Raw genomic sequence first — 478058 nt, 5'->3', positions numbered from 1 at the left:
CCTTATATTTTTCTCCCCTGATGCTCATTTCTGTCAAGAAAAATCATAGCATTGATTAAAGGTTAGTCTGCACACACTGACCAAAACTGCTGGATTCTTCCCAGGCTGTGGTTCTGCAGTCAGTAGCAGACTTGTATGTAGCCATTTTATAGAATCAATAAAGTTGGAAAAAGTCTTCAAGATAATCAAGTCCAACCAGATATTTCTGATTAAACATGTATTTTTGATAATTTATCCAGGAGAGACAATATTGAGTTTATGCCAGGTTTTATGCTGGCTGCATGCTTGTTGATAAAAAATAATCCAAAACCTATCAATGTTTTTGTTTTTCTTTTCTGATGAAGTCTAAAAGGGAGGAGTGATTTATGTTGGATCTCAGCTTTTCTTTGTGCTATGGTGGTGATGTTTGATCCAGCAGCAGTAAAGAAGAATTTTCCCTATCATTGAGCAGGGTCTTTTTTGTGTGCAGCCTGATTCCCAGGAATGCTCCTTGCATGGAAGCACTCTCCTACAGAACCTCTTACCCAAGACACTGCTGGCAGGAGAAATCAGATTCCAGGTCAGGCTGGCTATCTCAGAATCTCTATTGCCAACAGCCACCCATGAAAGAGGGAGCCTGATCCTCTCCCAGCAAGAATCTCAGCCAGTCTTTGCAACCCCACATCCCACCATGTGGAGAGGACAAGGAGGGGAAAGGGGAAACTACTCCAGACACAGTGGGCAAGGAATGCCAAAAGGAACATCATTCATGGCCAGACAAGGGTACCAAAAGCAGGACTGGGACACAAGGGCAGCAGAGGCTGGCACCTCCTGGAGTGCTTTGCTGAGAGTCTCTCCATCATGTCCCACTAGCTAAAGATGCAGCCAGACATCTCCTTTCTCCTAAATCATTACCCCAGCCTTGGAGTCAGTCTTTCTGGGAGAGAGCAAATGCAGGTCCTCCTGGATCTTCCCTGGCCTCTCTTCCTTTCCAGGGGTGTGTTTTCAGATCCCTTGTTTACTGAGAGTTATTTTCCTAAAATGTCTGTTTATATACAATACCCAGTCATGCATACCAGGATAACTTGCTGCTTTGGGAATGCATCAGCATAAAAGCAGATGAGGTTAATGTCATGAAGGAGGGCTGGAGCATCCTTTGCTGAACTGGTAAGAGAGTGGGCACAGGAAACCTCCAGGAAACTACATCTAGAGGAACGGCTCAGTTGTCATGAGTGAAATATTTATCAGCATACTGGTGAAAGTACTACAGGAGGTGATAAATCTAATTTTTTTAACTTGTTCATGGCCTTAAAAAGCACCAGTTTTGTTGTATGATAAACCTCTTCCTGGCCAAAGTGATCACAGTGACAGTTTCAGCTGTTCTCAACTTATTTCTGCCCATTCTTGCTCCAGCTTCCACACTTCTGGAGTATGAAAGGCTGTGATACCTGTCCCCATGGGACAGGAGCATGTTCAAGGCATGAGCTCAGCCCAGGTTCAGCAGGTACTCCAGGAGCTACCCCCTGCCCCTGGGTTTCCAGGTACCAGGCTGTTCACACCTGGCATTGTGTGCAGAAGTGATCCTGTTGGCAGCATTGCAAGACCATCATGTTCCTAGTGAAGGACCAGGCAGTCCATTTCTCTAAGCAAGGTCTGCTCACCAATTAGGAACACTATAACAGTTCATTCACAGGTTTGAAAGTTTCTGTTTATATGATATACTCACTAACATTGATTTCAATATTTTAATAAATCTCCTTGTCCTTTTCTTGATCAAATCTATCCCTTTCCCAGTAAATGAAAGTCCTGTACCAGGAGTTAGGGCATTTAGGAGCCAGGAAGAGAAAGGAGCTGGCCAAAACCTGCTCATTTAAAGAAGGGAACGTCTTTGAGAGGAGGCAGCAATCAGCACAGAAAGCAAATCATTGTTACATACCAGAAATGTTTATATTTTTCCTGAGACTGAAAATGGCAGAGAGCACAGCATGCAGTTGGGAAGAACTGATAGCTGCAAAGACAAGTAAAGGCTCTAAAGGACACCAGAATGTGTTTCTTCTGCAATTATTTTAGACAATATTTACTTTTTGGTGCAACACTCTTCATTTCCAAAGGAAAACTATTAAACTCTTAGAGTCTTAGGGTTTTTGGTAATCCTTGGATACATGCTTTCAAAGACAGAACTTGAGGGATTCAAGGACAGAACACCCAGGAGAAAGTCCAGTATTATGCAAAGATCCCACATGTCCCTTTCCAGGAATGACACCCCCTCCCTTGTCTTCTCTCCTGTCTAAGGCAGTGGTGCCTTGAGCTGGCTGGCTGAAGACCATCCCTGTGCCAGGCTCTTTCCAAGGGTGTCATAGTGTTTGTACCTGAACTGATTTAAAGATGAAGAAAACAGATGGAGCTGGCTGTAATGTTAGCTCAGGATGACTGTGATAAGTACTGGCAGGGGGATGTTTTTCAGGGAGCAAGGCTGTTCCTCTGTTATTAAGCTATCTGTTGTGCACAGGTAGCTAAGCAGAGGAATGGCACAAACCTATTCACAGTGCAGCCAGTATCACTGGTCAAACGTAAACATGTTATTTAGACACATTCCAGAGCGCTATGCACCATCTCTCCCCAGGCATCTGCTTGCCTTACTTGTCTTAATAAAAGATGTTATCTCAGTCCCTGCACCTCCAGACACGCTTCCTCCCCCATGCCTGGCTGAGCTGAGGGGCCTGCAGCATTCTGCCATTTGCTGAGACACTGAAGCCAGTGGAGGAGGGCTGGCCCAGGGCAGCACTGGGCACCACTGGGCACTCCCACCCCACAGGAGGGAGCAGGGCCAAGCAATGCCAGCAGCAAGAAGGGGCAGGGAGCAGAGCTGACTCAGGGAGAGCCCAGCTCTCATCCTGCTGCCTGAGAACTGGGAGTTGTGGGTGCCTGCTGCCCAAAGGGGTCAGAGCCTGCTGCTGTCCCTGACTCTCCTTGTCAACTGTCCTTCTCACTACCAGCAACCACCCTGCTTGTCCAGGGCTGCAATATGGCCAAAGCAAGCAGTTTGGCTACCAACAGCCTCCCACCTAAAGGAACTTCCAACATTACCAACATTTTGCTACTGGGTTGTGTTTAAATTATTTTGGAGATTTGCTATGCAATTCAGCTGTCAAGTGTAAAGATCTGTATCGTTCTCTTGTCTCCATCTCTGTTGGAAAGAAATGGGTAGTTCTCAGGTGTGATTTGGTTTGTCTTGAAGCAGATCAACTGCAACTATCCTGGAAGTGTCCCTTTCTCTCCACCAACTATAGTGGGAATCCACATGACTGCCTCCAGTGAAGAAGTCTGCTCTGTAGACACCTAGGAGTCAATTTGATAGTCCATGCTCTGCTGCCATCATTTGGGATTTTCTGTGTTATTAGAGTGAGCTAATGCTCCAGAAGGATTGATTGCCACAGCTCTTGTATCTTATATGCCATCCCTATGCTGTTCCCTGAGTAACAGGTAACAGAGCTACAGCACCTTCAATTAACTATTTATCTCTGCTGGTGTACCAGAATTAAGTCCTTACAGTGAGCTAAGTACCTACATATCAGCTGGCCATCTCAACTCTGAAATAGCCAGGGAGATTGAGCACTCAATCCATTTGCTCTTACAAAGGTGATTTGAGATGCCTAAGGGTATCCAAAACATCTGCACAGGGCTGCCAGATCTGATAGAGGAGGTATGGGAAATTCATGCGCTCCTGCAGTGGTCACTGGAAGCTGAGCAGGAGACACTGGGGCATCTCAAATGATGCTATGCTGGTGTGCGAGCAGCTAAAGTGAGGCCCCAGGCAATCCAGGCAACCACACCTGGGAGCATTTCAGTGTACACAGAAACAGGCACCTGCATCCAATCAGCTGGGACAGTCCTCCTGACCTTATGGCTGTTTGGGAGCTGAGACACTCAGTTCACATTTAGGTAACAACCATCAGACATCTAAATTTAGGTGCCTCTATCTGTAGTTTACATCCTGTCCCTAAAGCGAGGTGACAGCCATCTCACCTTTCTGGTGTGATCACTGTGCCATTTGTACTCACACCTGCAGACCAGTGGTGCCTCTCCACCCTCCTTGGCACAGCATGAGAGCCACGGACACCATGTGTCACACTGCAGTGAGTCAGCAGCCCTTAGGCTCCTAAATCCCTTGAGATTGTTTAAATGTAGCCCCATTAGCCTTCTGAAAGTACAGGTCATGCTTGATGACTGACTCTCATGGATTTCTCAGGCATTCTAAAAAATGTCTGTGTTACTTTTATCTTTTCTCCTTTTTTTTCTCCTGATATAATTTGACATGGTCTATTCCATGAGGATTTTTGTGTCTGTGCAAATGTAGGGAAGTAGCTGGCAGTCCATAATGTGCTCTGACAAGATGCAAATAGGCTGGCAGTGACCAGTGACCTTTGAAATCTTCTTGGGATGCTTTCCTAAGACAAGTTGGATCCCACTGAGATGCTGCTAAGCTCCTCTCCATCTCTACTTATTTTCTCTTCTCATTTTTCATAACTGCTTCCTTCTTGGCTGGCTCACTAAGCCCAGGACCTGCTTTAAAGTTTAGATTAATTTCATGGAGAGAAACCTGGTATGTCCTTTCCTAAGAAACCTTGGGATTTTGCACTGAAATAAAAATTGGAAGGACATGAAGAAGTGTCTTAGGGCTCAGCATAGCCCACCCCACAGTGACTGCACTGAGTGTTGCCTTTCACTGGATGAGCCACTCATCCCTGCAGGTCCTCATGAATTTCTGTGGGGTGTGGAAGAGAGGACTCTCTCATATGAGTTTTTTGGCAGTCTCCACATGTGAGATTCAAAAAGGATCAGCGCCCAGAAATAAGCCAGAAGCCCTAAAACAAACAAAATTAACAAGCAGATGAGACCCCTGTGGGAATTTAGACCTCAGCACACGCATGTGCAGCTGCTCTACCTCCACCCCTTGTTTTGGGGAGGAGCACAAACTTTGTGAGGTGAGGGCGATTTTTAGGTTTGGGGCAGTGTGTAGGGACTGAGCACTTCATGCGGATAGGCCTTGATGTCAATTCCTTAATCAGGATAATGAAATACTCCCAGTGAGTAACATTTAAAATAACAAATGAAGTCACCAACACATTGGATATACTCGAGGATTTAGATGGGGTTGTGCTGATAGGTGTGTCAGGCTAGAGGCATAAAATGTAGAGCAAGGGGGAATTTGTCATTGCCTGGGCCAGCAATTTGGACAAAGTGACTCAGCGCTGGTGAGCTGAACCGAACCTTCAGAGAGCAAGGCTGCTCTGAGCGAGGCACAAGGGAGCCGAGCTGCCCCTTCCAGGGAAGGAGCCGAGGAAAGCCGAGCTGCCCCTTCCAGGGAAGGAGCCGAGGAAAGCCGAGCTGCCCCTTCCAGGGAAGGAGCCGGGGAAAGCCGAGCTGCCCCTTCCAGGGAAGGAGCCGGGGAAAGCCGAGCTGCCCCTTCCAGGGAAGGAGCCGGTGGCTCTCTCCGGCACGGGTGGAAGGGACAAGCAGAGCAGACGTGTCCCCACACGCATTGCAGCACCTGTTGAGAGCCCGGAGTAACAAACCGTGTCCGGATCCACGCTTGCCACCCGGCTCCGGGCACTGCTCACACACCAAGCCTCCTCACGGCCTGCTTTGCAAGCAGTTTATCGGGCGGGCAAGCAGGCAAAGACACAAAAGGCTGGGAGCAGGGAGGGGACGCACTGCTATTCATAGTGGCGGTCCCCACCCACGGGTGCCAGGAGCCAGACAGGGGAGCACCTTATCAGGGGCCTGGCCGAGCGGCACTCGGCGCTGTCCCAGCGCTCCATCCCCACCCGGCGCAGGGGTGAGTGCCCCGCTGACGTCAGGAGGCCTTCATTTCCTGGCACCGAATTTTCCCCGCCGTGTCCTGTGGGAGAGGAGAGGCGAGGCGGTGGAACTGGAATAGGCGTGCTCAGCCCCACCTCCCCAGCCCTCCAGCTGTTAAAGCTCCCGCAGCGGCGGGCGCGGAGCTGCTGCTCGGCCGGGACTGCGGAGCGGAGGTGTCCGGCTCCTGGTGCGCTGGGAAAGTGCCTCTCCTGGACGGAGCCTCCCCGCTGCCTTCTCCAGGCAGGACCCAGAAAGGTAATTCAGGCGATGTGTTACAGGATCCAGGCTGGGCCTGCCTGCTGCAGCTGGGTTGGGATGGCTGTGCGGGACATGGGGTGCCGCAGCGACCTCAGAGTGCCTCCCGGCCGTGACTCTAGGATGGCACTGCCAGCTGGGGCTGGGCAGAGCTCCCGGGACACGACTGGAAATTTGTGGCCGAATGGGTGTATTTTATGTACAAACATCAATGAAAAAGGCGGGTCAAGTTGGAGGGAGAAGACTCCTGTTCTCTCAAGTGAGAGCTGTGATTTGGGGTGTGCTGTATAAGCTACCACAGCACGGGCTTCTTTGCACGGACTGCAGAGCCCCTTGGAATTCCTAGACACTGCTGGAGGTGCTGGATGAGCACCCAGGAGATGGGGTAGATGCTCTTCATTCCTCATCATGCTACGCAGGACATCTACCCTGGAAAAAAAGAGAAGGCAGTAAAAATGGTTGCAAGTGGCCCAGTTCTCCAAGTCAGGAAGGTTATTTCCATCCCATTTGTTCCTCTGGCTGTGGCTCTTGCAGTCAGCACTGCAGGACCCAAAGCTATGGGTGTGCTCCATGCTGTCATCAGGTCACTCACGCTGGTTCTCTGGGCTCTCCACGTGCCTCAATAGCCAGCACCAGTCTGTGAGCAGATAACCTGATCTAATCAACAGTAAATGTCTGTGGATAAAATTTTAAAATTCTCTCTCTAGATTTTCAGACATTTATTACTCAAAATTGTCCAGATAACCCAGCTATCTGTGCAAGAGATCAGAAATCTTCAAAATTTTGTGTACTTTGATTGTGAAAACTCCTTCATGTGTTATCCACTTATTCCATGTTCTCCATGGGAGTCCAAAGTTCCTGCATATTTGAATAATTTGCATTTTATTGTAGTCAGCCTTTTGAAGAGCTGCACATCTTTTACGCAGTGAGGTTAGAAGCTGGAAAAAATATTTCTCCAATTCAGTTAGAAGCAGGTCCATTGAAGTATCTGTGGGGCTGGGAGTGAGTCAGTGGTATTTTCACCCTTTGTTCATCCCTTGGTTGAATCAACTAACCATTTATTAAAACTAAAATCTGCTGGAAGGGTTTGAGAACCAACTTCATGAGTGCAGTATGTTGTTCTGGAGCAGGGAAATTAAGGCAAATGGCACAATGAGCACTAAAGTCTGCATTTTGCAAGGTTGATTTTTTTTTTTTTTTCTATTAGAAAGCCTGTATTTCCAGTGTGGGTCACCATTTAGGACTGGTTGCTCTTGTTTCATTGTGATACTGTATCTAAACTCCTCTTTTGATAGATTTTAGAGACTCAAGCCTGAGTGAGGAATTTAGTGTTTCAAAATCAGTACCTGGCCCCTGGGGTCTAAACTCCCTCTGTGCATACATAATGGGCCATGATGTGCCTGCAGCCCCCCCACCCCGTGCTGTGGTTTCTGCATATGATTCAAGCTCCCAAGAAAGTAGGGGATTTAATTCCCCTGAACAGCCCACTTAAGCTCTCCTATCCCCTGGGAGACAGGCTTGCTCAGACAGCACTGAAGTCCTTAAGATGAGACAGCAGGAGTGTGTTAGGGACCTTGGCATCGTTGGCTTGTGGACTCCTCAGCAGTGACTTGGTAACTTCTCACACAATGAGCAGCACTTGGCTCTGGTGTGTCAGGCCTCTCGTCAGTGCAAGGCAGTGTCTTGGGGAGGAGACTGGTCTTTGAGACATCCTTATTGCTACACTGCTGTGAAGAAGGAGAGATAGGAGTTCAGGGCTAGTGGTTGGTGGCCTGTATTTGCTGTTGAATTTGGACTAAGAAGGGCTGTGCTGCAGGCATCCGGATTAGTTATCTGCAAGGTAAAAGCTGTTAAAGTTCCCCCTTCATTCATAATGGTAAACCAAAGCCGAAAGTGCCTCAGAGAATGTAAAAGGGGGAAAATGAATGTAAAAGGGAACAATGAGTTTCCTGTTCTGCATTGTTCATGTCTGAATCTCCCTGGTACAAGGTACTGATGTTGTTTGAACTTGTCAGAGGAGTGTAAATTGCATTATGACTACAGCTGCTCTTGTATCACAGAAATGACAAGGCAGTTCAGTCTGCACTGCAGGGCACCAAGCAAGTGCCCTTTCCAGTACCTCACCTTCTCCCTGCTCCCCACACTCCTAAAATGTTGCACAACATCAGGCACAGTGCAGAGGCCATGCAAGGTGAATTGCCTCCTCCTGAGGGGCTTGGCTTGCCTTGGTGGAGAGCCACTGCCAAACCTTGAGGTGACTCTGCTGCCATTGCCCCATGTCCTTAGCACTGTGGTGTCCTTGCCCAGCGAGGTGGGGATGGAGATCTGTCCTGCCTCTCCTTCCCTGCTGTTGACAGCCTGTGCTTTCTCTTTTTCTACAGCCTTGGAGAGGTTGTTCAAGAAGGCAAGAGGATGACAACGTCGCCTCCCCCGGGCTGCGGCAGCATCGGTGCCGACTACCACCTGCTCTGTGACACAGAGAAGGCCTGGGGGATTGTCCTGGAGTCGCTGGCTGCAGCAGGCATCCTCATCACCATTTTCCTCATCTGCTCGCTCTTCTTCCTCATCTGCAAAGTGCAAGACAACAGCAAGCGGCACATGATCTCCGTCTATTTTTTCTTTCTTTTAGGCACGCTCGGTGTTTTTGGCCTCACTTTTGCCTTCATCATTAAACTCAATGAGAGGACTCGTCCCACTCGCTTCTTCCTGTTCGGGGTCATCTTTGCCCTCTGCTTCTCGTGCCTCCTCACCCATGCCTGCAACCTCAACAAACTAGTGAGAGGAAGAAAGCCCTTCTCCTGGCGGGTGCTGCTGCTCTTCCTTGTTTCCTTTGCCCTGGTACAAGTTGTGATCAGCATCGAGTACTTGGTCACCATGTTTGTAAACCAGAGAGAAGAATTCCTGCAAATGGGTCGGGACAATACCAACAAGGACTTTGTTATGCTTCTGATCTACGTGCTCTTCCTGATGGCTCTGACCTTCTTGGTTTCCATGTTCACATTCTGTGGGCCATATAAAAGCTGGAAGAGGCACGGGGCGCACATCTTTGTCACTGTCCTGTTCTCCATTGCCATTTGGGTGGTGTGGATCACTATGCTCATAAAAGGCAACACGGTTTTAGAAAAATACATGTGGGATGATCCTGTTGTGGCCATTGCTCTGGTGTCCAATGGCTGGATTTTCCTGATAATGTATATTGTCCCCGAAATTTGTTTCCTCACCTCTCCTCTGAAGCTAGAGGACTACCCTCCAGAAAATGACTTCTGCCAACCCAAGTTCATAAAGCAGACAACTGGAGTGGACAACCGTGCCTACACCCAAGATGAAATTGTGCAAGGTATGGTGAAGTGGATGACTCCACTGCCCCCCAGCCCTAAGCACCACTCATGACCTAAAAGAGGTGGGAGAGCTGCAAGAAAAGATTTGAAGATGATAGCTAAATGAGAGGATAGGAAGAAGTTTCAGACTGATGAAACTTTGGAAATGCCCATGAAAATTAATCTCCAGACATGAGGGAAATGAGTGAAGACTAATGCAAAGTAATGTGTAGGAGCAGTGACTGAGTAGGAGACTTGCTGCATGTCAGGGCTGCAAATGTAACTCATTATGACCCTGCTATGTCTGGGAAGTCCATGTTGAAAATCAGAAGGGTTTTTTTGTCTCTTAGTGATGCATCAGCTCTTCAGGTCTATCTAGGCTATACCTTGGAGGTTATTTACTCCAATTTTGATCAGGTTCCCATATCCATGTAAGAATGTCATCCAAAAAGGAGGCAAAGAGATCTTTCTTTTCTGTATTAATCTTTTGCCTACTTGGACAAAGCAAAATGTTTCTATCAGTTGAGGTTTCCCAAACCTGTGGGTAGGAGATGTGATTCCTCTGGGTGTGTATTTGCTCCTGGTATCACATTCATCACCTGGACTCAGACCCCCAGGTTTGTGAGAGAATAGCCAAGAAAGGCTGTGCTCTCCCAGGGAATACCCTGAAGGGGGTCTTGTGCATACAAGTGGGAGGGATTTGGCTGGTGGTGGTGACAGTAATTGTGAGGCAATGGGAGGTGTCTAAACTCCAAGGCCACCTGCGTCCTGTTATTTGTAATACCATTCATTCCTGCTTTCAGAAGGAAATATTTAATGTCCTCCACCTATGGATTTTAGCCCATTCCTGCCTGCACACTTCACAGTTAGACCAGTCTAAAAGGAGCTGCTCATGTAGCCACAGACTCTCTGAGTCTCCCTTGATGTGGTATTTCTGAGCTACTGTGTAATGCTAATGCACTAACTTTCCCCTGCCTTTGTCTTGTGACACAGGAAATGTCAACTACTCCCCGTACGCTTCTCACTTTCAGATGAAGGTAAGTTCCTGCCACTGTCACCCGTTTCACCACATGCAGGCTACTGTTCAGGTGCTGGGAGGAAGGGAAGGAGAAGGGGCAAAGACAGATGGGCCTAGAGCAGGCTCTGTGAAGGCAGGCCTCTGCTTTGCATGGAGCCAAGTGCTTCTGTGCCATGTTCATGGAGGTGCCTGTGGCTGGGAGGAAAGAAAGAGCTACGACATGTCCAGGGACATGGGAAGGCAAGAGGGGCCCAATGTAAAGAGGTTATGGTTTTCAGTACTTTGGAATTTGGTACCACATAAGAAGTTCTCTATTCAAGCACAGTTCCTACAGTAGACTGTGCCCTTTCCTAGGAGAGTGTGCTTATTTCCTCAGCCCATGCCCTGAATGTATTCCCATCAGTGCAGATCCAGAGCAGGCAGTCTGTATGTCCATCTGTCCATTCACCAGTCCTCCTTCAGACCACAGCCTAGCCAGGTCTAGAAGCTCACATCATGTTCCCACATGTCCTCTGGTGACCTGTCTCCATCATTAATTTGTTCTGCCAGGATCCTCTTCCACAGCCTTATTGGTCACATTCTTAGGAAACCTTCAGCTCTTTTTTCTCCCTTCCTTCCTTTGTTTTTTTAATAAGCCTTGTTTTATTACTTCTGTCCAGTTTTCAAAGGTAAAGACTTCTGTGCTTCCTTTTCAGGCCATTGAACCCCAGAACGATTTCTCCATCCCTCGCCCCAAGGCCCGGACAAGCCCATACCATGACTACACTGGTGGGAAGAGCCCCATGTAGCAGCTCCACAGTGAGCAGAGACTGAGTGCCCCTCAGAAGAGGCACAGGGAATGGGCCACATGGTGACAAAGGAGATGATCCTGCAGAAGAGTCAACCCACATCAGCAAAAAAGGAGAGGGATCCTCTTTCCCCCACACAGGCACCTTTGTACCTCCCTGTTATTCTTCAGACACAGCTTTCAGACACAGCCCTGGCCATCCTGTCCCTGCTCACTCTGTCTCCATGGAATGGAGCTTCTCTCTTCTGATGAAGGAGCACTCTGGCCTATTTCCAGCAGGAATGCTAGAGAAGCAGGAAGATCATCAGCTGGGTCTGTGACTGGCTTTGCCCCAGACAGGACCTGCTTTAATCAGCTCATGGGGGTGCCTGCACCCCTCATCTGATGGGAGAAGAGGAAGGAGCAGGAGCATCAGCCCTACACATTCCTTCCTCCTGTATACCCACACAGACATCTCAGGTACTACTGAGGACATCTTTATCTATTCCCTGTTACTTTTGTGCCCACTCCCAGCCCTGCCTGGCTGTCCTCCAGAGATCAGTGAAGAAGAGACAGAGAAAGAAAAAGAATACTCCATTTTTCATCTTTATATTTGCTTCCAGCACCTTCCTTATCATCTAGGAGCCATGCTGGAGCTGGGGAAGAAAACTTAAAGGCATAAAACCATCTACACCAATTTACCCTGACACATGTTCCAGTTCATGCTCTAAAATCTTCCTTTCCAGCTCTGGCTCCTGCCCATGTGCCTTAGCTGAGCTCCCCAAGGTGCCTGCCCCCTGCAAACTCTGCCTCCCCACCCCAGCCATTCCAGGCTGTGGATCCCCAAAGACAAAGCCTCTCCCATGTGGCTCCTTGCAATACCCTGGTGGGATATAATCCTGTGAGCCCTGGATCTCAGCCTCTTCCTGAGTGTGTCTGTGGCATTTACACAAACATTTCCCAAGCAGCCAGGTTACAGAGGGCAGACACCCTTCTTCCCATGCATGAGTGAGCAAAAGTGTGTGTGTGCATGTGTGTGATGTGTGGACTGCACCCTGGTGATGAGCAATGAGTCTGCAGAGTTGAATCATTCTGTAACCTGCTTTGCATTTGATAAATAGCTTTCCATGGTATTTCATCTGTAACTACAGAGAGCTCTCCAAGTGGGTGTGTGTGGTACACTGGCGTCTGACACAGCTGTATATTTATTTAGTACTTTGTATATGGACTGTTTAATTAATAAAAACCCAAACAGCCTGTCTATGAGAAACTGCTGTTCTTCCTTGGGAATGTGATTCCTGTCATGGCTGGTGGGGTGGCAGCAATAGCTCTCCATGGGTTGGAGTGGGCCAGCTCTGGGAGGTTGCACTTAGGGGAAAATGGCAGAGAGGTGCTGCTTTGAAGCTGTCATTGTGGCCCAAAGATCAGCTGCTTGAGGGTGCAGAAGAAGGGTTAGTAGCTTCTCCATGCTACTCTTCTTGAATAAAGTTGATTTAATGTTAGGAGTGCTTAAGAAATGAGGAAATACAAATCCAAGCCACAGCAAGCAAATGCCAGAGGAAAGATGTGAACTTTTCATCACTGTGCATGTCTGTGTCTGCTGTGTCAATACTCCTGTATTTATTCACTTGTCTCTTGTTGGGTACTTGCATGATCAAGAATAGGAAAGGAGCTTGTAGGTATGTAATTCAGTTTGTAAAAAGATGTCTTTCTGAATACATGTAATATTTTTATTTGAAAGTAGAAACAATATCAAAGCAAAATCGTATCAGTGAAGATGATAATAATTTTTAAACCTCCTGATAGTATGAGGCTGTAATTTCCCTTTTTAGAGAATACTCTCTGATGAGATTCTACATGGTGTGTTATGCCACCACATACCCTTATGCTTGGCAAGTAACCCCCTGCCTCAGGCACAGTGAATCAGGCAGCCTGGGTCTTCCCCACTCTGCCCACCAGCACTGAAGGGCAGCACAAGGACATCTGAGGCTTTTGAATCCCTTGGCATGAGACAGATGCCTCCTAAGGATTGATTTTTAAATGTATCACAGCAGAACTTGCCTTTTTCTAGTAAATTTGAGGTGGAAATGATGCTAACCATCCCTCCTCTTCTCTCTTCCACCTACACAGTCCTCAGGTGTAACACAGGAAGAGGGACAAAACTCAAGGATGCTAATATAATATTGGAGAGCAGGCTGGGAAAAGGGTTTGTGAAGCCATGATGAAACTTGTTGACTTGCAGACTGAAGGTAGGAGGGATATGCTTGAAACAGCACCTAACTTTCAAGAAATTAGTTTTTCAAGCAGATGTGGTGTCACTGTTAACTTTAGTATGTCCCAGGATGATTCAAAAATATGTTGAAGGAGAGGCAGCTCCTCAGCTTCAGTGGAGTCTGGTGGAGCAAAGGAGCAGGCTAACAGGAGAAACAGGAGTGAAGTGTGCTCTTACCATGTGTTTTCCATATCCCAGACACTTGCCAACTCCTTCACTAAACCTCCCAGTGTGCCTTGGCCCCAGAGGCAGCAGAACTAGGCGGGATGAGAGACACCCTATGCACTCCCATTGATTCAGGGCATGGCGATTTTCTTGATTATTTGGTTGTTACTGTGCATGCTGCTTGGCAGAGAAGGAAAATCTCCTTCCATGGATTTAAGAGTGCCTTTTAGAGTAATTTTTTAAACCTCTGTGATGACACAAATACTAATCTGCCCAGAGTTATTTTGCACTTGTTTGATACTAAGGCAGCTTTGTGTGAGAGCTCATTGAAATGCCAAAATAAACATGAGTTTCTGTGGAACTTTGCACTGCTGGGTAAGGGGTGCTGCTGTGCTGCAGGCTTCTCACACCTCAGGAGAGACTTCTGGAAAAGCAGCAGTTTCCTCTCTCCTTATAATTGAGCTTAAACCAAACCAGCTGCCGCTTAGTCACAAACACACAGCCCAGGGAAATCCTAAACTGGTTGGGCCAGACAGACTAGACCCAAAAGGAACAAGTGAGTTGAGGAGGCAGGATCCTCGTGCAGTTTCTTCTGAAAACCTGCTCACTGGGAGGCCTGTAAGCCCAGTCAGGCTCATCCCTCTCCCTATCCCTCTCCCTTGCTGGTGGTGCTTGCAGGTGCTCTGCCTTCAGGGCCCTCTGCTTTCCTGTCCCTCCTCTCCCTGTTGAAGGAGACCAGAGAGCCAGAAATGTACACACCAGAGCAGGGTTGGCACAGAGCACACCTGGATTATGAAAGCAGCCAGGATTATCAGGAGGCAGGATAAACTGCTGAACTTCAGGTCAGGGGTGTCATGGGAAAAGAGCAAAAAAGGACAAAAACACTGTTTGGTCCCAGGACCTTCAGGGTCACCATCCCATGGCCTTGCCAGGGCTGCAGGGCTCCACGTGCCTGGGCAGGAGTGAACACGGAGGGTGCAATAAACCCTTGGAGCACAGACCCATGCCAGTGGGAACACAACTTGGAATAGGGAGGGGCCTTGCTGGGGTCACCTCCCAAGTGCTCCCTATCCCTTCTGGCAGCTGGTGCCAGTGCCACCCTCCCTAAACAAGATTTTTCTTTGAGAGGGATTCACCCTCTTCCTACAAGTCTGTAGTCCTTGGTGTGGCACAGGGGTCATGAATCCCTCTTCCTCAGCTGGGGCTGCTTTCTCCAGGCTCACAGGGCCAGGTGATCACTTTAATCAGATCTGCTCCCCAAGGAACAGAATCACAGGGCCACAACTTGTGACAGCTTTTGGTCCAAGTGTGCATGTTGCTCCTTGGCCAAAGGTGACTGACTGTCTCACAGCTGGGCTGACAGCACAGGTGGTGTGTCCAGTGCCCAGTTACAGCAGTCACCTCCTCCCATACTAACCTTACATTGTAGGTTGCAGTGTTCTCATCACACTGGACCAGAACCAGAGGTAGCTGAAGAGGAGCAATGCCTCCCATTTCCCTGTCCCTGACAGAGGCAAAGTGAGCAGCTGGGAGCAGCCTCCTTCAGCCGTCCCTGGCAGCTGCACTACAGCCTGTGAGCAGCACCTAGAGGGCAACAACACTCGGGAGCAAGAGACAGCATTCAGCCCGCCCTACACTTCCCCTTACACTCTGTTCTTACACACACACACTCCCCAGGGAGGGACCGATTTTGCAGCTTCTTAAAGACAAGAGCTCAAAAAGCTGCCATTGTGAAAGTCGTGTGTGAGTAATACATGGGATGCCTCTTGCTCTATTCTGCCCCAAGCAGAATATTCTGCTCCCTTTAAAGTGTAAGCTGACAGAACATGCAGGGAGCTGGTGGTTCTGAGAATCCACAGAGTTCTTCCTTGTTTCCAGCTCTTTCCTACATTTTAGTAGGTTTAGTGGTACTATAGAGTCACTCAATGGTTTTGTTCAGGTGGGACTTCTGGAGAGGTCCAGTCCAGCTTCTGCCCTGAACAAAGTTCATCTCCAAGACCAGTTTGAGGTAAGCTTTGAATATCTCCAAAGGCAGAGATCACACAATTTTTTGGGGTCCCTATGCTGATGTCTGACTGCTCTCATTGGGACTTTTTAAAAAACCTGTGTCTAATCAGAATTTCCATTCTTGCAACTCCTCTGTCATCCTTTGACCTTTCACTGTGCACGTCTGAGAGAAGTCTGGTCCCATCTTCTCCATAGCACCCATGTAGTTAATGGACAAGAGCTCCTGGATCCCCCTTAGCCTTTCCTCTGATGACTAAGCAGGTCCCTCAGTCTTTCCCCCTGGTGACATGGTCCAAGCACCTCCGAAAGGTCTCAGCAGCTCCCCTGCCAGACTTGCTCCCCTTGTTCAAGCTCTGTGGCAATGAGAGACCTAAATTGGACACAGTACTCCAGATAGAACCTCCTGAGCACTAAATAAAAGGGAATAACCAATTCCCTCACCTTGCTGACTCAACCCTTACTCAGACAGCCTGGTATGTTGTTGGTGTACATTGCCATAAGTGTTCATTGCTGGACAATGCCTTCTTCAAGCTCATTTTCCCCAGCACCAGCTACTCCCTTTGCCCTGGAGGAGCTTGTGTGGGTTACAAATAGAAGGGACTGAACAGTCCTGAGCTTCCCTCTGTAAGGCAGGTGGTTTTTGGCTGGAGCCAGAAATAGCACCCAAGGCCACTGAGCTGAGGGCTGCAGTGGCAGCTGCCTCTCCTAGGAGGAAGCCCTGGAGAAGGAAACCCAAGAGCTCCTGCTCAAATTTGCCTGCTTTCTGGGGCCCCGAATGCAAAGTGGAGGTGTGCCTCAGTGGCAGCAAGCCCAGCCCTTGAGTGCCGCTAGGTGTGTGTCCCTGCACCCAGGCTGGGGTTGGTGAGCTGCTGGTGAGCAGCTGCACTCAGTGGAGCTGTGCACTCGGGGGCACCCAGCCACGGGGACTCAGCTGCCTCTGCCCCAGGCAGCCTGTGACACTGCTCTGGCAGTGAGGGACAATGGCCACCAGAGTCTCTGCCGGGGGTCCCTGCCCCACTCCAGCCACCTTGGCTCCTTTGGGCCTGGGACATGTCCCCTCTCCCTGCCTGCAGCACACTCACCCAGTACTTTCCTATTTAGGATTCTTTCCCTCCCTTAAAGTCAATATGCACTGCCACAAGCAGTTTCTAGGGAAACTGGTGTTTGCTTTGCTTTTGCTATGGTGATGAGTGAAGCACTCTGCTAGATGTGAGTGCCATTTTCTCCAAGACATTCTGAAGGCATGGAGCAGGAGCTGGCCTCCTGTCTGACCAGGCTGATTTTATCTGCATCTGTCTCCAGAGACAGCCAGGGCTGTGCCTGGCTGAGTGGTTTCTCCCATCAAACTGGTTACAGGTGCATTTGAGGAGAAAGCAAAGGCTGTGGCTTATAAAATGGGCATCTTGCTCTCTAACTAATTAGTCAAAAGCTGAAATAGAATGCTGTGTCTCCAACATACGTCGCTGTCTTCTGTTTCTCTCTCAGAACAGTCTGTAGTGAGGATCATATGCTTGAGTATAGAGAAATGCTGGAAATTTTTGATGACATCTCTAATCATGGACAGAAAAGGACCTCAATATTCACTGGTACTGCTCCTTGCTCAACGCTATAAGAAAGTATGTTTTCCTGCAAATCATCTCTTTCCTGGTTTTGCCAGACCAAACAGGCACACGTGAATCTCGGAGGTTAGGCACCGAGGGGCTGCTCAGTGTCACTCGATCATCCCAGAGCGCCCCTATAATCCAAAGAGCAGGCTGTTCCTGCAGGCACTCTGTTTTAGCAGTGCGAACCTCCCTCTCTCACAGGCTGTTGTCACGTCCTCAGCCCCTACCGCAGCCACCTGAGCCTGGTGCCAAGGGCGAAATAAACGAGGCACACACCGGTTCCGAGAGTGATCCCAGCACCCGCCCAGTACCCACGGTGGGTGGGCCTCGTCCCACTGCCCTAACTCTGGCAGCATTGAAAGCAGGGCCCTCGAAAACAGGGAGGGAGGGAGGGTGCGAGGAGAGGAGAGGAGCCGGCGGTGGGATTGAGGCCCCGCGGGCGGCTCCTGCTGCCATTCCGCCAGCGGCCGCCGGGCGGCGCCCTCGCCCCGCGGAGCGAGGGGCTGGAGCCGAGCGGGGAAACGCGCCCGGCTCCGGCAAGAACCGAGCCCGGGCGGGACAACCCGCGTCTCAGCTCTGCTTTGGTATTAGCACTCTTAATATCATCATCGTCATCATCATCATCATCATCATCATCATCATCATCATCGTCATCATCATCATCATCACTACTACTACTATTATTATTATTAATAATAATAATAACAATAGCAACAACAACAAAACAACAACAAAACAACAACAACAATAACAATAACAATAACAACAACAACAACAACAATAATAATAATAATAATAATAATAATAATAATAATAATAATAATAATAATAATAATTTAATGAGATTATTTCATGGCCTTACCTTGAACTTCTGTAAACTTTGCAATTTTACCACCATTAAATTATTTCTTTGACTCAGCTAATGTTCCAATTAAAAATAAAAACACAAAAACCCCACAAATAACTATAACTTTCCAGCTGAAAAAAGGAAGCTTCTCCACTGTGATGTTCTACTTGTTTTATACAGCAGCACAAAGAGCTTGTCGCTGAACTCGCTTTATTTTCAGCACAGTTTAGTTTGATTTCAACTAGCCTCTTCCTGACTGTCTGCACTTCAGCTGCTGGAGGGAAATGGTTGCCTGGAGAGGCTGCTGCCCATCTTTGCTGAGGTGTCTGTGGTCAAGGAAATCAGTCAGCACCCAGACCCCGCACTGCAGATTCCTGGTGCTTCACAAGGTTGCAGGACATGGGCAATTGCTTGGTGGGCAATAAGTGGGCATGCTTGTGTCAGACTGACAGTCCAGGCAGAGTAGGGATCACCAGCTCTGCTCCCCATTCTGTGCAGTCTCCCAGATGGAGGCCACCAGCTTCTGGGCTGGCCTAGGTGGGACTATGCCTGTCAGAAAGCCAGGAGGCCCCCAGTGTCAAAGCCTGGGGTATCTGGCAACAACGTGGACAAATCTATTATACAAAGAAGAATCAAGTCTTTGTCCTTTGTCCTCCTCACCCATCACCACCATCAGTACTATGTACAGAGACTGTGTTGTGGTTCTCCTTTGTCACATCCAGAGTTTTGGGTCAAAATCAGGAAATTATTTGTGTGAGATGAGACATCGACAGGGCCAAGATTAAATGCCCAGTCCTTAAGCACAAGTCAGCTCAAAAGCAGGTGGATTCACTGATGCAAGGATGTGTGTGCTGAGCCAAGGCATGCTCAACTCTTCAGAGCAGAGGCTGATGGAAGGACTGTGGGACAGTCACAGCACTGCTTCAAATGACCTGAGAGGTGTCCAGTCAGTTCGTGCAGCATTGCAGTGACACTGTCCCCCTCTCTGCTACCCTGCTCCTGCCCCAGGAGGACATCGGCTCTACTGCCCGCTGTGCTTTAGTGAATTCCCTGAAAGCCGAACAAAAGCCTGTCCGGTGTGAGGGCACGAAACCTGGATCCATGTGTTTCACCGAGACATCGGCTCCTCAGCAGCCAGGCGGGGGCACTGCGGTATCTGCATCCACCGTGGGCACCCGGTTCCGCTCCTCCGAGCCACCCAGGGCGCACCAAGAGACGCCACGAACCATTTCTAACCTATTCAAAGCGTTCGAGTGAGTTCACCCCAGATCAGTAGTTCCTTCCTTGGTGGTGATCACATTTTTCATCCGGCAGCAGTAGTTCTAATGCCAGATTTACTGAGGCGTCTAGCCCTGGTTCTGGCTACCAAATCCTCGGACAAGAAGGGTGGGAGGAGGGTAAAGTCCTCTCGATGCAAGTTTCATTAGGAGTTTTTACTTTTTTTGAATATAATTTGTCTTTATCGTCTGGTAATACTCTCTAAAAGTGGAATCAACTTTGTGGAATGAATGAGGAAATGGTGAAAGAAGCTGCATGCTCCTTTACAGTATCCCAGAGATGAAACCCTTGCTAGTGTCTCACCTGATTTCTGTTTCACAGTGCACTCTTGAAATGTAGTCAGCTTTTGGAGCATGCTCTGCCTCCAACTGTGCATACAATGCTCTCACTGAAATTAATAGAAGCATGATGATACATTTGAAGTGAGAACATTGGGGGAAAAAAGTTAAATTCTTACAGGTACAATCAATAGCAAAAGGTTCTTTTACTTTAGTTCTCACCTTAGAGACATCTATAGGTCTAAGTACCTAAGGAATCATTTTTATGGCTATATGTGTCTTAGCATAATCCTAAGAAATAAAAAAACCATGAGCTTGGAAACATAAGGATTTCAAAAACATGTCTTTATAGCCTCCTTCTTAACAGAGATTTGTTACTGTGTTTACCCCACTGTCTCAACCCCAGTCCTATCCTGGGGAATGGAGAATTCTTTGTGTTTGATGGGATCATCACAATACACGTGGACAAGGTGCTGGTCACCAGTTTGCATTGGTAACCTTAGATGTGCTATTCAGAAATTCTGCTGTCTTGTTTTGATATGTCTTTTGAGTTGCTAAGAGTCCTTCAGAAGGTCTTCCACATCCACATGTTTATCCTTCTGTCATGATGGGGAAATGATACTTCCTACATTGAGGGCAGAAGGTGAAGGTCAAATTTTCACCATGCCCAGGTGCTTGCTCACCCACACACCCAGGTGAACTGCTCTGTGTCATTCAGAAAAGAGGGTCACACCTGGGCTGCTTCCAGGCAAGGACTCAAACTACAGGAACTGGTGGAGTCACCATGCCTGGAAATGTTAAAAAAACCCCAAGCAGAGATGGAATTTAATGGTGTGGCTTAGTGAGTATGGTGGCATTCAATCGAAGGTTGGACTTGGTGATCTCGGGGGTCATTTCCAAGCTATGATACTGTGCCCTCCTTCCCCTCCCTACAATGGAGAAATGCTCCCACCAACATCTGGTTTGCAGGACAGAGGGGCCCAAACAGGTAGGACAGTTCTTCTGAGCAGCAGCCTTACTCAGAAGGGACACTACTATCAAGTATAAGGTTAAGATCCCTTTCTGGAGGAGGATGTCCTTTCACCTAGCATTGCTCATCTGCTTAAATGGAAGCCTCTGTAGGAAGAAATGAGGAGGATCAAAATATCAGGATGCTCTTAGGGCACAAAGTAAGGGGATGTTTGGTATAGGTCCTCACATTCAGACAGTCCTGCTGTCCCTGGCACTCAGCTGCAAACCAAGCACAGAAGCTCAGTTCAGCCCACACTGGCAGCTGGACCCCAGGATCTCTATGGACCCTCCACTCCAGCACTCATATTTGGCCTGTCCTGCTCTACCAGTTAGGTGAAGCAAGTGCAATTTCCCAGAACAAGCTGCATGCCTGCCACTTCTGCTGTGTAAAGTCAGCCAGCAGCATCTTGCTGCAGAGATTTCACAAGAGGGAGGAAGTCATGGGTTAGTTGCACTTGGTCAAGGGCTTTTCTGGCTGCAGCTACGCCTGGCTGAAACTCCCAATCCTTGTCTCATGAGCTGGACCAGATCTGCAATCATGAGCAGACATCAGGGGGAATGGGAGCATCTCCCAGTCAGGCAGAATGGCCTCCTGTCTCCCTGGGCAGAGCAGCTGATCTGCAGCTCCCTGCACCCAAACCATCCATCCTCCCATTACACCATGGCCTCCTCCCTAGTGCCCATCTGCTACCCTGGCCAAGGGGAGGAGAAGAGCAGGAGTGGAATGTAATCCTGTCACGTTGTGCTGACAGGGAGCATTCATCCTTTGCAGCTTCCTCTGAGCATCTGTAGCGCTGCTTTTCCTGTCTCAGCTCCGTCCAGCTCTGCAGGTGAATTCCTGAAAGGCCTGTGAACTAACTGTGCCTTCTTAAAGACCTGAAGAATGAGGACATTATTTACTTTGCTTGTCGATGGGCATCAAATGGTGTGAAAGAAATGTATGCCTCAACTCCATCACTATCTGGGACCAAAATAGCAGATAAAAGGAGAAAATCTGTGGGAGTTATCATTATATGGAGTTGCCATGGAAATAGCATGAGAGAACTTGGAGGAGAGCTGACACACTATGTCTCCAGGAGGGCATAAATCTCCAGCTAGCCTCACTCCTTTTTATCACATTAACAGGCAATTTTTTTTGCTTCAGCAAGAGGTGGGAAAACATCAAAGCACAGTTCTGACATTTTTGTCTATCCCTTGATTTCTCTGATGCAGACCTCCATGACCCCTCAAGAAACAGAAAAGTGAACCTTAATGCTATTGGTAAGTTGCCCTAGAAACCATTTAATAATTTCGGTAAAATGGTAAGAGGGATGTAATTTTAAGCAGAAAATTTTACTGACTTTTGTGAAATCATATTAAAAAAAACCCCTTTATTAAAAGTGTACAATTCTAAGACTTTTTTTTTTTTTTAATAAAAAATTATGCACTTCATTTAAAAGGTTTTTTAAATGCTGATTTCTAAGGAAAAGCATTACAATTTGAAGGATCTCTTTCAGGTGAGGTTGCTGTCTTGTGCCATCGCACTGTTCTGGGAAGTCTGTTTTATTCTCTTCTCTCAGTTTAAAAATGGGATTTGGCAACTATCTCACCCCCCCTCCCTAATCAGGACAGGACAGCCAATTCCTGAGACTTCCCAAACACAGCTCCGAGGCTCGATGCTGTATGGGATGCCATCCTCCTGCTCACAGGCCCAGCTCTCCCTCCCGCCCTCCCTGCAGGCCATGGGTCACTGCCTGGTGGCCAGTCCCCTCTCAGGGCCATCGGTGGTGCTGTGGTAATGTGACCCAGAGTGACCCTGAACCATCACCTGGCTGCTGCCATCCACTGCACCTGAGCACAGGTGTGCAAGTGTGAATGAACCAAACCACTTCTGCTCACCAACCAAATTGTTCTCCATGCCTGTAAGGCCTCACGTTTTGTTCTGCTGTATTATTGCTCCAATTTTGCAAAATGTTTTCCCAGGATATGGGTTTACCTGCCTTACCTTTCACCCTTTCCTGGGGCTTAGGCTGCTGCAGATTGTTACTGAGCACCTTTAGAGGCCAGAAGGACACTCAGCCTGCAGCCAGGCTCTACAGGGCCTGGACAGGAAATCCTGGAGCAGGGCAGCAGCAAAGCCTTCATGTTTGTACCTGCTCCCCTTCAGCAGAGCCCTTAAGTGGAAAATGAAAAAAGCCTCCAACAGGACCTGATCCTCCCCACCCACCTGTACCAATGCATCGGCCCTGCCTGAGCACTGCAAGGGCAAGTGAGATGAAAGGAAGCAGAATAGCAAGAGAGGAAGACAAAGAGCATGGTCCCCAAATGTCCCTCTAAGAGTCAATTCAAGTTATGTTCCAGCTATTGACCCAGTTATTTCTCAGAGCACCACCTCACCAACTGAATTTCCACCATATTTGTGACTCCACTTGCAAAACCTGGAATTCCAAGAGATATAAAGGCCTACATTTTGAAAATCAGAATTGCTAAAGTCATGGAATTAATTGGTGTGTGGTGACAACTTTGGGCCAGGCTTCTTCTTTGGCTTATAGCTATCACATTTGCCATAATGGCAGAAATTTCAAGTTTTTTCCCTAAGGCTGTCTTAAAGAAAGGGAGGAAGGAGAGGTGAAGGGAGGAAGGTCTCTTTTGACACCTGCATTTCTAAGAAAAAAGTCTCACAATTATCTAAGAACAAAACTTGTGTTAAGTTCCTGTTGATTGTTTTGTCTCTTTGCTCAGCATCAATTTAATATAAAATTATACACATAATTTTATAAATGCTATTTATAAAGCTGTGGATACATATTATGCATATTTTGTGCCAAAATGAATCCATTTTTACCCCTATGAAATGACAAGTCCCAAACACTGAATAATTCCACAGGGGCTATTTTTAAGGCACTTGGTGGTGCATTTGTTGCTGAGTAGCATCTCTCTGTCTATAGCCATGGGAATAGACACCATTTTTAGCTTCTCATAATTCAGGAGCTGGAATCAGTCCAGAAGAGTTTGCCACACAATTTGAAAGGCTATTTATGATAAAGGGATTTGTGGATTATGGGATCAAACATTTCAGAAAACAATTGTGCTTACCTTCCCATCAGGACTGTCTGGGGAGCTCGTATTCATCCCCTTGCTACATGTCCCAGGAGCAGGCACTGCAGTCACACGGAAACTCTGTCAGGGTGGCAGTTCCCAGGATATTTTCCTCATCTCCCGGGGGTGCCTGGTTGTGCCTTGCTGCTTTCAGCAGAGTTATCTGGGAGCAGGTGCCTTCAGTATTGCTTCAGGATCGTTATTTTCATTTGTTTCTTTCCAAATAAAGGAAAAACATCCAAAGCTTTTTCAAATGTTACTGCCCTACCATCAGGAGTGGGAGTAACTTGAAAGGTGAAACAAAAATCCCTGTCTGTATCTGCAGTTTTTCGCTACATTATGTGCATTCTGGGCTTCCTTTCAAAATAAACAAATCTTTAAAGGCCAAAACCGAAATCATATGCTTCAGAAATAAGCCTGCATTTTTCTCTCTTATTCAGAAATAGCATCATCATGATGAAAAATAGATGAACTCCTGTTGCCTGTGAACAAACCAGCTCTGTGGAGAGCTGTCTCCAGCCAAACGACTCCCCTGGCTCCAGATCTGGCCTTCATTCCTGGATTCAGAGAGATGTCCTGGGCAGCCCCTCTGAAGCTGATACAAACCACTCGAGCACCTGAGGGCAAAGTGGGGAAAGGGCAGTGCCCACCCCACGTGTGAGCAGTGCCACCGTGCCAGTGCCACGCCCAGCGAGATGGGAGAGCTGTGGCACGAAGCTACAGTGGGGTCAGCACACGGGCAGATTAACAAATACACCTGGGAGGAACAAAACCACGCCTGGGCACCCTGTGTGCTTGAAACTACACCCATTTTTCCCACCTCTATTTGCTCCAGGCCCTGTTACCCCATTTGGATCAAAACCTGCAGGACTGCTTTCATCATTTTGCAATCAGCTGGGCAGGTTTCCAACCGGAGGGTGTTGTAGACCAGGTTCCCAAGACACAGTATCTCATAAAATTGTCATTTCTGTTTCCCTCCCTGCCCTGGGACAGGGAGGAGTGCTCAGAACAGTCCCAGCTGCACTTTGTGCCTCAGGATTTCACCCCTCCAGGGAAGCAGTGCCAAAGATGTCCTCAGAGGAAGAGCATTGCTTTTACAAAGGCGTATACCCGAGTCTTGTGCAAAGCAGATGGCAACGCAGCATGAGGAGAGTCAGGCAGGGAATTTCCAGGGAGATCTTTGCTCCCTGGGCCCTGCTGTAGGGAGGAGATGTAGTCTGTCTCAAGGCAGGGCTGGAGGAGCTGGGAGGAATCTCTGGTTCCTCTTCTGTGATTAACTGTGCTGAGCCCCCACAGCACAAGCCCTGTTGAAAGGGGCTCGTCAGTCTGCCACCAGCATCCCCCAAGGCAAGGGGCTGGTGAGGGAGGCACGGGGCACCAGAGACACTGCACTCAACCACCCTCACACTGCCCTCCCCACACACAGCACAGCCACGGCACCAGCCTTCTCCTTCCCACACCTCCACAGCACTCCTTCTTCCCCTCCAGCCCTGGTACTCCCACACACAGGTATGGGTGTGCAGGTGTGTCATGGTTTAACCCTGGCCAGCAGTGAAGCATCTCACAGCTGCTCGCTGATTCACCCACCCTGGTGGGGAGGTGCAGTAATCCATGGTTCTCTGGGCTTTGTATGGGTCCAATCCAGCTAGCTGGAGCCCAAGCCCACACGGACCTGCATGGACTGAAGATAAAAGACGAGAAGGCTCTTCCCACGTGGGGACGAGTATCCTGTTCATTGGCTTGGGATGGGACACTGCTGGCCACAGTGACCCCCCAGGCAGGAAAGAGGCCGAACCTTTACCTGCAGTGGGGTTTTGTCCCCCAGGGGAAAGGGGACGGGGAAAGAGGACCGTGGCCAATGGGATGCCATTGGGGAGGGGCGAGGGGAGGGGATCCATGGGGCCAGGATACCACCAGGGGTGTAGGAAGGAGTGCATGGGGAGAAACCATGGGATGAGGAAGGGGGAATAATCTAATGACATACCACACTCAGTACAAAATTCCCGTTACCCAGTGCAGAACAACTACTAAATAAACTACTTAGTGCAGTACAACACGGATGGGCAACAGAAGCAGAAGAATTAGAGAAAATTCCTGGGTTGAGATAGAGACAGTTTAATAGGTAAAGCAAAAGCCTTGTTTGCAAATAAAGGAAACCAAGGAATGAGTTCACCACTTGCCATGGGCAGGTAGGAGTTTCAGGACACCAGGGCCCCATCACATGGAACAGTTCCTCAGCAAGAAAAATGACACCACTCTGAACATCCCCCCACCTTCTTCCCCCCACTTTATATGCTGTGTGGCCCCATAGGGAATGGAGTATCAGCTGGGGTTAGCTGTCCCAGCTCTCTCCCCTCCTGCTTCTTGTGCACTCCTGGCCTACTTGCAACAAGAAGCAGAAGAGGCCTTGGCTCTGTGTAAGCATTGTTCAGCAATAGCAAATACACCCTGTATTATCAACACTGTTTTCAGCACAAATCCCAAGCACAGCCCCACACCAGCTACTGTGAAGAAAATCAACTCCATCCCAGCCAAAACACACACAAAGTGGAAGCAAGGTGCTGGAAAATGAGAGGCATGGTAATTACCCAAAGAAACACCACTGCAGTAACCATTCCCCTCAAGGTACCCAGACTAAATAATACTACAGTTCGTTAAAGGTACTTCAATGAGCCAGCACATGTTGATTTTGAAAGATGTTCCTTCACAAAGCTGAGTCATAAAGAAGATTGAGAAGGTCTATAATCAGTGTTTAAACAGCCTAGAAAGATCTACCAGCAAGGGAGTGCCCAAAATTGTCATGATGTACACTATCTTTTATTTCAATGCTTTGCTTTAAGTAAAAGGCTTCATTTATTTCATTTGTCCGGGTACAATGCACTTCAAATTTCAGATCTCCTCTTACTCACAGCAACATTCAATTCTGTTGATCTTGTACTTCACAAGTTGTGTGGGAAGGTGTCTGAACTTTTTGTCTAATCAGAGAATTCACTTCAATTGGTTTTTTGGACTCCAATTAGGAAAGGCCTTAAATTAAACACTAGGGATATAAGAAAAAATGAATAAGATTGGAAAACACTGGAAAAATACTTGAGAATAGTTGCCATGGCAATCCTTCTCTGCTTTCATGGGCTGAAGAAGACACATCCCAAAACCAAACCTCTCTTAGAACCCACCTAAAGGGGTGGGTTAGCTTCCAAGTCAGGGCACAGGTGGGTGGGTGGTGCAGTTGCCCAGGCTGGGCTCTGCTGCCTCACCAGAAGGAGCCCCAGAGTCGAGTCACATTGCCAGGGACACATTGCACACCCAAGGTCATTCGAGTCACAATGCACATCAGGCTGATGCAGCACATGGTGTACTGCAGGATGTGGTTTCTGGGATCTTTCACTTCCACTGGTACTTTTAAAAATCTGCACCTTAGATTCAGGCTTCTCAACCCTGTCTTCTCACAGGGACGGCACAAAAGATTCATCTAAGACTCCCTTGGGACCTTGGGCTGCTGATCAGTCAGACTTCACACTCAGTCTAAGAACAGTGCAGCTCCTTTCACCCCAGCCACTCAAATTTCTCTCATGGGCGTGTGCAGCAGTGAGAGGTAAGGGGGTGGCATGCACCCAACTCCCACCTCGGTGTAGGGTCTGGATGCAGAATTAAGCAGACAGAGTCTCAGGAATCAAGCAGCATTTGCACTGACCCATCTTCTGCAGCAGCTCCCACAGAGGACTAGGAAAAAAGCATCTGCCGCGGCTGAAACCTGTCTTGTGCAACGGATTCTGCTGAGAGCAAAGCAGAGATTATGAATGAGCTGACAAAACCAGCCTGCTGTTGGCATAGGCACCAAGCAGAGACAGAGTAGCTATGCTGGAAGTGTTTCATCCATTACTGTCAGAGAAGTCACTTTTACCACTGATCCCACTCTAATAAATCATGTTGCCAAGCAGTTTTATAGAGGCGTTATACATCCAAAGCTACTTATGGTCCTGTTAAAAGAGATGCATTTCTTTTTTAGCTCACTGTGGCTGAAATGCTGTCACAGAAGAAAGAGAGCTGCTGCTCAGAGTGCTATTCTAAAAGAAGTATTATTGTAATTAAATAGGGAGGGACGATGTGAGCTAGGAGCCACAATCTTCCTGCTCTGACCCATCGCCTTGGGGCAGCATTGCAAAACTGAAAATTTGTGACCATAAGCACAATAGCTGCTCACACACTCTTTGCCACGGGGATTGATGAAAATGGGGAAATAATGATGTTACTTCCTCACTCACCATAGATCACCCATCCCCTCAAAGTGACTGGAGTATTATAAGTCTGGCAAGATGTATATGGACAACTTAACCAATTAGCTCTTTTATAAGGGCTGTCATCCTCTTAATGCAGTGTTAGATATATTAAAGCATGTGTCTACAAAGTAAAGTATTCCTTTCTGAAGCTAACAAAGCTCTCATTCTAGCAGTCTTAAAACTTCAGCCTGCAAATGCTCACCCTGGGGCTGCATTCACTCTAGTGAGTTATTCAGTGACTACAGAAGCCAAACAATAGATCAAAGTAGCTGGTCTGCATACACATATACATACATTTATACCCATATGCATGTGTGTATACACACACACACACACACACACACATATATATATATATAGGGTTTGGCATGGTTAATACCAGCAAGAAAATTCCTCACTAACAAGTGGAGTAGCTTAGGAAGGTTGTATATCCAGCACAGCTAAATCTACATGGCACGTGTATAATTCCCATCAAAATTATGCTTTCAAATTTGGCTCTGTTGAAACGCAGCTCTTCCTGCGGCCAGTCCTATTACCATACCACTGCTTTGCATAGCACTGAGAGGGACCTGCCCAGCTGCTAATAAGCAGCAAGGGTGCTCCTGTCTCTGGGAGGCAGAGATAATTCCCAAGGCCACTCCCCTGCTGAGCTGTCCAGCCCAGCAGGCAGCACAGGCAGCACAGGCAGCTGTGGAGCTGTTCCAGTGCCCTGACACGTGAGGCGATGGGAAAAGGGCCATGGGCAGCAATGCAGGGTGTGATGCACAAAGCCACCACATCCCAACAACCCAGCAGGGTGACCTCTGGCAGCACTGAGGGGCCTCAGCACAGAGAAACATCCACCTTTCAGTTCCCTGGCACTGTCTTCTTAAACCAACACACAACAGGCAATGCCATGGTGCCCTGTCGAATGACAGAAAAGCACCAAAATCTCTCCATTTCAGCATTCACTGGAGACAGAAAAGGACATTGCACAGGTGCAGAAGAGAAGCAAGGACGTCTCTAGATAAATCTGCTGCACTCCAATTTCTCAGAGATACTGCAGGGGAAGGAGAAAAATGTTTTTATTTTAACACCAGTTCAGGAGTCCACTGCATGTAACAGTGTCTGTGGCCATGCTGGCCACGGGTCAAAATCCAGAACGCACCTCTGACTTCTGGCCCCAGCACAAAGAGGTGGCTGGAAATCCTCCAATGTCAACAGCAACTCTGGCTATCCAAACAAACATTCACTTGCAGTGACAGAGGTGTATCAAAACGCTGCCTAAGGAGCAGAGAGACAGCCTGCTGGAAACCCTCAGACAAAGAGTGTTTCTACTTTCCATAATAAGGACAAAAGGATGTCATGGATAGTAACTTTACCTGATTTCTAGAAAGCAACCTGACAAATTCATGAGATAAAATCTACCTGGGTCCACCAAGCACAATTACAAAAATCCCTGGGCCACATCATACTAGAGATAGGGAAATATTTAGAGGAGCTCTGAGCCCACAGTTGCACTGTTCCTGTAATCTTGTCTCAGGTGTCCACTACTGTCCATCACAGGGACACGGCACCAAGCTAGATGGACCTCAATGGGACAAAATGTCTAACATTTCTAGATCATAGATCATGTTGAAAATCATCACCAGTATTTGCCTGAACATTATATGTGTTTGTTCACTGCCTGTGAACCCCAGCCACAGGAACACATAATTTTCCTCAGGTAAGAGGGCCCCTTGTTTCTACATTAACACAAATACATTGCTCAAAGCCTCTCAACGGCTGGAACAAATGAAGGAGATTATTTCATCAGCTCCTGTCTCTCACAGTCAGATAATGCAGGGCCACACCAGGATACCCAAAATAGTGATTTATTGGAAAAAGCATTATGACTATTTATAAATGCTGTGACATGATTAGTACCCCAAACAGAAAGAAAAACTGGCAACCTACGGTCTAGCAAATCAACTACTCCCACTGAGTTCACAAAGTCAGTGATCAGAACAGAAGCTGTAAAACACAATATTATTATTTATTTATTTATCTCAAAACTAGAAAATGCAGACAAAACAGAGGCATCTTTGTGTGTACAGAAAAGGCAATTCAGTTTGCATAAGGCTTTGACATTATTTAACAATGTTTACGAAATTCTATCCTGCCTGCCTGGTGCAAAAGGCCAATAGCAGGGCTGCACATGCAGAGCCTACAGATGTTTACTCTCACTCTTGGGTCTGAAGCTCTCACTCTCTGTTCAGAGGGTATGCACTTTATAAAAGAACCCCCCATGCTGCTGAGCTCTGCAGCTCTGTTTATACCAGGTTTATTACTGGCATCTGAGATTTCACAAGATAAATTTTGAGAAATTTCAAGGTTTTGATTATTGAAGGACATTCACCACAGGTCGCCAGACTGTATCCACAAAAGCTCCAAAATGAACCTGGGAAGGCACAAACTGGACAATACTGTACTCCTCCATTCCTCACCCACACAGGTTAAAATAATCTGGGACATGAACAGTCCCTTTGGATTCAGGTACAAGCTTAAAAGGATATTTGTTGTTTCAAAAATTCCTTCAAAGGCCTAATTTTTTTGTCTTGATTTATCTTTTTATTCTTCCTCCCCTGCACTGCAATCACTAACCACAGCCAATAGCTTTTCCCTGTCATTGTTGTTTAGTTTTTTGCTTAATTAAATGCTATCTGCTCTTTTTACCCATCCTGAACTAGCTGCTCTTGCACACAGGTGACTGAAACTCTCATGAAGTCCACAGCAAAGCTCTTATATGGCTCAGCAAGAGAGAAAAGGAAAGCACATCAAAACCTCAGGTTTTCTCCTTTTCCTGCTGAGATTTGTTCTCAGAAAGCAGGAGCACGTGCAACAGCTTGAGCAGCCAGAAGCCACAATGCCAGCTGACAAATGTCTCTTTCAGCTCCAGGGGAAAATGGCTTTTGGAAAGCACATGAACTATGGGGCACCTCACCACCAGAGGAGCACACCTCTTTTAGTGCAGGTAATGAATTATACACACCCAGCAGCAGGGTGAGTGCTCCCACTGTGGGCACTCTGGTGTGTCCCTGGCAGAGCCAACAGCTAAAATGCTGGTTTGATGCCTGACATTTCAACATTGCCACTCTTCCTGAAACATGACCCACACTTGCAATTGTATTCGAAGTTTCCAAAAGGCTACTGATTATTTGACCCAAATCCCTGTTTTCTAGGACAGCCATGTTTTCCTTTTCCTCCTCTAAAGAAAACAGCGGGTCTGAGTAGCCCTTCAAAAATTGACACCTTTTAAGAAAAGTTTTTTAGATTGGCACCCACAGTAGTTTCACCCATATTTTCATCATTCCTCAAATGCACACTCAAGTCACAAATAATAAGCATCTGCTTTCTTCCAGTCTTTCATTTCTCTAATTCAATTAGATAACCACACACATTTCTGCTTTGGCCCTTGCATAGGCTAGTTTTAAAGAAATGTTACACAAAAGTAATAGGAGGAAACAATCTTGAGGTCTCCAGGTCACACTGTCCAGCTGCTAGCTGAGATGAAGACACAGCACACACCAAAACATCTCTCCTCAAACAAAAGAAAGCTGCAAGCAGAATCTGTATCTTTCTCTGAATGGCATTTCTCAGACAGATGACAGAAGCGCTGATCTTCTGCACACTCTGAATTAATGTAAAGAATGTTTATTTTCTCTATGCTGTGTTGGCAGCAATGCCCGTGTGCCTTTAGATTGATTGTGGAATGGCAAAGATAAAAGCAGCATTTTACAGCTGCAGCAAACTGAAGGAGATAAAAAAGTCTCTGTATGCACTTTTGTCATGTTCCCCTGCCCGTCTCAGGTGAGACTAATAGTCTGCCTACACTTGGACATGACTCCTGTCAGGCACCAGCCAATTAAGTACTTTTGGCTTTCTCAGCACTGAACTCTGGAAGCACAAAGGAGATAAAAACAAGCCACGGAGAGATCAAGAGAGTCTGTGTGGCTGAGGACCTGTTCTGGAATGAAGGAGCAGGACCATCAGGAGGGTCAGCAAGTGTTCTTCTAGAATGACTTTTATGGTTCATAAAAGACTAAGGCATAGGCATGGAAAAAGGCAGTGATAGTTTTTTGCCTCTGTTGAATTCTTAGTTTATTTTATAAAGAGGACAGGAACATAGTGTAGGGAGGTTATCAGAGCAAGGCAGCACCACGGGGAGCCAGATGTTCACTCCTTCACAAACCAGACCTCATTGCGGCGTCCGTAAGGCTTCATGGGGGGGTCATAACCATTGCACAGGTAGGAATCCTTGTGGTAGGCAGCATCATTCCCCAGAGCAGCCTTCAGCTTGGCAGCATAGCTCACATAATCTGCCTCTTTGGCATAGCCACCAAACTGCCTGCAAAGAAACCAGAGAGCTGTTGAGCAGTCCTGGAAAAGCAAAGAAGGAAGAGAGAGAGAGCAATAAATAGCCACAGTATATTTAGACACGCATTTTGATCCAGGCCCTGCCAACATGCACTCACTCATGTGTGCACTGTTCATTGTGAAGCAGCACACTTCATCTGGGACAGATGAAGTTGCATGGGTGACACAGCCAAGGGTGACAAGCAACTTGACAAGTGCATGAGATAAAATCTACCTGGATCCATCAAGCACAATAACAAAAGTCCCTAGGCAGTTATCCATTGGGAGGCCCCGAAGGAATCCCCCCCAAACAGCCCCATGTATGTCAGCCAGCAGAATGGCCCTGCCCTGTGAATCAGCACCATATCAGAGAAACAACTTTCTAAAATACAAGGTTATCTCCAAGACAGCTCAGCCTACAGTCCCCACCAATGCTGTCAACAACCATGCTCACTGTGGTGTGAAGAACTGTCTGCTGGAAAGATCATGAAGGAAAGCCAAACTCGAGCTAGCCCAAGGAAAAGGAGAGGTAGGAACACACAATTGGCAATTACAGAACACAATGCCATTTAAAAGGGGTGGACTGAAATGGGTCCGGTTTATGTTGACCTCCCACCAACAGGAACTGTTTCCAAGGCAGCCCGGACCTCACCACCCTCCCTCAGGGCTGAAATTTGAGACAAAACAGGCTGATATTGCAGAAGTGGCCCACACCCAGAGCAAAGGCCAAGCAGCAGTTGGAGGCAAGAAAGAAGTCAGTTAGAGTCAGCCAAAATAGTTCAAGAAAGTAGGCAGGGAACCTCCAAAGGGTAAAGACAAGGTGAAAGGCTTATGGCTATTGTGATGCTAGTTTGAGTCCAGGCTGTCAGTCAACACCCCAAAACATTCAAAGGTGACTTGAAGCAATGCAGCAGCTACTTGTTTCCATGGTGGAGTCTGGTATGAGTCCATCTGAATGAGGCTTCAGTGGACAGTTTGTGAACTGCAGCAAAGAACATGCATAATGACTTTCCCAGAAAGTGGGAAAAACAATAGATTCATGCAATAGAAATGGGACAGTATCTTTCAGGGCTAGCCTCCATGCTTGTTTACCCAATGGAAAAAAAATCCATATTTCACATCAGTGCAGCATGACCAGGGGTAAGAAGTGACATTTTTTTGAAGACACCTGTCTTTAGTCTAGACATACTCCTCCATCTCCTTTTGCCACATGCACCCTTGTACAGCAAGTCACCTGGTAAAACAAACACTGCTCATCAGAGCACCCTAAAGACCTCATCACTTGAGACTGGAGATCCCAGGATGCATTCCTTACGTGGAATAAATGGTCATTCCCTGTCTTTCTTCAATCTTAATGCTTTCATCAGTAGGACATGGAGGACTGTCTTGAAACTGGCTCGGGATCCGCAGAGAGACTTTCACCTTCTGCTGAAAGGAGCCATCTTCAGCAGGAAAAGCAGTGATGGAGACAGGAGCAGTCATGCCCATTCCAACCCCTGAAACAGACACACAGACATTACTAAAGAAGTCTAAGCTCTCAGGAACTCACAAAATTAACAGGAAATTCACAAAAGCTAATTTTAATTTTGGAAAATTCCTCATATGAACAAACTCCATGTCAGGAGAGGGCTCCTCTGAGGAAGCAGAACAGCCAGGCTTCTGCTTGGGCCAAGCTCCCTGTCCACACCAGAAGCTTGGGAAAAAAGGGTTCCGACTGACCTCTGGAATGCTTTTTATTAATGGTGCTGCGTTTGTGGCTCTATTAGACACTCTGTTCTTCTGACAAATCAGTTGAAAGACAGCAGGATCTGTAGCTCCAGGGCAGGCTAGTGGCCTGTATAAACCTACATCAGCATTTAAATTAATACTATCTGCACTTAGTCATGAGTCTACAGCCAATACTGGGTGACAGAAGCCTTCTCTTGAAACCTCCCAAATGCTTCCAGACATCCTACAAGTGCCAGTGCCCCAAACCTCAGTGCTGTTATGGCTTTCAGCAGGACTGTCCATGCTTTCCACACTCCAGGAACAGCAAGGTTTTTTCCTACTCATTAGCACCAAGAAGTACCACATGGCACTGAAGACCAGTTTTCTTCACTCTTCTTGCAGCAGTAGGGAACCTCTAAACCTCATGACCAGGCAGCCATAAAAACAGCAGAGCTCAAGCCATCTTTCTCATTTATTTTCCTTTGATGTCATACCTGTGTTTGTTTCACATGTTATAGAAGGCACCCCTTCTACTACAGCAACAGCAATCATCACTTTCCGAAAATGTTACTGCAAATACCATTTCCCACTGCATCCACCTCCTACTCTATAGAGACTACATTAATCCCTCTACTAGATGCTGGAGAAAGGTATTTGAGAACATGTATATGCCTCAGAGCTACTCTGTAGTCTTCTCCTGCTATGAATGGTTAAAATGTGCACATTTTAGTAAGGTGAGAATTAGAAGCAATCACCTGGAAGCACTGCCATAAAACATTAAAATATACCATTTAAAAGGAAGCTCATTGTTCATTACCCTTTCATGAATAAAAATAGCCAGATAAAATATCAAGGTCGTAACTGTTATTTCACTGCCCACAAGGGCACATCATAGAACCGAAGTGTCCCAGATATCCTGGATTTCATCAGCTACTGCTCACCCAGGGAGCTGTGATGGATACCTGTCTGCCTGTCCTCATGTTATCCCAGCTGCAAGGTAACTCATTCCTGTTTAAACAAATAATTTTTGAGATTTCATCCTGAAACAGAGACGGGTTATAAGCGGATTCATAGAATGAGCTGGCTGGGCACGACTTAGCCTGTTGCAAATTTAGTTTTATCAGTGAAGGGCCATCCCCATCAAAGACTCCCCGTGCCAGGAGCCACAAGCCAGGCGGGCCTGCAGTGCCATTGCCTCCATCCATCCCGCTTTCACCAAGCCTCAACCACCAACACCCGCCAAGCCCCGCGGGGCAGGCAGCATCCTCACCCTTGTCGTTGCTCCCTCCGACGTACTTGAGGAGCTTCACTGCCCCTTCCTTCGAGGCTTCGTCGAACGGCTTCCCCACCAGCTCCACCGCCGCGAACTTCCCGCCCTCGTACGTCCTCTCCTCGTAGCTGACCTGATCCTGGGGAAGGAGATGGGGATGGAGGCGCTGCCAGGAGGAACGCGCTGCCCGGGGCCGATCCCCGCTTTCCCTCGCAGCGCCTTAGCGCGGACCCGCTCGGCACAGACCTTCTCGCCCTTGCTCAGCAGGCGGTAGGGCCATGCCTCCACCGTGCTCAGCAGCGAGTTCTTCACCATGCCCAGCATGATGCCGCGGCTCGGCTCTGCCCCGCTGGGCTCGGCTCTGCCCCGCTCGGCTCGGCTCTGCCCCGCTGGGCTCGGCCCTGCCCCTGCCGGCTCGGCTCGGCCCCGCTCGGAGGAGGTGGGAGGGCCGGAGCCGCCCCGCCCGCAGCGCGGCCATCGCCCCACGGGACCGCGGCCGTGCGGGGGCACCGGGAGCGGCCGCCCCGGAGGGCGAAGTGTGGAGGGCACCGAGAAGTGTGAGGAGTCATGAAGTGCGGGAACAGATGGTATTTATCTCTGGGAGACAGGAAATGTGAGAGGGGATATGAAAGGAATGAGGTACAGGAAAAGGGAAGTCCTGGCAAAGTGTGTTATGCCTAGCGTGGAAGGGCACCATGGTCCTGGAGTTGCAAAATCATAACCTCTTGTTTTTTCAGTCTTTTGTGGTTTTTTAAAAATAAACAGAAATAAGGGGAACATAGTTGTTTTTTAAGGAGTAGGTCTGGTTGCTGGATATTGTAAGCTTTAGGCGAAGGGTAGATTTTAGAAATTCCTAATGATACTTGATCTCCCTCCACTGACCACCCAACTGGTCACCTCTGTTTAAACGTTCTGTCCAGATCCTTTCCCAGAAATACATGTAAATGAACATAGCAGAGAGCTTATATGGCTTCTGTAGCTGGATACATTTATATGCACAGAAGACTTAGACACCTTGTGACAAGTGGTTTTTTGTTGTATAAGCCAAGTCTAAGGCCAAGTGCCAGCTAAAGTGCCTTACCCAGGATCTTTTAAGAAGAGGTTAGCAGAAGCAGAAATCAAATACCAGTCTCTGGGAATCAGTCCCATGGGTCAGGCCAGCTTCCCCAGGCAGATGGGACAGAGGCATCTCAAGTTGCTCAGCTGGACTGCTGCCTCCTCATATAGAAAGTGAACAGTGCAGAAGTAGGCTGGTGCATAAGCTTCCTACACTCTTAAAGAGCAAAGAATAAAATTATAAGATAAATAGGACACTAAAACTTTTCAGTCTAGAGAGAGGGTCGTGCAGAAAGAAGCTGGCTGTTATCTGATCAAACAGGCTGTGTTCAGGTCAGGGAGCTGGGCTGGAGCCCAGCATGGGCTTTCACAGAGGGAATGACGGGGCTGCTGTCTCTGGTGACAAGGTCACAGATTAGTAATTTATTAACCATTTATATTACTTGGTTTATTCACCATTATGCAAGAAATTGGAGAATTGTAATACACATTGCATGCTGCAGCTTATTTGTTCTCTTTTAAAGTAGATGGTGACTTTCTCCATTGTGCTGAGGAGGTTTTGCCAAGACTACAAACTTGCACATATCAGCATAGGAATACGTGGACTGGGTTAGACTGGGGGTCCACCTTGCTCTGTCCTCTGTCTCTGGCAGAAGCTGGTGGTGGGCATTTAGGTGTAAAGTAAAACTATGCAATGATCTGGTCTGGCCTCCCACCACCAGCCATCTGTAACTTCAGGGACTTAGGGAAGTCTTATCTTTGTGTTTCAAGTAGTCCTCAATTTATACAGCTTCAGGTTGCCTGATAAAATGCTTGTGTCTAAAATGCAACCATGAAAGCTAACATTTATGTTGTACTCTTCCTCCAGACAGGCCAAAATAACCAGCAGTCCCTACAGCCCCAAGCAAAGCATCCCTTGGAGGGATCAGCAGTCTGTGCAAGGATGCAGCTGTTGCTACAGGACAGCCTTGAAACTCTGAATGCAGAATAACAAGAAGTTAGGGGCCTTTCTCTCCTGTTATTCCTTGTAATTTATGTAAATATATTCTGGGATCAAAATGCTCTACATTTCCTGAGAAATTATGATGACAACTTCAACAAAGGCACAACTGTATCCTTTTATCAGCCTTTTCAGAGTCTTGATTTTTCTCTTCTCTAGCTAAGCAGCGTTTCAAGTTCCCAAGCAGAAGCCAAAGAGGGCCAAGTTTGAGTTTTGTTATTTTCTGAAACTCAGAGAACTTACATCCAGGAATTATTTACCAGATTGTCTCATACCTCCCCCACTCAACTAACTCCCAGGCTGCAGCTAAAATTCTGCTGTGTTAATTCTTCTGGTCCATTCTGAAAGATTTCATATGAAACTAGTTTTTACCCCTTTCCTTTTGGAGGTTATTGTATTGTCACTGAATTTCTTTCCATAAACTCAGGCTTTGGGAATCCTTAAATTGCTAGTCTGCATCCTCACTGTGACTGGAGAGTGTTTTCAAAACAACTGACATGCCAGACACCCCGACAATCATTTAGACATAATCCATTCTTTATTTGTGTTCTCATAAATTGCTTCATCCAGACCTTAAAGACAACCTGTTTCTTTTCCTCTCTGACTCTCTTTCTTATGTTTCAACACATTTCATGTACACAGTTGACTGCAGTGCTGAGTGGAAATCTCTGTATTGGATTTATCTTTAGAGACCTGAAGGGCAAGGCCAGTCTGTCCTCCATTCAGTGCATAATTTGATTCATGCACTCTTTTTTTAATCACCAGCTTTATTGTCAGGAAGACACAGGCAAAGACAAGCTGAAGGCAGGGTATTCTGGGTAATCCCTGAGGGACCAAAGTCTTTGTAGAGTATGGTTGTTAATTTTCTACAGATATTAATTGTGCTAAAGGATGGTGGGAAATGTCTGGAGGTCAATGCTGGCATGTGGAGAAAATACTCTGTGAACTAGACACCAATTGAATTATTAACTGTGATTTTGGGGGCTGAAGAGTCTCTTAAGCTATTTTGGAAAATCCTTCCAGACACCTATCTTTGCCATTAGGTATCTAAATAGTTTTGAAAAACAATTTTAAAATTCCCTGGTTTCCATGGGTCTTGGCAAAAATCAGTTCAGTGTGTTTCAGAGTGCTGGAAATTCTGAACATATCTACTGAGTAACACCATTCTGAGTGCACAGTTCCAGGTAGCTAGAAAAAGACTCTTTGCAGAAGGTTCATATTTGGTCCCTAGCAACTGATATATCTTCAGTGTTGAGTCGTGGTGTACAGACCAAGGTTATCCAGCCCTACTCACCTTCTGAACATATGAACATGGACAATAGGTTAAGGCAATATTTTGAAACATAACTTCCTCTCCCTGCCCAGCTGGAAGTGCCAAGCACTAATCCATCTTTCTGCATTCATCAGTTGTTCAGCACTTTCAAAGTTCAAATTCCCCAGCTGTTTCAGATGGAGTGCTTTAAAAATAGGGCAGAGAGAGAAATTCACCTGATCTTTATAGAAAGACCTTCCTCTGGTAAGCAGAAAGAATGCCTGTATAGAATAAAGGTATTCATGCTCAAGTAGACTGAGCTTGTCAACTTTTTTTTGCTTGGGACACAAAACAGCCATCATTAAAGAACAGGGTCAGGTTTTGCCTACTGACCTAAAGCAGCAACAAAATGCAGAAGTTCTGGTCTCCTTAGCAAAGCTGACTTGTGTGTGTGCTTTACTTTCTTTCTCTCCAGCAATGTCCCATTGGGAAAGGCTTAAGCAGATGAAAAAAAAAAAAGATTTCCCTTTTTTTCTGGTAGAGAATTAAGTGCTCTGAGGTCTGCTCTGAGGTCTCCTGCGAGCATATAACCTTCTCCTGTGTGTTGGGAGTCTCCTCAGCTGAGTATTTCCACGCCTCTGGCTCTGCAGAGCATTCAGTCGAAGGGGAAGGACAGTTTTGCTGATGACATTGAGACGTTCGTTCAGTTCTTCCAGCCTTTTCCTTATCGACTGGACTTCCCTCACAAGGTTGTCCACAGCTGCAGAGACGGGGCGGAGACTGCAACAGGAGTAATAGAGAAGAATAACTCAGTTTAGGGAGTATTTCTGAGCATGCAAAGTAATTTACCATGACCTTTGTTTCTTGCTGGGTAAGGGCCCTTGACGATGGAAGAGTTGCAAGCATTAAAAATGTTTCAAAGCTGCTCTGCTCTTCGGTGATGGGAGTTCATCTGAGGGCCCCCATCTGAACCCTGGAAAGCACAAGCTTCAGGACCAGCATGAGCAACATGGTCTTTCCACCACTTTATTTTAATTAGTAATAATTAACTAGGAGTACACCTGGAGGCTAGGCCAGTGGTTCCCATGGAGTACAACATTTCTAATGGACCAGTCTGTGTCCTTGCCAGCAAACTCAAAATTCAAAGCCCAGTACAGGATATAGGGCAGGATACCCTCATCACATATTCCTGGACTAAAGTTAGAACTTTCCAAATACAGGACTTAATATCGTCCCTGATAATCTGAGGCACCAATGAATTTCAGTACTCTCAGTGAGAAAGTTGTGATGAATTCTATGCTAGCAACAGCCACCATGCAGCCAGGGAGAAATCCACTTGATGCCCAAGGCCAATGTACAATCTATGATGTATCCTCCTAAAACCCTGATTTGTACAGATACCATGTGACCACCTGCCCAATGCCTTTTTTCCTTCTAATCTTTCCTCTTCAACTGGTTCAATGTGTAACATTTGCAAACTTTTTTTTTCTTGTTTTCTAAAGAGAACAATTAGTTATGGAAGACAACCACTTTACTTGTTTTAGGAACAATTCTGATTTAAATTATATTAGTTTTCTAGTAATTCCCAATATTCATTTTTCTTCTCTTTCTTTCCCAGCCTTTCCCACTCTCTTTCTGGAAATATGAGATTGAATTAAATTTTATGAGTTTGTTCAACAGTTAATATCTCCAGCAATGCAAAGGGGGAATAGGATGACATGAACTGGTGAATAGCTTTCTCAGATCAAGGTGTTAGAGACTGAAATAAACATCACAGACCAAATCAGCTTATTTTCCCTGATCTGTGGCCAAGCCCATGTGTGGATTTGTAGAAAAATTCATTTTTTCCAGCCTGCTCTCACAAGTGTGAGCTGCCAAGGGCAATTTCTTTAGGAAGATTCTTGTAATACAGTGATGGCAGTTGAGAGTGTTTCACAATAAATAGTTAGCAGAGTATTCAGTTTACTAATCAGAGGTACTGAGATAATGTTTTATTTCCCCCCAGCTGAGAAATATGAAAATTCATCTTTTAGAAGATGAATCCTGCTCAGGGAAGGACACCCAGGAGAGGACTGAATCCTACCTCCAGATGAGAAGAATTACCTGGAGAACTCAGGCAGGAGAGCATTTGGGTTGTTCAGCAGGGTATGCTTCATTTGCCAGAAGATGTCATTTCCCCATTTCTCGAGGGTTTGAGTAATGCTGTGAACACCTTCGATGTTGACCTTGTCAGCTAGGTTAGCAGGATGTCCATGGAAGAGAGGAAAACAAATGTGTCAGCACAAGGAAATACAAGCCAGTGCTCTGAGTTTGATTCCATTCCCCATCACAACTCAGTTGTGATGAAATGCCAAATATTAAACACATGGAGGATCTAAATTAAAAAGGAGGTAACTCTCTCTCACAGTGTAATTCTCTACCTCCAGGTGCCTAGAGTTTCTGCTGTCACTGGATTCCCCAGCTGATTATTTCTAAAAGCATTTTTTCTCCAGAAGTCTCCCTCAGCTACCCAAGAATCAAAAAAGAGCAGTCATGAATGAGCATTGACTATCCCACTCCAAGGACAAAATAAGTGAATCTGCATCTCTGAGTTACTGAACACCTCCCATGCTGAACCACCGCTGTGACCTCCTACCGCCTTCTCTGTAGTTCCATTTCTGATGCTGGTCCAGAAAGTCCTCCTGGGATTTACTGCAGGGCAAAAGGATGAAGAGGAGGAAAAGAGGAGGAGTCACCATGATGGCCATTGTAGGATCTTGACTTCTCCTTGTCTCTGTGGAGACAAAATGTCTTGCTAAGTGCTTTATTTCTTTTTTCTTCTCTTTCTCCACTTCCCATCTGTCATCACAAGACCAAATTTCTCTTTGGTGATGTTTTTATTTAAAATGTTGTTCAAGTTGCTCAGAATAGGTTTTACAGAAGCAGAGGGACTTTTTCTCAGGTATGAACTTTACTTCCTTTTCAAGCAACAGAGTAGTACTGAGATACTTCATCAACCAGCAGCAGCTGGGGAAGTAGCTTTGCTTCCTTTGTAGCTGTGTTGGGATAGCACCTTATGGTTACAATTGTTCTAGCAGTGTCAGAAGGAGGTACTACAGAGTGGGAAAATCACTGCATCCCTACTCTGTATTTTGGAGAAACAAGGTAAACAACCATTGAACAAATTATCAAGTGTCTCATGGTGGCCAGAATAAAAAAAAAAAGTTCTTTTTGATGACTAACCAGTGGCAATATCTTAGATGCTGCCCATAGATGGAGCCTCAAAGGTAACTCCAAACCCCATGTACAATCTCCACCTTGCCCTGGTGTCACGGGGTCAGTTCCTCCTGAGCAAAGCTGCAGAGTTGACAGGACATGTATATGAACTGATGTGAACACTTACCCAACTCCTTGTTTTCTTTCAAGTTTACCATCATTCCCAAGCCAGCCCTAACCTACAAGCCCTCCTGGGCAAGTACCATCTCTAAACCTAAGAGGATAGATAGTCTCTCTACAGCTTACTCATGCTGATTTGTTATTCTTTCCTAATAAATTAGTCCCTCAGTGTTGAATCTGGTACTTTAATTAAAAAAAAAAAAAGTCATGAACAGCTGTTCTGCTAGAAATTGGCTGAAAATATCCATTATGCACATATTGCACATAGCAAACAGAAAAAATGCATTGCCAAGTTCATGGGGTTTAGTGATGATTTTGGTCATCTGTAGTCACAGTGATGGAAGGGCTCATGTGAGAAGCAGGCACATCCAGAAAATCTGAATTATTCTTCTGTTCAGGTACATGCATCAAAAGCTTAAGATCTCACTGCAAAATATGAGGACATTAATTTTTTTTTTTTTATATAATATAACCATCTGGGAAGAATTCAGTCACCTCAAAACCTACCAGAAGCTGTAGCAGGCAAAGCAGTAAATAAATAATTTCTTTCACTTTATGCCTTTCTTACATTTGATCACTAGTGCATTTTAATTGCAACTGCATTTATTTTTCCACTATTTAAAGTATCATTATGAATATAACCATACTAATGGAAAATGTCATGATACTTTAAAAACATTACTTTCCATCTGTCAGGATGTAATTTGTATTTAGTATTCTTCATCTAATTGCAGTATTCATTTAAAGGAAAAATAAATTACCTTCTTCCTATCTCACACATGCATACACCTTTTCTTCCTGCTAACTCAGAGCTGCCAAAATAAAGATCTTTAAGAAGGTCTGACAATATCACCAAGGCTCATAATGAAAAGGTCTTCATGGACCTTCTTGAAACTATTTGCATTGACACCATACCTCCTCCACCTCTCAGCTTTTCCAGATAAATGTGCCAGCCTTTACAGCTTTTTTTTTTCTCTCTTTCTTTGAATGACTATGCCCTGCAAATGCCTTTTTAATCTTCCCTGATGGGAAAGGACTTACCAGACACCTATGTGTCTAATTGCAAATGATTTGAAAATGCTGCCAACATCAAGGAAACAGTGTGGCTTCCAAGCTAATTGGAAAACTTCCTGTAGAGATTGTCCATTCCTTATCCTTTCCAACTCCCACTTGTTCTAATACCCCACAGCTGGGATACTTTGATCTTTCTCTATTTGTTAAAAGTAGGGTGGTAATAAATTCCACCTACATCTTATACTGAAAATCCACGCTACTTGAGCTCCAACTTTTTAAAACATCAGGTGTCCAAATGAATCCCAAGAACGACATGTTCTATTTGCAGGGCCCCTCCCAGACCAGTTTCTTTGTAGCTTTGCTCCCTGCATTCCTGAGGGTCTACCGTAATTTATTATCACAGTAAACATCAGGTTATAATCATCTTTGAAGAAGATTCTCATACCTCAGGCACACAGAAAATGAGCAATCTTCCCTCTCTTAGGTGGAATTGTAGACAGCAAATGGATATTGACTAACAAAGTTCCTAGCTGAAAAAGTCTGTGGGGTCATCTGTAACAGGAACCAGATCCCCAGCCGATTCAAATGTCTTCTGCTCCTTTGCAGAGTTGCACTGGAAAGTACTATCAGGGTAGAGCACAGATGGACAAGCAGGGACAACTCTCTCACATCCTTGGATGGGAACTCTTTCCTAAATGCAGAGAATAACAATATCAACATATTAGCTTTATCATTGTTACTATTAAATACAATAATATGAAGTGCTGTCAGAAAATTACATCACATTCTGCCCTTGGAGCAGATTAGGCTCAGTGATTCACTGGACAGTCCGTTCATCTGCAGGCAGTGAAGACCAACATATTTGTCTCATTATCACACAATATTTTTTTTCATCATTTAACCTTTTGATTCCTCACTTCAGCATGATTAAAGAGCTCAGCTAGCTTGATAGCCTGAGCACAGCCCTGCTGTGATCAGCAGTTGTGCCATCCGAGCCAGAATCCCTGCCCCAAAGCAAAGGACTACTGCCAGTATTTGAACTCCCATCACTGTCCCTCTCCCATTAACCCCTTTGGTTTCTTGTTGCTCCATTTCTAGTGCTCATCCCCCCTCACAATGCAGTGGGTAATCCCAACAGAGCCCTGAGATTTCCTTGGTATCTGCCTCAGCTGGGGTTGAGCGTGATGGCTGAAGTGCCCCACTGCCTGTGGGTTGTGCTGCCTGCCAGGATACGGGGATTTGCCCAGGTTACCTGCTTCTAGTACCAAACACAGCTTCATTTCAGAGAGCCCTGTCTCCCCTGAAGCCTGAGGAGAACACACACATCCTATTGCAGATGTGCAAGTTGTTGCTTTACGATGCAGATCTTGCCTCTTGTACATCAAGAGGGCTTGAAACCTTCCCCTGTGCCTCTGACTGCTCCAAACACAAGCCCTCTCTGAGTGCATCAGCATCCCAGTGTGTTAGCTCAAGCCCATGCTTGTTTTGGGAAGAGGATGTTGTTGATTACAGTTATCAATCCCTGCAGTGATAACTAAAATTAAGGATTTTTTTTCTGTGTTTGAACATTGAAATGCAAGTGAATTACATTAATGCTTTTCATTTGAGGCCTGTTCTCCTCTCATAACTTTTTCAAGTTCCTGTTGAGCTACTGTCAGACTGAAGCTGAAGAGCGATTCTGGATTTTGGGTCATTTGCAGGGAAATAAAATATAGTTCTAAGTGAATCAGGGAGTTTGATCTCAGGTGAATCATAAATACATAAAATGTAGCTCTCACTCCAATGATAATAGGTATTTAAACATCAAAGTATGTTTTAGATTCTCTATGTTGTAAAGGATCTCAATAGATAATAAAGCTAGTTTTGCATACTGTTGGAATTCCTCTCTGTATTTTTTTCTTCTATCTCTTTTATTTCCATTGCAATATTTTAAGGTTATATTACTTACACACGCCCAACTGAAAGGTTCTGTTTTATGGATTAGGTTCAAAAAGGTTTCAGTTATATAAACCAAACAGTTTCTTATTAAAAAAAAAAAAAAACAAACGTATTGTAGCTGCATACAATTTCTAATGCCAGTTCTGTGAGACTCCCAGCCTGGGATCTTGAAAGGTCTCTAAGCTTTTAGAGGAGAAAGCTGCCAAGCCTGTGAGTCCAGAACAATCAAAGTATTTGCAAGAGCTCTACTTGCAAAGCGGATGGCATTTGTTAGCTCTCCAAGCAACAACAACCAAAAAAAAAAAGCAACATTAGCATATGCTTGTAGAATTATGTAATGGTGGAAAGATCATGAAAAAGGCCAAAAATAATTTTAAAAATTGGATCCTACAATATTAAGCCAGCCACAGTGGTACAGCTAGAGTATCACCTGTTTCAGAAGTCTTTGTTATAAATCCATTGTGATGGAATATTCTTCAATTTACGTGTGTGGGTACAATCCTATATGTTGGTGCACACACACACTTGGTTTGAGGTTGGAATAACAACATGTAGGAATAACAATATCCTCCTGAGTTTTTCAAGTTTGGTTACAAATTTGAGTTAAACAGTGCTTTTTCATATAACTGAGGGTTACAGTGCTCATTTTCTACCTGGATGTTGTGTGAAAGTGAAGGGCATCTGAAACCCTGAAATAGACTGACCACCCTGTCAAACAAGGAGATCTGATTGAGAGCCCTGATGAGAGACAGCTAAGGTGATGCTGTTGCCAGCAGGCAGCCATAGTGGGGATAAAGAAGAAAAGAAAACAAAAAGCCATCCAGGTGCAAAGCAAACATCTGCTGCAATACATCTGTAAAGTACAGTTGGTTTTGAGGAGGTAATATTCACCTTCTGCCTCTTCTCCAGGAGTGCCTGCTTTTTCAGGATATGTCTTATCTTCAACTCTCTCTCATTTAGTACTCGGTCCTTCCTCTTAGGAAGTTTCCTCTCTCTCCTTAGATAGGCACTCACAGACCTTGCACTCTCCATGTCTGTCTGTCTGACAGTCTGCCTAAGGATTTGCTTTCTCTTTCTTTCTCCCTATTTCTCTCACTCTGCACACTCCTGTTCTCTCTAGGAACTGTAGGTAGCACTCCAACCTCCACATCCATGCCAGTCTGCACATATTCCTTCCTCTCCTGGCTCTTCCCACAGGTGCCTTTATAGTCCCTCCATGCAACAACCTCTTTCTGAGGTGTAAGGATCTGTCTCCTCCAGAGGAAGAAACAAAACATTCCTGGGAAAGAAGGCAGAGAATTGTATACAAGCATTACCTTTGCTCTTGAGGCCAGTTCTTCTGTGATGAAGCTTCCAAATCTCTGCCTCCCTGCTCCTTTCTTACCACCCCCTCTGCATTTCAGCTTGCAACGAGTGACGTGTCCCTCTTCATTTCCCTGCTTTCCACATTTCCACAGTCTTTCCGTGGAGCCTCCTCCAGCTGTACCTCTCTTACCCCTCCCTCCCACTCCTGCAAACTGGCCATCTCTCCCCACACATGGGAGCCTTATGGGAAGGGAAGCCTGGGTGACGGAGCCCTCTCAAAACCAGCTCTGTCTCCAAGGACACTCGTGTTATCTTTGCCCCCGGTTCTTTTGGGCAGCTCTCAGCCGCTGGCTCTCTGGCACAGCTGGATGACTTCTCGTGCTAGTCACAGTTTCCACTATGCACTGCTTCTCTCCGGCTGCTTGAACCCTCCAGCCATCCAGTCATGAATTTGTTCACCGCCTTCTTCCTGCCTTTTAACTAACACGCCAATTAATTCCCTGCTGATTAGTTCATTCCTGATGCATTCTGCCAAATCTATTTCTAGTGCAATAAACAAGGAGGGATGAATCGGCTGCAGTGTTGTTGTTTTTGTTCCCTTGATCCCCTCCCCCAGGTCTGCACTTGCCAAATCAAACGGGCTTTGGTCTGGTCAGTACTTAATAAAGAGATTTCTAAACAAATGCAAGGTGTTAAAGGGATGAGTTTTGTGAAGCAGGGGGTGAACCCCTGACTGTGCTCCCATGTCTGTGTCAAACTGGTGTTGTGCTGTGATTTGAGGAGATGTGCAGCCATCACAGCCTGAAGCTGAAGAACTGCTGCACACATCTCTCATGACTAGACCCATGGCACTGCTTGCGAGTGCCTTGGCCAAATCTGCATTCTTTTTAGTATTACTTCTCCAGTATCAACTGGCAAGAACACCCTCTCTGCTTCCTGACCAGCCTATTCTTACTTAATTCAGCTTTTCACAGCCAAGACACTGCACTATACAGTGAGAAAAAAGACACTTTTCTCACAGAGCAAAGACTGCCCAGCCACTCAGAATAAAAGCAAACACCCAGCAGTAAGGAACCAGGGGGTATGTGCAAGTGATACAGACAGAGCAGCTAAAAATGCAGTATTGTGATCACAACAGATGCTGGAGTACACCAGCTGAGGAGCTGATTGTGAGGGAAGCTGAGTGGCTTTTAAGCACAGTCTGTAAATATCAGCCAGCATTATCCTTTAGTCAGCCACTTAAATCCAGTCAAGAAGAGAGAGATTCCACTGGAACCAGACTCAGGGATATCTGCTTCTCTGACACCAGAAGCATGTTGTTTTGGCTGCTCCTGCTCCCCCAGTCCCACTGGCTCTGTGGCAGGGAAATTTCTGAGAAGACTGCCTTATTTGTGGAGCCTTGCCTGCGGAACACGAAACAGCAGGACACTCATTTGCAAAGTTATAAAACACCAGTTTTTAAAATCAACCCACAATACACAGGCTTAACACACACCAGCCTCCGGAGGAACTGGAAACATATTTTTTCAGGGCTCAAACAAGCAAACAAAATGTCCAGGCAACAGGCAAATAACCCAAACAATCATCTGCCTCCAGCTGTTTCCCATTCAGCATGTGGCAAACGCAGTCCAGTTATGCCTTTGCATCTCCCTGCTAAGAGGCAGCTGATGGTCAGTGTGAGATGGGGACACCAGCTTGAATGCTCTGAGCAGGAGCCCCTCCGTGGGGGCACAGCACAGAGCCACTGGGTGAGCAAAGCTGATGGCACTTCACACCGTGTATCAACCCAGTGCTGGCAGACCCAGCTGCTCAGAGGGAAGAGGGCAATTCCCAGTGGCACCTTAAGATGTATGCTTGCTGCTGGGCAGTTTGTGGGATTTAGCAGCAGGTGCTGCCTTCCCTTTTGTATAACATATCACCTTATTATCTGCTCTCTCCTTTTCTTTATTGAGAGTCCAGTTCATAAAGGACTGGGCACTTCCCTCTGGGCTCCCAGCCACAGGGTGCCCAGCGTTGGCAGAACAAGGCTGAGACCAGAGGTAGAGCCATCAGGAGTTTGGCTGGAGAACCTTCTGCAGTAACTCCCTCAACAAACACACCCTGTGAAGGCAGCATGTGGGCACATCCCACAGCCTCAGGTGATGCACAGATTAAACTTTTGCACAGTCCTGACCATCTTTTGGCCTTTTCTCATGATAGAGTGAACTGATGTTGGTTTTACTGCATTGGTTCATTAGAAACTCCATGGTCATCTGCACTACTTGAAACCTCCTGAGGTGTGCTGTTTTGCACCTGCTAGAAATGTTATGATCACTTTTCCTGGCTTTACTTGCCTTTATTTTTGTCTTACTGTTATCCTTCACTGCTTAATGGTATTTATTTTGTTGTTTGAACAAGCATTTCCTATTTATTGCAATGTCTACTTCTGTGTGAGGACTCTGTCATGGAAGGACTCAGCCAGGCACAGGAGGAAAGAGGATGGCGTTCCTGGCCTTGCCATGTAGCCATGCAGAATAGAAGGATGGGATGAATAGAATGGGTAAAAACATTGTCTTAGCACTAGTAGGAATGCAAAGACATGGGTTATTTCTTCCCTCTGGACACCTGGAAAAAGGTACAGCTGGGAACAGCTCCTGCCCCAGCAGCTCGTCAGGAGGCGACTGCCCCCTGACCTTTCAGCAGGGCTGTGTGTGCAGCCCCTCCATTGTGCAGCTCTGCACGAGTGACCCTCTCCAGCTTGAGAACCTTAAATAGCAGTGCTGTTTCATGTGGCTCCTTTCAGGGTCAAGGAGCAAGCAGAGGCTTTAGCTCCAGCAGGCTGGAAAAGGCTGTCATCTCTGGCAGACAGGTGGCAAGAAGCAAGGGGTGGCACAGGCTTAACACTGATGAGGGGCTGGTGGCTGTGTATTTTCATGCTTTTTGCTTGTAACATTTTTCTAAATGACCACTTGTCTACACAAAGCTCTCAAGCCTAGCCCCAAGTATCTAACTTTTCACCATCTGGCTTTTTCAAACTGCTTTGGAAAAAAAAAAAATAAAATGAACAGTGACATTCACATCAATTAATGAACTATTTGCAGCTTTTTTGATTGATATTCGAACACTTGACAGGTCCAATTTATATGCAAATCAGCTTACATTCACAGCGTAAAGAAAGAAAACTTAATTTCTCATGCTTTGCAAATCATTAAATCCTCTGAACATATTACTTAGTCATATGTTCCTTAAAAGCATCAGTTTAACCACAAATCACTTGTCCTTGCAATCCATTAGCCTCACAGAGAACCCTGGGCTTGGGGAGCAAGCCATTTTTGTGGGGATACATGAAATTAAGAGTGGGCTATGCTGCACTACAAATGTAAAAGCATAGCAAACTATGGGCTTTTGCACTGTATGTGTGTGTGCCAGATGTTAGCAGATCACAAATGAGGACACCAGACATCCCAGCTCCTGCTTCTGGCTGTTTTCTGCCGTTCCTTTGCTCCCAGCCCTAATTGGTACCAGAAGCATTTTCTTAGAAGGAGTCACTCTGCTGGACAGCTCTTGCCCTGTCTATCACAGGCTTTGCTAACTGAGACTTGAAAAGGATCCAGGATCTATCCTGTAAATATTTACATAGATACAGGACTGCCACTGCTCTTAAATCAAAGCCTGGAGGACAGGAAATGGCATATGGAACAGAAAGACTCTGTATTCAGAAAGACCTGGAAGGGAAAGAGTAACAACAGCTGTGATGGCTTCTCCAGAGTTTGCCACCTGGGACTGCCCCCGCAAGTGCTGTGTCCTCAGGAAGGTCTCTCTCTGAAGCCTGGTGACATCAGTGGAAAAAAAACCCTCTGGTACCAAAAGATTTTGGATCAGAACTATTCTCTCTCCTGTTCATATCTGGAAAAAAAACCGAAAAACCTCTCTTCACCAAGTAGACCACTTGGTGTCTCTCTTCTGCTCCTTATTGTTACTATGCAAGAAGTTCCAGGACAGAGCTGGACATGAAAGAGTGAGTACATTATTTGCAGAAACAGCACCTGAAACAGGGGAAAGCAAGCAGCTGATGCTGAGGAAACATGATGTGTTCATTAGCCAGGCAGAGTCTCTTTTGATGAATCTGGCCAATATTCCTTTCTCTCATTCAGTGACAGAGGACATTGGCTTGTGAGCTCTCACACAAATCATGACTTGAAGAAGTGGCAGGGTTGGAGGGCCCGCGTGTGGGCCTGGGAATCAGGAAGCCTCGTGGCTTTGGGGAAGCCACAAAACCCTCCTTGCTCAACTTCCCCCTTGTGGGAAAGGGAGAGTTCACTTATTCACTCACCTCGGAAGGCTGCGGTGACGGCTGAGGACAGCTTTGGAAAACAGCCTGGCCATCTTTTGTAATTAATCAACGACAACAATAAAATAAAATAAAATAAAATAAAATAAAATAAAATAAAATAAAATAAAATAAAATAAAATAAAACAAAATAAATAAAATAAAATTGCAAAATGAAAAGAAAACAACTAGATTTCTTCCAACCAAAAACTTTCCAAGAATGAAGGCATATATTTATAGCAACAATAATTTAAGGGGACGGGCACTTTCTGTGCAAACCACTCAGGATGACAAGCCTATTTCCCATCGGTCTGTGCCCACACAGTCGCGCAGGCAGGCTGCGGAGATCTGGGCTGTCCCGGCTCACGGCTGGCTGCCACCGGCCCGTCCCTCCCCGCGGGTCTCTGCCCCTCAGCCCACCGGGCACACGGAGGGCCCGGGCTCCCCTCCCGCCGGGGAACTACAATTCCCAGCAGGCCGCGGGGCGGCGCGGGGCGCGGGGCGGCGCGCGAGCGCACTGCCGTGTCCAGCATGGCTACGGTGCTGTCCCGGGCGCTGAAGCTGCCGGGTAAGGGCTGCGCGCCCGGGGACCGACCGACCGCCGGTCACGCCGGGCCGGGCCGCGCTGCGCCGGGCGGGGCCAGGCCGGGCCGGGCCGGGCCGGGCAGGGGCAGCCGCGGCCGGGGCAGGCCTGATGGCGGGAGGCGCGGGTGCCGCTGCCCCAGGGCTGCGGGCGCGTTGCCATAGCGATGTGGCGATGTGGCGATGTGGGGTTAGGCCCGGCGGTGCGGGCGGTGAGGGGCGGCCGGCGGGCTCCATGGCCGAGGGAGGGACACAGGGGCCGGGGCAGCGTCTCGGGGCTCGGAGGGCGTCGTGTGTGGCAGAGGGGGGCCTGGGCCGCGGCCCTGTGAGGGGTCTGCGCGGGAGGAAAGGAAGCGCTGACCTCTCCGATCCGCTCCTGCCGGGTTTTGCCCACAGAAGCCAGGCCAGGAGCTCGGTAAGTGCCAGTGCAATTACCCAGGTAAATGTTTAAAGCCTGCCTGCCGCCTCTGCACCTTCCAGCCAGAGATCTTCAGCGAGATGAAAGGATATTCAAGCATAAGGGGCTATTGTGTGCTGTGAGCAGCAGTCAAACAGCCATTCTCTTCAGTAAGGAGATTAAAAAGGAATTAAAATACCTTGCCAAACCAGATCTTGGGAGCATGCAAGTTGCTGTTGGATGTACTGTAGACGGTGCCAATGCACCTGGCTGCATAACCTTCAATGGGAAGAGCTCATTGCTCTTCCTAACCTGTCTTGCCTTTGGGACAGCCCTGGGACAGAGACAGGGCCCAGCTGTGTGCTGCTGGGGAGGGCTTTACCTTGGCACTACACACCACATGGTCCTGCATGGCCCCAGCCCGAGAGGCTGCACTCATCATCCTTTCTTCCTCCATCAGTCCATGAAGGTCCTTCCTGCCACTGTAACCCTTAGCAGGAGTCATTACTTTTAATTTGTGTGGTGTCTGTTGAGTCTCATTCAGAAAAATTTTGTTTGCAAGTTAGTTTCTTCCTTGTTTTATACATACATATACATACATATCTATATATACCTTTGTCTAAATGGGAGGGAATACATTCCCATGAAGAAGTCTGTGTAGGACGAGTGCAAACTGGTAGGTGTAGGTGTGTGCGTTAGGGCGTGACCAATGGGGAACTGCAATAAGAAGTGCAGATCTCTTCTGGGACCTTTGGAACCAGCATGATCTATTTGATATCTGCTGTTGGGAAACACTGATTTGGAAAAGGATTGTAACAGGCCTTGAAGCTGCATTTAAGAGAAGAGTTCTTGCATCAATCCTCAGGTTAAACTGCAGAGATCATGCCTTTCTTGTGTGTTTAATTATTGAGAAATGCAGCTTCCAACAGCAATGAGAAAGCAGAAAGCCTATTGCTATATCTGTTTTTTTTTTTTTTTGCTGCATCTCATTAAATTAATTAAAAATCAGTATGGTCTTAGAAATATGTCTGCAGTACCCAGTGACTGGTGCCTGTCAAATGCCAGAAAAATAAGCAGGACACGAAATTAGTACAGCAGGTACTGGAACCACTGTGCCATCATTGGAATAATGCACTGAACATTGCACTCGTCTAAAGTCCAAGATCTACTATTTTCACTTCCAAGTGAGTGCAAAGAAAAGCCTTCCCCATCAGTCAAAACCAGGAAAAATAAAATTACAATTAATATCTTTGAAGCCATCAGCACAAGAAATGAATAATTTATTGTCACTGGGACCTTATTTGAACACAGATCACCTAATGGGTGCCGTCTTTCCAGACTGTGGTCGCACGATGATCCTCTATTCTTCACTGAGAGGTCACATTCTTCTACTGCAAGTTGCCTGTGTGAAAATAGCATTTGGCAAATACATGGGGGATTTTCAAAGTCATAAAGTGTGATTTAGAGACCTGCTGCCCTTGAAAGCCAATAAGTTGGGGCGTTTCCCCTCAGTTCTGTCTTTGAAAGCCTCCATCGAAATGATCGGTATTTGCTTTTTCTTACAGTGGCTGGAAAAAGAAAAAGGAAATCCAGGGTGATGTGACCAGTAACTTGCTCTGATTGTAACCACAGGCCACTGAATGGGAACCTCTGTTTTATCACTGATGCCATGGAAAAAATGGAATATGATTTAGAGCAGGTCAGAACAGAGGATGCTTTGTTGACTCTACCCGTAGGAGGGAGGGAACAGAGAGCTATAGGGAAACTGACTTTGCTGATACTAACTCCATACCTGTGAGGCGGATGCAAGGTTTGTATACACTTGGAGTCTCTTTGGAGGAGGAGATAACAAAGTGTGAGTTACACAGACCTGGTACCTACATAAGACCGCAGAACTGCAGCTTGCTTTAGCACAGAGAATTGATTTCTCATGAAGGCTACACAATGGTTATCCTTTCAGGACATATGGTGAGAGTTTCACCAAGAGGCCAGCTCAGATCTTACCATTTCTACTTCCATGATGGAAAACTGAAAACTGTGTGTATTCCTTGACAGCTGGTTGCTTGCAACAGAGGCAGTGTTAGCTTTCTGTTGATGGACAAACTGTTCTCCAGCCTGAGCCTTGTTGTTAACCAGAAAGGAAAGAATTTGACTTCTGAAGCACTTAAAAATAAATCATCATTCTCTAAAAGGTGTGAGACTGCTTGTGTTTTCACACATTCTTTACTGGTTTTTATGTTTGTTTGTGCTTTTCTGCTGAAAAATCATCTGGGGGTGATTAGTTGAAGTCAGTTGTGTTATCCCTTCTTCCCACAGCTAGTGACCTAAAACTCAGATGAGGAGTCAGGTTCCTTCTGGTCTCCTTCCAGCCAGGTGAATCATGATTTACATGTTCTCTGCACAGAACAGCCTTGGGAGGCTGAGCAGAGCACATGCTTGCCAGCATTCCAAATGCATTCCCAAAGCACCTACAGATTGGTTAAGGCTCTCTCTGAACAGTAGGAGATAAGTGTTTGAATCCTCTGAGATGAGCTATACAATTGGGTTTTGCATGTGCTAGATGAGTGCTCCAACAGCCCTTCTTAAAGGGCAGTATCTTCCCTTCTTTTGGCTTAAAAAAACCCAAAACTCAGGGCACTTTATGCCCGAGTTTAGTGAATGGCTGTGCCTTGTGGGTGTGCTGGATAACTTTTTGGGGAAAGATAAGGTGAAGGTGTGCCAGTTTCTGATTCCTACTCTGGCTTAGACATGAATTGAGACTGAGCAGCTCTCTGCCTTATAGCTCTCCTATACTTCTTCAGATTCTTAGCTATGTAGATCATCAGAAGCTGTCATTACTGTGTAGTAGCTGTTTTGTAGCTGCTGCTCAGTGGTTCTCAGTAGGGCATGTGTTCCTGTTGCAGGTTGTGGTTGATGCCACTGTCAATCTCAGCATCTCAGTCTCTGCCAGTTCAAGGAGTGGGTGAGCCATATTTTCAAGGTCCTTTCTGTCTCCAGAAAGGGAGAACAAAACTGTTACAGATAAATTTAATTCATACCAGGGCTTTCAGTTGCATCAAGAATGATCAGCAGGTTCCAGTCTTTTGGTTGACTGTTTGGAATTAAAATAATTAAACAAAACATAGTATATGTAAAACATAATTATTCTTTGAGTTGTTTTACTCAAGAGTCACCAGTTTCCAAAACTGGGAGCAGTCTAGTTAACACAACTGTCTGACTTTGACTTCCCAGGCATAATACCATTTACTCTTGGGCCAGCCACGTTTGTTTTTCATGCCATTCTGACCTGGCTTGAACTGGCACATCTGGATCTGTTGTGAGAAGCTGCAAGTACACTGGCAGCGAGACCTCTCTGGAATTTTTTGCTTTAACTGAGTAGTCTTTCAGTCACTTTTTAGCACAGCCTACAGTATTACACACCTGTGAAATGACACTGCAACCTCTGAGCAGAGAGTTGTGTGCCACCAGGGTCGGTGGCCTTCTGTGCACTTATGGGGTGGGGCCAAGGTTATCAGGAGTTCCTGAAAAGCCGACACTAAGAGCACATGTTTAGAGCAGAGCTATGTGAAACAAAGCAGTGTGTCACAGGGATACACCAGACCAACCCATAGAAATGCAGTATCTCTTGGTTCCTGCCTCCACAAGGAACTGTTTTTTGGAGTGTATATGTATACCAGGTTTTTGAGTCTTTTGTAGAAACCCCTGATTCAAAAAGGAAGAGTCTGTCTTAGATATGTGAACGTGTTGGATATTTTTATTTCCTTCTGTTCAGTGTAGGTGAGTTGTCCTGGTTGTTCCACCTAATGTGGGGCATTTAATTTTTGGTGGGATTGTAAGTTTTTCTTAAGTCCTAAAAATGAAGCTGAATACCACTTGTAAGTGGTAGACCAAGGGAGAGTGAAGGTCCTTTTGTAGGGTGAGAAATGAGGAAGAACTAGGATACATGTGCTGCAAAATACACTCTAGTTTATTCAAAATAGCTGTGTTGCACTAACTAGGTACTACAGTACATCTGTAACTTGAGTGTCTTTAGCAGGAAAACCAGAAGTAAGGTGTACTATCTTAGTCAGGAGGAATAATCATGAAAGCCCTAAAATTTGTGCTTTGTAAAGCCTTCCCATCATCTTAGTGTCTGAGAGGGGTTACAGCTTGCATATTTTTGCTTATTAGTTATGCCTTGCATGTATCACTTCAGGAATCTTCAGGCACCAGCCAGTTCCTGTTTCAGATCAGCTTTAAACAAAAGGAAATGAGACAGATACCTGGGATAGCAAGGTCCCACCTTGTAATCAGAGAGAGAGAACCAGACTGAGACTCTGGAATCCTCAGAGCGTTGGCCATGGCTCCATGCCCAGCCTTGTGGCACAGGGCAGCTCCCTGAGACGTGACGCTGGACTCGTAGCTTGGGGCAGTGAGTCTGCATGATCTTTATTGTCCCCATAACCAGATGGTGCTGGCCTTAGGCCAGGGTGTGTGAGCAGCTCTACACCTGCCCTCACCACACTCCCTGTGTCTGTCCAGGGCCTGGGGCAGGTTGTGTGTGCTGGGCACCTGTGCAGGAGACACCTAAAGGTGAGCTACCTTCCTGCACCACCACCTGAAGGGATCAGTACCAAGTTATCTGTCTTGGCCAGGCTAAGCACAGGCTGTGGGCTCTGCTGGGAGCAGGAACAGAGCAGGTGCACTGTGGTTGCTTCAGGCAGGGGTTGGAGCATTCCCTTTTGCAGAACTGAGCATGCAGAGAAGGTGGTGTCTTGAAGGAACACCCTGATTCCTCCAGACATCAGCATGTTACTGGCCCAAAGGGGCAAAATTTCTTTCCCCTCATCTTCAGGGAGACTTCATTCTTGGGATTTCTGCTGGTCAGAGTGACTTTGAGATATGTACAAGTCTCTTTTCTTAGCTTGGCAGTGGAAGAAGGAGTCAGGATTCTTCAGCTGTAGTTTTTAAGGCTGTTTATTTCTTATGTGTAACATTCTTTCTTTGGTTTGCTGAGGTCTGTTTAGCAGGTTAGACAGAGGCACACTGACCGCCCTCAGAGGTGGTGTTGTCTTTCATACTAAAAACTACGTGTACATTATTTACAATAGCTTCTTAATACTTATCATGTATGTTAGACAGTGAGTTTCTACTTTAGACTAATCTAAAAGTGCTAACATCACTGGGAAGATGGAGGCTAGGAAGAAGAAAGAAAAAGGACAGGGCACACTTAAATTCTTTTATCTTGAGACTCTGAGCTTCTATTCTAAAACTCTAAAAATTTACTTTTCACTCTGTGACAGACTAACTGTTATTCTGCTTAAACTTTTTTGACTTGTAGTTCTTCATATAAAGGTGGTAATTTGCTCTATGGGTCAAAATGAAAGTCACAGGTGTCTTGGGCTCTGTGCCAAGGTCTCTGAGCTTTTTGGCAGCAGCTTGAGCTATCCAGAACAGCTAGAGAAGATGTCCTGGGTTCTGGCACTTCATGTTTCATTGCTAATCAAGAAAGTATTAGAATTAAATCAGCCATGAATTCCATATAGATGCATGCATACACATACATATATGTATACACACACATATCTGAGGAAAATAAGCTGTCAGCATCTTTTCTCCCACACATGCTACTGTGAACCATGGAGAGAGAGAAACCCTTTGATTTCTCTCACACTTCTCACTTGGAGCGATGCAAAATCCAGACTACTCTGTCACGCCTTCTGTATCACTCTCCACTGCAGCCTTTTCTCCACTGAGATCCTGCAAAAACTCATGTTTATTGTCTCTCTCCATCTTTCTTCTCAGGAAAGAAGAGCCCAGACCTTGGGGAATATGATCCCCTCACTCAGGCTGACAGTGATGAAAGTGAAGATGACCTTGTACTCAACATCCAGAAGAATGGGGGGGTCAAGAATGGGAAGAGCCCCCCTGAAGAGATGCAGGACCCTGATTCTGATGTGGAGGTCGGGATGACAAAGCAGCACACGTCCGAGAGCGCTCCTGAGGGTTATCCTGCCGAGACAGCTGGGAGTTTGGAGCAGAAGGCTGCTCCCTCCCTCATGCCATACCTGCGCACTGCCATCTTTTTGCTCACTGTGGTGATCTCGATGATTCTTGTGCTGGTGTGCGCATTTCTAATTCCCTGTCCCCCTAGAGACTTGCATAACACCTGGAACCGCAACCTAGGTCAGGGAGCAGGTGAGAAAGCCCCAGGAACAGCATCTGGCATGGGGGAGGTGGCAGCTCCCAGGCTGGGCATCGGTGGGAGAGACCTATCTGGGAGAGCCAGGTCAGAGCAGAGGCCTTTCCTCACCACTGCAGATGCTCCAAAATAACAGACAGGTGGCTGTGTCCTGCTCACTCTTGAAGCTGAGGCATGTGAAATCTGGCATCCGCACATAACAGTGCCACAAAATTTTGTTTCTGCCAACATCAAAAATTATTTTGACTCTTCTTCCATCCTGCCTTTTTGTCTGGATGTTGTGCTCTGTTCCAGATGGAGATGGCCCAGCCCAGTTTAAAATACAGTGCCTCCCTTTCTACAGCCTGGAATTTACCAGTACCTCCATGCTGAAGTATGTGGTTGTGTTCAACAGGAGAAGGATAGAAGTCTTTGTGTCTTCTAACTAGCTTAACTAACCCTATTCTATTGTCTTTTAGTCCTGCTTGAATCCATAAATCAACATTTGAGATCTTTTGTCATCCTGTATGGGTCACTGGTATCTCCCATTCTGGTTTCTGCAATAAAGTAACACTGTTTTGTGAAATAATTTCTGCCAGGATTTCCATATGTCTCTGCCTCCTTGCTTTTTGCCCCTGGCTTCCAAATCCAAGCTTTTCATAAGATACATGGCTCCACATTGCCTCAGAAATGGAAGTGGGAAACATGAATCTTTCTCTGTTAGCTACTCCATTTCTCCTTTCCCTTTCTCTGACCCAGATGCTACATTTCTGTCTTTTCATGAAATTAAAGATCTTACCATGTTGTGAGCTGCCTGCCCTTGGTGGTTCCTTGGCAGACTTTGTGAGGCTTGTCAATGCACAAGTCTCATTTCTGGACCAGCCCTCCTCTCCCAGTGTGAAAAATGAGCTGGGTGGCCTTTTTGGCATGCAGTAACTCTGTTATTTTTGCAGGTGGTGTGTTATCCCCACTGGAGCTGTGTGATGTGAACGGTGATGGCCTCCCTGACATCCTCATTGTCTTCACTGCCTTGATGAATGCCAGTGTCATGGGTAAGCACTGCAGCTCCTTTCCATTCCTCTTAATGTGTCAGTAGGGACCTTTGTATGCTTGTCTTACACACAGGAAGAGTCCCTGCCACTGCAAATCCACTGCATTGCTCTTTTCAGAGTTCCTTAAAACTGCTGGTGTACTGTGCCTGTGGTTGGTCATGCTTAAAATTTTCATTACAAGCCTGTGCTCCTATACATTCTGGTCATCATCATCTGTTTGCTCTTACCTCATCTTGGGGCAACTCTGTCTCTTTGTCCTGCATTTGTGCACACTTCACTTTGTTTTTAGAAACACCCTCACTTTGCTGCCTTTTTCTCCAGGTCACTCCATATACTTGCCAGGCTGTTAATTCACAAATAATAGTCTGATAATGGGGCAGCTACTGTGCCTGGCTGTTTAGCAGGTGCTGCCCTCCTTCCTCCTCCTGGCTGCTTTGCTTTTTTTGGTTAGTCCTCACACCCTTCAGGTAACATAGCAGAAGCTGCTGATGCTGGCCACCATTACAGAGGGGCTGCCAGATCTGGTGGCATCCTGTTGCACTGGGCTTCTGAAGCCCTGGAAGTTCCCAGCTGCCTGCTGTACTGCAACTGTCTATCCCGGCATGGCCTGGTGCCAGGTGAATCTCTTCTGCCTCAGAGATGTATTCAGGGAGCAAGCATACATTGCACAACCTGAAGAAAATTCTTGGAGCAAAATGCCTTGGCTCTTCAAAGACGTAATAAAAATATTGTTAGAGGATAGGGAAGATGCCTTTGTCCATGGCCCAAGCAAGGCCTGTGGTATTTCACAGCAGGTCCTTTAAAAAGAAACCTATGAACATAGAGAAAACTGTAAAGTAACTTAAAAAATAAGTGAGAAAGGAAGACATGGTTGACAGAGAGGCTGTATTCCATTTATATTAATTGTACTTGCACGCTATATTTTTGCCATTACATTGCTTTTATTTTTTATCCCAGATATACATAGAGACAGCATGTGCTGAATGAAACTGGTCATACCTAGTTGCATCCTGGGTTGTAGCTGTGCTGGAAGACAAAAACCACACACTAAAACAGGTGTAAGCAGATCACAATCCAAAACTCACATAGTTGGATATCAGCTACCTGTAGCCTGTGCTTGGAGCATTGACGCAGTGCCAAGTAGAGATAAGCTTGGAATAGGCACCCAGTGGAGTAATCTGCAACATTGTTAACTGTTTCTCCAGCTTGTAGGCACAACAGCTGTGAGCTGCATTCAGGATTTAGTCGTTCTTGGTCCCTATCAATGTAACAAAGATAACTTGATCTGGGACACCCCCTGAGCACAAGCCACATAATTTTCAGTTTGAGAAGAGAGTGAGTTTGATTTAGAGACTGGACTCAGCCTTGTGTTTAGCCAGTGGCCCTTATATGCCCTTTGTGTCATCAGGTCACATGCTAGTGAGATAGAAGTTGGCTTGGTCTGTTGTTAGTTTGAAATGTGTGGGAGTTCATCTTAAGTTGTGATATGACCATACTAGGTGGAAATTAATTACAATAACCACACTGAAGTCTGAGGGCAGGCTGAGCTACAAGTTGATCACATTTGGAATCAGAACCAACAGTCAATTGAAACAGCATACACTACTTTATTTTACAATTATTTTATGCTAACTGGTGAATTGGAAAAAGAATGCCAAGTTCCACCAATTGGTTGCATTCAATCCGTTTTTCACAATAATGAAACTCCTTTGGAAAACAAAGGAAAGCACTCTCAGACCACCAGTCACTCTCTGTTGCCTCCAGAATTACAGACAAACCAGCACTTTCATCTGAGGTCACATCTGCCTTGGGAGTCAGTTAAGGTTTCCCCTTGGTGCTAGGTGTTTTGTTGAGGGAGAGGGGATCAGAATAATCAGTCTAATTTGACAGCAGTAAATTTCACAGGAGGAAGACACCACAGCTGAGCACAGTGTCCGCAGGAACTTGGTTCTCTCTGCCCAGCTGACCACGTTTCTTACAATGAGCTCAGGTTTTCATGATTTTCTGGGCTGTTGATTTTCAGCCCAACTTGTTTGGAGCCCACTGCTCCAAACAAGCCCAGCCCACTGCTGGGCTCTGCAGCAGAGAAATTCAGCCATGAGGTGACATTTGACCTTTGCTTTCAGGCAGTGTGGATTTGTCTGTCTGAACTGCTCAGCTCCAGGAGCTAGAGCTGGATCTCCAGCAGAAGGACCCAAGGCAACGTGGTCATACTAATCCCTCTGACACCAAGGGATTATATTCTCTCTTTCCTGCTTCTTCTAGGTGTCTCTAGACCCTCTGTAACTGTGGTGGCACTTTCTGGTATGAATGGCAGCACCTTGTGGTCCATCCAGCTCCCGGAGGAGACGCAAAGTGTGCAGTGCAATGGGCTGTCACTGGGGGCAGCTGCAGGGCCTGTCTGCCTTGTTACAGGAACATCGAAATTCCTCAGCCTTCTCAGTGCCTCCACAGGTAAAGTCAGCTACCAGCATATTAGAAATGTGCTGTTGCTTTTTTGTTTACTTTAAAGGACTAATAAGCATGAATGATTTGGTTCTGACACATCATGGTGGCTATTACTTCATGACACACGGAATGGAGTCAAAAGTAACGTGTTTCTAGTTACACAGGATAAGAGAATCCAAAACATTTCATCTCTGTGGCAGCATCTTTGTCCTACATCTCAGAATATTTCAAAGTGTTAATCTTACCCTGTAGCATCCCCATGTCATAAAGAATATGTAAAGTCTGTTCTCATTAGCATCGAGCTGCTGGTACAACTCAGGACCTACCTAACAGCGCTGCAAAGCTGAACAGCATTCTTGGAGAAGTTACATAAGGATATACACAACATCCAGGAAACCTTGCAGAGAAGTTAGGCCCATAGTTGAATTGATTAGATATGAATGAATATTGCATTTTTAATCCCTTGATAATGTACACCTTTACTCTTTGATTGCTGTTTGTTCTCCCACATTAATTCATTGGCAGAAATAGCCATAGGTAGGTATAGGGTTGCTTTTGGAATCAACCAAAAGGTACCTTGAAGGTGGGTAACTTTGGGATGGAGGTGTTTGTTAATATTACAGTTAGGTTTTAATGAACCCAGTTCATCCAAGGACAACGATTTCACCACAGTTGCTGGCTCAGCAACAAGACACCTTCTCCTATCTCCCCTGGCTGAGGGGTGCTGTGCCATTTATCAGCTGCACAGTACCATCAAGTTCCCCTCCCTGCAAGGATTTCTACAGTCTGGCCATGGTATTCCCACCCCACCTTTTGTTCCATCCCCTTTAGTAGGTGCTATGGTTGCAGATTGTGGATGTGTGGAGTCATGGTGGAATAGGTTTCAGGCATGCCAATCACATTCCATCCAGCAGCAACTGTATTTTACCCTATTATTTCCATACTGTTAGAACTTCTATCAGGATGTGAATATAACTTCTCAAGTTTCCTATAATTTTACCCCCATCTGTTTTCCCACACTTTTCAAATGCTTTTAGGGACTTGGGTTACTTGCACAGTGTTTGCATGGTCAGGACCATGAGCTGCCTCCTTTACCAGCAGTAGTAATGTACAAGTTTGGCCCTTGGTTTACTTTGTTATTCAGGGGCATCCTACAGAAAAACATTTTTAAAGATTTTAAAAGCAGAAAAACATTTTTAAAATTTTAAAACAGAAGTGTTGGCAAAAGAATGATGAAAAACTAAAAGCATCAAATTTAATTGTTGCCTTCTTTTTTAATGTTTATTTGCAAGTTTGCAAGTCTGGTTTTACTGGGTTTCCAGCTGGGTCCGTGCTGGACTGCTGAACCATTTGACATCATGTCTGTTAACATGCTTTCCCCCTGAGGTGGAGTGAGCATGTCATGCTGGAGTGGTAATTTGCTGCTGGGAATTTAACTGAGACACAGATTTGCACTCTGAGTATCAGAACTGTCCATCTGTTTCCTTTCCTCACATTTACCTAGCCTTTACTGCTGGCTGAGGCAAACAACTGCTGTCTTGCAGAGCAGCACTCTCATTTGGGTTCTCCTTTGTAAAGTGAACCTTAAATATTCTCTCCTGTTTCAGAAATTATATAGGGCTCAGGTCTTTTATAGAGATGCTAAGAAGAAAGCACAGCAGGACTTGAGGCCTGACTCAAAGGCAATCTGAAGAAATGCTGGGAGAAGAATTTTGCTTTCCACTGCAGTTTGTCTCAGTTTGTAGATGTGTCTTTCCCCTTCACACAGAATGGGAGAAATAATTTCTCTTGCTTCCTTTTCAAGAAGATTTTGTGGAACCCTCTAGGGATGCCCTCTGGTTCCCCAAGTACAGGTCTCTTTTATGCTGTTCTTTCCGCAGGCAAGACCATCTGGACACTGAACTCCATTCATCTTTCAAGTGGGATCCTGGCTGCACCAGCTGCAACTCTTCCAGATGTAGATGGAGATGGCATTAGGGATATTGTTGTTCTGGTTCTCACAGAGACACAGGTACAGCACATCCCTGCTCAAGGTTTGGAAGGACCTTTACTATTTGTGTAGAGGAAAAACAGACTGATGTGGAAGGACTGTAACCAGAGCTGCAAGAGCCCCTAATTTTCATTCCCTTGGATTTTGCTGAAAAGCACCCTTTTTCTTCCAGTAGCTCAGAGCAGTGAGATCAAACAATAATGACACTACCTGCATTCTTGACAGCTGGGAATGAACAGAAGGGTCATTATTTGCACCTGACTGAGACTTGAGAATTATCTGTTTCTGTTCAGTGAATGTGTGGTTTGAAGTGAGTGTTTAGCAGCAGTGTAGGGATGGATCTCTGGAGAAAGGAGCAGTTAGCTTATTCAAAAGAAAGAAATACTTTCTTTTATTAATTAATTCAGATTAATTGTGTGATTAATTCAGATGCAGATTTCCTTTATGCTCATGCCTCCCCACAATTCTAACATAGATTTTGTTAGAGGAGCTCCGATTTTTGAATTCCCTTTCATATTTGATCCATTTCTGTGAAGAGAAAAACGTGAATGTTAAGATGCCTAGAAAGCCAGACTGAGCAAAGAGAAAGCAAACACGAGACCTTGCTGAGGGGGAAATTATCAGTGCAGCTTCATGCTATGGGGTTGGGAGAAGATTCTGAGTGCAGAGGTGCTTGAAAGCACTGATAAAAATCTCTGTCTCTCTCTCCTTGCAGCCTGATGTGGTTTTCATCTTGGTATCAGGAAAGACTGGAACTGCTTTGGGTGGGCCTGTGAGATACAGCACCAATGGAGAAGGGAAAGTGATTGGCCCCCAAGTCCACATCACCAGCCGGGGAGCCATCTACATCCTGTTTGGTTTTGGTAAGGTGCACCTTGCCTCTGCAGCACTTCACCTTCCTGAGAAAACATCTGTTTTACCTAAAATGGTCCAGAATGTCCCTGGGATACTTGTGTTATGCCTTCTGCTGTAAAATCTAACAGGGCAAAAGCACAAGTCTCACTGCCATGGTGTGGAAAAGTACAGGAGCACCAATACCTGCTAGTCTCAAATACTTAGGAGTTTCCCAAAGGCACATCATGCCAGGGAAGTTCCAGCTCTGGGCATTTCATTGCCTTCTACCACAACTGCAGTGGTCCCCAATTACCCTCTATTCTACTGGGTTCCCTTTTGCAGTCAGTATCCTCATATTTACTCTTCCTGGCAGGTAATGTTCAGGCTGTTGCCCTGAGGGATATCTTTACCCAAGCCAGAAACCGGGACAACTTTCCTTCAATGCTGCAGCAGGAGGAGCCAGAGTGGGAAAAGCGCAGATCTGTCAACCTGTCAGAGCTCATTGACATTTACAGGTACAAGATGGACTTGTCATCTTGCTCCTTCTGGGAGAGGAAGAGAAGGGTAGGCACTTATTAGTGCTCCTAGAGGGGGTTGCTTTTACTTCAATACTGCCCTTCTCTTCATTGTCCAGTTGACAACTGGGGAATACTGTGGGGAACCTGTCATTTCCTCCCTGTCCTCTGGTTGTCTTAGCCAAAGAAGTGCAGAGTATCGTAAAATGGAGTCTTTAGCTTCTGCTGCTCCTTTTTCCTTTCTTCAGCCCCATAGGCATTGCTGAAGGGAAAAAAAGAGGCATTCCCAGCTAGTGGAGTCTCTTTGGGAAGTGTGTGTGGGCCTGGATTTCTCAGCTCATTCTTCTTTACTGCCAAACTGTGGGGCAGGCCTCGATAGGAATAAAGGAGGGAGCAAATGTGAACTCACAAACTTCACGCTTTTTATAGTAACTCATGATATTCAGAAGACCCCACGTTTGAATTTAGTTCACTTAACTGAGGAGCCCACATGACTGGGGAAAAGATAGACTTCTCCAAGTATAGTTCTCATCTTTTGTAGGAATTGCCACAGGACAGGCAGCTAGTGCTGAGATGTGCAGATACAAGCCTTGATCTCCTCTGTTTTCCATTTGTGCCAGTGGGGGTGTTGACTTTCTGCAGACAGTGAAGACACCTGACACAAATTGCAGCAACCTGCTCATCACAACCAAAGAGAGCTTGATCCTGCTGAGGGGACAGGACCTGGAGCGCCGCTGGACCCTGGAGCTGCAGAATATCAGCAGGTTACTTGCTGGGAACATTTCTCTGTCCTATTTCTTCCTGTACCATTTCCCAACTTTCAGTTCTAAGCACATGTGTTCCTTAGAAAGCAATTGACAGTAATTCTCCAAGTCTGAAGAGGAATCTCAGTACTGGAGGTATGTGTTGTTGAGCCAAGTGAGGAGGGCAGGGGGAGCAAGGAACAGAAGACTGGGAACTTGAGCTGTGTGCTTGTGAATGATCACAAATAAGGGGCTTGATTCAGGTACCCAACACTGAAGTAATGGGAATAATGTGGCATTGAAATTTAGTGGATTACTGATGTGTGATTCAGCCCACTTGCTGTCCAGGGCTTCAGTGGAGGGGATCAGTTACATTAGTAATGTCAAAAATTTAGAGCAGGTGAATGAGTATGACCCAGAGATCTTAATGTTCCTTGAAAGTTGAAAATGAGCATTTTGATGGCAGTCAGCATCTATACTAAATGTAAACCTTCAAATAATACTGCTCATCCTCTAATTTCACACATGGGAATTAAGTAATTTTCCAGATCTTGTGGGTTGGTAATAACCAGCAATTTCAGCGCTCCCAGTATTAAATATTTGCAAAGGGCAGTTGGGCACAATTGAGGGAAATTACATGGGAAACAATTGCTTGCTCTAGTATTGAGAATAAAGAGAGCATCTCTCAGCTCTGTCTTACCCAACTGTCAAGAGCATAAACGGGAAGAAGGCACTGGAACTTCATTAAGGAAAAAAATAAAGTGTGTTCAGCTATCTCTGATATTCAGGTAATGTCCACATTCTTGAGTGCTGATGGGTGACATAAGCCACAACTTTAGGAATGAGTTATGGCTAGTTGATCATGCTGTGGGGAAAGGAAATGGACTAGAAGTGTTTTGGGCCGAGAATCTGCAGACTTCTGAATGTGTCTGGCATCGAGTTTAAAGGGCAAGTGTGTGTAAAGTGACTAAGCAAAGCCACTTCATAGGTGCTGTAGAATCAGTTATACACAAGAAATTTCTAAATGGATGCAGCAATGAATTGGAATACACAGATCAAGAAGGGTTGAATACCATTCTTTACTAGTATGGTTGAGGTTGGAATGCACCTCTGGAGATTTCCTAATCCCACCTACCTGCTCAAGGAGACTCTAGACAAGCTAGAGCAAATTACTCAGGGCTGTGTGCTGTCAGGTTCTAAATATCTCCGAGGACAGAGACTTCACAACATCTCTGGGCAGCTAGTATTCAAGGCTGCTGCTTTTTCCCATTCCTGACCTCCCAAGGGACAGAGTACAATACATGTAGAGGAGCTGGCAGATAGTCATTGAAAAATAATGAAAGCAATTCTTGTTCTAGGCTACTGTGCTAAAGTCCTGGACTACCTGTTTTCCCGGAGTTAAAAAGACAAAATTTACTGCACTGAATGTATTGTGGGCAAGCATTTAATTAAGAGGTTTGCTTGGATTTTTTTAGAACTTAAGTTCCACTTAAGCATCAAATTCAGGTCAGGGATGTTACCACAGAGTCAAACAGACTGAATTCCTTGTTAAAAAAAGCTTACAAGGCAGCTGTGAGCACTCCTTTTCCTGGGTAAACCTGCCTCAACCACACCACTTCATCCAGGCAGACTGAGTCCACGCCTGTGGGAATAATTTCTGAGAAAACCAACATGGCTACTGCAGATGTGCTGCATTTCCAGATAACTTTTGACAAGATCCCTGGAAAACCATAAAGGAGCATCAGTAGTCATAAAACAAGGGCGAAGTTCAGAGACCATGAAATTGAGTAAGCAGTTGCAAATTGTGTTGTAAATGGATGTTTCAGATGAGAGAGGATTAATAGCAGGTTGCTGGGGGGATTACTGTTGGGCAGAATAATTACTAACCTTCTGGTTCATTTGAGCAAGTGCCCAGGGGATTTTTCACTTGATTGGTAGCATCCGATGTACTTACATTTGTGTGCATTCCGTTTGTGGGATCTGCCACCGGCTGTGACCCATAAGGGCAGAGGCACCTTAGGAGATGTTTTGAGTTTGTGGTCATAGGATAGAATTGTCTGCTACTTCCTTTTGCTACTGGAGAGCTTTCAAGCTATAGGAGTATCTCGTGAGGCTGCCTTGAAGGCAACACCTGGTTGCCAGAGGTATCTGTAAAGCAAATGACATTGTTTGATGTCGTAAGTATAAAGTCAAGCCGCTGTGGTGCTGTGGTATTACTGTTCAGGAACCATTCTGTCATGCATGTTTTAAAGGGGAAGATGGAAAAAAATTGGGAAAAGGTCTGGAAAAAATGCTTTGGCATGGAAAATTTTAATTATTGAGTTTATATGATCAAAGAGAAGGCTGAGAGGTGAGTTCATAAGCGTGTGAAGGAAATAGAAGCTAACAGGCATAGCAAGAACAAGTGCCTTGGAGCAAAAGCCATTCATGTTCAGGAGAATGAAGATGCAGGAATGATTCTTTGGGTGAAATTAATCATTAGAACTAACTGTCATGAAAAGTGATGAATTCATCTCATCAAAGATGAGGCAAAGCCAGCCTACTGATACCTGGTTAATTGGGTGAAATACAGAAATCTGTCATAAATAGGAGGAGGGAGGATATACTCTGATCCTGCCTTGCCATAAAATCTCTGGTTCTGTGAACTTTGTGGACTCAATTGTGCTTATTTAGAATTGTGCATCTAGCTGTGGTGGATTGAAGGAAGACAGAGGCAAGGCTTAGAAAGCCAAAAGCAAGGAATATGGTTAAAAAACAGTTATAATGAGAGATATTAATGTGTTATGTCACCCAGAAGGGAGAGGATGAGAAGGGACTTCATTTAACCTGCTTAAAGTCACCAAAAGGCTTGTAAACCTGCCAGCAGTAAGAATACAATACAAGAAATCATGGGCTGACATTAATGTTGAGTTTGTTAAGATCAATTTCACACAGCTAAGGCAGCCTGGGAAATCCACTTTCTGCAGGAGGCCAAATGTGCCAGTGCATTTTGGAAGGGCTGGGTAATTTTATATAATTATAGCAACAACAGTACAGGTTCTCATGCAAAGGAAAGGATGATAGAGTAGTGTACAGGGGGGATAAACAGATGTCTACACAGCCCATCAAGCAATGCCCCCCACACAGACAACTCTGAAGAATGGCTGAAAAGTGCCATGGGCCACTTTACCATTTTACACTTTTCTGATCCACCAACAAATGACTCCTGACAGTCACAATAGTTCTGAGTGAATGAAAGACCTTATTTAGCCTGACAAATCCTGTCATTTTAATAGGCAGAATGGAGGATGAAGGCAGCTATTCTGCCTCCATTTGAAATTACTTTTTTTTACCATGGGGCTGAGTGTTTCTTTTTCCAAATTTACAGCCAGCCTGTACCAGGTTATTTTGGTGCTGACCAAACTCTGGACTTCATGCTGCAAGCACAGACTGGAGATGGGAACAAAAAGGTAAAACAGGTGAAGGCAGGGAGGGCAGTGGCAGCACAGGAGTGGGGTAGGCTGGGTAAAAAGCGACAAACATTCTCTGGTCCTTGCTTTTGCCCTCTCTTTGGCCGGCACTCCTTAGGGTGTGGACACAGGCCATGCCTCTGCAGGGGGGCTCTGCATATACCTCTCCCTTGGCATCCATTAATGCTCAATCTCTCCCTGCCTTGAGGTGGTGGTGATAGATGGCAAATCTGGCCTCCCTGTTTGGAACCAGGAACTTCCATGGCAGAAGCAACAACTCGATGCACTCTCAGTCATGACTTTGGACAAGAAGTCTGTTTTTCTCTTCTGGGCTGATGAAACCAAGCCTGTGTTACGAAGTTTGGTAAGCATGCATCTTTTCTTCACTTTGAGGTTTCTCTGTGGACCACATGCAATGTCTGTCTCTTATTCCTATTGTCATTGAACTTGAACCTATTATATGAGAAGGCTGTCAGGGACATCTCTTACTTTGACATTCTGACTTCTCTGACCCTGAACACAGGAATTTTCGTGTGCAAATTCTTCATTGTAAAGCTTTGTTGACGGAAGTTTTGCATCCACAAACCCCAAAATTTGTGAATTTCATTTTTTCATGCAGCACTGAGGAGTTGTAACTGCAGATTTGTTCCCAGCCCAGAGTGCTCCTTCTGTCCATGCAGGCACACAGTTTGGCATTGAGACTCAAACTTCCAGACTGTAGCTTTGCCCATCAAGCTGCATATGACAGAGCTAGATTTCAACCTTATCAAAGAGAAATTGTAGAGCAAATTCTGTTTTAGGGAAAAAAATGGTTTCAGGATTTAATCTTTGTAAAACCACACGTTTTCATTCTTTGATCCATGTAAAAACAACACAGTGTCAGAAAACTTTATTTTTTTGACAAAGCTGGACTCCCCTTTGCTAACAGTTGTTAATGTTTTTGTGTCTTTCATTCCAACAGCAACCTGGTCCCAGACCTGAGCGCCCAGGGCTGCACCACCTCTATCTTCTCCATCCTGTTTTTCCTACAGTCCTTCTGGACCTCACCAATGCAACAGACAAAGTCATTGCTTCAGCAGGTGAGTACAAATGGAGGAGAAACTACCTAGACTAGAAATAGAGAGAGAGAGGTAGCTGTGAGAAACAATGGGCTGCAGTTGTGCCTTTAAAGGGAGCACCAAAAGTCCACCACACATAGCATGACAATGGGAAATAGGATTCATCTTCCTTCTGAAGGAGCATCCTGTCCACTCCCTACTTTGCAAATAAAACACTCACAAAGTTTCTTACATGTTTAAGCAATGGCAGGTTTAATGCATGTTCTACACCAGAGAAGTTGTGTTGCTTTCCATGGAGCTATTTTGAATTTAATGTTGTGCATAAAAAAATCACTCTGTGACTTCTCTCTGTCACCTCAGATACACTTCTGCTTTTGTTGGTCATCTCCCGCTCTTTGGGATAGGAGCTGTTCTACTTCCTCTTTATTTTTGTAAGGGGGAATCAAAATATATAAGTGTGTTTTGAGGGAAAAGTAGATCTGGATTTAACATCTGTACAAGATTGTACAGTCCCTGTTCAACTTTCTTGCTCTTTCTAAAGCAATTCAGCAAATAACTAGCCTCTTGTGCATGGGAGTGTGGGATAAAAGATCAGTTCATCCAGAACTAAGAGAAGTAGGCCAGGAAGTGTAGAAAAACTGCTGCATAGTAATAACATCTAATTGGACTTGAATCAAAAACACAGTTCAGGCAAGAACAAATAGAATACTATTGTTACAGGGGTTTTTTTTAGAAACTAGGATTTCTGAGGTCTGTACAGATCATTCTGCAGTGACTGGAGTCACCTGATTTGCCAGTGCTTTACAAATTTCCAGTTTTATAGAGGTAAAAAATAGCTACTAACAGGTGTGGGAAGGAGAGCTGAGAGTGAACTGTATTCTTGAAATATGCTCATATCCTATGTCAAGCCCAAAAACATAACCTGGAACCAAACCCTTCCATTTCTGATCTCTATTTCAGTTTCTATCCATGGAAAAATATTAAAATAATATTCCCTTATCAACTAAAGTACATGGAATTGTAAAGTCAGACTGAATATGCTATCAGTCTCATGGATGTTTTGATTGAGTAAGGGCTATAACATTTCTTTAGGAAGAACCATAATCATTTCCTCCTCACCACTGTTTTCTTGCCCTTTTCTGATGGACCAGTTGGAATTAATGACCTCCAAAAGGATGCATTTCACATCACTGTGACAACAACTGCAACCTCTGAAAAGCAGCCAGGATTTCTGTCGGTCAGCAAGCTGGGCCTGAAGTGGGCCATGATGAGCCAGGGCCGAATGGTGTGGTTAAAGGACAGCAGGACTCCAAAAATCAGCCGTGGAGAAGTGAGGCGATTTCTGGCCCGGATGAAATTTGCTGACTTTCCTCAGAAGGTGAGATTGTGCAGGAATCCCTCATGAAATCCAGGCCTTTGAAAACATCTGATCTCTTCCCTACAGATGCAGTTAAGGTGCTCTTTGGGTTGGAAGGAGACTGGTGGGATGCAAAATGACTGTTTGCAAGATGACTGGCTGCCCCTTTGGGCATAAGATGGACAGATTGTGATGCAAAGATGTACTTAGGCAGTTGAGCACAGCACAGGATCTTAGAAAGAAGCAGGGATGATGATCATAAGAGACTGAGAGACTTGCAGAGGGATCAGAGAGGTGGGACTGAGATCACTTGTTTTGAATGGGCAAGCAAGGATCCCCCATATAGTGGTGCCCATGTTCTGTTGCTGACTTTACTTTTCCAGACTGGATGATAATAGATTTTGGCTTTAATGTTTGTTTGCCTTTCCTTCTTCAGTTCTAGCCTGGTGGTTCCTCAGATGTTGGTTGGACCTGTGGCCTGCACTGGGAATATAGGAAGCTGCTCTGTGTATCTTCAGGAAAATGGCTATATAGAGGGAATGGGGTCTAAAAGCACTTCCCCTTTCTTCAGCTGTCTGGGGAATGCTGCTGGAGGCAGGTTTGTCCTAGGCAGACCTGTTCTGTACCAGAGAAACCTTGCTCAGCAACTCCCTCTCCGTGTGCTGTTCTTGCATGCTTCCTTCCAGGTAACACAGAAATGTGAATTTAGAGGTTATATACATATATATATATAAATCAGGCTTTATATATATATGTGTTAATTTATACAATGTATGTATATTTTTTGTATGTTTAATTTATGAATGAGATTTAGGACACACCTTTTTATGTCCAGACAGTGTTCCCAAGCAGTCTAACAAGCTCTATGCCTAGAGTGAGCCATGATGAGTCAAGGCAAGTGGTGTGGCTAAAGGACACCCTTAATCTTTTTATTTTTGGAGAGAAGTCTCTGACTCCTGCAGGTTTAGTCTTATCTACGACTTCTCCTGTGCTCTCAGCTCTCTTGTCCATGCTGTTGCCAGACTCACAAACAAGCTAGTTCTCTGGCTGAATTACCTGATCTAGAGAAAGATGGTCCCCACAGCATTTGCCAGCCCCTTACACTTGTGTCTTTCTTTCCCAGTTCCAAGTTCAGGACACCAAGTTCAGGCATATGTGGGTGATGTAGAAGTGAAAGGTTCACAGTTTATTTCTCCCCATCCTTAAAGTTTGTAAGAACCCACATTGTCACTGTAACATCAGACTGCAGTCCAATGGGCAGAATCTCCCTTTGCCAATGTATCACAGCCCCCTTGGGATAGGCGGTCCAGCAGATCCCAAATGTCACTGTAAAAGTCACTCAGTCTTGTCACAGAAAAGCTGATTCTTACGCTGCTGCCCCAGGGTTTGGAGGTTCAGAGACAGAACTAGAAAGCTTTTCTGTGCATTTTAACCCTATCCTGAGCTCAATATTGCCATTCCCTTGCCAGCCCAGCCCTGTGTGCAGCTCCAGGAGGAGCAAGCTACCCCTGGGACACATTTGTTCACAGTGTGTTAGGTGTGTTCCACTCTGTGTCCCAGAGTGTGCCATCATTCTCCCTTGCACTTGAATTTTCTTGTAGTAGAAAAGACATATAAAAGTGAAACAATTTGATACCCTGGTAGTTCCCCACCAGTAGTTTAGGGCAACAATATAGGAACTCCTTTCCTAGTATGCCATTCTAAGCCTGGCCTTTGATATTAAACAGAGCCATGCTGAGATGAGGATTGCAAAGGACTTTTCTGTCTAGCACGTGCCCTTCCAGCCTTCCCACATTTCCCCATGAGTTATGAGGTGATAGCAGACTTTAACCCTCCTTCCAGATGGGCACATTAGCCATGGGTTTGCTCTCCTGGGCCCTTCACACCTCCCTTTGCTGTATCACCCTTTCCATCATCCCACATTTCTATATAAAGCTTCCAGGATAGCCCTTCAGGTTTAGCTGCAAGCCCCAAGGCTGGTCTTTGGGCCCTGATCTCCTAATGTCAGAGCTGTGAACTGTTTGTATATGTTTAATGGTATTTTTGTGTAAATAGCTTTGTATATATTAGCACAACTGTAGCAATGGCTCTAGGCCTGGCATTTTCCTCCAGACAGGGTTTAGTGTTTATAGTAGAGCTAGTGTCAGTTAACAGAGCTGCAGAATAGGACTGAAAGTGTGAGGACCAGTAACGTATGAGGGATTAAACAGGAGTTTTCCTTCCCTCCTGTCCAGCCACCACCTTGCTGGGAAAGGTGAAGTGGCTGTTACCTAAGTAGTTACTTCTGAGATTCTTCCTGAGAGAACTGGTATTCAAGAGCAGTGATGTTAGCTCCTCCTTAATGTGAATTCACCCTGCCCACAACCCCCCCCACCCCCACTGTGAATAAAGAGTCTGTCTGTATATTGTTGGAAAAATGTATTTGAACTGCAGTGAAACAAAATAAATACTGTGTACAGCGTCATGTGTCATGTGAACCAGTGTTTCACCTTTGAGAGATTATGAGTTTGCTTGGGGTTCTGATTCAGGGGTTGTTTGCAATATTTTTACAATGGACAAAAAGGAACAGATGAATAGAAGTAACATAAAAAGCAAAAGTCCTGCCAAATTCTTAATGGTTATGAAGAAACAGTAAAAAGAGGCAGACAGCAAAGTACCTCAGAATGGAAGATTTCTGGGCAAAAAGCAAGAAGGGAACATGTGGGAGTCATTACAGATAGGAGGGAGGAGGAGATGTCTGAAAGCTATCCCCTATTCCTACTGCAGCAGGACTTTTAATCTGGGGGCAGGGAGAAGAGTTTGGGCCTGGAAATTAAGAATAAGCAGGGTGTTCAGAGAGGGTGACAGCTGACCAATATGAACACTGAACTGGAGGTGCTGATGGAAGGGCAATGTGACACCACCCAGCAGTGCAGTTTGCCATCTGGATGGTGCTGACTGTCTGTTCCCCAGAGCAATACTGGGATCAGGACATCTGACTCAACTCTGAAAGTGCTTGGAGACCAGCATGTCCCTCCAGTTTCACCCTTGTCAGAAGAGGGCACCCATCACACTGTATATGACCAGGGAGGGCCCCCATACTTCTACTCTAGTTGCCCTGACCCAGTGCCTGCCTCCTCACTCCCTGTAGAGCCTGGAAGAGCTCCCCAAAACCTGCCAGTGGTGCCAGTGCTTGGTTCAGAGCTCTTGTTCCTCCCAAACCCCGCTGCTCTGTCCCTGTACACTCATCCCTAACAGCGATCCTCCCCAATTGTCTGGCCCAAGACTTCATCCAGGTCCAGCTCTGGTTCCCTCTGGAGTATTTTCTGCTGCAGATCAGTGTAGAAGTCAACTCCCTCAGAGACTGAATGGAAGACCTTGCCTTTGGGCTCATAGTAGCTGCTTATTTGCTGTATGAAGCACTGGTGGTGCTGAGGGTGATCCTTGAGGGTCCCATCGTATCCCTTGATGTGGTTCCTTTTGAACTCCAGTATCGTCTTGGTGTAGGTATTGAGAGTGGTGACAGCAGAGGCCATGCAGCAGGTGAAGGAGGCCCAGGCCATGCTGCCAGAGACACACAGAAGAAGCACATGCTGTGAAAAGCCATGTAGGGTAAGGAACACCATGACACACCCCAATTCTCCCTCGTTTGCCAGGCAGAATCTACTGGGCACAGACATGAACTAGAGTGACTAAGGCTCATAGCATTATAGTTCTTAGGGGTTATCCCACCACAGGATTCTTCTTAGATAAGTGGGATAAACATTGGTCATCCCATGACAGGGAAGGGGGTGACACAGGGAAAAGGGCAGCAGGAACATCTGTAACTGGTCAGAGCAAGGGAGCACAGCTTGGAAGCAAGTTCTGTATTGCTGGACACTCAGTGTCTTACTGTGCATGAGGCTGAGTGTAACCAAATTGCCATTCTGGCATTTCATCTCCACGGGTGGCAAAGGGCACTGGAGTGTTTGAGAATCAATGCGGTCATCATCAATACAGCATTGAAATTGAACCTGCACTTTCCATGGGCTCCTGCAAAGCTCACCCAACTGTTTTTCAGGTCAGGTATGTCATGTCCACCGTGTTTGGCTGCTTTATCCTCTAGAGAAAGGCACACTGAGCCACCTGCTTTTCACAGCTCCTCTTCCTGGCTCACAAGTGACCCTGTGGTGTACTGCCTGCTTTCCCTCCTTCCTGCACGTAGTACCTTCTTAAGATGGCCTTGGCCTCCAGTGAGCTGCCATTATAGGCTGGGCCAGCACTGGAGATGATGTGGCTGCTGGTTGGGGGCTGAGCTCTGCCCACATCTCTAGGCTTGGTGTTGGTGTTGCAGGAATAGGCCCTTTGGCCCAACACTGGTTAGTGAAGATGCCAAACCAGCATGCAACTTGTTAAAGCGGCAGAAAAACAAGGTGTGTTTGAAGGCATCATTACAAGTGTGACACTGGCCTCTGCACACAGAGAAGAGTTGAGACCAAACAGGGCAAACCAGCAGAGGGGCAAGCCTAATTAGTCAGCAAGGCTGAAGGCTATTCAGTTCAAATGTGACCCCATTGTTTTCCCACTCCTTTGGTAACCATTCATTTAAGTAGCTCAGCCACCATTTATTAAAACAGGGTGAGGCAAAGACAGGAGATTAGTGGTAGGAGAACCTTGGTACACCTGTCTTTGGAACACACAGAAGGTCAAGAAAGGAGGAGGAAGCGGGTGGCATGGCTGAAGCTCTAAAGGCTGGGGTTGAAGATGGCCTCAGAGCTCACGTACTAGAATGCCCAGCCATAGTCCCATGTGTGTGGCCTCCAGTCCTCTGGTCCCAGATTAACTGTTGCCTGGAAGACTTGAGTGTACATCATGTGTGCCACCATCCCAAGGAGACCTGGACACAAAGGACAAAGCAAAGAAGTTACAGCAGGAGCCAGAGCAGCATACTTCAGCCTTGAGTGGAAAAGCAAGCTCTCCAGTGCTGAGATTCCAAGACTACAATAATACACTTACCTGACAGCACTGAGGAGACAGCAGCAAAGGCATTGAGCTTCATCCCACAGACAGGATTGCCAGTGTGCAGAATTTCCACCATCAGGAGGATGAAGCTGATGAGCAGCAAGCTGATGTACAGCATCTCTGATCCCAGTGACAGCCACAGGATTCCTGCCAGGAATACAGGATGCAACCATGTTCAAGGAAGAGTATTCCCCTCTCTCAACCCAATCCTGAAAGGATGTCCTTTGGATAGAAGGGGACAAAGGAAAACAGCAAACACCCAAAAGCAATTTCCCCAGCCTATGAGCAAGGGATCAATAGGTGCTGGAGGGGACAGAGTGCATGTCACAGAGTGCATGTCACAGAGGATGGCTTGGCTCCTCTAGCATGGCAGAGCTGAGCTGATCTAAAATGGCCTCTGTAAACAAGCCAGCACCATTCATAAACAGCAAGGAGGAAAGCAAAGGGAAAAAGACAGGGAATCTGTTGACTGTTAGCATAAAATATAATGGTCATAGGTTGGCCATGAACACATTCAAACTCTAATCACAACAATGAAAGCAAACAACTTTTAACCTGGGACTCAACTATTTAAGAACTATATGGTGCATCCATGACTGTCTGGGACATGGCCTCTGGAATTCAGGAAGCCTCTTGCACCCCTGTATTTCTCACTGAAACCTCAATTAAAATGAAAGTGTGTCCCTTGGGGTTGATATCCAGCCAGGGCAGTAACACTGACTGCCCACCCTGCTCCTTGAACAGAGTGCAGGTACTTCCATGCTGGGATTTCGAGTGGGATTTAAGTGATACAGCTGAGCTGAGTTCTACAGCTGTGCAGCAAGAACTGAAGGAGGATGAAGAAAGGCACTCTGTAATGCTGGGCTGTGGAAAAGCACAGGATCCACTGAGGAAGAAACATTAATCTGACAAATGAAGCAGCACTGTGAACACTACTGTTAGCAACTATTAATGGCTGTAGAGGAGATATTCAGCTGGGGAAAGGGAGTGTGAAGAAAACCCTCATTAATGTGGCACTGACTTGAATACTCAACATCATTAGTGCCATAGAGTCAACCAGCTCTTTAGCAGAAATAGATGAGCTGCATTCCCTGTTTAAAGGAGCTGGCTTGCTTGCTGCAGCACCATCAAGGAGAATATTTCATTAAAGGTCAAACTGTCAAAAGCATTCTGGAGGTTGCAGGCACCACACATACACAGAGACCTCTGCATCATTTTCCTTGTGAGTCTAAGCTTCCCAGTGATGATGTGTAATTTGGTCTTGTAATGTTGCCTGTGTGTTGTGGAGCTGCTCTGCACACACCCAGCTCAGCCAGCCCATCCCACAGTCAGCAGTCACACCCCCTTGTGCAGTGCTAACCCAGCCATAAAACAGCACCTGCACTGGTCATGTTAAGGTGATACTTTGTGCAGGAAGGGGTGAAAATGGTGCCTGCAAATCCCCAGCATTTATTACACCCTTGCTTTCAGGGTTTGAGTGCTGTGGCAGGCTTTGCACCCCAGGCCTTTCCCTTCATATATGAACATCTTCTGAAATGACTTGTCTCCAGCCTGCATCTCAGGGAATAGTTAGCAAGCCCACACCAACTGAAAAGCCTTCATTAAGTAGAATCTCCGTAGCATATGTACACTTAGTACATATGTACATCAAAGTATACTGAAGCTATCCACAGAGTGATTTGAAACATGTGACAATGACAGGAGGGGTGATCTCTTCTCCCCAAATGTAGTTTTGTATTTAATGAGGCAGGGATTTCACCTTGAAAGCGTAATTTTCAGATATCCTGTTCACTTACCACAAAGTAAGAGGTGATTCAGCTTCCAGATTCATGGTATTAGGCCCCAAAACTGAAGCACTGAGTTAACATGTAGCCTGTGTAGGAGGGGCTGCCCTGAGGCTGTATCCATCCTGTTCCCCTTTACTACAGCAAGATGACAACTCCAGACCTGGCAACTCACAACATGAGAGAAATCCCACCTCATACTGGAGGGAATCTGAGGTTTCCAGCACTGACTTCACAAATGGCAGTGGTTTATGCAAGCATCTGGGAGGAAATCTTTGCTCCTTTAGCAACCAGAAGGACAGGATTTCTTACCTGGCTCTTTGGGGACCCACCCTGCTGTCCCCATACAGGCAAAATGCTGCAGGTCCCTGTCCCTAGGAGGCACACTGTACAGCTACAGTGAAATAGAGGGATTTGCTCTTACCTCTCTCTGCTGGTGGTGAAAGCTCAATAAAGCTGCGGCATTTCTCTTCTGAAACACAAAACCAAAGCTTTGAGTTTATTATAAAACAATGCAGGGAACACAGGGGAGAAGAGAATCTCTTCATCTCACTCTCTTTTCAGTGCATACATCTATTCATCCCTGAATCCACCCATCAAACCTTCTCACCTCCAGTCTTTTTCTATCTTTCCAGACCTTCACTGAGGCAAAGGATGGGAAGGCAGCATTTTCCTGCAAAACTAGAAATGACCTTTTCAGAAAAAAAAAAAGCTTCAGCAATTTGTAAATCTTTCTAGCCTCTGTTGAATATAAAAATCTGTTGCTACTCATTCACAATATTACTGATGATCAGCTTTATTAAGGGTGTAGCTTGTAACAGACTGCAGATCCATCACTTCTGTTGAATTCCCACACACCCTAATCTCAGAAGAGCATTTCTAGCACTGCTTCTCAAAGAAGAAAGCAAAAAAAGAACTTCCCCAATGAAATACTTTGTGACAGAGATGCAAGTCCCCCTTCTGTGGCAGAGACTCATACAGAAATATGGTCCTTGGTCCTCACATTTTAGGCATGCTATTTCAACAAATTGTGTTAATATTTGCTTTGGCAAACTACTGTCTCAGCTGAGGGTCCATCATTATTATCTGTAAGCCTCTGTCCCTGCATACTGCATTACTGCATTTGAGGGTCCTCTCCTCCACTTGGCACAGTATTTTCTCCCTGACTTTTCCGCTTCATGTAAGAATCTAATTTTCTTAATTTCTATCCCCAGTTCTAATCTTTCCAAATCTCCTGTGCTACTTCTGTCATCCACAGCTCTCAGGATGCTACCCAGTTTAGTGCCATCTGCGGTTCTCATTAACTTGCAATTTGCTCCTTCACCTAGAACTTTAATGAGGATATTCAGTAATGGCTCATCTAAACTGATCCCGCGATTAGCCTGAAAATGAAATCCTTTCTCCAGCTAACTCAAACTCCTTTTGTTCAGAGTAGTCCCTTCTTTGTTGTTTTTGTTGTCTATGCAGTTCCTTCAAAGATGCACAGTAGTGGGTGGGTGATTTACAGGAAGCAGGAGGCTGAGACTGACTGTGCTTCTATCCCGTGCTCTATCCCGTGTTCTGCTGTGATCCAGATGTTACATACTTTCTCTGTTCCTTCAGGCACTGGGGTTATTCCAGGACTGCCCAGTGAACAGAAAAGTTGTTTAGAGAAATCAGTTGAGGGATGTAGTTTCATTCCCACACGCATCATGGAAACACAACCCAACCCAAGCCAGTCATGAATAAACACATCTCCTTCCACAGCCCTTCTGGAAATGCTCATAACAAAAAGCAGCCCACTTGTGAGGACATGAGAGTTTCTAGCACATTGCCTTCTGCTCTAACCCCTCCTTCTGTCTGCTTTTCTTCACTAGTTATTTATTTTCAAACTGACAGACACAGAGATGAAAAATATTATACTGGAAGGATGGCTTGGTTAAAGAAGGTGAGACATTTGTACTTGGGCAGAGCTGAAGGGAGGGTGGTGGGCTCAGGGGAATGGCCCTGGTGAAAGTGACTTCCATCACTCTATTTTTAGATACAAATCTCTGTGTTGGCCACCTTCTGGGTCAGTTCTGATCCTTGATGTGTGTGCCATGCAGTAAAGGGCATCTGAGCACTGCAGAGCACCCACCTGTGCTGGCGTGGAACAGGTATCAGCAGGACAACTTGAGCAGGTCTGGGCAGAAACAAGTCAAGGGTGAAGGGAAGCACCAAAGGGTTCTAGTACAGGTTGCACAACCAGTCCCTGGCACTTCAGGATTTACAGTGCTAGTCCCACATGGTCAAAAATCACTAATGAAACCTGTCACAATATCACAAAACCTAAAAGCAATTACAATATTGCAGCTCTAATCCTTAGGTTAATTTACCTCCTAGCTTTAGTTCCTTTGGGTTCAGATCCTCCAGGTTTTCTCTGTATCTATAAGGTAGTAATTCCCTTTCTCTGTTTTATTTATTTGGTTTTTTTAAGAAAAGCCCAGTCTCTGTTTAATAACACTAAACTACCCAGTTGGATGATTTAAGAACACCAACTATTGTAGTCCTCACAGTGATAGCTAAAAATTATCATCTGCATAAAATCACTGTACTTAGATTTCTGAGAGGACATCACAAATTTACTGAAGAGCACGAAGTAAGCTGTGTATAGGAATGGAGATAGGGGGAAAGGGAAAGGAGGCTCATGGAAATTCCCATCAGGATGAACAGTGCTATCATAAGGTCATTGTCACCACCACCATCACTTGCACTTCACAGGCCCTGTTCCTGACCAAAGGGCACACCAGAGACAACCACTCTCCATTTCCCTGATCTGTGAACACTCCAGTGAAGAACAGAAATATATTGACTGCACCAGTGCACAGGGCTGATACCATCTAGGAAAAGGAAGAATACTTTTCTCCCACGTGTTCTCAGCCTTCTACCTTTCAGTTTCAAACTTCTGTGGAGTAAATACAAGGCAACAAGTTGTGGCTGCCTGAGCAAAACACTACCTGGCCCCTCCATGCTCTCTTCACAGGAAAGCCACATCCCTGTGTGGAAGTATCTGAAGGCAAAGCGGTCATCCCCAGTCTCCCAGCTGTAGTGCACCGTGTCCTCAGAGGAAACATTGCTCGTGTCTGCATCAGATGGCATGGGCACACCCACACACTGGGAGGCTTTGCTCTTCCCACACAAAGGCTTGGGTACTTTCTGGGTCCCAGTGCACCAGTAGCTGCCCAGCAAGGCTGTGGTGGAGAGGGTGAGAGCCAGCAGGTTGAGGACGACAGCCAGGAAAGTACGGCGCAATGGCAGTCCCTTCAGCAGCTCCATCTGCAACACACAAATGGGAGACACCATCATACCAGCCACTTGTCCCACACAGCCTCAGGAATCCCACCTTCTCCCAACATGCAGCTGTGGGGAGGGGTTATGAGCACTCTGCCTTCCTCACAACATCCCAACAGCTCACCCAGCATGGAAGAACCATTCCCTGAAAGCCAGGGCAGTGGACCTGGTCAGCTTCAACCATATTCAGCAAAGTATTCTGAATATCTGTACTGGGGAAGAGAGGGTGACATAGCAGGGCTGAGCGCATTGAGGTGTCTGAGCACGTGAGCAAAACGAAAGGAACATCACATTCATCCGTCTCAGAGATGACAGGGAGAAACTGTTAACCAACTTCCCTCAATACCATGTGTTGCCTTTACATGAAATACAAATGCTCTCTCCAATTAAATGAGAAATCTTGTTGCCAAGTGTCCCAAAACACTTTTTCAAGCAGCTCATTACTGCACCTAGGGAGGCAGAGTGTATAGTGATTTCTCAGTGGGAAAAGGCAGGAAAATGTTCCCAAATTGCTGAAGGTCACACATCAAAGCAGTGACCGGCTCAGAGAGAACACCCAGCTACCCAGACCTGGTATCTTAAGTACAAGCCACAGAGCAGCACCTTCCACCTGAGCTCTCATCTGCACATCAGAAATTTGGTAGGGTGATGGGATGGCAGCGTCTTTGCTTTCACACAAAGTGCCAAAGGTTTTTTCCCTATAAGGGTGAATGTTGCCACAAACATTCTTACTGATTTCATCTCATCACTTAAAGTAATTCAGAAAGCAGTTTGTGAATCGGGGACTTTCTCACTCAGAGGAAAGATGAAGACTTTAGGGTTCCTGCAAAACCCTGCACTGACTCCTGAGAACCCCAAAATATCACTCCATAGATTGATTAGATGTCATCTACCCACACATCAACTTTCATGTAATCAATGCATGTCTCTTCCCACGTGGCACTCCCTATGTTTGGCACAACTTCATCTAGATACTCCCACCCTTTCCTATTTATGACTCTGAAAATCTATTTACCCATGAATAGATTCAGCTTGTACAGACACTGCCTGCTGCGGGTCCTCTTCACTTAACTTTGGCTGACTCACCCAAGGCTGAACGTGTGAGAAAAACCATTCTGTGGACATCACTATAAATAATACAGACCCAGCTTTGCATTGTCTGTGACTGCACCACACATAAACCAATTAGAACCAATTTTTTCTGCTACCCAGCAAGCTTGGAAACACGGTCAACAAAGACAGTGCAGAAGCTCCTCTTGAAAAGCAGGATCTTATTAGCATCTCACCATACTGAGAAAGCAGTGCCTGACCCTGAAAACCCTCATTGAAAGCAAGAAAATACTCTGCTCCTGAAATTTTCCTGTGTTGTTTTGTACTCTGGCTCCTTTGTCTCTTCAGCAGGACATTTCTTTCTGCACCCTGGAGATGGTAACATCTTAGTGATGCCATAACTAATGGCTTTCATGATTTGAAGGCATGTTGAATATTACCATTTTCACAGAGAAGACACCTACTAGGAAGAGTTCCTGGCTAAGATTAGTGGAAAACTTCTCACTGAAAGTTTTTTGGTGGAAAATTTGGCTTATGACTGAAAAGGAAATTGCAGACAAAATTGCTCTTCTCAAAACCACAGTTTTTCACCTGAAAATTGAAACCTTCAGCACACAAAGTTTTTCAGTTTTTTAACAATGCTTAATTATAAGATTTTCTGTCATCAGGTTTTAGGTTGCTAATGCTTTTATTTAACAAAAAAAAAATTACACTCACAATATTTACAAAAATCATCTTTCTAATTTAAATCTTCAGTAGTGAGAAAAATATTCTCTCCAGTTGATTTATGACAGTAGTTGAAAGGCCGTATAATTTCAGGAAGAGTGTTAAGGAAAAGACATAAAAAGTACAAGAAACAAATGAGTCAGAAGTAGGAAGTGGATCAAGGATGCAGAAGACATATGGAATGAGAAGCAAATCTAAACTACTTCCTGAAAACATTGTTAGAAAAGCTTCCCTTCACAAAAACCAAGCACTCACTGATAGAAACCAACCATAATGTCTAGATAGCCCCAAAAAGGAATGATAGTTGAATTTACCTTAGCAGCAAGTCTTTGAAGTCCTGTTAATTTGGATGAACAGCACAGAAGTGGGACTCACGCTTTGTCTGCTGTTTTGTTCATCTCTATATCCCCCAAGAAACCCAATTGCTGCAAAATCCCTTCCTCCTTTGTCTGGTCCCCTCCTCCTTCTCCTCACCAGTGATTATTAAATGCTATCCCTTTGATCAGCAGCTGTTTTGTGGAAAATGGTCATTTTGTAATCCACAATGCAATCAGAGCACAGCTGTTCTGGGAGATTATATGGGAAGTGATTGGTGCAGCGGGTTGGGATTAAGTGCAGAAGAGTGACCTGTATTAACTGAGTAGAAAGTTTCTTTAAAACACTGAAAGATTCCAGCCATCCCCACATGGTAGCTATTTGGGACCTTGTATGAAGGAAGATGGCAGCTTTGGCCAATGCTACAGGGGAGGAGTGACCTTAGCTGGGAAACTGCCAGCACCCTTGGCATCAGGTCACCCCTTGCACTGTGCACTGTCTCAGTGTAATGGCAAAGACCAAAAGCATCCTAGGATATCTTCCTGGCCACACCCAGGAGTTGCAGAAAGGGCAGAATAAAGTAAATGGGGAGAGGAAAGTTTATGCAACTGCATCTGCTCTGAGGACTGAGGATTTCAGTCCCTGAAGAGATAGTAATGCAGCTCTGGAAATTTCGATGCCAAAAGGAGCCCCTTAGCAGAAGAGCTGCTGAGTGGCAGACTGACACCATGGCATCACTACCACAAAGGAGGTGTTTGAAACAGCAGCAAGTCAAACCAATAGTCAAAGCACAGGACAATGAGGTAGATTGTCAGTGTCACTTGTAGTGGCAGCTTTTACCAAAATGTGAAGGACACTGGGAATCCCAGCTGGTTCACATTGGATGAATTTGGGAACCTACTAAGAAGAGACAGAGACTCACATTGACACAAAGTCAGCTCTGAGCTCTTGTCCTGAAACTTTAAAGGTTCTCAAAATACCTGTGTGGTATGAAACCCATGAAAAGTAAGAATGTCACCACCTCTCACGAGAAGGTACTCAAAGCTGTGGAGCAGAGCAGCACTGAATCACACTGCAAGGGAGGAGAACATCAGGGAGGGGAACATCCCAAAGGAAGACACATCCTGTCCTCCCCACAAGCGCTTTGCCCAGTGCCGAGCGGGTGAAGCTCATACCACCACTGGGAGGGAACAAGGCAGATTCCCTGCATGCTGCTCTGCCAAGACAGAGGAAACCAGTGGTGCATCCATTGTCATCCCCTGTGTCCAACCCAGAGCGCAGAGGCTGGAGCAGTGCAGGAATAGCTCTGGGCGACAGCACAGCCTGTGACAGCCCCACACAGCACGGGCAGCAGACGGAGGAGTGCACGGGCAGCACATGGGCCGTGCCATGCCGGGCTCCTGACCCTCCCTGCCCTGAGCAGAATGGGCAGTGGCTCTGGGGTTATTTTAATCCCAGTCGCTGCATAAACTCCTCTAATGTAGATAAGCGTTTCTAAGACGGACTAACTGAAAGCAATGCTGAATGTCCCTGTGCTCCATGGACTGCCTGCAGGTTTTTGATTAATAAAGGGGTTCTGTTTGAAACAGATGTACTTAATTTACTGGAGTAGGTAGAACAACAGCTGATGCCATTTAAAAGGAGAGTGGTTTTTTGCTTTCTGTTTTGCATTCTATCCACATTTGGACACCTTAAATTTAACTTCTAAATGTTCAGTTAAAAAAAAAAAAAAAAAGAAACAAAACCTGGTTTACGAGCTCAAGAATAAATAAAGTCCATCTCTACTGATAATCCTTAACACCTTCCTAATTTTAAGCTTGGTTAGAGTATGATTAAAACCCAAGATTCTTTGTCCGTTTCTAAAGCTGAGTTCATGGCATATATATTGATGAAATTAAACTGAATTGGTTTAATATGAATAAGAATTCATGTTGAGAAATTGATCAGAAATATGCTATGGTTTAAAAAATATGCTTATAGAAGATTTAGTATTCTGAATAATGGCAGATATTTATCCTTCCAGAAGATGGCAATCTTTCTCTAGTCTTCTTTTGGGACTCTCTGCTGCTCACATGTATGCTGGGGGAAAGCAACACCGAAGTTTAGACTGCTATTCCTTCCCTTGAAATTCCTCCCCCCGTCCCCGTTTTTTTTTTTTTGGTTTTTTTTTTTTTTTTTTTTTTTTTGTTGTTGTTGTTTTTTTTTTTGTAACATTTTTATGAATACAAACTCTTTACCTTGACTCTGAAATGGGGCGTGGATCTGTCCCTTGGAATTATCTGAGTATGGGAACCCTTGAAATCACTGGGAAAAGAAAAAAAAGAGGAATGATTGCAGGAGCTTGGCTTTCGCTCACCTTCTACCCTGCATGAAACCATTCTTTCCAACACTTTTCACAATATTCTGTCAAGTATCACATTAAATTTCCCCAGATTATTGCACCCAACTCATAGAACACCAACACCGGAGCATGTTTCCTGATGTTCAACAAACTCCCCTTTGCAAAATTATGGGGATTTTATCTGGTTTTGGTTTGGATTTTGGTTGGCTGGTTGGTTGGTTGTTTTTTTTTAAATTTTCTATATTAACCTCACCTCAATCTGACCTATTATAGACAGGAAAATCAACTGTATCTGTCTTTCACCCTGCTGTGCCTTCAGTTTTCTCCTCTTTGTATCTGATATTTCCCACCATCATTTAGCTTGGCTAGAGTTTTTGGATGCCTCTTTCTCTTTGAACTCAGCAGCAGCCAGTCCCTGGTGACTCGTTTAAAATACGCCCATTGAAGTGAATGCCCATAGCAGTTGATTTCCTGTGCAATCAGCCAAATGCCTGACTTATAGAAACAAAACAAGGAAACAAAATGCAAAAACTCCCAAAATCATCGCACAGCATCACTGTGGAGATTGCCAACTCTAAAGAAGCCTGGGCATTGACAAGTGATGCATTTTTATCCTGGCTCTATCCCTGGCTTGGGTATATCCTGCCCTAAAGTGACAAATTCAACTCCCAGGGATGTTGGTGGAAAAGAAGGTCGAGGAGACTTTGCCAGATAGGGCCCAAAACTTGCAGTGTTTAACTGGTGGGTCCCAGGAGGCACAGGACTCCCCACAGCCCCCCATGCAGCGATGCTCCAGGGATATCAGGGACCATTTGCCATCCTGACATTGGCTCTTCAGCTGACCTGGAGAGGAAGGGAGAGCAGGAAGGGTGGCTATTTAGACCCATGGAGTCGCTCTGTGAAAACTGGACAAAGACAGGTTCATACTCACCCCTCATTCCCCACATTCCTCGCACATGACACTTCCCACCGCTCCTGATTTTGCCGATTTTACAGGAAGATCACTTGGAGCCGCAGTCCCCTCCCTCACTGCCGCGCAGAAAGCAGGATGTCTCCCGAGTGACAGTGACATGGAGAGAGCCAGACTTCTCAAACCCAGTGACAGACTGCAAATGCCAGATTTCTCCCTGAGCTCTGAATAATTCCACTCAGATTGTAACCTTTATTTAGCTGTTTGCATGATGCATTAACTCTTGCTCTGAAAATGACCTCACCAGGCATATTTTTTTCTAGTCTAAGCACATTTAAAGGTGAATTCTGTTTCTAAGATGATCAGCTTACATTGCTAGACACTGAGAGTGTGGCATAAACAAAGATTGACCTGGACTAAGTAAATGCATCTTAAAGATGGACAAACCAGTCAGTCACTTTGGACCTAACTACTTTTTTTTCCCTTCTTTTTTTTTCTCAAAACAAGTCTTAGTTGGCTGGATTTTTTTCCTAATCTTTATGGTTGTCAGACACTCAAAAACCACACAGAAAGCAGACATGAAAAGGAGAAAAAATCAGATGCATCAACAAAGACTTTGAGGACTCACTAGAGATTCTAGGTGTCTCATTTTCTGGATAGGAAACACAAGACTATATATTATATATAAGGCTAGGTGGTTGCTTTTCACAGAGTACTTAAACTCTAGGATGTGTTCACCGGAGCACACAGAAAAAAAATAGCATTTATGTAACTTAGCTAACCATAAACTGTAAACAGACAAGAAAACCTCAAATTTACACATAGATCTATAAGGATGTTAAAGAGGTGCCAGTTCAGAAAAGGGTCTGTACAAAACTTCAAGCAGACAAATGCTTACCTTATCTACTGCTCACTATTCCCATCTGCTCTTCTGAGGCATCCAGTGAAATACTACAAGGTGATCATGGATTTGCCCCCATGTCTTTCTGTCTGACTGAGCATGTAGTAGCCAAGAAATTCCATGAGATCTGAGCAGACGCTTTGAAATGCACCAAGTCTGTCATTTTATTGATGGTTTAATTCTTTTTGAGCTCGCTAAATCATCACAGCACAGTATATCAGCCACTAGATTGGCAGGGCGTCCACTTCTGCAGAATGAGCCTTTGTAATTTGGTAGTCCCCTCTATGAAAATTGTTGCTACTTTTAAATCTACCACTGACAAGATCTCAGTCTGTTACTACTTAGAATCACAAACACTCAGACTCAATGACTACCACAGACTCCTGGGGCTTTTTTATCATCAAGAGGAACCATTGCAACAACATAGTCTCCTCTCACATGTAACAAAACCCAAATAACTTTGGATAATCACCTCTAGTGATACACAGAACTCCTACCAGAGCTATAGCACATATTTTATACAACTACCTGGTATTGACTGTGCAGCAGAATATGATGGAGAACCCATCACATCCTTAGAAAAGTTATTCCAATGATTAATTAATCTCACTCCTAAAATTTTACTCTTGCTCTGTAAACAGTGTCTGCTTTAGTTTTCCAACCTGACCAGGCTGCTCCAACACAAAAATAAATACCCAGTGAAGTGATTTCCTAAAAATGTTATTGTAAGAGTCACAAATCAATGTGTTTCATTAGAGGCACACACTGTGATCTAACCACCTGGCTGGTGGCCCAAATTCCTAGTTCTGTACTTGGCTCTGACACATCATTTTCCCCTCCCATCGGCCAAGTCATTAGTGGTGCGTTTACACTGCAGTCAAAGCAGTGGCAGTGATGGGGAGTAAACAATCAGTGCTTGTTTTAATTGGGTGTTGCTAGGAATCTCACTCCAGCAGTAGGGAGCACAACGCAGGGTACAAACCTAAGTCCAGGAACAGACCAAACTGTGCTAAGCTCAACATAGCCATGGCTGGATTCATAGTTCAAAATAGGTCTTATTTCAGCACACTATAAAGTTGGGTCCTTGGAGTCATTCCTACAGATGCAAATCTACAGCACAGGAGATCCTTGTTGATACTGGAATCAGCACAAAGACAGTGGGAGACATTCTGTTTTGGTAATGAAAAAATTTGAGGACCTAAAATTAATCTGTGCAGAGAGTGCTTCACACAGATGAAGGTGATCTTGGAGTCAAGGATATTTTTAATATGTTTTAAAGAAAAAAAAAAATCATTTGAAACAATACAGTTAAACCACACTGCACTTTGGTTTCACTCATGGAAATGAGAAGACTAAAGCAATTGTTCTTTGCTTCAATTTATCTTTTTCCCCATTTCACCATGGGGAATCAGAATAAGCAGAGTTAGAGGAAGCCTTCAAAGATTATTTAATCAATCCATCTGCATCACAATGACCTTAGCACCCTGAAAAACTTCAAGCCTACTGCTAAAATTCTTTTGCGAGGGAGATACCACTCCATCCTGGAATACAGTCCTTTGTAATGTCTTATTCTTCCAATCAAATCACAATGTAAACCAGAAACCTTTTCCATCTCTGCAAAATCCCATGGTGTCCATTCCACTTCTGATTTATTTGTTCACATGGATTGTCCTCTCAAGGTCATTGGAGCTACATAGTTCATTAAGGTTCTACTCACATGCTGGTATTTGAGGAACCAGTGCCTCAAATGAAACATCTAAGCTAGCAGGAAAGGTTTGCAAATCTAAAAGAGTGAGTAAGACAGAGAGTTAGCTTTTTTAAGGCAAGGCGTGGGAGGTGTTTTCGTTCTTTAGCTATTAAAAACTCCTTGCTTTGACAAGAAAAAAAAAAAGGGGGGAGGAAGAGAAAACTGGGAGGGGAAGGATTAATGAATAAAGAGGCAGCATGGCAAGTAATGCAGTAAGCATGGTGGCCAGAAGGCACGAATGAGTTTCTCAGGCTGGGTTCACTGACAGAGCAAGGGTGCTAGCAAGCACAGATCAGAGAGGTCACCGTCTAATATGCTGTCTGAAGAGAAAAATGAGACCAGCTTTCCTTACAGGGCTGAGAAGAGGGCTTTTGTTACAGTGGATGCTTTGAAAACAATCATGCTAGATATTACAATTGCGCCTTTTATCTTTCTGGATATCCTGATAATTATCCAGGACTGAGGGCATCTCATTTCTTCCTCAGATTTGATGAGGATTTGGGATTCCTTTCCATTCCTTTATGGCATTTTGGAGCTGTGGCTTCACGGACAGTCCTGCTGTCAAATCCAATCTCCATGGCCTTGCACGCTGTGGTGGGCAGCACGCTGAAGCCACCTGTGCACCAGGGAGGAGGCAGGTCAGGACAGGGCAGCAGTGACACCAATGTGGGGCCCTGGCCCTGTGCCTTGGAGGCCCAGTGGGATGCCAGGATCAGATGGTGTCACTGCCATGGGCATGGGGTGGATGCAGCACGTGTATGCTGTGCCAGGGGAGTTTCAGGGCACCCAGGCTTCCCTACAAGTCCTGAGGGGAAGGAGTGCCCCAGTGGTTAAAAACAAAAACACCAAATATTTTGGAGACAGCCAGCAGAGAAATTGGGCGTCTGCCTCTCTTCTGCTGTATTTTTTTTTTTTTGATTGCCTTTCTTTGGGTTAGGTTTTTGTTTTGTTTTGTTTTGTCTCTCCTCCTCTCTCCACACCTCCCTGTTTCCTCATAGCCAGGATTCTGCATGCCTAGGTAACCCCAGCTCCATGCAAGGGCCAAGGACATCAGTTCCCAAGGGTGACCCAGCCATGGAAAGGAAGGGCCAGGCACAGTGACAGCACCCTGACCCAAGGGAGGCCAGAACAAGGTGACCCTGCATTCACTGCTAGGGGCCTTTGTGCAAGTACATTATAACCTGGGTCTTAACCCATGTGCTATTTTTCCATCAGGCTCACAGTTAAAAAAAAAAAAAAAAGATAAACAACACTCCTTCCTAGCCCCCATTATTTTTTTCTGAGCAGGCCCAAGCTGCAATATCTCAAAAACCCATTACTTAGCCAACTTTGCAGGGGCCTTTGTCACAGATGACAAAAGATCTGTTTCTGACAGAAAAAGTGGGATTTATTTTAATGCAAGACATAGCTCAAAATGTGGTTTGTTAGGGTTTTTTTTTAAAGAAAAAGTAATTAGGATTTTTAAAATGTGGATAAAACAGAGTATTCCCCTGCCAGCCTTGTTCTCAAGAAATAGCAAAGTGGTCATGATTGAAATTAAAAACAAAACCAAAAAGAGCCCTATAAAACTACTGAAGCAGACATGAGCTAGATGATGTTGGTTTCAAGTCTGGCAAAGGCAAAGGCAGCCAAGGCCAGACCTTGTGATGGAGTGTGTCAAGTGACTCTTACAATAAAGAGGCAACACAACCAGCAATGTCTGCTGTGCTCTGTGCACCCATTAACATGCTAATCTCAATGTTAGTCTCTTCCAGGTAGCCAAGGACTATTATTGCTGAGCTTTACAACTAAGCATTAAGCATTGTGGCTAAACAGCTTGACTGAACAAGAATTATTTGCCATCACCTGAACGAGGTAAGCATGAAGGCAGGAGAACCCAGCTAGCATGTTACCACAGGCAGAACTTAAAGAAATTAGGTCAGGCAGAATGGAAAGAAAGCTTCAGAAACTTCTTCCAAACAGTGAAAAGTAGTCCTCTGTGGTACAGCTTCTCATGGGAAGCAAAGATGCAGGCTGGATAATGCACTGGAAAATGTATTGCAGGCAAGAATCTTGCAGGAATTGGGCTAGGCTAGAATGTAAAATAATGGACTGGATGAGCTAGCAAGATTTTCCAATCTCTAATTTCCATGGTTAAAAAAATTGCCACAGTTAGCATTGCTTGAAATTCCTTCTCATGAGTTACAGAATCTCTGAGTGAGGCAGAATATGAGGCTGGAGCAAGAGAGGTGGGTGTGTTTCCTGGATGACACAAAGGAGAAAAAAAAGAAGTCTTCAGCCTGGAATAGGCTATGAAACTAGGAGACTGGCTGGAGAGAAAAGGAGGGAACACAGCTCGGAGGGACTGCTCCCACCAGGCTGAAACATGGGTGAGATACACTGAGGACACCATGGTGAAGATTTGGGGGCTGGGTCAGCGGTAAAGAGAGTGGCTCTGAGGGAGCAGTGGCACTGCCTAAGCATGCTGCCATCACTCATGGTCAGTCCTCAGCTCTGGGTAAGAAGTGGGAAGGTTTAGCTCCTGCTCTCTGCATGACTCTCCAATATTAGTTTTCACCAGCAGAGTTCTCAATTATCAGAACATTTTGATTAGGGGCTTCTCTCGCACTCTCCTTGTCTTTAAAATAAGAATTTTCTGTTTTGCTTCGGTTTGAACTCAGATTTCAGAGCATTGGATTAAAACAAAGGATTGAAGACCTTGTCTTTCACTCCAATCCAGTGCTGGAAAATAAATATCCTCAATTACTCCCATCAGTCATGAAGCCTCACACACAGCTTGACCCATGCAATCCCGACTTTCAACATCCCTAGCATTTCAGTTCATGACTGGATGCAGTTCCAGGTCAGCCACACCCCTTTCAAAGCAGGTGACTGGCCTGTGCTAGGGCCCTTTACCAGGGCTGGTAAATCTGTCTGTGTTGCAATCCTGAGGATGCCCTTGGGCTCTGCTAAGGGACACCTGAAGTCCAACGTTATTGAGCATTTCCCAATCAGCCCTAGGAGAGTTGAGTCAACCCTACTGTAGCACATTTATAATTCCAGCCTTGGAACACCTCTAGGGCTAACACAGCAGACCAGGAAAACAGCTCCCTCTGCAATCATCCTGCTCCAGGTTTGGTACAAAGGTGACGTGGGAAGTACAATATTGCTACGATTCCAAATGAAACCATTCCTGAGCTTACTGGTGTTTCTCTCCACCCACAGTCTGTTACAGACCTTAAATGTGTGCTTCATGACTTTGTTGGAGCAGATCTGCTGTTCCCCTCTCTTCATAGATTAAAAAGCATTTTTTAATTATTAAATGAAAATTAAAATCTATAGTGAACTTCCCCACAGACCTTCTTAGCCATTTTTACAGCTGGCTTAAACTCTGCACTGAAGATCTAGAGACTGTTGTTTCAAAAGCTCTTCTGAGGTCCTCAAGAAGCTTTGAGATCCTCTAGAACAGAAGAGCTACTGATGTCTTTTCATTGTTGCTAAAGAAAAAACCTGTGGGTCGCAGATCAAATCTGGTAAGGTACAGGTTGTCCCAGACAGCACCAATTGCTGCCTTGGGGACGTATTCAGGAAGGCGTAGGCAGGGGTGTCAGAGGAGCCATACATCCAATCTGGCTTTGTTTACTGTATTTCCTAATGGGAAGATGCCTGTACTATTCCTTCTCCACCTTCCCAGGCATGCACTGGTGCCCTGACTCAGACACCCAGCTCACTAGCTCATAACCAAAATGTACAGGCAGGGAAAGTGACCTGATGTCTGCAGGATCTTAGCCAGATTATTCCACCACTGCTTGGAAAATAGCCATGCCTTGGGATGTCTATGTCCACCCCCAAAAAGCTTCTCTCTCTTTTTCTGAGCCCAGGGCCTCTCTAAGCTACTGGGTTATGTGTGGGTGCTCAGACTTCCCACAGAAGAGAGCAGCAGGGAATGCAGGGAGTGCCACTTCAATCTCCTATCCCAGAGGCAGATTTAATCAAGGGCTTCCCACAGAGCTTAGGGCCCCTAGCAGTGATGAAGGAGACTGAGTCTCTTCACAATCCTTTGGAGGTTCTCACAGAGGCTTTCCCTGTAGTGGTCACAGCTTTCAGGGACACAGGGGCATCAGCTGGACACAGCAGATACCTGTTCTGACCCTGTGCACACCATTCACCCTTGGGGTTTTTCCTGCCCACATTGTGGCCATGGTTTCTCTTAAATCTCTGTCTTTTTAAGGTAACACCCAAGCTGGGCTGAAAAACTTCAATTGACAAGGAATTTACTACCCCTAAACTGTCGCAGTAGCTAACCAACCTCTCAGTTTGGAGTGCACACCCTATTTCTAGATGCTCTTCGCTGCCAGCCAGTGAGGTGACTTCTCTATTGGCAACCCAAGCAGCTCAACACATGCACAAGCCCTGACAGGCAATTTCCCATGTTGTTCTCATGCTTTGTGGCAAGTTCTGGCGTGTGGCAGCCAGGGCTCTCCGAACAGCAGGAGGGTTCTCTCCTAACAGCAGGGCTGACTCTGGCAGCATGGCTCAGGGCTAACAGGGCTAATTCCTAACAGATTATTTAAGGGGCAAGGCTACCTTCTTTGGGGAAGAAGAAGTTTTATTCAAATGAATGCTGTGCCACTTGCCCTCAGGTTCAGAGCACCAACCCTGGATCACTTTATTTACCAGTGTAGGTGTAACCTAGATTTCAACAAGACCTTTTCTTGCAGCACTGTTTACTATTAGAAATCAATCTCTCAAGTGAAATATTTGTGGACTTTGATTAAGTCAATTCCTAACTTTCTTTTACATAAACTACATTTTGAGTCCTTTCCAGTTTTTAGCATCCTTTGAGAACTTCAAACAGGAAAACAGAAGCCAGTACTCCAGCATGATCTCGCCAGCCAGGCCTGAACTGCAGGCTCTTCCCAGCTTGCCTTCCTCTTAGGAGCACAGCACAAGGCACAAGTCCTCCTGCCCTCACCTGTGTACCTCATCCCCAGGGTTAGGGATCCTACAGATTTGTGCCAACTGAAGAATACACTAATCTTGTCCCTGACATGAGCTCTCAGGGGATCAGACTTTAGAGGGTGCCAAGTTATACTTCCACTGCTCAGCTTGGACATAGAAGTTAGTGGGACTGAAAAAATGAAAATGTCGTCCCACTCACTACTCCCCTCATACATTTCAGAGCAATGTCTTTCCTAATCTGTTGAGGTTTTTAGCCTGGAGACTATTTATTTTGATTCCCATATCCTCTATAGTGGCACTGTGAGACAGGATACTTTCTCCAATCTCCCTGTCTCATGCCAACACACACTTTGCTATAAGAAGGTATCCGTAGCATTTTGTTGTTTAAATGCACTGAAGAGATCCGACTGTGCAGTTTGAGCTGACCTTACTGTTGTCGTCCTCCTCCCTGTCATTTATGTGATACACAAATACAGCAGAAATTAAATTTTCCTGATAAATGAGTTCAGGAGATAATAAAAGATGACATCCATGGGAACCCCTCTAGAAGAATTTGCAGTAAGAGGATCTCCCCTGGCAGGTACTTTCTGAGGTCTAACCACTGACACGCTTTCCAGCCATGCAGCAGGAGTGCTGTTGGTTATTTCCCTCTAACCCCGCCTCCACAAGAACATTTCTGCATCACACCCACTGACTCTTACACGCCACGGTCCTGTTCATTCCATCCCAACACAAAAATAGCTCCTGCTCAGTCTCTTTGCCTCTGTGACTGCAGCAGGGCTCTGTCACTTCTGTTCGTGGGGCCGCTGGTCACGCCAAGGCAGGGAGCCACTGCAGGGTGCTACAGCTTAGGGGAGCACGTAGACACTGTCACCCTGTCACTACACCAGCTCCCGTTGACTCAGGGATACACTGATGCAAGCTTTGTGCTGTTGCAAAACAAATACTACGGAGTTTCAGGCTCAGCAGCCCGCAGGTGTGACACAGCTGTCACTGCGCCTCAGCACAAGTGTCACTGCCTTGCTAGGCAACCATCACAACATGGTAATGGCCTGCCAATGTACCACGGGAAGGTCACAAGGCTGAGTCTTGAACCTGCAGCAGCAAACTCCAGGGCTTCTTTTGTTGAGCTCTCCATGGTCAGGTAGCCCAGGAGACAGAAATTATCTCCATCAACCAATATTTGTATTAGTAATAAAGAAGAAAAAGAAAAGAAAAACACCTCAGCCTGCTTTGCAAGCACAAGTACAATTTGCAGCTGTGAACCTAATTTCCCAGCCATCAGAATGTATTTTTCTCCATATCTGTCAATTTTCTCCCCAAGGCAAATACTTCACTAACCGAATTATGGGCAAAGTTTTAGGGGCTATGTTCAGCCCTCTTGGAAAATACACACTTAGCATACTGGAAGCTTACTGTCCTTATTGTCACTGCAAAGACTTCCCCCTGAAGTTTTGCCCCTGACTGGTAACCTCTGCTGGGGCACTTAAAGGGACAACTTTGCCTTCAGCAGAGAGCAAGGTGGCATTAAGTTCTGAGCACTTGATAAAGCCAGGAAAGCAGGAGTCTCATTGTGCTAACCCTTATCTCCAGAAACACCTTTGACATGCAGAATGTTTGTTCGAGGTGATTACCTGGGTGGAGAGGTTATTGTTGCATAAATTATTTACTTTTAAAACCACAGTTATTTGCCTCCACCCTTCTCACCACTGCCCTGCGTACCCCACTCCTAACACACCTTAGCATTTGGGAGCACTGGGAAGAATTAGGAGGACAGCTGTGCTGGGGTGCACCTGGCAACAGACAGATGTCCACTGGGACCAGTCATTTGCACAAAAGAGCAAAAATAGTCACCTGCAAATGAAGGGAAGTAAGACCAAACCCAGTAGAAAGGCATCAATTCCTTTGCTTTTGCCTTTCCCTGTCTCTGACACATCAGAGGCCAGGGTGAGTTTCAGTTAATCAACAGCACTTGAGGACATGATTTAGTGGTGAACATGGTGGTGGTGCTAGTGGGAGAGTTGGACCTGGTGATCTTAGAGGTCTTCTCCAACTTTAACCATTCTGTGATTCTGTGAAATAAACACAGTCTAGCAAGCCTCATGCACAACAGGGACGTGCTCCCTCCCATCTCTGCAGGTGAGAAGTATATATAGCTTTCTTCTTCTAATGCTCTGTGCATCTGAAACTCTCAGAACCATTCCTTAACAGCTGCCTGAAGAGAGCAAGCAGTAGAACTGAATGGAAGGAGTTTGGATATACCCATGACACAGCTGCACTGATAAGAAACACCTTAGAGTGCAGAGGAGAGATGGAAAATCAGCACTGGGTTACTGGATAGAAGGAAGGTCACTGGCAACACTTCCCTGAGGTCACTGGCAACACTCACATTGGTTTTTTGTGGTGCAGGATTACACCCATAGTCCTAATACCAGACAAAGCAAGTGAATTTCCTGGCCTGCAGTATGTCCTGTTGTGTCCAGTCCAGCACTGGAGATCAGAACCAATAGGCTTCCATGACTGGGTTTCCCTTGGGAAGCTACTCCACACACCAACAAAAGTCAGTCCTGATAATCGACTAAAAGTTTCCTTTCTTTCCATTACACCAGTTACTTTCTTCTGGATCTTATCCCTTTAGCAGCATATTCCATGTGCCTCTGTCCTTCCAAGACAAAGCTTCATCACTGTGTATGCAAACCCAGTTCTTCAGCAGAACTGCCTGACCAGCCCTGCCCTGCCTTGGTTCACCACCCTGTCAAAAGGAAGCACAACACTTGCAATGCTGGGAGCAAGACTCAGATTTTCAGAATTATTAAGGAATCACAATCCCAGAGCAGTCTGTGGGAGCTGCAATGACCATGTCCAGCTGCCACAGCAGGCAAAGAGGCTACAGCGTCAGTGGGACAGGACTGGTTACCTCCAGAAGCAGGTCTTGCTGCTCCTGATGACAGTATTGATCACCAGAAACAGAATAACCACGGTACGAAGGTCAGCGTCACATGTCTAGAAATACTCCCAAAGTACCAAAACTGAAGAGAATAATGAAAATAAAATGGTTTTCTTTCAGGCCAATGATTGCACTCTGAAATAGGGACACAGATCTCTGTGATAGCCATGCTAGTGATGACTACTGCCTTTCAACATCACCTGGATTTCCAAGGGCAGTGGTGATGATTACATTTCTGAGCAGCATCTGGCACGCTGGGGCCTGGCTTCTCAGCATTGCCGTAGAGCAGATAACAGTAATAATCATTAGTAATAATATGGTTTGGTTTGCTTCCTCAGACCGTTAGAATAAGTTGTCAGTAAGATTAATGAGCATTGTGCTTGCCTCTCATGCCAGTGCAAATTTAATTCCAGTGCTGCAAAGGTATTCACCTGGCTCTATGAGGATATAGAGACACTAGCTCTAGGCACAAGCAGCCATATTCCCCAAAATGTCTATTCCACGTGCTCTGTCTCACTAAAAGAACAATTCAAGATTGAGAAAAGAAAAAAACCAGTCACTTATTCCCCAGAGCTATTAACCCCTTCTTCCTTCAGCAGGCTTACCAGGGAAACAGTCACAATATGCGAGTCAAACTGAGGCAGCACATAGGCTGAATATGGCCCAGATATGTGCAGACCATTAAATTACATTATATTTGTGGGGCAGCCTGGAAAGATAAATTGAGTCAGACAAGTACCTATAAAATCTGTCATGGTTTAAGCCACTCTTGTTCAGTGGTTTATTGCTATCCTCTGAGCTATGACACACGAGCTGAACAGTGCTTGTAGTGGTATGACGTGAAACAGAGCAGCATAAATCACATCCTGCAATAGTTAACTTATCAAAAGGTGAATGGATGCCTTTAGTCTCTCTGGGACTGAGGACTAGAAAATTGAGACAGATCTATTATAATATATTCTTCCAGCTCTTGAGTGCATGTACATACACAATACATCTATTCTTTTCAGAATAGGGCTCACTTACCTTAAGAGTAAAAATTCAACAACCAGCCACAAATGGTTCCCAAATTGTACTAACATAGAAGAATACAGCCTCTCTAGTCTGTTCAGATTTACAATACAAGAAGGAGCATCAAGGCAGATGTTTCCAGGCAAGGAAGCAAGCAGTACCTTGGTGTGGTGCCAGAAGTTCAGGTAGTTGGACCCATTCAGGTCCCAGAGATCCAATGCAGGGTCAAACACCTGAGGCTATTGGTGAAAACAAATGAACTCCCACAGGAAAGGCACAGGGAGCTGCTGGCCATTCTCAAGATGTACAAACAGACAGACTCCCATTGGGGAACAAATAGGACACCCCCCTCACTTTTTTTTTGAAATTACTTTAAGGAAAGGACACACCTTTGTCCTCCTCCGTGCCAGGTCTTAAATTCCAGACCACCCGTTCAATGATCTTTGTCCTATTAGTCATGGCAGGGGCATTTACAACAATGATGAGCGTGGCTGTCAGCATTGTAAAGCACCTCCACCATGCAGTCACAGAAGAAAGCCTACACAGGCTAAGCAAACCCAGCGATAACAAGTAAGTGTCTGTTCTGAGGTATTTCAAATTGAATTACAAATTATCCAACTTCCTGGCTAGCAGGGGTCAGATTACAGCAACGGACTCTAAGGAGGCGAGGAGGATTCAAGAAACAGGAAGTTCATTCTTCAGTGGTGGAAGTCTCCAGAAGCCTGGGTGAACTGTCCTACAGACGAAATGCAGCTCACAGGCCACTGGCTGGACCACTTGGACAAAGTCAGTTGTGGATGTTGGAACCTATGCAATGTTTCAGACAACTCATTTTAACTGTTGCTGGGTACATTTAACACCCCAGAAGAATAAAGCTCCCTTTTCTAATTGTTTCCAAAATCTGTATTTGGAGACCTGGAAACAAGGAAACCCCTAAACCCAAACAAAAATTCCCTTGTAGTGAAGAAAGTCTTGAAGTCTGTCATTTGTAAAAGGATGTCAGAGTCACTGGCTTCTTCACAGACTCCCCTCACAAAGCCTCTTTCTGCCATGTCTGCAACAGAGTATTTAGACAGAAGGCTACATGGATTGGATTTCAAAGCAAGGAAGGTCAGAAGAGATCTTCCAGCTGTGAATAGCCTCCAGATGTGGGCTTTTCTTCTCCAGTCCAGAGGGAGGGGATCAAAATGCCTTTCATTAGTCTCATAAAATTAAATGGAAAAACATTGTCTACTGAGGAGGCTGGGCAGCAGAGAAGGTGGAGTCAGAAACTGGGCAGAACAGGATAGGAAAAAAAAGCAGGACCACAGTTGAAATAGTTCAGGATGTGTATCATCCTAAAAGCTGTATTCTCTGAGGAGGGATTGGTCTTTAAACAATATGGCAGGCATCAGCAATCGAGGCATTTGAAATGGAAAAGGCTAAATAAACCAAAACATAATTGTTTGCAGAGAGAATATTGGTTCCTTCCCCAGAGCTGTGACAGGATCATAAACTGTGAAACACCTCCAGGGAGGCTGTGTCTGAGACAGCTTCTGGGTGAAACTGTGCTAAGCCACAAACAAGATGCTTCTCTTACCAGTACCCCACAGTCCTGGACTTGTATCTAGTTATCTTTTCTTCTGCAAAGATTGTCTATGGACAGCTTATGCCTCCTCTCAGCTAATTCATGCAAAATTATTCTCCTTAATTGAAATTTGTCTCCAAGCAATGAATCTGTGCAAGCTGGAAAGGCCAATATCCCTGGGGACAAATTTTACTCTCGGTTATTTCTGCAAATGTACTACTCCCAACTGCAAATACACAGAATCCAAATTTAATTGCTGATACAAAATTTGGTATTTCCTGCTTGGACAGGTGTAACTGTTTGGATCAGACAGCCAGAGCACATCTACTGCAAGGGAAGACTAAGTCTCTTTTATCTTCTAAATGTCTAAGGAAATCTACTAAGGAAATCTGAGGGAAGTAAAGCTAATAGGGAAAACAATGTTCTCCTCATTTTAAGATCATTACCACAATCTTTGCTTACTTTCACTCAAAAGTCCCTATTTCTGGATTATGGCATGTCCTAGCACACCAGTGCAAAAAACATAGGAATGTCCTTAAGACATGTCAGCTCCTCATCTGGAAGTTTGTTCTCTTTTCCAGCTCATCATTTCACTTTCCACTTCTGCAATATGTCACCAGTGGTCAGATAATAATATGGAAATTACTGTAGAAAAAAAAAAAAACCAAAATAGCTTTACTAGAAATGTAAGATGACCTGTGCCAGCCCAGACTGAAGAAGCAGCATCTTTTCTCTTGCAGTCACCTCACTTAGGAAAGAAGTATAAGAAACAGAGGCAATACAAACTGTGTATCCCAGTCTGCCTTCTCAGCTCCCATCAGCCTGTGGTTTAGGACACTTCTGATGCAGAAGTAACATCTGTGCTGCTGCATTTGACACTCTCCAAAGGAAATACGCTGCACAGATGTGCCCAACCCCTTCATGGATCGTCTTCCACCGACAGTCTGTGGCAGAGTTCCATTATTCCTTGATGCCTACGTGGAAAAGTCCATAGCTTGTTTATTTTAAACCTGTTGCCTAACCAGTTTATCAGGTGCCATTAGTTTTTGTGATATGGAACTGCATGAATGTTAGTTCTTTGTTGACATTCTCCATATCATTTGTGATTCCCTTTCAGGCATCTCTTCTTCGAGATTAGCAATCTGTGTTTACCCAGAAACTTCTCCTACTTCTGATCATTGTTGATGTCTTCTCTTCTCTTACTAGTGTTTCTTTATGCTCTTCAGTGTACTAACCAGAAGCACTCACAACTTTCAGACTTTCAGCAGACCATGAAGTACACAGAAGCATAATCATGTTCTTTGTTTCTTCTGTACTCATTCCTAACATTTCTTTTTGGTTTTTTGACCTCAACAGAGCCCTGAGAGACTGTTTTCAGCAGCCTGTCTGCAATGAATCCAAGAATTTTTTTCTCTGCTGGTAGAAGCTGACTTAGAGACATTCAATATATCTGTACAGCCAGACTGTTTTCTTCCTAGTGGAATTCCCTTGCATTTGCCACCACTGAATTTCATCTACCAGGGAGAGCCTAGGCACTCACTGCCAGGAGATTTTCTGCAATCCTTTGCAGCCAGCTTTATGTTGCCTCTCTGGGATAACTGTGGGATTCAAGTAAACTCGCTGCTCATGCTCCTGTCCAGACCATTACAAGTGTGTTGAATAACACTAGTGCTACCACAGAGCCCTGTGAGGTCCTTCTGATGAGCTCTTTGTCGAGACTGACCATTTGAAGTGCTCAGGTTGGCGCTTGTTTTCTTACTTATGATCCCATTTACAGAGCTCTCCACAGCCAGGGCCTGCCTCTGAGACTGGTGCAGTGCAAACGAGAGCCTGGCACCAGCCCTTACAGATGCAGGGTGCTCAGACAGCAGGTATGTGAGGCCACTCTGTGATAACTAGACCTAGTTGCTTTAATGGCATGGACTGTAAATCAAAAAAATCCGGGGATGCAAGAAACTGAACCCAGATGCTTGCTGGTGTCTGTGTCACTGAGTTTCAGGACATCTGAGGGCTGCATAGGAAAACCAGAGTTACTGCACAAGGAAGCTTGAGGCTATTCACACCAGTGGAGGATCTGCACCATTCCACTGCAACTCCTCGCCTCCATCTACCAAGAGCAGGATGGCTTAGAAACAGATCAGTGGGCCAAGTGTGAGCACAGCACACACACCCCCACTCTCCTCTGCCAAACCACAGGCTCAGCCAGGATGTGGCCCTGATATCCTCTTCTGAAATACCTCAGCCCCTCAGAATCCCCCAGTCGGGATTCCAAACTGCAGAATGTGCCTTCTGCTCCTGATTCTGCAGCTGCCAAAAACCTCATGGTCATGTGCCCCACGGTTTCAGGTGCCACACTGTCTCCAAGGTGAGAGGGGCCACCTTGGGGGAAAGCAAATAGGAAAGTATCCCAGGCATGAGAATGCCTCTGTGGTTCTCAAGACAGGAATTTCTCTCACACCCATCCCCTCCCTCTATTCCTCCACACTGCCTTGTGCAGTTGCTGAACCAGCAGCAGCAGCGGGCAAGTTTAGTCACTCCAGCACCTGGGTATCGATTACACCTGAAGGTGGAAAGCAAGCAATCAAAAACAAGGTGTCAGCTTTGCCAGAGGATTCTCCTCAACTCCCAGTTTGGGCCTACTGCCAGTTCTCACCCTGCTGTGCTTCAGCATCCCAGCTCTTCCCGTGACAGGTGTTTATTCAGGCAGAGGCACTTCACTTTACAAGGCTTCAGGCTTCATGGAAGGCAGAGAATTTCCAGAGCTGCTTTTCCTTGCAGCATTGAGCAACCTAACACCACTGACAGCTAGAACAGGCAAAAAACAGAGGCTTCTTTGTGTCAGGGTCAAGCTCTCCCATTACCCGTTTCTGCCTGCTGACATTTCCCTAGATGGCAAAAGGATTTTTAAATTACAGTGACAAGCTGGCCTTTCTTGTATTAAGAACTCAGTATGCATGGTACCCAGCAAGCCACGGGCTGAGCAACAGCCTGCCTTCAGAGACTGCTCTCCTGGGAAGAAAAACCCCCACAGATCTCTGGCTCAGAGCCTCTCAGCTTAGCAACCCTCTCCAGGCATTTTGGGAGGGACACAGGGCATACCCAGTGATCCACACTGGCGAGCAGCATCAGCTGCTGCTGGCACAGAGTGCAGAGGAGAACCGTCAGTGGCCACTTGTGTGACTACTGGGCAGGACTGCTTTCCAGCAAAGAGAAAGGCTGGGATTCATGTCTCCAACACAGCCACATATCCTGCTCCCCCAAAAGGGGACAGCAGAGACAGCAATAAAACCCCTCTGAGAGATGGAGATGCACATCAGCTACCAAAGACTTTGCAGCTTCCATTTGTCATTGTTGTTTCCATCCTGCTTTCACTCTGCAATCACTTATTTTGGTAGCTGTGGCATGCAGAGATCTCTCTTAACTTACCATACTACACTTCACCATGCCCCACTCTTTGTCCCATGGCACGGAGATGACCTCTGCATGGATGGAGCCATGAAGGTGACAGCACTGGACTGGAACAAGAGGATAGGAGGCAGCACAAGGAACCTCCAGAGCTGTGCAGCCCATAGACGTTCGTTGCCTGATCAGAGCTGGTCTGCCCTGCCACACTACTCCTCCTTACACATGATGAGTCCATCCTTGCTGTAACATTTGGAGACTTCAAAGGACATCCATACCTCCCTTCTCCTCCACCCTGAGCACTTCTCCTATAGACAAAAGGGTTCTGCAGCCAGCCAGATGGTGTTGGTGGTGATCTGGCAGGAATAGCTGTCCTGCAAGTGGTCCATGACTCAGAAGGGTCTCTTTCCCCACCATCACAGAAAACACTTTCATTTTAAGGAGTATCACCAGCTATAAGAGATGTAACACAAGTACCACACAGAAGTTCCTGACACGTGTCGGTGCCTCTTTAGCTACAATAACAGAAATAGGACACCGGAGTGCCCTGTCAGCTGCCTGCACACTGCCTGCCCCAACACACTCACAGCAGCACTGTGGGCAGGATCAGACCCTGCCCTCAGGAGACTTTTGCCCTGTTCTGGAACTGATGAAGATGATGGTGTCTCTTGTTACTCTGTGCTTCACTTCACCCAAAAAACTCAGCATTCGTACCAAACCTGGCCACCACAAAACTGTTGTTGCAAGTTTTTCATCCTGTGCCTCATTTAGCTCAGTTTGACCCTCTAGTCCTAGATGAGTACTATAAAGTAGACCCATTCTCTTGCATATCACAGGAGATGTAACATTTTTTCTCATCAAGGCAGTACCTACAGCTCTAGGGCAACACTTAAGCTTCAGTCTAAGGTTCAAACTCTGCATTTTTTCCGTTCACCTCCAAAAGTCTTTATTCTTCACCTGTGAGTACTGTTTACCTGTATCATGTCCTTTGCTTCAATTCACTAATTCACACTTTTTGTCACATATCTCACAGGGATGGAGGTGTTCAGCCACACCCATCAAATCCAAGCAATCACTTTGTGACATCTATCAAATACAAGCAATCATTTTGTGACCTTGAGATGTTTTGCTGAATTTTTTTCACACTCACAAAACATCATCCTTAATAAGTGCACTTGAAATCCAAAAGCCCAGGCTTTTGCTACTATGTGCTTTCTATTCGCCCTCAGAGCCTGGCAATGTGGTGAGTGCTCCCTTTCTCTTGCTAGCTCATTTCCTCCCCCATATTCCCAGTACACAGCTGCACAGGGACATGACAACTCTGACTGTGACTGGTATGAAAGTATCACAGACCATCCAGGCAATTCCTTAGTCCCACAGCACCATTTGTGACTACGCTAGAGAGAGATCCCTTGTCGTAGGATTTAAGCAAAATTTCTCAGAAATTAAAACCTTTAGCTTTCACTGTCATTACCACTGGTAGGGCATATCTGGGGGTGAAATATGGCTGTGAGATCTCTGAATGTTGGAGGGACATCAACATCTGAAGAGCTCTAAATGACATGATCTGTGTTCTTCTGTGCTATCACATTGCAAGCTCTTCTTCAGCTCTCTCTCTTCTGTTCCTGTTAAGTTGCTTCCAGCTTTATTTCTCTTGCAAGTTCCAAAAGCTCACACCCTCTGAATAGCTAACTTTGAATTTATTTTCCCCCAGATAATAGGTCTGCATTTTTCCAGTTTGAATCTTGTGCTATTATTTCCTGCCCATATCCTGCCTCAAGCACGAGGGAGCCACACAAGCGGTGACTGTACATTACAAAAGCAGAAGGAACGGAGTCACAAAAATTTTTGTGTTTGAGAATGCATAAGGCACAGACAAGGAGAAGGTATGCATGAAGGGAAGCAAAGTATAATTTATTTTTCTTCTCAAAAGTCCAGTCAAGAGCTGGCAAGAAGCAAAGGGGGCAGGGAGCAAGGAAAGAGAGTTTAGTTAAATGTTCTGTTTTTATGCTGTGGTGAGAGGTTTTCTCCCTCACAAATTCTTCCCTTACCACCAGTTTCTTGACATGGTGGCACTGCTTCAATCCCTGATTCACTAATAACAAAAACTGCCATGAAGTCAGTTCAAGTTGTTCTGGTTCTGTACTGCAGCAAATGCCCTCGGAAGCTGGCCCGCAGTATGACACAAGTAGATGTTTCCTCTTTCAGAAGGGAACCACTGCTCTGCAGTCACAGGAATCATTTCCCTCTCTCTCCCCCTCAGGGTATGAAGAAGCAAACCTAGAGATTTTCCCCTCCCTCTTCCATGCAGTGGCAACAGAAAGGAGAGAACTTCCCAGCCTCCTGCCAGCTGTCTGCACTTTCTTCAGGAACTTGGAGCTCAGAGGCGTTGTCCTTTCTGGCTGCATCACCTATGGTGTTCAGCCCTCTCTGTCCTGCCCTGACCTTGTCAATGTTTAGCTGTCTTTCCATCCTAGAGACACTTTCCTATTTTTTCTTCTTACTATGCATGGAGCTTGGTGCTTTTTCCCCTCCCATTAACCTTTCTCCTCAACAGGAGACCAGTATAGGTAACCACCAGGAAGTCTTCCCTGGGCTTCTCTTTACATTTAGTTGTGAAAGTGATCTGCCTGCTTGGTTTGTTAATATGCCAGGTCCCTTTCAGTCTCTGCCATCTATATTTCCAGGCTAGCATTCTTCCTGCATATCTGTATAGTCTGTGATGCTATAACATTATTTAAATAAAGGCATGCTGAGATTCAAAAAAGCAAGATACCGTGGAGAGTGAGAAGCAAATACATAAGCCTTTATGTGCCTTCCAAACCGTACCTCTGGCTGCAAAAGGAGATTCTACAACATCTGCTCTAAGAAGAAAGTCCAGCAATCCTTGAGTAGAGCTAACATGCATACAGCACATGGGAGCAGCAGATAAATAAAAATATGTCCTATTATCAAACCTCAACCACAGCGCAAAGGGCACTCTGCCCTTGCCTTGGCCTCTTATCCAAGGTCCATTTCTGTGGAAAATCAACACAGTTGCAGTCTAGGATGCAGGACAGTCAAGCAGCTAATTCACTTTGTTGTTACTGAATTAAAGAAGAACAGTAAGGCACTGTCAATTTATGCCATTTCTTGGTGCCTGTAGGATTTTTTTTTCCTCTACTAATATGGTAAAACCTGTTGGTGAAGCAATCAGTACTGTGCAGTGCACACTACAACAGTCACAGAAGACAGAGCTAGAAATGAACCAGGAGCAGGAGAGAGCCATAAAGAAAACCTCTTTGCCTGCCAGAATGCATAAGAAAGGCCTTCATGTGCAGGTGGAGAACACCACCAACCACCAACCCTTTGATGTGGAGTGGGAGAGGTTCTTGTGGAAAGTGACAGCTCAGATGGGTCAGCCAGAGCAGAGGCACCATTTGCACATTATAAGCAAATACCTTCAGCTGAGCTGTAACCAATGGAAAAAAAGAAGAGACTAAGATGGAGATTAAAGTAAGGGAAAATGAAATGGGGACTGCAATTCTCCTGCTCTTGTAAAAGCAGGGGGAAAACCACCACATTTTAGATGGCTCTCACCATGCCTTCTTTTACACCAGAATGCAGAAAAAAGTTAATTTTTCCAGGTTTGGGTCTCTGTTCCTAGCTCCAGCCAGCTCATGCTGCTTCCTCCATGTGTTCAGAACCTCAGCTTGAGGATCATATTCATCCCATCCAACCTAGGAAGCCAAGGCACCTTTGGGCTACCCATCCCCTGAGAACAAAGTCAAACCCCTTCACCAGTTACAAATGGGTTGCCATGAACCCAGGCCCACAGAATCTTCTGCAGCAACCACAGTGTGAGTGTCAGACAGTCTCAGAAGCAAGTCTACCCACTGGACAGCAGTATGATACCTCCCTTTCTGGTATAAGAACAAAGTTATGGTCCCTTTCCAAATGGGAGGACAAAACTACATTCCAATCACATGAAACTATGGTAGGAATGATCTCCTTATCTCATGTCTATATCAACTTTTTTATTCCTGTTAAGAAACAAGGGAACTTTTGGGTCTTCCCAAATGTGATAAGTGAGGTGAGGGGAACGTATTCTGTCACAGATCCCACTCATACTGCTCAAGTCCTGAAGGGAACTATTCCAATTTTTACCTGTTAAAGCTTTGTGACAAACCATGCCTACACGAATGCTACAAACCCAGCACATTTTCTATTCAATAGCTATTTTGCACTTTCAAAAGATCAGTCAGTCTGGCAACCCTCACTGATTTTGGAAAAATCATATGTAGATGTTTCTGTGGGTTTTGTTCATCCTACAGTTAGCAGAGTACTTAGGACAGAAATCATCCCTGACATTAAAAAAAAAAAGAAAAACAAACCAAAGCAAACCAACAAAACAAAACAAAACAAAACAAAAAAAAACCTCCCATAAAACTCAAAACAACAACCCAACCCAAAAACTAAACTGTGAACAGGAAGAGCTGCATCTGTTCAGTGTTGACTGTAATCCACCCTTTTCTTGTACCATTGAGCTTGCAAAGTCAGCCACCCAAAGTACCGGACATCTAGCAGTCCTTGGAGGGACAGGAACATGACAAGACACATTAGAGAAATGACTAAAACCACAGAGGTGGGACTTCCAATATCTGTTTCCTCAAAACTGAGTGAAGCTATAAATAAGGGAGCCACCACCCTTTCCTCTCCAGTGGATGCCTGCTCACATTTGAAGCTCTTCACAGTCAGGCGTGACAAATGCAGTTTATCACATGGGTCTGAGATTTATCCTATGTCTCTGCAAATTATTGCATCACGTGGATAACCCCACAACACACACAAACACATCAATTACACCACTACAGAGCAGTGTGAAACTTGATGGTTTCTATTTCTTAAAACCCACACACCAGCTGAGGCTCAAGCCCGCCTTCCCCATGTCATGACAAGTGTAGAAGCAGTGAACATGGTATCACTTCCATTTGCCCTGCAACCAGCCAGCAAGATGATGTACAGAGTAAATAGCACATATAAGAGAGAGGAACTCTTTAGTTAGAAAGACATGCTCTTTGGACTGAGGAGGGCTCAATTTGCAATATGTGTTTGCAGACAGTAAGTATCCAGATGAAAGTTAGTTAGAAAAGCACATCCAAATAGCATATAGTTAAATTCCTGTTCAGAGCATCCCAGAGAGCATGGGAACTCAGTTGCAGAACTTTTCCAAGCATAGATTCTTGCATATGCACAAAGTGCAGAGACATCACATATGGTCTGTTTCTCCTGGCACCCCCAGTCCCTAAAAGCAATCTGTTCTAGATGTTCCCAGCCAAGTCTGACCATGCCTCCCCCACTCCTAACTTCACACCCCATTTCCCAGTCATATCCTCCAATTCTCCTTTGATCTGGGCTTGCAGAGGCTTAGTGCTTATCTAATGTCACTGGGAACACTCACCTTTAATGCCAAGGGCTGCTGCTCACAGACAGTAGTAATGCCTGAAAATGGCAATAAGTAGTAATGTCTGGGGCATGGCAAAACAAGCAGAGTTACAGCAGCTGCAAGCTGCTTGTTTGGGAAGAACTTCAGCAAAGGCATGGCACTGCGTGGGAAAGCTTCACCCTCTCATTGCCCATGGAAATGCTAATTCAGATTCTCACCTCTTAAATTCTCATGGCTTTGACCTGACCACCTCCAATTAACAAGCTGCAGGCATTCAGAAAAGCCTGTGAAATGAGTGATGCCTAAGTCAAGAGACACCATGAAGTATGGCATGGGGATCTTAGGCAATTCAACCTTACTGTGTCAAACCTGCAGAATGCTTAAGACTTTTGATCTCATGTTGAGACTTCTCATGTCATGGGTTATCTATTGCAACCTGCCTTGTAGAAACCACACACCACAAAGGAAGAAATTGCTGCAGACACACAGCAAGACCAGCCTCTTCTCTGGATGAGCGGATAGAGCTGGTTTTCCATCACCACACAAAGACCTATTGGGCTAACCTTTCATCCACAGAAACAGCTACAGAAAATGTGAACAATCCTATCAACTTGAAATTTTGTCCTTCCTTAAGCTACTGGTAGGAGGTCTCTCACTTCTACACTTGTTCTGTATACATATGAAAGGTGGAAGTACCCCAACGAGTTACCAATCTGCTCAATGGAAGCTGAACTCTCCCCTGGCCTCACCGTACCTTGGTGTGAGAGGGTACTCTCTTCTTTAAACCATCACCTTGCTGATGTGCAGCATTGCTCCCAAACAGGAGCATCTATCTGCACTCCTGTTCACTTGACACGTGCTGTGACCCCCCTCATACCCTTGGCAGGTCTAGCAGCAGGGATGAAGCCAGTGGTTGGCAGGGTACCAGTGCTCCTCCAGGGCCACGGTCACAGCCTGTGTGGCCTGTCTGGTTACTCTTCTTCTCTCTGCTGGCTGGGCACCAACAGTTCCAGATGGAGAGCTAGGAAGCAATGCTCCTGTGGGGAAGCTGATGCTGATGCTGCAGAACACCTCCACCTCCCTGTGAAGCCTCTGATATTGGCCATTGCCTGTCACGGCCTCCCAGGTTAGAGAGCAGTTTGTACAAAACTAGTTTGCTCTCTCAGGACGAATAATGCTTTGCCAGTCACGGCTCACTTCATAGCCAGCCCCTTAAAGGGCTCCACTGTTGTTGCCCCACGTGTCTTTTTGCTGCAGGTGTTCTGTCTGCTGGGTGCCACTAAGCAGTTCTGTGATTGCAGGCAGCTGGTCCCTGACAGGTGGGCAGTCACTTGTGAACAGGTCTGGGGCAGAGGATACCTCACCACAGCTGAACTGTGGTCAACAGAGTTTGCTTTGAGATCCTGCACTCTAGTATTTTGTATGGAGCTGAGCATCCCTCACTCCAATAAACTCTGCCAGGAGAACAGAGCAGGGGAAATGGATGGTGCAGCTCAATGCCAGCTTCTACTGCAGGGAAAGCAAATAAACTTTCCTTTCCAAATAAACTCCTTTCCTGAATATTGTATTCATATATATCAACAAGAAGCACATTCTAATTCATAGGTATTAAACACAGTTAGGCTTATTTTATCCTTGTGGAAAAAAGACTGTCTTTACTTTCCATCAGCAGAAAAATTCCCACGGGATTGTCTTTGCCCACCATATGTGTCATCTTTGCTGTTGTTTTATCCATAGCTCTTTTCTAAGCAGGTTGCTATAGTCTAAAATTAGACCAGACACATATCAATAACACCAGACAGCAGGAATAATCTGAAAACCAGTAAGAACTTTTAATCTGTATAAATTTCAAAGAGAACCAGCTTTGTTTTTCAAATAAAGGCAATCCAATGTCATCCTCATTAAAGTTGGAAAGGCCTTTGCCAGGTATTTTGTTAGTATCTGCTTATCTTTTGCTGGGCCTTGCAAAGGCAGGGTAGTAGCAGACCGCCGACTCTATCGCAGTATGGATCGCATTTTAACACGGATGCTTCCTGACAAACTTCTTCCCCTTTCACCCACATCTCAAGCACACCCCAATTCAATCTTTCCTGTAGCATCTATGAGACAACTCCACCAGCCAATTCTCAGCAAATGTAAAGGATCTATTTTTAGAAGTCTTTAAGATGGCAAGAAATGCTGACCTCAGAAAACTGTGAATAACAAGCTCCTTATTTCTTCTTCCCTGCCTGCTCTCTCTGGGGAAGCAAATCACCACTATCTGGCCAAATCACTCCAGGGTCACCACCAGACCAGAGCTGCATTTTGAACATCTCTACTCCTTGATATATTCCCAAAAGTCTTGTCCATGCCAGCCTCACAGGTCCGATTTGAATTCCCCCATGCTGTCAGCCTCAGCGCCTTCTCTCCATGCAGCACGGGGAGGGGATGCCGTGACTCACCCAGCCCCGGGATCCCCCCTGCCAACCCACTGTTTGTTTGAGCGATTTTATTGTTGAAGCCCTGTTGCCACATTTGTAACTATACATATTTTTTTTTTTTTATGACAACCAGAAGTTGAGTTTTATAAACAGATGCTGTTGTGGGCCTCTCTTACTCAGCTGGATCAGCGTCAGCCGTTTTTCCAGGCTGCGGTCTCTGCGCTGCACACTGAGTCACAGGCAGCCCTGCACAGATTTCTTTGAATCGCTGGTTTCCTCCCAGAGACTCTTGACACCCTGCCAACAAAACAGGGCGTAGCTCATTAATTTTATTTTTTTTTTCCTTCTCTTTAAAGGCAGTCTGATTCATAGTAACTCCTTTAAAACAGAGTGGAAAGACACCACCCTCCCACACCACCGGAGGAAACTTAAACCACCACCAGGTCACTCCCCTTCACTCCAGCTCTGCGCTCCGGGACACCGGCACTGCAGCCCAGCACGCTCCTTCTTCCACAGGTGCCAGCACCCGCCCCAGCCCACACGGTAAGAGCTGTTCCTGAAAATCCTCACCAACTATGCTCCCTTAGTGGCTGCTTCCCTCTCCTAACAGCTCTCCTAACCAGATTGCCTTTCTTCTCTGCCCCTTCACTTCTCTTCGTCTTGGCACTCGAGCTGGCTATGGCACGCACCTTCATTTCCATGTTTTGCTTTGAAATCCAGCTGCCTTATGGGGCAAAGGGGCACTACAAAGCACCCTGGTTGCAGCCCTGCAGTGCTGGCAGCAGCAATGTTATTTTCACCTCCAGGACACGTGCAGCCAGGGTGCAGGCACGGGTGCCTAACCTGGGCCAGCTCATGCTCAGGAGCTGCCCTGTGCTTTTGGAGTAGCATTGTTGACAAATGTGGAAAAATGCCTGCTTGGAATTAGGGCTGCAGGCTCAGTTTTTCTGGTGCTCAAATACTTCTGCTTGTCTCTCTCCCCTCCATAATTAGTTTGCCAAGCTCTAATTTAAAACAATAGCAATCATTCCAAGTGAAGACTGAGAGGCCCCAAAGCTGCAGACTCTGGGGTACAATGGAGGCAATCTCTCTTTTTCCAGGGATTCTGGCTCCTGAGGCTGAAGCCAAGCCCCAGTTCTGAGCAGAGCCACGTGAAGGGCAGAAATTTGTGTTCCACCTTCTGTGGCAGCACAGCCACTGGAGTGGGGAGCACTGCGAGGCGAAGTGGGGGAGCGGGTGGAATTGCCAGGAGCACCATGGGCTGCTGGAAGGGTGTGTCAAGGAGATAGAGACACTGATGGGAAGTGTAGGATTGCAGAGACTGGCAACTCTCCCTCTTCACCTGCCTTTTTTCTACACAACCACCCCCTCTTTCTTTCCCTCCTTTTCTTCACCATTTGTCTTCTTTCGTCTGCCTGCTGTGGTTTGCATCCTGCGGTCAATTCTGAGCTATTTTTGAGGTCTGTGAAAGGGAGTGCAGCAAAGCCAGTTTGTTGGCACCACACTGGTTCCTGTTGCAGGAACTCAGCCCGCCCCTGCACAGTTTCAGGGGTTTGAAAGAGACTGAACAGTACATAGCCCAATATGGCCAGGAATGGGTGGGGCTCAGGCTGGGACTGTTCATAATTACTATATGAATGAACTAGAAGCTGAGCTGACAGTAACTTTTTGGAAAAACGATGGATTTTGTGAATTTTTAAGTCCCCTCTGGCCCTGCTGCTTGTAGCTCAGTCATGCAGTGGTGCCTCTTGACTAAGAAATAAATGTGTTTGGAGTGGTAGGGAAACTGACTGAGGCAGCATTTCCAGGGCGTCAGAAACTGGAATGGGAAGAAAGCATTTTTGGAAGTTGTCATTTAATAAGATTAACAATTAAATCATACTGATATTAAAAAAAATGCTGTGGCCACAGAACAACTTTCACTCAGAAGCTTTGAATTCCTCAAGGCACCTCAGAGAGCAGATTTGCCCTGGAACTGCCCACTTGACATTTCTGGATGTAGTGGGATTCTTTTCTGAGCAAACACTCGAGGGAGGTGGGCATGAAGAGTGTGAAAACCTGGAGCCCATTAGCTACTCTTCCTATGATAACAGGGGTTTAAGCCAGCCAAATGCCTCCACCCAGTCCACCTGGGGATTGTGAGCACTGAGACACTGAGGGCTTGAAGGCAGATTATTTCTATTTGCTCCCGTGGGGATTAGCATCGGAAAAGGATCAAAACTGAGGCACCTTACTAACACTGCAGTGCCTGGAAGCACCCCTTGTAATGCAGTGTGTCGGCGTGGCCCTGCACACCCACCCACACTGAGGAATTCCTGTCAGTAGGCTCCTGTGGAAGCTCCCCCAGCTATGACTAACCACCCAGACATGTGACACACATGAACCATTCATCCCGGCTACCCCTGTGTGAGAGCCGGCATCTCCACGGGGACATGCCATCCCCAGGGACACCTCTGACAGCCAGGGAGCCAGGACACAGTAATGCAGGAGTGACTGACCTGGGATCCTGTGGAGAAGCACCAAGCTTGGGAGTGGGTGCCTCAGCCCCCAGTGAGACCCTGCTGCTGGGGACAGAGCCCTGGGCTTGCAAAACCGGCCCTTCTGGCCTAGCCGGTGGTCTTTGAGTTTTGCAGTGTGGGAGCGGTGCAGCGCACGCAGGAATTACTGTTTGGTGGTCTGGGGTGGAGCAGAGGTTGTATTTTGAAACAGTTCTGGGAGATTTGCTGATAATAGCCAGCATGTTTTTGGTAAAAGAGCCACCTCAGGGCCTTGCTTATAATGAGACTGGGGAGATTTCCCCAAGCACTAATCCTTCTCTCTATTCATCACCCTCCCAGCCGCAAGGCTCGCACACGGCACTCAGCCTGTGCCCACTTCTGTTTCCTCAGAGCAAGCAAAAGCAGGAGGGAGCCTGCTTCCATAGCCCTGCCTGCTCCCATGGGCCTTCACAGGCCCCTAGTCCCCAGCTGGCTGCTGGGACACCCTCCCATGGCATGTTTCCCCTTGCTCAGCCCCGGGTCACTCAGCGCTCCCTTTGCTGAGTGCTGCAGGGATGGCAAAGGAGGAGACACCTGATGCTGGGCTGGAATTTGCCCTCAGATGCTTAAGTGCCCTGTAAGGCAGAAATAGCACTAGACCCCTTTGATCTCAACAGGTTTCTGTGCCTGTACCTTTCAACAGGGAAGTGACAACAGCACTGTCACCCAGCACAACATAAGGCAGTCTGCAAGGCATGGCACTCCTAATTTTTTTTCCTTCCTTCTGTTTTCCAACAAAAAAATTAATGAGCTAAAACTAAAAAACGAGCTTTATTTACCCTTCCTTCAAGGCAGGGAGCTGCTCTTCTACTCCTCTAAAAGGGAGGGTGAGGAAGGGGATTTCCAATCTTCACATCTGAAGATGGATGTTTAGTACTTTATTGGTCTTTTCTGCTGAGGCAAAGCAGCATTCACAGAAAAGGAGGCTCTTCTCCATGGCCCTGCCAGGATTGATAACTAACTCACAGTCATTTCAACAGTGGCAGTGAACAAATGTGCTGAAGCACATCTCAGTTATTCCTGTATTGATCCTCTGTCAGGGCCAGTCCATACCCAGTGATCCCCCACAGCATGACACAGGGTGAAGCAGCAGTTCCCTGTATAAACTGCCCAGAGGGAAATCTGGAGTGCTTCTTAAGCTGCTTTCTGCCATTACACTGCAGGGAGAGCAGCAAAGCAGCACATCTCGGGGCTGCCATCTGGAATGTGACCCTGCTGGGAGAGTTTTGGAAAGTACCTCTTTAGCTAGAACAGCTTGACAGTGAACAAAGGAAACTCTGGCCAAATTTGCAGCTTCATGCATCCTGCTCCTCCTGAACTGTTTTCAGGAGGGCAGAGAGTATATGGAAGCTGCTCTCTTGGTTAGACCCAATATAGCCCATGCCTTGTCATAGAAGGGAGGGACAGGTTAGGACAGCTCAGCTCCAGAACCCGCATTGCCCAAGGGAGTGACAAGTTTGCTAAGATCATAGTTGAGATCTATCCCCTTTACCCTGTGAAAACAAGTCTGTAGCAGAGGCATGGGGAGACACCCATGAGGAGAGCCCAGGGACAGATCTGGGCTGGGTCATCCCCAGTCCTGCAGGAAATGCACTGAACCCTGAGCCCTGGAGTGGCTGACACAGGTGAACAGTGACTCATGCTGAAGGCTTAGTCCTTGTGATGTGAGGCTACCTGGCAATATGTTTTTGTATTTGAGGAAATCCAGGGTGAGGACCTTTGTTGTCCTTTTGCCCTCGCAGGGCAGAGTCTGCTGAGCAAGGGGGGTTGTGAAAGCAACCTTCACGATTGGGTCCATTTTCCACATTCTTCTCATTCCAGAGAGGTATCTTCCCTGTATTGGCTCCAGCAAGCCTCTGGGAAAGATAGTGAGAGCCTTGGGAGCAGGAGGGGAGCTACAAAATGCTCAGAGCCTGGAGCAGGCTGGTCAGAGGGCTGCTGAAGAGCAGCTCCAGGAATGTGGGCCCCTGCTGAAGGAGAGCTGGGCACATCCCCCGGCTGTGACAGCCTGGGCAGCGGAGCCAGCCTGCCTGTGAGCTGAGAGCTGGCCTCCAGTGCCTGCAGCTGGGCCAGCTGCTGTGCCCTCAGCAGGGGAGCTCCTGATGTCTCCAGAGCCACGTGGAACATGAACCAGCTTAAATCTTACTGATCACAGGTGTGAGGAGCCCTCTGAAAGCCAGATGGGGTATTTTACACCACGACCACCTTTACCCCACCCTGCACAGAGCAGTGACCAGCTCCAGGCTGCACAGCCTCCTCCTGTGCCTGCTTTATACACATGCTCCCCCCAGTTCATCTCTTGTGCACTCTGGTTGAAAGAAGGAGCTTTCACACAATTTTGTATTTGAATCCTTCACAGTCTTTTCCAAGATGGCATGCAGGAGCGAAGGCACCCTGAAAGCAAACTCACCCAAAAGCTCAGAGTCTTTAGATGCCCCAGTCACACTCAGCATCTCATGGGCTGTGCTTGCATGTTCAGAGGTTTTGCAGTTTTGAGAGACAGACACACAGTAAGATACAACTTCTTTTTTAGAGTTACCCTCCTTTGGAAAAGAAAAAAAGGAATATCTACACAAGACTGTCTGTGCAAATCACAGGACTGCAGTTTTAATCCAAGAATGCAGCCAAAGGCACAGCTGATGTGGGCTTTGCAGCCTTCAACCTCTGTCTAAGCGCTGTTGCAAAGAGGAAAAGCAGGAAGTCCCTCCAGAAGTGATCTGTGTACTTTGCTCATACCACTCTGTAACCTGAGCTTCCCTGTCAGAGCTGTCAGAGAGTTTCTCCCAGCTGGGCACTGCCGGTGTGGCACAGGTAGATGACCCGTGCACCCATAAGGAAGCTGTGCACACACACACACACACAGACAGACAGACACACAGAAAGAGTTCACAGGGATCCCACAGATGCACACTTCCAGTCATGGGGGGAGCCACACAGAGCTGCAGATGCACACCCTACACACAACACATCAATGCCCAGACTGCCAGTCCTCCCACAAATGTTTCTCATGTATCTCAGAATCTTGCTGGAACTCCTGCCAACATTCAGGGGTCTAATTAACCCACCCAGGGACCACCCAGCGCTCTGAGGGGTGAGAGTGCTCTGCATGGCGCCTCTGGAGGAGCAGAGGAACCCTTCTGTGCCTCCCTTAGCTCCAGGGTTCCCTTCCCCACCCTCCCTCGACTTGCTGCCCATCAGTCCCAGCCCTTCCTTGGCGTGCCTGGGGTGAGGAGTGACAGTGTTTTCCTCCAGCAGCGGCTGCTGGCTGCCTGCCAGGCCCCAGGCAGTTGTCTCTTCCCTTTCCCACTACCAAGCCAGCATTGGAGTTTCAGTTGATGTTGTCACATGGCTGAGCACTCGAGGGTGGTTTCTTCTGGAGAAAATGCCAATTTCTCACTGTCTGCCCTAGGAATTCTGATATTTCCCCACTCTTATATGAATCATGAGCATGAGAGCTGGAAAACCCTTATGTGTCATCTTTTGTGACTCCCCTCTGCATCTCTCAGTGAGTGGAGGTTCATCACCAAGGGTGGATTCTTGAGGAATTTGTCAGATCCCATAAGAAATTTTTCACATGCTGGTGTTTCACCACTCCCTTGGGAAGGCAATTCCACTGATCTCTTGGAGAGAGAGTGGAATTGATCCATTCCACCAGGAAATGCTTCACAAGAACCAGACAAAATCTTCCATTTACTTTAACTTATTTTCAGCTGTAGCCCCTCAGGCTGGTCTGCACTTTCCTTTTGGCTGACATTAACCTGCTGGTTTTACAGCCTTGCTATACCCATGTGGTCACCCCAGCCAGTACCCATATGTATGTGAGATCTCAGTGCCATGAGCCAGAGGCTCCAAGGTCTCCGTGTGCCCACGCACGCCTCCTGCCCAGCCCTTCTCCCACACACAGAGTGAAATCTCTTTCCAGAGGCACCAATCTACTCATCAACATGTCTATAAAAAGCATCTGACTTGTAAATTGAGTCAGGCTGGTCTGTCAAAACCAGGCTGTCAACAGCAGTGCTGACATACAGTAGTTTGTAAAAGTCTGGAGTCAGCAAGGACTCTGGATTCATCAGGATCTGAAGCAAGAGACAGAGCAAAGGGTGGAAGCAAAAGGATTCTTCCCTGTTGTTTAAAGTTGTCATGAGCTTTCTAGTAACAATGTGACATGTCCAAAGTCATCATGCCACCGAAATATCAGAGAGGTATTCACATCTTTGCATCCTGTGAAATGACTCTGGGCACAAGGAGGACTGGTGCTCATAGCCCACACAAGGACAAGGTGTGCAATTGTAGCAGGTCTAAGAAGCAGTGATGGTCTCAGATCAGTGAAAAGGCATGTGTTCAAATTCTGCAGAAGGTTTTATACCACACTGAGGTTTCCCTTACTGGTAGCAACATGGCAGCATTGCTGTTTGTGGGTTGGCTTTGCACTGAGGAATGCGCTGGTAACAGAGGTGGAAGCTTGTGGCTGTCTCAAACAATACCAGACAGTTTTTACTTTCTGCCCAGTTTTATCCTTCGTTTCCAAGTGGCCTTGGCCCTGATTTGAACCACCAGTATTCCTGCTGTGACTCTGTGCCCCTCAGACAGTGGCCAAGTTCACATGATTTCTCTAAATATTGGACCTCCTGTTGTCCCCATCAGAGACTGGGAGAGTCAGACCACTGGTCTGACTTACTGCTGCCTTCCTTATATTCTATAGGGGCAGCTGGGAAAGGCAGAATTTCTTTTGTGCTAGGTGTTTTCAATCTATGGAGATTTTTGTTGACATTCTAACCAAAGGCATTTGTTTTTTCCCCAAAAAGCTATCTTTCCATTGTTGAGAAATCTAATGTATCAAACGAAAGGCTCCTCAGCTGAAAAATTCACTTTGAAAGGAGTCAGAGGTCACCAGTGTGCACAGGCAGTGCAATTTAGATGTCTTCTTCTCCTTGGAAACTCTAGGGGGCTAGAGGATATTGACTGGGTTCTCGCTCAGCCAGCTTCTCTCACAGTACACCTCACCAACTCAGCCTGGGAGACACAGTCCCAAGCAGGCACCTCAGTTCAGAGAGGAAGATGGAAATGGAAGTCAGATGAGCTACATCCATTAAGGAATACTTGAGATCTAAAATATTTCAAATTTAGTTGAGAGTGTCCTGATTTTTCACCTGAAACAACCCCATTGTTCCTGCAGAAACATCCTGTACACTTACTTACCCTCTAGTCCTTTCACTGCAATGCACTTTTTGTCAGAAGCAAAGGACCTCTACCTAATCTGGCTTACCTTCTTGAGTAACTCCCTCCCTATATTTGAGGACCTATACCACTGGCCTTTATCATATCTCCAAGTGGCACTACACATTCCATCCTGATCCTTTGCTCAGAAGCAAACCAGGGGCAAGGACTCACTTCTCTGTATTGCCCTCAGACAGAAGGATCCAAAACACTTAAGTAGACAGAGGGGCGATACTGGTGGCAACAATCTGCCTGCAGGAGAAGACTTTGTCTTAGTTTTAGGCACTAGATAGTACCAGCCTGCTTGAGCTTGAACTGGGGTGCAGCAGAGCTGTGTGTTGTTCCCCAACATGTGTACTCCTGCATGGTCAGAGAAATAGTCTCTACACAGCTAAGAGTCTCTCATGCTTATATGCAGGTTTTTTGTGCTGAAGGCTTCTATGGTGATTCTTATTCATGCTTACTGTTGGTGTGGCTTGTATTTCTCTTCATCCATCACCTCATGAAAAGGAAAGTTCACTGTTATCAGCACAAGATCTTCCCTTGACTCATGCAGGCTGTTCAGCACATGCATGACCTTCACTTCCCCACTAGCCTGCCCTACCTCAGTAGTCCTTCTACCATTATGTCTCTTTACTTTTTTTTCTTGGCTTAATTGGGCTCTCTCCTCTGAAGGATGCTTGGGGAAGACTCACAAATTGTTTGCTTGACTGGTTCTTGAGAAGCAGTCCTAAAAATGACAGTGTCCTGAGCACTTAATCTTTTAGGGTTAAATTATTGTGGGGTTTGAGAGCTTTGGGGTGAGTCAGTGGAAAAAGCTGGCAGCTCTAGGAAGGCTAAGACTGACTCATAGCTCAGGAAGAGCCTGAGGAACTCCAAATGCAGCTGCAGTTTAGGTAGGGGAATGGAAGAAAAGGCATTTGCATGCAATTTTGTCCTATTGCTCCAGCAATGTGACCCCACCCTGTAGTGGAGAAAGATGTCTCACACTTAACAAATGGAAACGGTATCCTGTCAGTCCCTGATGCTCTGCCAGGTTCTCTGTCTAATGGGAGGAAATGTCCACGCCACAGCATCAGAAGCAGAAATGAATCTATTTCAGTGCCATTCCTTCACCCACGGCTCCTCTGGGATTGTTCTCTCGTGTTTTATTTAACAGGCAGAGAGAGATGAAGAAAGGGGAAAGCAAATGAATACAGAGGGAGGCTTGTGCTTTAACTCACAAAGAATCAAAACTAAGCTGTGAGCACATATCCCCTGGGGGAGTTTGCATTTGATATCGTGTGTATTCAGGGAGAGGTGCTGACGTTCTCAGGAAGTAGGTGCACTGAAAGCACCTGAACTAACACTGCTCTCCTGCAGTGCTAAAATAGGAAGAAAAAGCAAAGGGAATAAAGGATTTCAGTTTCTTCTTAGAGTATTGGTCAAAGTCCTGGGTGTGCGGTCATGATTTTGGGTTTTTTTTTTTTTTTTACATTGTAAAGTAACATTTTATCCCTCATTTTCATTTCTGAATGCAACCAAAAGATGCATTCAAAAGGACTGTTCTAGTCCTTAGGATGTCATGAAAGTAGGGTTTTAATCTTTCAAGTAGAAAGCTTTGTTTGAAGGTCCTAAAAAATAATAAGGAAAAAAAAACCCACTGAATGAGATTTTAAAGAGGCCATGGAAAAATACATCCATCTAAGAAAGAAGAAAGTTTAGCCACTGTTTAGTAAAGGCAAATTTCAGAGCAGGCAAATTTGTCAGTTTGGTTTATGCTTGTCAGCACCCTATAGTGTCAAGAGCACTTGTGAAAGTTTGTGTAAGAACCAAGGTAACAAAAAAAAAAAAAAAAAAAAAAAAAAAGAAAAAAAAGGGAAGTAGTCAAAAGGACAGAAATATTTGACTCAAGAATTTGCTGCAGATTTGTTACTTAGTCATGGCAACAGCAATAGTTTCTAGTTTGAGTTGCAGTGGTGATATCTGTATCAGTTGCCATCCAGCATTTTGAAACCCTCGTTCCTTTTACAGTGGAAAGGGGTTTAACTCTTAGGTTAAGTGTGTTCATGTGGTAGCCTCCATATACTGTTGAGAACCTGAATTTTAGCAGTGCTGAAATCATAAGTGTCTGTCACTACAGTCAGAGTACAAGTCCTAAGAAGGCTGTGCTTTCTCCAAGATCATCACTAAGGGAAGCACTGTGACAGGAGAGGTCGCCGTGACCAGGCCATCCAGCCAAACCAAGCACTAGAGCACAAGTTTGCCAAGACACTCCAAAGCAGACAAGCAAACCTGGCCCACATTCAGCAAGTCAGGGACTAACATCTCCAGAGAGTTCTCTGGGTGAAGGAAACCTTAGAGTAGACACGATTTGCTGAGGAGATGGGACTAGACACCAAACCTAATCTGTCTTACTAAAGAGTAGCCTTGTTGGGGTGGGAGCAGTGACCTAACAGAACTGGTTCCTTGAGATCCTAAACTCAAGGAATTCTTCCCGGTCCCCAGCTAATGCTGAAGTGGTCAAAGTGCCACTGATGGAGAAGCCCTGCCTACTCACTGTGGTTTGGGAAACTGTAACAAAGCAGTGCCAGGAACAGCTGCAGCCTTTTACAGGAATACACTCCCACTCATGGCCACAGTGAGAGGAAAGACAGTAGTGGAGTAGGTGGAGTCATCAAATGAAAAAGACACACGAATGGGACTGTACAAAGCCTTTTGTCACAGTTTGTGTGAAAGACATCATAAAGTATAAGTGTGTTGTTTCATGACAGTGTTGCCACACCCTGTACAAATGGTGACAGCATCAGACCCTACCTGAGTCACATGGACCAAAATAACTTGACAGCTAACATTAATCACGTGCTTGATACTGCTCTTCAGTACCAGCACTTCTGAGGGAAAGAGCAGCACAGCCTGTCAAACTTTCTAGGAAGTTTACTGGCCACAGAATGGACTCAGTAAATGCTTCTGCCTGAAATATACTCCCTTGATTTGTGTGAATTGTCTGCACTCATTCTCACAGCTTAGATTTGTTCCTTGTATTTCACATTTTCAGGTGAAAAGCCATCAGTCTTGACAAACCATGTCATGCAAGCTTTCTAAAGCACATTCCCCTCTCTCTTTCTAATCACATGTTCATCAATGACAGGAAGTCTTAAAAAAAAGTAAAAGTTTGCAGGGTACAGAGGCAAAAATATCCAAAACAAACCAAAGAGGAATTTGCATTACAGGAGAACCCTACTGTATTAATAAAGTGACCCGCATGCCTCAAGTTTTAAAAGGGAAATAGGCAGTTTTCATTTCAAACCCGGGCATCTTCCCCAGCTCCAGAAAACCTCATGGCATTTCCATACTGTTCCCTTCACTTACAAGTGTGATCTGTGGAGTAGAGGCCGCCCCTCTGGCTCACTCTCCCCAACTACTCAACAGCTGAGGCACCAAGGAGCCCACAGTCTCCCATTCCATACCATTTGTCTGTGACCCAGACCAGTTGGAAGAGGCTGAGACACCAGAGGAGAACAGGAAGAGAAAAATCTTTCCTGACCTCTGTAAATCCCATGGGCAAAACCTACTCTTCCTAGAATGTGTGCCTGGAGCATGGCATTTTTACTTTACATTAACACATGTCAATTTAAGCAACCTGTGTATATATTCAGGCTATTTTTAAAATGCCCCCAAGATATCTACCCATGCTCTACATCTCCTCCCATATTGGCTCCTTAATCTGTGGGCTCTATTTAACTTCTTGAGCAGATTTTGTCAAAGTTTCTAGTGGCTTTTTTTTTTTTTTTTTTTTTGGTGATTCCACATTTCCAGAGTGAACCTAAGATCAGCCTGGGTTTTTGCATGTAAATAAATCTTATGGTAATGCTGTTCTTTGACTCAGTTCTTCCCTTCACATCCTCCCTCTGCTCTTGTTCTCCCTCAGAGCTCTCTGTGTCGGTGAGACCACCTAGAAGAGACCCAAGATGTTGGTGCTACTGGCCGGTATCTTTGTGGTCCACATCGCCACTGTCATCATGCTCTTTGTCTCCACCATTGCCAACGTAAGTAGGCTGCCCTGGACGAGGCATGGCTGTCACCTCCCGCAGACAGCCGGCCTTAGACACGGCTGGCAGGCAGATCGGGGGGTGGGTGCTCAGGTGAGGGTGAGGAACATCCACTCGCGGCCATGGGGAGAGAGGAAGCAGTGATGGGTGGCTCAGGGAGCAGGAAGGCAGCCAGGATGGTGCAGGAGGCAGCCTCTTGTCTGTCACATCCCCGGACCCCCGAGCCCGGAGCACCTCAACCCTTCATGGGGCTCAGCAGTGCCAGCCCTGGCGCGGCACTGTTCCCTCGGCCGGGGCCAGACTGTTCCCACCCGGGGCATCCCACGCCGAGGGGTGCGGGGGGCCACGGGAGCTCTGTGCCGAGGGGGACCCCTGGTGGCGCTGCCCGGGCCCCCGCGCCCCCCGCCCGCCGTCGGGGCGCATCTTGGGGTCCCCTCGCACCCGCCTCGCACAGGAGGAGGGTCAGGATGACCTGGGAGATTTCTCCACGATGATTGGAACAGACTCACAGTGTTTTGCCCAGACCAAACAACTCCTGGCACTGGAAGCCAGTGTCTCACCTTCCAGTGCCGACGTTTCTGGGCAGTTGGGCTACTCGGACTCGCTTCATGGTTTAGTCTGATGGAAGAGCAAAGAAGCTTTCCTGCCCCAAGACACAACCTCTGTTCTATCCTGTTTCAGGTTTGGATGGTGGGTTCTTCCAACTATGCAAGGATCTCAACAGGACTCTGGCTGCTGTGCAACAGGACCTGCACTGAGCTGCCAGTTAGCAGTGAAGATGAGGGTAAGTTACTGCCGCATTTTCGTCGTGGTGAATCACAGGATGTTGATGAGCACTGCCGAGACCAAGTCCTGACCTTCTCCAATCCATTCTCTGTGTTTTGACAGCTTCCCTCAAAGCCGTGCAAGCCTTTATGATCCTCTCGATCATTTTCTCCGTTGTGGCGCTTGTCCTGTTCATTATCCAGCTGTTCACCCTGGAAAAAGGCAAACGTTTCTACATGACCGGAGCCGTCATGCTGGTTTGCTGTGAGTATGCACCTGCACACGGTGCCTTGGCTCCCTGGGTGTCCCACTGCCTCTGTGAACACAAGTAGCCACATATGGTCACCAGGGGAGGTTCTCAGCCAGTAAATGTTTCCAGTGGCCCAATTTTTGTTACAAAACAAAGCACCGGGAAATGGGAAAGTGTTGGGTTGGGATTTTTTTGGCTGTATATAATGAAAGTATTTCCAGATTTTCATTAGGAAATCCCAGTGGGTTTTGCAAAATACCTTTGAAAGACAACAAAAAGGATTCAAGTGTTTTGGGGAGCGGGGGAATAAGCAGTTAGCTACTGCACTTGGGATTCAATACGTAGCACCAAACTGTCGTCAGATCTTATTACTGATTTTCTCCTAACAAAGGTTTATTCCTCATGGCATCCACTAAACAAGCCCCAAGTGTCTTATGTCATCACAGCTGCGAAAGAAATCCTCCACAAATAAGCCTAATGGGCAGCAGCTCCTCTCTCATATGGCACAAGACGTGCATTACAATCTCAGGGGACAGCAGCACTTCAGAAGTCCTGCAGCAATGCTGGTTTCTGTGCGTTTTCCAACTCTCTTTTCCCTCTTCCTTCCCACAGGGATGTGCATTCTGATTGCAGTCTCCATTTACACAGCTCGGTTCACAAGCACAGTGGCGTTCGCCACAAATCCTCACCATGGCTACTGCTTCATATTGGCCTGGATCTGCTTCTGCTTCAGTTTCATCATCGGCATCCTCTACCTTGTTCTTAGGAAAAAATAAGGCTGATGGGTGTCCAGGGGAGAGGGTTGGCTACTGGGAGTGGGGAAGAATTACTCTGCTGAAAGAACTGTTGGGCCAATAGACAAAAACAGCCATCATCATCACCATTGCCACTGCGGAAAAATCACTAACAAAGCTAGAATCCTCAGAAACTCCTTCACCAAAGAGAGGGAGAAACAACTCCTACTGATCTAGCACTTCTGGGGCTAGAAATATGCAAGTGACCCAGACAGCTCTTCTCCTTTTCTGCAAAGTTGTGCCATACCTTCACAAAGCTTCAAGCTCAGCAGTGATGATTAAAGGGCACCACATAAACAAGGGCTATATCTTTTTCTCTTCCTAGAGCCCTTCTCACTTACATTTGAGTGTGCCTTGTGGGTTGGGCAAGTGAGGATTATGACCCCTTTATTTGTCCATTGATACAAATGGGATGGGCCTTTTGTTACATTTTTTAATATATATAAATATATATATATGCACATAAGTGAACGCTAAAGATGTTAAATTGAGAAAAAAAAAACAATAGAAATTGGATTAATTTTGTATTAAAATATCTACAAAAATAAGGCAGCAAATTTTTTTGCTGCTCTGTTTTCTATTTGATATTCCCATGATTGAATAAGATACAAGTAGGAATGGCAAATTACAGGCATGGATGATGGAGAGAGAGAGAGAGAGAGAGAGAGAGAGAGAGAATAGAGGTAAAGATATACAGAGGTTCTTAATTACAGAGGGTGCAGTTGCTCAGTGGTACACATGCAGGGAGGGAACCACCTGGATGTGTGTCTACACTAAAATAATCTTCTGTTCAACTCCAGAACATGGTAACAGCACTGCTACATCGCAGATCCTTACTGAGACAAGTCCTTATGTGTAGGCAGGGCTTTTTCCCACATCACCACCTGGTATATGATATTAATTGAGTGCCCCACCTTGTGACAAAGCTCATCTCAAAAGCAGATAATGGTTAGCAGAGGAAAGTTATTCCCTAATGAGAGATTAGGAGAGAGGAAGTAGGGCTTGTGAGTTTTACTCCTTGCTGCACAACATTAGGCCAGCCACTTAACCTGGTGCTTTTCATCTGCCAAATCCTTCCATAAAACTAGCTACCTCCCAGGGTTGCTGAGGGATTCTGAGTCCACTCTGTAACACAAGGTCCCCATGTGAAAGGCTGGCATAGGAAAGTTTGGAACTGGTACTGCTGCAACCCACAAATTTCTGTTAGTTTGAAGAATCTCAGTCACAAGAGGCATTTGCAAGAGACGAGGTCAAAATTCCCTGTGACTCCATTCAGAGATAAAAGATAGAGAGTATAAAAACCAGATTGTGCATGGATGCTATTTACCTCTCTCTCTCTTTCTGTTACATTTTCTTCTTATGTAGACTTTATCAATTTGGTGGATATATTCTAGTACTGTATGTTGGTGTTTCATTAACAAAGGTTATTTCATATATAGTCATTGTAAATATTTTGAAATGCATATTTTTAACTTTGTGGGTATAAAAATAAAATCTGATTCCCTTTCTAATAAAGAGTTTTGCTCTGGTTTTTTTTCCCCCGTTATTGTTTCAGATATTTGTTAGGAGAAGTACTTGCTGTTCTTACTGAATCTCAGCCCAGCCCTTTCAGACAATGCAGAACTACCATGTTCTCTTGCATACCAGTAGATGAGATTTCCTGTTCTGGAGGGAAGGAGGAAGCAGAACAGCTCTCAGAGCTCCTGTTTCAGGCTGCCTGCAAGCTCAGGCAGACAGTGTGAGCAGTGGTATCACTCAGTCTCAGTGCCAGGCTTTGCCTCACACCCAGGAAAGCTGGAAACATACTTTCTCACCCTGGCAGAGTCTCATCTGTCCCAAAGCAAAATCACCAAGGTGTTTGCCTGGGTCTCACAAGTTGATGTAGCTGTTGCCTCTCCAGCATTGTCTGGCCAAACACCTCTGCAGTTCAAGAGCTTGAGCAAAGAGTCCAAAGCCCAGGACACTGGCAGATCTCAGAAAACTTGGGGCACGATCCTGTGAGCTGTGAGGTAAGATGTAGCAAGAATCAGCTGTGTAGGAAATTTTTCTTTATCCATTAATCTACTGCAGGGAGAGCCAAGACATGCTAATTGAGGGTAGAACAGTGACATGAATCTTCAGGAGCTGAGGTTTTAACAGAGGGGGACCTCTTACAGCAGAGTGTGGGAAGGGCTCACAGTGTGTCATGGGTGGACACTCGTCTTGGTCTGAGGAGATTCCAGGAGTCACAGATTATAGAATACACTAAGTTGGAAGGAAGCAATCAGGATCTTCAAGTCCAACTCCTGGCCCTGCACAGGCCATTCCAAGAATCACCATGTGCCTGAGAGCATTGTCCAAATGCTTCTTGAACTCTGCAGGCTTGGTGCTATGGGCACTGCTTAGTCCTGTGGCCACTGATTCCTGCTGTTCCTCATGCTCCTGGCACTCCTAGAAGTGCAGGGTAACCAAAGACCACCTGGCCACCATGGACAAGGCTAACACTGACAGGTGAGACATCAGCCACCCACTGAGGGGGGAGCACTGAGGGAAGTTAGCCAGAGAGCCTTGCAGGAGCACACCCACTGCTAGGCTGGTATCTGTGTCCTGTTCCTAGCACGGTGCAGATGTGACAATATGATACCTCACAGGATGACAAGGCAATGCCAGCCTCATTGGCATGACCAGGTCATGGGCAATGGTCTCCAACAGCATTTCTGTCACCACAAACTGTTATTGATAGCTTAGAAAGGATATGAAGGCTGCTGGACACTCTGGGTAGCTTGGTTTGCCTGAAAAAAATCACTTGGGCTACTAAAGGATCAGTACCCTAATGTACAGGTGGAAAACATCCCTGAGTCCCCTGGCATCTGACAAACCTAGTTAACTGGTCCCTGAAGCAAAATTCATTCCAAATGAGACAATCTTTGCTCCACACCGAGTGGCTCCCACCACCATCTTCTGAATCCTGTGACATTATGGGCACACAGACATGAATTTACATTTGGCACCACCAAGACAGAACACATCAAACAGAAAAGCAGATGTCAACACAAAAAGGATCAATTATAAAACATAAGGAAGCAGAAAAGGAGAGGAGCAAATAGCACTATTGGTTGTGTCATATGACAGATGTTTCCTCAAAAATAATCTTCAACACAGCCTGAAGTGACACCGACCCAGTGCCACATGGACTGTGAGACACAAAATCATGTCACTCCTGCAAGAGCCATTACAGGGACTTCAGGGACCAAGCTTCACAAGGCCCAGGTCCACAGCAGAGTCCTTGGACTTGGAAGAGAAGCCTTTGAAAGAGGGAGGAGAAATTCCCATGCCTGAGGTTCAACTGCAGAGCAAAAGGATTCCCCCTTCCCTGGTTCTTTTCTGCAGGTCACTGCAAGGAGAAAGGTGTTTGACACAGACAAACAGCTGACTAATTCAGGGCATTCGACTACAGTAAATCAGCTGCAGAAAGCACTAAGAATGGGGGACAGCCAAAGGGGCAAGAGCTTTTTGGACAAGAGACTTTCTTGCTCTGGTCAGAAAGTCACACTATGTAGGCTGGGAAGAAGTAGTCCAATAATTGGTCACATTAAGGGGTTTCAAATTATCTCTACATATTCTTGGGGGTGTTGCAAAGCCGCTGCAGACACCTTAGGGGAGAGCCCTGCTCTGCAAATGGCAGAAGCCCAAACCAGCCAAGCAAAGTAAGTGACTCCTGGCCTGATCAAAGGGTGATGACAGCACTGTGAACACAAAGGCAGCAGCACCTGCTGCATTTACAGAATGTGGCTGACTGCCAGCTCACCCAAAGCAGAAGAATGGCTTGATTCCCTTGCAGCAAAGACGACAGAGAAAAACCAAACCACCACCAATAACAAAATACAAAAACCCGCAAAACAAACAAAACTAAATAAGAACCAAGTGTGCAAGGAATGAGGAGCTCATGGGAGGTATCAAAGATGAGACCAGGAGTGATGTAAAAAGCTACAGGTTGCTTCCAGCACTAGAATAACGCTTCACTGCTGGCATCCTGGGTGCAACTAACCCAGGAATCTTTTAACAGAGGAAAGCAAGGTGAAATCAGTGTGACATATTATCCCACTCAAAATATATCCAGTCCAGGGGGCAGACTAGAAATGAATTCTGTGGTTGTACTAGCTGTAATTAGAAGGCTGCCTAAACTTGTGATTATTTATATTTGCAGCTCTGCCTGCTCAGATAATAAGAGCAGTCAGGGTACCAGTTGATTGTTAGAGGAACTGGGGAGGAATATTAATGGCAGACCCTCTGTTCCCACATTGCACAGTTGGTGAGGTGCATCACTGCAGGCAGCTCAGCTCTCCCAGCATTGTCAGCACCACAGTATTGAATTAGATACACTATGATCTGATGCATGATGACAAATCTCACGTTGCACAATTCACTCAAAGTACGTGGGTATGTGGTATAAATATACACCTTGTCATCTGTTACAGTGCTTAGGAAACCTGATTGCCTTTCTGCTCAGCCTAGCATGGAAGGCTGTAGCTGGCAGCCTTCCTACATTCCACCCCCTCTCAGGCTTCTCATGTGAACCAGGTTAGCCAGAGACCAGAGGGGTCAATCCATAGCAGATGCCTCAAGGCAAATACAGAAAGCATGCTCCTCAGCAGAGATTTATGAGAAGCCAAGATGCTTCGACTGATCTCTCAGGCTAATTTCAGTATCAGCGTTTGGATGACAGAACTGCATCTATCTAAGGGAAGAGGCAGTGCTGTGGAGCTCTGTCCTGTGAATATCGTAACTCTCATAACCTGGAGAATGTAACACAGTCAGAGGTGCTAAAGAAGGGGCTTAGGGGATGCTCCTGCCTCTGTCAACTTTCCAGATAAATGTATAGGTGAACAGAAGACTAGCTTTTGGAGTTCACAGATGGATGGGACTTTTTATGCAGAGTTTTATGGAGCGTCATAGATTATTTCTTTCTCTGGAAGCAATTCCCAGAATAAAAGGTTTGTTTAATTGATGTGCTCACTGCTGAACGTTTTGGACCTTGCTCTGATGATAACATGGAGCTGGAGTAGGTGAGTTGTAATTCAGTGAGTAAGAGCACTTCCTAGGTCTTTGGGAGGATGGGGGAATGTATGGTTGTGTGAGATAGGAGTATCAGCCAAATGAGGCACTGTCTTGTTATCAGAGCCCAGCAACCATAAATGGCAGGGCTGCTGAGCCAAGAGAGCAAAGGGTGCTGCTGTGGGCATGGCCCATGAGGGGTGGGGTCAGCATCCTGCAGAGGGGGCTGTGAGAGAGGCTTCCATGTGCTTCTCACACTGCAGCCACAACAGGTTTCCCTCGTGCTCCTGGGGAATGCAGGGCTCCCTGGGAACTGCTGACAGCCCATCAGTCCTAGTGGTGTCCCTAAAAGCTGAGTCTCCTAAGCATTTTGGAGGTATATTTAGCAGCTCCCCCAGGACTGCATCCCAAGTTTTCACCATTTTCATTTACAGACTTGGAGAAGTAAAAGACAACCTCAACACAGCTTGTGCATATTTATTAGAGAGTTCTGTTTCTAAACCACATTAGAAGCAGGAGATGCTTCATGTGCATGACACAGAGGATGACCCACTAAGGGTTACAGCAAGAAGCTTCATGGCAAAGAAACCAGAAGCCTGGCCCTTTGTATCCCAGCTCTGGAAAGGACCTGCAGGCCCTGCAAAAGAGCCAGGGGTGAGCAGGGGATGCAGAGGTCAAAGGCAGAGATAAAGTGCTCAGGATCACCCCTGGGTAGACTGGCAGTGATCAGAAGCCACGAAGGAATGGGGCAGTAGAAAGAAATGAGTTATTAAATTTAGGGACAAAAGGGAGAATGAGATGGACAGGAAGAACAGGCACTGCAGAGGATGAAGACCATCACTGCACTGGTGGGTTGGGGAGGACAAGCAATTTAGCAGGGGGATGTATGGAATTTGGGACACCTGAGACTCACTGCAGTCATCTACCAAGCAGTCAGACCCTCACCAGTCAGTGAGCTTGCTTCCTGGTACTGTAGGCTGACATTCACAGCTCTGCCAAAACCTGTGGTGAGCTGCTGTAAACCATCCAGCAGCGGTGATGGACCCAGACGTGCCCTCTCAGCCCTCTGGCGGCTGAAGGCCCTGGTCCCCTGTGTTGTCACTAGAGGTCAGTGCAAGCCCAGCAAACGCCTGTGCTGAATTTATGTTTCTGGGTGGTGCGGCCACCCCCAGCCGAGGCAGTGGTGATTTATCACAGTATAATTCAGAAATGGGAGCATGCCCCAGCCCCAGTTGGCAGCCCTCGGATGGGCTCCCTGCTGGCCTGTGGCATGTCATGAAAAAGAAGAAAAACGCAGCATCTTGACCCACGTAAAAGGTGACATCATGGGAGTGTTTCTCTCCAGTAAGAAACCTCCAGGACGAATGGAAACGGGGAAGAAACTCTGCAGGGGAATCGGCAGAACTCTGGAATCATCAGTCCGGAGCTTATGACCATGGCTCAATTCTTTTTGGCTACTGAGAGCTGGTTTGGGCTCGGGGAGGTAAATGGGTTTGCCATCTTCTCCTGCAGTTAATACCAACCCCTCTGCTATGTACAGACAGAGAAACTGAGGCAAAGAAATAAGACTGACCAGGGAGAAGCAGACTGGAAGCAGAGAATGGAGGAGGTGATGGGATGCCTGAAGGTGAAAATACTTCAGAGCTTCAGGACCTCAACAGTTTTTGCTTCAAGGGGACACCATTTCTAGCTAGCTCTCCTTCACTTCCAGTGGATCTTGAGAAAACAGGGTCTTTCTCAGTTTTGCAAACAGCAAGCCTTAGGTCCCTAAAGATTGATTGCAGCACATCAGTAGCTAAACCTGTATGAAGGCAACCAGCTTTCAGGGGAGTGGTTTTAATCCTGATCATTTGCCAGTGAAATCTGTGGAAGCTGCAGAGGCTCGGCAAGGTCCATCAGTTTAAGTATCTCATTTCAAACACCCAAGACAGAAAAATTGGACACAGGCACTCAGCAAAGACCTTGAAACCCTGCAATAGGGAGACAAATAGCAGTGTCTTTTTTTTTGGTTTGTTTTTTTTTTTCTTTTTTTTTTTTTTTTTTTGCCATGTGTCTACCAAAAGATTTGCAATGACCTTGATGCAATAAGGGCAAAGTTTGCATTTGCAGTGCAGTAAATCCAGTGGTCCCTGTTGTATAACTGCTTGCCCATAGAGAAGCATGGCTATAATATATATCACAATGTCACTCAGGCCAACACATATGCTATAGATAAAACTACTACTTGCTCAGAGAATCCACAATCAGGAAAATTAACCCATTCTTAGCATTTTGCCAATTTCAACTGTGTTGCACATGTATCCAAATGTCAGCAAAGCTTTTTGTGCCGCTGTAGAGTCAGATATATTTGGAATTCAAGTGGAAAACACTACACAGCCTTGCTTGTGTCATGCCAGATGGAGCTAAGAGAACAAATCCACATCCCTATGTTGTAAACTTACTCTTTTCCCCAGAATCACTGATTTGAGTGGGATTCAAGTAAAATGGAGCTCTTCTTTCATCAGGGAGCTCTCTCTGTGAGAAGGTGCAATGGATGGGAAACCACAGACCCTGAGCCCTTGTTTCTCCTCTCTTTCACTGTCTGGAATTTCTGTTTATAACAGCATTATTCATATGCATGGATTTACCTCAATTTTCATAGTTCCACATCACCTACTTCACAAAAATTGAAAACATGGCTGCAAAGTCACCTCCAGCAGGTCTGGAAAGACAGATTTCTAGTATGAGAGAGAAATTGTATAACCTCTGCTTTCTGGGTCTATGAAAACCTCATGGTTTCTGACAAGCAAAACAAGGCTACTATATAGAGTCTTACTTTCAAGACAGCCAGATCAACAGGCACAAAACAGGCACCACTTGGCATTATTTAACCAAAAGCACCCTTCTCACAGTCTGATCCCCAGCCCTTCCAGGGGTGGGCTGACTCACACATGCCTTGTCACACCCCCACCACGCTGCTTCCCTGGGGACTGCATTCCTCTTGCTTCCCAGTGCTGCCACCTTCCAGAGCTCCCACTGGTATTCAAGGGGCAGAAGTCTGGCTTTAATCCTCAAAGCCATCAGCAATTATTTTGCATCACGTTTGCCACTTTTCTCTGTCACATGTGCACTCTTAGCTCCCACCAGTGTTGAAAGCTTCCAACAGCCCTTGCCTTTTGAAAGAGCACTGCAGACAGCCATTTACACTTTAAATAGACATTAAAATGAAGCCACCTGCATGCCTTCCAGTTCCCAAACTGCAGAGCAGAGCAATGGATAATGGAAGTGTACCAACACATCAACAGTTTCCACTAGCAACTGCTGCAGAATAGCTTGATACCAACTTCAAATATGGACAGGAAATGGCTTTTGATATCAAATGTAAGTTTCAACCCCTCAAGAGTCTCTAAAAATAAACATTTTGTTCCTACCCATCCTTGATTTGATACCAAATGGATTGTGGAAAGGGACCAAACCCTAGAAACAGAAATAATAATAGAGGTACAGTTTTAATTAACTCATCCTATATTATTCCCTTTTCTACTGGACCCCCTGCCTCACTCAGCACACAGAAGTGCTCTGTGGATGAGGCTGTCCTTGTTATTCACTCTTGTGGCAGTATTTTTCTGCATGCCAGCAGTGCACTGCACAGCACACAGAGCTCTGCCTCCTTTCTGGGCTTTTCAATGTGCCTCATTATTATCCATTCCCAAACCCAAAAGGACTTTTGTCTTCTAGTCACCCCTACAAAACCAAACCATTATCACAGATATTTTAGAAGCAGGGGAATTGATTCATAGGCAGATCACAGATAAAAATCTGCAATGCTGGCCATTAATTCTGGCCACCACAGTGGCCTCTTACATATAAAACAGCTTGTGGCCACTGCTGAAAAGCTGAGGGGGGGTGATGTGCTCAGCATCACATTCAGAGTCCATGGTAAAGGCAGAGTGTATTTCTACAACCCACTATAATGTTCTCAGTACAGCAAGCTGTATTCACCTTCTTGCCTGCATAAAGAGATTGCATGCCTCTCCTTAAGCCACCAGTCACCTCAGGTCAGGATTCCTGATCTGGGGAACTCCAGGAAACCTCTCAACAGTGTAAACCCTCTGGATGGGTAACACAAGAACACAAAGACAAATGTCAAAAGGAGAAATTAATCTTAGGTGCCTCTGTCAAGACACCAATAGCCCATGTATAAAAATCTCTATGCACTCAAAGCACAGCTGCCATAGGATTCAGCTGCAGTGAGTTCTGCAAAGCAGGCCCCAAGGGCTGCCTTCAGCCCCCTTCCTTCCCTGCAATAAGTCAGGCCTGCATGGATCTGCTTTTAAACAATTGAGCACAAGCTCTGTCTTGGCTAAGGACCAAGTGCCACACATTTGCATCCCAACTTTACGCCTTCCTGCGCATTGAGCCCATCCAGATGGCAGGGCGTATTCCAGGCTTAATGATCTGCTTTCCCTCCCTCCAGTATGGGCACAATAAATCACTGGCAAATCTTCCTGATGGTCTTTTAGAGGGAAGACAGATCAAACACATATAGTGAGTCTCAAAATACCAAGTCCTCAGGAAAATTATGGTCTACAACATGGGTACAGAGCATGGATTCAACTGGATAGTTAAAACGCCTGCAACTAAGCTTGCCCTGCCAGTCCACCCTTCCCAAGCCCCTATGCCCTGCACTTTCTCCTTTGCCAGACCTGGCTTGCTTGCTCCACTCTTGGTCACCGCAGTCCCCTGCCTGCTTCAAAGAAATGATCTTTTAGCAACAACGCTCAGACCAAAACTTTTGAGCAATCTCAAGAAGAGAAGCTGGAGTTTGATCTTTTGAAGGCTGGCCACTGCTCACCACAGAGACTGCAGGAGACCTAGCTTTCAGGGAGGAATTTTACACATCTAAGTCATGATCAGGAGATGTATGTGCTCATGACCCAGGTGAGCCCCAGGTGCATCTTCTGCCTGCAGAGCATGGCACAGGACACAGGGATCTGTTTACAGGAGCAGACCTTAAACACCAGAGAGAGATCTTAAGATATTATTACATGGGGCTGCATAAAAAGCTTTTCTCGTTTGATGAGAGGGTAAAGTGGCACACACAAACTTAGTCTCAGCAAATGTCCACAGCAATCTGACTGCCCCCCACAACATCACACAGAAAGTTGTGGCAGAGGCAGGCATTCCTCTGAATTGTCCTGAGAGCATTAAACAACCTTAATACAGAGGTACCTCTGTGTCCAGCCTGGGGACTTCCATCTCATTCTCTTCAAACTTTTCAATATCTGCAGGGACTAATATAAGGTTTTGTGCTTTGCAGTACTTACTGCCACTTAGCTCTGACCTCTCCTAAAGCTGCTTCCACTCTGCCTGATAAGAGAGGTTTTGTGTAGAAGCACCATGTGCTCTTACATTTAAAGATCAGTGGATTGTTTGGGATGCCAAACAAGAATTCAGTTTCACACCAAACTTTATTGTGACATTTCCTGGGTAATCAAGTCTTTTTACCATCAAAACACTGTTTTCCAGTGTGTAGACTTTGAAGAAGAAATTCCCTGCTCTGGAGTTCACTGTGTTTCTGGCTACTTAAACTAGATCTGACAAGTTAAATTATTTCTATGCCTTGAGCTAACCATCTGCATGGGAGTAAGCATCAGGTACAGCTTATATGTAGAATACTCCACAAAATATAAATTTATCCACATGTGCATTCAAACAAAATGTCAATGCTATTTCTCAAAGAATATGGGAGCAAAGGCCAGGGGCCAGTGAAATAATTTTCAGCTTTTAAGTGACAGACAATGGAAGTGATCCAGTCTTGCATCTCCTAAGTACTAGCAGATTGGCTGGGATTTGGATGCTAACAAAGAGATTCAGAACATGGGCCTGGTTTCAATTAATAAGCATGTGTCCATATGGCTCTGTGTGTGTTTGTGTCTATACCGAGTGTTCTTTCCTGGTAATGGGCGTTGCATAAGTACAAGCATGCATGTGTGTGCCTGTGAAGACAGGTTCAGAGATAGTTCAAAATTGCCTAGCAGCAGAGGCAAAATTTGTTGTTGATGTCCAGAACAAAAGGTTTCTTCCCTGGCAGGAAATCAGAGCCACGCGGCAGCAGTGAGAGCACCAAACACGAAATGCTGACTATGCAGGATCTGCCACTCTGTTGTGGCAGGGTGGCCACAGTTGGGACTGGGACAATCTCACCCAGGAAACAGAAGGACCAAAGACAACCAAACCTGCCCCTGGGGGGCACACCAGCCAGGCTGACCAGCTTTGTCTGCCCTGCAAGGAGGCAGAGGCTCACAGTGCCTACTGCTTTAAGTGGATGGTACCACTCTCCTGTCACAGTGACAGATCCCACTGTTCTGCTACCCTGGGCAGCCTGACTCCCAAGGAAGTGTCCTGCTCTGCCCCTGCCTGCAGCCAACCCACCTGCGTGCGTGTCAGACCACACACATGCTTCAGATTTGTCAGCAAACCACACAGCTCTGTGTCTCGTCCACAGCACTTGCTTCTCCAGTATCTTTTTTTTCAAAAAACAATGTAGTTGTCAGATCAGTAGCTGTCAGATGGGTTGAAGGAAAAAGAGGCAAATGAGATAAAATACTTTGTACGCTATAGGAAATTCATACCCAGCAATTTAAAACAATTTGTGCATCCATAAGCCTAATTTAATTCTTTATCTCCTCCATATCATCTCAGTTTCTTAAGTTAGAACTGTTTCTGCAAATAATAGGCTAATTCAAAATGATGATGTACTAATGAGGTTGATGGTGACCATAAAGGACCACAGACTCTGATAAGGTACTTACCTGTACCTCATTTATCTTGACTTTTCAGCTCTACAATTCTTTCCTCTAGATGCACTAATTTTGCATTGTTCTAATAGCCACTCTAAGCTGGCACACCTTCATATCTTTTTTTGTCAGTGCTTTAAGTACTCCTTCAAGCCCTTAACTTTTGGTGACTTCTTGCAATGCAGAGACAATCCCCTGTGACAAACAGCAATGAAAGACACAAAGAAATCCACTAGAGATTTTTTTTTACATGAGCACTTGCAAGTTTTCTTGGAAATACAAGCACCTTGGAAATACTCTCTGCACCTTGCATTAATCTTCCTGCCCAACTCCATGCCCACTTCATTTCTCCATGTTTAAATATACCTTGTATTATTATTTTCCCCTCACAATAATTCTAATTGTATAATTGACCTCTCAACCCCCAACCAGTGCTCAAACACAGCTTTAAGGGTTTTCATAAATCACAGTCTAGAGTATCCTGCAGTGCAATGACAGAGCTAAGTATGAACATAAGCTTTTCAGAGAGCCGGTGTCTGGGAATGGGGCTATCCTGCCACAACACAACCCCCAGAAGTATTTTTGAGGCCAAACTTCACCACCACAAACCTTCACTGGACTGAAGAGCCTACTCTGAGGATTCCCTACTGGAAGTAATGAAAAGTAAGGATTCCCAAGGGTCTCAGAGCTGAGGGCTGAATGGGGAGAAGCCTACCAAGAGAGAAAAGGGCAGGAAAACAGTAGATATTCAGCCACTCACTCTGAGAAGAAAACTGTTGTCTGCCAGCTTCCTTTCAACAGGAGCACAATGACAGCTCTATGAGACCTCCATGAGCAAAAACCATATCACACACCCCTGAGGTCCTAGCTCTGCTCAGGAGTACCAGAGGCAGTGCACAGCCAGTGACACGAGACATGTTGGCCAAGAAGATAGGAGCAGAATGTTAGGGTCTTGGACAAGTAAAGTGAGAAATACCAAGAGCAGCAAAGCCAGGAATAAGACTGGGGACCACAGTTGAGGAATGGCAAGAGGACTGGAGTGCTTTATGGATGGGGTTAAATTCCAACATCCATTTATTTTAAAAGCCTTTTTCTTTCCTTTTGATTAGGGGATGCAATTCTGTGCCAAAATTAATATCCTAAGACAAGACACAACAGATGGACACCAAGCAGGAAGGGAATAAGAAGAGACAATGAAGCAATTCTGGTCAGTCTGACAGATCATGAATGCAGCAGCCTCCTACCCACCTATATCCATTCACAGGCAGATCAAACTTTGTCCTTCAGACTCTTTTGCTATTTCCAAGAGAATTTAATTCCTTGTCTTTTTCCTCATCAGCATTTTTACTATGTATTTACTCCAAATCTGTAAAGAACCAATTACCCAAAGTCTCATGACTGCCAGGAAAGAGGAAGGAAGTTTTGTAGATGCACCAAGGGAGAGGTCAGAAAACCAGCTTGGAATTCCTAAATAGCTGTGCTCCTGTATCCACAGCAGCCCACACATGGCATGCCAGCAGTGCAGTCTGACCTGCAAGTGAATGGGGAATCCACGTGGCATCTAACACATCCACAGACAGTTTGAAGCTATAAATTTTCAGGTTCCAGCCTGACACCACGCTGGGACTTAGCAGGGGAAAAAAAAAAGCAAGCAATTCTTCCATCCCGGTGATTCATTCTTCCGTGTCTCAGACATCACAGAGATGAAGCCAACCGTACCTTTTCAAGCATTGTTTCCCTCAATTAAATAGAAACCTAGGCACCCACAGCACTGTCTGCTATCCTTTACAAAAGAACTAAGCACAGTAAATGCAAGTTTTCATCCTTGTAACATCTCTGAGGCCAACGCCAAGCATGTGATGGATTTAACTGGAGAGCATGAGGGACTTCATGTCTAAAAAATAGAAATCATTTAACTGAGTTGAAATCATTATCTTTATGGAAAGTAATGCAAGCTGATAATTTTGGTAAGGATGACAAATTCACTTCTTCCAGCATAATTCATCCTAGAGAACCTGAGTGTACTTTCTGGATGCCAAACACCAGCTACTATTACATTTTTGCAAATGTCTTGACAAGCAATTAAAGTTATCACAGCTCTTAGGCAATTTCTTCCTCTAAGAGTATGAAATAACCCAAATACATGGTAGCATCAGTAACTTGCAAAGAGGGCAAGTACCCTTAGAAGACAAAACTGTGATGCACCTCCACTTGAAACAGCACTCTACCTTCAAGATTTTAATGTGAAACCAAGGTACTAATAAAGCCATCCAATAATTTTTCCTCAAATTTTAGTCAGACCAGGGTGTCAAGAAAGACATAACAGAAACTGAACTAGAAACCAAGGTGCAAAAACCTAGATGAGTAAAGGGACTATGGCATAAAGAGAAATGATAACAATTATCTATGCTTAGTTTCAAGAGGCAATAAATAAGTGAGGCCAGCAATAAATAAATATCAAAGAAAGTTGAAGGCAAAACTATTGCCTTGTACAGGAAATGGAAGGGGATTCAATTATGATAGAGGCAGGTACAGTGAAATATTCTCCACGTGGCATCTAAATTGTTGAATTTCTGGTTGGAAGATGGCATTCAGGTTAAGAATTTAGCAAAATATAGAGCAGGATTCATGCATGTAATGGATGGGAATTTTTAGGAGCTTTGTGTATTGCAAGGAATAAAAACCAGATTCTAAGTGGCAGGGATTAAGCAGAAATATCCCTCTGGGAAGGTTATCCTTGAACAATGTCTTTTGGGATGTTCCCATTTCCCCTGAATTGCTGCACACAAGCCAGAGGTAGCCCACCCCACCCTGATCTCATCTACAGGATAATTCCAGAGAAGTGTTATCACAGCTGAATGGAGGAATTGCATGCTATTTAATCCAAGCCCATTGGAAATGCCTGGCAGCATCTTGAGCTGCACTGTTAGGAGATCAATTATTACACCAATAAAAGGAATTAAAAGCTTTGTCAGAACACCATCAGAAGTGTGACTGCCCTAAAACATACACAGGCCAAATTCTGTGTTGTTGTTCAGCTGGAAGAGGGCCCTCCCTCATCCCTGCCCCAGTTCTGTGCCGCAGAAGGAGAGAAGCAGATTACAAAGAGCAATTCCTTGCAGTACCCCAGGTGAAAGCAGCACTTTCCCCAGTTCCAGTTATTGTTAGCAGAAAAGTTCCTCCTGGGCTGATTTGCATTGACCTACAGAGACACATATGTGAATGCAGTTAAGTGTTGACCTCAATGTCACACAATAAGAGCAGCAGTCACAGCAGAATGGCTTAAGGCTATTGCACAGTTTATTGAACACAGAGAGGCTCTGCCTGCCTGGTGGGAGCTGGGCTGGCAGCACTATAGTTGTTCCTGCAGCCCTTGGCCCTGCAGCAGCTGGGAGAGCAGAGCTAAGGGTGACAGAGATCACTTTGAAGATAGGTACCAGGCTTTTCTCATCAGTGTGAGGAAATGAGATCGTGCCTGGCTATGGGGGAAGAGAGGGAAGTAATGGAGTTTTTTTCATTAGTTGGATCCTGAAGTTTTAGTTCATGGGAAAGGAACATACATTCTCAAGATGAGGCTGCTATCTCCAAATATAAGGCAACTTGCCTTTAGGATGCAACTTACAGTACTTCTGCAGACTCCAGCAGAAAAACTCAGTGGCACACTAGCCCCTAATTCCAGATAAATGTGCTAGATGACTTGCACAAGCCTGTTCTGCATCTCAAAAGTTAGCACAGATCATCTCAGTGGCTGTAAATTGCTTAACTCAGTGCACTCAGCTGTGGCCACACTTCTCTTCACGGAGAAAAGCAAGGCTCAACTTCCCAAGGATATTTTCTGGGAATCGCAGCAAGGAACCTCAGAGAAAGAAAACACAATTCTTATCTCATTTGCTGTGCCTGTGTTTGTGCCATAGTAGAATGCAATATGGAGATTGTTTACCCAAAGTGATGGGGTTTTGTTTCCTTGGCCTATCAGGGCCAAACATGTGTGCAGACTGTTGGTCAGCAGTCACAAAATTCTGTTTGGTAGAGTTGAGTGCTTGTGCAGTTTCAGTTTAGATGTAGTGTAATATAGTATAAAATAATATAATAAAGTAATTAATTAACCTTCTAATATCATAGAGTCAGATACATAATTTCTCCCTTCTTTGGGGTTGCGCTGCTTTTCTATACTCAGCTCCTGATAGGAATCTGCAGTATTTCACTAGACTTGTTCCTCCACCTCCTTGCCTGCCTCTCTCAATGTGCATGCTCACACTGAGGTGAACAAGTTTCCACCTTTGAGTGAAAGGTGACATCTCTTCAGGAGGGTGGTTCAGCAAGTAGGCAATTTAATCTAAGCTTTCAGAGTTCTCCTGCTGTCCAATGGCTTGACTTGGCTACCTATGGCTCTGTAGTCCTTCTAAGTCCTTTGTTCTGTAGGGATTTGATTTTTATTCTCCCTGAGATTGAAAAATAAAAAACCTTTTTTTAGCATGTATCAGGGGCTGGTTTAGGAGACTAAAAATGCAAGGTCATCAGTCCAAACCAAGCCATATCATTGTGAAAATGCTAACAATGTGTGGTAAGAAGGGAACTCTCCTGCTTTATACAAATTATTTGATCAGAGAAGGGCCATCAAGTTCATCAACTTTGCACTATGTCACAGACAGCATCCTAATGTCATCTACTGTATCGCCCATACCTCTCCACCAAAGCTAGATCAGGACCAGATCTGCTTGCCTTGCAATATCATGCCATCATCAGATTGATTAACTATTCAATTGTCTCAGCAGCCTGGCAGGGCAGGTAATGACTATTATTGCTATTCAATGCAGGAGAGAAATTGTGGCTGAGAAATCACTTAGCTTACAATCAAGAGAGTGATCTGATAACAGCCTGGCTCCCAGGTGTCCTCCTAACCCCTACAGCTTTCACTTAGTGACAAGATGAAGACTCAACCCATGCCATAAGGAAATTTATACAAACTATCTGCCAGAGTGAAATTTCACAAGTGACCACAATAATTCTTTTACCCATTTATGTGCAAATTGACAGGATTCCAATAATCAGATTGGGGTGGTGCCTGTCCAGAAAACAAGCAATCCAAATCTGCTGCAGTTCTCAACATGATGACAGGAGGATCTGGTTGACCCCAAGTCTGCAGCAAGTTCTCCCCTCTAGTTGCTCCTTGGCTGGCCTTGGACACACAGCATCATTCACATTCCATCCTGCAACCACCCACCAAGGAGCTCACTGCCAGCACCCCAAAGAGACTGCATGGCCACCTTGCTCCCAAAAATAAGAAGGCATAAGTTTATCTGAACCTCCTGGGAACAGGTTTTTAAGATCCCCAGGTATGTATGCACATGAACACACACACTCTAAAGCTTACTGCATGTCCAATACCAAAAAGATCACATACGCCCTCTCAAGGAGTATTTGCTCTTTTCCTCTCGTAAGTAAGACTTTCTTTCCCTTGATGCTGACTCTTGTTTCTTCCTCACAAGGGACAGCTGCCTCCTTCCTCAGCTAGGAAAAAAGGAACTCCTTGTTTCCTTCTAGATTTCCACTGCTTGCTGTCTTTCACCATCCAGTCCAGCACACAAATCACAGCTCCACTCATTCAGAAGAAGACAGCTTCTTCTAGAGGTTTCTGGGATGTACCAGGAACACAGAGAGATGACAGACATCTTGAGGAGAGTGTTTACATCATAATTGTCTGTATTCTATGGTTTCTTAAAGTAGAGCAGCTCCTGTTCTCCAGATGGATCAGCAGAGATTATATCCATTGTGTCTTTTAGACTGTGGTTGTCTGACAATAACATGAAGACAGTTTGGTTTTCAGAGGCAAAAAGAGAGGCGCTCCATAGCTTGATATTACAGGAATGAGCACACCAGGAGAGCAAGATGTGAGTCTAACCTAGGGGAACTGACTTCTGATCATGACATCTTTTGGAGGCATGGCACCAGAAGAGATGTCCCTCTGGTCTAACCAAGCACAGACAATCCTTTGTTTTTAAGAGTCTGGGGAAACCAGAGAGACAGTGGTGCTGCTACAGTTAAAGTGCTTAAGAAGAGAAGGCTGAAGGACAGGTGACATCTAGAAAATGCACCAGGACTCCATGGCACTTCGTGTATCCTTCCTCTCCCCTTCTTTCACCACTTCTCCTGTTCTACTCCAGAGACTCAGCCAACCTTACAGAGCTGTTAAAAATTTGGTTCCAAGATGGAGGTTTAAAAGGAAGGATTTTGGCAAAGTTGAAGTTTCAGTACTTGATAATTTGAAATTAATTCTAACTCAAAAACACTCCCTGGATTTTCTTAAACTGCACAGCAACAGCTTCCATTAGTTTCCATTGCCTGCAGAGTAAATATGGCATTTCTCAGGCCAAGCCAATTTTCCAAGTAAACATTACTGAGCAACTGAACAATACCACTCTTAATAGAAATAACTGATGAAAATATGTGGGAAAACTGTTCTTAAAATGTTACACCAACATTTGCAAAATTCCCCCTTAAAAACACACGCACGCACAACGAGTCTTACAAATGACCATATATGTTTGGGTAAAACTCAAAAGATGAAAACAAAATGTTCAGGGACCACCAGAGGGCTTTGCATATATATGAGAAATGACTAGCTGAAATTGACTCCTTAATTCATACCAAAATGACTGTGTATGCTGAATACCAGGCAAGTCTCCCCATTCATTGCATTTCCTCCCATGCAACTAAACAAACAAACAAATAAAAAACAAACAAACAGATGAAAAAAAAAGTTCTCAATGGTTTTCCTTGGAGAAAATGCCCATGAACACATCCTGGTAGTATGGCTGCTGTCTCCATGCCTTCACAGTTGGGACAAGCCACCTCATCTTCAAAGACTGAATATCAGAAAAAAAAGACACATTTTAGAAAACATGAAGGGGTAGAGGATAGAGGAGGGGGGAAATGAAGCAAATAAAGAGAAAAGAGAGTGCTTCCTTGAGAGAGCATCAGTCATGCAATATGCATTTGTCAACAATTTGTCAACAATTCTCAAGGGTGCTGTATGCAGACACACCCATTCAACAGCTGGCTGGGGGTAGATTGTGATCATAGATGCTCTGGATATGGGAGAAGACATAAGTCACAGCATCCTGGAATCATTTAGGTTGGGAAAAAACTCAAGATCTTTCCCCAGCACAGTAGCATTTAGACCCCATGCCGGATGCCAGCAGCAATAATCTCCATGCATAGCATACAGTTCCACTGGAAACAGTGGAATTGTTCTGGTTTCAGCAGGACCAACAGAAGTAGCTCTTTTCCAGACCCAGGGGACACCTGCACTTTGCTGAAGTGAGTAATGTTTGGTCTGGTTCAGAGTAGCTTTTACTTGACTCTTGCATCTTCCAAGGATACAAATTTACCCCCTGAAAAGCCCAAGGGATGTGTAACTAAATCAACTAATCTGAAGAAATAGAGAGTCGTGCAGTACTACATGCTGCTTGGGAACCATGAGAGGATCAATGAGATGCTCCTAAGGGATTATGTCTTTTACCTCTCAGTGATTTTTGTGGTGATTCTGACACTCACTTAGAGAAGTGGCATCTAATCTTTAAACTGCTGACAACTGAGGTCTCAGGGTGAAATTCAGCCACATGCTGAACAGCAAATATCCCTACTGGCGTACATCCTACCAGCTGCTATGACTGAGGATGGTGAAAAGAGAAACAAAAAGAGAACAAAATCAGCATGGGAACGGCCAGTAACCAGAAGCCTCTACATTATCTGCTTAGTGAATGCTTAATGCTGCACTTCCTCCCAAATTTTCCAACCAGAGCCATGCCCCTGTGTCATCTGGTAAGTGCCAAAATGTGGAGAAGATGTAGAGAAAGGGGAGTGGTTTGCACTATCACATTACCTTAGCACACATATCTTTTCTGAATCTGATCTGTATCTAAATTACAGTTGCTGACCCTTAGATGTCCAGCAGTCCAGAGAAAGTAGGATTGGTTTCCATTTCCATTTCATAACCATCATTCATGTGAGTTGACTCCACTCTGCCTCATTTGCTGCAAACTGTAGTACACTCATCTAGAAGTATTTCCAGAAGCCAGCACTGGGCATGGTTAAGGTACACACACTGCCACAAGTCTATAACCTGTGGGGCTACATGAATCAGCAGCACAGTTTGATCTGCTTCAAAGCAGGTGCCTACCTATACTTCCAAGAGAGGATTGAAGCCTCCACAAGGCAATAAACCCAGGAGGCATCTTGCATAGACAGCCAGCAGATTTCTATTCTTAGAATGATTCTAGCATAAAATGTTTCCCAGTTTGTCTTGCTGATAAAGATAGTTCTTAAAACTGGACATGATGAAAGATGCCATTGGAGAAAAAGTGCTATCCAGGATGCCCAAGGGGAGCACAATCAGTGTGTGTGAACACAGCACGTGTCACAGTCTATAAGCAAACAGCATTATGCTCATGAGCAATGTCTCACTGAGAAGCTGAGCAATATCTCCTGAAGTAGCCAAGCTTCAGTTATGCACACTCAAGGGGCATGGAGACTCGAGGGGTATGGAGCATGCTGATGACTGCATTTACCAGTGAGGACATTTTTGAAAATGCCCAAATGACATAAGTATTTCATTCCCTTTTTCAAATTTGAACAAGACCTGTGGGGTAACATTCATCACACTAATATTAGGTCTCTAATAATTAGGCATCTGGGGAAAATTATGCATTGGGGTTCCCTCTATAGCAAAAAAGGAAGAAACAGAAACATCCAGAGGGCAATTCAGTGGGCCTGATCACAAAACAAACAAGAAGAGGGCAGTACTACTCACTCAGTGCCCTGTGAGATGGAGGTATTTCTCATTACAGCATGACCTCACTAGATCATGCTGTTGATTTATGCTTCTCTCCCTGACTGCAAAAGGAGCCCAAATGACAAACTGTGCTTAACTTTTCCATGAGTAAAGTTGAACGAGATGAATCCATCTTCCCTTTCTATCAGTGTGTTAAAATATTTTGCTATAAAAGAAACAGAAGCAGCTATTCTAGAAAAGAGGTTTCAAGAGATTCTAAGAAAAATCCTCCCTTTAGTGGTTTTGAAAATGAAACGAGAATAATAGATATTTCAACTGTTCTGGCATGAAAAGGTGTTAACAGTAAGGCACTTCTAAAGAACTCTGAGATGACAAGACTGATTTTCCAGAAGCAACTTTTCAGTTTCATTTTGAAAATTCCCTGTAGAGGAAAAACCAGAAATACTGCTTTTCATTCCCACTTGCCAGGAAAGATGTCAAGAAGCCCATCAACTTTGGTAAAGCCAGAGCTTCCAAACCCCAGAAAACTAAACACCTACAGCCATCACTATCACAGCACAAAGGCAGCTCCTTAGGAGGAATTATTTTGCAAATCCACACTTGAACTGGGCAGTTTGTTTACATATGAGACATGGCAGACACCTTGGACACCTTGCAACAAGCAGGAAGAGCCAGTGATAACTAATTTATCCTAAGGGGGTGACAGTAGTGGTCAGCAGGCTGAATTCAACCATGGAGGTCTCCAGGAAATCTCCAGGCACTGGAGATGCCACAAGCAACACTCAGTGGAACAGGAGCAGATATAGGATGACTGTATGTCCAAGTCTGCAGCTCCTGAGTGCTCCTGGGTGCACCTATCCATCTCCCATAAAACTCTCTGGAAATTCTTGCTTTACCTTCATTTTTCAGAAGAAAAAAGGCTTCTTGCTGGAAACAGCAAATCTATACTTATGGTAACTGGAAGCAGGAACAGCTTAAAGAATGGCTGCTTGAAAGACTAAGTGAAAAATGCCTCTCAGCAACAAGCGAGATTTACCCTCACAGGAAGGGAAGAAACTTGTCCCTCTGGATGCTTTCCCTGCAGCCAAGGTCACACAGAAAGGGGTTAAAGAAAACCAGCGTTCTGTATGTCAGGTAGTGCCTCGGGGGCATGGCTGGGAGCTGGAGAGCAGAGGACAGGTGAAGGGGACAGCAGCACAGTGCTCCTCTGCTGCCACGTGTCCTGACTCCCAGCAACTGATCTGAGACCTGGCCCAGGCTGCCCTGATGCTCCTGGCAGTGAGGAAGCCAGAGAGGCACCCAAAGGCAGCACTTCAGCTCGTGTTGAACTCACCCCCTGGCAGCACCACCTCCTGAGTGCTGAGGTTTGGCTCTCTCCTCAGGGGGATGTACCCACATTTTTGTTAGGAGCATAAGAAAATGCCAGGGAAAAAGCCTTCCAACATGTCATATTATTGTAACAGGAAAACAAAGTGGTTATAGTTTCCTTTAGTTACTCCTGGATTTTCTTGTGGATGACATTGGTTTTTAATGAGAAATGGATGCTTGCATGACAATTCATACTCTTACCCTTCCTCAACACATCCATGTGGTTTTGCTGTGCCACATATCTCCAGTCTAAACCTACATTTTCTTCTGCTCCTGCACAAGGCATCAAGGTAAATAAATGTGCCAGAAACATGGGGCCTCCTTCTCATGACTTTTCAAAGGAGCATCTGACCTGAAGTTCCAAAGGCTGTTTCCCTTAAATATCCCTCTCCCTAGCAGCTCCCAGCACCTCTCCCGTGTTGTTGCCCAGTCCACCCTACAGCACAGAGCAGCTGAGTGTCCTTCAGAACGGACATAAAGGATGTGTGAAAACACCTTCCTGGCTTCAACCATTCAGTACCAGAGGTTTCTGCCTGTACCAAAGAGACAATACGCCTCACCTCTCTCTTTTCCACCTGCTTCCTTGAGGAAAACTCCATATGCTACTGATATTGCATAGAAAGAAGAGTCAGAGGGACAGCACACATGGCCAAACTCAGGTGCTGCTTCACTTCTGACAGAGAATGAATAAAGCCACTGCAGAGCAGCCAGCATGGCCAAGACAGGTGTCTCACATCATAGTGCCCATATCCCAGGTCTTGCTGCACCACCCTGCTGGCTGGGACAGTGTCTCCAGCCCTTGCAGCGGAGGTGACAACGGGTAGGAAACCATGACAGACTGCTTTGTGTCCCCGCTCTGTCCCCATCCTCTCGTCCCTGAAATCCAACCTGGTGCATCCTGGGGGAAGCCCCATCTGCTTCTCATTCCAGACCATGTCATGTCATAATTATTCCTAATTATGCCTCATTTAGCTTGATCGGTACCAGATTGGGAAGGATGGCCTAGTGAGAGCGAGCATCTCGGCCGCGGGGCGCGGGCAGGGGAAGCGCCGAGCGGGAGCGGCCGAAGGGACGGAGCGGCACCGCGCAGCGCCGCCGGCAGGGGGCGCCCGCCGGCCCCGTCCGCCCCGCCGCAGCCCCGCCCCGCCGAGAGCCCGCGCTGAGGGGCGGCCCGGGCCGGGCCCCGCCGAGAGCCGCTGGGAGCGGCCCCGAGGGGAGCGGGTGTCCTGCGCCTCTACAGGGCTCCGCAGAGCCCCCGGGACCGGCGCGTCCGGCTGCCGGTTGGATCACAGAGTCACAGAATACGCTGGGTTGGAAGGGACCCACGAGAGTCAGAGTCCAGCTCGTGGCCCTGCACAGCACCATCCCCAGGAGTCACTCCTGTGCCTGAGAGCATTGTCCAGACACTCCCTGAGCTCTGTGGGGCCGGTGCTGTGACCACTGCCCTGGGGAGCTGTTCCAGTGCCCAGACACCCTCTGGGTGAAGAATCTATTTCTAATACCCAACCTAAACCTCCCTGACACAACTTCAGGCCATTCCCTTGTGTCCTGTCGCTGGTGACCACAGAAAAGAGATCAGAGCCTGCCCCTCCTCTTCCCCTCACAAGAAGTTGTAACTGCAATGAGGTTTTCCCTCAGTCTCCTCCAGGCTGAACAGAGCAAGTGACTTCAGCCATTTCTCATACACCTTCCTCTCAAGGCCCATCACCATCTTCATTGCCTTAATTTGGATGTTCTCTTAGTATCTTTTTTTTTTGTAGTACCCAGACTGCACACAGCACTAGAGGTGAGTCTGCCCCAGTGCACAGCAGAGGGGACAATCCCCTCCCTTGCCCAGCTGGTGATGCTGTCCCTGATGCTCCCCAGGACAGAGTTGGCCCTCCTGGCTGCCAGGGCACTGCTGGCTCATGTTCAGCTTGCCATCAACCAGGACCCTCAGGTCCATTTCCTTGGCACTGCTTTCCAGTGCCTTGTTCTCCAGTCTGTATGTACCATGCCAACAGGGTTGCCCCATCCCTGGGGCACCAGTCCTGGTGCACCCCACTGCAGGGGTATTTGCAGCTGATCACTACAGAACTGACACTGCAAAAATAATGTTCTCCAGACACTGGTGAGAGTCACAACATGTTGGGTCTCACATGTTCCTCCATCCCTGCTGAAGGCCTACACAAGTGTTTTCTAACAGATGTGTGCTTGTCATCCTGCAGGAAAACTCTGCTCCCTGTTTTTCCACACAGCAGCATCACCTGTGAACACCTGGACACGGGCAGCACCCTCACTGATGCACCAGAAGATACGCTGAGTGCCAGGCAGCTGATCCTCCATGACAGGTACTGGGAATTGTATGTTTCCATTACAGATCTCTTCCCCTCTTTGCATGAGCCATAAGTCAAGGCTGACATGTCACCTGCTGACATGTGGGTCCAACAACAAGTAAAGCACAGGAAAGTACAAAAATGTCAAAACCAATGGAGGTTGGTTTTCACAGGACACTCACTGCTCTGCAGGTCTCAGTGGCCCGAGCTTCAGTAGTCAGTAAAGAGGTGAAGGAAACTGTCTAACAATAGTATCACTGTGACCTAGACAGAGACATTTTCACAGAACATGTTGGGTCAGGAGTGAATGAGCCAGCACAGGCATAAAACATGAAGAAATGGCATCCTCACATGCACTGCTCGCTTTCTGAAAAACAAAACAAAACCTGCAACTTTTTTGCTTGGGTCTGAGCTCCTGCAGCTAAAATAGCTGTTGGGTGAGCCAGGGCTCCACTGTAGTCAGCTGCAAGCTGCATCTCTGAGGTGATGCAGGCATTGCATCTGCAAAGCTGCTTGCCATCCTCTCTGCCTGTTTGCCGTCCTCAGGAAGCACCTCCCAAAAAGCCCACCAGGGCAACAGGCCTGCATTGCACCTGTGCTTCCAGCTTAAGGCTGTTCTGCTGCAGGGAGATGGAGTCAGATTCCAGAGGGCGAGAGGGAGGCAAAGCCACCTGCAATGCAATCAAGCGACTGCTGTGGGAAGAAGCCAGGCAGCAAAGGAGCGATGATTTACTGACTCAAGCTAAGCCAATATAAACACTTATGATACAGGTGCCTGTGCTCTCAGATATTGCCTGACTTAATTCAATTGTTTTATAAACTGATTTAGTTAAACCTGTATAAAACTGGTGTTTAAACAAGCCCAAACAGTGGTCAAAATGCTGTTAATAAAACATATCATCATAAAACAAATATATATTACGAAGGCGTCCTTTTTGCTGACAGGACATATCCTTTCTCATTCTATTTCTTTTTTCCTCTGTTCTTTTCCTTAGAGGTTGTACATTCTGCTGTGCCATGACTATCTCTTTCTTTCTGTGCTGTACAAAAATAGGATTGTCTCCATTCAGAAGTCTGCAAGTCCACCTCTAACATTTCTCAGTGTTGTATAAATTAGAGCTGGGGAGACATTTATTTATTTTTATATAACCTTCAATAAGATTCAACCCAGAGCAATATTTTTAAGCAGATTTTAAGCAAAGTAGTTTATTCTGGATCCAGCCTGACCCTTTTCATTCTTTCCAAACTGACCTATCTTACAGTTTGGAGTTATTTAATCACTCTGAAAAGATGTTCCCATTTTTCTTGTTTTCAGCGAGGTCACTTTTTTTAGCAATGTTAGTAATTTTTTTGGTATTTTAAGTCCTATTCCAAAATCACCCAAATCAAAATCTATCTGTGTCCAAAATTAACTTTCAAAATACCAATATCTTCTCTTAAACTTGGCCCAAATGCCAAATTAGTTTGGTCTCCTCCACCAAAGACCCTTCAACTTTTAAACAAATGCATGACAGAGTTGTAAAAAAATAGGAAGACCAAATTACTGTTCCTTTAGTAGAAATAACAACAATCAACAACAATAGCATAAGTCAACTTTTTCCTAGACACATCTCATTTTGTGGTCTTTGATTTGTTCAGAAGAGAAATTTTGGTCAAGTGATTCCAGCATCCAGCTGTTAGCACGCCTGCATGATGCATTGGAGCAATTGCTCCCTTGGGGAGGCAGATGAGGGGTGGCTGGAGCAGCCACACCGAGCAGCAGGAATTGTCACTGATGGAAATGAAGAAAAAAGGGACACATTTGAAAAAAAAGGCAGCGGGGGGGATGGAAGACAGCACACTTCATGTATCAGTTGGGCAGCTCTGAAGGAGTTAGGAGGAATATACAAAAGCAAGGTGGGCTGGGGCTGGTCTGTGGAAGGGATGGGAGGCAGCTTCTGGACCCGTAGGGAAGCAGGAGCCAGTTAATCTGAGACAGCAGTGTGAGAGCTACAGGCTCTGGGATAAAAGGGGCCAGAATGCTGAGCTGGGCTCAGTGGCTGGAGGATGCACCCCTAAGTGGAACTCTAGCTCAGTGGGCATCCACTGTCTGCTACTACTACAGTCAGAATGCACCCAGAGGCAGCTGCCCTCATGCCCAGAGAGCAGCCTGCCTTCCTACCCCGTGCCATGCAGCAGTGCTGATTTGTACCCAGAAGCCAGGCAGCCATGGAGAACAGCCGCACAGCATGTCAGGACCTCAGAGGAGCCCAGCCAAGCCCCCACTGCCTCACACTGCTGCTGTCTGAAGAGCCCAGAGCTTCCCCTGAGGAAAATGGTGTGCTTTCAAAATCTCATGGGAGAGGTTGTCACCCACGCTCTCCCATCTATCCCATCTGTCCCAAATTCTTGCTCTTTATCAGTCCCATAGCCCCTTTCCACTGCAAGACAAAGCTGCCGACTGGCTGGTGTGCCAGCACAGGGGTTGGCTCCTAAAGGCTGTGTTAGGAAGGGAACTCTGCTCCAAAGGACACATTCAGAGTAAGCCCTGTGTACATTTGGCAGGGATCATAATCCACAACCACCCAGCCTGGTGACATTGCTGGAGGCCTCAAGAGTAGACAGTCCAAGCCAGGATTTGTGATTGTTTACCTTGACATCCATTTGGATACACTCCAAGTGTAGACAAGGGATTTAGATGCCCAGATTATTTGCCCTCATGGCAGCAATGCACAAATACAACTACTAGGAAGATTAGAGATATTCCATCTGCTTAAATTGCTCCCTTTTCCTGCCAGCTCTGATAACCATGATGATGGGGATTTAAGCCCCAGTGCTACTAGCTGTGACTGGCACCAGTGTGATGATTATATTTCCCATGGGACCACCCTCCCAGTTCTGTGCAGTCCATCTCTGCTCATCTCATCACAGCAGTAGTCTCATCTCTGCTTGTAGAGCCCCACTCCATATCAACAGTCCCCAACAGCTCCTGTGCAAGGCACTAGATAAAACTGTAAGAGAAAGATGGCTCTTGCCTTTTTATTTGGCCGTTAAAGCAAACGGAGGCAGTACAGATCATTAGAAAAAACAGCAGACAACAGAAGGAATTAGAGGAATTGTAGATCTTCGTTGTCTTCGCACAATTGCAAGTTCTTATGCTAGTTTTATTCATACTTCGAAATGTCACCTCTTTGGGCTGTGGCCAAAAATATTAAGTCCCAGTCCACAGTGGAAAAATAGAGGCTTCAACTAAAAGTATCTTTACTAAGCTTGAACTAAACCATTTGTTATCAGTAATTGCTGCAAAATAAGAGGCACTGTTCAGCCCCGCATCTTTGGAAGGAAATGCTAGAAGTAATTATGAGTTTAGAGTGCAATTGCATTATAGTGTAATCTCAAGCACTTCCCTTGGTGGTAGACAATTTTGTTGTTAAACTGTGAACTCAGAGTGCATTTTAGCACACTGTATCATTTGGACCTGGAAAGCAAAGTCTTCCACTACTTTGAGTGCTCAGTGTTGTGGTTCTGCTCCCCAGAAAGAAGGCACCTCCCAAAGCACGCTCTTGCCTTGTGAACAACATTTTCCATGGATTCCTGGGGAATTTCACCATCTCTGAATCCATTAGAACCTTTTTGTACCAAAAGTTAGGGGTCTCCTAAACAAATAAAGAGGCAGCTCAACCTGACTCCTGTCTGAGAGCACAGATAAGGAAACAGAAGAGACTAATCTCCCTGGGAGGAAGCCACTCTTGTTTTGCAATCTTAAGCCTTCCAGTGCACACACTGGGGTCTTGTAATCTTCCCCTCTGACTCTTCTCCTGGAGTGAGGCAATTGCAGTAGATTATGGAAGTCAGTGATGGTGGCTGATGACTGATTTTAGAGTATGTGTTCCCACACTACCAAAGAGGAACAATTTGATTCATAGGAAACCCCTCCTTTTACTTTTTTCTTTCTGTAGCATGCCCAACACTCATTAAGACTGGTTGTTGATTATCTGCACTCTTGTCATCCCACCTCAGTATCTCAGCTGTGAAATGCAGCTCTTCTTCTTACTCCTGGCAGTCAAATGCAGTAAACATGGGCATTTTCTCATGATTTTGTGTCCTAGCTTATCCTTTTGCAGGGTCAGAGGATGCCTTCAGAATCATCCAAAGCCCTGCTGCCTTCAAATAAATTGCCTTTTTCTTTTGTTTTTTAATCATCAAGAAAACGCTGTTTGCCTTCTAGGACTGACAGTTATTCCCACACAGAAGCAACAAAACACAAACAGGCTCCATCCTTTGTAGTCAGCTTGAGCATGTAAGGGCAGAGGTACCCAAAGCTGTCCTTCTGGAGGGAAAGAATGGAGAGAGGCTGTGACTGGTGAGTGTGCTCATAATAATTTTATCTTAAATGCAGCCCACAAATTCTGAGGGGATGTAACATGATGGCCACCAACATAAGACCTTTTGCTAGGCTTTTCAAAAGGTTTTCACGAGCTGCAAGTCACCTGTGGACTGCAAGGGAGGAGCTGCAGTGGAAGATACAAAGTTTAGAGTGGACTGTAGGATGTGAAAGGAAACAGGCAGCTGCAAAGCGTAGTGAGGACCATCTCCTCAGAGCCTGGCTGCTCCTAGATCTCTTCCTTCATCTGTTATGCAATTCAATAACCAAGACTCCAATACGCAAGTGCAACCCAGTGCTATGCAATGAAGCAAGCAGGCTGTGGTTGTAGGTTTCACAGCAGAGACTGCAAGGCATTGAATCTGCAGAGACAAAAATCATTGCTGTGAAAGCACATTTCATCACTTTCTTCCCATGAGTGGAAAACCTTACACCTCCTTCCTTCTCACCCCCGATACCCCAAAAGACATTCAACTGCATTGTGTAACAGGGAAAAACTTCAGCTGCAAGACAGGTCCATAGCAGCAGGACTTCTCCCTTGCCCTTGGGGAGAGCTATTGGGCACAGGCAAAGGAACTTTGTATCACACAAAGTAAATTTCTGATTCAGAGTTAGATTGTCACAGAAAGCCATTAAATAACAGGGACAATCAGTAAAAGGGAAGAATGGCAAAGAGTCAGTTTATATGAAAGAGCAATTTTGTGAGTTGTTTTTTGTTTGGGTATTGAAGAATAAGAGCATAACACTTCCAGCATATGATGCACAGTAAATGCTGAAGGGCCAAGCAGAGCAAAGAAAGGGAAAAGGCCCTGAAAACCTTCAACACATTATTGAAATAGGAGAAGGAAAAGGTTTTGTTTCCATGGCAACATATCCTATGGTGCTTCTGCTGGAGCAATCTACCAGAGAGAGAGGACTTACACTGTTAGGTATGCCAGTGAAGTGAAAGATAATTACAAAGACCCCTTTCCTCAATTGGATGCATTTGTAAATTTTCTACTTGACGCGTGTGAGTGCTCAGATGTTACAGAGCTCCTGGAAATGGATGTCTCCATAGATGACAGAATGAGCTCCAAAGAAAGCGTGGGTACCTGTTGCAGACCAAATGTGTGTGAAGGTTTGGGTGCATTGTGGTTTTTTGCCCTTCCACGATGTTGCTTTGCTGTATGAATATGGCCTGCAACAGAACTTAAGGGCTAAAATCGTTCTTAACTGCAGATTTTGGAATAAGAAGTTGCAGTTTTTCATCCAAGACAAGAGGACTTGGTTTCCAGCTGTCACCTCCTATTTCTCACATACATGTATGTCAAAGCTGAGGTGCTCCATACCAGCTGTTTTACCACAGCAGCATGGCATGAAAGAATTCAAGAGGAAAAAAAAGGAATATGAAACAGGAGAAGTAACTGAGGAGATACAGAAAATACTGATATGAGAAGAACTGGAACAGGACTCCAAACATAGCTTTCACCCTATTGCAATCAGCATCACTGGATCAACACTTACTAAAAATGATGAGCTGTAATACTAAAACTATCTGTCTGTGGCATGGCAATGCTCAGGAGCACAAAGAGAGGCAGTTATGCATTTTGCAATCCAAGTGGGTAAGAGAAAGATTTTGGTATCTGTAGTTTGCAGAGGGGAGGCAAGAATGAATTGCAAAAGGTTAAAATACCTTGTCTAAAGTTGAAATGAAAGTTTGTGGTAGAAGTGGTTGAACCTACAGTTCCTGACCTCCATCCAGATGTCTAATGATATAACTATCTTCAGAGTAATATCTCCAGGTGTTCGTTGAAGAATTCTGCAGATGCAGCTCAGCTGCTGAGGGCCAGCATAATTGTACAGATGGAATAAATAAAGTCAGCACAACAGCTCCATGGTCATGGGAGCCTGTCAGACATTTCTCTGCCCACCATGGTTTCAGCAAAGACATTTTCTTCCCCAACTATAAACAGCACTAACTAAAAAAAAAAATATAAATTAAAAAACCTACCAAAAAAAAAAACAAAACAAACCAAAAACAATGACGAAACAAACAAAAAACAAAAACAAACAGAAAAACCAACCTAACATCCTCCAGCCATAATAGCATATCACACAGAGGAAGCAGGAGAGCACTTATCAGCTGGAAGGAAGATATCACTACAGTGATTAGCTTCATTGAACTCAGGGCAGCAACAACCACCCTGTCTTGTATTTTAAGGACCAGACTATGAAAGGACATGCTGGGGAAAATTTCTATTGGGTGGGTCTGTCTGGTGTCCTTCCTCCTCATTCTGACTCTGACTAACTTTTGGGAAAATAAATATGGAGTGGAGACTGAAGTGTGCCAAGAGCTAGAGAAAACTTATGCTCTCAGATTCTGATGCCAGGATCAGCAGCAGGGGAACAGGCTACAAAACTGTGCTCCAAGCGAGCAGTCTTAACACCTCTGGATCCTGAAGGGAAGAATGTACATAATTGCTAGGCCTGGACAGCAGTACCCTTTCTGTACTCCAGGGAAGGAGCCGGCAGTAAATGCCAGTCACAGCCTGAAGCTGGCAAAGCACTTACAGAAAGCAGACCAGACAGACACCGATGGCCATGGACAACATCCTCCCATCACTCTCTGCAGTTTTGTCTTGCAATGATTTCCCTCCTCAGTGCTACAGACTGGCCTCCAGCCCTTCTTTTATCCCACCTGATCCAATGCCACTGGCAGCGACACCACAACCACTGAACTCATGTTGCATTTTGTCTGTTGTGTTTTCATGTTCTGCTCCAGTTATCTATCATGGATTTCTCTTGTACACTCTTGGTACACACAGGATTTATATATCTACATCTGTGCATCCGTGAGGATCTGGCCTTCTCTAGCCTCATGTCACTACAGTCCTTAAGGACAACATCACATTAACAAAGAGGTAGATTTCTTTCTTTGATCAGGCTTCAGAAAAGCAGGGTGGCCATTTAGAAGGAAATTGGATTTTGAGCCAAGCATGTGTTTTTTTACTTCTCTTCCTTGCAGTACTCTTCATACAGAGAAAATCTTCAGGGTTTTTCTACAGGACTTCAATGCAGCTCTGCAGAGCTGCCAGAAGGTGGTCCTGGAGAAGCATTTTCAGCAGCCCTTGGAAGGCTACAGGAGGGCTACAGTGACAGAGGGATGCTCACAGCAAGTCAGAGTGCAGCTCTCTAGGCATGCAGACTTGACAAGTGTGACAGGATTGAATACCCCACAAGCAGCACAAAGAGCCTGTAAGTGATCAGCCTCACAGCTCCGTGGTAGGAGATAGGTATACCATCCTAGGTATAGGTATCATGTCTTCCTGGGCTCAAATTAGGGACTTCACAGGTTGGACTTCAACATGCAGGACTCTGGGGAGGCAAAGCAGCAGCTGGAAAAGGTCTGAGGAGAGATGGAGCATGGCTCTCCTGTGGACACCTGCACAGCATGGAATCTCTCCCAATCCAGCACTGAGAGCATCCCAGCTGGCTGGCTTCAAGACAACATGGCACTGTAATTCTCATCTATCCAGTGCTAAATTATCCCTTTCTATTGCTCCCTTTTCCTGCAAAGTCTTGAGAAGCATAAGGACCATCTGAATATCTGGTGGCTTTATGCAGCTTATAGGCTTCTCAGAATATAGAATTGGTTCTCTAGGTCCATTTCATCCTAGAGATGCCTCTTGCACTGGAGAAGCATCAGGAGTGGCAGTCAGTGGGCAGCCTTGCACACAGCCTGCCATAGGGGAAATAGGGTTTTCATCAGCTCCTCTTTGCTAGAGAAGCTGCACCCAGCCTGTGATCATCTCTCCCAGTACAAGCTGGTCAGGAGGCAGAGAGCTCAGTGCCTTCTCCCTATTGTGAGGACACCCCATCCACAGCTGTGCACCTAGGTAAAGTGCCAACAAATTATGGAGGCGAGGCAGAAAATCATTCCTACAGTTCCATTTGCAAGATAAATTATAGCATCTGCTTCTGAATTCAAACGAGAGCAATGCTGCAGCCTTTCTAACCTGCTGCTCTTGCTGCACAGTCGTCACCATTTTCTGGCTGTTCTGGGAGCTTCTGTGAAAGGGAAACACATTAACAGACCTCAGACAGCTATTAGCAAATGCTTGTCTGGATTGCAATAGAGATCATCACTTGTGTGGTTGCCCACAGCCTCAGAAAAATAGTCATGGTCTGAAATAAGATGACAGAAATGGTAGACCTGCTCTCACCTAGCAGTGCTGAAGGATCAGCAGTCAGGTGTTGGAAGCAAAACACGAAACCATAGTCTCTCCCCTTAGCAAGCATAGTAGAAATGGTACTAATGTGCCAAGGAAACGTGACTCAAATGAGTTTTGCCTGTGTCATATCCTCAAGCTGGGAAATCCTCTTTGTGTACCTGACATGCGTTGCTGGAATGCACCAGGCATTTAAGTCCCTTAAGTCCCAAAATCTTTGTCAATATTTTGATATAGGCTGGGATTAGGCTGTGGTTTGCCTATACATGGCTGAGACTAGCATAGCTCCTTTGCAGTATATGTCTGTCTCTTGCTCTTTCTCCTGTACCCTCCTGCCCAGTAACACAGCTGCTAATTCACTGTGAAATCTCAGTTTCCCACCTACAACTGGACCCCTGTTCCTACTGGAAAAATGTAGGGAACAAGATGCTAATCCCCTTCATAAGGATAATAACCCCCAGAGTATGTGCCTTATGAGCTGGTCAGCTGGTGTCTCTCAGAAGATAGACAAGTGGAGAATCAGTCCAGCCCTCCATGGTAAATACACTTTCAGAGTCTGACACCTCTGCTCTGATTTGGATATCTCTAAGAGTAGTATGAGTTTTACTTTGGAGTTCCCCATGTCTGTGTCTTGGCCCCTGGAGTTACAGATTATGTGTCCCCCCCTTTCCTCAGCAAATGATTGGATTAACCTCTCTGATGCACAAGGATGATACAAGAACTGCCATGTGGGTTGAGGCATGTTGTGATAAGTCGTGGTTCACACCAGGTTTTCAGTTGTGCCTGAGCCACTCCGGCAGAGCTGCCCAGTGCTGCCCCTCTTATGGTCAGTGTCTCCTGCCAGGAAGGAGTAGAGAGACAGCAGCCAGCACTGCCATGCTGCAGGGCACTCCTCGCGGCACTCCTGCTGCCACTGGCCTTCCCTCCAAGAGCCCATCTGCTCATCTTCCTCCCTCCCTCTCTTTTTATGCAAAGCAGCTCATTAGTCCGATTAGCAGCCAAGCACCATTTCTGATTGTTCATCAGTGATTCCTTTGTTGCCCTCCATCACTCCTGTTGAGCCTCATTAGTGCTGCTAGGAAGCAGAGGAGCTCTTGGGATATTTATAGGAAGGGTGGGGTGTTCTTTAGGCTTTATTGCTGTCTAATATTCCATCTCCACTCACGACCTCTTCCCTTACCCCAGCCCTCCCTCAAAAGCCTTCTCTTAATATGGAGCTTATCCAGGGAGTACACACAGACAGGAGAGGACTACTCTGATGGTTTTGAGTCAGGGAAATGAGAAAGACAAGCTGGAGGTATGCAGAGGCTCAGTCCTGGGTCAGCAGTGTACAAACCTACACAGGACAGGGTACCTGGGGTTGAGTCTGTGCCCCTGTGCAAACACCCATCAGGTGGAGTATCTGTAGCAGCCCACAAATGAATCCCAATGGATCATCATGTGCACACAGCATTCTTGGGGAGGTATATACCCCAGCTACAAGCACAGCTTGAGCATGCAGCGCCTGTGACAGGGGTTGGGTGTGAATGCCTTTCCATGCAGGACACCCACTTCTCTGCCTGTAAGCCGATGGAGAACTGTACCGTGCTCCCAACAGCTCCAGAGGGAGCAACTGCCTTGGTTACTTATAAAAATATTCTTTCATGCAGCACTTAATTATGGAGGCAACTAGACAAAGACTAATCATTCATTCTAATACAAGGGAGAATAATCATTCTGACAGCAGGCGATACTTGGCTTCTTTGGGAGGAGAACAGAGTGTGAGGAGGAGGCTGAAGAAAAACTACAGGACAGGGAAAGGAGTAGAAAGGAAGAACAAAATCCTAAATCAGTTACCCGGTACAGACATCTTTATGACTTCATAAATGGAATATGCTTAGTGCTTAGATCTTTCCCAGCATCACGAGGACACCTCTCCCTAGTCCAAGCCTTGAGGCCTTGATCATGCCAGAAGTCAAACCGGGTGACATTTTAATATCACTTTTCATCTCAAGATTGCGTCTTCCTTCCAAAGGGTCCCAAAGTGTTTTTATAACCTTTCCAGGCACATAATTCATGTCTTCTGGCACCGAAATAGAGTATGTTCCTGAGAAGGATGAGCCACCTCCACCACTGTGCAGGGATTTTGGACAGAAAGCAGTGACAGCTTCTGTGTCCCTCTTAAACCATGGGGTGTGCTTGTGCATGCGTGTGAGGAGGGGGATTTCAAGGCAGCAGAATGCAATTGCAGAGGATGGAAGCTGGCCAGGAGCTCTAGCCAAATCCTCAGCTAATACGTAGGTTAGCACTGGGGAGCTCTAAGAAACAGCACTGGTGATCCAGAGTGACAATCCTCCCTCTGCCTTCCTGGTGGATCACACCTCTGCAAGTGGTCAGACTTCTGCATGACTGGGGATGGCTCTTGGAAGGTTGCAAGCCGTGGTCCTAATGTGGGTAGTCAGTCCTGATTAATCACAAAAAATATGGTATTAATCCAAGTGTCTTGGACAAAATCCAGGTTTGGGAAATGGCATCACACACTTCTATATTCCCCCTTTTGGGCTTCAAGCAAGTCCAATGACTTTTCCCTTCAGAGCAGTGCCTTGCTGGGAACAAAAATGGCTCTGTTCCACCTCATTTCTCCCACAGTCCCCAAGTGTCTGCTCCATGCCCACAGCTGGCATGGGTGAAATGGATCCCCTGTTCAAGACAGTGCTCCTATCAGGCTGCGTTATGCCCAATGCTGCTCTGCACTGTGGCTGGTGAAACACTGTCCTGTACTGCCCACTGTGATGAGTCTTCCTTATGCCCCACCAGGGGTGCTGCTAGCTGACAGACATGAGGCAGGGTTGGCCTTCACTCTCTGGGAAGTGCTGCTCTGCTTTGTCCAGAAGACCTCACAGGAAATCAGCATCCTCAACACATTATGAGCAAGAGCCATGTGAGGATTAAACAGAGCCCTCTATCCCATAAATCTGTCAGGAACTGACCCTTCCCTTCCTCAGCCTGTGGACTGCTGCAGTGCAGCCCAAAGCTGTTGGGGGACATCTGCACTCCTACACAAACAGAGCTGTCTCTCTGGCTCCCTCAGTAGCAGGAACAGAGCTTTCCCTGCCCTCAGCAGCTGCAGGCCATCATGCATACAGTATGAAGTTTGCATCTCCTCTGCCTTCCTCACTGCTGTATCTCTCCACTTCCAGCTAATTTAATTGACTGCTCTGGTTATGAGGAATCATGGTGTCTAAGCACCAGGAGTAATACTTAGCATGATATTACCATTTTCACATCCCAAGGCTGTGCAAACATTAACTAACGCTAACTCTAATTAGCTGCAACTCACTGGAAAGTAGGTAAGCTTGATATTAACCCCGTTTTTATAGCTGGTGACACTAAGACTCAGAAGGCTCAAGTTACTTGTCTCTGATATGGAGGTGAGTTCAGCTAAAGCCAGGATAAAAATGGGCAAATATGTTTTCCAGGCTGTTTCACCATTCTGAGGGGTATTCTGGCCTCCCAAACAGCATGCATTTGACCCAGACATCTGAGCACAGGATGCCTCAGTCCTGCCATGCCACAAGTCCCACCACAAGCATGTGTGCTATCCTGAACCAGCTGAGAGCCCCTCCCTCTCTGGTGGGGCCTTCGCATGCTGCCATCTCCCCGAGAGCACCCAGCTGGCAAATACAATGCCACCAGGGCCAAGGAGGTTTCCCAAAGCCATAGTCATGCAGTGCAGTACAGCAGAGACTTCCCCTTTCTCCCATTTTCCCAGCTGAAAGTTGTTGAATGAGATGGCAAAAGACTGCACTGACAGTGCTAGAAGCTGTATTATGAGTGGAAAATGATGCTCTGACATCCTGCCATGGTCCAGTTAGCAAATGCTGGAGAATAAATGCAGTTTCTAAATGCTACAGTTCTTTCTAAACAGAGTATGGCTCTTGTGAAGGGACATTTTATTTTTAGATATTTTGTTCTTCTCCACTAAAATCCAAAGTTATCTAGAATTAGCATTTCACACTTAGGAAAAGAGTCAGAGAAGTCCTTCCTTCTTCCTCCATTGTTGCTCCTCTGCCTCATAGCAGACCTTTCAGCAAGGTCATGAGAACTACTGTCTGATGGACATCCTGCAAGATTGTTTTAAGAGAGGTTCCCCGTGAGAAAACTGCTAACTCATGCAATTAGTTTGTCTCAAAATTCCCCCAAGCCACTTCTATTAGCAGTAGCCCTCACCTTCACACTTCCCTGGTTCACCACTCCCTGCTGCCGTAGTTTCCTGCCCAGAGGAGGCTGCATATTTCTTGAGGATGCATCCACTCATGCTCCCTTCACTGCATTGCTTGGAGGAGAGCCTGAGCTTTGAGCTGAGCTGTCCCCATATTTGCAGCACAAGAAGTTAGGGTCTCTCTCTTACACACACCCTGGGAAAGTTTCCCTGATTAGTGTTGCATTTGTAAGGACAGAAAGGTTGGGAAAATATCATAGTTAAAGTGATTGGTGAAAATACCTTTGTCCCATGAAAGGAATGGGTGGGAAAAGGGGTCAAGGGTAGGACTGGCTGAAGGTGTTTATTCCTGAGTGGAACAGGATGCCACTGTGCAGTCTTCTTCCTTTGTAATATTTTGCTACCATATAAAATCAAGATGCATGCAGCTCTGGGATATGGTAGGCAGTTTTGGTCCCTGCTTCCCAGGAGGGCAGCATGGAGTCAGAGAAGGGGTGGAGAAGAGCAGCTAAAATGGCCAAGGGTTGGAGCAACCACTGTGGAATGAGAGGGCAAAATGGCTGTGTCGTTGCTTTGAGAGGAAAATGTTAGGAATCTTTACAGACTCCCCAAGTCTGGTAGGTAAGGTGACAACAGAGCTGCTGCTCACCACCTGCCACGGTGCTGGGGGGTACACAGTGAAGGCAGGTGTCCAGTGCCAGTAAACCAGCTGTCACCTCCAACCCAGTCACACCTCAGTGTACACAGTGGGCAGGCAGTGGAACAGGCAGGATCCAGGCACCCTTCAAGCACAGCCACCAAACTGCTCCAGTGTTAGCTACAGTTGTAGCCTCACATAGCAGGACTTGTGCTTGAAGCCAACAGGGCTGTGGCTGAGGAGGAAGAAAGAAGCCATTTCTCATTCAGGTGGTGTCCCCACTCTCTCTGTGAAAATGGGGTGGGGGGAAAGGTGCACAGGGGCTTCAGATACTGCTGTTACCCAGGCACCCTGAGGTGCTTAAGGACAGAAGGAAGGATGAAATTGCAGTTACTTTCAGTGTCCCTGGGAAGATAAGCTTTTGGGTCCAACTAGTAGCCACAAGCCACTTATCAACTGAGATGAAGGCTTTGCTTGTTGTTACTGCACTAGCCCAACCCTTCTTTCCTCACTAAATATATTCAATAAGCAGTGCTCAATCTGACAGATGTCTTGCAGCTCACACGAGTTAGAGCCAGAATTTACTGAAAAATGAAGACAAAGAAGGATTTATATAATCTGTAGCGTTTCTCTCCATTCATAGCCTGCCTTCTTAATATTCCCTGCACACCTTTGCCTCAGGACTACAGCCCTGTATCAGGGCTTGTTCATTCAACATAGTATGTATAGTCTTTGATGGCAGAAGACTTCATATGTAGGAACAGGTGGTAGAGAAAGAAAGAAGCAGAGGAGGAGAGAAAATTATCCCTCCTTCAGTTACATTTCTTTATGGAGAGGAAAGCAGTGTCAAATTGAGGCGCTTTAAGAATTAATTTAACCACAGGCTTTGGAGCACACACACCTACCTTCACAAAGCTGCCTGTGAATATTCTGTATTTCTTTTGCAGAGCGTCTTCTAGGGTTTAGGGTTTAGCTCACACTGACTCCTTTGCTAGGAACTGGAGTGCTCTGCTCTTGCACAAATCTCAACTAATGCAGCAGAATGAGAGACCTTATCAGGGGAGATGATTTTATTCTAAACCCCGGCTTTCATTCATACTCATTCTTTCATATCCGCATTTTCTCAGGCGCCAACAGCTGTGTGCCAGGGTGCTCCAGCTAGGACTCTTTCCAAAGACAGGGGGGCAGGGGACATGATATAATGTGTCACCACATCTCTAGAGTTCATCTCAGGCAGGTGGCCAGGCTGGGTTTGGATCTGTCTTTCGTTCACTTTAAAAATTCACAGTGATTGTGATCTCTTGTCTCCTCACCTGGTTCCACCTTTCAGAATTATTAGGAAAGATTCTCTTTAGTTGCCTTACCTGCATATCTTCAATGGTTTGAGGCTTGTCCTTTATCTTACCTCTTAATGGCTTCAGTCTGTCTTCTGCATCATTCCCAGTCTGGGTGTTTTGAGAAGCTGCAAGATGTGGTGTGATCTTGATGATCTTGTAGCTTAGGTGTGATCAACAGCTGTCATTCCTGTTCTTCTGCTATGTCCTCTGGTGCTGTTCATGCCAATCCATTCAACTCTCAGTGTTTCTGTTGGATCTCTACAGTATCTCTGGCTGAGGCATAGTCACAGCCCACACGCCTTCCATCACTATGCCTGGAAGATACTATCATAGAAGACAGACATTTTAAATGCATGGCATGTTTAACTGAAGTAATGCTACTTCACTCATTGGTGATTCTTGTGTCTGTAAGAAGTGTGTTCTGACTGCACAGTAACCTGCTACAGAGTTTATCAACATGACTTCAGTTACCAAGAGACATGTGGATGTGTAGAAAACCTGTCCCTTGGCTGACCAGTGTCAAATCTGGACTACAGGCCAGAGTAATTAGGAAAAGGGGAGGGGGAAAGGGGAAAAGGGTAAATCCATATATGGGCAAGTAAAAAAATAATCTGACAGGTTGACTATTTTTTCTGTTTGGACAGTTGAGCTGAGCCCTGGCAGAGTAAGACATCTTGCTAGTGAGGCTGGGAAAGGTTTCTGGTGAGTTCAGTTTCCCAGAACTGCATCATTTTTGTCGTTTGCCACTCAGGTCCCCTGGGTTTAATCAGATCTCCATTCCCCAGAGTGGTGTCCCAGCAGGCATCCAGTAGCTTCTCATTACAGATAAATTCAGGATCTCGCTGTGAGGCACTAAACGAGGTGCATATTTACTGACATCCTTGGGTGCTTGGGAGTTTCTGAAGAGATCAGAATGACCCTGGCAGGCACCTACATAGTGTTGTAAATCTTCTCCAAGGACTTACCCTGCACACAGGAGAAGCTGAGAGCAGGAATGAGCTCACCACAGCTTCTTTCCACCCCTGGACCCTCTCCAATAGCTGGAGCTGTGCTGGCAGCCATGGCAGTGCAGAGGTGAAACCACTGACTTCAGGAAAGATGGTTTTATTCCTCCACTCCTTAGGACAGGTGCCTAACAAACCAGGATATCTGGGACACCTTTACTTGTATTGGATTTGGGTCCTTAAGTATTGATGTCTGCACCACCTCCCCAGAGCTGCCATGTGCTGCACACAGCTCCTCTCTCTGAACACAGAGCTCCCTGTGCTCAGCCCTCAGCACTTCCCCGCAACTCAAAATACAGAACCAGATCTGGACTGAAATCAGTGGTAGTTGTATGCAAGAGATTTTTAGAAAAATGTGCTATCAAATGGGAAAGTGATGGTTTACCACTTGCAGATGATATGGCTTGTATTTTAGCAGAGACAAAAGTCAGTGTTTGTGGCAATGCTTCAAAATTGCATATAATGTTGATGGATTTGTGTTTAGTTTATTATTATTATTATTATTATTATTATTATTACTGGTTTTTTTTTTTCAGATGACATTACAGTTAAGGCTACAGTGTCTATAAGACAGTAAGGTGAAGTAAGTCAGGTCACTGACTCTGCCTGAGCAAGATCTAAATGGCCCCTTGAGTTTCTTCCAACCTGAATCTACAGGTTTGCCCCCAAAACATAGTGGCTGTTTTCAGTTTCAGAAGAATTACTCTCTGAATACTGAATTTATCACATGCATGAGAGAGTAATTTATTTCTTTCTGTGCAGTAGCAATCCCTAAAAAAAAAAAATAAAGCATCTCACTCAAAATAACGTTAAACCTGAAAGACATGTAGGGGAACACACATGGAAAAGGAGCTTAGATTCACAAACAAAATAAATCAAAACCAGCAGCACCCAGAAACTTAAAGCTGTTTTGAGATTTTTTATAGAGTTGAGAACAAGTTAGCTCCCTTGTAATCACTAGAATGATGGGAGATAGCTGAAATGGATCAAATACAATGCAGCTCTTTTGTAGGCAGTGAGCCTTTATCACTCCACCTACTCTCTCTGTTCACCATCACTGAGAGGAAATAAATGGATTTTCTCTAGATAAGAAGAAGGGGTAACATTAGGAAACAGGGGATATGAATAAAAAGTCTGAAGTAATTACATTTACAGCTAAGGTCTCCTAGGAAGTATGGCAATGCAGAACTGATATTATTCTGACTATCCTAACCTCAGTCAATGAGGAGCTTTGGGCAGGTGTCCTGCTCTGTATAGGAATAAAAACCTCTGTGGCATTGCAGCAGAGGTTGCTGCCTGGTCATCACAGTCAGTCACAAAAGTGTTGCTCAGTTTAGGGTCTGCAGGATGCTTCACCAAACTATTACAAACTTATGACCCATATTATGCCACCACTGTAAAGTGGCATTAGAAGAGGTTAGAGAGAGCATAAGTGCTGTCATTGTTGTGGATTTCTGCATTAAATTGTAATTTGTTAAACACAATTCCCAGGTGATCCTAGGAGGCAGCATGCTTGCTTCCTCAGAGGAGGCCTAAAAAGGGTTCAGACGTCTAGCAGGAAAATGAATAAGCTCAGCAAATATCTTGAGCATGTAAGCAGAACACATCAAAGGTACCTGAAGCTCTGCACCTTTGTGATCTGCATCCTGTCTTGAGCTATGACTGTCTCCAGAGATGTAGAGAAAGATGGAAAAAGAAGAAAATTTAGAAGGCAGGAGGAGTAAAGCCTTTCTAAGTCCTGACAACTGCAGAAACACTGAATATAAGCCTGACACAAGATAAATATAATAGAAACAGAGACTGAGTTCCCTCCCATTTGATAAAACAATGGAATATATAGTTAGGTACTCATATTTCAAAGCTATTTCCTCTCTTCAGAAATGCACCTCTTTAGTTACAGATACGCTTATCAAGTTTCTAACATAATATATTACTGAGCAGGGTTCAAACATTTCAGTGGTGAAGGTAACACTAGAGGTAAAATGAGCCCTGGATCTTGGCTGGATGCCTTGCCAAAGATCCAGAAGGCTAGACATGATTTCAACAGTGTAGAATCAGAATATTGCATGCAGCTTTTAGTCACCCCACCTTGGTTACAGATCCCACCTTGGTTACAAGACATGTTGCCCAGTTGTGGAGAGATGTTACTTTTCTGGCATAGCTTCATATCCACATAAATTAATTCCAAATACATGTCGCAAATGGTGTCTCCAACCCTGAAACAATAATCAGCAGAATGGCAGCAGCACTACACAGACTGTCAGGGTGTTGTGCATTTTAGGACAAAGAGATTCTGGACATTAGAAAGGGACAAACTCTTCCTGGAACAATAGATACAGTGGGCTCTTCAATATCCACTCAGAACAGAGCAGCTCTGCTTTTACACTTCACTTGGAAGGCAGAATACATAACCCAAAAATGGAAGCTGAAAGCATCTGAGATTCCAGGAAGAATGATATTTTCCAAAACTATATGTAGCCTGCTATGTTAACTATGCACTTGCTCAGACTGAACTTGCAATTTAAATAAGTTGAAATGGGCTAAGAACTGGGACAGGGAAAGAAAGAAAGAAACCAGGAAACCAGTCTCCAGCTGGTTTTTCCTGTCTTTGGACAGCATCCAGCACTGAAGGATGCTAATCTGGATTGTTAGACTTTGTTCCCCAGGCCTTGGACTGTTACCATTCTGGTAAAAATCCCAAACAACATAGCAATAGCCAAGTGCTACTGCAAAGAAGAGGTTAGATAAGCAGCATGTAATGTCACCTGGAATTTGTCTGAGGAATTAACCTCTACAGCACTGAAAAAAACATGAGGGTGTCTGTTCACATCTTTTCCAGAACTGCAATGGCTCAAGCTCAGGAGATCACTATGTGCCCACCAGAGGGTGGCTACCCACTTAATTTTCCTTGAAACGTCCACATCCACGCATTGATCAGGACAGATCTCCCTCTGTTACATACACAAAAAGAAGTCAGAAAGGCACATCCCTGTGCCAGGGACACTGGAACTTTCAAAATATTAGGGGGCACAGATGTGTACAGGGAGAAATGCTGGGAAAGAGAATTTAAGCAAAATATTTGCAGATTCTATATGACTGGTTTTGGGTGATGGAAGGGATGAAAAGGGACTCCCATATGGGGATTTGTTGTCATTTCAAGGTATGTTGTGTATGCCAAGGCTGGAATAGAGCGAGGCTTATTGCAGCTCCCAGGTATTTAATGATCAGCTGTGGAGAAAAATTAATGGCACAACAAGGGGATTCTCCTCTGCCTGTGAATTTTGTGAGCTCCAAACCTCTCTGAAAAATTAACAGAAAAAAGCTTAAAGAGATTGGCTATCAAAGCTGAGCAGGAAAAGGTTTTTGACTCACATCAAGTATTAACTCCAGATTTGCACAGCAGCCTGTTGCACTCTTTGAGAGTACCACTGGGCAAGGAGAAAAAATTCTGTTCTGGAGATGATTTAAATATTTAAAATTCTATTGAAGGCAGAATTTCCAATTTGGGACAAATCCTAAATTTTCACAGGAAGACAGTTCTTAGCTTTGAATAAGCCAATCAGTAGGCTGCCAATAGGCCAAGAAAGCCTATCTCTGTACAAGTGAAAGGTGATTTGCTGCTCAGGTGGGCACAAGAGAAGAAAGGGGTATCTCCCAGAGGGGCCAGGAACCAGACAAGCTGTACACCTGACCTGGCAGGCAGCTTCCATGAGAACACCCAATAACATCAAAACTGCTCCGTCGTCCTCCAAACCGAAAGATTGTGAAAGCAGAGAAACCAGGCTGACACAGCAGGACTTTTTTGAGTAGTAAGGACCTACTGAGGAAGGAAGACTCATAACCCAGCCCATTGAAATTTTCTGAGCACTGGCTGGGGCATGAGAAGTCCAATATGTGTCTAGGAAAAATCAAATGTTCTCTCTGACACAACAAGCTGTTTCAATCCTGTTTCAAATAGATGGAGCAACTAAGCATTCCTGGTTGTCCATTTATGTGACCCATTTTCTAATGGTGGCCAAGGGGTTCTGGCAGCACTATAAACTGCAGTAAAATTTAAAAGGCCTCCCTACCCTCAGCCTCTCGGTGGCCATGAGCATTCTATAAAATCCTAGATAGATTAAATTAGATAGACAGTGTGAAGAACAAGTTAATTGTTGGTGTCAGCCAGGCTGGTACATGTCATTGCTTCATTAACCAGTAAGTCACTACAAGCAGCACACCTTGCCCCTTATAATAGTAGTAATAGATGGGGAAAAGTAGTCTCGAGGGGCTACCAGAGAGCATACAGAAGCACTAGCACAGCCCCTCTCCCTCCTGATGTTGCACTTGCCTGGGCAGTGGACAAGACAATGAGCTAAAGGCCTCTTTTGTGAGCACAGCCTGCACAAGAAGGAGGCCTGGAGACACCACCAAATGAGGCTGGAAGCACTTCCCCATCACAGCAGTAGGGACACTGGTGCTGCAAAGAGCATGCCAAGGGGAGCACAGCACTGGCCCAGCATTTCTCTCCCCACCTTTCCCATCTGGGCCAGCCATGGTGCTGGGCTCCTCTGGCACAGCTGAAGGCTGCAATTCTGTTTTGGGTCACAGCCAGGGTTCTGAGAGCCATAAAGCCTAGAGCTCCAGGAACACCGCTGCAGCAAAAGACATGCCAAGGGGAGCACAGCACTGCAACTAACACTGCTCCCTCCCCATCTCCCTCATCTGGACTGCTCACAGTGTTGGTGATCACAGCCTCAGCCGTGGCTGCCAATGAGTTTCAGGTAAGAAAAACTGGGGATGTTTAGCCTGGAGAAAAGTAAGCTCAGGGAAGACCTTATCACTCTCTACAACTATCTGAAAGGAGGTTTTAGCTAGGTGAGAGTCAGTCTTTTCTCCCAAGAAACAAGCCATAGGGCAAGAGGAAACACCCTCAAGTTGTGACAAAGGATGTTTAGATTGGAATTTTTTTTCCTTATTATGTTAGGAGAAATTTCTTCACCAACAGAGTAGTCAAGCATTGGCACAGCTTGCCTAGGAAAGTTATGGAGTCACAATCCCTGGAGGCATTTATAAAACACAGATGAGTCACTTGAACTTACTTGGTTTAGTGGTGGACTTGGTAGTACTGAGTTAACAGTTCGACTTTATCTAAAGGGTCCTTTCCAATCTAAATGAGTCAATGATTCTGTATTCTATGATTCCTAATAGCTTCTCCCCATGTAGCAAGGCAGACCAGCCCCCCTTTCTGCATTTTCAGGGGCTTTTAACACCTAATTAATTAGTACTCAAGGCAGAGTTTTATGTAAATTTTATTTAAATCCCAATCAGTGCTCTCATTTCCTTGCAGAATTATTTTTACCATAGCGTCAGCACTCAGGTGGGCAAGGAACAAAACTACCTGGGGAGCAGAACCCTATGTGCTCAGCCTGACAAGGAGACTGGGAGCACCAGGACCATGGGAGAGGCTGCCAGATGGAACAGAGACATTCCCAGCATGCAAGCCAGTTTTGAAGGGAAGGACTAGGAGCAGTTAGGGTTTCAAGGCACTGATAAGCTCTGGCAAGAGTGTAAGCAAGCAAGTGTTGACTGTGGAGCTGACCATAAAGTGCTGTCTCCTGAGGACTTAGTGCCCCTCCAGTGGGGAATGGCCTAACACACAGAGATGCTACACAGGGATGCTACAGCCACCAAAGGGATGCTGAGAGCAAATCTAAAAACCAGGCTCAGTCTAGGGGTAGTGTTTTTAGCCTATTTGCAAAAGCAGGAGTGTCACAGCAGACACCTCGCTGGGGCCTCAGCATCACTGCTGGAGCTGCCAGGTATGGGACTGAGCCTGCTGGGATCAGTCCCTCTGCTACTGCTCTGCTACAGTCACTCTAACCTCTGAAGGTTTGGTGGAGATCCAAGGGTGAGGATCAAATGTTGCCACCTCTCTCCAGTTTATAGAGAAAGTAAGGATTCTTTAGCATCTCCCACTAGGCCATTAGACTGAGACAAGATGATTCAGATCTCAAGAGGACAAGACAAGAGGAACCAGTCACTAACCTGTGACATAACCACACAGAAGAGGTAGGAGGATCTAGCAAGAAAGTCACAGATTGCTTCAGATTGGGAAAGTGAACTCATTCAGGTGATCCAGAAGCAGAAAATGAGTTAATGCGGTAGGATCCCCTGTTCAGCAGCACAGGACAGCTGCTTCTTCTTCATGACTGCTGTTTCACAATTTCCCTGGGAGTTCTTCCTCTTCATGCTGCTTACATCCCCTTTTCCCTGAGGCAGCCATGGTTCACTGAGGTCAGAAAACAGTAAAAACCTGGTCTACAGTGCAGTCTGTGGAGTGCAGATTTTCAGCCACCATGTATGACCCTCCACAGGGGAGACAGCTTTGGAATGTCTTTTTATCTCATCTTGTTCTGATTTTTTAGCAGCAGCCAGGAGACTGAGTCAATGCAAGTGGCTGTGCCTCGTGCTGGATAGATTCATGTTGTTAATCCTCTCTGCCAATCCTTCAACAGCTCTCACTGTGCTACTCAACTCTTCAGAAATCTATCGATTTGCTAAAAAGATACCTCATCTTTGGTTTCTATCTCATGAATCCTTCTCCTATCTTCAGCCTGGATAATTATAGTTTATTTCTTAGGGGAGATGGGAGGAAAGGATTTACACTGGAGTCACAGTTAGCATCTACTACCCAGAAAAACAAGGATTCTGCCACACATAGCAAAAATGCTCAAAGCAGTGTATACTCTCTTAGAGGGAGAAACAAAACATGCCCACTAACAATTTCTAAAGATCTTTGGACTGGGGAAAGCCACCCATTGCCATCATATTTGGAATCATTAGAGAGAAGAGGGTGCAATATCAGAGCAGGAACTTCATATTGATGCCGTCAACCAGCAGTATTTAAGACTTGGAAAATCCAGAGCAAGCCTCTCCTAGACTCCCTTACAGTCATGGTCCAGGCACAGCAAGAGTGCGTGCAACAGCTTTGGGGACACTGGAAGAATTCCAATGTGATATTAGTCAACGTCTAATACTGCTTCATAACCAATTAGGTTTATTAATTTTCCCTGCCACCCAGAGTATTTTGTGTGATGGCAGACAGATGTTCGCCAAGTGTTTGCAGACTGGCTTAGCTAATACTTTTGATAACCTGAACCTGCAGAGCAGATGCGTTAACAGATTTTGACATGATGCCATTAGTTTTGCCATTGATGGCAGGGAGGGATGAGGGGAAAGAAAGAGAAGAACAAATAAATAAATGTTAAAATAGAGAGAGGAAGAAATCCTAATTTATAGGCTTTCTCCTTTCCCCCAGAACATGCAGTCCAGGCTCTGGCAGACAGCGTTCCCATCTGTGCCATTCCCAGGGCAAGGGAGCAGATTCCTCAACTGGCTCCATCCTGCCAAAATCCCCTCCTTCCCTCTCCACCTTTACCCCTTCCTTTGAAGTGTGATTGCATAGACCTCCATCTGTCTTCATGAACACACACACATACTTAGAGACCAGAGCAAGGAGGGTGCTCAAGATACAGAGACAGGGAAAGTGCATCGCAAAAGGCAGCTAGTGGGTAATACAGAAACAGTCCCTTTTCTCTTCCTTCCGATGAGTCAACACAGTGAATCTGTTGTGTAAAACATATGCTACTTGTACATTTGCATAAAATGAGGCAGCAAGATCTAGGGCTGTTCATTAAGGGGCTGAATTCAAACCTTATTTTTAATCTCAAGCTTACTCTCTACTCATAATTAGGCCTCTAGTCAGTCATTGAAGTTCTATCTGTGTGCCTTTCCCTACCCTTAAGAGAGGATTAAGCCTTCTACCTAAGGAGTTGTAAAGAACTGATTCTACATCCATAAAACCCTGTGCTTTACACCAGTGAAGAGATAAACAAATAGTTTACATCTGAGGAAGATCCGAAACAGACACAGTGAGCCTTCCAAAATATGACAGAGAAAACCCACATCAAAAGATTCCTTCACCTTTCTCAACGGGAGTTAACACACAGGCAGAGGCAAAACAGGGGAAACAGAAGAGAGTGACAAGCCACCACCTTTGCCAACAGACACCATTGCCATACTGGAGATGAGTTCAGGAAGCTGGTGACAGCTGCCCTTTTCCCAGAGAAGCTCAACAAATGCAGTAGCCTGGCATCAATTTGCAGCCTTTTTATAATGTCTGGTAACACGTTTTCCAAATTAAACTCATGAGACCTATGGACACATTACTGGCTCAAACACAACTCCCTCTGGATAAAGTGTGACCTCTTCTACAGGAATACTGTGTAGAAAACTGCAGCATCTCTGCCTGTGTGTCATTTGACCAGATGTTCATCACACCAATCAATCTTTCCCTAAACCCATACACCATCAGATTTCAAATCTATCATTTTACAGCAATGAGCATTTTGATGGAAACCAGCAGATATTCACTGAAGAGGACAGAGAGATTAACACCATGTCATGGCTCAGCAAGTACTGCTGTTCCCACTCACTAGACACACATATTTGCTTCCCCTCCAAGGCACTGGGGCAGAAATCATCCCCACCAAAAGATCCTTTTCCTCCATGGGAAGACTGCATCATAACCAAAACCAATACTGGGGTATTGGGTGAGCCATTGTGAAGGCTTTTTCTTTGCCTTTCATGAGAATGTTGCCTATACCATTTCCCCCCTTTCTGGGAAGTTAAGTTCCCTCATTTATCAAGGGATCATTATTCCCAGCTTGTACAGCTTTGCGCAGGCTTTCATGAAAACAGGACAGCAATTTAAGGTTCATCTGATTTATACATTATCAAAGAGGAAGCCACTTAGTCAGGAAAATTATGTAAGCCTGCATGTGTCTAAATACTCCATCTCCATGATACAGAAGTGGCAGGCAGTGTCCTTCCCAGCGAGAGTTCCAGGCGCTCTGGAATTAGCACAGTTTGCCTGCGTAAAACATTATCAGCGCAGCCAGGCGAAAGCAAAGACCTCATGGCTCCAGCCCCCTCTGCCATGCATCAGGCAGCTCCGTTTGTCTGCTTTAACTTATTCCAGCAGTAATCCTAAAATCAGGGCAACAATTACTTAAGGCAGAGTTCTTTCAGATGCAGGAGAGACTTGCATAGAAGGAGCCTGCATTCCTATAGGTCATGAATTCCAAACCTTCCCTTGTCTAGCATAAATTATATGAAATCACCAATGTTAGAAGATATAATGTAGGGGAACAGGAGATTATTCAGAAGGACATGGCTGATTGCTGATTTATTAGCATCTAGTTTCATGGTGTCAGTCAAGTGAGAGTGTCAGGGGAGGGGAGCAGAAGGCCATGACCTTGTTCTCTACCCTTCATTCAGCCAACTTTGAGGCTTAATGTTCACAGAAAGAACTATGTTCCTCAAGAAATGTCCCTATACAGACTATAAGGACAGGGACTACAGAGAGCCTTGACAGTTTTCTTTTTCCATGGAAGCAGGCTGATCTGAAGAAGAGGTGCCTTTGTACAAGGCTTTGGAAACATGGTGCATCACAGCTACTGTGGATTAGAGCTCTTGGCTCTAGTCCTCCCCTAATATATTGCACTGGGTCGGTTTGTCTGGCACAGCGCAGACACTCTACTGCCTCTTGGCTCCATATACCCTGTTATTTCCCTTTTATTCTGCCCCTGGCAGAGACATCATTACAGAGAGAGAGAACAAATTTTTTGTTCCTGTACTGGAAAGGATCTGGAGGGAAAAGTGATGGCAAATAATTGCATCTCCCCAGATGACTAGTCAAAATTCTCTTTCCCAGTCAGGAGTACAAAACCCATTGTCATCTCAAGGATGGTTTGGGATGTCCCCTGCTACTGCATTGTTCCCTTCAGGATGTGCCACTCTAGGATCACCAAGGCACCCTTACAGGACTGGCAGATTGGCCACAGGGCAATTAAGACTTCCTTGATGGTAGCTTGAGAATAATCCAACTAGGAGATTGAAGGAGAGGTAGCTTCCCAGGAAGCACCCAAACATAGTCAACTATTTGTGCAACAGATTGTGAAAAAGCTAGAAGAAAAGCTTTAGAGAGCAATGGAGTTCCAGTGGCCACCTGTTGCCCATACAACATCAGGAAGGCAAGTGGCCACCATTCTGCAGGGCAAAAGCAATTTTATCTAGCCATTAAAACACAAAAAGCAGAGTATCTTGTTCTGCATACTGTGTTGAATAAACAACGCTTCTTTTTTTCATACATAAACTTAGGTCTTGATTCATCTTTTTATGTGGTTTATGTGACCTAGTGGGTCTGGGGTCAGACAAGACCAGAGCCACTTGCATTAGCCCCACTTGCAATTCACCTGAAATCTGGCTTCCAGTTCAGCTGGAGCTCAGTGCTCAAAGGGTGCAGTGTCAGCAGGCCTCCCAGGTAGCTCTGTGAGTGTCTGCATCAATGCTGCTCTTACACAGAATATGCCAGAGAGGGTAGCAGGCCAGAGGTACTGAAGTATTCTGGCAGTGTTTCCCTTGCATGGTGCTTGGAAGGAGACAGAGGAGTCTCTGCTGTGATACTTCTCCCCAGGTGTAATGTCTTACAATAAACACCATCAGCAATTCACCCACACAGAAAGCTGTAACTCTGTTCAAACAACCATTTATGTTACCTTCTACACTACAGGAAAAGAAAATCATCTCCTTCCAACCTTTTCATGAATACAGACACATCTGCAACGCAACATACAGGTGCAACTGCTACTCTTGCAGGAACACCCCTACTGACTTGAAACGAGGTTATGTGGGTGCCAGTCTAACCCCAACAGTGAGTCCTCCTGCATCAGCAGCCAAAGGCCACCAGGCTACCACAGCTGGGATCTGTGGCAACATCTGTGCCAACTATGATATGGGCAGACAGAAAATTATCTTACTTACCCGATGAGTGATACAGATTGCTATTGTGCCTCAGCTAGGGTGCTCTCCCCAGCCCAACTGCAGGCCCTTTGTGTGGATGTGTTGTACTTCATTGTAGGCCTATCTGGACATGCTGTTTTCTGTTATGACATGATTGGCATTAACACATCACTCCTTGTTTAGCATCTTAATGATAGGCCCTGGTGCTAACTGCTGATTTACAAGGAGTCTTGGAGGGCTTGGCCAGGAAAACCTGCTTTTCTCATGCCAGGCTACTGCAGACCACACATATTCATCCTTACCTGGTTCTAGGCCATAGTGGCATCTGCCTCGAGTCAAGAAGCAGATGACCAGAAGATACTCAAATAAGGCTACAGTCAAGAGCTGCACAAGTAGACATCATCCTGTCAACCAGCTGGACTCAAGTGGTGTTTGGACTCTACAACTTCCAGTTTAGGGCTTGGTGTCACTATCATTAGCTCTAAGAAGCCTCTACAGAGGTTTGCTTTATCAGTTAGTTGTTTTCTGATAGTCTTGCTCCATAGTTAAAAAATCTTTTTTACCAATGAGATACTTACCTGTGTCAGGATGGTAAAGACCTTCCAAGTTCACAGCTGATAGCCACAGGAGTAAACTTTCCTCAGGAAAAACAAGAAATGTGTGATAGGAAGAGTCCATAAACCTTATATTAGCCAAAATTTATAATTATGAAAGTTGTAGGTTTCACAGTGAGTACACACATGACTGAAAAGTGATCAGGAGTCACTCAAAGAAAATTAACTCTACCCATTAGGATACAATCAAAGCATACTTTATTTTAAAGCTTTTGCAGCCAAGAGGTGCTCATCTTGTAACCTCATCCAAACCATACTGCTCTTTCAGGCTTAAGGGAATAGGGCATTTGCTGCATTTTTCAGCTTAACTATACTAAATCAGCCTGTCAAGAACCAGCAAAGCAACCCCCAGCCCTGGCATCCAGCAGTCTCTGGCTATCTGCTATCGTTCTCATCTTGATTTGGCAAGAGGAAGGAGTCACATGTCTGTTCTCCAGATAAGTCCAGGTTTTCAAGGGGATCCAGCAGGTTTTTAAAAAAAATATTGCCCAGAGCCTCATCAATTGCAGTAAGTAAAAAATGGATAAACCCCAGAATTCAAAGCTCAGAAAAAACCTGTGCCTGAGGACTATCAGAATTTTAATATCTTTTTTTCTCTTGAGTTATTTGGGCTGCAGCAGGAACTTATTAGTTGATCTTTTAATAGGTGACATTTCTGGGAGCATTTGCTCCAATTTGAGAGGTAATTTGTATCAGCTGTTCTGGTTCCTGTTCCATGACTCTTTTCCCCTCCCCTGCAGCGGGCACCTGAGCTGGCAGCTTTTATATGTGTGCTCTGAGATAGCATGAGAGTGAAAAGGGTCACTTTTATGCAGGATGAGAAAAATGTTTAACACCACAGGATCCTGACAATGTCTGTACTTGTGCCTTTACCAACATAAAGAGCCAGACCTGAACACACCTTCTGCAGAAAAGGGTACTGAATTACATCTCCCTTTTCATGCAGAGAGAATATTTTAAACTTTCAATGGTTTAATTGTCAGTGCCCTAAACTGATATTCATTTGAATGGCCTACATGGTTTGTTCCTTGTACCATTTACCTAACGGTTTGCATTTAACAGTTTGGATAGCTACATGTCCTGCTGCTCCCAGGTTTACTGCTTGCAGTAAACACAACCTGAAATTTGAAAACCCAGGTTAACTTTGGGCATTCAGCAAGAAGATCTTGCAGGTTTGGTTCTGTCAAGTGAACATCTTGTCCAGAAGTTTAAAGGTTTACATATAGATACAAGATATGATTGAAGGAGTTGCTATATCCAGATGCTCCCTACATCCCCTCCCTTGTGCTGAGTCACTACCCAGGACCCAGCCCAAGCTGCTTTCCTGTTGGGTTCCCATTAAACTCCACATAGCCTCAATGGCCAGAGTGACCCACTTCACCTTCAGCTGAGCATCTGTTGGTAATCTCTCTCAGGCCTGAAGACACTTCTCATAGCATGAATCAGACTGGAGCCTATGGATAAATTGCACCCAGGGACATCACAGATAGATTTTTATATGTGAGAGTTGTAGGACCCACTTAAATTAGGGAGCATAACGTTCTCAAAGGACTCAAGAGTGAGCTTGGTGCAACTCCTTCCTGAGCAAGTCTTGCAGGTCTGACCTCAATATTCTCTGCTCAGGAGAGCAGCCCAGAGCTTCCTGTAGATGTCAGAGTGACCTCATAGCAGTGAGGCAGTGCCTGGATGCAGGACCAGGTCCTTGAGAGGATTGGTCCCACACTGATCTGCTTGCTCCAGCCTCAGCCATGAGGGAAACAGCACTGCATTGTCAGACTCCCTTTGGAAGGAAAAAACAGCAGTAATGGCCCATGACTTAGAGATTTAGGCAAACCAAGAGCTAGGCTTCTGCTTGCTCTGTCAAGCAGTCTGTCTTGCCCAAAATTATTTTCATGCCAAACATTTATTTAAATCTATTTAAAGTAAATCTAGAAGTCAGTACTAGGAAGAGATTGTGCTAGTGAAATGCCCTTTTTTGAGGTAAGGATTTGAATTCAGGGTTTGCACTCAGATTTGTAGTGAAGCCACAGCAGGTTTTTGGCATCTAAGAGGTGTATGGATTTCCAGTGCTTAGGATCACTGGATGAATCACTGTTGTCAGCAGAGATGACCCATACATCACCTGCATATCCCAGCAATATTCACACTTTAGAAAATCCTAAAACCCCTTTGAACTTAACATTTTCTCCCTTTAGGTCTTTAAGCTGGGTCAGCTCAGCTTTTGTTACCAGTGCAGCTGGGTCATAGCATGTCCACCTGCTAAATAGCCACACACTCCCCCAGTTTCTCCTGTGCAAGTTTTGCCACTCATGACAAGGCCTGGGCGCTCACATATAGCAGAAGCAGCCTCACCCAGACAAATCTATGTGCCCCTGGATGGAGTTAAGCCACTGTTACTCCCACAGGCACCCAAAGGCTGCACTTGGGCACACTTTTATGGGTACAGCTCAGAAAGACTAAGAAATCACCATGCTTCAGACCTGGCAGCAGAGCAGCATCATTGGCACTCACTAGCACAGCTCTGCTCATACAAACCAGCTTAGATAAATATTCCTAAACAACCCAAGATGTGTTCCCCCCACCCAGGAGCAGGCCAGGCAGCCAGCATGCACACAGTTACAGCAGCAAATCAGAGGGCTTGGGAAGAGCAGCCAGTAGGCACCAATAACAGTTTCTCCAGCCACCAAATGCGCAGTAGCAGCCTTCCTCTCTTCTCTGCTTCCCAAGCCCTGAGCAACAGTTTGCACAGCCCAGAGCAGTCTCCTGGTGCCAAACAGCTCCAGAGGCAGCAGTTATCCCCAGGGCATGGGGATGTAGGAAACTGCAGCAAAGAAAAAAACCCAATAAAGACAATTTCAGAAAGGGTATTAGTTGAAGGGTCCCCTACTGCTTCCCTTTACACCTGCCAGCTCTCTGAAGTGGTTAATACCCCCACCCACACTATTTCTACAAAGAAACTCCCAGGGAGAACCACATAAAGGGAGAAACAATGAGGCTTTGTCTCACCTGAAAGTTATATCTTTCATGGCCAGAAAAGGGCTGGAAGGACTTTAGATGATGATGTGATTTTAGTGCCTTTCACCATCAGGACAAATGTCTTCTGTAGTTGTTGCTGTGATGATAAAGTATCCCAGAAGGGGTTTGGTATAGTCTGTGGGCTGTACAGTTGGTATTGAAAAGTTAACAGCATTAAGTGTGACGGATTATTTGAGTATGAAATATTCTTAGTCATAGTCAGAAGAAGAGCTGAGCAAACATTTGCCATGAAAAAATATAAGGGTTTGGTGTTTTTTTGTTTTTTCTTTCCCTTCCGCCATCCCTATGAAATTTGCCTGTTTGGCAGCCAGGAATAGTTTTTTATCAGAGTTTAGACACGAGGTGAGAGGCTCTGTGTGTGTGTGTGTATGAAGAAAATAAACATGAAGAAGAGCTGCCTGCAGCATGGCTAAGCTCTGCTACTAGCTGTCACCTTGGTCTGCTCCAGTGATGCAGAGCCCTGAATTTGGGTCTGTTCCCAGACACCTGGGTCCAGCTCTGAGGTCTGCCACAGACCTCCTGAGAGACCTTACAAGAGACAAGCATATCCACCAGTCATTCTGAGCATGTGTTCCAGCGCTTGCTCAAAGCAAGTGTTGGGGAAAGAGGCTGCAGCATATGGGCTCAGTGAGAAAAGCTTCTCCTGAGTTATCTCAGTGGTGGATTTACTGGGAGGCAGGGGAGCCTCACCCACCCCAGCCCAGCTGCCAAGTGTCCATGTGCACCCAGGAATGTTTGCAGGTTGTGTTGATGCTCCCTGGAGGTCAGAACTGCCTCTACCTGTGTCTGTTGCTGGGAATTGCTAAAGCAAAGCTATAGCCTAGAAGGTTCAATGTACAGCAGCCCACAGGAAAATTTGCCAAATCAGATGCCTGTAACAGATAAGTTATGCAGGCAATGTGCCAGAGATACTTTAAAACCTGCCTCTTGCATGAACATAAACATTTCAATAAATAGACCTATGGGTAAAAGTGGAGATTGGAGCACCTTTGCTGGGGGATGGTAAAGGGTTCTGCAAATTGCTGCAAGCGCCACACCAAGAATGGGAGAGGCAGATAGTGCTGCATGTTTTGTTAGGTCATTTATCAATCAAGTGAAGTGTGCCAAGATGTACTTCATGAGTCTATTTTCCAGAGAAAAAATCCATGTTTTCTTCAAAGGTCTGTTTTCTTTCCTCCCTGTTGTTTCTATAACAGTTACGATGCAGACTAGCTAATTTTGTCCTGTCAGTGGCTGTTCAGCTCTCCCACCTCCAGCTAATTTGTGGGGGTTTTTTGCACGATTCACTATGTATAAGGGTCTCTTTGTTCTTGTCTAAGGTGATCTCATTCTTATGCAAATGCAACAGCTTGAGGCAGAATGATCTCTTTCTTCAATTAATTTAGAAATTAAATTTTTCACCGCAAATCAATATTTTTCTACTTGTGGCCAACTTCAAGGCATATGGACTAAAGGCCTTTCATCTGTTTAGCATCTCCAATGATGCAGAGGCAGCATGGTGCTCTGAGCCACACAGCTCTTTGCTTGGGAGAGAATTGCTATGCAGAACACAGTTATCTAATACCAACATAATACAGCCTCACATAACACTCTTGTATCACATAACAGTCTTGAATCACATAACACTCTTGTATCTTTACCACAGACCACTGTGGGACAAAACACATGTATCTGCTTGCTCACTGCAGCCAGCAGCCTCTCCTCTCTTGGCTGGAGACCCTATCAGCCATGGGTAAGAGCTGCAGCAGGCTGGAATGCCCTCAAGTAGCTTAAACTTGGGATGCTTCTCCCAGAACTGCACAAAGGGAGTAATTAAAAGGCCTGGTTCAGAAAAGTAATTTCTGGGCTGGCAGAATCTGGACATTAAGATAAAGGAAGATCTGCTGAGCTCAACAAATCTGTTCTTACTGACCACGTTTTTTCACTGTCATCCTGAAATGAGAAGAGAGATTCCTCTCTGGAGCTGGCACAGTAAAGGAAAATCACTCATTTTCCCTGCTTGTACTGGGAGAATCCAACTGTGGCTATGGTAAGCAAAAAATAATGTCTTCTCTTGGTTCTGTTTTAGTAAATCATGTTTAATGTTCCAAACTGGTTAATTTATTCAGTGAGGCCTAAAAAATACAACTACATTAAGAAAAAAATTAAACATCTCAGTGGGAGGACACAGGGGTGACCTGTGGACAGAGCCTTCCCCTCCCACATCCCACCTGGCTGGGAAAACAAAAGCCTTCCCTCCCTGTGACACACACAGCCCCTTTCCAATGTTTTGGCACCTTGCAAAGGGGCCAGGTTTGTCACTCAGGGTTCCCACAGGGAGCAGTGGTGCCTCTTAGGCTCTGGGCTCTGATAGAAACAAGAGAAGTCACCCTCTGCAGGCACGAGGGGGCTGCTAGGGGTGCGCATTAGTTTCTAGTAGACATCACAGCTATGCATGGGCCCTGGCAGCCCTATCCCTGTGGTTGGGGCTGTGCATCCACCCTGTCTGTTTTGACTTCTTTAAGTGTCAGGTCATGCAAATAGCAGTGATTGAAGGAATGCATTCTGGCCTGGGCATATCTATCTAATCCAGACTGAGACAGAGTGTCTCTTCATTGGAGACAGGCCCAGAGCAAGGCAGGATTACTAAAGATTTTGGTATGCTCTTTCACCCAAGGGATGTTATTGCTAGGAACTGTGCATTTCTTATTGCAAGATCTTAAAGTTGGGTTTTTTTTAATCACATCTCATGAAGTTTCCATCACCCACCCCTCTGTGTGAAGATGAAAAGTGTTACTGTCCCCATTTCAGAGCTGGAGAAACTCAGGCATGAAGGGCTAAGCTTAAAGCAACCTTTCTAAATGGATACAGGAGGGTTTGGCAGAGTCCTGCAAAGAACCTGGCTCTCTGGCTTTACAATTTTAGCCTAAGACCATTTTTTCCTTTCCTCTACAGAGCCCTGACAGTCCTGTGAGAAATCTTATGTAGATACAGGTTGTAGCTGTTGATATAAATCACTGTAAATCAGTAGCTGACATCAAAAGCATAAAACTGCTGCTTCTTTCCTAATAAATGGGCATTTCATTCACCTGACATTGCTGAGAATCACATCTCCTTGCAAGCCTGCTTCCATCCCTTGCTCTCAGTGTAACCAGAGCCAGTGCTGCCCCATCTCTGCATCCAGCCATGAAAGCTGTGCTCAGCCTTGTTGCAGAGAAATATCCTTTAAGCTGTGCTCAGCCTTGCTTGCAGAGAAATATCCTTTAAAAAGCTGCTCCTTCTCATCCATCTATCTCAGATGCATCACAGAGAAAAGGGCTTTACTGTATTGCATCCACCCATCCACTCATCAAAACTGATCTCAGCCCCACTGCAGGATGAAATCCTTTGCTCAGATCCCTCCACCCCTCCCACTGGTCCCCTGGAGCATCTCCCTTGGCATCAGTCCTGTATCCTGCAGGTTTACCACAGAGCTGCTCAGGCCCTGTCAGCTCGGGCAGGGAGGGAGAGAGGCAAACCAGGGTTAGCCACCTTGGCAGCCAAAGCACAGACAGTCCAGTGTTCTCTTTCCAGCAGCACACATCTGAGCCAGAATCTGCTAAACACAGAGGGGAGTCTCCCCTAACCTGCAGGCACTCCGGGTTGGGGCTCACCATCAGATGCATCAGTGACCAGCAGCTGCAACAACAAAAGTCAAAACAGTTGCCAATAATGAACATCAGATTTCTTAATATTAGCAATGGATGAGTGGGTGATCCCAGGGAGCATTCAGCATTTCCCATCATGTCACCCTGGCTCTATGCAGGGCTTGCAGGTGCTGCTGCTCCTCTCACCTCTGTAGTGCTCCAGCATGGAGTATTGCTTGCTGGGAAAGCCAGCATCCTCACGAAGCAGCAGCTCATTCATATTGCACGACCATCCCTTGGGCTCAGAAAGGTGATTGTCTCCAGCCAGCTGTACTGGTATTTCAGTCCAGAAACCTTGGCAGCACTGAGTGAAAGGGTGAGTGGCTGTGTGAAACGTTCCTGAACCTGGGCCGAATTCAGAGCCTGCTCCTCAAGAAGGGGCAAGGAGGGGCAGAGCAGAGGGAACACGTCATACACAGCCTGGGAGGAATACAGCACAGGTCCCAGGCAGCTGGGTTGCCATGGCTGAATAAGCTAAATCTGGACTGTGGTGTGTGGTGAGAATAAATGCGTCAGTACCCAGCAGAACAGGAAAGCTGTCCAGGTAGATCTCTTCTCCTTTTTCAGGGTGCACTACATGGCTTTGCTCCATTGACTTGCAGGACAGAAATCTTTGATTTTTGAAGCTGATCATCTGGCTAAGAGATGACAGGGAAGAGAAGAGCAGTAGCTCTCAGCCCCCAGTAACCTATCTAGGGAGTGAATGAAAGTGACAAAAACCTGCCAGCACACTGCCTACACATGAAGAAATTCTGTTTCCAGTCCCCCGGGGGAGACTTCTCCTGAAAATCCCTTTCCTGGGAGGAAAAAAAAAAAATTAAAAATCACTCCATGTGTGTGTCTGTATGTGATTTTTCCACTTGACTTAGACCTATACAAACAACGACACTATGACAGTCATCACATTTGTGTCAAAGGAACGGGACAGCCTTGCAGCTCTGGGCTGTGACAGACTGGTACCTGGGATGACCCTGGTGCAGGGCGGTACCTGCAGCACCGACCGCCCCACACGCAGTGGGCGCGATGAGAGATGACAGCTTTAATTGCTAACTGCAGAAACAGGGAGCATGGAGGCAGAGGTGCAAAGGAAATGCAGGAGGAGGCCATGCGTGGGATCTCCCCATCCCGCACACGTCCTATCCCTGCCTCTTTTCCTAGACCGAGAGAGAGGAGTGGAAAATGCAACGGGAGGAGGATGGCATGTATATCTCCTTGAGACACACTCCCCCTTGCAGCTCTAGGTGCAATTTACATATGAATGCTGCGGTGTTCTTCAGAAGCAAGAATTAGGAGAACAAAAGAGTGCAGGAAGTAAGGGTAAGGGAAAGGGAAAAAAGACAAGACAGAAACTGGAGGTGGTGACAGGCACCCGGAGGCAAGGTTACGACTCAGAGTTGTTCAGTGTTGTCCCTGCTGACATGCATTCCAAGGGTATAATTTAAGAAAGAGTTGCCTTCCTACGCTTTGTCCCCATCCTGCCTGGCCCCCTGAACTGTTCTGCCCTGATTTCTGATACACTCGTGCAGCATCCAGACCATCATTCTAGGGTGGACAGAGCAGGCTGAGCTTTCCCAGCCCAAGGAGAACTACTCTTAGTGCTGCAGCCCTCCCTCCTCTGTACTGCATGCTTTTTTTGCATGTGACTGACAGACACATGTACACTCAGTGATGAAAAAATTTAAGGGATTTGGAGAAGCAAATTCAAATCGTGCCTTTACATTGAGGATCTCCAAGGTCAAGGTTGGAAAGCACACAGGCTAAGGTCCAAAATCCCAGTGAGGCACACACAGATCACAATACATGAAGTCAGAATCTTATTTGACAGAAAACAAAGGAACATGGTTGTGCAAGTGAATGTATTTGGTTAAAGAGTTCCTTAAAAATGTAAAACAGGATTTCTACATTAACAGAAAATCATATCTTTATTCAATCTCTTGTTAAATTTACTTAACATCCTCAAATTGCTCAACTCTCAATTTCAATAAGTAGGGACTACATGACCAGGAATGTTTCTGACAAAGGGGTCTCTCAAAATCCAGAAGATTGTCCAATCATAATTTTAAGACTGTTGCAGCCAGAATGATTGAGTAAATATAGGAGTGATAGGGAAAGAAAGTGTGAGAGCATGTATGAAAGACAGGTAGCTTCACTTTCTCACATGGGGAGTGAGGAGAACAATACCTGTCCTTAAGTTCTGTGGCAAGTGGAGCTGAGGTTCCTGCTGCTGGGTTTGGACCAGCCTGCCTTCTTGTCAATCTCCTTTTCTTCTCCTTCTCTCTTTCTATTTTGCTATGTGCAGGCCTTGTATTTTTATGGAAAACTTACATTGCTTCTTATGGAGTCTTTTTAGATTTGTATGCATCAACAAGGAGGTTAAGAGCTTTGCTCAGGGCATTACTGGCAGAGAATAAAAGGCTGCTGTTATTTCTGGGCTGAGTCAGATGCAGTGGTAAATACATTTTTCTCCTGGGGACACAGAGGAGGTGTCAGGGAGTCATTACCTTGAAATCCCAGCCAGAGCAGGTTCACCAAGTGCTAACATCTCTTCCAAACTCTCTCTGTGTATTGGGAATTGTCCAGAGAAGGTAATTGTATTATCAAGCCTGGAAGGAGAACTGCATGATGATGCATTTATATCCCATGCCCATAAGAGATATTAGAATCCCTGGGTTGCAAAGGGAGAATGTCCAGTTGATTCAGAAGCATTTGAGATTGACTGCAGATCAAGCCCATGTACTCTTTATTGCTGACAGCTCCTTCCCGGCTCACCCTTGGCCGAGGCTGGGCACATCCTGGTGTTGAACCCCTGCACCAGCAGATCAGACCTTCTGGTGTAGACAGCAGGGCTGGGAGCCAGTGAGCCTGGACTTAAGGTGGGACCTTGGCAGTGCATGTGGCCCTGGGCTCCTGCTGTGTTTGCCTGAGCTAGGGCTCATGCAAGGTGTGTCTTCAAGGTGGTGCAAAGTCTGAAGGCTGTAGAACCAGGAGGCAGCAGAACCAAAGAAAGCATGGGGGAAAAAAAGGCAAAAAATTATTAGCTGGAAACTTTAATTTCAATTATGAAATAATTTTACATGTTAGTACCCCACCTGTGGTCATTTTCATAAAGTTTCTAGGACACGAGATCAGTCATGAGTGTGTTTGCAGAACCAGCAACGTTTAAATGAGTCCTAAAGGAGATGAGATAAGAGAGATTTCAGATCCTCTGTAGCCAGGATTTACCTGAGAAACTTGATTCCAGGAATCACACACATCCAAGAAGAGAACAAAGACCTGTTATGTGACCTACCTGCTCGTTCTAATTAGTGCAAATGCGATGAAATTAATTGAAACAATTAGAAACTGAAATGAATATGCCATATTTCTCAAGAAATAGAACATGGTAATGTTTCAATAACTTAAACATTTCAAAATCATGTATTTAGTTTTAGTCTTTTTTATAGCTTTTAAATATGTTCTGATGTCAGCATGCATAGTCTTCACATCATTAATAATGTGAATAAAGTTGTGAAGAAGAATCTCTAAAGAAAAAAATCTTTTCAAATGCAATTCCGTCAACTTATGATTTTTTTTTCATATTTGAGTTTTCTTATCTCACATTCTCCAAAAGGGAATTTTACAAGATTCTTTCAACTTTTATCCAGGCAATAGCAAAAAACCAAAGAAACAAACCCCACAAGTGTTGGAATGAAGAAGTTTTCAGTGAGACATTTCTACCTAGCCCTGCTCACTGCAGTGTCTTCTGGATGAGTGACAGGCCACAAATCATCGGTGAAAATCACCTGCCAAGTCACTTCAAATTAAGTGTTCGAGGAAACCAGGATGTGCTCTTGAGCAGTTCCCAGAGGCACCTGTGCACACCGTGCGCCGCCGTCGGTGCCTGCCCAGCTGAGCGCGGGAGCCGCCAGCCCAGCCTGCCCGGAGCCTCGCTGCCTGTGAAAAATGCGTATTTTATGATTGGCTTTTTGCAAATATTAAAATGAATATTATATGTGTTGTGTTAGAAAGTAATGCTGCATTAAATCTCTTAAGTAATGTGTTAAATATAGTTTTAGGTTATAAAAAAATAGAAATAGAAACTATGCTATGTAGGATACTTTTTTTAAAGAAAGGACTTGCAGCGAAATAGCAGCCACAGGACACCTAAATATTTCAGAGAAAAATAATTTATTGCCCTCTTATCAGAAGAAACAAACTTCTTCCCACCTCGAAGGCGCTGTTAGGATTCAAAGGAAGAAGTTGACAATGACCAGACAGAATCCTGTGTTTGAATGGAATTTATGCATTGTGTATGAGGTATATGAATATGCAACAGGCTATTGCTTTTAAGGGTTAATCCTTTGTTAATGGGTATCCTTTTTCAGGCTCGTGCTGCCCAGAAAAAGGCACCCAGACATCCGTAACTCCTTGGCTCTATTGTCTCATATTGTCCAAATTCAAATTGTCCAAATTATTATTACTCTAATTGTATTACTATTTTTATAACCATTTTATTACTATTAAACTTTTAAAATTTTAAAAACAAGTGATTGGCGTTTTTCACACTGCCCCAGCATGCAGGACTGCAACCTGCGGAGGGACGGAAAGGATCTGACGGACAGGATGGAGGAATCACAGCCTCGCCTGCCTCCTTCTCACATCCCCTGTTCTTCCCACCAGTCAGTGCAGTGGTTTCCAAGCCATTCAGTCCATTGCAGTCAATTAACTGGAGCCAGTCGCACCCCCCATCTGCTGTCACAAGCCATTGGGAAGAGTTTCTGTAATCCTGCCTTTGAACTCCGCGGCTATTGCCATTTACAATGGGTTTATTAGAGGCTTAATTGAATCGCACTGCTCACGCTGCTCATTGCAAACCGACGGCCATTAGTGGCTGCTAATGAGGGAATCCAGAGGATTACTGCATCAATTATCAGGTTGGGCTGGGACTGGAGGGGCAGCCCACAGCGAGCTCCCGTGAATTCAGCTGGCAAGTGTGACACAGCAAGCATGCGGGAAGCCGATGTGCTCGGTGGCTCCGACATCCCTGAGAAGCATCCAGAGCTTCATCCCCATGTGCTGAGCCTCAGCCATGCAGCCCGTCATCCTCATTGGGCTGGACAGGGGAGGACCAGCACACCCCGCTGCCACCAGAGGAAGAAACACCTGCTTGAAGGGAAACCACCAAGAGAAAGTGTTATAAATGATCAATTGAAAGCCAAATTATCAAAATTGTGAAAAGATTTATTTATCTTTTTCCACGACCAAAATATGGTCCTCAAAACCACCACAGCCAAGAGACAGCGTCGAGCCTGGGATCGGCACTGGGTGAACCTGGATGCGACCTCTATTGCATTGAATCCCCCCTCATTCACAAGAGCCGCTTCTAGCAGGGATGTTTTATACAGTTTATCGTGCCCAAGGCGAAGGAGTCCCAGTTTCTTTTGTAACTCTGCATATTCATAGTTGGTTCTTTCACTGTGCAGAGCTGGACAATTGCCGTTTCCTGGTTGATAGCCGGCGTTGATCAAATCCCGGGAAGTCGCATATTCACATGTATCTTTCTGGCGACTTTGGCTATCTTGATCGATGTTATCCACAGGGCGATGATCGATGATCGCTCTTAGGCGGTTTCCGATGACTCGATGGCTCTATGGCTCGGGATACCAGTGATCATCGCGCTGGGTGTGTCTATTCTTGGGCTAAATGCCGATCGTTACCTGGCCAACTCCAGGAATTTCGGAGTTTGTTCGGAGTTTGAATAGACATCCGCCTCTCAGGCTGCTTGTGGTCAGAGACTTGTTTGGATTTCACAATCTTTATAAAATACATTCTTTTATAGCATGAATTATTTCTAACATATATTACAGAAAGTATTCAAAGCCATGGGAAAAGAAGTCAAATGACCATATTCTTTCAAAAATAGACTTACTGTTTGCTGGAAATGGCTGGTGGGGCCATGTTTACAACAGCCAGAGTCAAGAAAGAATATTGAAACAACACCATGTGCACCGTGGTGTGCAGATCCTTACACATACTTCAGACAGGTAAACATCTCCATCCTCCGAGAAAGGGGGAAACCCTCCCCTAGGAGAGATGGGCTGTGTTGGGAGGAGAGGGAGGGAGGCAGTAATGATCTCTCACATTAGGAGAAGGATGCCACATGCAGCCAGGACCTCACAGCAGGAAGGAGGTGTCAGTCACAAGCTGCCTCGCTAAGCATCAGCACTCTCCAATCCCCCAAGGGGACCAGGGGGCCTGACCCTGCCTGGCTGTGAACAAGCGCTGGGGATGCAGCACGAGTTGGCTGGCCTGTGCCTGCCAGGACCACAGGATGCTGGCTGCCCATCTGCTGCCTTGCTACACTGCCAAACATCAACAAGGAGAGAGATTTTTTCCTTTTTTTCCCCATTTTTTCCCTTTCCTGTCTCCTTTCACCACAGCTGATTTTTCTTCTGTGTTTCAGATAAGAGAGTGTTCATGAGGAGAGTTAATTATGTTCTGCAGAGATGAATATGGGGCTTTTGGGTTGCAGCAGGAACTCTTGTGCCTGAGGCATCTCCTTTGCTGCTCCTCATGCTGATGTGCAGCCCAAGAAAAACCTGCACATGGACCTGGAGGCAGGCTGCAGAGTGCCTGTGCTCCAGCTGATCTCTCATGCCATGGGAGCCAAGGATCCTGCAGAAAGCAGGTCCAGCAGCCTAATGGGGGAGGGCTGTGAGGGGAAAGGAAGGGAAGGAGACACTAGTGAAGGAAAAAGCAAGGAGGTGATCATAAGGTGGGAAGAAGATGACACTAGAGCGATAAAGCATTCTTTTTGGGGAGTCCTACAGAAACTGAGAAACTGGTATCCTTTTTGCATTAGGCATTTTCAAATGCTGTGACAGAGTAAAAAAAAATTGTGATGGAGAAAGTCAAGATTTTCTTCTTCAGCACCACAAACTCATTCCCTTCTCTTTCCCTGGCTTGCAGTTTGTGACCAGTAGAAAAAGCTGCCCATTTTTTAAAGGTTGAAGAGTTAACAGGTTGGGCCAGTTGCTACCAGGGTGGAGTTCTAACTGTTTGTTATTGTAATCAGCTGTCGTTTTCGTTAACTACCTGTCGGTGATGGTTAAGAATTCCCCCTTTTGTCGAGTGACACCCTGCTGCTTCCTGGAGGATGGCACCCAGACCGGTGAAGGGGAAGGGACATCGACTTGGCATGCAAATGACATCAGATCCAGCATGCAGCGGGAGAGACCCCTCACCAAACCTAGACAAAAACCCCTAAAACAATGAGCCAACACAAAATTGATAAATCAAAGCAATGTCTAGATGTGAGGAACAGAAGCATCCACCAAGAGCCTTTTTACCCCTCACCCTAACCTAAAGATGTCGGCTAAACAGAGACCTCGAATGTTGAACCAAAAAACAGGGAAATTTCCCAATGCTCTTGTGGGGCCAGAACCCCCTGCTCTGCTTACAGACCAGTGGACAAAGCTGCACTCTTCCTCCTCCTCCAAGTCACTCTTGGGAGCAGTCGGTTCTCCCCACCCGAGCTGATCACTTTTAATAAAGGCATGAAGAAGGAGAAACGTCTCCTACCCATGTTTATTTCACAGTTGTAGCAGGAGATCTCCTTTGAAAGGTTGCCTTAGATGGGAGAGATTAACACACAAACACATCCTCTCCATGCTACTGAGCTGGAGTAATACAGTAACTGCGTCTGCCAAACATTTCTGGCTGGAAGACAAAAAGGCAGTGAAGAGGAAGACCAACCAACCAACCAACCGACCAACCAACCAACCAAAAGGACCACCTTCAACCATTTGTGCCAGTGAAGGGAAGAGCTGAGTAAAGACTGGAGAGTGAATTTCCAGGCGATCTCTTGTTTCTTCATACAGTCCTGAGGAGTCACAAGGTAAAGGGAGGAAATTCTGTTTCTGCTCTGAGGGTAAAGCAAAGGTAAGCAAACCCTGAGTGTCAGGAGGGCAAAAGCAGGGATCACTGAAAAGAGGAACTTGCTGGCAGCAGGAAGAACAAAAAATTATCAACTCTGGATCAAAATGACACTGGGAGAAAGGGAAAAAATCTCTTTCTGAGGTGGAGTAGGCTAAATAATCATTAGCTCTCCCGAGTGGTGGAGGGGGAGGGAGTCTGCCGAAGGAGACGAAGGAACCGGTGGGACGATTACTTGGGGACCTGAGGAGCTAACGAGAGCAGTTATTTCCATTTCAAATGGAAAAGCGAGAGGAGATCAAACACATTTCACAGTAATGATCCGGAGCCTTTCCCTGAACACTGAGCCACACAAACGCTCAGGGTAATTGAAGCCACATGTAGCTAAGATGGAGAAGCAGAAATCTGCTCAAGGGGACTGGGGCGGGGGTGGGGGAAACACCCACAAAGCAAACAAAGATAAAATCCCAACCTGTAACAAACAAACAGCTCTGCACTGGGCTCCCCACCCTCCAATTTGCCTGCCACATATGATCCATGTGCATCAAGTGCTCTGCAAAATGACATCACCCTCCTCTTCCTGCATCTCCCCAGAATCCATGGACACCTGTTCCCAATCCCATGGGTGAATGAGCCAGCGAAAAAAAATAAAAACTGGTAGTAAATAAATACTTTGTTTTAAACATCAATCTCAAATAATTATGGATTAAGAATGTCAGTAGAACACAAGATGGGCTTGGGATCTTTTTGCTTATTCATCCATTTTCTAAAAAGACTAAGGTGACTTCTGTTCAGAACTAATGAGGAATACTGATCAACTCATGACTGAAAAGCTGAACTGCTGAAAAGCTCATTGCTTTTCAATCCCTGATCTCCTGCTGAGTCTGCATTTAGCTATTAAGTGGTAGTTTGATATGGTCCCATTCTTCCTACCTGGAAACCAGGCTGAGATCCACCAGCCTGTTTCAGAGGGAAGCATCTATTGTCACTGTCATCGCTGCCCCAGGGTTAAAAATACTGTCAGTTCCAAGGTCATAAACACTGATTACCTTACCAGCTCCACATTTATGAATGCCCATCTAAGAGCAAATCCGAGTCCCCATCCCATTCTAGCAGTCCAAAAACCCTAAGAAAAGGGAGAAGTGTTTCTATGCTGTAGAGTATGAAGGTCACTAAACTTTATTTAACATAAGCTTAGTGTTTATTTATTCAATTAATCCAATTTTAGTTAAAAATGTGTGCCCGAGGTTAAAAACAATTGCCCTACAGACAAGAGCATCCACAATGATATCCAGCAAAAAAGGTCTACTCCTATCCTCCTCTTCCTCCTCCACAGTTACCTTTGCCAACCTATGGCAAAAAACGAGGACTTTTCATTCTGGCAGCAGAGTCAGGAGCACCTTTATAGAGAGAGATAAGACCAGTCTGAAGAGCATTGGGTCTTTTCTCCTGTTGGAGGCAGAAGCCCGAATTCTTCCTGCGGTACCCATCACTTAACTCATGCACAGCAGCAGGAGGAGGAGGAAAAGCAGTTTCTACGGTAACCGTGCACCCAGCACTTTGGGCTGTGCAGAAGACAGCCAGCTGCTGCACACAGCTGGGAGGCACTGGGCAGCCTGCAGGTGAGTGCTGTCCCTGGCAAGAAGCCCCAGGCAGCACTGGCAGAGCCTGATGTCACACTGAGCCAGCTGATGGAAAGGCCCTGTGTGGGCCATGCTCAAGTAATCCCACCATGTGGGGGCAGAAAGGTGGGTCAGTGAGTTAGCTGGGCTCTCTGCATGCAGGTGCAAGGAAACCCTCTTGGAGCATGCCAGTGTGGAGGCTCACTGCATATCCCACATTGTTTCCCCCTCCTCCAAACAGGTTTTGAAGGCTGGTTATTGTCCCTGCTGTCTGTCTCCTTCCCCACAGTCCCACACGGAATATCTGCCTCCCAAGAGATACTTTTCACCCTTGTAGCCTGCCCTTTGCAATGCAGATCCTCACCATCAGCAGTCCTGGCTGGAAGAGTCTCCTTCAGCATCTGCAGCATATAGATGGAGGTGTGTGTGTGTGTGTGTGTGTGTGTGTGTGTGTGTGTGTGTGTGTGCAGGCTAGACCCAGGTATGAACCCTCTGTGTGTGTGTATGTGTGTGTGTGTGTGTGCAATCAGGGTAGATAGAGATATGCAGCACACATAGACTCTGTGGCAGTGAATGAAAGCCCAGACACCTCTTTCTGAGCCCATTTTGTAAAATACAGGCAGCAGAGCCTCTGCTTGTGCAGTACATGGGAGCACCTCAGCCAGCTGGCAGCCCCACCTTGTGCTGCAGCCAGCACCAACGCAGTCTTGCCTGATATTGAAACCATTACTCTTCACCATTCCCTCACCCCGTGCTGCCTCTTCATCCCCCAAGAAGCTTGGAGCTAAAATTATATACCCGAATAATTATTCTTTGGCTTGAAAACAATCTTCCTCCCTCACCACCCTTTTCTTTGACATGTGTGTTTAATATCAAATTATTTATAACCCAGCCTCGCGGTCAAGCTTTTAATAAAAGAGCTGCCAGAGACTTTTAAAAGCATCGTATTCACTCGACTAGCCACATTATGCTGAGTAAGGGCTGCAGGGCTTTAGCAGAAGGAGCCTTGCTGCTGAAAATCCCCCCAGTCCGTGTGTGCACGTGTTTTACTCACTCACACTGTTTCTTGTTCTCTCTGTGTCGTTTTTTCTGTCCCTCCTTCTCCCTTCACCTGTCTAGATCTGCAGTCTCTGCCTGGCTGTGATGAAATACTGCCCGTACTGATGTCTACAAACAAAAGAATTATTAAGAAGGGATTCTTCTATGCCACATGGATTTTTCCTTCCCTAGGATTACGCATAACCAATGAGAGGTCAAAAATGAAGGCATGGATCCTTTAAACCTCCCTCCTTCCTTCCTCAGCTTTATCTGCTTCTTTTCACTGCACTAACCTTTTCCTTCTCTAAGAGTATATATGCACATGTACATATTTCTCTCCCCCTTCAGCATGAAATATTGATGAATTCTGCTCCCCTAAATGAAGGTTTGATGCAGAAGAAGCCTGCAGTTCATCTTCAGCAGGAGGAATGCAAATGTGTTGAAATCCTAGGAGGGATAGGACAGCAAAATACAAGGGCTGCTGCAGCAGCTGCCAGATCATGTTTGATTCTGCGCACGGGCACAGACAGTAGCAGGGCAGGAAAGCTGCCCCGAGCAGTGCCGACCCTCCTGGCTCCCCAGGCAAGAGGCAAAAACATGCTGCCCGAGTAGGGAGCTTATTTACATGGAATTTATGCCTTGAATGATAGGGGAGGGCCAAGCTGCTGTTAGCACAGATGTAAATCTCTGGCTAGTGAAGCTAAAAGGGAGTTATTCCAGATTTACACTCCCATCAGGGGGGTTTATACATGTAGTTTTCCACAGTGCCTTCTGCCATTCCAGGCATCGCTGCACATGTCCAGCTTTCATGGGCTCTGGCAGGAATAAAGTATGCATAACAATTTGGTAATCAGTCCCCTCCGGGCCTGATGTAAAAGATTTGCCCCCAGGGGATTTGAGCACTTGGAAGAAGAAAACCAACAACAACCCATAACATTTAGGGAGCTGTGCTTTTCTTTGCATCCTCCGAGGAACAAAGCAATGATGCCTGTTAGTCTGTGTATGTAATTGGATTCTGAGTGCTAAGTGAGGAACATCAAAGAGGTGAGGCTTGCTAACAGACCTCTGAGTGAAGCGCTGTGGCTGTTCCTGAGCATTTGGCATTCAGGTAGGAAGAGAAGGCCTTGAACATCACTGCATACAAACCACATCCCTTCCCCAAAAGAGCTACTGATCCCTTTTTAAAGGCTCTATCAACTCCTGCATCTGAGAAGGCAGCCTATATTCTCCAGTAGGGACAGAGTGGTCAGGCAAGATGGCAGTGAGGAAAGGCATGAGTGAGAAGGGGTCAGGTGCCATGAGTCTTTTCTCAGTCTTCCATGTCACTGAAACCTGGTTTTCCCCTGGTCATAAAGTCATAGGATGGTTTTTATTGGAAGGATTGGCTTGAGGATCATCTAGTTCCAGCCCCCTGCCATGGGCAGGGACACAATCCACTAGACCAGGTTGCTTAAAGTTCCATCCAGAGCTTGGCCCTTAACACTTCCAGGGATGTGAAACATGGAGATATGAAAGCTTCTCCTCCTACAGAGAGGAGCATAATAAGAATTTCCCAAGCTCTAATGCTTGAAATTAGTGCTGCACTGGCACCTCTAAACTTCACTGTCATCTACACTACCTTCACTTTGAAGTGATCAAAGACCTTGGAAAATCCCCTTTGAAAGTTTCTCAGCCAGAAGCCAAACCCAGTGAAGCCAAACACGAGCAAAGCAGCCAACCTGACGCTTGCCTGGTGCTTGCTGTATACCCCAGGCGACCCTACCAAACTCACTGCCACACTCCCTGCCCCGAGAGCCACAGCTTCTCTGCTGGCCTTGCAGACCCCTGCTGAAGCCAGACATACTGGGAGATTTGTGAGGGTTCTCATGAGCTCCTCTCAGCATCACACACCCCCTGGTCACAGCCAGCCCAGGGACAGAACCATAAATCCCATTTCACAGATGAGAGGAGGGATGCACAGAGAGGTGGACTGTTCACAGTCCAATCTCCCAACCATCCCTACTACCTTGGTTCCCCAGCTCTTCCCAAACCCTTCAGAGCAGCCCAGACCCTTTACAATGCGCTGTTCCCACACTACGACTTGTGGTGATGGTGACGGAGGGTGCCCATTGCTCCCCCTCCTTCTCCTCTGTGCACTGGCAGCTGAATGTGTTATTTTTGTCCCCAGTTCAGAGGCAGTTTCATGCATCCCACTGTGTGGCTTATCTTCTGCAATTAGCACTTTCCGCCATATCTGATAGGAGAGAAGGGCTCAGCTGCCCCTGATTAATTGCCAAGTATTTGCTTTCTTTTCCACTTCTGTGGCCTGGAATTAATTAGTTTATCCCTCTTATTCCTTTCATGGGCCAGAGCGTTCTCCTTTTTTGTGCAATTATATATAATAGCAATGCTTGAAATCCCCTGGGGAACAGTTGAGAGAGTTTCTCAATGGGGAGGAAAGGAGCCTGAAAGCAAAGAGATTACTAAAGGTCATATGTCCTACAGCTTCCCTGCGGTCTTAAAATATATATTATCCTCTGACTCCAGCATAAATTCCTTCCCTGCACCATCTACCTCGCTGCCTTCTCCAGGTTTTTCAGTTAGTTAATGTCTGAACAGCAGGAAGAGCTTGCAGACCTAAATCCCAAGTGTGAACAAGAGATGTAAAAGAATGGCCCCCCTTGGCTGGACACCCTCAGGTGTTGCAGAAAACACAGAGCCCAGCAGGGGCAATCTCACATTGCTAGCCTGGCCACTATAAGGTACAGCTATTGTGTAGAGCACTGGCTCTAACATGAAGGAGATGCTGCAGTTTAGATACAGCAGCTAAACACTCTCACAGTCTCTGGCTGAGGAGGATGACTCCTGTGGCTCACTCAAAAGCCAACCAACAGCACACTGCTGACTTGGGGAAAGGAGGACAGAAGTCCCTGAGCAAGAAGACCATGTCCAGTTCCTCCCTTGCAAATGCAGGTGACACTGGCACCAGTGTTCACAGCCCAGTCTTGCTTTCCTGAATGGCAAATCAGGAGTAAATGAGTATGAAAACTCTGTTACTGAAAGCAAACCTTGATCCTTTGTCCAAAAGGGAAAGACTGTTTTTTGATATTTTTAATTGAGTATCCCAAGCCAGGTCTTGTCTAGACACTGCAGCCCTTGCCCCAGTTTGTGGGGCAGTCCTCTACTTGGCATGAGGAAAAATCAAGGCATCTGGGAAGGAGCGAGGCAGAACTTCATCTAATTCTTGAACTGTTGGCAGTAGATCCATCTAAGGTCTTATTTACTGAGGTTTTTAGACCCATAATTGTTATATCTTCCTTCTCACCCATTATTAGGCTATGTTGTCTTTACAGTCCACTTCGTTTGAATTACTTCACTTACTGCATTTTTTAAGCTGGTCTCAGATGGCTGTGACCCAACACAGTCTGAGTTTCAGGGGGCTTTTTGGGTGTCAAGACTCCCGTGCATTAAAATTTTTGCGCTATCTCACTTGAAGATAGGGAACCATGATGCAGCCAAGATGCTGCCCCCAGTTCTCAGGCTGCAGGATGACTGTGGTCTCATACAGCATAAGGAGGGAAGGATTCCAAGGCAGCCAAAAATTAGGCAAGCACTTATTTTCCCACAGCAATACCTGCAGAGCTAAAGCTGTTCAGCTTTTAGTCAGAGAACGGACAGCAGGCTGGCTCTTTTGGGTGCAAAAGAGAAGGGATGATCAGGCAGGACAGTGTGCCTAAGACCGTGGTATCCTGTTCTTTGGATGGACATTTCTTTCTGCCATCTCCCCTGCCTCTTGTTTCTACCTTCATTTGGCTGTCTTAATTATTAGCCATGACCAGTTGTCTCCCTACAATCTTTTTGGGCAGACTGGAGGTGATAAACCTGTGGAAGGTGAAGGCTGTGCATTGCCTGAGCTGCAAATCAAGAAGTGGCTGCGGACTGCAGCTCTCCTCCCCTCCCTTTCTCTCCTTCTCGCTCTCCTGACTTACAGCTCTGCCAGCTCTGCATCATGGACCCCTCTGAACTTGCTCTGCAGGCAGGGTGTGAATGGAGCACAGACATGCCTGGGAATCTGTAAGTGCACAGAGATCCCTGTGTGTGTCAGGGAGGGGGAAATGGGCCAGGGGCTGGCCTCACACACGGTGTGGAGCCAGGAAATGCAAGCATGCCAGGTGTATTACACACACACTTACACCCCTGTAATTTGAATCATGGTCTGCACCCTTCAGTATACACTGCATGCTCCAGAGAGCATCTGCTGAGCAAAAGGCATTAACATACAAAAAGGAGGGAGCTTGCTTTAAAGTCGCTGTATATATCCATCCAGAGTGTGTGCTGCAGTCAGACAGTTGTTTCAGGCAAAATGGTTCTGTCTTTCTCCTTGGCAAGGCACCTCAGTGAGCACTCTGAGTTCTCCCTCAATTCAGCATGGTGTTGGGGCAGCAGCCATTTCCTTAGCCATTTCCTTGCTCTCAGATGCAAAAGGACAAAAAGCATCCACAGCTGTTTCTAATCCATTTGTTTCTGGAGAGGAGAAGGTGGGGTAGTTTTTTGCCTTACTCTAGAGGGAGTTTTTCTTATGCTGTGGGGCAAAGCTAGAAAAGATGAGTCTATTTGGGGAGAGCAAGTTTTGCCAGTGGTCTGTTGAGGGCTCTAATGTAGCCTCTGTTCCACAGGGACTTATGGGTTGCAGTCTCCAGCAGCAGGCACAGAGGAGACCCTTTTGCCTCCCTACATGAATTCCCATTTATACATGAAGATCTTAGATTTGTGTTCTGGTTCTGTTCCTTCCACACCTGCATCCCTCAGCCATGCTCTGCTGGTGTAAAACGGTCAGTCTGCCTTTCCTTGGGCCGTGCTACAGTCGTTTCACCCCTCCCAAACCTCTAAAGCTCTTTCCTTCACAATTAGGGGTGTAACTGACCTCATATGAAGAGCTCTTAAATGGCAGGAATGCAAAACTGAAGAGGCTCTTCATCCCCCCCAGCTCTCCCCCACCCACCACAGCACCTGCAATGTGATTCATGCACATGCACCAAAGAGCATTCTTCATTTTACCTTACAGTAATCCACAGCTTTACTAAGGTGGCACTCACAGAAGTGACTTGAAAGCAAACCCATGAACGTCTCTCTTAATTACTTGGTAAAACATTTTATTTTCTATCTCTGTTTCACAGTTGTGAGTAGCAGCAGACAGGGAAGATATGTGACACACTGGCTTTGAGTGAGTGAGTGAGTGGGGAGCCAAGTGCCTGCTCACGACAGCTCATTCAGGTTTGCAGAAGCAGAGCACAGAGGCACCTGCATTCCTGCCTGCCCAGTTCTGAAAGGGCATTTGCAATTGCTGAGTGCCTGTACAAAGCAAGCATTTTACAGGAGCAAACATTTTTTCAGCCTCATTTGAATACAAAGCTGCTACCCTTACACACATAAAGTAAGCATGCAATAGCCTCACAAGACCCCCAGTGGTGGGGGTCCATTTCCCCACCTCCTAACAGCAAAGTCCTGTGATTTCAGTGTCAGACACTGCTCAAAAAGAAGGTTAGACTCTCATTACATCCTAGTTTGTTGCTACACACTGTCTACCTCAGGTTTGCCCTACTGGCTTCCATACAAAGCGTTGCTTTTGCTTACTGCTATACGTCTTCGCTGGGTTTCCAGACATTATTAAGCATCTGACACAATCCATCCCAGAGGTAGCTGCATTTAGTTGTGGCTGGATGATTGCTGAATGTATGTAGTCTGCAAAGCAGCGAGTGATTCTTCAAGATGTCAGTCATCTTCATTAACATAAATAAGATATGTTTCATTTTAGTCACTCTAAAATCATTGAGTCATTTATTGATGTCTCAGTAATTTATGAGCTCTGTATCTTTGCTGGAAACCTAGCAGTGAGGCTGGTTGCAGGAAGAAATGGGCACAGTACAGGGAGAGATCTCTGCCTAACTGAAGTTCAACTGTTTCTTCCCTGAGTTAAAGGGTGACACAGACTGGGGTGATAATGCTTGCCAGCCTTTCACCCGCAGTTCATACAGTTAGTGACAAAATGCCACTGCACTGCCCAGAGAGAAATGGTCATCTCCTGTCCTGTTGGTGCTATGACTTATCATAGGCATCCAAAAACCAAATCCAACTCCCCTTTTTGCTGGCAACCTTAGCCCAGAAGGCAAAGGACTCACTAGAATAGAGAATGAGCTTCCTTCCTGTTCCAAGAAATGGTCAGCCAGGAGAGGTGCACATTATCTTTGCTGTGCTGCAGCTGGAGCTTTTATCTGGAGGGATGATGAAAGGGAAACGTGAGTCTCCCGGGGTGTCAGTCAAGCACTCTCATCAGTCTAATTTCAGACAGAAATTTTATCAGGCAAGAGAACTGAGTGGGTCCAGATGAGCTCTGGAGAGGCATCCAGATCCTCTGTTGATAAGACAAATCAAAATGGGATGCCAGCTTGTCACAGTTCAGAGAGAAGAGGAGCCCTGCATCCTCAACACCACTTCAGCAGCCCTCACCTCAGTGGTGGGATGGAGGATTTGTCAAAAAAATAGGTCCAAATTCAGCATCTCTCGCACTGGCCTCCTTCTGCCACATGTTTCAGATCCTCTCAGAAATGCCCAGCAAGTGTGCCTATGGAGCCAAAGAGGAGAAGGGTGGAGAAGTCATGGCCTGTATGAGAGTCAGCCAAGCTGAGTGTGATGCTGGGTGTGCACACAGTCCCTCCAGCTCTGGCCATGAGCTTTCCCTCAGGCAGGAGGAGAACAGGATGAGAGCAGGACAGGTAGGATGCCCAGAGCCCACACCGACGTTTCTCACTTCCCCATAATCTCACCCTCTGTCACCTCACTTCTGGGAGAGAGGTAACTTGAAAAAGAGGTTTTATCAAGCCCATCACAGGGGAAAAGAGAAGCATCCCAAAGTGTAAATAAACTTGTGTGCCTTAGTTTCATTATCTCACCTCTATTTGTTCCCTTTCCCTTCTGCTTCTATCATGTTTTCTTCTCTCTTACCTCTCTTACTTACCCTCTCATACCTTTCTGCCTCTTCCAGTGTTCTTCCTCATGTTTTCTCCTCAGAATTCCCATAGGGATCCTGCTCTGTTCAGAGGCCCACAAAAACATCTCTCCTTTAAACTCTACTGTTAAAAAGGTGTCAGCAGTGTTTCAGTGAGCAGTCAGAGGTACTTTGCCACCAGACATCTCTGTGCCACACCACCTCTTCCACACAGCCCACAGGAGCTGGTGGCACCACCCAGGGACCCTTGGCCCTGGAGCAGAGGGAGAAGATGAACCTGTCCTCACTGCAGAATTGCACCACAGCTGGGGATGATTTGTTTCAGAAAGCATCCTTAAGGGCCATTGACACAGGGTGGTCCTTCCCTTCAGAATTGTGGCTGTGTGGATGACCCATGTGCAGCTACAGATGCTCAGGTGCTGCCCAATCTTGCAACTGGAAGCCATCAGGAGCCCTGAGTTAACATAGAGAGGTTTATATCCCAGAATTAAAAGAGCTTGCTCCTTCTTCCTCCCACCTGAATGTCACCTCTTGGGATGCAGAACCAAGGCTTGAGGCTGGAATTTGTCAATTCTGCATTTGTCACCCGGGAATGTTAATGATCTTCCTGCATGGCCCACAGCCTTCAGAGGTAAAATAGCTCATGTGGAACACTGGGACTTCCATTGATTTACTTCAGCTGCTTCCAGGCAGTAACATTCTCTTGGTTTTAACCAGTTAATTGTATTTTCCAAAGGGTTTTTATCTACCTATATGTTACTTGCCAGTGGGATGCTGAGGCTGTAGCTGGGTGGGCTCACACACAGGTGGAAAGACAGGGGGACAGGTAAATATCAGTGGGGCCTTTTAGACAGGCTGTGGAGGAGGCCATATGAGTGCAACAATCAGTACAGTTTTCAATGCAATTAAGGCATGCAGCACACTGGGTCCAGGTGACTGCAGCAGATTGCTCTGTGGAAGTCCAGCTGCCAGGAAAGCCATCCATGGCTTTTGAATGAATGCTCCTTTGCAAGCTATCTGCCCTGCTAACCCTAGTAGAAAATCAGTCACATCTGGTGGCACTGGAGCAACAGCCCAGCAAGCCTGGCTGCATCAAGATTCTCTGGCCAGAGGAAAAGCTGTGCAGATGCACTTTCATGGTGATGATAACTGAGATGTTTTATCTCCCATCTGTCATGAGCTGTTAGCATCCACACAATTAGTTATTACAGCCCAGCCATCAGCAGTAACAGAAGATGCTGGGGTGTCTCTACTGCACGTTAATATCTGCCCTTAGTCAAATAAAGCAACCCCTCTGTGTGAAAATAATGTATGATATATCACACTGCCAGATGAGTTTTCACAGGCATCCTAAAGGCAGAAATGCAGGCAGAGCACACACACAGAGCCCAGCACAGGAACACTAAATTGTTAAAGGCATGTCTAAACTTGTCACATGGGACACTTCTCTGAATCCAGGCATTATTGCTTTCTGAATATCTTCCCTCCTCACAAGATGTACTGAAACTCTTCCTCACTGAGCACAATACAGGAGTCAGAGCTGAAATTTGAAAGCTGAGACAGCTGTCTGAATGTAAAAGACAATAAATCTATACCAAGTCAAAAGACCAGAACCATCTTAGGATAGCTGGAAAAGAGTATCTCTAGGTTAATGTCCAGATGGGAATCCATACCAATCCCTGCTGAGCTGCTACCATAGCTGTTTGGTAGTTGGAACATTTTGTTTTAAATTTTTAATTTGCTCTTAGCATAATTTTTTAATTACCCCTTTGAACCCCTTGGAACAGGTTGCACTGAGACTCCTCAGATTTCTTGACACATTCAGGAGTCCAGCCTCAGCTCACAGGGTGAAAACAACCTCTGTCAGAGCTGTCTGGGCTTCGGGAGGAGGTTGGAGTCTGCTCCCAGGTCTCATGCCATTGCCAGTACCCAGCAGCAGGGTCTCTTGCAAAGATGCCTGGCCTCAGGACTGTGGCTTCTTCCCTTCTTCTGCCAGTATATTTAGAGATGGAGAGGAGAGAAATCCCTGCCATCCATGTTAACAGTGACTCATAACAGTGTGTTATTTCTGGCAGTTATTCCACAAGATTTCTTTTTCCACATCAAAATTCAAGAGCCCAGGAAGGCAGCTCAGGGCTAGACTGCAGGATGCTAAATCCTGTAACTCAGAGAAATACACAAATGTATAACAAAGCATAGATAAAAAACTTTAAAGGCTACACTGTTCTTTTTGTGAAGACCTTTCAAGGGTCCAGGATATTATTTAAAACCAGAAACACAATAACCCAGATCTCCAAGGACTATGCTGTTTTGTGCTGCACTGATGCATCTTTCCTAGGTTTGGCCTTTCCAGCTGCCTGCCTGTGACTATTGCTGCTGCACTACCTGTCCTGACACAGAGGATGGGCACCCATGAATGTCCCTGTCCCCTGGGCTGGACTGCACCCCAGGGACTCTGTCAGCTGCCTGTGCCCCTGGAGAGAAGAGTGGGTGCTGAGGATGGTGAGCTCCTCTCTGGGTCACAGCCCTGCCCCAGGGTGACTCAGCTGAGGGGACACAAGCCTTTACTTTTGTGTTTGTTTTTTTCTCAGTCACTTTCCAGGTGAGCCAGTCTCTCCCTGAAAACTACAGAGGGTGCAAAGCTCACACTGGTCATTCAAAGCCTGGGGTGTGGTGGGAGACAGTGGGGCCTGCATTGCTCCTGGTTCAAGATCTGAGATTGTGGCAGTACCAGTGGTTGGTTTCTCTGGATCTGGACTGAAGGCACTTGAGACAGTAGTTCATGTTCAGACTCAAGTGTTTATTATTTCTTATCAGTAAAACAGTCTCACTACTGTGAGTTTGGCAGCTTTTCATTAGAAAGCACAAAATGATTAGCAATCTCTCAAAATGGCTAACAAGGTCTTTTAAGACTAAACTATCCAATTAAGAATTGACACCTAGATTATTTTCCCTTTTAACCCAATAACTGATCCCAAAGAGCTGCAATGGGGACTTTTCTGCCCAATCACAAAATGCCACCCAAACCCATGAAGAAGAAGGAAGAAGAAGCATGAAGGAGAAACCCAGGAAAACACCCTGTGCCCTCATCTTGCTTCCATCCACAACACACTAAAAATTCCAAAACCTAAGTTTCTCACCAGTGATATACTTACACTGCTCTCTATAATCTATTTCACACTTTTGTGGATTCTAGTCTGTCTTGAAGTCTAGGAAGGTTTCTCCCTGAATGAGGGTCAAAGTCAGTGCTCCCCTGGGGGTCAGGGCACCCCAGAGCAGACAGAGAAATATTCCCAGTGCCCTGGGTTTCCACATGAGATGAGCCCCTGATGGCCAACAGGGGCATTGTAGAGCACAGTGTATGTATGAATCTCTTCCCACGGGATTCCTGGGCATGCAAGGCACTGTGGAAGTGCAAGGCACCCTTGGTCCTATTTCTCCACAGCCTGGTCACTCCATCCCTTCTTTAGAGCTTGCAAAGAGAACATCCCTGTGCCACGTTTACTGACCCCTCTACACTGGCAGCCACCTTGCAGAGTTCAGCCAGTAAATGCATTTTACCCTCTACCCCCAGGCAGTCCATTACATTCCCCATTCCTCTCCCAGCTGCCCCCACCACGTGCCAGCACATCCCTGGGGTCCCCTTGGGAGACTGCTGCCCCTGACATGAAGATGTCTCCTGTTTTCCAGATTTCCTACCTCTGTCTGCTCCTCCCTGGCACCACAAATTGACCTCTACAGGGCCTCCCCAAGGCCTGGGAGGGGTGGCTGGTTTTGGGGAAAGTACACAGGTGGGTGGCTGCAGAGGACAAGGGTTGAAAGAGACACACAGAGAGAAAACAAAGCTCCTGGAAGAGATATGTGATTAAAAGGGAACCCTTCCCACAGATTTGTGGAAGGTCAGAGGTGCCAGTAAGTTGGGGAAAAGTGGCGATGGTTTGCTGTTGTTGCCCAGGCACCTTACCCAGCCAGCTCCATTGCACAGGAGGTCATGCACAGGGGAAAGCACTGCTGTGGGCAGAGCAAGGTATGCACATGAAGACTGAGACTGCAGGAGATCTGGATTTGGGGCTCAGCCTCAAGGCTTTAGTGTGGCTCCTGGCTGCCAGCTCTTCTGCTCACTCATTCTTGTGCCTGAGCTTTTCTCCCTCCCTCTCTCTTACTGTTCTGCTTCTCTGTTCAGGTAGCAGAACACTTCACTGTGGCTTGGCCAGGGCAGGAGCTCCAGCTGAGCCCACAGGGCCAAGGAGCAGAGAGCACAGTGGTGGAGACAGGTGGTGGCTCCACGTGGTGGAGAAGGGACTTGGTGGTGGGGGCAAGGCTAGGGGAAGGGAAAAGCTGGAGGGAAGGAGGGGATGAAGAGTAGGGGTGGAACAAGCTGAATGAGAAATCAGGGGAGAAAGAGATCTGGCCATTCAGCTGGGCACCACACACTTTACACTGTGACTGGCTCCTCTGTGTCTGAAATGTTTTGGTTAATGCTTAGGGAATAAAAAATGTGGAAGGCTTTTTTTGTTGTTGGTTTTTTTTTTTTTTTGTTAATAACAGCCATCTATTTATAGGCTGTAAATTATACACCATGAACATTACTCAGAGACAAGACATTATTTTGCTGCCAACAGGGAAAAGGGAAGGAAAGGGGGAAAAAAGCAGATGGAGAGAAGGGAGAGAGAGGGAGAAAGGCATACAGAGAGAAAGTGAGGAAGCTTTGAGCTTCTGACCCCCCCTGCACCCCATGAATCTACAGCAAAGGGCATGTCATGTGCAATAAGGATGACACTGAAAAGAGGAAGAGAAGCATGTGGAGCCAGCTGTGGAAGCCCAATTCTTCTTGTTCCTTCCTGACATAGAGGAAATGTTGGACCATTTTTGAATGGGTTCAACCATTTTCTAGTGCTTTTTTTGAGCACCATGAAAAAATTTGCACAGTAGCTGATGGCCTGTGGAATCTGACACCCTCCTGTCTGTTGCTGACACAAGTGCATGGGCCACTTTCCAGGCTTTCCTGGCCCCCTGACAGCAATTTGAGCGCTTCAGAAAAACACTTTACCATCCCCCCTCTCTTTTCAGCCCCTTCTGGTTCCCCCTCAAACCCTCTCCCTCCTTTTGCAATCACATGTGCACAGATTCATCTGCCAGAGTTAGAAACCAGATCACGCTGGCTTCCTTTGCAGTCAATAGAAATAGGGAGAGAGGGTAATTTGCCTACTTGATCTCTGCATTGGTTATGAGATGGCCCTACAATATTTAATTCAGTATAATACTGAAGTATCTAACACTAGATGAGATGAAGTTAGGCTTTATGAGAAATCCAACAAATTGTTTCCATCAAGCTTGCTGTGTACAGGATGAAAACATTCAGGAGTAATCCCGGACCATGGTAGAATAAGAAAAAATTCTTTTTAATGCAACTGCTGATAAACTTTTTCATGACTACTTGGGCTTCAGAAAGCATCACAGCAGATCTAACACAACTTCCTCCTTTTCTAAAGCTTATTGACCTTTTTCTTTGGCTCCCCAAGATTCATCACTTAATTGTTTCTTTCTTTCCACTTCCTCATTTCTCGCCTAGATTTCCTACTGTTTTTATAACTTCATTCCTTTTGATTTCATACACTGGAAAAAGAATAAGAGGTTTTGACCCAGCTTGCCCATAGGATTAAAAAAGCTTTTTAATCTCTGAGGTTTCCCAATATCTATCCTATATGATCAAAAGCAAAACCTGTAAGTGAAACCCACTCATTTTACAGCTCTGTAATACAGCCTCTATTCTGGCCTTATTCTCAAGCAGTGCAGGATAGCCTGGGAGCCCAGTCCTCAGGGAGACAGGATGCCCAAAAGCTAGGCTAGCTCGAGGCTGATCACCATGGGCTAACCCCCTCAGCAAGCTGGGTGATTATCAGCTCTCAGTCATATTAGCTCTCTTAGGGTCTCAGCTCTTGCTTGCCAGGTAGGGTGCCCCTGGCTGAGGCTGCAGCAGACGGCAAGAGAGGAGAAGGGAGCGCCTTGGTGTTCCACAGGGATGTTTATTGCAAGGGAGGCCGTGAAGGGTCCAACGACAGCTCTTCTTCTGTCAAATGGGCTAAAGCATGCCCCTTTCATAGGGTTAGGGGGGATCCAGATTTGCCCAATATTAAGGGTTAAGTAACATAGCCTATAGGGTTACAGAGATAAGCTTTGGGGCGGGGGTCAGGGAGACAGGAACTTATGTTGCTGTCTCAGCAGTTCCTACTATTCGATTCTCCATGGGGCTTTACCTAGGTCCATGGTGTTTACTACACAGCTCCACCATAGAAAGAACTGTATGTGCACCCTGCTGATGCTAAAAACATACCCTTGGGCAGCAGCCCACTGCAAAGCATCTGTGACATCCACTGAGAGATGTCACAGTCCAGGTATGGACCAGAAGCAGACACTACTCCCTACACAGCCTTGAATGCAAGGAGCACGTTTGGAGGCACGCAACACTGAGATCCAAACTCAATTCACCTCTTTTCTCTGGAGCTTGGCAACTGGGGGCACATGGTCAGCCACATTAAGCAGCCAGGGCTCCCGTGTGTTTCAGTGAGATCAACATGGAGAACTGGAAAAGGATAAAGATCTGTTTGACAGCCTACTGAATCATCAACAGTTGAGCAATGGGTGGCTCAGTAACTGTGGGGTGCTGCTTGGCATTGTTTCAAACCACATGTTGCTCACAAGCAAGAAATTTAAGTCAGTAATCCACAGGGTAGAGCAAAAGTGAGACCATGAATTTGGATCTGGGCTTGCAGAGCAAAAGCCTCAAAGTGTTTCTCTAAGCTGTAGTTAGGAGGGATGCACCCACGTGTGGGATAGTGCCATGTTCAGTGCCATGCCATGAAATCAGTGAGCTCCCTCAAAGCTCCTGCAAATGGGAGCAACAACATTACAGTGCTTGGCTTGACAGTGCTTGGCATTGCAAACCATCCTAGAACACCATCCTACAGAGCAATCCTTTTCATGAGGAGTGCCTGCTTGGTGACCTGTGTGCAAAGGCACTTCCTAGTTCCACTTAAAAAGGCACAGGAAAAATATCCTAGATGAATCCAAGGGTAGCTCTCATGCAGTCTAGTACAGAAATATCTAAGCAGACACTTAGCAAAATGTTACATCATACAGAATCCCATAAATATGTTCAGAGGTATTGCCTTTAGCCCTGGGAGTGTAATGTGATATAGACCATTCAGCTGAGATACCGTGTCACTGAATTGCTTTTTCATTCCAGCAGTGGGTCTTTCCACAGCGAGGAGAAGACATCCGTGATGGCAGTGATATGTGGGCAGGGAACCTGCAAAGCAAATGCTGCTGCCAAATAAATAGAAAATCAGATCTCCAGAGTTTTAAGTTTGGCCTGGAGGACAAGTCAACCAGCAGAATGCATCAGCATAGATACTCCTCATCTGAGCCCCAGGGAACATCTTTACCTGAGCACAGTGCACCCTTACCCCTCAAGCTCTGATCTTGCCAGAGCTCAAATACAAGCAGCATGAAAGAATATCCCACAGTTGCTGATGAATTAGTACATTGCTGCCTTCTCTCCAAATCACTGCTGAAGCTAAATCTGTCTGCATCACATTAAAGAGCTATGCTCCCTTCCCAAACCCTGACGTGTGAAACCTCACCTCATTCCTATCCCCTGAAGCTCAAAACTGATCCTGGACCAGTGCTCCCAGCAAGCCAGCTGGCATCCTGTACCCTTGGCAGGGTCTCACAGCCAACCTGTATTTTCACTGGTGCAGCAAATCAGAACCGAGCAGTCTCCTGTTCTGAGCCTTGCAGGGCATAACAGTCCAGTCTCCAGAGCTGCTGTCTGTAGCCTCTGCTCTCATGCCCTTCCCATGCCAGAAATGCCTCTTGTCCCTGTGCCACACAGCCAAGCCATAGCTGCTATTCCAATGGCAGATACCTGCCAGGAAGTCCCAGCAGGGCTCAAGTTCTGCCAAATCACATCTGCTTCTTTGTCCTGGTTTCCCCCAGCTCATCTCTGATTTCAATTAACTGAAATCACGACAGCTATTCCAGTCCTACGTGGGCAGGGCAGATCCCTTCACTGTTTTTTTTCTTTTTTTTTTAAATGAGTATTATTTTGGGGTGTAGGTGGAGGGGTGGTGCTTAAGTGAAAAAGTCTGAATCTGTAGCATAAAATCTTATCTCAGCCTAAAAGAAGAAGCTGGCAGATTGATGGAAAGCATCACCATAATGTGGAAGAACAAATGGGGTGAAGATGCTGCCAGATGGGAAAGTGAATCCTCCCTGGTTCTATGAGCATAGATATCGTTGGTGGTGTATCTACCACTGGCACATTCTGCAAATAAACTTTAATCTTAGCTGCAGCTATCACCAAATTATGCCATGGTCTATAAGAAGCAGCAAAATATTGTACCCAAATGATCTGGGGGCTTGGAGAATCCTTTGCTTGCCTCACTCAGCAGATCCCAGATTAGCACCTCTGTCCTTACACCAGTGACTTTAGCAGCATGATGAGTAAAGGGGACTGAGGGATATTTCTTCTTTGTGCACCCCATTTCCCCCTCTCTAACAGCTGGAACCCTCTCACAGTGAGACAGCTGGGAGCACTGGCTCTTTGCAGAAGGCAAGGTGGTTTCTATGTGGGTGAGATTGTTGTTGTGAGGGCTCCAAAGAAGAAGAAAAATCTCCTCTGTTACTAAGCAGGGATCTGAAGGCCATTGTCAGGGGAGAAACAGAAGAATTTCCATAAAAGGAAGAATTATTCTGCCTGCAGCCAAACCACCTGGACTTTAATCTTGTCAGATCTCACATCAGTAGCAGGACTGGTCAGCAAGGGGAGACAGGGTGTTGCAGTGATGCAGGGCAGAATGGAGGGAACTTCTTATCCTGTGCAGACAGTAAATAGATTATCCCTGTGGATTTTAGTTGTTTTTTTCTTTCATGACCAAAAGAAGAAGAGTCTTTCATGATCCAGAGCATGAAGTGTGCATCACATGATGTCTAATCTGACTTTCTCATCTAATTTCAATAGGAGCATTTAGATTATGCTGCATTACTTTTCCTCTTTCCACTTTCTTTCATCATTCACCTAAGCTGCTCTAACCGGTTGCGAGCCCCAGAACTGTTTGAAGAACTGTGTATGAAAAATTTCCTTCTGTTGTAAGCAACATAAGGCCCCTGGAAACAAAGTGACCCCTTGCCTGAGCAGCAAGAGGGGTCCCAGGACATTAAAGCAGAAATGGACATGACAGAGGAGAAGGGACATAGAGTACAGAGTCTCTGTCCATCAATCCAATGGCAGAGCCAACAGGGATCACTGTGGACTGCAGGGAAAAAGAGGCACCCCCAGATCCCAGCCCCTTTTTCTGCATTAGCCAGGGCGTAGCTCAGGCAGTTTTGCTTTGCCTCTGAACCATGCCCAGCAGAGATGGCAAAGCTGCAGAGACTGACACAGCGGAGCTCCCTCCAGTGCCCTTGAAGGCCCTGGGACAGAGCTGGGGTCTGGGTTAAGTGCACTCACAGCAACTTCCCCTTGGCTCAACTAAGTGGTGTTGAGTTCTCTCCACATGATGGCTGCTTAAATTCACTGTAAGACAAGTAGGAGGAAAAGAATGGATCGGGGGAAGGAAATAACCAACTCTTGTCCTGCTGCTCTTTGGCCAGTAAAGTGATAAAGCAGAAAAGAGAGGAGGCTTTTCCCCTGCCGTATTAAGAAGCTGAAAATTGAAGAGCAAATGAAGAGTATATTTGAAGATAGCACAAATCCTCGATAAAGCCTCTCTGAAACTTGATGAAAAATTTCAGTGTGCATTAGGAAAGTTGGGATTTGCTGGAGGATAAATCCATCAGACAGGACAAACTGAGGAGAAGAGACAGACACAGATGGTTTGTTTGGGCTCCCAAAGCAGTGGGATGGGGTGGGGGTGCAGGATGAGCATTAACCTCTGTTGGCCTGTGGGTCAGGGATGGAGCACTAGCATGGAGGTCAAGTGTGCAGGCTCTTCAGTGTCTGCTAAGCCTCTTGTGTCATTTGAGGAGGCAGCCCCAGCATGCTGGAACTCAGATGCAGAAGGTTCTGGGGCAATCGTGAGCCTGGCATGGTCCCCCTCTTGCCTTTCTCTGTGTCCACTTCCCTGCCACAGGGACAAGCTGTGGGCTGCACAGGCAAGCTGCACCCTTGGTGGCTCCCTGCCTCATCAGGAAAGCTGGATAGCATGAGCTGCTCTGGGCCACAACAATCCAGAGTAGTTTCAGATGTGGTGATGAGGTCTTTGGTAGGAGATACAGACCCAGTCACTAATCTCACTCTTGGTTTTCTCCAGTGTGTCCTATAGGAGAGCAAGCAGAAGCCCTCTGCCTAGCTTTCCACATCTGCACTAATACTCTCTCCCCAAATAGGAAAAGATATGGCCTAAATTTCCTACCTGCTCTTCAAAGATTTTTCTTACCCCCTATGCATTTCCAACAAATTAATTCCCTTGGAACAGGCCTGTAATTAAGAAACTGTACAGGGAACTTTGTCATCAGGTAAATACAGATGATGGTGTCTGGAGACAGAAATTCTTTCAAGGAAGATTAATAAGCAGAGCTCCTGTCCCAGTCTGTCTGGCAGTGGGGAGAGCAGGGTTTGAACACGGGGGAGAGGGGTCAATGCTCCCCCTGCTCTGCACATCTGGCACTATCCACCCAGAAAGCATTGTTCGTGGAAGCCTTCAGAGGATACAAATAGTTTCTCTGCTCTCAGGCTTTTTGTTTAGGCAGAACTGTTATTTAGACTGTTCCTGCAGCAGCAGGGGAAAAGGGCAGAGAAAACATGATTATTCTTGATCACAAAGAGACACTTCTATTTGCCTTATGTGCATTTGCTTCCCAGAGGGGACATGGACAGGAACTGATGTTTGCAATCCACACAGTGCATAGTGGGAAGGCAGGTCCAAGAGAGGCAATAGGACACAGCTATGCCTCTTCCTGGCAGATCATCCTGGAAACAGATGTTTTGCCTTAGGAGTTTGTGCTCTTCAGTGCCCACCAGGCAGCAGCAACCTGACTGCAAAGGCCTGAGTCAGTGAAGGGAGCAGGGAAGAATAAAGAGAAAAAGCTTTGCTTTACATTTTGAATGGAAAAAGCAAATATCCCACATGAAGACAAAAAAGCCCACAGAGGTCACAGCACATAAAGCAAAGGAATGGGAGGAGAGATGATCCAACACACATCCCAGAAACTGTGTTAAAGCAGCAAGAAGAAAAAAGGCTGAGGAAAGACATAATAAATATCCAGCACTAGAATCAATTAAATGTAGCCAGAGAAGGAAAAAGGTCAAGAAAAGACAGGCAAGAGAACAGCAGATCCTGGTGGTGAGTGAGATTAGGAGAGGGTGCTCACCCTTTAACCAGGAGACTTACATCCATAGCTCCTGTTATAGGGCAGGTTTGGACAGGACTACATTACCACAAACAGGGAATCTTGCACAGCCACATAGGAACTGTTCCCATGGATTTCATATGAACCAGCCCAGAAGTTATTTTATCAACTCATCCAGCAGCACTGGCAAAGGGAAGTAAAAAACTGTGTGTTTTTCACAGTGATCCCTTCCCCATCACCACTCACTGGAAAGTGGAATGGGCTTTGTGGCTCTCAGCAGCAGATTTTAAGCAGAGAAGGGAAGGGTTAGGCACACTGGCCATTTCTCATCATCCAGCCCTTTCCACATGTAGTGAATAACCAGAGCACACAGCTCTTGAGAACAATCTTAGAAAAGCTCCTGCTTAATAACTTGTTCTTTTAACAACAGGGACAATACCTGCACTTCTTGTGACATGTTTGGCCCTTGGGACATCTAATGACAGAATTCCAGAAAGCTGGATCACCTGGCTGGGAAGGTACATGGGCACTTCAGGGAACACCAGGTCTCATCTGGGATACAAATGGCTTCAAGTAAGCTCTCGGCCCAACATGGTGACTGGAATGCTGCTGACATTCCCAGGAAAGAGAGAAATAAAAAAGGTATTATGAGAAGGTGAGGAAAGCCTTTGATGCTCAGTTTATTGGGAGGCATAATGTGCTATAGGAGAGATTTAGCCAGCATTATCAAGTACTGGAGGACACTGTCAAGTCCTTCAGAAGAGTGGTGCAGAGCTGTTCAGGACACTTCCAGAGAATTTCTAAGAGGAATCATCATTGCAGACCTAAGAGAGGGAGTACTGGGCTACTCCTTCCAGCTTGAACACACACTGACCTCGGCAAAAACCAGAAAAAGCTACAGGATGAGAAAAGAAGCAGGAAGATTTGGAGGGTAGGGTGTGCAGAGGAGGAAGAAGCCAATAGGTTGACCCAGCCCCAGGCGAGTGGAAAGGACCAGACACACCAAAAAAACCCCAACCCAACTCCAGGGACAAAGAAAGAAACAACAGAACACATTCTGAATGTCTCCCTGAATTCATGCCCTGCATTTTCATGCACAGAACAAGGCTTCAGGAGATCAAAAGAAAGCAGGGCCTCTGTTTGACAAGCAAGGACATAATTAAGAGGAGCTGTTTTTGGCACCAAAAGCCCCTGAGGTGTGCAGAAGCAGAGTAACCCCTCACACTACAGAAACCTTAGCACAGGACCTCAGATGTTACAATGAAACCCTACAGGCAATTGCAATTTGGAGTGCCAGGAGGTCCCAGAGACAAGCAAAAAGCCTCTAGAGCCCACAACCCCAAGACTGGCCCAGGCTTCCATAAAAACTCTCAACAGGGGCAGGGTAAAGTGAATTTTTTCCCTGACAAATGCTCGTTTGTGGTCAGCATTTCCATGCCCTGTACCACTTGCAGCTTGGCAGGGGATATTTTGGCCACAAAGGTTTCCTTAGGAGGCAAAGGCTCTCATTTGAAAATGAGAGTGACAGGAGTGGCAGAAGATGCACTTCTGATGTGGGGAAGGAGCTAGATGCCCAGGTGTGATTAATGCCATGTAATTTTTGGTGTCTAAGCACAGATAAAAGCATAACATAGAAAATGGAGCTGGAATTGCTTGCAGTCAAAGGAGAGATAGCTTTTACATCACTTTTACATTGTGATTCTTTGATCTTTTTGAGAAAGGTACATAAGGATGAGATAAATCATGCCCTTCCACAGATATGAGGGGAGTCTGGCACTGTGATAGGCAGTTTTCATAAGAGAGAAACTTGCTCCCCACAGCTAGAGAGCTTTTAAAGGCTTCAGTTACCAATGTAAATACACAACTGACCTGGCAATAAAACCAGCAAGGACACCAATGACACAAACCCTGTGCCAAAGCCCATATATCTGGGAAGATGCTGTGCTTGCTGCAGGGGCAGGACCACTGCCACCACAGGGGAAGACCATGGGGCTGCCTTGGCCTTCACTCAAGAGATCAAGACATTTCTCCAAAGCTCAAGTGCCCTCCTCCTGAGGCCCAGCATGGCCCCAGCAAAAGGACAGCTGTGGAAAGCAGAGGATCACCACCCACACCCCCTGTAGACAAAGCCCCAGAGTCTCAGAACCACCATAACCTTCAGTGGAAGAGGCAAGAAACAAGCAGTTATAATTTCCTTTACATGACAAATGTTTATCTATCCCACCACTTAATGCAGCCTCCATGCCAAGTAGGAGCTAATGCTCTGCTCTGCTCTGCCCAGCCCCGTTTCCTCATTTCTCTGTTTTTCTGGGTCTGCTGGCCGTGGCCCAGGAAGGTCATGGCTGCCTCTGTAGCTGCCCAAGAGTCTCAGCCTGAAGGGCAATTACAGTGAACACTCGCCTTTTCTCTGTTTGAGTGCGGGGTGGGGGAGTTGTGCCACAAACCCTGCCCAAGAGGTACTTCACAGAGAAGATAAGAAGACTCTCTTAAAAAAAATAATATCCTGTTCTGGAGGGACCCAAAGAGGTCTTTGTTTAACAGGCACCACACACAAGTGAACAGTGACAACTCAGGAGCCCCTGCCCTCCTCTACATAATGAATGAATTTTGCTGGTTTCCAGGGAGGAATATTTGTGTCTTGATGTTCAGAATGCAATCCTGCCTGGGGAGAGGTACAGAGGTACAGAGCAGCCTTCTCCCCCTGGTGCTTCAGCATTGCTGTCTGAGGGAGGCCAGGCTGCTCCACCTCTGGCATCTCCTCAGACACTGCCAACAGGAACACAGTTAGCTCCAGCTGCAGAAGGCCATTAGTTTTGAATGTGCATAATCACGTGTGCTGACCATGTGAAAATGAGCTTACAGAGCTGGAAAACAATAATTCCCCTATTTGCATAACTTTATTCTTCATCTTCTCTGCAGACGTAGAGAGCCTGGACAGTGGCCACAAGCAAGAGAATCCAGTCAGAATCTGGAGAGCTCCAGAGGTCCATTGGGGTTGAAGGAATATTTTACAGCTAGGCAAGTGGTTGTGTTCAGTCTTGTCTCTCAGGAAGAGAGATATAAGCTAGGTTTCTTTGTACAAAGGCATCCATGGGGATTCTCCACAAATGGCACGCATTGAACAATTCTGGCCTTCCCTAGTTCTATCAATAAATTTCAGTTCCCTTTTTGTTCCCCCGGGCCTGAGAGTGTAGGACATAACAAAATATCCCTTGTGCACAGGAGAGGTTCAGGATGAAGCAGAGGGAGCAGTGGAGGAGCAGAGCTGGCAGAGGGTTGAACCTATTTGAGTTCACAATAGCAAATGGATTTTGCTGGAACAGATTGTGGGATACCCAAGAGAGAGAAGTGGAACTGCTGTGCTCCCTGAAGAGCCTGTGCATAGAAAGACTGGACAAAGAATTGAACAACGGACCTGAGTGTCAGGGGTGCTCATGGCTCCTCTGAAGCCAAGTGTTCCAGCATTGGAGACATACCAGCACCGTGCTGCAAAAGCACAGCACTGAGGGCTGATCCATCCAGAAAAGCAGAGAAACCTAACCCTCGTTGGGACTGGCCATTTCAGAACCACTGCCTGTCCCTTTTCAAGAGGTTGTCCACTCAACACTAACAGGAACAGACACACTCCAAAACACCAAAACCCTGGGCACACACAGTGAAATGAGGAGCCTGTTACAGGAGTGAAGAGCAAGGGGACTGAAGGACTGACAATGTCCAGACACAGAGGGCATTGCAAGTGCCATAAGGGTATGGCAACCCAGAATCTTCCACACCTTCTCTTCCTCTTGCACAAACCTGACAACAACACAGCTTCTTTCCTCTGCCCCAGCCTCATCTCACGCCTGCCCCCATCCTGGGATCTCCTGTGCCTGACACAGATGATCACACGGTCTGAGACTTGTCATGGGAATCCACAAATCAAGAGAAAGGCTCCTAGGCTGTGCTGTGGCAAATGGAGCCCCTGCCTCTTTAAAGTTCCAGTTATTGCCTTCACAAGCCCAGGATATGGTGGTGATTCTGACTGCTGGAGGAGTGGTTCCTCAGCTGGCTGGTGAAGAACTCTGCATGAGCTTAGCACAACAAACCTGCAACTAAGCCCAGACCAGGCAAAGTGGAGGAGGATGCAGTTTCTCTCTTAGCTGTAGACGCCCCAAAGTTGTGATGAACTATTGTTCTGGCCTCAAAAACATATGGCAAGGACTCCATCTGTGTGGGCCCTGGTCAGACCTTGACATGGTCTGGTAAAAGTTTTACTCTGAAAGTATGGTTTTGTTTTATTTTTCTGGTTTTTGGGAGGGCAATGACACTGCAAAATGTGAGGAAATAGTGGAAAAACATGTTCAGCAAAAACAGTACAAGTACTGCATGAGTGTGTCCCGGAGCACTAGGGGAGAAGAAAGCAGAACGTGGCACATCATCTATTCCATCAAGATCCAACACACTGTCCCTCCAGTGCCAACACTGAACATTAAATCCACTTTTCCTCCAAAAAGCAGCCTAATTGATGCACAGGAGTGTGAGCACATTAGCATGGGGGAAGCGCTGTGAGTCTGTGTGTACAGGCAGGAAGGTGGTCCTGGGGAAATGGGGCAGGAGGTGGTGGGCACTGGGCAGGGATCAGTGTCCCCCAGCAGGGCACTGGATGGGAGCAGGGCTCAGGGGGGCAGGCACAGGGGCTGTGGAGAGAGGCATCTGCAAGGCACCGCTCAACTCACTGAGCACTCAAGTTTCTGAGTGCTCAACAGCCAAAGCACTTGATGGGAGCTGTTATTTAAACAATCCAGTTGTTAATAAGTGGAGCCTTTTAGTCCTAATTGATGAAGAACCACAAGCCTGCAAGCCTCCCAGAGCTCTTCAATTATGGATACTGCCCCAGAACTGCTGGGAGTGACTGAGCTGGTTCATGGGCTGCCACGGAGCTGCTCATGTCCATCACTTCATACAGCTCTGACAGTGCCCTGGTTTGTCAGTGCTGCCATGACTGGGCCTTCCTTTGTACACTCTGCAGAGGCAGAGTCACCTACAGCCAGTCAAAGGCTCTGAACTCTGAAGAATAAGGGCTTTCTGTGCAGCTGTTTGCAGCAATTCTGTCCTCTGTCCACTGCAGGCTTCCACCCCACCTCCCACCCGGCAGCTCACTGGCTCTGGTGGAGCCTGACTAACACAGACTTTGTAGCCAAACTTCCATCAAGTGTTTCCAGTTTTTTTCCTGTATCTCCCATATCTTCAATAATCTTTTCCCATCTGTGGAGTTCTGGACAAGCCCAGAGATCCTTTGTTTCCATACCCAAGCAGAGCCAGGTCAGCATGGTCAGAGCCCAGGTACTTACTGCCTTTAGCCAGGTTAAGGCATTTTTTCTCCCTTGATTTTTCTCTCTGCTGCAAGGTACCATCACTGTAAACTACCTTCCTGTGTGTAGCCATGAATAAAAAGCATGCAGACAGGGACTACTGAGAGGTGTGAGAGAGCCCTTCCCACTTTGCAATATATTTGATGTGTCAGCACACAGTAAGGTATGGGAATTCATCTAAGAAGCACCAACCTCTTCTGAAGGCTCTGAAATCCTCTGGTTCACTGTTTGGAAAACCTCTGGCTCTGCCAAACTAAACATTCAGAATGTTAAGATCCCTTCCAAACCAAAGCATTCTGTGTTTCTGTGAAAATGGCTGAGGGATAACTACCCTTTGGATACCAAAAGAAAAAAAACCCAAAAAAACAACAAAACAAGATTGCTAGCCTGGATACAGCTGCTGGACTCAAAGGCAGGAGGCTGGAAGCCAAGGTGAGGGGCAATGCAGCAGCCAATTCCTTTTCTAAACAAATATTTAACATGCCCAAGTCCCATCCATGGATTTATCCAGTTGGGTACACTCCTGCCAAACAACAAGAGCCTCATGAATCAGTTTTCTAGCAGAAGCACAATGTCAAGAAATTCTTCATGAAGCCCCAAATCCCTGCACATTCTCAGAGAGTCTACAATGCAGGCCAAGTCTCAAGGGTGGAAATCATCTCATGGCTTTAAATCCATATCGTGGACCCTCCTCTTTCTTCATAAGGAATTAAGTTTCCTGTCTTCTGGTACAGCTGTGTGCCTTTGCTTTCAGACCTCTCATTTGCAACCCATGAAGATAAAAGAAGGATTAGAGGGAAGAGGGAATTCTGAGGTGGTAAAACAGAGTCTGAGCTGCTTCCCCACAGGCAGCCTATTCATTCTGCTGCCAGAGTCTCGCAAGGACTTCAGCTGTCCGCTCCTGAAGCCACCTAGACATAAATCAGCATTGTGGGGAAGGGAATGCTACTTATTCATGCTTTGTCATGCATTTCTAGACTCAAAAGTAAGCCACACTCTGGATAGGAGCTGAAATGCCTCTTCCAGAGCAATGTCCATGGGTGTGAGCTGCCAGCCCGGCTCAAGTGGCCGGACCCCAAGGAAAAGCAGTTAAAGGCACGCTGGCAAGAGACATCCTCCAAGCCACTGCAGACATCCTCCAAGCCACCCTGTGGGGAGGGCTGAGCTCTGCAGGGCACAGCTGCTGCCTGGGGGGAAGGCAGAGGGATCCTGTGTGCTGGTGGTCACCTCTGCTCCTGCTCCTCAGAGCTGGTGGGACAAGCTTACCTCTGAGACGTTCAAAGGGCACATGGGCACACACATGGCCCTTTCTCTGCTGGTGTCAGAACTTTTTCTCCACAGCCACAACTGGTTTACCTCCTCTGGTCTATTCAGAACTCTTCAGTAAAGCTTTTATCTCTCTTGCAGACCTTTTCTTCCTGGGTTTGAGCGCTCTTCCCTGACTTTCAAGCTTTTCTTTCTGTGAGAACAGTTCAGGATAACTGTTCTGCAGTTGGCAGTGGGGGTGTTCGTGGCTTCAACAGACTGAATCAATCACTAGCAGTGTTCAGGGCAGACTGTAAAAATACTTTTGCACATTTTCATGCCAGGGCCCTTCCTATTGTTTCCATATGCAAGGAATATGCCATGACATGTCTTATTGGCATAGTGGGAGAGCATGCTGAATGAAATCCACACACCCCCTCCCATCCTCTGAGGTTTACATCTTGGCTCTTGCTGCCCTGTGCTGTCCCAGTTTCTCTCACATCTGTAGGCCAAGGGAATACCAGGCTGGAAAACACACTGATGCATCTCCTTCCATAAACAGGTTTCTTCCAGTATAATGTCCATCAAGCTTGGCTTCTCCACATCTGCTTCTTTCTAACCAGAAATCAGCCTTTAGAGCAAGCAATTTTGAAAAATGAAAAAGGAAAACATAAAAACCCCACAACATGGAAGCCCTGTGTAACACATTTTGTTTTTAATGAGGAAGCCTTTGAGGCAGCTTTGAAGCAGCTGTGCCAGAAGAATGTGTGCTGAAGCTCTTTGCCCTTGGGCTGTCACCTTATCAAACCTCCAGAGAAAGCAGGAAAAATTGCATTGGGGCTCAGGGAGAAGAGTGCACAGAAAACCTTGAGTGCTAAGTCAGGAGACTAGGGTCAAAGTTACAGATCTGCCTTACATGGGCCTTCCACAGCTTAGTCCCTTGAACATTTGCCTCATACTTACTGCTGTGGGGTTATTCTACAGCAGCAGCAGAGTAAAAGGATGAAGTAAAGTCCATCTCTCCAGATTCTGTGGGCTAGGGAGGGCTGCAAAAGCCACTAGAATCATACCTGTAAATGCATTACTGCTAGAGACTAGGAGGCTGTCCACCCTCAAAAGCCTTTTGTTCAAAGAACTCTGTTGATGAGGGCAGCTCAGGCCCTGTGGTGGCAGCAGAGGGCTGGTGGTACCACAGTAGGGTGGCTAGGGAAGCCCCAGCACCGTGGGCTTTGGGTAAAGGCTCCAGAAATATCTGACCACGATATACACTTTACTCTTCAGCCCCTACACAGATGGTTCATCCTGCCCTGGGTTTTCACTGTTCACGTTGCCAGCATTCCCCTTCCTGCCAAGAGACCATGCATTTTTTCTCCTTCTTAACACATGAGCTCTCTTTTTTTTTTGTTTTGTATGGGATGGGGGCTTGTCCCTTTTTTGCTTAATTCACCACAACAGCAGAAACTCCTTCCTGCAAGTAGCACTGACCTGCTCAGTCAGCAGGACCAGTTCTCCCTTGCAGGGATGAGGTAACCATGGTATGAAGAGAACCTGAGGTTTAAGTGGACTTCATGTTCCTGCAATCAGTGCAGCCTTAATAAGAGCCTCTTCAGCCCCACATCACCTCCAGCAGCACTGAACTCGTGCTGTCACATGCCAGCATATACCATAATACAGGGAAGCAGGACACCTAGGGACTTGGTCCTTTTGGGGCTGCATTTGTTCTCACACTGTTCCCCTTGCTTAGGGATCAGCTGCCCTGGTGCCCCGAGGCTCTGGCCCTTGCTCCAGTGCTGCTGCTAGAGCTGAGCCCTGTCACACAGCACAGCAGCCATGTCCCAGACTGTTCACTGCCACTGCAGCCTGCAGAGCTGCAGACAGCAGAGCTGCCCTTGCTCGATGCTTTGTGGCTGTGAAATCTAGCAGCAGAGGAGATCTGTGTCATGCTATAGCAGCCTTTTTGGCAAGCAGATAATTAGATCCTGCACTCTCTGTCTCTGGGTCCTGCAGCCAGCTGGAGATACAGCCCACAGACTGCCCTGAGGGCCCCCAGAAAGGGGAAACACACTCATCTCTGAGGAGGATGTGGGTCCCCCTGGGTACTGGAGGGCTCTGAAGCTGGCAAGGTCACTTGTGGCCAGGAAAGAGCTGTGCTTTTGGGTGGCTTGAGCTCCATGGGGTGGTGATCTGGCAGCAGCCATAGCAGTGTGTCAGCTGGGTGCAGAGCCAGGTCAGAGCCTGTGAGCACACGGCAGCGAGGCAAAAAGAGAAAGAATTGAATGTGCACGTGGGGAATTGCAGATTCTTGTGAGGTATAGACAGGGAAGAGAGAAGGTCTGAGGCTGTGTGTGCAGGGGTAGGTCCAGCTCTCAACACAGCCACTCATTCACTGTCCTCCACAAGCCACACAGCAGAGCTTTCTATTCACCTAGGAAGAGAGTGGTGAGTGATTCCCCATGGCCAGACAGCTTTTGGAAAGGAGAGAGGTAGGTCACTGTCTTCCACCCCTGTCCCAAACATTAATTTCCTTGGGAAAAGTTAGACACAGAGATTTATAATGATCCTGTGCCTTGAAAATTTGCTATTTGGTTTCGGGTGACTGAAGCTTGCTCGAGATACTCAGCAGGCATATCAGTGATATGAGACCTTGGACTGTAGCATAAAATAAAATAAATCAGTGTTCAGCAAGGGATATGTGAAGCTGCCAGAAGATGAAACTGATCTCTGTTCTTGCAAATGGAGTTTACACATTTGTATTCCCAATTCCCATCACACAGCAGGGACCATTTCAACATGTGCAGACTGTGACACAGAGGAGCTCTCATCATTGCAGTGCCACACGGAGAACAGGTCACTTGAATTTCTCTTCCTGGAAAAGAGATCAAGGGGAGCAGACAGTGTAAACCTCTGGCAAGTTAAGGATTACTGTGTCTTCGTGCCACTGTGCAGAGGACACCACATATTACAGCCTACTGCAACCCTCCAGCTCGTGAAAGCCATTCTGGAGGACTTGCATTGGATCCTTGCAGGGTTGGCCATGATAGCAAAGTTGTCCCATTTCGAGTTTCAGTTTGTGTCACAGAGATGAGATGTACAGCTACACAGACAGAGGTGAGAGCTGGCAGGCTGAGAGGCACTGGAGGCTGCAATACAGATCTTGCCTAAAAATGCACAGGCACTGAAAAACCCTGCAAGCTAGATGTCAATGCCAGGGTGTGCATGTCAGCAGGATTGCCATTCAGCAGTGAGTGCAAACAGCAAGGCAAAAGTTGTTGGAGGATTTTCTGCTCTGGATGAGAATGCCACATAGGGAAAGTGCCCTGTTTCTGCCATAAACTAGCTAGCAGACTACAACATTGATGATCCCATTAGAGAATGCAGAAAGGAAATAAAACAGTATTATACAAATCTGAAGTATTTAAAAATTTTAAAAAGTGGACCATCTGAAACATAATTAATGCCCAAAAATAGCAGAAGGGGACCTCCTGACCTCGGAATCACCATGAGTACTTGTAATGGCAGCAAGGACTGTGCTGCTGATGGGCAGAATCAGATGACTGCTGGGCCTGAGCTGGCTTGCTTTTTAACATCAACTCTCAGCTGAGATGTGTCTGTAGCAGTGGCCACAACAGCACAGCACTTGGGAAAAATAAATCTTTTAACACTCTAGCTGACAACTGCTTAAGGTTACTTACTGCCCACACTGAAGCACAAGCTAACACTGCAGGAACGAATACACACCTAATTAAAAAAGCCATGGTAAATAGGGCTGGGACACAGCAGTGGCTGCCCTGCCTTGCACTGAAGCAGAGACAACCTCAGCACAGCAGAGCAGTGTCCAGGCACAATGGCTCTGCGCTGTGCATGCTAGAAAACCATTGGAGAGAAATGTTGTTCTCAGCAGAAAGAAATGTAAAATGAGTTAACTAAATGTCTCTGAAGGACAAAACCCTGCTGATGATTTAAATAGCTGTTTTGAAACCAGCCTTTACAACAAACTGGTTTGTGATTGACAGAAAGAAAGGAACAAAGAAGCAAAGGGAACATGACAGATCAAGCCAAGCATATCTACATCACAGCAAGCACTTCTTTGTATAAAAATAATTTTATGAAATGGCCTCCCAGGGGGTCCATGGAGCAAAATTAAGCCTAACATTTTTGCCTTTACCAAGACAAATTACAGAAGTAGAGTTTGTAGTAGGAAGCCTCACCTGGGTGTAGTTTACAGAATGAGTTGCCAGTGACGACGTTACTGTTGACCTGGGATGTTACACACAGAAATAGAGCTCCCTTTGGCACTCACCAAAAGAATTGTGGCTGCGTTTCCTTAAAATTCCTTCTTTCCCTTTTTTTTTCTTCATCAACAGAATTTTATGCATTTTTCTCTGCTGCATGCCAAGATAAGACTGTTTAATGGAGCATAAACAAACAAATGAATAAGATTATTTAAAAAGAACCGCTGTGAAAAAAAGCAGTTAAAAATCCTGGAAAGACATTAGTAATGGGAAAGAAATCTGCTAAAATTCAGGACTTTAAATAATGGGTAAAGTAATACTTCCACAAGGTCTTTCTGCTTTGTTGCAGCTGAGTTGCTGCAACTGAACTCATCTAAGGAAAGGCTGAGAATGCTGTGGCTGTTCACTCTGGAGAAGGCTCAGGGCCTGTCAATGTGCACAAATGGCTGAAAGGGGAGTGCAAAGACACCGGAGCCTGGCGCTCCTCAGTGGTGAACACTGACCAGAGGCAATGGGCACAAGCTAAAACACAGGCAGTTTCCTCTGAGCACCAGGAGACACTTCACTGTGACAGCAGCTGAGCCTTGGCACGGGTATCCCAGAGAGGCTGCAGCATCTTCACCCATGAAGGCACTCAAAAGCCATTGGGCTGTGGTCCAGAGCAATGCTTGACATGGTCCTTGGCACTGCCTGGTGAGTGAGGCCAGACAAAATGACCTCCTAGGCCCCTTCCTACCTCACACATTCTGTGCTTCTGTGAGCATAACTGGCAAGAGAAAAAGCCTTGGAGAAGTAGAAGAAGATGCCAAAGATAACTCCTTGAAAATTGACAGTCCAAGGTGTTAGGTAGTGTAAGATCACAGAGAAGAAGCTGTTGGAAAGGTTGTCAATCTATGGCATCAACAAGAATCCTAAAGACAGATTGGCAAAGGATCCATGATGTTCCTAGGGGTTACTAATTGTCCATGTGCAGCTACTGTTCAGATTGAATGGAATGGGAAAAAACTATTCTCATTTCTATGAAGCAAGCTTTGCACAACAAGGAATGAGGGTTAATAGAAGTAAAAAATTGCGGGGGTTTTGTACCAAGTTTTGGGTGCATTCCTAATAAGCACTGATTCATTTGTGTGCTCCTCTTGGCTGCGTCATTCCAAGCACACCATCAATGCAGAGTCAAATAGGGTAAACGAGAAATCCATACAAATGACAAGAGTGCTGGGTACATCAAGCCCTATTGGATTCAAGGGATCTGTCTTAGCACAGAACAAAATATCTGGCAGCACATTATGAGATTCACCATTTCAGAGATTCTTGAACAGGAATTCTGCCATTGTCTAAAAAGCTTTTGGATCCAAGATTAATTAATACTGAAGTTGCTACAAAATAAACCTATGTGCCAGAAGACACAGAAGACCTCTCTAAAAAGAGGGTCAAACTGTTACTTGCTAGAGAAATGAGAAAGAATTTGATGTGTCATAACCACTAAATGAGAGCATGTGGCAAAAGTGACCATGACATGTTTGTATAAAGACAAACTACATCAACAGAGTTTGAAATAGAAGGCTGTGCATGAGTCTAGTTTAAAACACAGCCTGCCACTGATGAAATCACAGCATGATCAAAGGTCTGAGGGCAGGGCAAATAGATTATGAAAGAAAGGAAAAAGCTGACTGGTAAAATACCTCTGTCACCCACATCTAGGTTGCATGTCTGAGATGTCCCTAGGGGTACCCCCTGAGAGAAAGAGAAGATTGCACCTCCTTCTCCAGGACTCATACAATGTCAGTAATGTTGCTCTGTGTCTGCAGAACTCAGTCCTTCATGGCATGAAATGAAGCTCTCCACCTACTGGAAACAAGCCAGTGGCCAAAGTGCGTAGAAAGGACAAGTTTGGTAAACCAGGAATGGTTTACTGATCAGAATAATGCCCTTTCCCCACTGTCTGACTATTGTTGGCTGGACTGAAATTATCTCTAGTAGTATTTTTTGATTACAGGTTTGATATGCTTCTAGGTGTTTTAATGAAATAACAGAATGTCACAATAACAAAGAGGAACCAGAATGTGTATCACTGAGGAGTCACTTATACTCTCATATTACAGTGAGAAAATGGAGATTTTTCAGGCACACAGGTATTTCCTTGTGTTTGAGAGCAGCAAGTTTGAAAGGCTTGTCTCAAGGCCCCTTTGCACCCCTTCTACAGGATTAAGAAAAGCTAAGACTTCTCCTCCTATCAGTTCTGCCTCCTGCACATCCATGGCCCCTCACTGTATAGCTGAGTGACTGGATCACCTGTGTACATGGCAGATACAACTGGTCATCAGTTTGTTTGCACTGTCCCTGCTGCAGCTCTCCTTGAGCAGACACACAAACCTGCTTCCCCATCCTTGCAGCCACAAGGACACAGGAGAGTGTGGAACTGGCTCATGCTCCTTTCTGTGCCTGTCACAAGAATGGCAATGCCACATGTCAGTTCCCTTTGTAATATTCTTCCCTTCCAGTATTTCCATTCAGGACCCTTCAGCATTTAACAAAGCAAAGCAGCAGAAGTAAGAACAGTACAGGAGTGCAAGCAAAATGTCTAAATCCATCCAAATAGGAAAAGCAGCTCTAACACTTACCAGCTGGTCACATATACATCCTGCCAGCAGGATAGATCCCATGTTACTCTCAAGGGCAAGGAATTCCCATGCAGAGCTGCCTCTAGCTGCTAACCCACTCCATGAGTTTGCTTTTGTTTTGGGATTAATTTCCAATAGTGCCCATGTGGTTTTGTATGACTGTTTGTTTCTAAAAACATTTAGCCTACCCTTTTGAGTTCTGCTTTTCTTCCACTGGAAGATAAAAGCCTCACAAGGGACCGAGTCCCCAGAGAAGTACTTACAAATGTGATGTAGGTGGCTAAAACATATTGTTCAATTTCAAGAAGCTCACACTGTGTCTGTGCTGTGGCACACCTTTGGAGACATCCTCAGCACATAGCAAAGCCCCCACCTGCTAGCTGCTGCATAGCGAGCACATACAAGAGCTCATCCCTCCTGCACGAGTCCTGCACACCAGACATGGTGAAAAGCTGCTGGCACAGCAAGACTGCCAGAGGAGGCACAGCCCATCAGCCAGGGAAGAGGCAGGAGAGCAAACACAGACACCCAGCGTGGAGATCCCCTTCCCAAGCCTTGCACCTGTGCCCTGGCAGCTGCTCTGCTTTCCTGACCTCTCAGCAGTAGGATCATCTGTGCCCCACTGCCTAGCCCCTCTCAAGGACTTGTTCAACTGTCACAGAAAGAGAAGTCTGAGGCCAGAGAAACCCTAGAGTGAGATGGAGGGGGAAGGAGCAGATACACACCTCTGCTCCAGCTGCCTTTCCTCCATCATGGCTTACCCAACCATGGTGTGGGTGGTCCAGCAGCCAAGGGTACCCACAGCATCCTCTTGTTAGTGTCAGCAGTGACAGAATCACATCATGGACATCGACTGTCTCCACTGCAGGATTCAGGGTGAAGAAGCAATAACACAGGTGCCATTTGTGCCCCTCACCTCAATGCACCTGAGTGATCCCTCAGAGAGGAGACCCTTCTTCTTCTGCAGCTTGTCTTTCTTGTGGCCTAAGACACACCAGCAGGAAAGGCAGTAGTTTTTCTTCCCTACCTGAGCTCTACACTACCTGTAATTGGAAAATCCCTCATCCTACTATAGAATAATTTATGCTTTTGATTTTGCTCTTGGTAAATTTCAACCAAGTTCTTGTTGGGGCACAACACTCCTACATTAGTGTCTAATCTGTACATTTACCATTCCTTGTGCTGTACTGTGACAGTGGTTTTGGTCTGGACAGGTGGGAATTGATGAATCTGTTCCTCTCTGAGGGGTGTTTTGAGCCATAAGAACTCCAGCCAGCTGGACTGATGTGGAAAACAGCTGCAAGTCTCTCTAAGGACATTGCCCAGAAGCCTTGCTGTTAATAAATACCTGCCTGGCTTTCCACAAAATCTGTTACATTATATATATTTGATGTATGCAAAAAGAACAAATCCCAGGGACTGATTAATTGCAGGGTGAGAAATGTGAGTGCCTCTAATCTATAAAAAGGAAAAGCATGCAGCCTTTATGACTTCCTCTCTTGTACCAGGCTGGTTTGGAGTGTCTGTTGGCCTGTTCCTGATCATTCATCATGCACCTGTTTATTACCTGCACTTTGGTCTGCAGCATCCCTAGCCCCACCATGCATCAGCTCCTTGCTCATGCCCTGACAGCTCCCCAGCCCCTCTTGCTTTGGATCACTTGAATTGCCCTTCACTGGACCTCTATGATTTCTGGACTCCTCATTAATTACACCCTTCCTTTCTTCCCTCCTATGTTTATTCTTCTGTTGGTATGGGCACACCTCTGCTTGTTTTACAAGCACCTGGCAACACATGGTGACAGGGTGTTGAAACAGCTTAGCTGGTGAGGGCTGAACAGCCGTCAAAATGCCACGTTAGTTACACAGGCACTGCTGACTGAGGAATTGGCTCAGACATTCAGTCACCCAGTACAGCACATTCACATTGCCTTTGCACTGAGCTGAGGGAGGGGACATGGCCACAAACATCACCACACACATCTCTGTGGGTGTGAGCAGAGCAGCAGGAACATTGGGCAGGTGAAGAGAAAAGCTACAGCCCCCTTCCCTATGTGGTGCACACTGAGAAGGAGACAGGGCTTGGGAGAGATGCTTGAAGCTGTTTGTTCCCAGCACCAGCAGTGACATCATTGTCAGACTAGTTCTCAACACTGTCCACAGGCTAAGGAAGCCAGCCATGGACACTATTTCTGCACTCTTAAGCCATACTGAATAACCCTCCCTCACACATCTGCCTGGTGGTGGGATCTGCTGTGCCATTGATGACACCCTCCACAAGCTGAATATTGATTCTAGGTACCTACCAGGCTTCCCAAAGGGTCAGTGGCCGTTCTGCTGGCTCAAACTGATAACCTGTGCAAGGGGACACACACGCAGAAACCATCTCGCTCACTACTAACATACAACCACCTCCCACAGGCACTGCTACCCAGGCACTGAGGGGGTCACAAGCTGGCATCAGAGGTGAAAGGAAGGATGTACAGAAGGACACATCTAAGTGCTTTGGGAGAGCACCCTGACAGCTCAAGCAAAGCCACTTTCTGGGCATATCTCATTTGCAGTCAAACAAAGCATCTCCTCACTAGGAAATGTTTAACACTATCATTCACACAGCAAATATGTTAATGTGAACAGTTTCAGAGTTAACTACACAGCACATTGCCCAGCAGAGTGGGGCAGAGCACCTTTGCCATGCCCCAGCTGCTGTGTTCCTCCACCCTTATGAAGGGGTTAAAGTAGGCAGTTCCCCTTGGCAGGGCTCAAGTAAGAAAACACAGACAAGAACCCTTCAGTCAGGCACTAAACCAAGGATTTTTGGTAATTTTGGGACAGTCATTTTCCTCCACATTGTTAACTAAAAAATATTTCTGCAAAGAATAGGTATCATCTCACAGAATAATCTTTTTCTGATTGCATCTCCTGAGCTCAGACATTTCCAAATGCATGTGCAGTGCTGAGTATATGCCTGATTGCTGAATAAAGAGCAGCATTCAGATAACTGGTGCAAGGAGCACTCTGCAGTAATAAGCAGTCAGTCTTTGGGAGATTTGGATAGTTCAGGGTGTTTTCAATATATGAATGCTCAATTTTTTTTGTTTTCTTGGCAGGATATTATTGCATGTAGCCTCATATAGCACATTGCACGATCACACAATAATTTAAGCAAAGTGAATTACAGCTTTTGTTGGCAAAACAACACAAAAGATACAAAGAGGGATATAAATATGCATGCAGACATGTATGTAAAGGAGACACAAAATATTTAAGAAGTCACAGGAGGAAAAAAAAAAGGAGTTGGTGGTTTGAAGCTGTAATTGGGAAAAGATTAAAAAATCCATCCACACTCATTCAAAATTACAGGTAGAATTTTTTGATAAGAAGAAATTAATTATACAAGCTGGAACTGGGCCAGGACACTGTCCTTTTCTATACTACACAACGTTATCATGTTTGAACATGCTTGTAGCAAATTGAGTCACAGGACACAAAGCTGAGCACAACTTTCCTCTGAGAGCAGGAACAAGCCAGCACAGCCCCCTCCGGGTCACCCTGGTCTTATTGTCATGGGACATCATGCTTTTGAATGCAATTTTTCCAGGGCCCTGCTAAATCAGCCAGGATCCAATCTCTGACTGAATACAGCGTTCAAGTACAAGGCACCACTGTCCTTCATGCTCTTGTAGCCATTTGTGCTAATGTTACACCAGCTGAGAAGAGGGCTCACCAGGATTTAGATACAGAAAACAGCCCTGTGCAGCTGACACCAGGGAGCAATTCACAGGGACCTGTAAGCTCTCTACTTGCACAGCACTTTATTTACAGCTCATGTGGCAGAAAATGAGGGGACAAGAGGGGAAACACAGCATTGCAGCTGACTGACAACCTCAGTCTTCTTTTTCACTCCTGACTGAAAGCAGTGAGTGCTTCTTACACCAATAGATCTTCCTGCAGGATCCTGTTTGCCTCTCCCAATGAGGCTTTATCCTGTGCAAGGCACCGCAGTGATGACTTTTGCTTTAGGGTCCTCTAATAAGCCTTCCTAATTTGAGAATAATGAAGACTGAAGGGTTCACATCCCTCAGGCCAGTCAAGGAAGAGGGCAGCCCAGGATAGTAGAGGTTGGGGACGACACTAATATATTTTAATTGCTTGCTAAATTTTTCCTGTTTGTCTGGTACAGAAAGGGGCCCTCTTTGCTCTGGTAATTTCACTGCTGGCACGTGATGGAGAGATTTCATCCCCTCACCCTGCACTGGAGGATGTGGCAGCTGGCACAGGACCTCTACTGGGGCAACCATATTTCTGCATAGCTTGGGATTAACGTTGAAAAGACACAAATGGGAAGGTGGAAGGCAGTGCACACAGCACAGGAGGTGTTGGGAAGCCTGCCCACTCCTGATGGGTTGAGTCCATTTGCCAGCATTTCAGAGGGGCAGCTGCAAGACATGGTGCACCCAGCAGGGGAGAGCTGGTCCCCAGGGCAAGTGCAGGAGCAAAGGTCCTTCTCAACCACAGCTGCCCTGTCAGTGCTGTGGAGGGTGTCAGGGATTGTGTCCTGAAGGATGGCAGTGTGGCTGAGCTCTGGGACACACGTGGGGACCCTCACTGTACCGAAGACAATGTCAGCCATTGCAATCATAAGTACCTTTGATTTCAGCTACATTTTTTCCCCGAAGACATACATTATTTTCTGACTCTTTGCTGCTTATTGATCTGCCATTGAGTGCAGGCTGCCAGGAGATGCCTCAGACAATAGAGTTCATTACAGTTCATTGTGCTCCCATTTTACATCACTCAGCCCTCCCCTCCTCTGTGCCTGACATTTTCAGCTACCCTGCAGCAAAGAACTTGGCCAGGAGGGAATTCCAATCCCACCTCTGTCCTCAGGGCCTGTCACTCAGTGCAACTCACCTGTAAGGGAGGCATTTACCCCCCAGTCATGTCTGCCACCTCCAATTAAACACAAGCAGTGGGCTTTGGTTGATCTGTCCTTAGTTGTCTTCTGCTGAAGATGTCCATGGGTCCAAACTCCCAGCAGATGTTTCCCAGACCATGAGTTTGGTGGGAGATTTCTCTGAGCCAAAAGAGATATTTCTTTGGAGAGGTTGTAAATATTTTCTACAGTCCATTGACTAGACAGAGTCTAGATACCAGCAAAAACCTAAGCATATAGCTGAGGTTTGAGCCCCTAAACACACAAACACACACACACAGACACACACACACAGACACACACACACACACACACAGACACACACTCCAACACCAATCAGCTGAACAATTATAAAAGAAGTGCTCTTCCAAGGACAGTTGTGCCTCCTACACAGGCCTCGGGCCAGCATAGCCTATGTTTGAGAAATGCTTTCTGCCTGGAGGAAAGAGGCTTGGAGATATCTCCTGCTAGACACTGGGTAGGGTGGCCCTGTTAGGGAGATGCATCCCCACCTAAGGGGTGAGGGTAACAGACCCTGGATGGAGCAGGAATAGCTCTTTTCTATCACTGTGTTCCTGTGCTGTGTTTAAAAGCTTTTCTGTAAACCTCGGCTCTTCAAAGAACCAAAGGTGTCAGTAAGTGCTGGTGGCATCAGAATAAACCTATACTTACCAAACTTGAGTACCATAAGAGCAATGATAATGGGATTATTTCCCTACACATTTTTACCTACTTTTTCATACCTAGTCCCAGATCACCAGGTTGTGGCTGAGGTGAAAGTAAGAAGAAAATCTATAGAGGAAAGTTAATCGATCTCTTCCCGCTTTCAGCACATTGTTGTCCATCTGGGAGATTCAGAGAGAGAATCTGATTTTTCAGTTGCTCTGCCAGTCACTGATAGCATCTCCAGGCCTCTTAAAAATCATTTGCTTCAGCTAAAGCACTGTCAGTTGAGCCATTTTAAAAGTTCTGGTTGGATTTTATTTCAGTGAAATTTACAGAAGTAAAAAAACCCTGAGAAATACTTTTCTACTGTTCGAATCCTTCTTCAATCCCTTTTGATGATTATCTTTACTTTTCTCTCACACACTCCATTTATTTTTCTGTTTGGATTACTCGTAGTCAATTAAGAGTTTTCAAGTGTGTGGCTTGGCCAAAAGGTGAGTATTTTCAAACCTGAAATTAAATTGGCAAACATTTCTATCTTGAAAGCAGAACCTGTCAATTAAAAATTTCAATAATGAAAAAAGGAATAAATGTTTAGAATGGTATTGAAAAGGTATAAAATCTTTCTGTTTTGAAAAGATAAAAGCTCAAAACACTGAAACTTTCAAACCATTAGTTTCCCCTGCACCTCCAGCCAAGACTTTGTTCTGGCTAGCAGGTGCAATCTAGTGAAATGCCTGCCTGCTTCTGGCACATGAACTGGGCAAAGAGCTAAAGTTTGAATAAACTATTCGGTATTTCAGCTAAGAGTTGGAAGTTAACCAATTTTGGTGAAGTATCCTGCATTTGAGTGGGAATTAATGCAGCTCCATTCCAGACCCAGAAAACAGAATTTTGTTTTCTTAACAAAAAATAACAGGTGCTGGCAGAATTGGCCCTAAAATCACATTTAATTTTTGCACAAAGCCACTGCCAAAAAAGTAATTATTACTCATCAAAATGATGTTGTTGGAACTCAGAAATATAAAGATGAGTACCTTATATTCGCACATGGTTTGAGACTGAAAACCAAAACCCCAATATTCACCTTTTTTTTTGCCTTCTGGTATCATTAAGGTCACAAGTGCACCGGTGGATTTTGAGACTGGGAAGAACCACTGTCACAAGGCTATCCACACAAGCAGCAGCTGAGTCATTGCACTGCAGCAAGCCCAGTGACTTACTGGGGGAAGGGAACGGGGCAGGTATTTCAGGGTGTGACAGTGGGGGCCTGGAGCTGCACCCCTCATTGGGTCACAGATAATGTCTCACTTCCTTTGGTGATGAGCAGCAGTGCAGACACAGGTAATGACCCATTTGTCTCTCTAGCTTCATATGAAAACTGAGTATTGAGCCTTTCAGTCTCTCCTGTGCTATTATTATCTCTCATCATTAGTACTTAACATCTATTTTCAGGATTTTCAATAAGCATGGGCTTGTGTATATATAATCCTATTTACCTTCATGTTTACTAGCTGGAGATTTTCTTTCCCTGGTTCACAGTTTTGCTCACCTTATGAATTATCTTCATTTGCTAACATTTAATTTGTGTCAGCTGCTATAAGCTTCTTGGCTGAATGCTGCATTTCCTGTTCTGAATCTGACTTGGTGCATCTGAGTGTTTCTGCTGTGTTCCACACTTTTAATTGCACCCCACAGGTAGTCTAGCATCCTCTGACTAACTCAGCCAGTCCATTTTCTTTATTTTTAGCTCCCCTAAAAATAACTGACTGCCCTCTCACCATAAAAGGTGATGCACAGCTCTGTATTTCCAAAACATATCAGTTCTTAGCATTTCTTTATAAATAACCTCTTGAGCCTTTTCCATTGTTTGGACCAGGGTAACCTCTGCAAAGATCAACTCCTTCCCTCAACTTTCCTGTAGTCTTGGGGTTGTGATTACTGACTCATTCCCAGATTAGGTGACATCATTGAAGACTTCCATACCATCTTTGCCACCCCTGTCTTTGCCACTCGTCTACAGTCACAGTCTGGGCTTTGTTTTATACAAACTGTATGCCAAAGCCTTGTCACTTGCTGGCTGACAGGAGGGGTTCAAGATACCTCCAAAGCCTTGCAGGTTGATCAGCAGTGATATCAGCAACTTCATGATGGCTTTCATCGTGCAACACCCAGAAACATTTTCAGGCAGTATAAAGGGAGATTCAACCCACTGAGACAATCTCCCATTCCTGTCTCTGCCTCAGTATTGTTTGTCTTTCATGAATATGATCAGGCTCCTTCATCCATCACTCTCATCATCCAACCCCAAGAGTGTGTAGCCTCAACCCATGGCTAATAGTGGGCACCAGGGCAAGAGCCTCTCTCAAGTGACATTGTCATCCTAATTTCAACTCATCACCATTTCAGGCTTTTAAAACGTCACTCACTCATGCAGCAAAATTCCCAGGCATCCTCCAAGTTAAGAACAAAATGAACGAAGACAACAAAGAAAATATTCTGATTATGGGTTCCAATTTTTTTAACCCTGATATTCTGTGGTACATTTCTTTATTTTTGAATATAAAGTGACAGAAATAATTTGTTGTTAGAAAAGAGAAAGTATCTTTGAGTATTTACAGGTTTTGTACATCACAAAGGTTTTCATGTTTTTGTTGATTTTTCTTCTTTGTTTTTTTCTTTTTTTTTTCTTTTTTTTTTTTTTTCTCCACATCCTTTAAACAATGCTGAACTGGAAATCTCAACAGTTCACAAAAAACCTCTTCCCCAAAAAACAAACCCCAGTGAGAAACAAGAGAAACCAAAGGGGAAAAAATTAACTCCTTTCATAGCTGTCCAGGAAATCCATTTGCTTAAATACATATATTTTTATATTTATAGATATTATTTTTTCAAGTTCAAACACCCAAAATTCAAGAGAGAAAGGGAAAAAAAAAAACCAAAACAAGTGTCTTCCCCACCCCCCTCCAGAATCTGTTGATCCCTGCTTGTCCAAAATCAGAAAGTTATTTACAGAAAGAAGAACCGGAGGAGGGCGAGGGTGTAGGAGAGAGGAGAATGAGGTTGTGACAGGCGGAGAGGAGATTGTAGGATTCGGGCCTCGGAGAGGTGAGGCAAGCCTGAGTTTGACCGCACGCTCCCTTAGGAAGATGCCACACTGGGGAAGTGTCCCCCCTGTTCCCTTGCCCCCACGTTCAGCACAAGGGTGCTGCCTTTCTGGATCTTGTCTCAGCCCCACACCAGGAGCTCGGTGTTTGTCACTGCCCTTCTCCCCACAGCCTCCCTTGGTCTTCCCACGCCAGCCAGCCAGCCCTGGACATCTCCAGCCAAAGGTACACCAGGAGCAGAGGGAATGCCTCAGGGGTCTCTGCTGCACCCAGCTGAGCCCCTTCACACAGATCCACGATTGGCAGCAATGGTTGCTGCCCTTTTCCCTCCCACCGGCTCCTTTTGCTGCTCACCCATTTCACTCCCAGTCTAGAGTCACTGAGTGCTCAACTAAACTGTGTGTTCACAGGAGCCTAACTCCAGCTCCATAGGTTCCATTACACGAGACTCATCCTGCTGCCAGCTAACATTGGCACCCTCTCCTTCTGTTTCGTGACTGCAGGGCATTGTCAAGTAACAGGCACTATGGAAAGACTTCACAGAAAATCCACCCCGGATCCCAATTCTTCCTTCCCTCTTTACAATATTCTGACTTCAACTGCAACCTGCTGGAAAAGGTCTGCCAGCTAAGTCAAATTTTACACGACAGAAAATGAAGTTTATGTTGCAGATGTGAGCCTGCAATTTCCACATGATTTGTGTGTATTATAATGTATTAATCAGGAAACACTATGTAAATGTGTGTAAATGCAGACCACAATCTTAAATCAGTTTTGCATAACGCAAGTAAACAAATTAATCTCCCAATGTGCTTGTAAATGTTAATAAAAACTTGACATTAACCGTTAAGTTAATGTCACTAGATGATAATGTTACTGGATGAGAAAGCAGTGTTGTGTGTCACATGTGTCCTTTAAATGCAAATGAGTAAAATCTACATGTCCAAGAAACATGTTCTTGAGAACTCAAATTGCTGTTTGCTGCAAGTCATGTAAGCTCTACTTTATCCGTCAGCAATTTCTTTTTAAAACACTGCCTCCTCCCTGGAGAGAGTAAACCATCCAAAATGTAAGGATCCCTTGAATATTTGAAGAGTGGCAGTGACTGTGTAAGTAGGAGTATGCATAATTTAAAGAGGTTCTGGCAAGACAGACCTACAGTTTTGGAGCAATTAATTAGGCTGCAAATTGAACTAAGCTGACCTGTAACCTTAGGTAAGCTGGTTTTATCATCCTAGACTTTTGAAAACAAAAGGAAGCTGGGTCAGCCTCTGTCCATTTGCATGTTTATTTGCACTTCAAACCATCCTTCAAGGTTTGAAAGCAATGCCCAAGAAATAGTTGGCCAGAAAGTTCAGTCACTATTCAAACAGACCAGGATGTCTTGGATGAAATTCATGAAGAGTTGCCAAGATGAATGAGCACTTTACATGATACAAAGAGGCTCTTGATGAAGCTTCTCCAATGTGACAGTCTGAGGTGTTACTGCACACTGGTGGAACCAAAAAAAGGGAAATATTTTCTATACAATATTTTGACAGTCTCCCTGTAAATGCTGAAAGTTTGTAGCAGCCTGACAAAAGCAGCAAAGGGATGCTCAAGACTACTTGTGAGGAGTACAGTAAGACCTTGATGTGCAAGTTTCCAAAGAAGGGAAATGAGTTGCATTTGAATCTTAGTAGAGTTTCAGCTGAGAGAAATTAGGTCAAGCTGGCAGCAGAGGCTGAGCCCCGTGCACTGCACACATCCTCAGAGAGCATTTACAGCTCAGCACCTCTCTGGATTAGGTCCATACATGCACTTTCCCATGCTACCTGTAAAAGTAGAGCTCATTGAAAATGCACAGAGCAATCACAATTGATGGTTCAGGTTCTCTTTGTCCAAGGCTGGGATAAGTTACAGCATCCTCAAGGCTTTGCCCAACTGAAGAAGTGAAATGAAGCTGGAAAACAAGAGCACTGCCAGAATATCAAGATTTCTCACCAAACTCACCTGAAGCAGATGTTGATTACCTTGGGCATGCTGTCACCCCTTCATGATTTCCAGAAATGTAAGAAGAAGAAAACATCCTTCCAGGTACTGAAGTGGAAACTGTGGGGTCTTGTGGCTTGCTCCTGAGTGGATCCCAGATTCACCTCCTCACTGCTCCCCTGCCTGTGTAGGAAAACCTAATCACCTTAGAGCATGGGGGAATCTCAGTTGTGTGGTATGTGCACCATGCTGCAAAGAGATGAGTGCAACTCTTTCAAATCTTGAAAACAAAAAAACCAAAAAAAACCCCAACAGGCTGAGACTCTGACTGGCTCTGCCTTTCAGGTTGAGGTCTGTCCACATCCCAAATCAAGGCTCCCAGCACAAACTTCCTGAACTATTTCTGACTGCATCCCAGGAAGTTACTACAATGCTTTCTCCAAACAGCAATCATGAACATAATACTTTTCCAAATGAAAATGTCAGATGTCCTTTTCCTCTGCTCCTAGTCTTTATCCCTGTTCATACAAATCATACCAAGTCACCTGGCTTATCATGCCTGGATGCCTCAATTATTTCCCCTATAAAATGTATGTCTCATTTAACCTCAAGAAAATTAGATGCAAAATGCATGCAAGATTTCCGGATATTTGCATAATATATGTAAACTATGGCATCTGTCAATTTACTTGTTAATGTAAATGCTAATATTAATGTATTTTAGTTTAGCATCAAAATTGCAAACTCTTTGAAGTAAGGACTGTGGCAGAGTGAAGGATCAAATGGACAAATCTTGTCTGAAAAAAGGACCTAAATGGTTTTGATCAATTTTATGTCAGGGCTTCACCCTGCTGGCACAGCATTTCACTTTACTTGCTGCTTCCCAAATTAATGACTGGTACTGACACGGTCCAACTCCACAGCAATAGTGTTCTTAGGAGAGGTGGAGCCATTTTGATCAACACAAAATTACCCCTGAAGCCACCAGTCACTGCTTGCATTCAATGTGCATCCCCAAGCATACCTTTCTGATGAAATCCTGCCCCACATGTTACCTACTTGCCCCTCAGTGACAGGAGCTACTGAGGAGGGAACTTTTGCATCTTCTCAAGGGATCTTCATATCCTCAGCTCAACCCAGGGCATAGTCCAGGATTAGTTGGTAGTTGAGATTAATATCACAATATTTTAAGCTCAGGAGAACTCAATTAATTTACCTCAGTATTAAATACTCCAGCCCCTTCATGAAGAGATTTTTAAAAAGAATAAACATTTCTAGCTTCTGTAATGGAAATTTCCAAAGGCATCTGAGCATCTAAGCACTATTGGCTTTCAATAAGATGGGTTTTGATTTAAGAAATTTCTTGTATGTTTTTAAAAATCCTTCCCTATGTGATGCAAATATGGCAAAAGCATTAACTGTTTATTTTTGCCCAACATGCAGTGCTGATGGCTCACATCTGGGGTTGCCTGGGGTGCTCTAGGTCCAGGATGTGTACTAGGGGGACAAACAGAGCCAAGCAAGTGCTAAGTGATTGAGACTTTGGACTCAGGGCTCATCCCTTGAGACCAAGGGGGCAAAGACATTGACTTCCGTGGCAGGAACTAGTCTATTCCCTCAAAAAAACCCAATTAGAAACATGCTCAGAGGCTGTGTTTGAGCACCAGTCAAAGATCTGCCTTATTCTACCACTGCTCTGCGCAGAGTGACAACAGCCAGAGTTTCCAAGTGAGGGATGAACCTTCCCTTTCTCCTTTCCAGGAAATTTTCCCTTGGGAGCTGGGGAAATAGAAAAAGAAGAAGCCAATTCCTTCTTTTCTGCTTTGATGTGAGTCTACACCCCAGCCTTGAAGGAGTGGCAAGCACTCGGTGTAAGTCACTCAGCATTCCAGTGCACGTCCGCTGCCGAAGGACAAGCGCCTGCCCAAAGCTTCACCTTGCAGCTGGCAGGCCTCGGTGTCCTGCCTCCTCAGCAAGGATAACTAATCAAAGGGCCACAGAAACAGGTCCAAAGCATCATGCTGCTCCAGTTTTAATTGAATGCCTCAGATAAGAAAGCAGCCATGAAGCCCTCACACCCTGCATGTAAAATGGGGAAGGTCAGCAGGGACAGGAAATTCAGTCGCAGTTGCAGCACAGAGAGAGCCCTGAAGTGGCTTGAGGAGGAAGAACACCTGAACAGTTAGTTCCTAAGTAATGTGAAGCTGCAAAGCTAGAAGAAATGGCTGGTTCATTACAACTAGCTCCTCTTCATTCCAAATAGTGTGCTTTTACCTGTATCTTAGCACAGCAAGGTTCAGCCTCCAGAGCTGAAAAAGGAGTATCTCTGTGCAGGAAAGGACCAGAACCAGGGGAAGTGCCTCCATTACATGGAAAAGTCTTTACGTGTGAAAGGCCTAAGAGAAGCCTAATTGTTTGCCTCAATGAGTAAAGAACATCTGATAATCTTCCCCGGGTATGGGAAATACCCCTTTGGAGATGCCTTTTGTGTAACTACAATCCTAATCCCTTGTTCAAATGTCAAAAAGACACATGGAATATCTGGTTTTTGCTGACATAATCTTGGCTTCTGGTGGTGATACAAATAATCTATGAGGGCAAACAAACCCAGCAGCACTCGTTAACAGAGACATTTCAAGAGTATTCAAGGCTTATGTGCTCTAGACCTCCAGGCTCCTGCCTTTGCTGTACATATGTACTGGAAGGAGTTCTGTCCTCCCTCTGGCATGGTTGAATGCCTACCTGAAAGACCTGATATCTGAGCAGTTTGGTGCAGAGACAAGGTAAGCAGAATGAAAGATGTTCCACTTTGGCATTAGGCCTTGTGGGTCTAAGGGAAGATGAGCCTCCCACTTCATTCCAGTGAAGGGAAGGTGAGCAAGCACACAGGCTGGAGTAGAATGGCCCTTGGCTCAATTTCCAGCAAACCACGTTGCCACAGCCCTGGTTCCAGAGTCTGAGACATTATGCTTGGAAATCTGAATCTTCAGAGCATTCTCCAAATGTCTGCTTTAACTCTGGTCCACTGGATGGTCCACCAGTAACAAATGCAGAGCTAGTGCAAAATGGTCACAGGTGGAAGATACCATATTCTTTGTAAGGAAGCAGGTGGAATCTACAAGGTACTTGAGCAAAGTAAGATAAACAATACCCCTAAATTGTGTGTAATGACTTCTCTGCCCTCATAAATCACTGAAATACACAAAGGAGTCTCCCACAAAGGGCCCTTTTTCTTAACATGCAGGTGCAGGAGGTCACAAGGGCAAAAAGGATGGGACTAGCAGACATAAGAAGTGGGAAGAATGGTAAATAGCCAGATACTCACTGGAGGAACAGCCTAGATTTGTAACTAATAATGAGAAAAGCTTCATAAAGCAAAGTCTCTTCTTCCCTGTAGGAGTCAAAAAGCAATTACAGATAGTGCATGGCATAGGGATTGGCAACAGGGAGAAACAGGCTAACTAGGACCCACAGAGGCCAAGAAGATAATTCAGGATTTAGTCTTTTTTATGATAACAGGACTCTGCCCCTCTTTTTTCCACCAAGAGGTAATGTTCCCATGGATCCTCTTTTATACCTGGCTCAGCACTCAAGCACCCACCAGTCTAGCTGGTGTACACCATCATTGCCTTCAGGTCCTCCTTGTCTACTTCACCCAAGTCTATATTGACTTGAGCACAAGACAAGATTTCTATCCAGGATTCTTTTTTCCTAACACACTGCTAGAGGTGTGGCCTAGGTTGATACTGAGACTTCACTTTTTTTCAGACTTCTCAGTCAGCGCTGAACACAATTTATTTCATAGCTTATTTTAAGCTATATGGTACACTATTTCCCCGTTATCTTCCACTCTACAGTGTAGAAGACACCCAGACAAAAAGGACAGGAGCATCAGAGAAGGTACCTGCTAGTTGGTGGGGCAATGTTTTAGTGATTGTGTGGGAGATGGGAGCATGAGGCAGTGAAGCTGAAATTCATTTGCAGGAGATCTGATTCGCTCAGGCATGTGGAATACCTTCAAGGCAGAATGAACAGAGCAACCTACCAACTTCCCTTGACCATTCCAGAAACCAGCATCTCCTCTCTTCCGCGCAAGAAGGACTCACAGCATGTGCTGAGGAGCCACCTTGATCCACAGCAAGGTGCGGTGGGTGCTAGCACCTGCTCAAAGGCAATGTAGTGCTCCAGCACCTGGAATCAGAGCCCTCAGAGGAGATAAAGAGCACTGATACCTCACCACCTTCGCGGGAGCAGAGCAGCACAGCCATCATTTCTAAGAGGGTCTGGAATGCTGAGATGACATACTGTTTTGTCTGGAATTTGGAGAGGCAGTCTGCTTCCTTTAGTAAACTGGGGGGGAGGAGTAAAATTTTTTTAAAGAGTGAAGAATGGCACCAATATATCCTGCAAAAAGACACTACCTTATTCTTTTACGCAGAAGGAAATGTGAAGAGCCCCCGGTTTAACTCCCATAATTCACATTACAAAAAAAAAAGAATTTTTTCAGTCCTTCGTTAATGTCTTACCTCCTTTGTACCTGCCTCCCGCTATTGATACCCCAACTACTCAACAATCTTAAATCAAGAAGAAAAAAATCATGATAAATGCCACACTCAAAAGCAATTCATGGCCATTTTCAATTTGCCTTTTGGTTTTTTGAGTCCTTGGGATTCATTCTGTTCTTATTTTCAAGGTTTTCTTCCCAGCAATCACAGATAAAAAAATCTTTTCATATGGAATGAGTTGTGGTTTTCTTTCTTTTTTTTACATAATCACAAGATTCCAGCTACCAAGATTGAATACCAAGACTGAAGAAAAACATTATGTATTTGAATCTCACTGTAAAAGCCATGACTGCAGTATCCCTCTCTCATACACCACTGCTTCTCTCTTCCTTCTTTTCCCTCAGTAACTAAACAAAAACACCCTTTGCACAGCTTTTATTCTTGATCATTTTATTTTGGTGGTTTTCATGCTACATAAAAATTAGTTTTTATATCAAAAAATTATTCACAATATTTCCAAAATAGTTCAAGTTTTTTTTTCCTTTTTGTGTTTTTTAAATATTTTTAATGTATTTTTATTTCTTTTTTTTTTTAACTGCAGCTAGGGTTACAAAACATCCCATTTCCTCTTGCCACCACCAATTCACTGTCGGTTCCCTTTTACATTTGCATATGTAAAAAAAAAAAGAAAAATAACAAAACTTTTTATATCATTTACTTGAGAAATAAAAAGTCATTTGGCACTCATGTCTCTGTGGCTCTGATTTTCACCAGTGAAGTGGCTGGAGGTGGGCGTGTGTGTGTGTGTGTGTGTGTGCGCGCGTGTGCACACACATATGCATGCATAAAGGGTACGAAGAAGAGGCAAAATTTAGGCAGAGATGGTCTCAGAAGCGGACAGGATATATCTGCTGTGTTCAACAGCCTGATGGGTGGCCAGGTTCACCACAAGGTACCAACAGCTCAAGAGAAGAGGAGGTAGCAGTGTTGGGCAGTAGAAGACTTAGACTAGAGGTGAGTATTTCTTTTTCTTTTGGTTGCTAGACTGAGCTTACCAAAGGTGCTCTCCAAAGTAAATGTACATTAGTTAGAAAGCAAATACAGCTGAAGTTGACCTGTGACAGGTCTAGAGACGCTACCTGCCCCAACCCTAGTAGACACAGCAGTCCTCCACTGCTATCCTCAGCCACTTCCAAGTGCCAAAGGATGAAGGTGCTGGGTTTTCCCTTAGGTATCATAATATTGAGAGGTGGCCAGCTGCCCATGCACCACCTTTTATTCCTACTTCATGGTCTGTGAGACTCTGCTCAGCCTTGAATGATGTTGTCCAAGTTCAGAGTCATTCCTACCCACTTGCAAATAGGTCAGGAGAGGCAAGGCTGAAGACCTCTGGCCCATTCAGGGTCATTCATTTGTCCCTGTTGCAGACCTACATGCCTGGCTCCTGCTCCAGTGTGGGAAGGACTGTGCAAGGGTCAGTGAACCATCTTCCCCTGCCTGCCCTCCAGCCTGATCCACAGCCCACACATACTAGAGGATGATCAGCTGTGGGTGACCATTCCCTCTGGGTCAGGCCCCTCTGCTGCAGGGGTCTTGTCCAAAGAGTGGCCATGGAAACTGCCAATTCCATCCTCACCTGAACAATCTTGCATGGCTTCAGGAGGGCAGGACCCAAGGTTCAGACAGGCTCCCTGCCTTGCAACAGCCTTTGGTGCAATGGCCAAAGCTCACGGGAGAAACATTTTAACACTTTTTAAGGGAAAAAAAGAGATATTTTAAAAGTAAGGAAAGAGAGGGAGTACCAAAAAAACACCAAAAAAACCCCCACAACTACAACAAAAATCTCCAAAGCCCACTTGTGCAACAATTAAATATTTTGTCTTCTGTGACTCCACAGGGAAGTCAGTGAAAAGCTACTTCCCGAAAGGCTGCTGCCTCCACTATATACCAGGCCTCACCTCCAATTACAGATGGTGCTTTGGTCACTGGCAAAGAGACGTTTCGAGATAGCCCTGCCATTCAGGAAAAACATGTACAAAGGAAAGACCCCAGATACAGCTGAACCATACAAACAATAACCGCACAGAACTGAGGTCTCGGAAAGTTGTATTGCTGAAAACACCTCCCTGCGCCCACTAAAAGGACTGTGTAAACCAACAAACAAACAAACATACAAAATAAATCAACAGCTAAACAATAAACCTTTCCCCCCCTCATGTTAGAAATTTTGAAAATGCAAAGCTAAAAAGAGCAGTTTGCTGTGTTTCTGACCTCAGGTGAGAAACAGCCTGCTCCAAAGATAGGAAAAGCAACCAGACAGGCAGAGGCCTCCAAAGCTAGCAGCTTTCTGTGCTAACCTCCACACTGACTGCTGTCCAGTGGGAAGGTTATTTCCTACAGCACCTCTTGAAGGCTCCAGCTTGCTAGGAGTTTTTAGGTGTATAGCATGTTGATAATAGCAATAATATCTAAAATACACACACGCACATGTACAAGCATTCACACACATATATCTTCTCTTCCATAAAAGACAAACTTGGCAGAGCACAGGATACAATTTGATGGAGAGGAAAGAGCAGCTAGACATGGAAGAAAGCAGAGGAAGTGAATGGAAGTGGTCTGATAGAATGAGTCATTGGAGACCACAGATTATTCTCTTACATTTCATATATATGAAGGAAAATAAACCATCAAAGAGGCCCAGTGACACCAGCACTAAAGGGCTGGCTAAGCAGGCTTAAGATACGCTAAATGATGAGTGCCCTAGCCCCTAAATGTTGCTCCTTCCTTTTCTGACTAATCATGGCATCTCTTCATTGGGTCCTGATTGTCTTTTCTGGCTGCTGACAGAGGACAGCAGTGTCTTGTTCAGCAGTTGGCCAGTTAAAGTGCTGTGCCAGTTGCTGTAGGGCCCTCCCAGAAGGTCATCCTCTCTGGTGCTAGCAGTCTTGTGATCTCTCCTGGAAATGAATGGGATGGAGAATGGCTGCAGAAAGTTTACTTCCTTCTACTCTCCCTTTTCACTGTCCCCTCTGGAGAAATGGAAACCCTCCAGAGTGTAGGATTTGCAAGCTCTCTACTCAGCTCCAAGCAGCAAAAGTGATGTTCTTCCAGGTAATGGGATGGGAGACCAATTCACCTCAGCTCAGCTTTTTTGTGTGTCTATCTGACACAAGAGCAAGAAAGGACAGGCTAGTGTTTTCTTGCAAGTGGAATTTCAGTGCTTGCATCACCCTAGGAGGCAGCAAAATGAATAGCAAGGGAGTCTCTTGTTATAGTCACAGATCAGATTGACCAGATCTCTCTCAAAAGACCTTACCAGTCAGGTTGTGATTGTCTTCCTGCTCCACCTACCAGTTAAGGCCAAAGTAGGTAACGATTGTGGCACAATGGTTTGGAAATGCGGCGCAGTGGATGAAGCACAGAAGTGAATGAACACATGGAATGGGTTTCTGATGCTGAAGTCAAACCCTCTACAGGGGTCTGCATCCCAGCCTCATCACTGATTCACATCTGGTCCCCTGGAATCCAAAGAAAGCAGCCATGCCAGGGTGTACCAGGAAGGAGCAAGAGGGTTGCCAATTAACCTGCAGGTACCTACCATCACCTGCCTTTAGCAGCACACGGCTCCCATCACTTTTGTCTCAGCTCAAACACATGCGTACAAACACCTAAGCACAGTGGCACCACACATACAAATGTGTGCAGGCTGCATAAATACACATACCAACATGAACCCACCCCTGCCCCCCACGACAGACACGTGCAAGAAATACAGACAAGTAGCAACAGGCATGCAACATACACAGGGTGATCCCAAGCAGAGGGAACCCCTCTAAGCTATGTTCAAGCATGGTAGGTTCCTGGGAGATGAATCCTGGCAAAATACACTGCAGAAAGAGGCCCACGCAAGGAAGAGAATCCAAAAAAGCCATTCCAGGCATCTAAACCCCTAAGCAGCTCTTCCGAAAGCTCCTTGAATTTCACAGGAGTTTAGCTGCCTGTGAAGATGGATCTGGCTCCAAGGCCTGGAAGGAAAGCAGAGGGAGAAAGTACAAAACTTGAATCTTATCCCCTTGACTGATTTTTGTCTGTTCAGGGACAGGTATCACCTTTTCCTGGTTGACATGGGACTTACCAGGCAAGTGTCCAAGGACCTAGAGAGAAGTCTCATGTAACAGATGCATTCTCTCTGGACACCCTGCAAATGTTGCCTGTATGCTGTACTTTTGGCACATTGAATAAGCAAAGGAAACACAGCAAAGGGCCTCGTGATGTTCAGAAAGGTAACTCACTATTTTGCCATAAATTAATCTATGGGATGTTCTCCCAAGGAGATACCTAGCTGCATCATTGCAGTAGCACTAAATGGGTCAGCATTTCCAACTCCATTTATGTTTAGAGTTCTGCCAGGAGTCACTCAAATGTGCAAACATATACCTCCTCCCAGACTTACAGGTATTTGTAGCCATGTATTCACTGGAACACAGACCTCCATGGACCATGCTGGGACAGTTTTGCGAGCAACATAGCAAGGGTACATCAGATCCTGACTGCCCTCCTCACACCTGGGAGCAGAGATCCATTCCCAGGTGGCTGTGGTCGTTTTTCTCACCCAGAAATCAGAAACACAGGCCTGCAATGGAATGGCAGGTTGAGCAAAAGTTAGCTGCAGCTGGGAGAAGATTGCTGCTCTGAATAACCTCTGGCCATGCTGATCCTTTGCGTTGCTCCCTGCACTGCCCGTGTACTCCCATACAGCTACACTACACACACAGAGACTGACTGGCCCTGTCTCAGACTGTGGCCAGCAGACCTTGGTGTCTTCAGGGATAAGCAGCCAGTGCCAGGGACATTGAGGATGACGGGTTGATGGACGTTCCTTTAAGGAACAATGCAAATTGTCAAAAAGGGAAGGAAGGACATGTCTTGGCATCTGCTTAAAGCCTCAACCAGTCTCACATTGGCTCTCTCCATGCTTATTCACCATCCTATCACTCTCCTCACTGCTATGACATCAGACCACCAACCCTAGCAGATAACGCCAAGTACCAGTTTATACTGACTCATCAGACAGAAAGGGACCAAATACTACCAAGGGTTCACTCCCAGGTCTGCAACACAGCAGAACTTCACACAGGTCTTTAGAAGACTCTAGGCAATAAAGGAAGTGCCCTGTGCTTTTAAAAAATAGCATACTTCTCTCCAGCAGCCTTGCTTTATTCACATAGAGTAAAAGCAAAGAAACTGTACTGATCCTGATATGGGTCAACCTGGAGTGGATAAAAACTCTCTCCCTGCTATAAATTTATCAGTCAGCCATCAAGGACAGAAATTAGGTTCTTTCTCCAAGCTTTCTCAGAAAATACAATTTCACTGCTCCCTTGCATGAGCAAATTTGCCATACTGATGATTTCTTGAGTGTGCAAGAGCAGAACACTACCTCAGTGAACATGACAGAGAAGTCAAAAATAGCTACAAAATATCATCTTTTAAAAATCTGGTCATAGCTAGAATTTTCCAGGAGAGAAGTGGACGCCTGCCCTTCACTCATCTTCCACACAGCATTGCACAGGCTGATGAAGACAACAGAGCAACAAGAGAGTAATAAGAGAAGGAGAGCGGGAAAACAGCCAACATAAGTAATTCTGAGGGAAGAGGCATTGAGATGAAATTGAAGAATTGGTGTAAGATGGGAAAGTAGATAAGAGGCCAGGGAGATGAAGCAGTAAGCTGCTGGAGAGATCAAAACACCTGAAAATGAGGTTCTGCTAAGAGGAAGGACAAAGAGCAGAGGAAATATAGTGGTCAAGAATGGCACAGAGGGTCTGAGACCATATTCCCTCCCCTTTCACTGGTACTGGAAAGACCACAAAAAGAGGGAGAAGGAAGGGTTGGCCAGGAAGAGGAAGGCCCATAGGGAGGTCCCTGTAATCCACAATAACAAATGCACCCTGCTGACATCCCAGGGAGAAGACAATTGGGACCAGGGAAGAGGAAGTAATCAAAGAGCAAAGCACATAGAGAAGGAAACAGCCTTGTGCCTCACACAAACAGTCCCTAGCAATCGACACGGCTTTTATTACAGGAAATTATTAACACCCTCTGCTACCCACCACCCCTTACCAATCCCAAACCTCCCCTCTCTGGGGACCCTTTCTTGGCACACACATATAACATCCAGATAAACTTTCCAAACCAGCAAAAGCAACCACTGAAACAACTTCAAACACCACAGACCAATAAAACCACAATTTAGAAGTTAACTTTCCCAACCCCCCCATGCCATTATTTAATAAGGAAATGCTGTACAGATATAAAACCCACCCTTTTCCCAACCTGAATATAATTGCTTGAGCTAGTTTCTGTACATATATACACATGTATTTACACAGTAATGCTGCAGTCAAGAAAGCAGATGATGTAAAAGTCACAAAGTGAGTACATAAATTAAATAACTACCAGCAGAACATTAGGAAAGGTCACGCTGTTTCTACTTGGCAAAAATGTGTTGTGGGACAGAGTCATTAAGTGTAATGCAATGTACTCTGTGTCGTGTGTGTGTGTGTGTGTGTGTGTGTGTGTGTGCATACAGGCACACAAACCTCACAGCTTCCTGCTGTCTCAGGTTTGTTCATGTATGTCTCACTTCCCTAGTATATCTTGTATGTGTGTGCGTGCCCAGAGGAACCCCTGTTCCACAGCATGGAATTATTTTCTGACCTGTTGAAGTGTATACCAGTGCTTGCTGTGAACCTTTAATGTCAGGAAGCCAGCAGGTTAAGAGATCTGAACTACTAACACATCACTGAGATCCTTCTTTACCTCAGCACTCAGGGGACTGTATCCTTGACATCGGTGGACATGAGTCCTGCTCTCTGCAATATGGTTTCAATGCCTTCTTCTATACACAAGCAAGTTTATGCTGTGTCAGTTTTGTTGTCAGCAATGGCAGAAGGGTGCCAGAATTCACTCAAATGGCATGGCTAGGAGAGGAATTTGGGGAAATCTCAAGAAACAGAGAAAAAAACTGAAAGTCAATTGCAAAGTGGTTTTCTTTGCTGCCATTCTAGTGGCAGACACCCAGGTTTGTCTGCAGTCAGCCCCAGGGAGGTCCAGAGGGCCCATGATGAAGATGAAGCAATAGTGTTCATATTGCCAGTGAGACACTCGGCACCCCAGTTTGCCTTTGATGGGGGAGGAGAGAGGAAGCCACAGGGAAGTGTAGGTAAATGCAGCGAGGGTCTATGGCTTGGAAATCTATTTGGCTGCAAATTGAAAATAAGCCCTTGTGGGGACAACAATCAGGTCCCACTAGTTACTATCTCAATGTAACTACCTGCAGCATCCAGCAGCATGGTAGGTGTGTTCCAGGTGGACACGCCAGGTGTGTTCAGCAACAGGGAAGCACTTATGGGAAAGAGTGGGTGCAGATGGGGATCATGGCTTGGAGTCTGTCCCCATTTGTTGCCAGCAATTTGGTTCCTTTCTCACACACAGCTCCCAGAGACTCCTGTGGTGACAAGGCATGTGCCACAGAAAGGAAGCATAACTGGCCCCTACCCTTTGCCAGCTTGGATAGAGAAGAAAGGGTGAAGTGTAATTCCACAGAGCAAGGGCACAGAGGGTCAGCACAAAGTCCTTTCATCAACACTCCTGATCTTTATCTGCTTCCATTTTCTCTTTCTTTTTGGCAACCAAAAATGTGTGGGGAAGTGCAACCTCCCACCCTTCTCCAAGAGAAGGGCTCATCAAAGGTTGCTTGACTGGAGTGGAGGATGTGTGAAAGGCCTAAGTCTGATCATTGGCTGTGTTCCCAGGCTTGCTTCCATCTGTTGATAAGCAATGGAGGTGGGAGGATATGCCATATTTGATAGAAAGCTCTAAAGCAAAGACTTGCCTATGAAGATCCCTGAGGTATCTCTGATCACTCCAAGCTGTCACCACCAACATATTCATTCTTTATCTCCCCCTCTCTCTTTTGCTGGCAATTTTGCTGTGAGCAACAGCCTGATCTGAATGTACAAAGGGGCACTATTCAAGATGGATGCTAGTGTCTTCTCGGAGTGAGGAGCTCCATCAGCAGACATTGCTGAAGAAGAGGCCCATCCTGGCAACTTTTAACTCCTCCATCGAATCCTTTGCAAAGTCACAAAGAATGCTTCCTCCCCCACTATGCTAGAAATTGAAGTACCAGCTCCCTACAGGCAAAGTTCATCCTTTAATATTGCTGAGCATTTTGAACCCACCGGGGTTCTCACCTGGAGAGTTCTGACAATGCATGCTGGATTTCAGAGAGAATGGGATTTTTTGTTGTTGCTGTTGTTGAGGTGGGGACGGTGTGCTTCATTGTCTCAACTGACAACAAGTTCTGACTGCAGCTTTTCTTGCCTGCTTAGGATGTGACATTGCAAGCTCTGATATTGCCCTCACTGGGAGGCATGATGGGAGACAGAGAACACCAGCCTGTGTTGTGCTGCACTACAGTAAAAAGCCGGTGTGAATACTTCAACAAGGTTTATGATGTGGAGATCCATGGCTGCAAGTTCTACCTGCCAGTTGCTTTCTACTGTGTATGGCACATTTCTGATATTTTTGCATATTTCCTCCATCTCCTTCATAGACATCCTCCTTCAGCTGAGTATATACACTCCAGTACCACTTCAGAAGAACATGGCTCATGAAAATACCTCTCAGAGAGCCATGCCTCTGGCTAGAAGTGAGGAGGTAAATGTCAGAAACACTGCCAAAGGTGCCTAATCTTTCCTGGGAGGCTGTCTGCAAATAATCAGTAGAGGTCACCAACTGTAGAGGACACAATGGTTTTTGCTCAGTATTCTTGTGTGTAGAAAACTTCAGAGAGAGGAAATGTTCCCAGCCACTGCCCCAGAAAATACTGGTGTTTCTACAGCAGAGAGAGAGAAATGGTAAGGCAGGGGATGTGGAGTTTTGTCAGGCTCTGGTATGAAATCCCATTCTTTTCTGGACAGGTAATAAACAGCACATGGGTGGTTTTCTAGTATAGACAACACCTGCTGCTAATATTACCTGTTTGATTCACTTGAATACTTACAATGAAAATACACCAAATCTAAAATTCTAAATATATAATCAGAGTTTAATAACATCATTGATTTATTTTCTTGATTATGAATTATACCCTCCCCCCTCCCACCCCTTCCCCTTCATCTCTGTCCCAAAAACTTGTTGACCTGTCAGAACTAAAATAAACAAAGCAACCAGAAAAGATCACTTATAGGAGAAAGGATTAACCTGATGGACACGTGGCCTAATATATTATGGGAGAAGGCAAAATACCAGACTCCTGTGGTTAGACCAGTGGTTCAGTCCAGAATTTCCAGTTCTTCTTTTCTGGTTGCCCTAGAGCATTCATTTGAGTGGTTTGTGGCACAGTTAATATTTGCAGAGCACTCCGAGTGTTAACAGTGCTACAACAGTAAGAATACTAGATAATGATTTTGGCAAACTATCATTTGCCAATCAGTGGAACAAGGGACAGACCAGTTCGGAGAAAATACGAACCAACTTTCAACCCGGAACACAAAAATCAGAACCTTTAAGAAGAGATTTGAAAAAAGTTCCATTAACTTCTTTTTGGTTTGTTTTCAGCTTAATTTCCCTGCAGAGCCACCCTCCAGGTTTCCTCGTTCCAGGTGGGGAGGGACGGAAAAGTACCGAGATAACCACCAAAGAGATTAGCTGCCCTCGTCAGCTGTCAAGCTTCCCAACCCCAAGCCCTTAGGAAATACCAGAAATTATCACGAGCTTTCCCAGGTCCAAGATTTCTAAACCAAAGTAGCATTGGAGAAGTCTCTTAATGTCAAAATGATGGTCCAACCTGAGTGGCCAACTTGATGGTTCACCCCACCACTATCAAGACAGTGTAGTGCCTTGAGGCCCAAATTCCACAGAGAGATGCTGGTACAGAGAGTTTATATGCAAAAAGGAATTGGGGGTGCTCCCATCAAAACATGAAACCCTGCTGGCAAGGCTTGAAGTGACGTTCCGGCGTCTTCCATTCATGAAGATAAAGGTGACAGGGCAATACAAGGGGCCTCAGGGGAACACAACACACATGGGTTTCTCTCTCTCTCTCTCTCTCTCTCTTTTTTTTTTCCTCATTCATACGGCCTCGACCTGCGTAAACCGCTTCCAAAAATGCAGCCTGAAAAGTCATAGAAAACAAACAGAACGGAAACAAACTTCCCCTCCCTCCCACCCCACGACCTGAATATTCACGAGAAGAGAAACACCAATTTATACAAAAACGCAATAAAAAAGAAATATTTACAAAAGAAAGGAACGCCTTCTTGGTGGCCGCTATCAGAGGTGTCTGACAAGCTGCCGTGTGTTCTGGATTGCAGATCGCTCTGTTAATTTGTTTGGTTTCTTTTTTTACTCTTTTCCTTTTTGTTCTTGTAATGAGAGAAGAGAGAAAGAGTAAGAAGTGCCCTTACCCCAAAGACTAGGGGGTGGCATCACAAAGACTCTTCCCCTCTTTTCTCCTTAATTTCCTCTGTGAAATATAAGAAAATATTCCCCTCACCAACCCTGCCCACCCTCTCCTCACACACTTTGACTTTACAGGAAAATCCCACCCTCCCCCCTGCCTCAGCTTAAAAAATAAATAAAATAAATAGGTAAATAAATAAAAGGCCTTCTGTTGGCTTAAAAAGAGAACGATAAGATAAAATCAACCATGGTGTGGTGAGGAATGTGAGAGAGGTGGCTTTCAGCTCAAGAAATGTGGCTCATAAAGACAGGGCTGCCATCTCCCTTCAGAGTCAATCCTCAGCAGTGTCCCCATGCCCTCAGCACAGGACTCTCTCAACCCTTCACCCGGTGAGCCATGGTGATTGAGACACTGGGACAGACCCAGGATAAGCCATAGAGACTTTGCCATATCTCTCAGGATGGGAGAGGTCAGTCCACACCCCCACCTCTGGAGATAGATGACATATGAAAGGTGTGTTCAGCTTCTCATTCCTACCATTGCTCCTTTTCCTTTAGTTTAGCTTGCATCTAAAATGATACAATGAAAAGAAAAAACACTCTTATTGATACTAAGTGCACCAGGAAAGCTGTCACTACAACTGCAGGGATGGGAAACCCTAGGCTATTCCAGCTTTACACCTGTGCTAGTATCTCTCTCTTTCACACAGAGGCACACACACACGTACACGCACATCTCAGCTTTGTACATCTTCAGTCTTCAGCACAAGTTTCTGTGCTCTCTGGCATTTATTCAAGCACATCCCTTCCCAGGAAGACAAGCTGTGTACTTCCTCTGTACATTCAATAGTAAATATACACATGTATTTCCAACGGGTGCATACACCCTCCTCCCATTTTCACATGTGCAAGGAGGCATTGAAACAGTCCACCAGCACCACTACCACCACCACACTCACCCTTCTATGGCATTTCTTTTTTCCTTTCCACCATTGGCAGAGGGCACCCTATTCTTTTTCTTCCAACCTGCTGGCCAAGTGTAGAGAGAGCAGAAGGATTAAGCTCCTTCTTTCTCTCCCATCCTTGCTGAAAGGACATGCCAAATGGGCTTGGTGTCCCCTGAAGTGACAGTGAAAAAACTCCCCACCTTTCCCTACTCTTAAGCTCTGTTCTACTGTGTTTGTTCTCCAGACACCTCATAGGATACTGGGTTTATTTTGCTTTCTTCATAGACATTTCAAGTATAAAGTTAGTGTAGATACTCGCAGATAGGCAAACCCATACTATATACTGCTCCCACCCTTGAAGAATGTCAGAACTAGTGAGCAGCTCACAGCTAACAAACCAACCCTGTTCCTCTTTCCTCAAATCCTTCTTATTTCTGTGCAAACCAGCATCTTTTGTCTAAGTTTGGGAAACCAACCCTGGAGTCAGGGAGGCTTAAACTCCTACTCCACTTCTTTTCTCTCTCTCCCACTGGTCTGCCATAGATTCAATGGCTCTAATAGCCATAGTGAAACCACTAGCCTGACCTGCAGACAAATCTTCCCTCCCTCCCTCCACACCCCCCAGCAGACAATTCAAAATTTTAGAGTAAAATTTCTCAGCATATACGCAAATATATATATATATATATATATTTCAGCCCTAAACCCCCATAGTCTTCACAAAATAATGTAACAAGAACCTCAATATACCTAACATGTAAGTGCATCATCAAGTTAGTGTTGTTATTCTCCCTTCACTTTCTCCACATCAAACACCACTCTTTTCTAGGCAGTTTTAGGAACAGTTGCCTGAGCAAGCACATTTTCCTGTGTGTCCATTACACTGCTGCTGCTGCCTCCTCCTGTCACACACACACACACAGACGTGTGCGCACATGCCTTTCCCTGCTGAGAGCCAGCAGAAGTGAACACTAAAGTCACTGCTGCTTCTCCTCAGCCCACCCCTTCCCTGCCTTTTTCTCTGCTTCCTGAAACCATGAGTAACGATATCCAACTCTGACATCACTGTAAAGTGCAATGGCCAGGAATGGAGGAGAATGGGAGGAGCGAGAACATGGAAAAAGAGATAAAACAGGAGGCTTGGGAAAGGAGGAGGAGGAGGGGAAACCAAAGAGGTGGCACTTGTCACCAGTGCTGCACTACTCACAACTCCAGTATCCCACAAACTAAGGACGACTCAGAAGAGTAGCTGATGGGATTGATCCCACCCCACCCTCCCATGCTCCACATACATCCCCAGTCCCTCCCCGCGCTCTTCCCCTCTCACTCAAACGTCAGACTCAATACTGGAGAGTTTCTCATAAACATGCCCGTTGCTGGAGCCATTGAAAGCCCTGGGGTTTTTGTTGTTAGGCACACAGGGGTTGGACTGGTTCCCTATACAGATGTCCTTCTGGAAACGGGCTGGCACAGCCCCATGAAGGGCTGAGACCACCGGCTTGTTGGTGGTGACAATGGCTCGGAAGTCTGGCCTGGCTTTGGGCCCTCCTGCCACCACAGGCTGCCTGAAGAAATAAGATTTGCTGCCGTGGAGCAAGCATTGGTCATCCCCAAAAGTGGGGATGAAAGGGTTTTGGGTGACCCGGTCGGGGTAGAGCGACTTGCTGAGCATGTAGCCCCCACTGCTGCCGGGGTTGTTGTGGTGGTGGTAGCTGGTGGCGGGCACTGAGGACTTGTTGTTGGCAAAGGTGGTCTCACTGGCTGGCATCTCAAACATGTGGGCGTAGGGGCTCCCCTCCAAAAAGCGGCCCTTGTCCTTGAGGCTGACGCTGCGGGGGGCCAGGGCCGAGTCATCCTTCTGCAGGTCCACAAAGGTGTCGTAGGAGTGCTGCCGGCGGAGTTTGTTGCGGTTCTTCTTCTGCACCTTAGAGGCAGAATTGGAAGGGCTCTGAGGATATTTGGAGGAGGAGGTGGCACTGGTGGCCACGGGCACAGGGGCAGGCGGCTGGTCCAGCTCTTGGAGGGAGTTGTCCTCACTGATGTCGTACAGGTTGCCCGCTTTCTTACAAGCCTCACAGCGGATGCAGGCCTGGCGGGTGGAGTTCTGCCCCACCGTTGATGGCGTGTAGTTGTGCAGCTTAGAAGGGCAACTGCGGCAGAAATTAGCCCCGCTCCGGTCCTCCCAGTCTAGATTGGTCAGGTTCTTCTCCCACGGCGCTGGGACCCCGCTCACAACGCTATGCTTGTGCTCATTGCTTCCACCAAACTCGCCTGAGCCGTGCTTGTGATGGGCCCTGTTAGTGCAGGATCCACCCCCTCCTCCTCCCGTGTCACGCTTAAAGTCATCTCCCCGTTCTTTGTAGATATCCGTCAGGTCCACGTGCTCCCAGTGCGGTGAGTTCTCCTTGGTCCGAAACTGGTCAAGGTAGAAGTCCCGCAGCCCTTCCTTGTCCCTGAAGTAGCGCTTGTGGTCAGGTGAGCGGGGTGGGCGCCGGCGGTAGGCCAGCTCTATCTCGTCAAATTCCCTCCGGGACTTGGCAGAGGCTGGGCGCTTCTTCAGGCTGTCCTTGTACTGCTGCTTCCGCCTCTTGGCTGCATTGCCCTCAATGTTGCCATAGGTGACCGTGTGAGTGGAAATGTCAGAGACGTCTGAGCGGATCAGGTCATCGTGGGTCCCACTGCCCCCGTAGCGGTCACTCTTGAAGGAGAACTTGCCATAAAGGTCACCCAGCTGGCTGTGCTTGGCAGGGGGCAAGCCCAGGTCCAGGGGCTTCTTCCCGATGGAGCGCGACTGGGCGTTGAAGGGCGGGTTGTCACAGTCATAGAGCCCGTCGATGGAGCTGGTGCTGCCAATGCTATGGGGGCGGTGGTGGTGGTGGTAGTGGTCCTGATACACATTGCTGTCCTTCAGCTGGAGATTGCCAAAGGTCCTTTCCACCTCACTAATATAGTCACTAAAGAGGTTCTCCTCACAGGGGGGGTTGTTGTAGGATTTGCAGTCTGAGTGGGTGAAGCTGCGGCGGTGCTCAGAGATGTCATAGACGGATGACTCGCGGCGGATAAAGTCCAGGGCACTCTGTGGTGAGCCATTGACCCCTGACAGGTTGGCCATGTTCTTGGCTGTCCGAAGCAGGCGGAGGATGTTGGAATGAGTGTTGTTCATAGTTGCTGTGGGGGAGTTCATTGCTGACTGGCGTTCTTCAATGGCCACGCCGTGGATGCAGCTGTAGATACCCTGAAATGAGAGAAAGAAAGGAGGTGAGCAGTCCTCCAAAGAATACACAGAGGGGGACCTGAACTGCCAAGTACCCTGTGCATCAAGAGTCTGTTCCTGTAGGATAGTAGGGCCTATCTGCCTTCCATCGTGAAGCTCAATCAAATCAAATGAAATCAGATCTGCTGTACCAATCCTTGCTGTTCTGACCCTGTTTCTTGGCCCTCACATTTTTCTTTTCCCTCCATTCCTCTTCCTCTGCTTTGTTTCAAGTTGTATCTTCAGGATGCAGGAATGCCTGCTTGCATCTGTGAGAGTTAGTCAAATCTAGTAGGTATAACACAGAATTGCAAATGGGGACAATAATATCCTTGGGAATAAAAGAATCAAGACAAATGATTCTGTGGGGATGAGAGGATGAAAATCTGTTTTGGCCCCTGAAAATCATCTGGGCATCAGTGAATCAACAAGACAGGAGCTATCTTAAAAGGGAACAGCTTCATTTGTCATAAACTTAGCTACCTTTATCACCAGTACAGATTAGAGAAGGAAACAGAGAAAGAGCAGAACTCTAGGATAGGTATTTAGGTATTTTGCATGTGGTTGACTGAAGTACAACAGAATTCTTAATTGTATTCTGTTAAATTTAACAGTGATAACAGGCTCTAAATTGACACCCCCGAAAGCAGAAGTCCTCTATTCAACCTCAAATCAGATAACAGAAAGGCCCAATTTCTCCACATTCTCCACAAGCTCATTTCACCCATGACTGTTTACAAGGGCTATCCCTAGGAACAGAAGAAAAGGGGCTCCTTTATTCCCTGACCTTCCAAGTGGTGCCTGATGATTAATGTCAATTGTGAAATGGACACCATCACATCATGTTATCATGGTTTCTCAGCAGCTAGCAGATGATGAACACTTTTCAGACCTTTCACCAGCCTGGCCCAGGTCTAACAGATAACCACAGAATGAAATAATCTATTCTTAGCTTAGGGTCACCAAACACAATGCCCCATCTCATCTCCAGACTAAACCACTTAAGAAACTAACAATATAGAAGAGAGGCTGAGCCCTTGCATTCTAACGGCTTTGTCATTTCTCTTGAATATGTCATGCAGCAATTATATACTCCTTGTACAATCAAAGTAACTTCTGCTACATCAGATGCTGAGCTAAAAAATGCCAAGGTTTGACCTCACTTCAGAATGGATCAGGAGAATGGACCAGTGGCTTGAAAGAAGGAAAATAAAGCTCCAAACGGGATACTTCTAGCAACACTAATAGTAGAAGATGACTCAGAAATGGCTAGAATCTGTTTTAAATGTAAATGTTGTACCCTAAGGCAGATTTGCATAAAGCAATTGCTAAGTTTATGTGGTCATCCTCTGTAAAAAGATTTCTGCATAGTTCAGGGCATAGCTTTCGGTTAAGGACTTCTGACTGTCAATGAAGGCACACTTCTAGTTAACAAAAGGTCAGCTGAGAAGCTGTAATTTAGAGGACACTGTAAAACTCTTGAATTTCTAATCATGCCATCCATCATTACTTGATTACAACTCCCAACTCACTTTGGAGGAGCAAACAGTAACAGTTAACTTGTCTTTTCCTGTGTTTTCATCTCCATGTGAAATTTCCATTTCCTTTACCATAATCCAGCAGAGACCAGACATGTCACAGAAAAGAACTAACATGTTTTTGCAACGTTAACAGTGCAAAGATGACACTGTGCAGACTGCCACCTGTGTATTAGACAGTCTTGGTGGATATTCACATCTCCAGTACCTAGGACTATGTAAATAAAGTCTGTTTGTCCCTGACAGTTAATGACACTCACCCTGCTGATGGAGAAGACCACACCAGGCTTGCCAGAGCAGACACCCATGAAGCAGTGGCGGAATTGCCAGTAGAAGAGATGCTCACAGATGAAGGTGATGAGACTGAGGGCCATGGCTGCTCCCAACATGTAGAAGACACCTGCCATGTTATCTATATCCAGCTGGCTGCTCATAACCTCATTCTTCTCATTGTGACAAATGCCAGTGAGCCAGAGAGCTTCCAGCTCCTCCATCTCCCCTAGAATGACAGACAGGAGGAAAGAAACAGGTAGGATAATCCTGCAATGGCTGAAGAGCTCGAACTGGGGCATACTGAAAGCAAGATCTAACATAATTTCCAGTCTTCACGTTCTTTTTCCACATCTCCAATATCCATAAAATATCCTGACTGCCCTTCTGATGTGGGCAAGTGCCATTTGTCACAGGAAAGTCAACAGGATTTTTCCAAAGCTGGTATTAGCCATAACAAGCTGTACCACAGGACACAGCTATGATGCTTGCTGGATGTCTACACTGAGATCCTGAAACAGTTGTCCACCACATGACTGAAGACCTGGCCTCAAAAACTTCCACTTTCATTAAGTCAATGAAGGGAAAAATTAGTGACTGATAGTGGTAGACAAAAATTAATCGCGTCTAGATGAAAACATTGTATGTTTCCAGCTCGGAATCAAAATATTGATTTTTTTCCATCAATTTTTGTTTCCATCATATCCATAGCTCATTAAAACCAAGTGCAATGTTCCAAAAAACATTTGAGTATTTTTACTTGTTTTTCTTCCCTTCAATTTTGTCCAAATTCAACACTTACAAGGGCTTTGACCAATCAAAAATTTTACTAATTCGTATCAGCTATGAGCAAATGTTCTGTACTCTAATTTCATACACCACTTACTACAGTTATGGTGCTTTCATGAGGGGTGAGAGAGAGGTAAACACACACACGCATGCACGAATATTGGGACATTCAGAACAAACTAATTTGCTGGATGACAAATTGTTTCATGTTTTTAAAAAGTTTGTTTTTCACATTTTCAATCTCCAGTCCAGTGGCAGGGGGGAAAAATCCTTACATTTAAGAAGTGTCATAACAGAGTCTTTGAAGCTTTGTGGAGAACTTATGTCCCTCTCTGCAATAATACATACTAGTCTTTTTAGAAACAGAACAATCTCTCTGTCAGGTGGCCTATTTTCTGAAGTATGTCCAAGTTATGTTTTTTCCATATTTATAGTACTGTATGTTATTTTCAGATTTCAGGGGAGAAAAAGAATACTTATAAATAAAATAACCTGTGAATTTTATTTATTCATAAAAAAAGGAAAATGTAATGTGAAATGGAAAGACAGGAAAATACTTGCTAAGAAGGAATTTATTTTCCCATGAACAGTCTTTCTTAATACTAGCATTTTCTCTGTAAATTAAGAAGTGAACTATGTAACTATAATGTTCTAATTAAAAACTCATTCCAAAATATGCTTCTGAGTCTCAAGTTTTTCTTTTTTTTTAATTTTGTTTTGGGCTATTTTTAGGTTTTGGAAAATCTGATTTAGCTCTTTCATCCAGAAATATTTATCAATTCAGTTAGCTCTGCATGAATTGATCCTGTCTAGAGCTATAAAGTATGGAATAACCACAGACAGTCCAGTATAATTAGTGGGTTTGGTCATGGCAAAACCTCAAAGCTAGTGAAAAATTCACACCAGAGTTCTTGTTTTTACAAGATATTTTGCACATAAGATATTTTTCAAACATACATCTGATCTTGTTCTATGAAAACTTTAGTGCTTTTGGCACTAAAGGCTTTTGATGGTACTGCTACCCTGCATCAATAACAAGAAAGACGTGAAATTCTCGCATTTTTGGTGTGTTGCCTCTAAAAAAACCCCATTAATAATTCCATGTTCTCAACTCACATCTGAAGCACCAGAGCTAGAGGCTTCCATTTCTTACCATGCAAAACTCAGTATTTCTTAGGAAAATTCCAGCACTTCTCTTTCTTGTCACTTACCATCTCCAAAAAGCTGTAGAATCGCCAGATCAACCTGGCGCTTCCAGCCTGAGTCCTTCTGGATGGCAATGCCATAGCCAGTGGAGGCAAACACTTTCCCACTCCCAATTGTCACCAGCTTGCAGCCTTCATCTCTGCCAGCCATGTAGTTTAGCACTGCTGCATCATAAATGAAAGCATCCAACTTCCTGCACAGAGGCAAGAAACAAGAGGGTATAGTACAGAAAACATAACATCTGCATGAAATCAAAGGTGGTTTTAGGAAGCTAAGCAAGAAATTAACCTCTTTAAGATGGACTGCAATATGTCATGTAGAATCATAGAAAGGTTTTGTTGGAAAGGATCTTAAAGACCTCTTAGTACCAATCCCCACTGCAGTAATCCGTGGTTCTCTGGGCTTTGTATGGGTCCAATCCAGCTAGCTGGAGCCCAAGCCCACACGGACCTGCATGGACTGAAGATAAAAGCCGAGAAGGCTCTTCCCACGTGGGGGCGAGTATCCTGTTCATTGGCTTGGGATGGGACACTGCTGGCCACAGTGACCCCCCAGGCAGGAAAGAGGCCAAACCTTTACCTGCAGTGGGGTTTTGTCCCCCAGGGGAAAGGGGACGGGGAAAGAGGACCGTGGCCAATGGGATGCCATTGGGGAGGGGTGAGGGGAGGGGATCCATGGGGCCAGGATACCACCAGGGGTGTAGAAAGGAGTGCATGGGGAGAAACCATGGGATGAGGAAGGGGGAATAATCTAATGACATACCACACTCAGTACAAAATTCCCAGTGCAAAACAACCAACTAAATGAACTATTTAGTGCAATACAACACCCCATGACATAAGCAGGAACACCTTCCACTAGATGAGGTTGCTCAGAGCCCTATCCAGCCTGGCCTCAAACACTCCTAGGGATGGGGCATCCCCAACTTCATCACCTTACAGTAAAGTGCCTCACCACCATCATGCAAAAGATTTTTTTTCCTAATATCTAATCTTTCAGATTGAAAGCATTCCCCCTTGTCCAGTCAGTACATGCATTAATTAATCCAGCTCTCTTGTAGGCTCCCTTCAGGAAGGTCACCCTAAAGTCTTCTCTTCTGAACAATCCCAACTCTCTCAGCTTTTCCTTGTAAGGAGATGTGCTCTATCCTTTTAATCATCTTGGTGGCTTCCTCTGGACTTGCTCCAGCAGGTCCATGTCCTTTCTATGCTGGAGACCTCAGAGCTGGATGCAGCACTACAGGTGGTGTCTCACCAGTGCAGAGCAAAGGGGCAGAATCCCCTCCTTCATCCTCTGCCCATGCTCCTTTGGATGCAGCCCAGGATACAATTGGCTTTCTGTGCTGTGAGTGCCATTGCTGAGTCGTGTCCAGCCTCTTGTCCACCTGCACTCCCAAATCCTTCTTGGCAAGGCTGCCCTTGATCCCTTCATGTCCCAGCTGGTGTTGATACCAGGGGTTGCCCCAACCCAGGTGCAGCACCTTGCTCTGGGTCTTGTTAAATCTCATTAAATCCCCATGTGCCCACTTCCTGAGCCTGTCCAGGTCCCTCTGGATGGTATCCCATTCTTCAGGTGTCATCTTCACTTTCACCATAGTTAGATTAAAATCTAAGCCTAAAGCTGTTTTACAGGTGAATCTGGGTTATAAATGAGGATCGTCTATTTTTTTTCTGACTATGTGCTAATCATCATTTCTGATCTTAAAGGAAATTTGGAATACACACATACTGCAAGATAAAGGTGAATGAAGAGGAAGTCAAGGGGATCTATATCCTTAAGAATAGCTTATATTTCTCTACTGCCTTTCATCTCAAAAGAATCTAAAATGCCTTATAAAATGTATCAATATTAGACAGCAAAGTAGGGATTGAAGTAAGGAAAATATTTTCTCCAATTCAAATACTGGCATGACTTAGCTGAGAACAACGATTTTATTTTTCAAATCAAATACAGTCAGGACATTATGTTTAACCCCTCAGTTACTGTGAAAAGTACTACCAGATCTTTACCAATGTCAACTGGCCACAAGAGCAGCTTTATAGTTTACCCTGTTGAATTGGTCTTTGTTAAAGAATTTTCAGCTGAAAATCACAACAAAAATTCTGTTTCAACACAGAGAAATCCCCATTATGGAGTGTGTAGAGAGCACAATGGCATGATGAGAGCCTTTTCACACTGCAACAAATTGATTTGGATGTGGGGTACAGTCTCGGGAAGTTGCATCTTCCACAAACCCAAAGACAGCAGATGAGTAAATCCTCCCACTAGATCTGAAATGAAACATTTTCTGATAAATCCTAAGATCTTCCAGTTGCACATTATCTCTCGCATACTATGTTTACAACACACCTCCTGCACATATATTTACAGTATGATGATTATCTCAGTTCAAGTGCTTATCTGTGATGAAGTCTGTCCAAGGGTGAATATGAAGCCAGGATGACATCTATCACAAGTGATGACCTCTATCTCATCCATACATTTCCAGGACAGTGCATATTTATTTCCTGAATGATGACTGTCCTGGCAAATGTACCTTCCCAGGATGACATCCAACTATGGCACAGCCATTTGTAATGGGCTGCGGGCCTCTGAACTGGCAAACAGGTTTAGGAATATTCAGTCAATCTTGTAATTAAATTGGCTAAACATCTTAATTTGTGCTTTGAAATGAACTTTCTCCTAAGAATACAACATGAGTGTAAGCAAAAATGTTTTTTATTCACTGTGGCTGGGCTCTGACAACCAAAATGGTCAGTTCTGAGAGCAGGTCTTTAATTACAAAGGACAAAGGCTTGCAAAATGTCATTTTGAGTTAGGTCCTTTGCAGATTCACTGTTATTAAAATAGGATGAGCTATTCAAGCATGCTTTTTGCTAACGATTTTTCCCATGTCTCCAAAATTACCCAAGGAAATGCTTACATTTTATACTTCCATATTATTCAAATAATGTTTTGTTTAGCCCTAGATACTAAAATATTCCAGAGAGTAGGCTACTTCCAAACTATTTGCTTCAAACCTACCTTCCATTATACTGTATTAGCTGGTGATACACTGGGGTGGGATTAGTCTGACAGCTTCCTGATTAACATAATCTTTTATACACAGAAGGAGGGAAAACAAAGGAATTTCCAGATGACAATGTAAATGCTCTGAGAAAAACTTTGTCCACAGAGACCTGTGAGCTTTTCTTCTGTATGCATAAAAACCCATCAGCATGAAACATCTTGATGAAGCAAGGTCTTGGGGACCAACACACACATGGATTATGTACACAGGGATACAGGAGATTCTCCTTTTCCTTTTCTTTTTCTTTTAATTCTTATAAACACAGCAAACCAAGAAACTTTTATACAGATATCAATAGAAAAACCTGGTAAAAAGAACCACGGAGTCACTCTCCTGTGCTGTGTGTGGTCTTGCTATACTTTTAACCATGGAATGACAATCGAGGCTCATTTTTCAAACCCTAAAACTTGAATTTTCCAGACAAGCATGCAAAAAGTCAGGTTTCTGTGGTGAGTAAGCATGCAAGAAAGCCTCACCCAGTCTTCAGCGAGAACAGAGCATCGTCCACGCCCCTCTGATTGAACTTCACCATGTAGCTGTGCATTTCAGGGTAGTTGTTGCGGATGTTCCTTTCCGTGCTGCCGTTGGGAACCGTCCCGAAGCGGAAAGGGGGTGAGAAGTCATTTGGTTTCTGGAACTGAAGAGACAGAAAAAGGAATATTTCTCACAGTCTTTCAGATGGAAGCAGTCATCTGGTTGGGAGAACATCAGAAGGTTGATCTGATTTTATTTTACTATCATGTAGAAAACATAATTGAAAAGATATTTTATTGTTTTCAAACATGAATATCTCCTATTAATGCCAAAGACCTAAGAAGAAAATCTGAGCAAGTTGTTCTTTTTCTCTACTCTGGATTAAGTGCATGAAATAGTCAGTGATCAGAGATTAAGTAGGAGGTTAGATAAAAGCAAAAAGGAAAGAGAAAATGTAACAGTGGTGCTGGAACACAGTCAAGAAACGGTTTCCAATAAAATCTATGTGATGTGCTTTTTATCCACAACTGTCATTTAGTTCCCAAGAAGTATCGTTTTCAGCTCTGCGGATGCCTTTACACTTCCTGGTCCTGACAGAGATAGAAAAGTAATTAATGAGCAGAGATGCCTCTCAGCACACCTCACACCCACTTCACCAAACAAATTATTAGCTTTCAAAGTTTTGGGCAAATGTCCCAAATAAAATGCTGTTAGTGGCTGCAAGTTACTAGTTACATTTGATGCCCAGAACAGAGCTGGCAGAACACTCCAAAGCTTTTGCTGCTCACAAGAAATACATTCATCATATCATTCCCCCACGGCTGCAAGCCTCTGAGATTTTATATGCCACTTGCTTAACTCAAGTCATAATCAATGATCTCTGGGATTTTATGAGGAGTAAAATTTAGACTGTCAATTATCAAGACTGCTTAAAACCCCTAGAACCAGCAGATGAGAAGGAGCACAGAATTATAAACTAGGAACTGAATAAGCAGTAAAGAAAAAGATGCAAAGGTAGGTTAAATGGAAGGAAGCCTCCTCCTCTCTGGATATATCAAGCAGTAGCTTGCCTGGTGTTATTTCTTGGGTCCCAAATGTGACTGTGTATTTCTATGATCCTGAGAAGCACACTGACAACAGGCTAATGGTCACACCAAAACCATTTAAGAGAGGGAGTGCACCTGGGTCATGAATACGTGCAGTCATGCACTGCCACCTTCCACAGGCCTGCAATCCACAGATAGCTCTAGCTTAAAACACATGCAGATGAGCCTTGTTCTTAAGCTCTACTTAAAGCCATTTTGGAACTTGGTCGGCTCAGCTGAGGAGGCCAGAGCCCCCACAGCAGTGTGTCTTGCTCACATCTCAGCCATGAGGACAGCTAGAAGCTGGGCCTGTGGGTAGATTACACACTGTTCACTTGTTTCTGTGTATCAGCCAACTCATCTCCAGTTTGGATGGCAAGAGGGGCTAACTTGCATGTGCATGTGAGTGTGGGAGAGAGAACACGTGTCCTACTGCTTTAAGCCAATAAAAAACATCGGGGCTGTTTTTCTGAACTCAGGCTAGTGCATCACCAACAAAACAGAAGTTTCACACAGCATAAAACAGACTGTAAGGTGTCTCTTAGAACTCTGTCACACCCTCTAGGGAGGAAGAAAACTCGCAGCTATCAAAGACTGTAATGAAAGCAAACTTTGATGGGAGAAAAATCACCGCAGCATGCTAAAATTATTCTTTTTTACTAAGCTGATTAAAGCAGCAGCCTAGGGGACCCATCACAAGGAGGGCACTGCCATGCCAGACACAAAGAAACACAGTCTCTCCCCTGACATGCTAAACCAGAAGATTGCAGCATGGGCAACTTGCTTTCCCAGAGGCTGCAGAACCCCACCTTAAAGGCATACAGGACATTCCCATTCCCACAGAGCCCTCTGACAGAGTACAGCCAACAGGAGAAGCATCAGGCAGGCCTGACCAGCATTTGTGTGGCTGAGTTTTGGCAAGTCCATTTCATACTTCCACCCTCCATTCCCAGTCATACAGTCTCTACTTTTGTCTGCTTCCATCATGGTGCCTACAAACTGGAGTAAGAAGGATTACAAAGGCAGGCATTTCCCTGTGATAAGGGAAATAATCCCAGCTCTGAACTATCTTTTGTTCGCACATTGTTCCAGAGCCCATATTAGCAGCCACAGGTGAAAGGCTCCAGAATCTCCTGGGCAATCAATAAATAAATGAAAACATTTCTCTTGTAAGAAATTACTGTTTCTGGCTACAGGAAAAGCACACTTCTAGAGAAAGAGGTCAGGTTGATGACTTCTTCAAATTCACATACTACTCATTCACTCACCAATCCTTACCTCCTGCTGATTCCTTAGTCAGAACAGATCTTCAAATGCAAATAACTCTCCACACACCAACATGCACACACACTTCTTCAGCAATAGCTTGGTGAGCAGCAAGACAGGAAATGATATGAAAGGATCCATATGGGGCCCACACCAGACAGTTTTAGCTTGAGTGCCCAAGAGGAACACAGATCCCCAGCTAACCTAGCTTAATGTTTACAAAGCTGAAAGTAACCAATGTCCAGCTGACTCCACAGTCCATGCAGCCAGAGATAAGCAGCTACTTCTCCCTATTTGAGAAGTAATAGCATAGATGCATAGAGCTTCCTGATAGGAGATAGCAGTTCAAAAATCCCCATGTGTGTTTCTTGGCAGTAAATGGGCACAGCTCAGCCCAAGGATGAAGGGATCTCCAGTGAGCTCTCCAGAGTCAAAAACTATTGCATCATCCTGAACTAACTTCTGTCCCACACAGCTCATCCTGAGGGGACAAGAAGACATGTGAGCCTTCCCAGAAAGTTCATGGGACAGATGGGGAAGGAGTGTGTCCTTTTCTGCCAACACAGTAGAGGAATGTGTGGAGGAACTGGAGATGATCTGCAAGGAGGAAAGTTAATTGACAGATTGTCAAAGAGTTCAGTAAGGAAAGCCACTTGTTTGATTTCTCCCAGGGGCTGGGACCGTGAGCCTGGATCATAAGTATCATCCCCAGGGAAGCAGGGCTCTTTGGCAGACAGGTCTGTAGGGAGTCTGAGACACGAGGGAGGAGCTGATGCACAATGCAGGGGCCATTACATGGAGGAAGCCTGTGCAGAGATAATCTCAATGCTGCAGTGAACATTGACAAAGGACGTAACCACAGATATGGACAGAAAGGGTCAGAATGTAGAATTAGGGAACTGTCCCATTATTTAATGCAAAAAATTTCTTCTGTCAGAGCTTTAAGTCACAACAACTCCACTCCAGGCATCTGCAAAGGGGAGTCCTGGGAGGTTCTGGCAAAAAAAAATGCAGTGGTAATAGGGGAAGATAAGCAACTACATCAGTTGCTGAGAAAAGCCAGCTGTACAGGGTCCACACTTGTAGGAGCCCCACATTATACTTGCCTGCAGCAGGAGACCTGTCCTGCTGCCCGGCTCTACCTGCCTCAAGGGGTGACTGCCTGTGAGGAACCAGCAGAGCTCACTGCAGTCCTGCACCCAAAGAGCCCCAGACAGAGATGTATCCCACTTGCATCCTCCCACTCATTCACCGTGGAACCTCTGCTGAGAGATGCTCCCCTGTTATGTACCCAAGGTGGTGTGCACATCCTCTTACCCCTGAAAGAAGTCCCCCTTGCTTCACATCAATTGTGAAGGAGGATGCTAGAGATGGGGGTGGAAAGCAGGCACCGAGGATGCCTGAAGGGCTGCAGTAGCTCTGGAACATGAGAGATCTATGTTCAGAGCCCAGTGGCTGCCTGCCTCTTCAACCCCTCACTCCACAAACTGAAATCAAGGAGCATTAAGTGCAAAGCAGACCTCAGCTTTGCAAAAGTAACCTCTCTGAGTCAGAGAGCAGATATCTTCCTCCTCTGGAGAGCAATAAACACACAGGCTGGAAGCTGTTAGCACATTCAGAGGGGAGAGCTCCTTTGCCACTCCTCTCCCCATCTCTCCACGAGAGCTGTCGACAGCGGCAGTGAAAGCGGGCTGAAGTGGCTCGGCTGGCAGAGCTGTTTCATTAGCAATTTGGAGCCGTGCCGTGCAGAAAGCAGCATTGTTCTCAGATGTTCAGATATCAATCTGCATAATGAAACAGGTGATAGGAGCTCTTCCCATTCATGCAGCAGCAAATGGAGGGGATTTAGAGATGAGGGGAAGGGGTTATGTCTAATTGGCGACAATTAATTTGATGAGAATTTTTTTTTCAATATATTGTCTATCACCGAATGGATCCAGAAAAGCACATCTGCACTTATTTATCTGCCTCATGTAGGCCCTGTTTACACTGTAAAGTGTTTGCCAATAGCATTGAAAGCAGTTTCCCAAACTCAGCAAGCTCTTGCTACAAAAAGTCTCTTTTTTATCAGCCAATCTACTTTTACACTGCTGAAAAAAAGCCCAAATCAATGCACTGCTGAATAACATAATGAGCTGGCAGAACTTGGTGCAAGGGTGGGTGTGTGGGTGTGTGGGTGTAGTGCTTTACCCTTATACAGCTTCTCTGGGAGGGCTCCTTACACTCTGTAAGGCCCTGATGACCAATTAAAGTTTTCTACCACAGGAAGCTCCACAGCTCTGACCCATCAAACTGAGAGCCACAAATTCAGCTCCTCTGCTAGCTGCAAGTCCAAAAGAGCTTAAGCCCATGTTAGATACTTTTGAGCTCGCTTCATTTACCCAAAAGTAAGTGCCAAGCTGAGATGCCTAGGGAATTTCACCCCAGGAACAGGTCTCTCATAGTCCTTGTGTCAAATTTGCCCACCACCTGAGGGTAGTTTGGACACTCCAGTACACCTAAAATAGCCCTAGACATCTACATCAGCCCAAATGAATCTAGCTACTGGGCCATTCAGCTCTCAGGGCATCTCCCACCAAAAGCACAGGGAGCCAACCACTATGGGTAGCAACAAGCCTGAATGTTGCTAATTCATGCTTGTACATGATTTACACCTAATGTACAACTTCTTTGCATTGCCCAAACATCCTTGATTGTCTCCTCTTGTTCTGGTTCAGCTGTATGTCACTGCAGTCAGCTTGCCCCTTTCTTCATTGCCTGAAAATCCAACCAGGCTGTTTGCACAAGAGCTTCCTTCAGAACCTTAAAAATTGAAGAGTGGGTCAGTGGTTTCCAGGTCTAACTCTGAGGTAGCTCTATGCCTGTACTTAAGTCCTGATAGGTTACACATGTCCACAGCAGTATGTCTTGCCATAGCTGCCTTCTGTGTCCTCTGTTTTCAGCTAGGATATTAATTCTATCACAGCTAATGGACAACTCTCAAAGAGAAAAAGTTTGTTTTATTCTTATCCCCAAAATACATAATTTTTGTCCTCAAGCTACACCATAAACAATGTCACAGTATCCCAAACCTGGATTTGACCCTGAGAAGATGTCTCTTCCACCTCTGTCTCTCCAGTGAGTCTCTCCTGGGCATCACCATTCCTGACAGCTCTTAATCCAGTCCACTGTGGAAGATGGCTGGAGACTCCTCCATTCCCTGGACATTGCCCACCAGAGCTTTACTACTGGAAAGTTCTTCCAAGTATCTGAACTAAAGTCTTCCAGCTGCAAATACAACTGCAATATTTTCTGTTATCTTGTCCGTGGGCAGGGAAATCCAAATAGTTTCTTCTTCTCTGAAGGTGAATTTTATGTTTTTGAAGACCATTGTGCTGCTGCTTCTCCATGTTCTTTGACTGCAGCTAAAGAAGCCCAGTTTCTTTAGTCTTTCTTTGCAAGCTGTGGACCTGCAACCATTCTTGCTGCTGTCCTTTGGCTGTATCCTGTAGGTCTTTCCTTGACTTACCTTTGAACATATATGTTCACCAATCAAGAACAGATCTGATCCCCATATCAAGAACCATATCTTGATGGTTCCACCATATCAAGAACAATCTGATCAAAATCCAAAGATGCTGAGAGAATATTACACTGAAAAATCTTGCGGTAAGGCAACACAAACAATGCTAATCAGAGTTCATGCTTATTATTCCTCTTCTCAGGGCCTCTCTGTATTATATCATGTTTTGTCGATCCTTCATTTTCAGCTTGCAAGTTCTTCAAAGCTGCAACTCTGTCCTGATCTGCATTCAGGTAGCAACCAGTTTGTTTCTGGAATGTCAATCAACACTGCCAGCACCATTTTCAGAGCTTTTACTGTATTCTCTTCTTTCTGCAGCTTGGATTGTGCACGTAGGCACATCCACAAACCCATGCTCCCAGTCCCCTGTCCTGCTAGAGGAGGTGCTCTACAGATTTCGAGCACAGAACTTGCTACTGCTGGTGGCTTGGTGTTGTAGGAACTGTAAAATTGACAAAATTGCATCCCTGCTAGGAGTGGACTAGCTGTGCCAGCCCAACAGCATAGGCAGAAAATCATACTGCAAACCTAAATCTTAGCACTGGTACAAGTCTGTGAGGAGAGCAGACTAAAGTGACTGTGCTGCTTATTCTCTATTATTAATGTCTCTTGTACAGATACTTCTTGAGATTCATTCCTAAAGCATCCCTCTCCTCTGTGCACAGTCATGTAGTTTTGACATTACAGACATTTTTTATTTCCAAGGTGGAACTCTCAGCCATTTCCAAGTGACTATGAGTTTTCAGATCATCCTTTTACCCTAGCTCTTTTTAGTTCCCTCCTGCATTCTGTCACAATAACATTCTCTGCCTCTTCAGCAGTGGCTGGGACTCCTCACAGCTCTGAATCCAGTTGCCACATCAACTCCTCCTGAAACCCCAGTTTCTTGTCTTCACTAGTCAAACAAAATGTCTTGATGCATAAACAAACAAAAAAAGGAAGCTAAAAAAAAGGGGACCAAACAGCACCAAATCAAATATGTCAATTTTGGGAGGGCATAAAATTTCCCTGTCCTCCCTCAGACTTTGACTTTGTGGTTTATCTTATTATTCAGTACCCAGTGATGTTTCAAATTCTCTGTCTTGCTTTGCATAGTGCTTTCACCCATGAATTGTTCTAGATAAGTCCAAGAAAGGAGTTATCAGTTAGTGCAGCTGACTGCAGTGAAGTTGGCAAAGAATTCTATTAAAGTCCCTTTTAAAGGAAGATGTAGTGTGGGTCAGACCCACAAACAAGAAAGAAAAATATCTGTGAATGTCTGTTGGTGAAATATGGACATGTGCGGGTCAGGAAAGGGAACAGAGCAACCTGGTGGCAATGCAGAGGTGAGGGGGTGAAAGCAAAAGAAAAGACTTCAAATATAGCAACTTTAAAAATAGTTGTCCTTGCAAAATAACTGAGATGAAAGCAGAGATCCAATTGGTGGAAGAAGCCTCCATCACATGCAGTTATTGCCAGAGCAGTGCACACAGTCGGACCGTGCAGCCTCTTTGCAAGCTGGATTGCCATGTACAGACCTGCTCTGTTCCACTCCTGCACCCTGGGCAGAGCAGCATCACCCCAAACAGACAGCATGTCAGGGATCCCACACCCTCCATGGACACACCTGCTTGTGCCTGCTGCCACCACGCTGCCTTTGTGCTGACCCAGGCCTGAGGGGCCACTGCAGGATCCCACATCACCTACAGACAGAGCCCACCCACCACCAGCACACCACAGCCTTCTGGGTGGGGCAAGTGCTCTGTGCAGTTTCTCCACCTGACAGGTAATATTAAAGCCTTAAATATTCCTCAGGACACATTTGGCAGTATATAGGCTTCAAGTCATTGTTAGGTGTCCCTCAAGCTTGACCAGAAATCTGCAGTGGAATCACTGAGCGTCACCAGTCAGAGCCAAAAGCTGCTTGCACAGCTGCAGTGTTTGTATGGATGGTATCATACCATAGCTATGGTATCACAGTCATAGCTGTTGCAATGAAGGGTGCTATGAAATCATAGCTATGGTGCACTTAACTTTGGCTGCATGCATGTTGAGGATGGAGATCACCTGTTTATCCAGCATCAAATCATGCCATGTATCTAATTCTTGAAAGTCAGCTTCCTTGGAAGCTAAACATAATGGGACAAAGGGTATCTACTGAATAATCCCAGGCAAACACAAAAGAGAAATTTGTGAGGCAGAAAGATGCCACTTACTACACTCATGTTAATATCATTAGGAGTGTAGATGTTCATTCAGAGGGAGAAAATTAACTGATTAAAAAGACCTTGAGAGGAGAAGTGACAGCTAAGTACAGGGGAATTTGAAATCTGCTTTGTTTGCGCATGAGACAGCTGGTTAACAAATTACAAAACACTCTGAAAAATTCAGAGGATGTAGTTTGGTGGGGAAGCAATTCCATTTTTCACCCATTTTCACAAACAAAGGAAGGTCAGATCCTCCTGTCTTCTGAATACTAAGAGTAGCCATCCTACTATTATGTGGGTACTATCCACTGGGCAGCAGGGTGAAACCCTGCACAAGCCTGGCAAACCTCCAAAAGACTTCACAGGGGCCATAATTTTCATCCAAGCAATTTTAAAAGCTTAGTAATTACATTAGTGCAATTTCTTAAGCACATCTGTAGGGCAGAGATGCAAAGCAAAACAGCAGAGCACTTCAGACAGGGCAGCACCTTCCCAGAGCTGGGAGATAATGCCTTCCTTTAACCTTCTGATGAAAACTGCCTCCTACCTGCAAATGAAAGACAGAGAAAGGAAAGCCACATCACTCCCATGTGAGTCCTGGGGCACTGAGCTACACCTGGAATAAACAAGTCTACTGGGCCACCCAGATAATGGGGAAGTTTGACCTTGAGTAGCCAAAGGCCCGGGAGAAGCAGGGCAATAAAATAAAGCATGCAGTGAAGTAAAAATGCCTGGAAAGATACAACCTGCCAAATATTTATCAAGTATATGTATGTGCATATGTGCATATAACTCCAAATGGCATGGTCACTAGGCATCAGGTATGAAAGCGTGTGGATACAGCTGTTGTGGTTTTTTGTTTTGGTTTTTTTTTTTAATCCTGTAGATCTCATACTCTCATCCCTTCCTCATCCCTTCCCCACCAGTAATTCAGCCCTGATCATTCAGCTGAAGGAGGCCAGTTCTCAACTCTCAGGCTCCCAAATTTTGGTGGCAGGGCCATTGTCTTTTATTTGACTGTAAAGTGCCAAGTACATTTATGGTGTCATATAAATAATAAATAAAAATATTCATTGTTTTCCTCTCCCCTGACTTATACTGATGTGAGAAGCAGGACAATCCTTTACTTCCCTCTCTCACTCTCCCCCTTACGTAATTCTCCAAAGACAGCTTTTTCCAGACTGCCAAGCAATTAGCACAGAAGCAACCAAATTTAACCACTCCCTCCAAAGGGGATAGCTCCAAAAGCTGCTGAAAAGGAAGATGAAAAGAAAGGGTCAGTGGTGGCCAAGGCCTGGAAAAGGCCAGGGTGCTGTGGAGGGGGAATCCAAAAGCTGCAAGCTAAGGACTACACCATGGCCCCATCCCCAAAGTCCCTCATCCTGCAACTCTCATCTGTACCTCCAACAAAACCCAGGGGTTTGCATTTCTTCCTTTCCAGCAAGGATGAACTAAGCTGACAGTCTGACTCTGAGTATCCCCTCCCCTCTCATCATACCTGCTTAAGTTCCCAACTAAACTGCATTTTAACTGTCAGAAATCCTAAATAGTCCCATTAGAAGATTTTACTGACATTAAATAATAGAATGGGGTAGAAGGGACTTTAAAGATAATCTAACCCCAATTCTCATGCCATGGGCAGGGACACCTTTCACTAGACCAGTTGCTTGGAGCCCCATCCAACCTGTTTTGAACAGTTCCAGGGATGAGGCATCCCCAACTTCTCTGGGCACTCCTTCCAGTGCACCACCACCATCGCAGCAAAGAATTTTTTCCCTAATACTTAATTTAAACCTATTCTCTTTCAGTTTGAAGCCCTTACACCTTGTCCTGTCATTACATGCTCTTGTTAGAAAGTCTCTCTCCATCTTTCTTGCATGTTCCCTTCAGGTACTGGAAGGCCACCCTGAAGCCTTCCCTTTTCCAGGCTGGACAATCCCAGTTCTCTCAGCTTTTCCTTGTAAGGAGAGATGCTCCATCCCTTTAATAATTTTGGTGGCCTCCTCTGGACTTACTCTAGCAGGTCCATGTTCTTTTTGTTCAGAAGACAACACCTCAGAGCTGGATGCAGCACTACAGGTGGTGTCTCACCCATGCAGAGCAAAGGGGCAGAATCCCCTCCTTCATCCTCTGCCCATGCTCCTTTGGATGCAGCCCAGGATACAATTGGCTTTCTGGGCTGAGTGCACATTGCTGAGTCGTGTCCAGCCTCTTGTCCACCTGCACTCCCAAATCCTTTTGCCCTTGATCCCTTCAACCCCCAGTAATTTTTGATACCAGGGAAGTCCCTACAGATGAACAGAAAAAGAGAGAATCATGCGAGACCAAGTGAAGGCTAAAGCACACTGCAGCCTCCTTGTTGCTCTGCACTGTACAGTGCTGAGATAAAGAAAAAGAGGGAGAATGACAAAGAAACTAGGACTTAAGCAGGGGGAAAACAAAACATGTTTGAAGACCCACTGACTTTAAACATTTATAGTCTTAAAATCTACTGAATCACATTTTAGCATACAGGCACAGAGGTTTGTTCCAAAGATCTCAGAAAGCATAAAAATTTTCCCAATACAAAGACTGCAGAATGTCTAAAAATCTATGATAAACACACCCATCTGCAACTGCAAAAAATTATCTAAGATTATATTTATGTATACAATAAATCGTCACAAATTAGAAAAATCTATTACTAACATATGATCAGCTGTAACTATTTAATAGCTATTTATTAATAAAAAACTTTTAGCATAATATGTAATTACACATAGTACACATGCATTATGTGTGTTTACACATAATATATAGCTACACTATATAATATTTTAAAATACTTCTTACTATAGCACCTGATGATTTACAAGGACATGCAGAGAAACAATCAGATTTTAAGCCATAATATTTCACACTATTAGCACTCTGGGTTTGTTAGACTTCACTATGAACCAGTGTTTCTTTTATTAAGCACTGGTGTTGATACCACTGTTATTGATAAAGGTCATATTTAAGCAAAAGGCACAGTTCAACTCGTTTACAGGGAGATGTACTGCTAGGGAAGCACTGTGGAAAGAAATTCAACTCTACCCCGTGACATAAGGTCTGGAGATTCAAGAACCTCTTTATTATGGGGAGGTGTTTTTTGTCAAGTAAGGTGCATCATATTTACGCATTTTGGAAAAGGTTATGATTTATCACAAGAGGACAGGATGGTTCCTCTTGGAAGTGGCATGGTCCTTCTTCTGTCTGCCTAACTCATATCTCCACAAAGGTGTCCTGACAATAAAAATCATTCTGCTGTTGAAAGATGACGTACTTTCTGCCTTTGGACACTGCCACATAAAGCTTCCTTTGTATCCTGCTGAAATGTGTGGAAGTACCACAAATGTCAGTTAACACTAAATATTTAATCCTGTGGAAGATTTGTACTGCCTCCAAGTTATCCAGTTAGACAATCTTCCCCTTGTAGAGCTCACAAGGCACAAGACTGACCCTCACTTTAGTCCCCTTAAAAAACGTCTAGCTGAAGGTGTCTGCTCTGCATTTTCCCTGGACTTCTCCAGAACAGGTATTTGTTGTACAAAAGCTGCAAGCTCGGGGAAGCATTTAACTTCAATCATGTGAATAATAGCCCATTGACTTTAATGTCACCACTCATGAGCACAAAGTTAAGCACACGCTTAAATCTGGGATCCTTGCATATCTGGGATCCTTGTATAATTTCTATTTTATGTGCCGCAAAGTACAATGTGGGAAATAATTCATTTTTCAGTTTCACAGCCAAGCATCCATTACTGCCAGAAAAGAGCAGATTCTTTTCTTTCTGTAGGTTTTTCAGTGTCTTTCTGTAGGTTTTTCAGTGAGGCTTTTGTTTTGTATCAACCTGAAATGTTCCATTCACCTCAGATCTACCTATGTTGTTTTGTCTTCCAATTATCTCTGTCCGTCCCCTTCCTTTGTTACAGAAAAAAAAAAATCTTTTTTCCACTTTTTTCCCCCTTAAATGTAGGTCAGTTTTATGAGTAGTGCCTTTAGAAAATGACAGGTCAAAATACATGTCAGAAATATCAAATTATTTTGTATAAAGTGTACTAAAATGAGCTATTTTGGAAAATATCAGAAATTCCATCTGCCTTCTTATACTCTCCTCAAGTTTTTTTTCATAAAAATACTGCCCAGTTTTAACTTCAAAACCTACCTTTCAAGAAAAGAAATAAACTCATATCTATTGAAAAAATAACTGACCCATGCTGCATTTGTCTCAACATTGCATTAACATCTTGAAAAGCAAATAAGTCAAATGCGTGTGAAATTTCAGCAATCTATATTAATTTGCAGGCATGCAGAAATCAATTTCTCTTCTTTTCATGTCAATTACAAATTACCATTTTGATACTTTATTAACTTCTTTGGCATTTCCAACTAATTTACAGTAAAGGATACTATTTTTTTATTATTATTAACCTACTGCCTTCTAAATCACTTTATTTAAATGCCCTGCTGGCTGTCCACATTTGCTTTTATTCTATTACTACTTTATATGAATGGAAATTACGTATAGCTATTAGATTACTTGACACATTAGTTCATTTTATATAATCTTTCCTGTATTTATTGCCTTCGTTAGACCGAAATACCGCAGGCGCTTGTTTCTCTAATGTGTCTGAGGCTCTCCCGCTAATGGAAATTGCGTTCTATCTTCTGATTGCACTCAGATGAAACCCAGACCCGGGAGCTGACTGCATATTCTGCAACAGGCCCTCTCACCATCGGGGCTTTCGCAGGGCTCAGGGCAGCAGCAGCAACCCCCACGTGGATCCTGGATGGATGCAGCCCAGCAGCACAAGCAGAGATGCTCCAGCTGGGCTTGCTGGGAGCTGGCACAGCCACTGTGGCACTGCCCCTGCCAGGACCACCTCCAGCCCCTCTGCTGCACAGGGTGGACCAGTGGAGGTGGAAGGTGCTGCTTCGGCTCCTGCGCAGGAGGAAAGAGGTTCAGCGTGCCACAGGCCCAGGGAGCTGGAAAGGAGATGCTGTCAACATCAGGACTTTTCCTGCAGAGCTGATGAGGCCAGTGCTGCTCTCAGGCAGGAGCAGGTTTCTCCCCCCTCAAACTGCCCATGGCTGCCCCAGAGTTAAGAGCTAAAGCTTGATGTATGATTTAGCAGATCACAAGGTTAACATGAGGGAACTAACAGCCATCATAAGGTGGGTTCCTGCACCAACTCTGGCACCTGTTTTGAGCCAGCTATGCTCAAAGGGTGGCATTCAGCAAGGTCAGCATCACCTGGGACAGAGTGGCAGAGGTCCCTACATTCATACAGGGGGCCTCCAGACACCCTCAGTTCAACCTGGTACCCTGGGACAGAGGCATCCACTCCAGCCCAGCTCAGACAGACATGCTCAAGCATCCACAGAACCACAGCGGGGGTGTGACTTTAGTCATTGTATTGCATGCCATTAGGAAGTAAATGCTGGGGCACAGCCAAGACATCATCCAAGAGACATGCACCATCCTGAGCCATCTAGAGCATTTCAGTCTGCTTTTCTGGGGAAGTGGCATGCCAGCAGCTGTAGGCATCTCTTGCAGTGGTTCTTCCCAGGCAAAACCTAAGGAAGAGGGTCCAAGGAGACACTCAGGATTGCTGGTGTGGGGAGTAGCCGTCTGACCTTGGCAAGTGCACGCCAGCCAAGTACAGGAATGGATTTTGTGAGTACATCTGGCATTTAGGCTGCTCTACAGTGTCAGTGGGACACCTTCCCCAGGTACTGTCAAACTACAGAGACGTCTGCAAGCAGATCTGGGTGTAGGCAAGTAGGAACAAGATCATTTTTTTACTGTCACTTTGCCGATTGGCTTGGATTACATCATCTGCTGAGTCCTTGTGCTGGACACAGGTGCCCTTACCAGCTGATGGAGAAGGCCAGGAGACCAATCTGCCTGACTTTTTCTGTGGACACCAGATCATACATTTGGGATAAAAGAGACTGGAAGCGTCAATCTTTCCCCTTGGAAAACAGTCTTTCCCACCTGGCTTTGAACAGTGACTGCCTCTTTTGAAAGTCTGAAACTGGCTTTAAGCAGACAAGAGAAGTGAGGTAGAACACAGTGCACCTCCACGTGCCCTGGATGTGGCTGCACCCTTCATCCTGGCCAAGCAGTGCACTGAGAGGGTCAGTGAGTTGCAAGCAGGCTTCAGAAAAGGGTAAAGATGAGATTCAGAAGAGTGAATTCCTCCCAGACCAGGGGATCTTGAAGCACTGTGACAAATGTCTGTATGACTGCTCACAAATCCTACAGGGCCCTTTGCATATTCAGAGAGTAAAATCCATAAGCCCAGTAGATAAAGCTCATTCACTCACTTTATTTTGGATGGAATTAGTCCCACCTGCCTTTATTGCCCAAAGGCAGCTGTTGGCCTTCAGTTTCACCAGCCAATTTTCATTTGATTCCAGATGCTCTGGTAGGTTGTAATCTTACCCAAATATTGCACTTGCACTAGCAGCTATGTTTGAGGCATACCACAATCCTCTATGTAGTATAGCCTTTCTCTTCCCCAAGGAAAAAAGCACATATGCTTTAGCATAGCAAAAGTAAATACAGGTACATTGGCAGAGAAGTAGAAGAAAATGGCCTCAATCCAATACACACAGGTGGCCCTACAGTGAAATCAACTAAAACAGGCCTAGAAAATTGTATTCAAAGGCTCTGTGAAGTTCCAGGAGTCACTGCTTTCAAATGATATTTCATGCACATATCTCTGCAGCTATGAAGAATATCTTGAAAAATGTGAGAATGAAAGCATGTTCTCTCCATGAGCCTAGGCACAGCCTGAAACAATAGATCACAGGTACAAACTATCCCATTTAGCTCAGATAGTTGAAAACCTAATGATGACAAACTAATGTTACCTCTGATAGGGCTGGCTGGTTTTGAACAGTATCTTTCAATCTGAAGGTTAGAGCTCACAGTTTCTAAGGAGTCTCTGCAACAATCTCCACCTGACAGAAAAGCATCTTCCCCTCCACCCCATCCTCAACACAGCACATTGCAAATGAGGAGACAATGTGAAACAAATTGAGGTCAAAATGAAAACAAATAACAGGAGCACTTCTGCATGGATTGTATTATTCTGTGCCATGTTTCATTCCAGGAAAAAAAAAAACAACCAAAAACCAAACAACAAAATGAGTAAGAAAGGCTCCTATGGTTAATCCATCACAGGATTTCCAGCCTGCTGAACAGGACACCATATACACAGGAGGCCTGGCCACAAATTATTTCTAGACTGTCATGATGGACACAAGAGTCAGTAACTACAACCAACCCAGCAGCCACAACTGACACTTGCAGTCCCCCTCTTGCTGCTATCCCCAGTAGCAATGTGTGCAACCCGTTGCTATTTGGCTGCCCTGCAGTGGCATGACCCCTTAAGCAGCCCCAGTGACTGAGTAACAAGCTCAGCATGGGAAATTGAGCCTTACAATACTCAATTCCTTGTGAGTAGCCTCACCAGAAAACAAAAGTAAATGAGTGCACAAAGCATTAACACCCTCACGAGCCAGACAGTGCTACCCTGCATGTATCAGCAATCTTCTCAAATCCTCAAGTGTTCAGAGTCCAGCAAAGCGAATCCTCTGCATGGACAAAATGCTGTGCAGATAAACAAGGCATTGAAATGCAGTCTGAACACAAAACGATTTCTTGTGGTAAGCCTCCAAACACCTTGAAAAAACAACAGTATAACTGCAAATGCAAGCAATAGTAAATCATCAAAGGCACAGTGATTTACCCCCATGGACAGAACTTGTTTTCAGAATAAATGAACAGATCATATTTGCTAGCCTAATGGCCAGCATTCCTACCCAAAACAAATGATTTAATCCTGAAAAACCAGGTTACAGCCATTATACACATCGTCTCCAAAGCTCCATTAATGTGTTTCTTGCTGACACTCAAGGTGTGGTTTGGGATCATGCAAGCACAGTTCAGTTCAGTCTATAATTCATTCCTGAAGTGCTTAACACATGTAAAAGTGCAACTGAATACCAATGAAGAACAGTTGTGCTATTTAAACTAGGGTCTAAAGCTCTGATGATGTGACTCTGAAAACACCTGCCCACTTTCCTTGTGAAAGGAAGGAAGAGAGGGTAGAGCAGCCTATTCTGTGGAAAAGGCTGCTTTGAGGGTTTGGCTGGATACATTACCTTTTTGTCGCTCAAGCCAGACACCTGGTCCACGTATTCCTCTTGGATCATGAAGGCAGCCAGGTTGGCAGTGTAGCTGGCCAGAAAGATGACAGCGAAGAAGGCCCACACCGACACCATGATCTTGCTAGTGGTACCCTTGGGATTCTGTACTGGCACAGAGTTGTTGAACACCAGCCCCCACAGCAGCCAGATAGCTTTGCCAATGGTGAAAGAGGGACCTCCTGGTTCTAGAGTGATTGAGAAACATGACCCCACAGTGAGCATCTGACAGTAAGTGGTCTGCATTTCCAGTCATATACACATCTTGATTTCAGAGTTAAGAGCAGAATCTATTCCCACTTGTGAGGTGAATATCTGCAGCTGCACTCCCCTAAGTTCATGCTACCATATCTCAGCTAAATACAACCTGAAAAATTATTTTTTAAAAATGTCCTCAGGTTTTCATATTTTTCTATCTCAGGGATTTCTACTAAAACCTTATGCAAGGGCATTTTTTTTTTTAATTTGATTGAAGTATCTAGAAGACCAAGCATTTAATTTTGGTTGAAGAGTTGTCCCCAGAAACAGAATTTGCTCAGAAACATTCTATCCTCATTTCCATCTGTTCACGAGTAATGTCCTCAAACTCCCAGTATACATCTGTGTAAAACATGGCTCTGTTTACTGTACTTGTAAAGGTATGAGGAAGAGCACCATCTGAAATAATAGGGCTCTAGAAATACTTCTGCATGAATGTTTCATTACTCAGCCTGTTGAAGATCCATGAACCAGAGAACCCTCTCCCCATATTTTGTGTCTAAGGTTCATGACAGTGACATATACTTCTTCCACCTTAAGAAAATCTGCAGGTCTGCCCTAGATAGTCCTGGAGCAGATCCAGTGTTTTAAAAGCTCCTATTTTCCCCTTCTCCCTTTCCAGTGTGGAAGCTCAGTCATACCCCAGAAGCCATGTGTGCTAAGGAAGCAATAGATCTGAAAACATGTGAAATGGCACCTGTTTCACAGCAATCCTGTATCCCCAACACGTGCTGGTTCCATTAGTGGGAACCTAACCCAGAATTTCCTCAACTTGAGCACAAGAAGAGCTGAGAGGGAGAATGCTGTTGTGATCACTCTTTGGACACTGAGAAGATCCTCTTAGGATGAATGGAACAGTTCAAGCATCTGTCCTTTCTCCAATGGTGCCAACCTGATCAGCATCCCACGCTGTATCTCCTCAGGCAGGCTGATTGGGCTCTAGTGCTGCTGCCTGTGGTTAAGTTGACTCCAGTAATATAGCAGAAAGGAAGAAAGTTTTGACATGCCTCTCCAAACCTCCAAGCAGCAAATAGCATGGATCATCTGGAAACACTAACCGTGTTACCCTAAATACAACTGAACAATGCAAGGGGCTCATTTTCTACCCAGGGAACTGCACACCAAGTTCAGAGCACAGTCATCACCTGGTAAACGGGTGCCTTTAAATTCTAGGGAGGTGAAGTTCCTAAGAGAAACATAGTTTGGCAGTCTTTGTCTTTTTACATGCTGGAGTGGTATTTTTATATCCCTCTCTACCTAATGTGTCCTAAGATATACAGGTGAAAGGCCTGAAAAACATCAGTGGGAACTGTATGGTGGAAGGAAATCTTGAGAAGTTCCCTTCTAAAAGCCTTCCTCTCTCCACTGATCACCCCAAGTGCTTCCACAATTACTTTGTCAGACACAAACCCAGATTGTAATGGGAGATTCCAATCCAAAAGTCTTGATGTCCATAAAGAGAAAATGCAGCTGTTTAAGGCATACTGTCATAGTTCAAATGCAGCCAAAGTAACATTAGCCAGGGTTCTCATTACCAAAATCAGCATTGCAGTCTCTGCAGCAGATTTCTGTATCTTCATATTTCATCTCTCAGGGATAATATCTGTCTGATCATGCAATACTCTTCATAATTACTCAGAAATATTGATACTTGTAGCTGCAGTTCGGCTAACTTAACAACTGCATAACTGCATGCCTGTACTAAAAACTGCTTCCAGTTCCACATCTGTATTAATACTTCCTAAGAGACTCAGGTTTCTCAGTACTTGTGCCCACAGATCCATGCAATTATGATCAGGTGCCATAAAGGCCCTCCACAGCTCTATGTCAAGAGACAAGGTCTCCATTTCCCCATGCATGTGGTTCTGCCTGCATTCTCATTAACACTTTTTATTTTCATTCTTCTCTAATTTGATGGCATATATTCACTCAAAGCACTAAACTTGGGAGCAAATGAGTGCATTTTCCAGTAACTGTCTCTCTCCCACTATTCCGTATGAACCAATAAATCCAGAAAGGTTTGAAGGGCTGATTCACCAGGGGGTGAAGATATGCAGTTCACAGAAGACTCAACTTGCTAATTGTTTTCATGTCAATAAGGGGGAAAGGCTGTATCTTAGGAAGGACAGACAGCCTTTCTTTAATTTATCTGTCTGCCTTCTGAAGATCAGAGCCACAAAAATGGATCACTTCTTGGTCCCAAATTTCCTGCTGCCCTTGAAAAATAATTCTTTACCCACTCCAAAGAAAATGAGTTTCCCATTCTCTCAATTGGTCTTAGAAAGCCAGAAAGACAAGGAAGGACCTGACCAGGTGACAGATGTAGATTCTGGAGGACACAGCACTATGCCAGGAGGCCAGCAGAGTGACTTGCTCTGCAGGGAGATGTGGCACTGAAGGATGGATTGACAGTGCTGAGCCCTGTGATTGCCTCAGAGTGCAGCATCGTAGGCCCTGCCAGCACTGGCTACCAGGGCCCATTTTCCTTCAATGAGAAACAAGTTGGAGCTGGTATGTGCTTTAGACATGAAAGGCAACACAGCTCCCTCTCTCATGCCAAGCAAATTATCCATTATACACATCTGCTCTCTTCACAGCCTTTTTTCCGCCTCCATCCCTGTCCTCTTCAGTCTGAATGCAGAGCTCAGAGTGGGCTAGATCCCTATCGCATTCAAGGCAAAGGAACACCCCAACAAACAAACAGAGACTGGAAATCAGAGGGGATCATAGCAAGAAACAGCCCCCCTTACCTCTGCCATCAGCAAGGCACCGATTGTAGCCCACAGGGCTGAAGTACTCAAAGACGAAGACAGCCACCGCAGAGATGATAAGCAGCATCACAAACATCATCACCCATACGTCAGCACTGAAAGGTTCTGGAGAGGAAGAGAAAACCACGGTGAAAGACCTGATTACACCTCACCTCCTTTGCTCTCCAGAGAAGCCCCAGTGTGGGGCAAACTGGGCTGGGGAAAAGCAGAAGTTAAAGCAAAGTCTTCAACATGATTCTAAAAACTTCTTGAACTGGAAAAACTGAAGTTTCTGTCTCTGTAATGACTGCATTCCACCGTACTGTTACATTTGTGACACATGGCTCCATCTGGAACCACGCGCAGCCATTGTGGCATGCATTGATAAAATAAAACACATTGATAAAAGATTGTTCCCAGGAAGTCCTCCAGCACCATCTGGAGAGAGTGGGGGAAATCAGGCAGAACTGGCAGAGTTTCAGACAAGCATCCAACTTTCAAGATGTTATCCAGCCAAAGAGCATCTCCAAATTTCTAAGGTTCAGCCATAATGACAGCAGGTTTTTAGTATTCCATCCCTCTAGCAATGGGAACACTGGCTCATTCTAGAAATGTTAGTGTTTGTGTTGTGCAAGTATTTGATCTCTGCCAGGTTTTCTCCTTCTCCCAGTCTGAACAGAAAAAGATAGGACTGAACCAGATCAAAGAAACAAAGAACTTTGCTCCAGAGTATAGCCAATATTGCAACTTCAGTTAAATTGCAGTTTAGAACTTAAGAGATAACTTTAACATTGCTTTTACATACCCCAGCAATACTGGTGGACTTGCTAAGGGAAAAAACTCCTAAGGAGTTAGTAGTCATGAAACTCATATTTAAAAAGGTCTGGGAAAATTTCATTACCCATATAAAAGTATTTCTGTCTGTGAATGTTCTCAGGACTCTGGCAGAGAGCAGACAGTAATTACATAACTCATATAGTATGTTTGCAGCATCATAAAGCACTTTATAAAGCCAAATAGTAGACACCAGGAAGGCACGAATGTCTCGGGAAATGCAGTATCATTTCCGTATTCTCTGATCACCCTCCATCGCTGAAGGGCATTAGAAATGCCTTTATTGTAAGACACAGTGTCAGCCCAGAACCGATGGCTCAACTGTTCTTAAAAAGGTCTATTAGTTCTCTAACTTCTACTAGGTGTCAAGGGAGGGCTAAGTTAACAACAGCTTTACAAATAATGACTGTCAATGTGCAACTATTTATTGTCAATTGCTATTACCAAGTATCCCAGCTATAAGGTTTGAATCAATTTTCTTCTGGCCTACACTCATTGAACATACTATTAGTTGAATCACTGGGAAATCATGTGCTGCAGTGTATGTGACAACTCTGAGTGAGCCCAATTTTTCTAGGATTAGGCATACAATTGCTGAAAAATGCCTTGGCTTGGAACTCATAGGCAGTGCCTATTTGCACTTGCATTTGCCTGGATTTTACTTGCCTGGAACTCAGTTCTAAAACATCACAGTATATTTTTATATACTTGTCCCACAGGTACTCCCAAAAAAGAGCTTTCAGGCTAAGAATCCCAAGCAACCTTCACCTAATTTTTTTTTATGACCACCGGGTGAAGTTTTAATTTTAGAATGAAACAATACCTAAGAAGGCAGAAGGTGAGACAGTTCCATTGCTACGTGACACCATGACACTGATTCCCGTCTCAATGAAGGGCACAGAGAAATCCACCACTTCTGAACGTTCCTCATTAATGGTGAGGGATCCCACAGCCATATAGGCCCGTTTGGTGACAACCTGGAGGAAGAAAAGAAAGAGATCACACACAGACACGAGGCAGCCCTCAAGCACCACAGGCAAGCTACTTCTCATCTTCCTGCCTTTCAACACAATCCTTTTACTCCCGTAATCCCATTCCCTATATTGTTTGTAACATCTCTCCTTTCTAATCTTTCATCAGGACACCTTCTTCTTTCAGAAAACCTATAGACATTAATCTTCTCCTCAAAGCTGGTCTGTGTACAAAAAATAAATCCACAGAGGTCTTAGGATAAACACATCATCCACGGAGAAGACGTCTTATCTCATTTTTCTGTCCTTGCTTTATCCTCCCTCGAACACTGCAAAGCTTTATTTCATTCTTTATTCACCTTATACACAACCTAACCATAATCTAGGTTGCAGCAACCATGGTGAATGGATATCAGCCTCTTTCTAAGACTGTGTAGGCCAAATTTGTGAGACCAGAGAGAATAATAATTGATGGTCAGACAAGAAAGGTTGTCATGGTCAGAGTGTCAGAGCAAATTAATTCACTCAGTGCCAAGAAAGAATGCAGGCCAGTCATTTCTAGAGTCACCTCTGTCCCCGTCTCAGAAGTGGACCCAATAATAATGGGAGGCTAGACCTGACCTGTATCACCCAGCCCAGGGTTGAAGCCCACCATGCCCTTCCTTTGTTGCTGACCTCTCCAATCATTCCATTCCATGTCCCATTGATCTTTTTTCCATGCTTGCCATTAGTCACCAAGTAGAGGTCATAGGTGAACTTGACAGACTTTGAGATTTTCTTGAGGATGTCTATGCAGAACCCCTTGCAACATTTCTTCATGTAATCTGGCTCCTCATCAGTTTTGTTCCTGAACCATCACAATAATAATGGGTTAAAAGACTGGGAGAAACAACTGTAATTACCCTCTGTTATCAGTTTGCATTCCCCCTCCCACTATATAATGTGGACAATTTATACTGTGCTATCTGTGCTGGAGGTTGAAGGGACACACTGCAATGATTTGCCCAAAGGGGCTCATCATGAGTGGACATGGGACAGGCTGGGCAAATGGAGGTGATTTTCTAAAAAGGGTTATAGATTATGATGGTATTGGCCCAACAGACACTTTACATTCTGCTGAGAACAAAGAGCCCCAGATGAGCAGAAGAATACAGGGGTGCATACTCAGTCACAATGCGTTTTTGGCAAGGGACCGTGTTCCTCATGCAGGTGCCACTTAGGGGGTCCACGTTCTCCACAATGACAAATGGTGCCTCTTCCAAGGTCACGATACTCAGGTGATCATCCTCGCGTTCCTCAGAGTCGGGATACAGCTCAAAGCGCGGCCACACATAATACTTCATCTGCAACTTTTTTTCCTTCCATTTCCCCACCTGAGGAGACACAAACCACAGAAGATAGACTTCTAATTGTGCCATCCCTTTGCATCAACCACAGCTACTGCAGTAAGAGGTAAGAGGACCATCCTGGAGTACCCAAACTCATGACTCATGTAAGATGGAGACAATTCTGGGGAGAAGGCACTGAGTGAGTGGATTCAAACAAGGGGGAAGTGCAGAACAAGAAATATATCTGAGCTGTCTCATCTCTGTTATGGTCTCACCTCCTGGGAGAGTGAGTGGATAACCATGGGAATGCCGTGACTGTGGTCAAACAGACTTATGTCCTTCAACCTTTTCAGCCAAACAACTGGAACACAATGACTTGGTTACATACCTTAGCTGGAAACAAGGAATTGTTTTATATTTCTGATGCATGAAAATTAATACCAAAGAGTATCTATGATGATTTTTAAATCTTGCTATTTTTTCCCCAATTCTCATAACTTCCATAAATCTCTATTGCAATTTTCCATTTCCTAAGTGAATAGAGATCATATCTTCAGTAGTTGAAAAAGGGGGCGGGACTCAATTATCTTATATCTACTGCTAAGAATGAAAGCTGTTTAGAAGCCACTGCATCCTTAAAGAGACAATACATGTAAGCTCACCCACTGCCCAGGCAGACCATTTCTTGCAAAAAAACCCCCAAAAAAAACATCCAGGGAAAAAAGAAAACTTGAACATCGACTGTACTTTCAACTATCAAAATCTCGCCTTTGTTCTCAATTCCCCCTCCCACCATCACAGTTGACAGTAATTAGCACCTTGGCTGGCAACCAAAGCTGAGAGGGTGAAGAAGCTAACTGGGCTTTAGAAGAAGCTTTCCTGTATGATCCTCAAAGCAAGTCCTCCAGGCCAGGACTGAGACATGCTGACTTGGTGGCAGAGGTAATGTGGGTGCGTGGGAAGCTTGCATGACTGCTCTTAGTGGTGTACCTGCTTGGTGGGTAAACAAAAAAGCTTCACTCCACTCCAAACCAACACCCCTCCCACAACCCCCAAATTTCAGTCATTTATTTATTGAAATGACAGAATGGGAGGGAGAACATTTATTAAAGGCTCATTAGGTGTCAGTGGATAATCTGTGAAACTCAAAGCCCAGCTGGGGTTTGGCATTTGAGAGTATCCAGAAATCACATAAAACACTTGTCACCTTCAAAACAAACAAACACTTCATCTGGCCATGAAAGAAAAATCCTCTCTGAGGGCTGTGGAGGGGAAGAAAGGCAGAAGAAATCACCCAGAGACAGCAGTTTCCACATCCACCCTCCTTGTTCAGGGTGAACACAGCACCCCAGTGAGCACAAGGTGGGGGGGTTGTAAAAAGGTGGGAAGTTGGTCTTGCCTTCCCGAAGGCAAAGAATGCCAAGGAGAGCTTGCCCATAATGTTCCCTCCACCCATGGAGATGCTCTGTACTCATGCTAATATCTAAGCCTGGATGTGGAAAGTGAATTTCTAAGGGAATAGGGAGCACAGACTCACATGCTTATCCAGGGTCTGCTCAGCCCTGGGCTTCCCACTCATTCACCAAGCAGGTCAATTTATCATCATCTGAGCCAGAGATTTCTGCAGTGCTACTTTAGCTCTCAAGTAACTGAGCTCAAATCCCCAAAAGTAGTAACTGCCACACGGGGCTCAGCAGGGACCAGTGATTAAGATGCTGCACAGAACAGCCCAGTTTTCAGCTCAGTAACATTAACTTATCATAGAAATAAGTGGCTGATGAAAGAGACATCTCGCAGAATCTCAGCAGCACTTAGATATCTCAGTAACAGGCATGATATAACCCCCTAAGTGATAAATTAGATCAGATAGGCAAACCCAACCCATAATTACCCAGAAGTTCTCTGGGACAGAAAGGGGAGTTCATAAGGCTGTGTGCCAGGCACGTCTCACAGTGTTGTACTACACAGGAACATTATGAAATTAGGATAACAATGACAGCTTTGCCACAGCCTTCTGTGCACTAAATCACCTCACCTGCAAATACAGTAGTACACATCCATTCCTTATTATCCCAATAAAATAATTCTAATTTGTCCAAAGAGGAAGAAAAATAGAAAGTAGGTAAATGTTCTGATCTCCAAATCAACGATGGATTGTCTCAAAAATATGTGCAAATGTTACATTTTATTGCTCACCTGAACAATCAAGACATGCCACAAAATTCCATACATGTCCAGATATGAATAAGAAAAGTCAGAAAATCATAGTGAATTAAAAGAGGGCAGACTTCTTTACATGCTTATGCATGAAAAGGTCAAATATATATGCACATAGTTAAAGAAGGATGGGCATAAGCAACATTTGGGCAATAACAAACACCACATGTGCAGAGGATGGAGACAATGCAAGATAAAGAATACTCAAATGTATTGTAGGCTAGATAATTTGCCATAAGAGGAAAGGACCAATTCACTGCAGGGACAAAAGTTAGCAGAATTAAATGCCATAGATTTGTCCAGGTAAAGATGCCTAAGCTTAAAGAATATAACCTAGCAAGCTGTGCAGAGCAGAGCAGAGCAAGGCATTTCAGAAGTCTCAGGGTACTTTGTATTAACAGCTTATGAACTGTTATTACTTGGGTTCTGATGAGTGCTTGCCTCAGCAAAAAGAGGAAAAATAAACTATCCCAGGCATCCTTCATGTTGGTCACCCTGCAGTTTCAAGACCTGTTGGGTGTTCTCCAATCAGTCCAGTCATCCAAACTCCCACTAAGAGCCCTGAAAGGTCACAGAATCAGTAAAAGCAAAGATACTAGGAATCTATAAACACTCCTTTCTAATCATATTCTCCAATCCCTGTATAATGTTACTGTATGCCAAGACACAGCTCCTAAGCAACAGAATTTTGCCTTAACTGTCCCATGCTCCATCTGATCTTGTCAAGAAGTAAAGTCACTTTGGCTTGGGGGTGAATTTGGAGGTGTTGAAGGAGCAGAGTAGCTAACTTTTACCTTAAATATAAGATCTTATTTTGGATAACAAGATTCGAAGTAGAAGTCCAACACATTTGCAAAGAAAGAAAGAAAGGGAGAATTATTGTAGAACAGAAAGGTAATCACACATGCTATTTGTTTGTCTAAGCATATAAGTTATCCCATGCAGACAAAAGGTAAGATTGCCTATGCAAGGGGAAAACAAGTGGGAGCCTTCTGAAAGCCTTCCAGCCAGCTGGCAAATTGCCTCAACCGCGGTATAATGCAGCCAGAATAAAAGAGTTCTGCAGTATGTTAATGCGCATCTTTAATGAAAGGTGCATCGCATTAGTTCCTTGAAACTAATTCTTAACAGAGGCTTTTCTCTCCTCCCAAGGGAAGCTAAGGCTTGTAACAGCCATTTGTGGCAGATGTTTCTCTAACCTGCCCTACACTGACAGAGTCCGTGGTCTCCACAAGCAATCTATTCCAGTGCTTAGCTATCCTTCCCATTAAAAAGTGAGGTTTTTCTCCTGATGTTTAACCTAAATCTTCTCGCTGCAATTTATACCAGGAGAGTGTATTTTCTTATTCTCCTACATGTGCTCTTTTCAGTGTTATCAGGTCAGTAAGATATTTTTAACAGAGAGGAGCTGATAGTCTCATTCAGTGGCAATCTTATAAGCAACACTGGCAAAAGCAGCCACCTGTTCAAATGACCAGCATCCAGTCTCGCCATTCACAAAATCCTTACCCTTATGGGTAGTATGGACAAGTACAAGCTACTCCCATGAATTTCCAAAATCATCTGTTCCAACAAAGGCAGAAGTAAATTCCTGAGTTCCTCCTCATAAGGAAAGGTAGGACTTCAAAACACAAGAGCATCTGGAAAGACCTATAACTATTGTCAACAGATGGAAAACTAAAATCTCCTAGAAATTCAATTTTCAAGGGCTAGGCACAAGAACACTAAGAATTAAACCAAAAATGTTCAGATATGTTTCTTAGGCAAGATACTCAGCAGCATTGCACTGGTATTTGGGGTGGAGGTTCAGGAGAGGGCCTGAACCTTTGGGTGCTTGTTTTTTCAAAACTAGCTAGGTGAAGTCTCCTGAAAGTTATTATTTTATCCAGGCTCTTGTTTGCACCATGCCTTGCTCCACTCTCTTTTCATTTACAATCTTATCTCAATTCCTGCTCTCTCTCTTCACTGCCCCCCACTGCCACACCGCTATAGAAGAAATGCAAAAGGAACAAAAGGGATTTGGTTTCATCTGCAGAATAAAAAAAAAAGGCCATACCAAACTCACTTAGGGCTTGAACTGCTTTCTGCATTTTCCCAAAAGCTCAATGTTTCCTCCCTTATTATTGGTTCTTTTATTTCTTTTTCCCCAGGAGCTAAGGAGTTTATTCATTCCAGTGGGGAAGCACTAAAGCAACAACAGAGAGCATGAATTAGGAGGCAGAAATTCCCTATTCCACAAAGAATCTCTGTAACCCGATCTGCACCCTTGTGGCTCCACATTGGGTAAAACTGAGATAATGCCATGTTTTTACATCTGGGATGCACTGGGTAGATAAACACAGAAAAGGCCACAAGGCTCACAGATACTGTAGAAGTGAGGAGACACATACACATGTGTCTAGAGCTAGATGAGGGAACATATACAGCATGTATCTATGAATGTTATAAATGTGATGTGTATAAATGTGTACAAATGTGCAAACTTCCTGTCTTTATTCTTTGGAAAAATCTTACATAACTTTTACACCTGAATTAAATACAGGAAATATGGAAGATCAAATATAGAAAAGGTAAAGGTAGGATGTTGGACAAGGGGCAGAAAATAGGACTGTTATTGGTAATATAGCTGATGGAGAAGCATACCTAACCCCTCTGGGAAGCAGGGCAAGTCCAAGGAGAAATAAGATTCTTGCCAATAGAATTGGTCCAGATCCTGAATGAGGACATGGGAAAACCAGAACAACTGGGCAGGACCTGAAAAGGGCTACTCTAGAAGCACCATAGAAATAGCAGTTATAACTGGGACACTGCCAATGGAAGTAGGCATAACTCAGGGTACATAAAATAAAGGTAGACCTAGGGGATGCTGTTGTAACCTTAATGCTGCAGTAGACTGTGAAGAAATAAATCATGCATAAATAAAGTAGAATCATTTCGGATTGAAATAGGTTTTGGAAGGCTGGTGCAAGATATTCCATGAGGACTGAACTACAGAGATCTACTGTAGCTCCACAGGCTTGGCTTTCAGTCTAGATGGAGATGCCATTACTGTTTCTAAAAAGAAATTTTATCAGGAACTAAGTTATTATGGAAGTCTTTAGCTTCACAGAGATTAGATGGAGAACAAATGCAAATTTTCACAGCAGCACCTTGATGTTTCTTTTTCTGGATCTGATAGCTGGCATATTTCTTTACCCCAAAGTTACTCAACAGGCAATAGGTCGTGATGTTTTACACTCAGTTTAGGCAAAGCAGCAAGGAACCTTACAGGAAAGCTAGTTATCAAAAATAACCTTGGATTGAGTGATTAGGGGAACAGAGAGCCTGTCTTAAAGAAGGAGATTAAAAAGCTTGTCTAACCTAGATAAATGAAAGCCAAGAGGGGATATGACTGCTCTGTATAAATAAAGGGGGGACAGATACACAAGGGAAAAAAGTAAGTGATTTTTAAGCAGGAAAAACAATGCTAGTAAAAGAACAACTGATTGTAAGGAAAGTTGCCTTGAAAAAAAGATAGATTTTTAACCATCAGAGGGGGATGTTCTGAAACAGCTGTCCAAAAGTAGCTGTGAAAACAACTAAAATGGGGTCAAGCAGCAGCACAACTGGTTTGCATAGGGCTATATGATTTTGCTGCCTAGAGCAGAGGGATGGGACCAGATGAGCCTTTCCAGTCCAGTGACTATAAATAAGCAGAAGCAAAAGGAGGAATTCCACTGTGAAAAGCCTTTTCCCCTCAATTTTTCCATCTGCAAATGTCAAAACTCAGTCTTAATCATCATATCTCTGTCCCCCAGCTAACCCACATGAAGACAAAGACTGATGCAAATGATACCTCCAACTCCTTTGCTGCTACTTCCCTCATTCAGCAGCAACACCTTCTCTAGTGCCCTGAGAATAAAACATTCCTCTTAGCCTTCACCCAAGCTGGTTAAGCTATGACTCTCAGATTTACAGTGCTGACATCACACCCACTACCAAAAGTGTCATTTCTGAGATGCTACAGGTTTGTATCCTCACATAGGCTGGTCTACAGCAGGTGGAAAAGAGATGCCACAAAGAGCAAAAATCCCCTGTTTACAGACACTTTAAGGTGATTAATTAACCACATCAGCCAAAGCAGTCAAGAAATGGTTGTGAATGCTCCACATGCAAAATTAATTAACACAAAAACAACACTCCTTCCTGAACCTCAAGTTCACCTTCCACAGCCACCTGGGGAAGGATGCTTTCTTGACTGCACCTGCAGAAGCAGGAATTGCTTCTAATAGCCTTTCAATTAAAAATGTAGGCTGCAGGAGATGGTGTGATTTTCTCCCCTCTATATTTATACAGCACCTAGCATATGCCAGAAGGAGAGAGGCTGAGCTTAGAATACAGACAGGGTGAGATACTTGCTCCTGCTTTACAACTCATTCTGGGAATAAAAGCTCTTTACAGAAACACGGTCTTCCATCTCACTGAGGTCTGGCATTTACACAACTCTTGCCATTTTTGCTGAAACATTTATTTCCTGGTGCATTTATATGCCTTTTGCAGTTGCTAAGGTCCTGTCCCCTGCCATGATTAGCCAGAGAAGGTTAATGAGGTATACTTTGAGCACTTCTGACTTCTGCAAAGTCAGTGAACTATGGGGCTCCACTGGTGTCACAAAAAGGTCAGAGCTGTGAGAATGCCAGAGTTTGCCTTGCTAAATCATTCCTCCAAACCAGAAGGCACCAAGAATTCAAAACAGGTATAAAACTAGCCCCTCTGGGAGATGATGGTGTTCTTGATGGCAGCATTAACTTGGTATCCCAGAAAGTGGTTCATCCAGGCAAGGCTAGCTCAAGCTGGGGCAGCAGGGACACCACGGGGACATAGTTATTCAAGGACCTTAGTGCTACCTGATGTATACATAACCATGATTTATGGAAATGCAGACTGCAATCAGCACAGGCATAAATAGGAGACATGAGGAGAGAGGAAGCTGTTAATGGCAGCGGGGGCTATGATCTGAGTAGGCTGGAGAATGTAACTCTAAGCTTCTAGCAGGGGCAAATCAGGTGTTAGGATTTGGGAAGAAGACTTAGAACAAAATTTTTATCTTAACAAATACTGAAAACTGACTACCATCCAACATAACCCACCTTCAGCTAACAGGCAGTGACAGCACCTGACTCAGACTCTTACTTAATAGTGTTGTATACTTAGAGCCATCATGCCCTTCTGAAATGACTGTGTGAGGACAGGCGAGCTTAATAAATGTCCCAAATTCCAGCAAGATCAGTCTTTTCTGATTCTGGTCTGGTAAATAAAATCTAAAGTCGGGGAGCTTATACTATCCCTATCACTGTTCATCTAAGGTGAAAGAAGGTTTAACCTTGAGCATCTCTACTGCTCTCCTTTGCAGGACTGTGAGGCAGGGGAAAATGTAGCAGGGGTTCTGGTAAGATTGCACCTTTTGTGTCCCAGGCGGTTCAGGAGTCACAAAGGCTTTAAAGAAAATGTATTTTTATGTGCATGTATAGGCATCTAAATGCTTTATGTAAGCATTTTGCAGTCTCTAGGACTGCATCCGCATTGTGCAGGTGTGTGTCTGCATCCAGTACGTGTCCATGCATGTAATGCCCTATCTAATGATTTTTCCCCTTGGCTTTCCCTGTTGAGTTCTGGGTTTGAGTTTCATTTTGCTGAGCTTTCATTTATTTCACTCAGATTTTTTTTTTTCCCCCTAAAGCATGTTACACAGAGGGAGGGATGCTTGCCAATTCACTCTGCAGTCTGGGAGACAGTTTAGAGCTTTGGCTGCTAAGTGGGTCCAGTACAGTGGTGTACAAAACCCTGACACGTGTGCAGTGACACCTGCTCTCTACACTGATTGAATACCTCTCCCAAAATCTCTTGGGATCTGAAGCTGAAGGAATGTTCAAAAATGCAGATGCAGAAGAAGGCCAAAGTTGTTCCCTTGTGCTGAGAAAAGCTAAATGTTGAAGCTGGCCCCAGCAGGGTTAGGAGAGGAGAAAACATAAAGAGAGAGGGGGTGAGTTACCTAAATCTCACTTTTTTCTATGCTCTGCAAACAAGACTGAAGGCACTGCTTGAAAAGCATCTCTGAGAATATCAGAGAGAGAGCCTTTACCTTTCAGTGGGGGGTGTCACAGTGGGTGAAACACCTCCCCACCCCTCACAGAGCAGCCAGAGCTCTGCCTGGCAGCCCCACGCTGCCCCTGTGCAGAGCTGCACGCCTGCTGAGAGCAGCACTGGCACGGCTGTGCACACACCCCTCTGGCAGAGAGACACGGGCTGCTCAGCTCTCCTCTCTCTGCTGGAAAGGGGAGGATCAAACGTCCTCCAGAGGAATTACTGCACACATTGGGAGCCAGATTCCAGGGAAACCAGTTACAAAGCCACAAGTCCCCGTTTCTTTCTTCTCCCACCACTGACAGCACCGGGCTGCTGATTGCAAATGCTGTCCTCATGGGCAGAACACCCTTTGTCTGGATCCTGGGTCTGGATTCACCCTGGCATAGCCACAGCCAGCCCCACTACCTCCAAATCTTCAGGGTGCATGTCTGCAGCCCCCCTCACCCTGGCACAAGGCAGGGAGTCTTGTGCAGGGCATCAGGGCCACCCAAGGGGCAGCCAGCTGAAACACTGCTCCAAGTTGTCCCCAGATCTCCAAACCCAGGAGAAACAACAGGTCTGCTCTGCATCCTGGTTCTCTGCCAGGACTCTTCTCTTAGCTTTGCAAAGAGACAGGATGGGAAGCAAAACTGTGGGATAGGAGCAACCAGGGACAGCCTTGCTGCTTTCCCTCTATTCTGTGGGTGGTTAAAGGGACTGCTCACTGCATTCTTGCACCTTTTCTTATCCACAGTCTCCCTTATCTGCCTCTATGCAGAAAGCATGTAAATACCCTCATGCCCTGATTCAGTTTCTCCTCCTTCTTTCTTTTGTTCGCTCAGGTGCTCCCCAACAAACACAGGGAACAGGGAGTGGGGCTGTGGGAAAGCAGCAGACAGCAGACAGTCTCCATCTCACCCATGTAACAAAAATGGATGGTGGTCCCTCCTGCCTGGCTCATCAGCACCCCATCTCACCCACCCACCTCTGGTCCTGCCTCCTGTCACTGCTGTGCACCATGGACACAGCCCTCACTGCACAGACCTGCGTCCTAACGCCTGTCTCCATCATGTCGTCAGTCTGGTGCCCCTGTGCCAGGACCAGTCAAAGGAGTGAGACCAGTGCAAGCAGTCGAGAAACCTGCAGGGGTAGGGGAGCAACATGCAGGGTGATTTCCCCCTGTCTCAGCTCCCACTGACTTAGATATGGACTGGCTTGTCTACATCCCAGCAGTGTCCACCTCTGTCCTGAAATGAACTTCTGGCCCAGGCACTCTGTGTCTCCACCAGCAGTGGGACTTACCAGGGTTCTTCTGCCTGCAGACCAACCTCTCATACAGCACAGATTGCCAGGCCAGATGGGGCCCCCCAGGAGCTAGTGTGGGCTGTATTCCCCAGCTGGAGACTCCTGCCTTTGAAGCTCAAGCTTCAGACTTTCTGATGGATAAGAACTCCAGAAAGAGAACCCATGAATTTCAGGCTCCCACCTGACTCACAGCTACAGCCAAGTGCTGGGCTTTGCTTGAAAACCACAGCATTCTGCCAAGTTTGGGTGGAGCATTAGACAAGACCTGCCAGCTCTACCTACACCTTACAGAGAAGATCCAACCAGGATGGAGCCCACCAACCAGGACAGCTGGTTCATGGCACACATGTACATATGCCATGCTGGTTATAGCCAGCAAGTGCTCTTGTGAGTGATTCTGCCAAAGATTTTTTTCTCCTTTCCCATGCCTTACACAGGTACTCACACACAGAGGTACCCCCCAGCAGCAGTTATCTTAAGCCCATCCGAGCTTGGAGTCCAAGCAGAATTGCCAAGGGCCCAGCTGAGGCCATCTGGGCTGCAAGGCATCTCTGTGCAAAAGGAGCACAACCAGACATGAGTGTGGAGGGAGTGAGAGATAACCTTGAAATCAGTGATTTGGAAAGGAGAAAAGGAGCTATGTATTTGCCAGCCCTAGGTAGCAAAGAAGAGTTAAGCCAAGAACTGTTTTCTTGGGAGCGTGGCCTTAAAGAAATAAAATTCTTCCTTTCTCTCAGACCTGATGGGCTTCAGACACACCTCTCTTTCAATGTATGTCATTTTGGGCATAAACATGTCAACACAAAACAGGATCTTGTGCCATTTCTGGGGCCTAAAAGTAGGAGAACAGGCATGACAGAGGCAGTCTTGGAGACATAAGATGAAGCTAAGGCTCTCAGCAGGTTGCAGGATATCTTTTATGATGGCATGTAAGTCCACACACGGAATGATTTCTGTCGGTCTAGAACCAGGTGGATGACTTTGTGTATTTAAATGTGTGTGTACTGTGCAGCTACCACTGTTTTAAGGGGATAAGCAGTTAGCCTGTAATTAAGTTCTCTGGCATTTTCCATTGCAAGAATCTTCAGGCCAGTTCTCTGAGAAAAAACAACAATTCCATGTTTTGCAACAGGCATTTTAAAGTCAGCAGGGTAAAAATTCTGAGGTTAAGGACATGTTTTTTTTATTTTGGCGCAACAAATTTCATTCTGTCTTAGCTGCATTATAAACTGTTGAATAATCACAGTTTCTTTTCTGTCACTTTCTTGCAGAAATCCTGGCAGCCAGTCTGAACAGAATCTGAGCATAAATGTTTAAGAGCTAAACCCAGCACCTCAGTAAATCAGTAGAGACTCCCCACCACTGCCGTGGTAAGTACCACACCTCAGCTTTGGCAGAGCAAGAGAAAGGCTGAGGTCCAATCAGGCTACACGCAAAATGTGGACAAATCATCCAGGTTCTCTTCTATCTGTTTAAATGTGCCTCAATGTGAAAAGGTCACCTGCACTCCACTACTCAGGATGCAGAAGAAAGGCAAACCACTTTGAGCTTTCATTAATGTGTGTGAAACAAGTGCAGGTTAGTCACCAGCTTGAACAGTCAGACTCAGTGCTGAAAGCTCAGCATGCATGAGAATGAACAATTTATTTTACTTAAAAGATTTTGAGGGGTTTCCTCTTAAGAAACAAATTAAAACATAGCACATATAAAAAACCCACCACCAAACCATAAAACCAACTACATGAAGGGTAATTTATTTACTCTGAAGTATTAGAAAATGGCAGGTTTACAGTTTCCTTTTCAGCCTTTCTTCCATCCCACTTGTGTGTGGACATTTCGATTCAAATTTTAATTAATGAGTGCATGCAGCTCTCTCCATGGAGTCCCTCCCTCAACCTTTACACTTCAAAGAAACTTGAAGTAGAATTGAGGTGGCCTGGGAAACAAGACAGGCATTTCCTAGCTTGACTTCACAAGCTAAAAATTGAATCACTGTTCTTTTATTTTCTGTATGTAATTGCTTCTACAGCTTGAATGTGCACGAGCTATTACAAAACCAATCAACGGGCCAAGAACTTTCTGTGAAGATGGAGAAAGAGCTATCCATGAATCTCCAAGCACTGGCAGAGAAGAGAGGAATAAAGAAATAGCAATGGACAGCAAGAAAACCAACCAATGTAGAGATTATACAATCCTGTTTTAAGATGAAAAAAGCAGCACTGACCTTGCCAAGGGGTTGAATGAGGCAAAGCAAGCAGAAGCCAAATTGGAAAAGGTGCATTGGAGAGAGGTGGAAGAGGGTGAAGCTGGCAGGTCCCTCATTGTCATGATGCCCAGAAGGTGAGGCTATAGGAAGGCATAATCAGGCAGATCATGCTGCAGACAGGTTTCTTGTGTTGCACAATATACTCCTAGGAGACTAAGACAGGGCTGAGGGCTGTACTGCATGGAAGGTGAGAACAGGACTGAGCTGGTCTGGTCTGTGTAACCTCAGAGCAGAAGCACCATGGTAGGGGTGGATGCAACGGGGATGGTTACAGTCCAGATGCCATGTAGCCTGAGCCCAGCAAGGGCAAGGTGAGAGCTGGGGCAGCTTGCCAGGCTCACCCAGCTGCCCTGCACCCTGCTGGCTGATGCACCCCCGTGGCACTGCTCCGCACCGTATGGATTTAGCATTGCAAGCATATGCCAGCACAGGCAGCACATAGCTGTGTTCACAGGGCAAACTTGCCCTAAGCAGCTGTGCAGCAGCTGTGCAGAGAGCAGACGCTTTCTCCTCAGATGCCCAGGAGTGAAGGGACCCAAGTGCTGCCTGTTATCTTGTCCTGTGCTTACTCTGTAACCTTAAGCAAGCCACCAAAGCCTCCTGAAGCTCAGCTCTCCCTCTGTTAAAGGATCTGAATAATCAGTCCCTTGTTGCAAGGGGCGTGAACAAGGACCTGACGGCTGAGAGCAATGACAAGGGTCAGTGCAGGGAGGAGATGCCTCAGCCCACCCACTCCAGAGGAGCTGTGCAGCTCAGGGCTGCACCCACACCACCTTCACACCCCACATCAGAGGAAGAGCTCTGCCAAAGCAGGGTGGTGGTTCCAAAGCAGGGTGGTGTGGAGCAGCCGTGCGTGACGGCAGTCGGCAGCGGGAATCGTGCAGATTAATGACAGAGCAGCAGCACCGCCAGCCAGCCATGTGCATCAGCGGCTCTAAATGGAACAGCAGGGCTTTGCATGGGACTTGCTAGGGACCAGCTTTGATGCAGGAGATTAACTAAAGCTCAAGAGAACATTCTTGAGTTTTCTTCACCTGCTCTGGAAGCTGAAGTGACACAAGTGACCAGGCAGCTGTCTTTCCTCACTCTCTGAAAATCCCTTTCCTGGAAAAGGGAGCACAGCGATGCTCTGGCTGATGCAGCGGCACTCGGCCCTGCCCACTCCAGCCTCCAGGAAGCAGATGCGTTTCCTCTCCCACACTCAACATAAAGTTCAATCAGCTGAGGCCCCTGGCCACAGCTCTCCCTCATGGCTCTGAGGGGTCTCCCTCATGCTATCCAGGGTCCCACACACTAGTTCTCCACACACAGAGGTGAGATGTGTGTGGAAGGGAGGAAAGGAAGGAGGCTGCAGCCTCCTCAGATAGCAGCATTGCTTTTACTGTCCTGCACCCTCAGAGCCCACCTCCATGGATGGTTTCCAGCTGTGGTTGACAGCTGTTGGCCCACCAATGCAGTGCTGTCTTCCACCAGGAAACAGAGGGAGCCTCTGAGAGCAGGGCAGGAGAAACAGTCTTGGAGAAAGACAGACCAGCAGTCCTCAGTGACAACACAAGCACTGTGGTGGGACAGAGCCCCATAGCCAGCCCAAGAACATACAAGTACAAATTTTTCTCAGTGCCAGCTTTATTAGGCCTGGCTGCTCTACTGCTGTGCCAAGAATATCCAGTAAGCCAGGTCTTACCCTTTTTTGCAGTAGAAAAGATCGTGGTTATGACTGAACATTCTGCTGTTCCTTCCAGTCTGCTGATTATTTCACCAGGCAACCTGAACATTCCATTAATATCATCTTTTGTGGAGCTAAATATATACACTAACCACATATACAAATACATATAAATACATCTCTATCTAGCAGAGAATCCAATTAAGTGAATATGTTACGCCTTAGCAATTAATGAATTCAACAAGCTGAGCTGCCTCTTGCATATGATTAAAGTTCAAGCAATATCAATCATAACAGCAAAAAAGATTCCAGATTTTCCTACATGCTGTCTACAAAAATATTGTTAGCACTTAAATCAATGGGCAAATTCAAGTGTATTTGCAAACCTCAGGAAACTCATATTTTCGATGATATACAGCCTGTCCTTCAAATTATGGTAGCCTGTTCTTGAATGTGGTGTCTCAGGCCATCCCTGCTGCCTTATATATCTTTTTTGCAGCATTTTCTGGATGGCAGGTCTGTAAAAATGCTTGTGTCCTATGGGTCAAAAGAGAGCAAATTCCATGACTGAACAGATCAGACTGACCCTAATCACTTGACTCATGCAAATGTTTTCCTTCTCTTTGTGTTCAGTTGCCAGTTTTCTGTTTGTGTTTATACCTGTGTAAGTGTGTGTTTGTGTGCATGGGTGTGTGCTTGTTCTTTCACACATTAATCTTTTTCCAGGACAAGCCTGTTCGTGCAGTTTCTGCCTCTCAGCAATAGACAACACTGAGCCCTCTAGGGACTGCTCATTACCTCCTTCTCTCACAATATCCCTCCTCTGCATTCATGAGACAATCCCTAGGGGCAAGTACTACATAAATAAATATTTGAGTAGCCACTAAAACACAGAATATGCAAAAAAGCACGTGAGGGACTTGTCTGCAGTATTCAGGGCACAAAGGAGAAAGAACAGAGGCATGGCTTGGAGAGTTGGGTGCAGACAAGTGATGAGGGTGTGAACTGGAAACACAACTATACCCTTCTCTTCTCTGACCCAGCCAGCACAGACAGGGTTGGTTTTCACCCTGAGACCAGAGCTGATATCATACAGGTCTGTGTTAGTACAGCTGCATAAATCCAAAAGCCAAGAATGTGCCATACTGGGAGGCTGATAGAGGAAAGAGCTTTTAACTGAACCAACACAGACATAGATAATTAATCTTACTACTAATGCTGAGTCTTTTTTGGTGTAACTGCTCCACCGTTCTCCTAGTTTGTTGCCATACTCCAGAAAGAGGCCTTGAATGACCAGAAGAAGGTTGGAGGTTCATCTGTGAGGACTGGTTGGTCTGTCACAGAGAGAGGCCAGGCATGAGACCCAGAGCTGGTTTCTCTTCTGCCCTCTGAACTGGGTACCAGGAGGTTCCTTTGAGAGTTCCTTCCAGGCTCACCAGCTTAGAGATCCTACATCCACTCAGAATTACTTGTGCCTATGCCCATAGCACTTCAGATTTCACAAGTCTCTATGAGATATCAAAGAATATAATTTGGATATTTTCTAGATTCCTTGAGAAACACTGTTCTGGAAATGGGTATTTTAGGGAATAGGGCATGTATTTGGCCACTTATGTCAGCCATGTAAGACAGCAGTTTGAAGGGTGATAGCCATATAAAATATGCCATACTCTAGGAAACCACATACTTTTTGTATGCTTCCCAACATATTCAGGAAAGCTAAAAAGCTCTCAGAAAATCAGTCAAGAGGCAGTTTCTTGCAGAGCACACTCTAGCAAAAATCATAGAGCCCACAGCAGGCACCAGCAGACTTGAAGGACCACTTGTATGATCAGAGGAGGGCATTTTTTGTGCACAGGCACGCAGCTGTTGCAGGGTGACATTTCAGAGAGATTTGGAGAACTTTCCTTCAGGAGTATGTCCCAGATTTTTCACTTCCCCAGAGAGCAAGAAAGGTCAAGGAAGGCCCCCTTTCAGGTTCTCTAGTACTATTTTCTCCTCCAGTACAAAGATTCTGGCTGCTACTTGAGTTGTGGTAAGTAGCAAGCCATCAGCAAGAGTTTTGGGCCCAAAGTGAATGCAATCAGCCAAAGTCACTTCTTGCCTCTGTTTCAGCAATTTCTGCAGCTGTTCTTTCTGCCTCAGCAGGATGGGGTTTTATCACTTTTTTTACCCTTCTGTACATCAGTGTTCTTTAGGAAAGGAAGACATTTTGGGTTAAAAGCTCATTATTGATAATAAAAACAAAATAAAATACCCAATCTGTATAAATAAATCAAAAAACTAAGCCTTTGCACATTTGCAAACTAGGTGTTCAATGAGAGAGGGTATGTTTCTTTACCTGAACTCTGTGCAATAAGTATATATAGAAATGTACCTCCTTCCCTAGGCAACTTTCTTCCATTACAGGGAGAAGCACCCCATCCCTCAGCAAACTGAAGAGTGAGAAGAGCCAGCAGTATCCACCAGAGCAGCAGATGGAGGTGCCCTGTCAGTGTGGTGCCTACCACTGAACATGAGAATTCAGCCCATTCCTTCCATCCATTCCCATTTCTCTATAAGCAGAGTGGAAAATGAAAACATCCTTGCCAAGATGTCAATCCAGTCATCCAGATGTCAAATCATAACTGCATTTGCGCACTTGGGATTCCCTTGGGATTTTTCACAGCCATCACAGCTGATGATTTCCCAAACTGGCTGCTGCATTGTCAGGTTTCTTGCAGTTTGCTTTCTGTGTGGCATCAAGCCCTTTCCACCCATCACCTCCTCCCTGTCTGTGATTACCCCCGCCTGTCAGCACTGCAGTAAATACGTGTATATTCCTGGGTCTCTCATTTTTCACTTTACAGAACTTTCTCGCCTAAAAAATACAGGCTTTCCAAACAGAACAGACACTAATATAGAGAACAAACAGGAATATTTGACAGGCTAATGGGCTCCATTCACTATCCATGCATCTACCTACACATAAGAACTTTTGTCTGCTTCCTGCAGGTTATTGCACTTCTGCAACTGTGACATTGTTAAGCTGTTGTCAGAGGTGCCTGTGATCTTATAGATCAGGAAAAACCAGGTCTCATGAGAGCTGGACAAGATATCTCCAAAAAACAGAAGTCTGGTGACATGCAGCAAGGAGCACGGCAGGACTCAGTGAAGGAGAGTTCCATGCTCAAAATCCTGGGTACAAAAAAGCAAACCCTGCTTCTGGACAGACTGTTTTTTGGAGAGGAACACAGTCAGGCTCTTGACCCCATTTTGTCTTCAAAGATGCAGGTCTGAGGTTTGGGATTAGGACCCACGTCTGTTGACCCTCACTGACATAAATGGTTTTTCTCCCTTCCTTACTCTACCATGATTTCACTTTGGCTGTGGCAAATGCCTCTCAGTCCCCCAACCCTGCACATCCATTCTAAAGGCTGTTTCAGAGATTATTTTACTGGTATAATTTTTCCCCCATCTTTTCATTCTTCTTTTGCCTCCCTCCTCAGTTGTATCAAGTGCCTCTTTTCCAAGACACTTTATGCCTCTAACCCCTCAGTCAGTAACAAGATGTGAATGCTGACCTGTTCTACTTTCTTCAGGAGCTTTTCAGAGACCCACACAATTTTCTTCAATTTTTGCCTTCTTCTTGAGGGAGGTCCCATGAACACTAGTGAAGTTCTGTCATTGCTTTTTGTCTTACCCTACCATAAGGCTCACTTTTGCCCTTTTACTCACTTTCTGCAGATAATTTGCAGTGGTCAGGCTGCTGCTACGTTAAGCTTATAGTCCACAAAACCCAAAATTGTCACCAATTTACAATTCATGTTTCCCTAGCAGGTCAATGCAAAAATATTCATTGCCATCAGTGGATAAAATACGTCATCTCTTTACAGACTTTCTCCAAAGTATGCTGAGCAAGAAAATCCTGGCTATTTACTACTGTTCTTAACTTGCCTGCATTTGCTGTGCACTGTCTCTCCCCTCTGTCTCTGTGACCATGTTTTCTCAGCTTATATTTACCTGATAACTATTTAGTAGCAGCAGCCATCATCTACGTCCCTCTGTGCAGCTCGCAGCACAGCAGGGCACTGGTTATTGGCAGGCTTTTTCAGTGAATAGAGTAACACAGATAATCAAAATAACCATAAAGCTTGTTCTGCACAGTTCATAAATCAAACTCACCAGGGCTGGTCTGCATGACAGAGAATGATAGTCGTACTGCAGCCTGAGTGCTATTCATTACAGTGCCTGTTCCCCTAATTACCCCTCCATTTTCACACATTTCCTAATGGCCAGTTAGAAGGGCTTTGCACTGATGAACGGCTGCCACATCTCATCCCAAGAAAGCACAGTTACATCTCTACATAGGGCAAAGCAACCTCTGTGAACAGAGTTCATTCTCAGAGAGCTCAGAGGGCCCCCAGGCTCAGGGAAAGAAGAAATCTGCTATCACAGATTTGCCTTTGCCTGACCAAAACAAGTTTATAGGTATCTGAGAAGTCAGTCTTGAATTTATGTAAGTAATTTATATGTATTTAATGGCACTTGAAAAAACAGCAGAAACTCAAGAAGTGAGTGTCTATTTTTTTCCATTCATACCTCAAAAGCTTCTCTCCTCATCCCCCAGCTCTCCTTCCCCCTATCCCAGCATGAAACACAACCTTTGAAACACTAGCTACTCACTCCATGCATGTGACAGACTGATTAAACTCACAGATAATAACCTTGCAAGGCAGAGTCAAACTTGCAGCAGTACACGCTGTTCTCATCATTGGCTCCCAAAAATAGTTCGTTGCCAATAAGAGTCAATCAGTTCAGGCTTTGCCAGCCTGCACTTCTACTGTCCTCCCCCATCTCAGGGGTTGCTGACACAACTCATCCCCTCCTGAGTGGTTGCACGGCTGTAAATACCACCAGGAGTTGTGTACTGAAAATACCTCAGGTTTGTAAGATTACTGAACACCAGGCTTCCAGGGGTCCTCCCTGTCTTTGCTCCCTTGTGTAAGGGAGATATGAGAGTCCTGGCCTGCGTTTATGAGACAGCATTTGTGGACTTTGGTTGACATCTTCCACAACCTCCTAAGACATAGTGGCAATGATGATCCTGGCACAGCTGTTTCAGCTTTGTCTGAACAACGCCTGCTGCAAGGACTCGGCACAACCATCTCCATAGAGGGAGGAGAGGAAGCCTGAGACTGCAGACAAGCTGATCTGAAGGCATTTGGGACGATACAACACGGAGCAGGGAAGAAAGTCCCAGGACAGAAACAAACAGAAAAGAGGTTCTCAGTATGCAAGGGTGGAATGCAGCATTGACAAGAAGCCAAACCAAGCCTGTGAATGGGTCATTTTGGGGAGAGAAAGCAGTTCATTATGTCTTAGACCTGTTCATTTTGATATCTACATTGCAAAAATTTTCTCCTGACGTCAAGCAGTGAACCTACTCTAAGTCAATGGAATTGCAGCTCTTATGCCAGAGGTGAATTTGGCTCCCAAAGGACTTTTCTATGCCATGATTTAGATAATGAGCCTTCAAAGCTTACGTTGCAGCTATAGCGTGAGTGGAGGAAAAAAAGGGCCAAAAAAGGCTGCAATAGAATAGCCATCTGTCATACTCAAGTCTAGAGCCCCACTAACTCAGATAAGGCTGGAGCTCAGCTATGGCATAAAATAAGGGCAAGAAATACTGGATGTTAATGAGCACCCCTGGAGGAAATCCTACCCCCATCTAACAGTATGAAACAGTACAGATGTGTTAATACAGGTCTCTTTCTGAAAACTGCATCCCAGAATATTTTGTGAAGTTAAATACAAGGCAGAAAGTGGCACGCAGCATAAAGAATAGCTGGTGCACTGAGCAATCAAGAGGCAGTGCAAATGGCCATATAATTTCGCCTTTTAAAAGCAACTTCATAAAAGCTCATTCATCCATAAAAATGCTGCGTTTCTGTTTTCTGCCTTCCTAGGAGCTTTCTTGCCTGCCCCCTTTATCTTCAGCTACAGACTTTAGATCTTCTCAAAAGACTAAGAACACCTGTCCTTCCATGCCCAAATATTGCCTCCACAATTCAAGGTTGTTTTATATAGCTCCTAAGTATTGCCAGATAGGGCTAATCAAAGAGTTCACAGGGCCTCAGACTCTTAATAGGTAATAAAAGTAATGCAGATAACTGTCTATGAATATTGCATCACCAGCACAACCACTACCCCCCAAAAAGAAAAGTATGTCAAGGCAGTATGTGGTGAATACATTTGAAATTTAAAAAATAGAAATTAATGGGATACAGTTTCAGGTATGGAAGACTAAATTTGTTTCCCAGTTCCTTTGAGAAAATAGAATTTGGCACTCCAGCATCCAGTGGAATCTAGACATCATTTTAAATGCCATGACATTCAGCCTTCAAACTCTCTTCAGCTTTGATGTCTGCAGGAGCTATTCAGACACCAAGTTAAAAACACCATTCATTATGCTATAATACAGATATTTCATTTTCTCATTGCACCCAAGATCTCCCATTCTCTCCATATGTATGTTTAATTTATCTACTTGTAGTGTGCAATAGCTCCTTTCAACATTTTCAGAGACTGACCTCCAGAAGGTGTTTTTGTGGTGCCTAATAAAAGACACCATAATAACGACATTAAAGATGAGACAGTTGATATATAAAAGTCCTAGAGAATTACAGCAAGCCAGAAGACAAATACAAGTCCAGAAGAGGAAGTTGAGGCAGTTAAATCTCTGTGGGTATATATTGGTGATAGATAGGAAGATAGAGATGAAAGAGAAAAACAAAGATAAGGCCAAGTAAGGCAATAAAAAGCAAAGCCTGGCTTGAAGTAAAAATACAAGAGACAATATGTAGCCTTTATCCTTCTCCCAGGGTTACAGATGGTGTGCAGAAGATGACCTGCCAACCCTCCAACCTCACCTTGAAGACATCAGCTGGCACACAGCACAGACAGTGAGTGACTGCAACAGCTCTTGGGCCCAAGCAGACCCTTGGCCAAGATGCACCCACTTGTTTCAAGTGTGAGAGATTCCTCATGAGCCCTGCTCCCTTGCTCCCCTTCTTTCCTGTGACAGCCTCCAGACGCTATGTTGACCATGGTGTCCAAAGGAACTGTTCCAACACACAGGAACCACCTGAACCTGTAACCATACAAACCACATCACACAAATGCTTCCTCCACTGGGGACCAGGTAAAAGTGCTGACACTGTCACTGATGCTGCCACTTAGTGCTGTCAAAGGGATTGCTGTGAACGGGGAAGCTCTGATTCAGAGTCCACTGCCTGTTGTGCAGTCTCTCCCCCTTTCTCCTCAGTTCTCCAAATTACAACTAAACAATGCCAATTCATCAAATCCTTGTTTGTAAGGCTTATTTTCTACATTCCCGATTACTCTCGCTGCTTCCTCCAGTGTCATTCTACTTTGTCCAGACCTTTTGTGAAGTGCTATCCACAGAACTGCAGAGATTTTAAGCCTTACCATCGCCCAGCAAAGCACAGAGATTGCATCATATGCCTTGCAGGCTAAACTCCTATTTATATGCCCAAGAACAGCATTTGCCTCTTTCTCAACAATACACAACCATGTTCAGCTTGTGATCCTCTTTTATCCTTTCCCCCAATCCTTTTCTGCAGAACTGTGATCTAATTGATCTTTCTCTGCACTGTATTTATGTAGTCTATTGTTCCTGCCAAGGTACAATAGTTTGCACTTGTCTCTATTGAATTACATCACACTTTTTCAGTGTACCTCTGGTTTGTCAAGAGCATTATGAATTCTAACCCTGCTCTCCATCAAATTTACAGTCCCCCCAGCTTTCTGTCATCTTCAAATTTAATATGCAAATTCTACATCAACCACCAAGTCTATTAAAGAAAACATTGAACTGAAATGAGCACAGGACAGACCCTCACAGAACGCCAGTCCATTCTCCTTTCCCTTTTGACATTTTTGTTCAATTTTGCATGCATTTGTTATTCAGTCTCCTCAAGACCTTGTTCCTCTAGATTGCTATCAAAGTGTGATAAAAGATGAAAAAAAACTTACTGGAGCCCAAGTGGATGGCACCTTAAGTTTCACCTCTGTCCAAAATGTCTGTTACCCTGTTACAGAAAGATACGAGATTGGTCTGACATGACTTGTCCTTAACAAATCCTGGTGGACTTCTACAAGTCTCCATTCATTGTTCAGGTGCTGATGAAGAGTTTGGTTAATAAATAATTTCATATGCTTTCTTAGAATCAGGGTTAAGCAACAGTGATGCCATAAATCTTCAATTCCTGAGCTCCTTTCCCTTCTGCTCTTTCTGATCTTTTTTAAAGACACGCATTGATGTTCCTCCAGTATCTGGCAAATACCAGCTGGGTCAGCTTTACATGTACAGATTCAATGCAGTGCCTTCAGTGAATGCCCTTTCTGTAGATTTGCTTTGAAAATTGAGCAGGTTGGGTATGTAATGTGTTGCTGCAACAGAAGAAAGGAGGTTGTTACTAAGCAGTTTAGTCAGTGTATCTATGACCCCATCTGCAGCATCTCAACTATTTCAGTCCTTCCTGCCACTCCACACTCAGTTCTGTCAATATGCCTCTGTCCTGCCAGCAGCATCCCCAGCTGCTCTGTCCTGCTTACCCTATCCACCCTGTGTGCTCAGCAGGGACTGATGTTAAGCTGATGGCTTGGACCTTCCCTGATATGACAGTTCTCACCCACTGTCCTGGTTTCAGCTGGGATAGACTTAATTTTCTTGCTATTAGCTGATACAGTGCTGTGGTTTTGATTTAGTATGAGAACACTGCTGATAACACACTGATGTTTTAGTTGCTAAGTAGTGCTTACTTGAAGTCAAGGACTTTTCAGTTTCCCATGCTCTGCCAGCAAGCAGGTGCACAAGAAGATTGGGGAGAGCATGGCCAGGACAGCTGATCTGAGCAAGCTGAAGGGATATTTCATACCATAGAATGTCATGCTTGGTACATAAACTGAGAGGAGTTGTTTGGCAGTCATCAGTTGCTGCTCAGGGATGGCTAGGGCATTGGTCAGCAGACATTGAGAAATTGTATTGTGCATCACTTGTTTCTCTTGGGTTTTATTCCTTTCTTTTTTAGATTCCTTCTTATTTCTATTATTATTATATTTTATTTTATTTTAATTATTAAATTCCTTTATCTCAATATATCAGTCTTACCTTTTTCTAATTCTCTTCCTCATCCCACTGGCAGAGGTCAGCAAGCGACTGCTTGGTGCATAGCTGTTGGCTGGCATTAAACCACAGCATCCACTCTTCCTCCTCCTTCTCCATCTTTTCTGAGACATTTCAACCCTGACTTCCTGCTCTCTCCTGCACCCACAGCTGTGTCAGTGCATCTTTCACCTCAATAAACACAGCTAATCCTGGGCAGACAACAAGTTGTGCAATGTTTCAGTGTGAAAACCCAAGCTGTGGAAACCCAGGAGGTGATCTGAGGTCTGTTACACTTGTTCCAGTTACAGCAGAGGACAGGCTGGACAGGAGTGATCGGGGAATAACCCACTGGAGGAAGAAGGCAACTGAACTGTGCTCTGGTGTGACAAGTGGAAGTCAACAGCAGCCACAAGTTCTGTGCTGGAAGTGAAGCAGTTGAGACAACTGGAGAAAGGAAATTTCTCTCTAACTATTGAGAGATCAATTAACTGGTGTGCTGGTGAAACAGTGTTGTTCCAGCAATGAGCTGTGATGGGCAAAATAGCATTTTCATGTACTAAATACCATGTGCACTCTTCAGTGCAGACAAGGACTCAGGTGCTCATCAATTATTGAGCTTGCTTGAAAAGGCATTTAGAAGAACTGCACAAGAGGCCAGTCTGCAGTTCTACCTCATTCCCAACTGGGCTGCTCTTAGCAACCCAGCCAGTGAGAAGGAAAGAGAAAGGTGGAGGTGGGGGGAGAGAAGGAAATAAGAACAGAGAGAGAAGAGGGAAGAGCCTTCCCCTTGTCAGAAGAAATCACGTGTGGTGCAGAAAAGGCCTCCGTGATGCCCCATAGTATCATCCATGTAGTATCACCCTTTTTCTTCCAGAGCAATTCCTGTTTTCAGGGTGCAGCCCATACCCTCTGAGGCCAGCTCCAGAGAAGTCCTTGGGCTGGAGTCAGGTAAAGCCAAGGACCCATCCTTGCCCCAGCAGCACCGTTACACATCCTGACCACTGCACTGCCCCAGACCTCAATGGACTCCACAGCTTTAGGAAGAGGTGCCACAGACTATGGCATAGCTCAGTCAGCTATGAAACACCTAATGCTCCTTTGTGCCAATGGCCTTCTAGGGAAAAGCACAGACAGCCCTTATCCCGAAAGAGGTGCCAACATTTAAACTCCCACCCCATCTATCAAACACATTTTCACATGGGGATGTGATAGAAGACTCTCTCCTAACAGCACAAGCCCATGCATCCACTGCACTTCACCAGGAATGTTGGCTATAGCCAGAATTTAATTTTCACCATTGTTTTGGGTATGAAGCACAACTCTCCAGAAAATCGCATGTCTAGGTGCAGCTCTCTCAGGAGATCCACAGCTGATTGGGCTTTCAAAAAGAGAAATGAGAAGAAATCTCAAGGAACAGCTGCAATCTCAAGGAACATTCACTCACAATCACGCAGAATGTTTCTATTTGTGAACTAGATTTCCTTGGATGTGAAACGTCACTCGAGCCACATAACAAGCATGAAGCTAAAATTTGACCAACCACAGAATTATACTAAAAAGTGTTTCTTTATTAAAAAGAGGGATTTTTTTTCTCACAGTAATAGAATTTGAAAAATAGTAAAGTCAAATTCTGAATTTTTTTTCAAGGTTTTTGTTACAGTTTTGAAATTTTATAGAAATGATGGGTCAAGCACATACAGAATAAGAATATTTTGGATTACCTTGATCCTCAAAAGGCAGAGCTTTCTAGCTAGGAGATTGTAGAAGACTAGATGCAATTATAGAAGGCCACACTAGAATGTAATTGCTTACAATTCGGAAAAGAAAGAAAGTCTTATGTTTTGAACCTGCAATCTTTAAAAAGTGGCCACAAATTAGTTAAAATTTATTTCTATTAGTGTCTTTCATTTAGCATCACACATATGTGCTTTTGGGACCTAGGAAATACTTCTCCACAAACTAGAGTGCGAGATTATGGAATTTGCTGTCATAGTACAACAGCAGGGAACATGGCTTGATGCTGAAGGAAGGACTGAGTACTCCTAGGTTTAGAAAACACTCCAAAAGTTGCAATGGCAATGATTAGAAAGAAACAAAGACAAAGAAACTTGTATTTACAGGAGTGGTAAAAACTCTTGTGGTCAATCAAGAGTGAAGGGAGCAACGGTGGCTTTCAGCCATGCACACACACATAACAAGGCAGTGCTCCACACACTCTAAAAGGACCAATATCTCTTTACTCACACTCAGAAACACACACAGGACCACTACACTTCCATACCTACCCTGTTAAGCCCAACCATCCATATACAGATCTGCAACTTTCTGCAGACACCAAACACCGCTCACCTATGCTCCTCAAAGAGCAACACGCAAAGTTTTTTGTGCCCTACAGCACCTCACAGAAGCATTATCTCCTAGAAACACTGCAAAAGTGATCAAGATTCACACTCAGTACCAACCACTGCCTGCTCACTCCATGCTGAGGTTTGTTTCTAGGCTTACATTTGGTGTATTGGGTGCAGAAGCAGACAAAAGCCAGAAGCTAGCCTGGATGATAAGTGTAAAGCAGAACACAACATTGCAAACTCACACTTGGCATTTTGGTTGCCTGAGATCTTTGGCCATTGAACAGAAGTCCCAGACTGCAACCAAAACAAAATAATAAAGAGGATAGAAAAAAATATATCACCCCAAAACTAAAAACTAAGAGTATTTTCCCTGAAGACATAACATTGATGGGCAGTCTAGCTTATTCAATTATGTTTAAACCATTCTACAAGTAAATCTACCTCTGCTGACTGTCCTGGCCTATGGAGAACTCTGAAAGAACACAGCTTTGAATATAGAATTATGCCAGAAAAATGCTTGTCCTTAGAACAGTTTTATTTCTTTTCCTGGGCTCCAGAGGGCCACACACTTCAAATATCCAAGGGGCAAAGCCTTATGCATAAAGTCCAAATCACTGGACACTTAAATTAGTCCACTGGCATTTTAACAGTTCTCAGCATCTGTGGAGGAGCCTGGAAGGACAGCCTGAAGATGCAACTCACTCAGCTCACCAGAAAGCAGAAGCAGTCCTGCCTTGCTACTGAAAAAATGGGACATTATGTCTTGAGCCACTCTGAAGTTTCCCACATCATTTATTGCTCACATTAAAACACTACCTGCTGTGGAGATGTTACACTTCTACCCACGAGCAGAAAAACCTGTAGCATAGAGCAGATGTTTCATAGCAGCTGCTGAAAGAAACTCCACTTTTTCTGATTGTCAATGAAAGTCCCTTGATCTGTCTTCACCACGAACTTAAGTGGCAGAGACGTTGGACTGAAGGAGATGTTTAGGATTTAACATGTCCTTTCAAAAAGTACTTCTCTCTACCACCTCTTTCTCTTGCCACAGTTTAATTTCAGCTGCCATTTCTCAAAATACACCTTCCTCAGCAGTCAGGAAAATTGGCTCCTGTGTTCAGGGGAGGGATGGAAAATTGTCACAAGGACAGCTCCACCCCTCCTCCCTTGGCTCTCTTGGGGAGTTTGTGCACATATTTAAGAATGAATTAGCCTACACCACAGGCCATCCATCAAAGGCTGCAGGGGTACTACAAGAAGGACCCAGAACAATCAAACATCACCCTTTCAGAGGTAACTGCCACCTTACAGTGCTGCATTAAAAACTGCTGCTGTAAAACAGGTAGTAAGAAAATAACATCTGCCCACAGCCACAAGCCAGAAGAGGTAGTCAGCATGAGACATAGAATTATAAGATGTCAAAATTTTCCTATTCTCAAGTAAACTAATTTGTTGGGAATGGCAGTACAGAGGAAATTCTCATTCTGGGACAATAAATATTGAACAAATTTATCCCAGAAATATGCCCCTTTAAAAACTATGCTGTCAAAAGACTGAGAATGGAAATCAAAGCAAATAAAATTGTGTCTTCTTCAGGGAGATTTAGAAAAAAATATCATCACAGTTTTAGTGAACTGCAGCAAAACCCTTTGCTGAATGTGGCAAACTGCAAGAGGTAAGGGACACTTTCTCCAGAAGAGAAGCCAGAAAAAGAAGGACAAGTAGTTTATTAGCCAACAAGGATGCTCCAGGCACCACAGGTGTAAGATTTGCCAAACCTCATAAGATCATTAGGTTTATTTACTTCCCATTCTGTATTGTGAATTATTTCAGTCTCTCCAAGTGCAATAGCAATAAAATTGAAAAACATCCATGGAAACACTTCCAATTAACACAAGGTCAGAAAAATTACATTAGAGACCTCCACAGCCCAAAAAGAAGAAAAACATCTCAGAAACAGCCTCAGCAAGCAGGCAGGCAGTGCAACTTGTCATAAAGGTCAGCAACCTTTTGCCTGTGTTTTACCAAGAGCACGGAAGAAAGCACCAGTGTCTATCACCCTGTGTGAGTACCACACCACCTGTAAGCTACATGCACAAACCTGATTTTAATCCAGGCTGAAAGATAAACCTATAAAATACTGAGCATGCAAAGACACAGAAGGCTCTGAAGAACAGATTCAGTACCTTCAGTTACACCAGAAACACAAAACAAATTAGATCTACGCCTGAAAAAGACATGTACTGTAGGGTCAGTGTACGAGCACTACTCAGTGAAATATCTCTAACCTCATATGACTTTGGCACAGGCTCCTATACACCCAGTAGCGAGAGAAATAGTGACTGCAGTGAGAAGGGAACAAAACACAACAAGTAAAATCATAAAAATATGTTTTTAAACAGCTGTGGTGCTGTGTCTTGTCTGCATGTCCAACACAAAATAGATGGGACACCCTGGTACCAGGAGATCAGCCATCCAGTCTCATTTCATGGGCAAATTGAAACACTGTCTAGTGCTTCTCTGAGTTCTTGTGGTCTCTTCCAGTCAAGTCCGAGCCTTGAAAACTACCAAAACCAGATGCTGCTCACACTCACATGGAGGTCTTATTCCCCAGACCATCCACCCCTGTAGAGATAAGCAATTACCTTAAACTACCCTGGAGCTGAAGTGAACAGAACGGAGGTGTTAATGAAAACCTTGTGTCTGACTCAGCAACTGGATCATGGTAATTACAACCTTCACAGCTTCCCTGTTCCCAAACCTAAGCTGAAACAGGTGAAAAAAATCAGAGATTTTTCAGATCAAGTTCTGCACAAGGAACTCAGAAACTACCTTCACCTGCAAGGAAACTCTCTGACAGGCAGGGAGAAAAAGAGAGAGGTCATCTACTTTGGGAGATAGATGTTTGCAGTATCTCTTAGAGTTTCTCACAGAAGGCTAGTAACATGTCTCCTTCTCTTTCTATAGAGGCCATGGTGATGTCAGAAAATCCTTGAAGTCAGTTCCAGTTTCCATTGCTGTCAGTGCTGTGCTGCAGGTAGATTGTTGACTGCCCACGTGGCAGTCAGTATTCAGTTCACTGCTCTGCAAAGTGCTGCAGAAACAGATGACCAGTAACTGCAAAATTTCAAGCAGAAATAACCTTGGCTTAGTCTCTTCCCCAAGATACATGTTTGTAATCAAGGATGCAGTCAATTTTCTTTCAACACAGATCTCATGAGAGTCCTTTATTTTAAACCTTCCCACCTCTTCCCTCTTTTCTTGGCTATCTTCCTTTTCTGACTTTGCTGAGCTCTCCATGGCAATCCTGTCCAGCACTGTCTGAAGGGACAGTGTTGGGAGAACATGAAAAGACTTCCTCATCATGTGCATCTCACATTAAGAGCCAGGCAAGAACTGCTGTCCCAGCCTACCAGCACACAGAGATTGTGCTTGTGCCCCAGAAAGAGGGGCTGGGTCAGGAGCTGCAGTACCATTTTTACAGCATCAATATAGCTCAGAATAGTTTGGTTTGCAGCAACAGAAGTGGGAGAGAGCAGAAGGCAGCAAGGAAAAGACACATACTTTGCATGTCACTGTAGAGGATGGTGTCTCGGTGGTCTGTGAGAGAGGCCTCTCAAGAACAGAACACCTCTTTTTTGCTTTAATTTTTAGGAACCATCTTGCAAAGTTGTGATGCTGTCTAAATATTCATCACTCATTCTTGCATCTCCTTCCAACAATTTCTGTATGCTTCCTGCCACAGCTGTGCCTGTGTTCACCATACCCTTCATAAGCCCTCAACAGGGTTCACAGCTTCAGATTTGGCCAGGATCATGGAATGGCTTGAGTTGGAAGAGACCTTGAAGATCCTCCAGTCCCAAACCCCCTGCCATGGGCAGGGACACCTTCCACTAGACCAGGTTTCTCAAAGTTGTCCTTGAACACTTTCAGTTCAAGGATCTCAGCCTTGAACTGATTTCCATCCCTAGCTTTTTCCTCAGAAACCAAGGTTTGGTTATTCCATCAGCATCTGCACAACTTTGCATTTATCATTGCAGAACTTTCTGGAGCAGAGAGAGATGATAATTTCCTCTGAAGGAGGTACAGTGGCTAAAAGTATGTTCTTTTTTTAATACCAGAATCATCTGGTTCGTGTTTCTGGCTTCCTGAAGCACACAAAAATATCCATTTGAACAGAAATGAGAGGAGGTCCCTGACTTCTGCTGCTGAAAATTTCAAAATAGTAGTCAAAAATCTGAGATTAAAAAAAAAAAAAAAGTGCCCATTTGTAGCCATAAAAGACTCGAGTGTCACTTTTCAATCTTTCAAACTTCTCAAAAAAGTTAGGATGTCCCAATGAAAATAAGCACTTAAAAAAAAATTGAAATACTCATTTTCAACCAAAAAAACTTTCAGAAGTTTTTCTGCAAGTTAATTCAATACAAGTTGCTTTAGGCCAGACTAACTCAAATACATGTGTTTGCACATGTAGGCCTCTTTTCCAGGGCCTACACTTAAGCATTGTAACAAATCAGCATCAACAGCTCTTCAGGTTACATATCCCTGTGAGAAAGCCCCAATGAGCAGGACAGACAAACCAGAGCTTCTTCCAGGATAACAGCCACACTTCCCTAATATGAATAACTTCATTATATCCCTTTTGGTGCATTTCTCTACAAGAAATCATACTTAACAGTTTGCCTTCATGGGATAATTTACCAGCAGAAGCCATACTAATTGAGAAGTCCTCAGCTTGAAGTCTCTCCCTGACTTTCTATCATCCCTTTAGAAAACCTCCACTGCCTTTCACTTCAACTTTGCACATCTGTACTTGTCTCAGGGACAGCAGCTGAGGTGGGACAGAGCACCAAGCACAAGGGCAGAAAGCATGGGATTCACCTTCACCTTGCATCCTTTTTTATCCACTTTGACCCTGGATGCGTAGCAAGCCAAGTCTAATAGCAACCTGCCATCATTCTCCTGCTGCTGGCTCTGCAGAAAGGCTCAACAGTCCTCAAGGCCCGCTCTCCATTCTCATGCCAGAACTGCCATCCAATACCCCCAAATTCTGGTTTTGCCCACTGCTCCCTACTTCTGCTCTCCACGGTTCTCCCTGTGCCCTTCACGTGTGCCACTTTGTCTCTGAGGGCTTCTTATGAACCATCTTCTGACCTTCCCACAGGCCCACCTTTGTGACCCTTGAGCCTCTTCTGAAGTGTCCCCTGCAGTGCCCTTTCTGCTGCAGCAGCCCTGAGGGAATGTGAACCCTTCCTGGGGGATAGGCCATCCCAGCAGCCAGCCCTGTCCTGCCAGAGGACTCTGTGGGCGCACACAGCTTATCTGGGACCTCGGGAATGTAATGCCAACAGAGCAACAGCACTTGTGAAGCAGAGAGGAGACCCACAGGACCCACGCTCGTCCTAACTGAGCCTGTTTGAGGTTGGAATTTTCAGGCTCTCTCTGTGGCAGAGGAAGCAAAGGTGCTTTTGAGCAGGGCTGACCTTTCGGCACTTTGAACTGCCAACTGGAAGAGTCAGCCTTGTCACAGGTCCAACCTCATACATTTCCCTTTCCTTTCTCCTGGGATCCCAAGCTCTGAGCAGTGGTGCTCAGGAGCAGTGGTGTCAAGCAGCACCCCAGGTACCAGCAAGGCTTTGTGCTAAGCTCTCCTCAACCTGTGAGACAGTGCTTGGAGGTCCTGCTTTCCTCAGCTGCCTTCATCATCCACATCCTCTACCTACTCCTGCAGGCACTGCACAAAAAAGGCAAAGGCTCTTTTTCTGGAGCAGGACTTGAAAATGCCTAATCTTTTGCGCACATTTCCTTCATTTCAGATCCCAACTGAAATCACGGGGAACTTTTTTCCTCCCTTACCTACCCCTTTCACTGCCCTCTGTCAGAATTATTCAGCTCTCTGAAGCATTACCAGATACACTATGTAGGAAAGATATGGCAGAAGAAATTAAATAGTATTGTTAGGTATCTATAATTACCCCAAGTAATTTTTTTCCACAGTGCAGCAATTTGAAATCTCTCACAGCACTCTCTTTGGAAAGCAGATGTTGACCATGTCAGCTGTGTGCTAAGAATGCATTTTCATGAGTTGCATTTCTTGGAATTTGCAAAGTGATGGTGGTGGCAGAGGGGGATGATCCTGGAAAATTCCACCCGTGCAGGCACAAAGCAGGCAGTGCAGAGACCTGCCAGCCTCCTCAGGGTATCAGGGGCTTCTCAGCCCTCTCTGTCTCTGACATGGCACCAACTGGGCCTGCCCCTGTCAAGCAAAGGAAATTTCTTCTACATTCCCGCCCATAGTAAGACAGGCAGGGCTGCTGGGGGAAGAGCACATCTGGGAGAGGGAGGGTTTCTCCTGGGGTGGGGGGAGATTTGTGCTGCTCTCCCTCTAGAGAAACACATACAGACCTGGAATCATGAAAATAAAAAATTTGGTGGGTATCTCTGCTGTCAGCTCCTCTCCATCTCTCTCTCATGTGGTCTGTCCTGTCCCATAGTCAACAGTTTCAGCAACCAGGCTCCCATCAGCACGTCCATTAGACTACTGTTCTGTATCTTCTAAAAGAACCCACTCCTCCCTGGTACTACATTTAAATGCACTTTTGCTCTACCCTCTGCCTCCCATTGCTCTTTAATTACATTCACTTGGACTGTCTTAAAGAAGTCCTTCCTTTTCTCATTGAATATTCCCTTCAAACACTTGCAGAAAATGATCATACTCCCTATCTAGCAAAAATATATATTTGGGGAAAATCTACCCTCTGGAACCAGGCAAAGGTCCAGTGAGACACAGGTGAGCCAGAGAAAATAAGTTTTAACTAAAGTTCAAGTAACATTGCACATAAATAAACCCTGGGAATTCTTCAGAGTGTTTATTTGAGATAGGGGACTTCTTAATGGAGGAAGTTCCTAGTGCCAATTTCACTAGACTGTACTCTTTTAATCCTTATTTATTTATAAGACAGCATCTCCATTAGTCCCAGGCTGGAGCAAGGTGTCTGGGCAATGAGCAGGAAAATTTATTCACACACAGAACTTATTCTGGACCCAAATAGGAGACAGAGCATGGATAGGACAAACGTTCAAATAGAGACACGGGGAGCTCTCTATGGGTCTGTTCCTCAGCCTTTCCAAAAACCGAGACCTCAAACAGCAGTAACCTGTAAGAAAAGGAACAGGGCATGAACCTGCTGGAAACTACAAATGCTGGCTGATCCATACACACAGGACAAGCTCAAGGAAAGCAGCTGTCCACAGGTAGCCTCTGTCAAAGGCGAAAAAAGCTACAGAAATGAGATGCTGCCATAATCCCAGCAGTCTTTACAAAGCAAACATAATTTAATGCAGCAATACAAAGAACTCTGGCCTCGGTGAAAATGAGCACACATCTAAGAAGAAAAGCAAATAGTTCCCACTTCTAAAAAAGAACAAAAGTAAAGCACTCGCTGAAAGAAGTGACCTGAGCAATCCTGAATTCTTAAAAGACCCAGATGATGCTTAGAGCAAACAGTTAACTCAGTGTGCTGGAGCTGATCTCCAGCAGCAGACTGCAGAATGGACTTTCTGTCACTTCCTGATCTCCCAGCTTGGATGGTGAGACTGTTGTGTGACACTGTTTAGACTGGAAAACTTGCAGCATGTCTCTGCTGTTCAGTGCTGCACCCAATATAAGTTGATTTGCCAGCAAAGACTATTTCCTCTAAAGAAACACATGATTTAATAAACCAGGATGGACCTAAGAGGAGAGCAATAAGATGTTCAACACCTGTTAGCATTTACATTTCACTCTGCAGTTTCTCCAGTCACATAAGTGCCCACACTTCATGCTTCACCACTGACTAACATGGTGCTCTGATGAAGCTGTACAAAAAAAGATTTTTCAAAGCAAGATACAAACAATTGAAAAAATTAAAAATTAAAGATATTAGTTCAATCTAAACCCAGGTATTTCTTCCATCTAAACCCAGGCTTGTTTGCTTTTTAGAATTTTCCACTACCCAAACTCAGTCATTCAACACACACAAAAAATCATGTTCTTTACCAGACATGAATAATAAAAGTGATGAAAATTTGGATCGAAACACACAGCTGCAGAGACACTTCATGTACTCACTAGCAACAAAGTATCAATTTAAAAAATAAAATAAACTGTAAAATCCCAGTCCCAAAGGCTAGACCTCTCTCATGAGAGGTGACAGAGACCACAGTTTAAGCCTCCATTCTGAGTCAGGCTGAAATGATTTGAATACAGTTTTCACACTGCCTGTATGTGTCCCCACTGTTTGCCTGACAAGGCTCTGGGGGAAGGTGCTGCCATTTTCTCCTCCACATCACCTTTGTAAATGGTACCTAAAGGCTTTTGTCAGTCTACATGAAAACACCAAGATGTCCATTTTCATTTACAGCACTAAAACTTCAAAATAAATCCTCAATATCTGGTCAAAATTAATATTTTCATTGATCCTGAACTATGTTTTTTCACATTCATTTGTTCTTCCAGCCATATTTCTGAGACTTGGACATTATCATCTGGAAAGAGAAGAACACAGGCCTTATCACTCCTCTTATTTAATGATCCATGTCATTTTCCCCACAAACAGACTTTGTGGACAAAGTTGGCCAGAATCTAATTTAAAATTCCTCACCTTCTCCTGTTTGAGACTCCTGTTCCTTACCTTACATGGTTGTGCAGCTCTATTTTGCATCATTAAACAGCCTAACCCCATTCCACCACATGAGCAGCTGAATGTTACTCATAGTGAAATGTTGTCTCTATGTTAATTTTGCAAAGTGCTTGGGATCCTTCTCGAAGGAAGGAACAATAGACATGTAAGTCATTATCGTGTATGGGAACTGAGGAAATAAACCTAAGGGAAACAAGCACCAGAAGCTGCCACACAAGATGCAGACCAATTTGAAAGCTTAAAGGGGAACAAGAAAGCGGCTGTCAAGCAGCCTCTCAGGCTTGGCATGGTGGGAGACATTGCAGCATGCAGCTAGCCCAGCAGAAGGAAATTAAATAAGACTGTCAAACTGCTGACTCAGCAGAAGACAGCACAACTCCCAGCACATTTTAGAATTAAACCCAGGTCAGTAAATGCCATGTCCTTTCACAAGGAAGGAAGGCCAAAAGATGGTGACAGAAACTCAGACACCACTGCAAGGCAAGGCAAGAGTCAGAGCCAGGATCCAACGTTACCAAAGGCAGTCTGAAAAAAATTACAGACTCAGGGAAAACACAGTTCAGGCACAGGGAAAACAAAGGATGCTGAACATATTGTATGTTCAAATCAATGACACTGAGTGCATGCCAGAGCTCATGAGCAGCAAGAGTAACTCAAGCACAGAGTAGTTCCAGGGATAACCACAGCTTTAATGCTGAAAAACCTTTGAAAAACAGCAGAGAAGTTTACATGTAACAGTGAGGAGAAGACCACAAGGGAACAGACCATCCTGGTCTAGTAAAAAACACTGTCAAGATGCAGTTCAGCATCAAGCCAAGTCAAGCACATACAACCAGGGTTCAAACACAAAACAAGGAGCATGTGAGAACAAGCACGGGAACACTGAACCAACACCAAAGGAGAGAAGGAAACCAAGCCAAAGACACAACAAACAAGCTATTTCTTACTGAAAAACGTCGGAACCATTTCATATTAGGAAAACCTTATTTCAAATTAATTCAGAAGCAAATGTGGCCAGACTTTTACTGCAGGAAAATCAAACTGCCAAAATCTTACCAAAACAAATAGAGAAGTGGAGGAGGAGGAAGAGAAAGAAAAACGCAAAAGAAAGAAAAACATAGGGTGCTATGAATATGCAGCACTTCCCTTCTCTCAAGCCCCATGGAAGGAAAACAGAGCCTCCAGTTAATAACATTCAGATAATGTAAAAATAGAAAAGCAAAGGATTCACAGGCCAAGCAAAGATGTCGTTGACATGAGACAGTTTCAAGCAAATGCAACTGAACAGATGAAAACACACCCTTAGGCACTGGGGGCACGTTTACTCACTGTGAGTCTCCTTCAGCTGCAGCTCTGCTAGTTCTTTCTCCAGACTCAGTTTGGTTGGCTGCTAGCTTTCTGTGCCCTCATCTCTCCACGCATTTCAAATCTTAAAGCTGCCTAAACTGCCATGCTTTCTTCAACTGCCTTTTCATGGCACAGTCTGGCCCCCAAAAGCAACAGGAAATAAACTTCCTCTTCCAATGGCACTGTGTGGCTCCTCAGTGCTACAGACTCCCTGAAGTGATTTCCAGTAGACGAGTGGGCACAAAGCAAGGGAAAGTGAAAGTGGCTATGCTGTGCATCTATCCAGGATTGAAGGATACATGACCTGTTCACGTCACTCCTGAGTGGAGTACAGATGAAGTAATTACTTATAAATAGTCACAGAATCACAGAATCTTAGAATATCCTCAGTTGGAAAGGACCTAGAAGGATCACTGAAGTCCAGCTTCTGGCCCTGGACAGGACCAGGATCCCAAGAATCACCCCATATACCTGAGAGCATTGTCCAAACACGTCTTGAACTATGGCAGCCTTGGTGCTGTGATCACTTCCCTGGGTAGCCTGTTCCAGTGCCCAAACACCCATTGGGTGAAGAACCTCTTCCTAATATATAGCTTAAACCTCCCCTGGCACAGCTTCATGCCATTTCCTTGCGTCCTGTCACTGGTCACAGTGAAAAGAGACCAGTGTCTGCCTGGCCACTTCCCCTTGTGAGGAGCAGCTGCACTTGATGATCCTTGTGGGTCCCTTCCAACTCCGAATGTTATGTGATTCTGTGAAGCTGTGAATTCTGTGAGACTGCTATGAGGCCTCTGCTCAGTCTCTTCTTCCCCAGGCTGAACAAGCCAAGTGACCTCAGCCACTTCAGTCAGCTCACTTGTACATGGAATTCGGGGAAAAATCACTCCTGTGTTCAAATTGAAATTAGGGACAAAATCGAATCACAATCCCCGGTCTGGGTTTTTTTGGGGGTTTGGGGTTTTTTGAGAATGTTAAAAACTCATCAGGGATGATGATAGGATGGCTCCTTGATACTGTGCTGTGATAGGAATATGTAATTACTGTATCCATACCTGAAAGCTCATCTTCCCATAGCAAATCAGCCATCTCTTGCATTAAGATATGGGTATTTCAACATGCTGAGATGAAACATTCCCACAATCAATGAAATGCTGGAACACAGATACACAGCAGCATCTGATGTGCCATAGAAATCTCCAAGCTGCTGGCAAGCAGGAGGATTTCCAGAAGCAATGTGGCTCTGGCACTAGCACATCAGCCCTGTACTGGGAGTTTGTGCTGCATTGCAAGATGTGGCCTTACTAGAGGTTTTTTGGTTCTCTGTAAAGTTAGGATTATCCCCTCAGATATTAAGAAGACTGGAAATTTTCCAGCAGCATTGGGTATTTTTGAGCTGTTGCACCTTCTCAGCTGCACTCTCCAAGCACCTTTGCTGCTTTTCCCTGTCTGCCCTTCACACTCTCAATGAGGCTCCCATAAGCCTGCACAAAGCCAGTTATAATTCCCTGCTGCCTATCAAAGCCTTCACAAGAGTTAGGCAGTTGGTGTGTAGAGCCTGCTGCCTACCATGCTGACTAATGTTGTCTGATTGTACTTGTACTCCCCCGTTGGTCCATCTGTACCCATCTGCTACCTTTGTCTTGTAATTAAAGTGTAACCACCTTGGGGTAGGAGCCACCTTTTTTGTTAGTGTTCACTCAGCTCCCTGCAGAGCAGAGTCCCAAGTCCATAACTGGGTGCTTGGGACAGCAATGATGATGTGCAAGACGTGTGTATACACTGGCAAAGGGTTACAGTGGCACTTCTCACTTTGTGGCATGAGCAAGTCAGCTGAGAGAGAGCTCCAGACAAGAGTTCTCATGCAGAATACAATGGAGGTGAGGGCAGTCTTCTGTTGTGGCTGGATGTTGTCATCACACGTTGTTATTAGTACACCAAGCACAATCCTCCAGGATCCCCTGTCCAAGGAGCTAGGTTGGCAACCCCAGTAAAGGTCAGATGGCTGCTATCACCCTCATCAGCTACACCAGCAGAGAAATGGTAGGAGGCATTCTAACTACAGCCTGGGCTTAATAAAGATCTCCAGATATTCCAATATCTGATTTGCATAAGAGGACAAGGTCTTTCCAAGAAGCTGTCATTGTTTCAATGTAAGAATTCCCTCCAGTAGCAAGGGAGTAGGGTCTGGTGGAGAAGAGCCAGAATATTTTTCTGCAGGCTCATGAATCATACAAATAGACTCCAAAATTCAAGCAAAGTCAGGAACTGCTTCAGCAAGAGGCAAAGAAAGCAGACAGCTCATAATGACATAACACACAGTGGTTAGGAAGAGACACCCAATATGTTCTCTTTGGTCAGGGCTAGACCAGCTTATCATTGCAGCATGCAGTAATCCAGCAAAGACACAGTTTGACCAGCATGTCTGCAAGATTTACATAGAAGGCATTTTCAGAAAGATTGTTCTGATTGTCCTCTGATAAGGAAGACTTTGTGTGGCACTGGAATCTGTCCTTCTCCTTAGGAGTCGGTGAAAGATTAACATGGCCATAATTAGCCACAAATACATACAGTTAGATCCTGGGCAACTGTGAGAAGTCAGGCCAAATCCTGGCAGTGGATGCAGCATAGGTGCACAAATAAAGCCATCTGGTTGTCTGATTGAATCAGGGTCATAAACAGACCCATCAGATGTGACCTAGATCAGGTATCTAAGGGACACTCGCTTGGGAGTGGGATATCCATAAAATATGTATTCTTTGATGCAAGTCTGCTGTCTAATGAGAAGTAAGGCATTCAGCAAATTATGGTCTCTTAGAGACACGTTCAGAAAGAGCACTTTAAAAATAAGGGGGGGAAATGCACGTACAGACTCCCATTCTAATTTCAGCCATATGTGCTTGAATCCAGAATAGTCCCTCTGCCCTAAGAGAAGCCATATCCTTCTAAAAACTGGTTCTGTGGGAACAGAAGCAGTCTCTTACTCTGAGTAGGTTAAAACAAACTTCTATGCCATTTATCCCCAGGGACAATGAGTCATAAATCCCCATGTACACAGCAAAATTATCAAAACAAGACTGATTGGCAAAAACAATCCAATCTTGTCTCACTGTAAAAGGAGTTGGTGGAATAAAAAATAATTTCCTCCCTGGACACACAGGCAAGATGCCAGAACTCCACATACAGAGCAGAACCTGACCAAAGGCAGTAACTTCTACCCCGTGGAGACAAGCATACATTTGCAAGGCTCACCTAGGTGGGCACCAGACAACATGAGGAAGAAACTGTCTAAAACATCTAGTTATCTTTCCAAAGGCAGGGGAGGGCCTTCAGAGAAGACTTAGATTTGTACAGCTGAAGTTTTCACCTCAAAACCCTTCATTCTTGTTCCTTTGCTATTTTTAGAGTCTTCTTTAAGGAGGCTTTTATTCTCTAAGAAAGTGAAATAAAAAAAAAAAATCGAAATCCTTCCTTCTGCTAAGCAATGTAACAGATAGGATAACATGATTCATATTGATTCTTCACGGAGTGGTCAGTACCACATGGACTGTTACTAAAAGCCAAGAATACTGATCGTATTTTCAGTCATCTCCCCTGTTATTTCTGCCACTGGGACATTGAAGCACACAGAGAGATGACAGTGAATGTTTCTTTTAATGCACAGTAAGAGATTAGGCCTGAAGGCTGTATCATCATCAAATGCTACAGCCTCTTCAGCGTCTCTGTGGCGTTCATCAGCTCCCCAAAGGTGCAGACTTCAGGAGGTGACAAGTGCCTCCGTAAGAGCTTTTGTTCACAGACATGCACAATAGCCTTCACATGCCAACTGCCTGCTCGTACAAAAGGTTCATGGTGGAAGCTTGAAGAAATTATGTCCTCAGTGGATCAGGCTTGAAGTTTCTGCTGATCAGTTTGTCCATAACCCGGGTTGCCGCTCCTATGAAATAAGCTGCTTTTTGTGAGACGCTCTTCAGGTTTGTCTTGCTCATCTAATCACAGAAATGTAGGCTGGCAGAGAACCACAAGAGATCACTTACTGCATCCACCAGCTCGGAGGCAGGACGAGATAGACTGAGAGCCTGCACTGTTGGATATTTTTCTCTATATACTCCAGCAAATGAACCTCTACCAGCAAATGAGCCTCACCATGTCTCACCATGCCAATAATTAGACAGCTCCCTACATATCTAACTGCAATCTTTCTGCTTGACAATTTAGCAAGACAACTTTTTCTTTCTCCCTACTGGGGCATGAAAAGCAGTTGACTAGTATGTCCTTTTTTCAACAATCATTTAGGTGTCCAAAAATTTATCTTGTTCTCTTTCCTCATATTTTTAGATAAGGGAAATCTTCATTTTTCATTTTTCTTTTCTAAATCCTTCTTTCCTTTCTGTATCTCTGTCCCATATCCCAGGGGAACTCTTCCCAGGCATGGATGGGCATAATGGTGCTCTGTCCCAAGCTGAAGACAGGGTCACAGAAGTTCACAAACTCATCTTATGCAGACTGTGGTCAAGATTAAACACATCTCTGGAAAACCCATGTGGCAGAGAGTAGTGGCACTATTTTCCACCCTGCTGCAGGATTAGGAAGTCCTGGAAGTCTACAGTCACTGAGGCATTTGAGAGGATGTCACAGCAAATGGCCCCATCCCCAGGGAGCACTAATGTGTGCAATGGTGTAAGGGTACAGGCTAGGAGCAGCCTGCCCATGAATTTGTAATCATGGTCACACCAATGGCTAGAGGAAGCAGAACAGACCCTGCTGGAGTTGAAGAGTTCAAAAGTCAAGTGCTGATAATTATAGCACCAGCAACAGGCAAACATTTTATCTGCTGATTGGGGTGAAGGTTGATAGGGGCAGAGGATTAGAACATGCAGCAAGGAGAATGCATCTTTCAACCTAAGTTTCCCATCTGTCCTCTAAGATTGTAGTGGCTTGTAGTGGCACCCTGACCAAAACCATCACCTGGGGCTTTGCTTGTCCAGACAGGAAAAGGGGTGAATGGGGCATGCTTGGTAAGAGATGGAGGGAGCTTGTGAATCAAAGGGTCTGTGGGGTGGCACAAGAACCTGGTGTCAGGTGCCTCATGGAAAGATGCTCTGAATCCCCAGTGACACACCCAAGAGAAGAGGCTGAGCACAAACCAGCAATAGAAGTGATGTCAGACTCACTAGTAATTAAAGTAGAGAAGGAATCTGAAAGAGGGTCTCAAAGTTCATAACATTTGTGTCACCCCCAAGTTTGCTGGGGGAAAGTGAGGAAGCAGATGGGAAGATCTGGGAGCTAATGGGACAGGACTGTTGGCAGGGAGCTAGTGGGATAGGACTCAGTAGAGAAGGAGGATGTAAGCAAGAGCTGGAGATAGCAGCACTTGCTAGCTCTCACAGAGGGAGCATGAACCCAGAATTAAGTCCTCATCATATGTGGGATCATAAGAGAGCAGAAAAAAAAAGGCAAATAGTGAAGAAAAATATTGGGTGAAATCTCTTCCCACACAAAATATCAGAACCCACTGACACAAAACCTAGAGTAGTACTGACCCTCTGGCTCACTTTGCAAGACATCTGGCCCCCACTCATCACTGCACTGAGGCATGGTCCTTCATGGGGCATAAGAGTAGACATCCTTCACCACCTCCAAAGAGCTTCACTAACCTGCTGATGAACAGGTAGTGTGGAAAGGCATGCAGTGTTCTGCCCCCAAGGAGAAGAGTACAGAGAAGTGAATGAAATTCAGCACATTTGCTTATCATGATGAACCATTACTCATGGTTAAGACAAGCAGGAGAGCTCAAGTTACTGCCCCCTTGCAGAAAGTGGGTTTCCTTCTTGTTCTTTCATGATTGTCAGCCCTACAAGGCTTCAGTTTGTATGAAGCACTCATGAGGAGATTTATCATCATCATCATCATCATCAGAGTCTGGGGGCAGCTGCAGCTCCTCTGGAAAATTAATTCCTGTTCTGAAATAACTGGTGAGGTTGCGAAGATATTTTATTGGGAAAAAAAAGTCAAAATCACAAAAGATTTCACAGACCTGAAATCCTGAAACAGTTCAGTCACTGTCTGGATCTTTGCTGCTCAGAAAATGGAAGACTTCACACCTATTTTAAAACACATCTTTTTATATATACTCCATGAGACATACCCTCAAAATCCATTTGCCATCTTTCAAGAATCAAATATGCCAAGCTGTACAGAGCTGCAAGCTGTGTTACTAAATCCAGAGGAGACTAACAGAAATGATCAGAAGACTAGGAAACATGACCTACCAAGAGGGACCGAACAAATTCTTGTTTAACCTACACCAGAGGTGACTGGGAGACAACATGATAGAAGACTTCAAACCCACAGGGGGACAATTAGAAGTGGTAGAGAATAAACAATTCCCTATGTCCATTAGGCAGACACGAAGTATTCATGGGCTTAAATTGCAGCCAGGGAAATCTAGGTTAGACATTAGGAAAACTTAGCAGGGTAAGGAGAAAGAAGCCATAGAAGAGATTGACTTGGGATTTCATGGGATTTGTAGCATTGAAGGTCTCTCAGACCAGGTGAGACAAGCATCTGTCAGGAATAATTTCAGTCTAGTTAAACCCTCTCTTGGGACACAGGGAGGGACTAGTTGACCTCTTGATGTTCCTTCCAGGCATAGCATCTGATTATAGATAAGTGTGTAGTTAAAGACTGAGCTACAGTGAATGCAGCTGGACCAAATCAGTGTCTCCCACTCAGCCTCTCATCTCATGTCTCCTACTGACTGTTTGCCGAAAAGTTCCCAGGATGAAGCACCTTGCTATTTACATAAAATTAGTGAGAATTTGGATAATGTTCCAAAGCACTATAAAGGTATTGGAATTATGGGCTAAAAATATATTAATAATTTCTTGTATTGTGGCATTGCCTGGGAGCTGCTGTTAAGGGCCAACAGTTTGTGTTGCTTGATTTTGCAAACATGGAACAAAACTATGATCATTGTCGCAAAGATCTCTGCTTCACACTTTTATTTTTATGTTTGAATTTCTGCTGAATGGGAAAAAAAATTAAGAAAAAGAGCATGAGGTTCCAGGGATGAAAGGTTGTATCTGTGATCAGAACACACTGGAGATTACTTCAGTGTCTTCCAGAAAGAGCCTGCCAGCATAAAATTCAACCAGTTCAGAGTTTGATTATAATAATCTGATCCTCCCTGAGGAAGACACCCATTTCAAGATAAAACATTTGTGCCCAGGAAGCACTATGTGTTTTTCTTACCACTAATACCACAGCTCATCATAGCCTCATTTCAGTCCAGCCCCAGCTCCTATGAAGTTAAGGACTGTTTTGGTTTAATGGATGCCAAGTAGTCCTCACAGACAGCAGGGCTCAAGAAGGTCACAGATCTAACCCCAACAATCTTGATAACCCTTCTACTAATTGTCTGGTTCATCTGAGAGACCACAAATTCACTCCCAGAGACTGAACAACCCTTCTTACCACTGACAGAAGCCACCAAGCCTTCACTGAGGGTGTGACATGTGAAGCATGTGACAGGCAAGATAAAAACAGGACTGTATTTAGCTGTGCCTCCCCAGAGACTGCAAAGCTTTCCAGCAACAGATTCCCACAGCCAGGCCTGCTAATAACCCCTAGGAGGATTCATGCTGCTACTGCTTCATTTTCCTTCTGATGATGGAATTCTCCCCCATGAGAACAAATGGGGTGCCAGCTAGGAACAAATCCTCCTGGACTTTTGCTGGTAAGCTTAAATGAAGTTGAGTGACGGACCGAGCCTGATGTGAGCTCTCTACAGCCTGAGCTTTGCATGTGCACACCCTGTGCAGTATCTAGACAGCCTGCCTTCAGCCATGTCCAAGAGTTGTCCACACGTGCTATGCCATGCCCTTTGTTTCCTCACACTCCTGGCCCACTGAGACCTCTTCTGACTGTCCCAGACCACACACCCTCATCTGATCTGAACAGTGCCAAGACCATGAGGTAGACAGGTCCTCCTGGAAACCAGGCACAAGCTAGGGGCTTTCACCTTCTTGGCAAATTCCTGCAGCTACTGGGAGACCCTAGTGACTGCCGGGTACCAATGTGATTGCTCTTCTGTCTCATTCACAAGTTGTTCCTACGGCTCTCTTATGAATACACCTCTCCTGACAGCTCCCCATTTCATTCTCATTTCCCCAAGCAAGTCACTTGCAAGTCCATGCAGAGAACAAGCAGGCAAGGAGAGAAAGTTTTTTGTGCACGGTGGGACAAAGGGGCATTTTTCTAAGCCATACACATGATTGTATACAGACCTGCTTCATATCTATCGAGCGTTCTGATGAATTCTCCTTCCTTTGCTCTTTTCTCACACCCAAAACTTTTTTTATATCTCATTTTCTTAGCCCTTAAAGTACCCCCTCTGCTTCAACAGAAACCCTTTGGGAATACTTCTTCAGAACCTGGACCACTGACATTTATGTGGGAGGTGAAATGAACCAAAACTTCCCACTAACTCAGAAATTCACACCATTTCTAAAATGGTGCTTTGGGTTACATGCAAATTATTCCAAAATATGCAAATCTGGATCTTTGAACAACTCAATATGATCTCACGTTCACCATCCCACTTAACGCACCATCCCATTGCAAGGGACACTGGCCAGATACATCGAGCACAGTTAATACTGGCATAAATTACTAAGTGTGGCTGTAGCTCAATCACAGTCACTTAATGTACAGAACTTCACTGCCACAAAACCACACAGAGAAATATTTTCTGTCTCATCCATTGAAACTCATGGCACAGAGGAGGTATCTTCTCTGAAAGGCTGGAAAACTTATGTTCAGAGATTACAGAAAGGAAGCTGATGAATTTTTAATGTAGGCTAATGGAAGACTGTAATGGCATCCTGCCTGGAGAAGACAGCATCCTGGGCAGTGGAGATACCAGTGGTCCAGGATACAAGAAGCAGATTGCCAGCCCTTGATAAGAAGTACAGAAAGGTGGGGAGGATTATGTGCCTGGAGCCTTCCCCCTTCTTCTTCCCTGACACAGATGGAGAATTACCAAACATATCCTACCCTCTCCCACTTCCTCTCCTTGGTCAAAAGGATGATGACCAGCTTGGGATGCATCTGGTATCCGTCCTCACTGAACGACAAATTCCTGCCTTCAAAGGTGACATTGATCAGGTACCTGTGAGAGAGAGAAGAGAGAAAGGAGAACATTAGTGCTTGGAAACCAAACCCAGAATGAGACCCTGCCTCCCCTCTTCAGCTCACATCAGGAGGGTAGAAGCCCAGTGCAAAACAATGGAAATCTTAGAGGAAGGGAGTTAGAAAAACAGGACAATTAGTCCAGAAATTGAGACAATCAGGCAAGGCAGGGCAATTGGCCCCATTTTGTGACTGGGATAGGGAACTGATGTACTGTGCTGGCTCTCAATGAATTCCTAAAAACACGTCTAAAAGTCACACACACATGTATGCCCACAGTCCCTGGTTTTCCCTTGCCTCAAAGGGCAGAGGGATCCTTAGCAATCAGCTGTGCAAACACACTGCACAGCCTACACTTCACTCACTCTCCAAAGGGGATTTTGCATGCCACTTGAGGACAGTGATGGGTGACAGGTGAAGCAGTGGGGACAGCCTCCCCCCAGCCCAAATAGCGAGGCAATGACTTGGGAAGCAGTGGAGACCAGAGGAAGGAGCAGCACACCTGCAAGAAGCTCCATCCCTATCAGAGCCAGCACACCTCATAGGGCCCAGAGTAATCCTGTGAGGGAGCTTAGGAATAGGGATAAGGATGTTGAAAGAGCCCAGTGAAAGTCTTATTTCCTAGGGACAGAGTCCAGCCTTACACCCAGTAAAATCAAGCTAAAGGGTGATCAGCCCTGCAGCCAACATCAGTGATTCTCTCTGTCTGGAAAGGCCCCATCACTCCTGCAGAAGGTACTCCCAGTTGGGGCATTTCATGTCAGCTGTACAAATGGACAGTTAAACAGTCCAGGCTTCAATCTCATTTATCCTGAAGCCTCCTTACTCAGCTCTGGCAATAGGGGAGGCCTTTAAGTGGACTGAGATTACAGCTACACTCATTTCAAGGCCTTGCTGCACATTGAGAGCATGTTAAAGGGGTGTTGCTGTAAATAAGAATCAGATCTATTGTTTTCCTAACTGTCAGACCATCTAGAAATACACTGTAGGGAAGAGGAGGTAAATACGCATTTCACAGTTCAGTGGTTTATATGACATCACCATGGCACTCTGACAGTTTACCCTGTTCATATATTTCACTTCAATTCACAATCCTGTTGCATGAAGTAGATTTTACCTTTGTAAATCTGCTCTGGCACCAGTAGCATCACATCACCATGAGAGGCAGAGGTGACCAAGCTGCCTGCAGGGCTGGCCCCTGGACTCTGCACTCTCTACTTTGCACAGTTCTATAAATTACACAAGAAACATTTCTATTACAGACATGAGAGGTTTTCTATTCTATTACACCGTGACATGAGGAAACATTTCCTAATATTCAGCTTCAATTTGTCCCTTATGAACTCAATTTGAACCAATTTCAAGAAAATAAATAAGAGGGGAAAAAACCTGTTCTTTCGGTGGGTTCATGCTTCCCTACTATCTGCACAAAGAGACCTCCCTGCTAATCTAATGAAATCATTGTATCAGGGAAACTTCTTCAAACAAATGAAAAAAAGTAGGTTTTTTATTTTTTTTTATTTTAGTTTCTTGCTTTTTCAAACTTTTTTGTTTTAACTCCATTAATCAACCAAACTCATCTATTCACTCCCCATTGCCAAGTGCAATCAGCAATTATGTTTATTTCTAAAGGAAATTCCACACTTGCTCCATGTTATGACCTTCAAGGGACGTGTTCAGCATTGGAAATATGGCCATAAGGGAGCCCAGCATGAAACATCTGCAACAGGACAATTTTCAAAGGCAGACTATGGGTTATTTTCCAAAAACCAAAGCCATTTGGAATGCAAACATTGAGTGAACCCCAAAACATCCTCCACCTGGAAAATCTTAGCCATAAGATAAGATTTATGCCTAAAACATAAAACATTCCATGTCAGGACCACACATGCTCTTTTTCTGGCTTTTTTTTCTCCCCCAGCCGTGTGAATTGTTCTGGTACTCAGGAATGCCAGGCACAGATCATTGCCAGGTATGTGCACCCTACAAGAACTAATTAAGGCTCTGGTGGTGGTGGGAGGTATCTTCCAAGATTACAACTTCATGACTTCTCTGCACTGGCCACCAGAGTAAAGACAAAGAAAGGCTGCAAGAAGATGAGGATACCATTAGCCTGATGGGAGTTGCAGCTTTATATGTCAGTAATTAGTAAGCAATGCCAACATCTAATTAAACAAACACCAATATTAAACCGTTCTCAGCCCTCTTTCTTCTTACACCCAAGAACGATTCCACTACAGGAATCTCCCTTGCACAGCTTGACAAGAAGAGTTCACAGAAATCAGCAACAGATATTGGACAAGAGGGTGTCATTTATGCTCATTTTCACTGGAAAGATTAGAACCTCTAATAATAATCAAGGCGGGATCGTCAACGACTTCAATCCTTGGAGCTGCCTCGAGATTTACACTTAAAGCAGCACTAAAATCCCTTGCTTCACACCTTAATGACTGAAATTAGTCTCCAAATTTGGCAATATAACTCTTCAGAGTGTTTTCTCTCCAACCCATTAGCAATATGTTTACAAAAGTTTGCAGGAGAAGTGCAGAAGAAGTGGCATCCCCCCCAGCTTTCCCTGCTCTCCTGTACCTATGCTGCCAGCTAACACAGGCACGCAGGGCGAGAGCAGCTCACAGGGAGCTGCAGGGCTTGCCTGGGTGCATTGAGCCTATGTGACAAAGCATCAGGGCTTGAAGGACTCCCAGGCAGGCCGAGTCAGCAGAATGCTGCAAGGCAGCCACACTCGAGTGCCTCTGCCCTCCACCATTACTGCAGCAGCAGTCCCCACCTTGGGCAGCACTGCTGCTCTGGTACACCAGCACCACTGCTGCCTGCTCTGGCCAGGGGCATTGGGTTCCTCCCTACAGCCTACACACACTCCAGTCCCCAAGCAGGCAAGCAGGGGGCTGAGAGCCTCCCTGACATGTCTGAACTGAGCCACCAGATGTAACAGGGGCACAACATGAGGGCAAGCAGGTTGTGCACGCAAGTGACATAAACCAGGAGGAAACCGTGCCTGTAAAAATTTTAATCCCTGCATGTTTGGCACTCCAAGAAAGAGAAAGGTGGCATGGTGGGGGCTGACACATGCAATTTAATTTAATTTGCTAGAATCACCTTTCAGCAAAAGATTTGGCTTATGTGGCAGCTTCTGGAACTACTTGATGCAAGCACAGAAGGGTTGAGCCCTTTGCCAGCCCAGTGGCAATGCAGCGGATGCAATGCCCAAACTCAGACGGGTGAGAGCAAAACATCCCCAGCCTGTGGAAACAGGCTGACCCCGTGAGCCCTGGGGTATGGACAAGCAGGCAGGAGCAAAGGGACGTGCCCTTGGGCACAAAGCAAATTAGACCCAGGGGGACCTAAGCCCCATGCTGGGCTCTGAGGTAACATCGCCCATCCTGGACATAAATCTGTCAGCCCTGCAAGTTAAAGGAGAGTGTTTTAAAGCAGAGCTAATAGAGCATTAAAACCACATCAGATGGCCAATTTAGGACCAGCAGAGAGATGATGGCATTTTAAATGGTTGCAGCCGTGATGGAGAAAGCCTGAGGAGGCAGATGGTGGGCACAGGGGGCTTGAGGGAACACAGAAAGGGTGCTAACCAAATTTTTTCTGCCCCAGAGACAGGTGTGAAGGAGATGCATTTGAAATCAGCACTTGCCACTCCTACTTCTGCCTCCAGTGCCTTGCCTGGAATCAGCTCCTCCTAAGCCTGCTGACTGGAGGGGCAAATTTGGACATTGCATCGGTTCACCCCGTCACATTCCCTGCCTCACATGTGTGCAGCACACACAAACACACACCCTCCCCTGCGTCCTGTCAGTGCTGGTTATGCTTCAGTGAGACAAGCAGTCTGTCTGAAATGGCGTGATTATCCTTCCATCGATCGCTTCCCTGAATAAGACAGACCATATAAATAAAACAGCCTCTCCCCAGTTAGCACTGGGGAGTCATCTCTGCAGCCCAGCACACAAGGGAAAAACAAGGTGGAGGTGGAGGGTGGGGAAGGAAAATCTGTGGGATACTTTTTACCTTTGCAGGGTAAAAGGCAGGTAGAATGTGATGCAGGATAAAGGGATAGGGATACACACCACCATCATCCTGTCTGGAATCTCACTGTAATGGGAAACACTGAGGCCAATCATAACAGCAGTGAGATGAAAGCAGTGAAAGGCCTTTATTCCACAGAATCTGCATGGTGCAATAGCCTTTTTTTTTCCCCCTAGAGACAGTGTTAAAAATTCACCAGTCTGAGGTATCAGGGAATAGACCCACTTCATGCCCAGGAAGGAACAAAAAAGCAAAAGCATGTTACTGCATTTTAGTAGAAGTGCCCACTGCTCCAAACTACGTTCCCTCTCTCAGCACCAGCAAGACCAGCCCAGCCTTGCCTGATGCAAACAACCAGGGCAGAGAACATCAGTCCAGCCCTGCAGCAGGGTCCCACCCATCCCTCACGCCTGCTCCTGAACAAGGATGGAAAGACAAAGGGATAGGTGGACTCAAAGGACAGGGGAAAGGGAGTCTAGGACCAGTATATTGATCTACAAATGGGAATTCTGACCTTCAAGGGGCAAGTGATTGACAGATAAAAGACTTAAGCAGCACTAACTATGCTGTTAAATGCCTTCATCAGAGTGACTGAAGTAGTGTTGACTTTTTAATGAGAAAACCGCAACTGATCCCTTTTGCTTCTGATTTATACCTCCATTCTCCAAACCCATGGAAGGCTTAAAATAATACAGATATTATTTCTCTATACCATTGTTCAAAACTTCTGGGGCTGACTGTGCCTCAGAGCAGAGCCAACTTAGACACAAGAGCCATCCAGACCCCGCTGTGCATGCATGAGTTCACTTGAGGTAAGACAGGCTCCACAGGATATCAAACCCAATTGCTCACCCCAAAAAAAAGGCAAAACCAGGCTCTGCCTGGGCCTTTGATCAAATTTCACCATGGAATCTGTTCTGTAAATCCTGATCCCGGCTGAGCCTTTCAGAGGTTCTCTCATTGCTCAGTGCCCTGCACTGTCCCTCACACGGCTGCGCTGTCAGTGGCTCATGGAGCTGTGAAAGGTGGGCACATCTGGCTGTATCTGTGTAACATCTGTCTGGTGTCAGGTACAATTTACAGCGAAAGGATTCCATGCAAAGGGCATGAGTGCAGCTGATTTTATGTAACAAGAGGCTATTATGAAGAACAAAACCAAAACAAATTAGAAAAAAAAACAGAAGCAACCATTGACTAGGAAAATTAAATCTTAAGGGAATGATATTTCACTCTTCTGCATTTATTTCTGTCATTTTCACTGTCAGTGGTACCACTGAATATGGGGAGATGCACTCTAAGAAAGAAAGAGTAGAAAAGAGTGCTACCAAATTTCAAATTGTACAGGCATCCTGCACCAGAAGATCTGCCCAGACTACAGCCTAAATTACTTCTGGGAATCAGTCTGACCAGTAGCCTTAGAGAAATGCCCAGAGCTCAAGATTGTTTTCATTAAGCAAAAAGATTTAGAGATCATCTAGATTAGGAACTATGCCTCAGGCTAAAAGATAACAGAGATGTAAGAGATAAATTTGGTTTGTCTCTGCTGTCCACACCTTTTTAGAAGACAAGAGGGCAGCTACTGGGCTGCAATAAATCAGTGATATTCATCTGACATCAATGGAGTGATACTGGTCAATCCACTGAGACTGGCCCCTCACCTCTAGGAAGATTAATTTTTTTGGTGTTTGATCCTGACCTCTGAAATAACCATTTCTGGTGGAAGACAAATTTCTACTGAACTATCCTTTCTCCAACATTATTAGCAAAGTTGCTTTGAAAACAATGTTTATGTGTGCTGAGACTTCCAAGTGAAAGCTCCTATGTACAGTGGAAGGATGAATCTTTTACATCAAGCCCTCTCTTAATCTAAAAAAAAAAAAAATGTGCTTCCACTTTGTTTCCCATTTCTTCTATTTATCTACCACAAATTTGTCATTTCACAAAGACTCTGAGATGACAGCTCCTGGGGACTGAGGATATATCTATCCTTGGAGGATGCAGGGAGCCACAGCAATGGCAGGGCTGCTTTCCTACACGCATTGCTTGATCCTAATGAGACGGGACCATTCCTGAGAATGAGAAGCAAAGCTCGCTTTCCACAGCGTGTGCAGCCCCCAGCCTCCCTCCTGAGAATGTAAGGGGAAACTCATCATTGCACCACAGGGATCTGCCTCACAGACAGGTATCCATCAGGAGCAGACAGGGTGGGGGAGTCACTGAATTACCCCTCCAAAGGGAACACGGGTTCCAACCTGGGGCTGACATGACAGCAATGACACCTGGGTGGAAGGCTGCTTGTGTGAGCTTCAGAGTTTTCACAATACATTTTTCCTCTGCCTACATACAGTCATCCAGGACCTGATCCCATTTGCTTTTCATCCTATGCAGTCACTAATGGGGAAAGAGGTGCCATTCAGGCCTAGTGGCATTTCACACTCCCTCTGCCAGGATGCTGCTGACAGCCCCAAAGCCAGACTGCATGTGACTTGTAGGATAAACAAATATACAATAGGATGAGGTAACCTGTTCATGGGAAGAAGAGCAAGATAAATCTTGATTTTGCCCTGTGCGCTATGCTGGTCACAGCAATATCTTGAAATTTCAACCAAAACCAATTTTTTATCACAGACATCCTGACTAACCTATTTTCACAAATGCCAGGGCCATGAAAAATTATCTGGCAAAACCAGTTTTTAAATAGGATAAGAATGTGGCCACAACATCTTCTCACGAAGAGGTCAACATTTTGTTAGAAAGAAAAAGAAACATAAGATCTGAAAGCTGTAGTAATTTTGGACAGAAGATGAAGCTTCCGGTACCATCATGCTCCCACACAGTCTGGTCTGTTGTGTGACACCTTCCACCCTTTCTTCTGTGGAAAAGAGTCCCAGTTAAAACGCATCTGTGATGTGCCACATGGAAAGAATCCTACAAGGAACAGCATCACCTCAACAGAAGGAATATAACTGAATATTTAATTCAAGTTTTGTGAAGGAGAAATAGGAATACAAAATTCCCATGCTCCTAATCACAAGAGACAGCATATAGGATTTCCATGTCAAATTATTCCTTTTTAAACCCAAAATACTTGATTTACAAATTCTGATTTCTTCTAAATTTATCTATTTTTTTGTCCTTTTTTTTTTTCCCCTGGGAAAACGACACAGTCCTAAGTAGCTAGGGAATATACCTCTACATCTTCTGGCCCCACTGGAAATAAAACAGAAATAAGGAAAAGTGTTCTAAGGGAACACTAAGAGCATAGTCTGTTAAAGCTGGAACTATCTATAAATGTCATAGGATATCAGCCTATTCTCAGAAAGGTTTTTTTAGCCAGAAAAGCTTTGATAAAAACAAATATACTTCTGAACTGACTCACCAAACCTTTAAGGAACAGAAAATAGCTAATAGAAAATTAGCTTTAAGGTCAAAATTGTTACAGTCACTGCATAAAATAAAAACTAAATGTTCAGTCCAAAATTGGATCAAGCTGGAAAGCTTTACAGAGTTATTAAATTCCTGCCAATTACTTTTTTAAAGTATTATTTTTTTATTGCTACACCTTTACATCCTTCCTTATTCATTAGGTACAGATAACATATCACTTTTCTCCAAAGCAAAAATAGCTTTCAAGGTATTTCTTTTATATGAAAGGACTAAAAGTCAGCTTACATGGCGCAGTAAAAGCATGGAAAATTACATTTGTCAGAACAGCCGACAACGGGTCATAATTATGTCTTGGCACCAACAACGGGTCACTGATGAAAGCCATACCACTAGAATAAAGCAAATACTGAAAGGTTAGGAGATGTCCTGTTTATCTGTCTTAAGGCATAGTCATACAATCATTGATAGGAGAAGCAGTCACAGAACAGAAGTCAAATGAGGCTCTTCAGTGATTTTTCACCCAGGATGATGTCTTTCAAGCTCTGTCAATTTGAAGAGCTGTAAAAAAATATTCCAGTTGAACTATTGTCCCTACGCAGTGAATTTAATCCTGCTGACAGCAGCCTTACTTTTCTTAATAATTTTTGTACATCCCCTTGGAATCTCACATGGCTGTGGACCACGGCTTAAAACCTCTGGCTGAGCAGATGTGCATGTCAAGGACCTCTTTGGTCTCCTGAAGGTGGCTGGTATGCTGGTGTGCAGCCAGCCATCAGGGCATCTCGCTATTTACCCAGAGCTCATTCCAGTTTCTGTCCTGGGAGACAAGACCAGAAAACAGATGAACACGTCAGTTTTCCTATAGAGCTTTCAGAACATTTTTGCTTGTGGAAAACCACTCAAATATCCCAGAAAGGTCCATCTCACTGACAGAAGCCAGGCAAGGCTAAACCAGATGGAGACTGAAATAAATTCTTTTATTATATTCTCAGAAAATGCAAACTAGCTCAACTTTTTTGACCCAAGGAGAAACCACTAGTGATTTTGGGGTTATTCAAGTTTATCAAGTGTTGGAGGCATTCACACATTTGTGAGGGGCAATGAATTCACAGTGTTGGCAGGAGCAGAGTCACGCCTGCAAGGAGGCTCACTCCAAAAAGTGTGACTGGATTTTCTTGGGTCTGTAGCGGTTTGGCCAAGCTGGCATCCTATCACTTTCTTCCCTATAACATTTCCAAGGGGAAATCGATTCAAAAAATAAACAAATAATCACTCCTGTCTGTAACTAGGAAGGGAGGGTCTGGAGGTTGCTCTTCCTTCACCAGAGGAGCCATTCTCCCTCTGCTGCTGTTCCCTCTCCTTTCTCCCGCTTTCTCTCCCTCTGTGGGTTGATGTTTCCATGGAAACGTGTTCTTTACTGCCGCTGAAATTACATTGCATTTAAAGCATTAACTCTTCCTTGGGCTGAGGAAAGTCTCAGAACTATTAGCGTTCATTTTTTTTTTATTTTCCCTGTTTCCTTTAAGCTTTCCTGTGATTTTTTTCCCTGTATCATTAGGTAAACATCTTTCTTTCAAGAAGGCCTCCCAGCTAGCATTTGTGTAACAAGGGGCACAGGATACATCACCAGTGGGGTAGTGTCTAAATTAAGATTTCTTCATTCCCTTTTTTTATTCTACATGAAACACTTCAACGCATTTCTATCCACACTACATGCAAAGAAGGAAAATGCTGCAGTAGCAAATCAAATAAAATGAAAGTAAGATAGAAGAAGAAGCAAGAAAGCCACAAGCTGGCACATGTGAAGAGCACAGCTTTGGTTAATACCAGAGCTCAAACCCTTGTAGTCACGCACTGATCAGCATCTTCATTACGAAGTGCCATAATCACAGACCTCACCACTCCTCCTCGAGCCTTCCTCCTCTTCCTCTTCACAATCCTGTCTGTAATTAGTCATCCTTGTCCTCACTTGTAGTTAGCACTCCAACAACATTTGGTGCAATTAGTAGCCTCTTCACCATCAGCCCCCTTCCCTGTGTGGCTGCTTCTCCACCCAATCTGCCATGTCTGCCATCCTTCCCTTTGGCTCTCTGCTGGCATCCACCACTTCCATCAGCACTTCCAACACAGACACTGCTGTTACACTGCTGCCTTCACTGCAGCCAGCTCAACTGCACAACTGGTACTTTCTCTGCTCTGACTGTGACAACAAGGCTCTAAAAGTCAAGATGTCCCCACTTGGGTGCTCCCTGGACCCCAGGTCCCAGGTCCAAAATTACCCTGCAAATCCTCAGCCCCCAGCCTTTGCTTATACCCACCCCAGTCACAGCAATAACACCTCTGTGCTCTTCTTTCACTGACATCATCCCTTTTTCAAACACTAGGAAAATAGAAAAGAGAGACAAATACCAAGAAGTTCCTTCCAGTTTTTCACATGGTTTCCTACACTCAGGCATGCCTCCTTTCTGCCCCAAAGTCCCATGTCCTGACAGCTTGCAAACTGCTTCTGTTAATTCCACCTGTATAGCTACAGAGTCCATATTCCCTTGCACCATCTATTTTGGGTTTCCCAACATACACTTCAAGCCTATCTCATCATTCTCAACTCTTGCCCCAAAAGCCAGGGTGTGAAGAATCCTGCTTTGAGCTGGGTGCATATGTAGTGCTGTGAGGATGGATCAGTGTGGGAGGAAGATGCTATTCTGAAATGAATGATAAATATGGATAATAAACCCAACCTAAGTCTTTTATGCCTGTCTCTAGTGGGTTCCCAATATGGGAGATAGAAATATCATGGGTACATTTTGAACACGGCTGGGAACACTGCCAAAGTCCTACTCAGAGTTCACACATTTACATCATTTATATCATATCCGACTTGTGCCTTGTATTATTAACTTTGGAGAGTGTTTTGTGATGTAGTTTGTAGTCCAGGCTCTGTTAAATCAACTTACATGCCTCTCTCTCTCTTCCTTTTGGTAAAAGAGAGAGAGAGATCTGGGGCTACACAAGGTCTTGCTAACCACAAGGAGGGTGACTGGTTTGCTGATATGATCGGTGCACTCCTACATTCTCATATAGTGTTCTGGAAAATCTTTTGGTATCCCTCCCTGAGGTCTGACAGGTGCAAAAAGAAGGGAAATACTGCATTCTGATCAATAATTCAACTCCTAGATCAGATTGGTAGTGGTTGAGTAATTTTTCCAGTTGCTGCTAAGTGTTCAGAAGCCTCTGTGAAACACAGAGATGGGGTCCACCTGATAGGTGTCCAACACGCTGCTGCAACTTCTCAGGCTTCCTCCTCAGTAGTGTTGGAGAAGAGGTTGAAAATGGAAGTAGACAAACAACCTAGGGCATGGAACTGAAGAAATTATGTCTGTCTAGAACAGAGTAAAGGCATATTGCCAAGGAAAAAGGCTGAGTTCTGCTGACAGATCAGACTTTTTGCAAGCATTGCTGAGAGATCAGGCTTTTTGCTTTCTGTGTGGCAGTTGGAAATCCATCACCTTCCAGGGATTAATCCAAAAGAAGAGGCTCTAAAATTACCTAACACTATGACTTTATGGTTTTGTAAACCAATAGCAGTCTGAAAAGACTCAATGTTATACTCCACACTCCACATGTCCAGGCCAGACTCTGTGACTACTTCAGCATCTGAGGTCAGGTGAGCAGCAAGTGACTCACATACCTGGTACACACAGACAATGGGGAGAGGTAACCATGATGAGTAGATAAGGAGACTGCAGCACATCACCTGAACCTAGTCATATATATAAAAATGAAACAGAGCATGCATCCTCAGTGTTTCCTGAAGCAAGAAAAGAATCAACTTCAGCCCATGTTGCTTCATCTCCAGTGAAATAAATGTGCCATTTTATTCTAGAGTTGCATTTGATCTTGAATTACTTCTCGGCTTCTTCTCTGAGAAAAGGTCACTTTAAAGAAGCCTCAGGCATGATACTAACATTGCATCCAATAAAAGACTCTCAGGAGGTCTGAAATAAGTACAAGGTCCAAATTTGGGATATATTATCTGAACCTTATTCCTTCTCCCTCCTGAAAGTCAGAGTAGGAAATCTGACAAGAATATTTCTTTGCTCGGGAGACTTATAGGACTCCTTGGTCCTAGAAATACAGTGAAAACAGTTTTCCAGCAAGTATCTCAGCATTCCAGGCCACAGTGTACACGGTGGGAAATCTGAAGACAGAAACAAGTGTCACAGGAGTGAGACCAGAACATTTCCATGGAACGTGCATCAGAGGGTCAAGCTCCACATCTATTACCATACCACAGCTCCTTCCAGTTCAACCAGCTCTCAGAAATTTAACTATTTTCACCTTTAACTGATACTGAAGCTAACAAACTAAAATATAACCCACAAATCTCATCCACAAGTCCTGATAGATGTGGACATACCCTGAAAGCTTGGAAATTAGCCTGAGCACCAGGTGGAATGGAATAATGTGGGCTCTAATTCTGGTCTCATTCAGTACCTTCGGCTGCATCATTCCCACAGCTCTTGCTATGCACATATTGTGGCAGCGTGTGAGTTGTATGCACCCTCTTCTATTGGCAGCAATCAGCAAAACCACTTCAGAAAAAGCAGCCTCAAGAGGAGGCACCTTTCAGAAATCTCTCACTCCTCCTTTTTCTCCAGCATGTCTTGGGTGCTTATACATCATTGATTCAGATGCCAAATGACACCCCTTCAAAAAAACTGGTCATAAACTCCAATGTCATGTAAGCACTTCCCAAGGCCGTAACCCTGATGGGGTGCCCATTAGCAGGAGCTCCCATGCAGAGCTTCATACCACCCTCCCTCCAGGAGGACCTCCAGTTCCAAGATAAAGACCTCCCTCTTGCCAAGGCAGAAGGTTTCAAAGAGGCAGATACAGCTTTCCCTACCCACACATTAAACTGAAAAGCAAACTTTTAACATGAAAAAAAAACCAAACCAAAAACCCAAACCCCAATGGGTGTGGGGGGATCTGAAATTCTTTGTGGATTATGACTTTTCCATGGCAACAGGCTTGAGAAACAGGAGGGCTGGGGAGGGGGGTGAGGAGAGGGAGAGGGAGGGAATGGGAGGCAGAGTGCTGAGGAGGGAGCAAGCAGCACTGGTACATTGCCATGGAAACCCTCTTCCATCGGCAGCCAACTGCCAAAGTCAGTCAGGATCCTAGAAATGGACTTGGAGTGGGGCCTGGGAGGTGCTGGGGGAGTCACCTTGCCAGCCCTGAGGCTATCTCAACCCCAAGAACCCCAGTCCCACTCCTCTCCCCCTTTCCCAACAGCCTTGACACTGCTCCTGCCCTAGCCTCCACCAGACAGAGTCAAATTTGGCCCAGCTGAAGAGTGGGAGGAAATACAAGTCAGCAAACGAAACAATGAGAGCGGGCGGAAAGCAGCGAGGCAAAGGAGGATAATTTTTCTGATAGCCCTTGGTTTTCTTTCCACCTTTCTGGATCGATTTGGACCACGCAGATGTATTTGTTTTCACACCCCAGATGGCTGTAGAAAGAGGATGTCACTCCTAATCACTGAAATCGAGATGGAAATGTTACTTCCCTGCAAACTTAGCTACCAAGGAAAGAAGCAGAGTTTTTGTTGTTGTTGGGTTCACATTTGCACAAGGCCAGGTCCCCTTCAACTGTGTCTATCCCACCCAGTATAGCACATGTCCTAACCTACATGACAAATGTCGCAATATTGTGGCCAAGCAAAAATTAGAGGAGATTCTGTTAATGGAAATGAAGTACACAGTGAAAATAAGTTAATTCTGCCTTCTAACCCACATCTGCCACACTTGGAGGGCAGGCAACTCAGTGAAATGAGCAACCATTCACATCCTTTTGCACACTGTATTTTGTCAGAAGCCTTTTGGTGCTGTAAGAAATGGTCAAAGACAGAGTTTGGAGAAAGAACTTTAAAAGGGATGGCAAATTCTAGGAACCCTTGCTAGTATTTATAGTTGCACCCCTAGCATGGAAAGGGATGGATGAGTCGTTTCAGGCTGCAGACGGCTGCAGACGGCAGGAAGGAATTGACTCCTACTCCAACCACACAACTGGCTAAGCAAATTGTGGAGGAAGATTCCCTTCTCCTGAAGCATCTGTTATCACCCATCTGATTGCACAATGAATCAGTAGTATGAGGACAGGCTGCTGTGAGGGTGGGGGAAGAGGGAAAGAGAGATTGCAAATCAGGCAGTTATAAAGCAAGGAGATGCCAGTTCCCACCTCATCACAGAAAAGGACACGGACCAAACAGAAAGGGCCTGGCTAGTATGTTTTTAAGTTATGTGTTTGGATTACTACTGACAGTATAGCACCAATGAAGTAGCTTAACTTTTATTGCAACAGCAGCTTGGTCTTCCCACATATATTTCAGAGCTGGGGATCCCAAAGTGCTCTATGCTTTGATCATTTATCTCTCTAAATGATCTGTACTGATGAAATAAAGCAACCAGCCTGCAGATAATGCTCAAATAGAAGAAAAACTCCTTGCCCCTGCACTCTGAGCCCAATCACAGCTCTGCTGGACCACCAAATGATTCATCTGCATTGCTCTGCTTATTACTGAGATTGGAGCCCAAGTCCAGGCCTCCAGACCACCTCTAAGATTATCCAATCACATTATATGGGATAAAGAAAATGAGCATGGACAGTGGCAGAATTTTTCTCAACTTTCTTGATGAGGGAAGAACAGCTGACTGACTTTTCTGAGCTTTATAACCTCCTGTGTGTCTGATGCAAATATACCACAATAATGCCTTCATAATCTCAGCATCAGGATGAAAAATAGTGAAAAATCACTAAAGGGTCAAACTCTTATATCAACTGTTCTTGGGACCTAAAAGCAGTCAACATTTGGAGGAAGAGAAAGGAAATAATAAAAATGACCTGTTATGGGCTTAAGCAGTAAACAAGTCAATGCACAAAAGAGTCAGCATGGGATTAGTGTTTTCACATGGACTTTGGTTGTGAAACAACCAATAAATCAAATCCAAATCAGTGCTGATTTTCAGATCTGACAAGAAGCTCAACATAACCTGGCAGTGTGCATTCCCAGCACAAAAAGCCAACCATATCCAGGGCTACATCAAAGGCAGTGTGGCCAGAAGGGTGAGGGAGCTGATTCTCCCTCTCTGCTCTGCTTCGGTGAGACCCCACCTTCAGTGCTGCATCCAGCTCTGGGGTTCCCAGCACAAGGAGGGATAGTTCAAGGCCAGGCTGGATGGGGCTTTGAGAACCTGGCCTAATGGAAGGTGTCCCTGCTCATAGCAGATGGGTTAGGAGTAGATATTTTTTTAATCCCTTTAATACAAACCATTCTATGATTCTATGGTCTGTATTGAGAAATCCCTGAAAAGTTTGCTCATTTGGGAACAATTTCAAGCAGGTAACCTCGCAAAGAGAATTTCTTTTCAGGCTGAGCCCCAGGTGTTGGAAGTCATTCTGTAGGCAAATATAGGGGATGCTATTAGGGAAAGGTAGTAGGCCCAGATGAGTCCAAGCTTGGGTGAATTTTGTGAGATGTGGTCTGATTTGGAGCCTGCACGAAGTACTGTGCCCTAAGGGCAGGAGAAAGGCATGGGGGCTCCCACTAGATGAGAAAACACTGTGATGCCTACTCAAAGGGCAGCAAAGCTATATCTTAGCCTCAGACAAAGGTGAAGACAGTGCACAGCCCAGAGCCCACTATGCATACAACAACTAACCGTGCACCAATAAAAGGAACCAATATCACGTATTTTCTTTTTGAACTCACTGTTGCAATTACTCTGCAACATTGGATGCACAGGTCAAAAGGGGACAGATTTATTTCTTGTGGCCGAAAGTCTGGTTTCAGAGACCTTCTAGTTCTGAGCTCAGCAGGGGCTCCCAGCCAGCTCACTCCCAGTTATTTACCAATAAAATAACTCAGTGGCAGTACCAAACAGGAGCCTGCCCCTGGAAGCCAGACTCCTATCGGCTACTTTGTGCCTGGTACTGAATCTTTTATCCCTGTATCCCTTGCACCTGCACCTGCCTCCAGGGAAATGGACAGGCTATTAAATATGGACTGGTATCACTTATGAGAGCTTTGCCGGCCCATCTGTGAAATTGCTCTGTGTCTCTTGAAGGCGTGCACAAGAGATGTTCTCTCCCCCCTCCCTCATCCTCCACTGATGGATTGGGTCTGTCAGCTTGTCAGCTCTCATTGGGCACTGTTTGACATCAGTCCACATTGGGGCAGTGAAAATCTGTTTGCAGTCAGCTCTTCCAATAGCTCCTGTGAAAGAGGGGAGGCTGACCCACTCCAAAACATGCTGCCTCAGCTGGCATCCAAACAGCCACATATGATAATGGTGATAGAAAACAGCTCGAGAGAGGGTGGCAAAGCCACAGGTTTCTTTGGGGTCTGTTGGAAGGGTCAAGGAGAATGCTGAGAGCTGGGGTAGGGCTCTCATGACTCCTGAATCCCATGCACAAACACCACTGCCAAGACCAGCAGTCAGTGACTGAAAAAGAGGAAGCTTACACAGCTGAGGTTGTGCAGGGACGCAGCTCAGTGGAGTGGGCCCTGGAATAATGTTCTGAGCATCCCTGGCCTCTCAACTTGCAAATGTCATCTGTCAATCCCAGACTCAGTTCTTCCGGAGCAGTTCTGACAGGGGTAGCTGAGAAGGGACATCAGAGGCAAGCTTAGGCTTGCAGAGCCTCCAGAGGGTCAATTGCCATGGTACATCAAGTAGCCAGTCATTCAAAATAGAGTTTCTTAACCCTGCTTTCTTAATGTCTAAAAAATTCAAACTGTTTGATATATCTGAAAATCCTTCTCAGAGTCTTTACAGAAAGCCAGAATCAAGGCTCTTGTGGCTAATCACAGTGCCTTGGAATGAGAACATGAAATCATTAGGAACACTAAAGCTTCCATTATGCCCCCTTCAATTCATTTTATTTTTACATGGGAAAAGCCATGTGAGAAATATGAGTTTCTAGGAAGAAGCTGAGGTGCTACAATGGGTTGTTGAGAGACTAAGAAGACCTAGTGCAGCCTATAGAGATTTGCCATTTTGGGAGCCATTTTGACAGAAAAAAAACCCCGAACTGTACTGCAAAATTCACATATAGGTCCAGTTTCAGCTTTGCAGTTCCACTTCCAGCTGCAAGCCCTCATTCAGCTCTCTGAAATTGTAAAGGCTCTGACCCTATTTGCTATTGCAGCCCTTGATTGGTAAAACACTTCTACAGATGGGCTCTTCGAATTGCCATTTTTTGCTCTCCTGCAAAGTAAGATTTGTTTAGGCCATGAAAGAAGAAACACTTGATTGGATTCCAGTGCTAGACAACAATATTCCAGATACTGCCCGGTCCCACCATGCCACACACTGTGAGACAAGCAAATAAAAACACACCTCAGGATGAAAATATCACTACAGCAAACAGGATTTTAAGAGTCACAGAGAAATTCAGGTTAGAAAGGACCTCTGCAGGTGACCTGGCACAGCCCTCCACTCAAAAGAGGGACAGCTTATGTAATCTTTTCCCACCCATTTTTCAATGAAGCAACCAAACATCAAACTGTGATCATTAGCTTACTTGTCACTTATTGTTTCATGTCATAGTAGCCCACTGTTACACCCAAATGACACATACACAGAGAGCTTTTTAGCTCCATCTTCAAAAAATAAACAATAGGTCTCTTCACTTACTCTAACAAATAGCATAATGAAAAAAAAAATTGAACAAAAACACTAAAACAGCCTGCAGTTAGGTATGATGGGTAAAGAGTGGCAAGAAGGTTCAAGCAAGAGAGGAAAGAGTGAAGGGCAAAAAATGTGACTGCAGAATGGTTGGATGGAGAGGTGGAGTGTTGTGGAATGAGAAACCTTTGGATCTGTGATAGAAGTATAGCGAAATATAAAAAATTTCATAAGCAAGGACTAGTTTTTCTGAGTTTTCTAGCTCAGCACTTCAGAGCCAATGTGCATGGGCAGTTGAGCTAAGCAGCCATGTTTTAGATACTGAAGGGAACCTGCTTGGTTTTGGAGTATCCTCTCCACAGAGCCTCAATGGGTGCCACCTCCCTGCTGGGCTCCCCGACCACCGAGTCTGCTCTCCCACCCCTTCAGTCCAGAGGCAGCCCTGGGTGCGGGCAGAGGCACCCACGGCAGAAGCAGCTCGTGTGCACAGCTGTAGGGGTGAAGGAAAGCTGATGGCAGTGAAGAGGGAGCTGATGTTGCTTTCCTTGCACATGGTAGAAAACAGAGAGATGAAGGGCTCAGAGGGAGTGGTAAGCACAGAGCCAGGCAAACTCATTTAAAGATGAGACTTTCTCCACCTCAGAGCCCTGCCCTGTGCATTGGTTTCATCATTAGTGATGACAATGATGACTGAGGATTCCCAGGCTGGAACAGAGATATGAGAGCATCTGCAATTCCCTCCTATCACTATCCAAATGAAGTTCCTGTCTCTGCAGAATTGATACATGAGCTTTTATTGCTCCTACCAAGCCCTGTATAATAGCTGGGGTTAGTCCTATTCAGAAAGTTGGTAAATCCATTATGGTTTCTTTTTAAGCTATTTGCCATAATATTCCAGATATTTCCGTATTTTAATTAGACACTGTATTTTTAAGTCACCTCATTTTAGTCTTTTGCCTTTGACACATTTTACCTCAGGAAATACTATTTGTTCTTGGAATATTGAAGAAGGTATGGTGGGGTCAAGCAAGGAAGTCTCAAGAAATTAGTACTGAGATGGAAGAAATATCAACGAACTCTCAAATACAAAGGTAGAGGCAGCTGAAGGACTGGGAAATACATGTGGAAGAAACACTGCCTTGAAAGCACCTTGCAAAGGCATCACCATGGAGTGGGGGGCACAGAGGTGAGAGAAAGGATGCACCTCTTGGTGTGTGCTCACTTGGTCAGTGCCACTTGACAGGGACACGTCTCCCCACTGCGCTCTCGGCAGTCCCGAGTGAGGCTTAGCTGAGGTGTATCCTCGCCAATTTCCTTTAATAACAGGGTCCTGTCACGCCTGATTTTTTGTGGGGTTCTTCTACTAGCACTGTCAGTATGGCAGCTAACTACCTGAAGAAATTTATTATAAACCACAAAGCAGGAGAGTCTGCTTTTTACTCCCATCTCCCAGTCATTGCTGATGATATGGAATAAAAGGAGTGGAGGTGGGGTGGGAGAGGGCTGTGAGCCCCCATGTACAATGCAGGGCAGCTCAAATAGGGCTGGCTCTTCAGGGGTGTGCAACATGCCTGAAGAATCAGTCTGATATTTCAGATGAGAGCTTTAGGCAACAGTAAGCCTTGCAGCAAAGGGCTCAGCACTCACTTAGGACTAAAAACAGAGCACTTCTTATTAAGGAGGCTGATGTAAAGCCCAGAGCAGGGGGAGTGGTGGGGGGATGATGCAGGAAGGAAGGACATGTGATATTCATTCAGTAAAAGAAAACCAACAGCTAAAGAATGCACAAGGTTAATATCAATCACTTTTCCTGCTCTAGAGCCTTTTGGTGCTCAGAAGCTAATTTGGGTGGGGTGATTTCTTCACATACACACAGCAGAAACACACACCACACACCCCATCAGCCTCCCACAGATTGAAAGAGGAGTAGATATCCAAACCATAGACTAAAGAGAAGAGCTCTGCAGGGAGGAGTGCTTAACTGAGAGCAAAACTGGTCCTAGCCCAGAAATCATCAACCTCTCCAATTCCAGGGATGAGGACAGCTTTCTTGATGTCAGCCATTTCCAGGCCTTGAGCACACATACAGCCACTCCCTGAAAACTGAAGAGGAGCCACAGTTCCTGTAGGAAGCACATGCAGGGTGGGAACACCCACAACTTGCCCATATCTATCTCTCTTCATTACTCCCTGTCTAAGCTTCCAGCTTTCCCACTCCTGGTGCTAGAGGCTCTTCCACTACAACCTCTGTGATTTAAGAGACTGAGGGTGGCACAGCCTTTAGTTGCCATGGTCCAGCACAGCAGCCTCACCCACAGCAAGGGTCAAAAGGAGAATTCTCTCCAGGTTAGGAAAGGCCATAACCCCCAGTGTCCCCTCTGTGTAGCTCTGGGTCTGGTCACTGCCAGCCCTTTGGCTCCAGCATGAGTGCTCAGAGCTATTCCCACTGCTTTCAGCCTGGTTTATACTCTGGTTTCTGGGTGCTTCTCACCATGAATTGGCTAGCCCTGCCTACCCCTCTCCACAATGCACAGTACAGCCTCTGCACAGTCACACATGGCCCAGAATCCAAGATCACTGCTAACCATATCTGAAAGGCAGAACCAATGGGGGAAACCAGAAAGTTCATTTTAGCTTCAGGTGACAGCCAGGGAGTGCTAACGAAGACAAAGCAGAAAGGGTGGCAAAGTAAGACAGATGGATGGACAAGAAAGATGGCACAACATTTATATGTTCTTTTACCCAGATGTAAATGGATTTGTTGCCCTGCAGCAATTTACAATAGCTGAAAACTTGTCTGCAAAGCCCAAGAGGGAATAAGGACGTCCCAGAGAGCTGAAAAGGTGCATTCAATGCTGAGCTGTTGCTCACTAGGAGTCCTTCTAGATTCACAGCCCAATCAAAATACTGGCCTCAGTATTTTCTTTGCACCATGACCAGATGGACAGGAAAAGTCTGCTCCACTGACCACCTTCCTCCCCCCAGCTCCCTCAGCCACGTGCATAACAAACTAATAATTCAATCATGCATCTTCACCACACTTTCGCTGCAGCCCACACACTCACCCACCTGCTGCCAGAATAGGCACCCCCACCACTGCCAGAGTCAGTCAGGCATGTTTTTCTCCCACTCGTGCAGTCCCACACAGCTCCATCCACACCCCGACTCTGTCTGCCTTTAACCATTATCTCCAGCTCTGGGAAGGAGCACTGCAGATTTCCATCCCAGCCTTCCCTCTAAGTGCTTATGCGTTGCATCACAGAACATGCTCTGAGCTGGAATGAAATTTCGCCCTTTGCATATCCTTACTTATTTATACTTGCTGCCCATGCTGGTTGCCTAAGGGATGGGAAGGAGGTAGGAGGGTATTAACAAGCTCTTTAACATGATACCTCTTAGAAATAGAGTAGCTGCTGCTATCTGCATCAGTATCTTTCGCTTGAGTGAAAATCGGGCAATGGACGCTACTGCTGGCTGCTTTTCCATGCCCACATGGTACTATGAGACACACCAGGAATTTTGGCTCTGCTGCTGACCCATCAGTTCTAAAAGACAGTGTTCACACGCAAGGCTCAAATTTTACAAGGTGTGAGATGGCAAGTGTCTTCAGACACTTTTCAGAGCTCAAGACAAGGTGATGCTCTTCAGAGACAGAGCCATTTACAATTCATATCCATTATTCTACATCATTATTCACAGTCTTTTGGATGCATATATCATCCGCTCTCTTCACTGCCTTCATCTAGTCAGTCACCAAGACCTTCCTTCCCTCTCCAGAAAAGCCCACTAGTTAAGCCCAGTAGTTAAAGCACTGGGTCCTCAAATCCTAAATGCCTGACTTCAGATAAGGATGTCAAGCAAAGTCTCCCTGGGAAGGTGCCCTAAATTTGAAGATGTCATATATACTGATATAGAAAAAATTCTCTAAATCTCTTTTTCAGAAGTAATTTTATATCATAAAAAAATACTCTGCATGGGCAGAACACTCAGACCTTCAACCATACACACCCCCAGCCGATGATCTGGATCTGCCAGGAGCACTGGCATGGAGTCAGAGGAATAATGTTTTTACCAAATTGGAGAATATGTGAAGAGGGATTTAGGGGAAATGGAGTCTGTCAGAGGGGCCACTTGCTGGGAGGACAGCTTGCTGGCATGGGACAGGCAGGTGTTTGAGTGTTTGCAATGCACGCCCTCACCTACAGATACCACGTTCAACAGCCCTCCCTGTACAGGAGGGGGCTCAGGGCTCTGCACAGGACATTCCAGTGCCCCTGCATTGCACCCCACTGCCTGCACCAGGTGGGTCCCCAGGACAGCAGCTGGCACTGAACCTGCACAGCATCCCTGTAGCCCCTGGCTGTGAAGCTGATAAAGGATTGTTGGTAATAACATGGTGTGGGAAAGAACAGAAGAAAAAGAGTGGCTGGAGAAGGGGCCATGCGGAAGAAGGGCATCACTATTCCAAGGCAAACATTCTTATTGTACTTCCTGGAGATAATACAGTACAGAGTAAGGACAGGAATGAGGCCAACAAGCAGCTCTGGACTGTAAAGGGGGATCAAAACCACCCAAGCCTTCCAAAGCTCTCTAACCCATTTCCAAAAGGGTGTGAAAAATTATCTGTGCATGATAGTCAATTTGCACAGAAAGTGAGAAACCTATCTTCAAGGCAAGGAAACCTATCTATGAAAAGCTATCTCTACCAAGCCCAGGGAGCACCCCCAGGATCCTGGACAGAGGAGCACCTTTCCCATGGTGCCACCAGGCTAAACCCTCCCTAGGGAGTTGGGGGTGTCTAGCCTTGAGAAAAGGAGGCTCAGGGGGGATCTTACTGCTTTGGAAGGAGGTCATAGACAGGTGGGTGTCAGTCTCTTCTCCCAGGTAACAAGAGATAGAACAAGAGGAAATGCCTTCAAGTTGAGCCAGCAAACAGGCTGCCCAGAGAGGTGGTGGTGGCACCATCCCTGGAGGTAGATGGCAATGGGCCACTTAAGGTCATGGTTTAGTGGTGGACCTGACAGTTTAGGATAATTGGACTCAATGATTTTAGAGGTCTTTTCCAACCTCAGGTGATGCTATGATTCTATGAGTCTTTGAAGCCTGAATCTGTGGCATCTGACAGTGTCATCACTGCAGGCTATAGTGCCAGCCCCATCTTGGCTAAGGACAGATGTAATTGTACAGGTAATGAAATACAGCTGCCACCCCCAGAACAGTTGTTCCTTGAAGTCACAGAAGTACCAAGTAGGACTTCTTCCCTAATACAAGTGACTTGTGTGCACAAATAATACCAGTCATTGGGACCAAATCAATTTTTTCTCCCCCAAGCTCTCCCATCCTTCACCATTCATATGTAGCCGAGGCTATTTGGGAATGCAAGCAGAAAAAAAAACTGCTCCAATTTTTTTCCCATGGATGTTGGTTCATGACTATCATGCTGAGGAACCAGAACTACATCCTTTCACACCCAGATCACTGAGTTCCCCTCTCTGCTGCCAAAGCCATAGAGCCAGACCTTATCTCATCTGTGCAGGTAAATCCCTGTGACTTTATTTAGTTTTCCTCTGCTGCTCAGGTCTTCTGTGGCACTCTTCAACACACTGATATTACAGATTTCTACCATGATAATTAAGGGTAGAGCTTTGCATTGGGTCTGGCTGAGATGGAGTCATTTTCCCCCAGCAGCCCTCACTGTGCTGTGCTTTGCATTGGTACCTGGAAAGGAGTTGGTAACACACCAGAGGTTTGGCTACTGCTGAGCAGCGCTGGCACAGCATCCCACCTGAGGCTGAAACTGTGCTTCCAATTCCTATAATCATAGGAATAAATAATAGGATAAAGATAAATGTTCAGACCATGCCATTTCACACATCTTAATTAATCCACTGATTGTTCCCATACTCTCCCAGATTAGGATACCCTCTCCTAGAAAACATTAGTTTATTAACCCCAGTCACTCCTTCTAAAGCAGTCCCAGAACAGATAATTGCCTGCCCCCTAAATGCCAAGGTATTCATAATGTTCTGATTTACCAAGAGGCACTGCAAAGTCTCCCTGAAGTATTTGAGTGGAGGAATAACACACAAGCTCTTTCAGAAGCATCATTAAAACCAGACAAACCTTTCAATCCATTTAGTGAAGTGCCTGGAGGCTGTCTTTTCAGAAGGGAAACAGAAGTAAATACAGCACACTGAAATTGAATACATGAAGTGCCACAGGCAGCAGCCCTCTTGCACATCATTTGCGATGCTGGTGTTTTTTCCTGTTTCCTCCTTTTCTCAATTTATACTCAGCGCATTTCGGGCCCATGTGAGGAGGAATCATAACAACCCTGGAGATTTTTATTTATTCCTGAGAAAGGTATAAAGTGGACATCAGCCAGGCAAGTTACTTCCACTGTCTGCTGAATGTCAGCCAGAAAGCATCCCTTACCTGCCACGAGAAGGCAGTTCATAATTCAGCCCCACTCAAACCTCACCCCTTCTGCTGTGGGCAATTCACAAGAGCTATCTGAGAACAGCCTCAGGAGAGGGATGATATCAGCCCTGAACCAGTCTGAGATACCTTGTTCATCTCACAAGTCCCACACCACTGCTGTTAAGTGGCCATAATAGGATGAGAGAAAATGGCCTCAGGTTGTGCCACAGAAGGTTTAGATTGGATATAAGGAAAAATTTCTTCACTGAAAGGGTTTTGAAGCACTGGAATCAACTGCCCAGAGAAATAGTATAGCCATTCTCCCTGGAAGTATTTAAAAGATGTGTAGATGTGGCACTAAGGACATGGTTTACTGGTGGACTTGGCAGCGCTGGGTTAATGACTGGACTCAATGATCTCTGAGGTCTTTTCCAACCTAAATGATACTTTGATCTATGAATATTTAGCTAAGGCTAAATATTCATAGGTGAGGTTCAAGGCTGCACCACCTACTTTTGAAATCTCTTTCCAGAACACAGAATGCCTTTCATGGAGTCCAAAGAAGTAGTATTTTTCACTATGATTTTTTCCAAGAAGAAACCAAGGGAGGATGCATCAAGTGTCAGAAGATGCTTGGCCAAATCTTTGCCAAATCTCTCCCAACATTCTGACCCCAAACTTGCCTCTTTCAGTCTGCCACACTCTGTAGCTCTCAGCCAGAGCTCTCACCTGGAGCTTTTACCCTCAACATGCCACTTGGCTCCTAGAAACATTTTACAAAAGATTGAGAAAAAACAGTATCTCTGGCACTGCTTTCTTCCCACTAAGGCTTCCCATGTTTGGGGATGATTCATGAGCTGCATGAGTTAATGTGTTTTGGTGAAGGCAGGACTGCAAAATACAGCACTGTAGCTGAACACCCATGGCTGCAGCAAGGAGGGAGGGAGAGAAGAAGTAAGAAAAGGACAGCCTGTGGAGAATTGGATTTTTTTTCCACTCTTGCACTTGTTTTTTCTAACTGTTTGGATGGTTGGTTTTACTTCCATGCTGGGGACTGGTACCGATTTTCTTTCATTGTGTGACATACATTCTTAAACAAAGATTAGAGGTGCTGAAAGCCTGGGGTAGACACTTTTTATCTTTTTTTAGGAAACACCATTTTCAATTGAAACTGAAAAAAAACCCCAATTAATTTCTCTGCTTGCTGACTGAGACCCAAGTTTAAAACCCTACAAGAACACATTCAGCCAGTAAGCAGATCTACCCTGACCTCCTAAAAATGTTCCAGGAAGCCCACAGAGAAATTTGCAGTGCTGGAGCTGGTATCACCATCTCTTCAAGCTGTCTCTTCTTCCCAAGGTAAAACCTTCCTTATAGATTCCTCTAGCTATGCCAAATTTTATCTTTAAGAGTGACATTTTCCATATCAGATGTTCATGTCATGTCTGATATTTGACAAAGATTGAAGTTAAAATGGTCTGTTCTTTTCCAAAAACAGGCAAGAGGAAAAAGCTATTTTACCAACATTAGGAAAAAGATAGTGACATTTATAAAAAGCTCCCCTACTTCTCTGCTTTCAAGGGACATGAATTTTGATGAGAGAGGAAAGCAAACATTCATTTCATGCTGATTTTTCCCATACTTCTGAAAACCCAGACAGGTCATAAGCCTTTGGAAAAACTGCAATTTACAGTTGTTCAAGAAAAATTATTAGAGCTTTCAAAAAACCCCCATCCTTTTTAAACTCCTCTCCTGACTGGGCCTTCTGTAGTCTAAGGCTCAAGTAAGGCTTATGAGTGGACTGGGAAAGCAGAAGAATGAGGAATACATCTATTGGGTTTGTATTTCCCATGACTGGGTTTGTATTTCCCTGCTCCCTGCACAGAGAGATGGCTGGAAAAGGAGGTTGGCTAATTCCAAAGCAGCAGGAAAGAGCCAGGAAGGTAATCAGGATACACTGACTTGGGACACTGCAAGAAGTAAGGGGCTAAAAAAGAAGAGAACTGAGAGGTGTGACACCTGGACTATTTGGACAAAGAGACTGTGACTTGTTCGAGCTGAGGGAAGACAGATTGAACAAGGAGTCAGAATGTGAGATAAGTGGAAATGGAAGAAAACAAGTGGCACAGTCCAGCAGTGGAGGCTGGATTTTTCTAGATCCAGGTTCTGGAGCTTAGATTATTTTTCTGTAAGACAGATTCTAACTTTACTAGGCAAGAACCAGACTGGGACAAGAAGCCAGAAGGGCAGAACAGACAAGGCAAGCTGGTGGAGACAAGACAAAAGAGGTCAGCAGTGGGAAAGAAAAGCTAACAAGTTTGTGACCACTAAACCATGCAGTTTGGCAAAGTGCTGGCTTATTCATTTAAAAAAAGTAAAGCACTGCAAAAGAGGGAAAACTTCAGCATTATAGTTATTCAACCAATTTGAATGCATCCCATTTTGCATAACGACTAAGAATCAGTCCTGAATCAACAATTTTTCTTGCAGGAGCCTGATCTCATTGAATGCACTGGACAGATTAGTTTGGGAATCAAACTTAGCCATTTGGAAAGTGGGCAGTAATCAAGTGAGAGGTTGAGAATGGCTGGGACAAACAGGAAAAATCATATTGCTAAGCCAGCTGAAAGGTGTACTGCAAGGCTGGATTTGTCCCAACCTCTGCACAAGGCCATGGTGGCACAAATAGAACAAAATATTATTTCATTATTTATTATTACAATATATTATGTATTCTATTCTATTGCAGTTGAAAGTGACCTACAACAATCCTCTAGCCCAAATGCCTCCTAAATACCGGCAGGCTTGGAGCATTGACCAAGCAGCCTGTTCCAGTGTTTGACCACTCTCTCAGGGAAGAAAACCTTCAAACCTTCCTAACACCTAGTCTAAACCTCACAAGGAACAGCTTCAAACCCTTCACATGCATCCTATTGCTGGACACAAGGGAGAAGAGATCTGTAAATTCTCTTAAACCAGGTTTTTTACAAGCAGTCTCTAAATCTATGCATCTGTTTTCTGGATGCTTAACAAAAGCTGGAAAAATCCTCTGGCCCTTTTTTTTGGTCTGGTGGCAATTCCAAACAAAAATAAGTACTGTATTGAGAGCCCAATTTTGGCAGATCAGTAAGTATAAAGTTCTGACTTTGTTGAAAGAAAAAATATATATATTCAGCCTGTCTTCTTTTGAATCTGAGCATTTTCAAACATCTTTTTTTCAAATGAAAGGAAGATACATATTGAAGTTATAAACTAATTGGAATTCGAAATCCAGTGTTTCATCTCAAATATATTGAAAGAAATAATTCAGATTAAAATTAAAAAAGGAAAATGGTTTGTAGATTGTTTTGCTTTTCTCCTGGGTTCAAGATGATTTCTGCAAAACAAATAATTATACGGGGTATAAACAAACAGCCCATATAACTTGTATGTCACAAAATTTCCATTTTTACATTAATAAAAAATCAATGAAAAACGGTGCTCAGTCCTAGGTAAGACTTGGCAGGGGGCAATTGAAGAATTGCTGTGTTGAAGACAAAGAGAAATTTGCTTTGAACACTGAAAGCATTCTGTAATGATCAGTACTTTGAATAATGAGATTCTAGGTGTCTCAGATGGGCCATGAAAAATTAATAGACATTTTTGACCTTAATCTTGCTGCGCCTCAGTTCCCCGCCTATACAATGGATTTACATAAAGTAGCTTGTGTCCTCTCATCTCGTAGGAGCGGGGTGAAAATCCATGAACTTCATGATGTGCCGAGATACTGGCCTAACGTGCCACAGATAACACCTTGAGACAAAGAATCCTCAATTCTCAGCAGCCTGTGAAAGCAGACACAATGCAAAGCTTAAAGATACACATTAAGCAAGGTGAAGGAAATGAAATACTGAATCACTGCTCAGTCAGGAAATATTACCCACCATGCATACAGAAGCAGGCAGGGGTCCTGTTTTGAAAGATAGTACTGAAACCACTGCTCTATAATGCATAGACACAAGAATGCCAAATTAAGATTGCAGCCTTAATTCTGGCACTTTCTTCTGTTTGAAGTGCTTGCCTTTGCAACCTAAATAATATTCTTCTGACACAGTTGTGTGTACGTAATATATGAAAGGCTCTTGGCTCGGGGGCCTTGGACTTCACAGAACATTGCAGCAGTCCCCCTGAGCTTTCCTCCCCAGTTATTTTGCTTCCAGCTCGTACCGGTTTTGCAGCACTGTATCAGAGCTTGTCTTTTCCTGTCTCTCTCCTTTAGCACATGCCCTTCCTCAGAAGTGCTTCCTCACCTCCAGCCACCCACCCTGCCAGCTCCCCAGCACCAGCTTTCACTGCTGCAGTGTTAATTATTTGCTTGGGCAATCATGGTCCTAGGACTACGAGCACAGACAGAGGTCTCGCTCCATTAGATATAAAACAGCAAAGAGGTTTCCTCATTGCAGGGCAAAATTGCAATAGTGTTGGCATTCTGCATCCTTCCCAGATCTGGTCCATGATGCAGAGGTGCCTGCCTCCATCTCTTCTTTCTTTGCAACCTTCCACCCAGTAACTGTACTGGTGGGTGGCAGAAAGGAAAACTTTGACTCATCACTCCTGTCTCTAATGGCAGTTGTCATGCTCCTCATAACCCCAGGTTCCCTAACAATTCACTGCTATATAACTTCTGGAGTATTTTAATCTTTATTCATCCCTCTTTACCTGAACAGCAGCTTAAACATTCCCTACTTCTCACCTGAAAACTTCTTTTGGAGTAAAACTGCCTTCAGAGAATTTCTGGTATGGTTTTGTTCATCCTGCAAAATATGCCCCAAGCCTTATGCAAAGACCATACAGACAACAAATCAGACATCTGCAGACAAATCAAACAAAGAGACCATATCAGGGTGGGAGTAGGGCCTGCCTGATGCTTAAAAAAATTCTGTGCAGAGGGAAAGATAATTTAGTAATTACCAAAAAGGAACTACTTGAAAAAAAGAGTTCAAAGCTTCTTTAGTTTTCAAGGGGTTTTTTTCCTACTAATATTAAGCTTCAGAAGTTGAAAATGTCAAAACAATAGACAAAGACCAATCCAGTCCAAAACTGTGGATGATCCTCTTCTTCCTGGCATCATGACACCTGTCAGTGCAAGATTCTCCTTTGCTAACACCCCTTGTCCTGTCCTGTTTTAAGTCACTGACACACTCCTTTTTCTTTTTCTCTCTCTCTCCTGGTTCTCTCCTCTGGCTCTCCCTGGTGAACAGTGAGCTGCAAGAAGCATTCCTGGGCTAGAAATTAACATATTAATGAAGAGAGAGCCTTGAAGAAGGGTTGAGAGATGGGGAGAAAACAGAGAGAGGAGGCAGGCAGAACAAAATAACAAAGGGAAGATATTATGAAGAAGGGACACAGAGCCAAGGCACAAAGGGAAAAAAAAAAGCCTTTCTCGGGAACTGGTGCTACTTCAAACACTTCCATAGGAAGAAAAGATGAAAGAGAGAAAAGAAAAGGGGTAGGAAAAACGGGGTGGTTTTTCTGTTTTAAGCTAAGATTTCATATTTCTATAGAAAAGAATTACCTATTGAGGAAAGGATAAGAAGATGGGAGATGGGAGTGATGGAAGTTCACAGAGACACACAAAGGGGGCATGACTGATAACAAGAGCAGTGGGCTCATCCCTGGCTGTTTGCAAAACACCACAAGCATGGAATCATGGAAGCACCAGTGCAATAGGCCGTGCCTATGGGCTATTGCCTCCCCTGCAACTTCCTGTTCTCTCCTTCCACGATGTAAGCCCGCCCCAAAATTATGCTAAAAAAGAAGGATAAAATGTCAGTTAGCAAGGACTAGGGTTGATCTGGCAAGCTCACAAATGTGCCACTCCCAACCCCTCTCAGCCCTCTCTTGGACAAACAGTGGGAAACCCATTAGGATCAGTGGATTGAGGAGGAAGTAGAAAAAATTGTTAGTTCAAACATTTAAGTACCTGTTCCATCTTCTCTGTTTCTCTTTCTGACTACCCACCATTTACATCCCTCTTTAGAAACACTGCAGAAGAACAGATCCTGAATAATGCAAAATTTCCTCTTGCACCCACTGGCCAGAACAAGCCCACCATTCCCATGCCTGATGACAAGACAAAAGGAAGGGGAAAAAAGGATTCCTGGCCTGAAGAAGGAACATAAAGAAATAGCATTTTTAGTGCTGAAATACATAACAAACACTGCAAAACCAAGGCATAAGGACTTGATTAGGAAAATAAGCTTTTTCACATAGGTCTACATCAGTAAAGGCATGAGTTGTTACCAAAGAGCCATTCTCGTGTAACAGACCTCTCTCAGTTTGTCCACATCTTTCACAGTCCCACCAGCATGTGCCACTACACAAAAACTTGTTCCACAGCTTCCAGGTGGTACCAAGCCAGCTCCTTGACACCTCACCAGGCTACTGCAATACTGAGAACACCCTCAATACCCTAAGTATTGACTGAGGCCCATGGTCTTGTGCAGCAGCCTCCTAGAGGTGTAGTAATTCAGTAAATAGCCACAGGCAGAGCAGTGTTTGACTCCTTTACCAGCCCAACTCCTCCTTTCTTCTGTAACAGTGAGGGGAGCGGACCAAGGGCTGTTTGTCACTTGGCCATCACCAGATGAGACCCCCTACGTCCTACCACACAGCTTTCTTTGACACTTAAAGAAACTTTCAGCATGAACCTCTGTCATAAATGTGACAAATTTGCATGGCTGCTTTCCCTTGACTTCTCACATGACAAGAGGGGGTTCAGGGATTTCCTGGCATAGGAGTTCCCACTGCTCAGCTTCAGCAGAATGGCCACAGCCAAAGTCACAGCATCCATACAACTGCCTGGTTTTGGGTACTGCTGCTGCTGTGACCTGTGGCATCTGAAAAGGCAAAGCAAGCTCCAAACCACACAGAGGAATGAAAGTCAGTGTCACCCACAGCCCTCCCACTTAAGAGAACCAGCTGCATGTCCTTCACAGTGAGTGCTCTAAAACCAAGCTCCGTGATGCTTTATATTTCCCCAAGTGGTCCTCCATCTGCACCACATCCCCACATTCCCTTTCTGTGAGTGCCCTTCTCTGGGGACCTGCTTCCCACTGACAACTGATGGCTGTGACAAATGTTTCTGAGCTGCTGCAGCTGAGCACCAAGAGGCAGAACCCCTTCTGCAGGCCTTGTGAGGATCCAGAAGAGGATGACAAAAAGGGAGGAAACCAGCAGCAATGCAAACCAGCCTGATCTGCAATGCAAGTTGGTGGGTGCCTCTCATTTGGGCAGCTCTCCTCCTCCCTGTGGGTAATCCTACCCCTGAATGCCTACATACCCTCCATACTGGCTTACACAGTACTCCCAGTGCCATCCACTGTTGGGAGCACCATGCTTTTCTCATTTGACTCCCTCACTCTGCCAAACTTCCTTGTTAAGCAATTTCATGGAACTATAATAAACTATTCCAAATCAATTTCACAGCATTGCTAAGCTTGTGCCTTCATCAATTCAAACTTGAGCCTTCCATGAAAAATTGCTGAGAGAAAAAAATACAAATCAGTAAAATGAGTAAACTTCTCACTCTAGACAGTCAAACTGGAGCCTGTTACAGAACTATCATCTTTCCACAGCCACCAGTGAAACTGTGGCTTGGTGCTACCTCCAAGGCACTTGTTGGAGTACCTCTTTCATGAAGAAAGCCTGAGAGAACTGGGATTGTTCAATCTGGAAAAGAGAAGCCTTTGAGGTGACCTAATTGTGGCCTTCCAGCACCTGAAGAGAACTTACAGGAAAAATGAGGCAAGACCATTTACAAGAGCATGTACTGACAGGGCAAGGGGGAATGGGTTCAAACTGAAAGAGAGTAGGTTTAGAGTGAGGCACTGGAACAGGTTGCCCAGAGAAGCTGTGGATGCCTCACCCCTGGGGTTGTTCAAAACCAGGTAAGATGTGACTCTGAACAATCTGGTCTAGCTGAAGATGTCCCCTCCCATGGCAGGGAGCTTGGAACTAGATGATCTTCAAGGTCCCCTTCCAACTCAAGCCATTCTGTGATATCTCTGATTTATCTGACCTGTAGTCTCACATTTACAAAAAGCAAGACCTTTCCCATCTCAAAGCTACATTAAAACCAAAACAGATCTGCAAGTAAAGCCCCCCAGTATCTCAACTACATGCCTGCAAGGAAAGGAAAAGGAAACTGAGACAAGGGCAGCAAAGCATGCAGAACTCTGAAATAATGGTTCTGCTGCACTTCCTGAATCTGGGCAAGTTAAATGCTGGAAAGCCCAATATCCTACACTGCCCTGCAGAACAGCTTTCTGAAATGAACACACACTAGGCATACTGAAGAGTAGTTGCTAGATGCTCAGATTTATTCAGAGGCTGTAAGCATCTGTATTTTGCACCTCAAAGTCTTCACAGTCCCTTGGTGATGCTGAAGAGCATTTTGTGATGGCTTAAGTACCAGCACTTGTAGGCACTCACCATGCCATACGTCACCACTCAGATGCAGAAGGACAACATCAGCATCTTTGTGAAGAAGGTAGAAAGCATTGCTTGCAGCGATCTGTTTGAGGTACCTCATGTCACTCACAGGGCCTAATCTGTCAGTGACACATTATTTTAAGGGGGAAGAAAGCAATGAAAAGTATCCTTTTGGGAGGACCATCTGTTATATATGACATCTATTACCCATGTGGATAAAACCTCTCAGAGCTTCATTGCAGTCAACCCTTTTGCTCTCCATCCAGTTCTGGTTATCACTTGTCTGTAACCACAGCAGCCTTGCTGGATATCTCTCACTGCCCAGGTCTGTCTCCAGGGGAAATAAGCACATAATCAATGTAAAATCTAGATTCTATCAGCTCAAAACATGTAATTCTCTTGGGATGAAGGAGGTCACTGAAATTAGGTATCATTTGCACTTGAAGTCTGCACACTGGAAAAGCTGCTAACCTCCTTTGTGACACCACTTCTGGAGCTGCAGGCTGCCTGCTGCACACAGGCACAAGAGAGGCATGTGTGGCACTGCCGCTAATATCTTGCGCTCATTAAACACCCCCAATGTCTTGGCGAAAATCCACCCTAGTAAATTCATTCTGCCAGCTGAAATTCCTCGCACAGCTCCAATGAGGTGCAGTATTCATCTCCACTTCGAACGATATTCTGTTAAACAGTTGCTCTATTTCACCCCAGAGATGGCTGCAATTTTTTGGTGAATTAAGCCATCCCCTTCTACTTTGTAAAGTGCTTTGGAACTGCAGATAAAAGATGCTAGAGCCTGTCATAAATAAGTGTAAGTTGCTGACACTGCTACTGGAGGTAGCCATCTTGCTGAAAAATGATTTCATTTGTGACACTAATAATACAGGGAAGAACACTGGGCAAGACACTAAAAACTCATTTCCATCTCGTTTTAATACAGCTTCAAAAACCAAGAAAAAAAGTCAGCATCAAGTCAGCATTTGTGCACTTTTAACCACTGCCAGGTTACAGAGATTCACAGGTTTTCAGTCCATTGTGGCAGCTCTCTTCCATCATGACCACACCATCAAGAGGGTGAACTCTTCATCTGATTATCTTCTGTCTCTCCAGATCCTTAACAAAGACCAACACTGAGTTGACCAAAGCTGTTTTCCCACCGTTTCTCACGGTACATTACCACCAAGGGGAGGCCCAATCACCTTACCGTCTTTATTCAGTCAAGACAGCATAGACACCTGTTTGGTGTGATGTAGCAAGATCAGAAATCTCTCCACAGGGGTGGAAAAGAGCTTTCTTTGTATGAAGATGGCTGGCAGCACTCAGTCTGATTGATCATTTCAAGGGCAACTATGGTTAGATTTTAATATTCATTTTATATTAAGGTGCTTGCAGGCTTGAGTTAGGACATTTTTAATACTTAAATCAGGAGAGAACATGCTGCAGAAATGATAGAGCAGGGTGTACTGAACATGCTGACAGGTCTCTGCTATTTCTATTTTCTTTGTTATTATTTCACTCACATTCAAGCATTCTAAACACCACATTCCTAGATTTTATTCCATTCAAATACTTCAAGACATATAGTGCACAGTGAATGTACAATGCAAAAAAATTACACTAAGGTAACATACATCACCCTCAAATGTATTATATTCAATGCAAAATCACATTTTCTACCCTTAGCAAAGCAAATCCCTCATCTAACACTGTAAACCAATTTCTGAAGTTTGAAGTGAAGCTAGTTTTGAGTTATTTGTCCACACTAACAGAAACCCCACTGCTGGCTAATTATTTGAAAGCAGAACAAATTCATCCATTTCACACTCTCTTAACTCAAAATTGGATGAACAGGGATTTTTTTGCTCAATTTTTTCAAAAATGTTCACCTTTGGACTGTGAATGAAAATAAAATTTGCTAAGTAAAACAAAAATGTACTTTAAAAATTATTGCTACTTGAAAATAGGCCAGTGGAGAGGTGTGTACACTGCAGAGGGAGGTCTGGATTCTGCCCAGGTAACAGGTATGTAAAACCTGTTACCTGTGCAAACTTTGGTAGGATCCCTTTCAGATTAGTATTCAGCTGCCCCACCGATATGCAGATCCACATTTCCCCAAAATGTGGATGCAAGACTCAAGTAACCCTTAAAGCAATGATTTTGAGAGGAATTTCATCAGCAGCATCTAGTCAGGAGTGCTCTAAGCCTCAATTCAGAAAAGCACTTAACCACGCACAATCTCTTGGCCAAAGCATAGATGGCAAAAGCCCCTGAACAGCAGGGGCTTCTGCAGGGGAGCAGCTGCTGGACAGGGCTCAGCTCCATCACACAAGCGTGTAAGACAGAAAGCAGAAAGGAGCACCCCACTGCAAGTTAAACCACAGCAACAGTGTTAAACCTGCAGAACATTAAAAATCCCATCCCAGACACACCAGGGTTAATATCTCCACTCTTTTCCAAGAAAGGTCACCCGACTGATCTTTTTCCCTTTTTTAGTGAACACAAAGGCTGTCATCATCCATTCCCCCCACCAGCCTTCCAGGAGGGAGCACTAGGTGCAAGCAGCTCTTGTCAAACCGAATTGGGAACCCAAATTGCATCAAAGAGAAGCAAAAGCTGCTCCAGAGCTGCACAGGGAGCCATAGCAACGCAGCAGTTCCTATTTTTAAAAACTTGAAAGATAGTAAGAACATTAAGTCTGAGGGGAGGAGAGAGGGAAAAAAAAAAAAAAAGAAACTACGTTTCTAACGGAAAGGAAAAAAATGCACATGTTCCTGATAGGCACCAGTGATGAAACTACATATGGCCAGCCATCAGTGTGCAGGTGTGCAAGTCAGAAAATATCCATTTCCCCATCAGCCAGTTCCTGACTGAAGGAAAAAGGATATTTCTCACTTTCCCTCCACTGCTCTGCTAAAGCAGGTTTTCAAATTCCCTGAGGCACTTTCAAGCCCACAGCACCCTAAATGCATTTTGTGATCAGAACAGGATCAGCAAGGGCATAGCTGGTGCAAAACTGTGGCCCAGACTGGGTTTGTGGTTTCCAAGCTCCACCACAGAGGAGGATTTTGACTCACTTTCCATGAGGAGTGGAGAGAGTCTGAAGGCACACATTAAAACATATTGTCACCAGCAAGTGAAGTTGCCACATTACTAGCACTAATTGGACTTGGCTCCAGAGCAGAAGATGTCTCAGAGGGCTGGAAGCAGAACACGGACATTTTCCCATCTGGAAACTGATGGTGCATACCAAAATTCATTCCCAGCTGGTGGATTTTGGAGGCGTTTATGAAAGGGTATGTCCTTTAATCAAAAGACAACCCTTGCCAAAAACCCATCATTTTACTTGAACCCTTCTATTAGCTCAGTTGGTTAGAGTAAGGTGCTAACATCAGCAAGGTTGCAGGTTCAATCCGTTAACAGGCCTCTCACTTAAGAGTTGGACTCAAAGATCCTTATGGGTCCCTTCCAACTCAGAATATTTTGTGGTTCTGTGATCCTATTTTAATTGCAAAGAGGCTGAAATACCCAGCTGTCCACACTGAGCAAGTACCTACTCTCCCCCTCTGACAAAGCTCAGCTATGCAGGACTAAGGCATCCTGTGGCGCCTGCTGAGGAACAAACATTTTTGCTGTGCCATCACATACTCCCACTGAGAAGCCAGGGATCTCCAGTATCCTATCAGCCTACAAGTTAGTTTGATGTTTGTCCTTCCACTATAGGACAGCTGTGCTTCCCACTGCTCAAGCAGGACTGCTTCAGAGCTGGGCAGAGCAAGGAGGGCAGCCAGATGCAGACTGCTCTTGTGCATCCAGCACCCTTACCAGCCCTCCTGCAGGGGGGAGGTTTGGATCAAGAGCATGTTACAAACTGCCCTCAGCATTCCTCTCCAGTGACAGGAAAAAAAGGAGTCAGGAAAAGGCGACACTTCCTCCAAATGTGGTGGCACACGACTGTTCACCTCCTGACCAGACAACATGAATACCCAGCAGCCCCAAGCCAACAAACACAGGGCAAATGAAATGCAACAGGAGATGCAAGATAGGGACAGAAAAATGTGATGGCAGCACACACAGAGAGCGAGATGGTGTACAGCAAGGGATGCAGGGAGGCACAGAGACCCTGACAGAGGCAGGAGGTACAGGCCAGCCCCAGCCTCCAGCTGCTGCTGGAGCAGTGACAGGAACAAGCAGATTTCAGCAGCAGGGATGTCTAATCTGTCAGCAGCGCTCACGCCACATGCTGCCACTCTGCACCAGCCTGACAGCAGCAGGACACACCAACCAGTGGGAACATAATGAGCTGCTAACTAGACATGGGCCTAAAGGCTCCAAAAGGTCAAAAGTTACATATACTCCCTCACTCTCCAAGTTTCTGAAAAGGGCAATTTCTGCATCCTTGGGAACGTGCCACTTACACCTTCTCTCACCACCTCCCCAGCATTAAGAAGCAAGCCCCAGCACTGTGCCTGCCACAGCTGGAGTGCCACAGGATTCAAGGGCTGGAGCAGGGCTTCCCAGCCAGCTGCCAAGCAAGTAGATGTAGCCCTGCACACTGAGCGAGACAGGGCTCCTGTCTCTTAGTGCAAGGGTAACTTGACAAACCTGTGAATGGAGAAAGAACTCGGCAAATGGTCCACTGTCCACTCCTGCCCTCGACTCCCCTGCTGCACTCTGTGAAGCTGTGTGACCCATTCAACTAGGAGACAGCACAGAGTGGCTCCATGGCAATACCTGCACATGACATATTATGTCCCCTGTGTCTGGTGTGGAAGGTGATGGCTGCCATTATTAGAGGGGAGAGGGCAGGAGGGTGGGTTGAGAGAGACCAGAAAAACAAGGAAAGGTGTTGCCTGGGCACTGTCCTTGACACTGACCTGGTCCAGGGTGCTGTGGGTATGGTGCTGCCCACAGGTATCAGGGTGACACAATACCCTGAAAGGGCACTGCACTTTTTAATGGATATGTACAGCCCATATAGTCTTGAGTTTCCAGAGGAGCAATTTGTTTGTACAACGCAATTTCAAGAACTTTCTCTGCTCACTGACTCACTGTTGAGGTATCTAAGCCCCAGCAATTCCTAGTTTCTATTAGGGAAATGTAGTCATGTGAGAACAGAGCTCGCCCTGGTTGTTCCAGGAAAAAACCAGTTGCCCAGCACTCATCAAAGGTTCTTCTGCATTTCTTATCTGTTTGGCAAGGTAAAACTACAGACGAATGTTACCCCCCCGCCACAGTGGAAGTGTCATGTCCAAACAATGCACTGAGCAAGTTTGCCAGCTGTTTTCCTATTTGAAAAATCTGAGGTACAGAATTGAACCTAACTTTGTTTCCCTCTAAAAGTATTTCTTTGCAAAGGTGGTATAATTCCACATTTGTATTTTAATTCCAAAGCAAATGCTCCACTGCACTTTTTATTAAAATGAAATCTGCTGTGTGCAGCCTGGTGTTAAATGAGAGACTATTAAAGCCAATCAGTGGAGAACTCATTAGAAGCCCTACAACAACAAACTAGTAGTTATGGCCCAGCATTCACAAGCAGCCATGACAACAAGGAGAAAGAATCCAGGTCTCATTGAAGGGTACAATAAAACCACAGCTTATGTAGCCCAAAGACTGTGAATATCCATACAAAACAGCTGAGCTTCCATTCCTCAAATATGTGCCAGAAATTATATTCTTTTCTCATGACTCATCTCTGAATTCCACTCCTAAGAATACTCCTGTCATTTAGTTATTTCTTCCCATTTCTAAAATGTAATGAGAAGCACCAATCCAGAGCTCAAGGAAATCTGCCCCATCAATTAAAATAACTAAATAAGCAGAAGGCTGCCTATAAACACATCCACCTCTGCCCACCTCAGCAGCCATGGTGAAGGGAAAAAAGATGAGCTTTGCAGGATGCCTGGAAGCCTAGCAACTCTCCTAGGAAGGGCCAAGAGGTAAGAACTCCTCATCTGAGCATTTCCTTCCCAACCTTTGAGATCTCCTCATCCAGTAGAAAAGAGCAGAGCACACAGTGGTTTTGCTGGGTGCCCAGACCAGATATTGGGGTAACTCTAAACTTGGTAGACTGAAATATTCAGATCAGATTTTTTTCTGGGACAATGAAGGAATAAATGAATAGGTAATTATTACAAACAGAACAAAGAATTAAAGACTGTAATTGAACTGGGAAACAGCATTTGGATATTTGGACTCCAAATTACCTCCTAAGCCTATTATCAGCATAAATTGAGATAAATCCCTTACTAGAGGAAAAATTCCTCAAAAATCATTCAAAAAGATAACTAACAAACCTTGTAGAACAAAATTCTCTCAAAGTATCATTTCACTACTCTTCAGTGGAGTTATCTCACCAGCAGGTTCACTTACTGGACAAAATCCAAAATGTTCAATGGTCGTGATCATACTTCTGCAGTTCCAGTCTAACACAAAAGAGAACCAGTTTCAAAACAGAAACAGTTGCTATGCGACCATTAGTGATACAAGAAGATGCAGACCAAACACCTACATTGTCAAGAAATGGCATTTAGATAACAGTCTGTCTTGTTTCTTTTTGTGCTTACAGCCATACTTCAAATAAAACTTTGTTTGCACAAGTTCTTGCAAAAATGAACAAGCGTCAGGGTAAAAAGGAGGAAAGATATGGAGAATCTAAACAACATTCAGTTCATTTTCTCCTTACTCCATTATATACCCAAATCAACCACTGACACCATGTTGATCAAGACCATTTGATTTTAGATGCATTCAGAACAACTGCTCTTTTAGAAAGACAAGGGAAAAAGTAAGAAATGGTCAGAGTTCAAAGGAAGATCTTGGGAAATGACTAATTCACAGTCAGTGTATAGTGTGCCTCAGCTGAACTGAATTACACATTTTTTTAGTTTGAAGTGCCACTCTCCAAAGAATAAAATGGGAAAATTCCTTTATTGCTTTGCCTCCCCAGCTATGGATTTGAAGTAAATTGGACCGCTTTGGATTAGCTTCAAGAGTTTCTGAAAGAGTAGCTACAGGGTGATGCTTTATCTGAGGTCACATACACATACACTTTGTCTCCCCAGACATCAAGCCCACATACATGCATTTCTCTACTCTGTGTAGGCAGGTGGAGGGGGAACTTTAAGTTACAGATGGCTGAATACGGTATTGCTGGGTCGAGAGCAAGGCTAAAATTAGCTTTCCAGAACCTGCAGTCCAGTCCAAAATGAGCCAAACCAGGTTCCAGACATGCAGGTATTGTTGCTACCTGGTGTGCACAGGGCAGAAGTACTGTGGTATCCTAATTGGTGGAAGGGGTTAGGGAAAGTATGAAGTAGCCAGGTCTGCAGAACCTGTAATATCCCACACAGACAAAGCACATCATGGGAGTTTTAAAGCTTAGCACATAGTAAATTCCATGGAACTTGAAGGTATGAACACAGATTGCAGCTATTAATCTCTGTGGGTTTTGGCTCCGTGAGGCAAACTCACATCTTCATGATTGCCTCCTTTCACATCTTGTGCTTCTCCTCTGCTTCTTCTTCTCCACAGACTTCAGGCATGAGGCTGAGCTTGAAGCCATCCAATTTCTATCGAACCCTTGGATTTGTAAAAGCAATGGCTTATTTCAGACACCACTAGCTTTTAAACTTCAAAAGGTGCCTGAAAGTAATTTGATAAATTAAATAAAAAACTAAGCACCCAACTCACCGAAGTCAAACTTTTTATCAGTCTCACTTGGAAATACAGAGAGTATGGAAACATGGGTGGGTAGGGGGGAAAAGGATGCAAGGTCAGAACCCCCTCACAGGCCAGCACCATGCGAGGCAAAGCGAATATTTGCACTGTGCTCACAAGTAACTACAATAGTATAATTATTTCTCAGTTAGCTCAGGTGCCTGCAGCTATCTACACAGTGGCAGAACACAGCCTGGCACTGACTAATTTGACTGTGCTTCTCAGTGCGACTGATGTCAGTACCCAAACTGAGCTGGGTGTATCTACACGTATTGGCACTCATTCCTGTGAATGCTGTACCCAAAGCAGGCAAGGGAGCAGAAACAGCATGATTTGGGCCATGAAGGTGAAAAGAAAGCTATGATCTTCACAAGTGACAGGAGCTGCTTTCAAGTGGGGTGCCGAGGCTTCAGGGCATATCTACACAGCACAACAGTGCTGGCATATCTACACTCAAGAGTCTCTGAGCTGGTGACTTCTAAACAATGCAAAGAGGTGCTATGCAGAGAGATTTTGTTGGGTCCTTGAAGCAGCATAGCTACATGGGTGTGATCTTATGCATAGGCTAACAGTGTCAACAGAACTCATTAGAGAAGGTCTCTGCAGAACACTGCATCACATAGCAGAGAATGTTTTGTTTTCTAGATAACTGCTGAAAAGACACAATAGAGCTTCCCCCAGAATTCCTCTTCATTTGGAAAGGTAGAACAAAAGCCTGCCTCAATGTTAGTTCTCATTACTTTGTATACACTATATATATTTTCCCAGCTTAATCATTTCAGTGATGACTCAAAAGAGCAGCAGAAAAAACCCTTACTCCTAAGCCTAGCTGGGAAGGAAAGAGATAAAAGCTTTAGGCACCTTTAGTAGTTTCAAGGCCTGCATAGAGAAAAAAAACAGCACGGAGAGGATGAAGTAAATGCAATAAATCCTGGCAATACGCCAATGGATCATAAAGACAAAGGACAAATAGCAATATGGGTAATATATTGGGCCAAAGAATAAAGTTCTCTCACAGTCCCCAACGTTCAGGCAAAGCAAAAATCTGCTTCCTTGTCCCTTTGTCCCTCTATCTGCCTAGTAAAGTTGACAGTGAGGGGTCACAGCATGTGGACCAACCCATCACATTTGCACACTCAGTGATTCAACATGACAAATTAACAAAGACACTGAGCTCTGTGTGGCCTGATGGCTACTCCCTGGACTCTCCTTTCCTCACCACAAAGGATCTAACATGTCCAAGGATTTTATACGTAAAGCTTCGGACAATGACAGCTGAGCAGATCAGGGGGCATCTGGATTCCATGTCTAATTATCCGGGTTGCTTTGCTACATGCTAAAACTCCATCTGGGACAAAAAGGATCATTTAGTAATCAGAGTGCTGCTCTAGAGGTTGTTCCACCACAAGCTTCCAATATGCCCTTAAAGAGATGCTTTAGCACTGTTTCTTAGGAAAATTTGAATTTGGATAAAGAGAAGATGTTTATTCAAACAGCTTTTCCCTGTGTTTAAATACCCTTTTCCATTTGGAAAAATGTGCTGTTCTAATCAAGGTACTAGGCTTTCAGCATAAGGTGTATGAGAAAGAATGGTACCCAAAACACCCAGCAAACAGCCAGCAAAGTGCCAAAGAGCAGGGTGACAGCACAAGCCCTCCTCTGAGGTAAACCAGATTCTTAAGACATCCAAGGTATTTAAAGGCTTTGAGTACAAAGCAGGACCTGAGCAGAGCTGATGGCTCTAACTCCTTTTGCAGCTCTAGTTCTCCACATCTCTTTGCACTTCCTTCTATCCTGCAATTCAGGGCTAATGAACAGCATAAGGACACTTGGTGTTCAGACAACAGTTGCCATGAAACTATTCCTGGTAGCTTACACAACCACCACCTATAAGGGACACCTGTTCACATAGTGCTAGTGCCTGGAACAGAAGCTGGTGCCTTCTAGACTGCAACACAAACATTCCCATTGCTTGCAGCAAGAACCCACCTGGGAGCTGCGGACCCAGTCATGCAAAGACACTCCAAGAAGTTCAGTGCTGGTGAAGTTCTGTGCTGAAGAAGTTCGCTTATGAAAGCGAAAATTTGTGCCTTGAGGGGCACAATCAAATTGTTGCACTATGCCTTCATTATTCCTTTTCCTCACGCTGACTTGCCTTCTGTGTTGTATGAAGGCTTTCTAAGGGAGTGACAACACTGGCACTCATGATGCACAGCAACACGGGTCCCACCCTCAGCTCACCTCTCCTTGCCCAGTTCTGGCCAACACCACCTGCTGCCCCAAAGCACCACATGCCTGGCAGAAATATTCTGGTACCAGAGGTCATCTTTGACCGCCCTTCTGTATGGCTGGCCTGGCTGTTCCCCTTACCTGTTGAGCATGTTGGACTGGTAAATCCTTTTCTCCTGGGTGTTGTAACAGCTGCTCTTGGGCTCAGGGATGAAGCTGTGTTCAGACAGCATATCAGAAGCAGCCGTGGTGATTATGGCTATTCCATCCCTTACTCTGGCAGGAAGACCGTAGTCCCATTCATCATATGAGACAGAGATGAGCCCAGTGGGGAACTCGGATGGCACTGTGTCTGTATCCCCTGCCACCAGGCTGGGCACGATCCACGTGTAACCATAGCCTGTCAGGCCCACTGAGTTGGCCACCTCAAAAATGTAGGTGGCCTCTTCCTTTGTGCAGTAGAGGAGGATAACAGGGCTTTGGAGCTTCTTGAGCTGGTTCTGGATCTTTGAGTCCCCATCGTCCAGGGACATGTCCAACAGAAGGACCTCCTCCAGTTCCCAGCCCACAAAGCTGTGCTCAATGGTACTGCGGATCTTGTTCACAAAGTCCTGGTAACCAGGGAAGTACGTAGTGACAATGGAGAAGATGTACCAGTCGTATTCTTCCATGATGTTGAGCATGACAGAAGCTTGCTGTTCTATTGATGGGCCAAACTGGAAGAACATGGATGACTCATCCTAGAATAGGAAGTCAGAGGAAGAGAGAAAAAAAGAAAACAAGAATATGTCAAAGGAAATAAACAGCATTCCTAGCCAATCCATTGAGCATAAAGGGGTAGGCACACAGTCAGAATCTTACTTCATGTCTTGGCCAGAGCTTAAAGATTTTTAACTTTTTAAAATTTAAGTGAAGCAAGTGAGAAGGAAGTAAAATCCTTTTTATGACCAGCTGTCCTTACTTTATTTTTAAAGGCAGGTTGCCAAAATTACTTAAAGGTTTCAACTGTTAGGCCTGATTCTAACAGACAGAGAACAAGTGGTACACAAGTGAGGACAGAAAAACAGAATATGCACAAAATATTTCATGAAATTAAGAGCTTTAATCGCAGGATTATCATAACCTTATATGTAGCATAAACAGGATCATGGCAGTTTTGATATGGATTTTTGGGACAGTCACTTTGATACTGAGTTTGGGACAGTCACTCTGGTTTCAGTATCCAGACTAAAGTACAAATAGAGTAGACAAAATCACTGGATACAAACAGCTCTGACAATCTCTACTGCTAGCTCCTCTCAAAGCGAGCAGCAGCACAGAGTTCTGTACAGTTCTTCTCAGTACAACTGTGAAGACTCAGTCTCAGAATAACATAAAATACATTAAAATAAAACAGAGATTTCTAAACTATGATGAGCTTTGTTGACACCATGTTTTAGAGAAATATCAGCTCAGTACATCTCTTGGTATTGCTCTCATATCCTTCTACCATACTAAGTTAATCTTCGCAAAAATTAGAACTTGTACCACTTTACAACCTTGAAGACTCCAAGGAGTTTTATACAGATCTCAGCTCTCCAATGGCATAGTGTAAATCTCTTCTTCTGTCCTGGGATTTCATCAGATATCAGGCTTTCAATTTATGACATCCAGAAAAATGCAAATCCCTACTTTTGCCCAATTCATGAAGGAAAAGAATAGAAAAAAGTAGTTGCCAAAATGCTCTCTTAGGGATATATCTTCTATCTTTTAAAAGCAATTTCAAACTCCTCCTGACTTCTATAGAGTAGGATTAGATCATAAAAGAAAAAATTAAAAAAACAAACCACCATAATTAAATTATATCTCTCTTTGTAGAGATTTCCATAATAATAACAAAGTTCTCCAAACCCAAACACTGCTTTAAGGAATGAGAACAGCCCAACCTTCTTTTAATAAGCCTGGAAAACTGGACCAGAGATACAAAAAGATTCACTCAGGAGTTTGAGACCTGGAAAACTGATTGTGCCTCAAGACATTACCTCAAGATAGTCACATTTAGAACAGCTCTCTACCAAATTGAGTCTCTTACAGCCTGGCAGGTAAAGCTGTTTCTTGGCAGGGATGTAGTTAATCAATCATCCATTCATCCTTTAGTCATGGTTTTGATTATCTGTAGCCATTTCCTATATTGACAAAATATGCTATAGCTCAGCAACTCCAGGAAAAATAAATAAATAAATAAATAAATAAATAAAGTCCTGATCCCATACCCAGCCTTAAGCTGCTTGTTTCTCTTTCCTGCGCTCCCCGTGGGTCACATCCTATACAAAATGCCTCTCTTATGAGGTTTGGTCATTAAACTCTGTTTGCTTCCTCCATATAGCTCACCACCCACATGTGAAAGTTCTCTTTGGGCTGCTCTTTGCTTAGTAGAAAAATAAATGTATGCAAAAAGAAAAAGGAAAAGATGACAGCAACAAACTGAAGACAAGTTTAAAAAAAAAAAGAAAACAACAAAACAGGAGCAGGAATTGGAGCTGTTCAATATATGGAAAATATCTCATATTTTTTATCACTGGAATTCACCCCCTTCTCTCTGAACTGTGCTCAGCAAAAGAACCTACTCTTCTAATAAAAATATACTTTATGTCTTTGAAGCTTATGCAGAAAATTAGAAAAGACAGAGGAAAAAAAAAATCAAACTATTGTCACAGCTTGTGCCAGAATTGGAAAAAATCCTGAACAAGCATCTCCAACACCCTTCATTGCACAGTGCCTTTGAAAGCCACTTGTAGCTTTCTCAAACTGAATGCTAGAGTGTGAAGACTCAGCCTCACCGCAACATGAAAAGACAAGACAGCTACACCAATGACTAGTATTTATTTTTATATTAAGCTCAACAAGAGCCTTTCTACACTTATGCATAAGAGCCTCTGAACTGACTGCAATTTTTCACCATTACTAGCAGAGAGTCCAAGGGCCTGGTTATTGAATTACAGGAGCATTTGACACACAGCATCTGGAAGTCTTGTCTGGTTGCTTTGTTTGGTGACAAATAGGGGACACTAGGTGGTAAATCCACTGCTATTTCAAGGCCACATACACACACTCTCAGGAGTTAAAGGCAGGATAGCAAGGTGCAGGAGGTAATGTCCTCCCAGTGATTTAAACAGGGTCAAGCTAAAATGCCTGCTGACAGTTCGTTCCACACGAGTGCACCGCCTAACTGTCGGAGGGAATTCAGCCCCAAAAGACTCAGGGAGAAAATTCAGAGCTCCTCACTAAAAAGAGTGTATGAACATCAAAAATCAATACACCAAATAGACAGCTTTATCACAACCCAGTGAAACAATTCCCCTCCACTGAGAAATGGAAGCACCCCACTTTACATCAAGCACAAGCCACTTGGCTGCACATGCAATAATTGCTCTTGAGCAACTGCTGGCACTTCTATTACAGAAGCTGCAAGAAGAGGCAACTTATATTCAAAATGAGAGCATTAAGGAGGTGCAAGCCAGTCAAGATTTTGTTTTGCCAAGATGGCTCTTGGCACTTAATCACCCCAATAGTTGGGCTAGCCAAATGCTCTTCATTCCCTGACCAACTCAGCGCTCAGAGAGGGGTGAAGAAGGAAGGACAGACAACAGTAGAGAAGAAAGTGTCCCTCTCATAATAAATCAGGAGAATTGCTGATAGAGTTGGATAGAAATCTCAGTCACTACCTTTTGAGGGGGACAAAAAGCAAACTAAAAAAAATTGTCCAAAAGCCTCAATTTTCTTCCCCACCTTGTTTTTGGGCATGCCTGATAAAAAGTCAAGGAAAAAGAGAAGGAGCTGAACTGATTCAGAACAGTGGGGCTATCAGAGTATGAATTTGACCTCACTGTAGCGCTACAGTGAAGGTTTTTTAATTAGGAGACAGATCTATGGTGGTTTTATCACTTTTACACACAAATACTCTACAGAATCATTATTGCTTTATTCCAGTCTAAAGCCAAAAAGGAGTATTTTACCCTTCCAGACATTACAGGTTTTTGCAGAACATTATAAGTTCCTATTTTTTCCTGAAGAAATTTCACATTTTCCACCTTCCTATTCTACCTTGAAACAGCCAAAATATGGTTCAGTATTGCCACTGGGAGACAGTTTTAACTTTGGGACAGGGATAGGTCAAGTTTTAATCAGAAGTCCCTTACATTGCACATCATCCAGGTGAAATACAATAATCCCCTGGCTATAGGAAAAAGCTTGTCTTCCTCCTACAGCCCTTTCACCTGCCAGCTCAGGCTTTCCATCCCTACCTGATGCAAGAGACAGCAAGATGCTGCAGGGTGTCCCTCACACAGTCTGAAAGAGCAGAGGCTCCATTACAGGATCTCAAAGCTTCCAGAGATCCCAGTACTCCCCCACTGTCACCCTACAAGGTCAGGGATCTGTAGTTTGCAGAGCTGAGCTGGAGGTGGAGCTGATCAATTGACACAGCCCCACTCCCCAGTTGACAGATGGCTTCCCACAGAAAATCTGCTCTGAGTTTACCAATGCTGGGACAAGTATTGCCTCCTCCTCCTGCACATTTAACCCTTCCAATAAGAAGGCTGGATTGCACACAGTGAAGGTACAAACACACTCACCATGAAGCCTCCTCTTGCAGACTGGTGGCTAGTGAGTTCCTAGGTGGATGGAAGACAGTTTACAGAGGTAGGACAGGGATTAGAGGACTATCACCAACACTTCTAAGTTCTTCAGACTTGCAGATAGGCCAGGTCTGACCCACACCTAAGTGAAGATGTGAGCCCTTGGCAAGGCTGCAGGTGACTCTCCCAGGAGCCCTCCTCCAGCTGCACCATTTGAAACCAATCACTGCCATTTAATGAGCCATTTACCTCAGATGTGGCAGGAGAGGTCCTCAGGGAGCTTTTCTCACAAGTTCCTTCCTAAAAGACACTCTAGATTCCCCAGATGAGCAAATACAATTACTGCCTTAAAAACAGGATCTTACAATCCAGAACAAAACTGCTTCTCAGCATGGGCCAGACTGGGGAACACCCTCAAAGCAGGGGAATGCAAGATCCCCAAAAAGTTGCAGGGGTCCACTCATGCTGAGGAGCTGGCCAGCCTTGCACTGAGCCATGGTATTGACTGCTGACCTGGCAGTGAGTGAGGAGATCAGCATGCTAGGCTCCCTCTGTGCAGCCCACCTGAATGGAATCTGGTTCTGTGCTCCACACACTGGTGGCTGGTCCATGAACACATTTTTGCTAGGGGTGGCAAGCTCCTTTAGCTTCAAAGTGCCAGACCCCACAAAGGCAAGATGTGTCAAATTATGCACAAGGAATTCGAGTAAGGAGCAAATCTAGAACACATGTTTGCTTCCAGGATTTTGAGAAATAGACCATGTCATTGCAAAATGCCCTACTCTGCTGTCTCCACACAGGTGCAGGACAAAACAATTTGTACTGCTAAGCTAGTAGCCCCTTTTTATTAGGCTTTTGGGAACATCTGTATATTTAACCCCATTTGCTGCTTCATTAGGCTTCCTGTGCAGCCAAACTGGGGTCTGCCCTTCCTCTCCAGCTCACAGAGGGGATCCTAACAGATCCTAATGACTCAGGCCACAATCACTTTCCAAATCCCTCCTCTCATATCCTGATTTAGAAGAAAAGCTGTTCATGTGTCTTTAGTACAGTCCTGATTTGCAAAATTACTCTATGACCAACAGCCAAACCACACAGGGCTGTTGTTTAGATTTCAGTCCTGTCTACCACACAATGTGGAGGGGGCAAAAAAGAGTGAGCAAGCACCAAATAACTTCTGGGAAAACACAGGCTTTCATTTGCCTACCTATGTATTTCTTTTCTTCAAAACTGAGACACTGCTGTGTACCTATTTGTCACAGTCCTGGTGGGATACTTGATTCACTGTGAGTTTTACTGCTCATGATGGAAAATGCCACTACAGTTCAACGCCTTATAATTTAGTTTCCTGTATGTCTGAGTGCCGTTTGTTATAACATATCTGACAGGAAATCAGGATCTTTGTTGCTTAAGTGTTCGTTTACTTCTGTTTATCTTACCACAAATCCATTACTGCCTCAGGCTAGCCTACAGTCAGGATTCCTCTGTCTGTTTGGTTTTTTCTCTCCAAATTTAATTTTTTTTATTTAGTTTTCAACAACTCAATACAATATAACTCTAGCTTTTATATTGCATGTTGTATCATGCTGTGTGAGTCCTTTCTTGAATGCTCACAGTAGGGACTATGAGAACACGGTGACACTACAGACCTAATATTATGTCCTCCTGGTGGAACTGGCATCTAAAACAGAATCTCTGCTTCTCACACACATATACACACTCACACTTCCACAAATACATTCATAGCAAAACCTACTCAATGTAAAGTTGGAGCACGTTGAATTGTGTCATCTCCTAATGACTCTGCCTAATTTATACTATTTGATAAGATTTAAAAACTTTCCTGTTTTACTGAAATAGGTTCCCTGGGTTACTAAAGATTTTGACTTGCATAGCACATGACCTCCTGCAATCCTTTTCCCACGTTCTGATTCACTGAGGAGTGGATCATTCTTAGTGAAAATCCTCCAAGCTGCCCTGGGAATGTGCTATCAGTGGGAAGTTCAAATTCCTTAGATGAACAAATGTGGTTTAAATAACCATATCATGTATCAGTTCCCCCCCTTGTTCTTGCAATAATTACTGAACACACTAGACTTACTTGACAGAAGGATATATAGCTCAGAGTTGATGGTTACAGGAATTGGTGGTGAGAGATAGCAAGAGACCCAGTCCAATGTCACCACTGATAGAAAGACAGGATACGCTGTGATAAATTAATTAGGAGAATGGCTGTTGACTCTCTAGGTCTTCTCTGGAAGCCACAATCTCTGATGGCTACTAATTGCAATGAAGAATATAGAACTGTTAGCACAGTTCAATTGTTACCCTGGTAAATGATAACAAATATACCAAATTCACATGTACAATGACATTACCTACACATAAAAGTTTCATCACAAACACAGATCCCAGTCATGGATTGGACTTTAATCTCTCTGTAGCAGTGGAAACAGGTCTGCTGCAGAGCCCTAACCCAGGGGCAACAGTCCAAGTGCTCCAGCACCAAGGAGTTCCTGAGAGCTGCGACAAAAAGGTCTCCAATTAAAGATGACTCAAGGGCTGAAAACAGCTAAGTGATTTCCACTTTCTACTAAAGGGTCTGCAGAAATTTGTTCAAAAGACTTTGCAACAGAGGAAACACAAGATAACCTAGATTCTATAATCTTGATCTTGGTGTTGTTCCACTCTTTACCACATGCAGTTAATAAAAAAAGATGAAAGAGTCAATCATACCAGAGCCATTGTCTGACATATACAATTCAGAGAAATTCAGTTGTTTGGCTGCAGAGAGGGTGAAAAATTTGTGACTTTTATAAACAATGACTGGTAAAAGCAGGCTAATATATGCTGGTATGTTATACCAGCTTCTTAAAACATCATGCATGGATACCAGCATTTTTCCACCGAGGAGAAACAGCAGTTAGCAAGCTGCCAGGATAAACAGTTTCCCACCAGGATTGTTACATTTCCATTTTCACCTCTGTAGGTGTGTATTTCCCTGTTAGATGAAAGCACATGGACAGATTAGAGCACTGGCTGCACTGAGCAGAGCCCACAGCCCAGGTGACATTATTCCATGGGGGCAATTCGGGCAGCCCAGGACCAGTTTCCCTGTCCCAACTCAGAGAAGCCCACCAGGCTGGCTTAATATCTTGACACTGCCAGCCCAAAACAAATGAATGTCAGACTGCCCCATTACTCATCCATCTGATTACATCATGGCGTTTGCCTGGCTCTTCTTTTCTGGCTGTCTTACCCTCCAGACTAAGGACTGAATTTTGACTGTAAGCTGAATGGGATGTCATTTGGTATAGCCTTATTAATCAAGAGCAGACATAAAACTATCCAGCACTTTTAAAAAAGTCCAGTCACAGTATTTGGCAAGATGTCATTGAATAAATTTCTCAAATCAACTATCCTGGGTGAAATACTATTTCTTTTTATCATTTCTAAATTAACTGCTCTTCCATTTCATAAAGTATACCTTTGGTCTCTTATTATGAGCAAACCTTCATATGAGCTGAAGCTCCAAAGGTTCACAGAGTCAATTTACATAAGTCCTGGAAGTTCAGCATTGCATCCAATGCCCCCTGAGCCTCTCAGGAGCTTAAGATCTCTTCTCACTATGGTCCAGCTGAGGACAGGTCAGAGTGTGTCTGTTAAGTGCCTCTATTCCTCTTCTCTCATAAAGTAGTGATAGCCCCTATCTCTCAAATTTTGCCTTGCTTATTTAATTTAATTATTAACCTTCTGCAGGCTAAGCTGTTAGTTGTTTTCTCTGTCCTAAGAGATGGCACCTGCAGTCTTAATGACGCCAAGGTCTAGTCAGCCTTTATGGGCATAGTGAATTTGGCTGTGCCTATGCTCAAAGATGGACAGCTGAAGTAAGGCAGACAGTTTAAAGTAATATTGTGCCAGGATTTAATCTTTTCTCACAGGCTGGTATTATTAAAGAGTTTAGATAATTTTTAACACATAGATATAACTTTCATACCCTTTGGATCAGGGTTGGCTTGCCTTAGAGTACACATGAGTGAGCAGCTGCATGCAAAGTCTGTGTAGATGTGCCCTCTGCTTTCCTTAAGGCAAGGAGCAATAAAAGGCTTCAGCCTCATCCATCCTGGACAGCAGTAAATGGGCAATTCTGTCACTTGAAGGAAAAAAAACCCACTCACTTAAACCAGGAGAGCTCTCTAGCACGTGGACAAAACCAAGAGCTGAAGTTTGACTAAATTACACAGACTCCAGATTTCCCATTACCTCATACCTGGCTGCCACTTCTCTAAGAGAGTCATAATTGATATTCTGAATATGTCCCAAAGGAAAAATAAATTAAAAAAAAAAAAAAAAGAAGAAAAAAAAGAGAGAGAGAGGGGGATAGAGACAGAGAGGGAGAGAGAGAGGGGTTGGCACCGGTCCTGCCCCACGCCCCGGTCCCAGCTCGGCAGCCAGGTTCCCTTGGCAGCAGCGCACACGAAATGCCGCTGTGGCCGCAAGCTCCCGACCGCCGGCATCCCGCCGGGAGGCACCGCACCGCCCGCCAGCGCTGTGGCACGGCCCGGCACGGCCCGGCCCGGCACGGCACGGCACGGCACGGCACGGCTCGGCACGGCACGGCACAGGAGCTGCGAAGACTGGGGCTGGGCGTCACTACCCCAAACCACAGCGCGGGGCTCATCCCCCGACAGCCTGCCGGGACTGCAGAGATGCTCGGGAAGGGGAGCGGGACTGAGGAAAAGAAGGGAGCCCACTCTTCTCCTCCCGAGCCTGGGAGTGAGCATTCACCATTTCACACTCACAGCTTTCTGGGACAGTGAGTATCCACAATTCCCTCCACCGCACCTTCCAGATCAGATTCCATCACTTTGGAAAGGGGGTGCTGCTTGCTCAGGGTACAATTCCTTGTTGCCTTGAGCTCTCCCAAACCTGACTCAGCTCACTTCAACCTGTGTTTTACAGCAAGGGCTGGAACAGGAGGAATGCCAAATCATTGCTCTGTATACCAGGCAAGAAGGCAGCTCTGTGTGGTTTTATTTTAAGAGGGATTTTACCCCCTGCCTTATACTTTCAGAACAGGATGAAATAATCTGGCCACAAAATGAAGAAACAGTACCCTGGTCCATTTTTTGTTTGGACATGCTGCTGGCAAGCAGCTGCCTCATTAGCACAGAATGTGTATGTCTGCACCAGGCAACAGGAGGCACAGAAACCATGCACTGGCCCTAAGGCATCTGTTCATCAGCACTGTGTGGAAGCTCCAGCTCGTGTCCTGTGGAGCTGCCAAATCAGGAGAGCTAACTAGTTCAAATCCCAGCCTGCACCATCCTGGTGACCCTTTTTCTGGTATTAGATCTAGCTGGGGACTCTCCAAGTCTGAGGAGAAGATGGATTCCTGACCCATTGGACCAGGCCTCTGGGTTAAGTCCCTGCTTTGGAAAGCTACTGTATCACTGAAGTGTGCTGTGAGAGTCCTTGGCTGAAACAACAAGGATTCCAATATGCTTGAGGACCCAATCCCCATTAGCGCTTGCTTTGGCCATAGTTAGTTACCTCTTGTGTTCCAGGACGAATGAAAACTGCACCTACCTTCTCTGCCCAGCTCTCCTTCCTGATCAACCAGTGAGGAGTGCCCCTGTTGGGAAGCTGCTGTCATGTCTGTCTTGCTTATCGAATTGATTCACAAAGTTTTAAATGATTATTGATTGTCCTCATCCCCAGTGGAAACTCTGAGACCAATTGAGTTATTTACACAGATTTTAGACAGGAAAGAAGCTCCCTTCTCAAATCTTCTTGAGCTTCCATCTATTAAGTCTTGAAAACTCAATAGGAGGTTTTCTACAGCTTTGCAGATAAAACTACTCACAAATACATGAAGTCTCCTGCATGCACAGATGTCCATCCAAACATATGCAGCATCTTCTGCCAAATCCACAGCTGCTGCATTATTTTTTTTCTATTATTTTTGTTTGGGATCATAGCTCTTCCATTTCTTTTCTTTGCCCTGATGATTAATATCTGTTTTTCACGGCTCTTGTTGTTATGAGACTGAGGCACAAATTGTGGCAAACTCCCTATCAATGGAACAGCCATTTCTGAACTCCGAGGAACTGGAAATTGTTCTTGGTAAAAGACTGGAGACCACAGGAGACTTGTAGAGCTAGAGTCTGAAATCATCCCCACTATTCCTGAAGTACTTAGAATTTACAGTTGTAACAGTGATTGGTGCTGTAAGGACCATTATATCCACTTCCATAATCTAAGCACATGAACATTTACACTCCTCTGGATTCGATGAAGAGGATCTGAAAGTGGGAATTGGACTCTCTGACTTTGCAATAAGGGTGATACAAGTTTCAGTTTTGTTTATTATTTTGCTTGGACGATGAAAGTCAAGAAGCCCATTTCCAGTCAGCTCAACTCTGTGCCGAAGCACACATAATTGAATTCAGGTTCTTTCTATACTTGCCTGCACATTAATATATATCTATATATTCCATATGCCCTTGACATAACTTGAAAGCAGCAGCATAATAAATAAGATACTTTTTGTACTTGAATTCAAATTTTTCTATCTATATTAGGCTTTGTACTTTTTTAAACAAAACCCGAGGCTGAGACTGAACTGCCATATCTTTTTCAAGATCACAAACGCACATGAGGCACTGAGATTTCTGTCGAGGATCGACACAGCAGAGAAAGGGAATGATAGAGCAGCAAGAGAATTTGCCTCTGCTGGTCATTAATAATAAGAGTAACAAAAGCATCTAAGAGAATAAAAGCCAGAGCGAGATGTGTTAGGTATAGAAATAGCTCTTTGACTGACTCAAAGGCAAAGCTGGTGCATCTTGTTTTCCTGCATCTCCTTGTCTGTCCTCTTTCTTAAGCACACGCTCTGCACGATGGAGGAGTGGGAAGGAGATGGAAGCATCAGCAGGGGCTACAGCAAGCAGGGGAGAAATGAGCTATTCAGTCTGAACACTGCCTGGCCTGGGCCTGTGACAGAAGATAAACAAATGACCATATGAGGGGAGAAAACAAAAGGTCCTGTCCAGCACTGCACTGGCTGCAAGGGAAGAACCATAGGCTGTGGTGTTTTGTCTTTCCTTCCACTTTGTATCACTCCAAGTCATCCTCTGTCTTCCTGCACTCCTGGTTTCTCACTGCACACAGGTGTGTGTCTATACAGACGTACACATGTCCATGTGTACAAAGGCAATCACTTGCAGGATGTCTCAAAACAGGCAAAGCATCTCATCTCCAGTATGGCAGCTGCACTCCAATGCAGGCTGGCAGCACCTGAATTGGCATCTGACAATGATCCCTATGAAATCAGGTGATGGTGCAGCCCAGACTTACTGAAGAGCAGTGTCTGCATCCCCACACATGCACTCAGAGCTAATTAAGCCTCTGGTTTGTGTTCTCAGGGAGAAGCCAGGGTTTACACAGGCTGCTTCACTACACAGTCCTGGCCACAGCCCAGAGGAAAATAGATGCCTTCAAATAATGGGTGAAAACACTCAAGATACAGTTTTAACAGACCTTATTCCTTCTGACAAAATACAGTCCTTCAGGACTCACCTTCCATGGAGGCAAGTAGTCGTGTAAATAATATACATCAAGAAAATCTGAGTTTAAAAAAAAAAAAATCAGAATTGTCTTGTAACAGTGTAACAGACATATTTTCTGAAAAATCCTTTTGCCAGAACTTTTTCTCCTGAGAAGCCTCAAAGGAAAAGAAAAACAATAATTATCTGCTGCTGTGAAATGCAACAGGTGCATCTTTGATTGGTCCATGTGAGTTATTTTTACTTAATGACCAATCACAGGTCGAGCTGTGTTAAGACTGATCAGTCACAATAATTTATTATCATTCTTTTCTACCCTTCTGATGAAATCCTTTCTCTCTCTTTAGTTTAGTTTTAACATATCATTTTCTTTTAATTTAATATATATCATAAAATAATAAATCAGCCTTCTGAAACATGAAGTAAGATTCTCATCTCTTCCCTCACCCTGAGACCCCTGCAAACAACACCACATTGTCTTTTCTTTAGGTAGGTCATAAGAGGGAATATTTGTCGGAAGGGTTTAGCCACAGGAAGGTTTATTTCAGGGTGCAGCTAAGCAATTCTGAAAGCTGATACAAAGACATCACTCTGGTCATCTAGCTTCAATTTTATTTTTTTTGCTAGTAGGAAGTGGTTTTTTCTCTTTTTTATATAAAACTTCTGAATATCTCCTCCTGAGAAGCACCGAGATGAAAAATTTTCCTTCAACAGTGGTGGCTAGTGCAAGGAGCTCAACCTTTTCATTATCTCAGTGCCTTCAGGATGTGTACATTCCTACACTAGGCATTTGTCTGCACTGCGTAGGAGCCTGCAGCAGTAGCTGTGCACCCTTTATCTCAGAGGACATTCACCTCTTCTGTGTGCTAAGAGTAGAAGGAGCAGAGTTGAAGAACGATGTACATTTATTATCTTGGTGTTGGTGCTCTCCAAGGCATGCAGCCTTGCAGACTGGGCAAGCTCAGTGAATGAAGCACACTGCATGGAAAGCATCAAGCCAGCGTTCTACAGCTCATTTGGTGTCCAACTGCTCCTGTTATGTCACCCAGCAGCTTCTAAGGGCTGACAGTAGATCTCTGTGCTTTTGCTCCTCAGGCTAATCCCACTATCTTCATAGTGCTATCATACTCTCTAAATGGAAGTGAAAATATGGTCAGGCTCCCTGTGCATTCTGCACTAGGCTATGGACAAACCTCTCTATTCATCAGAGGAAAAACATATCCTTTCCTCACTGGCCTTCCTACTAAATCTCTCTTTATACTGTAACTCTAGGATATCCAAGGAAGAAAAAGTAAGCAATACTTTTACATATTTTCATGCTTTACAATGTACATATTCCATTCCTATATAAAGTGCTGAGGATGCTAAATCAAGGGTCATGCATTCCCCTTGAGCTATCTTTGAGGGTTAGGGAGGGGCTGCACAGCCCACTGGTAATTTGTGTGTTTCATTGCTATGCATCAATTGTTGGGTCCCCAGGAGATTTTCATTTCAGTCCATAAGCACCAGCATGTCTGTTTCAACAGAAATTAATCATACAAGCCCTCCCAGTCTTGGACTCAGTCCTTCTCAGAGCAGTTTTCTTCCTTGCACAAGGTCAGTTGTGTATCTTGTACTTGGACAAAGAAAGTTCTCTGGGAACTCTGACAGCAGCATTTTAACAGGGTACTGTGATGCTGTGCAAGTTTACAGTCTAAACTTAACATGAGCAGCATTTCAGACAGAAGTGTCAGGAGGACTTTAAGCAGGCTGATCATAATCCTTCCTGCTGGGATATGGACATATCACCATTGATGGTGAATCTTGGTAGGGGATTTTTCAGGACTGCAAGTGGGCAACATCTTCCATCCTACAGCTTCTAGCAAACCCCACCTCCTCAGAGTTTATCAGTTATCTTGCAGTCTTTACAGACTCAAAAGGCAGATTATTGCCTCTTGAGGTGTCAAGAGCTTTTGCGACAGCTTCTGGGTTTCCCTGAAATGCCCTCTTCTAGGTATTGATTGAGCTAGGTATTACAACTGAAAAGATTTTCATTTAGCAAATTTTTCTTTGCACTCCTCACGGTGCAGAGGGAATACATTAAGTGAGATCCCTTTGCTCACCCATTTTTGCATAAGCTTGTTCTAAGTGCACTATGCAATTGCTTTAATTCCCCAGCAACAGCCTCTTCACATTTTCAGACCTCTCAAAACCATGTCTGTATTGTATAATGCCACATCCCTACCTCAGAAATGCCAGAGCTAACCTGAACAACCTAGAAAGACCCAGTTGTGTGCTATAAGGCACAGCAACAGCTTGCAGAAGTATTACCTTGGGTCCTTGAAGCTGCAGAGTGGTGTCAGTATAGTCCCTGAGCTAAATTTGTTATGATACAATTGTACCATTCTTCAAGGTAGCCTGTTGGGTGCTATCTGAAGGTTCACACATGATGCCATGTAGCAATGACCTTCTCAAGACCCACTCCCTTCCTGCAGTGTCTAGGCACCCCAATATCTCACAGTGCTTCCCACCACACCTGCCACAGCAAACTTACCCTTGCTGCCTGCTCCTCAGGCTCCCTTTGCACCCAGCACCTCAGCAGAGGTGTTTTCCTCTCCCAGGACCCAGGGAACAACTTTAACCTCCCTCCTTGGACCCTTCTCCTGCACGCTCAGCCCCAGAGGCTCCCTCCACACCAGCTCCCCTCCCACCCACTCGGCACAGGACAGTCGCAACCACGCTGGCACTGGGGCAGCAGGAGGTGAGGCCAAAAGGCCAGCAGACGGTGGGCTCGCATCCACTCGCATCCCGATTAAGGATCCAGCTTTGTTTCCATGGCAACGTGCAGAGCCACGGCAGCGCGGTCCCTTCCCGCAGCGGCCGCGCTCCGTGCCCGACGCCGCTCAATGCGCGGCCGGGGCTGCCGGCAGTGACCCTTCGTGCACCTTCCAAAGCCCGACAGATTAGGGCTCACACACTTCCCACCCACGATGTGCCAGCCAGAAAGAGGCAAATAAAGATGTGCCAACTAATAGTGACAGAAATAACACCTCCCATCGCAGCTGAGCTGTAAACCCCTTAGAACAGCATTACAGGGAAATAAACGCATTTTCTTTCCTAGAAGCCGGCAAGCATAAGCAGTGGAATGCAGTTCAGGGAATTAAAACAAGTTTGTTTTTTTTTTTTTCTATGTGCAGGTAGCACACAGCCAAACAGCCCACACTCCCCTCAATCTATGCCAAATGCTACTAACAAAGCACACCCAACTCCACCTTTCAGAGCCAGTGGTCCCACAGAGCACACCTTCCCATGGGACAGCACTAACACTCTCTCCAAACAAGGGCATCACCAGGCTGCTCTGCTTGGCCCCCACAGCAGGAAGGGAAAACACCAGAGAACAGTGGGGACACTGGGCCTGGGAGCTTGCACCCTCCTCAGCACCTCTCCAGGGGGAGGCAGGACATGGCCAGATGTTTCTTCAGGCCTTCTGCAGTCAGAAAATCTACTTTCCAGTTTAGAACTGAATCACAAGCAGGACTGCTCAAGATTTCTTTGCCATTTCTACAACATCTAAAGGGTTGTCTAATGAGAAATGGTTGGGAAAATTAATCCAAATTAACTTAAGTTGTGAGTTTAGCATGAATTCATTAAATCACATTAGCCTTGAATGGACACAGTTCTTCCAAATTAAAGCAACCCTTAGAAGAAAATTGAACTAAACTGAATTAAGGTCCTTTTAAATCCGAAGAGCAGAGTGCCTACATGGAGTTTGATATCATTAAGAAACAGCAGTCTGGGAGGGATGTCCCAGAGAGTTTTTCCATATTACTCTTTTCAGGAACCAATAATGCTCTCACTGGAAGGAAGTCATTTCTCTCACTTTCCCATGTGATTTGAAAGTTGCTGTGCTGATGACTTTCTGCTGAAGCCCTTTCTAGCCAGACAATATCTTCACCAGTAGCTCTTTACCTTGAAGAGCACTATTGCTGCCAGGGGTATTTTCGCCTCACTCGTTTTAGTGGAAAGCAGCGTTTTCTGTTTTCTCAGACTGCGTTTTGCCAGGTTAGGTAAGCTAGACTCTCTTACTCTCCTCCTGTAAAATGTGTGCTTCCCTCTCTCTACCAACCAGATACTTTTCTGGCTCCACTTTGCTTTAATTGGAATAACTGGAATTATACACAGAATTATACACAGAGGAAATTACAGTAGAGACTTTTACAATGATACTGACACGTCCCTGCCTTGGCAGGGAATATCCTGCCTGGCACCTAGGAATATAATTGCCTTTTATGCTGATGTCTCATATTGAAGAGTCAGTTATCACATCAGTAAATAATACTCCCACTTTTTCTCTTTTTCATTTGTTTATAACTAGTAATCCTATTGTTTCTAGGATGAATTAGCAGGAGTAATAAAGAATCTTTCCATATAGACTAGCAGACTGTGCAAAGTCATCCAGACCAGTTAGAAGCAATAGAAATATGTTAGTGTTGCGCTCTCCAAAAAATTTCTGCTGCTCAAGTCCTTAAGATCTAGTGTGGGTCCTACCCAAAGCAGGGCTCCAAAACAGGCACTGTAGTCACATGTCTATCTGCATGGTCCTGACTTCACACTGGTGCATTTCAGCCTACTTCTACATTGTGGTCCTCCAGAATGTCCAGTTCTTCCTGTTTGTTCCCTGTTACACTCTGTGTTGATCACACTACACTAGTTACTCCAACGTGTGCACAAATGTCCTTATGAACACAATCTCTCACACTTCTACACCACAAACCAGAGCCAAACATTTGGAAACTTTTGCAATTCTGTCGTTTAGAAAGTTTCAGTTTAGCCACACTACATCTTTCTGAGATGGAAAGAGGGAGCTGGGGAGACAGGTTGGAAACAGGTAATTAATGGAAGTGAGAAAATCGGGTCTCCCATTCAGACAAACACTACCCATTGAAGGACACAAGCACATTTGCAGTGTCACATGAATACAGACAGCTAAAAAAGAAACAGTCTTCATATAATAAATGTCCAATCTTTCCTTTTACTGCGGGAAATCATTGCACTGATCAGCAGAAAGAGGCAAAGAGGAAAATTATTAGGTTATGATTCAACATTCCATTATTGCCATTCAAGATGGTGTTTACCAAGGACTAGGTTACTTTGCAGAAAAATACAACTTTTGTCCTGGTAATTTAGGCCCTTTAAAAATATTAATTCACTTTTTTTAATGCAAAATTACTTAAGCCTAGCTTGTCTGTGTTTGTTTGCTGTCAGTGCTCCCATATAGGAGTTTTATCTGCATATTCATGTATGGAAATTTGCAAAAACTTGCAGAAGTGTACATCTACCACGTTCATATGCAAGTATTCAAGACAGAAGTGCTTGTGTGCTCATTCAACAAGGGAATAGAAACAATACCAAATAGATCTCTCTGACCAACCATAATTAAGTAAAGCAGCCTGTATCAATCCATAGAGTAAATATTTTCCAAGAAGTTCACTAAGTAAATTCAAATAAATTTGAGGAAATTATGATCTGCACAATTGATATTCCATGAGCAGAAAAAGCAGCTAAATTCACTGAATAAATTACATGTTGTGAATTAGTCCCCCAGATCAGCAATTACTATGGCTGGATTACTAGAATTAATGGATAATTTAGCATCAATAATACTACTTTATTTTATAGGTACTGCTCAACATCAATTAAAAGACAGATTTTTGTTTCATTTTCATTGTTTGGCTTTTCTTTCATTTTTTTTTTTTTTTTGTGGGTTTAGGGGGTTGGTTTGGCTCAGATTTGGTTTGGTTTATCTCTATATTTTACGGAGGAGGAAAATAAAGAAACAACCTTTCTGGTGTCAGTGTGTGTCAAAGTTCCCTGTGTGCACCAGCTCAGTAGACTGGAGGAAATACAACCCACATCCCTGAATAGGCAGCTAGATCCTCCTTCCAGCAACAGCAGAAGACCTAGTCAGGACATGATCCCTCACACACAACCCTTGTCCCTCTGTATGAGAAGATGGCTGCATTTGAGATGCAGGAAGAGCAGGGATTCTGTTAGCTTAAAGCAACAGGCAACAGTTCCTGTTTGAAAGTGTCTCACTACATTTAATGGACTAGTGAGCACTAGATTTGCTCTTTTAGAACACGTCCTTTAGGAAAATCCATTATTAATTGTGATCTCTTCTGTAGTGCCCCTGAACTATGATGCTCAGCAAACACTGCTCCACTGCTCCAGGGTAAATTAGTTAATTTATCAACTAGAAATTATATTAAAATCAGTCTGTTACCAGGAAATAATTTGGGAAGCAAGCTGCAGGGTCTCCCGCTGAAACACCTTGTTCAGCACCACACACAGAGCTGCTGCAGGAACAACAGCAAACGCTGCTGCAGGAAGGCAAAGGGTTTAGGAAGGCAAAGGGTTTAGGAAGTCTGAGCTGCCCACTGCCTCCTGGGGGACTTTCCTGGAGCAGGGGTGAGAAACCGGCCCAAGTCAGGCCAAGTGGGAGGGCAGCTGCAAGGAGCCTTCTCTTGTGATGCGCCTGGGATGGTAACTAAGAAAATAATTTTGTGCTGCAAAAATCATCAGTTTGGCACCTCGCGCCAGCCTCAGAATTATTCTGGTTAAAATGAACAAGGCAATTTCCTGGTAACTTCACTAAGCCCTCCCAGTGCTGATGTAAAGCCACGGGTTAGTGCTCGTCCATCGCTCCTTTCCCCAGGTGCTGTGCTGCTGCCACACGCGAGATTAACAAGGAGGTTATATTTAAACTTCCAAGAGGAGCTGCTGTGCGATTATGGGTCTATTTAAAATCCTCCGGGCAGCTGCAGTACATAATAACAAGTCAGCGGGAGGGAGGGAGGGAGGGAGGGAGAGAGAGAGAGAGTGGAAGGAGAAGAGGGAAAGGAGGGGGGTCAGGAAAACATCACGGATTGTCCCTGAAAAATGGGTTGCCAGAAATGGCAGGGGGTGCAGCCACGCTAAAATGCCCCCTGCGGGGAGCGAAAGGGAGAGGGGGACACGCCGGAGAGGCGGCAGCGGCCGAGGAGAGCACTGACAGCGGCAGGGGGATTGGAGAGACCGGCATGGAAAGCTGCCAGCCCCGAAACCTCACTGCCTCGGGCAAGGACGTCATTCCCTTAAACCCACTCCGCTGGCTCCGGAGGGCTCTGTCACACGCCACTGGGTGCCCGTCCAGGCTTCCTCAGATCACAGGCGTTTGAATGAGTAAATTGCTATTATTAGACTTCTCCTGCCTGCCCACACACACACCTCAGCCTCAGGCCAGCATAAAACTACCCCCAAGAAAAACACCACTTTTACCTACTCCAAAGGGCTTTTACCCAGTCGTGTTCTGCTGCAGCACCTGGAAATGTGTTCCCCTGCCAAAATTGCAACTAAAGGAGGAGTGCTTCCTCATGACACCAGAGCAGGGACTCAGCTCTTCTTGCCTCATCATAAATCACATTTTCTGGGTTTTCTTCCCCAACCCTCTCACCAGCTGACTCCACTATCTTGTGTGATCAGGGAATGGGCAAAATGGGCTAAGGCCCCCAGGTGATCACTGGCACACATTCTCAGCTTGCAGTGATACCAGAGCTCAGAGACATCATGCCTGGTGAGGTCCCACAGGTGGACATGGGGCAGGTGGGATGGCAGCAGCAGCGGCCAGGCAGATGAGTGAGAACCATGCACAGCACTGTAAGAGGCTGTGCTGGTGGCACCAGCCCTGAACTGAGGAAAGGGGCCCTCGGCGCTCCGTATCACTGAAGGATGAAGACTAATTCATTCCTCATTGCAGGGGTGAGACCTTTGAGCCACAGGTGTGTTTCAGATAAGTTCCACACCATCACACAGTTTCACGTCTAATGATTTCCCTTTGGTGGTAACACAGCCTCCTGCCTGCCTTCTCCTGAGCAGCTGAATTTCCATGTCCTTTCAAAGACTTGCTGCAATCCAGCCAAGATGACTGCATTTCATTGCTGACTGGAGCCTTTGCGATGCAGTCTGTAAAACACTTTGGGAGCTTTCCAGAGGAAAGAGGCTCGAGAAACATCACTCAAAGCAGTCCACACACATTCACTGACTCTGTCCTATGTGACCCTTTCCTACTCTTCTTTCTTCCCCATCCTCCCATCACTACACAAGCATTTTCAGTACTGGAGGTTGTTGGTATCAGGCAGGGAAAGAGTGTCTCTCCAGAATGAGATTTGCCTCAATTTCCATCAGCAACACAGAAGAAGGGAAAAAAATGTCCAAATTAAGCTGCTTGATTACTGAAATTAATCTTGTCACTTAGCATCCCTGTTCCACAGAATGGGGCCTTTGATTAGCCTCCTTGTTTCAGAATATTACAAGCAGACGTTTATTAAGCAGAAGGCAATTCCTCTGCAGGGGGAGAGGGGCAGCTGATTCCAAAAGGAAGGCTGCTCTCTGGATAAGAGATGCCCACAGCTTTGCCTGCATCCCTGGCAAGCGAGGAGATGCCGCTCTGACAACACAGCCACGGCCCCCAAGGATTCTCCAAGATCCTCTCACCAACATATGACTAAGGACCATCCTGTTATTACTGTCATAGGCTTGGTATTTATAAGGCTGACAGCTCTTGCAGCAAGTTATCTCTTGTTATTACCATCACCCTGAGAGCCCTCAAAGGTTGTGAGGTGCTGTGTCCCCCTGTCTGGCTCCCTCAGGGTGCTCAGGAAACACAGAAGGATGGGGAGCGTTCCCCAGGGCAGCCAGTGGAGCAGTGGACCTGCACGAGGGACCTTCAACTCCCACACTTCCCTCTCTGCTTCCTCTCCACCTCCAGGCAGCATCGCCAAACATAGGGCGGTGACTCTGCGTGACTGTGACCGTGCTGTCACAGGCAGCTTTGTGCTTTTCCACTCCACAGGGCACGTGCTCAGCAGCCAGCACCTCACTGTAGGCATGGCCTGCCCTTGCTGAGCTGATGCAGCGTGCCCTTCTGGCTGGGATGGCAGAAGGGAGAGCTCCAGGAGACCGGTGGGGGGACCCATGGATGCTCTTGCAGTTCCCTGGGAATTTAAGATTGACACACCTTAATACAGGCTCCCAGGAGGTGACATCCAGGAGGAGCTCCAGGGCCCAAAACTGGCACAGCTGGTACAGAAGAGGGATGAGAAAGGGTAGAAGGTTGCCTCTCGTGGCTTGTTCTGACTCTGCCTCCACCAACCAAAAGGTTTTTGGACATTGTTACTGGCATAGGGATATACTTAGCAGCATTCCAGCAAATTACTGACAAATTTTAAGTAGGGTAAACTGATTTCTGGGTTTCAAGCTACACTGATCAAAGTCCGCCAGCACTGAAAGGTTGTAAAATCAAAGATCAACCTTTATGCTACCTTCCTTTCCATTTCTGTGCAAGGGATGTTTCTGGTATTGCAGACCTAATGATCCCAGTATTACTATTAAAATTGCTGTATTGCAGCCTCCATCCTGCAGCCAGTGCTCCATCCTGCAGGAGAAACACAGATCAGAAGGAACAAGAGGTTGAGGCCTGCATAAGCTTTATGTAATTTTTTTTACAAGCTGTTGTTCTGAAGGATGGCAAAACTTGGCTGTTTTCTAACCACTCTCACCAGAGGGCCTCAAACTACTTTCCAAACATTAGCTAAACAATTTTCACAGTAGCCCAAATCCTGCAAGGACCTGCTTGCACTGACCAAGTCAACCTTGCCCAGCCTATGAGAAGGTATCATTATCTTCTCTGTTCTACAGATGGGGAAACCGAGGCACAGGGAACCAAAGTGATTTAGGGAAGGTCATGAAGAGAAGCCAAGAGCAGAAGAGAGCTTTTCTTGGTTTGGGTCTTCCTTAGCCCTCTGCTTCCCCACTCTTTGCAATACACTCAGAATCACCAAATCAATTAGGTTGGAAGAGACCTCTGAGATCATAAAGCTCAATCAGTGAAACACCACCTCATCAACCAGCCCACGGCTCTGAGTGCCACATCCAGTCTTTCCTTAAACACCTCCAGGGACAGTGACTCCACCACCTCCCTGGGCAGCCCATTCCAATGCCCAATCACCCTTTCTGTTTAGAAATTCCTCCTAATGTCCAACCTAAACCTCCCCAGCACAACTTGTGCAGTCCTCTCATCCTGTCACTGGATGCTTGGGAGAAGAGGCCAACCCCCACCTGGCTGCAGCCTCCTTTCAGGCAGCTGTAGAGAGTGCTAAGGTCCTCCCTGAGCCTCTCTTTCTCTGGGCACAAAACCCCAGTTCCCTCAGCCATGCTGCATAGGACTTGCCCTCTCCCCTTTCACCAGCTTTGCCGCCCTTCTCTGTCAAAAGTCATTCCTAAACTGAGGGCCCAGCACTGGACACAGCACTCAAGGTGCAGCCTCACCAGTGCCGAGCATAGGGGAACAATCACTCCCCTTGTCCTGCTGGCCACGCTAATCCTGACACAAGCCAGGATGCCATTGGCCTTCTTGGCCACCTGAGCACATGCTGGTTCATATTCAACCTGCTGCTGACCAACACCCCCAGGTCCTTTTCTGCTGGGCTGCTTTCCAGCCATTCTGCCTCCAGACTGTAGCGTTGCCTGAGGCTTTCAAACTGCATTCAGCAGCCTACATATAACAGCAGATCAAAGATTCTAGAGCTGGTCAAATTTATATGAACCTCCAGAACTATTCTGAGGGGCCCAGATGGAGGTGGGGGGGACAAGCTGGGTGTAACAAGCTCTAATTTTAGCTGATTTGTGCTTGCTCGTCCTTTCCTCCCCCAGGGCAGCGGGTAGGGTGTGCAGCCTGAATGAGAAACCGTGCTCTAGTGAGGCATCTACAGGTTTGGTGGGGTTTTGTTTGTGGGTTTGCTGTTTCCTGGGTACCAGGGCTGTGTGAAGCATTGAAATTCCACCCTGAGCAGCAGTGAGCGGCAGAACCTGTTTCCATAGCACTGCCATGGAAACAGCACTCTGCGAATCTGTGCCTTCGGGCCCCTCTGCGGCTGAAGCATCTCACTGCTCCTCCCCAGCACCCACCTCCACACTACAAGCCCCCAAACCTCCTTGTGTGCCTCTGGTGATTACAGGGTGCAGTGCACAAGAAAAGCAGAACCTCCTGTTTGGCCTCTTACTGAATCATAATGTGTAAAAGTATCCTTTGAAGATAAATACTAAAAGCATGCTTCTTTCCCCCTCTTCCATGCATAAAAGTAGAAAAAGCTACAGTTAAAATTCAAGTTGAATTGCACCAGTAAAATTTCACCTGGTAATATATTAAGGTGAAAACACAGTAATCTCATGCAATGGGCTCTTTTATCTTCCTTTGTCTGCCAGGAACACCAGCTTCCAAAAGTGAAGGATTTAATTAACGTAGCCCATTAGAATGTAGAACAGGCTCCCCTTAGTCTTCTCCTCTGGTTTGGGGTTTCTTTTTGCTTCCCATCCCATGGTTCATACTAAAAACTACTCATGGCAAGGGCTCCATAAAATGGAGGGATAAATCAAGCAATGGATGTATGCAAGTGTTGTTTCCTCCCTGCATCCAACTGAGTGCCTGAGGAAGCACACACCACAACACACATGCTGCTGGTATTTGAGCATCTCAAAGACACACAGCCTATGAGTGTTAGAAGCCATCTCCACTGGCTGGAAGACCACAGGTCCACCTAGCACCTTGATAAGTCAGTCCTTAACAGGCTTGGTAATCATGAGGAGTTTTAGTTGTTGTGCTTAGACCCCCTATCCCAGGAATGGGACAGGAAAACAGTCTAAATTTCAGAGGACACCACCAGAGAAGCAAGGGAGAGACAGGATCAAACTGACAGGCAGCAAAATGCTAAAACTTCTTCTTACTAACCTCCATCATGGGTCCTGAGCAAGGGATCATATCCAGAGAGAGAGAGAAATCTAGTCTCCCTGCTCTACAAACACCCCTGGTCTCTTCCACAGCTATGGCAAAAGATAATGCGTTACCAGGATAGACCAGAAAATTTTGTTCCAAGTGGGTTGGGTGTCACCCACAACCAATGATACAGAGATGCTTTATATACTGTAAAAAATGGCAGCTCTCATCTGACATGCATGGAGCAAAGTAAGCCCCCAGATGGGAAAAGAATCAGTTTTAACTGGCTTAAGTCAGAGACCATCAAGGGCACAGATCCTCACCTCTTCCTTTCCCAAGCAAGTATCAGAATAAAAAGAATCAACAAATATCAACATAATACCAAATTTTGCATATTTATGACCTGTCCACTGCCTAGTCAGAGAAATACATTGAGTTACTCTCTGAGGCAACCTGTGCTATCACCTGAACCAGAGCTCTTCTCCACGTGCAGAGCAGTGTTGAGTCTATCAGTCACACCATGACCAGGGTCACATCTCTCACCTGCTGTGGCTGTAACTCATCTGAAGCCTTGCTGAGCAAAATGACTGATTTGCTGCATTCCCATGTGAATGTCAAGATCGCCTGTCTTCCATTATATGTGTCCACCTGACCAGTCAGTCTCCTACAACAGAGTATTTTCCAAGCCCACCCCTTGCTCTTCTTCTCCAGCACGTGTGAATAAAATAATTTCATTAAGAAAGGAAGCTCCTCAGACTGCAAATGCTTTGAGATTTTTGGTTTGCCTTACTTGTCCCTTCATGTAACTAACCACAAATCCCAAGTCACTTTGACCCCAGTTTTTGACTCCAGTTTTCTGTTGAACAAAAAGCCTGCATTTCACCCTGTAGATGCCATGCTGTGATTTAAAAGAGCTTAATACAGATCAAACTATAACCCACATCCCTTTCACTGTGTTCTTTATTATTTTAATGAGGTTTTCAACCCATCTGTTAAATCATGGATGAAGAAAACTAGCAGTTACATGTCAAAATCCATGCAAACTACTTAAAATTCATGCCTACTAAGCTGGCCTATAGTCATATGTTACTAAGTAAGTCAGGTGTACGGTGTCTGGAAAAACAAATTTCGTATGCATGATCACCTACTTAGCTGGTATGTCTTCTAATAAGGTTAACTCGAGGAAGTGAGAATAATAGCTTAGGACAAGTACATAGTGAATTGGTTTATTTTTGTGTTGATTGTTTTGGTGCCTTTTCGAGGCAGCAAGGGGACAGTTTTCTTTGTACCACTAACTCTTTCACTTGACATGGCCTACATTTTACATTTTTGGTATGCGTGTGAAAAGCTTTGACAGCCTCTTCAATATCACCGCTCTTCTGGGTTCAGGATAAAACCTCTCTGGCCCCTCTCAAGTTCCTTTTAAATCCCAAAATTACCTTCACATAATCTTCAGTTTCTCATCTTGTATTCAGTGGACATCTTGCACAGAAGTGCTCTCAAGATCTGGGCTGTTGGAACTAAACGAGGCTCTGAAATTTCTTACAAAGTTGTGGTACTTTTTCCTTATCTCTGGGGCAGTATTGGCAACACTGTGATCTACCTGCATTAACAAATCTTCACAGTACGTAATTTACACTTCATTGCTACTAGTTCCTCACAAAGATCTGGTAATGGCTTTATGGAGTTTAAATGCAGCTCAAATTTTCCACTGCCTAAATGGTTCATGCCCACTGTCTCAGAGTTCTTCCCCTCACAGTAGCAGGAACTGATCTATTTTTAAACCTTTATTTACTCTTTAAGATCGTATGTGTCCAGCTTTACATGCTTCATCACCTGATGATTTCCAGAGGAATAAAATCTTTATTTACTCTCCACTTACAACCAAAATGGAATTTTCTAGAGTTATGAATCATGGGCTGACTTGACTCCTACCATTCTACCCTATAACTAGGCAGCTTCCCTCACTCCAGGAAAGTACCCTCAAATGGTTCCTTGGAGAGACGGGTTAGCTGGTTTTGATCCTTACAGACCATTCCTTCTTAAGTTTGTTGGGCTTTTAGCCATACTTTCAATTCAGCCACTTCCCTTCAAAAGACCAACCATTCCCATACATCCTAAACTTCCCTGCTTTATCACTTCCTTCCGTTATTTTTACTTTTAAGGCTAAGCCATTTTTTCTGGCATCAGACTAACATGCTCCTGTGCAAGTTCACTTCAAGAAGTATCCCCATCCTTTGATGCCAACAACAAAATCATCTTCTATTGCAGAACTGTTCTTTGCAGCTACAAAGAAATGCCCAGTTTTAATGATGATGAGGGCATCTTCATTACTATATTGGGACTGCCTTTGCAAAGAAAGCACAGCACTGCAGTTCTTGCAGCATTTCTCAAATGTCGGCACTGCCTTGGTTATTGCTGTTTGCTGCAACATTAGCACGTCTCTGTGTCATTTCTGGTGGACGCTGACTTTGAAAAGGGAAGGTGGCCAAATAGCTTTTTGCAGATTCCTTCTTTTGCAGCATATCAGGTTCCTTACCAAAGCCATGCTTTCACTGGACTCAGTGATTTCTCCCATCAGGAAATTCAGAATACTTCTCCAAAGGGTACCACAGAAAATCTTGTGCTCATGTTCTCTCTCTGGTCACACTCACTGAGATTTGTTGCCTCCTAGCACCATCCAGTCTTCCATGAGGGACTGGTTTAACATCTCAAAGTTTCCAGATATGGAGGACTTTGTCCTTTCCAGTTTCACAAGCCCTCTTGAGTTTTTTGTCTTCTTTTTTTTACTCTGGTTGAAAACCACAGAATGAATTTACACTAATTCCAGGATTATGGAATATATGCACTCCCATTCCAAATGAAAGCTCACATGGACAAAAACCCCTGAGAAAAGCCCACACTTCCAGCTACCCATGCTTTTCATTTTGGTCAGTTACCATGCATGTGTCCCTTTGCCTCACCTGCACTTCCAAAGAGACTCAGCTATGGCAAGGCTTTTGTCTGCTCTGTTCTTCTACTCAACATGTTTCTTAGCTCATTTTACTCCCGATGCTATGTATCTTCCAATATTCATTCAGAGTCAAGGAGCCACCTTCATCCAGCATCCATTCACAGGCTGCTTCACAGGAGTAAGGGAAGCATCCCTATAACACAACAGCTGGCTACAGCTGGGTCATGCCAAAGCATCCTGGAGAATGTGTCCTCTGTGCAAGGGCTTCTCAGGCAACTCAGAAATGACTAAGTAGGCAACAGCTACTAAAACGAAGCACACACTGCAAATCAGCATTACCCTTATGTGTGGGATTTGACCATATACAGTCTGGTTTAGAATACATTTCTGGTGATGGACAAACCTTTCTTGGAACAGTCTGGTGATCACTGTTTTTCAAGGGCTTCTGGTCATGCAGAAACAAAAAGAGGTGCTATTGGGAGTGACCAGCCATTCCTCATTACAAACTGGAGGCAGATTTAGCCACCCCCATACAGCTTCAGGATGGACTCTCTCTAACAGCATGTTTGTCTCAGTTATTTTTTCAGCCATGCTCCTCACAGAGTTTTCACTTCTGCAGCCCAATAATCCCTGGATATTATCCATAGCAGTGTATTTTGGAGTGGCACTGCTTTGCAGGATGACCAAGAAGATCTGCAAAGGTCACCCTGCTCACAAACTGCAGGTTAGTCCCATTGCAGAAGGTAAATTATAAGCATCCTGGACAATCATCAGACAGAGTACAAGCAAGGCACCTCTCCTACCCACCATGCTACCCACCAAAGCTTGGAGAGAAGAGCACAGACCTATATGGGGAAAGGCTCTTTTTCATTGGTGTGGTTTGGATATACTAGACCCTGGGCAGCAGCATGCTATAGAAAGGTCAAAAAGCTCCTTTTTTTTTTAATCTAGAGCCTCCTGGAGATATATGTGCATGCATAAGTGTGCAAACACGACATCCTGGACCCACACAAGCTCCCACTCAACACAACAGCCGAGGATGTTACACAAGAAGTCAGCACTGAGCACCAAGCACCGCCCCACTGCACATAACGTGTGCGTGTCCTCAGGATGGAAACCTCTTGATTCTCAGCCTGTCCTGCCCCCCCAGCCCATCTGCCTTCCCCAGATTTCTGACAGCTTCGGCTCGCTGTCCCTTCACTGTTCCTAGTAAACACAGCCTTTCCTCTCCTCAGTACTGCTGTTACAGACTGTGTCACCCTGCTCTTACAAGTCCTCACTGCCACAGCTCCCTTCTCTGCCCCTACAAACCCCACAGGCCACCATTGCCTCTCAGAAGAAGGGACATGTTCCTCAGCAAGTGGGTGCAGTGGAGACAGAGATGGCTCAGATGAGTCCCACACCACGAGGGGACTCCCAGAGGAGAAAGAAGCACCAGAGGAATCATACATAAAAATTTCTTGCCTCTCTCCTCCATCCTCTATGATTTCTGTAGGGAGGTAGCTCTTCTCATTTGCCCCATCCCACCCTATACCCTGCACCTAAATATGTCTTCAGGATGGGGAAGCATCTGTGCAGTGGGTGGTGATGCGGGGGTGCAGCCAATAAGGCTGCAGCCTAAAAGGACTGAAAGAGAGATTTGATAGAGATAGAACCTGCATGCTTTGAGCTTTTGCTGAGAAGGAAGGCACCAGAGCAGCTTGAGGGGCATGCTGGAAGTGGCTTTTGTCTGAAGGGGTGTGTTGGGTCTGAATCAATTCATTTCTGCCTTATTAGCTCTCACAGTGCTGTGCTTTGCACTGGTAGCTGGAAGGGTCCTGATAATTGTGCTGCATATCTTGAGCTGGCAAGAACACAGAATTGCTATTCTGTTTGGAGTCAGAGAGCAGAAAGCTCTCCCACTAACATGTATGAAAAATCAAATATTTGAGAAAACTTACAGAAGACAAATACTTGAAAAACTCCAGTTTGGGAGATTGCATTTTTAGCTTGTCACCTCCTCAGCTGGCAGGCGAGGGATCTGGAAGAGCTGCACAGACTCTCTGCAGACCAACCAACCTGCCTCATTTCCATCCACAGTTGTGACAGGCCTGACACATTCACAGTGGACTTTTCATACCGTAGAATCAACAATTTCCAGCAGAAAATTGTTCCACTGGAAAACTTTCAGGTTGTTCTACTACACATTTAGAAATGTTTTGTATATACCAGTATGTTTGGCATATATCAATATGCTATCCAGATATTCTTTAATCTCCAGATACTTCAAGTGCCTGTCTGTAAAGAAAAGGTAGAATATGCCCCTTAAAATGCCAATCACAGTTAAAATGATGAGTGATCAGCACAAGGTTTTGCAAAAGAAGCTCATAGGTGGACTCTAATTTTCATTCTTGCTCTGATTGTATGGCTGACTGCAAAGCAGCTTCTGCCCTGCTAGTGAAGAGCCTCACTGGAGTCCATAAGGATCTGCTGACAAGCTGTAGACACAGGCACTCTATCAGCACACAGAACCCAAGTGTGCCATCCCTGTATGCTTTCTGTCACACAGAAAAGTGTGGGTATTTTTCCCATGCATACTGGATTGCAGACTCAACTTCATCTTTTTTTGAAAGCTCTCCTCAACCCCACGAGCTCTCTCCTGTGGGATTCCGTGGCTGGAAAAATTAAAAATTTGTTTCCTTTAAATGCTATAAAAATTCTGCTTTTCCTAGAGGCAGCTACAATTCTTTCTCTGTGATCTGAAATTGCAGCAATAATTATATTTCCTACTTTGTTCACTGTAGTTGACTGTTTTGGCAGGCATCCTGTAGCAGTAATCCACACAAAGAGTCATCTTGCATTTTTCAATCCAATTTAAAGGGAATTGTTTTTCAAGGAAAGCAAGAGGGTGAAAATGTTCCCCTCTGGCAAAAATTTCAAGCACTTTGGTATTACATGTGAGAATTTTACCTACCTGTCTTATTCATTGTTGCATTTTACAAGCACTAATTTAAATTCTTTGCACTTCTAGGAAGGCCTGAGACTTTCCTCATGTGCTTTTTTGCTTAGTCCTCCTGTACTTCTCCCAGACACTGAGAAAGAGAACTTCAGTTCACTCTTTCCAGATGATGCTCAGAGCACCAAGTGCTCTCATTTTGTTCTTATTTTCTTCTGGAGCTATTTGTTCATTCCAGAACAGAGAAAAGGATGCCACAGAAATTAAGGCGAGGGTGCTTTAGGAGGCAAGGGAATAATTATTTATTCTTGCCATCAGCTCATTCATTTGGTTTGATTTACACCAATTGCCCCAAAGTTTCCCTTCTAATTTTTCACTGAAATACCCAGAAGCCTTTAATAATGGCATTTACATGTATAATGTAGCATTATTAATGTTAAACAAAGCCTTTGAAGTCTCCTCTATTCTGCACAGCCCATACCATTTCAGAACAGATTATTTTCACAGTAACCTCTACCAGGTACAAACACACACGCCACTGCTATTTTATTAATTTCAGATACTTTTTCCTTTTTCCCACACATTTTCAAATCCCAATATTCTATAAGATCCTGCATTCTTATAGATGTTATATTCTATAACATCTATAAGAGCAGCACAAGAATGAAGGTGCTGTACCATAAACAGTATGGTCAGGGTAGACAAAGCAAGGTGACTAGAAATTCAACCTTTAAATCAAACAGGATTTATCACACAGGACAAGTATGAAATAATAGAATAGCAGAATGAATGAAATAATAGAATAATAGAATACAATAAAGAAAAGTTTCAGGATATCTTAGAACACCTAGAAGAAGAGAGTACTGAAAGTTTAGAAATGTTGTTTGGGAAGCATCCTGCCTCACATCCCAGCACACCCTATGTTTTCAACCAGCTTACACCACAAAAATCTGCACTTAATCTGAGGAAGCTTCATACACATCTGCAATTACAGGAACTCTTAGGAGTTTTGTTCTTTTTTTTGGCATTGTTTTAATGGGCTTTTCCATCTCCCAGGCATGCAATGATTCAGGCGTCAGCTGTTTCTACAAGACCTCTCTGCTGCATCCATCCCTGTGACCCAGCTGCTGCTCTGCTCAGCAAGCCAAACTCACTCCAAGCCCTGTCCCACCCTTTGTTCTCTGCTCCTGGGGCCTGTCTGAGCATCCCTGTGCAGCTGGGCAGGCGGGATGATGGAAATCCCAGGGCACTCCTGCAGCAGTTGCTGCAGCTTCCCAGGGATACAGTAACTGCTCCCGGGGGCTAAAACCCCACCTGCTCAGCATTGCAGCCCAAAATCTTGCTGTGTGTTTCCTAGAGGAATGCAGGAAAGGGACAAAATCCTAATAGATCAATGCCAATTGAAAAAAACTGAAATCAGAGGGGGAAAAAAGAGTCACAAAGAGCTTTCCTACCATACAGGCAATCCTAGAAATGATCTGCATCTTACACTCATGTGTCATCTCTATGTCACTTCATGGCATCCCACTGAAACACCGGCAGGACAGGGTTTGAAGGATCCCCTCACAACAAGTCAGTAGTACTGCCTTGCAGTACTACCAGCAGTAGATCTGCTTAGTTGGAGCTGACTTGAGGCCCTTTCTCCAACACTGTACTACCTTACTATTGAAATTTTTTTCCTGTTGTCCAAGGACCGACCATGGCCTTCCATGACACTGTCTGGCACTACCAAGTACAGATTAGCTCCATCACCTTCATAACTACCCTTCAATCAGGGATGGATACCTGCACCTCTTACCCACATCTCACAGGGCAGAGCCAAAAAAGTCCCTCAGGACAGCACAGGGCATGCTATGTCTGTGTCAGTGCCAGCTCACTTAGACACTGCAAGTCATTCCCATGGCCTATAGATCTTCTCATTTCCAGTGGAGAGTCTCTATGAAATGCCTTCCCATAGAGAGATGCAGAAGAGGCAAAAAAAAAAGGTATGAGGATGGATGACACAACTGGAAAAGTCCTCCAGATAGTCAACTAAATAAATTACTGTTGTCCCAAAGAAAGGTGATAGTAAGGACTTCTAAGGTCAGGGGCTGGATAGAGAAGGTGAAGAATGTATAACTGTTAGGTTACTTTTTTTTTTCCTTCAAAGAATGAGGGGACATCAAAATCAGAATACCAAGGAGCAAGTTTCCAACAAAGACCTTCTTCACCCTATGAGCAGTTAATTAAGTGATGGAACTGTTTTGTCTCTTGGATGCTAAAAACATGCCTAGGTCCACAAATGCCAAGAATTTGTATGTTGGTAAGGGTGTGGAAGAAAAACCCATCAAGCACTGCTAAATGCGGAGATATGCTGACTATCTTAGAGACTTCCAAGTCACAACTCATGGGGTGTCTGGAGAATATTCTGAGGAAGTATCTCCAATTGATCCTCTATCAATTGCTGTTGGATGCAAAATCCTGGACTAAATTACCTTTTGATATAAACAAGTTCACACATCATTACAAAAAAGTTTCCAAAATAACATTTAACATTACTGGACAACTTTTAAGTCTATCAGGATAGTGCAGCAAATCTCCTACCACTATCAGTCAAACCAATATCCAAGTTCACTCACCTCTTTTTATTTAAACACTGCACCATTAAACAGAAAGAAGGCTTTTGGCATCCTGGAGAAAAGGCAGGACATTACCACTGTCCCACGGCAGCCAAACACGCAGAGCACCTGGGTTTGAGCCCAAGGACTTCAGCCATGGAACATCACTCTGCTTTGCTCTTCACTTCACAGCCAACTGCCCCCAGCTTCAAAGCATCTTTTATGAAAAACAGCAGAGCTGTACCATGGCTAGGACAGAAGATGCTCTGAGGCCAATCACTTTCTCAAGCAACATTTGTACCTTCATCTTCGCTCCAAATTCTCACAATTATTTTGTCCTCCCCTGATTTTCTACCCTCTGCTATACGTAAAACCCCTAAAATAATCCACAGGGTTAACAACTGGTTTTGGGATAGTAGTCCATTTGGCCAGGGGAAGAAAAAGCAAGGAAACCTCATCACCTTGTCATTTCTGCCCTGATGGGTAGAAAATGCTGGATTGTACTTCTCTGCCACGTATCACCTCACACTATCAGGGTGACGCTCCTGTGGGACAGCAGATCTGCTCCCAGTTCCTGACAATACTCAGGAACCACCTGGACCTGCCCAATATGGGCAAGCCTCAATTTCTGCAAATTTCTAGCGCTGCCTGTGCCAACTCCTTTCCTACTCCCTTGGGTCAGATGCATAGCCCAGGGAAGACAGTTTGGCTGGGGGCATCCATGTGTCAGACTACTCCCAGCTGCCACAGGGGCCCTGGGAGTCTGTCAGCAGCCAGAATAAATTGAGGTGGGTCTGACTCATGCCAAATCCAAAGCCAGCGAGGGGAATATACAGGTGCAGAAGTGGTACAAAGCCAATTGCCTGCTTCAGCACACTGTCACGTACCAGATACAGCTCAGTGTATCCAGGGAACAAGATCCAGCAATCACAATTCCCCAGTGAGACAAATTACTCCTATGGGCCTCCAGCTGCAGGTGTCTGCCCCATGGAGGATGGGACCTTGGGGGTCAAGGCCAAGGCGGTCCGAGAGATCTGTGCATGCAGATTTGGCACATTTACATTCACCCCAGGTTTATTACACTAGCTTTTCTAGTTCTAAGACATATTTTAAGCTAAGCAGAGGTCACCTCAGCACCCAGCTCCAGACAGCCCTGGCAGCAGCCAGGCAGAGATGAGGCAATGCTGTACTAAGCAGGGAATAAGCACACCACGGTCACACGCTGCTGTCCCCTGCTAACCTCACCACCTTTACACCTTCCTACCCCTCCTTGCCCTGATCCTGATTCTGCAGCAGGTTCATTGTGGAGCACAAAGTTGGTCCATGCCAAGCTGGCACAGGCTTCAGAGGAATTAATTTAGACGGGTAAAGTCTGATCCCTTTCAGGGAGCATGCAAAAGAAGAGGCAGCGCTCAGCACTTTAGACATCAAGGGAGAGTAAGAGAAAAAGAGATGAGAGAAAGCCTCGCACAGAAAAGGCAGCAGGAAAAATGTCCTAATTTGGAGAGACAGGGCTCATTGCCATGGCAACCCAGAATCGCCCCAGAGCGGCCAAATACGACTTTATATGTGGTGTTAAACGATTCAACCATTAAGAGAAAATACTAAAGGGAAAAAAATAATGGGACTGTGGAAGGGAAAGTATTTGGCAACAAAGAGCTTTCCTCTGAGGGTACTCTGGAAACAGAAGTGAACCTTTTGAGTCTTAAGTTGTATTTTTTCCCCCATCCTTAGGTGCAGACACAATTTTGTGCATTTGCTTGTTTGGGGAGAATGAGTCACTCCTTACTGCCTGCACTGCCTTCCCTCCCCAGCCTGGTGCTCATCAGCAGTGGGGCCAGATCCTGCCTACTGGGCAACAGAGGGAGGAAAGGAACTGGAACCCCTGTTCCTTTCCTAAAGTCCCCTACCAAGAGACCTCCCAGGACAAGGCAGAAACTGGCAACACAGCAAATCACTGCAGGGTGGCAGCACATCTCGCCAAAGAAGCAGCAACATGACACAGGGTGGCAGTGACCACCAGGAGCTCCAGCCTCCAGTCCACAGCCTTGAGAAAGCACATATGGGATGACTGTAAGAGATCTGGGATTGCTGAGCACATCTGGCCATGGGCTAAGTGAGAGAAGCAGCAGGAGTGATATGCTCACTATAAGTCAAACAATGCACATACTGCTGGCTGAGAGAGAAAGATGAATCTCTGCAGTTGTCAATTAATTATCTGATCTCACCCTGAGCCCTTTCTATCTGCTTTATTCTATGAATTACTTTAAATATCTTATTAAACTTCCTCATCCCACACCCTCACCTCCTTCCACCCTCACACTTGGGATTCCCTTCCTCTGCACTGCTGCCCTTTGTCAAACACCCCTATTCAGCAGATCTTGCCAACTCTTTTCTTACCCCTGGCACAGCTCTATTACATTTTTTCAGTCTTTATGAGAGGTCCCACCAAGGCTGCAGGGGCTACACCTCACGGGGTGCTGGTACATGGAGGTGGATCAGTGTGAAGAATAGTAAGACCAGGTGAGTGGCAAGGAAAATATTTTATCTTCCGGAGGTTACCTCCTTGTAACTGAAGGTACTACTCCCAGTGGATGAGTTCCCAGAGGATCATCCCCTACAGATCCCTAAGTGCAAAGCAATAATTTGATTGTCAAGGCAAGATCCTCATCACTCATGTCTAACCTACTCATGTCACCTTATTTCCCTATCCAATTTATTCATCAAATGCAGCGAAACACTTGGCCAAAAGGATTCCTTGAGAGCAGAGATGGATTCAGCGTTGAGGACAGAACAGGCTTCTGCATGAGCATGGTTACACAGAGACACCACCACATCTCCTACCTGCTGTTACCCACTCCTATACAAAACCATTTCTTCCTGGCCACAGAAACCTAAACAAATCAAGCAAGATAATCCTCTCCCTAGTATTTTAGTCTAGACTAGACCAGGAGAGGGAAAAATTGAAAAACTAAACTCACTCCACTATTACCAAACAAAAAAAAGCCTTCAATGTATGATTCAAGAGATTTGTGTATTGTGTAGCAGCAGAACGGCATGAGCTGCTGGCTGACTTCTGGCTCTCTGGCAGCACAAAATGCTTCCCCACAGCTTGTACTGTGTACTACTGAGTTTTATTATAGGCACACCTCAAGACATAGAGCAACAGACGGCAGGACCAGTATAGCGACCAGTGAGTGACATTGTCAGACAAAAACATGATCCTAAGCACAGCAAGAGACAAACATCACTCACAACCTCTCTTTCTCCTCCCAATGGTCAGTATCACAGCGTGTTTTTTGCTAGCCTCTGGTGAGAAAGCTGCCAGCCACGCTTCAGTTTATAACAGCTAAGCAGTTGAAACCTCAAATCCACATGTGCACATAAAATCTTCCAAGGGTGCTCAGACAAGGGCAGAGGGATCAAACAGAGAGAATGGCTGGGACAAGTCCTGGGGAAGATGAGCCCTGCAGTCTCACAGCAGGACGTGGAGACAGCAAAGGTTAATGGCAGCATGGCTCATTGGGGGAAAATGGACCATGGGCACCAGCACAGCCTGGTGAGCTTTCCAGCCATTCCCTAAATGAAGCTGTTCCACCATCTGCAGGCAAGCACACTTTGGCATTAAACATTTTGCATGAAGGCCTATTTAATGGAGCACAAAGTGACTTATTAAATCCAAATTAAAGAACCAATTGACTATCAAAAAAATTAAATCTCTGGGTAGGTAATGGCTGTGTCAAACATTTGGATGCACCCAAAACACATCAAAACTAACCTTACAGTTATACAACAAAATAGAAGCTGGCCACATGGGTTTGGGGAGTCTCTCAGATGACCAAAACTAACAGAAATGGCTGACTGTTGTCTTTATATTACAGGGGTTCCATATTATTATCTTCCTATTGCAAGAGTTTCATACCTCCTTGGTGTTTCCCAAGGGCAGCTCCTCCAAGCACTGACTTTTACTCCTTCTCACAGCCAGCCAACCCACTCTTTTATAGCACTCTTCTTCTCATTGGTTACAGCTGTGGCCTGTTATAGTCAGGCCTGTTCCTAATCTTTAATAATTGGCCCAGCTGCAAATCTTTAGGGGTAAGATTACTTTCTATACTACCTTTATTTTCTTATATTCTATCCCCCTACAGCTGACTGGTTCATCCTCTGTCCAGTTCCACCTTATCTCCCTCCACTTCAGCAGTGCTGTCCCCTGCAGACATGCACATACTCCAAAGCTCTGTCAGTCCCATTACAGACCATTTCAATGGCCAGACTGCAGCTGCAGAGATTAGCCTGGGGAGCCATAGAGGACTAACTGTTCAGAGGTACAGCCCAAGTTTGCTGGCCACTTCCCTGCCCTGCATTTTATCTCATGATACTGTTCAGAACTCCCCAACTCTCCCATTCCCAGGATTTCAGCCCATTCAGCTCACTCCCTCATCTAGAGCAAGGCATCCATCCTCCCTTGTTTTCATCACCAGGCTGGCCCCTCCTCAGCCCACCCAAGGCACCCAGTGATTAGAGTATGCCTTGATCTTCAGTGCCAGGTGAGGAACTCAAACCACCACAGGGGTGGTTTTGGTTTGCCACACGGCTAAGAATAAAGCTAGACAGAAATCTCAGCCAGTCAAAAGGAAGGAAAAAAAGTGGGGCAGAAAACAGATGTCTGCTTGACAGTTATGAAGGAAAAAAGGCACAATTCACATTTTAAGTACAAGTTTTAAGTCTGCATTGAGAATACAGTTAAAGGCACATGTCTTTCTCTTCCACAGAGGATACTAACGGAATAATCCAATTACTGCTCCTGTCATCAGGCTAATTTCTTTTCTCAGGAGGTCTGTCGTGGGACAGAAATATTAAAATCTCCAAGCCTCGCGCCATGTTCTCCTTCAAAATCTCACTGATGGGAGGAGCATGCGACACCGAGCCCAGCGCGTGTCGGTGACCGTGCCTCCTCCCCGGCTGCCGCAGCCCGGCGCGCAGCGTGACTCACAGCGCGCACATGTGCGCCCCGTGCGGGTGCGAGCCAGCGCCCGCCCGGCCGAGCGCGGGGGCTGCATCGCCGTGAGTCACCGAGGGAGCGCCCGGAGCCGGGCCAGGGCAGCTGGGAGCGCCCGGGACGCTCTGGGTGCGCTCGGGACACACTGTGTGTGCCTGGGACACGCTGTGTGTGTGGCACGGGACACGCTGGGTGCGCTCGGGACACCCTGTGTGTGCCCATGGGACACGCTGTGTGTGTGGCACGGGACACGCTGGGTGCGCTCGGGACACCCTGTGTGTGCCCATGGGACACGCTGTGTGTGTGGCACGGGACACGCTGGGTGCGCTCGGGACACCCTGTGTGTGCCCATGGGACACGCTGTGTGTGTGGCACGGGACGCGCTGTGTGTGCTTGGGACGCGCTGGGTGTGATCGGGACATGCTGTGTGTGCCCACGGGGCACGCTGGGTGCACACAGGACACGCTGTGTGTGCTCGGGACACCCTGTGTGTGCCTGGGACATGATGTGTGTGCTCGGGACACGCTGGGTGTGCCTGGGACATGATGTGTGTGCCCATGGGACACGCTGTGTGCGGCACGGGACACGCTGGGTGTGATCGGGACAGGCTGTTTGCACTCGGGACACGCTGTGTGCGATCGGGACACCCTGTGTGTGCCCACGGGACACGCTCTGTGTGCTCGGGACAGGCTGTGTGCAGCACGGGACACCCTGTGTGTGCTTGGGACACCCTGTGTGCGCTCGGGACACTCGTGATGAAAGCTCGGCTCCCAAGATGCTCCGGCGCAGTGCCGTGCCTACCTTCTGTGTGTGTGTTTTAGCTTTTTTCCTTTAGGAAACAAGACTCTGGCAAACCGGGGAGGGGGGTGTGTGTTTGTGCACAAGTGAGTCAGGCCTCCCAGTAACTCTTGAACCTGCCGGCCAATTTCCACCTGATTTGACAAAGGGGCAGAGGACTCAAGGAGAATTAAATTCTTGGAGTGCTTTGTAAAATACAGCCTGCAACTGCATGCAGTCCCAAAGCCGTGGTCTGACCCCACAGCAGTGTGAATGATTCACCCACTCCTCACAGTCAAAGGCTCGCTAGGCAATCAAATGGACTTCATCCTGAGCTGGCAGCATGCCTGTGGTGGACAGCCCCTGTACACAGAAGCCTCGGGCCACCACAGTACAGCTCTCTCATAACTGTGCCAGCCAGTGACTATAAAAGGCACACTGGAAACTGGGAGAAAAACAACAGGAGATCGGGGGAGAATGGTATTTTTTTAGGGAGGAGGTGCATACAGGTCCTGAAAAATTGAAGCTGCTGTGGGCACACAGATTAATTTGAACTGGTCATCTTCTAGTTGATACAAGGCAGTGGGTGAAGAAATGAGACCTTTTTAATGCCCCTAGTCTTCACCATAGGAGGAAGGATGAATGCAGCTCTTCTGAAATATATTCACTCAGCTCAAGTTCTCACGTCTATGGACACTCTGGTGTCTACCATGGACTAAGCTCACATTACTGCCTTAGAATATGATTCAGTTAAAGAGTCAATTAACTGTGAGATGTGAATCCAGTGAAAACAGGATTCATTCATTTGGGAGCTGACAAAATTACTTGTTCCATTGCCATTCCACTTGCTGTCTTCTCAACAAGCTGTTTCAATGTTAGGTCATAAAATTCACTTTCAAGTGTGTCAAATAAGGGGAAAAATAAATAAAAGCCTCTAGTGTACATTTGCAAAAGCAATGAGGGAGGGACTCAGAGTGTCCATTCAGCTATACAACATGAAAGACTCAACTTTCAGAAGACGGAGACACCCGGCATTTTCTCAAATGTAAGCTGCCTTAACCTGTCTCATGTTGGATCTTGAAAAAAAAAGGAGGACCTATATTCACTGTTCACACTTAAAACACTCCAGCCTACTTCTTTGATTGCCATGGCTTCCTGGGAGGTGGGCAGAGCCCATTCAGATACCAGGTGTCCTCGCCTTGCAGCTTGGCAGCCAGTACCACGTGGAAAAGGCGCCACACTCCAGCAGCCTCGGTGCCACCTGTTCCCAACCCTCCTGCCGCCCACCCAGCCCTGCCATGTCGAGGAACAGTCTGAACCTGGCCCGCAGCCCGGGCCATGAAGGAGCCCAAATGGAGCCAGGCAATTTGGAGACATGGAAAGCAGGCACTTCTGAGAGACGCTCTCCCCATACACCGTTATCTGACAAATACCCCATTATCCAACAAGAGCCTCTCTCTCCACTTCCCAAGCAACTGTCTCCTCTGTTAAGAATTCACCGACCCCTCCTTTTTATCTACAGTGCTGTCAGAGAAGAATCTTTTTCATTACGTTTCTCCTGAGCTCACAAGGTGGTTTGTGGGGCTTTTTTCAACAGTCTCTGGTAGATAACTAAAAGGTATTGGTAACCATCTGCTCAGTGCATGCCCTGAAGGAAAGCATGTACTCTCCTTGCTCCAACTCCTTCTATATTGCACCAGAAACAGGACATTCTCTGCTCTTCACAAGTCTTTGTGAACTGAAGTGATGGAAACACCTCATTTCCAATGGCAGGAGTCTCAGCAAGAAGAAGCCATCCCCTTCAGAGGGAAAGCTCATTTACCTAAAGAGGGTCAGACCCACACATGGCCACCTGCAAGAAAGAACATTTCTGGCAATGATGACTTTTATCTCACACTCTGACCCCAGGCAAAGCGTGTGAACTCTACCTTCTGATCTGGCAGGCTTAAATAGAAGTTAAGAAAGCAAAACTGTGCCAGATCTCTGACCTTCGATAAATGTGAAGAGGTGGTTAATGCAGCACACCAAATATTGAATCTTCACAGCTTGAGTAGGTTTGTGTTGGAGGTAGCCCGTCAGCTGGGAGCCATGAACCATCACTGCACACCACTTCCCTGGGGGCAGCTCTGCCCCGGCTGAGGTGACACCACACACTGCCCCAGGCCAAGCCCCCAAGAGATCAGCAGCCTCATCCCTTAACCCAGGGCAGTGACCAGCGACATGCAGGGCTGTAACAAACCATTCCCCAAGCTTTTCCTCCCCTTACCCGCTCAACCATGACATGGATGCCAGGCTGCATGTTCGGCTGTGGTGAGAGGATCAGTAGCTTGTCAAGCTGGTGATGTGGAGAACGGTATTAACTGAGTAATTAAATCATTTCTGTAATTACTCTCACACAGCTATAAATAATGTAAGCCCACACGTTCTCTCTGGAAGCCACAATAGCAAGAGAAAGAGAGAGTGAGGGATGCTAATTAAAAAGAAGAAATAATAATAATACTTTACATTTATACAGCACTCTGCATTTTCAAAGCACAGTGCAAACAAGAATTAAGAAATGGTTAGAGTGACAGACAGGAGAGAGCGAGAGGAAGGGAAGCAGGAGAAGGGAGAAGATAGGAATGAGGATAGGTGCAGAGGAGGATTTGAGACCCAGCAGGGCTGGTGACTGGGTGTATGCTCAGCCCAGCCCCGTGGCAGGGCCACGGGCTCTTCACGGCCCAGCTCAGTGCTGCTGCAGGAGCCGGGGGGGCAAGGACACAGCTCTGCCTCTGCAGAGAGCGAGCAAGCGAAGCGGGAGCGAGGACAAAGCGCTGCGCTGCAGGAGCTCACACATGCAGGAGCTGGCAGCTCCATCATGGAGCTGATCCCCTCCAGCACAGAGGCCTGACAGTGCCTGTGCTGGCCCCAAGCCTGGCAGCTGGTGGAAGCTTTGCCCCCTCCTCACAGGAGTTTTTCCCCCTGCCCATGAGGCCGGGGCCCTGGAACAGGGTGGGCTGGCTGAAGGTGTGCACAGCCAAGCCAGCCCCAGGCTGCCTTTGGAAGACCCGCTGGCCTTGCCCCAGCAGGGAGCACTGATGCCAGTGTCCCAGTCACCCTGCAGAGTCATTTCTGACTTCCTCTGAGGCTCAGGGCAGAATGGGAAGGGAGTATTTCTGCCCAGCTGGAGGGAAACAGCACACTCAAGGAAATCATCGCTGCCCAATCCCACTGTCCTGTGCCTGCCCCAGCCCAGATCTGTCTTCTCAACTACACAGTTTCCACCTGACAGGTTTTCCACTCCCATTTGACACTCCTCATCCCATTTGTTCAGCAGTTCTGCCACCCTCTGTGCTCCCTGGTGGTTGCTCCTGCAGCCAGCAAGGAAGCATAACCTGGGGCAGGTTTCTCTTTCCCTCTCTTTTCCCATCCACCATCTCCTGCTTCCTACCTTTATCCAGTCCCCCTGCCCATCTCCTTGTATCAGGATCTCTTCCATATACTCACCCTCTCTAGTGGCTCCTCAGAATACCCTGCATGCCCCCCACCCCACCACATTTCTGCCCAGATTCCCTGCTGCACAGCACATTCCTGCTGGCTGGATCCCACCGGGATCCCACAGGACACCTCCAGCTCCAGCACAGCCTGTGCAGTCCCCAGGGCCAGGTACAGTTTTGAAGCACAGTTTGCAAGGCCAAGTTCTTTGCAAGAGAGGTGGCAAACATCTAAAAAGACTCCAGGTACATCTGCAGTTCCCTACACGTGTAACAAGGCCAAACTTGGAGCAGCCAAAAGCCCATCTCTGGTTACAAGTCCTTCCCTCTAAGACACCCTCGCTCCAGACCCATGCCCTTGCTCTGAGAACATGTGGTAGTCAGGCAGAACCTTTGGAGGAAAATGTGACAGCACTTGTGATATAGATAAATCATATATCATCCTGTGCCACATTTTCAGAGAGAGATGTTTTATTTTCCAAATAAATATCAAATTAAATCAATCAGCTTGAGGCATACACCTGGCATAGGAAACTTTGCTCAAACAGTCATAGTCTGGCAAAATTACAAGAAACCCCCAAGAGAATTTTATAATGGGGAATGCTGACCAAGCTTACAAGAGATGGTACTATCAGCTCTGCATAAAATGAGTTCTCCAGCATGATGCAGCTATTCAGCCACCACGTCTAATGGGGGTTAAAGCTTCTCCTCCTGGAATCCAGATTTTCATCTCAAGCATTGTATTTACTTCAGTTAGAAAAATCCAGTAATTGTTTCCTGGTAATTAGGTCACCTTTGCCTTTTATAGAGCTCAAACTTCACAAAAACATTGTCATGGTCTTCTTGTAAAGGGCAAATTGCTGTAGACAGCAGTTGAGCAAGTGTCTTACAGTCATGTTTTATAGCAGAGCTGCAGTGAGGACTAGGGTCTATTAGAACTGCTGGATTCTGTTGGCACCTTTCAGATCAATCTCCTCACTGCATGTACCTGCCTCCTTTACTTTTTTGCCAGCTCACCCTTGGACTCTCCACGTCCTTCATTCCTGTCTTCCCCCTTCCTCTGAAACCAACATTTATTGTTATTACCAGGAACCTCAGAGATACACAGCTAAAAGCTACTGCCAAGCACAGAGAAAAATTGCTTCGACAGAGCCTTTAAAGTATTTTTTGTCTTACTCTCAGAACTTACACTTTTTTTTCCCCTTAATTTTCTCCCCATGATCCTAGGTTCAGAAGATGTTTTCCTATCTGTCTTTCATCTTCTTTATCCTTTTTCTCCTCTGCTTCATCTATATAGCATCTTCTCCAGCACTTAGTTCAATCCTATTTGAAAACAGCTGAAGAAACATGGTTTCCATGTTCTTCCCTAAGAAGTCTGGAGCACTTCCTAAGAAAAGTCAGTGTCTGAGCTTTTTTCTTGATACACATATATACCAATTAATATTATCATTTGATGTATCGTAATACATCATTTAATATATTTCCCTAACTTTATCCTGTCATTCCTATGTCTGCTTCTGGCAGCTACACTAAGCAATTTTTTTCTCTAATCTTAGTCTACCTCTATTCATTGAGTATATAAATCACACCCTGACTCATTGTTCAACCAATCTACAGTACACACATGCAGCTGTTTCACTCTTTCTTCATATATCAGCTCTTCCAGACTGTTAACAGGGTCACAGACTACAATTATATCTTCTTCTTTACCCTGTTTCTTCCAGCCTATATATGTAATTCCCTTAGCTTCCTTCATAATCCATCCCCTCCAAACTTGGCTAATGAGGCAAATAAAAGGCAAAAAGAATAAGAGATTCCCTGGAAAGAATTGTTTCTCTCTGTCCTGCGGTTACTGGGGAATGACATGCAGATCTAAAGCAGCAGCATTGGGCAATTTCACACTCGGTGTTTTCAATTTCATTTTGAGGCCAGTTTAGGGTAGGGACAAATTTGAGTGTAATTAATTTAGATTTTGTGAGACAAGTTACTGCTTGGGGTTGTAATAAAGGACTGCCTGTCCAGACTGAAGAAACTAATCTCCTTGTCCAGCTGGGGATGGCACAAATTGATTTAAGACCTTTTTGTTGGGTTTTTTGTTTTGAAGAGAGGGGTTATGATAAAGATTATAAATAACTATCAGTCAGAGCTCATCAAGCTTCCAGATTTTCTTCAGGTAAGTGCTTACAGATTTGGTGATCTACCTAAATATCATTAGTGTGAAAATCAAGGTACAAATTATACTACCCCAGTAACCCCTAAGAATAAAATTACTAACCTAAATAAGTTCCCACAACAATTACCAAAAAGATATTAACTCATTTGTAAAAAAAACCCTAACAAAACATTCCCTCAAAAATTAAAAGTAGCCCATATAACATCAAACTACTCACTATAATAACACCTAGTGTTAAAAAAAACCTTAATCCAACAACGCCCAGGTCTAAGATGGGTGGAAATCAATGTTTTCCTCACAGAGAGTTCAACAGTTCTATTTTCAGGTAGAGAGTGGCAACATTGCATTTAAGCAATAGGAGTGACAAGGTTAATTCACCTTTTCTTTACCCCGGGTGGGTTGCAGAAGTTGCGTGCAGAGCTAGGGAAGGAAAGGTCTTCTGTCCCTCAAAAGAAAACATCACTATAACAACAGAAGAAAACTAACACTCTGAACTCCTGGAGGAAAAATCCTATGACCCGAAATAAAACAGCTTATAAATAGCTGCAGAAGGCTGCTGTGAAGGAATCAGACTTCACTTTTGCTTGACATTTGTTGTCTGAGACAACTTCTGCTAAAGGAAAGCACCCACACCTCAGTGTGGCCATTGTCTCCCCAGGGTACCAGGTTTCCTCCTTCCCAATTCTGTGCCACCCAAACTCAGGTAACACCTTCAAGCATCAGGTGTCCACGGCTCAGGGCAAACATGAAGTGCATCCAGTATAAGAGGGAAAAAGAAATAGGGATATTTCATGGAAAGTTACACTGCCATAAGAATTCTTTTCTTTTGTTTTTTGTTTTTTTTTAAAGAGGTTTTCTTGTTGCTTTTAAGCGATAAACCAAAAAGAAAGGAATCTACTCCACTTTTTTTTTCCTGTGATGCCTGAAAACAATTCCCCCAGAAAAAAGTGACAGCCTTGAAATTAGGTTCCTCCCAAGAAAATTGGAGATGAACTTGAGGAAAGCCTTAAAAATTAAAAAAAAAAAAAAACAAACACAAAAAAAACCCACAAAAAACCACAAAAACCCCCAAAACAGCACACTATTTTAATAGGATAATTAATAAAAGAAATTATACATTTCTTTGAAAAGTCATATTTTCATTGGAATAATACTAATGAGAGTACTTGAGCTCTTGTTTAGAAAATAAGAGTTCACATTTAAGTTCACATTTAATGTCCCTGGGGAGAGGTTAGACCTCGCAAAAGTTCACTTCCAGGTTTCCTAATATCTGAGGATTTTTAAGTGCTGTAATTTATTTGTAAAGTAATAAAAATAGTCCTAGGGAAATTCTCAAGTGTTAAACTTTCAAAAATATGCTGCCCATATTCCCTTTCTTTACACGAATAAAAGAAAATGTTATTTTGCATGGGTTGATTAGACACAGATGTAAACATAAATTGCAGACCCACCTGGCTTTTTACTACATGTGTATACAAGGGAAAAACAACACTGGCATGCAATACTGGCTTTTATTTTCTGTGTCTCTGTGACTTACCTTTTATTGCTCTTCCCCAGTCTTTGCAGCAGACTTGTAATTTAAGGGCACATTATATTTAGTTTGTTATTTGTGAGCTACAGAGAGCTTTATTTTGGCAGCAAAAGGAAACAATAGAGTACCAAAAGCCAAAGAAGTGTATTAATCATGTCCTTAATAAAATTATTAAGAGCTTGGAGGGAAACTGCTGATTTCTTTTTATTTTTTAAAATCAAACTCATCTTTGCTAATCACTAGGTAAGTTTAAGAAACATTTAAACTATTACTATCATCAAATGTATTTTCAGAGAAATGAAGACACTTTGTGAAATTACATGAACTGCATATAAATTTGTTTTGCAGGAAAAAGGGATGAAAATCTTTCAATGTCTGCAGATCAAAATGTGCCTTTTCACCCCCTTCTATCTAAGCAGAATTTTGTTTGGAATTTATTTTACTTCAATTCCTATAATCCATTCAAAGGGAACTTTAACTCCTTTTTTAAATTTCTTTTTTTTTTTTTTTTTTACTGAATTTCCTTCACACAAGGGCTTGAAAAACTTCAGATGTCATCCCTAATGGAAATGAAACAGATTTACACCCAAAAAATGAGGTTTTCATTCCCTATGCATCCCTCTTACTTAACCTTTGAAAACCTAAGAGTGAAAGTGCTTTCCTTTTAATTACAGATGTTCTGCTTTTAGCAGCACTGTCCCAGTGTCTTTGACTTTGTCCTGGTTTCAGTGTGTATCTAGGTGCTCAGCTTATCCAACTAGTTTTGGCTTCCCTGTACCTGCAGCATCACTTTGCTGCACTCTGGCCAACAGCAATGATCCTTCCCTGGTGCTTTACTCCCACTGTCCAACTTTGGACTTGCTTTCCACCAAAATACCAAAGAAATGAAAGAAACAGCTGCAGCAGCATGGCCCAAACACCGAGTGATCACAGCAACCTTTGGCATTGAAGGAGAGACACAATGTGGTGTCTTGGAAATTTTACCAGAAACCAAAATAAAGGGGACAGGGATTTATGAAGTGGGGATACAAAGGCAGAGAAAACATCGTGGCTTTGGTATAAACAGAAAAAAGAACAGGCTAGTGGAGGGAGTGAGAGAAAAGCCAGCTCCATGCTGTGTGAAAAAAAGGAAGGAGAATCTGGCCTAGAACAGATTTTAAATTTCAGGTTCGTTTTATGCAGCTTTTATACAAATGGTATTACTGGCACAGCTGAGTAATAGATCACCCTTTCCTACCATTTTATTTCCATCAGCATGCTGATGCATACTGTGTGTATCCCTGTGTGGGCAAGCCCTGGAGAGAACACCAAGGGATGCAGAGACAGAGAAGACTGATTTTCACCTGGGAAAACATAACCATCCTCTTCTTCCAAGACCTTTTTCCTCTTCTGCCTGTGCACCATTGTGTTACTATAAAGCTGCACAGGACAAGAAGCTCTGGCAAAATAACATGACTGTTGAGAAGTAATGAGGAACAGTTCCAGCAAAAATGATGGCCATCAACCGTGCTATAAGAGAACCCAAATCATTTTCTGTTCTTACCTTTTCTGCATTCATTATAACGAAGTTGCCTTTTTCTGTTATTTTAAAACAAATAAATAGTCTATCCTTACAAAATGGACCAGTCAGCCAAATGGTGTGGTCATTTTTTAGACAAGAAGCCAAATCTTTTCCAATGTAGTAAGTTTTGTAAATCAGGATAACAATTCACCCTTCCCTTGAGATACCTATAAATGTACATTCATAAATGTTATTTCTTTTTTTTTTTTTTTTGTGATTGCTCGTTTACCTCCTAGCTCTGGGCAGAACTGATTTTAGGTAATATGGAAACGAAAATGAAGGAAAGCTAGTTCAGATTTCCAGTTTCAGGCAACCCAAGATATTGGTTTGTGTGGTTATCTGAACTGAAGCTTGGTTTGCAGTCTTGAAGATTTACTTTCACCATCAGTCTCCTAACACAGGGCATCCTCATACAATTTAATTTCTGCTTTCAAAACAATTGGGGGGAAACAAGAAATTATCTTCAATGCTGGAAGGCCAGCAGATACGCTCTCTGGTCAAAAGTGCATTGCAGTCCTCTAGACAATACAAACTAATACTTAAAGTCAGGAAACACAAAGCTGTTCAAGTCAGGTCATTGCAGCAACATCAGGCAAACTGAAGGGACCAGCAAGCTTCCACGAGCAAAAGTTTTGCACCACAGAAACCTAACACTGGCGGTGGTACACATTTCTCTCCTCTCCATCTCATCTATTTTGGATTAAACACAGATCACCAGTGGTCAATGCTATTGCCTTTCTAATCACAGGTCCTGGTGAGATGGTGCTATTGCCCTAGTCCTTTTCAAGGAATCAGCACCAAAATAAGGTGTTTTCTTACAGAGCTGAAAGGGTGTGAGCACTCTTCTACCCTGTCCCAGAGCTACAGCCTCGCTTCTCTGAGAGGAACTAATTTGGGGTCCGTTGGACCCCTTAGCCATCACTCCCAGGCCACCCAGCCCCAACAAAAGGACTGCTGCACTTCACTCCATTTGGAGTCACTGCTGGCATGCTTATCCAGCTCAAGGGACCGAACTGGCTGTGACAGAACCCTCACTCTGCAAAGGGGCCTCTCCAGAGCTCGAGTGAGGCACATCGTGTGTCTCTGCTTCACTGCTTTCCTGGAACTCAACCCAGATCACAGTGTGCACACAGATCATCTGGTCACATTCTTCTTATGCCAGATTAGTCAGAAATTAAATGTAACACTCTGTAACAGGTAAGCAGGTGGAATTAGAGACACAAGCACCAGGGAGTAAAAGCAGCAAAAACATGTAGATTCCTGTATACTTATTTTTCAGAGGAAAAAGGCAAAATACAGGGAAAACAAACTATATATTATTTACAAAATCTAATCAAGTACAGTATTAAAGAATGTGAGTTTGAAAAAAAATCAGGAAAAAAGGATATTACACTTTCATCAACATACCTCCACCTGCTATGTCACACCCAAGGCAGGATTCATGGCATTTAACTTGAGACATCATGAACACATTGAGGCACAGCCTTCTTCAGTAACCAGTGAGGAGACACAGGACTATCCCATGAGCATTTCACTGCACCCTGAATTGGGTGGGGTGAATTATCCTCAGCTGGTGTCTCCGTTACCACTGATGCCTAGACCTCCAGCTGGTGGGTAGCAAACTTCTAGATGAATATTAACTGAGATAAAGCCAGTACATAGTGCACATTATACAATATTTCTGTCTTTATATACAGGACAAAAGAAAATTTGGGCTTGAAATCCTAATTTTCTTTTTCTTCTTGTCTGCCCTTTTGTGCCTCAATTTACCAGCTGCATGGTACATTAAAAAGCCCTTTTTACACATGACCCACATTTCCTACAGAACACTTACTAAACCCTCACTGAAGGTGAAACAGAATTTCACATGCTGCTCCAGGAAAGGTGGTTTGACTGGGAAGTGTTTTTGCATTAAACCCCAGCGAAGAGGGGCTCATCTGTCACACCAAGACATTCATGGTTTCTAGCATTCCTTAGGTTTGCATTGGCACTACTGATCACAAACACATGGGGAGCATAACAAAGCTGTAAGTGCAGATCTGAACCTGTGAAATGCTGAGCAAGTTCAATCACAGCTGACTGCTGTGGGCGTTGAGGGGACGCTGAAAGAAGCATTCCATGCTTGCAGGATCAAACCTCAGCCACACAACCCATCTGCAAAGAGCATGACTAAGAGTCACTAAAAGAAAAGCCTCTGTCAAGGCTCTCTATGGAAAATAAATTGCTGAAGGACTTACCAGGCTGACTTCAGTATTTTAGTAGAATTTCTGTGTATTTACACTCTACCATATTTTAATTCAATTCATCAAATAAATATTATCCATTAAAGATTACACACCCATGGATCAGAAGTTGTAAAGGTCAGCCTTTTCAAATTATTTTTCAAATAAACCTTGGCCTTTCTTAAAACCGCAAATCTTTGTACATAACCCGCAAACCTCCTGTCTGCAAAACTACCAAAAAAAAAAGAAAAAGATTGCTAAAACAGAAGTCTCCATTCATAAGGCTTCCACCTTTGAGCTCCCTGTGGGCTGCCTGCCTGCCTGCCAGAATGCTCTTTAGAAGTGAGCCAGTGGGGTACACAGGGCAGTGGCAGGAGATGCTGCCTTCCCAAGGAGAGACTAGGGACAGGTAGAAAGAAAAATCTCTTCAAAGTTCAATAGGCCAAATTTCTCTTTGACTTACAGCAGCATAAATCTGATCTAATCCTGCCAAAGGCAATGGGGCCGTGCTGGATTTACACTGCAGGAATCTGAAATCAGAATTTGGCCTGCCATGTTCAAAGTCACAAGGACTTTTCCCAGTGCTTAGGAGATCTTCTGTCAGTAACTCTTACACTTGTTCAAAGATATAAGATGTCACCCCGAGTGTGAAATGCAGCACTTGAGCACAGCTTCCAACCCTCCTTTGCACAGACATGCAACACTGCAGGCAGGAGAGCATCAACATGCAGCATTGCTGCCTGCCTGGCCTCCAAATCAGAAAAGCTTCACTGTGGGTGGAATGGGGCAGTGGAACTTCAGCACATGTGCAACTATTCAAGGGGTGAGAGAAAAAAGGCCTGTCATTATTCAGTGACTATTTCAGTTTAAAGGCCAATACCAGAAAATAACACTGCATACTAACCGTGTGTTATTTGGCAACTGAACGGTTGGTCAAAAAGTGAGGAAATAACTTGTTAGGACCTTCAATAGCCTGCACTGGATTACTTACTTGCAAGGTAAATAAAAGAGAATGTGCCTGGATTTCTCATCTCACTAGATCTCTTTCTGAGGAAAAGCTGCCATAGCGGTCAGGTCAGTTCTCACCCTTCATTCCATTAGGCCTGATTCTGCCTAGCTAAATGTCTCAGAGTCACTTAAGAGCCATCTGTAAAAGAAAAAGACTGTCAGCTTGTGTCCCTATTTACTTCTTTGGGATGCATTAAGAATGGTTGTGAGGTCTTCTCAATAAAAGCCTTGGCCTTGACTGTCTGGCTTCAAGCCTGCAGGAAAAGGGACAGCCAGCTTCTTTCACATATTCCCACTGGCCAAGAGTAGCCCCAAGGCCACTGTTAGCCACACTCTCTGGCCAAATGCACATTCAGGTGTGAATTGCTGCATGTCCTGTTTGTGAAAGGTGGAAGATTTGTATCAGATCCACCTGCACCCCATGCAGGCTTTACAAAGAGTTATTAGCTGGCCAAAGATGCTACTCCCTCTCTGCATCTTGCCCTGTTCAAAAGCAGTAGCAGGATGCTTGTTTGTGTAGTAATTTTTTAGAGACTGGCTAGGTCCTGGGAAAACAATGAAATGTCTGTGACATGAAGGAATAAAGTAGTGCAGTAGAAAAAAAGAAAGATTTAGCTGGACTGGTTCAGACTGGTTAGTCACTTCAGCTAACACCTATTTAACTTCAGGAGCTAATGAACACTTTATGGAGAGGATAGCTTTATTAAAGATTCAATTATATTCCAATTAAGATGTAAGAGCTGTATTAAGCATCCCTGAAAATACCACAATGTCCTCCAGCTACATGCAGGAAAAAACCCAGGCTATGATCCCTAGCTCTTCTAAAGTAAAACACAAGCAAAAATAAGACCTTTAAAAAAATTACAACTGTCAGGGGCTCTTTACCCTTCTTAAGGAAGAAGAAAAGGGCTGATTCTTTTGTGGGTCTCTTCTACCTGCTTCTTTCCCTCCTCAGTTTTTCTCTGTTGCAGATAATTCTTCATGATTAATAGGCTCTTCTCAGTAGTGCTACACACAGTTAGCTCTTTTATTCTGTCTTTGAATCTGAAGCTGTCTAATCCCCCAAGCCTTTGGCCCCATGAGACACCACCTGAGGATCACAGAATAAGATATTTCTCTTTGTTTTAAGTTTGGATGCACAGGTCTGCAACAGAAGAAAGCTCATTTAAATTTACCTTATCTGCCATGATCATAGAGGAGCCTCCATGGATGCCCAGGATGGGAGTGAGGGTCTGGGCAGAGATGAAGTCCAGGATCTGGGCAATGGCTTCCTGGTCTGTGTCATCAGCGAATACCACCCCTTGGATCTTCCGGTCAGACATGAGGTCACAGATGCGGGTGATGATGCTCTTGGGATCTGTCTCATTCATGGCCACCAGCTCCACCCGAGGCACCACTGAGAGGTGGTGGAAGTCATCTTTCTCGTGGGCATCTTTGATGGCCACTTCGTCTGAGGTCCCCACCAGGATGACTGCAATGCCAATGCTCGGGTGGCTTTTCTGGGCATGGGCCCCGCTCCCTGTTGTTGCGAGGACCGCCAGCACCAGCCAAAACCTTGGAGAGTAGCACTCCACCCTGGGCCTCATCTTCGGCTCTTACACTCCCTGAGTGAGGAAGGAAAAAGGGGGAAAGGAGAACAAAGTGATTAATTGACAAGTCAATCATGCACTCAGCCTTCAAGGTAGATCCATTGATCTTGCTCAGCCACTAGCTCTCCTCCCAAGAATCCTTCTGGTCTGATGCCGAGCCCTTTGGCTACATTCAGGGCCCTGTTAAAGTTCGGGGGTCAGACCAGTCCAGCCCCTACTTCAGAGTCTGGCATCACTTAAGAGAACAGCTGTCAGCAGAAGATGGGATCATGTCATCTCTCAGGTCTTGTGTCACTTTGAGACCCAAGTCAAAAGTGATAGAGGATTGTCCTTTGACAGCTGATCAGCTGTCTTTGTGAAATTAATTGCTTATGTCAAGCCCATGTCAGAGTGCTCACCCTCAACACAAAGGAATGACTGGTGCTTGCAATCAGCTTGGACTTGTGCTGGAGGTACAGGCAGGGAGATTGAGGAGACCAGGCAGATAGGGACTCCCTTTTCCTTTTTCAGCACAGTCCTTCCAGAATAAAGTGAGGACAAATGGGCAAGGTCATTGCATGCATATGTACATGTGTAACCATTGCATACACCATCAGGACACACACAGCTTCAGTGTGTAATACAGTCAGCCATATGCTTTTCACCAATACAGGATTCTTAAAAAAAAAAAAGAAAGAAAAACAGGAATACAAAATTTCCCAGCTGTCATGGGCAAAACTGGATCAGGATCCTCCAAGCCCATATGACAGCTGTGTTTGCACAGAAGCAGAAATGCCAACAGAGCTTACAATGGTTCACCCTCAGCTACTACAGCCAGGCATGCTACATTAATCTTCTCCCTGAGCATGTCCACTTTATTTTGTAATCACAACAGCAGAAATGAAAAAAAAACCTGATGAGGTGATCTCTCTAGCCCCTGCCTGAGTGGGACAGTTCCCTGCGGGACTGTTCCTCGCTCTTTCTTTATTCGGTCCCGCTTTAATAATAGTTCACATTTCCACAGCACTTTTCATCCTCAAGACACTCTACAAACACTAATGAACTAATTCTTACAGCACCCATGCAGTGTAAATATCAGAGACAACAGAACAGTGTCCCCCCACCTGCCCACCACATCTGTTGGAGGTAGCACTGCTTGGTGTGCCCACCCAGGGCCACACTGATGTCCCAAGGAGATTTCAGGCATTTCAAACTAAAGAAGATTTTCCCTCAACACAACAGGTCCTGCTTAGCTACTCATGCCCAGAATTCTGTTCTTCAGCAACCAGGCACACTTGAAATAAGTACCCCAGCCCTGCACTTCTTTGTGCTACACCTCTGGTATTGGGTGTCCAAGAATGGGACCCTTCCATACTGTTCATTGCTACACATGCCTCTATCAAATTAACAGAAAGCCACAGCAGCAGGGACAAAAGCTGGCAAAACTTTGTGGAAGCAGGAAGTCCAAAAACACTCCTTGCTGACACTAGCCACCCACAGGGAAAAGGCCCAGGAGGCCCCATCTTGCCGTGCCCAGGAGAACACACAGGCTCAACACCTGCTCCCTCATTGTCATGCTAAGCAGAGAGGATGTATCCTGCATTGAGATTACCAGATAAATAAGCAGATAATAAAATAGATCATAAATATGCACCAGAGAAACCAAATCCACTTAAGAAGCTGAAAGGGACTGCGGGTGTGAAGCACCAATCGATTCTAAGCTCTCCAAAGGATTCACTTTCTGAGAGATGCTCACAAGGAGAACCAAGAGACTTTGAGAGTTTGGCAAAATGAACAGTTAACTTCATTCCAGTATGACTGTTATCCTCCAATTACGAGTCACTAAATTAGATTCCTTCACAGTGAAATGCAGTCCCCATTTCTGCAATGCTTTATTAACTTTAATGCACTCTATACACTCTCTGTCTCTCACTCTCTTGCTCACTCACTTAAATGCTATATTTGTTCTCTTAAAATATGTTTCCTGCAGTCCCCCTGCATCAACTCATACAGTGTATTATGGTTGGTTAGGCAATGGCTAGTTGTGATGCCCAGGGAGGAGAGTGTAGGTTTTCCCAGCCCCTTTCCCACCAGGAATAATTTATAGGGCCTTCCAACCCAAGGCTCAGATAGCATTCAAGCAGGAGCTATACAGGCAGTCATGGCAGCTGTCAGCACGTGCTTCTCCCAGTGGGAAAAATGGCAGCCAAGAAACCGATTCCCTACTCTTCACCTGTATTAAAGCAAATAAATCTCTAGCATCTACCTCCAAGCAGGAGAAGAGAGCCCAGATCCTGAAGAGCACATAGGTGCCAATCTGTTGGGTGTCTGTGCCCCACTCAGGCAGATTTTTCCATTCAATACAAGATGGAGTTATCTGCTCAGTGCCAGATCCTCAGGCTTTGGCCAGATGTGCAGGGAGAAGCCAGGGCTAGGAAGAAGCTCATTCAAAGAGGAGGTTGTTTGTGGCTTGGTAGCCAACCTGCCATCTCCAGTTTGGATCCTCAGCCATAAACCCTCTCTGTATCAGGCAGAGCAATGCTTAGGTAGTCTGTGTTGTACCAGCCAAGTCACCTCTCTCTCCATCTCTCACTCACACATAACACATCTGCCATGCTCACAATGTCTTTCAGGTGCTCCATGGACAGTCTCTGTGACAGACAGCAGTCTATTCTAAGGGAATAGCAGGTACCAGGTCCAGGCTGGGCTCCCTCATAGGATGGGTTCTGGGGATGTGGTAAGGCAGGAGAACATCAATAAATCACACCCAGCCCAGGGCTGAGTGTGGTTTTCACCATTCAGCTCCCACAAGGCAGCATAGAGGTGAGCTGCTCAAAGACTAAATCAGGGATGCTCATGGTGTTACAATCCCTCCCCTCCCTGGAGCTGACTTGTGTTCACATCAGTAGCCACTCTTCACACAGCTGCTCACGTGCATGTGCTGGCTGTTAGAGAAAGGGACAGAAAGGACATCCCAACACCAACCTCACCTCGTGTTCCTCCTCTGGTCTGGCTCACTGCAGGCCACTTTTGAATGTGTGCTAGTAGAGACAAGGCGGGCATCAACCACCACAGACTTATTATCAGATTAAGGGGACCCCAGACAACCACCACAGACTTATTATCAGATATGGGGACCCCAGAACTACTGTGAAAATGTGTTTCTGCATACAGAGCAACAAGCTTTGTCCAAGACTTCCACAGTGTTCAAGTGCAAACATTCACAGTACTCAAGTAAGAAAGCACTGGAGACAGCATACAGACCTCCTTCTAAGTGTGTTCCTGTTTCCAGTGAAAGAGGAATGGAGAAATTCACACACAAAGAAATTCATAAGCACCTGAAAAGGCTACAGCTGTAAAACAGGGTATTTACTCATTTGTTGTTTCTAGAAATTTCAATAATTTTACAGTCAAGAATGATTATAAAAACATGCAAGTATAATCTATTAACAAGTATTTTACATTAACAGATTTTCCTTTAGAGGTAGCGTGGGGCAACACAGTGTTTGAAGTATTTTCTGTGATTATGACACTCTGAAACAATTTAGTAAATCCCAAACTCCAGACTGGTACGTAAAATCCTTTTCACATTACTGCACACTATTATATTGTCTCTGACTCCCTAGAAAATAATATATGGTAGGGCCATTAGATAAAGTGGTTTTACAGACATATCTATATTTAGGTATAAACATGCCAGTAAAATCATTATACCTCTATAATCTTATTTTACTTACCAATAAAATATATCTACCACTGTAGGGGAATGCAGTGTGTACTTACTGCAGAGCAATGTTACACAATCACTTTCAAAATGGGAAGTGAAAGCTAACTTCTCCCATTGAAAATGCAAGAGGAATGTAGGTAGTCAGACAGTAATTATTCCAATTGGAATTTAGCCAGGACCAAAGGTTAGATTGCTTAAAAATATCATGAGAACCTTACTTGACACTGCACTTTTATGTGGATCAGAACTAAGATAAGTATTAATAGAAAATTATTAGGCTGCACAGGCAAAATACAGCTCAGCATTAAGAGACAGTTCTGGATGATATTTCAAAATACAGAAAGTACACAAATAGGTCACTGTGCATTCAACCAGGCTAACTGTAAACAGACTACTACTCCAGCAGTGTACAGCAAAGCCAGGCCATATTCAGGTCAGGTAAAGAAACTGAGGCAGAACAAGGACTGGTCACAGGTTTTTGGGGGTAGTTCTGTTGTGTGCTGACACTGGTACCTCCTCCTGCTGCAATCATGCCTTCTAGGTAGCCTTGCACCCTAGGAATACCCTCTAGGAAGGGTGCTTGCAGGCTCCCCAAACCCAATCTCCAAGCTCAAGACAGCAAGAGAAAAGGAAGTCATGTAATACTGCAGTTCCAGACAAAAAGCTGTCTTGAAGGCAGCTTTCCTAATTAATAGGAAGACAATGCTTGGGACAGGAGGCTGAACAATGCCCCTAGCCACCAGCAAAGGGAACTTCACATGGATACTGGCTCCATATAGGAGAATAAAAAGCCTACCTCCAGCCTCTCCCTCCTGTGCTTCATTGCAGGGCCACAAGGAAGTCCCTATCCCAGCGGTTTTTGAGCTCTGCTCACTGAGAGCTCTGATGCTCTAAGCACTGCTTAGACTTCAAGCCACAAAATCTGGATTCAACAGCTAATTTTGTGTCTGTACCAACTGCAATGCTAATTCCCAACCCTTCTCTTATGAGTAGCCCAATTCCAGGCCTCACCACTATCACCACCTTCAGTCCCATTACTACCTAAAGACAGATGTCCTACCAGACCCAGTGAGAGACATCAGCATTACCCTTTGGCATTTGCTCACCTTTGACAGCAACTTAATTCACACTGCCTTCATTTCTCTGACAGTTTTAGCAGTATCAGACAATAAACTCAAAAGAAATCCTTATGTTTCAGGATCAGGTTGGAGGTAGGAAGAAATCCATCTCACCTGTGAAATACTTTAAAAACCTCAAAGGTGCATTGGGCCTAGCATCCAACACACCACCAGAGAACAAGTGCACTAAAAGAAGCTGTAGGGAAGTCAGCATTGCACTAGATGGCTACTGGGCTCTCCCACAAGGATATGCCCAGATCAAAGAACAACACTATTTCTGTATTTACCAATGACAGAAGACTGGTGACATTTTGATCTTTTTGTCTACTACCTGCCTTATGGGCAAACTGAAGGAGCTACAAAGACCCATGGGGTAAAAAAAAAAAAAAAAAAAAAGAGGCAGGACCGACTGGAACCTCATCAACTGTTACTCCAAAGAGCTGGGGTTTAAAGCTATAAACCACATCACAATCTACACCTAAGTTTCTCTATCTCTCTGATTTTTGATGACCCAGTTTCAGCCTAGGACATCCTCTCAATCTCATGGTTACTCTGCAATGTAGACATGCTGCATGTTGTGTTCCTCTGAAGAGGCATTCCTCTTCTTCTAGCACTGCTGTAACTATGATCCTACCACATCTTCAGCCCAGGCTATTTGTACATTGACAACTCTTGTGCTGCTGTTTCCTTTATAACTGCTTACCACATAGGTGACATAAGTGCCCATAAATCTTCTCCTGGCTCACAGCCTTGTTGTTCCAGGAATTTTGTCAACAGACACAAAGAAGAGGAGGATAGATCTGGGGCACGATAAATGTGTCTTGAAAGCACCTGCACACTTCAGGTGCTGATAGACAGAATGAATGATGCTGCAGGAAAATCTCCATACATTCAGAGCAGAAAGATGGCAGAGACTAGAGACAATGGAAGTGCCATACACAGCGGTGAATGCAACTATCCAGCACCTGGACCAAAAGGGTTCATTATGGTGACCCTGAGTAAACAGCCCTCCAAGGGCATTTCAGTAGTTTCAGATGAAAACTGATATGGTTTAGTTTATTTTAACTAGCTTTGGACATCACTTATATTCTCATTCTGAGCTATAAATGCTTCTACGACAGTGGCAGAAACATTCCTCCAAGGTCTTTTGGACAGGTCTTCTTTCTATTCTTCACAATCACTCCCTCTCCAATATGTACCTTTCTCCACGCCTGTAACATCCCACAGATCCATTCCTATCTAACATACAAAATGTTTCAAATTTTCCCTTATTTCTCCCAATTCAGCCTTGTTCTTTTGGGGGATGCATCACATACCCCCAGCCAAATCCTTCAAAGCTTTTGGAGCTCCCTCATTACCTCACTGTTAGCTCTCTTTCCGTAGACACTGGGTGGAAAATAGCACATATGTTTACTTCTAGTCTCTATTTATTTTCTTCAGAGCTGTTCTTTCTTTATTAAACCAGGTACAAACTCCTGCCTGACTTGGGCAGTGTCAGATACATCTGAGGCTAGTTTGCCTCTGTCTATCCAACAGGTATATGCAAGAATAAGGTGAAAAAGTACTTCCCCTTCTCTACCCCATGCAAAGGAGAAGAGCAATTCTCTCCCTGCACTTAAGGCAGTACAAAAAACACTTTGATCATCAATTAGATCCATATCATTCCCAATAGATGAAGAACTATGTCTTATTATTTTAAGCTTGCCCAAGGGTAAGTTCCCAGTGTCCTTCCCACTTCCTCCCACCCACATATTTTACATATCACAGCTGATAGCTTATACAGCCACAGCCTGCAACCTTCTGTTGAGACCAACACCAAATGATTCATAGAAATCAAAAATTAAAATCCTCGGCTTAATAGTCTTGCCCTTCCCCCAGTCACTTCAGGATTACTGTCTACAGCACCTGCTTTAGCACACTACCTGCTCTGAAACAACTCAAACAATAAGATTACCACTGCTAGGAGATGGCTCATATTTTGAAACATATCCCTAAACTCAGCCTAAATTTTCCCTTTGCTCAGCTTTCCTGTAACTTTAATAATATCACCTTCATTCAGCCTAAACCATTTCTCCCTCTCAACTCACCATTTCCACCGTGAAAATGCTTGTAGGTGGTTATCTGATCACCCCTTGAGACTTTCCTCTGCTGCAGGAAAAGTTCAGCTGCGTTTATTGCTCCTCATAATTCGAGTCCCCTTGGATCCTCATCAGGATGAGTGAGGGAGAATGAAGGAAATGGCTGGGCTGGGAGCAAAGGAGCGGGTCTGACCTGCTTACCCAGACTGGCACACACGTGCAGAGCTGCAGGACTCAGTGTCACACACACAAAAGCCATTAAGAGAGACAGCAGGTCAGTCTGGCATTGCCCAGTGCCAGCTTCTAAATGCCAGAGCAGAGAGGCTTGGCACAGCCACCCCTCTCTGCAAGCCTGGCTTGCGGAGCCAGGCTAGAGCCACTATTCCCCTGCCAGGATCTCACCCTTCCCCCAGCATCCTGCTTAGAGAAGTTTAGAGGGTTGAGACAGGTCCTCCCTGCCAGAGACTGAAATATCCTCACCACCTGGAGGGTTCAGTTGCCACAGCTGTCACTCCATGCATGTGTATGCTCCGCTTGAAACAAGGGATTTCAAAGCTTACGAGGCATACACCATTTACCACTTGCAACTGTTGTCTGCCCCACCTCAGAACTGAATCTCAGCTCAGAGCGAGACCATCCAAATCAAGGGACACGCTGCTGCATGGAGGGTTTCAGCTGAAATCCACAGGATTTCAGCATGGTTGAAATTCAGCAGCTTTGCCTCCTGAAGTGCAAGACTCAGTTTAAACAGGCAGCAGAATGCTGCACAGAGCAATGCCAGGTTTGCCTCTCAAATAGAACTGGAGCCCTTTGAAGATCCATTGGACAATCCTTTCCTTCCTTTCTTAATTCTCCACTTCCAGTTTTCATTTCCAAGCAGGAATCGACAGCACGTTAATAACATGAGGATATAAAAGACCACAATTTCCAAAAGCTAGGGATTTAAATACCTCCAATCCATTAATAACCATGAGAAACGCACATTTAACTTCACTTGAATGGTTTGGAAAAGCACATCCTTGGCATTTCTCATTATTTGATGTATTAATTTGAGGTTTTCTATTCAACTTTAATCAACTCTGCATTTTGTGCATTGACAGATTGATACAATAAATTTCAAAATTTAAAAAACAAGGAGAATTTTAATTTGCAATGGTGGAAATAAATGGGAAATTTAATTTTTCCCAGGCTCTCTCATGCACCTCGCTCAGTACCTGCTCATTCCCTGCATCATTTCCTTAAAGGGAAAACACAGAGCAGGTAAACAGAGTCTGCACTGGCTCTCAAAGGCAGCTGTCAAATTCCACACCAAGTGCAAAGATCCCCATTGATTACTCAACGTCTCACATCAAGAGGCAGTGTTAAATTATTTGGACGCCAGATATAAACCATGTAAAAGCCAATTCAGAATCTTTTTTTTAAACGTACCATAAGCAGGAAAGAAAATATTTTCTTTTTTAAGCCAAAATTAAGTGATTCCTCCTCCTACAAGTCTGAGAATTCTAGAAAGGGCATCTGAGTTGGAGGGAGACAGCCTCAAACGACACTTGCACTTTGGTCATAGTCATCCTGTCTGCTGCCTATCTTCTCACATATAATGTATGACACAGGATACAGTTTTAAAGCATAAAGCTGCCCGTCCCTTAAAAAAGATCCTCATGGGTGCACATTTCAGTTTTGGAATCCATGCAGCAGGACAAGGTAAGAAAAAATATGCACTGGCTCTACTCACGATGGCACTGCTACAGCAAAACTGAAACTGCCCTAAAGCAGAGTGCCAGGGTTCACCAGGCCTGATCAGACTCTTATGAAGGTGTTACAGACAGCAGAAATGGCAGAAAAGGTCACTTGATGCCTGAAGCACCAAGATGTGATGAGGACAAAAGAGCTGCTAAGTGGAGGTAGTGGGGTGGAGAGAGAGATGCATCCTGTGAGCTGGTCCAGGACAAAGCTGCAGTGCTACAGACACGGATGGGCCACATTTCACAGGCCACCAACATCCCTCATGGCCTCTTGTTCTCCACTGCTATGTAGCATTTTGGAAAGTGAGGTTTAGTCACCAAGGGACCCTGTGACAGTGCCAGCCTTGTTTATGAAATAAGACAGGGAATTAATCTGGAAGTGAAAGGGACCGAGATAATGGGTTTAGCATGTGGAAAGAGGCATGACAAGGCCACTGAAGCCAAGAAGAGTCAAAGGCAAGTTCTGGTCAGGCCACTAGAAATTATAGAGGAGAACCCAGAAAACCTTGGTTTGAATCTCCTTCTTTGTAATTGCCTGTCTGTTGATCCCTCCCTTCTCCTCACTCTGATCCTTGGTAAAGGACTTTTATGTTCCTGTTATCATTACTTATTGAAAAATAAAACTATATCTACTCAGGAGAAATAATAAGGCATGACAAATATATGACACCTAAAAGGGTGCAACTGAAGGCATTTGGAATAGTACACTCCCTATCCAGAAGCATCCTAAAAAAACACTTATCACTTTAGAAAAGCTTGATCCTTATGATAAACACTAAAGCCAGGATGAGAATGGAGAATTGATAACCGCAAATCAGAAAAATTTGTGATAGTCTCATTTTTCTTCTCCTTTCCCTCTTTCTTCTTCCAACCCAACTCTCTTCCCTTTCCCTAACTTTCTGAGTTCAATGACCAGTAAGGGACCAGCCATCAAGCAGCTGGATACAATATGCTTTCACAGTACATTAGTGCTGTGCACCAGACCATGCTGTGCCTGCAATTGTATGACAGGTCAGGGCCAATTCATCTTTCTGAGACCTTCAATCAGCAGTGTCCAGAGAGCTCTCCCCATTGGAGGGACCCAGCCCAGCAGCCACTGACCTCTCCCTCTGCTCAGCACTCGATCATATTTACGGCGCTGCAGTGAAGGAAAGATACACAAGCAAAGCCATGTCAGGACCACAGCTCATCACTGGCTGCTGATGCTTCAGGGACGACCCAATCCAGTACAAACAAACCAGATTTGACTCAGCTGAATGCCATTTTCATGCTATTTTTTTTTCTGTTTTTTGTTTTCCCCAGCCTCTCAAATTCATTGATGCTGGCTACTTCAGGCATCTTTCCAGTAGCTCATTCCACTGTTCATTCCTCCTCATGCCAGTGAATGCATGTGAGGAGGTACCAGCCCATGTCAACTTCCAGCCCAGCTCCACCACTGACTTCATCACGGTGCAGTTCATCCCCCTTGGACCACATCTGCTTTACACAAAAGTCACTATAGCTTATGTTTGCAGCAGGAAAAAGAAGCATTAGCAGCGAGGGTAAGAGATAACATAACCAGAACACGACAATTGTCACAATACTGAATACCAGTAAATAAAAATCAATACTATGGACAAAGTGTAGCCCTGGCTCATTAATGCTTTAAGATCAGTATAGTTTTAAAATAGTATAAGAGGGCTTAGTTTAAAAAAAAATCCAGTATTTCAATATTCCTTATCAACTTCCTTCAAGCTACAATGTATGTCCTACTCTACCACCCTTCCCCATCCATCATTTTTCTCCAATCCATTTTTTGTTCTTCATGGCTCCATTTCTCACTTTAAGCACTGTAATATTTTTGGGCCATCCTTTTTACCTCTTAGCTCACTTATATTCACACCATTCATTGTCTGAGTTTAAATCTTAAAAGCATGGAGGGAACAAACCACAAGTGAAGTCTTGTTCTAATCCTTCATATCACCATCTAAAACCAATAAGCATTTTTTGAAAGTGCAAATGCCATTGTTTTTTTTCTCATCCTTTGCCTTATTCTCCTCATCAGAAAGATGGAGATGCATCTTCTCTGCTTCATAGAGTTGGAATGTTTAATTATTTATGGTATTTAAAGTACTTTTGACTCTCAAGCAATAGAAGCTACAGGAGCTGAGATTATTATTGTTATTGCTTTCCACTGCACTTACCCGAAGGCAGCAATGTCTTCTTGTGAGATGATACCCAACATTACTCACAGGATCCCAAGAGAGTGTACTAAAACCTGTATGTCCAAGATCTTGAGGACAATAAATCCTAGTTTAGCTAGGAGCAGAGAGAAAGGAAATCCTGTAATACCACAAATACTTGGCGACTGCCAAGCTAATTCCTGATACTCAATATCGACTTTGCCACATTGACTCAAATTGAAAACACTGCTGATCTGTAGTTTTTGATGAAACATGTTAGCAACTGCAGATTTGTTAAGCTTATGCTCACAAAAATATCTAAACTCATGATATAATTCACCTAGTGCCAAACCTTGCTGGCAAGGAAGAGCAAGAGCAATGCAGAGCTTTGGTGAGGGAGGCAGAGCTGCAATGGGCAGCCAGCCCTCAGGCGTGGAGCTGCAGCTCTTCTCAGCACCAGGGTCCATCCTCCAGGCAACTTCCAACCAGACCTAGGAAACTCCTGTTTCACCAAGAGATCTGTCCTGAGGGTCTGACACAGATCCAGGAGGTCTGGTTCCAGCAGCTCTTGGACAGTGGAAATGTAAAGCCCAGCTCCATTTAAATTCACTTGCAGAAACTCAAAAAGGAGATCACCTAGGCATGGGTCTCCAAAATGGAGAACATGGATTTAATTTATCTGGGGGAAGGTGGGCAGACCAGAGTCAGCAGGCTTTACAGTATGGACAAAAAATCTTGGGAGCTCTAGTTCATTCCCAAACAAAATCCAGGAGCCTGCAGACCCCAAGAGTCCTGTCTGGGGCTTCAGTGTCAGAGGTGCCAGAAACCTGGGATTCATGGAGAAGTCCTCACATGTAATTTTGAGGCCCCATGCCCTTAGACCAGACCATGAGTTACAGCAGCCCACAACTAGAAGCCCTGGAAGCCGGGGGAAGAAATACAGCTGTGACAAGTTCACCACAGTTAATTAGTGACTCTTACAGGTACCTCTGAAATTGCAGTGTCCCAATATTTGCAGGGAAAGGAAGGGAATCTTAACATTAAGTTTGGCCTAAAAAAGTTTCAGCCTCTGAAGGTATCCCCCTGCTTGGAAAAGCTGTCGTCATTGGCAAATTTACAGAGAGAAATTTACAGGAAAATTGCTCTGCTTTGGGGGATTTTTCTGTTGAGCAGGGACAAATGGTGATGGCTGGAGTAGTCCTGGAGTCAAGAGAAGAGATGCCCTCCCTGACTCAGTTTCTCCTTTCAGTTCCCACTGTTTCTTGGGTTACACTGCCATAGAACAATGTTGAAAGACTTGTGCATTCCCACTGCAGAATTAATTATAAGGTTAAATAAGGGTGTGTATGTATTTTTACAGGCACACACACACACGGTATATATTTGTTTATATATAAACATAAAGTGTTTGTTATCATTGTTTATTTTTATATAAATTTAGAGGGTATATATGCACTCCATCTCATCTTGAACCAGGAGACAGGTCTGCATTTCTTCAAAGGTGGAAGATAGGTGAGAGAAGCAGCTCTTTACCCTTTTCCTGTCAGACCTGAAACGGCTCCAGTTCCCAAACACACTAAATCCATGTATTCCTGAAAAGGGGAAAATTCAAAAACCATCCTGGGACAGAAAAAGAAAAGGTGGAGACAACATTCAAGTTGCATCCCTATTACATCTAGGATGGCCCTTGAAGGAATCAGCTCCTAAATCAAAAAACCCAAATGTTACTGCTACACCAGAGGCCAGCACCCAGCACAAAGCAGCTGTTCTCCCTTCCAAGAGTGGTTTCTGGGCTGGAAGAAGAGACACCGCTCAGACAGTGGGTGGAGGTTCAGTGGCTATATTGTCAGGGCTATCTTAACACTGCCCATCCTGAACTGCTGCAATAGCACTGAGGTGTCAGTCCTGCCTTCTGAAGGATTTTTATACAACCCTGAGGTTATAATAGCAAATAACCACCATGTTAAAGCAGTCAGTTGAAATTGTCTTTACCTCGATCTTACCCTTGTTTGTATACAGCAGTACCAATATTGACATCCTGAATAGCAAAAGATTATATGCTGCAAATATTACCCATCCCCAAAATGATGCAGATAAAGCAAACCCAGTTGTCTATGTGAACTGCCTCTCCAAGTGCCTTGAGGACACCAATCATCCCCCTCTAAGCTCCTGGGGCTATGCTCACTTTGGGGTTTTCATGTTTCTTCTACTCAACATGGCTTTGATTCTTCTCCAGGCCAGGTCAAGGCCACAGTGAAGGTAACTTCAGCCCCATGGGGTCCCCAGTTTCAAATAAAAAAAATATCAGCCCTTAGACACCATCCTTGCTTCCTGCAAAACCCCTCTGACACAGCCCTGCTTTGGTGTCCTGTTCAGGATGACAATGTGGCAGGACCTTGATTCCAAGCCAGGAGGCATTTCTGCACGCAGCCATGTCAATTGTTATATTTATGAAGATGCCAAAGTATATTAAAATTCTCAGAGGCCTTTGCACTATTCATTTCCACTACCACTGTGCCAGAGGGGTGTAAATCCCCTTTGATCTGATGTGGCAGCATCTTAAACCTGCTTTGCACAGGTGTGAGCACCTTTGTGAGGCACTGTGTACCACAGGAGGGGTTCATGATCCACATCCAGAGCATACACCCAGAGAGAAGCCTCTTGCCATGCTCCTAGTGGTATTTGTCTCAGGGGAGAAAGGGAAAAGCTGGAACAAATAAGACACTTATGCATTATCAACTGACTACACTGTTGGTGTTCTGGGATCCCCCTTCCTCTTGTTTATACTTTATCTTCAGAGCCTGCACAGCTTCAGGGACTCTCCACCTCCCTGACCACATTCCAAGCACAGCCCTGTCATCACTTCTTCCAGAGTCCCAGGGTACTTCAGCAGGACAAAAAACAATACCCATTTATCATTCCTTCTTTCCTAAATAAAGAAATCAGAGGACTCAACAGACCTGGAGCAGAGGTGAGTTGGTGGGCAAGCTGTGCAGCCCTTCCAGGTGATTCATCCACCCAGGCTGGCCTGGCAGGCAGCTAAGGAGCCATCCTCTCCAGATCCATCTGCCTTCCAGCTTCCCCCCACTGCTATAATTTTTATTTATATATAAAATATAATTGCCTAAAAGCATATATTTAAAGAGAAAAAAAAAAAGAAAGAAAAATCACCACCTCATACCCAAAATATCAGATACCCAGACACTGGGGAAAGAAAACGCACTCAGGCAGTGCATCAACTCCCTAAGGGAGGTACTCAGGTTTGAGTTACTGCCAAGATGACATCTGTAGGGAAATAAGCCACCAGATGCAGGGAATGGACTGCAGGGGCCCAGAGCAATGGGAAGGGGAGGGAGGAAAAAAAAAAAAAGAGCAAGCAAGGCAGAGAAATAAACCAAGAAATTAAGCAGTCTAGTTTGTTCATCACTAGCTATTCTGCTTTACAAAATATACAGGCGTTTTCCACTCCCTATCTCTGCTGAAGCAGTTTCCCAAATGTCCCAGTACCAGCTTCAAACCATCTGGCTTGCCATACCCCAGCCCAGCAGATTCTCAGCCAGAAAGGTTTCACTGCCCCTTGGATCAGAGAAGAGACATCTTCTCTAGGTATTGGGATCTATGGGTTCCCTCACTTCTTCCCTCTACCTAGAGGGTCACCAGTCCCCTCAGAAATAAAAATAACCTCATACACATTCCAGCTTTCAAAGCAAGGCATCTTCCCAAGCATCCCTTTGGCAACATCAATCCTGTCTCCCTCACCCCTTCAAGCCCACTGGTGAGAAGAGGGGGTATGTCCCACACCAGCAGAAATGGGAAAAGAAGTAGTTGATGTTTCACCAAAAGGCTTCGGACTTGTCACAGCAGGGAGAGAAACACACTTGAAAAACCTGGCCCTGGCACTAACCATCATCTCCTGGACTGGTAGTGCAGGGCAGCTGGAGCTGCTGGGGCTGAATACCAGATGTGAGATGACAGGAATGCAGAGCAGCAGTCACACAGGGCAAACATGGAGGCAGTAAGAACCACAGGCTCCCTCTGGGACTGCAATGACATGTTCAGCAGACAACACATTTAGAGCAAGAGCAGTGGAAAAGATGCACATACCAAAGAGTCAAGGGAGCAGGGTAATGAAGAGTCAAACCATCTGACCACAGCTTACAATGAACAGCATCAAAGCAAGACAAGCAATGTGTGAAAGAAGGGCAAGGTCTAGGGAAGGTTCTGCAGCATAAAACATGCAGGGCACCGGCTTCCCTACAGAGCTCACCTGCCCAGAAGACTTTACCCTCCCTAACCCAGCAACAGCCCAGAACAACCACTAGTAGCAGTTCTAATCCTTGTTTCATAGAGCTCCTCTAAAGGTCCTTAGAGATGCCTGAAAACTCAGATGACCACCAGACAACTGTACTTTGTACATGTGAAATCTTTGTACTTGTGAAACCTGTACCTGTTGTCCAGCACCTGAAGGAAGCAAAGGAAGGTCCTTGTCTTTTCCCTACTATTTGCTGTGTTCCAGGAGACAACCTTCTGCTATTACAGAAAATATCATCTGATGCTGAAACCTCACCTAGAGATACCCCTTTCTTTTTTTTTATAACCTTCACTGGATTTTCAGTTTTGATGGGCCTCACCCCAGCACCAGGGTGTCAGCCAGACGTCAGCACAGCTGAAACAGAAGCTGCTGCAAGTAGACAACTGGTGGGACAAGGGGATCCCATGGGGATGGATGTGACCACACTTTCAGTTGCATGACTGAGCCCATGTACTCTTTTCCTACAAAAGTTTCAACCAGAAGGGGACTAAAAGGAAAGTCACAGAGCAACCAGCAGATGTGCTAAGAGTAAATCAGACAGAGCTGCATCATAGAGAGAGGGATGACAGAGATGCTTTGCCTTTTCTTGTCTTCAGGTGCTTACTACTCCCCAAAAAGCCCATCAGCCTGTGCCCTTCCTCTAGCAATGCACACTTTTCCAAGGAGGTGGCCAGGGACAGTTAGGTGCAGGCAGTCCCTCCACTCCATCACAGGCTGACATCCATGCCAGGTGCAATGCACGCAACCACACACCCATGAACAGCGATCAGAAAAAGTGGATAAAAGCTAAGGGAAAGGAAATAGCAGAGCAGAGAAAGGGAGGACAAGAAGAAAAGTAAGAAGTGAGAGGGACAGTGATAAGAAGAGATAATAATGGGAGAGAAAGTGAAGAGGGAGTTACTTTGCAAGTGGTAGCTAAAAATCTCCCAACGTTTACAGCAAATGATGCATGAAATACACTGTCAGAAATGTGATGCCCAGAAACTATTGCTGCTAAATATTTAATCTGATTGGAAGGGAGCCGTTAAAAACCTCAGTCTGGATCTCAAGCTTCTACAGAGCAACAGGTAAAGTAAATACTTCAACATGTAGTGATTCACCGTGGGTGTCACCAATCCTTCCAACCTGCAGCACTGGGCAGGGAAAAATGTTGTCAATGGATATTAGCAACATTAGAAACAGGCTAGAGGAAAGGTGCTGTTTATGGACTTTGGCTCCCACTGCAACCTAGAGAAAAGGGGAAGGTGATTATGCCAATTGTCTTCTTCAGAAATCAGAACACACATGCTGCTGCGAAGATCTCACACAATGCATTTCACGTCCCTCAAGCACTAGAAAGTCATGCAGGAGCATGATACATCGGTGCTGCAGGTCTACTGGCTCACACTTCCCTGCATGTAATCCCTGAAGCCAACCTGCAGGCAGACCAAAGGCTGCCTCCAGCAATCAGCTCCCACCGTCTGTCGAGCATGAAGCAGGTCAGGACGTCCTGCACACGTGTGTCCTAATGCCACCACCAAGGAGGCAGCAGGGCAGCTGGGGTGCAGGCAGGCACACAGCCCTTTGGGTAGGAAACCTGATTAGCTGCTGCTGCTGCTGCAGCATGGTGAGGGGACACAGGGCAGCCACCTGCTAACAGGGGCTTGCACACTGCACACCCAGTGCAGGGTCCCACTTTGCTGACTCTACCCATAAAGCTTTCAGAGGCACTGCTGTCCATGTCACCTCTGGTGTCCCTGAGCCAGCAGCTGAGCTGGGTCTGTGCTCCCAAACAGGGGCTTCCTGGAGCCTTGCAAAGGAGGAGGATTGTGTTTAGACAAAGCTTTTGCAGTTTAAAAGTACAACTCTGTTCTGATTTAGAGTCAAACCTGGCCACTCAGAGATAGTCTGGGAAAAGAAACAGACTTTCTTTTCAATCATTTTGTATTGTTCAAATCCACTCATTTCCAGAATGAAGCCATTTAGAGGGTTGTTTATTTAGGTATAATGTAACATTTTAGTTTTTCCAAAACTAACAAAGGTAAAAATATTCTGCTCTGCTATAGTGAATTTCAGACCAAGTTCCTCACCACCATCCAATACTCCAGCAACAGGAGTACAGCTCTTCCTAAGAATTCTACAGGTCCAGGGCATGTGGTTGACTCAGTGCTGACTGGCACTGACAACTTACAAACTGCATGAGCCATGTAGCTACCTTCCAAAAAAAGCATACATAGATGTAAGTAAATACATAAGAAGTGGAAAGCCATGACAGAAATCTAGGGAAAAACCAATATGCTCCATACTTGTTTAAGAGGACAAGGGATTTTACTGTATCCAAAACCCCATTTCACATAAAACATCTGTAAACCTAACACTGGCTGCAGAGCATTGGAAGTCTGGGATGAGGGCTCCACAGATAAGACAGCACTGAGGTCTTCTCTAGGCACAGATCTTGCAGATCTTCTGATAGATTCATAAATCTCCCATCATATTCCCCTTTCTGTATTTCTGGCTGCTTTGCTGTCCCTGTTGCAGCTGTTCAAGGAGCTGACTTCATCAGAATATGCTTTGTGAAGTGCTTTTCTGCTCTGTATGGTGCTTTTGCTTGCTTGCTTGCTTTCAGTAAGTGCCAAATCACTGAAGAATGCCAAGGCTAGAGCTCTGAAAGTTAAGACCAAGTAAAGAGTAAGTATGATTTTGTGGCATCATCAGCTGAAAAGTGACACCTCACAAGCACAAAGGGAAGTGTGACTTTTGAGTACAGCTGTACAGTGTTCATCAGCCCAGCTCACAGCAGCACAAGTAGGCTGAGTGATTTGCTCATGGGCTCTGACAAATCCTGCTACTGCTCAAGACTTGTCCAAGCCCAGCTTGCTAGGCTTGTGAGAAGGTACCGTGGGCAGCTGGCAAGGCAGAAGGAGACCTGTGCCTGTGTTTCAGCTCCTCCAGCTGACAGCCTGACTTTCTATCCTCAACCACCAATGAAGGTGGGCTTGCCAGACCACTGACCTACTGCAGGAAAAACCTGCTGGGGCAAGGAAGCAAAATGACTTTACTGACCACAGCTCTTGATTAACTAAATAAGAGCCAATTCATGGAACAGTGAGATAGGAGGACCCTGATGCTATGCCTCCTATCTTTACCACAAATTGAGTCTTCCCTGTAGCCCAGGACAGCACAGCCCCAGACTTGCACACAGTGCTTCAGCCTTTGCCTTAAAAAGTGCCCTTACAAATTTGCAGCGAGAACCCATTTCTCTGATGCTGGGCTCCTGTCACTCTTTGAAATTCCTCTTAAAATTGTCCAGGAACTAGCTGTGACACCAGAACACAGTCACTGTCCTACAGTGAACTATGCTGAAGCACTTATTTTACAAATGGCCCTGCAAACAGGTATCACAAAAGAATATGTTTAGGATGCTCTTCACATCACAATCACACAGCAATTCACCCATAGAGGCTGGAGCCACCAGCTGAGATACTGCACCAGCTAATGGCTCTGTTTCTTATCATCACCTCTTCCTTTCACTTGGAAATGCACTCAGTCTTAAAAGCAGATCAGCAAATTAACATTTCCAGGTAAAAAATACATCCATGTATGAAATAGTCAAGCATGTGAAAATGGGCTTTATATGAAAAACGTGCAGAATTTTTTAAGCACAACTGGATGAGAAATACTGTGATAAGAGTTCTTGCTTCAAATTTTCCCATGCCTGTCAAAAAGAGGAGATATAGAATGGCACACTTTTTAAAAACTAATTAGGCTATTTTATTCCTAAAAAGAAAACTAAAAAAAAAAAAAAAAAAAAAAAAAATCAAACCAAAGGGGCAAAAAACCCAGCTAATCAACACTGGAACTAACCAGTTGGAACTAACCCCTCACTGCATTTTTTGTAAGAAGAGTAAATTTCCTCCACGGACCTTCCATTGCAAAAGACAGCATTCAAACAGATCTATAATCAAAGAAAACATAAACAGAAATATTAATAAACATGTTGATACACATAATATGAATAAAAATCCTGCAAGAAAAGGCACCACAGCTCTGTCTTGTTCAGAAGATCAAGAAGATTTTAGAGGCTCCAAAATCACATGAAAATTTACTGAATCAAGATCAGTTTCCCAATGCCTGTGTGTGTGATAAGCAAGTGTCTCGTGTCACCCCTGGCCACCTACATTGATAACAATTCCCCCACCCCTCTTGGCCTCCTTGTCACCCAACACTCAGGCCACTTCTTCATACAGGTCCTGGTTTTCCCAGTTTCAGCCAAGAGCCCACTTTCTTCTCTATTCCCTTAGTGACTAAAGGGAATAATTGGCCCCTGCCCTCTCTTTATAGCAGTCCTTTACAGAATTTCTGTTTGGTTTCCACCCACAGTTATCTTTCCTCTAGACTGAACATGTTTGGCTCTCTCAGCATTTCTTACAGGTGTCATCTGCCCCATCCCTGTGCTTGCTCCCACTCCACCCTGCAAACTATCTTTTTGGAAACACTGCACCCTGACATGGATGCAACACTACACATTCACAGACAAAAGGACAGGGGAGAAATTATCTAAGGGTCCTGCAAATCAGAGGGGCAGGACTTCTGTGGGAACACCACACCCTTTTCCTCCTCCCCAGGAGAATTCTGGACACGACTTGTAGCAAAGCTTCAAGAGTCACTTCTCTGGAAACAGTACTTTAGCCTCTGCCACATTTCACAGCAGGAACTGTGCTGTCTATTCAGCGCTTCCTTTTGTTCATTTGCTGCTATTGTTTGGCTACAGCTACTTCTCAGTCTCTGGTTCTGCTCCTACACAGCTCTGGTAGCAGCGCAGAGCAGGCACCTGACCAACAACCACTCCAACCACACTAAACAATCCCTCCTTCGAGTTCTCTCTCCTCTCTGTTTACATTCTTAAGCACACACTTTAAGGCAGTCATCACATCTCTCTTTTAATTGTCATTTGGCCAAGCTAAATGTAATTAGTTACTTTAATCTTCCCTCTTAGATCAATCCCTCCAGCATCTTAATCATTTTTGTTGCTCCACTGAATTTGTTCTGATTTGCTGCCATCTTTGGGGCACAAAGTTCTCCAGAAATTAGACTAGGTACACTCAGATGAGGCTCCTGAAGGAAACATGACTAGAAACACACAGGAAACATTTCCTTGCTTCAAGACACAACAGTTCTGTTTATGCAATCCAGAAATCACATCAGCCTCTTTGCTGCCGCATTGTACTGTGAGTGCACATCTCATTTGCTCACCGGTATAACCCCAGTATCATTTCTAGCATTACTGCTTTCCAGGGGTGTACCTCTCATCTCTGCTTTCTTTCCAAGCACAGTCTGATTTTAACTCCTACTATTCAATTTACTATCCACTCTGTTAATCCCCAAATCCTATTCTGAGGTATGACTGCTTAGCTTGCTATGTATCTCAAATCTCTTTGATTTCCAGTGGAAATACTCTCACAAAGCAAAGGCATGGGGTTTGTCATCAGAGTAAAGTCAAGACATGTCCCTAAATTCACAAGACAATATGGATTGTTCACAGACATGTCCCCATCATCTGTCCCTCACCAAAAACTACCAAAAGGTTTTCAAGGGCTTCAGTTTACTTTGGTGGTGACCAATGCTGGGCTGCTGTGTGACAGCCTTGCTGCTCTCAGAAAAAGCAGTGGGCCCTGGAGACCCAGGCAAGGCCCCGTGACAACAGCTGGGAGCACTGAGCAGGTGCTGCTTAAGCATCACTCCCAAGGTACATTTCTGTACACTGCCTTGCCCTGGGCACATCCCCAAAGTGGGCACAGCACCTTCCCAATAGTCTGAACATCAGCTTCCTCCAAATAGTGGTGCCTAAGCCTTCTCTCCTCCTTCATTCCAAAGAGGGGGGAGGTGGGAGGCTACTTCAAAGCCTTTCTGTGAGACATCTCATCTATGCAAAGCACACGAGATGCTGCTCAAGCAGCAAGTAGTCATAGAAGCAGGACCTGGGTGCAAAGAGCATTTTTAAGGATTCAAAAGGAAAAAAACCCTTTCTCTCCTCCAAAACTTTTCCTTCTGAAATCTCCTTCAAAACTCTTCCCCTGCCCCTCCAGCTCCCAGAGCCTCCAACAGCTCCCAAAGTAGTTCAAAGGCACTGAGACACTGGGTTTGCCTCCCCAGCCCCAGCCCACACTGACCACCTGCAGGACTGCCCCAGCCCAAAGCTGTGCCTTATAGAATGAAGTGCAGGGCTTGTCTAGACTGTAGGAGGAGAAAAGAAGATGGAAGAACAAGGGAAAGGTGTGGGTGGGTGAGGAGCCTGCCCTGGGCAGCACAGATTCACTGCCTCCATGGCTGCTCAGCTCCATGGAGGAGAGGCTGCTGAGCCCTGTCCAGCTTCTGATAGCCACAAGGCAGCTATGGCTCAGCAGTGTCTAAATGAAGCGGGGGTGTCCTTAACACAATACCTCTGACTGTGCCTGCTGCCCTTCTGCTCTGGGACCCAGATGAAGGGGGCACATCTACCACACAAGAGTAGCATCAGCTTCCCTCTTCAAAGAAAAGAAGTCCAAAATAAAGCAACGGCTACTCCCTCCCACCCTCTCCCATGAGTATGTACTGCCAGTGTGGGTGGGTAAACGTGTCAGCTCTCTCAGTCCTTCACAGTCCAGGTTTTAGCAGGACCAGAATGCAATTTACAGCCAGTCAAAGTCCAACAAAGTGTATAAATCTGTCTTCTGGCCACAACCTATTCTCATAATCCCTGTTAGCTCACATCCCCCTCATCAGCATCAAGAGAAGGTTTTCTGATTAACTTTCCAGACTCAGAAGGGACAAAGGAAGCTAAGCACAACTCAAGTCACTTGAAAAGCCTCAACATGTGTGAATTGGCTGGATTCATGACAGTTGTTAGCACCATAACAAAGATCTTTATTACAGAACCCATCTCAGCAGAGAGAGAAAACAAAGTGGGTTGCATAAAAATACAAAACTGTGTCTGTCCTTTGTATGTTCAGAAAACATGAGATGGCACAGATGCACACATACACCTTCCCCACACTTTGCACTTACTCGAAGCCCAAGGGTCCTCCTGCAGGAGACCAGTGTGCTTCTAGTTGAAAAGAAAGACCAGACCCAGGCATGTATCTAAAGCAGAGGAGCCCCATCCAAACCACCTGACCGTATCTCCAGGCACAGACCAAGGAGAGCTGCTTTCTGCCAAATGCTGATCAGCATGTACTAGACCAGCTCAATCAGGATGGAGGTGGTCAGCTTGGCTTCACCAAACTGGGAGCTGACTATGGCCAAGAGAAAGCTTAGTGTGGCTTTTACCTTCCCAGTCTAGCACACAACAAGATGATTCCCAATTACACCTTCTCCAAGCCCTTCAGTTTTGCACTGAGGAGCTCCATCCATCCATACAGCACACCACAAGTTCTGCTCAAGGTTCTACAGCTGTTCCCCAGTATGTTCTTCTGTTTACTGGTATCAATGTTTCATGTCTCATTGCCAGTTATGAGAGGCACAGCTTAACATCCTCCTCCTGAGTGAAGCTTACCTTCTCTTTACATTGCTATTCTAATATTCCATGCAACATATAATCTCCAGATGACTTTATCCAAGTTCTGTATTTCTTTGGCTGGTGTAATAAATGTGGCATTTCAGTAAAGCCAAGATTCAAGCTGAGTCTTTTGCATACAAACTCTTTAAACCCCAAGGCTTCAACTAAGTAACACACATAGGTTTGTCCTATGCAGGAGGAGCATTGGACCAAACATTTTTGCCACTAATTATTTAGACATCCTATAAGGAAATCAGAAATTTAAAAGGAAATTTAAGTTTTTCATGTTTTTTTCCCCTCTCCCTCTGGATCTCTGACTGTAAAATCAAGTTCTAGGATTTTTCCATCAATTTTTGTCCTGCAGCTTTAAAACCATTTTATATCACTCTTTCAAAGTAGTTCAGATTATGAGAAAACACAATTAATTTGCCTTAAAAGTCTCAAATTTTGTTCAGATGGAAATTTCAACTATGTCAAATACAGTCATTTTAAGCAGTTCTACCAGAGAGCATTGATTTTTCTCCCCCAGGCACAGTCCATGAGGATTTGGGGAAGCAAACCTGATACAACTTAATCTGATCCCAAAACTGAATGTCAGCTAGATTCTATACCCACTCCTGTTTCATACTGCAGGAAAAGCAATACATTACACAATTAAGAAAACACCTGAAAACTTACATGGAAAAGAAGTGTTTAAGAATCTGTTGGATCCTTATAATCACGTTATTTAACATTTTAGAAAAAAGGAAATCATCAGACACAAGGAAAAAAACAGCACCTTTTGTATTAACATGAAGCATTAATGCAGCATTCATTGCAGGCACTGAAAAAGCAGCCTAGACAGTACCTAAATAGCTCTTTATGATGTTCCTCCAGTGACAAAAGTGAACAAGTTTATAAACAAAAATACTTCAAAATGAAGCTGATTCAAATAAATATTGGAAGCCCTCGTGTCTTGTACCACAGAACAGATATCCAAAGTGAACCCAGTCTGATGCTGAATCCACAACCAATGCCAAGATTGCCCATTTTGAAGGGACAGTGGAGCCAGGCTCTGGGCTGCAGCTGCACCCTTGTACAGGCACACATTGAAACAGTTGCTGAACTGCACTATCACAGAAGACTGTCACTTTAGAGGACACACAAATTTCTGTATTATCCTGTGAACTTAAAAGCATGCAGACTATCAGGGCAAACCTTCTCTCTAATTTTCTGTTTTGATTTTTATTCTTCATTACTGCTTCATGCAAGCAGTATTTTCTTAGGAAAGATGTGCCTTGATGAAGATGGGCAATGCTTCTAAATGCATGCAGGAAAAAATGTAAGAAGACACATTATAAAACGTCATTCTTAAACTAGCTCCCTCCTGGGGACACAGTGGTGTTACAAGCAGCAAGCCCTGGCCCATGTCTCCTTAACCTGTAACATCCAGAGAAACAGATCTCTATGAGGTGCCACAGACCATCCTTTTATCTGGTCATGTCAACAGACCTCATGCACCAGCTTGCCACTGTCTGGTGTGAAAGCAAGGTCTGAGAAATCCATAAATCGTGGCTCAGTTCACCTAAAGGGACATTGGTGTTACTTGCAAATTCAAATGATGTTTGAGAACCATTTACATTGGGCACAGACTAAGGAACCTCCAGGCCTTCGAGTTCAAAAGGAGATGGACTATCAGGTATGCAGTCTTCTTGCAGAGGACAAGACACAAGACAGAGAAACAGGCATTAGGAGATTTTGGATTCCTCATGGAACATGATTGTTTTCCAAACTGGGTGGTGAAAGAGTAATAATTTAATACACCTCTTGTCTCTTCTAGCTCCCAACCCAGTACATGCTTAAAATGCATACACGCAGAACAAAGAGATAATTAAAAGCTTTCAGAAAGCTCATCTATGTAGGCTACCTTTGACCTTAGTCAATAAGGATTAGCTTTTCGAGAGGGCAAGCTGGAGCACATCCATGGGGCTCCTGCTCTACACTGCCCTTCAAAGAAAAAAAGCCCTTCAAAAGTGGTCTTTCTCCACTGACTCCCTGGAGTTCTTCTGGAAACAAGTCTCCCACAGCCAGTGTTCACTTCTGGAAAAAGCCTTTCCATATAAAAATCAAACATCTCACCAAGCTTATAAAAGCAAATGTATAACAAACGATGAGAGAGGATATACTGAGGGATATGAACTGCAGGAATGAAAATCCCAAGTGATTTTAAAGATCTGGAGACAATTGTAAAGAGTTACCTGCACATTATAGGAAACGATAAAAATTTTCATTGGAGCAGTAACTCTGCTTTTCTGTCACAGAGTCCATAGTTCTCATCCCTCATCCTTAGTTTAGGAGCACTTGCCTGAGGATCTGGTCTTTGTTTCCTGGGAATTCACCTCCTCCTGTCACTTTATTCCCCACCTGGAATCAGCACTGGAGCTCAATGCTAAATGAAACATTTTGTTTTCATGTCACCGGGAAAAAACAAACACATCCAAAGCAGAACAAGAACAAACCTGCACTGACTAATTTGGAGGAAGAATTAGCTCCCATGTCTCCCATGTCTCAGAGGACTCCACTGCCTCTGGGCTACAGAGCCTGTGCCTCCATTTCTTTCAGGTTGAAATAAATTCTCTTTTTATAAGTAATTACTTTGTATTGGGCCAAAGAAACAAACTACCTCCACAGCCCGGTCGTTAGAGCACTCCCTCTCCAGCACAATGAATAGGCATTTATATAAAGTAGAACAGTTCCAACTGGAAAAGTTCCAACTGAGAAAGCATTACTGCAGAGGACCCAGTAGTCTGAGCCCTCATCTTGGCTAGGACAACCTCAGGGACAAGTCCCCACTTCGAAGTATGCAGAATAAGGATGCGTCACACAAAACCCTGTTAGTTTTCTGCCCACCAGGCTGCTAGCTATTCTTTTCTCTGCTTTTTCATGAAAACACATCAAACACTCTAATTAAGCTCAGTGCACAAGTAGCAAAACCTCTGAAATTACTTTTTTTTTTTTTGCGGTTGGGCAGTTAACCCGTTTCCAAACCTCTTCTGTCAAAAACATTAATCATCTTCTCTAATGTCAAAAGCTGAAATCAGGAACCAATCTGCCCTAACAAAAAAAACCATAGAAGACTATCAAGGCAAGGCATGTCGTTAAACAGCCCTCATCTATGCATCTCCTGGTTTCTGAAAGTTATTATGCCCTCCAGTAAGAAAAAGGCCATTATGCAGAAAGGGTTGCTCATGTATGATACCCTCTGTGACAGCCAGCTGCTGCTTCAGACAGCACCAAGGTACAGGCATTCAGATCCTGCAAAGTTCTCTGAGTCCAGAAGTTCAGAGAGCCTTGGTGCCCCTTTACTCTACATAGAAATGTTGCAAATTAAAAATGGTTAACGCATGATCCTGGCTCTCTCTCTCTGAATCCCTGGTTTGAAAGTTCACAAACTTCCAAACCAGGGATTCAAAGTGCTTTCTGCAAAAGGCACTGTATCTTTCAAGGCAGCCATCCCACAGCTATCTTCTTTTTCTAAACTACTTAATTTTTGTCTCCTCCTATTTAGGATACTGGTGCCCCATCACTTAATGAAATTATTGCAATGTCTTTCCTGAGAGTCTATTTATGCTTTCATGGCATTTACCACTGTTACTTTCAGACTGAGTCTTAAAAGCTTCCTTCCAGAAAGACAGTACCGCAGACCACATCCACGCTGATTTTTATACTTTGACTTCCAACACTTCGGGACACTATCAATATAATTTCAATTATATATGATAGTCACCTTTTCAGTAATAAATTAGAGGGTAATTTCAAGCTGCACCAAAAACGTGGAGAGCTGAAAGGGAGAGACTACGAGAACAGCTTATGTCATTCTGTCGCTTTCATTAGACTCTCCCTTGGGGATTGTCAGCCTCTGATGTTTCAGCTTGCCTCTGCCGAAACACACGTCTGACAGGAGGGAATCTCCCCTGAGATACTTAGGCCACTGACTACAGCAGCCAGCAATAATAGAGAATTATAGAGGAGGAGAGAGAGGGGTGCAGGGACATGCAGATCCTTCCCGTGTGCTTTCCATACAAGCGTATGCCTACGTGCAAGTAGCCGCCAGTTAGTGCGTTCTAGTGCATTTCCTCTGCCACAATGCACTTCAAATGCATTTCTAAGCAAAGCCTTGTTACAGAAATTCCCCAGCAATCCAGCTGTGTATAATTAAACAACATCCTGCTTTACCTGGCACAAAGAGCCAGCAGCAAATTTACAGCAGCAACCCTTCCTCCATCCTCCTCCTGAAGCAGGTGGCAGCACCCTGACACCTTTCCATGCAGCAGTGGAGCCATTCTTCTCACTGCACAGGCTTCAGAACCACTGCTGTGAAGAGTTGGGATTGCCCTTGGCTTTAGGATCCTAGCAGTTCTTCTGCAATTCATTTCCAGGTGGTGTTGACTTAGGACCTACACCTTTCTCATTCCAAAGAGCCACCGTGTATCTCCAGTACCTCGTTTCCAGCTGTGAGTAGAAGTCTCATGTGACACAGGGAAACCACAGTCCTTTGTTATGACAGACTTCAATCTCTGAACTACTCATGCCCCACTGTATCCCGTTCATGGACCTCAGCCAGAGGTAACAACATGGGACCGCTGCAATCTTAAGCTATCCATGAGGCTATTATGCCTATCACCTGAAAACAATTTTCTGTTCATTAGGCAATCAGCTGTGATGTAGGACATGGCATTTGCACTAGTAAATTATCATCAGCTTGGTGACACCAGATTTTTTCTGCCTCAGCTGGCTTCAAGTAGCCATCTCATCTCCTAGTCCGTTTTGAAGTAGTGAATTTAGTAGTTTTACATTTGTTTCATTTTGAAAAATCCTCTAAGTTCTTTACAGGTCATACGTGCAAGAAACTACATCCATGTGAGAGAGTTGTATATATTATCTCCCAAAAGAGCATGGCAACCTTAACTAAGAGATTAGGTGAAGAAGCTAAATAAAAAAGTGAAATCCAAGTATAATAAGAGAGTGTATTGTGTCATTTCCTCCATTTGGGTCAGTGTGTCCTGGACACCTGTATAGAAAATTCCCGATTCCCAGAAAAAAACACCAGAGGTCAGGATTACATGCTTGTCACTCTTTTTTAAAATAGTGTAATCCACCAGCAGGGCTGCACCACAGTTGCCATTTCTGCTGGTGCACAGGAGGATTTACATTGGTACAGGCCTTAGGCCGCACAGCACATTCCTGATGCTGGCCAAACTCACAAGTCCAAAACATCCCTTTCAGCCATCTCAGCCTCTGGCAAGGGAATCTCTACTGACCCGAGGTGGGAAGATCCCTCACAGAACTTCACTGCCAGAGCTGTTTATCCAAACCCCAAGCAGGCACAGAAAGCTCCTCCAACTCAGAGCACAAAGAGATGTGACTGTGAAGGCTGGCTAGTGGAGCGATGATCCTCAGAAACCACAATGCTCATGGCTGCCCATATCCCACTTTATCTTCTGGAAGCAGCAAAGAGGAGTAAAAAGAAGGTGTTTTTAAACTGTATCTCATCTTGCAAGACAAAAGAATGACATCATGAAATAGCAAGGTGTGAATTTTCACATCTCTCAGTGTGTGACCGTCAACCTCCCCTCCCCCTGCAGTATCAGGTTTTGGCACAGCAGCTATTCAGATGCTGTGATAGTGCAAAGCCTTGAAAGTAGTGGCTACAGACAGGTGAGGATTCTGAATGAAAGAGACATGGTCTCAATCTAAACAGCCCAACTTATCCCAGGATTCCATAACTGTGCCTGCAAATACTAAAGCATCGCTCACACAAAACATGTTTGTAAGCCTCTTCTGCCCGATTTCTATACTGCAGCTCTTGCCAGTCCCCTGGACAGTATGAGCTGTCACAACCTACCAGAGGTTTTGTAAAGCAGGCATCTTTGGGGAGCTCCTGATACACACAAGCTGTGTCACCAGTTGACACCATAATTTTGATTCCTACAGGTCCCATATTAGATTTGTTGCACAGAGGCAAACCCAATCAGGTTCCTCCAATGGGACAGTCTCTCCCTCCTGCACACAGGACAAATCAACCTCATTATCTTTATTCCAAAGTTGTTTGGTTAGGCAGGCAAATATCATGATCTGAGGTTCACTGGAGACAGACTTTATTTAGATACAAAATCCCAATAGTTCAGCACCTACATCTAGCTTTAAATATTGTCAGTCACAGCTAATCTGCCAAATTTATCAGCTCTTCTACTGTCACTAAAACATTAGCGCAGTAAACATTTAATTTGATGTTTAATCTGTATTCTCTCTGCTTCATCTTAAAGTCATTTATTTCCTGATCTGTCCTCTGTGACTAATGAGAATAATTGGCCCCTGTCTTCTTTCTGTAACAGTCTTTTATGTATTTGCAGACAGCTAAAGATCCACCCACAGTTGTCTTTTCTCCAGACTGAGTTTCCCTAGGTCTCTCTCATTCTTCCTTTACAGGTCTTGTTTTCTCTGCTCTGTGATCATCGTCTCAGTTCACTCCCGCACACTCCCCCCAGTCCTTCCCTCTCTTGGAAGTGCTGCCCTCAAACAGAACATAGTTACCTAAGCAGAGCTAAACCACATCTGGAAATAGGTTCTAGACAGATCATTTCACTGTTTTGAGCAAACAAGGATTGTATAAAATCTGTATTCTGTATACAGAGCTCACACATGGGCTGGACAGTGGGTTTGGAGGAGGGTGGTAGCTACACTGCTTAATACTTGATCCGTGTTTGAAAATCCAGACTGGAAGTACAGTAAGCAAAAACTGTAACCATAACTAAATAGCTATACACGGGCAAAGTAGACTAGGCTGACTGCTACCTTGAGAAGCAACTTAAGAGTTTGTCCCATGGACAGTTAATTGGAGGTGAGCTCCTACAACCCCAAAATGCCAGGGGTGTGCAGGAGTGGCAGAATAATATCCCATGGATTATTCAGGCCAGACAACCTGGTGGCCCTGCACCTGTTTTAGTGGAGGAGCAATCAGTACAGATAAGCCACCAAACATGAAGATCAAATTCACATTTTTCCCTTTAGAGTGTTTCTTTCCTATAAATGTTTCAGCACAGCCTTGCACACCAATGTTAGTAATACTGTATGTGCTTTGGGAATACAGAAACATCTTCAGTATTCAGAGCTAGCAATCTAGACTTTTACCTCAGCCACTTTCAGTGACTCTTTTCAGTTCTGAACCTTTTTTGCACATGGGGTTTGAGGTATAGGGAGTGAATGGTGCAGAGATCTCAGGCTAGTATCCCTTTCACTTTGTGCCAATAACCACTCTCATTCAAAATTTCTTTTCCCCGAGATATTTAATCAATTCATCTATATTGATATATCTAGAGTATATATTTTGATGTAAAACATGGTCTTTGATTGCTTGTATTAGAAAGGGAAGAGATCTACCCAGCATACTTTGCAGTCTAAAAATACCAGCTGTATTGGGAAGATGAGCTGGCAGCAAGTCTCAGAACACATATCCCTTCACTCCTCACTTTTTTTGGTGACCCTGGGTATGGAAAATGAAGTGTTTTTATTCTTCTCACATGAAGCATACTCAATGTATATATAAAAATTTTATAAAGAAAAGTCCGTCCCTTCTCCTGCCCAGAGTCAGTGTTCTCTTCTGTTTCCAAGAAAACACTGAATAAAAGACAGCCTTGCCTCTAGAGGTCCAAATTAGCCATGGTTTGAATTGAATTTGAATTTGCACAGTTTGCACACTACCTTGTGCCATACATTTGTTTCTGAGTGCATAGAGAGGGGATTTTTTTCTCTGCAGTGACCTCAGGCACACGGAGATACGCCGCTTGGTTTGCACAGATCACCACCCTGCACTTGGTCAACTTTTACACACACCAGTTCACACTCTGATGTACAATTCTAGCTGGGAGCTTGTGGTTTGCAGCTGAAGGAAGCAACGAGCTCCTGAACAATAAACGATGGGTTTGCTTGGATGGTTTTTTTTCCCCCAACATGAAAGGTAGCTTTAACATTTAACCTGGTCACATCAATCTCCTAGTTCCCAGGCACTCACCTCCATGGCACTAATTTTGCCAGAGTGAGCACCAGTCCGTACCTGCCAGGAACCTTCTTTCCTGTCTTTAGGTAAACAGACAAGCAAGAAAGGTAGGTCAGAGGGATGGTGGAGCCCCCTTTGTGGTTGGATAAATGGGTTTTTTACTTCCTATTACAAGGCACTTTACCTTGTAAGCAAAAAGCAGAATGACAAAACTCATAAGAAGGGACAACGCAGTAGTAGCAGGTGGGCCATGCTTAGCTTCAAATATCTTATTTTCCTCTGATTCCCCTTCTACATATTTTAGTGCTGTGATCTTCAAACTGCCATTTCATTTTACGCAGGGAGGTACCCAAGGCAGCAGCGAGTCTGTCTGACTGCAGCAAAGCGACAATTAATAAGTTGACTCACTTTGGTGTAAAGAGTTCTTGTGGATGGGTGGACAGAGGACAGATCAGGGTAATAGCAGATAACTGATCAGCCCTGCTTCTCCCAAACACTTTGTGCTTTTCTCTCAAGTATAAATAAATATCAAAGAGAGCTAATCACAGAACTGCAGAAGAGTCAGGCAGGCCTAGAGCCCTGATGTCAAGCAGAGTGGATACCACGAGCATTCCATGGTGGATTAGGCAATCACAATACCCTGAGCCATTTTGCTCAGAAAGATCGTCCATCTTTCCTATTAACTAATCCTTTTTTTTTTTGATTAATTGCAGCTTACAAAAAGAAAACTGTAAAAATTCAAAAAACCCTCTGTGTGTTTTCCAGCTGCAAGATAGCTGTCTCGCCACTGCCCACCAAACCACGCTGCTAAGTACAGAACAGGCAGGGAAGAGTTGTGGCCTCCCTAAAGGCCAAGAAGGGGACCAGACCTCAGTCTGGACTATCTCATAGGCAGCTTTTGTGCATCCTAAGGATGGGAATGTGGAATGGAGCCCATTGCAGATACAAGCAGTGCTATCTGTACAGTGCTCCCACCCTCTGCCAGCTTGGGAGAATGAAAAACAAGCACCAGGAATCAAATCCAGACCTCCCACATGGTGCTGCAGAGAGACTGATTCCTGGTGCCAACCCAGGCAATGTGAGTCCAGTGTGGGAATCTAAGCACAGCTCCACAGCTCTGGCACTGGAAGCGAGTGGTGCCAGAAGCACCTGCCCTCTTCCAAACCAAGCACAAGAAACAGCCCCAGGGAAATGAAATATAAATTCATTCCATCACCTTTTCCCCCTGTAGGTTAGGGTTTGGGAATCAGGTGCTTGTTCATAGGTTGATAGACTTTTTATACAGGAACAGTGGAAATCCAAAATGAGGATAATACAAGTCAGAGCGTCAGATATTAGATGGAGATAGCAGCTTGGGATTTTTGCCCCTGTTCTGTAGTTTCCACCTCTCTGTGATCTCTTGCATGATGTTCTGGCATATACAGATGCAACGTAGAACTCAGCCAACAAGACTGGTGTCCTGAGACCCTTGCCCAGAACAGGATGGCTGGGTGCTGCTGCTGACACCTTCCTTTGCTCAGCAATGGTCTCACTGGCACAGGGATCACAACAGGCACCAGCACTGACACAGGTTGAACTGGCTGGTGCAGCAGGTGTGCCAACAGATCAGAGCCTAGGGTCCCTGGGAAGAGGAGCTGTAGCTTTCACCATGCTTCCTTCCTTTTCTCTGCTGAGATCTGCATTGTTACCTGTGTAACAATGACTGAGCCAAGAGGAAGTTGAAGCAAATCTCGCCATCCCCGGGGCTGTTTCCTGACTCTGCCCTCAACCTGTTCCGTTGTGTCCCAGCCCTCTGAGACCTCAGACTAGGAGACAAGCTGGTGTGGTGAGGGACCAAAGAAAAGCAAGATAAACGGAGGCGACAAGAGCTGCTGCTTTGGGGCGGCGTGGGTGAGCAGCTGAAAATTGCCCACGCCCACGGCTCCCCTCCTGCAGAGCACCCTGCACCCACGAACAAACTGCTGCTCTCTGCAGAGCTGCAGCTGGGGCACACCAGGTCACCCGACACGGCAGGGTGCTGTGTCCCTGCTCTGCTCCCCACAGCCTTGGGGTGTGGGACAGCAATAGCACCCCATGAGCTGGGAGTCCTGCACACCCAGCCCTTCCTGCCTGCCCAAGGGGCAGCTCAGGAGGAATCAGCTGCCTCCACGCACTGCTTGCAAAGCCTGAGGTAACTGCACTTGATGGTGGGGAAAGCAATGGTAGCAGACATCTCCTTTTGCCCATACTGGAGCTTGCAGAGAAGATGAGGAAAAGTCACAGGTAAAGGCAGCAGCCAGAGAGACTGGGCAGTAAAGAGTGAGGATGTGGGCCGGTGCTCCTGGCTCCCACGGCTGAGCATCAAAGCTGTAAGACCCCTCTCCAAGTCCCACCTGTGCACAGCCTGGCCCTGGTCACGGCTGGGAAGGGCTGTGGCAGGGATGCGGCCCCGCTGGGGCCGGGTGCCCGGCGGGCAGGGCTGGCAGGCGGCGGGCAGAGAGCTGGGCATCGCTCCCGAGGGGAGCAGGCAGCCTGGCCCCGCTGCCGACGGCTGCCACCCGGGCCTGGCACCCGAGAAAACCTTCCCCTCTGCCGTCCGATGTGCCTGCAAAACCCAGAGTAGGGGGCAGAGGGGCAGGGACTGAGCCCACTCTCCCCTTTCCGTGCATCCCCCCGGTTTGCGCTTTTAGGTTCTCTCGGGGGTAAGCGCTGGCCGATGAAGGGGGCTACAATCCCCCACCAGTCCGGTGCTGGGGTCCTGGGAAGATCCAGGAGCTGCGAGGCCTGAGAAATTCCTTCGGAAAACGGGGGAAAGGCTCCCACGCGCCCTCCTCTCCGCACAGGTAAACTTTCTACTCCCACTTGCGGCGAGGGAGGGAGAGCTCAGGCAGGGAGGATCCAGGCGCGGATACCCTGGGAAGCCTTAGATATTTATAGAAGCACAGCCACAATATGTCAGGAATGGTGGCTCTCAACCCCTTCACGCGGAACCATTCTTGGTTTTTAACAATAGGCCGACAAAACCCCCCAGAAATGTAGCAAGGAGCTGCTGGAAGGATGCAGGCAAAGGAGGTGGTAGGAAAGGCGCGCCCCCGCCTCGGCAGGCTCGGGATGCACCAAGGGCTCCGAGTGCCTCAAGGCTTGCCCCACCCCGCAGCGGGGCTGGAGGATGACCCCCCCTTCTTCCTCCCTCTGCCGTGGGGTGCGCCTCCCGCTCCTCTTGCCGCCCCCCACCCACTGCCAGCCTTCCGGTCGGGAAGGGAGAGGCAGCTCGGGGGGAGCCTGGGCGGGGGGCTGGCGATGCGGGTGAGGGTGCCGGGGGTCCGCCCCCGGGGGGGCCGTGCAGCAGCTCCCCCCTGCCCCCGCCGCTCCCGGCGTGGGGGCGCGCAGACCCACGCGTGACCGGCGAAGCGGCGCGGCGGGCACGGGCTGAGGCTTAAAATAACCCCGAGACGTTCAACACCTTGTGCCCGGCGCTCCCGCACCCCCCGGCTCCCTTTGTCTTGCCACCATCTTACAGAAAGACTCACATGTCACGTTACGGTCGGGATGCACCGGTATCTCTCGCGTATCTACAGCCGAGCGGCACGATAGCCATTTTGCATCCCTCCCGAGTGGGCTGGGGAAGGGGCTGCAAGGCGCGGGGGATGGCGAGGGGGAAGGATGGGGCGAGGCGAAGAGGGGCCACGCTGCCCGCTGATAGCACCAGGGGGACGGGGATAAATTAAAACACGTGAAGTTGCCTGAATACAGCGCCTCGTAGGTTCAGGCTAAGTCGCTTGACGTGCTTGGACTTAAAATAGCCCTCCACCTCCACGCAAGCAGGCGCACTGGCCCCGGCGCTGGGCGGGCTCCTGCCGCGGTGCCAGGGGCGGCCCCGGCCACTCCCCGGGCCCCGGCCCCGGCCCCCGCGTTAGGCCGCTCACGATGGAGAGGCCGGCGTGGGTTTTCAGTAATGCACCACCCTCCCCGGCAACAAGCGGGTTTCTGTGTCCTGTTGTTGCTGACCAGCTCTGCTTTCGCATCAAAGCATGGCAAGGAGCGGCTGGACCAGTGAAAAGGAGGAGGCAATTTGCGGGTGGATGGATGAAAATTATTTTCGTTTTAACCCCTTTATAAAGCCGTGTTCTTCCTCCCGACCCCACCTGCCCACCCCCCGCCCAAAAAAAAAAAAAAATCACAAGGGACTTTCCCCCAGTTCACAACGTGGTACCCAAGTCAAACCCTTTCGCCTTCTCTTCATGTCCTATTTGATGAGCCAAGAGGGAATCAACATGTCTGGTGAATGTTGGGGGTTTTTTTTCCCCTCTATCTGCTTCTAAAAGCAGCATCTCTAAACCTTTTGTTCTACCGTGAGTGATCTTCCCTGGGCAAACCCGCGTACCAAAATGAGCTGCAAGCAAAACCACAGAAACAGGAATTTCCCTACCTTGGTTTGTAGAAGCAGAACCTCTAGACGGACAGATCAAGGGAGAGAGCATGTTGGGAATGTCCAGTCTCCTCTTCTTGCTTGCATATCCACATAAGAAGAATAAGGGTCGGGGGCAAATGTGGGGGAATGAGTTAAAAAACAATCCTATTTGGCTGTAAAAAAAATAGAGGTTTCTTTGTGGCAATCTTGCGTCTTGAAGCGGTGCAAATTCAAAAGCTGGAGAGAATCACTTCAGAGGATATTCAGCGCGAGATGTGAGGATCGTCAAATGCAGGTTCCAGAGTAAGCATTCCTTTCGCCTTTTTAATGATTATTCTTGTAATTATTCTCTCTTTTTTTTTTTTTTCCTGGAGCCCTAGTGGAGGAGGTTGTGTTTAATGCAACTGGAGGTCGGTGCCGTTCTTCTGTGAAGCATGATTATCCTCAAAGCGTCCCCTTCCTGAAGGGAAAAATAAGCATCAATTCTGTATTAGAGGGATCTGAAGGGGATAGAAAACGCTCCCCAACAAAGACATTAATATATTGAGAAGAAAGGAAGGCAAAACGCATTTCCCAATAGTGCACACAAGCGGAATTAAAAAAAAAAAAATTAAAAAAAAAAAAAACAGCTGGCACGAGTCTATAAATAATTCAGATACGGGCTGACTACACCATTCCCGGGATAGGCATGCATACGAGACGAGAAAGCGGGCGCGATGTGAATCGCGGAGAGAAAGCGGCTCCCCCCCCCCGCGGCCCCCTCCCCATGCACGCACAGCATTTCGCCCACCCCCGGGCCCAGCCCCCGAGGGCTGGCGAGGGCCGTGCCCACCCCTCTGCAGTGCTGCCGGCACCGCTGCCCGCCGCGCACTCGCACCCGCACCGCCGCGGGGCTGGGGGCACGGGGGCTGCTTCACCTGCCACGGGGCCCCCGCCTCCTTCGGCCCCGGCGACACAACCCTCGGCTCTCCGGGCTTGGATCGGGGGTTTTTTGTTTTTTTTTTTTTCCTAGGGGTGGGTGGATGGCTGGGAGTGTCCCCACCACCACCTCCTCCAGCACAGCCGGACAGGGCTTACAGCTATGCAGGCATTTATTTAATGAAGCCGCAGATATTTATTTCTTTTCCCCTCCTTTCTCGCTCGGTAAAAGATTCACACTTAGAGCTGTCATAAAATCCAGACCCACATACATACCAGCAAATCCTGCTTCAAGCACTCGGGCTGCTCTGAGTAGCTACTGCCCCCCTCTCTGCCTGCAAGGCTGATCCGCCTCAGACATGCTCAACTTCTTCATTCTCTTCGCTGGTACTGCCCGGGTGGGAGATGAGGGGCGGGGAGGTGGAAGTGCTCAGAGCATCACTCTAAAAATACATTAAAAAAAAAATCTCTGCAATATAAAAGCTCCGAGAATGCTTCTCGGAGGTGGGGAAAGCATGGGAAGGTGAATTAATAAAGCAGCTTAATAATTAAAAATAATTAAATATACCCGCGGAAAATGGTGGGGAGGGGGAGATATCAAGGGGCGGGGAGGGGAAGCTGTGCGAGTGAGCAGTGGGGGAAACGGGAGGGAGAAGACGAGGAGGAAGGACAGTACGGGCAAGGGGAGACCAAGCCCTGGCCACTGCCGGAGGGAGGGAGCAGGTCTCGGCCTCGGCGGGGGCGAAGGGGGAGCCCTCGCCCGGGCAGCACCTGTGCCTCCGGCCGAGCCGAGCCGAGCCGCAGCCCCGCGGGGACCGCCCGGGGCTCCCTGCGTCCGGCGCCCTCTCGGACCGCGACCCGCATGTTTGGAAGCAACCGAGAGCAGGAATGCTTTAAAAAAATGTATTAACAATAACCATAAAATAGTAATAATGAGAAGAAAGGAGCGGGCACCCAGCCAGCAGGCAGGCAGCAGAATTGGATCCTGAGGAAAAGAAAGCAGTGAGAGCAGAGATAACGCTAATATCCAAATTGGATACTCCACAATTAAGCCCGATGCTTTAATTGCTATTCTCAGAGCCCCTTGGAAGCCAAGAAAAGTGAAATCAGCCTGAACAGAAAGGAACTCGTGTTCCTTCATCCTCATCCTGCCTTGCCCATAGATGCCTGCACCCTTGCAGCCCATGGTGCTCTCAGCCTCACTGCAGGAGGGCAATCCACTCTGTGGTCACAGATCCATCCCTGTCCCCTCTTGTGCCATGGGTGGCCTGAGAAGAGTGTGCTCCACCCCTCTCAGAACCAGAGAATGGCCGTAGGGTAAGTCTTGCTCCCACCAGGAAAAGCCAGAGTGGGTAACAAAGCAAACCTCTTCCAGGTGGAAGTGTCAAGTGCAGCGTCCTTCGGGATGAGTAGTCACTACAGGGTTGCAAACACCCACCCTGCCAATGTCTGAGTCTTGGTAGGAGATTTGGAAGAGCTCAGATGGTCCTTGGTGACACCCTAGAAACAAGAGCACTGAGGAAAGCCCTCCCCATGCTTCCCTGCCAGCTACACTTGTCCTGCAGGAAATCAGACCCCAGGCCGAGCATCACACGCTCTGCTTCAGTGCTGATGCAGACTGCACTGTCCAGCCTTTGCACCCCTCTCACTGAAAGCACTCTCCAAGGAACAACACACAGTTGCTTGGACCTACCTAGCACTCTCTATGTCCAGAAGCAGTGAGGAAGATGCTGCTCAAAAGACAGGCAAGGAGAGCTGGATCCCACATGCCAGAGAATTGTGTTCCAGTGAGAAGATGGGCACTCAATGCAGGACCTCTGTTGCAGGTATGTATTTGCAAGGCAAAACATGCATATGGCCAAGGTTTCTGAGGGAGGAAGGCCTCCTAAAAGAGCCACAGCAGCTGTGGACTCTCTCTTAACCCCCAGGTCCTTTCTCAGTTTGTACCTCAGAATCGATCCACGTGCTCCAAATAGAGTTTGCTGGTCTGTAGGGAAGGTTATGGACAGCAATGTGGCTGTAGCACTGCCTGCATCTATATCAATATGCCATCTGGAGCTTGAATGAATTTCTGTTTCCATGTGTAGTGTGTGTACAGTGATATTTTTTCATGTAGCTGCAGTGACCACAAGCAATACCAATCTGTGCTTGAGCTCTTGGACAAAAGCAGACACCAATATTTTCATTTTGACAGCCTGGATCTTCCTGAGGGTGCTGGTAAGGGCTGTTCTCCTGTAAGAAAGATTTTCCTAACATTTTTAGGCATGCTTTAAAAAGTGACTATGATATTTTGCATTCTAATTTCAGTAAAAATGGAAGACATATTAGCCAAAGCCTAAAGTAATCTGAAATTATCTCAGAACAGTTGGAGAAAAGAACTGTAGAGTGATACTTACATGCAGAAGCTGCTAATAGCTGAAGAGATTAGTCATTTAACTTTGCCATTCCTTTCACTGATAATAGTGATACAGGAATAGCAGATATGATTTGGCCAAGGGATGTTTTTTTTCCTTTCTGTATAGCAAGAAGGGATGAACTATGACTCTACAAGTCCTCCTTGGCATTCTTCTGGATGAAACAAGCTAACAAGGAGCTTGACAAAAAGAGAAGGAGTGGTTTTCATCCAGCATATTACTTAGAAACACAAAATGGAGGGTTAAGTATTTCTAGGAACAATTTCTGACAAGGGGCTGCAATCATTTTAAGCAAGTCAATGAAATTTAAGGTTATAACTCCCTGTGATCTTAAGATGAAGGAATTCATCAACTGTTTTTCTTTATAAAAGTACACAACTCCACAGTTACATGGTACATGAAAGCCTTGTTTACTTTTAGGATGAGACTAGTTGCCTTTCTACTTGATAGATATCCATGCACATCTTACATAAACATAATACATATGTATATTTATCATTCCTTCTTAAATAAATCACAAGGACTAAGTTCTCCATAGTGATTAGGGGCCTGAGTGTCCAGTTCAACAATTTTTTTTGGACAAAATGGGTACATTCCCCTTGGTCAAAGAAATCAGGCTCAATTATAAGTTTGAAATCAGGCACATAAAATTGCCAATTGCTTCAGAATTATCTTCTCAAGATTTTGCAAAGCATCTAACCCCCAAATTATTTTTCTATTAAGATGTAATAGTTATTGTAAATAATGTGTGTGGAGGTTGGCTCCAAATAAAAAATGTTGCAAAATCTACAGCAGCACAGTACTGTGGCAGGGTTTACTTTCACTAGCTTGGGTAGGCTTTTTTTTTCTCCAATCAACTAAGATGAATAAACTGCATAAAATGAAACAAATGGCATCTCTGATAGGAAATGGTTTTTCAAACATCTCTTCAATTCAAAAGTACTTAAATGTTATTTGTAAGACAAATTGAGGGATTTATTTTAAACGGGTCCATGTTTACTATAAATTAAGGGCTACATTATTTTTGTCCTGCCTAAGATAAAAGAATGTGAATGAAAGTTCTTATATCAAAAGCAACCAGGGCTGGATGTGGCAGTGATGATGTTGGGGAGGATGCAATCCAGCAGAGCCATTCTGTCACAACAGAACAGCCTCTGCCAGCACTGATAGGGACCAAAGGCCCTACAGTAGCTTTCACCCTTAGTCAAAGACCCTTTGATCCCTGCTGATTTGGTAAAATCAGAGCCTTTTCCAGGGCCCTAGATAAATGGGGTCTGCAGCTAAGGGAAAAGACTTCCATTTCATAGGTCCTCTGTTCCAACATAGACACGCTTGCATTAGTAGAAGAAAAGCCATGTCTGTGGAAAACAATTTCTTATAATCAATGAAATGGATCAATTGTTCTGGATAACTCACACCATAAAAAGGTTTTCCATAGTAGCACTCCTTTGGGTGTTTGCACATGGGCTGCAGAGCATGGTAACCAGGACTCCAGCTGCTTTTACACGGTGCTCTGTGCCCTGCTCTACTCAGCCAGTCAGGTTATAAAGTGGCTGAATACATCTATGCTCTTCTCCTGGTGTTCAGATACCAGGCCTGTGTCAGTTTTGGAAGATCACCATAACACTGGCCACGCAGGTCCACAAACAAGGATGCCATGTCATGATGCATAAAGAACAGCATGGAAGAAATTTTATCAGCTAATTTAAGGGAAAGCAAGTGGAGAAACAAGCATACAAACTTGAGAGTGGCACAAGCACCTGGCTGAAGGACTTAGCTTAATTTTGGCATGAAACCTGTTTTCCTTTCTTTTGCACATGGTTCAGGACCAAGAGATGCTAGAGCAAGATTGAGCCAGAAGCCACTGGTGGGGAGATCTCATCAGTCTTTTGCAAGGACACCTGGGCACAAGGAGACTCATCACTTTGTTTGCTACTCAGCGGACACTCATCCTGCCAGCAGCCCAGCAGAAGGGAATTGTGAACACTGCTGCAGTTGCTTTGAAGTGTTACACATGTTCTCTCAGCTGTCATACCAGGACACTTAGCTGAGCTCTCATCATTTTACACTGCAATAGTTGCAGCATCCCCTACTGTCTCTGCCATGGTCAGTCTGCCCCAGAAATCCTAACAACTAGCAGACTGGTTTTTTGTCATGCAGAATCAAAAACAATGTGAAGCAGATTAAAGGAGAAATAGTTTTCTCTGTCTCTTTATAGACTTGTTTTATTATTTTGAGTATGGAATGTCAGGCTCACTGAAATTGGTTGTCCTGGATGGTCATTTATGTATGAAATACAGGCACATTAAACTAAGAAACTGTGGAGTTTGTTCTTTCAAATGGAAATGTGTTATTTTTGAACTGCAGAACTACAGACAGGATTTCAAACTGACACTGTCACTTCTCTAAGATGATACATGGCTCTTCTTCCTATAGCACACCCAGACTGAAGAACCTATCCATCAAAAGGCACAACATCTATCTAATAATAAATAGTAATTAACATCAAATGCTGTACTGGATTTCATCAAAGCAGAGTACAAACATTAGCCATAGATGGCATCCTTTTACCCTGCCATTCAGAAGCAGGAAGGCTGAAGCACTCACTGCCTTGCATCACTCTGAGGAAGATGCCTTTCTTCTCCACCTCTGGGGTGCAAAGATCATTCCACTGGCTGGAGATTTTGTCCCATCTCACTGGTCTTAACAAGATACAGTCTCCTGACACACTTGAATGAATGGGAAACCACAACCCTCCTGGCAGTCATCTCCATCTTGTTCCAATGCTAACAAGACAAACAGATTATCTGGGGTTTTTTTCTAAAATCAACTTTCTGGTTGATGAAAATCTTACTGGTTCTCTCCAGATTCAAGTGATGACTCTCTTCACTGGAAGAGCTGCAAAATGGATTAGGCAGATTGCCTTCACGGTTTAAAGGAAACTGAAAAACCGCTTTCAGTAAAAGATAAAGTGTGGCTTTTGCCAGCTTATCGTGATGAAAAGCTAAAGAAGAGTTTCTTCAGCAAAGTACCTGCATTCACCTATTCTCCATACAGGGCATACAGCAGCCAGAAAAATCACCCTTATGTCTGAAAGCTGTCTTTAATGTTCTAGCAGATGATCCATCAGAGCATTCAAAACTAAATTAAAATCCCAAGGAGGAATAGGGGATTTAATTCTAGGATTAAGCTTTGAAGTTGCTCCCAGGAAATAAATTATTATTGGATGAGAACCAACACACCAATTATCTAGTTTACTGCTCATGCTACTGAGAGCTGCTGCAAGCACCCTCAGGGATCCGCTTTACCTAGATGGTCTCATCTTTAACACAATATCCACATAAAGGCAAAAGCTCAACTAGTCACATGCCAAGAAACTTCCCAGCCCCCAATGTTAAAAGGGAAACTGCCCACTACAAGCATACAGGGAAATAACTTTTCAGTCACTTAAGTTCCCTGGCTTTCACCTTTTAACTTGCTTTGCTGTAGATAATAGAATAGTTAATAACATGCCACTTCTTTGCTCCATGTGTTACAGTTGGGTCAAAGTTCTACAGTATTGGTGCAATCATAAATAAGCACATTTATTTTTCTTACCCAGAAGGCCTACATGCTAGTGAAGTGGCAAGGAAGCCCTACTCCATCTCAATGGCCTCTAGACAAAACAATGGGACATTTCTAGCTTTTTACTTGCTATTCCACAGATTTCTTAACACTACCCAGAATACCTCAACTTCACATATGCAGCTTCAAATCCTTAATGGTTGTTCACTGGGACATTGCTAAAACATGTACCACTTCCTATGAAAAGAGTAAGTTAAATAGCTCCAAGACTGATAAAAGTGTCTGGAGCAAAAAAGAGTACAGAGAGACATCAGAGCTGATATTTCACTCAAACTAAATGGTACCAGTTAATCAGTGCTATTATAAACTCACTTGGAACATTAAATTACTGCAGTAAAAAAATAAATCCTTCACTCTTAAAAATACATGTGTCACCACTGAGGCCAAATCTAACAGCAGAAGTGTCCACAAATATTTGGTTTTCTCCTAAAGGATGCATTTTTTTATTTAAACACCTCATGGCATAAAAATACTGTCAAAGCATCACTACTATTCTCCTCCCAAACACATGGTTCCTATCTTTTCTCCATAGATTCTTTCCAGTCCTTTACACAGGGAAACAATGCACACGAAGCAAAGGCAAAACCCCACCCACCTCCTATGCCCTCCTTCACCTGCCAAGCTCTGTCAGAACTTTTGATGCCATTTATTACACACAAGAACATAGGCAGAGGGTATATCCAACAAAGGGATTCTCTTTAATGTCACAGTGGCATAACCAGGCTGGTTAGTGTCACCAGCGGGGCTCCCTGTCAGCACAGTTCTGAAAATCCCTTAGTTCACAACATCCTAACAGCCCCTGCTTTTGTTCAGGGAAAGTTTGGGGTTGATAACAGCACCGAGTCTCTCTCTGTTCATCTCATTTCTCCTTCAGGTGAAGCAGATGGTATTACAAATAACTCACCAAGAGGGTGCAAGGGAAGGAATGGTAGAGAAGGAAAATGTTATTTATACTGTCAAGGATTCTGGAAAAGGAGCAGCATGACATTAGAAAAGCAGATCACTTTTCCAACACAGAAATATGGGCCTGAAAGCCTTCCTTGAAACAGAAGCATGAATGATTTCACTAGCAAGCCAAGAGCCTGTGAGCTGGAAATGTTCTCACTGGGTTTGAGTCAGGTGCTCACTACAGCATTTATTGTGCATTTGCATTGACCATCTAATTTAAGACAAATGTTTTCTTTACACACACTTTAAAGTGAAAAATTAGTTCTGTTAGCATGCAGCTGTGGTCCCCCAGGATAGCTCTTTGCCCGGGGGCAAACAGAAGAGAGATGTTAAAGAGCTTAAAAGTAGTTCTGAAAAATCTGTCCATGGTCAGTTGAGAGCCAGCAGCATTAGGGTCACCTGCTTCTCTGCCCATTTATTTAGTAGTCTCATTAATTCAAAAGATGGAAAAGCACGTACTAAGCCTGAATATTCACAGTCCTGGGAGAGAATATCTATCTACAGCAACTGGGGTTATCCTGCTGCTCCATCACCACCACACCTTCCTGATAAAATAAGACCTACCCTTGGCAAATTATGTTATGCAAATGGAGATAGATTTCTTTTGCTTGAGCTGTTTCCAAGTGAGCCAGCTGACTCAATAATTCAGCCCTCTGGCTGGAAGAAACATTAAGATTTCTGTCAGATTACTCTATATTCTAAAGAAAACTGCCACCTTCTTTTCTCCTTTACTTAGACATCTAGGAAGAGGCAATAAGCAAAAGACCTCTAGTACACTTCAGCTGCATCTTTTAATCTACCATCAAATTGAAATGGAGGCATTTGTCTCAACAGCTTTGAAGCCCAGCAGCTCATTTTCGCTCTCATGTTAGGTCTGACCCAAACTCAAACCTCAGCATTTTAATGGCATGCACTACTCACAAAATGTCTCATGCTCTGATGTTTTCTCTTTGTTTATTTTTTTCCATACCTCAGCTGTAAACCTGATCCCAAGACCAGGCCTTACTCAAATATAAGTTCTCTTTCCCCCTCACAGTGATTATGAGCTCAGAGCCAAGGTTTTCTTCAGCTGACCAGATTCCCTCCTCCAGAAAGTCTGTAAGTATCTCCTCTACCTGCCATGTTACTTCCAGGATGCAAGTGTTGATTATGTTTCTATGCCCTGGCAGTGGGAAAATGTAAAATATGGGCCCTTGCTGTGAATGAGCTAGGCCTTTTCCTCGCTCCTTATTAAGCACCACATTCAGAAAAGCACACAATGTTCTGTCCCTCTTCCCTCATCATCTTGAGAAAATGTCCACCTAGAGCTTTGGCCACACCCTGGCAACTTTCCCAGCCCAAGGACAGAGGCTAAGCATTACAGCAAGGCAACATTTATTGGAAGGACAGCTTAAAGCAGCTCACAGGGAAAATCTTGACTTCCTCTGGCCCTTGTAGATAGGTTTGCCTGAGTAGAGGGAAATCTGTGACTGCATTCTGTGGGTTTACAAGAAGGCCATTTGTCATTTGTTGTGCCCTTTAAGCGCAAGTACATTAAACTCCTGTGGAGCTATGAGTTGTTCCCCTGGCAAAAATGCAGCTGGACATCTCTACTCCAGCCCATATGTCAGTCAAGAGTCACAACCCTGGGCTTGATGTGCTACCAGGCTTTCTCATGCTGACAACAAGGGAACCAGCAGGCTGTTGTGCCCTTGTTGGTCATGTTCTTATCCTAGGCCAAGGACAGCCATGTGTTTTCAAACTGAAGGAATTGTACATTTTTTGTCATAAACTGACTGGTATTTCCTGCATGACTCAACTTTCTTTGGCCCCCATCTTTTGCCTAACAGGTTTTTTGTTATAGCCCAGCCTCTGCAGAGAACACTGTCTCAGTGTCACAGACAAAGGGATAGTCCACAACCTAATGAAATAAAAGCACAAGGAAGAGGGGTATCACTAATGCCACCTTTCCCAGATATTTTCATCCTCAAAAACATTAGAGAGGGTCTGTGTCTCATATTGTTCCTTGTGGAGCTCAGGGGATGTAAAGAGAAGAGAGATGCTGGGAGAGAGTAATGAAGAGACCAGTATTTAGCAAAAGTATAATTTTATGTCAAGGGTCCTTTAGTGTCATATTAGGAAACAATTTCTCCCCCCCAGAGGGTGACTGGGCACTGGAACAGGCTCCCCAGGGAAGTGGTCACAGCACCAAGACTGACAGAGTTCAAGAAGCATTTGGACAATACTCTCAGGCACAAGGTGTGACTCTTGGGGTGCCCTGTGCAGGGCCAGGAGTTCGACTCGATGGTCCCTGTGAGTGCCTTCCAACTCAGGAGTCACCCAATACTGGTGATGTGGTTGGGCTGAGCAAAGGTAGGTTTGACTTCAGTAAATCCAGTGTTGATGAAATGGCTCCTTGCTGGCCTCACTGTCTTGTGGTGTCCAGAATAGGGTACAGAAATGTCAGCAAAGCCTGGCATGCTGCTACAGGTGACTGAATGAATATGCACATTATGACAAGTCAACAGGACCTGAAGGCACAGTGCAATGTCCATGATGGCCAGAAACAGCCAGAAAAAGATGCAAGAATTAGATAAGCTGCATCATTTGGAATGCAGTCTGGTGGCTATGTGCTAGAAAAGTTACTGCCCACAGGCAGAAAAAAGCCTCACCTGACCATGATGACAAAGAGAACTACTGACTATGTAGGCATCCAACACACACCCAACATTGCCTGCATTAACACCCATAGAGAAGGTCAAACATCCCATTCAACCATTCATTACTCCCTATGTTATAATGGCATAGTACTCCTTTTTCTTCATTTGGTGAGCTGTCACCTCAGGCTGACAATTTGTAGAGGCATGGGCTCAACAACTGGAGAATTTGTTTGACTAAAACTGTTAGTACTCCCTTTGGGACACTACAAGGTGTGCAGTGACATGGGGCACATCAGGATGGGATGAAAAGTGAACACCGTGACAGTGCTTCCCCCTTCTGTGACAGCCTCAGTGATGAACTGAGGCTGCTGCCCATCAACAGAAGCTGACAGCTGTCCCTCTGCACCCTTGGCCTTAAAGGCTGCATGCTGGCAGTCTTGGATGTATGCAACTTCATGGCACAGCAACTCCAAAGATCTTCACATGTATACAAGCACCTGTACCTGCTGCTGCTGGCCTTAGCAGATGCAGAGAACATCATGAACCCATGGAGTGTTGGTCCATGTCTCCCAGAACTGATGGCCTACAGCACAAAAGCAGGAATCAGGGTCAGTCACTTGTAGCTGGGGAAAAAGAAATCTAAATAGTGCCTCAAAAAAACAAGGGGGGGCAGAATGGCTTTTTCTCTCTGCCCAGATATACTGGGTCCCAGAGTTGAGAATAGACAGGATTCTGGAAAAGGCCTTGGTACCAGACTAGGTCCCCACCAGAAGAAAAGGATCCCACGTCATAGGATCCCTGACAAGAAACATGCAATAGGATAAGATGATTGGGGCTGGGTGCAGGCATCCAGGTAAGAAAGTTGACAGCTGAGTTCAACCTGAGTTCCCTGTTCTTCAGGCAATTCCCACTGTCTCCCTCAGCCTTTATCCCCCAAAAACGCAAACTGAAAAATTTTCCTTTCTGAGAATACTAAAAAAAGACTAGGGCACCATAACAGCTGCAGAGAAGTCTGACTTCAACTGTCATTATTCCAATCATGTAAATCTTCAAGGAAGAAGTGAGGAGGACTGTGCAAGTGGCTGCAGGATTCCCCATCTGAATTGGCCATACCTGGTAGAGGGCACCAGCCACAAGTGGACAATTCTGGTCACCTGATGCTGGAGGCAGGCTGGTATTGAGCAGATCTCCACCACACAGGATAGCACTGCTTCAAAGCCCAGTGATCTCAAAGGACAGCTTATCTAAGAGGCACTGGTGCACTTGAACATGGTGCTGACACAGAGCAGAGTTAGGTATCTCCTGACTGGTAAGGAAATGAGTAGGGAAACTGGTTATGATCATCTGCTTCTACAGTAATACAGGAAACAAGCCCTTAGCTGTAAATAAACCAGCTCACAAAAAAATAAACTGAGTTGTATGGTTTCTTTGCTTAATGGAAACAGCATGATGAGATCACTGATACTGGCTAACTTCCTGCAACACATAACAATACTAGGCTGATAACAGCCCCATCCTCCCAAACTGCCACCAGGATCTGCACTATTCTTCTCTACCAGTAGCTCTACTGCATAGAACTGAAATAACTAATCACACAATCTCACAGATCTCAATGTCACAGGTTGTAATGATAGGCCCCAAACTATAAGATAGCAAGAATCTTGCATATGTACAGAAGATAAATGTCCCCTGGAGTTACTGCTCAAAAGACCACTTTGAGAGTTGTCATCAGAAGGGGCTGTCTCCTTAAAAATCTCTTTCTTCTGAAGCTTGACAGAGTTCTCTTTGGTGCCTCTGTGTGCTGCAATGAAAGTATAATCTCCTTCGAGGGGGTGAATAGGAACAACAGGTTTTGGTATTAACTACATATCCGACTGTCATTGTAACTGCGACCTTTTTGTTTCCAAGTTTCTCTTAGTGGCTGCAAAGGTTGGGAACTGCAGAGGTGCTATAGAACTTCAGGTGCTTGGCCTGAAGTCTGTGGGCATCTTACAGCACAAAGTAACAGCAGCCCCTCTTCACCAACCAGGCAGTCATAGATAGGATCACAAGATAATTCAGGCTGGGAGGGGCCTCAGGAGGCTCTAGTCCAATCTCCAGCTCAAAACAGGGTCACTTGGGAGACCAGAACCAGTTGCTGAGGTCTTGAACCAGATGAGTCTTGAAAATATCTAGGGATGAAGACTGTACAGCCTCTCTGGGCAGTCTGTCCCACTGCCTTCCTGTCCTCAGCCAATTCCTGCAGCAGCATGGAAGTATGCTCCACAGGGTCTTTGAGCCCAAAATTCTGAGGAAGACCATGTTGGCTGGACAGACCAGCACGCCTTCACAAGGGCATGAGGAGGCCTGCTCCACAATCCCCACACAGTCATATTCCATGGATCTCTTCAAAACCCTGGTCAGTACCAAGACAGGGTGCCCATCCTCCTCATCACCTGCTCTGCCCACAGATCCCTGTACAGCATCAAGATGCTCACCAGCTCCCTATCTCTACCGTGATTATTGTACCCACCCTTGCCCCCCAGCTCCCCCTTCTCCTCCCAGTGAGTATTCACTAAAGTGTCCCCTCCTTGGATATTGCATCTGAATGGTGACAACAGGGTTGCCAAGCAACATGAATCCTCCAAGCAACCAACCATAGCAGATCGCAGCAACGCGCTGCAAACCCACTCCAAAGCTTACAGGCCTGACACCATTTTGTCTCTTACCGTCTATTTCATCCAGCCATAGCTCAAACCCACTCAGATCCATCCTCTTCTCTTCCCCCATCAACCAACAGCACCATCCCAGGCACTCCTGCCCTTTCCAACCTAAATTACCATTCTATGCAACATACTAAAGGCCAGCTCCCTCTCAACAGACCAAGACAAATTATTCAAGTCCCCACTACCTGCCTTCAGCCCTCCTTCCTCTCCCCAGGACTGTTGGAACACAGAGTATTCCTCCAGGCTCACCCCAATCTTTCAAATAATGCAAGATGTTTTTATCTGCCTTTGGAAACACACATTGTCCTTGCAAGTCTTCAGCAGATGCAAAGACATGATCATCCTGAGGAGGATGGTGGTTCAATCAGCCACTGGAGCCACAGGGCAGGCAGACCCCAGCTGGTCACTTTTGGAACAAATTCCTTAGGGACTGTAAACCACAACGGCAGGAGAGAAACACAAGGCAGCAAGATCCAGAAGTGACTAATTGCTGCTCTTTATTCTGTCTTTCTGCTTTTCTTCAGGTGCCAGTCACAGCACCTCCTGGGACCAGCACTAGTGAATCCCAAACACCAAATCCCTTGTCTCACAATCACATAACTTCCTGTACAAGGGAGACAGAGGCAGAAGGTCATTTCTCTGCTTCACTCTTCTGGAACTTTTAAGCAGATACTGTGAGCAAATGAGAGGCAGTAAGCTCTTGGAAGGCACTCATGGCACTCAGGAGAAATTGAAGCCTTGGCCTTACTGCCTATAATCAGCTGAGTTTAGAGGGGGTGGAGATTTCAGGATGAGCCAACTGCTGTTTTCACTCAGCACAGCTGAGAAAGAGGCTCCCCAAGCTGCCTTGGGAGGTCTCAGAAGTCACCCCAGGAGAAGCCTGAGCTCAGGGGCTCACGAGCTGGCACCATGAGCCTGGGATGGGTGGCCATATGAGGGCAGCCCCAATAGCTAAAGGGCACACTGCTTTTACCAGGTGTATCACCATTAGGGGCTGGGATCACCTCCATGGTTGGTTCCAAGTTGACCATCTAGGGAGAGAAGACTTAGTGGCCACTTCTTTCCAATGCACATTGCCTTTCATCCTGAGAGACTTGGAGAAGGATGTTGGTTTCCAAATTGATTGTTAGGTTTGACAGGGCATGTCTACACTACTCCATGGTACAGTACACTGACATTAGAAAATCCCAGTTGTGGCATTTAATGATGCCAATAATCAGCTCATGTGCACTAGTTTGCTAAAAAGGAATTCTGGATTTGGTCTGTCCAGGCCTAGGTTACATATATCCACCTCCAATTCCATTGGCTGTACAGCCATGCCCCTGTAAAGATGTATTTTAACCAAAGCTAACTGAAAAGGGTTCAGATTAAGTAAATCTATCCTCCCACATAAAGAGGCTGCATAGACTTAATTAAATTGATAACTGGGCCAACCTGAACTAAACTAGCTCAAATTTGGGTATAGACAAGGCTTTATTTTTCTTACTAAAATCATTAACTAATCCAAGCTTTAATTGGCATTAACTGCATGGTAACAAAAGTGAATACTCAGTCCAGTTGTCTAGTGTCTCTGTATCCATCTGGCCCCAAATATAACACTTGCAAGAGCTGGACACACTCCTGAACCTACCCTCAGAATCACTATTTATTGTGTTCTCACCTGAAGCCCAAAGGACTCAGTAAAATCACTGCTTTTCCCATAAAAATAACTTTACGGAAGCATCCATACAACCATTCCTCACAGAGCAATCTGAGCAAGTCTCGCTCTTACAGAGAAGCTATAACTTCTGAAGAAGCAGCAGTTAACCAAATAATTCTGTTCCAGCGTCTCATCTATGGACCCTGTATAGGGATGATGGTATTATCCTATTTTTCTTTCTCAGCTAGTTAATAGGAAATCCCCTTTCAAAGGCAATTTCCATTTTAAATCACCCACATTAAGAGAGACATGTTTAATACCAATAAATCCGCTTTCTTAAAAGAGACATAGAAGCCAGGCTCATCGGCTGACTAAATCCTCTCCCCCCACCCCCATTCCTGCCTTGCAATCTGTAGATCTTGCAGAAGGGTGATCTAAGACAGATGTAGGTAGCTAGCTACACTTCTGAGCACTAAGCTGCTCCTCACTTTGTATTCACTCTGTGCCAAACCAAGGTCACAGGGACACGAGGAGCTAAAGTGGGAGTTGCAGCCGAGATGCTTGGAGGCTGGGTTTCCACACACCTCCCATGGGAGCCTCTCCCTACATCAGTCTCCCACTACAAGTCAGCGTGGGGTGAGTGCTACCTAAAGCCTCTGCAGATGAAATTATTTTTTCTCTTCAAAGCTTTTTGTAGCACACCAAGGAAAACCAGCCTCCAATTCACTGAGGGCTCATGATGCTCAAAACACATGCCATAAGGGTCCCTCCTCCTCTATGGGGACCCAACTCCATCTTCACCAGTGCTTCTCCTATCCAGAGGGATTGCTAGCCTAATTGCTCTTGCAGACAGCTGTACCACACCTTTGGCAGAGAAGGGGGTGGAAGCCTTTCCAGGTCTCTTGTGTGCCTAAAGCCACAGCCAGCAGCGGGGGCAATGCTGAGGCAATACCACATCAGAAGCCAGAGAACAGTGACTTCAAAGCATCCCCCACAAGGTCAGTGTTGTCATCTTATTGCAAAGCTCCATACCCTCTTGGTGATTTCCCATGGGCAGCTCCTTATGGCACTGACTCCTTCTCCACAACACAGCCAAGAAACCCCACCTGTCTCCTCAACAAGCTAACCTACTCTTTTGTAGCACTCTTCTTCTTATTGGACACGGCTGTGGCCTATTAAGGGCAGGCCTGCTCCTAACTGGTAATTAGTACAGCTGCAACTCCTCAGGGGTGAGATTACCTCCTGCACTATTCTCTTACCTTCTATCCCTCCACAGGTCAGGGCTGCAGTGGCATAGGTATCTCACTTGTCTGACAGGAACAGACAAAGCTGAATGAAGTCCCTGTTGCTTCCCCTTGCTATGACAAGTAAAAGGAGCAAAAATTACTAGGTAAGATAAAGCTTAAGAGGGAAAAAAAGCAAAACCAAGGCACAGCAGAAAACCTTGGTCTGGCTGCTCTTAGTGCTGCCAAGTACTGCCCCAAAGCCACCCATGTGATTTTGCCCTGCCTCATCATGCAGCTCCCATAGCCAGAACTTCTGCTGGCAGGTAAAATGCTGTGTCCCTGCAAAGCCTCTCATGGGAGACAGCTCCCTTCACTGAGACAAGATCGTGACACAGCAGTAGGAATCCCGAAAATTACTTTGAACCTTCTATCTGAAGCAGATATAATTCACTGTGCATTTTCCCAGTTGGAAGTCTGAACTATTTATTTGGAAAACAATCCTTGTTTGTCTGATAGCAAAGGGGTCCATTTGCTCTGGACACACCCCTGTTCCCCCATCAGGCTCCAGCTCTGCAAGCACCCCTAGAAGTGGTGTAGTCATGCACAGGCATGCCAAAAACAGCATCACCATCAGCAAGTACCCACCTGTGTGCCTGTATGAGGCAGGGCCCCTCAGAGTGGTGGGACTGAGCCCAGTGACTGAGGAGGGCCCTTCTGCAATGTCCCAACCCTGCAGCAGGACCCTTACAATCAGATCCTTCCTTTCCAGGACCACTGCCCCAACAAAGCCTGTTGATAGAGGAACATTTCAAATAGAAGTTTATTTCTTTAAGGACCATAAAGGTAAGAACAGAAGACTCTTGTTTCATGCTTTATTGTCCAAAGAATCTTGCCCTCATTTTGCTCCGTGACTCTGAGACTGACTGGGCACTGCTAAGCAGCAAGGACAGTCCTTCCACTATGGGAAACCGCCCTGCCTTTACTGGAGCAGGAAGCCATCCTCCTCCTCCTCCTCCTCCTCCTCCTCCCTCGCAGCACTCTTTCCAGTCTACATAGCATGGATAATTATATCTGTTTCTATGCTCTCCTTAACCAAAATGGTATTTCTTCAACAATTCCATAAACACAGACAAGAGCACTTTGCTTTCAATCTTGTATTTATTTTCCACCTGATGATAAGATCCATTTCTTGACCTGAGAGTGCATAAAGATTTAAAAATTACTTAATCCTCTAGTCAGTGGAGAGAAAGAGGAAGGGCAAAAATATGAGTTGGGGGAGCTTCATGGCTTTCTGCTCTGCAACTTGTCATAATAGGTCATAGCAGTTAGGTTACATTACAACACAAGACCAATTAATGATATGTAGATCAGGGTAAAGCATACAAAGATTAATATAAATTTTATGCAACAGCTTGCTTAAATAATGCTTCTAGGGAAAAATAAGTTAAGAAAACAGTGGGAGGGAGAGCACACAATCCTCATTTTCTGTTATTCCAAGACAATTTTAACCTGTTCAGTGGGCAAAACTCCTTTCTTGACCAAAATATTTTTGCTTTAAAAAGATGAATTAGTACCCTACGTAACTTCTACCATGCCCCAGGGTGGAGTTAGGTGTATGCTAGAATGTTCCTATCTGTCTGTATCTGCATTGAACTGTTAAGCAGATGCTCACTGAGGAGAAAATAGACTGCAATAAACTGGCACTGACACAGATCTGGATCGCTGGAACTGCTAGAGAGATAAAATTCATTTAAGAAATGTGGTTTTCATTTCCATTTTCCTTTAATAAAAAGCTATTGAAACATTAAAAATATCTACTATTTCAAGCAGCATACTGTACACATAAGTAAGAGAAGAAACAGAATTCATTTTATTACGTAAAATGTAATACAGCCCAATACTGCACCTCATAGAAGAGCCAAATTAAAGTCCTTTTTCAGAGCAAGGAACAAATCCTGTTCTCATTTACAGAGCTGACCTACAGATAAGGTCTGGTCCATTTTCAAAGCCATAGTCCATGTATGAGGACACACCACAGATCCCAATAGGAGAACTGCACAAGGGAAAGAAGAGAGTGAAACACATCCAAGAGGAGATCTCTAGCTATGCTGACAGTGGACTGCCCTTCCTCCCTCCATCAATCTCCTCTTTGGTCTTACTCTCAGTGCTCTCTCCCAGTCACTGTGCAGTGTTAGCCAATACACGCTCGTTATATTAGCACTGCTCTTCCCAGAATGGGGCAAAACCCTAAAACAGGCAATTCTTTGATCTTCATGCAAATCTCCCCAAGTTCTGACCAGGTTGCTTCAGCAGCATGTAATGAGCTCCTATCCTGTGCAATGAGTAGTCATGACAAAACCCCAAAATTACACAGATAAATCATTGTCTCCTCTCATGATACCAAGAACAGTAATTATTCTGCCAAATTAACCTGCCTCCAAATCAAGCTTCTGGTCTTGCACTCCAAGAAGATTTAAGAGTAGGAATTTGAAGTACTCTTAGTACTCAGATGAGATCAGAAGCAGGAGTGGAAAGCTATAATGGAGAGCTATATGCCTCTCCCCTGCCCCTGTGTAAGTCTGGCTGACAGCTCCAGAGCTGGTGGTTAAGTTGTCACACCAGCCTTCCAGGGATCTGTGAAACCTGAACATACAGCACCCTAAATGCTTGTCATTATGTACCAAAAAGAAACATTGCCATGCTAAGCTAATAGATTATCAGGTCTTCTTTAACCATGTGATGAAGATCATCCTGAACACTATAAATTGCAGCATAATTTCAACTCTGAAGAAAAATCCAAAGAGTTTTAAATACCATTTTTACTGGCTATGACCCCCCCACATTCCACCTTGTATATTTCTCTAGGAAACATTAGCATCACCGTGCTCAAGTCCCATCTCTTTCTAGTCCCTTATATTCACTGCCTTGCACCACCCTGTTGTAGGAAAAACATGGTCCAAGGTCAAACATCATCCTTGTTGCTGCAGAAGGTTTCCAGGTCACTAGCAGAGTATGGCAACCCAGAATTAGTAAGAACATCAAGACTGACAGAAAATTAGCAGAAGGCTCATAGCTATACTGAGTTTTTGGTCTCCAGGAAGAAGCTAAGCAGCCATTTCATTAGAGCCACACTTTGAATGCTCTTGCAGTGGCATAAGGAAAGCCAAAAAAGTACCAGTGCTCTTTTCAAGAATGCCTTGAAAAGCATTTGTGATGGAGAAGAGGAAAGTGCCGCATTTGGGGGTGGTTCCTGATACCAGACCCTTTAGATTCTCAGGGAGCAGAAGGGGCAGGCTGCTCCACAAGGAAAAGCGAGAAAAGCTGGGCACTGCAGGACACACCATCACCAACGCAGGCATAGCACCTGAGCAAAGCCAGTACAGCAGTCACCTTACAACCACAAATCAAGTCCAAGGTCAGTCCAGGAAACACAACAAGATTCATCAAAGCTGTGCTGCTCACTGCACAGCTCAGGCTCAGAGCAAGGCTGAGGCTAAGGGCATCCCCAGGCCAGGGAGCAGCCACAGTCAATGGGTGGGGGTTCCAGGTGAGGTGCACACAGCAACTGCAGCCCCCCAGAGCAGTGGGGCTCGGCAGCAGCTCGCAATACTCAGTTTCCCATGTCAGGGCCATGAGTCAGCTTCCATGGCTGCTGCTCCAAGTTTTTCACCTAGCAACAAGACAGACGGATGGATGGGGGGGTGTTAGAAGAGATGTTGAAGCAAAATGAGATGAGAAAGACAGAAACTAAATTGTCAGGGAGATTAAGAGAAAGATGCAGTGCCTGAAGCTATTTCAGCTTCTAAAGGACAAAGTTCATGGGTAGCAGAGTCCCTTCTGCACTTTAGCCTTCCTGGCATGGACACCTCTCATGGGGTGAGGGACACATCCAGCTCCCTCATGAGCCACACTGCAGGTCTGTGGGCTCCTGTGCTTTGATCTGCATGTCAAAAGCTCTGCACCACCTCCTCTATGACCAAAGGCTTTGTAATTTGCAGTGCATAAGCTTACCCTGAT

The 478058-nt window shown here is 45.1% G+C and overlaps 6 protein-coding genes and 3 long non-coding RNA genes across 19 annotated transcripts; 5 read left to right on the top strand and 4 right to left on the bottom strand.

Annotated features, from left to right (window-relative positions):
• Positions 1–5969: 5969 nt before the first annotated feature.
• On the top strand, positions 5970–12444 carry LOC129119984 (retinoic acid-induced protein 3-like). Of its 2 annotated transcripts, none has more exons than XR_013182356.1 (4): positions 5970–6096; positions 8478–9496; positions 10407–10450; positions 11127–11197. XR_013182356.1 is itself a non-coding variant. In XM_054632228.2 (4 exons), exons 2-4 carry the CDS (start codon positions 8509–8511, stop codon positions 11217–11219), a joined length of 1062 nt encoding a protein of 353 aa, XP_054488203.1. In that variant the 5' UTR covers positions 5970–6096; positions 8478–8508; the 3' UTR covers positions 11220–12444. The 2 variants fall into 2 exon arrangements, 1 of the variants encoding a protein (XP_054488203.1); XM_054632228.2 differs by having other exon boundaries at positions 8478–9433; positions 11127–12444.
• A 17568-nt stretch (positions 12445–30012) lies between these two features.
• HEBP1 (heme binding protein 1) lies at positions 30013–35820 on the bottom strand. The gene is made up of 4 exons (XM_054631785.2): positions 35615–35820; positions 35369–35507; positions 33707–33887; positions 30013–32383 (listed from the first exon to the last, which is right to left on the bottom strand). The coding sequence occupies exons 1-4, from the start codon at positions 35690–35692 to the stop codon at positions 32212–32214; spliced, it is 570 nt and encodes a 189-aa protein (XP_054487760.2). The 5' UTR covers positions 35693–35820; the 3' UTR covers positions 30013–32211.
• A 3-nt stretch (positions 35821–35823) lies between these two features.
• Positions 35824–37549, top strand: LOC129119694 (uncharacterized). Its single transcript, XR_008534150.2, has 2 exons — positions 35824–36007; positions 37293–37549. It is a non-coding gene; the product is annotated as an uncharacterized LOC129119694 (long non-coding RNA).
• A 390-nt stretch (positions 37550–37939) lies between these two features.
• Positions 37940–46815, bottom strand: LOC129119695 (uncharacterized). Of its 2 annotated transcripts, none has more exons than XR_013182355.1 (5): positions 46320–46815; positions 41899–43756; positions 41312–41449; positions 40780–40909; positions 37940–39456 (listed from the first exon to the last, which is right to left on the bottom strand). It is a non-coding gene; the product is annotated as an uncharacterized LOC129119695 (long non-coding RNA). The 2 variants fall into 2 exon arrangements; XR_008534151.2 differs by having other exon boundaries at positions 43511–43756; positions 46320–46813.
• Positions 46816–50978: 4163 nt separating this feature from the next.
• FAM234B (family with sequence similarity 234 member B) lies at positions 50979–73666 on the top strand. The gene is made up of 13 exons (XM_054631518.2): positions 50979–51185; positions 57381–57773; positions 58710–58808; positions 61074–61262; positions 63137–63267; positions 63962–64109; positions 64454–64595; positions 65216–65359; positions 68706–68787; positions 68996–69151; positions 69749–69866; positions 70997–71223; positions 71639–73666. Exons 1-13 carry the CDS (start codon positions 51149–51151, stop codon positions 71642–71644), a joined length of 1872 nt encoding a protein of 623 aa, XP_054487493.2. The 5' UTR covers positions 50979–51148; the 3' UTR covers positions 71645–73666.
• On the bottom strand, positions 73606–179210 carry GSG1 (germ cell associated 1). Of its 6 annotated transcripts, XM_077178666.1 has the most exons (9): positions 179078–179200; positions 176036–178892; positions 163677–163932; positions 85604–85670; positions 80942–81260; positions 78391–78438; positions 76177–76329; positions 75946–76057; positions 73606–74745 (listed from the first exon to the last, which is right to left on the bottom strand). In XM_077178666.1, the coding sequence occupies exons 5-9, from the start codon at positions 81258–81260 to the stop codon at positions 74433–74435; spliced, it is 945 nt and encodes a 314-aa protein (XP_077034781.1). In that variant the 5' UTR covers positions 85604–85670; positions 163677–163932; positions 176036–178892; positions 179078–179200; the 3' UTR covers positions 73606–74432. The 6 variants fall into 6 exon arrangements, with proteins under 6 accessions (XP_077034781.1, XP_077034783.1, XP_077034785.1 ...); XM_077178668.1 differs by lacking the exon at positions 176036–178892 and having other exon boundaries at positions 179078–179210; XM_077178670.1 differs by lacking the exons at positions 176036–178892; positions 179078–179200 and adding an exon at positions 170640–170951.
• Positions 111264–126089, top strand: EMP1 (epithelial membrane protein 1). Its single transcript, XM_054632028.2, has 5 exons — positions 111264–111521; positions 122643–122760; positions 123445–123547; positions 123652–123792; positions 124391–126089. Exons 2-5 carry the CDS (start codon positions 122683–122685, stop codon positions 124552–124554), a joined length of 486 nt encoding a protein of 161 aa, XP_054488003.2. The 5' UTR covers positions 111264–111521; positions 122643–122682; the 3' UTR covers positions 124555–126089.
• A 54018-nt stretch (positions 179211–233228) lies between the features above and the next one.
• Positions 233229–459264, bottom strand: GRIN2B (glutamate ionotropic receptor NMDA type subunit 2B). 4 transcript variants are annotated; one of them, XM_077178663.1, is made up of 14 exons: positions 459123–459264; positions 457947–458388; positions 422459–422887; positions 371224–371822; positions 328979–329093; positions 284651–284859; positions 284162–284333; positions 283339–283492; positions 281682–281807; positions 278632–278861; positions 262339–262499; positions 258798–258985; positions 256788–257026; positions 233229–254971 (listed from the first exon to the last, which is right to left on the bottom strand). In XM_077178663.1, exons 3-14 carry the CDS (start codon positions 422867–422869, stop codon positions 253064–253066), a joined length of 4512 nt encoding a protein of 1503 aa, XP_077034778.1. In that variant the 5' UTR covers positions 422870–422887; positions 457947–458388; positions 459123–459264; the 3' UTR covers positions 233229–253063. The 4 variants fall into 4 exon arrangements, with proteins under 4 accessions (XP_077034778.1, XP_077034779.1, XP_077034780.1 ...); XM_077178664.1 differs by lacking the exon at positions 459123–459264 and adding an exon at positions 458846–458995; XM_077178665.1 differs by lacking the exon at positions 459123–459264 and adding an exon at positions 458705–458719.
• A 275-nt stretch (positions 459265–459539) lies between these two features.
• On the top strand, positions 459540–463770 carry LOC143694040 (uncharacterized). Its single transcript, XR_013182217.1, has 2 exons — positions 459540–460672; positions 463087–463770. It is a non-coding gene; the product is annotated as an uncharacterized LOC143694040 (long non-coding RNA).
• The last annotated feature ends 14288 nt before the right edge of the window (positions 463771–478058 follow it).

This window comes from Agelaius phoeniceus, chromosome 5 (assembly GCF_051311805.1).
Source record: "Agelaius phoeniceus isolate bAgePho1 chromosome 5, bAgePho1.hap1, whole genome shotgun sequence".
Lineage (NCBI taxonomy): Eukaryota > Metazoa > Chordata > Aves > Passeriformes > Icteridae > Agelaius > Agelaius phoeniceus.
Note: the sequence above shows the minus strand (reverse complement) of the source record. Positions and strands in the feature narration are given on the sequence as shown.

Excerpts from the sequence above, each read along its gene's own strand:
- LOC129119984 (XM_054632228.2), top strand. The coding sequence starts at position 8,509 with ATGACAACGTCGCCTCCCCCGGGCTGCGGCAGCATCGGTGCCGACTAC. Across the intron at positions 9,434-10,406 it reads CCAAGATGAAATTGTGCAAG|GAAATGTCAACTACTCCCCG; the intron begins GTATGGTGAAGT and ends CTTGTGACACAG. Across the intron at positions 10,451-11,126 it reads CTTCTCACTTTCAGATGAAG|GCCATTGAACCCCAGAACGA; the intron begins GTAAGTTCCTGC and ends CTTCCTTTTCAG.
- HEBP1 (XM_054631785.2), bottom strand. The coding sequence starts at position 35,692 with ATGCTGGGCATGGTGAAGAACTCGCTGCTGAGCACGGTGGAGGCATGG. Across the intron at positions 35,508-35,614 it reads TGCTGAGCAAGGGCGAGAAG|GATCAGGTCAGCTACGAGGA; the intron begins GTCTGTGCCGAG and ends CTCCTTCCCCAG. Across the intron at positions 32,384-33,706 it reads GGAATGACCATTTATTCCAC|GCAGTTTGGTGGCTATGCCA; the intron begins GTAAGGAATGCA and ends GTTTCTTTGCAG.
- FAM234B (XM_054631518.2), top strand. The coding sequence starts at position 51,149 with ATGGCTACGGTGCTGTCCCGGGCGCTGAAGCTGCCGG. Across the intron at positions 58,809-61,073 it reads GATGAATGCCAGTGTCATGG|GTGTCTCTAGACCCTCTGTA; the intron begins GTAAGCACTGCA and ends TGCTTCTTCTAG. Across the intron at positions 65,360-68,705 it reads GAGCTGCAGAATATCAGCAG|CCAGCCTGTACCAGGTTATT; the intron begins GTTACTTGCTGG and ends CCAAATTTACAG.
- GSG1 (XM_077178668.1), bottom strand. The coding sequence starts at position 81,260 with ATGGAGCTGCTGAAGGGACTGCCATTGCGCCGTACTTTCCTGGCTGTC. Across the intron at positions 78,439-80,941 it reads AGAGAGCATGGAGGGGCCAG|AAGAGAAATGCCGCAGCTTT; the intron begins GTAGTGTTTTGC and ends TTTGTGTTTCAG. Across the intron at positions 76,330-78,390 it reads TTCACCACCAGCAGAGAGAG|GAATCCTGTGGCTGTCACTG; the intron begins GTAAGAGCAAAT and ends TATTCCTGGCAG.
- EMP1 (XM_054632028.2), top strand. The coding sequence starts at position 122,683 with ATGTTGGTGCTACTGGCCGGTATCTTTGTGGTCCACATCGCCACTGTC. Across the intron at positions 122,761-123,444 it reads TTGTCTCCACCATTGCCAAC|GTTTGGATGGTGGGTTCTTC; the intron begins GTAAGTAGGCTG and ends ATCCTGTTTCAG. Across the intron at positions 123,793-124,390 it reads AGCCGTCATGCTGGTTTGCT|GGATGTGCATTCTGATTGCA; the intron begins GTGAGTATGCAC and ends TCCTTCCCACAG.
- GRIN2B (XM_077178663.1), bottom strand. The coding sequence starts at position 422,869 with ATGAGGCCCAGGGTGGAGTGCTACTCTCCAAGGTTTTGGCTGGTGCTG. Across the intron at positions 281,808-283,338 it reads CTCACCTTCTGCCTTCTTAG|AACCTTTCAGTGCTGACGTA; the intron begins GTATTGTTTCAT and ends CTTCCTCTCCAG. Across the intron at positions 262,500-278,631 it reads CTGGCTTGAGCGACAAAAAG|TTCCAGAAACCAAATGACTT; the intron begins GTAATGTATCCA and ends CTGTCTCTTCAG.